This window comes from Musca domestica, unplaced genomic scaffold, assembly GCF_030504385.1.
Source record: "Musca domestica strain aabys unplaced genomic scaffold, Musca_domestica.polishedcontigs.V.1.1 61, whole genome shotgun sequence".
NCBI classification, from domain to species: domain Eukaryota; kingdom Metazoa; phylum Arthropoda; class Insecta; order Diptera; family Muscidae; genus Musca; species Musca domestica.
In genome coordinates, this window is record NW_026712367.1 from 4,086,281 (window position 1) to 4,549,354 (window position 463,074).

Genomic DNA, 463,074 nt, shown 5'->3' on the forward strand with positions numbered 1-463,074 from the left:
CAAACCGGTGGATACCAATGACGGTGATGAGGAGGCAGATGATCAACATGGCGATACCGATGAAGGCCCCACACGCGGCAGACGTATTGTGCGCATGCGTAAGGTCACGAAGAGATTTTTGGAATCTGGTCTATGTGATGGCCGCAAAAAGGATAAGGCGGACGAGAAACGTCCTCGTCTCTCAATGGAAAGAGGCAAGAAATCCACCCCCTCAGCAAGTCCCACTGCCGAGGAGTTTGATAAACGCAAATCCGTGGGAAATATACCAGCAAAACGGGTCGAAGTGAAATTGATTAAAACAAAACTTAATGAATCCACAGCCACGGCACCGACTGCTCCCTCTTCTTCGGCGTCGGAAACCAACAAGAAATTACGAACAGACAACGTAGAAAAGCCGGGCTTAAAAATTGCAATACCAGAAAAAATACGTCCCGTCATAACCCGGCCCGACAAACAGCCGGGTAATTTAATAAAAGTCATCAATGCTCCGGTGACGACCTCCGCCCCAGAAAAACCCCTAACTCTGACACAAGAAGGCGGGACCTATAAGAAATTAGTTAATCGCACCACCCAATGTGACAACGAACATCCCAAGACTTTGGATCAACAATTCCTCGATAGCATTTTGCCACAAATGGAGTACATGAATGGACGTCAGAAATTCAATTTCAAAAAGAAAGTCTTTTCCGCCCTCATGGAGGTATTCGATGATCCCAGTAATTTTCCCAATCGTGAGGATGTGCCCGAACCGCCAGCAGGGGCTGGGGCTTTGCGTTATCAAAACACCACAACCGCGGAGTTGCGTTTGATACGAGAACTGGTTAATTTGATACAGGCCGCAAAAACAACGCCCGAATTAATGGAGGGGGGAAGTAGCGGAAACAATTTGGTCAAAGAAAAATCTCCTGATCTCACAGGAACTTTCGGGGATGAGCAAAAATATGATTCGAATGATCTCAAAATGGGTAAAATGCAAAATTCAAATCGTTCTGAGTCATTGGGTCTGCCGCGGCATATTCTGCAAAAAGTGGTTAAGGTGGCCGGTACTACGGGCGGTACAATACTCAGCCATGAGGGAGATAAGAGGCGAGTCTATCGCATATATCCCAAGGGTATGCTGCCCAACTCTCCGGGAAATAATAGCAGTAATGCTAATGCCGGTACAACCCCCATTGGGACATTTTATGTGACTCCGCCCAAAACTACCACCCCTCAGCAAACAAATACCACCCAAACAAAAGCTGCTGCAGCCCAGAGCATGACCAGCTCAAGCACCAAACCCATTGTGTTTAATGGAAAAATTGTAAATCACATGACCACATCAGCGGCAGCAGCCGCAGGCGGCACCACTTCGACCAGCACACAAGTGGTATCCAACAACACCAAAGGTAGCCAACGGATTGCTCTACGCACCTCCCAGGGTCTGGTCATACAGAAACGTGTTTCTTCGGGCACCACAACAGCGGTACAAAACAAAAACATTACATCCAGCAACAGCAACAAATCGACTCCAACTTCAACGCGTAGCGGTGGTGGCCAAACGGCCGGTCTTTCACAGATACAAATTTCCCAGCCCATAAGTTTAAACGCTGCCGCAAATTCCAACAACAGCAATGTGAAATCTTATTTGGAATCAAGTTCACCGGCTGGGGGAGATGTCAAAAACAAAGTGACCGGAGAATCCTCACCCAACACCATACTACCCGATGGCGGCATGGTCGATGAAGATGATGCCAATGGCCAGACCATAACCGGTGATGGTTTTGATCCGCTGTACATTAAGTCGGTCATTAAAGATGAACCTGCGGAATGAAACCGCCGCCATTTACATTTTTAAGACTTTATTTTATTTCAACGTAAAGCGACATTTTTCTTAATTTTTTTCTAGGCTAAGATCTTTTTAAAAGACCCAAAAGACCTTCGAAGAGGAAGACAAGTTTTTTTTTCTATTTTTAATTTCAATTTACTTTTAATAAAATTTAATCGTTATCACGTACTTTATTGTATATAGTTTTAATAAAACTATAAATCGCTCCAAAAAAAAAAAATAAATGTTTTGGAAATATTTCTCATTTAATCAAAATAAAATAATGAACGCTTTACGCAAAGTTACGTATTAATATTTTCGAGATGTTGTCGTCTTTTATTGAGAGAAAATTCTGTGGGGATTGCTTTCAAAATTGTTGGGTAAGTGGTCGCAATGGATATTCTTTTTTTTTTTTTTTTTTGAGGTCTTTTTTTTAATTCATTTAAAGTAAAAAAAAAAAAATATTAAAAGAGATCATATTTCAATGACAAAGCCAAACTCGAACTCTTGTATAATTTAAAGTATTTCTAGACATTAATATTTTGAATGCATTACTTTACTTTTTTTACCCTTTGTAGCCTATTTGGAATACTTTTTACAAGTTTTTCGCAAAAGCCAGGTTCATTTTTTTCCATTCCTTTTTCAAATTTTCTTTGCAAGATATGGTATGCTGGTCGATTTTTCCATCGAGATAGCTCCATAAATTCTTTATGGGATTTATGTCTTGACTCTGGGCTGGTGTATCCATGACGTGAGGACAATTATATAGCAGCCATGACTGCACTTTATAAGCCAGAGTCTCAGATAATTGTCTTGATAAAAACTACCATTGGAACAAATTTGGCAATTTTCAAAAAAAAAAAATAAAATCCGTTAAAAATGTTGTTAAAATCTAAAAAAAACTCCGAATGTAGCCGTTATATTAGGGTCTATACGACGATGTGGACCTGCATCATCAAAATTATCAAAATACCGAATATAGGGAGGTACCGTAGTTGGGGGCTATACCAAAACGTGGACCTGCACAGACAATTTTCTGTCTAAGGCTGTAGTATTCATTACGAACATCGAATACCAAATTGGAAACAATTCCGGTGAATAATATCGCTAAAATCATCAAAATACCGAATATAGGGAGGTACTATTATATGGGGGCTATACCAAAACTTGGACCTGCACAGACAATTTTCTGCGATAGGCTGTGGTGTCCATTTCGAACTTCAAATACCAAATTTGAAAGAAATCCGATGAATAACATCGCTAAAATCATTAAAATACCGAATATCGGGAGTTACCGTAATATGGGGGCTATACGAAGACGGGGGCTTGCACAGATAATTTTCTGTCATAGGCTGTAGTATTCATTACGAACATCGAATATCAAATTTGAAACAATTCCGGTAAATAATACCGCTAAAATCATCAAAATACCGAATATAGGGAGGTACCGTTATATGGGGGGGCTATACCAAAACGTGGACCTGCACAGACACTTTTCTGTCTAAGGCTAAGGTATCCATTACGAACTTCAAATACTAAATTTGAAACGATTCCAGTGAATAATATCGCTAAAATCATCAAAATGGCAAATATCGGGAGGCACCGTTATATGGGGACTATACCAAAACGTGAACCTACATGGCCCATTTTCAAAAACAAAATTCCTGCAGACATAATACACATTGGAGTCAAATTTTATCAATCTACTTCTTTTCGTTCGGAAGCTAGAGTGATTTCCACAGACGGACGGACATCGCTAAATCGACATAGAATTTTATGCTGATCAACATGATATATACTTTGTGGAGTCTAAAATGTATGTTTCGAGGTGTTACAAACGGAATGACAAACTTAATATACCCTCCATACTATGGTGGAGGGTATAATAACAATCTTCGCTAAGGCCGAGCTTTTCCTTACAGAGTGGTAAACTTTCTGTAAAAATGTTAAGGATCCATAATACCCTCAATAAAATGCAATACAGCAGGTCCAGAGACTGAAAATGTACCCCCCACCATTACTGACCCACCACCGAGCTTCACTGTAGGCTTCATATTTTTGGCAAGGAGCGCTTAATTTGACTTTCTCCATACATAAGGTCTGCCATCTGAACCAAAAAGGTTGAATTTGCTCTCGTCCAGAAACAGCACATTCTTCCAAAATGAAAAATCCTTTGATACGTGCTCCTCGCTAAATGCAATTTTTGCGAGCTTCGGTGCACTCAAGAACATTTTGATCTACCGTAAAATATACTTCTCATAACTTAAGGTAGATATTTTATTATTTGCCGTCTTTTGACTTAGATTGGATGTGTAGAATCATCCAGATAGATCGGCTTCTATTAACAATCTCAGATATCTCACTTAGCGATTTATGGTTTTTATAATGTTTAATTAATAAATTTCTCAATTCAACAGTGGTTTGTCCTCTTTACGTCTGTAAATTACACAACACGTGGAAATTTGTGATAAATTAGCTTTTGGGGACTTCCCCAAATACATTTTCCAACAATCGGGTGAAGTTGGCCGCAGTTCGAAACAGGGTTGCGTATAAATATAAGCTCTACGAGTTTAACTTTTGCATAGCAATTTGGTGAGTTTTAGAATAAATGCCATTACTTTGTTAAATAAATGGGCGGCTTAAGTCATCGGCTGGCTTCCTCGTAGATGTTCAGTCTATAACTTAAGCCAGTCAGATAAGCGCTTTATGTATTTCCAACTTAAACTTTTGTTCTACGGCAAGTTTCTAGGTTTCTTCTGGTAGTAAATTTGATAAAAATCATATCTTGCATGAATGAAAATTGTTTGCTAAGAGTACGTGTATCGCTTGGAGCTACTGTATGATGTTGTTAGCTACAAGCAATAACAGTGTTGTATTTTCACGCCGAAATCATGATTTAAGATTTGGGGTATTTTATATAAATTTTTGACAATATCTAGCAATCCTTTGATTTCGATAAACACATAAAGTTAAGTTAATGTCACCTCAACATATGGCAACTATATTCATATATACATTGTCATTGACAACACTCAACGTTCTGATCTGAGTGTAGATTCTTGTTCTAGAAAAACAAAAATATTTTCTCTAAAACAAAATATTTGACATTTGCTTCCGTTAAAAAAGTTTTCATTCCACATTTTTCATAGAACGATAATTTAGATCGTGTAGTGGGATACCATGGTAGAATCAACGAGGTAAAGTCATGCAATTATATGCTTACAATTTGTTCAAAAATTATTCATTTGACAAACATCTCATTGTCAACATTTGTTTTTATAAATCCATTGTACATAAACAAATCAGACATGGGAAGCTGTTTTTATGTAGTGAAATGTGACTAGGTAAATTACAGAAAATGCAGAGATGGGTATGTTTTTTTGAAATGACTTTACCTTCTTAATTCTACCATGGATATTTAGAAATTATAAGAAAAATAAAAAAAAACTTTTCTTTAGCTGTACGAGTTTCGCTTGAAGCTACTGTATATCCTCTTAAGGGTGTATCTAAGCCATGGCTGCTCAAACCCGTGTGCTAGCACACGCAAAGAGTCCGCAAAAGAGAACACTTGAGAGAAAATTAGTATTAAATTTTGCTTGTATGATGAGCGAGTTCTTATTCTTGTACAGCCCTGATCTAAACACACCATGGTAGAAGAATACAGGTGGATGCATCAACGCTTAGAAACATTGATATGACAAAAAATTGTAAATATCTTTTAAAATATAAGTAGATTTTTATATGTTTTCTTATACGACGTCATTCGGAGGTTATTATAATGCGCGTTTTACAACAATTTTGTCAAATATAAATAATTTTTCATTCAAAATTTTTAATTCCAAAATTGATTTGACAGTTCATTGTACCAGCAGCTGTGTCGATGCGTCTATCTATATTTTTCTACAATGAAACACACGATTAGCCCACTAGGTTTATTAGATCTTCAACAGTACAAATGCTGTGTTTAAACGCGCGAGATTAACCCACTGGGTCTAATAAACCCAACCCACAGGCTTTCTCCTGCAATAGTATAAAAGGGCATTTATATTTTTTAAGTAGTCTGCAATTTTATTTAATAAAATCCTCAAAAAATATGCAAACACACAAATCTTTTAGCGTTGCTCTTTTTATCAGCCGTTTGGTAGTATCATTATTAGTTGTGTTCCAGTACTTTTTTAGTAGTAAAACTAGCAGAAGAGAGAACAGTACAAAATGCCATTCTCATTTAGGTGTGCTCAAAAAATAAGGGAACGGAAAATTAGCAGAAATGCGATAAAATTTCAACATTCATAATTCCAAAAGAAAACAGTCTAAATCGGACTGGTGAACCCTTACTGAAATGGACGCCAAAATTCAAAAAAATGGGTATTGAAAATAAGTTTAAATTAATAATTATTTTTGAATGCTGTTTATTTAGAAAGTTTTGTTTCAGAATGCGTTGAAAAGTATTTAGAGGTGGAGTTTTCTCAAATCCCAACCCCGGAGAAGCTGACATGGTTGGAGCCGCCGGTTTAATTAATGTTAAGTCTGCTAGAAGACTAAATGCCACAAGTTGGGAAGACAGCCGACCTAAAAAATAAAAAGAACATATTCAGTAATAAGCGAACATCATTGATTTTAAGCTTAATTTTTCAATTAACCTTTCATTAATTTTGCACTGTTTTCCAATACGTTTTCTTCGTCTGATTCCTCATTCAGGCAGTCCTCTTCACTCCTGGAATCATCCAAAAGTGAAGACATCAGTTGCTCCATATTTTCTCTTTTTGTTTTTTGCACGACAAATATTAGTTTGTCTTTAGTTTTTAAGTTTATCTTTTTTCTTTACATTTGTTGTGACGCGCGAACATTGAAATGTATCAATACATTTTTCAACCTTGCTAGCCCTACCAATTAAATGTCAAATTTACAACTTGCACATTTCTGCTCGGCCAAAACAAGCAGAAATGTGCACCACTCAGCGCCATTTTCTTCTCGAGGGAGCTGCAAGTTTTGCTAGTTTTTGGAGTACGGGAACGCGTTGTAGCAGAATTAGTACTAATTTGAAGGTTCTGGAACACAACTATTATTGACATGATTGTGATGTTTTTATTCAGTGTTGCTACTTTTCCGTTCTCCTACTTTTTGCACTATTTTTTTCTGTGTGAACATATAATCACAATTTTTGCCAGTTCTCTCAATTACTACTTTTATCTACCAAAAGAAAAACATATCGTATTCAGGTGATTTATCTGGCCTACTTTGTAAATTATTTTACCCGAATTTCCACTATTTTTTTACTTCCAGAATAGATCATTAAAATATATAAATATCCCTATATATTTATATTTCCCCTCACAATATACATAATTCAATTACCTTCATCAGCGCACAAATAATTATCGTCATTATCTAACTAAGAACCCATCATCAAATGATCAGTGAGTGCTTCACTAATCACAACCTCACAAGCTGGCAACACTTCTCAATGTTAACCAACCAACCAAAACACAAACGCATTGACTGGCTGACAATCCGTAATGTCAACTGTGTCATGTTGGTTTTGTTTTCATTTTTCAAATTTCAATCAGTCAGTTGTTCTCTTTGCTCTCTCACGGCCGCGGTAAATAAGGAAAGAGTGTGTGTGACTGGCTGGCTGGCAAATCTAAGATATTTTTATTTGTTTATAAAACAAATGCTGACGGCGTTGTGCTCTATATTAAAGTAATTAACGCGAAATACAACCCGAGCGTAGATGTTTGTGCGTGTGTGTGTGCGACTATCTTAAGAGGATAACTAAAAAGTGCGTGTTTGACTTAGGAGACACAGTTAAAAGAAATCAATTGGCCAGCTTTGCCTGCCTGCCTGCCTATTAGGAATTATGTGTGAGTGTGAAATTTATACAACAAAGTGAAAACATCCAAAAGACAATTGGTAGTACTTTCGTTGTTGTTGTTGCCCAGTCTGTGTGTGTGTTTGGTGTTAAAAATGAAGGATGGTCCCTGTATGAACGATGAACAATTCCAAAGTGGCATCAAACTATGTGAAGCCGTCCGACGGCATCCATGTCTCTACGATCCCCTGTCATCAGGTTATCAAATGAGAAATACGGTGAATGCGGCATGGAAGACCGTGGCCAAAGAATGCTCCGATACTGGTGAGTGAGTCCTAACAACAACAAAAAAATGTGAAAAGAAGAAAGTTGAGCAACAAAAAAATCTCAAAATGTAAACACAAGAATGGCTTAAATCGGAGAATGTCGAATTTTTATTAATAAAAAGTATTAAAGTAGTAGTATATTCCGCATTTGCATGTGTAGTGGTTTCATTCAGTTTTTTTTTTGCCAGATATTGTTGTTGGTGTTGTTGTAGCAATGACTTTTTCTTACAATTTGCTGCCGCCGTTCATCATAATTAGGTTGCTTTGGCATCAGAGCCTTTCAAACTTTGTCGCCATTTTACCCAGAGTTGTATCTGCGAGCAACAGATGTTTCCTTTTCTTGTTCTTCTTCTTTTGTGTAGAGAGTGCGGTTACTTAGTATTTGTGAAGAACTTGAATATTTGGTAATTGCAGCGCACGAATTTAAATGCTAAGTGGTCAGTTGGGAATGGTAACGAAGCCGACTGATATTTTTTTTGGCGACGTCGTTTTTTTTGTTACAAGTCAAGTGAAGGCGTTGCGTTGCTATTTTTGATGACTTTGAAATTTTAGCAAAGTAAGGATTAGTTTACACACTACATTTGGGCCATATGGCACGTTTACATACAAATTCAATCACAGCAACAAATTTGTCTATGAAAAACAAGTTTAGTAAAAAATTGTTCTATTTTTTTTTTAATTTTGGCATAGACTGATATGTATACACCTTGCCCCATTGTTCCGATTCGAGACCCGATTTAGATCTAAACCATATAGGGGCGATTTGGGGGTTATAATAACTAACCAATCCTAGTTTTTGGACACTGAAAACCCATTATGAGTATTCAAAAAAATAAGCTTTCAAAAACGTTTTCTACCCGGAATTTCGAGCCAAATATACGATTACGTAAATGAAATGGAAATATGGCAAAAAATAGAAAATGTGGCAACAATCATCAAAATAAAGAACATCGGGAGGTACCATAATGTGGAAGCTACACAAAAACGTAAGACTATCCATACAACTTTCTGTCACCGGAGCTAGAACCCATTATTACCTACATAAGCCAATTTTTAGAAAAAATCGTTGAAAAATGTGGCAAAATTAGTCAAAATACCAAATATCGGAAGGTACCATAATATGGGGGCTATACCAAAACGTAGACATATACATGAAACGATTCGCCACCGGAGCTAGACTCCATTACATACTACAAATACCAATTTTTTAGACAAATCCTTGGAAAAATGTGGCAAAAATCATCAATATAACGAATATCGGGAGGTACCTTTATATGGGGGCTATACCACAATGTAAGCCTGAACAGACAATTTTCTGTCTTTGGATGCAGTATTCATTACGAACTTCAAATACCAAATTTGAAACAATTCCGATGAATAATGTCGCTAAATTCATCAAAATACCGAATATCAGGAGGTACCGTTATATGGCGGCTACCCCAAAACGTGGACCTATACATACAATGTTTCGCCACCGAAGTTAGAATCCATTATGAACCACAAATACCAATTTTTAGACAAATCTGTGGGCAAATGTGGCAAAATTCATCAAAATAACTTTTATCGAGAGGTACCCTTATATGGCTACTATTTCAAAACGTGGACCGATATATCTTATTTGCAATGACGACCATCGCTGGCACAATACAAATTGTTCTGCCAAATTTTAGAGCTCTACGTCAAGTAATGTTGGCTTAATTATGAATTTTCTAACAGACAGATAGACGACCGATATCGTTAATTCGACTTAGAAGTATGCTTTATGGGGTCTACGACGAATATTTAGGGATGTTACAAACGGAATGACAAAATTAACATACCCTCCTTTTCAATAATTAGTTAGAGCCTAAAAGTATGTTACAAAAATGTCAAATATGAGCGTGAAAAAGCCACCGTGCATGAGGTATAAACTAACCTTTAATAAATATCTTGACAGTTTACCTCTTTCTTAAATATACATCATTTCATTCATATCTAGGAACATGACACTATAATTTTCAAGTAGGCCATAAAGGTGTAAGTACATAAAAAGCTTGAAGTCATGGCATATTTTTTTGGCTCGATAGTTTATTTCTTCGTCAAGAAGTAGTTGGTACCCGATATCCGAAGTATTCATGTACCAGTTGCTAAGGCTAGGCATATTAATGTCAAATAATAACGGAAAACGACGGCCGGGTTTTTGTGCGGCTCTGTAATCCCTTTATAAAATGTCAGAAAATATGCCTAGTCATGACTTCAAGCTTCTGATGTACTTACACCTTAAGAATCATCTGAACACAATTTTTCCACATGGACTTGTAAGTTTATTACTCTGTGCCAGAATCTACTAGTTTTGCAATTTTTTCCAATATCATAAAACGAAAATCACTTATCGTTGTAAAACCTTGTACGTTCTTGTAGTTCTGACACAGTAATTTTTGTATAATGGTGGGAACATGGTTCAACTATTTAAAACAATCTAACCATGGTAGAATAATATAGGTAGACGCGTCGACACAGCTGCTGGGACAATGAACTGTCAAACAAATTTTAGAATTGAAAATGTTAAATGAAAAATTATTTGAATTGCAAAAATTTTTGAAAACGCGAATTATAATATCTTCCTTCTGACGTAGTATAAGAAAACATATAAAAATCTACTTATATTTTAAAAAACGTTTCAATTTTTTGACATATCAATGCTCCCAAGCTTTGATGATCTACCTGTATTCTTCTGTCATGAATCTAACCTAGAATTAAGAAAGAAATAATACATACAAACAAAATCATCTGAATTTGACACCATAAGCTTTTTGTGAAATCCGTTATTTATTTTGCCGTCAAGACGATATTGGTGCAATGAACAAAGCATTTATATACCATTGCTTTGTAGCCGCGTTCGAAAATAAACAGTACACTAACATAGTGTACTGTACCGGTACAGTATCACTAAAAAAATTTTTAGCGGTAGTGTTCCGGTACACTACCACTAAAAAATATTTTAGTGATACTGTACCGGAACACAACGATGATCGTAGTGTACCGCAGTTGGAGCGCTAAAAAATCGTAGTGTACTGCAGTCGGAACACTAAAAAATCGGAACACTACGATTTCGTAGTGCTCCGACTGCGGAACACTACGTTTTTTATTGCTCCGACTGCGGTACAGTACGATTCTTGTTGTGCTCCGGTACAGTATCACTAAAATATTTTTTAATGGTTGTGCTCCGGTACGGTACATTATCTTAGTGTACCACTCCACCTCGGAACGGTACAGAACACTACGGTACAGTACCATACTGTATATTTTCGAACGCTGCTTTGTAGTCGATTAGTGGTTATCGGAGTTATTTTTTTCGTTTCTTTGTTTTTCATTTCTTTTCATTCTTGTGGTGTTGTGATTTGTCGTGTTATTCCACACCAGACATCGAAGTATAATTGAAATTTACGCCGACGCCGACGGCGGTAGCTGTAGCACGGCTTTTCAAATTTGCACATTTGTGACATCAATCACATAGCTTATTTTATAACAAAAATCGGGTAAATTATTTATATATAATGTCTGATCTTTGATGAACATATCCTCTGAAAATATTTACAAACGCTACAAAAATATCGATTTTCTTATTTAAGTATCTAATATATCATTAGCCAAATACACAAAGAGATTGGGAGCAACCATGGGAAAAATACAGGTAGAAATTTGTGAAAATTGTTGAAAATGCAAATCATAACAATCTCCAATTTGCGTCGTATAAGAAAACCTATAAAATCCACTTTTGACAAAACATTTTAAAAATGTTGACATATCAATGTTTCCATGTATTGATTCATCTACCTGCATTCTTATACCATGGGAGCAACTATGATCATCATTTAAATACGAAAATTATCATCGGCGTCATTTTTGCACACTGAAACGGAAGCATAATCCAAATTTACTCTTACTTTGCAAATCCTGATATTTGTGTCAGTTATAGGTCTGGTAAAAAAGTTGATAACATCGGACCACTCCATCAAGTGCCTCTCCCACAAAGGGTCAAAATTTTGAATAATTGTAACTCATATAAAATATGATGTAAGAGTCCGATTGTCTTCAAATTCCACACACCCTAATAATTCCTAAGACGGAATATATCGGTCCACTCCTTCTGGTACCTCCCCTACAAACGGTGAAAGTTTTGAATAACCAAAACGTTTATAAAATCCGAATTAAGCATCAAGTTCTCTTTATATTTCACACATCCAAACATTTTTGCTAACACAAGATCTGATGCGAAGATGGGACATATCGGATACATCTTTCCGATAGATAATAAAGTGATGTTTTTCGTTATTAGCAGTTTCATTTAAGTATGAACTGTCCGATAAGCAAAAGATCAGATCATCTTCTCTTAAGCTTTTAACGTAAAGTTTACTGAATTTATGTTGCCATATTTTATATTGATAATATGGCAATGACAGCAAACTTTAATTAATAAAAAAGGATAACTCAATTCGTTTATTTTATATTGAAGAACTGAATTATAAATTTATTTCACGGAATTAATTACGAATTCGTTTTGTTGATCATTTTTTTAAACTAAAATGAAGATACCATATGAAAATAAGCAAAAAGCTTGCCATATCTCTGTAAAAAAATGCATATATTTTAAAGGAAAGATGTAATAATGAGATCCCGAAAATGTGAACTTTATATTGTAAAGGACTATAAAGGAAAGATTTAAGAACGGGCCATAGACATTCAAACATGATACAAGAATTGGTTTTCTTTACTTTAAAATTTTCTCTTAATTGCTAAATACCTTCTGTAATTGTGCCATGAGTATAGTTTTAATATTTAACGTCAATAACTTAATAAGACCGACGATCAAAATCGTAATTTCTTTCATTTTATTTAAAAAATTCCGTTTTCACAAAAACAAAGTTGCAAAGAACAATAGACGGCGTTCTTTGCATCAAATCCAACGGCGTCATAATAAACGCTCAACACAGGCGATCATGGCCGGCGTCAAGTATGAGACTTTGATTCTTAGGTTTTAAACACAACGTAAACGTAGAGTGGCATTGATGTATTCCAACTCTTACTTTGTTTTGCTGGATTTTACATACATAAAAAATAAATAACAAATTAAGAATTAATGCAATATCATTCTCACGAATTTTTATTCCTTGACGGGACAAATAGTTAATGTTGGTTAACGAAAAATCAAATTACTGCAATTTAAATTTATTTTCACGCACATAAAAATAATTATTTAAGAATTAATGCAATATATTTTCTCAGATCACGAATATTTACTCCTTGACATGTGTACCGCCTGAGAGTTACAATTTTCTAAAAATCTTCATTAAATAACCTTTTTTAAAAATGATGTCGAATTAAATTGTAAGGTTTTCGTGAAAAGATCCTATCGTATATGAATATAAAAACAAAACAACAAATCAAATAGGAGGCAAATCACCCATTCACACTATAGTGTATAGTTTTTATTGGAAAGCCGCTCTGTCGTTCTGTGTGTGTATGACACACACTGTTGTACAGAGAGGGAGAAAGGTAAACAAATGCTTCGCCGTATGTGTTTACTTCAATAGAGTATGAGTAGTTGGTCATTCAAGTAACTGGCCATGGTTGTTACAGCAGCAGTGCTTTTCAAACTTTAAGTTCACATTGTGAGAAAGGTATTCTTTTTTTGGTACTGTGTAATAATCAAATGAATAGTTGGTAGTTAAGGCGGAAAATGGATGGATACAAAACAAATAGAGGTTTAATAGAGGTGTATTTATATGAGGTGTAAGTGTAGATGGGTAAAATATTCTCAAAAAAAATTAAAAAGTATCTGTCGGTTTTGCTGACGGATGTATGCCCTCAGCCAATGCTCAATATTTAATTTTGATTTTTATTATGATAATTCAAATTGTTGACCCTCTATAAAGTATGATATAAATAAATATAAATAAAATAAGTATGATATAAATATTGCGACGTGCCAGGTTTGGACTATATCCACAATTTCCTTTACTTTCTATGAGATACCTGATAATTTTAATATAATAATATTCATCTCAGGCTTCGGATTGAGAGAAATATTTAGATTTAGCAAGTTGTAAAGAATTGCTGTCTTGATTAGCAAGTTATGACAGATAAAAGTATTGAAAATTATGATTCTTTGTGGGTGAGGTACTAGAAGGGGTTCGCAGATATGTATTATCTTCACAACAGATCTTGTGTTAACAAAAATGCTTGTTTGTGTGAAATTTGAAGAGAGTTGGATGTTTATTTCGCTTTCTTTGAGCGTTTTGTTTTTCAAAATCTTGAACATATAGGGTACCAGAAGAGACCATCTTTATATGTGTTGATGGAAATATTGAGATGTACAAAGTCTAAATAAAATCGGATGTTGTAGAAGTTAGTAGAACTAGTGGGATGCGTGAAATAAAAAGAGAATCGGATGCTTATTTCGCATTTTATTATCGTTTTTTAAAATTTAGACCCTTTGTGGGGAAGGTACAAGAAAAAATGTTTCGATCCCTACTATTTTTTATAACAAATCTTGTGTTAATGGAAATGAGAGAACTCAATAAAATAGGATGTTAATTTCGCGTTTTATTATCTTCATGGATATTCAAAATTTCGACCGTTGGTAGGGAAGGTACCAGAAAGAGTAGACCGATGTATTCCATCTTCACATCAGACATTGGGTCAATAAAAATACTGTGATGTGTGTAATTTGAAGACAGTCGGACTCTTACATCACATTTTTGTGGAGGAGGTTCCTGATGAAGTGCGCCGATATTGTCAATTTTTGTACCTAACCTGGCACTGATGCAAATATTACGATGTGCAAAGTTGGAACAAAATCCTTCCTTTCGGTTTCTGTGCAGTATTTTTTTTTTTTAATTTCGACATTTTGTGGGGGAGGTACCTGAAGGAGTGGTCCGATTTTGAACTCGATCTAAGTTTGACAATAATATAACGATGTACCAAGTTTGGACCAAATCGGATAATTCCTTCGAGAGTTATCGTGCGCATCAGCCAGACAGACAGACGGACGGAATTCGCTAGATCGACTTCAAATGTCCTGAAACGGATTTGGTCAAAGCCCGTTATTTCGACGAGACACGTTTTGTCCGTATCAAATGATATATACATCTCTAGCCATATTGCTGAGGGTATAAAAATTATTTACCATCCACTGTGTGCGTTTGAGAGGCATTATTGTACAAAGTGGGAGGAGAGAGAGAGAACCAAATTTTTAGCGGTGTTCAAACCAAAAGAGTACAAGTAATTGATTTGTAAGTAACTGGATATTATTGTTTCCGTTGTTAGACTTCTGTACCACAGCAGTGCTTTTCAAACTTTAGAGACACACTGAAAAACAAAACTATTGGTGTGAGAAAGATAGTTTCTCTATTGCTGTGATAACTATGGTTATCGAATGACTAGATAATGTTGGTTAGAAAATGGATGGCTTCAAAGTACATGTTGAAAAGTTTGTGGCAAAGAGTTCTTTAAAAAAATTATCAATTAATCCGCATTTAATTATATTTCCAGATTTTTTTTTGGGGGTGTACATATTAATTTTTTGGAACTTCGAAGATTTTAACCAAATTTTTGAAATTGTTGTATTTTTTGCTCACCTATGATAGATTCCCTGCCCCGGCAGCTCATCTATGATAGACTCCCTGTCCCGGCAGCTCTTCTATGATAAACTTCCTGCCACGGCAGCTCATCTATGATAGATTCCCTGCCCCGGCAGCTCATATATGATAGATTCCCTGCCCCGGCAGCTCATCTATGATAGATTCCCTGCCCAGGCAGCTCATCTATGATAGATTCTCTGCCCCGGCAGCTCATCTATTATAGATTCCATTGGTCCTCCATCTCACCAAAATTAACTTTAAATGCAAATATATTAAAATTTCTAATTTTTTCTATTTCCGTTCTTTCTAAATTCTCCTGCCATTCTTGTGTTTACACAATTTAATCTCTCGTAGATTAGCACCTCATTTTATAACCATAATTTTCCCTCACTCCCTCCCTCAAAAAACAGCTCCCAACTGCCGTTTTCGATGGAAGACAATTCGCAATTCATTCAAGCGATCGTTTCGCAAATTCGGCACAAGTTCCCAATACTATTTGTATGAATATTTGGACTTTTTGGTTCCCCATATGTCGCTGATGGAAAAGAACGATGAAAGTATTGGCCAAGGTGATGATGTTAATCCCCTGCAGCTGGACAAAGATGATGATATCTCACACCTGGACGATGTCAGTTTTACGAATGATACCGAAACGACCAAAAGTGCCGATGACTTGTTTAAGAATAAGCTAAGGCGCGCTTCTTCGGTAATCGATTTGGCTGCTGACAGTGATGGTGATGGGGATGGGTTGAACAGTACGACAAACCAAGAAGTGGAGCAGAAGGAGAAGGAAAAGGAGGAAAGAAAGTCCAAGAGGAATCGTGAATCGCCGCCTTTGCCAAAATTACAGCCAATTCAACCGGTTCCGAGTCCTACAACTAAATCGGACGATTGTCGTCCCTTGCGTTCACGTAAGCCACCCAAACGTATCTATGAACCGGATCAGGATTCGGAGCAACAAGGCGAGAAAAGGCAACGCCGTATATTGCAGAGGCGCAAGTCTTTGGGTGGCTTGGTCCTAAGGGAATTTATGTTCAAGAATAACATCACGCTGGAAGATCATCAAGCCGAAGAGCAACGCAAAGCGACAATCACCTTCAATGATGAGCCTGAAATTGATCTTCATCACCAGGAATCATCGTTGGATGCTGTGAAAGAAATTGAAAATCTGGAAAATAATTGGAAACCCACAATGGAGGCGGGGGTGTGTGTCAAACCTGAAATGCTGGATGCCTGCACGTGGACCGAAGCCACGGAAATAACAAGTGACAAGGCCATACAGAGCAATGAAACTGCTCGCAGCATGGACGATGAATTCCTGGACTCGCTACGGCCCCAGATACAGACCATGAATTTTCGCCAGAAAATCAATTTCAAGCAACGTGTCTACCTTGCGCTCATGGATGTCTTGGATGATGCAAAGAATTTTCCCAACGACGAGGATGACATTGTGGAGCTACCCCCACCGATGGCCAAACATTTTGAGTCGGCCACAAATGGTGAGTTGCGTTTAATGCGTGAACTTGTCTCCCTGGTCAAGGCAGCCAAGGTGTCACCGGAAATTGTGGAGGCCAATCGCAAGGTGACAATACTCAGAACAGCATCGGAAAATAATCTCTCGCCACCGGCTCGCAATGACGTCATATCTCCCATACCCAATGGCCTGGAAGAGTTACTGGGAGATGCTGAGAGCGATGGAACAACGGCCTCAGATTCCCCGGTGGTTGCCGCCAAGTCACACGATTCCCTAGGGATACCCAGGCATATTTTACACAAGGCCGTTAAGGTGACGGGGCAAAGTGGCGGAACTTTGCTGGCCCAAAATGGTGACAAACGGCGCATTTATAGGATATATCCCAAAAATCAGGCACCAGGTTCTGGCACCAATTCTCCCCAGAGTGGGGGAGACAAAGTGGTGGGTGGCTCTCAGCAAGGCAGCAGCAGTGCTTCGGGAACATTTTTTGTCACACCCTCAAAAGCGCCATTGAATCGCTCTGCCACCTCGAGCTACTTTGGTTCGGTGAAATCAAGCCTTACCCAGCCGATCAATAAACCCCTCAGTAAAGCAATTCTCTCGCAACCTCTCAACAAGCCTAGTCACACACCCATGCGTGGCACGGCAATACAGTATCCCAAAATTATAGCCAAGCCAACGGGAACTAGTCCTTCATCTGGCAACAATGGTAGCGCACCCTCATCATCATCATCATCTTCGTCGTCGTCGACAATGTTACCACCCAGTTCGACCAGATCACCTGCCCTGTCCGGCGCCAATTCCTCGAATTCCACCCCAATGCAGGGTCAAAAAATAAGCATTGCCACCCATGTGCCCAGTGCCAATATCTTTCGTCGGCGCTACTCGATATGTGGTCCAGCTCCCAACTCAAACTCCAGCCCAGCAAATCGCTTGGTAACTGCAAATGGTGGCCCCGGAACTCCACCATCTTCGGCGGGTCAACTATCTAGGCAGACAGTATCACTGCAGCCATTGCAGAATATCCAACAAATGAGGCAGGGATTGCAGCAGCATTTACAGCAAATGCGTCAGGGTTTGCAGCAAACACAACAGCCGTTTAGGTTATCCCAAACACCCATGAGGCTTGCCGGCTCATCTACGTCATCCCCTCAAAGCAGACCACCACCATTGCAGCAAATACGGCCAGTCACCATGGCCAACTATAATTCTGGGGGAAATGGCCGTAGCACAACCTCCAACAACACATCATCAAACACCTCATCCTCCTCCTCGTCTCCATTTCAAATCATAGCACCCCGTAGCCTTAACGCCTCCCACAATGAGTACAACTCTCACAGCAACAGTCCCAAGGGCCATGACTCCAATTCCGCAGATGGTCCCGTGTCGTCCACAAAACACAACAATGTCATCAACGAGGCCCTCAACGATGGTCCCACACCACCCGATTCATGTTCGCAGAACTCCAATGATATACCCAGCCAGGAAACAGCCGGCACCATAGCGGCCGATTCCTTTGAGCCAGAATTTCCCAAGCCTCCCTTTATCAAAGATGAACCTGAAGATTAAAAACAAGAAGTAAAACACTTAGTTTAGTTTTGTAATTATTATTTTTCCACATTTCATTAATTGACTTTTTGGTTTTTGAAAAAACAACAATTGTTTAATAAAAACATTTAAAAAATTAAAAAAAAAAACAAAGAAATTATATATTTTTTTATTTTCCATTTCATGTTAAAAACAAGTTGTATTGAATAAAGTATTTAATTTTTAATAAAGTTTTTGGATTATTTAAAAACAGATTAAGTGATCAGGAGGTAAGTAGAGACATAATACAAGCAGGGGACCAGGGGGTATGTCATAAATAAACTGAAGGGCTGGGGATTTTATCACAAATTAGCTGGGCAGGCTATCGCAAACGAGGTAGAGACAGGGAGTCTATTATAGACGAGCTGGAGGGCCAGAGAGTCTATCATAGACGAGCTGGAGGGCCAGAGAGTCTATCATAGACGAGCTGGAGGGCCAGAGAGTCTATCATAGACGAGCTGGAGGGCCAGAGAGTCTATCATAGACGAGCTGGAGGGCCAGAGAGTCTATCATAGACGAGCTAGAGGGCCAGAGAGTCTATCATAGACGAGCTGGAGGGCCAGAGAGTCTATCATAGACGAGCTGGAGGGCCAGAGAGTCTATCATAGACGAGCTGGAGGGCCAGAGAGTCTATCATAAACGAGCTGGAGGGCCATAGAGCCTACCATAGACGAGCTGGAGCGCCAGAGAGCCTATCATAGACGAGCTGCAGGGGAAGGGAGTCTATCATAGACGAGCTGCAGGGGAAGGGAGTCTATCATAGACGAGCTGCAGGGGAAGGGAGTCTACCATAGACGAGCTGGAGGGCCAGAGAGTCTATCATAGACGAGCTGGAGGGCCAGAGAGTCCATCATAGAAGAGCTGGAGGGCCAGAGAGTCTATCATTGACGAGCTGCAGGGGAAGGGAGTCTATCATAGACGAGCTGGAGGGCCAGAGAGTCCATCATAGAAGAGCTGGAGGGCCAGAGAGTCTATCATTGACGAGCTGCAGGGGAAGGGAGTCTATCATAGACGAGCTGGAGGGCCAGGGAGTCTATCATAGACGAGCTGGAGGGCCAGGGATTCTATCATAGACGAGCTGGAGGGCCAGGGAGTCTATCATAGACGAGCTGGAGGGCCAGGGAGTCTATCATAGACGAGCTGGAGGGCCAGGGAGTCTATTATAGACGAGGTGGAGTGCCAGGGAGTCTATTATAGACGAGCTGGAGGGCCAGAGAGTCTATTATAGACGAGCTGGAGGGCCAGAGAGTCTATCATAAACGAGCTGGAGGGCCAGAGAGTCCATCATAGAAGAGCTGGAGGGCCAGAGAGTCTATCATAGACGAGCTGGAGGGCCAGGGAGTCTATCATAGACGAGCTGCAGTGGCAGGGAGTCTATCATAGACGAGCTGGAGGGCCAGGGAGTCTATCATAGACGAGCTGGAGGGCCAGGGAGTCTATCATAGACGAGCTGGAGGGCCAGGGAGTCTATCATAGACGAGCTGGAGGGCCAGGGAGTCTATCATAGACGAGCTGCAGTGGCAGGGAGTCTATCATAGACGAGCTGGAGGGCCAGGGAGTCTATCATAGACGAGCTGGAGGGCCAGGGAGTCTATCATAGACGAGCTGGAGGGCCAGGGAGTCTATCATAGACGAGCTGGAGGGCCAGGGAGTCTATCATAGACTAGCTGCAGGGGCTGGGAGTCTATCATAGACGAGCTTGAGGGCCAGAGCGTCTATCATTCACCAGCTGGAGGGCCACGGAGTCTATCATAGACGTGCTGGAGGGACAGGAAGTCATCTGGAATTTTGGGGACGCCATAAGTTAACTTTAAATGCAAATATGTTAAAAATCTTCGAATAGGAAGAGTTTTGTAACCTCGAACCGCAGTTTTTTATTAGACTAAGGACGGCAAAGAAGTCAATAGGTCTCGATATGGACAAACATGGATGAAGGTAATGAGAACGTCATACAAAGTGAGAAGCTCCATGTCAGTTATGTAGTTGAGTTGAAGAATCCAAAAAAACGGTAATTTACTGAAGGTAAGTAATACAGAATCGTCTCTATCCTTTGCAGCTACGCGGATTCTATAGGCTATAGAAAAGTAAATTAAATGTATTCTACTACATACTGTGGCGCCCAAATGGGCAATTCACAGCCAGATATTTACTTTAACAACTTTCAGGGAACATTTGCATACTCACACCCCCGCACAGAAAGCCCAACTGGTGTATTTTTTGATACGGCCAAAACCTGTCTCATCGAAATAACGGTTTTAGACCCTAGGTCTCTTTGGACCAAATCCGTTCCAGAACATTTGGAGTCGATCTAGCGATGGTCGTCCGTCTCACTGCCTAGCTGGTGCGCACGATAACTCTCGAATGGAGTATTCGATTTGGTCCAAACTTGGTACATTGTAATATTATTGTCAAATTTAGATCGAGTTCGGAAACGGGCATATGTGCGATCTCATCGCAATTACTCATTATGTGTAGTTTAGTACGTCCCTAATGCAGACACTCAATAATTACAATACTCTCCGAATTCCCCTAGCAGATATATTCTTGTGCCATGGTTGCCTATAGACTTTTCTTTTGTTAACTTAGTTCTGCCCCATTAATAAAAAATCCAAAATTTCTATCGAACTGAAACCTTCAATGGACTTTCTACAACATAAAATCCCTTTCTATATACTCTTTATACCTATTCCAGTCCCCATTTTAATAAAAGAAAATCGATTTATTCACAAAACTTTCCCTTGATCGTTTCTTATCACACAACAACTCCCTGTTAACTCTTTTTTGCAAATTCACACATTCCATCTCTGGGGTGATGTGTCATAGAAAACATAACAGCCTATCAAATTGTCAGAGTAGCAAACAGTAACTGTCCAGTGGTGAAAGAGAGAGAGAGAGAGAGCAAACACATGCGAGAGATTACCCTTCGTTATGCATTTGACGAACGATCATTGTTGTTCACGAAAGACATCCCCCGACTCGCATTGCCAACAGCAAACGATGGAGATGCACACAATTGCCGAATAAAAGGCGGCCAATGTTGTAAAAGAAAACCAAATCTTGTTGTTGCCTTTTATTGATGCCGTTTAACGAATGCTAGCGTACATGTGTGTGTATGTGAATGTGTTTATGTCATAACAACAGCTGCATTGCTTTTGTTTTGTTTTCATTAACTGCTGCTGCTGCTGTTAATGGCGTCGTCGTCGTAGTCGCTGTTGTTATTATGGATTTTCTGAGCAACATAAGTAACAAACACCACCTAATAAAAGATGAGCAGGTAGTTTGGCAGTAGCAACGGAAACAACAACAAAATACCAACCAACAACCACCATCGGGTCCTAATGAAGTTAAAGCTAATAATTCTGTTAAGGCTGCTCATAATCCAGTTGTTGGCAATAATGATGATGATGATGTTGCTGGTGTTTTCTTTTATGATTGGTGGGGAGAGTGGTGGTGGTTTTTTTGGCAATTGCAAAACGAGGCATCCCCTCCTTATTTTTGGGGTTCCATTTTCGTTGTTGTTTGTCCCGAAAAAAGTAAACATTTGTTGTAAAGTTGCCGGCCTTCTTTCATGCATGACAGACGGGTCGCCGAGTGGAGTGCTGCCTGTCTCTCCGTCTTTACCGTTGTTTCTACTACGAGACCGATAATGATGTTCGTTAATGGCGTTGTTCGTCGTTGCTGGGTTGCTGTTGGGGCTTGTTAACGGCATTGTTGGTTGCCTGCATTCGTTTGGTGGTGGCAATGACGATGTCGCCTTACAATGTCTTGCTGTTGTTGTTGTTGTTGTATGTACAATGATGGTGGTGTGGCGCGGGTTGCCTGGCAATGGCGGTGGTGATTTAAATCTTTGCCGTTCTTGTTGTTGTTGTTATTTTTGTTGATGTTGCTTATATTGCCTGGCCTACAATAGCCGTGGTGCAGCTGCTGTCCGTAAATGTGGTTGCTTTGAAATATTATCGTCGTCATTCGTTTGCTGTGCTCGTTGCTTGGATGGTTGGCGGGTTGGTTGGTTGGTTGGCTAGTTTGTTGTTTGGCTGGCCTGGCCTGGCTGCTGGTTCATTGTTGGTGGGTTTTTGATTGCTCATTTGTTTGTTGTTATTGTGGTGCTGCTACTTGCTGTTTATATTGTGTCTGGCTGCCTGATTTTGTTTTTTTCTTGCTTTGCTGTTTTTTTTTTTGATATTGTATGAATGTGTGTGTGCATGTATTTGTAAAACAAATTGTTGGCCGAGTAACGACGACACCGGCAACGAAGATGATAATAATGATTGTGATGCCGTCGTTCGTTATTTTGTTGTTGTAGAAGATGATAATGATATTGGCTGTGTGAGTACATTGGTGTATGTGTGTGTAAGTGTTAGTTTACGTTTATTTTCAGGGGTCCCAAAGACACAGCCACCACCACCAACGTTTTGCTTTTGTTGACAGCGTAATCTTTTGGGTTTTTTTGTTGTTCGTCGGCAGGCAGGCAGGTATGTGTTGCCATCGTCACTAGCCAAAAACAACAATTTGTAATAATAATTGTTACATACAAGAACAACAACAATAACAGCAAAAGCAAAACTACCACCCCATTGTAACAACAACAAAGGCACTGTCAATGCTTGCCGATGATGATGTTGATGACTGTGACTATGACGATGACAACACTGCCACCACCACCACCAACAGCAATGTATGCCAAATCCAGACAACAAAACCCAAAATCAGCAAGCAACCGCGTTTTTTTTACAGCCACCAAAATGAAACCCAGCACACATTTTTAGAGGTGAGTTTTAAAATAAATAAATAAATACTAAAGCAACAACAAATTTTTTTCCAAAACCAAAAATGAAGAACGAAGTAATCCTTGTTTAGTAAAAACTCTTGGGTTTTGGAAAGAGGTAGGTATTTGTGCCCTGATGCAGCGAAAGTATGTTTTTCATGGGAGACGGACCCGGATAACCGGATCAAGACGAATCCGATATGGACGATATGGACAATATAGGTATCATTTGAAAGTTAATGAAAATATCTATTCGACATGTAAGTGATGGGGTTATTTATCAAAACTATTGATTTTTGGACCCAAAAGTTTGAGGGTCCGCAGAGTGTATGCCAAGTTATTGTTGAAAATATAATCTTTCTAAAATGTGTTATTATCATACACATACCCAGAGGAGAAATTCGGGTAGCTGGTTTTAGACAATCCCAAAGGAAAAAATTGAAGGCTGACTTCCTAAAACAGCATCAAATTTAGAAAAAGTTAATTTAGCATAGCCGCTTTTGGGCATACCTAGAATTTGAAGAATTTGCTTAGTTCTACTGAACCGAATCTTTCGTGAACAACAATGATCGTTCGTCAAATGCATACCGAAGGGTAATCTCTCTGTCTCTCTCTTTCACCACTGCACAGTTACTGTATGGGTTGGTTACAATTTGATATGCTGTTATGTTTTCTATGACACATCACCCCAGAGATGGAATGTGTGAATTTGCAAAAAAGAGTTAACAGGGAGTTGTTATGTGATAAGAAACGATCATGGAAATGTTTTGTGAATAAATTGATTTTCTTATTGAAATGGTGTCTAGAATAGCCATAAAGAGTGTATAGTAAAGACTTTTTTGATATAGAAAGTCCACTGAAAATTTTCCTTTGATAAACATTGTGGATTTTTTTTATCGAAGGGAAGAACCAAGTTAACAAAAGAAAAGTAAATTATACATAATGAGTAATTACGATGAGATCCCACACAAAGAATGTGAAATGGGCCAAAATTGTCCATTTCGTGTCGGACCTAAGTAAATATGATATAAATATTGCGAGGGCCCAAGTTTGGGCAGAAATGTTATATGTGTGAAATCTGAAGAGAGTTGTGTGCTTATTTCGCTTTCTTTGAGGGTTTTGTTTTTAAAAATGTTTACCCTTTGTGGGGGAGGTACCAGAAGGAGTTGACCGATATATTCCATCTTCACACCAATCGGGCTCGTATATCACATATTATAAGAATTATAATAATTCAAAATTTTGACCCTTTGTGGGGGAGGTACCAGAAGGAATGGTTCGATCTCTACCATCTTTATGACAGATCTTATGTTAATGGAAATATTGAGATGTACCAAGTTTGAATGGAATCGGATGTTTATTTCGCGTTTTATGAGCTTCGTGGAAGTTCAATATTTTAACCCTTTGTGGGGGAGGTACCAGAAGGAGTGGACCGATATATTCCATTTTCACACCAGATCTTGGGTTAATAAAAATATTGCGATGTGTGTAATTTGAAGGCAATCGGGCTCGTATATCACATTTTATAAGAGTTATAATTTTTCAAAATTTTGACACTTTGTGGGGGAGGTACCAGAAGGAATGGTCCGATCTCCATCATCTTTATAACAGAACTTGTGTTGATGGAAATATTGAGATACACCAAGTCTGAATGGAATCGGATATTAATTTCGCGTTTTATGAGTTTTATGGATATTCAAAATGTTGACCCTTTGTGTGGAGGGTACCAGTAGGAGTGGACTGAAATATTCCATCTTCACACCAAACTTTGACTTAATAAAAATATCGTGATCTGTGTAATTTGAAGACAATCGGACCCTTACATCATAATTTATAAAAGTTATACTTTTTCAAAATTTTGACCCTTTGTGGGGGAGGAACCTGATGGAGTGGGCCGATATTGTCCATTTTCGCACCTGACCTAGCACTGATATTAATATTAGGATTTGCAAAGTTGGAGCAACATCGGATTATCCTTTCGTTTTCTGTGCAGTAAAATATTGTTTGACAATTTCGACCTTCTGTGGGGGAGCTACCAGAAGGGGTGGACCTATATTGTTCATTTCCAAACTCGATCTAAGTTCGATAATAATATTACGATGTACCAAGTTTGGACAAAATCGTATACATCCTTCGAGAGTTATCGCTAGATCGTCTCCAAATGTCCTGAAATGGAATTGGGTCAGACAGACCCAGGGTCTAAAAACGTTATTTCGATGAGGCACATTTTGGCCATATCAAAACACAGCCATATGGCTGAGAGTAAAAAATATCTTAGAAAACATTTACTTTTTTACCTTGCTTCGAAATGTTTGCTGGGTTAGAGCAACACATCAAACCCCCATGCAGGCAACGAACGACGATGAATAACCACATTTTACATGCTCTCACACAACTTGTGTACTGTCCGACCGACCAACCGACCAGCCATCCAAATGTGTGCTGCTGATGTTGTTGTTGGCGACGGCGACGACGACGACAACCAACAACGACATTGTATCGCATTTGCTTGGTTATTGCTGTTGTTTTTGCTCGTTTCGTTTTTTTGTTTTCAATAACCCAGCTGTAGTATTACTTGGCTCTGGCTGTGGTTGGTCTTTGACAACAACAGCCAGCACCATCATCATCATTGTCGTCGTCAGCAGCAGCAGCAATGAAACGAGCGAACGACACACAACAGTTGTTTTACGACAGCCAGCCGCCTGCTTGCCTGCCTGCCTGGTCAGACGAGACCGAACGTAACGTCTGTATGTCTGATTGCCTGCCTACCTACCCGCACCCGCCATCAACATCCACCACCACCACCGCTCGCCAGCTCGCTTCTCTATTATCATCAATCCGACATGCATACACACAGCCATACATACATACACACATGTATTGTGTGTGACGTTGTTGTTTTTTGTACAACTACTGCTGCTGCTCTTATTGTTGTTGTTTTTGTACCCCCACCAACCACAACACAACCGTGGCAGAGTAGGTATTGCTTTGCTTGTTTGCTGCTGCTGTTGCCATCGCTTGCTGCTATTTGCCATCATCAGTTGCCGTCAGTCTGTTGTTTGCGTTCAGCCCGAGTGTTGGCAATCAGTTTTTAGCACGGCTCTTCGGTCTTCTTACTTTGCTTCGCCTTTCTTGCTCTTGTTGTGTGCATAGTATTTGAAAAAAGTGTTCGATAATCGCCATAAAAGAAGAAAGTGAAATACTAAATTGGAAATTAAAAAAAAAATTAACAAAATCAAGTGTCATCACTGAAAAGAAAAACACAAAGGGGTCTTTGGAACAACACAAACCTCCCCCTCCCTGTTTTCCCCACTCACTCTCAGTTCACCACCAAAAAAAACAAAAACCGCAACCATTAAGCCCAACACGAACAAATTAAGGAACAGCAGCAGCACCAGCACCACCATGTTGGAAAATAAACCGGAAAATTATAATGTAAATGCCAAAATTTGTCGCCTGGTGGAGCAATATCCCTGCATGTATGATCGTTCCCATCCCAGCTATTTGAAGAAAGATGTTGTCGATCTGGCATGGATAGCGATTTCAAAAGAAATGAATGATTCAAGTAAGTATACAAGCAACAACAATAACTTAAACAACACCTTGTCCATGTTGTTGCTTTGCCTCAAGAAAAAGACACGTTTTTAGCCAATGTTAAGTAGCCTTTTAACTCTTGGGGATTTCACTTTCCACTCCTCCCTTGGCTTTTCAATAACCCACCAACAACTAACTAGGCATCATCGTGTTTTGTTTTGTCACCAACATCATGTAATATCAAAGAAGAGAAGCAAAAACAACTTTGTCATATTATTCTTAATTATGAACAATTCGTTGTTGTTTTTGTTTTCACCACACAAAAACATTGCTGGCTGCTGGTTATTTCGTTAATATTATTTTTTTACTTTTGTTGTTTTTGCTGCTGCTATTATTGCCTTTTATTTTCTTACAAAGAAAAACAACAGTCGTTTGCCGCCGCCGCCATCGTAGTATTATTTATAGTAGTTGGCTCTCATCTCCTTTCGTTGTGTTTTTTACCCGACAAACAAATAGTTCAGAGTGCGCATTCTCTCTCCTTCCTCTCTGTGCTCTATTCTCACAACTAAAACAGCAGTTATTTTATTTTTCCCTCATATCATGATGCCTCACATTTGGATAAGGGGGCAACATTGCCTTTGTCTAGTTGCGGTGCAAAGAGAGCGGCGCATCATACGTACACAGAGCGGCGGGAGAGCAAGAGTTTGCAAAAACAATTGTCATAATAACAATGACGATGGACGACACTAACAGCAGCAGCAGCAACGAATGCAATACACAACAACAATAATAACTGTGCCGCCGTCGCTGTTTAGCAGCCGAGGCATGGCATATGTTTGCCTTTGCCTACAGTAACAATAACAACACAAATACGTATGAGTGTGTGTGTGTACGTTATATGCAAAAGACAATGGCAATCATAACAATGCACACTACCAACCATCCACCCTTGTATATTAGCAAGCACCCCGAGTAAAAAAGCAAATGTTTGTTTATTCTGTTTTGGACAGTCTGTAATGTCAACTGGGCGTTTTTGCAAAGAAAAAATGTTGGATTATGGAAATAACGGCGTTACCAATCGAAACAAATATTGTTTCTTTTATATACAGAGTAATGTTAATTTGGCGTTTTTTTGTGAGAAAAGATTTGGAATATTTAATTAGACTGCAAGTTAGGACTTTCACAACTGTATATTACCATACCGAATAAAATCAAATGTTTGTTTATTCTGTATTGTCAAATGAAATTATAGGGTTAAGGGAAAAATAGCGTTGCCAATTAACAGAAATGACAATTCTTTAATGCACACAGTAATGCTAATTTGGTGATTTTTGTACAAAAAATGTTATGTTTGGGCAAAAAATGGCGAAGTTGTCTGTTTGATTTCCTCTTCAAAAATTAATAAATTACATAGTCTTTCAACTTATTAGGCAAAGACGGCGAAGTTGTCTGTTTGATTTCCTCTTCAAAAATTAATGATATAGTCTTTCATACAATGGTTTGTATTTCAACTTATTTACAAAAAAAAAATATTTTATCTTCCTCTACTTCTTTACATGCAAGGAGTTTGAAATGTTGCAAATTTAAACTTGGAACGTCTTTGCTGTACGTATAGTTGCAACACGGGAGCCGAATGTAAACATTGCCGTTTTTGCAACTTTTGCAATTTATTGAGTGAAGCTAAGATTGCGTTTTTTTATTCAAAAATTTCCCTAATTTGGTGATTTTTGTACAAAAAATGTTATGTTTGGGCAAAAAATGGCGAAGTTGTCTGTTTGATTTCCTCTTCAAAAATTAATAAATTACATAGTCTTTCAACTTATTAGGCAAAGACGGCGAAGTTGTCTGTTTGATTTCCTCTTCAAAAATTAATGATATAGTCTTTCATACAATGGTTTGTATTTCAACTTATTTACAAAAAAAAAAAAATATTTTATCTTCCTCTACTTCTTTACATGCAAGGAGTTTGAAATGTTGCAAATTTAAACTTGGAACGTCTTTGCTGTACGTATAGTTGCAACACGGGAGCCGAATGCAAACTTTGCCGTGTTTGCAACTTTTGCAATTTATTGAGTGAAGCTAAGATTGCGTTTTTTTATTCAAAAATTTCCCTGAAAGGCAAAGAAAAAGGAGTTAAATACTTAAATTTTCTTGTTCATCGGATGTTAGCAATCAGGCAATAGTTTTTTATTTGGCAAAATTTGTTTCATAAAATATTTGATAAGTAAAACACATTTCCTTATTTCTCTTAAATTTTTTGCCATATTGTTAAATAGAACCTCATTCAATTCTATTAACTTCGTCTACTGGTTTCGGGAATTGGAAAATATTTTCTACTAAAAGATTAGAATTAAAAAAGAAATACAAGCGTTTCTCTGGTTCGGGGACTAAAATGTATATACCTTGAATTAATTGTGCCAGATATATATTTACGACTTATATAACTTAAACATTTTGTCTTTTCCTGCAAAAAAATATCAATCAATAGTTTTCCCCAAAAAATTTTTGTTCTTTAGTGTCAGAATTTTATTGTTTTTCATTAATATCTTAGAAAAACGCTACTTAGCTACATTTTTTAATTCTTTTCAGATCTAAAATTTCATTAAAAACGCTGTGTTAGCATTATTTTTTAGTATCCATCACGAAATGTAATTTTTTCGTTTCTTTCCGCCAATTTGTTATGAAAAACGCTACAATAGCCACATTTTTCAATTTTTTCAAATCTAAATTTTCTTTAAAAACGCTGTGTTAACATCACCGTTTAGTATCCATTATGAAATGTGATTTTTGACGGTATTCTCTCAAAATTTGTTATTTCATATATCTATCATTGCCATCATTGTGCCACAAATACGGCTACCTTTTAACGCTGTCAACATGAAATTACGGTATATTTTTTGATTATTTGTATGTCTATATTAAATCGACACTTTACAAAAGAAACGTTAAGTTAGCCTCATTTGTAATGAAATGTGATGTTTCCATATCTTCGCCCCATTTTTTATACCACATGGCTGATGTTGCCATATTTCTGAGTCAGTTACTTGACGCCGTCAAAATTAAATAACGGTAATTTTCACTAACATCCAGCAGTTTATAATCTAGTCTTCCATGTTAGGTTTTTAAAAAAAAACGCTAAATTAGCTTCATTCTTTTCCATTTTATTATGAAATGTCATGTTGTTATATCTTCCCGCCAATTTGTAATGTCATATGACTAGTGCTGCCATATCTTTATCACAAAGGCGGTTATTTCATATAACTAACGCCGTCAAAAGCAATTAGCGGTAATTGTAGTGTTGATAAGGCGCCGTTTCTTTGTTTTTCCTTTGGAGATGGCCAAAAGAAGAGGGCTTTGAATTTTTAAACTTCTTTCCGTTAATAGCTTATTAATTATTTCTTGTTTTTACAGTTTCCTCGTGCAAAGAACGTTGGCGCAACATACGCACCTCTTACGCCCGCTCCATCAATGTCAATAAAGTACCTGCTAGTGCTAATCGCACTAAACCCTATTATTTGCATGAAGAGTTACAATTTCTATCGCGACACATTACACCGGGTATACCTGTCTCGAGACGTTCCGTATCCAATTCTTATCACACCTCACCGCGCAGTGAAAAAGGTGAACACATAGAAGTGGCATTGGGCGAGGAGTCCATTGATAGTTATGCCGCCGCCATGATGGATTATGAAGATAAATCTCAAGATCGTGAAGAACGTAGCAGTAGTGTTGTTAGTGAGTCAGCATCGAAAAATACCCCAGAAAATGATACAGAACCAGCGGAGGTGTCTGTGACGGAGGCAAACGGAACAACACAACAGCAATTACAATCCTCACAAATTGAGGAGAAAGCCACCTCAACAACAGCCCCAGTCAGTGGCGACGAATTTGTACCACCACCCATGGTACAAATCGAGGAGGATCAGTTGGACATAACACAAGAAGAGCGAAGGGATTCCATTAACTTTGCCTGTGCTCCACCCAAGAAACGTTTGAGAGTTGCAAATAGCGCCTATGGTATTGATAATTACACTTACACAGATGTTAAGGTGAGTTGAAGAATTCGAAATCTTTGTTTGGCAATGAAACTAATTTTGTATTTTCTTCATTAAAGCCCGTTGAAATAGTTCCACCCCATGATTATGATAACATTTTCCTGCAAGGTCTCCTGCCCGAAATGAAAGCCATGGATTTCCGCCAAAAAATCATTTTCAAACGACGCATCTATGAAGTTTTATCAGAGATTTTCGATAACTCCTCAAGTCAAGCGACATCTACGACAACCAATAACTCTTACCACCATGGACAGCATGCTAATCAATCCTCACCCATTGCCATGGTCAATTCCTCAGATCTAAATATGTTGAGACGTTTAAATAATTTACTACAAGATCCCTCATCGGCAAGTACAACACAGACAACCCAGCCGTTAACACCACGTTGTGTAAATATATCCTCAGCCGTTTTGGCCTCTCCCAATACTCCAGCGTCCATATCGGTACCCATTGCTAAAATTGGTGCCACAACTAGATCATCGGCTGCCAGTGTAACTCGTTTACGTATGGTCAATGGAGTGACAGCACAAACGGCTGTCAAAGAGGAGCCGGACACAAATTGAGGTTATCTTTTGGTCCGTAGTGTAGGGAATCGGTATCCATTGTAGCTAGGTAGTTGTAGAAAATTTTAGTATTAGCATATAAAGACGTTTTTATATGTATGTAATTTTGTGTGTTTTTAGTATGAATTTCAATGTAAATATTTGTAAAATTTATTTATTAAGAGAATTATTGAGGTTTTACCGTATATGCCCCCATGTACATTTATTGAGATTACATAGATCTTGAAACTCTATTTGTATCTTAAAATCAAAGTTATAATTAAAAAATTTCGGAAATGTTTTTAAGGAAAATTTTGTATTTATGAAGTGAAAATGGGGCGTTAATTAAATTGTCCAAAATCCTAAAATCAAACATTATTATTAATGTATGTTTTCTATGTAATATTATATATAAAATATCCATATACATCTGCAGTCATTAGTTTTGTAATGATTTTTAAATAAAATTAGAAGGAAATCTGTAATATACAAACTATTAATTTGGTTTTTTTATGCTCCTCTTTTTGAGGTTTATTGTAAATATAGAAGGGATTCTATGGGGTCTGATGGGGTGGGGTTATAAATGGGCAATTATAAATAGATTCTAGTAGTTACGTAAGCGGTAAATTAAAAAAAGAATTACTAGGGCGGATTTAAGGATTTAAGAAAAAAATGTTTTTTTTTTTAAATTGTGGATTTTATAAAAATGTTCTCCTAGTAATGCCGAATTTTTGAAGAAAATTGTAAAATTTGGATTTTCAAAAAAGTTTTAAAAAATCCAAAACTTTTTTTTATAGAAAATTTGAAAAATTCCGAAACGTGAATTTTTTATGAAAATTTGAAAAATTCCAAACGTTAAAGATCGTTTGAAATCAATTTTTAAAAAAATCGAAAGAAATTTTTAAGTTATTTCCAAAACGCGAATTTTAAGAAAATTTGCAAAGTAATTTTCAAAACGTCGATTTTCAAAGAAAATTTAAAAAGAAATTTTCAATACGTGAAAAATTTGACAAAATCGGAAAACATGAATTTTTAAAGAAAATTGAGAAAAATTTCGGAAATTACTTTTTAAAGATAAAACTTTTAGGAGAGTATAAGCCTTTTGTTATAAAAATCTAATGGATTAGACCAGAAATTGTGGATTTTTTTAAATGTTCTCCTTGGAAGGTGCAAAATGCAGATTTTATAAAGAAAGTTTTAAAAAGTTGATTTTTAAAGAAAGGTTAAAATATTTAAAAAAATCGAAAATGTGGATCCTTAAAATCTTTAATGGATTTAAAAAAAATTGAAAGGAATTTTTAAGAAAATTTGGATTATTTGAAAAATATTTGAAAACAAAATTTCAAAACGTAAATTTTTAAAGAAAAATTGAAAAAAATCCGAAAACGGAAAGAAATAAAAGAAAATTTCAAAACTTAGGTTTTCAAAAGTATTTTTAAAGAAAATTTGAAAAATCCAATATGTGGTTTTTTAAAGAAAATTTAAAAGGATTTTTTAAAGAAAATTATTTGAAGTTTATTTTAAAATTTTAAAGAAAATTTAAAAGGATTTTCAAAGAAAATTTGAAAATTATTTCCAAAACGTGTATTTTATAAAAAAAATTTGAAGTTTATTTTAATTTAAAAGGATTTTCCAAAGAAAATTTGAAAGGATTTTTCAAACAAAATTTAAAAATTTATTTTTTGTTTCAAAAATGTGGATTTTTAAAGAAATTTGAAAGGGATTTTTAAAGTAAATTTAAAAATTATTTCCAAAACGTAGATTTTTAAAAAGAAATTTATTTCCAAAACGTGGATTAAGAAAAAAGAATTGAAAATTATTTCCAAAATGTGAATTTTTAGAGAAAATTTGAAAATTATTTCCAAAACGTGAATTTTTAAAGAAAATTTGAAAATGATTTCCAAAACGTGAATTTTTAGAGAAAATTTGAAATTATTTTCAAAATGCGATTTTTTAAGAAAATTTGAAAGGAATTATTAAAGAAAATTTGAAATTTAAAAAAAAATTGAAAATTATTTCCAAAACGTGGATTTTTAAAGAAAATTTCAAAATTATTTCCAAAACGTGGATTTTTAAAGAAAATTACAAAATTATTTCCAAAACGTGGATTTTTAAAGAAAATTTCAAAATTATTTCCAAAACGTGGATTTTTAAAGAAAATTGCAAAATTATTTCCAAAACGTGGATTTTTAAAGAAAATTTCAAAATTATTTCCAAAACGTGAATTTTTAAAGAAAATTTCAAAATTATTTCCAAAACTTGGATTTTTAAAGAAAATTTCAAAATCATTTCCAAAACGTGGATTTTTAAAGAAAATTTCAAAATTATTTCCAAAACGTGGATTTTTAAGAAAATTTCAAAATTATTTCCAAAACGTGGATTTTTAAAGAAAATTACAAAATTATTTCCAAAACGTGGATTTTTAAAGAAAATTTCAAAATTATTTCCAAAACGTGAATTTTTAAAGAAAATTTCAAAATTATTTCCAAAACTTGGATTTTTAAAGAGAATTTTAAAATCATTTCCAAAACGTGGATTTTTAAAGAAAATTTCAAAATTATTTCCAAAACGTGGATTTTTAAAGAAAATTTCAAAATTATTTCCAAAACGTGGATTTTTAAAGAAAAGTTTAAAATTATTTGCAAAACGTGGATTTTTAAAAAGAAATTTATTTCCAAAATGTGGATTTTTAAAGAACATTTTAAAATTATTTCCAAAACGTGGATTTTTTAAAAAAAATAAAAAATTGAAAGTTATTTCCAAAATGTGGATTTTTAAAGAACATTTTAAAATTATTTCCAAAACGTGGATTTTTTTAAAAAAAAAATTGAAAGTTATTTCCAAAACGTGGATTTAAAAAAATAAATAAAAAATTGAAAGTTATTTCCAAAACGTGGCTTTAAAAAAAATAAAACATTGAAAGTTATTTCCAAAACGTGGATTTTTAAAGAAAATTTTAAAATTATTTCCAAAACGTGGATATTTAAAAAAAAATGGAAAATTATTTCCAAAACGTGGATATTTAAAAAAAATGGAAAATTATTTCCAATTTTTAGAGAAAATTTGAAAAATATTATTATATATATTTTAAAGAAAATTTGAAAGGATTTTCCAAAGAAAATTTGAAAATTGTTTGAGGGTAATATCCAATACCTTGATTTTTTAGAAAATTTGAAAGTTTTTTTTCCAAAAATAAGGATTTTTAAAGCTAATTTAAAAGCAATTTTCAAAGAAAATCTGAAGGCAATTTCCAGGATTTTAAAAGAAAATTTGAATTTTTTAAAGAAAGATTGAATAATTCCTAATTTGGATTTTTAAAGAAAGAAATTGTTAGGAAAATTTAAAATTTTCGTTTTTTTACAATTTTCATTTTTTTTAAAATAAAATAAGATTTATGACCGCTAAAACTTAATAATTTTTTTAAATCTTAAATTTTTTTAAAGTATGACAAAAAAAAAACTTTTGACTGGGCTTTAGGCTTTTCAAACAACATAATTTCTGTTGCAAACTATTTTTAAAAAATCATGGAGTTTTTGAGAAATTTGGCGTTTATTTTTTTATTTATTTATTTTTTTTTTTTTTTGGAAAATTGCATTTTCAAAAACATTTTTTATAAATAATAACTCTCTTTTTTAATTTTTTGAAAATTAAAACAATATTAAAATAATATTTGAAAATCGGCAGTATTAAGGAAAATTATAGACTTATTTAAAACAATTTTTGTTATTCTAAACCTTTTCAAAAAATCGCACCTGTTTTTAAACGATTTTTCAAAAAAAATTGTCTAATTAATTGTCTTAAATCGCAGATTTCCTTTTTGTAAAATGTTCTTGACGGGATTTTTCAGCAATTTTTAACAAATCGGGGACAATGTTTAAGGAAAATTTATAAAAATGCTCTTTAAACGTATATTTTTTATGAAGTAAATGTTATCAGACTGGCAACCCTTTTTCCACACACCTGAATGATTATTACATCAATAAAATACAACCCTGTTCTATGCCACGATGACAAGATCAATGTTCAAATATTGAAGAGAAGAAGAAAAAAAAAACAAAGAGAAATGTTGATTTTATGGTAATAGAGAGAGAACGTGAGAGAGAGAGGGAAAGAAGTGTGGCTCCCCTCAAAGAGCAAAGATGTTGGCGAAGAAAACGGTAATGGTAATGTCAAATAAGGAGAGCAAAATAAAAAGGAATGTGAAAAAATTGTACAATGATAATTAACGCAAAATAAATTAACATATCTACAAACAATGAGGTTATGTGTGTAGAAATGTGGATAGATACATACACACACACGGATTCTCGGAAGGCAATCGTATTCCAATCTAATGTCACGAAAATGCTAAAAGTTACATAAACTTTGGGAGGAGAAATAATCTTAAATAGCTTGCGGTGATGATGATCATGGGGAAATATTTTTAAAAATTTGGTTACCAATTTAATATTTTATTAAAAAGATTTAAGTTTTTTAAATATATAAAGGACTTAAAAAATAATTGTAGGTGGAACTCTTTAAGAACTCCAGCTTTGGTATCTTTTCCAATTTGCAATTTCAAAGTTAACATTTTGTGTGGCTTTTTTTTCATCCATTATTTTGTATGTTCATGTAATTACATTGTATCTGTGTGATTACTTGCATGTGTGTATGTATGTATGTCTACGGGTATGTATGTTTATCCGTGTGTAACATCACAAAATTGTGAAACCAAAAAAAAAAGTCAAGAAAACTTGATCATATTGCTGCTTGGCTTTTTTTCTATACTTTACTCAACTCATAAACTTGTGGCTCTCTTCTCTCACATGATTTCAGGTTCTTTTTTCTCTCTCCCTCACAAATTTAAATTTCTCTCATTTACCTAGCAATTCAAATTGTATCAATTGCTGAATGATAATGAGAAGAGAGATGGTGAGCTCTCTCTCTCACACAAAATCTCCGAATTAACAAACTCGTCATCTTGTATTTTTCTATGACGGAATTTCTTTCCAATGCCCGCCTGTGAGACTTGTCATGTGTATGTGTTGGTAGGTTAGTTGATTTCGTTTTTCGTTTCTGCTGCTGCTTCTTAACAAAACACCAACAACATCGTTGATCGTATGATAGATTTTTACATTTCATCAACAGCATTTTGTTTTTGAGAAAACACACCAACAAAAAGCAATAGCCAACCAACAACCAACTTTTGAACTTTTCTAATATCTCAGCCAAACTTAGCCATCGCCATATTTCAGTCACAAAAACAAATGTTGGAGATACCCGTGAACCGACCGTTCGTCGTACTGTGTAGTTGTGTTAGCTGTGGGGGAAAATAACCGTAAGTGTGGTAAAGAGATGCCTACCTTTTATGCTCTCTCTCTCTCGCCTCTCTGGCAATATCTGTGTGTCGGTTTGTTGTGGGGTCTTTGATATGATGTCAGGGATGGGAGATGTGATTTATTTTACATTTTATTGAATAGCGTATTAAATGTTTTTTTATTCAATAAAGGAAAGTTGAATTGAATGCAAAACAATAAATCATTTTTTAGCGTTTGATCTCTTTATTAAAGACATAGGAGATTTTTAATGTGATCTGTTTAGAAAATATCAAACGTAGGTATTAAAACAAATCTTAAAAATCGGGACTCAAAACAGAAACAGAAATAATGGATAAAACTGATAGATAAATAAAAAACATAACATAAAAGCATAAACAAATACATAAATAAAAATAAGAAATAAATAAAATAAAAAATAAATAAAAATAAGAATTAATAATAATAATATAAATAATAATTAAATATTAATAATAATATTATTAATAAAATATATTCAATCATTAAATATTCCGAAATTGCAGTTTTTTATAAAGTGAGAGTACTTTTAAAAGAATAATTTGAAGATTTTAGAATTCTTAAATAAGGAAAAGTTTAAAAAGCCTGTTTATATTACAATAGTCTGAGCGAATTTAGCGGACTGTTATTGCCTTGAAGTTCAGTAAGCACTGTCGAATATCAGCGGAGTATTGGTAGATTTTGGAAGAGTACGACTATTAGAGGAGCGAAGATTTTATTTATAAAGATCGTCAATCGAGAACATTTTAAATAATAATATTAAAAATCGTGAATTTTTTGAATAGAAATATAACAAAAATCTCTACTTGTATTTTTTTTAATGAATTATACCTTCAAATGCCTTCTTTTTGTGAGACGAATATCATGAACTAGCCTTTTTAATAAATTAATAAAAATACCGAATATAAGGAGATACTAATATATGTGGGCTGTACCAGAACGTGGACCTGCACAGATAATTTTTTGTCATAGACTGTAGTATCCATTTCGAACTTCAAATAAAAAATTTGAAACAATTCCGGTGAATAATGTCGCTAAAATCATCAAAATACCGAACATAGGAAAATACCGATATATGGGGGATATACGAAGACCTGGACCTGCGAAGGCTACAGTACCCAGAACGGATTTCACATACCAAATTTGAAACAATTCCCGTGAAAAAAGTCGCTAAAATCAACAAAACACCGAATATCGGGAGGTACCGTTATATGGGGGCAACACGAAGATGTGGATCTGCACAGATAATTTTCTATCATAGACTGTAGTATCCATTACTAACTTCAAATACCAGTCGCTAAAATCATCAAAATACCCAATATCGGGAGGTACCGATATTTAGGGTCTATACGAACAATTGGACCTGCAGAGACAATTTTCTGTCTTAGGCTGTAGTATCCATTACGAAGCGCAAATACGAAATTCCGATAAATAATGTCGCTAAAATCATCAAAATACCGAATATCGGGAGGTACCGATATTTAGGGTCTATACGAACAACTGGGCCTGCAGAGACAATTTTCTGTCTTAGGCTGTAGTATCCATTTCGAATTTCAAATATCAAATTTGAAGAAATTCCAGTGAATAATGTTGCTAAAATCATCAAAATACCGAATATCGGGAGGTACCCTTTTATGTGGGAGCTATACGAAGACGTGAACCTACATGACCCATTTTCAATAGAAAAAGTTCTGCCGACATAATATACACATGAGTAAAATTTTATCAATCTACTTCATTTCGTTCGGAAGCTAGATTGATTTTCACAGATGGACAGACGAACGGACATCGCTTAATCGACATAGAATTTTATGCTGACCAAGAATTTGTGGGGTCTAAAATGTATATTTCCAGGTGTTACAAACGGAATGACAAACTTAATATACCCTCCATACTAGGCTGGATTCGGTCGTAAATTCACTCCATTTGGGCTGATATTAGCCATTTGGTACACAATAAACATTAAATCGGATAAAGATTTATATGGGAGCTATATCAAAATCTGAACCGATCTCGCTAAATTTAGGCAGAAGTATTTCTGAGCTGCATTTGATATATTTCTGCCAATATCGTTGTTAAGAAGTGGAGGAGAAATTTAACAAATCTGATGAAGAATATATTTGGGAGCTATCGCTATATCTGAACCGATTTCGATCAAATTTTACAGACTTCTTTCTAGGCCAAGTTTGGTAGAATGTACCAAATTCCATCCTATTGGGACTAATATTACACATATGGTGCGTCGAGCAAAGATATATATGGGAGCTATATCTAAATTTTGACCGATTATCTCCAATTTCATTTGGGTTTGTCCTTGGATCAAACGAATGCTTTATGCAAAGTTTCATCTTAATTGGGTGATTAATGCGACCTGTACTTTGTTGACAAAAATGCATGGACAGACGGACGGACATGCATAGATCGAATCAGAATGCGATTCTATGCAGATCATCAAAAGGAAATTTTTTTAGACGTAATGGTAGCATGCTACACAGGAACCAATACCCAAGGACCGCTTTCGCATTACTTCGGGGTACAGTTCACTGACTGGTCTATGCCTTCATATTTTATATACTCCCCCATCCACATTTTTCATGCTATGATTAGGGGTTCGCTTGTTGTCTTCACTCGTATAGAGTTTTCTACGTCATTATATCTTGGATATAAATTGCATATTTCATCCATTGTTGTTTTGATTCCAGCATTTCTGTTATTGTTTCAAATTTAGGGGAACACAATTCTATATGGTATTCTCTATTTATACTAATTTTTTTTATTACAAAAATTTCGGCGTTTTAAAAATGATTGTCAGCTTCTTATTGACGGGCTGGCATGTAGTTTATAGCAGCGATGCTCAAGAAAAAATATCTCTTTCCAGTCAAATTTCTCTTTGCTTATTTAAATCAAGAACAAAACAGTGTTAAGTCATTATTCATACAATATTTTTTATCCATTTGCTTTATAAATTATTTTGTCAAACATATACATTTAAAAACAATTAAATGAACTCGTAAAATATAAAGAAATACAGAATTTTAATTTTCTCTTAAATTATCTCTTTTTTCGGCTCATGTTCTAGAACACGGTTTACTTTCCCTGTAAATTTAACATTTCACTAGTTTCGCCATTAAAAATGTAAAAAAAAAACCAAACATTTAACTTTGTTTTAACTCAATAATCTCAAACATCCATCCCTGGATGATAGTAGAGTTTTCATATATGCTGAGAGCATGCCACCAATCCAATTGAGAGCAGAGACGACTTGTTGATGACTATTGTTGTGTTGTGTGTGGGGTTTTTCGATATTCACTGAACAGTGCGAGCGTGCGAGAGTCGTTGACGGCCGTCCAACGGTCTCGGTGTGCTAATAATTGTGCTCTCTGTTGGGGAGAAGTGAATACCACAACTCTCATCGGAGGTGAGCTTACATTTGTTGTTGCTGCTATTGTTAGTTGTGCTTGTGTTTGCATTTGTTGTTGTTGTTGCTGCTGCTCAGTTTGATTTGTGATTTTCACATTTCATTAATGGACGGGGCAACACAAAAACAACTTCGATTTTTAGTTAATTCTTGGCTCTCGCATGGAGTAGAAGTGTTGTGTGGATGGATACTCGTCGTCTCGCGGTCTTCTTTTGGTTTCTGCTTCTGCTTCTTCTTCTTTGTGTTATTGTGTGATTATCGCCGTCGTTGCCGTTTTACAACAAAAAGAAAAAATAGTTTGGTTTGTGTGCTCATTTGTTGTTTGCTCGCTCGTTCGCTCATTGAATATCTTCGGTTGGTGTGTTGGCTGGTACTGGCGGCTAGTTACAGTTTAGCAACGTTATTTGGATGGTGATGATGATGATGAGGTGTTGTTGTTGGTGTTCTTGTTGTGTGGATCACATGAAGTCTGAATAACGTTGTCATCCATCGTCGTCATTTGTCGTTGTTGTTGTTAGTGTGAATATTAGTTGTTGCTTTATTTTGTGTGATTAATTTTTGTTGTTTGTATTTCAAAGCAGACCAAGAAAGAAAAATAAAGAGCAAAAGTAAATTAAACAAAAAAAGACCAAGAAAAATCATGATGATGGTGATCATGATTGGTATGGCCGACCATGCTACTCAGAGTAAATAGAGAAGAGATAGAGAGATAGTGAGAGGGGAAAATTGTAAGTGCCTGAGATTGCTTGCTTATTGTGGTAGTGGAGCTAAGCTCTGCTCTTTTTTTTTGTCAGCCGTTCTCCCCACCAATACTTATCGACAACGGTAACAGCAGCAGCAGCAACAACAACAACAATACTCATTTATCCGTAAATAAAAATAGGAAGAAGAAGACTGCAGTGCAATTGTATCTAACTAAAATTTTAAATAAAACTCAGCAGAGTGGCTGACGAACGGATTCGATTTTTTTTTGTATTGAGAAGTTTAAAAAAATGCCGATACGAAGATGTTGGCAAAACATAAGTGAAATAAAAACAAAAGCATGAGTAATGGAATGTAAATGAATTATGGAATGAGAAATAAAACGTGATTTAATAAAAAATAAAGAAACAAACAAAAACACGTGTGATAAAAGAGCAACAAAAAAAGGAACTGAGAAAAAATATTTGTTTGTGTTTTAGAAAAAGTAGAAGAAAAACAAAGTAAACAAAAAATAAAATAAAAAACAGCAAAGCAAAGCCACTGTGATAACAACAATTTTCGCTGCAAGAAATGCCGCCAAAAAAAGATCCAAACGTCCACAATAACAGCAACAACAACAGCGAAACAGTAACCCAATCAACAGAGACCACCACAACAAGTGGCGCTGCCTCCAATACAACAACAAATAATTCTGCCGTTGCTGCTGCCACCGCCAACTCCCCCAATATGTCGGAAAATACGGCAGCCGAGCAGCGTACCGTTGCCTTCCATGCCAATGCCAAACTATGCCGTTTGGTACGCAAATGTCCCTGGATGTACGATCGCAACCATCAAAATTATGCCAAGAAACATATTTTGGACAAGTCATGGTGTAAAATTGCCCGGGAATGTAATGATTCGGGTAAGTGTTAAATGGAACTTGGGGGGGGGGGGGGGGGGTAGTGAATTTTCCCCAAATTAGATGATATGGTAACTCTGTAATGGTGTTACAGACGGATGGACGGACGAATGAACGACAGTCAGTGTCCATGAAAGAGTAGGGGTGAAGAGAGAAGAGTATTTTTTGTTGCCGCATAAATTTTTAAGAGTAATCTGAGGAGAAAGAAAGAGAGAGATAGAGAGAGACGTTAATGATGTTTATCTGTTGCGGACAGCAGTGTTGCCACAACACATTCAAATACTGAATTTTCATAGATTTATTTGACGTAAAAAGGGGTAAATCGTTGAAAATAATCTCGACTAATCACAAAACTTGACTAAATGTGAATTTTTGCCTAGAGTTTTTTTGAAATAATTTCTCTATATTTTGTTGACTTTCATTTTGGTCACTTTTGTCAATTATTATTTTGGTTTAACCAAAGATTAGTAAAAGCTTACTTTTTTTTGAAATTTTTTTTCAGTGGTAGGTTTTTTTTATCCTGATTCTGGTAAACAATTTTTTTTGGGGGACGGACCCATGACCCCAGATTTTTGAAGGCCCGTGCTAAACCCGGATCCACTTACCCGATATAGACAATATAGGTATCGCTGGAAAGCTTATAAAAATACCTATCCAACATTTTGGTCAGCTATAACTTGGCATCAAATTTGTTGACCCACATAATGGGTCCTTGATCGACTTTTTGGGAGTTTTATAAAAAATCCGGGTGCAAAAAATCGATCATTTGACTATAACATCCTAACCGCTTTAAATAACCCCATCATGTGATCACTTGTTGGTATTTTTTATAGGCTTTCAAACGATATCGGGTAAAAACTCTGGGGTACCGGGTTCGTCCCCCAAGAAAAAAATTGTTTCCCGGAATCAGGTTACAAAATACATACCGTTGGAAAAAAATTTTATTCTGAAGAAATTAATCAAAAATTTGGTCCGTTTAAAGTTAGGTCGTATATTTTTGGACGATTTTAATTGAAATCAAAGATGTCTTTTTATTTATTTTTAATTAAGTAAATAAAAAAATAAAAATATAGATCGATTTTGGTTTTGGTTGAATTTTTTAGATGATTTTTATTTTGGTCGGTTTTTTTTTAAAAAATATTTTTTTAAACAATTTTTTCGGTTGGATCGAGCGAGTAATGTGTTATTAGGTCACCTATGAATGGGCCTTTGTTTTGGAAGGATTTCCCGTTTTTTAGCCCCAAATTTTTTGGTCTGGTCAGTTCTCATTTTGTCACTTGTATATTTTTTTGACGTGCTTTTTCATGTTTTTTTGATTACCAATAGAAACAATTGTTTTTTTTTCTGCGAATAAATCAAAATTTTTGTCCCTCTTAACTTTGGTCGAATATTTTTGGGCGGATTTTATTTTGGTTGAAAATTACTTTTTGAGTACTATTATTTTTTCCAAACAAAAATACAACGAATTTTGATTTTCAATCAATTTTTTAGAAAAGTTTTTCAATTTTTTTGATTTTGGTCGGTTTAAAAAAATAGCTAATTTTTCCTAGTTTTTTTACGGATTAGCAATAATTTCTCTGCCTTACTAGTACTATTACACTTTTTCTAGTACAAATATACAACACATTTTGATTTTAACCGAACATTTGAGGCTGGGTCTTTTATTTTGGTCGGTTTTTATAGAAATATTTTTCAGGTTTTTTTTTCCTTTGTTTTCCACCGATTAACATTAATTCCTCTACTTTTCGGTCAGAAACGCTGGAAATTGACATAAACTTGAAAAATGTTGGAATGTTCGAAATTACTTTTTTTTTGGTCGAGTTTCTTTTGGCTGTATTTATTACTTATATTTTATCTTGTGTTTTTTTTGCACCAATTATTAATGATAGAAACAAAACTTATTGTGCAAAATAAGCAAAATTTTTATGCTTTTTAATTTTGGTCGAATATATTGGAACGATTTTTATTTTGGTCGGATTTTTTTGGATTTTATTTTTTTCCAAACGAAAAATAAACACCAAAGAGTCAATCATTGTGCAAAATAAGCCAATTTTTGTCCACTATAATTTTGGTCGAATTGGGTCGAAACTATTGGGACGATTTTATTTTGGTCGGAAATAATTTTTTTGACATCTTATTTTTTTCAAACAAAACAAAAAAAACACAAAAAGGCCAATTGATCGATTTTGGCTATGGTGGAACAAATTTAAGACGTTATTATTTTGGGCACTTTTTATTTTTATCAATAATTCCTTCATTTTTCGGTTGGAAAGCTGGAAGCTAAATAAGCTAAATTTTTATCCTTTTTAATTTTGGTCGAATATATATGGAGAAGATTTTATTTTGGTCGGAAATTTTTTTTCCCAAACGAAAAATAAACACCAAAGTGTCAATCATTGTGCAAAATAGGCAGAATTTTTGTCTATTATAATTTTGGTCGAATATATTGGAACGATTTTAGTTTGGTCGGAAATTATTTTTTTTTTCGGTATTTTATTTTTTCAAACGATTTTGTCTATGGTCGAATAAATTTAAGACATTATTTTGGTCGGTTTTTATTTTTATCAATAATTCCTTAATTTTTCGATTGGTGACGGTGGAAGCTAAAGCGAACTTTTCGAAGCGTATATCCACAAAAAAGGACAAAATATTCGCATTACATTTTTTGGTCGATTTTCATTTTGGAGGCACCTACATACTATTTTTCTTGCGTTCTTACCCGTGAAAAATTATGTCAGCAATAGAATTATTTTTTATTCTGCAAAACATGAAGTATTTTGTTCATTTTAATTTTGGTCGAATATTTTTGATTGGTTTTATTTTGGTCCGAAATTTTAAAAATTTTGACTTTGGTCGAACATATTCAATTCGTTATTATTTTGGTCATAAATTCTCTCAGTTTTCTTCACTTTACTTGGCGGAAAATATTTTTGGTCGAGTTTGATTTTGGTCGTTTTTATCTTTTTAATGCCTATTAAGTATCAAGCACAACGCTTTTGGTTTTCTCAAAACTTTTGGTCAGTTTTGAATTTGGTCGACATTTTTTGGCCGGATTATTGGTCGGTTTTTATTTAGAACACGCACTAAAGCATAAGTCCAACATTTTCATTTTTATCAAAATTTTTGATACGATTTAGAATTTGGTCGGATTTTTTTTTGGCCGGTATGAAGACGTGCGTCGATTTGAATAAGTCCTACAAAAATAAGGTTACTTCAATCAATCAAAAAAAAACTACATTTTTTTTGAAAATTTGTAAATTTTGTGATTTTTTTTTAATTTTTGGTCGGTTCTGCTGCTGAAACACATTTATAGTGATCGGTATCTTATTTTGGTCGAAAAAAATTATCAGTTTTTTAAACGTTGAGCAAATTAATTTGCAACCTATTTTTCAAATTTCTATGAATAATATCCTACTCGTGAACAAAGTTGGGTCTTTTCCCCATAGTTCTTTAACATTTATTTTGTTACTTTTATCAGCGGTGCTCAAAACCGTGTTCTAGAACATGAAGAGAAAAAAGAGATAATTGAAGAGAAAATTAAAATTCTGTTTTTCTTTATATTTTACGGTTCTATTTAATTGTTTTTAAACACGAATGTTTGCCAAAATAATTTATAAAACAAATGGATAAAAAATATTTGTATAAATAATGATTTAACACTGTTTTGTTCTTGATTTAAATAAGCAAAGAGAAATTTGACTGAAAAGAGATATTTTTTCTTGAGCACCCCTGCTTTTATATTTTGTTTACATTCTCTCTCTCTCTCTCTCTCTCTCTTAGATTTCCAATAAGCATTGTTATTTGAAATGATATTCATTTCTTTCTTTGTGGTCATTCCCCGTTTTCTTGTTTTAATTTCATCAATGTTTCCTTTCTCTCCGCCTCTCTCCATCACTTCATCACACACCAATAGGTTATTTTTTTGTTATTCCTTCATTGCTCCGATTTCTTCATCATCTTTCGTTGTTTCTTTTGTTTCGTTCTTTTGCTTGGTGGTATTATACCAAAGTCTGGTCGCAATGTGATAATGATTCATAGCATTGCGTTGCGTGCCTGTCCCTGTCTGAGAGATATACACAAGAGTGATGATGTGTGTGCGTTTTGTTTTTTTTTTTTGTGGGAGAGAGGAAAAATGTGAGAGTGGGATCGATTGTGAGCAAGGCAACGCAAGAACAGGTTTGATTATTTACATACGATTACCAGTTGATTGTTGTTACATTTGATGACGTATGGATGGCAATTTAGCTGACTGGCGTTATCATAAAAAGAGAGCATCGGGTTTAAAGAGTACTTGTGGGGCGACTTCTATTATTTGGCGAGCATATGCAGATAGTTATGGTGAAATTAGTTAAATGTTACGGTATGATACGCTATGGGACTAGAGACTATATGTAGCAGACTAAAAGACGACTTACGGAGATCTTTTTTGGACCGATCCTGTGTATAGAAAATCTCCAAGGGGTCCAATACATATTTTTTATGTTGGCGACCAAAAAGGTGTCTTCTGTATAAAGAAGATCTCCCAGAGGTCTATGAGGTCTTCTCCGTACAAGAAACCTAGCAGGAGACTTATCTGTATTGAAGACATTCCAGAATTCATCTCTTCACAGAAGATTTTAAAAGACGCCTGCCCTGTATAGATGAGATATCCAAGAGGCCTTCCCTATACAGAAGAATTTCTATCTATTGGAGACCTCACAGAGGACTTCTTTTTATAGAAAACTTCCCAGAGGTTTCCTGTGGGTAAAATATACCCAGAGGCCTTTTGGACAGAGACCACCTTGGGAGATCTTTATGGAAGAGAGCATCCTGAGGCCTTCTTCGTAGAGAAGACTTTATGAGGGTCCAAGAGAAAACTTCCCAGAGGTTTCCCTTGTGTAAAATATACCCAGAGGCCTTTTGGACAGAGACCACCTTGGGGGATCTTTAAGAAAGAGAGCATTCTGAGGCCTTCTTAGTACAGAAGGCTTTATGGGGGTCCAAGAGGATATTTCGAATGATTTTTTTTGCCTTTTTTAAGACCTCCAAGAGTCCTTATAACTATTGAAGGCCTCGACCAAAAACCCCAACAGAGAACATTTCTGCACAGAAGACCTGCCAGAGTTCGTGTCTCCATAGAAGATTTTCCAGACGCCTGTTCTGGATAGAAGAGATCTCCAAGAGGCCTTCTCTGTACAGCAGAGGGTTTCACTCAGTAGGAGACCTCACAGAGGCCTTCTTTTATAGAAAACTTCCCAGAGGTTTCCTCTGTGTAAAACAAACCCCAGAGGTTTTTTCTCTTAGACGACTTTTTGGCAGAGAGTACCTTGGGAGATCTTTTAAGGAAGGGAGCATTCTGAGGCCTTCTTTGTACAGAAGACTTCATGAGGGTCCAAGAGGACCCTTAGAATTGCTTTTTTACCTTTTTAAGACCTCCAAGGGGCTTTCTAGCCATTGAAGACCTCGGATGCTTCTTCCTCACTCTCTCTCTCTCTGTAAGAGACTTCTAAAACTTCTTCTACACAGAGAAGACCTCTTGAAGGTCGTTTCGACAGAGAGCCCCGAGGTCTTCTTAAGAGAACTCACAGAATAGAAGACATTTTGAAGGTCCAAGAGGACCAACAGATTTAAATATTTGTTCCTTCTTGTTATGACCTTTAAGAAGTTTTCCGGTCCCTTTCTTCTCTTTCTGAAAGACCTCCAAGAGTCCTTATATAAAAGGGAGAACTCTTCAAGGTATTTTAGACAGAGGTCTTCTCTACACAGAGAAAACCTCTTGAAGGTCGTTTAGAGTGCCCTGAGTTCTTCCCAAGAGGACTCAAAGAATAGAAGACATTTTGAAGGTCCAAGAGGACCAACAGAATTAAATCTTTTTTGCCTTCTTGTTATGACTTTCAAGAGGTATTCTGGTCCCCTTTCTTCTCTCTCTGAAAGACCTCCAAGAGTTGTTCTATAAAAGGGAGATCTCTTAAAGGTCTTTTAAACAGAGGTCTTCTCGGAAGGACCACTTTCATTTTCCATTTTTAAAAACTTACTAATTTTCTCTCTCTTCTTTCCAGTTGCCTCCTGCAAGGAGCGATGGCGCAACATTCGTGCCGCCTTTGCCCGTTCCATAAATATTTACAAAACTCACAGTGGTCCGAATCGCATCAAACCCTACTATCTACACAAGGAGCTTTCGTTTCTGGTCAAACCAATGATGGAGGGTCGCGACAAGTCGGAAGAGACCCATGACATTTCGGAGAACAGTGTGCAAAAGGAAGAATTCACCGAGGGCGAAGAGGAAGAAGATGATGTCGACTTTGAAGATGATGATCAACAGCCAGATGCGGATTACGACGATGGCCTGCAGGACAATAGCAGCATTGATATAAAATCTGCCTTTGAGGCCCTAAATCCCGACATAACCATACAAACTGAGGGTAAATTGCACAAGACGCTGAAGGACTATCAGAACAGTCAAAAACGTGAAAACCAACACCACCACCTCAATGGCAATGATTATGACAATAATTCGGGAATATATGAAAGTCATGGTGACTTCTCGACCAGTGATGCTGAACATGAGTTCCATGATGGTCGATTTGATGATACAATGTCTCAGACAACTGAAACTGATCGCCGACTGATGTCGAATCATCATGGCAATCCATTGAAACGGCCCATGCATTTGGAAACGGAGACGTATGAAATGAAGAGATTAAAATTCAATTCAATACCCTTGGGGACAAGTGAGGCAGATTTGCGTTTCCTCGAGGCTTTGTTGCCCGACATGGCTTTGATGAACACCCGGCAGAAAATTATATTCAAAAGGAAAATTTATCAAACCCTGGAGGAGGTGTTTGAAAATGTCAATGATTTTCCAAATCTCAACAGTGATATGCAGCAGCATCAGCAGCAGAATGCTAGTGGTATATCCATCGCCAGGCAAGGTGGTGGTGGCATGGGAGGAGGATCACTAACAACGACCATTATGAATAATGGCGGAGGGCACAATTTAAATAATTCCAACTCCAGCACCACCACTACCACCATGCAGGGCGGGTCCCAGGTCAAGCAAACGGTGTTGACAGTCAACTCCTCGACGGCTCGAAATCTGATCAACAACATTGCCAATTTGAATGAGGCCGAGTTGCAAAAGGTCAACGGTTTTCTGCAGTCCTCATTGCGTAGCGTCAACATAAGTGTGAATTCCAATCACAACAACAATGCCAACAACAGCAACAATAACACTCTCAACCACAATACAACAAATATTACCACCACACGTCTGAGTAATGGCACCTCAGCCACCATAATACCGGCCAGTAGTGCAGCCGCCCGTCTCCTGCAGTCCACACCGAAAATCACCATAACTAAGGTGACATGTCCACCACCGGCATCGCTGCGTAACATGACCATGGTGAATAAGGCAACATCACCCAATACCGGTACCGTTTCAACGACCATACATCATAACCCGGCGGCACCCATTATGACATCGAATGTTCACTCAACCACATCTTCCAGTACACCAGCCGGGGGCGCCGCCCAGCTGAATGGCGGCCAACAACAAAATGCATCGACCACAGTCACCAGTATCACTACCACCAACGGCACCACCACACCATCAACCTCCTCGGGATCATGGACTCAAATAATGCCAATTGCCATTAAAGATGAAATCGAAGATGTGGACATCGATTGACCCAAATTGCAGCAGGTCAAGGCAGGGGGGAAGGCCGGCGATATGCCAGAAGATGATGGATTAAGTTTAGAAACGTCACCACCACCACGTATATTTGTAAAAAAGATAGGTTATCTTAAGTGATGTGTTAGGAAAGGGTTTTTCTGTGGATTTTAAATTTTAAAAAATAGTTTTAGTTAAAATTTCCAATTTCCAGAACCATAACCAAGTGACCTTATATTGGAGAGATTTAGTGAGCATAGCTTTTTACGAAAGTCCTTTTAGAGCCTAATATGTATAGCTGTAATATAGAAGCCTTCGAAGGTTTTTTTGGCCAGAAAAATATATAAAGTTCCTCAAAACATGGAGAACCTGATAAAAATCTTCTCTGTGGGTGAAGGTATTTTTTGGATCTAGAAGTCTTCCAGATAGTAGCATTTAGAAGGATTCCTTGTAAAAGGCCATTTTAGAGGTCTTCAGGATACAGGATGTCTTTTTTGAGGTTTTCTATATTCAAGATAATTTCTAGAAATCATGATAAGGCCTCTAAAAATTACGGACTCTTATAAAGATATCCAGCATATAAATAAAGGCTTCCATTACACAGAAAAAACTCATAGGGGCTTCTAAACAAACAATACCGTTCAGAGTTCTCCTAGGCATAAAGTACATCGAAGAGGCTTTCTGGAGATTGAATAACATCCCCAAATATGCTAGATTTAGAAAATGTTCTAGACACCTTCTATATTCTGAAAACTTTCTAAATGCTTTCTTTGACCTTTGCCGATGACCCTCTAGAACATCTAAACGCTTTCCATTCTTAGAATACTTTCCAGATGACTTTTAGTTAAAGAAACCTTTAAGACAAAGAAAGGAATGCTCTCCTCGCATAAACTTTCTATACATGTAGAAGTCTTCTAGATGTACTTGTTAGACATAAAATACCTGGTATATGTTTAGAAGACATTCTATTCCCAGAAGATCTGTGGTGGTCTCCTGTACCCTAAAAACTTTTTAGAGGCATTTTGTTCAGAGGAAGTCCTTTAGAGATCTTCTAGACATTCTGTGCACCGAACATATATTAGAGGAATTCTAGATAAAGAAGACTTTGCAGAAGCTTTCTAAAGGAAGTAGACCATCTACATGTATTGTCGAGTTAGAGGACATTTTAGACATATTTTTCCCAGGAAACCTTTTATGGACCTTCTATGTCTAGAAGACCTTCTTAAGGCCTTCCATGCTAAGAAGACTCTCTAGAATTTCTAAAAGCCTCATATTTCTAAAATAACTTCTCAAGAACTTAGAGTTCCTCTACTCGGGATCTTTTGTACCATGAATAGCCTTGAACCCCAAAATACATAACACATTCTTTCCACACTTCGATAAAGTTGTAGAAGTCTTCCAGAGAAAACCATCTACATGCATTGTAGATTTAGAAAATCTTTTAGACATATTTTTTCCCCAATGAGACTTTCTATGGGCCTTCTATGCCTAGAAGACCTTTTTAAAGCCTTCCATACCAAGAAAACCATCTAGAACTTCTAAAAGCCTTCTATTTCTAGAATAACTTCTCAAGAACTCGAAGAAGCTCTTCTTAGGATCTTTTGGATCATGAATAGCATTGAAATTTAAATACATAACACATTTTTTCCACACTTTGAAGAACTTGTATAAGACACCATCTAAATGCTTTCTCTGTCCAAAATATTCTCCAGAGGCATACTATACACCAAAGAAATTCTACAGACCTTCTCTGTCGAGAAGACCTTCAAGAGGCCTTTTAAATAGAAGAGCTCTTCTGGGCATTTCGACACTTCTGGGAGCATTCAGGACACAGAATTCTCTGCAGAGGCTGACTATTCATAAAATAACTCGAAGAGACTTCTTTATATAGAAAATCTTCTAGATGTAGACCAGGCATGGAAGATCTTTTAACTGTGTGTAGACCAGGCATGGAAGACCTTTTAACTGTGATCTATATTTAGAAGGCCTTTTAAAGGTATTCTTTACACAGAGAACCTTCTAGAGACCTTCTATTCCCAGAAGAGCTTCTAGGGGTCTCCTATACTGTAAATAACTTCTAGAGGTCTTCTATAACAAGAAGACCTTTAAGAGGCCTTTTGGTTAGAGGAGAACTTCTAGAGATCTTTTGGAAAATAAAGAGCTGCTTAGGCATTCTCGACACAGAATAATTTTGCTAGATTACCGTGTTGAATTCTTCTAAATTCCGAAAAACTTCCACAGTTATTCCAGACATAGTAAACCTTTCAGACGCGTCCTGTATTTAGGAAACCGTTTAGAGTTCTTTCTTTATATGAAGAAGACCTTCTGGATGCCTTCTCTGCCAATAATACATTTTAGAAGCCTTTTGAGTGGAGGATATCTTCAAAAATCTGCTTCACAATTAAGACCTTCAAGGGGTTTTCTGGACAGAGAAACTTCTTTTAGAGACTTTCTGTGGAATGGAAGATCTTGCAGAATTCTTCTAAACCTTGAAAATCTTTTAAGGGTTCTCTAGGCATAGAAGGCTTTCAAAGGGTCTTGTCTGACCTTCTAGGGGTTTCCTATATACCAAAAACTTCTAGAGAACTTGTTTGCCGAAAAAAACCTTCCTGAGTCTTGTTAGTCAAGGGAGTTCTTCTTCAGCCATTTTGATCACAGAATATCTCTTGGAGAGTTTCTACAAATTGAAGACCTCTTCTGGGGTTCCTCTAGTTATAGATGCTTTCCAAAGATTTTCTTTGCACAGATGATCTTTTCAAATGATGGAATTCTTTTATATCGTGAGAGGATCTTAGAAAGATCTTCTATGCAATGAAGAATTTCTGTGGAATGGAAGATCTTGTATAATCCTTCTAAACCTTAAAAACCTTCTAGGGGTTCTCTAGCCATAGGAGGCCAGAAAAACTTCTAGAGGAGCTCTGGCCAAAAAAACTTCTAGAGGTTTGAGGTGTTCTTCTACAAATCTGCTGGATTATGAAGACCTTGTAGGGGCATTTTGGGCACAGAATACCTCTTAGAAATTTTCTATTAAAGACCCCTTCTGGGGTCTATAGTTGGCTTTCCAAAGATGTTTCTTTGGTTTTGGCTTTCCAAGGTCACAAGAATAGTTTATTAACATATCCCCTTCTTCAAATTTATATAATTAGTCAGTTCAATAGTTATTTACAAAGAGATATCCCCCTTCTTTCCTTGGGAATTTCCTCAAAGTAAAAATCTCAAAAAAAAAAAGAGGTCTTCGAATATCCATTTTCTCCGGTTAATATTTTTTCAATGGGAAAAATAAACCAATTCCCTAATGCTGACAAAAATACCAGACAGAATGTCATTTAGATGAAAAAAATTCCTTTTTGTAACAACTTGGTCTTAGTTTTGTCTTTCCAAGGTCACAATAATAGTTTATTAACATATCCCCTTCTTCAAATTTATATAATCACTCAATTCAATATTTATTTACAAAGATTTATCACTCTTCTTTCCTTGGGAATTCCCTCAAAGTATAAATCTCAAATGGTGAATATTTCCGGTGAAAATTTTTTCAATGGGAAAAATAAAACAATTCCCCAATGCTGACAATAATACCAGGCAGTCGGAGACATAACACCCTCTAATCATCCCTTCGCCTTTACCTTTAGTTTAAGTCTTTTTTTATTTGGCTTTTAAGTTTTAATTAGGGTTTAAGTTTTAATTTTAACTTAATTTTCATTTTATTTTTCTCTTTTTTTATTAAACTGCATGAAAGGTTTACAGACTTGCAGCAATTTACAAACAACTCCAACAACTTTACAAAAGTACTTGTTACCCCAAATATTTATACGATAACCCATAAAACTCCCTATTATTCTTTGCTTCTAATCTGTAATATCCCCTTTTTCTAAAAAAGGGTTTCATTTCATTTAAAATTAGTTTGCCTTTTTTAATGTAAATCTTTACTTTTATATTCATTGTGTTTTTAAATTTTATATTTATCTCTCTTTTAATTTTAATTTAGTTTTTTTTTTAATTTGTTTATGTTTTATTTAAACGATTTCTTTTTGTAAGATTTAAGTTTTACTATTCTTAGAGTTTACAATATTTAAATTGTAGCTCTAGATCTTTTTGTCCAACCAATCCAAATACAACATTGTTTTGTTAAGTACTTAATTTGTAAGTAAATTTATTATTAATATTAATATTACTAATTTTTTTACTTTTTATAACACACCTTATTTTGGTAATTAAGTATTTGTTGTAATTGTTTTATTAATAATAAAAAATATATAATATATTTAAAGAATTTTGAAAGGACTAAAAATGACATCTCGCATGGGCTCAGTAACTCCACACCATGGCCTTTATTGCGAATAGAGGAAAATCTCTCAAGATTTGGAAAATATTTTTTATAGTATTAAAAAACTTCAAAATGTGTTCTATTCCATGGATCCTCTTGAGACGACCTAGGGGTTCTCTGTCGAAACGACCTTAAATATATCTTCCCTGTATAGAAGAAGTTTTAGAAGTCTCTTACACAGAGAGAGAGAAAAAAAGAAGCTTTCGAAGTCTTCAATAGTTAGAAGGCCTATTGAAGGTCTTAAAAAGGCAAAAAAGCCATTCTAGGTTCCTCTTGGACATTCATAAAGGCTTAAGAAGAAGACCTCATGATGTCCTCTTCTTTAAAAAAGCTTTCGAAGTTGTCAATAGCTAGAAAGCCTCTTGGAGGTCTTAAAAAGGCAAAAAAAATCATTCTAGGGTCCTCTTGGACCTTCATAAAGGCTGAAGAAGAAGACCTCATGATGCCCTCTTCTTTAAAGATATCCCAAGGCGCTCTCTGCCCAAAAGACGTTCAAGAGAAAATACCTCTGGGGTGTTTTTTATGCAGAGAAAATCTCTGTAAAGTTTCCAATGAAGAGAAGAGCTCATTGAGGCCATAGAGAACCTCTATTGTACAGAAAAGGCGTCTTAGAAGTTTCTTCTATGCAGAGCAGACATCTTGGAAACTTTCTATGAAGACATAAACTCTGGAAGGTCTTCTACAGGGTGAGATGAAAAAATTTGCAACCAACTTCAGACTGTAATTTCTAAGCCACTAGTTCGACAGCTGTTAAAATTTTTCCAGTGATAGCTCATTATATTTTTTACAAGCGTACAAAAGCATTTTGGTGAGAATTTTCCGGAAACAAATTGTTACTCGTGATGGAATTCAAGCGTGATGGTGTGATTTCTTTACATTTGGCTGGAAAACCACGAGTGGTCATCGTTAGAGCTCTACAGCATTTAAATGTGAATAAATATTTTTTTGTAATCATAGTAATTTTGTATATAGCGCCTAAAAGTATGCTTCATTCTTATGCACTGTTTCTATTCTTATTTCAACATGGATCATTTTTCACCACATTTTCGTATACATCCAAAAAGTATGGTAAATATTTGACATATTTTATGAACTCATATCAGCATTTTCCAAGGGCAGAGTTGTTAATTTTTGGTCGGACGTTGGAATAAAGGCGATGCTGAAATTGTTAAATTGAACTTAGATCTGGATGTCATATTGAATGAAAAGGCCAGATCGCAAGTAGGTACACTTGCGATATTACATTTGTACTTTTCCTTTTCAGATTCCTCGTCCGGAAATGGTTTCAGTGGATACGCCAGAAAATTTTCTCATTGGGCTTACTATCCAATCTGAGTTAGTCTAAACCGCAAAGCTTCAGATTCATGGGATTGAGATAAAATGCCGTAGCGGATGAAGAGTTCACGACCATCCAGTGCAAGTAGTTGTTGCAGTACCCAGTTATTAATCTACCTATTTATCTTTTGTTTTTCTTTTTTCAGGTACTACCATACTTCATTGTTGCTTGATTTCATTGCTGCCAAACTCTTAGACACGAAACTTTCCTCTTTCGACTCACTAATTTTTGAAAAACAATGTTTCCGGATCTCAGATTAAGAACCTGGATGAATGCCACATATCGAATAAAAGAACCACTAGCGTAGCTATCTCACATATAACCAGTAATCTCAACTGACGCCAATCTCTATTAACAAGTTTTAATAAAAATATTTATTTTTCAGTCACTTTACCTCCTGAGGGATCTTTTAGTTGAGGACTTTACAATTTTGGGACTATTGAAACGCAGTATTCGGGACCTCCAGTATTAATTGAAAAACAAAACCTCACCGAAATGGATTCAGAAACGAAAATTTATTACCTCAAAGCTTTAGAATTCAGTTGTGACTATCGAATTACAGTGACCAGTGCAGCAAGTCCAAAACTATAACTTAACGTTTTCATTTTTGTCTTAAGCAAATACAATTTTAACTGGTCGACGCGGGTCATTTTGCAAGTCCTCCGCAAGTGTATTATCTTCTTTGTATATTTATTTTTTATACCCTCCGCCATACATTGTATGGAGGGTATATTAAGTTCGTAATTTCGTTTGTAACTCATCGAAATAATATTTTTAGGCATAACAAAGTATTGATCCTGATCGCGTAGAATTTTAAGACGATTTAACAGTGATTGTTTAAGTAACAATACTTTCCAAGACTACGCAAGAGGAGGAACAATAAAGGAAACTATAATGGATAATAAACGGGCCATCAGACAATCAGGTCTATTTACACATACACACACGCCACCCAGTGCGAATTGTTATATCTGTCCCCGTTCATTGATTTTTAATGATTCGATGCGGTACATTCCTCATCGGCAACAAACTCCAACTGTAATTATCACAAAGCTTCAAGATTTTAGAATTTAGATCTAATTATCGAATGGCAGTGACCAATGGTAATGACCAGTCCAGAAAATTCACACTCACCAGCCATGTTAAGTAGTTACAGCTTTTTCCCATTATCTATTTTACTATTTATCAACTTTTTATTTTCTTTCTTATTTCAGGTACTCCTCATGGTTATGTTCCAAAATTACAAAGTTACAACACCCGACACTCATAAGCCCATTGAAAGCCTGTTGAACGTACGAGAGAGCTGTCACGGAGATAAGGCTTTTAAGGGCATTTTTCTAATTGGGAGTGAAAGTCCTTGAAGAAAATTTTATGGATGCACAATCTTTGAATATGTTCGGAGTTTTCCGGATAACAAAATATGGAGATGATTATACGAGAGTGCTGTTATGAATAGATCTTGACGATTTTTTTTTTCCGGGAGTCGAGGTTTTTTTCAGAGGTTTTAGTGATTTTCTTTGGAGAAAATGTTATGGGTAGAAAATTTGAGAACGTGTCGGCTTCTGTCTTTGGAAGATCTTAGATCTACATATTGAAGGCCGTTAAGAGATTGTTATCATCAAAATCATTTGAAAATGTAATTTCTTAGCAGAATATTTTTTTAGGAATCTTCAAATTACCATAAAATGTCTTCTTCAAATAATATACTGCTTCCAATAATATAAAGGTACCCGGGGAACTTTAACACATATTTTCCATAGAAAAAAATGCCATGTAAACTTTCAAAACCAAAAACCACTGACCAAGAAACGTCCCTCCCTGGGCTCCCGCGTCCAGTCTCAATAAGAAACCCGCTGAAATTAATTAGTAAAAGAAACGCAATGTATCACAAAGCTCGAAGATACTTGTATTTGGATCTAGATGTTATATCGAATGAGGAGGCCACCAAGCCTCTGGTAAATCTATCGGAAGCTGAGACCTTGTCCAGTATTAAGCTAGACTTCAGCTGCACAAGGTAAGTTCGGGGAGAAAGGAAACCAAAATTTTAATTCAATTTATTAATTGTTTAATATTTTTTACAGAAGACTCCGCACCCAAGGGAGCCCGTTGTGTGGAAATCATCAAAGACAGTCTTCTAGATGTCCCTGCTATACATAACATGACTAGTCTATATTTAGAAGACCTTCTATTTCCAGATGATATGTGGGAGTGGTCCTACAATCTAAAAACTTTTTAAAGGCATTTTCTTCAGAGGAAGTCCTTTTATGAACTTCTAGACATTCTGGGCACCGAACATCTATTAGAGGAATTCTAGCTAAAGAAGACTAAAGAAGAACCTTTCTAAATGTATTGTAGATTTAGAAAACATATCTTTAGACACATCTTTTTCTCCAGGAGACATTCTATGGACATTCTATGCCTACAAGACCTCCTTAAGGCCATCAACTTTAAGAAGATCCTCTAGAATTTCTATAAGCCTTCTGTTTTTAAAATAACTTCTCAAGAATTTAGAGGTCTTCTTTGGATTTCTTGGGCCATCAGTAGACTTGGGGTTTGAAATGTTGTCATTACTTTCAAGAATTTGTAGAAAGAAGTCTTGTAGAGACTTTATAAACATAAAATACCTTATGGAGTTCTTGTACACACAGAATACCATCTAGATGTTTTATATTCCCAAAAGACCTTCCAGAGGTCCATTATAAACCAACCTTCTGGGTCTCCTAGAGGACCTTCTAGAGGCTTTTTGAACAGAGGAACTCAGCTGGGCATTAAGATCATTCTAGAAACATGCTGGCCACAGAATAGTTGGCGAAAAATAATTTATAGAAGTCTTCTAAATTTTGACAATCTTCTGTTGTGGTCTATATTCAGGAGGCATTTTAGAGTTTTTTTTTTTCTTTGAGAGCGCTTCTATTCCCAGAAGAACTTCTAGAGGTCTTCTATAACAAGAAGACGTTCTAGAGGTCTTTTGGTCATAGGAGAACTTCTAGAGATCTTTTTGGGTAATAAAGAGCTGCTTGGAGGCATCGACACAGAATACTATTGTAGAGACTTTCTATGAATATATTACCTTGTATAAGTCTCACAAATTTAGAAAACCTTCTAAAGGCACTCTTGTCATGGTAGACCTTTTAGACATGATTTATATTCAGGAGAAGACTTTGTGGATCCTTCGCTTAGATTTCGAAGAACTTCTGGATACCTTCTCTTTCAAGTATACATTCTAGAGGCCTTTTGGTCTTCAAGAAATTTCCTTCACAATTAATTGAGGTTTTCCGGAGAGAGAATACTTTTTAGGGACTTTCTGTGTAATCCTTATAAAACCTTGAAAATCTTTAGGGGTTCTCTAAATATAGAATGCCTTTGAAAGGTCTTGTTTCACCTTCTAGCGGAGAAACGTCTAAAGGCCTTCTAAAGGCTTGTTAGGCAAAGGAACTGTACTATAGATTAGAGGGAGGGATTGCGAGGGATTTCAATGGCAAGCCCTAGGTCTTTTAGCGTGGATTTTTAGAAAACAATATTTTCAGAGAAAGCCAAGGTTTCCCAATAGGGATTTTTTGTCCAAATGTGGATTTTTGAACGATTTAAGATTTTTTTAATAATTATCTAGAGATAAATAGTTAAAAATAAAAAAAAAACAATTTTTTAATATTTTGCGTATATATATGAATATATATAATAAAGTTTTTATTTATTTCATATGATTATTGTTTTGTTTTTTTTAATTTTTATAATTGATATATAAATATATATGTATAGATAAAAAATGTATGTTCGTTGTTTTTGTGGTCAGGCATACATCATCGATTGTTATAAGTAAATATAAGTAATAATAAGTATTATTATAATAAAATATATATGATAATTGTTTAGAGATGAAATTAAAGTATAAGTAAGTTTATAAGTAGAGTATATATAATAAAAACTGTATAATTACTTTAAATAGTTTACAAGGTTTAAGGTTTGAAAATACGTTTTAAATCGATTAAAATAATATACACATATCCATTGTTTGTTTGTTTTTTTGTTGGTAGTTAAATGCAAAGTTAAAGCACAATTTTAGTTTTTTTTTTGTTTTGGGAAGATAAATTAATTTTTTAAGGCAAACTTTAAAAATGAATTTATTTTTATGGCTTTTTCTTTGTTAAAATAAAATAAAAAAGGTGTTAAAAAAATAAAATATAAATTAGAACAAATTTACAAAATTAAGTACAAATTATTTTGAATCGGTAACAAAATAATACAATTTTGAAAAAAATAAGAAAAAAAATTAAAACAAAATGAAAAAAATAAATAGTAATTTAAAAAATTGAAAAATAATTTAAAAATTACAAATTTTCCAATTAAAAATATTTAAAAATTAGAAAATATTTGTTTTTAATAAAATTTCTCCAACAAATTAATTTATTTATACACAATAATTGCACTTTTTTATTTATTATATATTTTTCTTCATACAATTAAAAACGTTTCTTTCTTTTTTTATATAATTTTAAATGCTTTTAAGTTTTCCCCAAAATATATATTTTTGTTATATATTTTTAAATATATATAAATTATATTTTTAAGCCATTTGTTTTAAGAATTAAGAAAAATAAAACTTGGTTTTATTTCTTATATTTTTGTTTTAAGGTTTAAGCAATGGCAAGAATTATTTTTTTTCAATAATTTTTTAATATTTTAAAAATTAATTTTTAATTGTTTTTACAATGTTTATGAAATTTATATTTTTAAAATTAAAAATAATTGTATATTTTTTGATTTACTTTCTAAGTAAATATTTAATTAAATAATAATAATAAGAAAACAAAAATTTATATTTATTAACATTAAAAACTAAAACTTAACGTTTTCATATTTTTTTTTCTTAAGCAAATACAATTTTAACTGGTCCCAAAGGTAACTGTTTCATGTAATTCCAGGCATCGACACGGGTCATTTTGGCCGTCGAACAGCCATTGATGCTAAGAATCTCATCACCGTTGCGCACTTGATTGGTTTTCTTGGCAGCACCGCCTAAAGGTAGGCAACAAACAAATAAAACTCATTAAAAATTGTCCAAATAATCAATTTTTTGTTGCAGAAAAATAAAAACATACCCATGAACACCTTTTTCACCACCAAAGGTCGGTTACCCAGGGGCGAATCGAAGCCACCCTCAATGGAGAAACCCAAACCACAGCTGTCTTTGATGATTTCCACACAACGGGCACCCTTGGGTGTGGATTCTTCTAAAAAACAGAAAAAATTATTAAATTTTTAAATATTTTTCACCTCCTTCCCCAGCCAACTCACCCTGTGCCCTAATTTCCGCCTGCAAGGCATTGCGTGTCTCCTGGGCCCTCTCCAACAATTCACTGGTGGAAATCTTACTAACATCCGGTCTAGACAGCTGACGTCTAGCTCTAATACTGGCCAAGGTCTCAGCTTCCGATAGACTCACCGGCGGCTGGGGACTGCTGCGACTACTCGAACTTGTGCTGGATGGTGTGTGTCGACTTGTCGGACTTGTGGCCTCCTCATTCGATATAACATCCAGATCCAAATCCAAAGATCTTGAAGCTTTGTGATAGTTGCGTTTCTTTTCGTAATCAATTTCAGTGGGTTTCTCGTTCAGACTGGACAAGGAGCCCAGGGAGGAACGTTTCTTGGTCAGTGGCTTGACAATCACCGATTCGGAACGTGTTACCACCAAGACAACTTCGGGACGAGGAGTCTGAAAATAGAGAAAGGAAGAGAAAATTGGATTAAAATTTGCTTCCAAAGGACTAAAGGGAGGAGAAAACCTCTAAGGGTCCTTCGATAAATGGAAGAGCCTCTAAGCTGTCTTTTATGGAAGATATTGTAGGTCTCCAAAGAATAGAAATCTATATATCCCTTAAATATCAGAAAAATATTAGCATCAATGTTGGTAAAAAAAGCGAAAATATTTCCTAAAAACCAAAAGCACATTTCATGGTTAATGTGAGTTTATGCCAAATTCTCCCATTAAACATTATTTTAGAAGAATGATGTTGAGGACAAAAATATTCTTCATCGAATTTCACTTTAAGTCACTTAAGACATAAAATCTCTATATCCATTATATATCATGAAAATATTTGCACCAAAGTTGCTAAAAAAAAGGGAAAATATTTTCTAAATATTCAGAACTCATTTTATGGTTAATGAAAATGTCTCCCACAAAACATCATTTTAGAAAAACGATACTAAAGACAAAATTATTCCTCATCGAATTTCACTATAAGTCACCAAAGAAGTGAAATCTCTATTTCCATTATATATCATGAAAATAATTGCCACTATGTTGCCAAAAAAATACTCTAAAATATTCCCTAAGTATTAAAAACACATTTTATGGTTAATGTGAGCATATGCGAAATTCTCCCACAAAGCATCATTTTAGAAGGTTAATATTAATGAGAAAAATATTCTTCATAAAATTTTACTATAGGTCTCCAAAGAAAAGAAATATCTATATCTTTTATATATCAAGAAAATTTTTGCATCAATGTTACCAAAAAATATATATATTTTTCTGATAAAAGTTCCCTCTGCCTTTTTTTGAATGGAAGCATGAAAGTAACATGAAATTTAGATTTAGACGGAAAGTGTTAAAAGAACAAATATTCTATACAAAATTTCACTACAAATTCCAGAGTAAACCATATTTCTATATTCAATACTTTTGAAGATATTTACAAGAGAACTTAATAAATTGTAATAAAAAAATTATGTTTTTACTTTTTATGCTGCCAATTTAACACGTTTCCAATTCTAAGTCAAAATCTCCCTCAATACTGCATTTTTTGAAGAAGGTGTCAATAGAGGATATATTCTAGACAAAATTTCAATATTAGTCTCTATAGAAAAGAAATCCAAATGTCCATTATATATGAAGAAAATATTAGCATCGGTGTTGCCAAAAACACATAAGATGTCTATTTTTTTGATAAAATTGTCCTCGATCTTTTTTGGAGTTGAGTCGAGAAAGTAACATAAAATTTCGTTATAGACAAAAGGTACCAAAAGAGGAAATATTCTACACAAAATTCCACTAGAAATCTCAGAGTAGACCATACATCTATGTCCAATAGTTTTGAAGATAATTGCAAAAGAAATGTATACATTTTAAGCGAAATACTATGTGTTAGCGTTTTTTACTGCTAATTGAACATGTTTCCAATTTTAAGTCAAAATCTCCCGATACATTTTATTTTTTGGAGAAAGTGTTAATGGAAGATATATTCTATACAAAATTTCACTATAAGTCTCTAAAGAAAAGAAATCCGTACTTCCATTATATATCAAAAAAAAATTAGCATCAATGTTACAAAAAAAAAGACTACAAAAATATTTTTTGAAAACATTTTCCTCGGTCTTTTCTGATTTGAAACAGTAAAGTAGAATAAAATTTATTTTTAGGCGTAAAGTGTCAGAGGAAGAAATGTTCCATACAAAATTTCACTGTAGATCTCAGAATGAACCATATATCTAGGTTTAATAGTTTTTAAGAAAATTACATTCGAAGTGTATATATATTTCAGGCGAAAAACTATGTGTTTACGTTTTCTACTGCTAATTCAACACGTTTCCCATTCTAAGTGAAAATCTCTCTTAATACTGCATTTTTTGGAGAATGTGTCAATAGAAGAAATGTTCTATACAAAATTTCACTATTAATCTCAGAATAAACTATTTACCTAGGTTCAATAGTTTTTAAGAAAATTACATTCAAAATGTATATATTGTGAGTGGAAATTATGTTTTTTGCTTCTAAATTACCACGTTTCCATTCTGAGTCAAAATCTCCCTTAAAACCCCATTTTTTGGGGAAAGTGCCTGAGAAGGAAATATTCTAGATCAAATTTCATTGGGAGTCTCTAAACAAATTAAATGTGTAAACTTAATATTTTCCAGAAATTTTTAGTAATATTTTACGGCAATTGTCTACAGAGGCTGGTGGCATTTTTTGAAGTATACTTTTAGGCAAATTATTATAAAGGCCTTAAAAACATTTCGAGATAATTTTTTCTTTTTAAGAAAGCCCTTACGATTCCCCAACTTACCTTTAGCACCGTTATAGATTCCCGATGTGTCAAACCGCGCATGCTCATGCCATTGACGGCCAATATGCGATCACCCTTCTTCAAACGACCATCCTTAGCTGCCGGGGTATTGGCCAAAATTTTGTGAATCTGAAAACAAAGATAATTAAAACTCGAAATTGAAAAAACAAAACCCCCCCTTTTCAACTCACCGTTATTTCCTTAGCTTCATAGTCCGAGCCACCGGCCAAGGTAATACCAATACTCGATTCCGGTGTGTCCCTTTGCAAAACGATAATAAAGGCTTCGGGTGTTTTAAGAGGTGGATCGGCTTCTTCGATTATTTGTTGTATATCTTGAGCAGTGATCAGGCTCTGATTGCTGCCAAGCGATGAGAAACTACCAAATTCGTTGGTGTTCTCTTGGGTCGAGGAGACATTTTGGGTGGTGGTGGAACTCACCCCCGACGAGGAGGAGGCTATCGAATCCAACGATGAGAAACGTTCATGATAACTGGTCGTCTGTTTCTGTTGTGACTTGACACTGAGCAGAGTGGTGGGTGTGTTCGTTATGGAGGAGGAGGAGGTGGTGGTGTTGTTGTTGGAGATCAGGGGGGAACTATTGCCATTGGCTGCAGCCGAGCGTTCAAATTTCTCTCTTATTTCGGCGGTGCTGATTTTCGGTGTTGTCTTGCTGGACAGGCTGCTGAATGTGGTTTTCGTATTGGTTTCGAATTTTTCGAAAACCGGTTTCAGGGTCCGCTCCGGAGTTCTGAGGGTCCGTGACTTGGCCACCTCAGTGTGCATCCATTGGCTGAGTTCGCTGCTGCCAGATTCTGGGGATTTTTTGCTCAATGGCGAAGTGGCCTCAACGGCCCTCTGGGGACTCAATGGCTGTACAGGCTGCGAGCTAATGGGAGCCACCACCTTGGCTGGAATGATGTTGCTGCTCTTCACAGGTTTGCTCACCGCTTTCTGGCTGGGATCAGCCTTGAAACTCTGCTTACGCTCCTCATCGATAAACATGGCACTGAGTTTAAGGGGCGAACTACTGTCAGCCGATTTGCGGCTGCTGTCATCCGTATCCGAGGTGATTTCCACATAGGCCGCCACATTGATGACCTTGTCCACCAGATTTTGATCTGTTTTCGTTACCAATTTATAGTTAATGGGGGCAGTGGGTGAGCCCGCCTTGGAGGGTAGGGTAATCAGCGAGGAGCTACTGGAGACCAGAGATCTGGGTTTGGATTTGTGATGCCGCCTTACTTCATCGTCGTCATAGCCATCGGTACTGTCCTCATCGTCATAGGGCCGATTGCGCATCAGGGCCGAGGTATCACCACGGCCATTGCGACACTTGGCCGAGGCCAAAATGTTTTTGCGATTTGTGGCCGATTCATTGGATCCAGATTTTAAAACTCGGCGACTAAGGTCCACGGTAGGGGTGCTGCCCACCGAGGAGCAACTGGCCTGGGAGCCGGAACCCGAGGTTAATGTTGAGGTGGTGGAACTGGCAATGGAGGTGTTCGTCTCCGAGGAAAGGGTACGGGTGAGGGCGAATTTCTCCGGCACCTGGGGCACACAGGGTGACATGGGTGGTGAGGAAATGCGTGAGGAGAACACCGAATCACAGGAATCACTTTCTTCGTGCAACATTTGTCGCGGTGTGGCCACCAGGGAGGTGCGTGGCGGTTTGGCTGGCGGTATGGTGTTGAGGGCCTCCATACGTCGCTGGGCCACCGAGGGTGCCATGTGTCGGGCGCCATTGCTGCTGTTCGTTTGAGACAAATAACTTCGGCTGCTGTTGTTGGCAATGTTGAGGCTGTTGCTGTGCGTGGAGACATTCAGCGGCCTAAGGGGAGAGTTCATCATCGAGGCAGAGGAGGAGTTGATTTCAGATCTTTTGGCTGGCCTAGGTAGGGGGTTTAGAACTCCACCTGCCCCTGATACAGAGCCCACACCACTGTCGGTGGAGTCTGTGGAGGACGTATTGCCCGAGGCCTTCATTTGATCACTGTCTCGACTCTTGATTTCCGGCAAATCCAAAATGGGTTCCAGTGGCACATGGGGCCTATCAGGTATTACCAAACCCCGCAGCTTGGAAAGACTACGTCGACGTTGCTCCAAAATGTTGGTAATGGCTGCCTTGCGTGAGGCCTCATCCGGCACATAGGCTGGCTGGCCGGAAAAGCTAATGCGCCTATCCAAATGCTGGGTGGAGGCATGGCGACGCGGCAGCGAGGCATAACTTTGGGTGTAATCGGAATTTATGGAGTTCAGGGATTGCAATGAGTCCGAGAAATTGCTCTGGGCCGGCAGTGGCTTGCTGAGCTGATAGAGCCGGGCAACATCATTGAGATTTTCCACACTCATGGCACGGGTCTTGTGTAGATTGGCAGAGCCCCTATAGGCGGGGGTGGAGCTATCCAGCAGATTTTCGGTACTCAAGTTGAGGGGCTTTGAAGAGCTGTTTGAGCGTGAAAAACTAATGGGTTTGCTGGTGGGTTCCAGGGGCTGGGCATCATCATTGGAAAACATGGCAATTTTGTCGCGCACACTTTTTTCGGATTTCTCATCTTTGCGCCAGTCGCTGGAGCGTCGGGGCACACTTAAGGAACGTTTGTAGTCTGGGCTGTCGGCCAGGCCAAAGGAGGGCGCCTCCAATTTGTGGGCAGTGGGTGTGGTACTGCCACTGCTGCTGCTGTTGCCACTGGAAAGGTTTTGGGTGGAACGACTGTTGCGGGTGTCGATGATAATTTTGGTGGGAGTCCCTGTGGCCACACTGATGGGATTGGTACGGGCATCCTCCACATTTACCACCAAGTCCTGGCGATATACCTTGCGTGGCACTGTGGGTGGTGGTGTGGACTTGGGTAGAGGTGGTGGCACCGTATCACTTATACCCAGCTCCATGGTCATGGGGGCCGATTTTTGTTTCTCCACCTCCACCACAGTTTGGGTAATGCCATTTGTGGTGGTACTGGTCATGTGGGTTGTCCGGCTGCTGGCCATAACTGTGGGTCCCACCTTGGAGGCAGCATATAGTTTTTCGGTATACACAGTGTTGTTGTTGCCTGGGCCAGCACCTTTTGTTGTTGTTGTTGTCATAACGCTTTGCATGAGGCTGGTGGTTTTAATGCCGCCGCCGAGGGTATTGGGCATGATTAAAGGTTCGGTGAAATTTGGTGGAAATTCATGGCCGTCAGGCGGCAGCCGAGAGTATGTGGGCGGAGATGTCAAGGTTAGGTAGTCACTGAGTGTTGGTGTCTGTGTTGGTGGTGGTGGTGGCATGACATGCAGGCCGTTCTCCATTTTGTTTAAATGTCGTTGTTCAAGATCTGTGTCACACGGCATGAGGTGGGGTGGTGGGCATGGTTGTGAGATTGGGAGAGACAAGAAAAAAGAACACACAAAAAACACAAGGTTAGTTAAAGGGTTAAACACTAAGGGGCGTGGTTTAAAAAAACTACATTTAATCTAAGGTTTTACAAATAATAGGAATTACAAAAATAATCTGAAAAAATAATAAAAAGAGTAAAAGAGAAATAAGAGAGTGAAAAGGAAAGAAAAAAATATAAAAATGAGAAAAAAGAGAGATAATTCTGAAATAGAGCTGATTTGGTTGGTGTCTAGGGAGGCAGAGTTAAGTTGGCTGTGAATCAAATGCGTTATTCAGTTTTTATACAAATTTGAAAAGGGAATTGAAATTTTAAAATAAATACTGAATTTTTTTCGAATTAAAAATCTCAAAAATTAAAATAATATTTTTTTTAGCAAAACTGTAATTTTGTTTCTAAAAGAAGTTCATCGGGTTTGTGTCCAAGGATGTGATGTTAAGTTGGCTGTAAATCAAAAGCCTTATTCATTTTCTATACAAATTTCAAAAGGGAATTGAGATTTTAAAATTAATTCTGAAAAAAAAAAAAATTTCGAAATAAAAATTGAAAAAAATAAAAAAAAAATATTTTAAATATTTTAATTTTTTTTGTAATTTATTTTGTAATTATTATCTACAACAAGTCCTTCGGGTTTGTGGATGTGATGATAAGCTGGCTGTAAATCAAAAGCCTTATTCATTTTTTATACAAATTTCAAAACGGAATTGAGATCATCATTTTTTTCTGAAAAATAAAATTTTTTTCGAAACCAAAATCGGAAAAATTAAAAAAAATATTTTAATTTTTTTTTGTAATTATTATCTACAACAAGTTGCTCGGGTTTGTGTCCAAGGAAGTGTTGTTAAGTTGGCTGTAAATCAAAAACCATATTCAGTTTCCATGTAAATTTTAATCAAAAAAGTGGTCATTCTATCAATGTCGAACTCCTATTTTTTCTCCGAATTTAGAATAGAAAAAAAATATATTTTTTACTCTGAAGAACTGAAATTATTTTTTTAACCCAGGTTATTTGGGTTCCGATAAGACGGCGATGTTAAGTTGGCTGCAAATCAAAAGCCATGGTTTGTGTCTAAGTTAACTGTGTTAAATTGCCTGCCCCTAACTTCAAAGCAATGTTCATTTTGTATTCATAATCGAACTAAAATCGAGGTCATCGAATCTACTTCGAAAATCTTTTTTTCACTAGAAAAAAAATTTAAAAAAATCCAATAAAAAATTATATATTTTGGTTTGCAAAAACGGTAATTATTTTCCATAATTGCCAGTCATTAGAAACCATTTTTGTCATTCATAAATTAAATATTTTTTTTTCGTTTTGGAAATTATCAATGAAACATCAACCAAAGAAGAAGAAGGAGAAAATGTATGTGTGTGTGTGAGTGTTGGTGTGCGGAAAATCCAATATCGAAATGTATGTCATGCCATATGGCAAACAAAAATAAAGATGGCATTAATAAAAACTGTAATATCTATTTAATAATAGGCTAATTAAATGCTTTTTTTATGAACATCTTGAAAAGTGATAGAGAAGAGGAGTGATGGAGGGGCGGTACGAGGGGGAGTGATATTCAATTTTTAAGATTTGCTTGATTACTCGAGAAAATGAATGAATGTAGTGGCACAATTTGCCAAGAGAGTTACAAAAGCTAGGAAATTGGAATGGTTTTGAGGATGATTTTTTGATAAATGACAACTTTATACAGATTTTTGGTATTCAGAAACTTATAGTGGAATTTGATGAGGAATATTTTTTCCATCGACAACAAACTGCTAAATTCAATGGTTAAGCGGCATATTGGCTTCCCTTTGGAATTAACCCCGAAAATGGGCAAGAATTTTTTAACTTAACATCAATTTGATATTGATATTTTCATGATATCTGTTATATGTACCCCAATTTTGATCTGAGGTAACCCATAGTGAATTTTGACGTAGAATATTTTTTTCATTGGCATCAAAGTACTAAATTCAACGGAAAAGCAAGAATTTGACTGTAGATCGAAATTAACTCCAAAATGAGCAAGATTTTTTTTAACGTTATATCAATTTGATATTGATATTTTCATGATATCTATTATATGTATCCCAATTTTGATCTGAGGTGACCCATAGTGAATTTTAATGCAGAATATTTTTTTCATTGACATCAAACTACCAAATTCAACGTTTAAGCGATATATTGGCTCCCCTTCAAAATTAACCCCAAATGGGCAAGAATTTTTTTTAAAGTAACATCAATTTGATATTAATATTTTCATCATATCTATCAAATGTACCCAATTTTGATCTGAGGTGACCTATAGTGAATTTTGATGGAGAATATTTTTTTCATTGACATTAATCTTCTAAATTCAGCAATACATCGAAAATTTTGCTTGTTTTCAAAATTATCACCAAAATAGATAAACAATTTTTTTATATTTCCCATTTAGTTATTGATTTTTACTTGATATATATTATATATACCGATTTGCGATCTGAGGTGACCTATAGTGAAATTTAGCGTAGAATATTTTTTCCATTGACGAAAATTTAATAACTTTGGCGGAAAAGTGAGATTTTGGCTAGATTCATAATTAATCCCCAAATAGGCAACAACATCTTTTTAATATACCCCAATTTGCTACTGCTATTTTTCTGATATATATTATATATAATGATTCGCGATCTGAGGTGACTTATAGTGAAATTTAGTGTAGAACATTTTTTCCATTGATAACACTTTCCTAACTTTGACGGAAAAACGAGATTTTGGCTTGGATTCGTATCCAACCCCTAAATGGGCTATTATTTCGTTTTAATATATCCCAATTTGCTGTTGGATTTTTCTTAATGTATCGCGATCTGAAGTGACTTATAGTGAAACTTAGTGTAGAATATTGTTTCCATTGGGAACAATCTTCTAACTTTGAGGGAAAAGCGATAATTGGGCTTGGATTCGTAATTAACCCCGAAATAGACATAAACTTGTTTATATACTCCAAAATTGTTATTGGCAGATTCTTGATATATATCATATATAGCGATTTGCTATCTAAGGTGACTTATAGTGAAATTTAGTGTAGAACATTTTTTCCATTGATAACACTTTCCTTACTTTGATGGAAAAACGAGAATGTGGCTTGGTTTCGTAATGAACCCCCAAAATAGGCTATAATTTCGTTTTAATATATCCCAATTTGCTGTTGGATTTTTCTTAATATATATCATATATATCGATTTTCGATCTGAGGTGACTTATAGTGAAATTTAGTATAAAATATTTTTTTCTTTGACGAACATATCTCAACTTTGACGGAAAAGCGAGAGTTTGGCTTGGATTCGTAATTAAAACCAAAAAGCAATCTTTCTTATTTATATATCCCAGTTTTTTGTAGGTATTATCTTGATATATATTACGTATTCCGACTTATAATCTAAGATAACTTATATTGAAATTTTATGGAGAATATTTCTTCCATTGACATTATCCAGCTAAACTTAAAATTTCCGGCTCAAATTGGAGTAAAGTTAACAATGACCACAAACAAATTTAATTTTTTATCCCAATTTCATATTGATATTTATACGGAATATATTACATATAAAAATTTCTTCTGTTTGGAGATCCATGGTAAAATTTGATGTCGAAAATTTTTCCCATTGACATTACCTTCTAAAATTGAAGATTTAGTGGCCTAGATTGTAGTTTGTTGAAAAAGGTGCAAAAATATCTTGGCAGAATGCATTTGCTTTGTTATACCAATTTCCCACTCGACTTATCTCGATATATATAATATCTACAGATTTCTTGTGCTCGGGGACTTATAGTAAAATTTGATGTAGAATTTAGTTTTCTTTAACACTTTTACGCTAAGATGTCGTTAAGAGGGTCAAATTGGCATATTTTGTAAGAATGACTAAAAAAATTCCCAAAAAAAGAGTGCGTGGAAAAAAGTTGCTTTATTTTTTGCCAATAATTATTATTTTTTTAAATAATTATGACTAGATGTAAAGTAGAATTTAATGTCAAATAGTAAAATATAATGTAAAATATATTTTTCATTGACACTTTTCCCCTAAGATGAAGTCATATTAGCACCTTTTGTGGGAAAGTCTTAAAATAACACCAAAAAGAGTGTTTGGAAAAATGTTAGCCTAAATTATTTTTAGTAATTATTAATTAATTTTTTTTATTAATTATGCCTAGGTGTCTTAAAAAATGTCATGTCAAATGATTTTCTGATCTTTTGGCCCTTAAAAACTTGTGATTTATTTGTGGTTTAATTATTTTCCACAACTTTAAATGATTCTTCTGTTTAGGACCCAAAAAGACCCCTACAACGAGGTGCTGGAGGATTAACACGTTCCACAAAAGTGTTCCTCATAAAGTTCTGCACAATATTGCCAAAGACACTAAGACGCTAAAATGTAAGGATTGCAAGGAATTTTAGATTTAAGCACCATACCTCATTATGCAGCCAATGAACAAAATCCAAAGCATACTTTCAGGCGTTCAATTATAATTACCCCACTTATTTGATTTTATTGCTTCCAATAACACAAACTAACAATTAAACGCCTTGGCAAATTCCATTAAACCCCCTAACCGCCAAATGTCAACAAATCAATGGCAAAACTAGAAATATTTGACAACTTAAAACCACCACCACCACCGCTGACTGAGTGGCGGCTAGATTTAAATAATTTATTTGACAAATCTAATCCAAAGATAGACTTATCCGCCACCACTACTGTCTGTCTGTCTGCCGGGTTGTCTTTAAATCTAAATCAAGAACAATTGAAATGAATTGAATTTTTGTTAACAATTTAACACAGCCAGCTAGCCCCAACTGTCCGACCCACAGTGTTTTAAATTAACCAAAAAAAAGAACACAGTCTGCATTCTGTCCCGGCAACAAATTGACAGTGATTTTTTTCAAATTTGACAGGTTGTAGATTATGTGCGCAGGCGCGCATAATACCCATGTAAACAAATCACATTTGACAAATGGTAAAACAGAAACAAAATTTGCTGATCGCCGAGAACAAGCCAGGGCAAACATTATTTTTCGGTTACAACTAATCGAAAATAAGAAAAAAACCTAGACAAATGACCAGAACTTAAATTTTTGGCTTCGTGGTATTATTTTACCAGAAAAAAAAACAAAAACACCAGCGTCTCAGAGGAGACAATTGATCACCCTAAGAAAAAAATCTGAAAATGTTCTTATGACACACTCAAATATTCTGAACAAGAATTTGTCTCAAATTTTTCTTTGCCAAAAAAAAAAAATTACAGCAGACCTTTAGATGAAGTCATCTAAGTCGGGTAGCCTTCTCTCTTCCAATTCCCTCCTCTCTCTCTCTCTCACCCAACTGAAAACAAAATACCTTGAGTGGCTTAAGATTGAGAGTATGTCTAATCTTTAAAAGACAAATTTGTTAATGTCAAATCAAGTGACAGTTAAAAATATTTTCTTAAACGAATGCAAAACTTCTATGGCAACAACAACAACAACAACATCAAATACAAAAATAGTAACACCAACAATGGACACGGGCATTAACATTTAAGGTAACTGATTTAGGGTCTTGTTTTTTCGTAGTTGGCGCTGTTGTGAGACGGAAAAACGGAATAAAAAAAGATGCGGATAATGCAAACGCCTTGGAGTGGATAATGTATCTGCAATGTCCATTGGTTATCTGACTTATCCTAACATGATGGATAATGTATCTACGTTATGCCTGTGAAGAGGTTTATGTGTCTATATTATCTAAATGGCACGGATAAAGTATCTACGTTGTTATAATAACGCGGATAATTTATATTCTTTATCAAAGTGAGACGGATAAAGTATCTACGCTATTCAAATGGTGTGGATAATGTATCTACGTTATCCAAATGATGTGGATAATGTATATAGAGCACGGATAATGTATCTACGCTATCCCATTGACATTGACAATGTATCTACGTTATCCAAATGAAGTAGATAATGTATCTAAAGCGTGGATAATGTATCTAGAGTACGGATAATGTATCTACGTTATCCCATTGACATTGATAATGTATATACGTTATCCAAATGATGTGGATAATGTATCTATGTTATCACAATGAAGTAGATAATGTATCTACGTTATCCAAACGAAGCGGCCAATGTATCTAAAGCATGGATAATGTATCTACATTATGAAAATGATGTGGATAAATTATCTACATTATGCTTATTACATGGACAATGTATCTAAGGCGTGGAAAATGTATCTACGTTATCCAAGTGATGTAAATAATGTATCTAGAGCACGGATAATGTATCTACGTTATCCAAACGAAGTGGACAATGTATCTAAAGAATGCATAATGCATCTACATTATGCAAATGACATGGATAATGTATCTAAGGCGTGGATAATGTATCTACGTTATCTAAATGATGTGGATAATGTATCTACGTTATCCAAATGATGTGGATAATGCATATAGAGCACGGATAATGTATCTACGCTATCCCATTGACATTGATAATGTATCTACGTTACCACAATGGAGTAGATAATGTATCTACGTTATCCAAATGAAGCGGATAATGTATCTAAAGCGTGGATAATGTATCTACATTATGAAAATGATGTGGATAAAGTATCTACATCATGCAAGTTACATGGATAATGTATCTAAGGCGTGGATAATGTATCTACGTTATCCAAATGATGTGGATAATGTATCTAGAGCACTGATAATGTATCTACGTTATCCAACGAAGTAGATAATGTATCTACGTTATCCAAACAAAGCGGACAATGTAATGTATCTACATTATGTAGGTTGTGTGGATAATGTATCTACGTTATCCAAATATCGCGGATAACATATCGACTTTATCCAGATGACGTAGATAATGTATCTACATTATTCAAATGACTTGAATAATGTATCTAAAGCGCGGATAATGTATCTATGTTATCCAAATGAGGCGGATAATGTATCTAGAGCTCGGATGATGTATCTGCGTTGTCCAAATGCCATGGATAATGTATCTACATCATTCAAGAGTAGTAGATAATGTATCTACGTTATCCAAATTAAACTAATAATTTATCTAAAGCGTGGATAATGTATCTACGTTGTCCAAATGATATGGATAATGTATCTACGTTATCCAAATGAAGTGGATAATGTATCTACGTTATCCATATAAAGCGGGCAATGTATCTAAAGCGTGAATAATGTATCTACATCATGCCAATGACATAGATAATGTATCTAAGGAATGGATAATGTATCTGCGTTATCCAAATGATGTGGATAATATATCTACGTTATCCAAATGACTTGAATAAGGTATCTAAAGCGCAGATAATGTATCTAAGTTGTCCAAATGACATGGAAAATGTATCTACGTTATCCAAACGATGTGGATAATGTATCTACGTTAACCATATGAAGCGGGCAATGTATCTAAAGCGTGAATAATGTATCTACATCATGCAAATGACATGGATAATGTATCTAAGGCATGGATAATGTATCTGCGTTATCCAAATTATGTGGATAATGTATCTACGTTATCCAAATAACGTGGATAATGTATCTACGTTATCCAAACGACTTGAATAAGGAAGCTAATGCGCGGATAATGTATCTACGTTGTCCAAATGCCATGGATAATGTATCTATATCATTCAAGAGTAGTAGATAATGTATCTACGTTATCTAAATTAAAGTGATAATTTATCTAAAGCGTGGATAATGTATCTACGTTGTCCAAATGATATGGATAATGTATCTTCGTTATCTAAACGATGTGGATAATGTATCTACATTATCCAAATTACATGGATAATGTATCTAAGACATGGATAATGTATCTGCGTTATCCCAATGATGTGGATAATGTATCTACGTTATCCAAATGCCATGGATGGTATATTTACTTTATCCAAATGGCTTGAATAATGTATTTCAAGCGCGGATAATGTATATATGTTATCCAAATGAAACGGATAAAGTATCTACGTTATCCCAATGACATGTATAATGTATCTACGTTATCCAAATGAACCGGAAAATGTATCTACTTTATTGAAATGACGTGGATAATGTATCTAGAGCACGGAAAATGTGTCTGCGCTGTCTAAATGACGTAGAAATTGCATCTACATTATTAAAATGTGTAAAAGAATATATCTACTTTATCCGAAAACCACGGAAAAATTATAATTTTTCTAAAAAAATTAAAACAGTAAGTCATTGTTCACCCAGTAACTACTACAAATTTTGCACCATGTTGCACTCTTCTGTCTCATTCTTCATGATCAGTGTGGGTGCCTCCAAAGAAATAATTTATTAACCCCCATTCTCGAAACAAAACAATATACCTTCAAGTAGTTCTTTGTTTTGTTTGTTTTATACATTTCGATACTTTATTGAATGACTTAGAATTTATTTATTTTGAAGTAGTTTTAACCAAAAACAAAAAAAAAAAAACAAAAACTGAAGTAGTTTCGAATAAGTAGTGGCAGTAGGTGGAGGAGGTACTCTAGAATAAATCTTCATACTTAGAACAATAAAGAATTGAGCAAAATGAGCATGGAATAATTTAAAATGGGTATCTAACAATAACAATAACAAAAACAAAAAAAAAAAAAAAATTAAAAAGGCAACTTGTTGATGACCAACCGCTCTTAATGGGGGTGTCGTGTGTTTGAAATTTATGTTTTTGTTATTTTTTTTGGTTAGCTTTTCTCCCCCTTTTTTTTAGAGAGGAAGATAGAGCCAGAACTTGTTTCCCAAAAGATGGTTAATTTCGAGATAATAAAACGTTTTGGGAAATGTCAATAATTAAGATTTTATTGCCAATTATTCTTGTCATGATTTGTTGAGATATTAGATTTCCTTTTCAACAACACATTTGGGAAACAAGTTTGAGCAAAAAAAAAAAAAAAATAAAATATTTTTTTAAATGCAACTATTTCCTTAATCAGATGTGATGTTTTATTTTTTTGGGGGTTCTCAAGATTTTATACAACAGGTTTTGAATTTTTTTTTTTAACAATAGCAATTAACATTTTGTTGCCAGATTCCAGATTATTTTAAGTGGCTGCGTTTAGAACTTGATTTATTTTGCCACAAATGTCATCGTACCGCAAATGGTCCTTCGAGTTTCGTTTTCATAACTGTCAGAAGTGTCAAAAAAATGAGATAATAAAAATAATAATTTTCACTCTTATTTATGGCACTCACATTTTATGATCTAATAACAATACCCCCCTATCCTCTCCCCTCTCCCAAAATTTCCGATGGGAACCAAATCATGCGAACACAATGAAATCCCGATAATTTTATTTAATAGGATTTGTCTTCAGATTATGTCGAGTTTTATCTTTTGACTGACTGACTGTCTGGTCAATAATAATATTAACAATAATAATGAGATCATCATCATCAGCAGCAAAAGAGAGGTAGCGATAGCCAAAGTGACAGCTCTGTGTGTGTGTTTTTTTGTGTGCGAACGTGTGCATTTGCCAAACTAACGAAATCGCTTATCAAAAACAAGCCATTGTATAACTTGGGTCTGAAGTGTACAAGACAATCTAATCTTTATTGTAGTTCTTTTTTGTTGTTGCTGTTGTTGTTTTCGATAGCCGATATGATCGATAGGAGTATTGACTTTTGTCCCATGCGTCAAAAAATATTGCATTAGTCACCAAGCGATGTAATGGAGCAACAAAGTAGCGGATATTTGAAAAAAAATTGTATCTACATTATCCAAATGACGTAGATAATGTATTTACGTTATCTAAATATCATAGATAATGTATCTACGTTACCCAAATGATGCGGATAATGTATCTACGATATGTTCAATGTATCTACATTACCCAAATGACCTAGATAATGTATCTACATTATCTTAATATCATAGATAATGTATCTACGTTATCTAAATGTCATAGATAATGTATCTACGTTATCCAAATGACGCGGATAATGTATTTACGATATGTATAATGTATCTACGTTATCCAAATATCATAGATAATGTATCTACGTTGTCTAAATGACGTGAATAATGTTTCTACGATATTTATAATGTATCTACAGTATCCAAGTGGCACGGATAGCGTATTTATGTTATCCAAATAGCGCGGATAATGTATCTACGATATGTATAATGTATCTACGTTATCCAAATATCATAGATAATGTATCTACGTTATCCAAATGACACGGATAATGTATCTACGATATCGTAATGACATGGATAATGTATCTATTTTATCCAACTGACGTAGATAATGTATCTATGTCATCAAGTGGCGTGGATAATGTATCTACGCTATCCAAATGAAGTGGATAATGTATCTACGTTATCCAAATGACGTGGATAATGTATCTACGTTATCCAAATAATGTGGATAATGTATCTACGATATGTATAATGTATCTACAGTATCCAAGTGGCACGGATAGCGTATTTATGTTATCCAAATAGCGCGGATAATGTATCTACGCCACCAAGTGGCGTGGATAATGTATCTAGCCTATCCAAAGTACGTGGATAATGTATCTATGTTATCCAAAATGTCATAGCTAATGTATCTACGACGTGGATAACGTGTCTTCGTTGTTAACATGACACGGATAATGTATCTACGATATCCTAATAATACGGATAATGTATCTATTTTATCCAAGTGACGTAGATAATGTATCTACGTCATCAAGTGGTCTGGATAATGTATCTAAGTTATCCAAATGACGTGGATAATGTATCTACGTTATCTAAATATCATAGATAATGTATCTACGTTACCCAAATGATGCGGATAATGTATCTGTGATATGTACAATGTATCAACATTACCTAAATGACCTAGATAATGTATCTACATTATCTTAATATCATAGATAATGTATCTACGTTATCTAAATGTCATAGATAATGTATCTACGTTATCCAAATGACGCGGATAATGTATTTACGATATGTATAATGTATCTACGTTATCCAAATATCATAGATAATGTATCTACGTTGTCCAAATGACGTGAATAGTGTATCTACGATATTTATAATGTATCGACAGTATCCAAGTGGCACGGATAGCGTAACTATGTTATCCAAATAGCGCGGATAATGTATCTACGACATCAAGGGGACGTGGATAATGTATCTACGTTATCCAAATGTCATAGATAATGTATCTACGCTATCCTAATATCATAGATAATGTATCTACGTTGTGGATAACGCATCTACGTTGTTAACATGACACGGATAATGTATCTACGATATCGTTATGATATGGATAATGTATCTATTTTATCCAAATGACGTAGATAATGTATCTACGTCATCAAGTGGTCTGGATAATGTATCTACGTCATCAAGTGGTCTGGATAATGTATCTACGTTATCCAAATGAGGTGGATAATGTATCTACGTTATCCAAATATCAAAGATAATGTATCTACATTATCCAAATGATGTGGATAATGTATCTACGATATGTATAATGTATCTACAGTGTCCAAATGGCACGGATAGCGTATCTATGTTAACTAAATGACGTAGACAATGTATCTGCGCTATCTAAATGACGTGGATAATGTATCTACGATATGTATAATGTATCTACAGTATCCAAATGGCACGGATAGCGTATCTATGTTATCTAAATGACGTGGATAATGTATCTACGTCACCTAATAATATGGATATTGTATCTACGTTATCCAGTGGACGTGAATAATGTATCTACGTTATTCAAATGATGTGAATAATGTATCTACGTTGTTAATATAAATTGGGTAATGTATCTACAGTATTCAAATGGCACGGATAATGTATTTATGTTATCTAAATGACGTAGACAATGTATCTATGTCATCAAGAAGCGTGGATAATGTATCTACGTTATCCAAATGACGTGGATAATATATCTACGTCATCCAAATATCGTAGATAATGTATCTACGTTATCCAAATGACCTGGATAATATATCTTCGTTGTAAATATGACATGGATAATGTATCTTCGACATGCATAACGTATCTGCATTACCCAATTGGCACGGATAACGTATCTATGTTATCTAAATGACGTAGAAAATGTATCTACGTTATCCAAATGACGTAGATAATGTATATACCTAATCCAAATGAAGTAGATAGTGTATCTTTGACACGATAATGTATCTACGATATGTATAATGTATCTACATTAGCGAAAAAGAAAGAAAAATATACGTTTTCAAAAAATAAAAATAAATAAATAAAAAAAATTGGTTGGTCCCCAATTTTTTATGGAAAATTTGTGGGTCGAAATTTTTCCACAAAATCGCATTGTCATACAACCTAGGGGTCTCAAAGTTTTTCTTGGAAGAAAAACTTCTAAGAAGCTACTGCACATTTACTTGTTATTTTCTCTGGACCCTCCCCCCACGACCCATAGGCCTTCCGGGGCCTACACAATTTTAAAGAAAATTGTTTTCGATACAGGCAAAATTTTGCTGAGGCAGGTGGTTGCTTTCCGTATAAAAAATACATACCCTTCTAACTTCTACACACACCTTCCCCCCAGTGTGTGTTACCATTTTACCTCAGTGCAAGTTATTTAGACCATGAACTTGACACTTTATGCTTTCAAAAAGTAACTCACACACGCACACAATAGCAAACGCTGAAGAATTCCGGTAGTAACAAATGACCAAAAAATACCAAGAAAACCAAATACAAACCCCTCATGGTAATTTATGACAACAAGAACAAAAACAACAACAACAGAAATATTTTGAAGATTGTTGCCACTAGTGTTTGGTTTAGGGCAGGCTTTTAGCAGCTGGAAAAAGCCCTCCAAAAGATAAGATGATGAGTTTTATGACTTGTGCTTTTTTCCTCAAAAAAAAAAAAAAAAAAAAAAACTAAAAAAAAAATAACGTCAAAAGGTAAGGTAATAAAACCAACAGCAGCAGCAACAACAACAACAAAATGAGGAAGCTGAAACAAAAACGTCCCAAAGAAGGTCGTTACGAGGCAAGCGAACGTACGAGCGAGCGTGCGTATGCCTTTAATTAATTACAAGCTGTGTCTTTTTATTTCAACGGCTGATATGGAAGTTCATGCTACAGTTATGCACTGACGACACAATTCCCATATGGACCTACATGTGTAAGAAGCCGAAGAAGAAAGAAAAAAAGGAGACGAGCTAGAAGTCACAAAAAAGCGTTAATCTTCCCCCAAAAATCAGACCACATCGTCATCATTTTTAGTTAACGTTTTTTTACGGGGTAATTACCCGGCTGATGATGATCAGTTTTTTTTTTGAGCTACCACAAAGAGTACCCCCCTCTTGCCGGCAACCTCTGTTTAAATTGTATGACAATATGTAAAATTAAGAAGACAAACAAATGAACAACCGAAAAAAAAAAATTAACCCCAAAAAGCCATCAAGTGTGGCAATGAAGCCACATTGCTACATACACACACACACACACACCTACCAGCACACATTCCGCAGGTGCAAAGTTAATTCAAAACTCTAAACCTGAACCAAAAAAAACTCAGCTCAACTGCAACGTCTCTCAACTTTGAAATAATTTCGAAGGCGAAGAACCAAACCAGGGAGGGAGGTATGGAAGGAGGGAGCGCAAAATCAACCAACCGCACCGAAAAGACCATCAGAATTCTCATCAGTTGTTGTTGTTGAGCAATAAAAATAATTTTAATTTTTTTATTTTTTTTTTGTAGGGGTTTTCAAAATTTATTGCCGTTATGCCTTTTTAGGGGGGGTCTGCTTTTTTGAATCTGCCTTTTAAGGAAATGATACAAAACGCAATTAATAAAATTAAATGTCATATTTGAAATGGGATTCTTGGAAAGAGGGTTGGCTGCATGATCATGGCTGGGCTTCCGGCTTCGAAAAAGGCCAAGTTTTATGTTTCTCAAGAACTTAGATTGGATCATAATTTTTTAGAATATTTTATGGGTCCCGAGGGGGGATCATGAAAAATTTATTAGTGACCGGGGGTCTATGGAGTTTTTTTTATACCCGCCACCATACATAGTATGGAGGGTCAAGTTCGACGATGGGCTATATAGGTTCACGATATCGGATATTCCGATCGGATCGGATACCCATATAATGGTAACTCCCGATATTCGGTATTTAAATGATTGTAGCCACATTTTTCAGTGAAACTATCAGAAATTCTACACAAGGAGTTCCTTCTGAGTACTTTATACCCTGGAAAAGAATTGTCTATAGGTCCGCGATATCGTATACCCGCCATATAAGGGTGCCTCAGTTTTTCAGTGAAATTGTGTGAACTTCTACACATGGAGTACCTTCTGAGTTCTTTATCCCCTGGAAGAGAATTGTCTATATAGGTCGACGATATCGTGTATCCCCCATAAAATGGTACCTCCCCATATTCGGAATTTCAATGATTGTAGCCACATTTTTCAATGGAATTGTCTGAGAACATACACCAGAAGTTGCTTCTGAGTACTTCACCCCCTGGAAAAAAATTGTCTATATAGGTCCACGATATTCGGCATTTTGATGATTGTAGCCATATTTTTCAATGGAATTGTCTGAGAACCCACACCAGGAGTTGTGGGTGAGGTACCAGAAGCGGTTTGCAGACAGATATCATCTTCAGAACAGATCTTGGATGCTTATTTCGCTTTCTTTGAGCGTATTGTTTTTCAAAATCTTCAATCCTATGTGTGGGAGGTATCAGAAGAAAAGGTCCGATCTCTACCATCTTTATAACAGATCTTGTGCTGATGGAAATATTGAGATGTGCCAAGTCTGAATGGAATCGTTTGTTAAATTCGCGTTTTATGAGCTTCATGAATATTCCAAATTTTGACCCTTTGTGGGGGAGGTACCAGAAGGAATGGACTGATATATCCCAGCTTCACAGCAGATCTTGTGCTAGTAAAAATAATGGGATATATGTAATATGAAGAGAACCGGTTGCTTATTTCGGATTTTATAATCGTTTTGGTTATTCAAAACATTGACCCTTTGTGGGGGAGGTACTAGAGGGAATGGTCCGATCTCTACCATCTTTATAGCAGATCTCGTGTTAATGGAAATATTGAGATGTGCCAAGTTGGAATGGAATCGGATGTTAAAATCGCCTTTTATAAGCTTCATGGATATTCAAAATTTTGACCCTTTGTGGAGGAGGTACTTGATGGGGTGGACTGATATGGTCTATTTTTTGCTTCTGATCTAGCACTGATGGAAATATTAGGATTTACACAGTTGGAGCAAAATCGGATTATTCTTTCTCTTTCTGTGCAGAAAAAATATATTTTTTTCAAAATTTCGATCTTTTGTGGAAGAGATACCAGAAGGAGCGGACCGATGTTGTCCATTTCCGAAATCGTTTTAAGTTTGATAATAATATTACGATTTACCAAGTTTGGATCAAATCGTATACGCCCTTCGAGAATTATCGTGTGCATCAGTCAGTCAGAGGGACAGAGAGACGAACAGACGGACGGATGGACATCGCTTGAACGACTCCAAATGTCCTGAAACGGATTTCGTCCAAAGAGACTTAGGGTATATAACCGTTATTTTGATGAGGCGCGTTTTGTCTGTATCAATTGAGATATACCCTCTGTCTGGAGGGTATAAAAATATTCCAGAGACCTATAAAATTGTATAGATATTTTCTCTGAGCTCCTGAGATTAATACAATTTAAAAAACAAAGTTCACCGGCCCTTTGGGTTCTATAAAATTTTAATAGCAGCTTTCGTGGGCCCCAGCGGCTTAGAATATGTTGTGGTAAAATTTCAATAGGCTTAGTGACCGGTACAATTCAAAATTTCTCTCCTTCACTACTTTGAAAATAAACCGCAAAGCCTACAATATATCTCCCTCCAGCCATCCTCATCTTCTTTCCTGCCATCCCATGACACATACATGTGAAAATAATAAATTTGCTACTAAATTCTAATCATAGCATCCTTTACACCGTACACCAATCCAACCAGTCCACTTCATGCCATTCATTCGGAAAATCTTTCCCAGATCATCTTGTGGCAACAGATTATGAGTCATATTAACAATTTATCAAAACGTTTAATTTCACTTTACATTATCATGACGGTGTAAACTTGCGCAAAGTTGACCGGTTGACCACCATCGTCAAGAGGTAGGCACTAGCCGCGAGTAGACATTTCTCTGCAACTGATGGCGTGAGATAGTTTCCGACACACACACACGAATTCCAAACACCACACATTTCGCGAGAGAAGAGAGTAACGGGGAATGCCAGAGAAAAAAAATACCACTTTGCAGGGGGTACTACAATGGACTTAACCGGCCAAGTTCACAACCGGGGGGAAAAACTAGTCTTATTAATGTCAGCTCATTTGGAGATGCTTAAAAGCCTGCGTTGTTCTGGTCATCCGTTCGTTCGGGGAGGAATAAAACGTTGCTGTCTCTTTCAAGTAAAAGTGTAAGCATTCATTTTAGAATGGCCATAAAAAATGGTAACACAAAGGCCATGCCATGGTAATAAATGAAGCAGAAAACAGAACTACAACAACAACAACAATTTTTCCCATACAAATTCCTTTGGCTGTGTTTTTTTCTGCTTCTTCTTCTTCTTCTTCTTCTTCTTCTTCTCAAAAAGCAATGTCAACAATTTCCTGTCAGCAATACAAGTTCCCTCCATTCATCCTGTAATCGACCGGTGTGACAATAATTCCCACTGATCGCTTGAGGAGTAGCAGCAGCAGCTTGTAAAAGACTAATGAAAGTGTTGCAACGGAAGTTAAGAATTGTCATATTTTAATTTTCAAAATTTGCCACAAAAAAAAGAACATTCTCACAGAAACCAAGAATTTCCTCTTTGTGTGGGATTTTCCTAAAAGTAGGCAACGGTTTTGTGGATAAATTCTTACAGTGTTTTGGGAACTTCAAACTTTCACAGACAAATTTCGTAAGGTCTCCAAAGAGAAGTAGCAGCTTGTAAGAAAATTATGAAAGTGATGCAACGGAAATTAAGGATTGTAATTTTTTTAATTTCCACAAAATTTGCAAAAAAAAAAAAATCTCACAAAAATTGCGATTTTTTTGCCTTTGGGTGGGGGTTTCCCAAAAGTAGGTAACGGTTTTATTTGACACATGTTCATGGTATTCTGGGGAACTTCAACATTTTAGAGAAAAAATGTCTAAGGCCTCCAGGGCCCATTTAATAGGCCACGGGGCCTACAAAAATGTATAAAAATTCTTCAAAGCCGTTCGGACCCATATTTGCTGTTTTTTTTAGAAAATAATGTCTGGTCCTAAGGGGTTATACATTTTTCATAGAAAAGTATAATATGAAATTTTGTTTTAGGCAGCAGGTATTAAAGGAAGAAATATTCTACACAAAAATTTTCAAGCCTTCTGGTACCTCACACACAAAGGGTTCAAAATTTTGAATAACCAAAAAGCCCCTAAAATGGGAAATCAACATCCGATTATTTTCAAACTCGGCACATCCCAATATTTCTATCATTACAACATAAGGTGAAAATATAGAATATAGAGGCCCGCACCTTCGCCCCGCATCCGAATCTCTTCAAATTTCATAAATCCTCATAAATCTATCAACACAAAATCTGGTGTGAAAATAGAATATATCGGCCCACTCCTTCGGGTACCTCCCCCAAAAAGGAATCAAAATTTGGAATAACCAAAATGCTCATACAACGAAAAATCAGCCTACGATTCTCTTCAAATTTCACACATTCCAATATTTCTACAAAAACAAGATCTGGTGTGAAGATGGAATATATCGGCCCACTCCTTCGGGTACCTCCCCTACAATGGGATCAAAATTTTGAATAACCAAATTACTTCTAAAAATAGGAAATCATCGCCCGATAACCACCAAACTTGGCGGATCTCAATATTTTTGCTTACACAAGACGTGGTGTGAAGATGGGATATATCGACCCACCCCATCTTGTACCTCCCCCACAAAGGGGTCAACATTTTGAATAACCAAAATTTTCGTAAAAAAGAAAAACAGCATACGATTCTCTTCAAATTTCACACATCCCAAAATATTTATTTATACAATATCTGGTGTGAAGATGAAATACATCGGTCCACTTCTTCGGGTACCTCCCCCACAAATAGGTCAAAATTTTGAATAACAAAAATGCTCCTAAAAATGGGAAATAAGATTTCGATTATTATCGAACTCGGTACATCTCAATATCTCTTTCATCACAAAATCTGGTGTGAAGATGGAATCTATCGGCCCACTCCTTCGGGTACCTCCCCCACAAATAGGTCAAAATTTTAAATAGCCAAAATGCTCATAAAAGGCGAAATAAGCATCCTATTATTTTCAAATTCGGTATATCCTAATATTTTTATCAACCCTAAATCAGGTGTGAATATGGAATCTATCGGCCCATTCCTTCAGGTACCTTCCCCACAATTGGATCAAAATTTGAAATAAATAACATGCTCAAAAAATGGGAAATAAGCATCCTATTATTTTCAAATTCGGTGTATCCTAATATTTCTATCAACTCTAAATCAGGTGTGAATATGGAAGATATCAGCCAACACCTTCGGGAACCTCCCACAAAAAGAGATCATCATTTTGAATAATCAAAATGCTCAAAAAATGGAAAATCAGCAGCTGATTCTTTCTAAACCTCACAGATTCCAATATTTCCACTAACTCAAGATGTGATGTGAAAATTATAGATATCGGCTCATCCCTTCTGGTACCTCTCCCACAAAGGGTCACAATTTTCCACTTGCGAAACAAGTCATACTTGGTATAAATTTTTCTGTAAAAATTTCGTCAGACCCCAGACTATGCTCCTCAAATAGATTCTGATTTTGAAAATCGAAAAACCGCAAAGCTTTGGTGTTTCAATGAACAGCTATAACCTTAAAGTTCATAGAGTTCATCTCACCTTCTGCCAGATATACGGGTACGTAACTCTTGTATATTAAGGTACGTACGTGTGTGTGTGCTTTGCAATTAAAAACAGACTCAGGTATTTTATTTATTTTGTTTTTTTCTGTTCCTGTTGCTTGTTGTTGTTGTTGCTGGTGTTGTTGTCTTTTAATTTGGAGTACCACCAGTACTTGTTGTATACTTAAAAATGTCAGTTATTTTTCTTTGTTCTTCCTGCTCGTCGTCGTCATCGCCTTTCTTTCCCCCTCTCATCAGCACCAGGTCTTCAGGTCTTTTGTTTTGAAACTATGTATGTCTCTGTGTGTGTGTGTGAGTGTTTTTTTTTCTCCTCTACCATCATCTGAGTATTCTTTGGCAAAAAATGTTAGCCAACAAACAAAAATAAGTGACTAACTGAAGAACGGTCAGAAGATGTTGTAGAAATATTTTGTATTTTTGCCGGCATATTGGCGGCGGCGGCTTTTGAAGCGTTTGATGTTCTTCAGCAAAAAGAACACAAAATGTGCTGGCTGGTTCTCAGAGTATATACATATGTGTGTGTGTGCGTGTGTGGAAAATTGAGCTCAAAATGTTACGCAGGCTTAGTTTCGCTTTTTGCGTATACTTTGCCCGGCATTAATTGTCAATAGGCATGTGCGAATTGAAGCCTAACTCCCGCCACCGTAGCCAAGTCGATTTTTTTTACCTACCGTAGAGATGGCTGGCTAATTGCTCGAATTACCTCAGCGGGTTTGTTTGCTCTTTTTTTTTCTCCGAGTTTGGAACATTACATCTGAATTTGATCGAATGCCAGCGCATAAGCATTGAATAAGCAAACCCTTTGCCACCTCAGGTGGTAGTGGTGGAGTTTTGTGGTCTGCTTTTAATTTGATCTCAATACGCTCCGTATCGTAAAATACAAAACTTACGCACTTGCCTTAATTATTAAAACATTTTTTTGTGAACATTTAACAAATAAACCCCTCGACTTGATCCCCCCCCCCCACCTCCTTCCGAAATTGTTTTCATTTCAAACAATTCATTTAATGGCCGCTTAAGTTAATTTGTTGCCCTCTTGGAGTTTGTATCTTTAGAATGTAAGCCATAAAAATTATAAGCATTTTAATGCGAATAACAACAATGGCATGAAACACAGCTGAAATTCCCGGAAGAAGGTCGTCTTTGTGAGAGAAAAAAAAACTTTGCAAAGTAAAAGGAAAAATAAAATTATGCCAAAAAAAAAAAGCAATGAGAAAATGTGTTTTTCTCAAAACAAGAAGAAAAATGTTACTGAAAAACAAATGTAAAAAAAGTAAATAAATAAAAAAAAATAAAAATAAATTATTAAATAAAAATTAAAATTAAAAAAAAACATCTCTCGGTCTCGCCAATGTTTAATTATTTAAATATATTTCGACTTCTGTTATGATAACTCAAATTGTTAACCCTCTATGGAGTAGGTTCCGAAGGTAAAGGACAATATTCTTGAACCCTATTTGGGGAAGTACCAGAAGAATTGGTCTGATTTCCACCATCTTTATAGCAGATCTTGTCCAGATATAAATATTGAGATGGGCCAAGTCTGAATGGAATCCGATATTAATTTCGCGTTTTATGAGCTTCAGGGATATTCAAAATTTTGACCCTTTGTGGAGGCGGTACCAGAAGGAGTAGACCGATATATTGCATATTCGCAGCAGATCTTGTGTTTGTAGAAATAATATAATGCGTGAAATATGAAGGGAACAAGATGCATATTTCGGATTTTATAATCGTTTTGGTTATACAAAACTTTGACTCTTTGTGGGGGAGGTACCAGAAGAAATGGTCCGATCTCTACCAACTTTATAACAGGTCTTGTGTTGATGGAAAAATTGAGATGTACCTAGTCTGAATGGAATCGGATGTAAATTCCGCGTTTTATGAGCTTTACGGATATTTAAAATTTTGACCCTTTGTGAGGAAGGTACCAGAAGGTAGATCGATATATCCCATCTTCACAGCAAATCTTGTGTTAGTACAAATAATAGGATGTGTGAAATACGAAGTGAACTGGATACTTCTTTCGCATTTTATGATCGTTTTAAAATGTTGACCCTTTGTGGAGGAGGTACTTGATGGAATTGGCCGATAAAGTCCATTTTCGCACCTGACCTAGCACTGATGCAAATATTATGATTCGCTAGGACGGGGCAAAATCGGATTATCCTTTCTCTTTCAGTGCAGAAAAAATATTTTTTTTTTGAAAATTTTGACCTTTTGTGGGGTAGGTACCAGAAAGAGTAGACCAATATTGACCATTTCCAAACTCGACCTAAGTTTAATAAAAATATTATGATTTGCCAACTTTGGACCAAAGCAGATACTCCCTTCGAGAGTTATCGTACACACCAGCCAGCCAGACAGACGGACATCGCTAGATCGCCTCCAAATGTCCTGAAAAATTTTGTCAAAGGAGACCTAGGGTCCAAAATCGGTATTTCGATGAGACATGTTTTGGTCGTATTAAATTATATATAACCTGTCTAGCCATATGGATGAGGGTATAAAATAGTGGTGGTTTTCTGAGTTCTAATTATTATTTTTTTTCTTAAGCCGGTGGACCCCACGAACCTATAAGATTTTCAAAAATGTCCTTTGAAACCCCAAACATTTTTTTTTTCGTGCGAAAATTTAGAGGGTCCAAGAGATCCTCTGAGATTAGCAAAATGGAAAATTTTTGACGAATCTTAATCGCCTAAGACATTTATGGTTGGTTTTTTTAACCCATCAACCATTGAAAATATTTTAGGGAGCTTCTATGACCCACACATTTTCTTTGTGGGTCGCAGGAGGTTCTCTGAAATTTATAAAATTTTATTGAAAGGCCTTCTAGGCCTAAGAAATTTTATTGATTTTTTTTCGTTGTTCTCCAATGCTTTCAACATTTTCCTGACCCCGTCTGAGACCCACAAAAACTTGGTGGGCTTGATAGGTAAGATATCTTTCCATGATTCTTTTTTTTTCACTCCATTCAATTTTCGATGATTTTGTTTAACACAAGCTTTGCCAATTTTTTTTTGACATTTTTTGTGGGGGCCGAGAGGTTCTCCGAGGTTTACAAAATGCTGAAGAAAATGTGTGACTGGCCCTTTTTGGGCTAAGAAAATTTTTAGATTTTTTTCGTGGCTCTCTAATGCCTTCAAAATTCTCCCGACCTCGTCTGAGGCTCACAATAACATGGTGGGTTTGAGGTTATGTTTTCCAAAGATTTCTTCCCATGATTTTTATTTTTATTCTCTCCAGTCAATTTCCGATGATTTTGTTTAAGCCAAGCCTTGCAAATGTGGAAACATTTTTTGGACATTTTTGCGAGGCCCAGGGGGTCCTCCGACGTTTACACAAATTTATTGAACATTTTTGACGGGCCTTCTATGCCTAATAAATTTTATAGAATTTTTTTCGGTGGTCCCCTAATGCCCTCCAAATTTTCCTGACCTCGTCTGAGACCCACAAAACTTTGTGGGTTTGAGGTTATGTTTTCCAAAGGTTTCTTTCGCATGATTCTTATTTTTTCGATAATTTTGTTTAAGACAAGCTCTGCAAATTCCTGTAGAAATTTTATAGATTTTTTTTTTGGTTTTCTAATGAATTCAAAATTTTCCTGACCTGGTCTGAGGCCCACAAAAACTTTGTGGGTTTGAGGTTAGGATTTCCAAAGATTTCTTCCCATGATTCTTATTTTTATTCTCTCCAGTCAATTTTCGATGATTTTGTTTGAGTCAAGCCTTGCAAATGTGGAAAATTTTTTTGGACATTTTTTGTGAGGCTCAGTTGGTCCTCCAGGTTAACAAAATTTTATTGAAAATTTTTGACGGGCCTTCTACTCCTTAGAAATTTTTTTAGAATTTTTTCGACAGTCCTCTAATGACTTCCAAATTTTCTCGACCTCGTCTAAGGCCCACAAAACTTTGTGGGTTTGAGGTTATGTTTTCCAAAGATTTCTTCCATGATTCTTATTTTTTCGATAATTTCATTTAAGACAAGCTTTGCAAATTCCTATAGAAATTTTATAGATTTTTTTGGTTTTCTAATGCCTTCAAAATTTTCCAGACCTCGCCTGAGGCCCACAAAAACTTTGTGGGTTTGAGGTTAGGATTTCCAAAGATTTCTTCCCATGATTCTTAATTTTTTTCTCTTCAGCCAATTTTCGATGATTTTGTTTAAGCCACGCTTGCCAAATTCCTTTAGTTCCACATTATCAAGTTCAGTCATGTGAACTTTTGCCATTGCCCACCCGCCGTGAGCTTAGCCCATTTTAATGGCTCAGTCGGAGTGTGTGTGTATTTTTTTGGCAAAGGTAAATAAAGTTTTAAAATTAGCAAAAAAAAAATTAAAATAAGTGGGTAATGAAATTAAGAAATGGGTGTAAAGAAAACATGACGATGATGAACTAGACAAATACGAAAAACAACTAAGACTACAACGAATGAAGTACATGAGTCCACCTCCCCCCTGGGGAGGAAGATGTGCAAAAATGTTGTAGTTTTTTTTTGCGAAAATATTTCGATTTTTTTTTTCATTTGAAAAATAATGGAGGGTATTGAAGTCAAGAAGATGGGTATTGAGGTAAGGAGAAAATAATGATGGGACAGGGGTGGAAGGGGGAGAATGTTTGCCAAGTTCATTAACTTTTTTGTGGGGCTCTTGGTTTTGCAAAAAAAAAAAAAATGGGTTAATAAAATTTTGAGGTGGATTAGAGAAATGTTCTCTAGAGGGGAGAGGGAGTTAGAGGGCATAGGTGGGGGGGTTTATTTTTGCACTTGAGCTAAGATTTGCTTAGAAAGAAATACCTACAATTTTGAGCTTGGATTTGCTCAGAAAGAACAATTTTTTTTGTTGGATTAAATGTTCTCAAGAGGGAAGAGGGAGGTGGTTGGGATAGGCATGGGGTTTATATTTGCAGTTGAGCTAAGATTTGCTTAGGGGGAAATATCTTCAAATTTGAGCTCAGTTTTGCTCAGAAAGAAAAAAAAATTGTTGGATTTAAGAAATGTTCTCAAGAGGGGGGGAGGAAGTTGGAGGGCATAGGCAGGGGGTTTATTTTTGCAGTTGAGCTAAGATTTGCTTAGAAAGAAATATTATCAAATTTGAGCTTAGTTTTGCTTAGAAAGAAAATTTTTTTGTTGGATTTAAGAAATTTTCCCTAGAGGGGAGAGGGAGGTGGAGGGTATAGGCAAGGGGGTTTACTTTTGCAGTTGAGCTAAGATTTGCTTAGGTGGAAATATCTTCAAATTTAAGTTTAGATTTGCTCGGAAAGAAAGATTTTTTGTTGGATTGAAGAAATGTTCTCAAGATGGGGTAGGGAGGTGGAGGGCATAGGCAGGGGGGTTATTTTTGCAGTTAAGCTAAGATTTGCTTAGAAAGAAATTATTCGAATTTGAGCTTAGATTTACTCGGAGAGAAAGATTTTTTTTGGATTAAAGAAATGTTCTCAAGAGGGGTGAGGGAGGTGGTTGGGCTAGGCAGGGGGTTTATTTTTGCAGTTGATCTAAGACTTGCTTAGAAAGAAAGATTATTTTTGTTGATGAAACTAAAAACTTCCCATATGCCACTTTCAAACCCGGAAATCCCATTGTTGTTGTGTTTTCTGTTGTTGTTGTCTAATCCACTGCACTGAGCTGGCTGAGGTGTGTCTCCCTGTCTAAAATTATGAATATCCATAACCGCTAATTTTTTTTGTTTGTTTGTCTGATCTGGTGGACTTTTTTTTTTTTTTTAAACAAAGAACTGTCATTCTCAATTGTGAGTCATGAAAGAAACCACACAGTCGGACGCACATAAAAATGACAACAGTCTGGTACTTAAGTCATCTGATAATACACTCAAAGAAATGGGTCATTTGAATTGGGGGAAAATAAATATTATGGGAACCCATCCGCCATTCACCAATTAATAGATAGTTTATTTTATATTAGAAATTTATTAATAATTTTCTATAGAATAAAATTTATTAACAGAGAAAAATTTCCAGGGGAGAGGGGAGAGAGAGAGCGGGCATTTGAATTAAAACTTCCCATGACTTGAGGCCCAACAAAACGTTAGTTTTTTTTTTTTGGAAAATAAAAATAATTCCCATCAAATATTTCGCCCTGCAGAAAAGTAAAAGTTTCTTTGTGGAAAACTACATAATTATCCGTCATTTTATCTTAATAATTTTTTGTTAAAAATATTTAATAAATCTTAATGTAATTTAATAGGCTTTTAAAAAACCATTAACTTTTTTGCCAAAGAAAAAACTGAATCTGAATAAAGATTAAGCAAAGGCAACGGTTAACCAAGTCTGCTAAAATTCCAATCAAGCCAAAAAAATTTTTTTGGCCCATAGCAAATTTGATTGGTTACTGATCGACTGACTTCTGTTATGGCTTAGATTTTTCTTTGTCTTCTGGTATGTTTTGTATTCCTCTCTTTCTTCTTTCGTATGCAAAATCAATAGAAACGATTAAAATCGAGTTGAAAACAATTAATCAAAATAATAAAAGCAAATATCGAAAAAATAAAGGTTCATTTCTCATATCGAGGGGGAAGCAAAAAAACAATAAAACAAATGGTTTTGCTGGTTTTGGATAACACTACAAAAAAATAAGAAATATTTTATTCCACGCAGCGATAAGGTCAAATAATTAATCTTGTATGGCTAAAAAGGTTAAATATGCGATTTTTTTTTTGGGAAACGAAGGTATTTTTGATATTGGTTGATTTCTCCTTTAGAACTAAATTTTTGAAGGATGGTGTCAATGAAAAAAATATTCTTCAGGAAATTTCGCCATAAGTCACGGAATATCAAAAACCCTTGGGAAGGATATATATCCCAGAAATGTGGGTAGCAAATTGGAAATGAAAACGCAATTTCTGAGAAAGAAACAATAATATTTCTTAAAGTTGCTGTTTACAATAAGAGGCTGATTTCTTCTTTAGAAATAAATTTTTGGAGGTTCTTGTCAATGGTGAAAATATTCTTCAGAAAATTCCACCATAAGTCCTAGAATATCAAAAATCCGGGGAAAGGATATATATCCTAGAAATATGCGTAGCATGTTGGGAATGAAAAAGGAATTTCTGGGAAAGAAGCGAAAACATTTCTAAAAATTTGATGTTTGCAATAAGAGACCGTTTTCGCCCTCAAAACTTAATATTTGAAGGTTACTGTTACTGGAAAAAATGATCTAGGGGAAATTTTACTATAGGCCCCAGAACATCGGAAAGCAGGGGGAAGGATATCTATCCTAGTATGCTGGGAAGGATAAAGCAAATTCTGGGAAAGGAGCGATCATATTTCTGAAAATTGCTGTTTGCAATAAGAGGTCGATTTCTCCTTCAAAATCTCATTTTTGATGGTTGGTGTCAATGGGAAAAATGTTCTACAAGAGATTGTACCATAAGTCTCGGAACAAATCAAAACCGTGGGATTGATATATTTCCCAGAAATACGAGTAGTAAGTGGAGAATATAAAAGCAAATATGTTGAGAAACGAAGGTATTTTTTTAAATGACTCTTTTTAACTGAATGCCAATGTCTCCTTCCAAACACAATTTTTAGAGCATATTGTCAAGGAATGAAATATTCCTCAGGAAATTTCACTATAAGTCCAAGAATATCAAAAATCGGTGGAAAGGATATATATTTTAGAAATATGGGCAGCAAGTTGGGAATGAAAAAGTAAAAAAAATACATTTTTAAAAAAGGTTGACAATAGGAGCCCCAATTTCTCCTTCAAAACTTAATTTTTGATGGACGGTGTCAATGGGAAAAATATTCTATAGGAAATTCTACCATAAGTACCGGAAGGCAGCAAAAGGGTGGTAATGATATATTTCCTGGAAATACGAGTAGCAAGTTGAAAATGGAAAAGCAAATATTTTTTAAATGACTATTTTTAACTAAAGGTCAATATCTCCTTCCAAACTAAATTTTTGGGGATTGTTCTCAATGAAAAAAATGTTCTACAGGAAATTTCACTAAGGGTCCCAGAACACCAGAAAACTATGAAAGTGATGTATAGTCTAGAAATGAAGTCAGTAAGTCGAGATTAAAAATAAAATGTTATGAGAAACGAAGGTATTTGTGAACTTGATTTTTTCAACTGGAGGCTAATTTCTACATCTAAACCCGATGTGTAGTGGTTGGTGTCAATGGAAAAAATATTCTTAAGTAAATTTCACTACGAGTTCTGGAACACAAGAAACAAGTGGGAATGATATATAGCCTTGAAATGTGTGCAGCAAATTGGGAAGGAAAAAATTAATTTGTAAACTTTTTAAGAAAATAAGGTATTTTTTGAATATATTCCTTTTGCAATTGGAGGTCGATTTCTTCTTCAAAACGTACTTTTTGGAGGTTGATGCCAATGGAAGAAATATTCTACAGAAAATTTCACTATGAGGCCAGGAAAACCAGAAATCGGTAGGAATGATATATAGCCGAGAAATGTCGATAGAAAATCGAGAAATAAAAAGCATTTTTATTTATTTATTTTTTTTTGAGAAATGAAGAGGAGCCATTTTCTTCTTCAAAATGTAAGGGGTGTCAAAGGAAAAAATATTCCTTATTAAATTTTACTATAGGTCTCCGAAAACGATAATTCATTAAAGAGTATATAAGCCCTTCATATATCAATAACAAAGTAGGTATATCATGAGAAACAACTAGGTTTTTGGAATATGGCAGTCTTTTCTTAAGTGGAGTGTTGGTGGGTTAGGTAATAATTCTAGAGTCATGGTCTTAAAGGAAAAATTATTCCTCACCGATTTTTTTATGGGTCTTAAAAGACAGTGAATCGCTTAACATGCTTTATCTTCTTTAAAATTAATAACAAAGTAGATATTTAACGAAAAGAAAAAAAAAACAGTTTTCTTTGGATTTGGTAGTTATTTTTTGAACTGGGGTAGAGGCGGGGTAAGTTTTCATTTTAGGGGCGGGGTGTCAAAGGAAAAATTAATCCTTATTAAATTTCACTAGGGGTTTCCAAAGACTATAATTTATTAAATAATATATAAGTGCTTCAAATATCAATAACAAAGGACGGGTGACATGAGAAAAAAAAGTTGTTCTTTGAATATGACAGTCTTTTCTAAAGTGGTGTGTTGGAGGGTCAGGTATTAATTCTAGAGCCATGATGGTAAAGGAAAACATGTTCCTCATCGAATTTCATTAGGGGTGTTAAAAGACAATGAATCGCTAAATATGTTTTATCTCTCTTAAAAATTAATAACAAGTAGATATTTAACGAGAAAAAACGTATTTCTTTGGATTTGGTACCGATTTTTTGAAGTAGGGTTGAGGCGGGGTAGGTTTTCATTATAGGGTCGGGGTGTTAAAGGAAAAATTAATCATTGTCAAATTTCACTATGGGTCTCCACCGACAAAAATTTCTTAAATAATATATAAGTCCTTCAAAAAGCAGTAACAAAGTACGGGCTATGTGAGAGAAAAAAAAAAAACATTTTCTCCGAATTTGGCAGTCTTTTCTAAACTGGGGTTGTCGTCGGTTGGGTAATAGTTCTACAGCAATGGTGTTTAAGGAAAAAATGTTCCTTATCGAATTTCATTAGGGGTCTCTGAATCAAAGGAATATATTAATGCATTGCATATACCAAAAAATTTGAGGGCAAATTGAAATTTACTGGCTCATTTCTCTTCCTATTGTATTATTCTTTTTTAATTAATTATTTTTTTTTTGATTCTTTGCTTAAAATTTCCTTATCACAAATTGATATTCTAAAGACGTATGACATTTTCACTTTCTATTTTTTTTTCGTTGTTATTCTTTCTTTACTTTCTTCTTCTTCTTCTACAAATTGTGCGATAAGCAAGCTATTGCAACTTTTACTTTTTATGGCAGATGTGGCCAACGATCAAATAAGAAAAAATGTTTTCAATATTTAAAAAAAAACCACAAGACCCAATGCAAATATCGTTCTTAATCAAATGTGTGTTGCGAAGGTGGGCAGAGGAGGCGGAGGAGAGGGGATGAGGGGTTTTAGTAGCTCATATGACTTTCTTTTGAATTGCCAATGAAAAACAAGACATTTGCATTCCTTTCTCTTTCAAATGTGAATCCACAGCAGCAGCAGAACTTAAGCTATTCAATTCTCAAAGCAAAACAACAAATCAATAAAAACAACAACAAAAAACTAATCCAAAACGATTATCTATGGATGACGACGACTGGTGAGTGAGTGGTCATTGGCGATGATGTTGTGCCGGAATAGCTGGCTGGCTGGCTAATAAAAATATTTGTGCCACTTCGAATGATTCAAAAAATCGGCCATTATCGCTCGCTACAAATGCAGAATTTTTAATTACCCACCAATGTTTTTGCACTCTTTTGCAGAGCAACAACCCAAAAAAAAACTGAAAGGTGTTTTTTTTTCAATGTGGACAAAAAATAACGTTTTTTTTATTGCAAAATAAACGCTTGTTGAAATGCGTTTTATTTTGAAGAATTTATTTTTTTTTGGAATACTTGGAAGTTAATTCAGTTAAGGGGTTTTTGTACCAATTTAAAATGCTATACCAGCAAATATTGATAAATGTGAGAGCGTCGTAGCCAAACAGCCATTCAGCCAACCAGCACCACAAGCCAGAAAATGACAGCCATCATCATCATCAGCAAAATGTCGCAGCTATATGTGACAGGAATTTGCAAATGCCATCAATAATGGAAAAAATTGGGTATTCTCCCCCACCCCTGCCCCCTCAGAGCACCATAAAAGCATAGCAAAAGAAGCAACAGTTGAAGAATAAAAGCTGATCAATAAAAAAAAGGAACGTTGAGTTGAGTTCAGTTCAGTTCGTCTCAAACCAATGGAGAGATATTTTATGAAACGTGCCAAAAAAGGAAATTCCAATGAACGCAAAAAATTTGGATCATACCTAGTTAGGTTTATTTTCGAATATTTTTTTATTTTTGAGGAATATGTGTTGCCCTGCCTGCCCTCTCTCTCTCTTTTGTTCCTGGTCCCAATTGAATGCCACGAATTTCAATTACCTTTAATAAAAGAAAAAAATGGCAAAACAAAAAAAAAAAAAAAATGTTACCACAATTCAAGTCAGGCCATTATTGTTGTACTGGCGTTTTGACACCTCCAACAAAAGCAGGCTATCGCCCAGTTTTGATCTTTAGGTTTTTGTTTTTTTTTTTTGCAATACCTCAAGCCTTTGCTGTACATTGCAGGAAAAAAGTATAAATGCTGTTTCTCTGGGTAAGAGGGGGGGGGGGGGGAAGGGGTAGACACTGCATTTTACTCATCGTGTGTGGTGTTAGCTGGATGGCTGACTGGACTGATTACTCATCTTTGAAGTTTTACTGGCTTCCCAGCAGAGTCTTGACTTATTCACACGTTGAGAAGTCTACCTTCCATAAAATAAAAAAAAAAAATAAAACATTCTCTTGTTATTTTTGCCTTGAGGCAATGAGGAAGAAATAAAAAAGGTCAAATATTTTTATTCAGAATTAAGGGAGACTTCGTAAGAAGTAAAATTTCATTCATATATTATTTTCATTGATATCAGGTCTTCGAAAATTATATGCCCAGAAAAAATCTACCTGAAAGCCAAAAACTCAAGAAAAAACTGAAAAATATTATTTCTTAACAACATATTTAAAGTGTGACCTATATTTGAAGGATATATATTATCCCTATCGAATTTTTGTGGTCAAAGACTTATAGTGAAATTCGATGAGGAATAATTTTTTCATTGACATTGCCTCTCTAAAACTAAGTCCAAAGGGTCTAAACACGTCATCAATAACAATAGGAAAAAATTAAAATTTACGGAAAAAAATATTTTCTTTGCAATGGACCCATATTTTGACCGATATTTGAAGGATACAACTTGTCTCTATTGCTTTCTTGTGGTCAGAGACCCTAGGTACAATTCGTTGAAGAATATTTTCTTCATTGACATTATCTCCCTAAAACAAAGTCCAACGGGTCAAATTACATCATCAAAAAATTAAAAAAAATATATATATACGAAAAAATTTAATTTCTTTGCAATAGACCCAAATTTCGACCCATATTTTAGGGATACCTCTTGCTCTTATTGATTTTTTGTGGTCAGAGACCCCAGATAGAATTTGATGAGGATTATTTTTTCTATTGGTATTATCTCTCTACAACAAAGTCCAACGGGTCAAATTACATCATCAAGCTAATTTAAAAAAAAAAAAAAAACTAAATAAACGAAAAAATTTAATTTCTTTGCAATAGACCCACATTTCGATCCATATTTTAGGGATACCTCTTGCTCTTATCGATTTTTTGTGGTCGAAGACCCATAATAAAATTTGATGTAAAATATTTTTTTCATTGACATTATATCCCTAAAACTAAGTCCAAAGGGTCTAATTACGTCATCAATAAAAATTAAATAAATAAATAAACGACAAAATTTTAATTTCTTTGCAATAGACCCAAATTATGGCCCATATTTGAGGGATATCTGATGCTCTTATTAATTTATTGTGATCGGAGACCCCTAGTAGAATTTGATTTAGAATAATTTTTTCATTTACAGTACATCTCTAAAACCAAGTCCAAAGGGTCTAATTACGTCATCAATAAAAATACATAAATCTAAATAAACGAACAATTTTAATTTCTTTGCAACAGACCCAAATTATGACCCATATTTGATGGATAAAACTTTTTCCTATCTATTTTTTGTGGTCGAAGACCTATAACAAAATTTGATGAAAATTATTTCTTCCATTTATGATACCTCTCTAAAATTATATCCAGTGGGTTTAAATACGTCGTCAATAAAAATGCAATAAATCTAAATAAACGAACAAATTTAATTTCTTTGCAATAGACCCCAATTTGAATCGATATTTTAAGGATAAATTTTGCTCCTATCGATTTTTTGTGGTCAGAGACCCTAGGCAGAATTTGATGAAGATTATTTTTTTCATTGGTATTATAAAGTGAGTCCAATAGGTCTAATTACGTCATCAACAAAAATAAAAAATCTCAATAAACGAAAAATTTTATTTTCCTTGCAATAGGCCCAAATTTTGAATCGATATTTAAAGGATACATCTTTTCCCTATCGACTTATTGTGGTCAGGGACCCATAGTAGAATTTGATTTAGAATATTTTTTCCATTTACAGTACCTCTCTAAAACCAAGTCCAATTGGTCTAAATGCGTCATCAATAAGAATAAAATAAATCTAAATAAACGAACAATTTTATTTTCTTTGTAACAGACCCAAATTACGACCCATATTTGAGGGATACATATTGTTTCAATCGATTTCTTGTGGTCGAAGACCCATAGCAGAATTTGATAAAGATTATTTTTTCCATTGGTATCATGTCTCTAAAAGTGAGTCCAATGGGTCTAAATAAGTCATCAACAAAAATATAATAAATATAAATAAACGAAAAATGTTATTATTTTTTTTTTGCAAATTTGGGTATATTTGAAACGATATTTGAAGGATAAATTTTGTCCCTATCGATTTTTTGTGGTTAGAAACTCATAGTAGAATTTGATGCTGAATATTTTTTTCATTTATAGTACCTCTCTAAAGCTTAGTCCAATGGGTCTAAATAAGTCATCAACAAAAATAGTAAAAATCTAAATAAACGAAAAATTTTAATTTATTTGCAATAGACCCAAATTTTAATCGACATTTGAAGGATACAACTTGTCCGTATCGATTTCTTGTGGTCAGAGACCCTAGGCAGAATTCGATGAAAATTATATTTTCCTTTGGTATTATCTCTCTAAAAGCGTGTCCAAAGGGACAAATTGTGTCATCAATAAAAAATATAAAAAAAAAATCCAAATAAACAAAATTTTCAATTTTTTCACAATATACCCAAAATCTAGCCCATATTTCTGTGAGATATATTGCCCCTATTTTATTTTTGTGGTTAGAGACTCGAATTGGAATTCGATGCAGGATAGTTTTTTCATTGGCACTATTGTCTTAAAACTTAGTCCAAAGGTGCAAATAAGTCAAAATTAAAAAAAAAATTAAATTAACGGAGAAAACTATTATTTCTTAATAATATATCCAAAGTATAACACATATTTGGAGACTTTATATTCTCCCAATAAGTTTCTTGTGGTTGGAGACATAAAGTGGAATTTGATTTAGACTCTTTTTTTCATTGACACCATCTTCCTAAAACCAAGTCTTGTGGTCAAATGAGTAGCGATTTCAAAAGACTGCGAAAGGAACGTAAAAATTAATTTATTTTAAATACGTCCAAAATATTTGCAGTTATTTCTAGGGTTTATAATAACTCTTCTGACTTTTCATGTTCTTAGACCCCTAATGAAATTCGACGTAGAATATTATTTCCATTGACACCACCTATCTAAAATCAAGTCTTAGAGGTCAAACGAGCACCAACTCCAAAAGACTTCAAAAGAAAGCGAAAAAATTTGTAATTTTTAATTTCACATTTTCTTTGACAATTTTTTAGAACTTTAAGTGATTTCTATTAATTTAAAATGTTTGAAGACCCATAGTAAAATTCGATGGAGAACATTTTTTCCTTTGACAATATCTCGCTAAAATGACTGCCTGAGTTCCAAAAGTGGACCAACTCCATAAAAATCTCTAGTCTTAATAAAATAGTCTTTTCTTTTTGGAATCCTTAAGTTTTTACTGATTTTTCATGGCTTTATATTCTATATATCGATTTTATGTGTTTGAGGACTTTTTGTAGAATTTTGTGGAGATTCTTTCTTCCATTGACACCATGGATACCGGATGAAGTTTTCCGCCTCATTTTGCAGGTTATATGAAAGTTACTCAAATTTACCTCAGTTTTTTTGCTCTGTGTTTGTATGTATGTGTACATTGTGAAATAGTGTTGTTATTGCAATTTCCATCATTTTCATTTTTTCCTATCCGCCTCATCACCTCTCTCTTCTAATTCTGTTGAAGTTTTCTAAGGACTTTTTCACAAATGGGAAGCAAATCCAAAAAATTGCCGAATTATTAAAAAATATATTTTATTTTTGAATTTCCAATTTGTTAGCGATTTTTCAGGGCTTTATATTCTATATACTGATTTATGTTGTTAAGGGACCCTTCGTACAATTTTGTGGAGATTTTTTCTTCCATTGACACCATGCTTATCAGATAAAGTTTTCCCCCTCATTTTGCAGGTTATTTGAAAGTTACACAAATTTACCTCTGTTTATTGTTCTGTGTTTGTATGTATGTGTATATTGCGAAATTGTGTTGTTATTGTAATTTCCATAATTTTCAATTTTTCCTACACTCCTCATCACACCTCTCTTTTAATTTTGTTGAAGTTTTCTCAGGATTTTTTCTCAAATGAGAAGCAAATCCAAAAAATCGCCGAATTATTAAAAAAAAAAAATTATTTTCTTAATTCCCAAGTTGTTACCGATTTTTCAAGGCTATATATTCTGTATACCGAGTTATGGTGTTAGGAGGCTCTTAGTAAAATTTTGTGGAGATTCTTTCTTCCATTGACATCATGGGCATTCGATAAGATGTTACCTGCCTTCTGTGCAGTTTTTTGGAAGCTATATGAATTTACTTTAAATTTGTATTCCCTATTTTTGTGCCTATGTATGTGTGTGATTTTGTGTTGTTTTTGCAATTTCCATAATTTTCATTTTTTCTTACCCCCCTCCTCTCTCATTTTTTTCGATTTGTCTGAAATTTCCAATAAAACTTTCCTCACTTTTAATTATGAAATCTTAATTTCCCATTTGCAAAACTGTAAACATTTTCCACGCAACCAGGCTATAAACAAAACAGTTTATCTTTTTCATACACCTCTTTTCCGGCCTCAGACAGACCAGAAGAAGATGTAGAAAAAATCAACCAACAAAAACAAACATTAGGTAATCATTATTATTTCTGGTGATTCCTTTTCCTTAAGTGTTGTGGAGGGGCTGCTTAAAATGTAAATTTTTTGTAATTTTTTTAACAACTTTTTTTTTGGTATTTTAGTTTTTTTTTTTTGGATAGCAGTTATTATGTATTCTTTGCCTTCCAATGTTACGGCTGAGTAACAACAATGTTGCACATACGTGGTTGACCACTTAAAGTTGTACAAATTTTTTTTTGAAAATGATGACGATGATGGGGACGAGACAATGACTGTCGATGTTGATTTTAAATTCAAGACACAGCCATCATCATCATCGCCATCATCCACATCCCCCCAAAATTGAGCAGCAGAACCAGGCCTGATTTGATGGAGTAGCTACCGGTTACAGACGAAATCGAAATAAATATAGACACCAGCTCCGCCACCACAACAATCTCATTTCAGAAAACAAAGCAAAATCCAACAATCACATTCCTGGTGCCTGTAACTTCTGCTGGGTCTTCTCCACATTTAAAAAAAAAAAAAAAAAAAGAAAACAAAAACAAAAAAATTGACCACAAAACGAAAACGTTTGTTCAGAAGTGTTAATAGTGAAAATTTTGTAGATCTGCCTCCTTTGGTTCGACGACTCAGTTCATCATCACCAGGCAGCAAAACAATGCGATTTTTTCAGTTTTGCCATTGCCTCCAACACCACCACCAGCAACTATCTTCTTCTGGGCCGACTGGCTCCTCTGTTTCATTTCGAATTCTTTTTTTTTTTGCTGATTTTTTTTTTGTCTTTCATTGAAATGCATTCTCAGATTGAGTTTCTTGAACAACGAAAAACAAAAAAACAACGAAACTAAACACTTGTATTTCCAATGCTTTATGATGTGTTTTTCGTTTCGCTGGCTGACTGACTGACTGGCTGACTCGTTGGGGCTGTTAGTTTCGTTCTTATATTTTATTTCTTAATTTTTTCTGTTTTATTCGTATTTTGTTTAGTCTGAGAATTTTGAATGAATTTTTTCCAACCTCCATGTATAGAGTGTGGTGGGTTTTGGTTTTCACTTTGCATTGTGAGTTAATAAGTTCTTCACATATGTCTGTCGGTCCCTACGTCCGTCTGTCTGTCTTCACGTGTATAAACAAAACGTTCACATTCCTGAGAATCTGCACAAGCAGCAGCAGCAGCAGTTCCACGAGTTCAGCTTCAGAAATTCATGCGAATGAACTGAACAACATAGACCAGGGACGCCTGCAACCACCCCCTCTACTCCTCACTCTCCACCCCTTCCCCCCTATGGCCGTGCCACAACTCCAACTAAAAATTCTACACCAACTCATTGCCATCTATACCATAGATGACTTGGCGAACGTAATGTTTTACATATGGAGTTTTATGTTTTGCTCTTCTTTTCCGGACAGAGGCCGGAACAAAGAAAAACAATAATGTGATCTTTTGGCTTCTGTCGTGAAACAAAAACAACAGCAAACAACGACAACAACAAGAACAGCAAAATAAAATGGATTGTCTAAAAATTTCCACGAGAAAAATGTAAATTTAGACCTTGTCCATATGGAGTCCTTGAAAATAGTTCACGATCTTGATTAATCATGATATTGAGAATTTTTATTTTTTGAGGAGGAGAGGGTCTACCGGTAAGAAAAGTAGTTTAATATAAAGAAGCACACTAAGTCCTGGATTCGGAACAAAAATTTTGAATTTTTTTCAAAGAACCTAAATTCTACTAATTCAAATAAAAAAATAAATAAATAAAGGGATTTACAAAACAGATAACGATTTTTTCTATTTGAGGACCCCTAGTAGAATTTAGCGGAGAATATTTTTCCTATTGACACTAAACCTCTAATATCATAGCTTAAGCCAATTTCGGACAAATATTGGAATGGAGTACCAAAACTGTATTTTTAAACCTAGTCGCATAGGAGAGCTTAAAATTAGTTTCCCATCTTGATTAATCATGATATTGATAATTTTTATTTTTCGAGGGGGAGAAGGGTTAACAATAAGTTCAATTAATTCAAATAAAAAAACAATAAATAAAAAAAGTAACGGAATTTATAGCAAATATAGCGATATTTTCTATTTGAGGACCCCCGTAAAATTTTGTGGAGAATATTTTTTCCATTGATACCAAACCGCTAAAATCAAGTTTTATGCGAATTTCGGCCTCAAACTGGAATGAGTACAAAAGTTTACAAAAATCGTATTTTTTGACCTTATTCCTTTCTTAGCCCTTGAAAATAGTGCAGATCTTTGTTAATCATGATATTGAGAATTTTTATTTTTCGAGGGCTGAGAGAAGTTCCTATAAATGCAAACAATACTTTAATATAGAGTAGCCCATTAGGTCCCGGATACAGAACAACAACTTTGAAATTTTGTCAAAGGACCTAAATTTTATTTATTTAAATAAAAAACTAAAATAAATAAAAAAAATAATGGGACTTTTATCCCAGATAACGATTTTTTCTATTGCGGGACCCCTGGTAAAATCTAGCGGAGAAAATTTTTTCCATTGACACCAAACCCCTAAAATCAAGGCTTAAGCGAATTTCGGGCTCATAGTGGAATAGGCTATAAAAGTCTACCAAAATCGTATTTTTAGACAGTGTCCCTTTGGAGAGCTTAAAAACAGAGTTCGATCTTGGTTAATCATGATATTAAGAATATTGGTTTTTCGAGGGGGATTCGGGCTTTTAATACGTATAATAGTTAAATATTAAAAATCACAATAGGAACTGAATGTAGATCAAAAATATTTGAAATTATTTTGGGGTCATCTATCTTTTCCTAGGAAATATATTGAAAATAATAAAAATAACGGGAAATAACGGGATATTTATCAACTATAGCAAAAAAGTTTGTTCAGAGACCCCAGGTACAATTTAGCGGAGAACATTTGTTCGATTGATACCAAACCGCTAAAATGAAGTTTTGAGGCAATTTTGGGCTCGTATTGAAATAGGGTACAAATGTCTCCAAAAATCGTATTTTTAGACCTTGCTCCATTGAAGAGCTTGAAAATAGTGCACGATCTTGAATTAACATAACATTAATAATTTTAATTTTTGGAGGAGGATTCGGGCTTTTAATACGTATAGTAGTTTAACATTAAAAACCCCATAAGAAACTGCATGTAGATCGAAGATATTTTAATTTTTTAGGGTCATCTATGTTTTTTCAGTAAACATATAGAAAGGAATAAAAAAGACAGGAGATAACGGGGTATGTATCACCTATGGCAAATATTTTTGTTCAGAGACCCCTAGTAAAATTTAGCGGAGAACATTATTTCCATTGAGGCCAATCTTCTAAAATCAAATTTTGAGGCAATTTTGGGCTCATATTGGAATGAGGTACAAAATTCGACCAAAATCGTTTTTTCATACCTTGTCCATTTGGAGTGCTTGAAAACATATCAGGATTTTGATTTGACATTTTATTAGGAATTTTTATTTTTAAAGGAGGAGAGGGGCCATCAACTGGAACCATATTTCAATAAATTTAAATCGGGATTAAAATTAAAATCTTGAAATTTTTTCAAAGAATCTTTTTTCCATTAAATACTCAAAATACTATTATTAACTTCAAAATGACGGGATATATATCACATATAGCAAAAATTTCTATTCCGGGACACCTAGTAGAATTTAGTGCAGAATATTTTTTCCATTGACACTAACTCTCTAATAGGAAGTTTTAAGGGAATTTTGGACTCAAATTTGAAAAAAATTCTACAAATTCTTTCTTTTTGAGCTTTTTGAGCTTGGCCTTGAAACTAGCTCACAACGCGCTCTATTATGATATTAAGAATTTTTATTTTTTTTATAATTTTTAATATATAATTTTTATCTTTACCAATACGAACCACATTTGAATACAAATAAGTCTCTAGGACCTGAATTAACACCAACAATTTTGAAGTCATCTTAAATAACCCTATGATTTCTTAATTAAAATACAGACAAAAACTTAAATTATTACAAAATAACGGTATATGTAGCACAGATAGCGATATCCTCCGTTTCGGGACCTCCAGTGAAATTTAGTGTAGATTATTTTTTCCATTAATCCCAAACTTCTAAAATGAAGTTTTGAGGGAATTTTGGCCACAGTTTGAAAGAAATTACAAAAATTGATAAAAATCATTTTTAAAAAAATATCTAAATTGCTTTAATTTTTTGTGGGTTATGCATGATAAATACCGATTTCTTTTGCTCCGAGACCCCAACTAGAATTGAATGGAGCTCAATTTTTCCATTTGGAGCAATTCCATAAAATTATGTCTAGTGGGAGTAATCGGCGCCCAATTAAAAAAAAAATTGCAAAACTGGCAAAACCCATTTTTGTCGTTTTATATATACAAATTCTCAGTGCGATTTTCACGTCATATGTCATTTCTATCGGTTTCTGTTGTTCGGGGACCTCTAGTGAAAATTGATGACGACTATTTTTTCCCTTGACATGAACTATCTATAATAAAGCTGTGTGGCACTTTTAAGCAAAGAGACGAGGAAGGTTTAAATTTTGCCAATTTTTTTAAATATCCATTAGTAAATCCGATATTTTCTGTGGATATATCATATATACCGATTTCAAGTTCAATGACCCATAGTGAAATTCGATGATGAATATCGTTTTCATTAGCATCAACAATCTAAAATGAAGTTATAAGGGACTTAAAGGCACAAAATGGGAAAAGGTTAAAATTTTGCCAAATTTTTGAATACCCATCATAAACCTAGAGATTTCTGTTTGTTGGAAACTTTAAGCAAAATTCGATGGAGAATATTTTCCCCTTGACATGAACTCTCTAAATTGAAGCTATAACGTATTTTTGTACGCAAATTGAAGAAAAGCTAAAAATGAGAAAAAATACGCTCCTTTTAAATATGCAATTTAAAAATCGATATTTTCAGTGCAAACTATCGAATATATCGATTTTGTTTCTTCGGAGATCCATTGTTAAATTTGATGAGGAACATCTTTTTCATTGGCCGCAAGACTCTAAAATGAAGTTGTAATGGACTTTAAGGCCCAATTTCGAGGAAGATTCAAAATAAGCCAAAATTTTTATTATCCAATTTCAAAACCAATATTTTTAGTATATATGTAATATGTACCGATTTCTTTTGTTTTGATGCTTATAGTAAAATTTGATAAGGAATATTTTTTCCTTCGATATGAACACTCTAAAATTAAGCTAAAAGGGACTTTTGGGGCACTAGCTGAAGAAAAGCTAAATATTTGCATAAAAACTGCTCTTTTTAGTATGCAATTTCAAAATCGATATTTTCAGTGCTTACTATATATTATATCGATTTCATTTCTTCAGGAACACATAGTTAAATTTCATGGGGAACATCTTTTTCATTGGCACCAAGACTCTAAAATGAAGTTATAAGTGACTTTAAGACGCAAATTCGAGAAAGGTTAAAAATTGATCAATTTTTTTATTATCCAATTTCAAAACCGATATTTTCAGTATATATAATATATATACCGATTTCTTTTGTTTTGAAGCTTATAGCAAAATTTGAGGAAGAATAGTTTTCCCCTTGACATGATCTCTCTAAACTGAAGTTTTAGGGGACTTTTACGGCACATATTGAAGAAAGGCTTATAATGAGGAAAATACGTGCCTTTTCTCAAATCAATTTCAAAACCGATATTTTCACTGCATACTATCGAATATATCGATTTTATTTCTTTTGGCACTCATACTTAAATTTGATGAGGACCATTTGTTTCATTGGCCACAAGACTCTAAAATGAAGTTATAAGGGTCTTTAAGGCCCGATTTCGAGAAAGGTTCAAAATTAGCCAACATTTTCATTATCCAATTTCCAAACCGATATTTTCAGTATATATACTATATATACCGATTTCTTTGGTTTTGAAACTCATAGTAACATTTGAGGAAGAATAGTTTTCCCCTTGACATGATCTCTCTAAACTGAAGTTTTAGGGGACTTTTACGGCACATATTGAAGAAAGGCTTATAATGAGGAAAATACGTGCCTTTTCTCAAATCAATTTCAAAACCGATATTTTCACTGCATACTATCGAATATATCGATTTTATTTCTTTTGGCACTCATACTTAAATTTGATGAGGACCATTTGTTTCATTGGCACCAAGACTCTAAAATGAGGTTGCAATGGACTTTAAGGCCCGATTTCGAGAAAGGTTCAAAATTAGCCAACATTTTCATTATCCAATTTCCAAACCGATATTTTCAGTATATATACTATATATACCGATTTCTTTGGTTTTGAAACTCATAGTAAAATTTGATATAGAAAATTTTTCTCCTTGACACGAATCCTCTAAACTGAAGTTTTGAGGGACTTTTGGGTATAAATTGAAGAAATGCTACAAATTGGCGAAAAGAATTCGTCTTTTCAATATGCAATTTCAAAACCGATATTTTCAGTGCATACTATCGATTATATCGATTTTATTTCTTTAGAGACCCATAGTAAAATTTTCCATAGAATATTTTTTCTTCTGAGACAAACTTTCTAAAATCAAGGGTTCTGCAAGAAATGGCCTGATTTTGAAATATCTTTCCAAAAAAATTGCCTGAAATTTGTAACCATTTTTCTTCATCAATTATGCCTTTGTTAATTTTCAATATTTCTCTAAGATTTCATTTTTCACCTTTTTTGTCAACAGCATTTCAAAAACGCCAACCTTCACAATCTAGACAGCTCATCGTTTGATAGCAGAATTTCTCTTTTCTAATTTTTTTTTCTTCTTAATTTCTAATTGATTTCTTATTGGCTTTCTTTGGCTCGTTAGCCTCGCTTATCTTTTTAATATTTATTAAAAAAAAATAAAATAGCAACAACAACACCCAATCAAAATAACTAAAATTAATTGAATATTTATGACTTTACCTTTTGATTTAAATATTTGCAAAAATTAATCCACATCAAGGTAAGCAGGAGCAGATAGCGCAAAAAAGATCGTTAACACAATTAGCTGGACCGTTGCGGTAAATAAATCAGAAAAAAATTTCACTTTTCTTTTTTTTTTTTTGTTTTTTTCAATTTTGAAAATTAATTTTTATTTTGTTTGCGGTAATTTTGCACAGCGTTGAGAAATTTAAGCCGGCCAACAAAAGAAATTGGTCTTATAAACAATTTATATTTTTGCAAACAATAATTTTGTTAACTGTCACTTTTTGTCCAAGCTGATTAATTTGTGGCTGGTGCTGTGGCTGCGGCTTTGTTTGGGGTGCCGAAGTGAATGTGTCGGTGGGGGTCTGTTGAACTTTGCTTTCGTTGGTTTTGTGCAAAAATTTTATTTTCAAAAACTTTGCATAATTTTTTTTGTTTGTTTTGTTTTATTTAATTTTTGGTATTGTTTAACGAAGACGATGTAACATTTAACTGTATTTATTATTATGTATAACTTTTTTGTTGTTGTTATTTTGCTTTGTGCAATTTTTGGCCAAAATGGTGGTTAAACTGTTTTATGGCTTTAACCACAAAAACATTTGTTTATTTTTTTAAATATAAATTTGGCTTGGCGAATTTTTAAAAAAATTACAAAAATGGTTTAGAGAACTTTTTTAATAAAATTTTATTTTCAAGTCCCCATTTACAAGAAGTTCATTTTTTTCCACTTCTTTTCTTTCGAAATTTCAAAACTTTTTTTCACATCATTCAAAACGCTTTGGCGTTCCCACACAACCTCACAGCGCGATCACTAAACTAAGACTGAATTGTGGTGGATGGATGGAATGGTTGGTTGGTTGGTTTGGTTGGCTGCTCGCATTGATCAATACCAGTCTGTGTCGTGTGCGAATGGTTGACTGCCTGGCTTGGCAGAGTGAGTGACGGACAGACAGCCAGCAGGCATGATGATGTTTGGGTTGTTTGTACGAAATAAGTGCGATTTCGATACAGGTTTTTGTTGTGGTCGTCGATTTGATTGTTTTGCCTTAAACGATATGGAATTGGAGTAATTGGCCAAATGTGGCTCTCACTCTCTCTCCTGCTCTCTTGGCTTGCTAACTCTATTTTGTTATGATTTTCTCACATTTTGTTCAAAGGAGAGCCTGAGAAACAGAAAGAGAGAGAGAGTTTCTCTGAGAGCGGAACACTGTGGCAAATTTGTGAAACATGTCGTGTAATTAAAATGGGAAGTAGTTTCCTTAATGAATAACAAGTAATGAAATTTTTTACACAAATGTGTTTTTATTTCAACTTGGGGATATTTGGATGATATCAGCAACCAGGCATTTGGCAGGGCAACCACAGAAACAGCTGCGTGGTGTGTGAATGCGTGGGGTATCATCGAATGGAGAAAGGTTCAATGTTGGTAAAATTTTTAACTATTCGATTTTAAAACCGAAATTTTAGAGGTATATATCAATTGAAGAGATTTCCTTTGTTTGGGGACCCACAGTGAAATTTAGTGGGGAATATTTTTGCTCTTAACATGAAACCTCTAAAATAGCATTCAATGGGAGTTTTAGGCAAAGAGTGGAGGAAGGCTCAAATTGAGTACATTTTTTACTAACCGGTTTCAAAACCGATATTTTCGTGGTATATATCAAATTTAACGATTTCTTTTGTTTAGGGACCCACAGTGAAATTTAGTGGAGAATATTTTTGCTCTTTACATGAAATCTCTAAAATAGCGTTGAAAGGGACTTTTAGGCAAAGAGTGGAGAAAGGCTCAATTTGAGTAAAATTTTTACTAACCGATTTTATAACCGGTATTTTTGTGGCATACATCAATTATACCGATTTAATTTCTTTGAGAACCCCTAGCAAATTTTGATGGAGAATATTTTTTGTCTTTACAAGAACCCTATAAAATAAAGATTTAATGAACTTTTAGACACGAATTTGAGAAAGGTATAAAACTTAACCATCCGATTTCAAAACCGATTTTTTCGTGGTATATATCAACTATACCGATTTCTCCAGCTTGAAAACCCTAAGCCAAAATCCATGGAGAATATTTTTGCTCTTTACAAGAACCCTAAAAAATAAAGATTTAACGGACTTTTAGACACGAATTTGAGAAAGGTATAATTCTAGACAAATTTTTAACTATTCGATTAAAGAACCTATAATTACGTGGTATATATCAACAATACCGATTTATATTGCTTGGGGACCCCAAACCAAATTCGATTGAGAATATTTTTTCTCTTTACATGAACCATCAAAAATTAAGCCTTAACATACCTCTTGGCACAAGTTAACACACATTGAAGAAAAGCTAAAAATTAGCATAAAACTGTTCTTTTTAATATGCAATTTTCAAATCGATATTTTCAGTGCATACTATCGAATATATCGATTTTATTTTTTCAGGGACCCATAGTCAAATTTCCCATAGAACATGTTTTTCTTTGGCACCAACACCATGAAACCAAGTGTTCTGCAAAAAATAACCACATTATTAAAGGTCTTGGCAAAAAATTGCAATTTCGAGGCAAAATTAGAAATAAGTTTCCGATGCTCTTCAAATTTCAAACGTGACAAAATGATTAATAATACAAGATCTGTTGGGAAGATAGCATATGTAGGTTGACTCTTTCGGGTACCTCCCCCACAAAGAGGTTAAAATTTTAAACAACCAAAACGATATTAAAACCTGAGTTAAGCATCTGATTACTTTCAAACTTGGTACATCCCAATATTTCCACAAACACAAGATCTGTTGTTAAGATGGTAGATATCGACCCACTCATTCGGGTACTTTCCCCACAAAAGGTCACAATTTTCAATATTTGTATCTCTCATAATTTGCAAAACAAGCTAGCGATTCTCTTCGAACTTGGTATATCTAAATATTTCTCATAACCAGAAATATGATCGGAATATGGAACCTTCCCCATAAATCAAAGTAAAATCTTACCATAATTTCAGATTTTAAATAAAAATTACCTGAAACGAAAAAAGAAGGAGACAAGTAATTAATAATGATTCAAAATCGACATTCATATTTTTATGATATACTTATATATATTTAAAAATATTAACAAGTAAAGAAGCAGCTAAGTTCAAACTATTTGGAAGGAACTTAAAAAATCTAAAAAAGTTTGTTGAAATATAAAAATTTAAAAATTCCGAATATCAGCTTTAAAGTTCTTAGAGATATTTTCTCTCTACCAGAACCATTGCAAAACAATGTAATCAGAGAGCAAAAAGAAATCGGAAGAACATAAAAGTGCGGCTTTCTGCCCGGCCATGCCCCAGAGACATCTAATTTAAATAGTAAATCTTTAAATCAGGGCGAGGCAAGAGTAATTTTTTCACTCCATCACTCAATATCATTTATAACTAATGTAATCAGAGAAATGGTCGAGAGAAGGGAAGATGGGGAAGGGGGGGAAATGGGAAGATGAGGGGGGAAGATGGGAAAAGGGAGAAAAGGGGGAAAGAGGGGAAGTGATCGTATACAAAAAAATACGCAAAGAATGGAAATGCAACAGTCGTATGACAAAATCTAAAAGAGTGCTTGGCAAGAGTAGAATCTGCTAGATTTCGAATAAATTTTGTTCCCACTCAAAAAACGAGTAAAAACATGTTCACTCATAGTCGAACGACATTGAGAATTTGAGTTTGCTCAATTTTTTCCACTCCTGCTCGAATTTGAGTGAGTTTCACTCTTTGTTCAAATTCGAGCGGGGGTTTTGGGGTCTGCTTTAAACCATCCCATTGTCCTCAAATCAAAATTATATTTAATAATAAGAATAGTAGGCCTCAAAGGCCTCATAGGATACATTATTTAAAAAATGCCTAATTTTGAAATTGATGACCTCAAAGGGTTCCTTTTGGAAATAGAGGCCTTCTGTCGAAATAAAAGGCTTTCGAGTCCTCCTATTGAAAGAGAAATTAGAAGAACATATTTACTCGTATTCGAGCGACACCGAAATACCATACCCACCACTTTCCTGCTATGAGTCGTTTTTGCCAACTTATTATAACATTTTAGGCCTCATATTGAAATAGGATACCATATTGGAATAAAAGGTGTCCTTTTGAAATGGAAGACCTTAAAGGAATTCCTTTTGGAAACAGATGGCCTTAGAGGACTCCTTTTAAAATGAAAGACTTTCGAGTCCGAGCGATATCGAAAAATTGAGTTTGCTCCATTTTTTGTGCCCTCAGAAGCACTCCCTCTCAAATTCAAGTGAGTTTCACTCTTTATTCAAATTTGAGTGAACTTTTTCGGAGGTCCCCTAAAACCATCCCATTTTTCTCAAATCAAAAGTATTTTTTTTTTTTTGAGTTCCATGGAAAAAAGTGCTATGAACATTTAAAAACCTCCCCATCGAGATAGTAGAAATCGAGGGCTTCAAAATTTTTCTTCAAATCAAAATTGTAATTTTCCTTAATTTCCATTCCCACTTCTTTGTAGTGGAAACATTTTTAGGGCTATCTATGGACATGAAACTCCCTCCCGCCCATGGAGATAGAAGACATTGGGGGAGATAGAGGGCTTTAAAATTGACTTTAAGAAAATTGATATTTCCCTCTATTTCCATTCCCACCTCTTTGCAGTAGAAACATTTTCAGGTCTATCTTTAGACATGAAACTCCCTCCCGCCCATGGAGATAGAAGACATTGGAGGCTTTAAAATTTTTCCTCAAATCAAAATTGCATATTTTCCCAAATGTTCATTCCCACCTAATTGCAGAGGAAATATTTTCAGGTCTCTCTACCACCTCTTTGTATTGAAAACATCTTTGGAACTATTTATAGACAAAAAACTCCTGCTTATGGAGACAGGAGACAACTAAGGCCTTAAAATTGTTCTCCAAATCAAAATTATAAATTTCGCTCTAATTTTCATTCCCAGCTCTTTTAATTGGCTACATTTTCAAGGCTATCTATAGACATAGAACTCCTGCCCATGGAGATAGAAGACATCAATGACTTTAATATATTTCCCCAAATTTCCATACCCACCTCTCCGTATTGGTTTGGGCCAATTGGTTTTAATTCCATAACGTTCCACCCCTCCACTAGTTGTTACAAGAAAATTAAGTAATTATCAGTCAATATTGTGTTGCACGGAAGTCCACACGAACAGTTTATATGGCCATAAGGCGCTGCATGTTCCATTCCACCACGTTCCCATAAACAATAGGTATGTATGCTTGAGCGGCGGCATAATAGGCTTCATAATCAATATGATCTTCATTATGAACGTTTATCGCCAGCGCTGGATAGTTTTTTTTTTGTTCTGGCTGGAAAGACAGACATCTTTCCGAAAGGGTCTCATCGCTTTTGTCATTTTTATTTCAATTTTATCGTCTTGACGATTGTTGTTGTTGTTCGATTTTTTTTTTGTAATTTTTTTTCTTGCTTTGACTTTGAAGTACCTACCACCAATAAACGTTTGTTTACATTCTCTGTTAACCAGATGTAAACACCTATGTGGTGTGTGTTGTTATTGTTGTTGTAGTATCAGCACACCTCAGGTTTCCCCTTTTTGCCGCAAGAGCGAAATGCATTTTTTCTTTTTTTTTTTAGTGAATGACAATAAGAAATTGTTGTCATTGTTGTTTTTGTTGTTGGTGTCATATGTTTACATTTGCTTTTTTTCTTGTAGCTGACAGAAAACCCTAGGCCTCAACTCATACCCATCCGCCAGCCAGTCAGATAGCTGGCCATCTCTTGACGTTGTTGTTGCTGTTGTTCGTGGCTGACTTATTATGCTTCACAAAGCCTAGTGAGGGCCATTAATCTAAAAATATGGCTAAAATATGGGAACTGTTGTGGGAATTTTTCCCTAAAGGTAAGGCAATAACTCGGGCTCACACGTTGGCTGACTGGCTGGTTGGTTGGTGTGACGAAAAAAAAAAACATTCAAACCAGACTGATCGCTCGCTCGCTTCATGTGTGTCGTTGCTGTTGTTGTTGTCTGTCATTGTTGACAATTTTTATCATTTTTATGAGGTGTTTTTTTACGATTATCGTTAGGAAATTATGTTAATTAATATGCATATGCAGTGAATTAAAAAAAAAAAAAAACGGAATATTATACTGAATTGTCACACACACACCCTTCACACGCACATGACGATGATTACACACAATATTTATGTGGAAAAAAAGGTGAAATAAAAATAATTATCATTTGATATTAAAATGATATTTAAGCAGAAATCGTTATGGGCCTCTTAATTAGATGAGCGAGCGAGGGAGCGAGCGGGTGAGAAAAAAGTCGAAAATTAAGTGATATATGCGGCGAACCGTTATAAACGATTAGATTTGATTAATAATTGATTATTTTGATGAATTTCATTGACGTCGTTTCTTTGGCTTTATTAATGAGGTGTTAAATAGTTGGCGAATATTTTTTTTTTGGCTTCTTTGACTTTTGTGGATAACAAAAGGTCATTAGCAAATGAGTGCCAATGAAGAATGCCAAATAAGGTACAATGAACTTTATTAGAAAATCAGAAAAAAATAACAATAATAAATAAATAAAAAATAATATAAAAAATACAAAAAAAAAAACAAATAAAAAAATTGTAAAAGGAAAAAATAAAAAAAATTGAAAAAATAAAAAAATGTTAGAAATTTAGGTACAATAAACTTTATTAGAAAATCAAAAAATAACAACAATAAATAAATAAAAAAAATAATATAAAAAATACAAAAAAAAAATAATATAAAAAAATACAAAAAAAAAAAAAAAAACATAAAAAATTATGAAAGGAAAAAATAAAATAAAAAATTGAAAAAAATAAAAAACACGCTAGAAATTTAGGTACAATGATTTTTTTTAGAAAATCAAAAAAAAAAAAAAAAATAAAATTATATAAAAAAATACAAAAAAAAAAAAAACAAATAAAAAAATTATAAAAGGACAAAATAAAAAAATTGAGAAAAATCTGAAAATATGTAAGAAATTTAGGTATAATGAACTTTATTAGAAAATCAAAAATAAAATTAAATAAGATAAATAATATAAAACAAAAGGTCATTAGCAAACGAGTGCCAATGAAGAATGCCAAATAAGGTACAATGAACTTTATTAGAAAATCAAAAAAAAAAAGAAAATAATAAATAAATAACAATAATATATAAATGCTAAAATAGTAATATAAAAAATACAAAAAAAAAAAAAACAAATAAAAAATGTATAAAAGGAAAAAATGAAAAAATAAAAAAAATAATAGAAATTTAGGAACAATAAACTTTATTATAAAATAAAAAAACAAAAAAAATTGCAATAATAAATAAATAAAAAAATAATATAAAAAATACAAAAAAAAAAATTAAAAAAATACAAAAAAAAAAAAACAAATAAAAAATTATGAAAGGAAAAAATAAAATAAAAAATTGAAAAAAATAAAAAACACGCTAGAAATTTAGGTACAATGATTTTTTTAGAAAATCAAAAAAAAAAAAAAATAAATAAAATTATATAAAAAAATACAAAAAAAAAAAAAAACAAATAAAAAAATTATAAAAGGACAAAATAAAAAAATTGAGAAAAATCTGAAAATATGTAAGAAATTTAGGTATAATGAACTTTATTAGAAAATCAAAAATAAAATTAAATAAGATAAATAATATAAAACAAAAGGTCATTAGCAAACGAGTGCCAATGAAGAATGCCAAATAAGGTACAATGAACTTTATTAGAAAATCAAAAAAAATTAATAAATAACAATAATAAATAAATAAATAAAAAAATAACATAAAAAATACAAAAAAAAAAAAACAAATAAAAAATTTATAAAAGGAAAAAATAAAAAAAAAAAAATTGAAAAAATAAAAAAAAAATGTAAGGAATTTAGATTTTATTGGAAAATTGGAGAAATTCAAAGCAAAAATAGGAGAACCAAAGAGAAAAAAAAAAAAAAATAAAAATTAAAAAATTATATTTTATTGGAAAATTGAGAAATTTCTTCAAATGAGAATTTTACACCTTAAGCGAATGATTTTTTTACAAAATAAAAAGAAAACATCATAAAAACAAAAATAGAAGAACCCAAAAAAAGAAAAAAATAGATTTTACTGGAAAATTTGGGATTTTTTTTTTACATTTTATATAAATGGATGTTATTAGAAAATCAATAAAAAAATAATAAATAAATCAATAATAATAAATTAATAAAAAAAGTCAAAACAAATATATGTAGGCAAAACTATAAATTAATTTAAAAACAAAAAATAATTTAAAAAAAAATAAAATATAATATATAAAAAATATATTTTATTGAAGAAAAAAAATGTTTTTTCCAGTGAAAATATTAAAACTCTAGAATATTTTTATACTTTAAATGGATGAACTTTATTAGAAAAAAATGATAATAATGAAAAATAGTAAAAAAATATATGAAAACAAAATAATAAAAAAAAAGAAAACCAAAAAAAAAAAAAAAAAAAAATTAATCAATAAAATAAAAAAAAAGATAATTAAATACATAAAATAAAATAATAATTTTTTATTGCAAAAAAGTCTTCAGTGAAAATATTAACACTCTAGAATATTTTTAGACATTAAATGGATGAGTTTTATTAAAAAAAAAAATAATAATAAATAGGAAAATATATATAAAATCAAAATAATAAAAAAGGAAAAAAATAAAATAAAAAAAACATAAAACAAGTAAAAAAGCTGTAAGTTCGGTTGGGCCGAACTTTGAATAACCTTCACCATTTGGAACGAATTTGGGAATTTTCGAAAATAAAAAATAAAGAAATAAATAAAAAATCTGGTAAAAATTCTGTTAAAATCTTAAAAATAGCGAATACAGCCGTTATATTGGGGTCTAAACGACGACGTGATCCTGCATAGGAAACTTTGGTCATAATCCATTACAATATTCAAATGCGAAACTTGAAAAAAGAATTGGTGAATAATGTAGCTAAAATCATCAAAATACCGGATATAGGGAGGTACCATTATATGGGGGCCATACCAAAACGTGGACCTGCACAGACAATTTTCTGTCTTAAGCTGCAGTATTCCTTACGAACTTCAAATACCAAATTTGAGACAATTTCGGTGAATAATGTCGCTAAAATCATCAAAATACCGAATATCAGGAGGTACCGTTATATGGGGGCTATACGAAGACCTGGACCTGCATAGACAATTTTTTGTCTTAGACTGTAGTATCCATTACGAACTTCAAATACCAAATTTGAAAAAATTCCGGTGTATAATGTCGCTGAAATTAACAAAGTACCGAAGATCGGGAGGTACCGCTATATAGGGGCTATACGAAGACGTGGACCTGTACAGAAAATTTTCTGTCTTAGGCTGTAGTATCCATTTCGAACTTCAAATACCAAATTTGAAACAATTCCGGCGAATAATGTTGCTAACATCATCAAAATACCGAATATCGGAAGGTACCGTTATATGGGGGCTATACGAAGACGTGGACCTATATGACTCACTTTCTGTCTTAGGATGTAGTATCCATTACGAACTCTAAATACCAAATTTGAGACAATTCCGGTGAATAAAGTCGCTAAAATCATCAGAATACCGAATATTGTTAGGTACCGCTATGTGGGGGCTATACGAAGACATGGACCTACATGGCCCCTTTTCAATACCAAAAGTCCTGCAGACATAATACACATTTGAGTAAAATTTTATCAATCTACTTCATTTCGTTCAGTGATTTCTGCTAGATACTGGTAGCGTAGCCCGACGTCAAGGAAGTGGGCGGAAGAAAACAGCAACATCAGACGAAATGGTTCGAAAAGTAAAAAAAGCGACTTGATCGAAACCCGAGTCGCAGTGGCTCGAAAAATGGTTAGTGAGCTGAACATATGGCAATATTCCATTCGGCAAATATTGAAAAATCAGCTCAGGGTAAAGCCATTGAAATTCCAAAAAGTGCAAGAACTTACACCGCAACTGAAAGAAAATAGACTCAAAAGAGCTAAAAAGTTGCTTCGCTTGGCCGAAAGTGGTGAATTGCCGAATTGGGTTTTATCCGATGAGAAAATGAAAACGAATGTCCAGCGGTTTGTAATGAAAGGAAATGATCGTGTTTACTTGCCAAAGAGGTCAGTTGAAAATGTGAACCTTCGGTTGGCCGGCCACCAGAACTCAAGCGCCGGCTGATGATGGTGTGGGCCACCATAACAGCCGATGGTCGCTCTACGCTCGTATTAATCGCCACGGTCGATTAATATGATTAATCAGTATAAATGCCGAATATTATCGCTTAAATATTCTGGAGGGTGTATTAAAGCCTTGAGCGCGCAAATATTTTGCTCGCAGACCTTGGACATTCCAACAGGACTCGACACCATCGAATTCAGCACGCGCCACCCAATAATGCTTACAAAATGAGGTTCCTCGCTTCATTTCCAGCTCACAATGGCCACCAAAATCTTCGGATACCAATCCGATGGACTAATGTGCCTGGAGTATTTTGGAAAGCATGGTTGGCACTAAAAATAAACCAAAGTGCCGATTACCTCAAGCAAGCGCTTCGCCGGGAATGGGCCAAAATACCGCAGAGCAACATTCGGGCAGCGTCTGACGGTTTCATTGTCCGTTTGAAGGCCATAATTCGTGTCAGAGGTGACCAATTCGAACAAATCTAAACTTATTCTAAAATTTAATGCTATTTCCGACATTTTTTGCTTTCATTCAAAAAATTTTAGATTTTTCAAAAAATTTAAAAAAAAAATGTTTATGGCTTTTGACTTTGTTGCAGTTTTTTTATCTCGCCCTGTAATTATTTTTTTTTACGTTTCACAGTGTAATTTATTCACTTTAAATTTATTCCATCCCTGCCCAACCCACTTCATTTTCCAATCGCCCTTCTGCTTCGTCTTCATTTTTTTAATTGACGGCTTTCTTTATGAAATTGTTTAAATTAATTTCATCACTTGCCTTCAATTGTCACTTCAGTGACTCTGATTTTCATTTGTTTGCTAATGCAGCAGCTGCATGAGCGGTGGGTTGGGGTGCCCCGACTCTTTTAGGGGGCAGAGTGTTCTATGTTGTTTCTTTATTAATTTTTATTAATAGCAATTAAATTGTTTATGCATATCATTTCTTCGCATCTCCAGCGAGAGAGCAGAAGTGTTGATGTTGTTTTTGCCGGCTTGCGTATTTTTTCCACTCAGAACTTTGCCGCCGCCACAGCCACCTATCACAATATTGACGTTCGTTTTCTTGCCTTTGTGGGGTTGGGAAACAGCGGCGATGACGATGATTTAAATGAATGCGTTTTTCATGTACGAGGAAATTGAAATGTGAATAGATACATATTTGTGCAGTAGATTATTGACATTTGCTAAGTGATTTATTGGCGGCGGAGAAAAAAAAAATAAAAAACAAGTAAAAAAGCTGTAAGTTCGGCCGGGCCGAACTTTTAATACCCTCCACCATTTGGTATAAATTTGGCAATTTCCAAAAAAAATAAATAAATAAAATAAAAAAAATCCTTTAAAAATTCTGTTAAAATCTTAAAAATACCGAATGTCTATACGACGACGTATACCTGCATAGGCAACTTTTGTCATAAGTTATTACAACATTTAAATGCGAAACTTGAAGAAAAATTTGTTTATAATGTAGCTAAAATCATCAAAATACCGAATATAGGGGGTACCGTTATATGGGGGCTATACGAAGACGTGGACCTGCACAGACAATTTTCTGGCATGGGCTGAAGTATCCATTACGAACTTCAAATGCGAAATTTAAAACAATCCCGGTAAATAATGTCGCTAAAATCATCAAAATACCGAATATCGGGGGGTACGGTATATGGGGGCTATACGAAGACGTGGACCTACATGGCCCATTTTCTGTTTTCTGCTGCAGTATCTATTACGAACTTCAAATACACAAATTTGGAACGGTTCCGTTAAATAATGTCGCTAAAATCATCAAAATACCGAATATCGGGGGGTACCATTATATGGGGGCTATACGAAGACGTGGACCTGCACAGATAATTTTCTGTCTTAGGCTGTAGTATTCATTACGAACTTCAAATGCCAAATTTAAAACAATCCCGGTGAATAATGTCGCTAAAATCATCAAAATACCGAATATCGAGAGGTACCGTTATATGGGGGCTATATGAAAACTTGGACCTACATGACCCATTTACGAACTTTACCTGCCTACTGGCAAAATATACATGTGTGCAAAATTTTAGCCTTCTATCTCAATTTGTTCGAAAGATAGCGTGATTACAACAGACAGACAGACAGACAGACAGACGGACATGGCTAAATCGTCTTAGAATTTTACGCTGATCAAGAATATATATACTTTGTTGGGTCTGACGTGAGTATTTCGAGGAGTTACAAACGGAATGACAAAATTAATATACCCTCCATAGTATGGTGGAGGGTATAAAAAGAAAATAAATTATTTTTTACAGGCCGCCATGAAGTTCACACCTTGCTGGAAATTATTAAATTCCTATTAACGGATATTTTTATTTTTTTTTGGCGCAAAAAATTATAATCTGCCATTACTGGGCTTGGGGCAGATAAAGGCTTAAACAAACAAAGGTCCATTCAACTCTCATTTGTGTTAAAAAAAAATAATAATTACAACTGAATAAGCGGCTACTTAAAAGCAAATAAAAATCGTATTTAAGGCTATGGACCGATAAGAATATAAAGACACGGCCTAGACTGTTGTTGGCTTAATAAACCCTGCACCATAGTATGGAGGGTATATTCAGTTTGTCATTCCGTTTGTAACACCTCGAAATCTATATTTTATACCCCACAATCAGCATAAAATTCGATGTCGATTTAGCGATATCCGTCCGTCTGTGGAAATCGCTGTAGCTTCCGAACGAAATGAAGTAGGTTAATAAAATTTTACTTAAATGTATATTATGTCTGCAGGACTTGTGGTATTGAAAATGGGTTATGTAGGTCCACGTCTTTGTATAGCCCCCATATAACAGTACCTCCCGATATTCGGTATTTTGGTGATTTAAGCGACATTATTTACCGGAATTGTTTCAAAATTGGTACTTGATGTTCGTAATGGATGCTACATCCTAAGGCAGAAAATGAGCCATGCAGGTCCACGTCTTCGTATAGCCCCCATATAAGGGTACCTCCCCATATTCGGTATTTTGGCGATTTAAGCAACATTATTCACCGGAATTGTTTCAAATTTGGTATTTGAAGTTCGTAATAGATACTTTGGCTTCATACAGAAAATGGGCCATGTAGGTCCACGTCTTCGAATAGACCCCCATATAACTGTACCTCCTGATATTCGGTGTTTTGAAGATTTTAGCGACATTACTCACCGGAATTGTTTTAAATTTTCTGTTTGAATTTCGCAATTGGTACTACATCCTAAGACAGAAAATGAGCTATGTAGGTCCACGTCTTCGTATAGTCTCCATATAACGGTACCTCCTGCTATTCGGTATTTTGATGATTCAAGCGACATTATTCACCGGAATTGCTTCAAATTTGGTATTTGAAGTTCGTAATGGATACTACAGCCTATGACAGAAAATTGTATATGCAGGTCCATGTCTTCGTATGGCCCCCATATAACGGTACCTTCCTTGTTTCGGTATTTTGGTGATTGAAGCGACATTATTTACCGGAATTATTTCAAATTTGGTATTTTAAGTTCGTAATGGATACTAAAGCCTAAGACAGAAAATTGTCTCTGCAGGTCCACAACTTCGTACAGCCCCCATATAACGGTACCTCCTGATATTCGGTATTTTGAAGATTTTAGCGACATTACTCACCGGAATTGTTTTAAATTTTCTGTTTGAAGTTCGCAATTGGTACTACATCCTAAGACAGAAAATGAGTTATGTAGGTCCACGTCTTCGTATAGCCTCCATATAAGGGTACCTCCCGATATTAGGTATTTTGATGATTTTAGCGACACTATTTACCGGAATTGTTTCAAATTTGGTATTTGAAGTTCGTAATGGGTACTACAAACTATGACAGAAATTTGTCCGTGCAGGTCCACGTCTTCGTATAGCTCCCATATAATGGTACCTCCCGATATTCGGCATTTTGTTGATTTAAGCGACATTACTCACCGGAAATGTTTCAAATTTGGTATTTGAAGTTCGTAATGGATACTACATCCTAAGACAGAAAATGAGCCATTTAGATCCACGTCTTCGTATAGCCCCCATATAACCGTACCTCCCTTTTTTCGGTACTTTGATGATTTAAGCGACATTATTCAGCGGAATTGTTTCAAAATTGGTACTTGATGTTCGTAATGGATGCTACATCCTAAGGCAGAAAATGAGCCATGCAGGTCCACGTCTTCGTATAGCCCCCATATAAGGGTACCTCCCTTTTTCGGTATTTTGGTAATTTTATCGACATTATTCACCGGAATAGTTTCAAATTTGGTATTTGAAGTTCGTAATAGGTACTACAGCCTATGACAGAAAATTGTCTGTGCAGCTCCACATCTTCGTACAGCCCCCATATAATGGTACCTCCCGATATTTGGTATTTTGATGATTTTAGCGACATTATTCACCGGAATTGTTTTAAATTTGGTGTTTGAAGTTCGTAATGGGTACTACAGCCTATGACAGAAAATTGTCTGTGCAGGCCCACGTCTTCGTATGGCCCCCATATAACGGTACCTCCCTTGTTTCGGTATTTTGGTGATTGAAGCGACATTATTTACCGGAATTATTTCAAATTTGGTATTTGAAGTTCGTAATAGATACTTTGGCTTCAGACAGAAAATGGGCCATGTAGGTCCACGTCTTCGTATAGCCCCCATATAATGGTACCTCCCGATATTCGGTATTTTAATGATTTTAGCGACATTATTCATCGGAATTGTTTCAAATTTGGTATTTGAAGTTTGTAATGGATACTACAGCCTAAGACAGAAAATTGTCTGTGCAGGTTCTCGTCTTCGTAGAGCCCCCATATAATGGTACCTCCCTTTTTTCGGTATTTTGATGATTTTAGCGACACTATTTACCGGAATTTTTTCAAATTTGGCATTTGAAGTTCGTAATGGGTACTACAGCCTATGACAGAAAATTGTCTGTGCAAGTCCACGTCTTCGTAGAGCCCCCATATAAGGGTACCTCCCGATATTCGGTATTTTGATGATTTTAGCAACATTATTCATCGGAATTGTTTCAAATTTGGTATTTGGAGTTCGTAATGGGTACTACAGCCTATGACAGAAAATTGTCTGAGCAGGTCCACGTCTTCGTATAGCCCCCATATGACGGTACCACCCTATATTCGGTACTTTGATGATTTTAACGAGATTATTTACCGGAATTATTTCAAATTTGGTATTTGAAGTTCGCAATGAATACTACAGCCTAAGACAGCCCCCATATAACGGTACCTCCCCATATTCGGAATTTTGATGATTTTATCGACATTAGTCACCGAATTTTTTTATTCAAGTTTCGCATTTGAATATTGTAATGGCTTATGACAAAAGTTGCCTATACAGGTTCACGTCGTCGTATAGAGCCTAATATTACGGCTACATTCGATATTTTTAAAATTTAAACAGAATTTTTAACGGAATTTATTTTTTTTTTGGAAAATTCCCAAAATCGTTCCAAATGGTGGAGGGTATTTTTTTTACTTGTTTTGTATTAACTTTGCGGGACATGATTCAGATTAAAATACAGGTATTAAAAATAGGATTTTATAAAAAAAAAAGGAATCGGGCACATATTGAGGGGCCCCCGAAGGGTCTCATACCGAACAAGTCCTCATGTGGGCCCCAAAAATATTAAAAAAATATTTAAATTTAAAATAAATCTCCTCTCCTCAAAACAATTACACCCATCCAGCATTACTTACCCCATCCCTGCCCCTGTCATGACCTACATTTCCCCTCCCTACCGAAAAATCACCAACAAAAAAGTGAAAAGGTCACCATAGGTGGTTCCAATAAAATAAGATTTTTTTCTCTCTCTCTCCCTCTCGTTTTCCATGCATCCATATTCCGCTGTTGGCTTATTGTGGGTGACCACAAAATTAATGTATTTCCAACACCAATTTTTTTCTTATTGTTTTTTTTTATAATAATTATTCTTTAGAATTATGTGTGGGTTTTAATGAACAATCCGCAGTTTTGAGTGAAAGTTTACCTTGAAAACAAAATAATTGATTTTTCTTTAATGAAAAAATTATTGAAATTGGAAACCTAGTTTCGGGCATCTCACTGTGAAACAGCAGGTATTCGTCAACCAAATAGGGCGTACTGCTATAATTAAAGATAATTTGTTTTCTAAACAATTAAAGTTAAGCCGGACAGGGCTAGAGAATCATTGAGAATGAGCTTAGGAAAGTATTTTTAGTTCATGAACAATTTTGTTGATACTGGTTTATCAACGGCCATTTTTAATAGTTTTCAATAAAGTTCTAAGTGAAAGTATGTTTGTTTTGAATAGAGGAGCATCTCCAGTTTCAAATTCTGCTTAGTCTAGCAAGATATACCAATTACTCTAGGAGTTATGGCCCCAAAACCGAAGATACTCAAAAACTGCCAAAATTGGGTTAATTTCCGCACATGACGTCATTTGGTGATATCTCCAGAATTTGATGAGTTATGTCCACTAAATTGGCGTCAATTTGAAGAAGAAGAAGCACTCCCCCCCTCATACTTGTTAATTTTTATGCCGATACTCAGAAAAAAAAACTAGAAATAATGGCCCTGTAAATGGAATCATCGCTCTATGTACCAGGTTTAGAAAAATACGATCAATTGTTGCTAATCTTAACTTATTTTTAGGTTTTAAGGGGAAGATCTGAGTAAAAATTTGTACACCCTTAAAAAAAGATTATCTCCGTGTTAAAAATCAATTTACTTCATTAAGATATCCTTATTGCTTTGGGAGTTGTGGTTCTATAATCAGAGTTACTTAAAAGTGGTTAAAATTAGTCATATTTCCTCGCATGTCTTTAGTTGGCCATAATTCTGGAGATTTTGTAGATATCTTATCTTACAATGTAACATTTTGAAGAAGTTAACTTCCTCTTTCAAATCCTACAATTTCATAACTATACCTATTTAGGTGGCAAAAATATGACAGCATTGGTGGGACAACCAAAGAAGACATATGACCTAATGAGGTGTGGTCATTTGTAAGAGAGATTTTAAGGATTTTATCAAAAATTTTATGTGGAACCACTTTATTTTTTTTTTCACAAATAAATTCAGTACCTTCTCTTTCAAAATCCATTTTTTTCATTACGATCCACGTACTATTTCAGAAGTTATGGCTTCCGGAAGTTGGTTACTGAAAAATATTGAAATTGAGGCATATTTGCGCACATGACTTCATTTGGCCAGATCTCTGGTACTTAATGAGCTATATCCAGGCAATATACATTTTATAAAAGAGGAAGCTTTCCGTTTTCAGGGACTGATATTTTATAGTGTTACTTCCACAGGTTCCAAAGATATGACTTTGTATATGAGGCCATAACTTTACGAGATTCAGGAAAATATGATCGCTATATACTTATATGTATCATTGTTGGGAAAGTTTTATATCAAAATGTAGAAATTGTACAGAACTAAAGCGAAGACGAGATGATCTCAGCTTTCAAAATCAATTTGTTTTATTACGATTTATCGATTTCTTTAGGAGTTATGACCTCCAGAAGAGAGCTACTTAAAATGTTCTAAAATAAGGCACATTTTTCCTCAGGTGTTTTTTGGGTCATATCTATCGTATATTAAAGAGCTATTTCGGTAAATGATACATATTTCATAGAGGTCGTTCCATACTTTTAAAATCTTGCTCTTAGATAGCTATACCTGGTATGCATCAGAAAATATGTCACCACAGGTAGGACCATCACATGACACAAATGTGTGTTGTAAAGTGCGATAATTTGATACAAAGTTTTCAAAATTTTTGATAAGGTTATTGCTTGAAATTCTCTCATTGGATTCGAAATTGGAAGGAAAAGGGTCTTAGCTTTCCAAATTAGGTAATTTTATTAAGATCGGAATATTATTCCCGAAGTTATGGCCTCCAAACCGTAGTTACTCAAACTTGGTAAAATTTTGCCTCATTTCCGCATATCTTTACTATAAGCATATCTCCGGTAGTTTAGGAGGTATTTCCACTAACGATGCATTATTTAAGAGAGGATACACTTTGCTTCAAAATTTTGAGCTATATCATAGCCATACCCTCTGAGGGTCACAAAATATAACACCATAAATGTGTCTATCCCAGAGCAGAAATTGCGGTGTAAAATAGGATTATTTGAAACCAATTTTTCGTACATTTTAGTAATCTTTTGCTTTCAAATTCATTTAATTTATGCAGAATTGAATTGAAAAGGTTCCTCACTTTCAAAATCAAGCGATTTGATTAAGATCCACCCACTTTTCCAGAAGTTATAGCCTCTAGAAGGTGGTTACTCAAAAATATGAAAGATTAACACATTTCTGCGCATGTCTTATTTTGACCATATTTCAGGTACTTTGGAGGCTTCATTAGCCCATGATGTAGCGTTGGAAACAGGAAGCTCTCTGCTTTAAATGGTGAGCATATTATAACATTACTCGACCAGGGTCCAAAGATATAAAACAATATTTGGAGACATCTCGTAAGGAACCTGGTCAAGCAACATTTAAACATTTCCAAAGTTTTGAAATCTTGAAAAGGTATTGAGTTGAAATATGAAAGTATTGTACATAATTGAAAAGAGGAAGACCTCTTCTTTCAGAATTATGCAACTTCATCAAGATACGCTGACTATTTCAAATGTTATGGCCTCTAGAATGTGATTACCCAAAAATGTAAAAAAATTGACATATTTTCGCGCCGCCATTCATTTGACCATATCTTTGGTATTTTGTGAGCTATATTAATGTAATTTATAGCGGAGTAAACGTGGGAAAATCCTCTTTGAATATCTCGAAATTTCGTTCCAAAAAACCTACTGGGGACAAAATAGGCCTCTTGGAGTCAAACATTAGCGAAGCCTGGGTAACCTATTCATTTGTTAAATATTGTGGTTTATTATGTCCGGACCTTTGCCAAATATTTTATCTCTCGACCTGGAATGAAGATCCAATCTAAATCAGTTCAAATATTAGGTTATGACTCAATTATTTTAAAACATTTTATGGAAGAGCTTCGTTTGAATTATTCTCCCAATAAATTCATTTTATTTTTCCGAAATAATTGAAAATATCCATAAAACTTAATGGATTGCTAATAAACTAAAAATCTCCCCGTTCCCCACCCAATCGAATTCGAAATAAGCTCAAGAATAACCTTTAACCTTGCAGCTGAGTGGCTGGCATTCATTGTTTTTTGGTGGCTCACAACTTCCCCCCCACAAAACAAAATGTTTAGGCATTAAATTGCTCATCAAGCAACTGCTGTTCGTTGTAAATGTTGGCATTGTTCCGAAGCGTATGCTGGTGCGGCCAGAAGCTGAGAAGGGGGAATTGCATACCACCATATAAAAAATTAGCATAAAAGCCCTATAAATTAAATTTAAAGTCAAGGAAACCCGTTTAAAAGTCAGCCGAAAAAATGCAGTTCAGTTTATGGTAGTAGTGACGTCAATCAAAATTCCCCAAAAAAAAACCAGCAGCGAATTTTTGTGAACTTCACTACTTTTTTTTTGGGGATTTGACCTTTCCATAAAATACCATGGTACTTCTGTAGGGCATTAAAGTGGTAAGAGTGGCATATGGGATGCCTGAAACATCTCTAGGTTCTCTGTGACACATAAACCCAGGCAAAAAAGCCCTCTTCTATGCCTTGCCCTTGTCCCCATGCTGGAGACTTTTCTATGTCAATTTCTACTAACCTTAAATTGGGCTCTTAGAAAAATTCAGCCAATAACGAGATAACCACCAACAACAACGACAAAATAATCTGTGAAGAAATTTTCTCTTTTTTTCCAAATTTCTCTTGTTAGCGTTTTTTGATTTGAAAAATGGTCACGATTTATCATGAATCTGTTTCTGTGGTTATTCTGTCTTCTGTTGGCATTTCATTTGGTCCCATTTGCCAATGATTTCCATAATCAGCACAAGGGGAGAAGATCAGAAGCAGCAGCAGCAGCGGCAGCAGATGGCATAAAAAGGCCAAGTACATATTTTTGCTATTTTTCTAATCAAAAGCCATTTTGCTTTTATTATGCTGTCAATCATGGGAGAGAGAGAGGAAAATATTTAGGAGTCAAGGTAATGATGAACAAAAAAAAAAAAAAAAAATGAAAAGTAAAATTCCGTTGGTAGCAATTTATTTCTTACAAAATAAGCTGGCTTACATTGTTTATATAAAAAATGGGATACCCAAGGGGGGTCAGGGGAGGCCCAGGATTAAGATCCCATATTGGGTAAATCATTCTTCCTTAAGCAAATGGGGGAAAACCCACAACCAAAGTCAATAGATAAGAAATTTGACCAAGAGTAGTTTTTAGGATTATTCTTTTGTAAGATATAACTTTGGTCCGGAAAAAGGATTTTCTGAATAAAAATGTACTTTTTCTTGATAGAAAAATGTCTCACCTTTACAACGATGTAACTTGCGTTAATATAGCTAATGAAATACCGAAGATATGATAGAAAATTGCAAAAATGATCCAAATGTTCGACAATTTTGAGTAACCATATACCATGGTTGATAATTTTCAGAGTAATCGGAATGTTTTATTAAAATAATTTGATTAAGAAAGTGGAAACTCTCCTTGTTTCATGGCTGTACGAAAAGTTAGTATATCTCGTTAAATACCGGGGATATGATCAAATGAAAACAGATTCGGCAATTAGATAGATTTTTCGGAATTTAAAGTAATCATTTTCGAGGGGCCATAACTTCGCAAGTAACCGATATATCGTTGTGAAATAACAAGATCTTGAAAGAAGAGACATTTTCCTTTTCTGTCATCAATTAGGGATTGCTCTAGCTTTTGAATTCCAAGAGTTATGAACCAATTTAATATTGTTAGAAAAGCTTAGAAAAAAAGTTTTTAGGGTGATTATTTTAAGTGATATGACTTTGGTCCGGAAAAAGTATTTTCGGAACAAAAATTCACTTTTTATTAAAAGAAGAATGTCTCACCTTTACAACGATGTAACTTACGTTAGTATAGCTAATTAAATCCCAAAGATATGAGCAAATAAATAAAGTAGCTCAAATGTTTTGTACATTTTTGAGTAACCATATACCATGGTCCATAATTTCCAGAGTAATTGGAGTATTTCATTAAAATAAATTGATTTTGAAAGTGTAAACTCCCCTCTTTTGATGACTATACGGAATGTTACTATATCTCGGTAAATAACGGAGATATGATTAAATTAACGCACATTTATCGATTAGATAAATTTTTCGAAATTCTAAGTAACCATTTTCGAGGAGCCATAACTTCGCAAGTAACCGATGTATCATCATAAAAAAGGATCTTGAAATAAGATATATTTCCCTTTTCATTCACCAACCGTACATTGCTGTAGCTCTTGAAGTCCAAGAGCTATGAACAAATTAAGTATTGTTAGAAAATCGATCTAAATGTTGGCCGTTTTGAGTAATCATATTTTAGAAGACACCATTTATGAAGTAATCGGTATATTTCAATGAAAAAGCTTGAGATTGAAAGTAGAAATATTCTCTTTTCTTTCGTTGGGTAAATAGTTGATAAAGGGGTTCAAAATATCCGAGGTAAAGCCAAATGAAACATGAAGTGGGAATTAATCACATTTCTGAGATTTTTGAGTAACCACTTTCTAGCTTTCATTACTTTTAGAGTACTCGGTATATCTTAACCTAATAACACGATTATCAAAGTAGAGACCCTTATCTTTCCATTGCTGTATCGTTATCGGATATAGCTCACAAAATCCTCGAGTTATGGCCATATAAAGGCTATTACCGAAAAAAGTCATATGTTTGTAAATTTTGAGTAACCACTTTCAAATGCCCATAACTTCTAAAATAGTCGCTATATTTTAATGAAAGAATATAATTTTTAAAGCGGAGATGTTTCTCTTCTCATTTTTACGTAAATAGTTGATATAAATTTTAAAAATACTCATATGAAACAAGAAGAGGGAATGTGTTGCTTTTCAGATATTTTTGGGTAACAATTTTCTGTCTTTCATAACTTCTTAAGTAAGCGGTATGTTTTGCCAAAATAACCAGATTAGTAAAGCGGAGACCTTTATCTTTTCATTTCTGTATCATGATTGGGCGTAGCTTACGAAATCCTAGAGTTATGGCCAAATAAAGACTATTACCGAAATAAGTCATATGTCTGTAAATTTTGAGTAACCACTTTCAAATGCCCATAATTTTTGAAATAGTCCGTATATTTTAACAAGGGATTATTATTTTGACAGCAGAAATCTTTCTTTTCTCAATGCTAAAAAAATAGTTTGTGTAACTTTCAAAATACCCGAGCTATAGCCAAATTAAACAAGAAGTGGGAATGAGTTACATTTCTCAGATTTTGGAGCAACCAACTTCTAGGTACCATTACTTCTTGAGTAGTTGGTATGTTTTGACAAATACCATGATTACTACAGTATCATGTAAAAGGAAGAGCTTCCTCTTTATAAGAGTGTATACATTATGTCCTATAGCTCTGATAACGCCAGAGATATGATCAACTGAAGCTGAGTGCGAAAATTTGCCATTTTTACGGCGATTTTGGGTAACCATCTTCCAATGGCCATAACTTCGGAAATAATTATCGGATTTCTGGTAAATTACATTAATTTGATAGAGGAGAGTATTCTCTATTAGATTTGGGATACAAAATGGGACCTTACTTTTCACGATATTGTCATATTTAACCCATTGATATCTTTAAGAAGGACAATGCATACAATTCTTTTGCTTTCCAAAACATGATGTCTCCACTTTTCTTGCTGTAACGTTTTACCCTGACGAAGTAACTTCATGAAAAGCATAGTGTGTAAAAAGGAAGAGTCCTCTTCATTACAGTGCATGAAGTATGCCCTATAGCTTGGATAACGCCAGAGATATGTCCAACTTAAGCTGAGTGCGCAAATTTGCCATTTTGACGTCCATTTTGGGTAATCATCTTCTAAGGGCCATAACTTCGGAAATATTTATTGGATTTGTGGGAAATTACATGAATTTGATAGAGGAGAGTATTCTCCATTCGATTTTAGGTACAATTGACATCTTTAAGAAGGACAATGCATGCAATTCTTATACTTTCCAAAACATGATGTCTCCCCTTTTCTTGCTGTAACGTTTGACCCTGACTAAGTATCTTCATCAAAAGCCTAGTATATAAAAGGCAAGAGCTTCCTCTTTATTAGAGTGTATGTATTATGTCCTATAGCTCTGATAACGCCAGAGATATGATCAACTGAAGTTGAGGGCGCAAATTTGCCATTTTTATGGTCATTTTGGGTAACCATCTTCTAAGGGCCATAACTTCGAAAATTATTATTGGATTTGTTAGAAATTACATGAATTTGATAGAGGAGAGTATTCTCTATTAGATTCTAGGTACATAATGGGTCCTTATTTTTCACGATATTGCCATATTTCACCTATTAATATCTTTAAGAAGGAAAATGAATGAGATTCTTATAATTTATAAAACATGATGTCTCCACTTTTCTTGCTGTCACGTTTGACCCTGGCTACCTATCTTCATGAAAAACCTAGTTAGTAAAAGGGAAGAGCTTCCTCTTCATTACAGTGGATAAACTTTGTCCTATAGCTTGGATAACGCGAGAGCTATGGCTAACTGAAGCTGAGTGCGCAAATTTGCCATTTTTACGACCATTTTGGGTAACCATTTCTTAAGGGCCATAACTTCGGAAATAATTAAAGGATTTGTTGGAATTTACATAAATGTGATAGAGGAGAGTATTCTCTATTAGATTTTAGGTACAAAATGGGTCCTTATTTTTCACGATATTGCCATATTTTGTCGTGAAGTATCGTAACAATGGAAAATAGTAGAGAACTTATGGTGTTCTGTGAGGTTTCAATTCTCCAAGCTATATTTGCTGAACCGGAATGACTATCTTTATCAAAATTTACGCTTATGGAAGGGGAGAGGATTCTTTTTAAATTTCTCCATAAAGATTTACTGTATCTTAGATAGTACTTGAGATATATCCAACTGAATCTAGGCGCAAAAAATAGGTAATTTTTCGTCCGTTTTGGGTAATCATAGTCAAGAGGCTGTAACTTCTAAAATAATCTCTGGATCTTAGTGAAATACTTTGAAATTGAGAGAAGAGAGTCTGTTCTCTTGAATTTTGGTGAAAATGTTTCCCTATGTTTGCTATCCCACCCGAGGGACCTATCAGACTTGTTATGGAATTTTAAAAATTGGCGATTTTTGGTTTGGTCGATCTTATTAACATTTTTGTTTGTTTTGTTGGTGTTTTTTCTGGATCTCAATAAAATATCTTTAAGAGAAGAGAAGGGTATGTTCTCTTGAGTTTTGGCCAAAATGGCCCTCTTTTTGCTATTCCGCTTGATGGATATAGACGACTTTTTAAGGAGTTTTAAAAATTGGTGATTTTGGTTTGGTCAGTCTTATTAACATTTTTGTTGTTGTTCTTGTTATTTTTTCCTCCTTTCTTTTGTGTTAATAAATCGAAGCGTTTTTTCTTCTACGCTCACCATGGCTTCACTGCTCCAATATGGGAAATTTTGTAACAAAACTTTGCTCTGATTGGAAGCCGTGTTAACAAAAATTGCATAATTACCAAAATACAACCCACAATAAAGGCGAATCAAAAAAGCAGCAGCAGCAAGAAGAAGATACAACAAAAAATTTGAACATTTTTTTTTTGTTTTGGTGGAGAAGATTTTGAGCCAGCTGGCGGTGTGTTGTTGCATTTTTTTTTGCCTTGTAAAGAAAAGTGGCCGCATCAGTTCAATTTGTTTTTCGTTGTCGGTAAACTGCACATTTCAAATGCTGTTAAGACAGTTTCATGGATTTTTTGTGGTGGTGGTGGGGAGGGAGGGAGGGAGGGAGGGAGGGGTGGGTGAGGTAGGGAGTCAGGGAAGTAAGACAGCTCATCCATGGCCCATCATCATGATGATGGCGATGATGTTGAGGAGCTGTGGACAAGGCTGTTCGCTTGTTTGCCGTAGAAGCTACGAATCGTGATAAAGCGATAATTTCTTTTGAAATGCATAATTTCACTTTCATTTACATCAGCTCCTCGCCGGCGACAGCAGCAGCCGCAGCATCATAGCCGCCATCAAGTCAGCAGCAGCAACAAGATGCGAGCGAGCCGAACACACAAAAAAAAGAAACGGAAAATGTATGAAATCACTTCTATAACAGCCAGAGCAGAGTGTGAGCGTTGTTAAACTTATGAAATAACAACAGAAATAAACATTGTTTTGGGAATACAACTCCGTGGCTTAGATCCGTCGTCCAGCCATCTCTAATAACAGCCCACGCAAAACAACAGCAACAACAACAGCATCAGCAACTGATAGCCATTTGGCCAGCTAGGCAAACAAATGGCCAGGCACCATATGGTTTTGGGTGGGAAGAGAGGGAGACAGAAGGGGGGGGGGGAATTTAGGGGGAGCTTGGAATATTTGTAAAGTAGGCAGTCAGCCACTCCATCCGTCTGTCAGTCACTCCGTCGTCGTCACTCATTTGGCTCCTCTCTGGACTTGGAAGTTTTGGTTCATTGTAATATTCGTTGGGGGGATTTATTTACTTTAGTTGTTGGTGTTGTTGTTGTTATTGTTGCCATTGTTGTAATACGCTTCCATATATATTCACTCTATATTTCAATCAATCTTTGTTTTTTTTTTTCGTTGCTATTTTTCCATGAACATTTCTTTGTTTATTTAAATCGTGCAATATTGGGCAGAGAGTGGCGGCAGCGAATGGCTTTGGTCTAGCTGACGGCTTGGAGTGTTGTGTGTGGAAATTATTGCCTTATTTTTTCGCTATTAATGTGATTAATTTTTAATTTGTTACAACAACAAAATTAAGACACACAAAAGGTAAACTGAAAAAAAAATATTCAAAAAATTGACCACTCCATGGGTTCCTTGTTTGATAACAACAAATGGCCAAAATAGGAAGGAGTAGCCCGCAAGAAACAAAAAAATTGTTATAATTTTTGTGCGGAATTCCATGCATTTGATTCCGACAAGAAAAATATTTATTTCCGGAATTCCCCCAAAAACAAAAAACATGGAGAGAAAAATTCCACACAGAGCTGGACAAATAAAGGCCCTGGGGGCGGAGGAGAAAAAAATAGATTTTCCAATATTAATGGATTTTTTTCAAATATTTATTTAAGAAAATAAAAAAAAAAACTAAAAAAAATCTTTATATGACCTGCAACAGTCCCAGAACATTGAGTGTAAAGACAATAACAAAAATTTTGCTTTAAGAACATTTGTTTAAACAAAAACAAAGCAACCCAAATTTGTGGGTTTTAGGGTTAAGGTCGGTTACCAACATAGGGAATTTTTATACGATCATATAAGATAACTATAATATCAAATGTGCTGAATGTCAAGAATAAAATCTGACCTTTTCAATGCCAGTCTTTTCAAAACGCTACTCAGTTGGGGTTCGAAGTTATGGCCTCAGAAGTTAAAACACGAATATACACCAAAGGAATCGTACGGTATTAATGTTTAACCCAATTTTAAAAGTAGTTTTAGTTTCAAAATCTCATAATATTATACATCATTGGAAAGCGGAGCGCTCAGGCTTTTAAAAATAGGTTAATTTATTCAAATACATAAAATATTTCTAAAGATATGGACACTTGAAGAGGTTAACCGAAAAAGACCCAAAATTTGCATGATTTTCATATCTTTACTTTTTGATAGATAGTAATAGAAAGAAATTTTATTTTCAAAATATCATAATATTATTCATTCTTGGGAAGCGGAGCACTTAAGCTTTCCAAATCAATTTAATTTATTAAGATTCATAAATTGCTTCAGAAGTTATGGACATTTGAAGAAGATTACCGAAAAAGACCCAAAACTTGTCAAATTTTCGCATCCTTACTTAACCCAATTTTTGAAGTAGTTTTAGTTTCAAGATGTTACAATATTATACATCAGTGGAAAGCAGAGCACTTAAGCTTTCCAAATCAATTTAATTTATTAAGATACATAAATTATTTCAAAAGTTTTGGGCACTTGGAAAAGATGACCGAAAAATATCCAAAAATTACATCCTTACTCTATTAGACATTTTGCCCAATTTTTAAGATAGTTTTAGTTTCTAAATATCGTAATATTATTCATCATTGGAAAGCAAAGCACTTAAGCTTTCCAAATCAAGTTAATTTATAAAAATACATAAAATATTTCAAAAGTTATGGACACTTGAAGAAGGTAACCGAAACAGACCCAAAACTCGCATCCTTACTTAATCCAATTTTTGAAGTAGTTTTAGTTTCAAGATATTAAAATGTTATACATCATTGGAAAGCGGAGCTCTCAAGCTTTTAAAAATAGGTCCATTTATTAAAATACATCAAATATTTCAAAAGTTATGACCGCTTGAAGATGATTACCGAAAAAGACCCAAAATTTGGCAAATTTTTGCATCCTACCTCTTAGAGTTATTTAACCGAAATTTTTGAAGTAGTTATCAAAATATTATACATCATTGGAAAGCGGAGCACTTAAGCTTTCCAAATCAATTTAATTTATTAAGATACATAAATTATTTCAGAAGTTATTTGTAATGTTCAACTAACTATTGGTTTACCAAATTGCTTGTACAAGGACAGTAGTCCTTGACTATATTCTTGACTTTTAGGATGAACATGAAGGATATACGATGGAACTAGGGTTATATGACATTCGAGAGCAATCAGACGAATGGGAGCCATTGATTTGCTAGCTTTCAGCCGTGTGGGGGGGGTTCGTGTCTGTTATTGCAGTCAAATAAATATCCTACCAACATAAACAAAAAATATTTAGTATTGTAGACTCCCGATAAACAAAGTAATAATGGTGATTAGACTAGTTTCTGGCCAACTATTGTACCCCTGTTGGTCCAGATATTATATAATTGACGTCGGAAAATCAATCCTAGATATTAATATCCAATTCTTTTAGCAAACTCCTGATGTTCGTTGGAGTTTGAGCCTCTAAACCCATTCCCAACCATGGTCTCAAGGCTTAATTTTATTGAGACCCCAAAAGCAAATACGTTTCCTCTCTAAACTACTTCACCACAGTAAGAAATATATATGAATATTTAGAAATTCATCTTATTAATTCAAGATTTATTAAATAAAATTGACATAAGCTCTTATTATATACCAAAAAAAAAAAATTCAGAAAATCAGAAAATTTAAATCTAAGAGTCTAACTGGTTGAGTATTCATTTTTATGGACTATTTCTATGAAAATTTATAATTATAGTTCAATATCTTAATGGCAATAGGAAGCCAATAATTACCAATTAGTTTGCTTAAAAAAATATAAATTTATAAAAAGGAGTTCAGGAAATTATATAATAATAGGTATACATAATCCTATATCGTAATGCAATTAATCAGTATAAAAGAACTGAGAAGACAAAAATACCTAGATCAACGTTACAGATGCGTGATGTAATCAAAAAAAAAAAATGTATCTACATTCCAATGGAATAACAAGTTTAGGCAATAAAGATTTCTGCCATTGGCTCAAGGATAACTTGTTCCAAGGACATTTCTTCTCTAGTAGACGGATCCTTTTGATTACATGACATCCGAATTTTTAAAGCATATGCAAATATTTTAATATGAACTTCAATTTTTTTTTAACACTCACGATTGTTTGTTTTTACTTTCTCCTTTAAGGATTTTTACATACTTGCACGCGTGCGTAGTATCCTTTAATTCCACATATATATGATGATTCGCCGAGGCCTCGATGAACAGGATGTATGTGTGTAGGATTGAGGATATATATTGTTGTAGTGTATGTGTCTCTGTTTAAAAAAGGGGTAATTAATATTAAAATGGTTGCATATGTTAAGGGTGTTGTTCTACATATTTTTGTGATACTTAGGACATTTTAATTGGTTTTGGTTGGTTGTGTACTGATTTGATTATTGATGGATTTTTGCTGGTTTTTGCTTGCTTAAGGTATAGTTTGGTTTTTTGGTATGTTTCATATTTAATCACGCATAATTAATTTTTTTGATGTCGGTGGGATTCGAACCCTCGATGCTGATCATTTTCAGCACTCTGTACATGTTGCGTCGCCCGCTTCCACTCTGGGCTACTAGGCTTGGTTGCAGGCTACTGGCTAATGCTCGCTTTTACTAGGCTAGACAACAACCACTGTGGATTCTAAAATGGCACAGTCCACGAATAAATCTATTTTTAGAATACCAGCTACAACTCTTTCCAATTACTGTCAGGTGGTGGAATCCCTTTTTTGTGCACGTGTTGGCGCACACAGTGGGGTATTTTTTCACTTGTGATTTTTTCTGGTTCGTTATTTTTGGCGGCAAAAGCAAGGTTATGATGTATGTGGTCTTCGGCCGAATATTATTAGCCGAAGTAACAAAAAAAAATGCCAATGCAAATATACGGCCACTAATGCAAATATAAAGAAAAGAAACTATTCTAACACCAATTTTTTTATATTTAATTTCATTGCTGCTTACCTAGTTGTTTTATAATGGATTTTTTTATTCGTGCTTGTGATTTAGCAAGGAGTAAAAAGCTTGACAATCGAATCAAAACTTCCTTAAGGGTAAATTTTTTTTTTGTGTTATAAAAAGATTACTTCAATCTTAAAATTTCATAAAATTCACCTGGTTTGGGGTTATTATAATTTAATCAATTATAAATTTATGTACGTTGAAAACTAGTGATTATTAAATGTTTCACTGGTCGGTTATGCAACGATTGTGCTTTATCAAAGTTTGTTTTTTTTTTCTTATTCACGGTGTTGTCTCTAACAATGTAGGCGAACAAAAGAACGATTTGATTTTGTTGAGAAGCTGTGTGAGTCGTGTTCAGGCGTTTCATTATTTTCCACCACTTATAAAGGTTATTAGTGAGAGCTTAACGAAAAAAAGTAACTGACAAAATAATCGTTTAACCTAACCGTTAATTACCAATACTATGACGGATACGATGTTGACTCCGCCTACTCTCCGAAAAAATAAAAAAAATATGAAAAATAAAAAAAATGAATTGTCCTGGCTGGGAGTCGAACTCCGGACCTTGGGACTTGAAGTCCAGCACGACTCCTCTGAGCTAACCAAAGGCGTGTGGGTGGCTTGGCTAATTGCTTACTTCCGCTTATGCTGTTGTAAAGGTGGAAATATGTAGGCACCCTGTTTTTTACTTTTAGAGGTGAATAAATATAAATAGTGGGAATATGAAAAAAAATTGACGACATCCCAGCAAACATTTTTAACAGTAATGGTAATTAGATTAAGAATGTGAGCAGACCATAATTTCCCACAAAACCGAGTAATATCGATCTTTGAATTACGATATTAATCGGAATTAGATTAAATTATGGTCTTATGTCTTTAGCATGGTAAGTACCGAGAAGCTTACCATCTAAGTCTTCTAATTCGTAATAGACATTACCTACTTTCTTTCGGATTTTTGCTGGTAAAAAAATAGGAGCAAGTTTGGCGTTAAACTTCTTTTCGGCATTGCTTTGTGCAAAATTACGTCGGAAAACAGATTGACCGACAGTATAATTAATTGGTCTCGTCCTTAAATTGTACTGGTCCCGATTGGTTTCTTGCGCTTTTGAAATATTATTTTTGATTTCCTTTCGAATGAGTTGAAGTTGGTCTTCTCTACTGATATAACTGAATGGTTCATCCAGAGCTTTTATATTTTTCAATAGTGCGTACGTCTCACCGTGTGTAATCATATTTAGACCAAATACGGCAAAATATGGTGAGCATTTCGTAGCTTGATGAATAGAATTTCGTAAGGAACAACTTATATAGGAAAGATATTCATCCCATAAACGTTGATCACTTTTAAGGTATGCACGAATACTAGCTATGATAGATCGATTAACGCGTTCAGACGCGTTGGCCTGTGGCGAATAAAGTGCCGTATAAACGTGTTTTACTCCGAACTTCGTTAAAAAGGAGTTAAATTCATTGGATTTGAATTGAGTTCCATTGTCACTGACAATTTCTTCGGGTACACCAAACGCATGAAAAATGTTCTTTAGCAAGAAATCTCGAATGGGTATAGTGGTAAATTTCTTAAGAGGACATAGCCAGTGATATTTTGTTAAATGATCCAGTACAATCAAAACGCCAATGTACCCATTCTTGGAACGTGGATAAGGACCAAGTATATCTATATATAACCTTTGAAAAGGTCTTATTGTTTGGGTTGGCTTTCCCATTTCAGGCTTGAGAATGAAATTGGGATGCTTAGAAGTTTTGCAGGTTTCGCAAGATCGGATATATTCTCGAACATCAGTTACCATACCTGGCCAGTAAAAATTTCGTCGTATCAGGTCCAGTGTTTTTACTATACCACCATGTGAAGCTACAGGACTATTGTGGAACCTAAATATTAATGAATGTCTCATTTTTTCAGGAACCCATAACTTCCAAGCATTACATTCTTGAACGGAATCTCCTGTAAAATGCTCTGTTCTGATATATACAAATTGGTCTATTATTTTGATGTCGGGATATTTGGAGGGGTTATCCTGAATTTTATGTCTTAATGCTATATAGTCAGAGTCTTCAAAACAAGGAGAATTTAACTCGATTTCCGGCTCAACCTGATCGATGGCAGAAATCTCATCAACAGGTATTCTAGACAAGGCATCGGGCACAACATGGTCTCGGCCCTTTCGGTGGCTAATCGTAAAATTATAGAGTTGCAATTTGAAAACCCACCTTGCTAATCTACCCGTCAAGTCCGGTTGTTTCATCAGCCATAGCAGTGACGAATGATCAGTCACGACCTCAAAATCCTGTAATTCTAAATAGCATCTAAATTTCTTTATAGCCTCTATTGCAGCTAGACACTCCCGTTCAGTCACACTGTAATTTCGTTGGGCAGTGTTTAGCTTTTTAGACATGAACGCAATAGGACGTTCATTATTCTCTTCATCTAGCTGTACCAGTACTGCTCCAATGCCATAATCAGAAGCATCACAATGTAAATAAAATTTTTTTGTGAAGTCCGGATTAGACAAAACTGGTGCTGTACTGAGTAATTTTTTTATAGCTTCGAAGGAATCTTGAGCCTCCGGAGTCCATTTAAATTTAGTTTTTGATGAAATGGTTTCAGAGATGGCAAAGGTGATCGAGGAAAAATTCTCAATGAACCTTCTATACCAACTAGCAAGGCCTAAAAATCCCCTAACCTGTCTGACAGTTTTTGGAGTTGGCCAATTGACAATAGAGTCTACCTTTTCGGGGTCCGTGTGAATTCCACCATCACCGATAACATAACCCAAGTATTTTGTCCTAGTGACACAAAATTGCGATTTCTCGATATTTAATGTTAAATTGGCTTTTCGCAGCTCATTTGCTAGACGGGCTAATATTGCTAAGTGACTAGTAAATTCTTCGGAGACAATTACAATATCATCTAGATATCCGAATACACAATACCTAAGGTCCGGTGGAATAATCATGTCAATAAGTCGACACATGGTCTGTGGAGCTGTACAGAGCCCGAAAGGCATCACTACAAATTGGTACAATGGCCTTCCGGGCACTGTAAACGCAGTGAGAGCCTTTGAAGCCTCTGACAGTCCAATTTGCCAGTAAGCATCTTTTAAATCCAGTTTGCTTATAATGTTTGCCTTGGGCAACCTTGCAAAAATACCTTCAATGCTAGGTAAAGGATAGGCATCCTTTTTTGTAACTAAATTTAGTTTCCTCGCATCCAAGCATAGGCGAACTTTATTAGGTTTTACGACCAAACGCATAGGTGACGACCACGCAGAGACGGAAGGCTCTATGACTCCAAGTGACAACATACGATCTATCTCCTTATACATTAAGTGTTCCACTGCAGGAGACACTGGATAAAATCGTTGTTTTACTGGTTTAGAGTCACCTATGTCGATATTATGTTCCAAATATGAAGTTCTACCTAAACCTTGCTTAGCAAAACTTGGAAAAAGATCTATAATGGTTTTAAGCTGAAGCTGTTGGTTGGATGTTAAGGGGTAATTAAAATCAAAAGGTATTTCAGATTTGGAAGGGTTTAGCTGTAAATTCTTATCGGACAACGACTTATTGGATTCTAACATTGACACCTCAAGCTGATAAGAAGGTGGAGAAGTCAGACTGGATGGATCAGTAGTAATAGAGTTATCAAAAATGTTGGGAGCCAATGAAAAAGATTTCCAAAAATCTAAGCCAAGTATGAGGCGTTGTGTTATGGATGGCACAATTAGTAATTTGAGTTTGTTCGTTTCTCCTCGAAAATGCATATCAACAATTAAGTATCCTAATGTTTTTTGTATGGATCCATCGGCAGTTCGAACGCCGGATTTTCCTGGTGTGTATTGTGTAAAATTGGAAAAATTATATGTGGCTAAATCCGATCCTATACAGGACACGTTGGCACCAGTATCTAATAGACCATATTCGGTAAATGTTAAGAATGCTACTTTGGCATAAAATCTTTTATCGGACGGACAATTAACTATAGTAGATATAATATATTTGGATGACTGTTTCCTTCTTTTGAAATATAGTCGAAGTCGGCGGGTAGATCTCTTTGGACCTTTTAAAGTGGTGCCTGAAATTTCAGATACCGAAAATATTTTATTTCTTTTTTCAAAGTATTCTTGATATCTTTCATGATAAGGACGAATCGGGTATAGTAATTTTTGAATTTGTTGGTTGGGTCTTATTTCAGGTTTAAGAATTGTTATGGTATTTGGTAGATTTTCAGAGAGATTCGTTTCGGTTTTAATTTCTAACTTAGAGGGCGATTCGGATTTAGTCGATTGGAGTTTTTTGGCTGAACTGAGATTTTTCGTGTGGCACATTTAACACATTGCGGCTTGTACATATTTTTGGTACCACATCCATAGCAAAATACTTTACGATCTTTGAGACAATCATCCCAGAAATGACCAGTCTCGTCACAGTTCCAACATTTCACAGTGGATGGGTCCTTATTAAGGGCATCTACACAGGCATCGTTACTCAGATCTTCAGATTCAGATTCATTTGAATTCAGTTCGGCAATATTTTTTCGAACATTTGAAATATTGTTGTTAGCAAAGTGAGATTTCTGATTTGAATATTTTCTATATGGTTCTTCATTCAATAAATTTTCTCTCATTTGAACTAGTTTCCTGAGATGAGGAATAGTTAAAATGGGAACATATAGAAGTTCATGCCGAATATCTGGTCTCAGATTCCTCACAAGAATTTCGACTAATTGTTCTTCAGGTATAGAATGTTGAAGTCTATCAGCTATAGAACATATATCATCATAAAACGAATCGAAGGATTCTCCGGGTCTCATCTTTCTACCTCGGATAGCTTCCATGAGGTCAAAATTGGATCTAAGGTCTTTAAATTGACACCGTAAAGCTCCACAAAATTCATTCCATTGAATGGAATCCACACTTTTGTGGTATCTCCAGTACCATTCTTTAGCTTTGCCTGTCAAAATTAATGGCAAATTTTTGCAAATATATGTGAAGTTATCATTTAAGTGTTCTCTGGTTAACGTTTTTATCCGATATAGAAACTCATCAACTGATAGTCCATTGCGGGAGCCATCAAATTGGAGGTTCCAGTTCTGGATAATAAAAGTTACCCTATCTGGACGAAAAATAGGTGTATCAACTTCCACATTGGAACGTTGATTGGAATAAAATCCATTGACACTATTAAAATTCGGTTGTTGATTTAAATTCAGATCAGGGTTATTATTCCTGGAAGACATGGTTATAGGAATATCCGTATTATGGGCTTTAAACTGTGACCCAAGATTAAGATTTTGGAAAATTTTACTAATATTTTTCTCAATCATTTGATTGATTCGAGAATAATCAATTTCATTTGAAGTAGAAGGGATTGCATCTTGAATTCGACCATTTTGGTTGGAGGGATTTTGCACCGTATTCGTAAAATTCATAAGGTTATGGTTGGACATGTGAGCTGAAGAATCTCCTGGAAGCTCGTCTATAGCATTTGTTGGAAATTCAAAATCCTGGCTTACATTCAGGGTTTCAGAATGTAAGGTCCGACTTAAATTTCGAGTGATTGGGCGATTTGCCATGGAACCACGTCCTTTACCACGATAGGCTGGACGCGACTTTTTAATTGTTCCCGTCTGTGTGGAAATTTCATTTGAATCTACACAAAGAATAGGATATTTTTTAAGGTTTGATAATTCAAATGGCTCATTACACAAAGGACATTGTGCCGAGTTCGTTATAGCTTGTTCTATACAGGAACGATGAAAAATATGTTGACAAGTGTCAATGATACAACAGTCTTGTAATTGGGAATTTATCCCATCGTGACAATAAGGACATTTTAATCCTTCTTCCGCTAAATTTCCAGAATCCCTATTAGGGTTTGGCAGAGGGCTTCTTGGTAAAGACATTTTAATAAAAAAATACAAAATCAAGAAGACAAAATGATTATCAACGAGATAACTTGGTATTTATTGCCAGTATCAATATTGGATTTAAGGTAGATATTAGATAGTTAAATAGACTTATTTCTTACATTTGTGGGTGAAGTAATAAGGAAGGAAAACATTTTGGATATATCTAAGGATTGATTAGAAAAAAAAAAGGAAAACAAAACTGGGCTATGGAGTAAATAATTGGATTATAAACTGTTGTAGGCATAACAAACCATCATTCTTGTATAACTTCAACTGATAATTTCGGACTTTGCTTCGCAACGGCAACAACAAAATGTATCCAGAAAATAATCAGGATGACGATAACTAAGTCATTACTAACACAAATTTATAAACCCATTATATACTTTACATATTTTTTAACAAATTACCTTGCCAACATTTGACAGGTATGGAAAATATTGGAGAAAAACTTCTCGGTCAGAATTTTCCGAAACGATCAGAAAACTGAAAATCCTGAGAACTTTCAACAAGTATTCCAAACTCTGGCTAATGAAGACTAAGCAATTTGAAAATAAATATTTTGAAGTAAATGAAATGTAGTACAAAAAAAGGATAAAAGGGGCAATCAATGCCTTACGGATAACCAGCAAATATTTGTAAATTCTAACAGAATTCCTACCTGAAATTCTAAAAGACTTTACAAGTATCTGTAGTATGATTCGAATAAAATTTAATTCTAAGGAAAGAATAAAATTTTATTTGAATGACATCCAAAAAGGATTAGATTCTTTCGCCCCACGTTGGGCGCCATTCTATTTATGTAATGTTCAACTAACTATTGGTTTACCAAATTGCTTGTACAAGGACAGTAGTCCTTGACTATATTCTTGACTTTTAGGATGAACATGAAGGATATACGATGGAACTAGGGTTATATGACATTCGAGAGCAATCAGACGAATGGGAGCCATTGATTTGCTAGCTTTCAGCCGTGTGGGGGGGTTCGTGTCTGTTATTGCAGTCAAATAAATATCCTACCAACATAAACAAAAAATATTTAGTATTGTAGACTCCCGATAAACAAAGTAATAATGGTGATTAGACTAGTTTCTGGCCAACTATTGTACCCCTGTTGGTCCAGATATTATATAATTGACGTCGGAAAATCAATCCTAGATATTAATATCCAATTCTTTTAGCAAACTCCTGATGTTCGTTGGAGTTTGAGCCTCTAAACCCATTCCCAACCATGGTCTCAAGGCTTAATTTTATTGAGACCCCAAAAGCAAATACGTTTCCTCTCTAAACTACTTCACCACAGTAAGAAATATATATGAATATTTAGAAATTCATCTTATTAATTCAAGATTTATTAAATAAAATTGACATAAGCTCTTATTATATACCAAAAAAAAAAAATTCAGAAAATCAGAAAATTTAAATCTAAGAGTCTAACTGGTTGAGTATTCATTTTTATGGACTATTTCTATGAAAATTTATAATTATAGTTCAATATCTTAATGGCAATAGGAAGCCAATAATTACCAATTAGTTTGCTTAAAAAAATATAAATTTATAAAAAGGAGTTCAGGAAATTATATAATAATAGGTATACATAATCCTATATCGTAATGCAATTAATCAGTATAAAAGAACTGAGAAGACAAAAATACCTAGATCAACGTTACAGATGCGTGATGTAATCAAAAAAAAAAAATGTATCTACATTCCAATGGAATAACAAGTTTAGGCAATAAAGATTTCTGCCATTGGCTCAAGGATAACTTGTTCCAAGGACATTTCTTCTCTAGTAGACGGATCCTTTTGATTACATGACATCCGAATTTTTAAAGCATATGCAAATATTTTAATATGAACTTCAATTTTTTTTTAACACTCACGATTGTTTGTTTTTACTTTCTCCTTTAAGGATTTTTACATACTTGCACGCGTGCGTAGTATCCTTTAATTCCACATATATATGATGATTCGCCGAGGCCTCGATGAACAGGATGTATGTGTGTAGGATTGAGGATATATATTGTTGTAGTGTATGTGTCTCTGTTTAAAAAAGGGGTAATTAATATTAAAATGGTTGCATATGTTAAGGGTGTTGTTCTACATATTTTTGTGATACTTAGGACATTTTAATTGGTTTTGGTTGGTTGTGTACTGATTTGATTATTGATGGATTTTTGCTGGTTTTTGCTTGCTTAAGGTATAGTTTGGTTTTTTGGTATGTTTCATATTTAATCACGCATAATTAATTTTTTTGATGTCGGTGGGATTCGAACCCTCGATGCTGATCATTTTCAGCACTCTGTACATGTTGCGTCGCCCGCTTCCACTCTGGGCTACTAGGCTTGGTTGCAGGCTACTGGCTAATGCTCGCTTTTACTAGGCTAGACAACAACCACTGTGGATTCTAAAATGGCACAGTCCACGAATAAATCTATTTTTAGAATACCAGCTACAACTCTTTCCAATTACTGTCAGGTGGTGGAATCCCTTTTTTGTGCACGTGTTGGCGCACACAGTGGGGTATTTTTTCACTTGTGATTTTTTCTGGTTCGTTATTTTTGGCGGCAAAAGCAAGGTTATGATGTATGTGGTCTTCGGCCGAATATTATTAGCCGAAGTAACAAAAAAAAATGCCAATGCAAATATACGGCCACTAATGCAAATATAAAGAAAAGAAACTATTCTAACACCAATTTTTTTATATTTAATTTCATTGCTGCTTACCTAGTTGTTTTATAATGGATTTTTTTATTCGTGCTTGTGATTTAGCAAGGAGTAAAAAGCTTGACAATCGAATCAAAACTTCCTTAAGGGTAAATTTTTTTTTTGTGTTATAAAAAGATTACTTCAATCTTAAAATTTCATAAAATTCACCTGGTTTGGGGTTATTATAATTTAATCAATTATAAATTTATGTACGTTGAAAACTAGTGATTATTAAATGTTTCACTGGTCGGTTATGCAACGATTGTGCTTTATCAAAGTTTGTTTTTTTTTTCTTATTCACGGTGTTGTCTCTAACAATGTAGGCGAACAAAAGAACGATTTGATTTTGTTGAGAAGCTGTGTGAGTCGTGTTCAGGCGTTTCATTATTTTCCACCACTTATAAAGGTTATTAGTGAGAGCTTAACGAAAAAAAGTAACTGACAAAATAATCGTTTAACCTAACCGTTAATTACCAATACTATGACGGATACGATGTTGACTCCGCCTACTCTCCGAAAAAATAAAAAAAATATGAAAAATAAAAAAAATGAATTGTCCTGGCTGGGAGTCGAACTCCGGACCTTGGGACTTGAAGTCCAGCACGACTCCTCTGAGCTAACCAAAGGCGTGTGGGTGGCTTGGCTAATTGCTTACTTCCGCTTATGCTGTTGTAAAGGTGGAAATATGTAGGCACCCTGTTTTTTACTTTTAGAGGTGAATAAATATAAATAGTGGGAATATGAAAAAAAATTGACGACATCCCAGCAAACATTTTTAACAGTAATGGTAATTAGATTAAGAATGTGAGCAGACCATAATTTCCCACATATTTACACTTGGAGAAGATTACCGAAAAATATCCAAAAATTGCATCCTTACTCTAATAGACATTTAACCCAATTTTTGAAGTAGTTTTAGTTTCAAGATATTACAATATAATACATCATTGGAAAGCAGAGCACTTAAGCTTCTAAAATCTATTTGATTTATTAAGATTCATAAATTGTTTCAGAAGTTATTGAACACTTAAAATAGATTACCGAAAAAGACCCAAAATTTGTCAAATTTTCGCATCTTTACTCTAGAGACATTTAACCCAATTTTTGAAGTAGTTTTAACTTCAAAATAATATAGTACAATTGGAAAGCGGAGAACTTAAGCTTTCAAAATCAGCTTATTTTATTTGAAAACATCAAATATTTCAGAAGTTATGGCCGCTTGAATAAGATTACCAAAAAATACACAAAACTTGCCAGATTTTCGCATCATATCTCTTTGAATGATATCTCGGGAATTTTGGGACCCACAACAAACTTATACTAACCCATGAAAAGTGAACCGGTTATATTTTAATAATTTTGTTGCCTATTTAAAATATACCCATTACTTTGTAAGTTATAACGTCTAGAAAATGGTTACAAAGAGTCGCGAAAATTTGACTCACTTTAAAGTATGTCATAAAATTAGTCATATCTCTCGTGTTATAAAAGCTACATAGGCCTACGAGTTGTCACTGTAAAAGAAGCCTCTCAACTTTTAAAAAACTAGCTAATTTATGTAGATGGAACGATTACTTAAGAACTTATGGCTACTTGAAGATAATTACTCAAATGTTCTCAAAATTTGCCAAAATTTCGCATCTTTGCTTTGCGAGTAATATTTCTGGTATTTTTAAAGCTATATTTCATATCAACATACTATTAAAAACTGGAACATCTCTGCTTTTAAAATCAGTTTACTTCATAAGAATCCACCAAGTACTTCAAAAGTTATTATCCCTAGAAAATGGTTACCAAAAATCGAGAAAATTGTACTCACTTTAGAATATGCCTTAATATCAACCATATCTCTCGTGTTATGGTAGTTACATAAACCTAAGAGTTGACAGTGAAAAGGAAGCCTCTCCACTTTTAAACTCAAGCTAATTTATGTGGATATATCGATTATTTAGGAAGTTATGGCTACTTAAAGATGATTACCGAAAAATCCTCTTAATCGGTTACATTTTCGAAACTTTCCTTTTCGAGCGATATCTCTGGCACTTTTGAAGCTATATCTCTCATGGCAATATCAAAATAACCTCAAACGTCTCTGCTTTCAAAATCATGTTCTTTATAATATTACATCGATTACTTTCAAAGAGTTGACCTCTAGAAAATGGTTACCAAATGTATAAAAAACAGGACTTATTTTCAAATATGTATTTGAAACAGCCATATCTCTCGTGTTGTGGGAGTTATGTAAATTAGCTATTGAGCAGTGGAAAAGAGTGTTCTTCATTTCCAAACACAACTTATTTCATAAAGATACATCGAATACCTTAGAAGTTATGGCCACTTGATGATGATTACTCAAAAAGGCTAAAAATTTGCCAAATTTTCGCAACTATCCTTTTCGAGCTATATCTTTGGTATTTTTAAAGCAATATTTCATCTCCTCTTACCACTGGAAACTGATGCGTCTCTGCTTTCAAAATCATGTACTTTCGTAAAAATACACCGAGTACTTCAAAAGTTATGGACTTTATAAAATGGTTACCAAAAGTAGAATAAATGTGACTTATTTTTAAAATTGCTTTCAAATCCGCCATATCTCTACTATTTCGGATGTTATGTTCACAAACAACTGAGTATTGAAAAAACGAGTGTTCTCCACTTTCAAACACAACTTATTTCATAAGGAATACTTCGAATACTTCAGATGTTGTGGCTACTTGAATATGATTACCCAACAATTATTAAAATTTCCCGCATTTTCGCAGCTTTTCATTTTAAGCGATATCTGTGGTATTTTTGGAGCTATATCGCATTTCCATTGAAATATCTCCGGTACTGAAATGTCTCCGCTTTCAAAATCATATAGTTTCATAAAAATACAGCGATTATTTCCAAAGATATGAACTCTAAGAAATGGTTACCAAATTAAAAAAAAAAATAACTCTTAAAAATAAGTAAGTCTTTTAATCTGCCATATCTCTCGTCTTATGAGAGTTATGTCCACTAACAACTGAGCACTGACAAAGAGGCATTTCCGCTTTCAAATTTAATTTACTTCATGAAAATATACCGATTACTTCCGAAGTTATTGCGCTTAGAATATGATTACCCAAAATGAAGGCGCCCAAACATTTTTCAATCTTTAAAAAAATTATATTAAACCTGGAATGCTCATCCTCATGGCGAATACAAGGGCCTAGAATAGTTGAAAAATATGAAGATAATTTGTTTTGTAGAAAGAAATCAGTACCCAGTAAAACTTATTTTTGAAATATTTTTTTTAATTTTCATATTCAAATTTCTCCACCCAGATTTTTTTCGCTTCTTTTTTTGTTCAAAACTATGGCATTTTTGCAACATCATATCAATCATCCAACAATTTCAATCAAATAACAATTTTGAAAGAAAGATGGAGAGAAAAAAAAATCACTTACAAAAATTCCACATTGTGGCAAATTAAAAGACCATTCCAATGCCAAGTTAACAGAGATTTGTGCTGAAACAATTGGGCCCCAGGGGAAGCTTAAGTAAGCCCCAGATATGAAAACAACTGTTATATGAAAGAGAAAAAAAGCGAAATTACTTTAAAGCCGACTTCATCTAGAAAACCCATCAAATGTGAGTGGGGCATGGCTTGGCCGTCATCATGGGGGATGGGGTGATGAAATCTATTCAAAAAAAAAAAAAAAATCAAACAAATAATAATTCAATATTTTCTCTTCCTCTTCTTTTGTTTACGGTTATTTTTTGTAAAAAATTCGCTACTGTACGAAAGCCATTGCTGATTTTAATCCCAATCCCAGGGGGCTTTTTCTGAAACCTACATTTTTTGGCCATAAAAGATCTTATCGGCCAGATGTTTTTAAATTAAATAAATACCAAATTTGTTTTTCAAGCCGCTATCTTTTTTATGAAAACTTATTATTTAATTAAGTATTTAATTTTTTCTCAAAATTGATTTCAATCACTTTGATAGCGAAGTAATAAAACTAATTCTAAACAACCCACAATTGAATTGAAAAAAAAAAATACAAAATAAATACAACAACATTTCATTGTCACCGATTGTGTTTGGAGTTTGACGTTATCACTGGCCTTGAACGACCTTGTCGTGATCGAACGGGTAAATATTTTCCCATTTAACCCTTCGAACGCCCGGCCCCACCATGAACTTTGATTGGAATGTTTCAATGTGTGTGTGTGTGGGGGGGGGGAGGAAAATATTTTTCTGATTGTTTATCTTCTTGTTCGAATCTTTGGGTGTGCGTGTGCTCCGTTCCATCTGCGACTGAGTTAATAACTTTGTTTAAATAATATGACTCACTAGACCAGCAGTCATAACAACAGCCAGCCAGCCAGTCAGCCAACTAAGTGCCAATTGTTGTTACAAAAAGCAAAAAAAAAAAAAAAAAACAACACAACTGGAAAAAAAGAAGTGCAAAAATTCATTAAGGCTAAAATAAACATTGTTAAAAAAATATTAAACAAATAAAGCTGATGACATAAAATGTTATTGGTTTTAATAATAATATCAGCCAACTGGCAATCACGTAGAAAGAAAAGAGAGTTATGACTTCAATAAAAATAAACCATTAATAATATTATACTGGCCAACCAATTTTCTAAGAAAGAAAATGCAATAAAATACCCAAAGGAATAATATTGATTAAAAAATCGTCTATATTTTCTACAGACATATTATTGATATCGCCATAAAATGGCAAAAATTTCGAAAGCGGAGAGCTTAGCCTTTAAGAAGAGCCATCGGGAGTTAATATCGCTCATAAAATAACAGAGATATGGCCAAATGGAGGCCGTTGCAAAAATGCCTGAAATATACGCCATTTTTGGGTAACCATCTTCTGGTGGCCATAACTCCAAAACTAATAGAGGGACCTTATTGAAACAACTTGATTTGGAAAGTGTGTTTGATTCTCTTCTTACTTCCAAAATATATTTCATCCTTATCTTATTTTTTTTTTCAAAAATTGAAAAATATGAACATGAACTTTTATTAAAATGCAAGGAATAAATATTTATGATCTGATTTCGGAGAATATTTCCTCAGATTCCACCAAATAACGCTATATAAATGTCAATATTTTAAAAGGACTGAGCTTCCAGTTTTCAATGACATATTGTGATTCCAAATAGCTTACAAATTTCCGGAGATATGTCCAAATTAGGGTTGTACCGAAAATCGCCCAAATTTTCGCCATTTTTGCGTAAGCAGTTTTTAGAGGCCATAACTCCTAAACTAATTGAGAGATTTTAATAAAATAACTTAATTTTGAAAGCTTACGTGATTCTCTTCTTAACTCTGAAAATTTTTTTCGTTATAATTTGAAAGTTCTTTAAAAAAGTTAGAGATTTGAACATGAAATTATATTACAAAACAATGCGTAAATATTTGAGATCCGAATCCGGGAAGTATCTTGTCGGATTCTTACCAAGTATTCCTAAAAAAGGGACAACACTTAAAAGACTGAAGCTTCTTTTTTAAAACGATGTATAATATGCCGGAATTGCCCATAAAATAACAGAGCTATGACCAAATGGAAGCCGTTGCAAAAATTGCTCAACTTTTCACTTTTTTTTGCGTAACCCTCTTCTGGTGGCCATAACTTCTAAACGAAACAAGGTATCCCAAAGAATTTACTTGATTTTGTAAACAGGTGAGATTCTATTTTCATCTCTAAAAAATATTTTGCCATTTTGTTTCGAAATTATATGTTATTATATCGCATCAAATAACAGAAATATGGCCAAGCGGAGGCCGATGCTCAAATGCACCAAAATTTTGGTATTTTTGTGTAATCACCCTGTGGGACCCATAACTTCTGAAATAAGTGAGAGATTTTTATAAATCGAACTGATTTGGAAATGAGAGAGTCTCTTCTTTCTAATTTTGAATAAAAATTCCCGATTTTAAAGTATAATGTATTTGAAATTGAAAGATTCCCATTACGAAAACTTTGATTTCTTACGAAAATGTTGACACCTTAGCGTAAGCATTTCTTCGGCCATAACTTCTAAACTAAGTGTAGGATTTTATTAAAATTACATGATTCGGAAAGAAGACAGACCCTTCTTTCCAATTTTGAAAAAGATTCCCATTTATAACGTAAAATTTATTCAAAATTAAAAAAAATAATATAACGACCTTTGATTTTTTTTTTTTTTTGAAAATGTCACCACTTTAGCGTAATCATTTATTGGACCATAACTTCTAAACTAGGTGATGGATTTTAATGAAATTACTTGATTTTGAAATATGGCGGACCCTTATTTCCAATTTTGAACACAATTTTCCCATTTTTAATATAAAATTGAAAAATGCCCCCAACGAGATCTTACATTTTTTTTTACCAAATATTTGACAGTTTAGTGTAAGCAGTTTATGGGGCCATAACTTCTAAACTAAGTGATGGATTTTAATGAAATCACTTGTTTCGGAAAGAAGACAAGCCCATCTCGCCAATTTTGTAAAATATTCCCATTTTTAACGTAAAATTTATTCAAAATTAAAAAAAATAATATAATGACCTTTAATTTTTTTTTTTTTTCGAAAATGTCGCCACTTTAGCGTAATCATTTATTGGACCATAACTTCTAAACTAGGTGATGTATTTTAATGAAATGACTTGATTTTGAAAGATGACAGACCCTTCTTTCCAATTTCGAACAAAACTTTCCTATTTTGAGGTAAAATTGAAAAAATGCCCCAAACGATATCTAGCAACTTTTTTTTTTACCAAAAATTTGACAGTTTAGCGTAAGCAGTTTCTGGGGCCATAGCTTCTAAACTAAGTGATGGATTTTAATGAAATCACTTCTTCTGGAAAGGAGACAAGGCCTTCTCTCCAATTTCAAGAAAAGTTTTCCCATTTTGCGAAAAATGTTATTCAAAATTGAAAAATTGATCATTAATGACCTTTGATTTTTACGAAAATGTTGACGCTTTAGTGTAGGTATTTCTTGGGCCATAACTTCTTAACTAATTGATGGATTTAAATGAAAGTACTTTTTTTGAAAAGAAGACGAACCCTTCTTTCTAATTTTGATCAAAATTTTCCAATTTTGAAATAAAATTGATTCAAAATTGCCAAAATGCCCCTTACAAGAAAAATGAAAATTTTTGACACTTTAGCGGAAGCAGTTTACTTGGCCATAACATCTAAACTAAGTGATGGACTTTCGTGAAATGAACTTATTCGGAAAGCAAACAAAGCCTTCTTTTTTATTTTGAACAAAATTTTCCAATTTTGAAATAAAATTTATTCAAAACTGCCAAAATGCCCATAACAAAACCTATTTTTTCCCAAAATTTTGACACTTTAGCGTAAGCAGTTACTGGGGCCATAACTTCGGAACTAAGTGTTGGATTTTAATGAAATTACTTGATTTGGAAAGAAGATAAACCAATTTATCCAATTTTGAAAAAAAATTATCCAATTTTGAAAGTAAAATTGAATCAAAATGGAGAAAATGCCTCTTACAAGAAAAATGAAAATTTTTCACACTTTCGCGTAAGCAGTTTCTGGGGCCATAACTTCTGAACTAAGTGTTGGATTTTAATGAAAGTACTTATTTTGGAAAGAAGACGAGCCTTTCTTTCCAATTTGGAACAAAGATTCCCATTTTTAATGTAAGATTTATTCAAAATTGAAAAATACTCATTTCAAGACCTAAGATGTTTGTCTAAAATTTCTACTCTTTAGCGTAAGCATTTCTTTGGCCAGAACTTCTAAACTAGGTGATGGATTTAAATAAAATTACTTGATTTGGAAAGAAGAGGAGCCTTTCTTTCCAATTCTGATATAGAATTTGTTATTTTTACATAATTTTTTTTTAAATTTATGAAAACATGCCAAATAACAAACCTAAAAATATTTCAAAATGTATTGCACATTTTTCTCAATTTTTGTTTTCGTTTTCTTATTATAATCTCAAATCTTGTTATTTACTCTAGTTTATTTTTATCATACCTAGCCCTGAAGACTTAATTTGCAAAGGTTTTGAAAAAAAAAAAAAAACTGATTCGAAAAACATTATTAAAATATCACTAGCTTGATTGCCACAGATAATGGCATACTTTGTGGCAAAATTTTTGCTCCCTTCAAAGAACTTTTTTCTGGTGGTGTGGCGGCCAGGGGGAACCTCTCCATTGGCAATATTTATAACACAAAATTAGAAAGTCTTTAGACGTTAATACAATAGCAACAAAAATCGTATAGCATTGAAGGTGGCTAGGCTGTATGGCTGACTGCCTGCTTTGGCCTAAGCTGCCTGGTGTTGTGATATGGTTTTGCGATGAATTGTTTGGCTTTAAGGAAGACACACCTTTGGCAGCAGCTCTCATGACGACGATGGTGGTGGCGGCAAATGGCAATTTATTACATCGCGAAATCGCAAAAAGATCTAAAAAACAAAAACAATCTCAAAAATCGAGTTTAGAATATTTAACGAGACTCCCCTTTATTTTCTGAATTCGATTTTTTTTTGTGAAAACATTATTAACAATTGTTAGATTATTTTCAGATTTCTTTCCCTCTTTTTGCTTTGGAAGAAAAAAATCGAAAAAAATCGTTATAATAATTTAAATCAATTGCCAAAGCCTTTGAGCTTTGACGTTATTGTTGTCTACCCTGTTTTTGTTGTCTTATTTTAATGTGGCAAAATATATTCGTTATCGCCGGACTGACTCCAGTCACTGGCATACCGATTGGCTGGCTGGCTGACTGGCTAAGTTCTTTGGAAACCGATAATTAGGGATGGGCTCCAGTGATTTTGTTGTTGTTGTTGTAACACCATCAACAACAAAAATATTTCTGTTTTGTCTTCCCATAAAAAATCAGCAGAGGATTGTCCAAAAAGACTTGGTTTTATTTTTTTCCATTGCTATTGGCACTTTTGCCCTGTCATGACGTTGGCCCAACAAGTGCCGCTAGATTTTTTTCTTTTTTTTTGGTTTAGTATTTGATCTATTTCTGTGGCCCAAGTTAATTATCTGCAAATGTGTTGGAGGTTTCGCAAAAGTTTTACAGTTTTGTTTTCGGTCTTCGGTTTCAAATGTGTGTTCAAAACTTTTGACATTTAACTGCTACTGGACAAAATCTTTAATTGGAAACACAAGTTGCCGAGAATTTGGAAAAATACATTAGCCACAAACAAATACACATTCTAAAAATATACAATTTATTTTTTTTTATTGCCAAGGTAATTTGCTGCAGCATAATTAGCATAGATTCGCATGTGCGAGGGGTGGTTGGGAAAATTTTGGGAAAAATCAAAAATTTTATAAAAAAAAATCTAAAAATAATTCTAGGAAAAAATGAGTCATATCTGGCTCTCCTTCTGCTTGATATCCTTTCGGTTCCAACAACACTAAAAATTTTCAAAATTTCCGATTTTCAGGTGACGACCTCATAGGGAACTTATTTACAAACAACAACCCATGGAATACGAAATTATATCCAAGGCAGCATAACGTGCTATTCTAAAGCTGGAACTTCTAGCGAGAACTAATTTGCGAAGTGTAAAGATATCGGAACGGCTGCAGTTGAAGGAATTCCATCACACTCCGTGCCTTCTAGGAGAGGACCTTCGCGTCTTTTATGAAAAGACTTTTGTTTTCTGGGAAAAGACCTTTGGGTTTTCTGAGAAGAACTTCTTGTTCTTGAGAAGACCCTTGGAACTTCTAGAAGTTTTTGGGGCTTCTAGGAGAAGACCTTTGGCACTTCCAAAGACGACCTTCGGGCCTTCTATAAGAAGACCTTCATGATTTTTATGAGAAGACCATAATGTCTTCTAGGAGAAAACATTCAGGTCTTCTGTAAGAAGACTGGTCGGACCTCTAGGAGAAGAGCTTTAGGCCTACTAAGAGAAGATTTTCGGGCCTTCTTTAAAAAACCTTCGAGCCTTCAGTGGGAAGACCACCTCTGCTCTAGTTTTCTAACAAAGGACCACCTGTAGTCATCGCTCAGAGGACCTCCTCGGATCCGGGTCAGTGGACTACCTTTGCGCTTCAATGAGAAGGGCACCTCTGGTCTTCTATGGGAAGGCCTACTATTGTCTATTTTAAAAATATCAACCCATGTCTTTCATTACTAGGACACCGTCGGTCTTCTATAAAAAGACCAATTTTGTACTTTTGTGATCAAAAACTTACTGATCCTTTGATCAAAGGGTAATGACAGACTCCTAGATAGGTTAATTAACAGGAACAAAGACAAGTGGGCGATACCTTCCAATCTTAAAAATTCCCTGGACCAAATTGTGTTATATCAGCGATGTTGCAGAATTCGCCATCACTTGTATACGATATCCTGGAAACGATATATAAATCCTGTTTGTATCACTCATATAGACCTCGGCTATAGAGGGGATTCAGTGACTTATATACCGAAAGCTGGTAAGTCAAGTAAAACTACGCCGAAATTTGCCTATCATCCTTTCTTTTTTGAAAGACTCTTGAAAGGCCTCTAGACCTGGATAAAAGAACGGAGTAGGACTACTCACTGGTGAGCCACGCTCAGCAGGCCTATAAAAAAGGCAAATCTGTTGAAAAATCACTTCATGGTCAGTTTTATTGAAATAAAAATATGAGAGTAGGATATACTGCACACTATACGACAGGGTCATTCCAGCTTGTTGGACTTTCTAAGAGCAGATTTTAACTTCAGCCCTCATGAACGGAATGGCGATTACATATCTCCAACTATGAGGATTGACAGAATTTAGACACTGATTCAAAACAGGGATGAATGGAACAGAGCCAACCATTACTTCGGTATGCCTATATTCCCCGACGGTTCAAAGATGGAAAAAGGCACGAGAGCCGGAGTCTTCTGAGAGCAACTATGGCCTACCCCTATAAGTTAGATGGCAAGTGCAGTGTTTTTCAAGCAGAGATTTTAGCGATCATGAAAGCGACAGAAGTGATTAAAACTATAGAGAGTGAAATAACCAAACTATTTATTTAGGTAGTCAAGCGGCTCTAACAGCTGTTGAATATTCTAAAATCAATTTCGATTCAGTCTTGAGGAGCCCTTGTTGATTTTTAGGAATATTGTTTTTGGGAGCTTACAAAGACTCCTGGATTTTTAGAATATTTTTAGGGAGTCATCAAAGGCTCGTGGATCTAGGGAGTCTACAGAGGCGAAAGACTTTAAGAAGATTTCCAGAGACTCCTAAATCTTGCAGAATATTTTTGGGAATCCTACCAATGCTCCGGGGTTTTTAAAAATATTTTCGGTGAGACGAAGAAGAAGAAGGTAACTTATTTTTTTCTAAATTATTTTTGGAACGCCTACAGAAGCCCCTTGACTTTCAAGAATATTTTTGGATAGCCTTCAAAGTCCGATCGCTTAAAAAAAATATTTTTATTGAATCTGGATTTAACATTTCTTTCTTTTTTGGGAGACTATTAAGGCTCTTTGATTTTTAAAAATGTTCCAAAATCAAATTCGATTCAGTCCTGATGAATAGAACAGCCCTGGGAGCCCTTGTTGATTTTTAGGAATATTGTTTGGGGAAGCCTACAAAGACTTTTGGGATTTTTAGAATATTTTTAGGGAGTCATGAAAGGCTCGTGAATCTAGGAAAGGCTCGTGAATTTCTAGAGACTCCTAAATTTTGTAGAATATTTTTGGGTATCCTACCAATACTCCGGGGTTTTTTAAAAATATTTTCGTCGAGTCAATAACAGCTGGAAAATTTTTAAAAAAATTTTAGAAAGTCTACAATGGTATCTGGTTTTTTTAAATATTTTTGGGTCGCCTGCAGAAGCCCCTTGATTTTTAAGAATACTTTTGGGTAGCCTTTAAGGGCTGATAGATTTAAAAAATTCGGAGAATAAACAAAGGCTTCTGGATTTAACATTTCCTTTTAGGGGGAATGGTTACTCGAGGCTACTGGATTTTTACAAATGTTTAAAAGTCTCCCGGATTTTTTTATCAATATTTTAATAGACCTTCCATTGGCTCCTCATTTTTAAAGCATATTTTTATGGAAACTACAAAGGGTCCGGAAGTGTAGATTTTTAAGAATAAATTTGGCAAGGCTACAAAAACTTCAGCATTTTTAAGGAACCCATGAAAGCTTCTGTTTTTTAAGAATATTTTTGAAAGACTTCTGAAATTTTCTGAAAATGTTAAGGGAGCCTTCTAAAGCTTGTAGATTATTGACATCATTTTTACCGTAAACTAAAAGCCTCGTAGATTTTTTTTTTAAATATTTTTTATGGGAGTCAACAAAGGCTCCTGGTTACTCGAGGTTATTTTCCAAGAGCCAAGATTTCTATCAAAAAGTTTAGGGAGTCTACAAAAGCTCGGCGATCTTTAGGAATGTTTTTAAGAAGTCTACAAAGTTTCGTAAAATTTTCAAAATATTTTTGGTATGGTTCCTGAATTTTTAAGAATTAATTTTTGGGAAGCCTTGATTTTTATACCCTTAGCTTTATGGCAACATAAGGTATATATCATTTGATAGACCAAAATGTGCCTCATCGAAATAACCGTTTTAGGCTCTAGCTCCATTGGGGCCAAATCCGTTAGGGTATCTGTGTCTGTCTAGCTGGCTGGTGCGCTCCATAACTCTCGAAGAGAATATCCGATTTGGTACATCGTAATGTTATTATCAAACTTCCGGAAAAGGCCAACATTTTCAAAGAATAGTTTTTATGACCCCTATTGAGACCCCAGATATTTAAAAACTATGTTTAAGGAAAAAATATTTTCAGAGGGCCTTCGAAGTTTCGTAAATTTTTAAAAATAATAGATATTTTTAAAAATTTACTTGTAAAAAGTCGGAATACTTTTAGAGATCCTCAAAAAGCCTCTTCAATGTTTAAAGTTTATTTTTAAGAAGCCTACCAAAGCTCTTGGATTTCGAGAATATTTTTAGGATACCCATAAAGGATCCTTAATTTTTAAAGAATATTTTGGAGGTCCTATATAGGTTCATAGAACTTTTGGAGTGTTTTTAAAGAGGTCCATAAAGCATCTCGGCTACTTAAAAATATTTTTGGGAAACCTAAAAAGTCTCCTGGGTTTTTGAGAATATTTTCGGCGACCTTATTAAGACCCCAGGAATTTTTAAGAATATATTTGGTGATTGACAAAGACTCTTGCATTTTTAATAATAGTTTTATGGAGTCTGAAAATGCTGGCAGATTTTTAAGAATGGTTTTTGAGGAGCTTTCAAGGACCTTTTTTAAGGACCCTAAAAGATTCGTAAGTTTTATAGGATATTTTAGAGAACCTAAACCATTTTTAAGGAGTCTGCCATGTCGTGGACTCTATCAAGACCTCAGGAATTTTATAAATTTATTTGTAAAGTGACAAAGGCTCTTGCATTTTTAATAACATGTTTATGCAGTCTAAAATTGCTCGCAGATTTTTAAGAACGTTTTTTTTTTTGGTAGCCTCAAGGACTCCTTGATTTTTAATAATTTTTGGGGACCCTAAATGGCTTCTAAATTTTATAGAATTTTTTAGGGAACCTACAAAGCTCATGAAGATTTCAGAACATTTTTAAGGAGTCTTCCAAGGCATCTGCTGTTTTCAGCAAAATTTTAGGGAACCCACAAATACTCATTGATATTTTGCAATATTGTTAGGGAGCCTACCAGATTCCGAGAATTTTTTTCAGAATATTATAGGTTTTTGGATTTTCAAAAAAATAATAAATAAATAAAAAAAAAAACAATGTAAAACAGCATTGAATTTTCTAATTTTGAATTCCCATCTCTGATTTCAAACCCCTATTAACATAACTATGTTGTCAAACATCATAATGCCATTCCAATGTCCCCGATGACATTGCCACCATCAAGTATCTCAATTATGATTTGAATGAATTTCGTTGCTATTGTCACTATCAGCTGCTGTTGTTGCTTGTGTTCGCCATAAATTTTTAATCAGTTTATTAATATTTGATGTTCAATTTTTTTTAATTTTACAACAGCATTTATTTACCTGGTTTATGGTTATGGCGAATGTTATTATCTCTGTTGTCGTTGTTGTTAACGTGGTGCATGCATTTTTCATAACCAGTATGAAAATGGGAATAATTGAATAGGTCATGAGAAAATTCTTGGGAGAATTTATTGACTTAAATAAATTTATTCAAGAAAATTTGGAAAAGGAAAATTAAAAAAAAAAATATGGAAAAAAAGGTGATCGACAATATCGAGAGACCTCAATATCAAATTTCCGAATTCCAGCCCAATTTTTACACCCAATGCCAAATTAAGTACCACTTAGTACTTTTCGTACAATTATCCCCACCTCCATATCTTAATTCCAGATACAAACAGAGGCCTAAATATCAAATTTAAGGATTCCAGAAGATATGCCTTCAGCCAATACCAAATTTAGTACCATCTAGTACTTTTCGTACAAATAGAGGACGCATTTCAGAAACCATCTCCATATCTCAATTCCAGATACCAACGGAGACGTCAATATCAAATTTGAGCATTTTAGCTGTATTGCTTCATTCAATGCCAAATTTAAAAATATTGACACTTTATGGGAAAGGTACCAGAAGGAGTGGACCGATATATTCCATCTTCACAGCAGATCTTGTGTTAGTTGAAATAATGGGATGTGTGAAATATTGAGAGAACCGGATGCTTTTTTCGGAGTTTATAATCGTTTTGGTTATTCAAAACTTTGACCCTTTGTGAGGGAGCTACCAGAAGAAATGGTCCGATCTCTGCCGTCTTTGTAACAGGTCTTGTGTTAATGAAAATATTGAGATTTACCAAGTTTGAATGGAATCGGATGTTGATTTCGCTCTTTAAGAGTGCTCCCCCTTTGTGGGGAAGGTACTTGATGGAGTTGACCGAAAATGGACCATTTTCGCACCAGACCTAACATTGATGCAAATATTAGGATATGCAAAGTTCGAGTCAAATCGGATAATCCTTTCTCTTTCTGTGCAGAAAAATATTTTTTGAAAATGTCGACCTTTTGTGGGAGCGGTACTAGAAGGAGTGGCCCGATATTGCCAAATTCCGAACTCGATCTAAGTTTGAAAATAATATTATTAATTTTCGAGAGTTATCGTGCGCACCAGCCAGACAGACAGACGGACGGACGGACATCGCTAGATCGACTCCAAATGTCCTGAAACGGATTTGGTCCAAAGAGACCTAGGATCTAAAATCGCTATTTCGATGAGGTAATATTTGGCCGTATCAAGTGATATATACCCTCTCTAGCCATAGGACCGACGGTATAAAAATTGTGCGCTGGGAATGAAGCGAGGAACCTCATTTTCTAACCATTCTTGGGTGGCGCGTGCTGAGTTCGATGGTGCTGAGTCCTGTTGGAATGTCTAAAGTCTGCGGCCAAAATGTTTGCGTGACCAAGGCTTTAATACACCTTCCAAAATATTTTCTAGACAATATTCGGTGGCATCAGAATGCCACGGTCGATTAATACGAGCGGAGAGCGACCATCGGCTATTATGGTGGCTCACACCATCACAATGGCCGGCGCTTGAGTACTGGTGGCCAACCGAAGATGCATATTTTCAGCTGACCTCTTTGGCAAGTAAACACCACCCTACACCACAAGGTGGTCAGGGTATTATGTCTTTGTGCATTTGTTTGTAACAGGCAAAAGGAAACGAGCTGGACCCATAGTTCCTTTTGATGATCTGCATAGAATCACATTCTGAGTCGATTTATGCATGTCCGTCCGTCCGTCCGCCGTCTGTCCATGTATTTTTGTGAACAAAGTACAGTTCGCATTTATTACCCGATCCAGATGAAATTTTGCACAAATCATTTGTTTGGCTCAAGGACGAACCCTATTGAAATTGGAGATAATCGGTCAAAATTTAGATATAGCTCCCATATACATCTTCGTCCGATTTGCCTTATATTGTGCACCAAACGTGTAATATCAGCCCGAATAGTATGAAATTTTGCACATACAACCAAATTAGACTTGAAAATAAATATGCCAAATTTGATCGAAATCGGTTCAGATATAGCTATAGCTCCCATGTATATTTTTCATCCGATTTGTTATTTTAGTCCTCCGCAGCCGTAATATGCACTCTGTAACAACGATATTCAGCGAAATATATAAACGACAGCTAGGAAATATCTTTGTCAAATTTTATCGAGATCGGTTCAGATTTGGATATATCTCCCATATATAACTTCGTCCGATTTACATTTTATTGTGCACCAAACGTCTAATATTTGTCCAAATGGGATGAAATTTGGCACTTACGACCGAATTGGGTCTAGAAGCTAGTATGTCAAATTTGGTGAAGATCGGTTCAGATATAGCTATAGTTCCCATATATATTGTTCGTCCGATTTGTTATATTTGTTACCCTCAGCTGAAATATGCACTCCGTAACAATGATATTCAGGGAAATATATCAAATACAGCTCAGAAATATCTTTGCCAAATTTTATCAAGATCGGTTCAGATTTGGATATATCTCCCATATATAACTTCGTCCGATTTACCTTTTATTGTACACCAAGCGTCTAATATTTGCCCAAATGACATGAAATTTGGCACTTACGACCGAATTGGGTCTAGAAGCTAGTATGTCAAATTTGGTGAAGATCGGTTCAGATATAGCTTTAGCTTCCATATATAACTTCGTCCGATTTACCTTTTTTGGTGCACCAAACGTCTAATATTTACCCAAAACGGATGAAATTTGGCACTTACGACCGAATTGGGTCTAGAAGCTAGTTTGTCAAATTTGGTGAAGATCGGTTTAGATATAGCTATAGCTCCCATATATATCCTTCATCCGATTTGTTATATTTGTTACCAACAGCCGTAATATGCCCTCCGTAATACCGATATTCAGGGAAATATATGAAATACAGCTCAGAAATATCTTTGCAAAATTTTATCAAGATCGGTTTTTTTTTCTCAGAACCACATCTGTTTTGAATTTTGTTTTTTTTTTCTTTCTGTTTTTCAACAATGAAACATGCCGCTGGAATTTGGTATTGACAATTTCTCCGACTCTCTCGAAAGATAATTTATTTAATTTCATTATTTATTGTCGTATTTCGATTATTATCAAAACATTTGCAATTCACACTTGTTCGCAAACGCGGCCACTCCCCCGCCTCCATCTCCAGCTCCACCTCTATCGCCACGTAAAATGGCCATTAATTATTGGCAACACGTAAACTTGCCAACTACGAATATCAACGTAAACACTCGCTGCTATCTTCAACAGTTGGTTTGTAGTTCAAAAGACGACTTCATTTCTATGTTCGGAAATAAATTAAATTGATTTGAAATCAAAATTCTCGGCACTTGTTAACGGAAATTGTATGGAATGGAGTTTCGGTCGCAGCGATACATTTTGATGATACATGTCAATTGTTGTTGTTGCTTTTTTCTTATATTTGCATTGTTTCAGTATATAAATGTATCTATACATGTATATATGTATATACCCCCGATAACATACCAATCTTATGTTTCTTTTTTTTTTTTCGAACAAAATAAATATCGCCAACCATGTCAATATTGACTTACAATTTTGCAAACAATTTTGGAATTTTATCACGAAATGAGGTCATTTTGTGACAACCCCACAACACATTCTATCTGTCCAACAGCAACAACAACAACAATACGGTGTTGTATATGAAGCTGGTGTTATTGTTTTTCTAAAAAATCGTATAGGGAAGAAATGCCGTTAATGATGACGGTAATGAGCTGAGGTGACTAAAAGTCTGTCAAATGCGACACTTAGTCATGTGTTATGAGTTTTGCAAAATATCCACAGAATTTTTTTTTTCTCTAGAAAAGATGGTGGAGAGAACGGGAGAGAGAGAGTGAGTGAGTGACAGAGATGAGTAATTTGGATAACGTTATTTATGGGGAACTTTGATGTCATGCTGTCTGGGTGGTTGTGAATAAAATATCTATTTTATTCAGATGACGTGGATAAATAATAAATGACGCAGATAAATTATCTACGTTATCTAGATAATGTGGATAAAGTATATAAGTTATCTAGATTATTTGGATAATGTAGCCACGTTCTCCAGATGTCGTGGATTAGGTATCTGTGACGAGGATAAAGTATCTATGTTATCTACAGGACGTGGATGAAGTATCAAAGTTATCTACAGGACGTGGATAAATTATCTACGTTATCCAGATAAGGTATCTACATTATCCAGATGTCATGGATAATGTATATATGACGTGGATAACGTATCTACGCTACCTAGAGGGCGTGGTTAAAATATCCACATTATCCAAATAGCGTGGATAAAGTATCTACGTGATCCTAATAACGTGGATAACATATCTACGTTATCTAGATGGCGTGGATAAAGTATCTACGTGATCCTAATAACGTGGATAACATATCTACGTTATCTAGATGGCGTGGATAAAGTATCTATGTTATCTAGAGTACCTAGATGAAGTATCTACGCCATAGATAATGTATCTAAGACGTGGAAAATGTATCTACCTTATCTAGAGTACGTAGATAAAGTATCTATGACGTGAATAATATATCTCCGTAATCTAGAGGATGTGGATAAAATATCTGTGACGTTGATAATGTATCTACGTCATCTAGGTAAAGTATTTATTTCCTGGATAATGTATCTACGTTATCTGAAGGACGCGCATAAAGTATCTATGACGTATATAATGTATCTATGACGTGGATAATGAATCTACGTCATCTAGAGGACACGGATAATGTATCTACGTCATCTAGAGGACACGGATAATGTATCTATGACGAGGATAATGTATCTACGTTATCTAGAGAACGTGGACAAAGTATCTATGACGTGTATAATGTATCTACGTTATCTAGCTGACGTGGATAATGTATCTACGTTATCTAGAGGTAAAGTATCTATGACGTGGATAATATATCTACGTTATCTAGAGTGCGTAGATAAAGTATCTATAACGTGGATAATGTATCTACGCTATCTATAGGGCGTGAATAAAGTATCTATGATGCGGATAATGTATCTAAGTTATATAGGGAACGTGAATTAATTATCTAGTGTGCGGATAAAGTATATACGTTATCTAGAGCGCGTGGATAAATTATCTATGACGTTAATAATGTATCTACGTTATCTAGAGTACGTATATAATGTATCTATGACATGGATAATGTATCTACATCATCTAGAGGACACGGATAATGTATCTATGGCGAGGATAATGTATCTACGTTATCTAGAGAACGTGGACAAAGTATCTATGACGTGTATAATGTATCTACGTTATCTAGCTGACGTGAATAATGTATCTACGTTACCTAGAGAACGTGGATAAAGTATCTATGACGTGGATTATGTATTTACGTTATCTAGACGACGTGGATGATGTATCTACGTTATCTAGACAACGTGGATGATGTATCTACGTTATCTAGACGACGTGGATGATGTATCTACGTTATCTAGACGACGTAGATGATGTATCTACGTTATCTAGAGAACGTGGATAATGTATCTATGACGTGAATAAGGTATCTACGTTATCTAGAGGACGTAGACAAAGTACCAATGACGTGATGAAAGTATCTACGTTGCCTAGAGAACGTGTATTAAGTATCTATGAATTGGGTAATGTATCTACGTTATCTGGAGGACGTGTATAAAGTATCTATGAACTGGGTAATGTATCTATGTTATCTGGAGACAATGATAATGTATCTAAGTTATCTGGAGAACGTGGATAAAGTATCTACGATATCCAGATGATGGGAATAAAGTATCTACGATGTTGATAAAGTATCTACGTCATCAAGATGCCGTGAATAATGTATCTATCACGTGAATTAAGTATCAACGAGTTACAGATGACGTATATAAAGTGTCTACGTCATCAATATGCCGTAGATAAAGTATCTATGATGTGGATAATGTAGTTACGGTATGAATATGACGTGGATAATGTATCTGAGATATCCAGGTGCCGCGGATAATGTATCTATGACTTTTATAATGTATCTGCGTTATCCAGGTGACCTGGATAAAGTATCTACGTTATCTAGATGACGTGGATAAAATATCTACGCTATCTAGTTGTCGCGTATAATGTATCGATGTCGTTTATAAAGTATCTTGCTTATTTAGATGATGTTAAATATATATTTACGTTATACAGATGTCGTGGATAAAGTATCTACGTTATCTATATATATTATCTAAATTCATTTAAATATTTGCTTTTGTGTCATTTTTATTATTTTCAAGCTAAACATAGATAAATGAACAACATTTATTTAAAATTGGTTATACCGCAAAACTGTTGTTGTTGTTGTTGTTTTGTTCTTCACACATTTAGACCTTTACAATCACGTTTTAGCAATTTAAAAATCTAAATACCGCAACTAAATGAGTTGCAATGAAGAAAACCCAAAAAGAAAAACGCCTTTTTTCCAAGCCACCAACTGGCAAAGCGTTAATAATTATAATTTATAGATTCTAGGCAATCGGACGCCAACCACAACAATGGCAACAATGACATTATGATCGTTTAACTAATCGGAAAAATCAAGAGACCAAGAAGCCCCTGTACCCTCAGTACACCCCCCCCCTGTGTGGCCCACCTCTAGAGGTGCTCGGGGGACTTTAATTAACAGAAAGCGTCTTTTGCAAAACGCCACCACACCTTTGTCAAGTGAAGGTGAGTGAGTTGTTAGAGATTTGCCCTGGCGATGGCTGGCTAAACAATCCGCCAACCAACCCTTGTGCAAACATGTGGGCTGATTGCTTGGCTGACTGGCGATGGCCGGCCAAAACGTTTCCTAGTTGTCAAAAGGGAAAATTAGAGTGGAGATCTGGCGAAGAGTTGAAATAGAAATTGCACAAAATTAAGACATTTCACAGGCATGTCATAGAAACGTGCCACATAGCTGGGGATTTGCCCCGACTGTCAGTGGATTTTTTTTGATGATTTGAACAACAGCTTTCAACTCTTGCCATGGCTTGGCTTTAAATGTTTGAAGTTTTTTTGGGGGGTTTTTGAGAAAAACATTTCAATTTTTTTTTTTTTTCATTTAAACATCGTTTTTGTTTTATAATTTCATTTTGTTATGTTTAACAATTCCATTGTGATTGCTGTTGTCGTTGTGGTTTTTTTCCCCGAGATTTGAATAAGTCCATTGATGTTAATTGTTTTGTTTGGGCTTTCGGTTAGAGCACGGCTTGTTAACATCCTACTGAAAATGGCTTAATTAATGCTATAAAATGTAAATAACTAAAAACATAGCTACAACAACAACCACAATACAAACCACAACAACAAAGGCCACCCTCATGGAAACTCTTAACTAAATATACATCAAAATCAAACAAATGTTCACAGAAAACTGAAATTGTCGCCATCGCTCCCCAAAGTCTTCGCCCTCCATGAGGTTACGAACCAGCTGACAGGCCATGTGCCATCTATCTCACGCCTACTCTCAGTTTACTCCAATTTAAAAAAAGGGAGAGGGGGGGGGGACATTTCAAATGTTGTTGTAGGCTTTTGTTTTTTTTGTTTTAATGAAAATTAATTTAATATCTTTAAAAATTATAACTTTATAATGAGTGCCCTTTTATGACCTTTGCTTTTGGTGGTCAAATAATGCGGGGGCATTCTAATTTTTATGACCTTCTTTATGCTTGCCGTTGGAATTTATTTATTTTGATTATTTAACAACATAATTCAAATCATAATTGAATAGTTTGTTTAAAATGACATTTAAATGACCATAAAAATAAATATTAAATTTTTGTTTATGGGAATTTTGACAACATTTTTGTTTTTAATGGGTATAATTTGAAAATTGTTAGAAATGGGCGGAATATGAAATTTTAGGTTAACCAAGTATTATTTTCCAGTTTGTGAGGTTGGTATGGGTATATAGACTGTGGTTTTGGATACATAAGTCATCTGAGTATTTAGATATGTTAGACAAGTCATCTGGAAATTATATACGTAGCCTCTCCACATCATAAAAGAACCGTAGATAATTTATTCGCCTCATATAGATAACGTAGATACTTGAATCATGTTATCTAGATAACTTAGATACATAATCCACATCATAAATACCCTATACGGACCTTTAGATGACGAAACTACATTATTCACTCTATAGATACTTAATCTACGCCGTAGATACATCACCTAGATAACCTAGATACATTACTCACGACAGAGATACTATATCTACATCCTCTAGATAACTTAGATACATTATCCACGTCATAGATATTTCATCTACGTTATAGATACATTTTCTAGATAAGGTAGACACATTATCCACGTCCCTTAGATTACGTAGACACATTATTCATGTCATAGATACTTTTCCCACGTTTTCTAGATAAGGTACGTACGTTATCCACGTCATAAATATCTTATCCATGTCCTTTATAAAACGTAGATAAATTATCCACATAATAGATACCCTATCAATGTCTCCTAGATAATGTAGATACATTATCTACGTCGTAGATACATTACCCACGTTATAAAGATAACGTAGATTCATTATCCATGTCAAAGATACTTTATCCACGTTCCCTAGATAACGTAGATACATTACCCATGTCATAGATACTTTATCCACGTCCTCTAGATAACATAGATACTTTATCCACGTCATAGATACTTTATCCACGTCCTTTAGTTGGAGTAGATACATTATCCATGTCATAGATACTTTATCCACGTTCCGTAGATAACGTAGATACGTCATCCACGTTATATAGATAACGTAGATACATTATCCACGTCATATATACTTTATCCACGTAATATAGATAGCCTAGATATATTATCCACGCCTTAGATACTTTATCCACTTCCTCTAGATAACGTAGATACATTATCCATGTCATAGATACTTTATCCACGCCCTCTAGATGACATAGATACTTTATCCACGTCCTCTAGATAACATAGATACATTATCCATGTCATAGATACTTTATCCACGTCCTCTAGATGACATAGATACATTATCCATGTCATAGATACTTTATCCACGTCCTCTAGATAACGTAGATACGTTATCCACGTTATATAGATAGCCTAGATATATTATCCACGCCTTAGATACTTTATTCACGTCCTCTAAATATCGTATATTCCTTCTCTGCGTCCTCCAGATAACGTAGATACTTTATCCATGCCATAGATACTTTATCCACGTCCTCCAGATAACGTAGATACATTGTCCATGCCTTAGATACATTATCCACGTCATATAAATATCGTAGATACTTTATCTGCGTCCTCTAGATAACGTAGATGCTTTATCCACGTCATAGATACTTTATCCACGTCATAGATACTTTATCCACGTCATAGATACTTTATCCACGTCCTCTAGATAACATAGTTACTTTATCCACGTCCTCTAGATAACATAGTTACTTTATCCACGTCCTCTAGATAACATAGATACTTTATCCACGTCCTCTAGATAAAGTAGATGCATTATCCAAGTCATAGATACTTTATCCAAATACTATAGATAGCCTAGATATATTATCTACGCCTTAGATACTTTATCCACGTCCTCTAAATATCGTAGATACGTTATCCATGTCCTCCAGATAACGTAGATACTTTATCCACGTCATAGATATTTTATCCACTTCATCTAGATAACGTAGATACATTATCCATGTCATAGATACTTATTCCACGTCCTCTAGATAACATAGATATTTTATCCACGTCATAGATACTTTATCCACGTCCTCTAGATAACGTAGATACATTATCCACGTCATAGATACTTTATCCACGCCCTCTAGATAACGTAGATACATTATCCACGTCATAGATACTTTATCCACGTCCTCTAGGTAACATAGATACTTTATCCACGTCATAGATACTTTGTCCACGTCCTTTAGGCCTCTTAGATACATTATCCACGTCATGTGGTTGCCATAGATACATTATCCACGCCTTCTATATAACGTAGATACATTATCTACATCATCGAGGTAAGGTAGATACTTGTGTCTATAAACAAAATAATAAAACTTTCCTCCATCCCCCCCCCCCCTCTCCTCCCTCTTCATCCAACCACCTCTCGCTGTCCACAGCAGTTCTCTGCCAGCACTGCCGCCAAGACGGCGTCTAAAACAACAGCATCCCAAAGATAGTCAAATAGAAATAAGTCAGCTCATTGCTTGTTTTACAAGTCAGCGCAGAGAATGGTCAAAGCTTATCACATTTTTCAGATGCTACCAAAACCTCTCCCATCTACCTCCTCCTTCCTATCAGAATACCACTCTCTTGCTGGGCAGGGGCTGCCACATTTCGAAAGGTTCTGCAAAAAAACAGAAAGAAACCAAGCACAGCTTGATGTTTGTTGCTAAAAATAGCTACTAGAAATTGTTTGTAACCTTGTTGCCTCCTGTTGTTGTTGTTGCTGTTGTTGCTGCTGTTGTCGTGTTTGTTGTTATAGATATTTGTAAGTGTTGCCGTTGTCGTTCTTTGTGCTGCGGCTTGTTATTGCTGTTGTTTTTCACATTGTTATTGTCCGTTCTTTTGACGTTGCTTGGATACGTCTCGGCAAAGGTAATGCAAAAAAAGAATCTGCCTTTGGTTTTCCCCCCTCTCCCCTGGGAATTTGCTTACTTCCCCCCCCCCTCGGGCCTATCTTCTACGAAAACTCTTTAAAATTGGCAGGAAAAACAACATTGTTATGCAGAGCTGGTCGGCTGGCTTGGCATGCCGGGACGAATGCATGCGCGCATGCGCCTATGGAAAAAAAAACTCGCCAGATCTTATTCGTTGTTGTCTTCTTCCGCTGCTGCTGCTGCTGCTCTTGCTGGGATTCTGGACAGATGCTATTAAATTGATAGCACTTTGGCAGCCAAGCTCCACAGCAACAACAACAACAATCATTTTTTACATTGAATTCATTCCAGTCACAAAACAAGCAGCCATGGACGACAACAACAACAACCTCACCAAATATCAAACATCAAGCGTGGTCATTCTGCCTGGCATGTGCCCTTTTTGTTTACAATCCCCAGAAATGTGCAGCAGCAGCCGCAACAACAACTTATTTCTGTTTCTGTTGCTGGCTGCCTAGCATCCCGGCTTCCTGAGCTATTTTTAATGCCATTGCATTGCGGAATGTCCTACAACAACAAAATATATTTTTTTTTCTGGAAAACTGCTTCTGTTGTCACTGGCTGTGCAATGGCCAAAATGACGTTTAAAAGGAAATTAAAGTTAAAAACAGACACAGCAGTCAGCTATGCGAAGAGAGTGAGAGATGACCTCTGATATGACCTCAAGGGGGAGGGGGAGGAAAAGAGAAAAAAAAAGAGAAGGCTTCTGGGAATAAGTATCTATAAAGACAAGTTTGAGGCTTTATACGAATAAGTTTGAGGCTCAAACTCTTCTATAGAGAAGAGTTTGAGGCTCAAACTCTTCTATAGAGACAAGTTTGAGGCTCAAACTCTTTTATAGAGACAGGTTTGAGGCTCAAACTCTTCTATAGAGACAGGTTTGAGGCTCAAATTTTTCTATAGAGATAAGTTTGAGGCTCAAACTTTTCTATAATCATATGTTTGAAGCTCAAAATTTTCTATAGAGACATGTTTGAGGCCCAAACTTTTCTATAGCGACAAGTTTGAGGCTCAAACTTTTCTATAGCGACAAGTTTGAGGCTCAAACTTTTCTATGGAGACAAGTTTGAGGCTCAAACTTTTCTATGGAGACAAGTTTGAGGCTCAAACTTTTCTATACAGATAAGTTTGAGGCTCAAACATTTCCATACCGATAAGTTTGAGGCTCAAACATTTCCATACCGATAAGTTTGAGGCTCAAACTTTTCTATACGGATAAGTTTGAGGCTCAAACTTTTTTATACGGATAAGTTTGAGGCTCAAACTTTTCTATACAGATAAGTTTGAGGCTCAAACTTTTTTATACGGATAAGTTTGAGGCTCAAACTTTTCTATACAGATAAGTTTGAGGCTCAAACTTTTCTATACAGATAAGTTTGAGGCTCAAACTTTTCTATACAGATAAGTTTGAGGCTCAAACTTTTCTATACAGATAAGTTTGAGGCTCAAACTTTTCTATACAGATAAGTTTGAGGCTCAAACTTTTCTATAGAGACAAGTTTGAGGCTCAAACTTTTCTATAGAGACAAGTTTGAGGCTCAAACTTTTCTATAGAGACAAGTTTGAGGCTCAAACTTTTCTACAGAGACAAGTTTGAGGCTCAAACTTTTCTATAGAGACAAGTTTGAGGCTCAAACATTTCTGTACAGATAAGTTTGAGGCTCAAGTTTTCTATAGAGACAAGTTTGAGGGTCAAGCTTTTCTTTACAGATAAGTTTGAGGCTAAAACTTTTCTATAGAGCCAAGTTTGAGTCTCAAAATATTCTCTAAGAAATCAGTGGGCTTCTTTTGCCTAAATTGATCTGTTCTAAGATCTTCCCTTCTCTTTCCTTCTTTTTCCTTCTTCTCTCTTCCTCTCCTTGTTATTTTGTTTTCGCATTGAAGTGCGATAAATGAGTCTTCACAATTTGCCTAAACACACACACACCCCTACCATCCTACCGTATACATCCAATCCTCATTACTTATCAAACAAAAATATAGCTCCTTTTTTGCCACAAATTGTGGCATTTTGTTTTGCTTTTTTTGTTGCTTCCACAAAATGAAAGACAAACAAAGATCAAACAGAAAAAAGGAAGCATTTCATTTCACAAAGGAAAACTACCAAAGAAAAATATTTATTTTTCGGCAGGAAAGGAAGTCGTCTTAAAGTAATGTGTTGCTGTTTTGCTGTGGCATGTTACCAAGCCTGCGGTAGCGCCTCAAAATGCAACAAAAAGGAAATGCCTATTTTGTGATGGTGTGAAAATTACAAAGTAAATATGAGGGAAATGCAACAATTCTCACAGAGTGATGAAAATTTCGAGTTCTCTCTTTTTTCAATTTTTAAAAAAAATATTTATTCTTACCAAAAAGAAAATAACATCATTGAATTCGTTTGGGATTGAGAAAAATCGATTTTTAATTACCTGCAAAAAAAAAAAGGAAAAGAAAATTTAGAAAATTTTAAAATTGCAAAATTAAACAAAATAAAAAAAAAGCTGTAAGTTCGGTTGGGACGAACTTTGAATACCCTGCGCCATTTGGTAGAAATTTAAAATTTTTCAAAAAAAAAAAAAAAAAATAAATAAATAAATAAATAAACAAAAATCTGCTTATAATGTAGCTAAAATCATCAAAATATCAAATAAAGGGAGGTACCATGGGTGTTATAAAACGTGGACCTGCACAGACAATTTTCTATCATAGGCTGTAGTATCCATTACGAACTTCAAATGCGAAATTTGAAGCAATTCCGGTAAATAATGTCGCTAAAATCATCAAAATACTAAAATCATCAAAAATCATAAAATCATCAAAAAATAGGGAGACACCGTTATATGGGGGCTATACCAAGACGTGGACCCACATGGCTCATTTTATGTCAGAGGCTGTAGTATCCATTACGAACTTCAAATGCGAAATTTGAAACAATTCCGCTGAATAATGTCGCTAAAATCATCAAAATACCGAATATCGGGAGGTACCGATATATGGGGGCTATACGAAGAGGTAGACCTATATGGCCCATTTTCTGTTTTATGCTGTAGTATCTATTACGAACTTTAAATATTAATTTTGAAACAATTCCGGTAAATAATGTCGCTAAAATCATCAAAATACCGAATATCGGGGGTACGGTTATATGGGTGCTATATGATAACGTGGACCTACATGGACCATTTACGAACTTAACATGCATGCTGGCAAAATATAAATGTGTGCAAAATTTTAGCCTTCTATCTCAATTCGTACCGGAATTGTTTCAAATTTCGTGATTACAACAGACAGAGAGACGGACGGACAGACAGACACACAGACGGACATGGCTAAATCGTCTTAGAATTTTAAGCTGATCAAGAATATATAAATTTTGTTGGGTCTGACATGAGTATTTTGAGGAGTTATAAACGGAATGACAAAATTAATATACCCTCCATAGTATGGTGGAGGGTATAAAAAAGGGCTCCCACATTTATAAGGTCTGAAGCGGTTGCAAGAAAATTTCAATATTGGTATCAAATAATAACTCCAATGAAATAAAACAAAAACCCCCCACAGGAAGTAAAATTACATGAACTCACACACACATACTGATACACATACACACATTAAGACCTCCATTTATAAATAAATCAGTTCAAAACCCGCAGTTTCGTATTGTTTTATATTTCTTTTGCTCAGCAGGAGTATAATAACCACCAACTAATGATTATAAATAAATAAACAATATTTAAAAAAAGTGGACAACGAAACAAAAACAACAACAACGTTTCGTTAATGAATTATTACAAAAAACACAGCTGAAGACGCTGGAGAGCACAAAAACAATGCCATCACTCACTCATCAATGGCCCTCTGGTCTTGGCAAATTGCAAACACATTTGAAATGCGAAAAGTGAAGATGATTTTTTTTTTTGAATGCGACTCTTTTTTTTTTTCAATATTATGTAATATCCAGACGAAAGAAAAACACAGGGGATTACAGGCAATAAAAGAAACGTGGCGACTCTCATTGCCATAGCCATTGGCTATGAATGTTTTTTTTTTTTTTTTTAATAAAAAAAAATTAAGTTCACTTTTTTTTGCATTGCCAAAAAATTTGTCTTCATTAAAACAATTTATTCGCTTTAATCGATTTTTATGGTCAATAAAAAAAACGAATGAAGCGCCACATGGAGAAGATGACAAACTGTTGATGGGGCGGCAACGTGTTTGGAATTATGACATCATTTGGGGGAAATGTTGGGGAATTTTTTTCTGTGGTTCATTAAACTTTTCTATAAAGGCTCAAACTTTTCTATGCAGATAAGTTTGAGGCTCGAACACCTCTAAATAGACGAGTTTGAGGCTCAAACTACTCTATACATACGAGTTTGAGGCTCAAACTTTTCTATGCAGATAAGTTTGAGGCTCGAACTTTTTTATAGAGACAAGTTTGAGGCTCAAACTCCTCTATACAGACAAGTTTGAGGCTCAAACTCCTCTATACAGACGAGTTTGAGGCTCAAACTCTTCTATACAGACGAGTTTGAGGTTCAAACTCCTCTATACAGGCAGGTTTGAGGCTCAAACTTTGTTATAGAGACAAGTTTGAGGCTCAAACTCTTCTATACAGACGAGTTTGAGGTTCAAACTCCTCTATACAGGCAGGTTTGAGGCTCAAACTTTGTTATAGAGACAAGTTTGAGGCTCATACTTTTCTATAGAGACAAGTTTGAGGTTCAAACTATTCTATAGAGACAAGTTTGAGGTTCAAACTTTTCTATAGAGACAAGTTTTAGGCTCAAACTTTTCTATAGAGACAAGTTTGAGGCTCAAACTTTTCTATACAGACGAGTTTGAGTCTCAAACTTTTATATACCGACAAGTTTGAGGCTCAAACTCTTCAATACAGACGAGTTTGAGGCTCAAACACTTCAATACAGACGAGTTTGAGGCTCAAACACTTCAATACAGACAAGTTTGAGGCTCAAACTCCTCTATACAGACGAGTTTGAGGCTCAGACTTTTCTATACAGACAAGTTTGAGGCTCAAACTTTCCTATAGAGACAAGTTTGAGGCTCAAACTTTCCTATAGAGACAAGTTTGAGGCTCAAACTTTTCTATAGAGACAAGTTTGGGGCTCAAACTTTTCTATAGAGACAAGTTTGGGGCTCAAACTTTTCGATAGAGACAAGTTTGGGGCTCAAACTTTTCGACAGAGACAAGTTTGGGACTCAAACTTTTCTATGGAGACAAGTTTGAGGCTCAAACTTTTCTATAGAGATAAGTTTGAGGCTCAAACTTTTCTACAGACATAAATTGGAGGCTCGAACCTACCATGTACATAAATTTAGGACTCATCCAGTTTGGAACTCAAAGTTTTCTCTGTGGCCATCTTGATTGATCAAACCTTACACATATCAATACGATAGTTTGATATTTTTCTCTACAAAAAACAAAAAAAAAAAAAAAAAAAAAAAAAAAACACTTATATTTCCATCTTTTGTTTGTGAATATTGAAACATCGACCTGCCATCATGTAATACAACTTTATGTTGGCTGAGAGTTTGTCCGGGCTTCCATGGGCTTAAAAAACCTGGAGGTTTTTCTTCTGCTCCATTGCCTAAGGTTTTTTTGTGCTTAATACTCCCGCAATGTTTGTAATTAATTACCAACATTAGCCGTTGTAATGGGGTAGCGAAATATGTTTTGTATGAGATTTTTTTTTTGTTTTCATTTCAGCTCTGCATGGGCTTTGATGGGCTTCTGTTTTTTTATTTTATTCATTTTTTTTGTGTGTGCCTTGGTTAAACTTCATTAGTTTTTGAAATGAAAAAAATCTCCTACTTGTATTAACTGATTGTTGAAGTAAGTTGTGGTTTTTTGTGCTTCATTTTCAAAACGTATTAGTGTCGGACGAAGTTATAATGAAGATGTGCAATGGAACTTTTTAAAAAAGTGATACAAAATATCATAGAATTTATTCAATCATCCATTTGTGATCGCGGAAGGCCTCTTCAAGATTTTTGGAAAGTTCTCCAAGAAATACAAAAACTCTCTCTCCCTGGCAAGAGAAAGAATTACTCACCTGCCAGTATTGCTTGGCCACATATAGGTCTGAAGGAGGTCCAAGAAACATTTGTATTTTTCCTCAACAGACAGATTTCCTATTACGACCAACAAAACTAGCTCCCTTTCCACTTCCAGTATGTTATAGCCCTGTTCCACTGTATTACAACACCAGCAGCAGTAATAAGCATATATTTCTTTTTTCAACATTTTTTTCTCTTCTGACTTCTGATGGCCTGCTGGTATTTGATTTTTTTTATGTTATCTCTTTGGTAGTTTATTTTAAATTTAGCCTCGTTTTTATCCCCCGCAGTTGGTTACAGGCCCATGAGAGATCGTTTGTTAAAACCAGTGGTTGCTTACCGACCATGTAATATGGATTTTAATAACGCAAAATAAACACAAATCAAAGAGGAGATGAGTTGCGCAACTGGAGGTAAAAATTGAAAATCCAAAAAAAAAAAAACAACAACAACTTTTTATTTTAAATATCACAATGCCAGGTCGATGTTAGAGAGCACTTGCTTTGGGAAATATTCTATACAAAAACATCGGAACCTGTTCTAATATACCTTTGTCATATTTCCCTTTCCAAGAAAGTAACTATTTCCGGATTTTAAAAAACCTGAGATGTCACTTCGGAACTTCAAAAAAATATTTTTATTTATCGTTTAGGAGAAAAAAGGGTCATTGCCACATTTCCCATGACCCTTGCCTGATTTTGAGAAAATGAATGTGTCACTGATGATGCAACAAATTTCAGTGTAACAAATTAAAAAAAAACTACAACAACAAACATCAAAATCAATGAATTGAATAATGACATTGCATTTTTTTGGAATAATAGATGCATCCATCATTTTTCTAAAGGCTTAAGATTTAGTTTTTTCAGAGAAAAAAATAGACTTTACCCCCTGTCGTTTATTTCAAGACCTTCATATGACCTTTACATTCAAAACTTCAAAAGTTCTTATAAATATACAGTTTCAGATAACCTTTTTCCATCTTCAAAAGGGCCTCAAACTCTGATATAGAGAAATGCTAATGTCAGACCTCTATGTAGAAAAGTTGGGACAACACTTATTTTTGTAGAAACTTGTCTCTATAGAAAAATTTGAGGCTCAAACTTGCCTCGATGGAAAAGTTTGAGCCTCAAACATGTCTCTTTAATGAAAAGTTTGAATCTAAAAATTGTCTGTATGGAAAAGTTTGACCACCATACTTGTCTGTATAGAAAAGTTTGATCCACAAACTCGTCTCTATAAAAAAGTTTGTGACTTAAACTAGTCTCTATAGAAAAGTTACAGATTCAAATATTCGAATATTTTGAACCTCAAACTTATCTGCATAGATATATAGAAAGGTTGGGACCACACTTAGTTTTAAAGAAACTTGTCTATAGATAAGTTTGATCATGTATAGAAAAGTTTGAGCCTCAAACCTGTCTGTATGGATAAGTTTGACCATTAAACTTGTCAGTATAGAAAAGTTTGAGCCTCAAACATGTCTCTTTAAAAAAAGTTTGAGCCTCAAACCTGTCTATATAGAAAAAATTGGCCATCAAACTTGTCTGTATGGATAAGTTTGACCATCAAACTTGTCTGTATAGAGAAGTTTGACCATCAAACTTGTCTGTATAGATAAGTTTGACCATCAAACTTGTCTGTATAGATAAGTTGGACCATCAAACTTGTCTGTATAGAGAAGTTTGACCACCATACTTGTCTGTATAGAGAAGTTTGATGGAAAAGTTTGACCATTAAACTTGTCCGTATAGAAAAGTTTGACCCTCAAACATGTCTCTTTAAAAAAAAGTTTGAGCCTCAAACCTGTCTATATAGAAAAAATTGACCATCAAACTTGTCTGTATGGATAAGTTTGACCATCAAACTTATCGGTATAGATAAGTTTGACTATCAAACTTGTCGGTATAGAAAAGTTTGGCCATCAAACTTGTCTGTATGGATAAGTTTGACCATCAAACTTGTCTGTATAGATACGTTTGACCATCAAACTTGTCTGTATGGATAAGTTTGACCATCAAACTTGTTTGTATAGATAAGTTTGACCATCAAACTTGTCTGTATAGAAAAGTTTGACGATCAAACTTGTCTGTATGGATAAGTTTGACCATCAAACTTGTCTGTATGGATAAGTTTGACCATCAAACGTATCTGTATAGAAAAGTTTGACCATCAAACTTGTCTGTATAGAAAAGTTTGACCATCAAACTTGTCTGTATAGATAAGTTTGACCATCAAACTTGTCTGTATGGATAAGTTTGACCATCAAACTTGTCTGTATGGATAAGTTTGACCATCAAACTTGTCTGTATGGATATGTTTGACCATCAAACTTGTCCTATTTGTTTATCGTCCATTTGATGGAGTATTCTTTCTATTCGTGTATTCTCCTCGCCACAATGACATGCTATTTCGAGGTGTTGTTGTTGTTATTACTTTTGTTATTCCCAATAAACAGATTAATTTGTTCCATATGTTGTCAATCGATTTTTAACCAATAAATTCGTGTTAATGACCTCTCTAGAACTAAAACGAAATCAAAATAAATGAAAAACGAACACAAATTGTTCAAGTCATCATCATCATCAGCATCGAGAGAATCAGCAGTCTCATCATCATCCTCATCAAAAGCCATATCCACATCATCGCCGTTGTCATCTCTTTCCCATCCAGTTTGTGGTTCGTTGGTTTGTTGTCTCTGATAAAACAAAAAAATCTCCAGGCACTTGTTTTGTATCAAACCTCAAGGAGAACAGACAATTGTTCCGTATGACACTATTCATTGTCATTGGCCATGCCATGCATGTTGGGGTTTTTCGAATCTTCTTTTTTGTGTTGCTGTTGTTATTTTTTGTTCATCAAAACTGCTCTGCCACCACCTCTTCGCCTTTTTGGTATTGGACTATTTATGTTTTTTTGCTGTTAAATAAACATTGAACTACAATAACTGGCGACAAAGTAAAAAGCCACACGAAATCTAAGAGATACATTCCTTCTCCCCCCTACCTCTCCCTTCCGCCTTTGCTCTATCACTGTCTTCTTTGGAGCAAGTCATCTATCCGGCATTTTCCTTACAATGTTGCAGAAAATCTATGATCTTTTTTGGAGTGTAAAGCACAACAAAGATGCCTTACATGCGGAGCCAGCCAGGCAGCTAGGCCACATTTCATTTACAACAACAATTATGAATACAAAACAAGAAGAAGAGGAAGAACAGCAACAACAAATAACGACAACAAGTAGCAGTTATCGGTGCTGGGTGCCTCTAAGTTTGGCGATTTTTTCTCCGCTGAGATTGTTTTGCGCACAACATTAGCTGAAGCTGTCAATATGACATTTGTCTGTTCTGTTATTGCCCATGTTTTTGTTGTTGCAATGACATAACAACAAGAACTACAACTACAATGCCGTGTAGCAGAGCTTGTCGATTGGACTGTGTTGCCATTAACCCCTACTGCAAATCATTGATAGAACTCGGAGGCCTCTGCCTTTCCCAATGGGGATTGCTTTTCGAGAGTTCATAAATTGACTATGGAGAGAGAGAGAGAGGGGAAGGAACAGAGAAAGAGGGGAGGAACCTAAATTGGCAAATATTAAACAAACAAATTCTTTGTTTAACAAAAAGAACACACAACACAAATAGGGAGTGAAGCAAGTGTTCTGATTTTGCTGAGAAGACCACGATTGGAAATCACAGTCCATGGGGAAGAGAGTCTTGCCTGGAAGGCCTTGATGCTGAGATCATTGATGTTTGTCAATATTTATTTAGTTACTGAACTCATTCTATGCCTCATGTAGGGTATTTAATTTTTCTGATCGTATCAAATGCGGTCATCTTCATAAGCGCCTGGATTCTTTTCTATTCAATTTCATGGGAAATGATTTTTCAATTCAGTTCCGAAATTAAATGATCACATTTGAATTTTTTTTTGCAAAAATAAAGCAATTCAAATATTAAATACACACTTAACAATCGGACATACTTTGTTGAAGGCAACATTGTAAGGAATAATATTGTAAAATTCTATTCAGACAAGTTTGAGGCTCAAACTATTCTTCACATATTATTTCGAGGCTCAAACTTTTGCATAGATACCAGATTGAGGCTCAAACATACCTATACAGATAAGTTTGAGGCTCAAACCTACCTATACAGATAAGTTTGAGGCTCAAACCTACCTATACAGATAAGTTTGAGGCTCAAACCTAAATATACAGATAAGTTTCAGGCTCAAACCTACCTATACAGATAAGTTTGAGGCTCAAACCTACCTATACAGATAAGTTTGAGGCTCAAACCTACCTATACAGATAAGTTTGAGGCTCAAAATTTTCTATAAAGACAAGTTTGAGGCTCAAACTTTTCTATACGGACAAGTTTGAGGCTCAAACTTTTCTATGCAGACAAGTTTGAGGCTCAAACTTTTCTATGCAGACAAGTTTGAGGCTCAAACTTTTCTATGCAGACAAGTTTGAGGCTCAAACTTTTCTATGCAGACAAGTTTGAGGCTCAAACTTTTCTATACAGACAAGTTTGAGGCTCAAACTTTTCTATACAGACAAGTTTGAAGCTCAAACTTATCTATACAGACAAGTTTGAAGCTCAAACTTATCTATACAGACAAGTTTTTCTATAGAGAGACAAGTTTGGGACCCAAAATTTTTTATGGAGACAAGTTTGAGGCTCAAACTTTTCCATACAAATAAGTTTGAGGCTCAAACTTTTCCATACAGACAAGTTTGAGGCTCAAACTTTTCCATACAGACAAGTTTGAGGCTCAAACTTTTCCATACAGACAAGTTTGAGGCTCAAACTTATCTATACAGACAAGTTTGAGGCTCAAACTTATCTATACAGACAAGTTTGAGGCTCAAACTTATCTATACAGACAAGTTTGAGGCTCAAACTTATCTATACAGACAAGTTTGAGGCTCAAACTTATCTATACAGACAAGTTTGAGGCTCAAACTTATCTATACAGACAAGTTTGAGGCTCAAACTTATCTATACAGACAAGTTTGAAGCTCAAACTTATCTATACGGACAAGTTTGAAGCTCAAACTTATCTATACAGACAAGTTTGAAGCTCAAACTTATTTATACAGACAAGTTTGAAGCTCAAACTTATCTATATAGACAAGTTTGAAGCTGAAACCTATCTATACCGTCAAGTGTGAGGCTTAAACTTTTCTATACCGTCAAGTTTGAGGCTTAAACTTTTCTATACAGACAAGTTTGAGGCTTAAACTTTTCTATACAGACAAGTTTGAAGCTCAAACTTTTCTATACAGACAAGTTTGAAGCTCAAACTTTTCTATACAGACAAGTTTGAAGCTCAAACCTTCCTTTACAGACAAGTTTGAGGTTCAAACTTACCTAAACAGATAAGTTTGAGGTTCAAACTTACCAAAACAGATAAGTTTGAGGTTCAAGCTTACCTAAACAGATAAGGTTGAGGCTCAAACTTTTCTAAACAGATAAGTTTGAGGCTCAAACATTTCTAGACATATAAGTTTGAGGCTCAAACTTTTCTAAACATATAAGATTGAGGCTCAAACTTATCCATACGGATAAGTTTGAAGTTCAAACTTTTCTATGGAGATGCAAATTTGAGGCTCAAACTTTTCTATGGAGATACAAATTTGAGGCTCAAACTATTCTATGGAGATACATATTTGAGGCTCAAACTTTTCTATGGAGAGACATGTTTGAGGCTCAAACTTTTCTATAGAGAGATAAATTTGAGGCTCAAACAAATTTGTGGTTCAGGCATATCTATACCGACAAGTTTCTTCCGAAAACACACTCCATTGCTCTGACGTAACACCTGTCCTTTGTCACTGTTGCTCGCTTTTGTTTTAAAGACAGGGTTGGTTTTTTACTTGTGACACCTGTCGTCTTTGTTCGTATGTTTGTTTTCCAGATTGTCTTATGACTATTAGGGAACACCGGTTGGTATATGTTTCTGTCCCATTGGGGATCAAACAATGGCAGAGTTGGACAAAAAACGAAACAATTTTTCAAAATCTTTGCAACCCAAAATGCAAATGGTCAATTTTTAATAACTCAATTGACAGTTAACTTGTGGCCCAGTCCAGCTCGATTGCATGCTCTCCTAGTGACATAATAAAGTGTCCAAAAAAGCTCAATTTTAATAAATATTAAGTGCATTAAAAAAAAAAACAATTTCAAAACCCATAACAATAATAATAAAATGTTGATTACACTCAAGGAAAAATGTTGGACAGCTCATAATTAAAATGTGTGTTTTTTTCAAAGCCCTTAAAACTAATTTATTTATTTTAAAAACCATAATTATATCATCAACTTGGCAATTAGGGTGGGAAAAATGACAGGAGGGGGCGTCAGAAAGGCGAAAAAACATTTAAGAAATATTACCAAGGTATTTTCAAAATAATTATACACTTGAAATCAAGGCAGAGAAGAAGAAAAAAAAAATAAAAACAAAACAGAGACATTAACTTCAAACCTGGGCAGATTTAAATGTTTGAATGTGTCCCCAGAGTAGACAAAGTCTTTCGAACACCTTCATCTGCCGCTGTCTTTACTTCACCCAACCGACTGGCTGACTGGCCTGGCCAGGCCGTTTATCGTTTTTGTTCTAACGGTCGTTTGACTTGTCTTTCTTTGGCTGTCAAATTGCATTGCTCGTCGTGGAGTTGGAACGACCAGCAGCAACTCGAGTAAAGTCGAGTTGAGTCAAACTACAGTTATTGTCTAAACATCCCGGCCATGTTGAACATTTACCGAACACCGAACGTGTTGTTGGCTTTGGTGTTCATTTGGTTGTTGTTGTTGTTTTTTTTTTCTTCTCCTTCGTCTTCTTCCTGCAAACCAACATTGATGTTACAATGTTGGCTCCTAGCTCCATGGCAGAATGTTGCATCGGCAAGCATTTGTTACTCTTTTTGCATTGTTAGGGTAATTTAAAGTTTAACATTTTAACTTGTTTTAGCCAAGTTCCAAGACACTCTTCATGGCAAACCTGTCTGTCCCGCTCTGTGGTTGTGTTTTTTTTTTTTCTTTGGTTTTCCACAATTCTTGTTTTTTTTTTTTCGTTTGTTTCCCCAGCTCAACTACTAAACTAATTTAAACTTGTTGTCAGAGATTCGTTTCGTTTTTTTTTTTTGCAGAGTAGGAAAAAAATGAGACATGATTTTCCAATGTATGCTGATCATATGATGCTGTTGTTGTTGTTGTTGCTGCTATTGCTGTTATGGCAACAATGTTTTAAACAAATTGAAATTAGATGGCTAAATGATTGATCGCCAAGATTTAATGAGATTGCGAGGAAAGAAATCTAAATTAGAATTCTTTTTAAAAGTCAATGATTGCAAAATTTCCCAACGTGTCGGAATGTGAAGAATTCAAATTAGATTCAAGCATTTTGAGGTTTGAAATTGTGTTGCAAGTGATTCTAGACCATAAAAAAATGAAACTGGAATACAAAAACGAATCCGACGGGTACAAGAAAATTTGAGACTCCAACTGAACTTATTGGAAGAGTTTGCGCCTCAAACTTGTCTGTATAGGAAAGTTTGAGCTTCAAACTTGTCCGTCTAGGAAAGATTGCGCTTCAAACTTGTCTGTCTAGAAAGTTTGAGGTTCAAACTTGTCTGTCTAGAAAAGTTTGAGCTTCAAACTTGTCTGTCTGAAAAGTTTGAGCTTCAAACATGTCTGTATAGAAATGTTTAAGCGTCAAACTTGTCTGTATAGAAAAGTTTGAGCCTCAAACTTATCTGTATAGAAAAGTTTGAGCCTCAAACTTATCTGTATAGAAAAGTTTGAGCCTCAAACTTGTCGGTATAGAAAAGTTCGAGCCTCAAACTTGTTGGTATAGAAAAGTTTGAGCTTCAAACTTGTCTCTATAGAAAAGTTTGAGCTTCAAACTTGTCTGTACAGATAAGTTTGAGCTTCAAACTTGTCTGTACAGATAAGTTTGAGCTTCAAACTTGTCTCTATAGAAAAGTTTGAGCATCAAACTTGTCTCCATAGAAAAGTTTGAGCATCAAACTTGTCTCCATAGAAAAGTTTGAGCATCAAACTTGTCTCCATAGAAAAGTTTGAGCATCAAACTTGTCTCTATAGAAAAGTTTGAGCATCAAACTTGTCTCTATAGAAAAGTTTGAGCATCAAACTTGTCTCTATAGAAAAGTTTGAGCATCAAACTTGTCTCTATAGAAAAGTTTGAGCTTCAAACTTGTCTCTATAGAAATGTTTGAGCTTCAAACTTGTCTGTATAGAAAAGTTTACGCTTCAAACTTGTTTCTATAGAAAAGTTTGAGCCTCAAGCTTGTCCCTATATTTAGCCTCAAACTTGTCTGTATAGAAAAGTTTGAGCTTCAAACTTATCTGTATAGAAAAGTTTGAGCTTCAAACTTATCTGTATAGAAACGTTTGAGCTTCAAACTTATCTGTGTAGAATAGTTTGAGCCTCAAACTTATCTGTGTAGAAAAGTTTGAGCCTCAAACTTATCTGTGTTGAAAAGTTTGAGCCTCAAACTTATCTGTATAGAAACGTTTGGGGCTCAAACTTGTCTCTATCGAAAAGTTTGGGGCTCAAACTTGTCTCTATCGAAAAGTTTGGAGCTCAAACTTGTCTCTATCGAAAAGTTTGGGGCTCAAACTTGTCTCTATCGAAAAGTTTATGGCTCAAACTTGTCTCTATCGAAAAGTTTGGGGTTCAAACTTGTCTCTATCGAAAAGTTTGAGCCTCAAACTTGTCTCTATCGAAAAGTTTGAGGCTCAAACTTGTCTCTATCGAAAAGTTTGAAGCTCAAACTTGTCTCTATCGAAAAGTTTGGGGCTCAAACTTGTCTCTATCGAAAAGTTTGGGGTTCAAACTTGTCTCTATCGAAAAGTTTGGGGCTCAAACTTGTCTCTATCGAAAAGTTTGAGGCTCAAACTTGTCTCTATCGAAAAGTTTGAGGCTCAAACTTGTCTCTATCGAAAAGTTTGAGGCTCAAACTTGTCTCTATCGAAAAGTTTGAGGCTCAAACTTGTCTCTATAGAAAAGTTTGAGGCTCAAACTTGTCTCTATAGAAAAGTTTGATCATCAAACTTGTCTCTATAGAAAAGTTTGATCATCAAACTTGTCGGTATGGACAAGTTTGATCTTCAAACTGGCCGGTATAGACAAGTTTGATCCTCAAACTGGTCGGTATAGACAAATTTTGATCTTCAAGCTTCTCGGTATAGAAAAGTTTTTTCATCAAACTTGTCGGTATAGACAAGTTTGAGCCTCAAACTTATCTCTTTAGAAAAATTTGAACCCCGATTTTTTGTTAGTTAGGCTATTTTGTATTTCATTGGATATCTTATTTTCCTTGTAATTTTCATGACAAATTCAAAAATATATATATTTGGTTTTGTCATTTCTATGATATTCAAATGCCTTTGTCTGACACACTTTTTTCTTGGTCTTTGTTCCCAGTTCTGTGGCCGTTTAGTGAACTCATTGAGCGATTTTAAATACGTGCTTATTTCAGTTTTATACCCAGTTTCAATTATCTGCTCTCTGCCTAATTGCCGGCCTCCCCAACGAAGTGGTGTTTATTTATATTATTTTCTAATTTTTATTGGCTGTAAAATAAAATGATTGTTAAATAAATATTATTGTTTTAGAACCAGCATACCTCAAACACCCTCTCCCCACCCCCTATCGCTTTTTGTAAATGTGTTTTTGTTACGGTTCTTATTATTATGTGAGGGGCATACATTATCGAGTGTTCTCTCCTCCTCGTTCTTTTTTTATTTTTTGATTTCAAAGAGGTGTCATATTTAATTAAAGTACCTTGTAAATATTTTTGTTTTTTTCTATTTTTTTTTTGAAGTCTTGTTAACCACTCCGTGTAATGAATATGTTTATGTTGGCATGTTCAGGTCCATGTAAAATTGTAATCAATTTTGAGAATTTATGATAATGATGGTGTTGATGACGATGACAATGACGACGACGACACATTTTTATGTTTTTAGGTTAACTTATTTGTTTTATATTAATTTTGAAGTCTTTTTTGGTATTTAATATTCCATTTATGTCAACAAGAATTTTCTGTTCAGTTGAGTTCATTTTTATTTTTTTTTTTGGCTTCATAGAATTTTGTGATAATCTATGCGGGCCGGCATGTGGTCAGATTGTGGAGCACTGATTTCTCTGGAATTCCCACGGTTTCTGAGAATTATGAGTCGATTTTTGGTCTCAGCACGTAATTATTCGAGGTGGAGGCAATGGTTTCGAAAGAGATAATTAAATTTAAATTAGAATATATAGGTTAATTGAAACATTACTTTGTGGAAAAAAATAAATATTTAGGATACTACACTTTTTTCGTAATTTTTACTTAATATTTTTTTCAAGTATCCATCAAACGTGGATTTTTTTAAAAAATATTTTTTCAAGTATCCATAAAACGTGGATTTTTTAAAAAAATATTTTTTTTCAAGTATCCATAAGACGTGGATTTTTTAAAAAATATTTTTTTTTGATGAATCAACAAACGTGGATTTTTTAAAAAAATAGGTTTGAAGTATCCATCAAACGTGGATTTTTAAAAAAAATAGTTTTTGAAGTATCCATCAAACGTGAATTTTTTAAAAAAATACTTTTTCGATGAACTAGTGGATTTTTTAAAAAATATTTTTTCGATAAATCAACCAACATGGATTTTTTAAAAAATATTTTTTCAAGTATCCATAAAACGTGGATTATTTAAAAAAATGTTTTTTCAAGTATACATCGAACCTGGATTTTTTAAAAAATATTTTTTCAAGAATCCTTCATAGGTGGATTTTTTAAAAATTATTTTTTTAAGAATCCTTCAAACGTGGATTTGTTAAAAAATATTTTTTCAAGTATCCATCAAACGTGGATTTTTTAAAAATTATTTTTTCAATAAATCAACCAACGTGGATTTTTTAAAAAATATTTTTTCGATAAATCAACCAACGTGGATTTTTTAAAAAATATTTTTTTGATAAATCAACCAACGTGGATTTTTTAAAAAATATTTTTTCGATAAATCAACCAACGTGGATTTTTTAAAAAATATTTTTTCGATAAATCAACCAACGTGGATTTTTTAAAAATATTTTTTCGATAAATCAACCAACGTGGATTTTTTAAAAAATATTTTTTCGATAAATCAACCAACGTGGATTTTTTAAAAAATATTTTTTCGATAAATCAACCAACGTGGATTTTTTAAAAAATATTTTTTCGATAAATCAACCAACGTGGATTTTTTAAAAAAGATTTTTTTGATAAATCAACCAACGTGGATTTTTTAAAAAATATTTTTTCGATAAATCAACCAACGTGGATTTTTTAAAAAATATTTTTTTGATAAATCAACCAACGTGGATTTTTTAAAAAATATTTTTTCAATAAATCAACCAACGTGGATTTTTTAAAAAATATTTTTTCGTTGAATCAACAAACGTGGATTATTTAAAAAATATTTTTTCAAGTATTCATAGAACGTGGATTTCTTAAAAAATATATTTTCGACAAATCAACAAACGTGGATTTCTTAAAAAATATATTTTCGTTGAATCAACAAACGTGGATTATTTAAAAAATATTTCTTCAAGTATTCATAGAACGTGGATTTCTTAAAAAATATATTTTCGACAAATCAACAAACGTGGATTTCTTAAAAAATATATTTTCGACAAATCAACAAACGTGGATTTGTTAAAAAAATATTTTTTCAAGTATCCATCAAACGTGGATTATTTAAAAAATATTTTTTTCAAGTATCCATAGGACGTGGACTTTTTAAATAATATTTTTTTTCAAGTATCCATAGGACGTGGACTTTTTAAAAAATATTTTTTCAATGAATCAACAAACGTGGATTTTTTTAAAAAATATTTTTCAAGTATTAATAAAACGAGGATTTTAAAAAAAAAATATTTTTTCGACGAAATAACAAACGGGGATATGTTAAAAAATATTTTTTCGACGAAATAAAAAATATTTTTTAAGTATCCATAAAACGTGATTTTTTTAAAAAATATTTTTTTAAGTATCCATAAAACGTGGATTTAAAAAAAAAATAATTTTTCGATGAACCAGTAAACGTGGATTTTTTAAAAAATATTTTTTTGTTGAACCAGTAAACGTGGATTTTTTAAAAAAATATTTTTTTTGAACCAGTAAACGTGGATTTTTTAAAAAATATTTTTATTTTGAACCAGTAAACGTGGATTTTTTAAAAAAATATTTTTTTTGAACCAGTAAACGTGGATTTTTTAAAAAAATATTTTTTTTGAACCAGTAAACGTGGATTTTTTAAAAAAATATTTTTTTGTTGAACCAGTAAACGTGGATTTTTTAAAAAAATATTTTTTTTGAACCAGTAAACGTGGATTTTTTAAAAAATATTTTTATTTTGAACCAGTAAACGTGGATTTTTTAAAAAAATATTTTTTTTGAACCAGTAAACGTGGATTTTTTAAAAAAATATTTTTTTTGAACCAGTAAACGTGGATTTTTTAAAAAAATATTTTTTTGAACCAGTAAACGTGGATTTTTTAAAAAAATATTTTTTTGAACCAGTAAACGTGGATTTTTTAAAAAAATATTTTTTTGAACCAGTAAACGTGGATTTTTTAAAAAAATATTTTTTTTGATGAATTAATAAACGTGTATTTAAAAACCCGTAAAAATTAAAAAATTATATATAGAAAAATAACCAGATTTTTTCGAATATTTTAATTCATAATTTTAAAATTTTGCTTCTCCCATTGGCACCCATTGTCAATCTGCTACTTGCAATTACAGTTATGTTCATATTAGCAACAACAACAAACAAAATGATGTTACACCCTTCTTCCACACAAGTTGTGACAATTTCATTATGTCAGTCACTAAGTCAGCCGCACCATTGTCAACAGTCGAACCCAACGACACAACTTGCATTTGGAGACACATTCATTATTTTTTCACTGCAACTTTTTTTCTTCTTTGATTGCCAGTGGAAACCATGTGAATCCATTGCACCGTTGCAGTTGCCATGGGCCTGACAGACAGTCTGACTGAATGTCTGATGTTTGATAAAAAAACAAACTACAAATAACTAAAGATAATTAAAAATTCTAAACATGAATGATTAAGATTAAATGTAAAGGCAATTTAATAAATCCCCCCAGTTGCTGAGGGCGAAGACACAGAGTAGGGTATGGAGGAGGGGTGAAAGGGGGGAGAGTAGGGGTTTTATATGCAAATTAACCCATGTGACAATGACTTTAATGAGTGTTGGGCTACATAGTAGCAATGTGGCACTGACCGGCCGAATATATAAACAATTGAAATGAAATTGGAAATATGTTTTTTTTAAGAAATAATTTTTCAAGTATTCAAAAAAAGTGGATTTTTTAAGAAAAATTTTTACAAGTATTCAAAAAACTTGGACTTTTTAAAAAAATTTTTCAAGTATCCATCAAACGTGGATTTTTTAAAAAAATATTTTTTCAAGTATCCATCAAATGTGGATTTTTTAAAAAAATATATTTTTTCAAGTATCCATCAAACGTGGATATTTTAAAAAAATATTTTTTTCAAGTATCCATCAAACGTGGATTTTTTAAAAAATATTTTTTCATCTAACCATGAAACGTGTATTTCTTAAAAAATATTTTTTCATAGAACCATGAAACGTGTATATTTTAAAAAATATTTTTTCATAGAACCATGAAACGTGGATTATTTAAAAAATATTTTTTCATCGAACCATGAAACGTGAATTTTTTAAAAAAATATTTTTTCATCGAACCATGAAACGTGGATTTTTTAAAAAAATATTTTTTCACGGACCCTTCAAATAGGGATTTTTAAAAAATATTTTTTCATGGACCCTTCAAACAGGGTTTTTTAAAAAAATATATATTTTTCAAGTATCCATCAAAAGAGGATTTTTAAAAAAAATATTTTTCAAGTATTCATCAAAAGTGGATTTAAAAAAAAATCGATTAATCGGCAAACGTGATTTTTTAAAAAAATATTTTTTTTGATTAATCAACAAACGAGGATGATTAAAAAAAATATTTTTTCGATAAATAAACAAACGTGGATCTTTTAAAAAATATTTTTTCAAATATCCATTAAATGTAGATTTTTATAAAAAATATTTTTTCAAGTATCCATTAAACGTGGATTTTTTTATAAATATTTTTTTGATTAATCAACAAACGAGGATGATTAAAAAAAATATTTTTTCGATAAATAAGCAAACGTGGATCTTTTAAAAAATATTTTTTCAAGTATCCATTAAACGTAGTTTTTTTTAAAAAATATTTTTTCAAGTCGTGGATTTTTTAAAAAATATTTTTTCAAGAATCCATCAAACGTGGATTTTTAAAATTTTTTTTTTAATTATCCATCAAACGTGGATTTTTTAAAAAAATATTTTTTCAAAGTATCTATCAAACGTAGATTTAAAAAAATATTTTTCAAGTATCCATCAAACGTGGAATTTTTAAAAAATATTTTTTCAAGTATCCATCAAACGTGGATTTTTTAAAAAATATTTTTTCAAGTATCCATCAAACGTGGATTTTTTAAAAAATATTTTCTCAAGTATCCATTAAATGTGGATTTTTTAAAAAAATATTTTTTCAAGTATCCATCAAACGTGGATTTAAAAATATATATATTTTTCGAGTATACATCAATCGTGGATTTTTAATATCGACCCACCGAATCTTTCTTATTCGGCTGGTCCGCCTTTGTCACATAAGTACTCTGCACATTGTTTCACCCAATGTAATTTGTTAAAAAGTGCAACAACAACAACAAAAAATTAACGGCAGCAAGGGGTGCATCATTACAGAGTTCCATGACTTAAAAACTAAGCCCAGAGGCCCATTACAAGCAAACATACACACTTATACACACATGCTCGTTTAGACAATTACGCCGGCGCATAGAGCCCAGCCGTATTCTGAAATATTTACAAAGTTAATGACCACTAGTTAGACTTTAAACTGTGATTTTTTTCTGCAATTCTATAGAGGTATTTTGCATTTTTTTCTTTGTTTTTGTTGTAGTTGTTTAGACTCGCTTATGTCTTGTTGTTGTAATTCGACTAAGTAAAGAGTAAAGTTCCTCTTTGTGCCGTGGGGAGGATTATCAACGGTTAAACTGTAATAATAGTAGCACCCAGAGGACGGACGAATGGATGGACGGACAGCTTGTTGGATGGATCGCTAGTCGGTCATTGAATGGCCAAGCCATTTGAGTAAATTGTCCGTGTGTGTACATGTGTGTGTGTGTGTGTGTGTTTTGTAGATTTATGCAAAGAAAGGCGTACATAGTTACCTCCAATACCAGCGAATCTCAATTGGCGATGGTATAGTTAATAATCATAAAAAAACATGCCTGGCTTTGTTATAAATACATAATAATTAAAGGCTTAAAATTATGCATCATCGACAGCAGCAGCAACAAAAACAACAACAAAAGAAGAGCATAAAACAACTAAATGAGCAGTTGGAAATAATAAATATTGGCAATAAAATGATTTCGACGATTAATCCTCCAAAGGTATGGGGTTATGAAAAAACATGAAAATCGACGTTTGATGGATACTTGAAAAAATATTTTTTAAAAATCCACGTTTGATGGATACTTGAAAAAATATTTTTTAATAAATCCACGTTTGATGGATACTTGAAAAAATATTTTTTAAAAAATCCACGTTTCATGGTTCGATGAGAAAATATTTTTTAATAAATCCCCGTTTGATGGTTCGATGAAAAAAATATTTTTTAAAAATCCACATTTGATTGATACTTGAAAAAATATTTTTTAAAAAAATCCACCTTTGATGGATACTTGAAAAAATATTTTTTAAAAAATCCACGTTTGTTTTTTCTTCAAAAAATATTTGTTTAATAAATCCACGTTTGTTGATTGATTGAAAAAAATATTTGTTTAAAAACTCCAAGTTTGTTGTTTCATTGAAAAAATATTTGTTTAAAAAATCCAAGTTTGTTGTTTCATTGAAAAAATATTTGTTTAAAAATCCACTTTTGATGGATATTTGAAAAAATATTTTTTAAAAAATCCACGTTTGATGGATATTTGAAAAAATATTTTTTAAAAAATCCACGTTTGATAGATTCATTGAAAAACATTTTTTAAGAAATCAACGTTTGTTGATTCATTGAAAAACATTTTTTAAGAAATCAACGTTTGTTGATTCATTGAAAAAATATTTTTTAAAAAATCCACATTTGTTGTTTCATTGAAAAAATATTTTTTAAAAAGTCCACGTTTGTTTTTTCTTCAAAAAATATTTGTTTAAAAAATCCAAGTTTGTTGTTTCATTGAAAAAATATTTGTTTAAAAAATCCAAGTTTGTTGTTTCATTAAAAAAATATTTTTTAAAAAATCCACATTTGATGGATACTAGAGAAAATATTTTTTAAAAAATCCACGTTTGTTTTTTCTTCAAAAAATATTTGTTTAAAAAATCCAGGTTTGTTGTTTCATTGAAAAAATATTTGTTTAAAAATCCACTTTTGATGGAAACTTGAAAAAATATTTTATAAAAAAAACAACGTTTGATGGATACTTGAAAAAATATTTTATAAAAAAACAACGTTTGATGGATACTTGAAAAAATATTTTTTAAAAAATCAACGTTTGCAGATTCATCGAAAAATATTTTTTAAAAATCCATGTTTGATGGTTGGATGAAAAAATATTTTTTTAAAAAATTCATGTTTGATGGTTGGATGAAAAAAATATTTTTTAAAAAATCCACGTTTGATGTGTCGATGAAAATATATTTTTTAAAAAATCCATGTTTGATGGTTGGATGAAAAAATATTTTTTTAAAAAATTCATGTTTGATGGTTGGATGAAAAAATATTTTTTCATAAGTCTTTGTTTGATGGATACTTGAAAAAATATTTAAAAAAAAAACATTTTCGTTGATTCATTGAAAAATACTTGAAAAATATTTTTTAAAAAAGTCCGTTCGTTTGATGGATACTTGAAAAAATATTTTTAAAAAAATCCACATTTGATGTATACTTGAAAAACTATGTTTTAAAAGATCCACGTTTGATGGATACTTGAAAAAATATTTTTTAAAAAATCCATGTCTGATGGATACTTGAAAAATATTTTTTAAAATAATCCACACTTCATCCAAAAAATATTATTTTAAAAAATCGGCGTTTGATGGTTTCTAGAAAAATTATTTTTTTTTAAATTCACGTTTAATGGTTTCTAGAAAAAATATTTTTTTTTAAATTCACGTTTAATGGTTTCTAGAAAAAATATTTTTTTTAAATTCACGTTTAATGGTTTCTAGAAAAAATATTTTTTAAAAAATCCACGTTTGATGGATACTTAAAAAAATATTTTTTTTAAAAAATCCAGGTTTGATGGATACATGAAAAACAATTTTTTAAAAAAATCTACGTTTGATGGATACTTGAAAAAATATTTTTTAAAATTTCCCCCTTGAAAAATATATATTTTTTTTTTAAATTTCTAGAAAAAATATATTTTTTTAAATCCACGTTTGAAGGTTTCTAGAAAATTATTTGAAAAAAAAAAAATATTTTTTGAAAAATACATTTTGGAAGGTTCGTGTTTTCCATGGTCTCCTATGGCCCAAGTTTTTGAGTTTTGCCCCCATAAGGTTAATCTCATTTAATCGAAGCTAATCCTGCAGCCATCCACGATCCCAGTTGTGGCCCATGATTAAGCAGCGTTTGAGAGCATTTGGTCCTCTTCTAAGATGCTAAGCGTAACGTATGTGTACTTTTTTATATTACACTTCCTCCTTCCCCCGACTTGCCTCAGCCCTCTGAAAAAGTGCTGCAATATGGCTTGCCGCTGGACCAGAGTCCGGCCATTTCAAATGGCTTTCTTGTTGGTTTTTCTTCATTTTCTTTCCAGCCATAAAACTTGGCTGAAAAAAAAAACGGAGATTCCAGTAGCTACTGAAGCTGTCAGATGATTAATCTTTTTAAATCATACACAGTTTGTTATTTTCTTTTCCTTGGTGTTGTTCGTTCGTTCCCCTTGTTCTTCTTGTTTTTTGTTCCTTGATTTCAGTTTGTGGCCTAGGTAATGTTGTTATGTACAAACATTTCGATCCCTCCCCCTTTCGCGTTTCTTGGGTAATCTGATTATAAGGCACACCAAGGAGAGAGAAAAACAACAATAAACAACGTTATTATATAAGAGCAAAATGATGCTATTGGAAACAGTTAAGAAGCTTGTCTTCTTAGCCAAATGGAGAACGAATTCGAGATTTTAGCAAAATATGAAAAAAAGTTATTGAAAATTCTGCGGAATTCATGACAATTTGGGACATAGTACTTTATTTTTATTGAGAGAGAGAGAGAGAGTGGAAAAGAGAGAGAGACAGAGATGAAGAGAGAGAGAGAGAGAGAGAGAGAGAAAGGCAGAAGGTGTAAGTTCCCAGGCAATCTCTTAATGATCAGAACTTTTTCGTGATTTTCCAAAAAAAAAAAAAAAAAAATCAATAAAAAATCAAAATAAAAAAATGAGAAAGGTGTTCGGTCTGAACTAAATTCATATAAATATATACCCTTTGGCTATTGCGGAAGGTTTCTTTCTTAGAGATCTTTAGAAGCCCTTGTAATACCATGCGGAACTTCAAAACTACTCTCAGAAAATAATTTGCCTTTATCAAGGAAAATCTTCACTTTTTGCTCGTTTCAGATGTTCTGAATAGGTTTATGTTTTAAAAAGAAGATATGGGTACTTAATAGGCAATTTTGCTGAGAGAGAGTGAGAAAGGAATAACTACAATGTTAGCCATATCAACATAATTAATATATCTTATTCAGCCATTGGAGAGCAAAAAAAGTTTTGGGGGAGAGAGGCATAACAAAGTTTAAAGATTTTTCATTTTTTTCACTCTCTCATTTTTTCATTAAAATTGGCATGGTCTATACTTGTCTAAGCACTCTAAAGGTGGCAGGATAAATTATGTAAAATTGCCTCTCCGAGAAAATATGGGAAAACAAAAGACTTAAGACACAAACGTGATACCACTATGCTGGTAAGTGTAAGGTAAGGGTTTCTAATTTAAAATTAATTCAATTGTTTTTTCTTTAAGAAATTGAAAAACGTAATTTTAAAAATGTTTGATTTAATTGAATTTACACATACCAGAAGGAAATTAAGAGAAGTTTTTTCATCTGAATGCCGAATAGATTTATAACTATGTAGAGGTAGCATACACATCCTAGCATGGATACGGTGATAAATTAGCAATATGTGCCTTGAAACCACCGCTGGAGGACATTTTCTAGTCATATTTGTAGTTATTGAAGATTTAAGTTCCCAATATTCTCTTCTGCCTATAGAAATAATTTTTAAAAAAATCCATGTTTGATAGATGCCTTAAGAAATAATTTTTTTAAAAATCCATGTCTGGGCAGTCTTAAGAATTAATTTTTAAAAAATCCATATTTGATGGAGGCCTTAACAAATAATTTTTAAACAATCCATGTCTGATGGCGGGCTTAAGAAATTATTTTTAAAAATCCATGTTTGATGGATGGCTCAAGAATTTTTTTTAAAATGTATGGCTCAAGAAAAAGTGTATAAAAAATAATTGAAGAAATATTTTTTAAAAAATATTATTTGATGGATACTTGAAAAAAATTATTTTTGGAAAATCCACGTTTAATGGTTCGATAAAAAATATTACAAAAAAAAACATGATTGGTGGATCGATGAAAAAATGTCTTTTAAAAAATCCATGTGTGATGGAGCCCTTAAGAAATAATTTTGTAAAAAATACATGTTTGATGCATGACTCAAGAATAAATTTTGTAAAAAATCCACGTTTGATGTATGGCTTAAGAAATATTTTTGAAAAAATCCACCTTTATTGGATTCTTGAAGAAATATTTCTTTAAAAAAATCCACGTTAATTCTTCAATTTTTTTTTAAAGCCACATTTTAAGGATACTTGAAAATATATTTTTTTAAAGCTAAGTTTGTTGATTCATCGAAAAAAATATTTTTATTTAAAAATCCACGTTTGTTGGTTCATCGAAAAAATATTTTTTAAATAACTGCACGTTTGTTGATTCACTGAAAAACATTTTTTAGAAACAAAAAATTTAGATGGGTTGATAAAAATGAAAAAATCCCTATTTCACGATTCGATTAAAATAAAACATTTTCTTAAAAATCGATGAAAAAATATTTTTTTGAAATCCACGCTTAATGGATACTTAAAAAAAATATTTTTTTAAAAATCCACGTTTTATGGATATTGAAAAAATATTTTTTAAAAAATCATTGGATCATTGGACACCTGAGAAAATATTTTTTTTTAAAGCCCACGTTCTATGGATACTTGAAAAAAATATTTCTTTTAAAAATCCACTTTCGTTGGTTTATCAAAAAAATATTTTTTTAAAATCCACGTTCGTTGATTTATCGAAAAAATATTTTTTTAAAAATCCACGTTCGTTGGTTTGATGAAAAAATATTTTTAAAAAAATCCATGTTCGTTGGTTCATCGAAAAAATATTTTTTTTTAAATCCACGTTTGTTGGTTCATCGAAAAAATATTTTTTTAAGAATTCACGTTTGATGGTCCGATGAAAAAATATTTTTTTTTAAAAAAAACCACGTCTGATGGTTTTATGAAAAAATATTTTTTTAAAAAACCACGTCTGATGGTTTTATAAAAAAATATTTTTTTAAAAATCCACGTTCGTTGGTTTATCGAAAAAATATTTGTTTTAAAAAACGACGTTTGATGGTCCGATGAAAAATATATTTTTTTTTTAATCCATGTTTGATAGTTTGATGAAAAGATATTCTTTTAAAAATCCATGTCTGTTGGTTTGATGAAAAAATATTTTTTTAAAAATCCATGTCTAATGGTTTGATGAAAAAATATTTTTTTAAAAATCCATGTCTAATGGTTTGATGAAAAAATATTTTTTTAAAAATCCATGTCTGATGGTTTGATGAAAAAATATTTTTTAAAAATCCATGTCTGATGGTTTGATAAAAAAATATTTTTATAAAAATCCATGTCTGATGGTTTGATAAAAAATATTTTTTTAAAAATCCACGTTTTATGGATACTTGAAAAATATTTTTTTAAAAATCCACGTTTTATGGATACTTGAAAAAATATTTTAAAAAAATCCACGTTTTATGGATACTTGAAAAAATATTTTTTAAAAAATCCACGATTCATAGATACTTGATTTAAAAAAAAAAAATCACTTTTTATGCTTCGATTAAAAAAAAAAAACATTTTTTAACAATCGATGAAAAAATATTTTTTTTATATCCACGTTTCATGGATGATTGAAAAATATTTTTTTATGCTTTTTAGATATAATGAAATAATCTTCTTTATTATGGACTTCAAATAGGAAAGATGAGTAGATCAATAAAAAAATGTTTTTTTTGTTAATAAAATTCCTATTTTTTTCTTGAAATAAATAAATCAAAATCTCGATTCCCAAGTGTCATCGTTTAAACAATTAATAACGGTCGAAATTTTCTTAAATAATTTCAACGCCTTTCAAAAATACGCTGTTTTTTGAAATTTCTTTCAGTTCATTTTCAAATGAAATGCATTTACCGTAAGAAAGAAAAAAATATGATAATAAGAAAAAAATTATGAATATGAAATTGCCCCTGCTGGACATATAACAGAACTGTTGGGGAAAAAACCCCATATATGATTGACAGTTTAACGCTTGGTTAAATTTCCCATTCCATTCTCATCTCATCTTCTTGGCCATTGTGTTGTTGTGTGGATGGCCATCAGAAAAGAAAAATTTAATGCTTCGCAGAGTATTCTGTTTAGCTGGTGATTGAAAATATGTTTTTTTTTTTTCTTCTTTTCTGGGGAGTAGGAATCCACTTCTAGCCACTCATAATTACATATTAAGGCCCAGGTTGCAATAGGTGGCCTGGAAAATGTTGGAACACCAAAAAAAAAACATAAAAAAAAACACGGAAAGACAATGACGCTAAGGTATGTAAACAATGTTTTCGTTGTTTGCCATCTTCCTCTTGGGGCAACGGGAATGGGTAGTTAAAGTTTATGCCATGCTCATTGGTTTCGATCAATGATCAATGTCAATGTTGTGACCTTTACGTTAAATAACATTGCCAGTCAGCCAGCCAGGCAGCGATGAGCTGCATTGCCTGGCTGCATGTCTCAGCCCAGCCAGACCATGATCAAGAAAACCAAGCCACAACCCAGCTCAATTCGTTTGGTTTTGAAAAAAAAATACTTAGATGTTGCCAACGAAAGGCAGACAGACATGCATGCCTAAGCTTGCTCATAGAAAATGTGCCGTGCTTTATAAATAACTAGAAAATGAAGTAGAAGAAGCATTTGATGGGCCATACAAGATGTTCATAAATAGACATCTTCTTTGCTTACAAAGTTTTCCAGAAATACACAGACCAGAGGAGAGGGACGGACATACAGCCAGCCAACAAGAAAAAGATGACTCCAAACATGATTGTATTTAAGAAGAAGAAGAAAAAAAACTTTATACAACTCATTTTTTTCCTGATGGCGATGGAAGCAGAAGACAACATAGAAGACAAAAAAAAAAAAGACTCTAACAATGTTTTCCATAGAAATAACAAAATTCCATAAACATTTTTTTCCAAACCAGCCAACAGACATGCTCTGACAAAACGAATAATGTGTGGAAATTATGCATTGCCTCATACATTGAAAACGGGGAGAAATTTTTTCTAACAAACAAAAAAAAAATCGTTTCTAATATTGCACAATATCTGGTAATGATTCTGTACAATTTCAAAGGCAATTTGGGGATTTCTTAACAACAAAAATCCCCCCCTGCCCTCTCACCTCTTCTTTCCACCAAGAAAAGAAAGCTTAAATGTTATCCAAAAAAAATTGTTTTTTTCAAAAGAAGGAAGATTCATTTTTATCTCATAATAATAACAGCTTTTTCTCGTTGCTGTCCATAATAATCATAATCTTTTCATAAATATTTATTAATGTACAATTTAAGATGATAACAATTGGGAGAAATTATTAAGATTATTATTTTTTTTTTGAACAACACGGAAAAGAATTGCTTTAGAAGTTTAGTTTTCTATGAAAATTACCCGCACATTGTTACCTTGGCTGAATAAAAGACTTGGCAAACGAACCTCAATTAGGCAACATTGTTTGGGGGAGCACAAAAAAGAAACAACAACAAAATTTGGGAAGAGAAAAATGAAAAATATTCTTTGAATTCCAATTTCACCAATTGAAATCCTAAAAAAATAAACAGTGTTAATCAAAAGACTTAAGAAACAAACTTACAATTAGTCAATGTTACTGACATTGAGAGAGGAAGAGAAAGAGGAGAGGTATAGTCAAAGAGAAATAAGGAAAACATCCACACTAAAGTACAAAAGACTTAGGAAACAAACTTCATATCTTAATGTTGGTTGTGAGTAAGAGTGGGGGGTAGAGAGAGAAAGAGGGAGTGAGAGAAGATTTTCAATTGGAGTATTCAAAACCCAATCTATCTCTTGGATTCCTATGAAATGTCTTCTCTCCATAGAATATTATAAATGGTTCCTCTGGACATAGCAAACCTATGGGAGGGAGGCTTCGCATAGAAGATCTGGGGACGTTATACTATCCAAAAATATATATGGAAAGCTCTTAACCATAGAAGATATAGAAAAGGTTTTTAAGCTATAGAACATGTGGAGGAGGTTATTTGCCACTGGAAAAGATACGAACTTTTCATGGACCAGTGGAAGATCATTTTCGCCAGAGAAGTCCTTTGGCAGGGTTTTTTCATAAAGAAAGGTGATTGTAAAAGACACTTAAAGCAAACTTTCCACCATAGAGAGAGAGAGGTATTGATTAAAAAAAGGAGAATTTCACCTAAATGTGAAATAGACTTAGAACACAAACTTCATCAGTAGATACTGAGTGAGAGAAAATTTGGACGAGAGAGAAAGAGAGTGTGAAAGAAGAGCATAGATGGGCAAAAGAATGAAAGAGAAATTCCTTAGAGAATTTTAGTATTACTGTTCTGCATTGAATTTTAACTTTTTAATAATTTTTAAACAAAATTATAATCAAATTTTGTTCAAAAACTATTTTTTACAAACAATGATTGAAAATTATTCGTATTTGTTTGTTTATTGTTGTTCCAATCATGACAGAGGAAAAGAGAAACTTGCCCATCTTTGGAGAGGAGCTATGCCGAAGTCAAAAACTCAAAAGGCCTGTTCAAAGGTCTTTTATTCAGAGAATAACTATGGAAGGTCCCCTTTTCAGAGAAGTATTTTGGAAAGTTTCCTTTTTCTGTGAATGGTTTTCCTTTCATATACGACCAGATCTTCCCTTCATAAAAAATCGGGGAAAGATATGAAATAGATTTAGAACACAAACTTCATCTGTTGATATTGATTGAGAGAGAATTTTTTGGCGTACTCCCTCGATAGAGGATACGTAAAAGGTATTCGTTTCTTAGAAAAACTCTGCAGAGTTGTCACCTTCAACAGGCGTGTTTAAAGGTCTTTTCATAGAAGACCTACATAGGTTCTTAGAGAGAAGCATTTTTGAACATGGCCTTTTCCTGTGGATGGGTTTTCTTTAATATATGACCTGTGTAATTTCTTCTCTTCATTGGCAGAAGATCTGCCATCCAAGAGGGACATATGAATGGTTTCAATTCCAGAGAAGACCTTTAGATAGTCGTCTAATTATGGAATATCTGTGCAAGCTGTTTTTAGGATAGAAGACTCAAACAGGTGTTCTATAGAAAATGGACTTCTATAAGAAAGTTCTTCAGTCATTTGGACCCTTGAGAACAGAAAAAATCAAAAAGATGACTTTTAAAGAAAACATCCTGAGTCAAGGACCTTCAAGGCTCCAAATATGGATTTTTCAAAAAAATGTATGGACTTTCATGGTTTTAAATGTGGTTTTTTAAAAAATATTTTGCTTAAAGATTTTCGGCGTCCGAAAGTGGGTTCTTAAAAGTATTCATTCAAGGACAATGTTATTAAATGTGATTTAAAGAAATATTTTCAAGGCACCTGAATTTTTAAGAAATCTTTTCGTGAACTTTAAGGAATATAGGTCTTGTATATAAATTGGTAGATATAGTAAAGATAGCCATGAAATTATTTATTTTTTATGTTTTGATTTTCGCGGTTTGCTATCTTCGTAAAATTTCACTACATGTCTCTGATGCAAATAAATCAGTACAGTCAGTACATATCCATGAAATGCCGGTTGCATTTTTGTGTATTAATAAAAATTCTAATTTTGATGTTAGGTTGTCTTGTCATATCAATATGGGACCAGTTTCGGCTCTAAGTTTTGATTTGATACCTTTGATGTTAAAGAAAAAATTAATCTGAATCAAATTTGACTAAGAGTTTCTGAAAAAATGAAATTCTTAAATACAATGTATGACCATGAAATCGGTGGTGCAAAGTTGGGAATTAAATATGAAATACGCATGGGGTTTTTAAGGTATATTTCCTATGATTTCCATATGGAGTCTGTTTCTCCTCTTATTTTCGATTTTAGGGCTTCGGTGTAAATGGAAAAAATAATCTGCATCAAATTTCACTGTAAGTCTCTGAACAACTGAAATCGGTCTATATAATATATATCCATGAAATCCCGAGTGTAAATGTTGGATATTTCAAAGAAATTATTTATAGAATTTTTAGGATTACTTTTTTGGTATTTCATCGAGGTGCCAGATTCTTCCATAAATTTTGATTTGAGTATCAAAAGAAAAATTAATCTGAATCAAATTTCAGTGTATGTTTCTGAATAAAGTTAATCTTTAAATATAACCTATTAGCATGAAATCGGGGTTAAAATCGGTTAAAAATTTCGCATGGGATTTTTTAGTCACATTTCCTATGATTTTCACATGGAGCCTGTTTCTCCTCTTATTTTTGATTTTAAGGCTTCGGTGTAAATGGAAAAAATAATCTGCATCAAATTTCACTATGAGTCTATGAACAACTGAAATCGGTATGTATTATATATAGCCATGAAATCCCATGAGCAATTTTGGGTATTTCAAAGAAATTTTTAAATGGATTTTTAGGATTATTTTTTTTTTGGCTTTTCGTTGAGGGTCCAGATTCTCCCATATATTTTGATTTGACGCCTTTGGTATTAAGAGGAAAATTAATCTAAATCAAATTTCACTATAAGTCTCTAAATAGAGTAAATCCATAAATATAATGTATGGCCATGAACTCGGGGTGGGAAGTAGGGAATTGAAGATTCTTCCATATTTCCTTTTTTTTTTTTGCATATGCAGCCTGTTTCTCCCCTAAATTCTTATTTAAAGGCTTTGATGTAAATGGGAAAAAGAATCTACATCGAATTTCATTGTGAGTCTCTGAACAACAGAAATCGGTATATATAATATATCTCTAAAATCGCGGGTAGCAAACTTGGCAGTTAAAGAGAAATTACGCATGGGATTTTTTTTAGATACATTTCCTATGATTTTCACATGGAGACTTTTTCTCCTCTTATTTTTGATTTTAGGGCTTCATTGTAAATGGGAAAAATAATCTGCATCAAATTTCACTGTGAGTCTCTGAACAATAGAAATCGGTATATATAATATATAACAATGAAATCCCGTGGGTTATTTTGGCTATTTCAAAGGAAATATTTATTGAATTTTTAGGATTACTTTTTTGGTATTTCATTGAGGTGCCAGATTCGTCCATAAATTTTGATTTGAGACATTTGGTGTCAATGGAAAGAATAATCTACATGAAATTTTACCATAAGTCTCGGAATAAAGTAAATCCATAATTATAATGTATGGCCATGAAATCGGGTTTGGAATGTTGGGAATTGAAGACTCTCCCATAAAGATATATTTCGTATTTATATATTTCCTATGATTTTCACATGGAGCCTGTTTCTCCTCTTATTTTTGATTTTAGGGCTTCGGTGTAAATTGGGAAAAATAATCTGCATCAAATTTCACTGTAAGTCTCTGAACAACTGAAATCGGTATATATTATATATAGCCATGAAATCCCGTGAGCAATTTTGCGTATTTCAAAGGAATTATTTATTGAATTTTTAATTTTATTTTTTTTTTTTGCATTTCATTGAGGTACCAGATTCTTCCATAAATCTTGATTTGAGACCTTTGGTGTCAATAGAAAGAATAATCTACATCAAATTTGACTATAAGTTTCTCAATAAAGTAAATCCATAATTATAATGTATAGCCATAAAATCGGGGTTGTAAAGTTGAATATTTAAGTGAACTTATTAATGAGATTGTTAATCATAATTTTTGAGCGATTTTCATAACGGCCTTGTTTTTTCCCTAAGTTTTGATTTTAGGGATTCACTTGCAAAGGAGAACGTAATCTACATTCAATTTCATCTTAAGTCTCTGAACAAATGATAGCTGCAAATACAATGTAAAGTCATGAAACGCTGCTGGCAAAATCGAGTATTAAAAAATTATTAATTGTTGCTTTTCTGGTTAATTTGTAAGTATTTTCGAAAAGTGCCGGATTTTTCCAGTAATACTTTATTTTAGAGTTTTGGTGTAAAGAAAGAAAATATTCTCCATCGAATTTCATTATGAGTTCTCTAACAAATGAATTCTCTAAATTCAATACTTATCCTTGGAACATGGTTCGGAATATTGACAAATTCACTTTTTTAGATGATTTTTTTTTCATGGTCGTAACATTTTTTTAGTTTTCATTTTCTTTGAATTTGAAACTGAAATTTCTTGTCTAACAATAATTAAGCCATTATTAATAATGAAAATTGTAATTAAAAATTTTCCACCTCAAATTATGGTTTGGTTTATGAGTCTTGGAAAAAAAATGCCTAAATTGTTAAGTGCTTCCTATTTTGTCCGTTGTGTTATTCTTCATGCTGAGAGGAAACAAAAGATTTTTTTTTCGACCACAAGATAACCCCTTGTTGTCTTCCCTCCAAAAAAAAAAAGATAGGCCTACAAATTATTGAAACAAAAAACCAACTACAATAAAAGAAGGCCATGGTCACGCGCCACAAAACAATAAAAGAATGAAACAATCCACTTTTCGGCCAAAATACAAAAAATTACAATTAAAATAAATTACAAAACAAAATGGACAAACGAATCGGAAAAAAAGATGATAATAAAAAAATATCTCTTCTTGTAAACAAAAAGAATACTTGAAAAGCTCGTTAAAAAATACCTTTAATCAAAAGAAGAAAAAGATAATCAACACGGCCAAAACAAAATTGAGACAAAAAGGGAAGATAAAAAAAGTCATAAAAATCTGGAGGGGGAAGAGTTACAATTCCTCGAAGACAAAGACAATTGGCAGAGGCCCGGTAATAAAGCAATTAAAATGTCATTGAGTGTTTTTTTTTTTGGCGGATATGCGCAATGCAACGCAATCCACCTGGAGTGGGATTAGCCTGCGCGCATGCGCATCAAGTTATTACATGGAAGGCATTAAAATGTGCCAGCAATTCGTGTGAGGAAATCAAAGGAGAGAAAAAAAGAAAATAGCTCTCTCTCTCTCTCTCTCTCTCTCTCTCTCTCTCTTGATATAAATTGTAGCACATGTTGAACACGCACCGTTATTGCCACACTATTTGTGTGACAATCAACCGTTTGTTTACCAGTCCGTCTGTCTGTCTTTCGGTCCAGCCACCTTTCCATCGGTTCATTTAAAGTAGCAGCCTAGAACTACCTGTTGCAGGCTGGCTGGCTGGCTATCTCTGATATCTCTTGTGGCTCAATGTCCATCATTGATCAAACAATGTCCAGGCTCAATGATCTAAAGATGCACACACGCACACCAAGAAAAAAGTGTTACAACAAATATAAACACAAGCGGTTATTTCAAATGTCATTTAGGTTGCACAGTGGGCCGAAACTCTAAAATTTTTTAAAGAATGGAGATATTTTCATATTTTTTTCAGCTTCAATTTTATAATCTCAGCCATATGGCTAGAGAGGGTATATATCACTTGATATGGCAAAAAAATGCCTCATCGAAATAACGGTTTTAGACCCTAGGTCTCTTTGGACCAAATCCGTTTCAGGACATTTGGAGTCGATCTAGCGATGTTCGCCTGTCCATCCATCTGCCTGGCTGGCTGGTGCGCACGATAACTCTCGAAGGGAGTATCCGATTTGGCCCAAACTTAGTATATCGTAATATTATTATCAAACATAGATTGAGTTCGGAAATGGACAATATTGGTCCACTCTTTCTGGTACCTCCCCCCCCCCCCCCCCCCAAAATGTCGAAATTTTCGAAAAAAATATATTTTACTGCACAGAACGAGAAAGGATAATCCAATTTTGCTCTAACTTTGCAAATCTTAGTTTTTGCATCAGTGCTAGGTTAGGTGTGAAAATGGACAATATCGGTCTACTCCATCAAGTACCTCTCCCACAAAGGGTCAAAATTTAGAATAATTACAACTTATAAAATGTGATGTATGTGTCCGATTACCTTCAAATTACGCACAGCAGAATAAATTTTGAATATCCATGAAGCTCAAAATAACGAGAAATTAACATCCGATTCCATTCAGACTTGGTGCATCTCAATATTTCCATCAACGCAAGATCTGTTATAAAGATGATAGAGATCGGTCCATTTTTTCTGGTACCTTCCCCACAAAGGGTCAAAATTTTGAATAACCAAAAGGATTATAAAATCCGAAATAAGCATCTGGTTCTCTTCATAATTCATACATCCCATTATTTCTACTTACACAACATCTGCTGCGATGATGGGATATATCGGTCCACTTCTTCCAGTATCTCCCCCACAAAGGATAAAAATTTCGAAAATCCTTGAAGCTCATAAAAAGCGAAATTAACATCCAATTCCATTCAGACTTGGTACATCTCAATATTTCCATCAACGCAAGATCTGTTAGAAAGATGGTAGAGATCGGACCATTCCTTCTGGTACCTCCCCCACAAAGGCTAAAAGTTTTGAATAACCCAAACGATTATAAAATCTGAAATAAGCAACCGATTCCCTTCAAATTTCACACATCCCATTATTTCTACTAACACAAGATCTGCTGTGAAGATGGAATGTATCGGCCCACTCCTTCTGGTACCTCCCCCACAAAGGGTCAAAATTTTGAATATCTACGAGGCTCATAAAACGCGAAATTTACATTCGATTCCATTCAGACTTGACACATCTTAATATTTCTATCAGGACAAGAGCTGCTATAAAGATGGTAGAGATCCGACCATTCCTTCTGGTACCTTCCCCACAAAGGGTCAAAATTGTGAATAACCAAACGGTTATAAAATCCGAAATAAGCATCGGGGTTTCTTTATGTTTCACACATCCCATAATTTCTACTAAGACAAGATCTGCTGTTAAGATGGAATATATCGGTGTACTCCTTCTGGTATCTCCCCCACACAGGCTCAAAATTTTGAATACCCTTGAAGCTCATGAAACGTGAAATTATCATTCGATTCCATTCAGACTTGGGACATCTCAATATTTCTATCAACCCAAGATCTTTTATAAAGATGGTAGAGATCGGACCATTCCTTCTGGTACCTCCCCCACAAAGGGTCAAATTTTCGAATATCCTTGAAGCTCATAAAACCCGAAATTGCCATCCCATTTCATTCAGACTTGGCAAATCTCAGTATTTCTATTGACACAAGATCTGTTATAAAGATGATAGAGATCGGCTCATTTCTTCAGGTACCTCCCACACAGAGGGTCAAAGTTTGGAATACCAAAACTATTATAAAATTCGAAATATATATCGGGTTCTCTTCATATTTCACACATCACATTATTTCTACTAACAAAAGATCTGCTGTTAAGATGGAATATATCGGTGTACTCCTTCTGGTACCTCCCCCACAAACGGTCAAAATTTTTAATATCCATGAGGTTCATAAAACCCGAAATTACCATCCGATTCCATTCAGACTTGGCACATATTAATATTTCTACCAGGACAAGAGCTGTTATAAAGATGATAGAGATCGGCCCATTCCTTCTGGTACCTCCCCCACAAAGCGTCAACATTTTGAATAACCAAAAGGATTATAAAATCCGAAGTAAATATAGGGTTTTTCACACATCCCATTATTTCTACTAACCCAAGATATGCTGTGAAGAGGGGATATATCGGTCCACACCTTCTGATACCTCTCCCACAAATTGTCAAAATTTTGAATATCCATGAAGCTCAAAAAACGTGAAATTAACATCCGATTCCATTCGGACTTCATACATCTCAATATTTCCATCGAACCAAGATCTATTATAAAGATCTAGAGATCGGACCATTTGTTCTGAAATTCTACAACTTTTGAAGGGAGAAAATAATTTCATAATTTTTGGTTCTTTTTTAGAAATTCGTATTAAAAAATACTAAAATTTTTGGTCTGGTCTGAAATTTGTAAACAGTACTAATATTTTGTACGGTCCGATCTTCAATTGTGAAATTCGAAATTAAGATTTTTCTGGCGAAGCAAACAATTCCAGACCACTGTGTGCCGGTTGTTTATTATCGCCTCTTGCCGAATACAAAAGGTGTTGATCACCATCCTCATCATTCGACAAATGAGATGGTGGTGGGGGGATGGTTTTGTCACCCTCAAATAATCAATTCGAACAAAAGGTGATATCAATTTTTATCTCATTCTCATTGTCATCACCATCATCAATAAGAAGACAATATTTTATCTTTACAAAAAAAAAAAAAAAAAAAAAAAAAAAAAAATACACCAACAACAACAAAAGGAATCTGTAACAAATTTGTAAATAAAAAAAAAATTCTTTTTCAATTCGATAAAAAAAAAACAAAAAAATTAGATAGCATGACAAGTGATTGTCTCTCTTTTTCTCTACCACGACGATGTTGTTTTAGGTTGACACATGGAATGATTTGTTTTAGTCCATCAAATTATTTGTCAACTCAGATAACAACAACAAAAATCCACAAATTACGATCCAAAAAAAAAAAAAAATCCCGCCATGAAAATTTGTTTGGTGTCAAGTAATTTTTCTTTTGTCATTGTGAAAAACAAAAACAAAAGTTCATCAGCCTTTTCTCTATTATTTTGAAATAATATCGATTTTGGTTTTTCAAATGTTTTATCTTTTCATTCTACTTCTACTGTCGTTGTTGTTGTTGCTGCCGCTGTAACTTGTCCAAATAATTGTGTTCAAATATTTGTCTCAATTTTATGTTTGAGTGTTCAGGGTCTCCCCAACCAAACATTGATAACAGCCATACGAACTTTTTAAGGTTCCAATGAACTTTTTTCTTTAAGTAAACATCAAACATATTTTTTTTTTTTTGGTAATGGGAAATTCTGACAAAGTTTCCTTAAGTGGTTTTGCTAATAGATTTTTGGGAATATTGGCGGTGAGATAAAAAGTGGCTAGGGAAAAAGGCAAATTTATGATGGAGAGACATGGGGAAGAAAATGGAAAACCCAATTTGAAATAAGTGTCTAAAGACAACTGAGATTTCTATAGAAAAACTCTGAAAACTGAGGATTTTTTTTCTATAAAAAAAACTATCCTCAGAGGACCTGAGGATTTTTTTTTGTTTGTAGAAAAAAGTCACTACAGGGAACTGAGAATTTTTTTCTATAGGAAAAACTATCCTCAGAGACCTTAGGAATTTTTTTTCTACAGGAAAAACTATCCTCAGGTCACTGAGGAGAAAAAAGTTCCTCAGGTCAATGAGGAGACTTTTTAATAGAAAAAAATTCCTCAGGTCACTGGGGAGACTTTTTCTATAGAAAAAACTGTTCTCAGTGACCTGAGAAAATTTTTTCTATAGAAAAAACTGTTCTCATTGACCTGAGAAAATATTTCTATAGAAAAAACTGTTCTCAGTGACCTGAAAAATTTTTTCTATAAAAAAAACTGTTCTCAGTGACCTGAGAAAATGTTTTCTATAGTAAAAACTGTTCTTAGTGACCTGAGAAATTTTTTGTACAGAAAATACTGTTCTCAGGGACCTGAGAAAATTTTTTCTATAGAAAAAACTGTTCTCAGGGACCTGATAATTTTTTTTAGGGAAAAAACTATCCTCAAAAAAAAAAAAATTTTTCAGAAAAAAATTCCTCAGGTCACTGGGGTGACTTTTTTCTATAGAAAAAAATTCCTCAGGTCACTGGGGTCACTTTTTTCTATAGAAAAAAATTCCTCAGGTCACTGAGGTGACTTTTTTCTATAGAAAAAAATTCCTCAGGTCCTTGAGGTGACTTTTTTCTATAGAAAAAAATCCTCAGGTCCTTGAGGTGACTTTTTTCAATAGAAAAAAATCCTCTGTTTCCTGGGAGAAACGTATTGTATCTTTTATTTTAGAAAATATTGTATCTCACGAAATACTTGCTATCTAACTTCAACTTGTTTACATTTCTTCCGACAAAAGTTGGTCAAATCTCTTTCCCAGTCACAGTGATCACATTACACATGGCATTGCAAAAATTTTCAGAACAAGAACAACAACAACGCAAAACCCATTCTAATCATTTAAAAAAATTCTTCTTCATTCTTTCTCCCGATTCTCTGAAGTAATTCTGCCGGTATTTGTTTTACCCAGATATCAGTTTTGGTTTTCTTTGCCATGCAGAGATCAGATGTTGCCAATCGGAGAGAATGGCAAAGAAATGGCTGCAGCGACAATGACATGACGACATGGCGTTCGAAAACGCAACAAGACGTGCCATATTCTGGATTTGTCTTTCGTCTTTGTTTTGAATTCGGTTCTTTGGAAAAATATTTGCACCACAGAGATTCTGAAAAAATGCAATGAGTGTCAGTGTGTGCTGCAACGGTAAAGCGATACAGAGTTACTCGAAAAGAGTATCTGATGGCATTTAATTGTTTAGAATTTTGATTATGTAATCATTGCCGAGTTGAATTACGTTTTTCAAGTTGAATGAATGCAGAGAGACAGAAAGAGATGATGAAAGAAGCAAAAAAAAAAAATAGAAAAGAAAAAGTATGGCATTGCATCATCAAAGTAATCGCGTTGATGGCAAATGAAGATCATGACGATGATGATGATGATGATGATCGGCATAATCATCATCGCCATCACCTGGTATGCAATTTGTAAGAATAATTTATGATTTCTGATAAATCGCATAATTACGCATGCAACCAACAACAACAACAATGAAGTACAGATAAGAGCTGATCACGAAACCAGTAACAACAACAGCAAGACAAAATGTGGGCATAGCTATCTCATTACAAATCTTTGGTGAATTCAGTTACATTCCCCCCTCCTCTCCCATTCCATTCCCAAATGTTGCTGATGATGATGGCGACGATGATGAAACCAATAAAGATATGAAAAGATTTGAGGAAATTTTATAAATTGAAATTTTCGTATATCTCAATCTGGGAATCGGAGAATTTATTGCGGGTAATTTACACAAACACACACCTTAAGAATGAGGAAACGAGATTTAATGGAAATAAATTGGATTGGCTGTGTTTGTGTTAAAACATAGAAAGGGGGAGAATTTCTTCTGCTAATAGAATAACCTGTGGAGGTCTCCATCCAGGAAATGCCAGCACAAACTTTCCTACAGCAAAAAGTTCCTTAGTGGTCTGAGAAGACTTTTTTCTATAGAAAAAATTCTTCAATGGTCTGCGGAGACTTTTTCTATACGAAAAATCTCAAGTGGTCTGAAGAGACATTTTTCTATAGAAAAAAAACCTCAATTTTTTGAGGAGACTATTTTCTATAGAAAATATCTCCAGTGGTCTGACAAAACTTTCTTTTTTTTCTTTCTTTATTAAAACTCCTCATTGAGCTGAGGAATATTTTTCTTTAAAAGAAACTATTCTCATGGAGCTGAGGAATATTTTCCTTTTCTTTTTCTACTGAAAAAACTCACCTACGATTTTTTCTCATCTCAGAGGCCATAGGAATTTTTTTTCTGTAAAACAAAGTCACCTTAGGGATATAAGGAAATTTATTCTATAGAAAGTGTCCTCAGGCATCTGAGGAATTTTTTTTTATTGAAAAAAGTGTCTTCAGGAAACTGAGGATTTTTTTTCTATTGAAAAGAGTGTCCTCATGAACCTGAGGAATTTTTCTATAAAAAATGTGTCCTCATGAACCTGAAGAATTTCTTTCTATGAAAAAGTATCCTTTGGAACCTGAGAATGTTTTTCTATAGAAAAAAGATATCTCAGGAACCTGAGAAATTTTTTCTATAGAAAAAAGTGCTCTTAGAGACCTCAGAAATGTTTTTCAGGGACCTGAGGAATTTTTTTCAATAGAAAAAAGTGTCCTCAGGGACCTGAGGAATTTTTTTCTATAGAAAAAAGTTGCCTCAGGGACCTGAGGAATTTTTTTCTATAGAAAAAAGTTGCCTCAGGGACCTGAGGAATTTTTTTCTATAGAAAAAAGTTGCCTCAGGGACCTGAGGAATTTTTTTCTATAGAAAAAAGTTGCCTCAGGGACCTGAGGAATTTTTTTCTATAGAAAAAAGTTGCCTCAGGGACCTGAGGAATTTTTTTCTATAGAAAAAAGTTGCCTCAGGGACCAGAGGAATTTTTTTCTATAGAAAAAAGTTGCCTCAGGGACCTGAGGAATTTTTTTCTATAGAAAAAAGTTGCCTCAGGGACCTGAGGAATTTTTTTCTATAGAAAAAAGTTGCCTCAGGGACCTGAGGAATTTTTTTCTATAGAAAAAAGTTGCCTCAGGGACCTGAGGAATTTTTTTCTATAGAAAAAAGTCACCTCAGGGACCTGAGGAATTTTTTTCTATAGAAAAAAGTCACCTCAGTGACCTGAGGAAATTTTTTTCTATAGAAAAAAGTCACCTCAGGGACCTGAGGAAATTTTTTCTATAGAAAAAAGTCACCTCAGGGACCTGAGGAAATTTTTTTCTATAGAAAAAAGTCACCTCAGGGACCTGAGGAAATTTTTTTCTATAGTAAAAAGTCACCTCAGGGACCTGAGGAAATTTTTTTCTATAGAAAAAAGTCACCTCAGGGACCTGAGGAAATTTTTTTCTATAGAAAAAAGTCACCTCAGGGACCTGAGGAAATTTTTTTCTATAGAAAAAAGTCGCCTCAGGGAACTGAGGAAATTTTTTTCTATAGAAAAAAGTGTCCTCAGGGACCTGAGGAATTTTTTTCTATAGAAAAAAGTCACCTCAGGGACCTGAGGAATTTTTTCTATAGAAAAAAGTCACCTCAGGTCCCTGAGGATAGTTTATTCTATAGAAAAAATTCCTCAGGTCCCTGAGGATAGTTTTTTCCATAGAAAAAAATTCCTCATGTCCGTGAGGAAAGCTTTTTCTATAGAAAAAAATTCCTCAGGTCCTTGAGGAGAGTTTTTTATAGAAAAAAAAATCCTCAGGTCTCTGAGGACAGTTTTTTTTATAGAAAAATAATTCCTCAGGTCCCTGAGGATAGTTTCTTGTAAAGAAAAAAATCTTCAGGTCCCTAAGGGCAGTTTTTTATAGAAAAAAATTCCGCGGGTCCTCGAGGACAGTTTTTTTATCCCTAAATACAGTTTTTTCTTTAGAAAAAAAATTCTATAGAATAAAATTCCTTAGTTCCCTGAGGAAATTGTTTTGTGAGGAAAACAATTCCGCAGTTCACTGAGGGTAGGGTTTTCTATAGAAAAAAAAAAACGAAAAAAAAAAAAAAAAAGTCACCTGAGGGACCTGAGGATTATTTTCAGCTGGGATCTGAGAATTTTTTTCTACGAGAAAAAGGCAACTCAGTTACAATCGCTGTAGATATTTTTCAAGACATTTTTTAAGAAGCCGAAAAAAATTGAGGATTTTTTTACAGGCTTACCGTTTTAGATTTTCAATTTTTGTTTATAGTTCTCCAATAATTACCTGGAATAAGAAGAAAAAAATTGAAAATTAATATTTAAAAATTAATAACAATAAAAAGGAAGGAATGTACTAGGTAAAAATTTATTTGAAAAAATTTCTCCTCAGACAAATTTCATTTGACCCCATGACCTATTAACAGAATTTTCAAAGCCAATAATTTCTTTTTTTGGTTTTTCTAAGACATTAATGCCTAAAAGCATTTTGAAAACAGCACCCATTTGCACCTTTTCAACGCCTTAACTTAAACCTCCCACTCACTCAAAGCCGATTTTTCTTTTCACAACAAAAAAGACGAGAAAAGCAGCAAAACTTGAGATTGGATCGGGCCGAAAGATCAATTGAAAGCCTCCACAATTGAGGTGTTAACAGCATTACAGTATTACCGTTAATTACCACGACCAGGCGGTGAGCATGCGCAGTGCTGCACAGAGCATATCAAGTTTATCAAATGGTAATTGAAGCAATCTCCTCTATGTTTCGAAGGCCTCTTCGATGAGCCAGGCAGGCCATTAGCAAGCTTTTGATAGAAAATAAAAAAAAATTCGACCAAAAAAGAAACAGAAACAAAGAATATTCTCACCCATTAATCAGCTGTAAAAAAAATAAAACAACAAAGCCGGAAAATTAAGGCATTTTCCTAGTGCAGCTGGGCCAGTCTGCCAGCCGGCAAATGTAAAGTGGAATAGAATCGTAGAAAGTCTGGCTCTAATGCAGATTAACACCCATGCCATTAGCGAGCTGAGGAGGAACATGAAACAAAAACAAAAAAAATCTCAACTTCAATGGAAGCGGAGAAGAAAGTTGCTTTTGATTTGCAGGGTGAGGGGAGAGGGTAGGGAAGGAGACTTCGATTTTTGAGGCATGCTTTAAAACAATTAATAACCCCCCTCTCTCCTACTCTATCAAAGAACAGAGGAAAATACGCTTAATGAAATCAACACAAATGTTTAGAGCATAACAACAACATGAACACCGACAACAACAAAAACGACAACAACAACAACAACTGAAATGTACAATAAATGCAACATGCCGCGACAACTGACAATAAATTCGCCAAAACAAATCGCATTCGGCAATATAACAACCAATAAGCATGAAACGATCGATGAGCGGACAGACAGACAGCCGAGAGCCCGACAACCACCAAACACGCCAGAGATGAAAAACGTTGGAGGCCCCCCCCAAACAATAAAAAAAGGAAGACATAACGAAACAAGCCAAAGGAATTATGCTCCAAAAATATGTGTAAAAACCTCCAAACCCCTTCCCGCCCCCTCTCACCAATCCTCCGCTACAGCATGCAACTGGTAATGCTTGTTGTTGTTTCTTTTTACTTTTACAACAACACAGCTATTTTACATGGAGTACCACAACCAAAAGTATGAAATGTTTGTTTGCTTTGCCATCAAATATGGGTCACAACACGCCGGGGTGTCTGCCAATGGAAATGAAATGCAGGCAAAGAAATGGAAATGGTGGAAGGGAAGGGGGGAGGGATAGAGAAGAAAACAATTGCAGCATCATCAGAGATACATTAAATGGGAAGCTGTTTTCTACAGGAAAAATGCCTCAGGCACCTGAGAACACTTTTTTCTATAGAAAAAATTCCTCAGGTCCCTGGTGACAGTTTTTTCTGTAGAAAAAAAATCCTCAGGTCACTGAGAACAGTTTTTTCTTTTGAAAATTTTTTTTAGGCCACAGAGAACAGTTTTTTCTATAGAAAAAAAGTTCTCAGGTCACTGAGAACAATTTCTTCTATAGAAAAAAATTTCTCAGCTAACTGAGAACAGTTTTTTCTATAGAAAAAAATTTCTCAGGTCACTGAGAAGAGTTTTTTCTATAGAAAAAAATTTCTCAGGTCACTGAGAAGAGCTTTTTCTATAGAAAAAAATTTCTCAGGTCACTGAGAAGAGTTTTTTCTATAGAAAAAAATTTCTCAGGTCACTGAGAAGAGTTTTTTCTATAGAAAAAAATTTCTCAGGTCACTGAGAAGAGTTTTTTCTATAGAAAAAATTTCTCAGGTAACTGAGTAAAGTTTTTTCTATAGAAAAAAATTTGTCAGGTCACTGAGTAAAGTTTTTTCTATAGAAAAAAAAATAGAAAAAAATTTCTCAGGCCACTGAGAAAAGTTTTTTCTATAGAAAAAAATTTCTCAGGTCACTGAGTAAAGTTTTTTCTATAGAAAAAAATTTCTCAGGTCACTGAGAAAAGTTTTTTCTATAGAAAAAAATTTCTCAGGTCACTGAGTAAAGTTTTTTCTATAGAAAAAAAATAGAAAAAAAATGCTCAGGCCACTGAGAACAGTTTTTTCTATAGAAAAAAAATTCTCAGGCCACTGAGAACAGTTTTTTCTATAGAAAAAAAATTCTCAGGCCACTGAGAACAGTTTTTTCTATAGAAAAAAAAATTCTCAGGCCACTGAGAAGAGTTTTTTTCTATAGAAAAAAATTTCTCAGGCCACTGAGAAGAGTTTTTTTTCTATAGAAAAAAATTTCTCAGGCCACTGAGAAGAGTTTTTTTTCTATAGAAAAAAATTTCTCAGGCCACTGAGAAGAGTTTTTTTTCTATAGAAAAAAATTTCTCAGGCCACTGAGAAGAGTTTTTTTCTATAGAAAAAAATTTCTCAGGCCACTGAGAAGAGTTTTTTTCTATAGAAAAAAATTTCTCAGGCCACTGAGAAGAGTTTTTTTCTATAGAAAAAAATTTCTCAGGCCACTGAGAAGAGTTTTTTTTCTATAGAAAAAAATTTCTCAGGCCACTGAGAAGAGTTTTTTTTCTATAGAAAAAAATTTCTCAGGCCACTGAGAAGAGTTTTTTTTCTATAGAAAAAAATTTCTCAGGCCACTGAGAAGAGTTTTTTCTATAGAAAAAAATTTCTCAGGCCACTAAGAAGAGTTTTTTCTATAGAAAAAAATTTCTCAGACCACTGAGAAGAGGTTTTTCTATAGAAAAAAATTTCTCAGACCACTGAGAAGAGGTTTTTCTATAGAAAAAAATTTCTCAGACCACTGAGAAGAGGTTTTTCTATAGAAAAAAATTCTCAGGCCACTGAGAAGAGTTTTTTCTATAGAAAAAAATTTCTCAGGCCACTGAGAAGAGTTTTTTCTATAGAAAAACATTTCTCAGGCCACTGAGAAGAGTTTTTTCTATAGAAAAACATTTCTCAGGCCACTGAGAAGATTTTTTTCTATAGAAAAACATTTCTCAGGCCACTGAGAAGATTTTTTTCTATAGAAAAACATTTCTCAGGCCACTGAGAAGAGTTTTTTCTATAGAAAAAAATTTCTCAGGCCACTGAGAAGAGTTTTTTCTATAGAAAAAATTTCTCAGGCAACTGAGAAGAGTTTTTTCTATAGAAAAACATTTCTCAGGCCACTGAGAAGAGTTTTTTCTATAGAAAAACATTTCTCAGGCCACTGAGAAGAGTTTTTTCTATAGAAAAAAATTTCCTCAGTTGTCTGAGGACAGTTTTTTCTATAGAAAAAATTTCCTCAGTTGCCTGAGGACAGTTTTTTCTATAGAAAAAATTTCCTCAGTTGCCTGAGGACAGTTTTTTCTATAGAAAAAATTTCCTCAGTTGTCTGAGGACAGTTTTTTCTATAGAAAAAATTTCCTCAGTTGTCTGAGGACAGTTTTTTCTATAGAAAAAAATTCCTCAGTTGTCTGAGGACAGTTTTTTCTATAGAAGAAATTTCCTCAGTTGTCTGAGGACAGTTTTTTCTATAGAAAAAATTTCCTCAGTTGTCTGAGGTCAGTTTTTTCTATAGAAAAAATTTCCTCAGTTGTCTGAGGTCAGTTTTTTCTATAGAAAAAATTTCCTCAGTTGCTTGAGGTCAGTTTTTTCTATAGAAAAAATTTCCTCAGTTGTCTGAGGACAGTTTTTTCTATAGAAAAAATTCCTCAGTAGTCTGAGGACACTTTTTTCAATAGAAAAAATTCCTCAGTAGTCTGAGGACACTTTTTTCAGTAGAAAAAATTTCCTTAGTCGTCTAAGGACACTTTTTTCAATAGAAAAAAATTCCTCAGTTTTCTGAGGACACTTTTTTCTATAGAAAAAAATTCCTCAGTTGTCTGAGGTCAGTTTTTTCTGTAGAAAAAAATTCCTCAGTTGTCTGAGGTCAGTTTTTTCTGTAGAAAAGAATTTTCTCAGGTCCCTGAGAGCAATTTTTTCTATAGAAAAAAATTTCAGTTGCCAGGGGATAGTTTTTCTATAGGAAAAAAATTCCTCAGTTGTCTGTGGACACTTTTTTCCATCTTCCAAATTTTATCTGTTTACAATCTGCCCTTATTTGCTAATGGATTATCTTCACCCTTTTATCAGCATGGCACGATTTAAACCATTCTTAAGTCCTATAGCAATAAAATATTCCCGAATTCATTGCTCTTGAAAGAAACACATTAGCATCCTTCTGATTCATTCACCCAATGAAGTTTTCTCAATGTTTGATATGCAAATTTCCCACAATCCAGGAACACAGGAAACAACAGCCAAAATATTCCCACACTCAGGCACGGCCACAGCAGCCATTTAGGCCAGGTAAACAGCATCACAGGAGATGGATGCGGGGATATCCCTAAAATAACACAACGTATGAATTTAAATCTGTATGTATGTATATGTGTGAGTGTGTGGGTGATTGTTACAAATATTGGAAAATTTGTGCATTTTGAAAAATCGAAAATCCGAAGACAATGGCAAAGACATGCAAAGAAAAAAAAAACATCATCACGTGTTGTGCCACACATTTATTAGGTCATGTTTGGCAATTCATGAGCCAGAAAAAAAATTGTACAAAAATATTGAAATACAAGGATTTGTTACCCCTTCGTCCCCTTCCCCTTGAGAGACATAAATATTTTATATGCAAAATACAACAACAATAAAATATGAAAAACATGCATAATTTCATGTTGGCCATGTTGTTGGCCATCGTGGATGCTGCTGGCATGACAGGGAATCTTTTGATGTCGTCGAAATCTTTTCCCCTCAAACCCCTCCCCCCCCCCTATACTGTAGTTACTAAGAGAATGCAGGCCTGCCTGAACTTGGTCATTGGCAAAATTTCAAATGCCGTAACTGTGCTGCTCCCTGGGAGCCAGGGATCCCATAAAAAACTGTTAACGGTAAAAAAATGTTGTGTTATTATTTCAATACCCTTCGAAGTAGACGATGTCATCTTTTTTTGAATCCAATGCAAAAGAAAAAAAAATTGAAAATAATGTTTTGCATTATATTTTTATTGTTCATATGGAATGATTTCATTTCACAATGAAAGGAAGAAATTCACTACCTCCCTCCCCCTCTCTCCGAAAAACAACATGATTCCATGTCACATGATTTGCATTTCCACGGCAAAGTCACGTACATTGCCAAGCAGACCATTAACCAGAGATATCAATTTCCTTTTGTTAGCCGAATTCGGCTCACAGAGCCTTGTCGGGATGGCGATGTCAAAGGTCAAAACATTTTTATTATGTTTTTGTCATTGCGGCTGTTGTTGACTTTTTTTCTGTCTCCCGCAAGATAGATGGTGTTGAGATTTGGATTGTTTTGAAAAACTAACCTCCTTCATCAATTTCCGGACTTCCGGTATTTTTCTCTATTTTTTGGAAAATTGTCATTAATTTTCAATTCCAGAAAAATGATTTACATGAGAAATCATTAAAATAAAATAAATCAGTATATTAATCTTCGAATTTGCAGAGAAACTAAGCACTGAAAAATTAGTTTCTTCTATAGAAAAACCGGTCGTCAGACAACTGAGGAATGATTTTCTAATTTCTGAAGAAATTTTTTTCTATAGAAAAAAGGAGTATTCTGTGAAAGTGTTCTCAGACAACTGAGGAATTTTTCTTTATAGAAAACACTATCCTCAGACACCTGAGGAATTTTTTTCTACAAAAAACATTATCCTCGGACAACTGAGGAATTTTTTTCTACAAAAAACATTATCCTCAGAAAACTGAGGGTTTTTTTCTGTAGAAAAAAGTGTCCTCAGACAACTGAGGAATTTTTTTTCTGTAGAAAAAAGTGTCCTCAGACAACTGAGGAATTTTTTTTCTATAGAAAAAAGTGTCCTCAGGGACCTGAGGAATTTTTTTCTATAGAAAAAAGTGTCCTCAGGGACCTGAGGAATTTTTTTCTATAGAAAAAAGTGTCCTCAGGGACCTGAGGAATTTTTTTCTATAGAAAAAAGTGTCCTCAGGGACCTGAGGAATTTTTTTCTATAGAAAAAAGTGTCCTCAGGGACCTGAGGAATTTTTTTCTATAGAAAAAAGTGTCCTCAGGGACCTGAGGAATTTTTTTCTATAGAAAAAAGTGTCCTCAGGGACCTGAGGAATTTTTTTCTATAGAAAAAAGTGTCCTCAGGGACCTGAGGAATTTTTTTCTATAGAAAAAAGTGTCCTCAGGGACCTGAGGAATTTTTTTCTATAGAAAAAAGTGTCCTCAGGGACCTGAGGAATTTTTTTCTATAGAAAAAAGTGTCCTCAGGGACCTGAGGAATTTTTTTCTATAGAAAAAAGTGTCCTCAGGGACCTGAGGAATTTTTTTCTATAGAAAAAAGTGTCCTCAGGGACCTGAGGAATTTTTTCTATAGAAAAAAGTGTCCTCAGGGACCTGAGGAATTTTTTTCTATAGAAAAAAGTGTCCTCAGGGACCTGAGGAATTTTTTTCTATAGAAAAAAGTGTCCTCAGGGACCTGAGGAATTTTTTTCTATAGAAAAAAGTGTCCTCAGGGACCTGAGGAATTTTTTCTATAGAAAAAAGTGTCCTCAGGGACCTGAGGTATTTTTTCTATAGAAAAAAGTGTCCTCAGGGACCTGAGGAATTTTTTTCTATAGAAAAAAGTGTCCTCAGGGACCTGAGGAATTTTTTTCTATAGAAAAAAGTGTCCTCAGGGACCTGAGGAATTTTTTTCTATAGAAAAAAGTATCCTCAGACAACTGAGTAATTTTTTTCTATAGAAAAAAGTATCCTCAGACAACTGAGTAATTTTTTTCTATAGAAAAAAGAGTCCTCAGACAACTGAGGAATTTTTTCTATAGAAAAAAGAGTCCTCAGACAACTGAGGAATTTTTTTCTATAGAAAAAAGAGTCCTCAGACAACTGAGGAATTTTTTTCTATAGAAAAAAGAGTCCTCAGACAACTGAGGAATTTTTTTCTATAGAAAAAAGAGTCCTCAGACAACTGAGGAATTTTTTTCTATAGAAAAAGAGTCCTCAGACAACTGAGGAATTTTTTTCTATAGAAAAAAGAGTCCTCAGACAACTGAGGAATTTTTTTCTATAGAAAAAAGGGTCCTCAGACAACTGAGGAATTTTTTTCTATAGAAAAAAGGGTTCTCAGACAACTGACGAATTTTTTTCTATAGAAAAATGAGTCCTAAGACAACTGAGGAATTTTTTCTATAGAAAAAAGTGTCCTCAGACAACTGAGGAATTTTTTCTATAGAAAAAAGTGTCCTCAGACAACTGAGGAATTTTTTCTATAGAAAAAAGTGTCCTCAGACAACTGAGGAATTTTTTCTATAGAAAAAAGTGTCCTCAGACAACTGAAGAATTTTTTCGATAGAAAAAAATGTCCTCAGACAACTGAGGATTTTTTTCTATAGAAAAAAGCGTCCTCAGAAAACTGAGGAATTTTTTTTCTATAGAAAAAAGTGTCCTCAGAAAACTGAGGAATTTTTTTCTATAGAAAAAAGTGTCCTCAGAAAACTGAGGAATTTTTTTCTATAGAAAAAAGTGTCCTCAGAAAACTGAGGAATTTTTTTCTATAGAAAAAAGTGTCCTCAGATAACTGAGGAATTTTTTTTATAGAAAAGTCTCCTCAGACAACTAAGGAATTTTTTTCTATAGAAAAAAATGTCCTCAGGCTACTGAGGATTTTTTTTATAGAAAGACTACTGAGGAATTTTTTTCTATAGAAAAAACTACCCTCAGACAACTGAGGAATTTTTTTCCTATAGAAAAAACTACCCTCAGACAAATGAGGAATTTTTTTCTCTAGAAAAAACTACCCTCAGACAACTGAGGAATTTTTTTTCTATAGAAAAAACTACCCTCAGACAACTGAGGAATTTTTTTCTGATAGAAAAAACTATCCTCAGAAAACTGAGGAATTTTTTTTCTATAGAAAAAAGTGTCCTCAGGAACCTGAGGAAATTTCTTAATCGAAAAAACTATCCTCAGGAACCTGAGAAAATTTTTTCCATCGAAAAAACTATCCTCAGGAACCTGAGGAAATTTTTTTCTATAGAAAAAAGTGTCCTCAGACAAATGAGGAATTTTTTTCTATAGAAAAAACTATGCTCAGACAGCTGAGGATTTTTTTTTTTCAATTGATTTCTATCTCTGCTCTACAATTTTTTATTTGTCTGGAGTATTTTCTTTTAAGTTATTGTTGTTGTTGTCACAAAGTTTTTTTTCTAGTTTTTTTTGCTTTTCCTTATCTTTTCCAAAAAGAAAAAAATTCATTTTTTTCTGGGTGAACTTGCCATAGCAACGTCCGACACTGTTAGTCCCCACATGGCCGTGATATCAGGATTTGGAAAATGAATGATCACATGCAGATTTTCTTTTGCCAGCCAAAGAATTCTCAAAAGCGTGGGTGGTATTTCGATGTTGAATTTTGCCGGTTGGAGTTTTTGCTGCTTCCTGCCAAACTGACTACAGGAGAAAAAAACAACAACCTTGTTGTTGTTGCTGCTGGTAATTTCTTAATCTCTCAATTTCCAGTTGCCTGGCCATGGTATCAAATTACTTGAAGAAGAAACCCAGAAATACTGCAACCACCACCAGCACCACCGGAGAGATATGTTTACCTGTTGTGGAGGACTTTAAGAAGACAAAAAAAAAATTGGCAAAAATTCACTGTTTGTTTTAGCCTGCTTGTTTTTGTTGTTGTTTTTTTTTTCTTTTTGGCCAAAAAGAAGGTTAACAAGATTTATGGATTTTTAAATTGAAAGTCGACGATAAGCCCAACAATGCCCAGAGGTGAGGTGAGGGCATTAAGAAAGAAATATTGATTTTATTTTTGGTTTGGATTAATAAATTCTTGAGAGAGGGACATAAAGAGAGCGAATCAGAAAGAGAAAGCGGAGAGAGCCTTCTTAAGTCCTGTTTTTCCCTTAGGACACTTTTTTCTATATAAAAAAATTCCTCAGTTGTCTGAGGACACTTTTTTCTATAGAAAAAAATTCCTCAGGTCCCTGAGGACACTTTTTTCTATAGAAAAAAATTCCTCAGGTCCCTGAGGACACTTTTTTCTATAGAAAAAAATTCCTCAGGTCCCTGAGGACACTTTTTTCTATAGAAAAAATTCCTCAGGTCCCTGAGGACACTTTTTTCTATAGAAAAAAATTCCTCAGGTCCCTGAGGACACTTTTTTCTATAGAAAAAAATTCCTCAGGTCCCTGAGGACACTTTTTTCTATAGAAAAAAATTCCTCAGGTCCCTGAGGACACTTTTTTCTATAGAAAAAAATTCCTCAGGTCCCTGAGGACACTTTTTTCTATAGAAAAAAATTCCTCAGGTCCCTGAGGACACTTTTTTCTATAGAAAAAAATTCCTCAGGTCCCTGAGGACACTTTTTTCTATAGAAAAAAATTCCTCAGGTCCCTGAGGACACTTTTTTCTATAGAAAAAAATTCCTCAGGTCCCTGAGGACACTTTTTTCTATAGAAAAAAATTCCTCAGGTCCCTGAGGACACTTTTTTCTATAGAAAAAATTCCTCAGGTCCCTGAGGACACTTTTTTCTATAGAAAAAATTCCTCAGGTCCCTGAGGACACTTTTTTCTATAGAAAAAAATTCCTCAGGTCCCTGAGGACACTTTTTTCTATAGAAAAAATTCCTCAGGTCCCTGAGGACACTTTTTTCTATAGAAAAAAATTCCTCAGGTCCCTGAGGACACTATTTTCTATAGAAAAAAATTCCTCAGGTCCCTGAGGACACTTTTTTCTATAGAAAAAAATTCCTCAGGTCCCTGAGGACACTATTTTCTATAGAAAAAATTCCTCAGGTCCCTGAGGACACTTTTTTCTATAGAAAAAAATTCCTCAGGTCCCTGAGGACACTTTTTTCTATAGAAAAAAATTCTTCAGTTGTCTGAGGACAGTTTTTTCTATAGAAAAAAATTCTTCAGTTGTCTGAGGACAGTTTTTACTATAGAAAAAAATTCCTCAGTTTTGTGAGGAGAGTTTTTTCTATAGAAAAAAATTCCTCAGTTGTCTGAGGAGATTTTTTTTCTATAGAAAATAATTCCTCAGTTGTCTGAGGACACTTTTTTCTATAGAAAAAAGTTCCTCAGTTGTCTGAGGACATTTTTTCTATGGGAAAAAAATTCCTCAGTTGTCTGAGGACATTTTTTCTATAGGAAAAAAATTCCTCAGCTGTCTGAGGACATTTTTTTCTATAGGAAAAAAATTCCTCAGGAAACTGAGGACAGTTTTTTCTATAGAAAAAATTCCTCAGTTGTCTGAGGACACTTTTTTCTATAGAAAAATATTCGTCAGTTGTCGGAGGACACTTTTTTCTATAGAAAAAAATTCCTCAGTTGTCGGAGGACACTTTTTTCTATAGAAAAAAATTCCTCAGTTGTCTGAGGACTCTTTTTTCTATAGAAAAAAAATCCTCAGTTGTCTGGGAATAGTTTTTTCTATAGAGAAAAATTCCTTAAGCACCTGAGGACACTTTTTCAAAACAAAACAAAAAAAAAATCAGAAGGTTCCCAAGCACAATTTTTTGATTTTGATTTTTATTTTAATTTTTTAATTTGCTTGTGTTATTTTTTTTAACCCACTGTACTTAGAGTTTCTTCTTGCAGCATGATCTTGTTTGACCAAAAGTCTCCTATTGTTGTGACATTAAGTGAAAGCAGGTTAAATGCAAATGTTGTGTTGTTGAGATTTGACAAACTTGGTATCTCACCCCCCTCCCTCCCTCCTTCTTCTTCAAAACATTTCAAATGACCACCAAATCTGTAACAAAAAATAGTTCCCTCTCCTTCTTGGGGGGTAAAAGTGTGAAAAATCAGCCATCATTTTCCCTTTAAGGTAATCCGCAAGTGCCAACACTTTTTCGTCTCCATATTGGGTGCGAATGAAGTGAAACTGTTTCCTCCAAGTGGAGCAAGTCTTTTTTCCTTCCATCTGATGTTGAGACTGGTCTCTGTGGTCCCAATTTTCCCTTATGTGGGTCATTTTTTATTTTCAAAATGTAATCATCATTTTTATGACACTTGGATGTGTCAAAATATTTAATCATAATTTTTATTTCCATTTTTTGTTACTTTTGGTTGGTGGCCTCCATTCCACCACCCTGGCTGGGCCAGAATTTCAAAGGAACCTGAGAAGAGAAATGAAATGTCATTTATCTTAATTTTTAACAAATAATTTTTTACAACAGCGCCGGCATCCAGTTTGTGGCCCATAAACAGGCTGTTAAGAGGTTGCTAACAACGGCAAATTATTTTCGAGTTAGTCTCCAGCCCAAAAGAATGATGATGACGATGAGGAGGATGATGATGAGAATGCCGAAAATTATGACGAAGTAGGCCTGTAATTTGTGAGGAAAATTATGACAGAATTTGGTCATTCTTTATTTTAATGAAGGCCATAAGCACTCAAACTTCTGGCAATATTGAGTTAAAGACTTGGTACTCCAGCGTCATCATCAGCAACATCATCACACCATGGCCAGAGCACCAGCTAAGGCATATTCTGGCTGTGAGTAATTTTAAGAAATGTATTTTTTTATTTTTTTTTTTTCGTGGTAATGGCGGGAATATTTTGTCCTGCACGTCAACAAAGCCCACCAAAGCCTCTGACATGTGGAAAAAATAACACACACTCACTCACACATTTGGACACACACAAATGGTGCGAAAAGGAGGTCAGTCAGTTGTTTGGCCAAAACGCTCATACCATTGTGTGTTTGAGCCATGCTCTGGAGGACGAAACAGAAAAATGATAAAAAAAAAAAAATCGCCAAAGAAAGCAAACTTTTTTTCTCTGCTTTTTTTTAAAGGGGGACGACAGTAAACTTAAAAAATTGAATTTTTTTATTGCCAACTCGAACGACCTTAACGGTAAATTTGAAAAAAAAATACGTCTGAAAAAAAACACTGCCACCAAGTTGCAGACATGTGAATTGTAATTTGATCGGCTTATTATGAATTGCAACCTGGGGGTCTCTCCTGTGGTACTAAATGTTTTTTTTTATTATTTACTGGGCACAGGGTGGTCCTACGAAGTATTGGAGGACAAAAATGTAATGAACATAAAGGCGGAATAAAAAAAGTAATAATAAACAAAACATCTCAGAAAGGAGAGCTGTAGAGTTTGATATTGAAAATGTTAATGTTCTTTATTAAACAGAAATCCTTCTGTGTGGAAAAAGAACTGTCAGATTCATTCTAACCATATCCTAAATATTTCTATTTAAACACTTTAAAAAAGCAGTAACTTAGGCCAGACCGAATTTTGAATACCCTCCACCATTTGGAATAAATTTGGAAATTAAAAAAAATAATAAAAAATAAAAAAATTGAATCCGTTAAAAATTCCGTTGAAATCTTACAAATACCGAATATGGCGAGTTGAAGGCAATTTTCAGTCACAGGCTGTAGTATTTATTACGAAGTGCAAATACGAAATTTGAAACAATTCCGGTGAAAAACGTCGCTAAAATCATCAAAACACCGAATATCGGAAGGTACCGTTATATGGGGGCTATACGAAGACGTGGACCTGCACAGACAAATTTCTGCCTTAGGCTGTAGTATCTATTTCGAACTTCAATTACCAGATTTGAAACAGATCCGGTGAATAATGTCGCTAAAATCGTAAAAACACCGAATATAGGGAGGTACAGTTATATGGAGGTTATATGAAGACCTGGACCTGCATAGACAATTTCCTGTCACAAGCTGTAGTATTCATTACAAACTTCAAATACCAAATTTAAAACAGATCCGGTGAGAAATGTCGCTAAAATCGTAAAAACACCGAATATATGGAGGTACAGTTATAGGAGGCTATACCCAAAGGTGGACATGCACAGACAATTTTCTGTCATAGTCTGAAGTTTCCATTAGGAACTTCAAATACGAAATTTGAAACGATTCCGGTAGATAATGTCGCTAACATTATAAAAAAAACAGAATATTGGGAGATACAGTTATATGGAGGCTATATGAAGACGTGGACATGCACAGACAATCCCCTGCCATAGGCTGCAGCATCCATTACGAACTTCAAATACCCAATTTGAAACGATTCCGGTGAATAATGCCGCTAAAATCATCAAAATACCGAATATCGGGAGGCACCGTTATATGGGGGCTATACGAAGACGTGGACCTGCAAAGACAATTTTCTGTCACAGGCAGTAGTACCTATTACGAAGTGCAAATAAGAAATTTGAAACAGATCCGGTGAGTAATGTCGATAAAATCATCAAAATACCGAATATCGGAAGGTACCGTTATATGGGGGCTATACGAAGACATGGACCTGCACAGATAAATTTCTGTCTTAGGCTGTATTATCAATTTCGAACTTTAAATACCAAATTTGAAACATTTCCGGTGAATAATGTCGCTTAAATCACTAAAATACAGTAAATGGGGAGGTATCATTATATGAGGGCTATACTAAATCGTATATGCTCCAAAAGTCCTGCCGACATACAGGGTGAGATAAAACAAACATAATTTTTTTTTTTTTAAATTTATTGAATGAAAGCAAAAAATGTCGGATATAGCATCAAATTATAGAATAAGTTTAGATTTGTTCGAATTGGTCACCTTTGGCACTAATTATGGCCTTCAAACGGCCAATGAAACCGTCACACGCTGCCCGAATGTTGCTCTGCGGTATTTTGTTGCCACATTACCTGCAAAGCGCTTGCTTGGTATTTTTTAGTGCTAACCTTGCTTTCCAAAATAGTCCAGACACAATGGTCCAACGGATTGGTATCCGGAGATTTTGGTTGCCATTGTGCGCTGGAAATGAATCGAGGAACCTCATTTTGTAATCATTCTTGGGTGGCTGAGTTCTGTCGGAATGTCCAAGGTCTTCGGCCAAAATGTTTGCATGCTCAAGGCTTTAATACACCCTCCAGAATATTTTCGCGATAATATTCGGCATTTATTCTGATGCCATGGTCGATTAATATGAGCGGAGAGCGACCATCAGATGTTATGGCGGTCCGCATCATCACCATGGCCAGCGCTTGAGTTCTGGTGGCCATCCGAAGTTCTGGTGCACATTTTCAGCTGACCTCTTTGGCAAGTAAACATGATCATTTTTTTTGTTTACAAACTGCTGGACAACGAATGTTTTCTCATCGGAGAGAACCAAATTCGGACGTGCACCACTTTCGGTGGTGACCAAGCGAAGCAACTGAAATGAAATTTGACACAAATTATTTGTTTGGCCCAAGGACGAACCATATTGAAATTGGAGATAATCGGTTAAGATTTAGATAAAGCTCCGATATATATCTTCGTCCGATTTACCTTTTATTGTGCACCAAACGTGTAATATCAGCCCGAATAGTATGGAATTTTGCACATACAACCAAATTAGGCCTGAAAATAAGTATGCAAAATTTTATCGAAATCGGTTCAGATATAGCTATAGCTCCCACATATATATTGTTCATCCGATTTGTTATTTTAGTCCTCCGCAGCCGTAATATGCACTCTGTAACAACAATATTTGGGAAAATATATCAAATACAGCTCAGAAATACATGTGTTAAATTTTATCGAGATCGGTTCAGATTTGGATATAGCTCCCTTATATAACTTCGTCCGATTTACCTTGGATTGTGCACCAAACGTCTAATATTTGCCCAAATTGGATGAAATTTGGCACTTACGACCGAATTGAGTCTAGAAGCTAGTATGTCAAATTTGGTGACGATCGGTCTACATATAGCTATAGCTCCCATATATATTGTTCATCTGATTTTTTATTTTAGTCCTCCGCAGCCGTAATATGCATTCCGTAACAACGATATTTAGGGAAATATATGAAATACAGCTCTGAAATATCTTTGCCAAATTTTATCGAGATCGGTTCAGATTTGGATATAGCTCCCATATATATCTTTATCCGATTTCAAATTAAATGTGTGCCAAATGGGTAATACAAGTCCGAATCTAAAAGATACAAATCCTTTGCATTCTCCCATAAAAACTTTAAATGGTTAAATTAGCAAAGTCGGCCCCGCCCGACTTTAGGACTTTCTTTACTGTTTTTTTTTCTATTTATTTGAATTTTCGAATATATTCTGAATATGAAAGTTTTCGTTTCGATATTTGGTGACACATACAAAAAAAAAAAACAGTTATCTATTTATTTGAATTTTATTTATTTGAATTTTCGAATATATCCTAAGTATTTATTTATTTATTGGAATTTATTTGAATTTTCGAATATATCCTGAATATGAAAGTTTTCGTTTTGATATTTGGTGACACAAACAAAAAAAAAAAAAAAAAAAAAAAAAACAGTTATCACCCAGAAAGCACCCCATTCTAGGTCAGTAAGACATTGATGTCTTGAGTGGAATGGAAGAAAAAACCAACGTTAACCAATATTCCTTTTACTGATCACCAATCAATGAAATTGGATAAGGTGAATGTTATGAAGGATGGGGAGACCGACAGAAAAAAAAAAAAAAAAAAAAAAAAAAAAACGTTTTTTTATTCGTTCTCCAATCATTTGAGGGGAAATGCAAAAAAAGAAACATCTTTGAAATGGAGATAAATCTACACACATTCCGTTTTGTCAATGGTAAATGACAATTGGAATACGAGAGCAGGGAGAGGGGAGTTGGAGGGGAGAGAGAGTTTTATGGGGGGTTTTATTAAACCTTTAAATGCTCATATTAAGCGAGAGAGAAAAAAAGCCTTACAAAAGAAAATAAATTGACAATTCAAAATGTCTGTTTAAAAAGGCATAAACGTAAATAAAAGCCACCATGGACCACAGTGAAGAGCCAGAGATACAAGGCAAAGAAAAGAAAAAGAGGACAAAAAATTGTCATTTTGTTAACCGACAAAAGGATCACGAAAAGGAAAATTGCCAAGATAAGCACTAAGCCTGTCAAAATTTAAAGATGACATTGTTTTTTTTTTTTTTTTTTTTATGGTATTTTTGGTTTTTGTTGGGGGGAGAAAGGGTCCATGCAAGCTTATGTTTTATGTGAGCATGCGCATAAAACTCTCACCAATTTTTATGACACCAAAACAAAAAAAAAAAAAAAAAAAACATTTCCCTTCAAATTGCCACAATGGCCATAAGTCATCATAAACCACTGGGTTGCCTTTATGCAAGGCAGTAATGGAATGGGCAATGGAAAACGAAGGTGGGTTGGCTATTAAAGGGGGGGGGGGGTCCACTTTTAATTATCCATGGTAGAAGAAAAAGGCTTCTAGAGGTTCCAGTTGGCAATAAATTAGGCAAAATTAAAAGAACAAAAAAAATGTATCAAAAAACAAGTAAAAAAGCTGTAAGTTCGGCTAGAGCGAACTTTTAATACCCTCCACCATTTGGAACGAATTTGGCAACTTTAAAAAAAATAAAATTCGTTAAAAATTCAATACAATTCCGGTGAAAAATGTCGCTAAAATCATCAAAATACCGAAAATCGGGCGGTACCATTATGTGGGGGCTATAAGAAGACATGGGCCTGCACTGACAATCTCCTGTCATATGCTGTAGTATTCATTACAAACTTTAAATACCAAATTTGAAACAAATCCGGAGAAAACTTTCGCTAAAATCATCAAAATGCCTAATATCGGGAGGTTCCGTTATATGAGGGCTATACGAAGACGTGGACTTGCACAGACAATTTTCTGTCATAGGCTGTAGTATTCATTACGAACTTCAAATACTAAATTTGAAACAATTCCGATAAATAAATTCGCTAAAATCCTCAAAACACCGAATATCGGGAGGTACTGTCATATGGGGCTATACGAAGACGTAGACCTGCACAGACAATTTTCTGTCTTAGGCTGCAGTATCCGCTACGAACTTCAAATATCAAATTTGAAAAAAATCCAAAGAAAAATGTCTCTAAAATTATCAAAATGCCGAATATCGGGAGGTACCGTTATATGGGGGCTATACGAAGACATAGGCCTGCACTGACAATCTCCTGTCATAGGCTGTAGTTCCCATTTCGAACTTCAAATACCAAATTTGAAACAAATCCGGAGAAAACTGTCGCTAAAATTATCAAAATACCGACTATCGGGAGGTACTGATATAAGGGGCGTATACGAAGACGTGGACCTGTATTAGCAATTTTCTGTCACACACTGTAGTTCCCATTTCGAACTTCAAATACCAAATTTGAAACAAATCCGGAGAAAACTGTCGCTAAAATCATCAAGATACCGAATATCGGGAGGTGCCGTTAAATGGGGGCTATACGAAGACGTAGACCTACACAGAGAATTTTCTGACATAGGCTGTAGTATCCAATATGAACTTCAAATACCAAATTTGAAAAAATTCCGGTGAATAAATTCGCTAAAATCATCAAAATTCCGAATATAGGGAGGTACCGTTATATGGGGGCTATACGAAGACGTGGGCCTGCACGGACAATTTTCTGTCTTAGGCTGCAGTATCCGTTACGAACTTCAAAACCCAAATTTGAAACAATTCCGGAGAATAATGGCGCTAAAATCATCAAAATATCGAAAATCGGGAGGTGCCGTTAATGGGGGCTATACGAAGACGTGAACCTGCACAGACAATTTTCTGTCATAGGCTGTAGTATCCATTGCAGACTTCAAATCCCAAATTTGAAACAAATCCGGAGAAAAATGTCGCTAAAATCATCAAAATACCGAATATCGGGAGGTAACCTTATATGGGGGCTATACGAAGACATGGACCTGCATTGGAAATTTTCTGTCTTAGGCTGTAGTATCCATTACGAACTTCAAATACCAAATTTGAAACAAATCCGGAGAAAAATGTCGCTAAAATCATCAAAATACCGACTATAGGGAGGTGCCGTTATATAGGGGCTACACGAAGACGTAGGCCTGCACGGACAATTTTCAGTCATAGGCTAAAGTATCCATTACGAAGTTCAAATACCAAATTTGAAACAATTCCGGTGAATAATGTCGCTAAAATCATCAAAATAACGAATATCGGGAGGTTCCGTTATATGAGGGCTATTCGAAGGCGTGGACATGCATAGACAATTTTCTGTCACACCATGCAGAATCCATTACGAACTTCAAATACCAAATTTGAAACAATTCCGGTGAATAATGCCGCTAAAATCATCAAAATACCGAATATCGGGAGGTACCGTTATATGGGCGCTATACAAAAAACGTGCCCACAGACGGGCAGACGGACGGACGGACGTCACTAAATCGACATAGAATTTTATGCTGGTCAAGAATATATATATAAACCTTGTGGTCTCTAAAATGTATATTTCGAGGTGCTACAAACGGAATGACACACTTGATATATCCTCCGTGCTATGGTGGAGGGTATAAAAAATAAAATAAAAAAAATGAAAAAAAATATTAAAATATTCGCTGAACATGTATGAGCGTGTAATGAATATTTTAATATTTTTTCCGATTTTTTTTCCAATTTTTTTTTTTTTTTTGGTTTCTCCTTTTTCCATCGTGACCTAATTTTGATTTGGTTTACAAGCACAGTATTGCTTAACTTCGAATCCGTGTTCAAAAGGAAATTTCAATTTTCTTTTGTGGGGACGACAAATTTATGCCGCAGAAATGCGTAAAGAAAAGGTGGAGAATGAAAGGGGGAAGAATACGTTTAATAAAGTATGGTTAATAGAGAGGGTGAATTATTCGAGGAGGGGGGGAGGACGGTCCCAATGAAAGTAGCCCCAACGTCAACAGTTAATGTGTCGATTATGATCGCATTATAATGAGCGTGAACACGCAGCAAAAGTGTTCGACATGAGCAGCAACAACATGATCATCAGCATGTCGAGGATGATGGGGCGATTCTTGGCATTAAAAAGCTTTTGTCGTGGTAGAGGTGGTGGTGCTGGTATTGGTCACCTCGCATAACCATCTCAGAATAATTAAATGAAAACAAATGTGAACCAGGCAGCCAGTCAGCCTACCCGCAATTGAGTCAACCACAAACCAACAAAATCAGGTCAATCAGTGCCAAGGTAGTAACACCAGCATCCCAACATTAACACCGGCCACAACAACGGACTGACTGACTGACAGACAAACTGAGTGAGTGCAACCAGCAGCAAACACCAACATCATTATTCAGGCTTTTTGGCTTGACCACAACAACAACAGCAACACCACCAAGTGTTGTCTCAAAGAAGTGCTGGAGAAGTGGAGAGAGGTTGGGGGGATGTCCATTCTTCTCATCAGCCACCATCTGCATTAAGTGCGGAAAACGGCACAGCAGGAAGACAACATCAGATCATCATTTCGAACAATAAATATTATAAATAATGATGATCATGATTTGCTTTGCTTCACTTCGGTATGGTTTGGATTTCATGGCAAATGAAGAATGAGTTTTGAAAAATAAAAAACACTTTTCAATGCAGCCACAGCTGCCGCTTGTCATGGCATGGCATTGGCAAAGAAAGTTTTATTTCTATTATTTCAAAATGCAAGTCAAGCAGATGGTGGAGGGTTGAGATACGCAAAGAAAACGAAGGATTATACAAAATGAAACATATAAAAAAATTATAAAATTAAATAATAATAATAAAAAACAACAAAAAAATTAAATTAATAAAAAACACAACAAAATATAGAAATAATTTAAAAATAATAAAATGTTCAGCAAAAAATTGATATTAAAAAAATACAAAAAATATAAAAATTAAAAAAATATTTAAATTAAAAAAATAATAAAAAACAAAAAATAAACTAAAATTAAACTAATTAAAAAAATAATTTTAAAATTAAATAAAAAATTTCAATTTATAAAAGTTAAACAAATTTAAATTATAAAAAATAATTTAAGATTAAAACAATAATAAAAAAACATCCAAAAAAAATTAAATTAATAAAACAAATCATGAAGAAAAAAATTAAATTAACAAAAAGTTATAGAAATAATTTAAAAATCATAAAAATTCACAAACAAATTGATATTAAAAAATACAAAAAAAAACAACAATTATTTAAATTAATTAATTTAAAAAAATATTAAAAAAAAATATAAAAAAATTAAATAAATTAAATTAAATAAATTAAATTAAATAAAATTAAATTAAAAAATAATAAAAAAAACATCCAAAAAAATTAAATCAATAAAACAAATCATAAAAAAAAAATTTAAATTAACAAAAAACACAAAAAAATACAGAAATAATTTAAAAATCATGAATATTCACCAAAAAATTGATATAAAAAATACAACAAATATAAAAATTAAAAAAAATTATTTAAATTAAAATAAATAATAAAAAAATAACAAGAAATAAATTAAATTTAAACTAATTAAAAATTGTAATTTAAAAAAAGTTAAAAAAATTAAATTATAAGAAATAATTTAAGATTAAAAAAGTAATAAAAAAACTTCTAAAAAAATTAAATCAATGAAACAAACCATCAAAAAAAAATTAAATTAATAAGAAGTTATAGAAATAATTTAAACATCATAAAAATTCACCAAAAAAATTGATATAAAATATACAAAAAAATATAAAAAATTAAAAAAAAAATTATTTAAATTAAAATAATTAATAAAAAATAACAAAAAATAAATTACAACTAAACTAATTAAAAAAATAAATTTAATTTTAAATTAAAAATTTCAATTTAAAAAAAGTTAAACAAATTTAAATTATAAAAAATAATTTAAGATTAAAAAATAATAAAAAAACATCCAAAAAAATTTAAATTAACAAAAAACACAAAAATATAAATATAATAATTTAAAAATCATAAAAATTCGCCAAAAAATTGATATAAAAAATACAAAAAATATAAAAATTAAAAAAAATATTTAAATTAAAAAAATAATAAAAAATAACAAAAAATAAATTAAAATTAAACTAATTAATAAAATAAAACAGCTAAACAACTTTAAATTATAAAAAATAATTACGATTAAAAAAAAATAAAAAACATCCAAAAAAATTTGAATTAATAAAAAAATCATAATAATAATTTTAATTTAAAAATATAATAAAAAAAATAAAAATTATAAAATTAATTAAAAAAATTATTTTAAAATTAAATTTATTAACTTTAAACAAAAAAAAAATATATATATTATAAAAATAATTTAAATTTAAAGAAAAATAATATAAAAATATCATCGAAATAAATTTAAATTAAACAAAATAATGAAAAATTAAAATTAAATTAAAATTTAATTAAAGAAATTGCAAAAAAAAAATTAAATTAATTAACAAAAAAAATAATTTCAAACAATTAATTTATTTAAATTTAAATAAAAAATAAATTATAAAAACAATTTAAATTTAAAGAAAAATAATATAAAAAAATCATCGAAATAAATTTAAAATAAACATATTATAAAAATTATTTTAATTTAAAGCAAGTGAGGAAAAATCAAATAAATAATAAAAATAATATTAAATAATAATAAAAAATAATAATAAAAATTACAATAATAATTTTAATTTCAAAACTATATAAAAAATCATCAAAATTTTTAAATTAAAAAAAACTAGAAAAGTCCTCAATTTCATGTAGAAAAAGAAAAGAAAATACAAATAACGAATAAGTTTATATTTCAAAACAAAAAAAAAATGAAAATTTTGACATAAATAGGTCAAAAATTATTAAATATTTTTTCCATATAAATATTTTTTTTTGTTTCAAAAAGAAATTACAAAAATATTAAAAAATTGTAAATAGACTTTTCTCACCGCAAGAAATCCGATATAGAAACGGCTTTATGCTTAAGACTATGTTCTTTTTCGTTTAATTCGAAAAGTTGTAACTTTGGAATATCATATATCCTGATATTCAAATGTTGATATATATTTTTTTTGTACAAAGTTTGAAAAGAATCGGATGATCATTTCACATTTTGCTAAGGTTATGTGTATTAAAAATGTAGACCCTTTGTGGGCCTAGAAGAAGTGGGCCGATATTGCTCATTTTCCCACCTGACCTAGCACTGATAAAAATGTTAGGATTTGCAAAGTTTGCACAAAACTAATTAAAGTAAAATTATTTCCTGTGAAAATGATGACGTTTTGTGGGGGAGGTAGCAGAAGGACTGATATTACCCATTTATGAACTCCATCTAAGTTTGACAATAATATAATAATATTTGGGTCAAATCAGATACTCTCTTTCAGAGTAATCGTGCGCAGCGGCCAGGCAGAAAGATAAATGGACGGACAGACCTTGATTTTCTCCAAATGTCCAGAAATGGATTTTGTCCAAAGAGACCTAGGGTGCAGGACCGTTTTTTTCGATGAGGCACATTTTGGCCGTATCAAGTTGTATGTACCTTGTATATGCTGAGGCTATAAATATTAAACTCTCCTAAAGAGAACTTGGATTTTTTCATAAAAATTAAAAAGCTCTCTCCCAGAGAGGGAATAATTTGTGGAAAATTCAATAGATGCAACTTTTAGTTCTGTGAAAAAATCTCAGAAATAGTTATGTGTGGAGAAATTTAATTTTGAAACAAAAGACTTAAGCGACGAACTTTTATTTCATGAAAATGCTTTTTTTCATAATTTTTTTATATCTTTTTTTTAATAAATTCTATTGAAAATATATTTTTTAAAATCTACTAATATGTAATGCAGAGAAAATGTTTATCAAATGTTTTAATTTTTAAATATAAAATTCCCAATAAAAAACAAAAGACTTAAGACACCACACCACGGATTTAACCCAAAGACACATAGGGTCGAGATGAGGCACATTTTGGCCGTACTCAATGATATATACCCTCCCTCTCTAGCCATATGACTGAGGGTATAAAAACTATTAAGTCTCCCAGCAGAATATTAAATTCTCCTAGAGAGAACTTGGAATTTTCCATAACAATTAAAAAGCTCTCTCCCAGAGAGAAAACAATTTTTGGAAAATTCAATAGATGAAATTTCTAGTTCTGTGAAAAAAAATCTCAGAAATTGTTTTGTGTGGAGAAATTTTATTTTGAAACAAAAGATTTAAGCAACGAACTTTTATTTCATGAAAATGTTTTTTTTTCATTAAATATTTTTTATAAATTCTAATGAATTTATTTTCAAAATCTGCTAATTTCCAACGCAGAAAACAATTTTATCAAATATTTTAATTTGTAAATAAAATTTTCTCAATAAAATAACAAAAGATCTAAGACACAAACCATTTTGGGGAGACCACCACCACGAATTTAACCCAAAGACACCTAGGGTCGAGAACCGAATAATATTTTCAAATTTGTGAAAAAATCCCAGAAATTGTTTTGAGTGGAGAAATTTTATTTTGAAACAAAAGACTTACGAGACGAACTTTTATTTCAAGAAAAAAAAATTTTTATTAATTTTTTATAAATTCTAATGAAAAAATACTTTTCAAAATCTGCTAATTTCAAAGGCAGAAAAAATGTTTATAAAATATTTTAATTTTTAAATAAAAGGTTCTCAATAATAAAACAAAAGACTTAAGACACAAACCTTTTTTGGGGGAAATATTTTTTTTTACTTTTGCTATTTAAAAATAAAATAAATTTTGAATTTCTCAAAATCATAAATTTTGTGGGAATTTTTCCCAACGAACTTTTATTTCTAAAAAAATTTTTTTTTCATGAAAATATTTTTTTTTTATAAATTCCAATGAAGAAATACTTTTCAAAATCTGCTAATTTCTAAGGCAGAAAAAATGTTTATCAAATATTTTAATTTTTAAATAGAAAATTCTCAATAATAAAACAAAAGACTTAAGACATAAACTTTTTTGGGAAATATATTTTTTTTACTTTTGTTACTTAAAAATAAAAAAAAATTTAAATTTCTCAAAATCGAAAAAAAATTGTGGGAATTCTTGCCCTAAAACATTCACATATGTAAGCCACACACGCACGCATCCCAAATTGAATATCTTCAAGTCATCTCCAAGACCACCACAACAACGACGTGGCTTAATGACTTTCTAATTAGAACGTTTTCAAATCATTTATCTCAATGTGCCAAATCAAATCGAAGCAATGAAGAAAAAAAAAACTACGAAAATTAAACAAACAACAACTGGAACTGGAACGAATTTGGATTCCCCCCTGCTCTCCCTGCCCCCTCCTTTGAAGAAAAACGTAACTTCAATTAAACGATTTGACCAATTTTCAAATGCTTCGAAGAAACCCTGCAGGGCATTTGGCCAGCAATGATAACTACACAACGTGAATTTCGTTTCAGAACTGAAAATGATACTTGAACCATGAATTACGAATGTTGTCTATCACCCAGTCACAAATCAAATTCATAATTGATGGTCTGCTAAATGCCGAGATTTCAATGGCAATAAAAAATGCTGATGGCCAAAGGAGATTTGAGAATGACTAGAAAAGGTTTCTATTCTAACAAGACAATATTGTTGAAGTCTTGTTTTTTGAGCGGAAGGAGTCAAGGGGGGAGGTGGAGGAAAGAGGGAAGAGAGAGGGTCAAATGTATGGGTCATATGGGCTGCTGGCAGCTGTAAAGCTAAACTGTGAATTTTGCCCAGCCATTAAGAGAGAACCAATGGTAGCCCTGGTCTAGCCTTGCGTGATCGATTTCATGCCTAAACATCATTATCAGCAGGAGGAGGAGTAGGAGGAAAAAAATAAAAACTGTGAAAAAAATAAAAAATTATGGATGGATGGGGTCCGAAACCCCCCTCTCCTCCTCATTACCCCTCATTCAAGAGTTGTAGAAAAAAATGCAACAAAACCATTGTGGCCCACTGAGGCCTTTAAGCTCTCTTGGATCTGGCCAGTGAATGTTCTGCCCCATTCCTGGCTCTTTCCTTGGCTTGTTTTTTCCTTAGCTGGGCTCCAGCCAAAGTCAGGCCAAGTCAATGATAAGAATCTGCTCTAAATTCTTGTAATGGAGAAAAAAAAAGTGGTATTTTTTGGCCAAGAAATTGTTATGGGGCCATTTGTGTTTTTGCTACGTTTCTTTTTGGTGGCGAGACATTGTTAACATTCTCAAAAACGACACTGTTGACAGGCGATTACAATGTCGCTTGTTTGGTAGCCGGTAAATGCCGGTGTTGGCCTTCAAGGCATAACTCATGACCATGCTCTGACAAAAAAAAAGGCCTCAATGAAAATGAAATGAAAGTAGTTAATGTTTAATCATCAGCAATTCTTAACAGGAACACAAAACAGCACACACACACACACTCATACACTTTGGCAATAAAGGAAATAAAAGCGGTCGTTCGTTCAGACGTTTGGGACAACAAGAAGCTTAGCCGAAAAGGAAAAAACGTAAACCCCAACAGCCACAAAATTAAGATAGATGGCCGTTTGCACAAAAATCCGCTGGACAGACAAACAGCTGGTCGTATCAAAAGAATGTCTGGCCATAAGAAACCATAAAATGGTTCAAAAAAAAAAAAAAAAAACAACAACAACAAAAACCCCCAAAGAAAGAAGAAAAGAAGTCTTCGATCGTGGCAGTAGAAGAAGAAAAAAAAACTGTTGACAATCCATAAACAACTTTCACATACAATTACTTATCGAATATTTTCGATTGCAAAGTTGTTGCAAATGTTTTACTTTTACTCTTTGCCTAGCCAGACTGGCTGGATGTCTCTAGCATGGTGTTTTTTATTTCGTATCGTTTTTTTTTTTTTTTTTTTTTTTGAAAAGAATGTCTTGATAGCTGCACATAAAACGAAATTAGAGCAATTTCAATACGAAAAGGCCAAAGAAATCGCAAAGAAAAAAAAATTGGCAATTCATTTAGGTGTTAGCTCGATAATTTGCCCGAGGGGACACTTGAAAGGTCACACTAAATAGTCCATGGCATTCTAAGGAGGTTAAAAAGCAAAAAAAAAAATCAAAAAAAAATAATTCTTTCGAGTTTGTGTCTTAAGTCTTTTGTTTGAGGGGCTAAGAAATTTAATGATTTTATTTGGAAAAGTTTTTTTCTATTTTTTTTTTTTTTGTAAAGTTTATATTTTTGGGAAACTATATATAACACATTTTTAATTATTTGAAAATTGTTAGAAAATTTAATTTTAATTTATATTTTTCTGAAAAACAATTTTTTAAAGATTTTTAATCTCCACACATGTGAAGTTTGTCTCTTAAGTCTTTCATTTGGAAATCAAACTATTTTGCTGACTGATGGGCTGAAAAGCAGCGCTCTGACGAGACGGCTAGCCTCAGCCGTTTCCTTGGTGCGCAGGCATGTGATATGGCTTGGTTTTTATACCCTCCACCTTGGAAAGGAGGGTATATTAACTTTGTCATTCCGTTTGTAACATTCTTAAATATTCGTCGTAGACCCCATAAAGTACATATATTCATAATCAGCATAAAATTCTAAGTCGATTTAACGATGTCCGTCCGTCTGTCCATCTGTCTGTCTGTCTGTCTGTTGAAATCACGATACAGCCCACATTATTTGACGTAAAGCGCCAAAATTTAGCAGAGCTATTTGCATTGTGTCTAGGATGGTTGGTATTGAAAATGAGAAATATCGGTCCACGTTCTGGTATAGTCCCCATATAACGGTACCTCCCGATATTCGGTATTTTGATGATTTATGCCAAATTTTTTCACGGATTTGTCTGGAAATTGGTATTTGTAGGTCATAACGGGTCCCTGAGCGTGTGGCAAAACATTGTATGAATAGGTCCACGTTGTTGTATAGCCCCCATATAAAGGTACCTCCCGATATTCGGTATTTTAGTTTTTTTGCCACATTTTTTCACGGATTTGTCTAAAAATTGGTATTTGTGGGTCATAATGGGTTCCAGCTCCGGTGGCGAAACATTGCATGTATGGGTCCATGATTTGGTATAGCCCCCATATAACAGTACCTCCCGATATTCGGTATTTTTCTGGTTTTTGCCACATCTTTTCACTGATTTGTCTAAAAATTGGTATTTGTGGGTCAACATGGGTCCTAGTTTGTGTAGCGAAACATTGTAATTATAGGTCCACGTTTTGGTGTAGCCCCCATATAACGGTACCTCCCGATATACGGCATTTAAATGGTTTTTGCCACATCTCTTCTAATGTTTCTTTTACCCTAAGGTGGAGGGTATTAAAAGTTTGGCCCGGCCGAACTTAATGTTTTTTTACTTGTTTTTTTTTTTGAGAATTTAATTTCAGTTTTCGAATTTTTTTGAAAAAAAAAATTAATTTTTTATACCGAATTATGGCCTTCAAACGGCCAATGAAACCGTCACACGCAGCTCCAATGTTGCTCTGTGGTATTTTGGCCCGTTCCCGGTGAAGCGCTTACTTGAGCTGATCGACACTTTGGTATTTTTTAGTGCCAACCTTGCTTTCCAAAATACTCCAGACACAATAGTCCAACGGATTGGTATTCGGAGATTTTGGTGGCCATTGTGCGCTGAAAATGAAAATGAAGCGTGGTACTGAGTTCTGTTGGAATGTTCAAGGTCTGCGGCCAAAATTTTCGCATGCTCAAGGCTTTAATACACCCTCCAGAATATTTTTCGCAATAATATTCGCCATTCATTCTGATGCCACGGTCGATTAATACGAGCGGAGAGCGACCATTGGCTGTTATGGCGGTCCACACCATCACCATGACCGGCGCTTGAGTTCTGGTGGCCAACCGAAGGTGCACATTTTCATTTGATCTCTTTGGCAAGTAAACACGATAATTTTCTTTTTTTTGCGAACTGCTGGACAACGAATATTTTCTCATCGGAGACCACCAAACCAAATTCGGCAGTTCACCACTTTCGGCCAAGCGAAGCAACTCTTTAGTTCTTTTGAGTCTATTTTCTTTCTGTTGCGGTGTAAGTTCCTGCACTGTTGCAATGGCTGTACCCCGAGCTCATTTTTCAAAATTTTCCGAATGGAATATTGCGATATCTTTAGGTCACGAGGCATTTTCCGCCCATTGAATTCATCACGAATAACGTTTTTTCTGGAAAATTCTCACCAAAATGCTTTTGTACGCTTGTAAACAATATCACGAGCTGTCACTGTAATAATTTCAACAGCTGTCGGACGGGTGGCTTAGAAGTGACAAAAGTCTGAAGTTGGTTGCAGTTTTTTCATCTCACAATGTAGATGCCACTGTTGGTGTCTCTGTTTGATTTTTGTCGCTGGTTTGGAAAATGGTCTTATAGTTATACAAAAAGTACTAATTTGTACTAATTTTGGTATTGGGTGAAAGAATGGAGGATTGTACGAAAAGTACTAAATTTGGTATAAAGTGAGGAAATAGAGTTGAAATTCCGGAATTCGATATGGATGCCACTGTTGGTATCTGAAATTGAGATTTGATGGTGGTTTGGAAATGCGTCCTATATGAATACAAAAAGTACTAAATGGTACTAAATTGGGTATAGGAATATAGCAGAAATCGTGAAATTTGACATTGAGATCACTGTTGGTATCTGGAATTGAGATATGGAGTGGTTTTTGGATATGTGTACAATTATTGTGCGAAAAGTACTAAAATATATTAAATTTGGTATTAGGCGAAGGAATGGAGCTGAAATTGTGAAATTTGATATTGAGGTCCCTGTTGATAACTGGAATTGAGATATGGAGGTTACTTTTGGAAATGTGTACTGTAGTTGTACGAAACGTACTTAAATTGGTATTGGGTGAAGGGAGAGAGCTGAAATCCTGAAATATAATATAGATGTCACTGTTGGTGTCTATGTTGAAGATACAGAGGTGGTTTTGGACATTTCTACTATAATTGTACGAAAAGTACTGAATGGCACTATATTTGGTATTGGGGTAAAGGGATAGAACTGGGAATTTTAAATTTATTCAGGTAGCCCCGAATAAAATCTATTTTTTTAAGTAGCAGTGTTTTAAGTGTGTGGGTTTATTTTCCACAAAACCTATCCCTATTATACCCTCCACCATAGTATGGAGGGTATATTAAGTTTGTCATTCCGTTTGTAGCACCTCGAAATATACATTTTAGACCCCACAAAGTATATATCAGCCTAAAATTCTATGTCGATTTAGCGATGCCCGTCCGTCTGTCCGTCTGTGGAAATCACTCTAGCTTCCGAACGAAATGAAGTAGGTTGACCATTTTTTGGTGATTTAAGCAACATTATTCACTGGAATTTGGTATTTGAAGTTCGTAATGTATATTACAGCCTACGGCAGAAAATTGTCTATGCAGGTCCACGTTTTCGTATAGCCCCCATATAACGGAACCTCTCGTTATTCGGTATTTTGACGATTTTAGCCACATTATTCACCGGAATTGTCTCAAATTTCGCATTTGAAGTTCGTAAGGGGTACAGCCTACTACAGAAAATTGATTGTGCAGGTCCAAGTGTTCGTATAGCTCTCATATAACGGTACCTCCCGATATTCGGTATTTTGATGATTTTAGCCACATTATTCGCCGGAATTGTTTCAAATTTAATATTTGAAGTTCGTAGTGAATACTACAGCCTATAACGGAATATTTCCTGTGCAGGTCGACGTCTTCGTCTTCCCTATTTTCGGTATTTTGACGATTTTAGCGACATAATTCACCGGAATTGTTTCAAATTTCGTATTTAAAATTCGTAATGGATACTACAGCCTAAGACAGAAAATTGTCTGTGCAAGTCCACGTCTTGGTATAGCCCTCATATTACGGTACCTCCCGATATTCGGTATTTTGATGATTTTAGCGACATTATTCAACGGAATTGTTTCAAATTTGATATTTAAAGTTCGTAATGGATAATACAGCAGAAGACGGAAAATTTTCTGTGCAGGTCGACGTCTTCGTATAGCTTCATATAGAGAGCTTTACATTTGAGCAGTATTTTTCGGTGTTATTTTTTATTTCTTTTATTTTTTGAAAATATTCAAGTTCCTTCCAAATGGCGAAGGGTATAAAAAGCTCATGCTGTCCAAAATTAGCTGCTTTTTTATTTGTTTTTAAAAATTAATATTACCCCTCTCTATTTTGCTCCCTAATATTTGCAATTAATTTAAATAGCTAATCGTATTATATGCCTGGGAATTGTCGTTCTCCTGTCACAATACAACCTGCTGTAATTTGTTTTAAATATTAGCAGCTATTTTTTTTAAAGAAATATCCGTTTCAACGTTGGCCATACCCCGTGACAACTTATTCACAGGCAACGTCACAGCGCCACACCTCCATCATAAAAACAGAATTGAAATGAAAACGCCACTAAATTTGAGCGCTGAGCTTCTTGAAGCAAGATTTGAAGCAGAAACTAAGCTGGGCAACAAACAAATAAACGTTTAAAATAAATTTGCGAAAAACATGCACACACATGCTTTGAGAGATATCGGAGAGGCTTGTGTTTAAATTTTTTCAAATTGGCTTGGTGGGAATTTTTTTTTTCGGAAAAACTCTTCCGAAATTGAAAATGAGTTGAGTTTTTGTTTGGATCAGCAATTAAATGAGCTGCCACACGGAGACTGGCTCAAGATATCCAACACCTTAAGAAAATGTAATTTTTTTTGTTTTGAAAATCCAACCACACATAAATGCGTTGCATACCACTCCCCATCACCCTGTCCCCTCCTCGCTTCACCCCTTTTGGACAACTTCTGAAACCGAACATTGAATTTAATATGTAATGACAGCGGGAGCTAAATGTCATTTGCATGTAAAACAATAACAACAACGGCGGCAAAACTAAGCTTTAGCTTCCATTGCTACCGCCAACAGTGCCGAACGCATGGCCCATAAGTTGTGATTTTCATTTTCTATGGTTTTTGGCCTTCTTTTCCATTTTTTTGTCTTCGCCGACCACAACGGCGGCCACAAAAGGTGACACACAGTCAAAATGGCCATAAATGTTATGGTTAAAAGACATTTCAATGGTTGTTGTTGTTGTGGCTGTTATTGTTGTTGTTGTTGTCATTGTGTGAGAGAAGACAAAACACACAATTTGGCGTTTCACTGAATATTTGTCGAATACTGTCTCGATGGCAAAATGTCCTAACCCAAAATGACACATGAACGGATTGGAAAATTACAAGTTGTCAAATTTGGATTTGAAAACCAAAAAAATACAAAAAATACCAGAAAAAAAAATTCAAAAAAAAAAAAAAAATACAAAAAAAAAATAAAAAAAAATTAAAAAAAAGAAAAATAAAAAAATCAAAAAAAATTTAAAAAAAATACAAAAAAAAAAAATACTGAAACCAAACAAAATTCAAAACTCAATAGAAAAACACTCCCCAAAAATATGTCAATCAAAATTATGGCAAATTTCAATACAAGTCTTAGTCTTAGTCTCAGTCTATGTTTTTTTTTTTTTTTTTTTTTTTTTTTTTTTTTTTTTTTGGAAGGCTTGCCGGCAAACATCTGACAAAATTTTAATCTTTGATCTCACATAACAATGAGAGATTGAATATTTTAATCAGCAAATTTTCAATTTTCAATTCAATTGAATCCAGGTAATCAAATGTCTCGATGTATGTGTGTTTGAGTCAAGTCGACAAATATTGTCACAAATTTGTTGAAATTTGCCAAAAAAAAAAAAAAATTAAAACAAAAGACTTAAGACACGAACTTCTTTTGAGAAACTCCTTTAGAAGCATTCTCGTGGGAAAATGTTATTGGGAAAACCAGTAGAGCTATTAAGGTCAATTTTGTTAAAAGGGGCCGCAATCAGGGAACTTGAAGGTCATTGGAGGGAGGAGGAAGAATCTGGAAGTTTATGGGGAAATTAAAAGGACTCATTACTTTCAGATCTAGAATTCATCAAAGGACCCCCAAACGTGGATTATCAGAGATCATCGAAAGGATCCCAAATATAGCATTCTTAGAGCTATGAGAAGGACCTCCTAACATGAGATTCTAAAAGTCATCAGAAAGACCCGAACCCTAACATTGTGTTACAAAGGTCATTTGAAGGACCAAAAACCGAGGAAGAAGAGTCGAATTTGAAATTTTAGAAGAAGAATCTGAAATTTTATGGGAAAATTGAAAGGGCTCATTACTTTCAGATTTAAAATTCATCAAAGGATCTCCAAACATGGATTATCGTAGGTCATTGAAAAGATACCAAAAATAGCATTCTTAGAGCTATGGGAAGGACCATCCAACGTGAGATTCTTAAAGTCATCGGAAAGACCCTAACCTAACATTGTGTTACAAAGGTTACTTGAAGGATCAAAAACCAAGGATTTAAAAAGGATGTTGCAAGGGCACCAAAACTAAAGTTTTTGGCAGTTTTGGATTGATCCCTAATTTCGGGGTTTTAAAAGCCAATGAAACGTGTGTTTTAAAGGATCTCCAACGTGGAGTTTTGGATCTCCGGAAGGACGATAAAATATATTTAAAACAAGTAAAAAAGCTGTAAGTTCGATCTTTGAATAACCTCCACCATTTGGAAGGATTTTGACAACTTTCAAAAAAAAAAAAAAAAAAAAAAAATCTGTTAAAATCTTAAAAATACCGAATGTAGCCGTTATATTAGGGTCTATACGACGACGAGGACCTGCATAGGCAACTATTACCGTAAGCCATTACAATACTCAAATTCGAAACGTAAATTAAAAATTCATCAAAATACCGCATATCGGGAGGTAACGTTATATGGGGGCTATACCAAGACGTGGACCTGCACAGACAATTTTCTGTCTTAGGCTGTAGTATCCATTACGAACTTCAAATACCAAATTTGAAACAATTCCGGGAGGTACCGTTATATGGGGGCTATACGAAGACCTGGACCTGTTCAGACAATTTTCTGTATTAGGCTGTAGTATCTATTACGAACTTCAAATACCAAGTCTGAAACAATTCCCGTAAATAAATTCGCCAAAATCATCAAAATACCGAATATCGGGGGGTACCGTTATAGGGGGGGCTATACGAAGACGTGAACCTGTTCAGACAATTTTCTGTCTTAGGCTGTAGTATCCATTACGAACTTCAAATACCAAGTTTGAGACAATTCCGGTAAATAATGTCCCTAAAATCATCAAAATACCGAATATTGGGAGGTACCGTTATATGGGGGCTATACGAAGACGTAGATCTGTACAGACAATTTTCTGTCTTAGGATGTAGTATCCATTACGAACTTCAAATAACAAATTTGAAACAATTCCGCTAAATAATGTCGCTAAAATCATCAAAATACCGAATATCGGGAGGTACCGTTATATGGGGGCTATACGAAAACGTGGACCTGCACTGGCAATTTTCTGTCTAAGGCTGTAGTATCTATTACGAATTTCAAATACCAAATTTGAAACAATTCCGGTAAATAATGTCGCTAAAATCATCAAAATACCGAATATCGGGAGGTACCGTTGTGTGGAGGCTATACCAAAACGTGAACTTACATGCCCCATTTTCAATACCAAAAGTTCTGCAGACATAACATACATTTGCGTAAAATGTTATCAACCTACTTCATTTCGTTCGGAAGCTAGAGTGATTTCCACAGACGGATAGACGGACGGACATCTCTAAATCGACGTAGAATTTTATGCTGATCAAGAATATATATACTTTGTGGGGTCTAAAATTTGTATTTTGAGGTGTTACAAACGGAATGATAAACTTAATATACCCTCCAATCCAATTTTTTTACATGATGAAGATCGGTGCAATTTTTTTCGATCGGAAAAATAGTTCAAATTTTTGAAAATAGAAAGTAGGATTTTTTTTTTGCATTGAAAAAGATTCGGAGTAATTTTTGTTAGCATAAAAAAATATTCGGAGTAATTTTTGTTGGTATGAAAAAAATTCGGAGTAAATTTTTTTCGTAGAGAAAAAAAATCGGAGTAATTTTTTGTCGTAGAAAAAAAAAATTCGGAGTTGTGTTTTTCGTAGAGAAAGAAAAATCGGAGTAAATTTTTTTCGTAGAGAAAAAAAAATCGGAGTAGTGTTTTTCGTAGAGAAAAAAATCGGAATGATTTTTTTTTTGCCTAGAAAAAAAATCGGAATGATTTTTTTTGCCTAGAAAAAAAATTTGGAGTAATTGTTTTTGTATAGAAAACAATTCGGAGTAATTGTTTTTGTATAGAAAAGAATTCGGAGTAGTTTATGTTTTATATAGAAAAAAAATTCGGAGTAATTTTCTTTGCATAGAAAAAAATTTGGCTAATTTTTTTGGCAAAAAAAAAAAAAATATTCGGAGAAATTTTACAAGGAAAAAAGTAGATTTTTTTCTTTGGCAATTTTTTTTTTTAAATTTTAATGCCAAAACAACTTTTGCGAATATTTTTCTATTTTATTTATTCTGAATCCTTGACAAGAACTAGCGGGAAAAATTTGAATCTCATCATCATTGAACCCAAAAAAATTAAAACAATATTTTTTTCTAACTGATCATGTCAAGATTGCAATCAATCAAAATTTGTGTTTGTTCATCATCGACAGGCATAAAAACAAAGAAGTTCGGATATTCACAAAAATACAAAAACAAAAAAAAAAAAAAAAAAAAAAAATTAAAAAAAAATATCGAACTCAGTTATTACTCAATTATAAATTATGATTTCATTTTGGCAAACAAGACGAAATTTGTATCATGGGCAACGGCAGCAGAATCAGAAGCAGCAGCAGAAACCCTATTATTCCTTGTCAAATCTTTCAGAATCCGCAAACACGTCTAAGCAGATTTCATAATTCAAAACATTTAAAGAAGTTATTAAAACGAGACGAAAAACAACAGCATTAACGCCTTCCATCACAAAACGTTCTGCTGGCTTATCTGCTGCCCAAAAAAAAAAAAAAAAAAAAATCAGACAAATCATTGATCATAAATTTAAATATAAATCAAAAAAAAAAAAAATCCAAAGACAATATGAAAATTGGCAATCTCGATTGTGGTTAATTCTCAACCTAAGAATCCATTCTTTAGACATCAACATTAAAACAATAACAAAACAATCAAAAAAAAAAAAAAAAAAAATGATATTAACAAATTATAAATAGTAGGCAAATTTTGAAAAGTCGTGAGCATTCAAAATTTTGTTGTGGCGTGAAATTAATGTTCTCCGATGAGTTTGTGAAAATAAAAGCACCAATTTCAAATGAGATTTTAGATGGTTTTTATGGGAGGGCAATAAACTTTGCAGTTTTTTGTATTTATACGGAATCAATATTGAAGAAGTTGTAAGAGGTCTTACCTTTGGGGTTTGGAAAGTAACTAGACAAGATTCATACATAAAACTTGACCGAAATTTGATATCAGACACATACCTGAAAAAAAGAAGAAAAATATTGATTAGAATTATTTTGAATTTTTTATTATTTTATTTCTATTTATTTTGTTCGAAAAAAAATCTTCTTTTTATGGGAAAAAATACTTCAACTTTTTTTTACGTCCGAAAAAAATTACTTCAAATTTTTTTCTCTATGCGAAAAAATTACTCCAATTTTTTTTCTTTCTATGCGAAAAAAATTACTCCGAATAGTTTTTTTTGCGGAAAAATGTCTCCGAATTTTATTCTAAATTGCTCCAAATTTGTTTATGCGAAAAAAATCATTCCGATTTTTTCCTATTTCAAAAAATATTCCGAATTTTTTTCTAGGAGAAAAAAATTATTCCGATTTTTTTTCTAGGAGAAAAAAACTATTCCGATTTTTTTTCTAGGCAAAAAAAAAAATCCGAATTGTTTTTCTATGCGAAAAAAATTACACCGATTTTTTTTCAAGGCGAAAAAAAAAATTCGGAGTAATTCAATGCGAACAAAATCATTCCGAATAGTTTTTTATGCGAAAAAAAATAGTTCCGATTTTTTTCTATGCGAAAAAAATTACTCCGAATTGTTTTCTCTGCGAAAAAATTTCTCCGAAAAGCTTTTCAATGCTAAAAAATATTTCCAATTTTTCCAGAGCGAAAAAAATCACTCCGAATAGTTTTCTATACAAAAACAACTACTCCGAATTTTTTTCTAGGCGAAAAAAACTACTCCGAATTTTTTCTAGGCAAAAAAAAACTACTCCGAATTTTTTTCTAGGCGAAAAAAGTACTCCGAATTTTTTTCTATGCGAAAAAAATACTCCGAATGTGTTTCTATGCTAAAAAAAATACACCGAATTTTTTAGGCGAAAAAAATTACTCCGAATGTGCTATGCTAAAAAAAATTACTCCGAATTTTTTTCTATGCTTAAAAAATTGCTCCGAACTTTTTTTCTATGCGAGAATTACTCCGAATTTTTTTCTATGCGAAAAAAATTACTCCGAATTTTTTTCTATGCGAAAAAAATTACTCCGAATTTTTTTCTATGCGAAAAAAATTACTCCGAATTTTTTTCTATGCGAAAAAAATTACTCCGAATTTTTTTCTATGCGAAAAAAATTACTCCGAATTTTTTTCTATGCGAAAAAAATTACTCCGAATTTTTTTCTATGCGAAAAAAATTACTCCGAATTTTTTTCTATGCGAAAAAAATTATTACTCCGAATTTTTTTCTAGGCGAAAAAAAAATACACCGAATTTTTTAGGCGAAAAAAATTACTCCGAATGTGTTTCTATGCTAAAAAAAATTACTCCGAATTTTTTTCTATGCTTAAAAAATTGCTCTGAACTTTTTTTCTATGCGAGAATTACTCCGAATTTTTTTCTAGGCAAAAAAAAATACTCCGAATTGTTTCTATATGAAAAAACATACTCCGAATTTTTTCCTATGCTACAAAAAAATAATCCGATTTTTTCTCTATACGAAAAAAATTACTCCGAAATTTTTTCTATGCGAAAAAAACCTACTCTGAATTTTTTTCGATGCAAAAAATCACTCCGAATTTTTTCTATGCCCAAAAAATTTACTCCGAATTTTTTTATATGCGAAAAAAAATTACCCCGAATTTTTTTAAATGCGAAAAACCTCTTACTGTCTATACCTTCCACCATAGTATGGTAATTAAGTTTGTCATTCCGTATGTACCACCTCGAAATATACATGTTAGACCTCACAAAGTATACGTATCCTTGATCCGCATAAAATTCTATGTCGATTTAGCGATGTCCGTCCTTTTGTCCGTCTAAGGAAATCACTCTAGCTTCGGAACGAAATGAAGTAGGTTGATAAAATTTTACTCAAATGTATATTATGTCTGCAGGACTTTTGGTATTGAAAATGGGCCATGTAGGTTCACGTTTTGGTTTAGCCACCACATAACGGTACCTCCAAATATTCGGTATTTTAATGATTTTAGCTACATAATTCACCGGAATTGTTTCAAATTTCGTATTTGTACTTCTTAATGGATATTACAGCCTAAGACAGAAAATTTTCTGTGCAGGTCAACGTTTTGTTATAGCACCCATATAATGATACTTCCTTATATTCGGTATTTTGATGGCGTTAGCTACATTATTAACCGGAAATGTTTCAAATTTGGTGATTTGAAGTTCGTAATGGCTACTTTAGCCTATGCCAGAAAATTGTCTGAGCAGGTCCACATCTTCGTTTAGCCCCCATATATCGTTACCTCCCGATATTCGGTATTTTGATGATTTTAGCGAATTTATTCACCGGAATTCTTTCAAATTTGGTGATTTGAAGTTCGTAATGGATACTTTAGCCTATGACAGAAAATTGTCTGAGCAGGTCCACATCTTCGTTTAGCCCCCATATATCGTTACCTCCCGATATTCGGTATTTTGATGATATTAGCTACATTATTCACCGGAATTCTTTCAAATTTGGTATTTGAAGTTCCTAATAGATACTACAGCCTATGACAGAAAATTGTGTGCGGAGGTCTATGTCTTCGTATAGCCCCCATATAATTGTACCTCCTGATATTTGATATTTTGATGATTTTAGCGACATTATTCACCGGAATTGTTTGAAATTTAGTATTTGAAGTTCGCAGTGGATACTTTAGCCTATGGCAGAAAATTGTTTGTGCAGGTCAATGTCTTTGTATAGCCCCCATATAATGATACCTCCTGATATTGGGTATTTTAATGATTTTTGCTACATTATTCACTGGAATTGTTTCAAATTTCGTATTTGAAGTTCGTCATGGATACTACAGGCTATGACCGATTTTTTACGATTTTTTTCATATTTTTTCTAAAAAAAATATATATATATATTTCCAATTTTTTTTTCTTTAAAATGTATTATTGATGGCCAAGTTCGTGTCTTAAGTCTTTTGTTTTTTGAATTTCATTCAAATTAGTTTTTTCATTCAAATATTTGCAACTTTGTTGCATTTAATCCATTAGATGATGATTTGCAATTATGATTTCAAACCGCAGTAGTCCAAAACTCGTTATTGTTTATTGACATTACCTTCAAAATATTTATTGTGGCGCCTCATGACTGGCAGAATACTAATCTCTTTTCTTCCATCGTTTAATTATTCAATGCACAATCGTTTAGCTGGATTAGTATCTCAATACCAGCTATGAGGGGTTTTTTTCGAACTATAAATAAATCTCAATTACTAAATAAATTCCTTGAGATAACAACTTAATAAAGGCTGTCGTTTGGCTTGGGCTGGCTTTAAGGCTTAGCCATGGCCCAGAGGGACCATTTAAAGCTTAAATGGTTATTTAAAGTCTCATCAATTTCAAATTCTTGCAAGGGTATTAATACCTATCCTTATGCCAGATTTTTTTGCAGGATATCTCTGGGTGCTGAAATTGATGTTTTTAATAATAGATATTAAAAATACATATTTTTTCCAATTTTTGTTAGGAAAATTAAATCACAGCCTTAGCTTGCACACGAAAGTCTTTCAAAATAGAAAAAAATCCTCAATAACCAATATGTAACAGCCATGTGAAATTATGGCAACAACCTTGAACTACTAGGGCCAGCTATCTAGCTGGCTGTCTAACTTGGCCTGGTATGTGCGGTAAGTGCGTTTGGTTTCTTAATTTACACTTCATGCAATTGCCGCCCTGCTAAAGCAGATAGAGAAAAGAAGAAAAAACAACTCGCAAAAAACCCCGACATTTGCCAATACCGGGCGGCAGCAGTTGAAATATAATAATAATAAGTTCGATGTGTGGTGAGGCAAAAAAAATCCGCAAAAAAAAACGCTTAACGAAACTCCACTAAATGTAGCAATGTGTACACACAACCATTAATCTTGGCACCAGCCAAACAGCCCACACCCTTTAAGCCAAGGTAATGACGCCATCCACAAAACAATAATTTTTTTACAAACAACAGCAATAACATCAACAACAACAACGGCAGCGGTAACAGCTTCAACAGAATTACTGGCCACCACCATATCATACCGTGCCATACCATACCTCCATACCTAAACGGAACGACCAAACCCAACTTGAGAGCCATGACAAAAACAAAAGAAACGAAACTACAATTCAGCTGCATTGAAATGGACGAGTCTAGCAAATATTCTGATAGCAAAGTTGTTCTTATCTAAATAAGTACATTCAGGCGGACACATCGAACACAATGAAATTATGGGGGATTGGAGTTGGGAAAATGGGGAAGGAAAATGATTTCAATTTTTTTTTTTCAAAACAGGAATAACATTTTTCGAATTTTTATGCAAAAAATAATTAAATAAAAAGATTTCGATTATGCTGTTTTTTGAATAATTTCAAATTAGTTTCTAAGGGGAAAAAAATTTGGAATTTTTTTACAAAAAAAAAAAGATTGAAATTTTTCCCAAAAAAATAATTATTTAATTTTTTTTCTGCAAGAATTATGGGAAATAATTTTTGGAATTTTTTACGAAAAAATAGAGGGAAATTTTTCCAAAAAAAAATATTTATATTTTCTGCAAGAATTCAACCTTTTCTGAGAAAAATGTTTTTTTAATAGTACCCACTAGCTACTATAAATGCATTATCCACATCGTCTAGATAACGTAGATACTTTATAAACGTCATCTATATAATAAACATACATTATCCATGTCATTTGGATGACGTAGTTACATTATATATGCCATCTGGACAACGTAGATACTTTATCCGCATCGTCTGGGTAAAGAAATTACTGTATCCAAGTCATTCGGATAACGTAGATAAATTACCCACACTGTTAGGATAACGTAAATACATTATCCACGTCATTTGGATAACGTAGATACATTATCCACATCATCTGAATAAAGTAGATAGATCATTCACGTCATTCGGATAACGTAGATATGTTATCCACATCATCTGGATAAAGTAGATTCCTAATCCATGTCATTTGGATAACGTATATACCTTATCCACGTCATCTGGAATAATATAGGTAATTTATTCATAGCATTTGGATAACGTAGATACAATATGCTCATCAATTTTATAATGTATATCTATTTTTCGTGCCATTCTAAAATCGTAGATACGTTACCCGTGCTATCAATGTAACGAAGATACATTATCCACACCATTGGCATACCTTAGATACATTATCCGTCTCACTTGGATAAAGAAGATACATTATCCTCGTCATTATAAATACGTAGATACGTTATCCGTGCCAAATAGATAATGTAGATACATTATCCACATCATATGGATAACGTAGATACATTATCCATGTCATCAGGATAACGTAGATACGTTATCCACGTCACCTAGATAACGTAGATAATTTATTAACGTCACCTGGATAAATTAGATACAATATCCACGTCATATATATTTTATCCACGTTATGTAGATAACGTAGATACATTACCCACATCATAGATACTTTATCCACGTTATGTAGATAACGTAGATACATTATCCGCGCCATAGATACTTTATCCACGTTATGTAGATACATTATCCACGTCATAGATACTTTATCCACGTTATGTAGATAACGTAGATACATTATCCACGTTATGTAGATAACGTAGATACACTATACACGTCATAGATACTTTATCCACGTTATGTAGATAACGTAGATACATTATCCATGTCCTTAACATAACGTAGATACATTATCCACGTCCTTTACATAACGTAGATAGATACTTTATCCACGTCATAGACACGTAGATACATTATCCACCTCCTTAACATAACGTAGATACATTATCCACGTCATAGATACTTTATCCACGTCCTTAACATAGCGTAGATACATTATCCATGTCCTTAACACAACGTAGATACATTATCCACGTCATAGATACTTTATCCACGTCCTTAAAATAATGTAGATACATTATCCATGTCCTTAACATAACGTAGATACATTATCCGTGTCCTTAACATAACGTAGATACATTATCCACGTCTTAGATACTTTATCCACGTCCTTAACATAACGTAGATACATTATCCATGTCCTTAACATAACGTAGATACATTATCCACTTCATAGATACTTTATCCACGTCTTTAACATAACGTAGATACATTATCCATGTCCTTAATATAACGTAGATACATTATCCATGTCCTTAACATAACGTAGATACATTATCCACTTCATAGATACTTTATCCACGTCCTTTACATAACGTAGATACATTATCCATGTCCTTAACATAACGTAGATACATTATCCACGTCATAGATACTTTATACACGTCCTTAACATAACGTAGATACATTATCCACGTCATAGATACTTTATCCACGTCCTTAACATAACACAGATACATTATCCATGTCATTAACATAACGTAGATACATTATCCACATCATAGATACATTATCCACGTCCTATATATAGCGTAGATACATTATCCGTTCCATGTATAAAACCTGGTTACATTACTTACTTCATCCGGATAACGACGAAAAAATTATCTCAAATTGTCAGTTCCCACATTGATCATACCTCCCCCGCTTTTCTTTCACATCATCCTAGCTAACCTCCCTATATGGTCAAACATAATAGCCCATTGCTCATGCCCTTCCCACTTTTGCTATTGGTTTTCTTCTCATCTTCACTATGGCGATTGTTGTTTTTTCCATGGCTTCCTCAGCCAAGCCTCTGCAATATTAATGGCTAAAATTCCTAAGATAACTAGGGCCAAAATCAAGAAAAACAGGCCAACAATACAACACACAAGACCAAGAAGGAAGCAAGACCTTTACCATTTTCCTAGCTTCGAAAACAGGAATAGAGATTTGAAGAAAATCAACGCTCGAAAGATGGAAAGAAGTTTGAAAATAATTGGAATTTGCCTTTATTAGTTGGAATATCAAGGACGGACTGGCCAATCTTCTAAATGGCCTTCTCTAGCATCATAGAGAAGCTGGGAGCCATCAAATGCAGAGGAGGTTGTTAGCCGGCCAACAGCATTCCAATAGCCCCCGATCTGTGATGGCTGGCAAAATAAGCGGGCATAGAACATTGATTTTTATTGCTGTTATTGTTGCGCCTCGCTGCTGCTGACCAGATTGGTACGTCAAAATCTCAAGGTCGTTTCACTTGGCGTGTAAGTGTATCACACACATGTGTGTGTGTGTGTGCGTGTGTGATCCAACAAGCCAACATGATGACCATAAACGAACAAAAATCTTGGCACTTAGCCGAGTCAAGGTTCTCTAGCTGCAGCCCAGTGCAAAATAAAAAACAGAGCAGTAAAATTACCCAAAGACAGTTCTACACAAAAGGGAGGAGAACTTACAAGCTGTAATAAAAAAAAAAACAACATCGAAAGCAAAAAAGGGGAGGAGGGAGGAGGGAAGCTGTAAGAAAATCTGTTTATAAAACGGGCATGGAGCAATGAAACGGCCAATGCTCCAAAAGCTTGATTTGACTTTTATGGCTTAGAATTCTGGTGTGACGACATGGGAAGACAAAAAGACAGACAGACGGACGGACGGAGAGCAAATGAAAGACAAGCGTCCTTGGATAATTATAGTTGTTGTTTGGCAAAGAAACAAAAAACAACATAACAACAAACACACACACGCACATGCCTATAGACATGTACGGCAGAGATGATTGTGGCATGATTTGGATCTATGTTGTTTACGTCCACGCAAAAATTCTTGGGATCAGAAAATAGGCAAAGGGGTGGTAGAGGGGAAAGGGGGGAGCGAACAAGATTTTGATTGGAAAAGTGGGGATTGGAAATTTTCCACAAAGGTCACAGAGAAAAAGTGATTTCGAAATGATGAAACAGTTATCTACGACATGCAGATAACGTAGATAAAGTATCTATGTCATCCAGTTAATCCAGATAATGTATCTACATGATGCGAATAATATTTCCACGTTTTTAAGATGACGAGGATAAAGTATTTACGCTCTCAAGATTAAGTGGATAAGGTGTCTACGTTATCCAGATGATGTGGATAATGTATCTACGTTATCCAGATGACGTGGATAAAGTATCTACATTATCAAGAAGACGTCGATAATGTATCTACGTTATCCAGATGACGTGGATAAAGTATCTACGTTATCCAGATGACGTGGATAATGTATCTACGTTATCCAGATGACGTGGATAATGTATCTACGTTATCCAGATGACGTGGATAATGTATCTACGTTATCCAGATGACGTGGATAAAGTATCTACATTATCGAGAAGACGTGAATAGTGCATCTACGTTATCCAGATGACGTGGATAAAGTATCTACGTTATCTAAATGACGTGGATAATGTATCTACGTTATCCAGATGACGTGGATAAAGTATCTACGTTATTCAGATGACGTGGATAATGTATCTACGTTATCCAGATGACGGGGATGATGTATCTACGCATTCAGATGACGTGGATAAAGTATCTACGTTATCTAAATGACGTGGATAATGTATCTACGTTATCCAGATGACGTGGATAAAGTATCTACGTTATCTAAATGACGTGGATAATGTATCTACGTTATCCAGATGACGTGGATAAAGTATCTACGTTATCTAAATGACGTGGATAATGTATCTACGTTATCCAGATGACGTGGATAAAGTATCTACGTTATCCAGATGACGTGGATAATGTATCTATGTTATCCAGATGACGTGGATAATGTATCTACGTTATCCAGATGACGTGGATAATGTATCTATGTTATCCAGATGACGTGGATTATGTATCTACGTTATCCAGATGACGTGGATAATGTATCTATGTTATCCAGATGACGTGGATTATGTATCTACGTTATCCAGATGACGTGGATAATGTATCTACGTTATCCAGATGACGGGGATGATGTATCTACGCATTTAGATGACGTGGATAAAGTATCTACATTATCGAGAAGACGTGAATAATGCATCTACGTTATCCAGATGACGTGGATAAAGTATCTACGTTATCCAGATGACGTGGATAATGTATCTACGTTATCCAGATGACGTGGATAATGTATCTACGTTATCCAGATGACGTGGATAATGTATCTACGTTATCCAGATGACGTAGACATTATCCAGATGACGTGGATAATGTATCTAGTTATCCAGATGACATGGATAATGTATCTACGTTATCCAGATGACGTGGATAATGTATCTACGTTATCCAGATGACGTAGACATTATCCAGATGACGTGGATAATGTATGTAGTTATCCAGATGACATGGATAATGTATCTACGTTATCCAGATGACGTGGATAATGTATCTACGTTATCCAGATGACGTGGATAATGTATCTACGTTATCCAGATGACGTGGATAAAGTATCTACGTTATCCAGATGACGTAGACATTATCCAGATGGCGTGGATAATGTATCTAGTTATCCAAATGACATGGATAATGTATCTACGTTATCCAGATGACGTGGATAAAGTATCTATGTTATTTAGATGACGTAGACATTATCCAGATGACGTGGATAATGTATCTAGTTATCCAAATGACATGGATAATGTATCTACATTATCCAGATGACGTGGATAAAGTATCTACGTTATCCAGATGACGTTGATAATGTATCTACATAAACCATATGACGTGGATAATGTATCTACGTTATCCACATGATGTGGATAATTTATCTACATTAAACAGACGACTTGGATAATGTATCTACGTTATCAGGATAACGTGGATAATGTATCTACGTTCTCTGGATAACGTGGATAGTGTATCTGCGTTATCCGACGATGTGCATAAAGTATCTACGTTATCTAAATGAAGTGGATAATGTATCTACGTTATCCATATGCCTATCTACGTTATCCAAAGAATGAAAATAATGTTTCTACATTTTGTAAATTATTTAGATAATGTATCTACGTTATCTAAATTACACGGGAAATTTATCTACCTTATCCGAATGACGTGGATAAAGCATTTACGTTATCTTGATTCTAAAGAGAGTTTATCTGAAGGCAGTGGATAAAATTAGCCAACTTCCTGTCATCCAAATGAAATCAAAATAATGCTCCATCCATCCTTTTCATCTATTTTCTGCCTCTTCATTTGCCATTTTTATCTAACTTCTTAAAAAGGTTCATTAAACTCTGGCAATGTTCTAAAGCTTGTTTTCAAATCCATACATCCATCCATCCGTCGAAGTATTAACCTTGTCCAGATGACCGGCGAACGGGTGTCCACAAACCAGAAGATATTACTACCGTGGACAAAGTGAATGGTACATTCTCCTCGGGAGCTGCAGCATCAGTATCAGCTGCCGGTGTATTTATGCAATTTTTCAAATAAAAAAGCAAGAACAATACAACAACTACAACTGTTGAAAAAAATGAAAGCATTAAAGCTTAGCGAAAATAAGATCTTTATTTATATCTATTTTTATGGCGGCAGCACCAAGAGCGGGTGGTTGAGTGAAGGTTATCTAGCTATGGAACGAGCAGGGGAGGATCTTTGGGATTATGATGACCATTTCATTGTTTTTTTTTTTTTTTAAGTGGTAACTTCCTTTTCTTTTTGGTTGGCGCTTGGCCCATTGCCATGGGATTGTGACGGTGGTGGTGGTCAAGCCCACAAAAATATGAAAGACCATACCCAGAAAAATCAAGAACATTACTTGGGAGAGATAAAATATCTTGAAATCGAGAAAGGCGAAAAAATCTAAACAATAACAGAAAGTTCGCATGAAGTACTCTTTCTGTTTTGCCAACTCCCTGATGAAAACACACACACGCACACGGGACTATGACTTAGAAAAGAATATCGAGAAAGGGTAGCACCCAGAAATTTGCATTCTCCAGCCATGAAGCGAAAATAAAATGCCATGAAATAATGGCAAAATTTGAAACCCAGCCATTTGATGTCTTCAGCAGCAACAGCTGCTGCAGATCTTTTCTTTTTATGGCATGGCATGCTGGTTGGAATGGTGTTCGGTTTGTTTGTTTTCAGTCTGCAGCTTTTGTCTTTTGCTTTTCTTTTGATTTGTTTTTTGTTGTTTATATATATCACCAGCAGTACCCACTGAGTTGTGAACAGCAACATCAAAAAAAAAAGTGGGAGTTTACCTTCAAAACTACCTTTTCCTTTTGTCCACTTGGCATTCTATGACTGCAGCATGGAATAAAAGAATTCAGAACAATGCCATAATTGTTCATTATTATGGCATACTCCTACTACAGAGAGGAGGGAGGGAGAGAGAGAGAGAGTGGGGGATTCTCATTGCCTTCTGATCCTCCTCCGCCTTCTACTTTTTCTTGAGATTTATAACAAAAAATAAAAAACAAACAATTGTTGTGGCTTTTGATATGGTCAAGCCTATTGCGTCGATATGCCAAGCCCTGCCGAGCAAGTTGAATGGCCTTGAAATTTTTTCACTCCAGCCGGATTCAAGAAAGAATTTTTAGAAAATGGATTTTTTTCAAATATTCACCATTTGTTGGTACGTACGTAGATTAAGGCAGTAAGGAAAGGTTGGTGTTTACTTGCCAAAAGAGGTCAGCTGAGGTCGGTTGGCCACCAGAACTCAAGCACCGGCCATGGTGATGGTGTGGGCCGTCATAACAGCCGATGGTCGCTCTCCGCTCGTATTAATCGACTGTGACATCAGAATAAATGCCGAATATTATCGTGAAAATATTCGGAGGGTGTATTAAAGCCTTGGACACGCAAACATTTTGGCCCTAGACCTTGGGCATTCCAACAGGACTCAACACTATCGCAGAGCACTCAGCATGCGCCACTCAAGAATGTGGTTACAAAATGAGGTTCCTCGCTTCATTTCCGGCGCACAATGGCCACAAAAATCTCCGGATACCAATCCGTTGGACTATTGTGTCTGGAGTATTTTTGGAAAGCAAGGTTGGCACTAAAAAATACCAAAGTGTCGATCACCTCAAGCAAGCGCTTCGCCGGGAATGGGCCAAAATACGACAGACCAACATTCGGGTAGCGTGTAACGGTTTCATTAGCGTTTGAAGGTCATAATTCGTACCAAAGGTGACCAATTCGAAGAAATCTAAAGTTATTCTAAAATTTGATGCTATTTCCGACATTTTTTTGCTTTCATTCAATAAAATTTAAAAATGAGATCTAAATATTATGGCCTTTGACTTTGTTGCAGTTTTTTTTTTTGTATCTCACCCTATATTTTTGTCTTTAACGTCATCCTTCTAATTTTTATCTGCAATATTGCCGAAGACACTATATATCTGCAATATACGGATTCCGAATTTTCTAAGTCCGAAAATATCCAAAAGTGTGGAAGAGGGAGGAACATGACCCCTCTATTTTCAAAGCTTTCAAAACGCCGATACACGTGTCTTTTTTTAGCTCTCATTTCATAATCTGCTGGATTTTCCTCGTAATTATTTTTTGTGTTGCACAGTGTAAATTAAGTGACAGCATTTTTATTTATTTTCAAGATTCTGATAAGACTGTTTTTTTTTTTTTAAATTATAATTTTTCTAAGATCTGAAAGCCACAAATTGTTAACTAATTAAATGCGACATCTTATTAAATAATTCCTGCGAATTAAATGCCATTAATTGCTGATATTTTTTTCTTGGAAAATTTATGGCCCATTTTATTCTTATTATTATTCCTTATATTGATTGCTATTGATTTTCCCACTCCTGAAGTAGCTATAGCTTAAGATTTTATTCCCAATAATTCGATAATTTTCTCTTTTTTTTCCATAAATTTTATAACTATTAAATATCGCCTTGCGATCTATTGAAGTATCCAGAAAATTGCCCATAAACTGATAGAAAAATAATTTCTAATAACTTCAGGTTTATAGGAAAATAACCTTGTAATAACCACAATATTAGTGGCCATATCAATAAAATTCTTAGATTCGCTTTTCTTAAGCGGCGGAGAAAAAGCAAGTATTGCCTCACCACTCCCCACCGACTTCCACCCCTTTGCAAAGATCTCTAGAAATGTCCATTGTCGCGGATTGTCGATGATGACGATGATGTGGAACGACTTGTGGTAGGTTCTTAAAGCATTTGCAATAGCAACAACAACTGCAACAAACATCAATACAAAAATGGAAAAATTGGAATGGAGATGCAGAGGCGATTATACTTTTATTTTTAATGATATGCTTGTCATAAATAACCGCATTTAAACCACAACAACGGCAGCAATTGCAGCAACAAAGCGCAGCAGCAACCACATGCAGCCAGAATGCGCGTAAGCAGTAAGTGAGACTTATTGGCTGGCTGTCGGTCGGTTTGTCTGTCGTTCGTTCGGTCGTTCATTTGGTTTTGTATGTACCCATTGATTTCCATAGCCTACGGTGAGTAATAGTGAATGTTTACTTTATAGATAGATATGGCAGCAAAAAAATGTAACGCAAAGTTATGCCAGAGCTGGGCAACATTGAAAATAAAAAATTGGAAAAATTGGAAATATATAAAAACTATGGAAACATAAATTAGGGCAAGCGGAGGGCAAATATTTAATAGTTTTTCTTAAGTTATTTAAAAGGATTTTTTGGATTTGTTAAATATTTTAACAGTCCTTTGTAATTTTCTATTTTTGCTATATGTCTCAAGATTTGAAAACCTTTTAAATTATAATTCTATGGCCATAGATGCAGGAGTTATGGCTAAATGCTTAGAAATTATTAATATTTTTTATTAGTCATACGCCCCATGGGTCTCTTAAGAAGGAATTCGTTTTAAAAGGTTTTTGCCAATAAAAATATGGATTTTTTTGTTGAAATCCTGAGAATGAAGGCTCGTTATTCTATTCTTAATCGAATCAGTGATTTTGAGACTTCAGATGAGGCCATCAAGATATTTGAGAATTAGAATTAAACAGAATTTTTTTTCAATTTTTTTTCTTTTTGGTTTTTACCATTTTTACCACATTTTTAACAATAACATAATAATTTTCTATTTTTACTACATGTCTAAAGATTCGAAAACCGTTTGAATTATGATCCTGTGACCATAAATTCGGAAGTTATGGCTAGATCTTTACAAATTGTCAATAATTTTTATTAGTCATACGCCCCAAGGGTCTCTAAAGAAGTTACTGATTTTAAAAGGCTCATGACAATAAAAATTAGGATTTCTTTGCTGATCTTCTAAGAATGAAGGCCCGTTATTCTTGTCTTTATCAAATCAGTGATATTTAGACTTAAGTTGAGGACATCTGAATACTTAAGAATTAGAATTAAAAAATATATATTATTTTTTCAATTTTTGTTTCTTAATTTTTTTTTTTAAAGGATTATTTTGATTTCTTCAATTTCAGTCTTTTTAAAAGAATTTATTGGATTTGTACTATTTTTACTATATTTTTTTACAACAAGGTCACAGTAATAATTTTATATTTTTGCTGAATGTCTAAAGATTCGAAAACCGTTTGAATTATGATTCTGTGACCATAAATCCGGAAGTTATGGCTAGATCTTTAAAAATTGTCAATAATTTTTATTAGTCATACGCCCCAAGGGTCTCTAAAGAACTTACTGATTTTAAAAGGCTCATGACAATAAAAATTCGTATTTCTTTGTTGAACTCCTGAGAATGAAGGCCCGTTATTCTTGTCTTTATCAAATCAGTGATATTTAGACTTAAGTTGAGGACATCTGAATACTTAAGAATTAGAATTAAAAAATATATATTATTTTTTCAATTTTTGTTTCTTAATTTTTTTTTTAAAGGATTATTTTGATTTCTTCAATTTCAGTCTTTTTAAAAGAATTTATTGGATTTGTACTATTTTTACTATATTTTTTTACAACAAGGTCACAGTAATAATTTTATATTTTTGCTGAATGTCTAAAGATTCGAAAACCGTTTGAATTATGATTCTGTGACCATAAATCCGGAAGTTATGGCTAGATCTTTACAAATTGTCAATAATTTTTATTAGTCATACGCCCCAAGGGTCTCTAAAGAACTTATTGATTTTAAAAGGCTTGTGACAATAAAAATTCGGATTTTTTTGTTGAAATCCTGACAATGGCGACTCTTTATTTTAGTCTATATCAAATCAGTGGTGTTGAGACTTCACATGGATCACGTTAATATGGCGAGGCCGGAATATACTATGCCATTGAAGCAATGTTTTGCAGAATTCTCAAATGGGAGACTTAAGAATTAAAAAAAAAAAAAAAAAAAAACAAAAAAGATTTTCCCCCAACTCCCCTAGAAGGAGCTTGAAGAAGATACCAAGACCTTCGACTAATATTTTGGAAAAAAAAAAACATATTTTTCTGACATTAACTTTTGCCATTGCCAAATTTGAAGCAATGTTTTCCAAAATACGCAAATAGAAGATATAAGGATTTAAGTTATTTCAACACTTTAAATACTTGGATTTTCCCCAGAGTCCCCTAAAAGTTTATTGAATAAGATATACCATTCCTTCGAATACATTTTTAAAAATGATTTTTCGGGCATCAAAAGTTCCATGGATATTTGAGAATTAGATTTTTTTTTAACGATTTCTTTGCACCATTTTTATTACATTTTCAGATATGGCAGTCGGAATTTATTTTCATTTTTTGCTACGTATCTTAAGGATCGATAACAGTTTAAATTATAATTCTAAGTCAATGGGTGCTAGAGTTATAAGGAATTTTTTAAAAAGTCTCAATAATTTTTATTAGTCATACGCCATATGGGCCAATAAAAAATAAATTCATTTAAATGCATAATGCTTATAAAATATTCTTTTTTTTTTCTTAAATGGGAATCGAGACTGATAATTGCCAAGAGGTTTGTGAGGAGGTCGGAGAGATTTGATTAGAAAGGAAATCTTTGCGATTTTAATTTTTTAAAAAAGATTTTTTCTAGAACGTGCTCCATTTTTATTATAGTTTCCGATCCGTATGGCATTCGTAAATAACTTTCATTTTTCGCTACATATCTGAAGACTCGAAAACAGTTTAAATTATAATTCTATGCCAATGAGTACTAGATTTACAAGGCCATCTTTAAAAAAATTACAATAATTTTATTAGTCATACGCTATATGGGTCAATAAAGAATAAATTCGTTTTAAACGCATAAAGCTCATTAAATTTTCCACTTTTTTATCATGCATGAGAAGGAATTGAGAATTGTTGGGGTCGGGAATTTAAAAAAAAAAAAAAAAAATATTTGCCAGTATTCCCAAAGAGTAAATTTTTGAATGGATATTTTTCTAAGAACTTCCAGAGATTAGACTTTAAAAAAAATAAATTTTCTTTGATTTTCATGGCATCATTTATCCATAGCTACCTCCTAAAGGCTAGAAATTTTAATAAGCTTTCTATAAAAACTTCCGATATTAACTCTTAAATGGTTTTGAAAAAAAAAAATCATTAATTTTTCCCACCTCGGAAAATTAAGCAAGCCATGTGTCATTGATGGCAAAAATAACCGCTATAACAACTTGTTGAACAACAAATAAGTAAAAAAACTGAAGAAGCATCTAAAGAAGTGGAAAAACAAACCAAGAATATTATTTGCCATTTTCAAGCGCGAACAACAAACACAACACCATTATAAATATTCTGGTTTGAAGGCAAGGAATCTTCGGCTATCTTTCCTGCTAAACAAACAAACAGACAAGTCTTTTCTCGACACTTTCAAACAGAAGTGGCAACAAGTTTCGTCTAATGTTTTTTTAGCCGGGTAGTAACAATTCATAAATTGTCCAACAAGACATTAGAATGTGAATTGGGAGGGGAAGCGGATTGACGCATTTTCCAATGACTACTCAAGCCTAGAACAAATATTCTTGAATATCAACACCCACGATATCTAAAAATTGTTTTTATAATATCAACAACAACAACAATGTTGTAGATTGATTTTAAACTAAAAGGAGAACAAAGAGCGTCCTATAACCAAAGACAATACCATGTTCCTGGAACTATTTGAATTATTTTTAGGTCGAAAAATATAATAATTTGGATGCCAGAAAAATATATTTTTATAAAAACAGATAACCTTTTGTAATTCCATAAAAATTCAGTCATTAAAAATGAAAAATGCAATCTTTGAAAATGCTGGAAAATGTATTTTTTTTTTTTTTTAAATAACATACAGATTTTTTCTAACTCAAAGATTTCCTTCCTAATTACACCCTCTTAGCCTTCACATAAACCACATGATAAAGGCTTACGTTATCACTGCCAATTCTGTGCCATTCAAAATAAAAAGTTTCTATTTTAATAAGCTTTAGGCGTTTAAATCGAATTATTGCTTCAGAGACCCATGTGGCGTATGAATAATAATAATTGTTGGACATTTTTAAAGATAAAGTCATATCTTCGACATTCCTACACTTTGCATTATAATTTCAACTGTTTCCGTTTCTTAAGATACATACCAAAAAATGAAAATTAATTAGGATTGCCGTATTGGTGTGAAACAGTAAAAAATGGGTCAAAATCAGAAAAAATATATATGTTTTTTTTTTTTAGCTTAAAGATTTCCTTCTCAGTTACACCTTCTCAGCTAATAATATAACTTGATTTACCATCGACCATTCACTAAGATTTGACATTAAAAAGTTAACTTTTTTAACTAAAGCCATTCAAGACGAATTATTTCTTTTCCGGCCCATATGGCGTATGACTAATAAAAATTATTGTGAATTTTTAAAGATAGAGCCATAACTTTGGTATTTATAGTCCTAGAATTATAAATCAAATTGTTATCATATCTTGGGATATGTAGCAAAAATTAGAAATTAATGTGGTTTGGTCTAATGGTCCAAAAACTTATTAAAAATGAGACAAATCTGATTTTAATGCCAAGTTTTCCAAGCATAATTCAACAAAAACTACAATTTAAACAGAAATCTCTCACATTCGGATCTTCTATATGACCCACATTATGAACCCCATGATTGTGGAAACGCCATTCTTTCGGATTTCACGTAAAAAGCTCAAACTTTTATAACATGAAGACAAAAAATAAGGGTTATTTGTAAAGCGACCCATATGGCGTATGATGAATAGCAATTATTGACTCCTCTTGAAACTAAGGCCATAACTCTGGCATTTATTGGTATATATTTATTATTTAAACCAATTTCGAATCTGCAGACATATAGCGAAAATTGAAAATTAACCAAATTAAACTTACTTTTAAAAAACTTCAAAGAAAATGCCTTGAGTTTCCAAAATTAGTGATAAAATTAAACATGTAAAAACATCTTTCTGGACTTCACCCAATATATTGCGAATTCAAATGGTATCATTCTAAGCTTAACTACAGGATGCCTCCCTTCCACATAAAAACTTGAATTTGAGTACCTTTCCTTGATATAAAGATATTTTTTATTTATGGCCCATATGGCGTATGACTAATAAAAATTATTGGATTTTTTGAATATTTAGCCATAACACTGGTATTTTTTTAACATATAAATGTAATTAAAACAGCAATGGAATCTGGAGACATGTAGGAAAAAATGAAAATTAGTTCATTTTCAATTACTACTCGAAAACGTAAAGAATAGTTCCTTGAATTTCTCAATCTTGTGAGTAAATGAAAATTAAAATTGGAAAATTATCTTCACCGAATCTATTAATTTTTTGTTTGATTAAAAATGTTAATACTATCTAGGATTTTGGATATCGGGGTATTTATTCTCCTTCCATTTAGATTAATTGGTAAAATATTTAAAAGAAAGATTTTATCTTTTAATTTTCTATAAAAAACAAACTTATATTTATATTCAGTCTGATCTGATCAGTTCTAGTCCCAAAGGATATATATATTTTGTTTTTGGCCCATATGATAAGTTTTGGCAATAATCAAATGCAACATCAAGGTTGCTTAAATTTTAAGAAAGTGGAATCTTGTTGGAAATATATAAAATTAATTTTTGAAAAAAAATCATTGTTGCGGAATTTAATAAAAATGATTTTATTTTCTCAAAATTGTACTTAACAAACAACTTCTAGCTCTGTGGATCTACAGTCTAAATTTTTGGGATAAAGTGATTTCCAAATTATAAAAGTGAACAATCTTCTTCGATCCTATGCATTTTTGAAGAAATTATTGCCCTTTTTGGTCATTTAAATTAATATTTCATATTTGGACAATAGAGCGTATGACTAATAATAATTATTGACTATATTGAATGATTTGCTCATAACTCTGAAAATAATAAAGGCAAGTTAATAAAATAAATTGAATTTATTAATTCAGACATGGGAAATTAAGAATACAACGTTTTCAAAAATTCCCTGGATCGAATACCTTTAAAAATTAACCCGACATTTGTTACTTTCTGAAATATTTTTTTTTTCAAATTTCTAATTTTCCAATTATCATATTACATGTGTATTGGAGGATCCAATGTCCATCAAATTTGATAACAACCCCCCACTCTGAGGTAAATAACTCTTCCAGAGAAATAACCAAACGAAAACCTGTTGTTAGATGCCATCACTTCCTACTCCTTTCATCATGCCATTCCGTTGATGACATTTTCCCATGATTTTAATTTTTTTTTGCAATTATTCCTAAGGCACCCTCGGCTCTCAGCAGTGCGTAATTAATGTGTGTTGCTCTGCCAATGTTATGTCTGACCACTACTAATTTATGGCCATTTTCATTTAAAGTTTATTACCCAACTTTAAGATTGATTCTTCGGACAGAAGATTACCGGCCGTGTGTGGATGGATGTTTGCTGCATTGGTAGCTTGTAGACCTTTCCAAAAAGTGCCTGAGACCTTTCATTTCAATTAAAATTTCTTTTCATCATCATCAGCACATCACCACATCAAAAGAGACTTCTTCTTTTCTTCCTGCAGCAGTCAGTCAGGTAGGTAGTCGATCAGTCACTGAGCCACTCAGCCACTTACTCCGTCGTTTCCTTCGTTGGGTTATGGTAGAAACATTTAATTGGTCTTAAGAAGGCCTGGGATAGCAATGGTAGGACCTCCTCCAGCCAACATGTGTTCATGCGGTTAATTCTTATTTTCATCTTGTTAGCCGGACATTTGGCATTTGCAAGCTCTTTTGACAGTTGACATATTTATGTTTTGTTGTTGTTGTTAATGTTTGATGTCAGTTAGCCGGGGGAAGTCTTGGAGCCATCAATGTCCTCATCACCATCATCGTCGTATAAGCACTGGCTGGTCCCGGTCACTATTTATGTTAACTTATGGCTGGCTACAACTTCTTCCTCGAAAGAAGAAACAAAAAAACCCCAGAAGAAACCTTTGTTGTTGTTGCGATTTTCTTCTTCCTTTCGGTGGGAAACTGTCAATTTACTTTAAAGTCAATATAAAACATCAACAGCTTGAATAAAGAAATAAAATAAAATTCAGCAATCAAGCGAGCCCCCCTACAGGTCTTGGGCTTTTTTCAGAAGAGTGATGATATTGTCTGCGACTGGCAGTGGTGATTGTGGTGGCGCTGTTATGGTTCCCAAACTGATGATGTTGGCGGTTGGTGGTGTTGGCGTTTGGCAAAAGAGTTATTAGATGGCTTAAAGGAGTCTGTGGTTTTGGCTGAAAACGAACCAAAAATACAAAAAAAAAAAAAAATCCAACAACGACCAATTGATTGATTGATCGATTGCCAGTGTTTGACTGAATTTATTGCCAGTTTTATTTATTTTTATTGCTATTATTTTTTCTTCTCCCTCTCTCTCTCTCTCTGTGGAGTTTAGGTTCTTCAGGGATAAATAAGATAGCAGACAGCTTTTTGTGAATAACTGTGAAATTCTGATGAATTGCCGCATCCTAAGGTTAGATATTGTTAGTTTGCATAAAATTGCAATTGTAGGTCAAATGTTGTTTTCTTAGCATAAATGAAAGGCATAAATTTGAATTTAATATGAGGCATAGAAAGTTTTGGGACCTGCAGAAATTATTGCGGGGAAATCGTCAAATAATTTATTAAATTTACCAACAAAAATGTGAGATAAGTTTCCCAAAAGTCCATATAAAATGGAATTCTGAAATAATAAATATGGGGAAATTTTATTTTATAAACAAAAGTCATGCATTCGCCTCCAATTTCCTAGGAGATTATATTCCGTAAAAGATTTTTAGCATTTCCTATTGAATTCCACATATCTTACGAAGCCTTTAAAATTAATTTCAATGCTCTGGGGCATTTTTTTTACAGAGTTATGGGCACATCTTTAAAAATAGTCAATAATTATTGTTAGTCATACGCTCTATGGGCCAAATATAAAATATTCATTTATGTGGTTAAAAATGTGCCAAAAAGCTCAAAAAATTAATGAACTGAAGAGGATTATGTCAGTTGGCAAATATGAGGTTGCTTTTTGTCGAAAAACATCGATTTACATTTTAAAAATATTAACTATTTTTTAACGGGAAATTTAGGGTGAATTTGGTAATTGTTATTAAATTTCTCGCTCAATAAGGTTATAAAAATTAATTTTTATTTTTTATAACATTTCTCCAGGCCCTTTTCGTGTTTGAGTTTTAAAGTTGTACTGATTTCTACCAGAATTATTACAATATTTTTACAAATTACCAGCAATTGTTATAAGTCATACACCATATGGGTCTTAAATGAAACATGTCTTTCGGCAAATCTTTTGCAGCGCATAAATTCGAGTTTATGTGCAGGAATTTGTAGAACATAAAACATTTAATATTAAATTTATTGATAATACCCAGAAAGGAGGTAAAAACATACGAACATCACAACTCATCAATTGATTGAAGTATAGGCTCTTTTTTGAATCCCGACATTTAAAAACTTTAGTTATTTTTAGTAAAGTCTTCGTAAAGTAAATTATTCTTCGGTAATTTTCAATTTTTGCTCCATGTCTCCAGATTCGATAACAGTTCAAATTATACACATATACCAAAAAACATCGGAGTTATGACTTAATCTTTAAAAAATTGCAATAATTTTTATTAGTCATACGCCACATGGTCCTAAAAGGGAAAATGTCTGCAAAACGGGTAAGATGTTTGAAAATGTGAATTTTTATTTGGAAATCGGAATTATGGGGACCATCTTTTTAAAGTATATTTAGCATTCAACAAGAAATATTACCGATAATAGCCTACGAAATTTAATGTCAGCCGAAATATTTTTTAAACACAAAATTTAGAAATTCAAAACATTTTCCATATAGTTTTTGTAAGGTAAATTATTTTTCGGTAATTTTTAATTTTTGCTACATGGTCCCAGTTTCAGTAATAGTTTGAATTATAAATGTATGTGAAAAAATACCGGAGTTATGGCTTAATGTTTAACAATATACAATAATTTTTATTAGTCATACGCCACATGGGTCTTAAAGAAAAATGTCTTTATAACAGGCAAGGTACATATAAATGTGGATTTATATGATAAAGTCTGAAAGACAAAGAGCATCTTTTCAAGGTTTCAAGATTTTTTTTAGCATACAAGAAATATAACCTATCCTATCCTAGAAAATTTAAAGTAAGGCAAAATTTAATTTATAGAAGCTCAAATATGTTTTAGCCTCAAAATTTAGAAACTCATAACATTTTTATAAAGTTTTCGTAAGTTGACTTATTTTTCGGTAATTTTCAATTTTTGCTACATGCCTCCAGATTCTAAAACAGTTCGAATTATAAACATATGTCAAAAAATACCAGAGTTATGGCATGATCTTTAAAAATGTACAATAATTTTTATTAGTCATACACCACATGAGTCTTGAAGAAAATTGTCTTTATAGCAGGCAAGGTACATATAAATATGGATTTATATGATAAAGTCTGAAAGACAAGGAGCATCTTTTCAAGGTTTCAAGGCTTTTTTAGCATACAAGAAATATAGGCGATCTTATTCTAGAAAACTTAAGTAAGGCAAATTTTAATTTATGGAAGCAAAAATATTTTTCGACCACAAAATGTAGAAACTCAATACATTTTCGTAAAGTTTTCGTAATGTAAATTATTTTTCGATAATTTTTAATTTTTGCTACATGTCTCCTGATTTAATAATATTTTGAATTAGAAACATATGTGAAAAAAATCTCGAACTTATGACTTAATCTTTAAAAATATACAATAATTTTTATTAGTCATACGCCACATGGGTTTTTGGAGAAAAATGACTTTATAACAGGCAAGGTACATATAAATGTGGATTTATATGATAAAATCTGGAAGATAAAGAGCATATTTTCAAGGTTTCAAGATTTTTTTAGCATACAAGAAATATAACCGATCCTATCCTAGAAAACTTAAAGTAAGGAAAAATTTAATTTATAGAAGCACAAATATTATTCGACCACAAAATTTAGAAATTCAAAACATTTTTCATAAAGTTTTCGTAAGGTAAATTATTTTTCGATAATTTTTAATTTTTGATACATGTCTCCAGATTTCATAATAGTTTGAAATTTAAATATATGTCAAAAAATACCAGAGTTATGGCATAATCTTTAAAAATGTACAATAATTTTTATTAGTCATACGCCACATGGGTCTTGGAGAAAAATGTCTTTATAACAGGCAAGGAACATAAAAAAGGGGATTTATATAATAAAGTCTGAAAGATAAAGAGCATCTTTTCAAGGTTTCAAGATTTTTTAGCATACGACCGATCCTTTCCTAGAAAACTTAAAGTAAGGCAACATTTAATTTATAGAAGCCCAAATATTTTTTAACCTCAAAATTTAGAATCTCAATTCATTTTCATATAGTTTTCGTAAGGTGACTTATTTTTCGGTAATTTTCAATTTTTGCTACATGCCTCCAGATTCTAAAACAGTTCAAATTATAAACATATGTCAAAAAATACCAGAGTTATGGCATGATCTTTAAAAATGTACAATAATTTTTATTAGTCATACGCCACATGAGACTTGAAGAAAATTGTCTTTATAGCAGGCAAGGTACATATAAATATGGATTTATATGATAAAGTCTGAAAGACAAGGAGCATCTTTTCAAGGTTTCAAGACTTTTTTAGCATACAAGAAATATAACCGATCCTATCCTAGAAAACTTAAAGTAAGGCAAATTTTAATTTATGGAAGCAAAAATATTTTTCGACCACAAAATGTAGAAACTCAATACATTTTCGTAAAGTTTTCGTAATGTACATTATTTTTCGATAATTTTTAATTTTTGCTACATGTCTCCTGATTTAATAATATTTTGAATTAGAAACATATGTGAAAAAAATCTCGAACTTATGACTTAATCTTTAAAAATATACAATAATTTTTATTAGTCATACGCCACATGGGTTTTTGGAGAAAAATGACTTTATAACAGGCAAGGTACATATAAATGTGGATTTATATGATAAAATCTGGAAGATAAAGAGCATATTTTCAAGGTTTCAAGATTTTTTTAGCATACAAGAAATATAACCGATCCTATCCTAGAAAACTTAAAGTAAGGCAAAATTTAATTTATAGAAGCACAAATATTTTTCGACCACAAAATATTGAAACTCAATACATGTTCGTATAGTTTTCGAAAAGCAAATTGGTCTACATCAATTTTCAATTTTTACTACATGTCTTAAGATCCGATTATATTCATATGCCAATAAATACCAGAGTTATGGGTTTATCTATTCAAATGTTCAAGAATTATTATTAGTCATACGCCATATGGGCCTTAAATAAAAATATATTTGAAACATGCAAGGTACGCAAAAATATAAGTATTTTATGCTAAATTCGGAAAGATGAAATCCACATTTTTTAGGGTTTTATCACTTTTTTGCATTCCAGAAGAAATTTCACCTCTCAAAGAACAGATAGATATGCCGGTTTATATTTCAACATGAAATTATGAAACTCCTGGTGTTTTTCGGCAATTTAGCTATACATGAGACAATAAAAATTAATTTTCAATTTTTGCTACATGTCTCCAGAGATTAAAATGGGTTGAATTACAATTCTATGTCCAAATTCACCAGAGTTATGGCAACATTTTTTGAAATTGTCAATAATTTTTAATAATCATACGCCACATGGGTCTAAAATGAAAAATATTTTTAAACACACACAAGGTAAGAAGAAAGCGAGGATTTTCAAAAAAAAAAAATTCTGCCAAAGTACGTATGCGTATTTTCATTACCAATACACCACCTTGAAGCTTAAAATATTTCCATGTCCTCCTTACTTTGGCACCTGACATATATATTTTTCGAATAATTTTCGGTCACCTTTCTTGGATTATTTTCCACCATGGATTTTCAAGAAAATACTTTCTCAAAGATTTCCAGGACATACAGCTTAAAAGCGGGCCTCTGAAGGAAATATCCACCACAGTGCGTATACGTATTGTCACAACTCATACGCCACCATGTAACTTCAAACTATTTCCCTTTCCCCCCCTAACTTTCCTACCTGAAATATATGTGTTCTCAATAATTTTCTGCGACTTTTCTTTAATTTTTTTCTCGCCATGCAAATATTTTTCCATAACCATAAGTTACTTAAGTTTATGGTCTTCACTGTCCATACCCCTTGACTGGGAAACCAGTCAAGTGGTAGTTCTTGCAAATAACCATGAAATGACATAATTCAGCATCCGCAGCAGCAACAGCATCCTCTGCTGCTGATTTTGCGGTTTTCAATATTTTGTCGTAGGCCAACTGGCAATTATATGCAACAATTGTGAGTGGCACTTTGCAAGTGCGAGTTGTGTCCGGTATTCATTTCGTTTCTGTGGCGGCACAACTGTTGGCGGGACTGCACCTACAACAACATGTCATAAAGACAAACAATTGTGACGGCAGAACGAGCAGAAGGTGCAGTGCGATGGCCAATTGGCAATCGTAAATCATGAGAAAATGCGTGGTGTTGGGTGGATTTGAAAATCGGTTGAGGAAATGTTCGAAAAAAAATGGTTGTGAAGGGAAAATACAATTTTTTCTTTGAATTGGAAAAAAAATTGAAAAATTGGCTAAGGATTGGAGATCCTTAAACTTTTTTTGTAAAATAAATAAATTAAAAATTCCAGATTTTTAGAGGAAAAATCGTGGATAATTTAGTTGTGAATTTTTAATTTTAAAAATTAAATCTAAAAATATTTGGCCATTTTTTTTAATGGTCTCTCTCTCTATTCCCCGCACATTCCATTTGGACATGTTCCAATTTTTTTGTGGCTCTTTTTTCCCAACATTGGTCATGTTTTACAATCTACATTTGGACCATAAATCTTTGCATTTGTTCAGTAACATTTGGAATGCTGGCCAGATCACCGCAATACGTCCATGACCTTCTTTTTGTTTCGATTTTTTTCTATTTTTTTATTTTTTTGCCAATCTTCTAAAATAGACTTATGAGAGTTTTTTTGGGAGTTGCTAAGCCAAAACTGTGGCTTTGAATTTCCCTCAGTTCTGTTTTTTTTTTTTTTTCATCTGCATGGAACTAATATTTACAGTTCCTTGGCATGCCATCTCTCCGCCACATCATGGCAGTTAATGAAAATCCCAGAAATCTCATTGGCACGACTTTGAACTTCTTTTGGGTGAAGACAAAAACATTTGGCTGGTATTTTTTTCCAAAACATTTTTCCTTGGATTTTCCTTAACCTCCAAACAACATCATCTTCCCAAACGATTAAAGCCAAAACGAAAAAAAATGGCCAAGAAATGGAAAACAAAGAACATGGCTTTTAATTTGAAAAAAAAAAGCCACAACAACTACTCTCCCTGTTATGGCCTTTCCCATCAGCCATCTAAAGCTCCAGAGACTCATTAAACATTTTTCACATCTAAATTAAAATAGAAAACAATGAAAAAAAGGAAAATCAAGAGAAGAGGAGAGAGGGAGAAAAAATGAAAATATTTCTGGAAATTATAGGTTTCCACAACAAGGCTGACTGGTTTCATTTCCTTTTCAATTTCAGATAAACAGCAGAAAAAAATGAAAGAAGAAGCGGATAGACACATCTGGCCACTGGGAAAAAAGGGAGGAGAAAAAATTGGTGTGGGATATTTTCAAATATTTCATATTCTATCAAGTTCCTATTAATTTTTTTAATTTTTTTGAAGAATCAAGGACTTTAAGGGCATACTTCCCAAGAACTATCACACAACAACGAATTTTTCCCAGCGACCCAGTAGACAGCTGTTTTCAAAGACAAAGACATTTAAGACAAGAGAACGCCGATTAATTTTTATAAGAATTTTCGGTGCATAAAAGTTGGGCTTTTTGAGGTTTTCCAAGGATTTTCGGATCAAAAAATCATTATTTTCCTACCCTCCACCATAGTAGCATGGGGGTATATTAAATTTGTCATTCCATTTGTAATACCTCGAAATATACATTTTAGACACTACAAAGTATATTCAGGGTGAGATGGAAAAAACTGCAACCAATTTGAGACTGCTGTCACTTCTAAGCCGCTTGTCCGACAGCTGTTAAAATTATTCCAGTGACAGCTCATCATAATGTTTACAAGAGTACAAAATCATTTTGGTGAGAATTTTCCAGAAAAAAAGTTATTCGTGTTCGGAATTCAAGCGTGAAAGTGAGATTTCTTTATATCTGGCTGGAGAACCACAGGTGGCTATCGTTAGAGCACTCCAGCATTTAAATGGGAATACATCTTTTGTGTCTCCTGCCATCGCTCGTTAACGTGATACTGGTAGCGTAGCCCCCCGACGTCAATGAAGTAGACGGAAGAAAACAGCTACATCAGCAGAAATGGTTCGAAAAGTAAAAAAGCGACTTAATTGAAACCGGCGTCAGAGCTAAGCAACTCTTTAGCTCTTTTGAGTCTATTTTCATTCTGTTGCGGTGTAAGTTCTTGCACTTTTTGGAATTTCAATGGCTTTACCCCGAGGTAATTTTTCAATGTTTGTCGAATTGAAAAATTACCTCGGGGTGGTTAACAGCCGAATTTAGTTTTCTCCGATGGGAAAACATTCGTTGTCCAGCCGAGCAATGTAAACAAACAAAATGATCGTGCTTACCTGCCAAAGAGGTCAGCTGAAAATGTGCACCTTCGGTTGGCCTGCCACCAGAACTCAAGCGCCGGCCACGGTGATGATGTGGGCCGCCATAACAGACGATGGTCGCTCTCCGCTCGTTTTTATCGACCGTGGCATCAGAACAAATTCCGAATATTATTGCGAAAATATTCACCGCTCGTATTAATCGACCGTGGCATCAGGATAAATGCCAAATATTATCTCGAAAATATTCTGGAGGGTGTATAAAAGTCTTGGGCACGCAAATATTTTGTCCGCAGACCTTGGTCATTCCAACAGAACTCAGCATCAGCGCACTCAGCACGCTCCACCCAAGAATATGGTAACAAAATGAGGTTCCTCGCTTCATTTCCAGCGCACAATGTCTACCGAAATCTCCGGATACCAAACCGTTGGACTATTGTGTCTGGAGCATTTCGGAAAGCAAGGTTGGCACTAAAAAATACCAAAGTGTCGATCACCTCAAGCAAGCGCTTCGCCGGGAATGGGCCAAAATACCGCATAGCAACATTCGGGCAGCATGTGACGGTTTCATTGGCCGTTTGAAGGCCATAATTCGTGCCAAAGGTGACCAATTCGAACAAATCTAGAATTATTCTAAAATTTGATGCTGTTTCCGGCATTTTTCAATAAAATTAAAAAAAAAATTAAAAATCATGGCGTTTGACTTTGTTGCAGACTTTTTTATCTCACCCTGTATATATTCTTGAGTAGCATAAAATTCTATGTCGATTTAAGGATGTTCGTCCGTCTGTGGAAATCACTCAAGCTTTCGAACAAAATGAAGTAGGTTGATAAAATTTTACTCAAGTGAATATTATGTCCGCAGGACTTTTGGTATTGAAAATGGGCCAAGTACATCCTCGGTTTGGTATAGCCCCCATATAATGTTACCTCCATATTTTCGGTATTTTGATGATATTAGCTACATTTTTCGCCGGAATTGTTTCAAATTTGGTATTTGAAATTCGTAATGGATACTACGGAAGACAGAAAATTGTCTGTGCAGGTTTACGCCTTCGTATAGCGCCCATATAATGGTACCTCCCTATTTTCGGTATTTTGGTGATTTAAGATATATTAATCACCGGAATTATTTCTAATTTGGTATTTGAAGTTCGTAATGGATACTACAACCTTAGCCAAAGAATTGTCTGTGCAGGTCCACGTCTTCATATGGCCCCCATATAAGGGTACCTCCCGATATTCGGTATTTTGATGATTTAAGCGACATTATTCACCGGATATGTTTCAAATTTGTTATTTAAAGTTCGTAATGGATACTACAGCCTTATCCAAAAAATTGTCTGTGCAGGTCCACGCCTTCGTATAGCCCCCATATAAAGGCACCTCTCGATATTCGGCATTTTGTTGATTTAAGCGACATTTTTCCGCGGAATGGTTTCAAATTTGGTATTTGAAATTCGTAATGGATACTACAGCCTTAGCCAAAAAATTGTCTGTGCAGGTCCACGCCTTCGTATAGCCCCCATATAAAGGCACCTCTCGATATTCGGCATTTTGTTGATTTAAGCGACATTTTTCCGCGGAATGGTTTCAAATTTGGTATTTGAAATTCGTAATGGATACTACAGCCTAAGACAGAAAATTGTCTGTGCAGGTCCACGCCTTCGTATAGGCCCCAACAAACGGTACCTCCCGATATTCGGTATTTTGATGATTTTAGTGACATCATTCACCGGAATTGTTTCAAATTTTGTATTTGAAGTTCGTAATGGATACTACAGCCTATGACAGAAAATTGCCTGTGCAGGTCCACGTTTTGGTATAGCCCCCATATAACGATACCTCCCAATATTTGGTATTTTGATGATTTTAGCCACATTATTCACCGGAATTGTTTCAAATTTAATATTTGAAGTTCGTAAAGGATATTACAGCCTATGACAGAAAATTGCCTGTGCAGATCCACGTCTTCGTATAGCCAACATATAACGGCGCCTCCCAATATTGGATATTTATTATAATATTTTTTTCAAGTGTCGTATTTGAATATTGTAATGGTGTCTAAGCGGATCCACGTCGTCGTATAGAGATCCTAATATAATGGCTACTTTCGGTAGTTTTAAGATTTAGACAAAATTTTTAACGATTTTTTTTATTTTGAAAATTGTCAAATTCATTCCAAGTGGTGGAGGGTATCCAAATTTCGGCTCGGCCGAACTTACAGTTTTTTTGGGGGCTATCGAGTCACAAAGGTTTCGTGTTTCATATTCTTTCAATTATTTTTTTTAAGGATTTTAAAAAGATCGAGGATCTCCATCTTTTCCTTAAGTTTGTTTAAGTATTTCTCAGACATTTTCGAAAAATTGCCTTGTTTTCCTTGCTGAACTCAAACATAAAATCTGCCACAATTTCCTTTCCAGAATTTCTCCACTGCTTTTTATGTCTGGGAAAATTCTTTGGTAATTGTTATGGAAGCCATGTGTCCCTTATGGCCAAATAAATCCAGCCTCGAAATGGAAAACTAATTCCACAACTCCATATCAACCCAAGAAGACTTTTAGGCAAAAACCATGATTCTCAATGTCTTTGCTGAACATGTGAACCGTTGAAGCTCAAAAAAAGAAACAACTCCTCCCTCAAGACCACCTTTTCCATTTTTCACTTTGGAGAGGTTGCAGCAACAACAGGTCTAAGTAGGTCATTTTTAGTTTTATGGTTTTATTTTATTTCGTGGCTGTTGTTGTTTTTGTTTCTATAGCCAATGCAATGGGTTAATTTAATTTCATCTTCTTCGTTTGGTTTTTTTTCTATCTTTGCGGTTGGTTTTTTGTTATTTTTGTCTGGCTCTTCAATGGCATTTCATTTTTTTTGGCAAAAAAAGTCTTCAACGAAAGACAATCAAAAGTATGGATGGATGGAAAAAAAAGAAGTACAAATAAATTGTAGGAGAAACCAAACACCCAATGGACCCAATGCTGCCTTGACTGGCTGACTGACTGACTGCAAGGCAGTTAGAATTGCCAGACATCATCATGAATTTGATTTCCATATGATGAGAAATTCTTCGTTGTCTTCTCCCCGGGTAGATTTTCTTTTTTTTTTTTTTTTTGGGTTGAGGGAATTTATGAAGATGACCCAAATTTTCAATGGCAAAAAGAAAAACAGAAACAAAAAAATCTTCCACTGGAGAAGAAAAAAAAACATAGAAAGCCAATGAAGGTCACCCACAACTCCAGCCGATGCCATAAAATATAGGTTTTCCATAAAAAATTGAAGAAGTAAATGAAATATAAAAAAAAATTATGGCAAATATTCATTTTTGAAGATTAATGGCTGCAGATCATCGAATATCGTATGTTGTTTTGCGGTAAATTGAGATGAAGGTCATTGGTTTTGATATAAGGTATGGATGGGATTTTTTGGGTAATTTTAGAAGTAAAGGTATACTAGCAAGTACCCGCCACTGTGTCAGCGAAAAGTCCACCTAAAAAATTTAGAAATTTTGTGTTGGGCCTTTTTGGTACCCAAAATGCCCAATTTCTTCAGTTTGAGAACATTTTTTAATCAAAACTTCATACGTCGCACTAAATTTTCAAATTTTCAAGGTTTTAGAAATTATTACAGATTTTGCCTCATTCGGAAACAGTTATGGGGAAATATTTAGAAATTTTGTGTTGGGCCTTTTTAGTACCCAAAATGCCCAATTTGTTCAGTTTGACAAAATTTTTTAATCAACACTTTATACGTCGCACTAAATTTTCAGATTTTCAAGGTTTTAGAAATTATTAAAGATTTTGCCTCATTCGGAAACAATTATGGGAAATATTTACCTTTAACACAAAGAAGTCTTCGAAATTTTATATTTTGAAGATTACCGAGGAGGACATTAGTAAAATCACTGCAAAATGGACCCACATGCAATTTTTCTATCCAAAACTATTTCAACGTCTCCATATCTAAGCCCTAGAAAGCAAAAGTGGCCACAACATTAAATTTCACACCACTTCACAGACCACATCCATATCTTTATTCCAGTTAACAAGAGAAATCTTAAAATCAAATTTCGGAATTCTTGATCTATCCCTTCGTCTAATACCAAATTTAGTGGCATTTACTACTATTCGTGCATTTTCAAAACCACCTCCATACCTCAATTCCAGATACCAAAAGTGCCTCTAATATCAAATTTCGGGTTGCCAGCTCTATAACTTCAGCCAATACCAAATTTAGTACCATATAGTACATTTCGTACAATTATCGAACACATTTCGAAACCCACATTTATGCCTCGATTCAAGTGACCTCAATATAAAAATTTGAGGATTTCAGCTCGATCCCTTCACTTAACACCAAATTTAGTACTATTTGGTACTTTTCGTATAAATATAGTACCAAAATATCAAATTTCAGAATTTTAACTCTATCTCTTCACCCAGTACCAAATATAGTACCATTTAGTACTTTTCATACAATTATAGTACATATTTACGAAACCACCTCCATATGCCCAGGCAACACATGAGGAGCGACTACTTTTCATGAGCTGGTAGCACATATTTCAGAAACCACCACCATATCTCAATTCCAGATACCAACAGAGATCTGAATATCAAATTTCGGCATTCCAACTCTATTCCTTCACCCTATACCCAATTTAGTACTATTTAGTACTTTTCGTACAATTATTAAACACATTTCCAGAACAAAACCAAATCTCAAACACAGTTACTGAGATCAATCTAAATATCAAATTTCAAAATTTTGTTTCCATCCCTTCATCCAATACAAAATATAGGACCCTTCAGTACTTTTTATACAATTACAGTACACACTTCCGAAATCACCTCCATATGTCCAGGTTACACATGTCCAGGTTACCCTTGTACCAAATTTCAGTTTCCAGCTCTATTTGTTCATCCAATATCTAATTGTTCCAAACATAGTACTATTTAGTACTTTTCGTGCAATCGTAGTACAGATTTCCAAAACCACATCTTCATCACAGACCTACCACCAACAGGGACCCCAATACAAAATTTCACAATTCCAGCTACACCCATTCACCCTAAACCAGACTGTTCGAAATTTCGTACCATTTAGTACAGTTCGCATAATTGGTACACATTTTAAAAACCAGCTCCATATCTTAACCACAGACACTATCAGCGACATCCATATCAAATTTCGGAATTCCAGCTCTATCCCTTCACCCAATACTAAATTTAGTACCATTTAGTACTTTTCGTACAATTATCGAACACATTTCCAAAACATCACCAAATCTCAAGCACAAAGGCCAACAGTAATCTAAATATCAAATTTCACAGTTTTATTGTTATGCCTTCAACAAATACAAAATATAGTACCATTTAGTACTTTTTGTACAATTACGGTACACATTTCCGAAAGTAACTCCATATGTCCAGGCTACATGGCCAGCTACTCTAATGCACAATTTCACATTTCAAGCACTATCTGTTCACCGCATACCAAATTACACCAAAAATAGAACGATTTAGTACTTTTCGTGCACTTGTGGTACAGATTTCCAAAAACACCTCTTTATCAAAAAACCACCTCTATATCACAAAGCAGCCACCAACCAAGGGACCCCACAACAAAATTTCAAAATTCCAGCTTCATCCGTTCACCCTTAACTAAAATATTCCAAATTTAGTACCATTTAGTACAGTTCGCACACTTCGTACACATTTCCAAAATCATCTCCATATCTTAACCACAGACACCATCAGCGACATCCATATGAAATTTTGGGGATTCCAGCTCTATCCCTTCACCCAATACCAAATTTAGTACCATTTAGTACTTTTCGTACAATTATCGAACACAATTCCAAAACATCGCCAAATCTCAAGCATAAATGCCAACAGTAATCTAAATATCAAATTTCAGAGTTTTATTTTTATTCCTTCAACAAATACCAACAAATAGTACAATTTAGTACTTTTTGTACAATTACGGTACACATTTCCGAAAGTAACTCCACATGTCCAGGCTACATGACCAGCTATTCTAATGCATAATTTCACATTTCAAGCACTATTTGTTCACCGCATAGCAAATTGTACCAAAAAATAGTACTATTTAGTACTTTTTGTGAACTTGTGGTACGGATTTCCAAAAAAAAAAAAAAAAATTATCAAAAAACCACCTCTATATCACAAACCACAGCCACCAACCAAGGGACCCGAAAACAAAATTTCAAAATTCCAACTTCATCCGTTCACCTTTAACTAAACTTTTTCCAAACTTAGTACCATTTAGTGCAGTTCGCACAATTGGTACACATTTCCAAAACCAGCTCCATATCTTAATTACAGACATCACCAGCGACATCCATATCAAATTTCAGAATTTCCCAATACCAAAACTTCGAAATTCCAACTTCATTCATTCGTTTACCCCAAAAGGGAATTGTACAAAATTTAGTACCATTTAGTACAGTTTTGCACACTTAGTTCACATTTCCGAAACCACGTGACATTAATCAAACTTGCTTTCCCACCTTGAGTCCTTATACAAAATTTTAAGTTTTTAGCTTTATCTGTATACCAAATGGTACGATTCTAGAAGTTTTGTACCATTCTAGAACTTTTCGTAACCTTATAGTTCGAATTTCCCTTTGTAACAACTCTCCTGAACCTCATGAGTGATTCTTATTTCAAATTTCTGGAATTCTAGCTCATGCTCTTTGTCCAATAGAAATTATGCAATTTTTAGTACCACTTTTGTACTTTTCGTACCTTTTTGATACGAATTTCTAAAAGTACCCAGCCTTGTCACACTTCTACTGACCTTTGTGCAAAATTTCAAGATTCTAGCTTCAGTCGCTTCGGCTGGCCGTTGATTCTCAGTCAGCCAGTCAGTTTAATAGTTTGAATTCTAAACGAAAGACTTAAGACACAAACTTCATATGTCCAAGTCTCACCCTGGAGCAAAATTCTATCTCCAGCCCTTTCGTCCAAATTTCAGAATTCTACCTCATTCCGTTTGTCAGATACAAAATATTAAGTTTTTAGTACAATTTAGTACTTTTCGTACCCTCCAAGTTACGAATTTCAAAATAAGTAAACTAATGACACTTCTACTCACACAAATGAATAAATTTTTAGTACCACTTTTGTACTTTTCGTACTTTCTTGATACGAATTTCTAAAAGTACCCAGCCTTGTCAGACTCCTTCTGACCTTCTTGCAAAATTTGAAGATTCTAGCTTCAGTCGCTTCGGCTGGGCGTTGATTCTCAGTCAGTCAGCCCGACACAAACTTCATATTTTTTCAGGGCTCACCCTTAGAGCAAAATTCTATCTTCAGCCGTCTCTTCGAAATTTCAGAATTCTACCTCATTCCGTTGGTCCAATACTAAATATTAAATTTTTCGTACAATTCAGTAGTTTTCGTAACACTCTAAGTTCGAATTTCAAAAGTAAGGAACCTAATGACACTTCTGCTCACCAAGACTGGCCCAGATGTATTTTCTACCACCTCCCCCTCAGTAGATCTAAATTTACTTTTAATCGACCGGATTAATTATTATTATTTCCCTCTGCGGGGTAATACCGGACAAATCGTCCGTTAATTTATTAGCCAACATTTTATCGGTTCGCCTGATATTATTCCAATCGAAGCGGCTGCAGATAAAAAGAGAAGCACGCAAAGCAGATGAGTCAACTATTCGTCCCCTTGCTGAGGAATCTGCAAAAGTGATGAACACCAACTGAGGTGGAAAAATGCCAACAAAACTCCCAAGAAGCGGAGGAAGCAAGAAGCGGATAACAACGACAAAGAAGTCAGTGACTGACAAGCAAGTGGCAGGGCTACTGCCAATGCTGCCACTAAAGAACGACAACAAATCTCTTCCTAACAAAGCAGATCGGAGAGAAAGACATGCCATGGAAGAAGAACGCATAATCAAAATGAAAAAAAAAAAAAAATAACGCAACATGTTTACGCTTGCCGATCAACTGTAAAACCAGCAACACAAGTTCGGAAAAGACCATGGGACACAATTGCGGTGTGAAAAAACAACTGTTCTTTGCTGGCTGTTATGGCAAATCATTCCGAAAATAAACGACGACTGCGACGACCAACAAAAATTTCAATCTAGATCAGGAAGGAAATCAAGAGTCGTTATAATTGATTAACTGCTTTGGCAGCAGAAAAATAAAAACGTCAATGAGGCAGAAGCGGATCGAGAACCAAAAAAAAAAGAAGTGGGAAGAGCTCTGGCAAGTACCCGGATGGCAATGCGTAGCTTTGTGGAAGAAAAGGTGCTTGTCCAGAAGAACGCAAGGCCTAAAGGCCTAACAAGCTAAGCAACGAAATTTTTCCTACCAAAAATCCATTGGCGGTGGTGGCATGCAACTTGGCTGCCTGCCTGACTGCCTGCCGGTTGCACAACAAGGAAGACACAACCGAAGCGAAAATGATCAGCATACAGGCCAATAGAATGGCTAAAGAATATGGGGCTCCTAACAGTCACGCGTCGTAAAATATAATCGTCAGCTTTGGGTTCAATACACACGGAAAGAAAGGAAGAGAGTGAGACAAGGGGAGAGCGGGAGAGAGAGGAAGAGAGAAACGCAACTCAACATACACTGGATCCAGGAAAGAGTTTTATTTTCATTTTTTTTCTTCTTTAGGCCTAGGGAACAAATGCATCAACTGACAATATCAGCAGTGGCAGAGGCACCAGAATCGGCAGCCAGTTAACCGGCAGGCAGGCATTCAGCCAGCCTGCCTGCCACTTGAACAAAAAGAAGTCTTTAGAATGCACGACAAACGGCAAACAGCTTGCTTAACATACTGGTTAGAGAGAGCCAAGTCAAGTCCATCACTTTGCCACCAGAATCACAGTTTGGAGAATAGAATTTATAATCACTGGCATGGGACAGTGGGGCAAAATAATAAATAAATAAAAAAATAAATAAATAAATAAAAATTAAATACTGCAAAGTACGCAAATTTTGAAAGAAGACATACAAAGGGGGCGTATAAATAGCGACAACACTCATACGCCATCATTGGGAAGGTTTTACGTTTTTTTTAATTTTTTTTTGGAATATTTTTTCTTGAAGAGATTTAGGATAATTTCGAAAAAAAAAAATAAAAAAATATATATTTTTATACCCGCCACCATAGTATGGAGAGTATATTAAGTTTGTCATCCAATTTGTAACACCTCGAAATCTACATTTTTGGCCCCACAAAGTCCATATATTCTTGATCGGCATAAAATTCTATGTCGATTTAGCCATGTCCGTCCGTCTGTGGAAATCACTCTAGATTCCGAACGAAATGAAGTAGGTGGATAAAATTTTACTCAAACGTATATTATGTCTACAGGACTTTTGGTATTGAAAATGGGCCATGTAGGTCCACGCCTTCGTATAGCCCCAATATAAGGGAACCTCCCTATGTTCGGGTTTTTGACGATTTTAGCGACATTATTTACCGAAATTGTGTCAAATTTGGTATTTAAAGTTCATAATGGATACTACAGCCTAAGACGGAAAATTGTCTGTGCAGGTCCACGTCTTCGTATAGCCTCCATATAACGGTACCTCTCCATATTCGGTATTTTAATGATTTTATGGACACTTTCTACCGTAATCGTTTCAAATTTCGCATTTGAAGTTCATAATGGATACAACAGCCTAAGACAGAAAATTGCCGGTGCAGGTCTACGCATTCCTATAGCCCCCATATAACGGTACCTCCCGATATTCGATATTTTGATAATTTTAGCGACATTATTCACCGGAAATGTTTCAAATTTCGTATTTGAAGCTCGTAATGAATACTACAACCTATGACAGAAAATTGTCCGTGCAGATACACGTCTTCGTATAGCCCCCATATAATGGTACCTCCCTATTATCGGTATTTTAATAATTTTAGCGAAATTATTAACCGGAAATGTTTCAAATTTGGTATTTGAAGTTCGTAATGGATACTTCAGCCTATGACAGAAAATTGCCTGTGCAGGTCTACGCCTTCGTATAGCCCCCATATAACCGTACCTCCCGATATTCGGTATTTTGTTGATTAGGCGACATTATTTACCGAAATTGTTCAAAATTTCGCATTTGAAGTTCGTAATGGATACTACAGCCTATGACAGAAAATTGTCGGTGCACGTTCACATTTCGGTATAGCCCCCAAATAACGGAACCTGCCTATTTTCGGGTTTTTGGTGATTCAAGCGACATTATACACCCGAATGGTGTCAAATTTGGTATTTGAAGCTCGTAATGGATACTACAGTCTGTGACGGAAAATTGTCGATGCAGGTCTACGCCTTCGTATAGCCCCCATATAATGGTATCTCCCTATTATCGGTATTTTGATGGTTTTAGCTACATTATTCACCGATTTTTTTTTTCAAGTTTCGCATTTGAATATTGTAATGGCTTATGACAAAAATTTACCTATGCAGGACCACGTCGTCGTATAGACCCTAATATAACGGCTACATTCGATATTTTTAAGATTTTAATAGAATTTTTAATGGATTTTATTTTTTTATTTATTTTATTTATTTATATATTTATTTATTTATTGAAAAAAAAAATTATTGATGGAACATGAACGCCGGGAAATAGGAATTTATCAATATTTTAATGAAAATCTTCCGCTTTACAAGGCAAAAACCGCCAGAATAAGTTCTCCAATGCTTTTGAAATGGTTTAAAGAGTTCTTAACTATTGTCTTGGCTACAATTTTTGTTTTTATATTGAATCGAAAATATCAAGGGTTTAGCTGTTATAGGCCAAAATATCAAAGAAAACGATGAAAAAATTGCCGAATTTTCTACATTTTCGACTAAGCTGAAAATGGGAAATTTATCAATGAAAATCCACCCCTTTCACAAGGCCATTACTGCCAAAATTAGCATTTCAGTGCTCATCCACTATTTTAGAGAGCCCTTAACTATTGCCTTGGCTACAATTCTTATCTTAATATTGGATCGAAAATATCAAGGGTTTAGCTGTTATAGGCCAAAATATCTAAAAAATTCCAAATTTTGTACTATATTTGGTATTGGGTGAAGGGATAGTGAAAAAAATTCTGAAATTCTATATTAAGGTCTCTTTTTGGTATCAGAAATTGAGATTTTTAGGTAGATTTGGAAATGTGCACTATAATTGTACGAAAACTATAAAATGGTACGAATTTTGGATCACAATTGAAATTTGATATTGGGGTCACTGTTGGTTTACAGGAAATTATTATGGAAGCTATATAAAAATCTGATCCGATATCGATAAAATTTGGCAGAGGTATTTCTAATCTGCATTTGATATCTGGTACAAAATATCATTGTGGTGGAGTGTATTTTATGGGTGAGTGAAACTTATATACCAAATCGGATAAAACATAGATATATATGGAACCATAAGCTATAGTTTTATCTGGACCGATTTTTACCAAACTTGAGGTACTTTTTTCTGGGACCTATATCTGCATATGGCACAATTCTCACTAATTTTAATAGGCTTTATCCTTGGGCCAAACAAACGATGTTTCGACAATGACATAATACCCTGTAACACAGAGTGGCGTAAAATATAAAAACGGTATGAAAGATTTAGGATGATATTTCTGACAAGATCTCAAGTCTCCTAATGAGTTACTCACCACAAGAGGTAACTTAAATACCAGAAATCGTATTTATTGAAAACATACCTGAAAAGAAAGAAGAAAAAAAATATTATTAAGCAAGTAAAAAGCTGCTAAATTCGGCCAGGCCAAACTTTTAATACCCTCCACCATTTGGAATAAATTTGAAATTAAAAAAAAAAACAATCGAAAACTACCACTTAATTGAAAACCGTTATATGGGGACTATACGAAGACTTAAACCTCCATACGAAATTTTTTGTCATATGCTGTAGTTCCCATTACGAACTTCAAATACGAAATTTGGAATAATTCCAGCCAATAATAAAATATCGAATAATGGGAGGTTCCGTTATATGGGGGCTATACGAAAACGTGGTCCGACCCTTTTCCATATAGCGTAGGAGGGTTTAAATCAATAATATCTTAAACGACATTTAACGAAACTTTTGGAAATTTTCAATAGTTTAGGTCACTACTCGTCAGTTATATTACAGTAATGGACACTAGTGGCCCGTTACTTCCAATATTGAGCCTCTGCCATCAGCTTTTCTACAGCCAGCAAGGTCCATTATTGTAGTGGTGTTTGAGGTCAACTTCTCTCAAGCTGGTGTCTGTGGAAGACCAGCTACTTTATAAAGGTAGCCTTCGAGACCACATTGTCTTCAATAGAGGTCTCTGTCGAAAAGCTTTTATTAGTGACCCTCTGGTGGTCAATAAAGGCTTCAGAGGTCAGCTACTCTACAGTAGAGGCCTCTGAAGCAAGCTACTCTACTGTAGACTCCTCTGAGGACAGCTACACTACAGTATATGCATCTGGAGACAGCTATTCCACGGTAAAGGCCTCTAAGGTCAGCTAGTCTACAGTAGAAGCTTCTGAAGTCAGCTACTCTACAGTAGACGCCGCTGGAGGCCAGTTACTCATCAGTAAAAACATCTGAGACCAGCTACTCTACTATAACGGCATCTGAGGCCAGCTAATCTACAGTAGAGGCCTCTAAGCCCAGCTAATGTACAGTAGAGGCCTCTGAGGCCAGTTACTCTACAGTGGAGGCCTCTGTGGCCATCTACTCTACAGTAGAGGCCTCTAAGGCAAGCTAATCTACAGTAGATGCTTCTGAAGTCAGTCACTCTACAGTTGAAGCCGCTGGAGGCCTCTGACACCAGTTACTCTTCAGTAAAGGCATCTGAAATCAGCTACTCTACAGTAGAGGCCTCTGAGGCCAGCTACTCCACAGTAGAGACCTCTGAGGCCAGCTACTCTACAGTAGCGGCCACTGAGGCCAGCTACTCAACGCTAACGGACTCTGGTGGCCAACTGCTCAAGAGAAGAGGCCTCTGAATTTAGCTACTCCACAGTAGGGGCCTCAGAGGCCAGCTTCTCTACAGTAAATGCCTCTGAAGCCAGCTAGTCTTAAGTAGAAGCTTCTGAAGTCAGCTACTCTACAGTAGATGCCGCTGGAGGCTTCTGAGACCAGTTATTCTTCAGTAAAAGGGATCTGAGACCAGCTACGCTACAGTAGAGGCCTCTGAGACCAGCTGCTTTACAGTAGATGACTCTGATGCCAGCTACTCTTCAGTAGAGGCCTCTGACGCCAGCTATTCTACAATAGAGGCCCCTAGTGGCCAGCTACTCTACAGAAGAGGCCTCAGGTGGTCAGATGCTCTACAGGAGAGGCCTCTGGTGGTCGTCTACTCTACACTAGATGCTTCTGAGGCCACCTTCTCTCTGAGACCAGCTACTCTACAGTAGAGGCCTCTGAGGCCAGCTCCTCTACAATAGAGGCCTCTGGTAGTCAGCTACTCCACAGTAGAAGCCTCTGAGGCGTATTACTCTCCAGTAAAAACATCTGTGACCAGCTACTCTACAGTAAAGGCATCTGAATCTACCTATTCTACACTAAAGGCCTCCGGGGCCAGCTACTCTACAGTGGAAGCCTCTAGTGGTCGTCTACTCTACACTATATGCCTCTGAGGCCACCTTCTTTACAGTAGAAGTCTCTGAGACCAGCTACTCTACAATAGAGGCCTCTAGTGGTCAGCTACTTCACAGAAGAGGCAATTTTCTTTGCAATAGTGACCTCTGGAGGCCAGTTGTCCGCTAGATGTCGCTCTTTAGTTGTACAGCATTTCACCCACTGTCTTCTGATTTGTCTACAGCTCTAAATCACTGTAACTCTGAGAACTGTTTTCCATTCCATCATTTTCTTGTTGTTGTTGTTCGTCAGTTCATGCCAAGCTAAGCAAATCAGTTATTCAAACATATACGCAATACTTGTTTTCTCAAAACTTCAAGTAACATCATCTGCGGATGATGCCGATGATGAGGCAGGCAGCCGGTTGGGATCTTTCCACAAGACGCAACGTGCCAGAAAGACGAGAGGCGGAGAGGGAAAATAAAAATAAAAACAAAAATCCTGACACAGCTTTAAAGAGCGACCAGAAAGGGAAAATCACCGTTGGCATATTGCGGTACATTTGATTATGCTTCGCTTTTTGTTGTTGCTGTTGTGTTTTTGGAATTGGACAACAGCACCAAAACTAAAGAGAATCTGGTAATGGCAACACCAATAACAAGCATAAGGCATATGGTAATGACAAGAGGAAGAAGAAACAACAACCGGCTGGGGAGTTTAAAAAAACACAACGGACCCACAGACAGACGTACGGATAGATAGTCAGACAGACAGAAGTTTAGGCCCAAAGTCTGTCTGTTGGTTAGACATAAAGACATACATTGATTCGTGGAACTAGAATTGTACGTTTGGTGGGGCTTTTTTTGTTTTCCAGCTGGGAAAAGCTGAAATTACACATGTCCAAAAGAGCAGCAGCAACAACAACAACGGCGAGGGAAAAGATTAGAATTTTGTCGACAACAACAACAACAAAATCTGAAAGGAAAGCAAACAGAATATCTAACAGGAATAACAACACCATCACCGGCCGATGGTTGGTTTGTGACAAACCAAACTTGGCCTAGGACTTGATTTAAGTGCAGCGAAGAAGAGGCCACAACTAATGCTGGGCTGCACCAGCATCGCCATCATCTTCCATGTATGCATGCCGGCTCTGCCATGATGTCATGTTGTGCCATTTGTAACATCTTTGGCAATCTCCCTCTACCAAACGAGCAATCGACCGGCTGGGCTAGGCCTGGCCAGATTTAAGCCTGATTTCAAAGATGCTTGGCTTGCAGTTGCATCATAAGTTCGAATTACGGTATTTCTGGATTTTTTTTTTCGCTTCTTTTTTTTTTGTAAATTTTCCTTATGGCCAGCAGAACAACAGAGCAAACATATTGGCTGATTGGCTTTCCGGAGAAGAGAAACAATTATACATTTGTTTTTCTTTTTTCGGTTCTACATGACGATGTCTATGGTCTTTCCAAGCATAGAAATTGATTTTCTGGTAAATATTAACCCACTCCAACCCTCACACGACATATCGCATTGCTTCAGCAGCATGAAAGAAGTGAAAGACTACATCATATTAAGGAAGTTGGGCCATGTTCTAACTGTCCGCCAGTGCCCAGAGGGGACCTTTGTAAGATTAAATGTTATATTTATTTTGTGAAAGTATTCACAAGAAGAAAACACGGAAAGAGAATGGAAAGGAAGTTCGAGAAGTTGAAGGGTGAATTATGAAATTTTTTCAAATTACAGGTTTGAATGACAGAAAGAGAATGGAAAGTTCGGTAGGATTTCATAATTCATCATGTGTTACAAAATTATGCCTATTTTGAGTAACTTTCAGATTTTTTATAGGTTGCGTATGAGTGGTGACATTAGTCATACGCCAGCCAGTACCAATTGCACTAAAATTACTAATACGCAACGTAGGTCGCATGCCTGTATGGGTTCTACATTTTCTTCAACATAATGCAAAATATTTTCGAATATCTTGAAAATCTATTAAAAACCCAGAATATACAGGGTGAGATAAAAAACTGCAACAAAGTCAAAAGCCAAAATTTTTACATTTTTTTAAAATTTTATTGAATGAAAGCAAAAAATGTCGGAAATAGCATGCAATTTTAGAATAAGTTTAGATTTATTCGAATTGGTCGCCCATGACATGAATTTTGGCCTTCAAACGGCCAATGAAAACGTTACACGCTGCCCGAATATTGCTCGGCGGTATTTTGGTCATTCCCGATATTTTTTAGTGCCAACCTTGCTTTCCAAAATACTTCAGACACAATAGTCCAACGGATTGGTATCCGGAGATTTTGGTGGACATTGTGCACTGGAAATGAAGCGAAGGACCTCATTTTGTAACCATTCTTGGGTGGCTGAGTGCTGAGTGCGATTGTGCTGAGTCCTGTTGCAATGTCCAAGGTCTGCGGCCAAAATGTTTGCGTGCCCAAGGCTTCAATACACCCACCAGAATATTTTCGCGATAGTATCCGGCATTTATTCTGATACCACGGTCGATTACTACGAGCGGGAGAGCGACCATCGGCTGTTATGGCGGCCCACACCATCACCATGGCCGGCGCTTGAGTTCTAGTGGCCGGTCAACCGAAGGTGAACATTTCCAGCTGACCTCTTCGGCAAGTAAACACGTTGTTTGTTTACATTGTTCGGCTGTTTGTTTACATTGTTCGGCTGGACAACGAATGTTTTCTCATCGGAGACCAAACAAACCAAATTCGGCAGTACATTACTTTTGGCCAAGCGAAGCAACTTTTCAGCTTTTTTGAGCCTCTTTTCTTTCTGTTGAGGTGTAAGTTCTTGCACTTTTTGGAATTTCAATGGCTTTACCCCTAGCTCATTTTTCAATATTTGCCGAATGGAATATTGCGATATGTTCAGCTCACGAGTCATTTTTCGGCCACTGCGACGGGGGTTTCGATTAAGTCGCTTCTTTACTTTTCGAACCATTTCTGCTGATATTGCTGTTTTCTTCCGTCCACTTTCTTCACGTCGGGCTACGCTAGCAGTCTCACGTTAACAAGCGATAGTACGAGTCACGATAGCGTTTGAGTTTTTCATCTCACCCTGTATGTATTAAAATTACAAATACTAGAGAGGGTATATATCATTTGATACGGCCAAAACGTGCCTCATCGAAGTAACGATTTTAGACCCTAGGTCTCTTTGTACCAAATCCATTTCAGGACTTTGGAGTCGATCTAGCGATGTCCGTCCATCCGTCTGGCTTGCTGCTTGGTAATCAAAATAACTTTCGAAAGGAGTATCCGATTTGGTCTAAACTTGGTACATCGTAATATTTTTATAAAACTTAAATTGAGTTCGGAGATGGGCAAAATCGACCCACTCCTTCTGGTACATTCCCCCACCAAAAAGCCAACTTTTTAAAACAATATTTTACTGCACAGAAAGAGAAAGGATGATCCGATTTTGTTCCAACTTTGGAAATCCTAATATTTTCATCACTCAGGTGAGAAAATGGGCAATATCGGTCTACTCCACCAAGTATCTCCCCCAAACGAAGGGGTAAAATGTTGAACAATTATAACTCCTATAAAATGTGAAGTAAGAGTCCGATTGTCTTTAAAAATTTCACACATCACTATATTTTTATTAACCCAAGGTCAGGTGTGAAGATGAAATATATTGGTCCACTCCTTCTGGTACCTCCCCCACAAAAAGGGTCAGAATTTTGAATAACGAAAACTATCATAAAATCCGAAATAAGTCCCATTATTTCTAATAACACAAGATCCGCTGTGAAGATGGAATATATCGGTTAACTTCTTCTGGTATCTCCCCCACAAAGGGTCCAAATTTTGAATATCCACGGAGCTCATAAAACACGAAATTAACATCCGATTCCATTTAGACATGGCACATCTGAATATTTTTATTAACACAGGATATGTTATATATACGGTAAAGATTTGACCATTTTTTCTGGTACCTTCCCCACAAAGGCTGAAAATTTTAAATATCCACGAAGCTCATAAAAAGCGAAATTAACATCCGATTCCATTCAAGACTTTGTATATCTCAATATTTCCATCAACACAAGATCTGTTATAAAGATGGTAGAGATCGGACCATTTCTTCTGACAACTCCCCCACAAGGGGTTCAAAAATTTAAAAAAAAAAACTTTCAACGAAAACGAAATAAGCATCCAACTCCTTCAAATTTCACACATCCCAACATTTTTCCTAAAGCAAAATCTGTTGTGAAGATGACAGATATTTGCCAATCCCTACTGGCACCTCACCCACAGAGGATCACAATTTTCAATACTTTGACCTGTCATAACATGCAATACAAGTCAGCGATTCTTTACAACTTCCATATCTCAACCAGAAATCAGATATGAATATGGAATTTATGATTTCGCTTGGGATTTGGGATATAAATGATCGATTTTCTTGTAATTTTGCCCATACCCGTGTACCTCCCGCATATTTTAACATTTTCCTGAAAGTATCACATATCTCACATAAAGTAAAGAAAGTAACCAATATAATCCAAGCCTGGCACATCGCAATATCTATATCATATTTATTTAGATCCGATATGAAGCGGATTACATGACTAAAAACTGTTAATAAAAAAAGGTTTGAAAATTTCCAAAAAATTGTTAGATTTTTTAGGGAATATTTTCATATATTTTTATACCCTCCACCACAGTATGGAGGGTCATTCCGTTTGTAACACCTCGAAATATACATTTTAGACCCCATAAAGTATATATATTCTTGATCAGCATAACATTCTACGTCGATTTAGAGATGTCCGTCCGTCTATCCGTCTGTGGAAATCACTCTAGCTTCCGAACGAAATGAAGTAGGTTGATAAAATTTTACTCAAATGTGTATTATGTCTGCAGGACTTTTGATATTGAAAATGGGCCATGTAGGTCCTCGTCTTCGTATAGCCCCCATATAACTGTACCTCCCGATATTCGGTATTTTGATAATTTTAGCGACATTATTTACCGGAAATATTTCAAATGTGGTATTTAAAGTTCGTAATAGATACTACAGCATAAAACAGAAAATGGGCCGTGTAGGTCCACGCCTTCGTATAGCCTCCCTATTAACGGTACCCACCGATATTCGGTATTTTGATGATTTTAGCGACATTATTTAGCGGAATTGTTTCAAATTTCGCATTTGAAGTTCGTAATGGATACTACAGCCTATGACAGAAAATTGTCCTGGCAGGTCCATTTTTAACTCCCATGGTACATCCCTATATTCGGTATTTTAATGATTTTAGCTACATTATAAACAGTTTTTTTTCAATTTCCACATTTGAATATTTTAATGGCTTATAACAAAAATTGCCTATGCAGGTCCAAGTCGTCGTACAGACCCTAATATACGGCTTCATTCGGTATTTTTAAGATTTTAACAGAATTTTTAACGGATTTTATTTTTTTTGAAAATTGTTAAATTTGTACCAAATGGTTGAGGGCCGGCCGAACTTACAGCTTTTTTACTTGTTGTTTCAAAGATGAATAATTAGAACGTTGATTTTTTTCCATCCCAAAAGTTGGAGAATTGGAATGTATAAGGATATAGGATGGGATCCACTTCCAAAAACAAAAAAAAAAAAAAAAAGCTGCATTGCTAACCATCAGTTTTTTGTTAAAATCCCTTGACTTTTTTCTTTAGATAAAAAAAAATTGTGAAGCACGTTTTCTATTTTCACGTTTTCATTGTGAATTTTAAACAGTGTCAGGAGAGTTCAACTAAAAATATTAATGAATGGATTTGTAACAGAAGTAAATATATGTATGTGGCACACTTAAGAAAAAAATACTTCAAATCAATTGTTAATCAATACAAAAGATAGAAATCTATACCCTCATATTTTTTTTTTCTTGGAGTGGAGAGAAAAAATTACAGAACAGCTATTAATTAGCTTTAGTAAAATGTATTTCAATTTTTTTTTTTTTCGTTCGGAACACACATCCATTTTGAAAGTCTCTAAATCAGAGGCTAAGGCTATGCTGGCCACAACATAACCCCCAAAGGTTTTCGTTTTTTTTGGGTTGCTTGAGCCACAAAAAACCGCAAAACCAAAAGAGTAACAGAAAAAAGAAGCAAAAAAAAAAAACCTCTGTTGCTTTACAAGGACATGAAATATGTTTTTCTAATCAGCAACAAGAGCACGACAACAAATGCTAAGCACCAAATTTGGCAACCGCCGGAGCAGCAGCAGCAACAGCAGCCGAGGCAGCAAATGGCCCAACACACTTGACCATTTCTTGAGATCTAACGCCCAAACCAGAGATAAGCAAAACACACAGAGGCCTTGGCGTGTGGACCCCATAAAGGGGAGATCGATACTCCAAAAAAAAAAAATAAATAAATAAATAAAATAAAAAAAAATAATAATAAAAATACATACAGGGTGAAATTAAAAAACTGCAACCAATTTCAGATTGCCGTTATTTCTAAGCCACTCGTCCGACAGCTGTTAAAATTATTCCACTGGCAGGTCATTATATTGTTGACAAGAGTACAAAAGCATTTTCGTGAGAATTTCCCAGAAAAAAAGTTATTTGTGTTCGGAATTCAAGCCTGATGGTGTGATTTCTTTATATTTGAATGGAGAACCACAAGTGGCTATCGTTAGAGCACTCCAGCATTTAATTGTGAATAAATCTTTTGTGTCTCGTACCATCATCGCCCGTTACCGTGTGATACTGGTGGCGTAACCCCCCGACCTCAAAGAAGTTTACGGCAGAAAACCGCAACATCAGCAGAAATGGTTTGAAAAGTAAAGAAGCGACTTGCTCGAAACCCGCATCGCCGAAAAATGGCTCGTGAGCTGAACATGTCGCAATATTCCATTCGGCAAATATTGAAAAAAGAGCTCGGGGTAAAGCCATTGAAATTTCAAAAAGTGCAAGAACTTATACCGCAGCGGGAAGAAATAAAGGCTCAAAAGAGCTAAAGAGTTGCTTCGCTTGGCCGAAAGTGGTGAATTGCCGAATTACAACGCAGCAGAAAGAAGAAAGACTCAAAAGAGCTAAAGAGTTGCTTCGCTTGGCCGAAAGTGGTAAACTGCCGAATTTGGTTTGTTTGGTCTCCGATGAGAAAACATTCGTTGTCCAGCCGAACAGTGTAAACAAACAAATAGATCGTGTTTACTTGCCAAAGAGGTCAGCTGAAGATGTGCTCCTTCGGTTGGCCACTAGAACTCAAGCGCTGACCGGCCATGGTGATGATGTGGGGCGCCATAATAGCCGATGGTCGCTCTCCGCTCGTCTTAATCGAACGTGGCATCAGAATAAATGCCGAATATTATTCTGAGGGGTGTATTAAAGCCTTGGGCAAGCAAATATTTTGCCCGCAGCAGACCTTGGACATTCCTACAGGACTCAGCACTCAGCCACCCAAGAATGGTTACAAAATGAGGTTTCTCGCTTTATGTCCAGCACACAATGGTCACCAGAACTCAAGCGCTGACCATGGTAATGGTGTGGGGCCACCATAACAGCCGATGGTCGCTCTCCACTCGTATTAATCGACCGTGGCATCAGAATAAATGCCGAATATTATCTCCAAAAAATATTCTGAAGGGTGTATTAAAGCCTTGGGCAAGCAAATATTTTGCCCCCAGCAGACCTTGGACATTTCAACAGGACTCAGCACTCAGCCACCCAAGAATGGTTACAAAATGAGGTTTCTCGCTTCATTTCGAGCGCACAATGACCAGTAGAACTCAAGCGCCGGCCATGGTGATGATGTGGGCCGCCATAACAGCCGATTGTTGCTCTCCGCTCGTATTAATCGACCGTGGCATCGGAATAAATGCTGAATATTATCGCGAAAATATTCTGGAGGGTGTATTAAAGCCTTGAGCAGGCAAATATTTTGCCCGCAGACCTTGGACAGGACTCAGGACCATCGCCCTCTGCACGCGCTACGTGCAGAATGGTTACAAAATGAGGTTCCTCGCTTCATTTTCAGCGCACAATGACCACAACAATCTCCGGATACCAATCCGTTGGACTATTTTGTCTGGAGTATTTTGCAAGGAAAGCAAGATTGGCACTAAAAAATACCAAAGTGTCGATCACCTCAAGAAAGCGCTTCGCCGGGAATGTGCCAACAAAATACCGCAGGGCAACATTCGGGTAGCGTGTGACTGTTTCATTGGCCGTTTGAAGGACATAATTCGTGCCAAAGGTGACTAATTCGAACAAATCTAAAATTATTCTAAAACTTGATGCTATTTTCGACATTTTTATACCCTCAACCTTGGAAAGGAGGGTATATTAACTTTGTCATTCCGTTTGTAACATCCTTAAATATTCGTCGTAGACCCATAAAGTATATATATATTCATAATCAGCATAAAAGTCGATTAAACGATGTCCGTCTGTCTGTTGAAATCACGATACAGCCCACATTATTTGACGTAGAGCGCCAAAATTTGGCAGAGAAATTTATATTGTGTCTAGGATGGTTGGTATTGAAAATGAGACATATCGGTTTACGTTCTGGTATAGTCCGCATATAACGGTACCTCCCGATATTCGGTATTTTGATAATTTATGCCACATTTTTTCACGTATTTGTCTGAAAATTGGTATTTGTAGGTCATAACGGGTACCTGTACGTGTGGCAAAACATTGCATGTATAGGTCCATGTTTTGGTATAGTCCCCATATAACGGTATCTGCCAATATTCGGTATTTTGATGATTTTTGACACATTTTTTTCACGAATTTCTCTGAAAATTAGTAGTTGTAGATCATAATGGGTCCCAGTTAATGTGGCGAATCATTGTAATTATCGGTCCACGTTTTGGTATAGCCCCCATATAACGGTACCTCCCGATATTCGGTTATTTGATGATTTTCACCACATTTTTCACGTATTTGTCTGAAAATTGATATTTGTAGGTCATAATGGGTTCTAGCTCCGGTGGCGAAACATTGCATGTGTAGGTCCACGATTTGGTATAGCCCCCATATAGGGGTAACTCCCGATATTCGACATTTTAATGGTTTTTGCCACATTTCTTCTAATGTTTCCTTGACCCTAAGGTGGAGGGTATTAAAAGTTTCGGCCGGCCGAACTTAATGTTTTTTTTACTTGTTTGCTTTCATTCAATACAATTTGATTCAATAAAAAATGTTAAAATTATGGCAGAGTTTTTATCTCACCCTGTACAGGGCCAGGAATCAATGACTAAGATATACCACGGCACAAGTCACAAATAGTGTAACCACAAAACAAACAAAAAAACACGCTCACACATAGAGACCCTCATATTCTTGACAAAAAAAAATGGCCAACAATTTTGAAAAAAAAAAAAAAATACTCTACTATGCTATGACGAATATTTTTTTTCTCTTTACAAAAAAAAAACAAAAAATGACTAATGAATATTTTTTTATTTTTTTTTTTTTATTTTTTTTTTTTTGCAAAAATTTCCTTTATAAATATTGTATTCCGTTTAATATTCAAATTCGATTTTTTGTTATTTCATTTAAATGGGTGGTCAATATGTTGCCATTTTATACCTGATATTTTAATAGAAGACAACAAAACCAAAAAAAAAAAAAAAAATTGAATAACTGACGTTTAACATAAACGAAATTTGTCGTTGGTCAAGAATTTAACCAACAAGGCTATGAGTAATTTGAGATGACAATGGCAGCAACAACAACAATAAAAGCAACAACAAACTCATAACAAGCAATTGCTTGTTGTTTTAAATCATTGAACACACATTGGTTTATTGAACATTCTGTATTTAACAAGAAGTTGTTATTTTGCAATTAAAAAAGGGGTTTAAAGGCCACCAACCAAATGTTAAATTGCAAAATGCAGTTAGAATTGAAAATGCTTGATGGATGGTGGGATGGCAAAGTTCAATATTTGAAAAATTAATAAAAAAAAAAATAATAAATCCTTTAATTATTTTAGAAAAAAAAAAAAATAATTCTGAAAAAGTTCTGAAAAATGTTAAAATTTCTCTAATCGCTCAAAGTCCTTCTCAGAAAAATTTTCCCGAAGTCTTTGGGGTGTCCTAAACAAATTGCTACCTTGTTGTCCTAAAATCTGAAAAAACAATCTTAAATTCTTAAGAAAATTTCAAAAAAAAAAATCCAATTTCATTTTTGCCCAAAAAAAAAACAATTAAAAAAGGCGGAAAGTTCGGCCGGGTCGAACTTTGAATACCCTCCTATATCACTATTAAAAAAAATATTAATTAAATTATTTTAGAAAAAATAATTCTGAAAAAGTTCTGAAAAATGTTAAAATTTGTCTAATCACTTAAAGTTCTTCTCAAAAAAATTTTCCCGAAGGCGTTGGGGTGTCCTAAACAAATTGCTACCTTGTTGTCCTAAAATCTGAAAAAACAATCTTAAATTCTTAAGAAAATTTCAAAAAAAAAAATCCAATTTCATTTTTTGCCCAAAAAAAAAAAACAATTAAAAAAGGCGGTAAGTTCGGCCGGGTCGAATTTTGAATACCCTCCTATATCACTATTTCGAAAAAATTTGCCAAATTTCTACAAAAATAAAATCCGTTAAAAATGCTGTTAAAATCTTAAAAATACCGAATAAAGCCGTTATATTAGGGTCTATACGACGACGTGGACCTGCATAGGCCTTTGTCATGAGCCATTACAATATGCAAATGCGAAACTTGACAAAAAAAAATCGGTGAGTAATGTCACTAAAATCATCAAAATTACCGAATATCGGGAGGTACCGTTATAAGGAGGCTATACGAAGGCGTGGACCTACATACGAAATTTTTAGGCATAGGTTGTTGTACCTATTATGATCTTCAAATACCAATTTTGAAATAATTTCGGTGAATAATGTAGCTAAAATACCGAATATCGGGATGTACCATAATATGGGGGCTATACCAAAACGTGGACCGGCACAGACAATTTTATGTCATGGGCTGTAGTACCGATTACGAACTTCATATACTAAATTTGAAACAATTCCGGTAAATAATGTCGCTAAAATCATCAAAATACCGAATATCGGGAGGTACCATAATAATATGGGGGCTATAGCAAAACGTGGACCGGCACAGACAATTTTCTGTCACAGGCTGCAGTATCTCTTACGAACTTCAAATACCAAATTTGAAACAATTTCGTTGTAAAATGTCACTAAAATCTTTAAAATTACCGAAAATCGGGAGGTGCCGTTATATGGGGGGCTAAACGAAGACGTGGGCCTGTATACGAAATTTTTTGCCATATGTTGTAGTATCCCTTACAAACTTCAAATACCTAATTTGAAACAATTCCGGTGAATAATGTCGCTAAAATCATCAAAATACCAAATATCGGGAGGTGCCGTTATATGGGGCCTATACCAAAACATGGACCTACGTGACCCATTTTACCAATACCAAAAGTCCTGTAGACATAATATACATTTGAGTAAAATTTTATCAATCTACTTCATTTCGTTCGGAAGCTAGACGGATTTCAACAGACGGACGGACGGTCGGACATCTTTAAATCGAATTTGAATGTTTGATGCTGATCAGGAATATACTTTGTGGGGTCTAAAATGTATAGGCCGAAAAATCTGAACCGATCTTGAAAAATTTGGCGGAGGTATTTCTGAGCAGTATCTGATGCCCGGTATCAAATATCATAGTTGTGGAGTGCATATTACGCATGTAAAGGACCTTAAAACCCCAAATCGGATGAAACTTAATGAGAGCTATAGATATCTCTAAGCACTTCTTTCTAGAATGAATTCACTCAGAATTGCCAAAATTCAGTTCATTTGGCCTGATATAAGCCATTTGGTGTACAAAAAACTGAAATAAAGATTTATATATGTGAGCTATATCTTAATCTGATCCGATCGTGACAAAATTTTAAACACTTATTTCGGAGTTGTATCTGATATCTGGTACCAAAGATTATAATTGTGGAGTGTATATTACGCATGTGAGGGGCTTAAAAGCCCAAATCGGATGAAACATATATATGGGAGCTATAGCTATATCTAAACCGATTTTCTCCAAATTTGATTTACTTGCTTCTAGACTAAATTCGGTGGGATGTAGCAAAATACAGGTCATTTGGACTTATATTCACCCGAAATCTATTGAAGATATGTATGGGAACTTTATCTAAATTTGAACCGATTATCACAAAATTTCAATAGGCTTCGTCCTTGGGCCAATTAATAATTGTTTGGAAAATTTCATCTCAATCGGATAAAAATGCGACTTGCATTTTGTTCGTAAAAATACATGGACAGACAAACGGATATGCATAAATCGACTCAGAATGTGATTCTATGAGGATCCTCATGGTCAATCTTAAAATTTTCAAAAATTTACGCCTGGATCCTTACTAAATACATTTAAGAATCCTTATTAAATACATTTGAATTTGAATCATTCAATAATTAATTAAAAATCCAAAAATTCGAGTTTTCATAAAAAAATCGTGGAAATATCAATGCCTGGATTCAATTAAAAATCATTCTTTCAAAAACTGAAACTCAAGACTAAAGTGTAAGTCAAAATTCTCCCGAAATTTAAATAGAAAATCAATGATTGATTTTATAAAAACTCCAAACTTAGAGTCGATTCAAAACCTTTGATAAGTTCATTTTTAATTTAAGTCAGAATGTCATTAAAAATTTCAAATTTTGATTTTTCAAAGTTTTAATGAGAAATCCAAGCCGGGATCTTTAAAATATCTCTGACTCAATTCTAATAAAAAATACTTTCAGAAATTAGTTAAAAGTTCAAAACTGGATGGTTCAAAATTTCATCAAATACGGATAGTCGGAACTCTTAGAAAAAGTCGATTCATAACTTTTCATAGGTTTATTTAAATTCAAAAATTCAATATTGAAAATTCCAGCCTGGGTTTGAAAAAAAAAATCAGTAAAAATATTACGATTTTTATTAATTCAAAAAGTGATTGAAATATAAGGACAAAATGCTTTAAAAATTATTAAAACATTTTTAAAGAATACTTTAAATGTTCAAGACTGAATATTGAAACAATCAATCAATTCATGGTCCTTATAAAGTTAATACACAAATTCAGTACTGAAGTCGAATCAAACTCTCTCAAAAAAAATTAAATTAAATCCAAACATACATCCAAAAAAAATTTTTAAATCCTGTTCTCTTCAAAAATTCAAGCCCGGAGCCAATTCTAGTTTTTTTTAAGTCATAAAAATTCTTGGGAGGAATTCAAATTATTCTAAATTTTTATATTCTATTTCAAAAAAATATGAAAATTTCCAACTTGGAACCTTAAAATTGGAAATTTATCGAAAATTTCGTTAAAAAAAAAATCAGGGTTCTAATCTTCTGAATCTGAATTCTTCTAAATCTCTTAAACTTAAATTCTTGTCATGAATCCAAAAAAAAAAAAAAAAAAAAAAAAAAAAAAAAATCCACGACTGGATTTTTAGAAAATGCAAACCTGGTGTAATCAGAAAAATGGCTAAAAAATATTTATTTTTTTTAATTAAATGTTGATATTTATTAAATCCAACATCTGCAATAAAGTCTCTAAAACCCTTCAAAAATACATTAAAAAATCCGTGCCTGGATTCGTCTTAGAAGTCGTAAGGAGACAGGCCTGGATCTTCATAAAATTTGGAATACACCCTCTAAAACCTTTCAAAAATAAATTTAAAAATCCGTGCCTGGATTCGTCTTAGAAGTCGTAAGGACAAAGGCCTGGATCTACGTAAATTTTGTTAAAAAATCATAAATAGCTCCAAACTAAAGTACTTCAAAATCCTCCATTAAAATTCTATTAATGGAGTCCTTCTGAAAATTTTCAAAATCTAATTTCAATTTTATGCCTTTAATAAAAGATTTAAATTTTTTTTAATAGATGTAAAACATTACCTACATTTAAAAAAAAAAAAATATTTATTACTACATTTTTTTTTTTTTTTTTTTTTTTTTGAAATGATTAAAATTCAAAAATTCCCCTCTAAATGGCCTCAAAAATAATCCTTACCTTTTTTCAGGCTCAAAGCCGCCAAACGTTGACGCAGCATTTGTTCTTGCTCCTTTCTCGTGTTGAATAATGGTATTAATTGGCAATACAAAAAACAGTTTGGGAAACACTGACTATACAATTTGCCTTAGTTAGAAACACACGGAACTCTTTGCAAACTCCCCAAGAAAATCAAAATTCGTACGTTTTTGTTTTCTCACAATTCTTAAAAAATATTTTCCACCAACACTTGCCGATTTTTTGAAAAAAAAAAATCTCAATATTTTATTTTCTTCCTCTTCTCACCCCTGAAAACGTTTAGGAGTTTTTTTTTTCTTTCTTTTTTGCTTTCCAATTTCCTTGTTTCGAACTTTTCTGGCCTTGTGCCTTGTGCCACACACGTCTATTTTAAAAGATGTTTAGATCTAAACTGGATGGCTGGTGGAGGAAAAACTTCCTGCCACACGGCCAAAACAGAATAAATGGCGAAAATGTTGTAATGCTGAGTGGAGATCTTTGGGTCTTGCCTTTGCTGTTCTAAGCCGAGATGCTGAGAGAGAACGGCTAGTTTGCCTCTCAGATCTCAGAAAAATCGCAAACAACTCTTATTAAAGTTGTTCCAACTCGACTAGGAAAAAAATATGGCTTGGAATAGTAAACGAATTGTTGCTGGTGTTGTTGTTGTTGTTTTTGTTGTTGTTCTTGTTGCAAAAAAAAAACTTTAGAACTTGTTTCCTTTTTGAACGAAGAAACCTAGGCACCAGTTCTGCTAGTCACTGCCACACAATCCTCATCATACCTTGTATAGCGAGTGACTGGAGCCAGGCCGAACAACCAACCTGGCTGGCCACCATACCACGATGTGGTGAAGGTGGTGGTGTTCGCTGGCGATTGCAACAGAGAATGAAGGAAATAAATAAATAAATGTGATCATGAACTTTAACAAACAAGAGAAACGGCAAACAGGAACCAACAACAACCACCACATGGACAAATGCCAAAGTAACCACAAAATGTATGGCATGGTTGCTCACGCTGCAACACACCTTTCAAACCAGACGACCGGCAACAAGTTTTTGTGGATTTGTTTGAAGGCTGTTGCAACATGGCTAAGAGGAGTTTGACTACGGGACAGAGACTTCGTGGGGAATGAAATGGAATTGAAACGAATGGGAATTTTGAAAATGGGAGAGGAACACAAAGAGAGAACGGAGAGGTAGGAAACAAGGTATTCCATGGAAGATTTCCAGAATATCTTCTAAGACCAGATTATCTTTAGAAGACCATAAAATATCTGAAGAAGGTCTTCTAGGCTCAGAAATTACACAGGAGGTCTTATGGGCTTAGAAGACCTATATAAGATCTTCAAAGCTCAAAAGACCAAGAGAAGGAATTTTGCGAGAAGGGGAGGGAGAAAAGAAGGTATTCCATGGAAGATTTCCAAAATATCTCTTAAAACCGGATTATCTACAGAAGATCATTAAATTTCTATAGAAGGCTCAGAATAGGTTTGGAAGTCCTACAGAAGCACTTATGGGCTTAGAAGACCCTTTTAAGATATTCTAAGCTTAGAAGACCAATAGAAGGATTTCTAGGCTCAGAAGATCGATAGAAGATCCTTTGAGTTCAAATGATCTCTACAATATCTCTTGTACTCAGAAGACATATATAAGGAGTTCTGGACTGAGAAGACCCATAGGAGGTCTTCTATTCTCAGAAGAGTTATAGAAAGTCTCCTAGGCTCAAATTTTACATATATGGTCTTCTAGGCTTAGCAGACCCATAGAAGGTTTCCAAGGCTTGAAAGAGATAACGAAGGTCTTCCAGGTTCAGAAGATCTTTGGAAATTGCTGTAGGCTTAAAAGACCTAAAAAGGAGTTTCAAGGATCAAAAGACCTATAGAAAGTATTTTTGACTCAGAAGAAGAACTTCTAAGCTCAGAAGGTCAATAGAAATTTTTCTGGACTCAAAAGGCCTATGGAAGTTCATGTAGGTTCAGAGGAAATATAAAAAGTATTTTTGGGCTCAAAAGACCTATGGAAGGTCTTCTAGACTTAGAAGACCTATAGAAGGTCTTCAAGGCTAACAAGCCGTCTTATAGGCTAACAAGACCTATAGAAGGTCTTCTTGGCTCAAAAGACCTGTAGATGGTCTTCTGGGCTGAGAGTACCAATATTAAGTCTTTAAGGCTATCAGGACGTCTTCAGAAAACCTGTAGATGGTCTTCTAGACTCAAAAGGCCTTCTAGGCTTAGAAGACTTATGGAGGACCTACCGATGTTTTATTAAGGGTCTATGCTTAGAACACATTCTGAGGGTCTTCTATCACTAGAAGATTTCTACAATCCCTTGTCAGGATCTTCTACGTATGGAAGATCTACCTCTAGAAGACCTTTTAATAGTTCCCAAGGTTTAGAAGACGTTCTGAAAATCTTTTCTGAGGGTCTTCTATGTTTAGAAAATCTTCAGGGGGTCTTCTACGTCTAGAAGACCTTCTGAGGGTTATTTATGTCTGGAAGACCTTCTGAGAGACCTCAACGAATAGAAGACCTTCTGCGGATCTTCTATGTCTGGAAGACTTTTTGGGGATCTTCTATGTCTGGAGGACCTTCTGAGGGTATTCTATGTCTTCTGGGGATCTTCTACCTCTAGAAAATCTTCTGAGGGTCCTCTATGTCTAAAAGACATTCTGATCGTCTTTTACCTCTAGAAGACTCCGTAGGGTCTTTTAATTCTAGAAAACCAATTGAATGTCTTTTACTTCTAGAAGACCTTCCGAGGATCCTCAACTTTTAGAAGACGTTCCGAGGGTCTTCTACCTCTAGAAGACTCTTGAGGGTCTTTTAATTCTAGAAGACCTATTGAAAGTCTTTTACTTCTAGAAAGCCTTCCGAGGTTCCTCAACTTTTAGAAGACGTTCTGAGCGTCTTCTATGTCTGGAAACCCTTCTTTTATGTCTGGAAACACTTTTGAGGGTCTTTTAGGTCATCTGATAGTCTTTCATATCTAGAAGACCTTCTGAGGGTCTTCTATGTCTGGAAAACCTCCTGAGGATGTTCTGACTTTTGAATACCATCTCAGAGTCTTGTACGTATATCTAGATCTTTAGAGGATCTTGTATATATAGTAGACTATCTGTTCTTCTATGTCTAGAAGGTCTCCAGTGGGTGTTCTTTTTATAGAAGCCCTCCTGATTATCTTTTACCTCTATAAGACCTTCTGAGGGTCTTTGTAATCTAGAAGACCTTCTGTGGGTCTTCTACGAATAGAAGATAACCAGAGGGTCATTTATATCTAAAATATCTCCTGAGGGTCTTCTACTTCTAGAAGACCTTCTGGGGGTCTTTTAGGTCTAGAAGACCTTCCGAAGGTCTTCTACATCTGAATGAACTTCTGAGGGTCTTCTATGTCTAAAAGACCTTCTGAGGGTTCTCTACATCTAGAAGACTTTCTAAGGGTCTAAAAGTTCTTCTAAGAGTCTTTTATATCTAAACAACCTTCTGAGGGTCCTCTATGTCGAAAAGACCTTCTGAGAGTCCTCTGCGTCTGTAAGAACTCCTAGGATCCCTCCAAGTCAAAAAGACGTCCTAAGGGTCTTCCACATCTAGAAGTCCCTTTTCAGGGTAGTTTACTTTTAGAAGACCTCGTGAGAAACTTCTATGTCTAGATGTTCTTCTAACGGTATCCTATGTTTGAAAGACCTCCTGAGAATCCTTATGTGTGGATGACCTTCTGAGGATCTTTTCCGACTAGAAATCTTGTCAGCTGATTTTCTAAGAATCCTGGTTCCGATGGTGCAGATCTTCTGACGTTCTTCTACATACAAAAGACCTCTCAAGGGAATTCGACGCCTGTAAGACCTTCCGAGGGTTCTTTAAGTCTACAACTCCTTCTGAAGATCTTTTTAGCATGATTTTTTTCTCTCTAAGACCTTCGAACCACCTTGCGCTATTTATGTATGTATTTTTTATTTTCATTTTTTTTATCTATTTTTTATGTTTTTATGTTGACTTCATCACCATTGAATGTATTTTTGCGGAATTGGAAGAAGTTAATGAATAGTTTACTCCCGTTGTTGTGGCCAAATTCCATTGTGATAAGATCAGACATGAGCATAAATTAAATTCAGTAAACAATTCCATTTTTTTGGTTTTTTTTCTTAACAATTCAATATCGAATTTCATGCAAAAAAACACCCGAAATCAATTGTTCAAAACAACGAAATGATACAAGATCTCAAAACGTCTTAACTATTTCATAGAAAATAATGAAAAATAACAACAAAAATGATAATAAATTAAAACGAACAACAAAAAAAATTTATTTAGTTAACATTTCGATCTACAAACAAGCAAATAAAGGTATTTATTGAAAACATTGTACCCCCCACTCCAATACTACCCTTCCCCTCTTCTTTTTGCATTCAATCATCTTTTTTGATATTATTTAATTGAAATGATATAAACTATTTTTTATTGGGGCCACAAAACATTGTCAGTGGGAAGGGCGCCCCAACCCCTCCTTCCCTTTTTGCCAAAAAAAAAATTAAGAAGCACAACAAAGTGTTTAACTATTTTTCGGGGAGTTTTGGTTTTTTGGTTAACGCAATTGATTTTAATCGAAATCGAAGGTCAAAGCAATTGAAAACAATTAATTTGTTGTGTTTTCTATTCAACTTGTCGGCCAACCGGGGGGATGGAGAAAGACCTCCAAGCCAGGGAATTGAGTTCATGTCCGGCATTTAATCATTTTGGCAGTGAGATATGGATCTGGGTGGTGGGGAATTGTCTTCAAAAAAAAAAAAAAATAAGTAAATAAAAATATTTTTTGACACTTTAAATAAATGGGTTACGGTCCAAGCCAAAATTGGTTTAACATTAACAAAGGGTGAGGAGAAATTGGGGAAGGGGTGGATATAATTTTTAATACAGCAAGGGAATGAAGATAAATTTATGGCTAAAATTATTTTGAAAATTATAAACAATTATTTCAAATAACTAACTTCAAATACTTTTTAAACAAAAAATATTCACTGGCCTCTAAAATCTTTAAACATTTTTTCTAAAGGGTCTAGGGGTGCTATGGTGACCCTATAATAATTTTTAAAAATATCCACCGACCTCTAAATTTCCTAAAATAATTTTTACAAATTTTTTCACAAGTCCTAATAGCCTAAAATAACTTTTAAAAATATATTTATAAAAATATATATTTTTTTAAATATGAACGGCTCCAAAAAAAAAAAAAAAAAAAAAAGTAGAGTATCCACGGACTTGTATCCATGGAATTCCTAAATTAATTTTTTACAAAAATTTCCACAATTCCAAAATGCATAAAATAATTTTTAAAAATATCTGCAGGTGGTCAAAAATTGTTAAAATATTTTTTTTACAATTTTTACGGCTCCAAAAATAACTAAACTAATTTTTAAGAGTATCTATGGCCATGTAAAAATTTAGAAGCGACTAAAATAATTATTTTATTTTAGTGACTGAGAATCAACGCCCAAACGAAACGGCTGAAGCTAGAATCTTGAAATTTTGCACCAGGGTCAGTCTTTGTGCGTAGACATGTGATAAGGCTGGGTTTTTGGGAAGTCCTACCAAAAAGAGTACAAAAAGTACTAAAATGTATTTTGTATAAAATTTATTTTTTACAAATATCCCCCGACCTCTAAATTTCCTAAAATAATTTTTACAAATTTTTTCACAAGACCCAAATGCCTTAAATAATTTTTAAAAATATATTTAAAATTGTTAAAATATATATATATATATATATTTTTTAAATATGAACGGCTCCAAAAAAGAAAAATAGAGTATACACGGACTTGCATCCATGGAATTCCCAAATTATTTATTTACAAAAATTTCCACAAGTCCAAAATACTTAAAATAATTTTTAAAAATATCTGCAGGTATTCAAAATTGTTAAAATATTTTTTTAAAAATTTTTACTGCTCCAAAAAGAAATAAACTAAAATTATTATTTAAAAATTGAAAAATTTATGTTTTGATTAAAAAAAAAATTAAAAATATTCCGATGTGACTGAAAATCAACGCCCAAACGAAACGGCTGAAGCTAGAATCTTGAAATTTTGCACCAGGGTCAGTCTTGGTGCGTAGACATGTGATAAGGCTGGGTTTTTGGGTAGTCCTACCAAAAAGGGTACAGAAAGTACTAAAATGTGCCAAAAAAAATTAAGAAATTTTGGAATGAGAGTCACTCTTCGAGTGCAGGATAGATATAGAAAAGGGGTTTATGGAAATTCGTACTAAAAGGGTACGAAAAGTTCTGAAATGGTACAAAATCTCAAAAATAGTACCATTTGGTATTATCTGAAATGGATAGGCCTAAAAACTTAAAAGTTTGGTATGAGCATCAAGGTTGGAAAGTAAGTTTGATATACAGGGTGAGATGACTGAAAACTGCAACCATCTTCAGACTGTTGTCATTTCTAAGCCACTCGTCCGACAGCTGTTAAAATTATTCCAGTGACAGCTGATTATATTGTTTACAAGCGTACAAAAGCATTTTGGTGAGAATTTTCCAGAAAAAAAGTTATTCGCCGAACAATGTAAACAAACAAAATGATTCAAAGAGGTCAGCTGAAAATGAGCACCTTCGGTTGGCCATCAAAACTCAAGCGCCGGCCATGGTGATGTTGTGGCCCGCCATAACAGCCGATAGTCTCTCTCCGCTCGAATTAATCGACCGTGGCATCAGAATAAATGCCGAATATTATCGCGAAAATATTCTGGAGGATGTATTAAAGCCTTGGGCACGCAAACATTTTTACCACAGGCCTTGGACATTCCCACAGGACTAAGCACCGCGCCACCCAAGAATGGTTACAATATGATATTCCTCGCTTCATTTCCAGCGCATAATGGCCACTAAAATCTCCGAATACCAATCAGTTGAACTATTGTGTCTGAAGTATTTTGGAAAGCAAGGTTGGCAATAAAAGCGCTTCGCCGGGAATGGGCCAGAATACCGCAGAGCAACATTCGGGCAGCATGTGACGGTTTCATTGGCCGTTTGAATAATTCATGGATCTTTTAGGTCTTCTGATAGTCTTTTATATCTAGAAGACCTTCTGAGGATCTTGTGTGTCTAGAAAACCACTTGAGAATGTTCTACCTTTAGAATCCCTTCGGAGAGTCTTGTACGTATAGAAGATCTTACGAGGATCTTCTACATCTAGAAGACCTTCTGAGGTTCTTTTATGTCTCGAAGATCTCCACAATGTCTGCTATTTATAGAAGCCCTCGTGATAGTAATTCCGTAATTCGTTGGTCTTTTAGGTCTTCTGATAGTCTTTTATATCGAGAAGACCTTCTGAGGGTCTTCTGTGTCTAGAAAACTACCTGAAAATATTGCACCTTTAGAATCCCTTCTGAGAGTCTTGTACGTATAGAAGATCTTTCGAGGGTCTTCTACGTCTAGAAGACTTTCGCAGAGTCTTCTATGTATAGAAGATCCCCAGAGTTTCTTTTAAGTCTAGAAGATATCCTGAGGATCTTTTTAATCTAGAATATCGTCTGCGGGTCTTGTAAATCTAGAAGACCTTCTGTGGGTGTTCTACGTATAGAAGATCCCAAGAGGATCTTTTAAGTCTATAAGATCTTTCGTGGGTCTTTTATCTCTAGAAGATCTCTTGAGGGAATTCTACTTCTAGAAGACTTTCTGAGGATCTTCTGTGTCTAGAAAGCCACCTGAGAATGTTCTACCTTTAAAATCCCTGAATCTGAGAGTCTTGTACGTATAGAAGATCTTTCGAGGGTCTTTTACGTCTAGAAGACTTGCGCAGAGTCTTCTATGTATAGAAGATCCCCAGAGTTACTTTTAAGTCTAGAAGATCTCCTGAGGGTCTTCTTACTCTAGAAGATCTTCCGCGGGTCTTGTAAATCTAGAAGACCTTCTGTGGTTGTTCTACGTATAGAAGATCCCAAGGGGGTCTTTTAAGTCTATAAGATCTTTCGTGGGTCTTTTATCTCTAAAAGATCTCTTGAGGGAATTCTACATCTAGAAGACCTTCTGAGGGTCTTCTGTGTCTAGAAAACCACCTAAGAATGTTCTACCTTTAGAATCCCTTCTGAGAGTCTTGTACGTATAGAAGAGGTCTTTCGGGGGTCTTCTACATCTAGAAGACCTTCTGAGGTTCTTTTATGTCTCGAAGATCTCCAGAGGGTCTTCTACTTATAGAAGGCCTCCTGAGGGTCTTCTATCTCTAGAAGGCCTCCTGAGGATCTTCTATCTCTAGAAGACCTTCTAAGGGTCTTCTACGAATAGAAGATCCCCAGAGGGTCGTTTAAGTCTATAAGATCTTTCGAGGGTCTTCTATCTCTAAAAGATCTCTCTGAGGGTGTTTTAAGTCTAGAAGACCTTCTGAATGTCTCCTACATCTGGATGAACTTCTGAGGGTCTTTTATGTCTAAGAGACCTTCTGAGGGCTCTCTACATCTAGAAAACTTTCTGAGGGTCTTCTATGTCTAAAAGACCGTTTGAAGGTCATAATTCGTGCCAAAGGTGACCAATTCGAACTAATCTAAACTTATTCTAAAATTTGAAGCTATTTCCGAAATTTTTTGCTTTCATTTAATAAAATTAAAAAAAATATATAAAAATTATGTCGTTTGACTTTCTTGCAGATTTTTTTTCTCAGCCTGTATTACCCTAGTTTTGCCCACCACTGTAAGCCTTGCGTGACAATGTTAATTTAACAAATTTGCGATCTTTTTTTTTTTCTGAATTGTGTTTCTCGGTTCAATGATCTCTCTTTTGTACAGAGGCTAGTTAAAATTATTTTGTTTGCAAAAATAGAGCATCAAATGACACTAATCCGAATACCAATAATAAACAACATTTTATTGTTAATAGACACACTTAGCTCGGATGGCGCCCAATTAGTGGGGGAAAACATAAAAATTAAAAAATTGCCACAATAACAACAATAAAATGGTAAGCATGGCAAAAATTATTTCAAAACATTGCAAAAAAAAAAAAAAAAAAACAAAAATCATTATTTCAATACTCTACCACTGACCCCCACAACAGGGGGTCGGTCATTCATTCAAACTGTTTGCTTGCCATCCAAAATGAGTTTTCAAACAAAAATTCGAAGACCATTTGCATTTTTAATTACACTCGTTTTGGACCATTGATCGTTTATCTTTGCGATGGATAAATGATAGGGAGGGAGGTTTCAAGCCGCCAGTAAGCTGGCCGGCCAAACGGCAAAATGCTGGTCATCTTACACCACCATAAAACACCCGTCTTTATCAGACTGTCAATATTGTTTTTTTATTTTTTTTTTTTATTTATTTATTTATTTATTTATTTTTTTTTTTTTTTTGTAAATTGCTGTTTGACCACCAAGACACCCGCCTGCCTCCCAACATTTATACGACCGTGGGAATTGTGTTAATATTCAGAAAAAATGTTAATTCAATTTTGTATTTTATTGTTAACTTTAACACTTTGCTCTGACCACATAAATCGCAAAAGGGAAGCTAATGTTTTAGGCTTTAAATCATTCGGTTTTAAATAATTTTGTTGCTGTCCGGCTAGTGTATGCTAATAGGATTCGGTCTGCTTACAAATTGGATAAAATTTTTCCAATTAGAACTTAAAATATGAATGAGTTAAGTAATCTGTTTGCCAAGATCAGTAGATTAAGGTGTGAAGGCTATGGGAACTTTGACAGGTCTATTAAAGACCCAAATGTATGAAACCAAGAAAAAATTACATAGGTCTTCAACATGGTCCCTGGGACAATCTAGAGATCCTCCAGACACATAGACCTCTAGGAGGTACTCTATCCAAAAAAATTCCAAAGAGGTCTGTTCTGGTGGTCTTCTAACCAAAAAATAAATAAAAACACTCAAGAGCCCTTCCATAGATACTCGACCTTCGGGAGATCCTTAAGTGGTTTTTTTCTACACAAAAGACCCTCAGAAGGTTTTCTATACATAAGGGAATCTATGGCTTTTCTAAGCATAAAAATTACCTGGATGTCTTCTAAGCATAGACGATCTACTGGTCTGGTCGTCTTCTACACAAAAAAATAATACTCAGAAGGTCTTCCATAGATACTCGACCTTCGGGACCCTCAGAAGGTTTTCTATACATAAGGAAATCTATGGCTTTTCTGAGCATTAAAATCACATATAGGTCTAGTAACCATAGACGACCTTTTGGTATGGTCTTGTGGTCTTCTACCCAAAAAAAAAAATACTCAAAAGGTGTTCTATAGATACTAGACCTTGGAGAGGTGCTTAAGGGATTCTTTTGTATACAAAAGACCCTCAGAAGGTTTTCTATATACAGCAGAGGTTTCGAATTGGGTTTCTATATACAAGGGGTAATCTATGACTCTTCTGAGCATAAAATATCATGTTGAGATCTTCTAATTATAGAAGACTTTCTGGTCTGGACTGATGGGCTTTTACTCAAGAAAAAAATACTCAAGAGGTCTTCTATAGATACTTGATCTTGGGGAGGTTTTAAAAACCCTCAGAAGGGTTTCTATATACAGCGGAGGTTTCGAGTCGATTTTCTATACATAAGGGAATCTATGGCTCTTGGGAGCATTAAGCACCATATTTAAGTCTCCGAAGCATAGACAGGAGTTCGGTCTAGAACGGTGGTCTTCTACCACCAAAAAAATCCTCAAGAGGTCTTCTATAGATACTCGACCTTTGAGATGTTCTTAAAGGGTTTCACTTGTACACAGAATGTGTATGTTCTCAGAAGGGCCTACCTTTGCTGGAGATTTTCTATCCAGGCAACACCTACCAAAGGTTTCTCATCTCAAAGAGGACTTTCTGGAGGTTCTTAAAGGTTCTTTCAAGAATTTATGTTCTTAGGAGACCCTAGAAGAACGCTTTCAAAGGATCTTACGAGGACTGAATGTTTTTAGAGGATCTTCTGAGAATGAAGATGACCTTCAAGGAATCTTAGAAGAGCAAAGAACATTAATGGGTATTCCATAAGGCGTTTTCTGATGCAAGACATTTAATACGTAGTTTGTACATACAAGACCTCCAGCAGGGGATGAATGTCCTAAATATCTCAAGAAGTTCTAGACATCTTTTTTGCCTTCAGAATACATTTCGAAACCCCGTCGATGGTCTTCTGAGACGACATTATTATTATTTTTTTTTTTTTTTTTTGGAATCAGAAGACCCTTGGATTATCTTGAGAAGACCTTCTTGAGGCCACTTTGGTTATTGGAAGGCCTTGTGAATGTCTTCAAAACACAATTGGAATGCATTTTTTCTCCACAGTTTTTTTAGAGATCTTTTTTAGTCCGATTTAGTCTTTATAATAGCTTTTCAGGGTAATTTTTAACGTTATCTAGCCTCAGGAGACCTTTTCTCCGAAGAGCGCTTTAGAAGACCACTTGAAGGCAGATAACCTATAAACTACGTTTTTATGAATCTTATTTACTCAGAAGACCCTTTTGTAATTCTCTGCCTTTAAAAGACTTTCTACGACCTTCAGAAGAACTCCTATGAACGTTTTCTGCCTTTCGAACTTATATTGAGAGTCTTCAGTCAGATTGGAATTTGAAAGTATTTAGCCCTCAAAGTATTGAAAGAAGTCATTTTGAGTGTCTTCTACAAATGGAGGCTATTCTGGACGTCATTCATACAGAGGAGATCTATTGTATGTCCGTGAATTGCGGAAGGCAATCTGGAGATCCTCCAATTGAAGGTTTGTTATCCTCAGAAGAACATCTGAACGTGTTTTATCCCCAAAAGATTTTTAGGTCCATAGAAGTCTTTAGCGTTTAGTAGAAATTTTAGAGAGTTCATCCAACCAGAGATGACCTTCTGGAGGTCTCTCAACAAGAGAAGATTAACTAAAGAGGTTCTACAAAAAAGTCTCTCCATTGGTCTCCCTTTATTTTTAGGATACATTTTTGAAGATTATCAAGCCTTGGAAAACCTTTTAAAAGACTTCTTGCCTCAAAGACCTTTGAATGGCTTCAGCCTACCAAAAGTCCTTTTTAGAGTCTTATCTACTCTTTTGGAATTCTCTGTGTTTGTAAGAATTTTTAAAGGTCTTCTGTCCTTAGAAAACCCTACGAAGACACTTTGAGTGTATTCAGCCCTCAATTGAAAAAATTAAAGATATTTAGTCCTCAAAGGATCGAAAGAAGTCATTTTGAGTGTCTTCTGCAAATTAAACGCATCCTGTAGGTTTTTCATACTGGGGAAACATATTGTAAGTCCTTGATCCGCAGAAGACCTTCTGGAGATTTTCCTTACCCTAAACGCCAATGGAAGATGTTTTGGCCTCAGAAGACATTTTGGTGATTATCTACTCCTAAAAGACCTCCTGAATCGTCCTGATCCTCATATGTATCCTTTTCCTTCAACTAGTCCGCTCTCCCTCTCTCTCTCTATCTTTCTGTTCCTTCCTATACCTCTCTCCATCCTTCTCTTTCTATCTCTCTCTTTCCTCACATATTTTTCCTTTCCCTTCAGGTAGTCTACTCCCCCTATCTCTCTCTTTAATTCTCCCCCTCACTCTCCCTCCTTCCCTATCTCCCTCTTTCATTGGGCCTTCATAACTCTTCTCAGCTTTTCTACACAACCTATCCTTTACATCCCCTAAGAAGAACGCCTAACACCCACCCCCAATGTATTTTGTTCACAACCCAAAAAATATGATTCAATATTTCACCTATCCGAATTTTTTCACATATCACTCAAAAATCACTGCTATCTCTGGATTCCGGTAAATTTTGTTCCACTTATCTAATCCACAAAAAACAACATAACAAAAAACGGATGTTATAATTCATTAAAACAATGAAAAAGGCAGCAATAGTAACAACAACAAGTGCCGCTGATCACATATCAGCGACAAAAATGAAACATTATTTCAATTTGAAATGATTAGGTTTCGAATTATGGCGGCTTGGCGGTCGCAACAAAACATGACAGCAAATGACCCAATGGTCCGACTGGTCGGCAAACAATAAACATGGTTAAACATTTGCAATAATTTCGATTTCGATTTCAATTCATTCAAAATCAACTCAAAAATGAGCACCCGACAAATATTGTCAAAAAGCCAAAAAAAAAAAAAAAAAAAAAATAAATAAAAAAAAATTACAAACGAAAGTTGTTTCTAAGCTTTTGTTTTAAGGAAATGGCCAGCGAGCCAGACAATTGGAATGAATTTTGTTTTCATTCATTTTCGAAAGGAATTAATCATCTATTCGAAATCGTCGCTATTGTCCAGCAACAGCCCCCGCCTTGTCTCCACAGCTTTTGGGGGGTTTCTTTCTTTTCAATTTCTCATCAACAAAAAAAAATTTCAATTCAATTTAAAACTTACATAATTTTGGACATAATCGTTTGTCATATATGTCTCTCAGTGTGTGTTCGAAATCTCCTACATATGTCATTTTTTTCCTCAAACAATAACTCACCTGTAATGGCAAAGAAAAAGAGAAAAGAAAAACAAAACAAAGCATTAGTAGTTGAAAAAAGCCAAAAAAGAAAGACAACAACTTTTTGCATTGTTAGCGACAAAATTGTAATGAATTAATTAAAAACTGATATATCAATGTTCGAACATAACAATTGGTCAATTGTTGTTGTTGTTCACATAAAAAATAATAAATAACAAAAAAAAAAAAACAAACAAACAAAAATAATAATCCAAAGGAAATGGTCATGTCACCGCAAAAATCAACAAAAAATCGATGAATATGTGCTTTTGGAACCGACTACCCATTGAAATATGGGTAACAGACAAGAAAAAGCTAAAAAATTTAACAAAAAAAGGAAATAAATTTTAACGGCTCATAAAAAAACCGAGGAACCGGTTTTGGTAAACCGGGTAACCGGTTCAAAAAACCACAAGAAATGAATAATATGTTATAGGAATCCAAATAAAACGAGAAACAAGATCATATACAACGTAAAACTGCAAGTAATCGGTTCAAAAAACCGATTACTCGTACAAAAACAATCGAATCATTGGTTAAAATAGATGTTAATCAGGCACTTCATTATCATGAAGTTTTTTTTTTTTTTTTTTTTTTTGTAATGCAAATTAAGTTTTTCCTGGGGGAAAATGGCCATCTTGCCGCAAAAATCAACAAAATTCGATGAATATGTGCTTATGGAACCGACTACCTATTGAAATATGGGTAACAGACAACAAAAAAATAAAAATTTTAGCAAACCAAAACGTACAAAATTTTCTAGGTTCATAAAAAACCGAGTAACCGGTTTTGGTGAACCGAGTAACCGGTTCAAAAAACCACTAGAAATGAAGAATATGCTATAGGAATCCAATTAAAATGAGAAACAAGATCATATACAACGAAAAACTGCAGGTAATCGGTGCAAAAAACCGAGTACTCGTCCAAAAACAAACGAATAATTGGATAAAATATATATTAATCAAGCCAATCATTTTCTCGTTAGAACGATTTAATAAAATCCATAAAAAAAAATACATGATATACGATGTGAACGTCAAGTAATCACTTATGGATAATTGAGTAACCGGTTAAAAATCAAGAAATTTTGTTAAATATTTGATTTATGCACCTACAACGAACGATAAGAAACCAAAATGTTATCCAAACAAAGCGAAATATATTATTGGGGTTATTAAAAACGAGTAACCGGTTTTATAAAACCGAATAACCGATTAAAACATGGCGCTCTGAGTACAAATATGCCATCAAATCCAAATATAATGACAACCAATGTCATAAGCAACAAAAACATGCAAGTATTTGGTTTTGAAAAATGAATTAATCGGTTTTTTTGAAAAACGAGTAACCGATTATTTGGATTCTTTTAAACAAATAGTTGATTTTTTCAATACAAATGTGGGTCTGAATTCAAATTTAAAATTTACAAACGAATATTCGGTTTCGATTAATCGATTAATCGGTTTTTTGAAAAAATGAGTAACCGATTTTTAGGATTCTTTTAAACATAAACATAGTTTTTCAATACAAATGTGGGTTTTAATGCAAATTTGAAATTTACCAACGAATATTCGGTTTTATAAACCCGATTATTCGGGTTTTCAAAAATCGAGGAACCTTTTTTTGGCTTTTTTTCAAATTCGTTTTAGGCTATAAATGCGGATTATAATGCGAATTAAATTCTTTCATGCTAGTATTCGATTTTTTAAACTCGAATATTTTTCTCAAATATTTCTTACAATTTTTTCACGCTAGTATCCAATTGTTCAACCCGATTAATCGGTTTTTTTTAACAAATATTCCGTTGTTAAGTACAAATATGTGTTCTAAAGCTAATTAAATGTTTTCAAGTGAGTTTTCATTTTTTATAAGTCCAATTAATGGGTTTTTTGAAAAACGAGTAACCGATTATGGCGATATTTTCAAACGTAAATTCCACTTTTATAGTACAAATGTGGGTTATAATGCAAACCGATTATTCGGATATTTTCAAAAGAATTTTTCGTTTTGGGAGTAAAATGTGGTTTCCAATGCAAAATTTAAATCTTTCAACAGAGTATTCGATTTTTTAACACGAGTAACCGATTAATATGTTTTTTAACGAATATTTCGTTTTCTGAATTCAAATTTGTTTTTTAAGCGAATATACGTTATTATAATCCCGATTACTTGGGTTTTCGTTCGGTTTTTGAAAACCCAAGTAATTGTTTTTTTTTTGCATTTTTTTCAAATTAATATTTAATTTGGTACCGAGTATTAGCATTTTTCAAATGAATTTTTTGTTTTTAGGCTACAAATGGGATTTCTAATGCAAATTAGCTATTTCCAAGTGAGTATACGGTTTTATAAACCCTATTATTCGGGTTTCCAAAAACAGCGTAACCGATAATACGGAAATTTTCAAAAGAATAATTAGTTTTGGTAGTACTAATGTGGGTTCCAATGCAAATTTGAACTATTCAAGTGAATATATGATTTTAATAAACCGATTGTTCGAGTTTTTTGAAAAGCAAATAACCGATTGGGATTTTTTCAAACGAAAATCTCTTTTTTTTCAATGCAAATTATATTCGTTGAGGTCCGAATTCGATTTTTTAACCCGATTAATAGGCTTTCTAAAAAAAGGAATAACCGATCATTAGGATTTTTTTTTCAGACGCATTTTTTATTTTTGGTGTACAAATGTGGTTTCTAATGAATAGTTTAAGCGAATTTTCAAATTTAATAACCCGATTATTCGGGTTTCCAAAGACTAAGTAACCGAGTTTTATTTATTTATTTTTTTTAAATGAATATTTTGTTTTTAGGCTATAAATGTGGTTTCCAATGCAAGTAAGCTTTTTAAGCAAGTATTCGGTTTTATAAAACCGATTAATCGGTTTTCTGAAAACCGAACAACCCATTCTGGGGTTTTTAACAAATATTTTATTTTTTAATACAAATGTAGGTTCTAATGCAAATAACTTATTTTCGAGCGATTATTCGAATTTATAAACTCGATTAATCGGTTATTCGAATTTATAAACTCGATTAATCGGTTTTCTGAAAACCGAACAACCGATTACTGAGATTTTTTCCAAGCGGAAATTTCGGGTTGGGAGTACAAATGCGGTTTCCAATGCAAATTAGAATTACATTAGAATTGTTGAACGAATTTTCGGTTTTATGAACCCGATTATTAGAGTTTCCAAATCCAAGTAACCGATTATTGGGATTTTTTTTCAAAAGAATATTTGGTTTTGGGTATAAAAATATGAATTTTAGAAGCAAATATTCGAATTTATCAAATAAATATTTCGTTTTTACACTACAAATGTGGTAATTAATGGAAATTAGCTTTTCTCAAGCGAGTATTCGGTTTTATGAACACGATTAATCGGTTTTCTGAAACTTGAACAACCGATTATTATTTTTTAACAAATATTTTTTGTTATACAAATGTGGGTTCTAATGCAAATTAGAAAATGTGTTCACATTTTTTCAGCCCTTATATTCGGTTTTCTCAAAAAGGAGTAACCGCTTCTTAGGATTTTTTCTAACGCACATTCCATTTTGGGAGTATAAATGCGGATTTTAATTCAAATTTGAATTTTTTAAGCGAATATACGTTTTTATAACCCCGAATATTCTGGTTGTCAAAAAACGAAAAACCGGTTTTATGCGTTTTTCAAATGTAAATGTTCGTTTTTAGGTTACAAATAGGGTTTCTTATGCAAATTAGGGATTTCCAAAAGGATTACTCGCTTATATATAAGCCCGAGTATTCGGGTTTCCAAAAACCGATTAACCTGTTTTTGGAACGAATATTTCTTTTCTTAGTACAAATCTGGGTTCCAATGCAAATTTAATTTTTTAATCGAATATTCGGTTTTAAAATTCCGATTTTTTCGGGTTTTCTTAACCCAAATAACCGGTTTATTTAGGATTTTCATATGTATATTTCGTTTTTAGGCTACAAATGGGGTTTCATATGCAAATTAGAGTTTTTCAAACGATTACTCGGTTATATAAACCCGATTATTCGGGTTTTCAAAAACCGAGTAACCGCTTTTTTTCAGGTTTTTTCAAATGAATATTTCTTTTTTAGGTTACAAATGTGGTTTCTACTGCAAATAAGGTTTATAAGCTTTTAAAACCGATTAATCGGTTTTCCAAAAATGAGTAACTAATTATTAGGATTTTTTTCAAACGCATATTTCATTATGGGAGTACAATTGTGGTTTCTAAAACAAATTATAATTTTACAATGGAATATTCGGTTTTATAAACTGAGTTATTCGGGTTTTCAAAAACCGATTAACCGTTTTTAGGGTTTTCAAATGAATATTTTGTTTATAGGCTACAGAGGTGGATTTTAATGATAACTAAATTCTTTTAAGTATTCGATGTTTCAAGACCAAAAATTCGAGTTACCAAAAACCGAATAACCGGGTTTTCAGTTTTTTTTAATTAGTATTTCATTTTTAGGCTACAAACGTGGTTTCTAATACAAATTAGCTATTTCCAAGCGAGTATTCGGTTTTATGAACCCGATCGATCGGTTTTCTGAAAACCGAGCCACCGATTATTTGTTTTTTTTTAAACCCATATTTCATTTTTGGAGTAAAAATGCGGTTTTCAATTTAAATTTCTTTTTTAAGCGAATATACGTAATTATAATGCCGATCATTCGGGTTTTCAAAAATCGAGTAACCGGTTTTTCTAGGATTTTTCAAATAAAATTTTCGTTTTTTGGTTACAAATAGGGTTTCTTATGCAAATTAGAGTTTTTCAAATGATTACCCAGTTATATAAACATAATTATTCGGTTTTCAAAAACCGAATAACCGTTTTTTCTAGGATTTTTCAAATTAATATTTCGTTTTTGGTCCACAAATGTGGTTTGTAGTGCAAATAAGCTATTTTTAAGCGAGTATTTGGTTTTATAATCCCGATCATTCGGGTTTCCAAAACCCGGGTAACCGATTTTTTGGAACGAATATTTCTTTTATTGGTACAAATTTGGGTTTTAATGCAAATTTCATTTTTTAATCGAATGTTCGGTTTTATCAACCCGATTATTCGGTTTTTTAAAAACCGAGTAACCGGTTTTTTAGGATTTTTTATATGAATATTTCGTTTTTAGGCTACAAATGTGATTTCTAATGCAAATTAAGTATTTCCAAGCAAGTATTCGGTTTTGTGAACCCGGTTATTCGGGTTTTGAAAAACCGTGTAATCGAGTTTTGAGATTTTTTAATAACGAATTTTTCGGTTTGGGCTACAAATGGGATTTCTATTGAAAATTAGATATTTCCAAGCGAGTATTCGGTTTTATGAACCCGGTTATTCGGGTTTCAAAAACCGGGTATCCGATTTTTGGGATTTTTATAAATGAACATTTTATTTTTAGGCTACAAGAGTGATTTCTAATGGAAATTCCCGTTTTCAAAACGATTACTCGGTTTTATAAACCCGATTATTCGGTTGTTCGAAAACCGAGTAACCGGTTTTTTGGAAAATTGTTTGTTTTTTATTGTTTTATTTCTTGGTTAATTACTTAATATCGAAAATATTTGGTTTTTGCTACATTTAATGGATTCCTTACAAATCCTCTCCTTTCTCTCATTTCTTGTTCTTGGCACATCTTTGAAATTCCTAACTAATTTATCTCAAAACCACTACATTATCTTATTAAAATTCCTGAAGACGAACAGTAATTTTTTTTTTTTTTTTTTTTTTTTTTTTTTTTTTTTTTTTGTTCTAACAAGAATTCAGCGCAATTTGTTTGAAGTTGGTCAATTTCTGGTCGGTTATCTCCCGTTCATGCCGTTTAGCCGATGATAAAGTGTTATTAATAAATTTCTCCCCAAAATCATTTTCATTTATTATGTCAAGAGCTCCATGGCAAAAGAGCAGCTTGGGAGTTGCAGAAAAAAAAATAAAATATATTTTTTCTTATTTCTTATCAAATTAACAGTGGAAATCACAACATGAAAGTAAACACTTCCGTCTTTAAAGTCACATTAATAAAAGTCAAGAGGAAAGAAAAAGATTTTTTTCTCTTCTTTTTTTTTTTGTGGAGAGGAAAAGAGAAGGGGGAGAGCAAGACCCACTCCTGGCAACAACTCATCAGATGTAATGTTGTTCTTTTTTTGTTTGTTTGCCTGCCTGCACTTTGCCTTTGAATAAAACGAAAGACTTAGACAACAAACTTCAAACGAAAGACTTAAGAACCAAACTTCCAATGAAAGCTAATAATGGCCAATATGGAGTTTTGATACAAATCCAATAGCTTTGTATTGTTTGTTGCTGTTGTTGTTGTTGTTGTATTGACGTTTCGTTTTCTAAACTAACTGATATCGTCTAATAAATTTTGCTTAACAATGTCTAATGTTCTTATAAAAGAAAAATTCGCTTTCCTTCCTGCTTCATTGGTTTTTTTCCTGCTGCTGCTTCTTCTTCAAACGATTGCGTTAAGATACCAGCCATGCACCTTGGGCCCAGAGGAAACCTGTAATGCCCCAGAGCTAGGCCAGGTAAGCGGCTGTGTGTGTGCGTGTTGCAGCAGAACCGAAAAACAAATGGCAAATCTATGTAATTACAAATAATAATTCTAAAAGCATTTATCTTTCCATTGCAGCTTCTTGGTCTTCCGCCATGGCATCTTCTAGTTTTCCGGGACGTCGGCTGGCACTATTGCTGCTCTGTGGTGGCTTATTTATGAAAACGACAACAAATCGACAAAATGCAATTTATGCGTTTTTTGTTCTTCGCATCTGCGGCATTCATTCATGGGTAATGGGCCATTGGCTTGGCTTCCTCATCCCAGCCAGCCATCCAACCAGTCAGCCAGCTCTCGTGTTGCTTTCCAGATGATGACGATCTAAGCCACAAGATATATTGTATATTTATATATAAATATAGAGACACAAGAGACACAGGGCAAGAATTTCATTCGACATTTAGTTATGTAATACCCTCAATGAGGCTTGCCACTACTTGGAAGCCATTTCGTACCCTTCCATCCTCAATTGATGAGATTAGTGTGTTGAAAATACATAAACCAAACCAAAAAACCTCCAGAGAGTTTTCACCAAACTGATTTCATTTTCGTGGGCTTTTCAGGGTCCTTTCCTCCAAAACAGAAAAAAAAAAAAATAAAAAATAAAAACAATACGAAAAACCCATTGCCATGGCCATTGAGATCAAATCACAGAAGCAGCTGCATAAATGTTTCATGGTAAAGATGAGACTTCTTCTTCTTCGTCTGCTGCAATTCCATTTCTAACTCTTCTCTTCATTTAATTTCATTCTTTTGTTTGGCAAGGAAATAGAAAAAAAGAAATGTGTGATTTGTTGGCAAAGCAAAGGCAACATTTAAGTGAGGCAAAGAAAAAAAAAAGAAAAACGAAAACCCCAGAACGAAAGGTGCAAAATTAGAAGCAGAAGCCATAGATGGAGGAACAGTGGGAGTATTAGTAAAATATTATAAAAAAATGAGGGACAAATTGCACAATAGATTAATTTTTTTTATAAAAAAAACTACTAAAAATTTTAAATTTGGTTACTCGGTTTTTTACGAACCGGTTATTCGGTTTTTGTCGAACCGGTTTTTGAGTTTTTTGAAACCGGTTATTCGGTTTTAAAATAGTTATTCCGTTTTTCCATCGTTTTTACTCTATTTTATTTGATTATTTATCAAAAACAAAAAACAATGAAAAAAACCCAAATAAACGATAACAAAAACCGAATAATCGGTTCCATAGTACACAATTACCGAATAAAAATCATATATTTATAAAAAATTATATATAAAAAAATATTCTTTACTACAAATACTAAACTTTTTAGGTTAGGCGGGTTTTTGAAACCGGTTATTCGGTTTTTATCGAACCAGTTATTTGGATTTTCCGTAGTTTCTATTCTATATTATTCATTATCTATCAAAAAAAAAAACGAAAAAGATTAAAGAAAAGGCGAAATAATCGGTACCAGAAACCGAATAATCGGTTCCATAATTCACAATCATATATCATATATTTACAAAAATATTATATATTAAAAAATATTTTACATATATAAATTTTTTTACGGTTACTCTGGTTTTTTTAAAACCGGTTACTCTGGTTTTTTAAAACCGGTTATTCGGTTTTTTGAAACCGGTTATTTGGGTTTTCCGGCTTTTTTATTTCAGTTTATTTGGTTCTTATCAAAAAGACCGAAAAATATTACCCAAAGCCCAAAAAAACGGTACCAAAAACCGAATATTCGGTTCCATAACTCACAATCAACGAATGAAAATTATATATTTCTAAAAAAAAATTAATTAAAAACTATTTTTTTTTACAAATGTTACATTTTTTGCGATTACCCGTTTTTTGCGAACCGGTTATTGGGATTTTTCTTTGTTTTTATTCTTGTTTTGTTTGATTATTTATCAAAAAGACCGAAAAAAATGAAAGAAAGCCCAAAAAATCGTTACCAAAAACCGAATATTCGGTTCCATAATTCATTGGAACCGATTATTCGATTCTTAATTCGATTTTACTGTTTTGTTTTATTATTTATCGAAACAAATGGGAAACACGAAGAAAAAAAAACTGAATATCCGGTTCCAAAAATCGAATAATCGGTTTCGAACCGAATAAAAATTCCATATTTCTCGTAAAAAATCGAAACCGAATACTGGAAAGTTGTTTCTTAAAAAAACAGACTTTGATTTAAAATAACGAGAATAAGCAAATTTCGAATTTGTATCCGGTTACTGGATTTTTTCAACCGATTACCAATTTATTAAAACAAACCAAAGAAAAAAACCTAATAACCGGTTCCAAGTATCGGAAAAATAATATTTTTGAATACAATTTTAAGTTTTATCTGGTTACTGGAATTTTTCAGTCAATTACCCGTTTTTTTTTTTGAACCGGTTGTTCGGTTCTTCAGTAGTTGTGATTGCTTTGTTTTATTATTCACTAAAACAAACGACAGCAAAATACGTGGAATGGGAAAAACAAAAAAAAATATACGAAAACCCGGTTCCAAAAACCGAATAATTTATATCAAATAACGTAATAACCGAATAAAAATATTATATTTGTATTTAAAATTTTAATGAGAATACAACAAAGTGCTATTGTGTTCATAAAAAAATAACTTTTTGATTTACAAAAACATCGAGTAACCGGTTTTGAAAAACCGGATAGTAAAATAAATTTAATATTTCTATCTGTTTTTCGGTTTCATATTTCTATGGACTAAACCAAAAGGAAAAACTAAAAAAAACTGGAACCCGGTACCAATCACCAAATGTGTGGGGTTTTTAAAACCCGAATATCCGGTTTCATCAGAATCACCGAATAAAATCACTTTAGTTGTAGTAAAAAGTCTCATTATAAAACAACAAAGCACTTTTTCATTTACAACAAATCAAAATTCCGTTTGAAAAAACCGAGTAACCGGTTTCATAAGAACTGAATAACCGAATACGATTCTTATATTTCTATTTAACAAGCTAATGAGATGACAACACAGTGCAATTTATAAAAACTATAGTTAAATATTGTTGAAAAACAACGAGTAATCGGTTCCACATAACCGAATAACCGGATCAAAATTGCATATTTTCATTCATTCATTATTGATAATGCAACAAAATAATTTTCCTTAAAGATTGTAATAAAATTCGTTGCAAGAAACCGAGTAACCGGTTTTAAAACTTATGTAACCGGTTATAAAACAGCTTACATTGGGAAAAAATTACCCTTTTAAACAAAAAATCCGCTGAGAATCAATGAAAAAATATTCAAATAATCCGTGTTTCAACAAAGAACGTTGAGGAATTTTTTCTTGCTTTGGGCCACTGTAACCACCAAGTTAAACATCTCTTAGAAAAAACATCTTTTCACGACACCCAACTCTCCTCCCAGTCATTTTTCTTCCACATCCTTCAACTTGCTTGGTTCTGACAACAAAGATCTCACACATTCCCTTTTATTTTTCTATGGGCAATTGGCAAATAAATACAGCTGCCAATTTTGTCAATAGCTTTGCCCCATTGCTTGGACCGATAAGTTAAAGAGCTTGGAGCATGGCAAAGCAGATAAAAGGGAATTGAAAATGAAAACGCACATGCATGTGGCAGCACACAGGTACTCGACGTGAGTTGAGGTAAACGGGCCCCAATTGGGGTAGGGAATTTTGAATTGTTTCCCTAATGAGTTATGAGAGGCCCTACTGGTCTCAGGCCCCTTCAAGAGGGGCATATGTCCTATGACAATAACATTTTTCCAAGTTTTTCCTTTTCTTTGTCTCAAAAAAAAAAAAAACAACAACAAATGTTCGTTCTCCAGAGAGTGTCAAATGTTTCGAGCAATTGTTAACATGCTCGTAGGCCTGCTGTTCTATTCCTTGGCATTGTTTGCTTTCCCATAAATAGCCCTGACATGCTAATGTTAAATACGCTTACAAACTTGTAAAACAAACATTACAAGCAAATAAAACAAAACGAATTTGACAGAGTTTCAAGTGGAAGATACATTGTCTTTGGTAAACGTTATTAAGAATGCACATTGCAATAATGATATGATAGAAGTAAGTGAAAAAAAACCGGATAACCGGTTACAAAAACTTAGAAACCGGTTACAAAAACCGGGTCACCGCTTATAAAATCTTGGAAACCGGTTATAAAACTTGCGTAAGAGATTTAAAATTTCATTCTACTGAAAATATGATCGGAAATAAACTAAATAAAGTTATTGAGGTGCATTTAAACAAATTGATACCGAGTAACCGGTTACCAAACCCGAGTAATCAATCTATAATTTCACTTGGAGTTTTGTTTTATTGCAAAAATTGTAAAAGATATACTTTGCAATGATGACAAAGGAAAAAAAGCCTGTAGTAATACCGAGTAACCGGTTACAAAATGTAAGTAATGTAAGTAAACCGGGTAACCGGTTATAAAAACCGTTTAACAGATTGAAAATTTAATTCTATTGAAAAAATGATCGGAAATAAACTGTATAAAGTTATTGAGGAGCTTTCTAACAAATTGATAGCGAGTAACCGGTTACCAAGCCCGATTAATCGATCTATAATACCACTTGTAATTTAATTTTATTGTACAAATTGTAAAAAATATACATTGCAATGATGTCGATGTAAAAAAAGGCCTGTAGTAATACCGAGTAACCGGTTACAAAATGTAAGTAATCGATTATAATGAAATATTTTTGATTTTACTCTTTTGCTTTTATTAGAAAAATTGAATAATCCATGAAAAATATGGAGAAAAATAAAATATACCGGTTACAAAAACTGGGAAACCGGTTACGAAAAACGGGTAAACGGTTACAAAAACTTGGAAACCGGGTAACACATTGAAAATTTTATTCTATTGAAAATATGATTGAAAATAAACGGTATAAAATTATTGAGGTGGTTTTCAACATATTGATAACGAGTAACCGGTTACCAAACCCGAGAAATCGATCTATTATTTCACTTGGAATTTAGTTTTCTTGCACAAATTGTAAAGAATATACTTTGCAATGATGACAAAGGGAAAAAAAACCTGTGAATACCGAGTAACCGGTTATAAAATGTAAGTAATCGATTAAAATTAATTATTTTTGATTTTACTCTATTCCATTTATTAGGAAAATAGAATATTCAATGACTATGTTAGAGAAAACAACCAAAATATACCGAGTAACCGTTTCCCAAAACCGGATAACCGGTTACAGAAACATAGTAACCTATAAAAAATATCAATTCTAACTTTATTCCACTGTAGATGTTATGATAAATTGACAATTTTATAATGAACACCGAAAAACCCGGATGAAATATACCGAGTAACCGGTTCCAGAAATCAAGTAATCAATCGAAAAATATCATTTATGATATCTATGTATTGTAATTTTTTCGAAAACAGACTATGCAATTATTATAATGCAGAAAACGTCTAAAATATACCGAGTAACCGGTTACAAAAGCCGACTAATTTATTAAGAAACATCAAACCATCTTCTTACGTACTGCAGATATTACGAGGAATGGATTATAAAATAATGAGATCACCGGAAACAGCGAAAAATGTCGAGTAACCGGTTTCAAGTTCCGAGTAACCTATTGGAAATATCAACTCTAAATTCGTACATTATGCAGGTATTATGAAGAATTGATTATATAACATTGAGGTCAGAGGAGACCGCTAAAAATATCGAGTAACCGATTACAAAAATCGAGTAACCTATTGGAAATAACTATTCCAATAGGTTAAAAATGTCGAGTAACCGGCTAAAAAAGACCGAGTAACCTATAGCAAATATTAATTTTAAATTCGTACGTACTACAGGTATTATGAAGAATAGATTGTATAACAATGAGATCAGATGAAACCGCTAAAAATGTCGAGTAACCGGTTACAAAATCAAAAACCTATTAGAAAGAACAATTTCAAATTCGTTTTATTATAGCTATTGCAAAGAATAAACAATATAATGAATATATCTAAAAAAGGGGCTAAAATATACCGGGTAACCGGTTACAAAAATCAATTAATCAATCAAAAAATATCATTTATGATAACAATCTGTTGTATATATTTTGAAAACAGACTAGTCAATGATGATTACTGAGAAAATGTACTGAGTAACCGGTTACAAATGCCGAGTAACCTATTGAAAATATCCATTCAAACTTCATTGTTCTAAGATTATCATGAAGAATAGGTTATATAATAATGAGATAAGTGAGTACAGCTAAAAAAATGGAGTAACCGGTTACAAAAACCGAGCAACCGATTGAAAATATAAAATTCAACTTCGTTCTATAGTAGCTATTACAAAGAATATATTCTACAATGAAGATAACCGATAAAAGTGAAAAAATATACCGAGTATCCGGTTCGCAAAAACCGAATAATTGATTGCAAAATGTCATTTCTGATTTCTATCTATTATATATAATGAAATAAAGTCTTCTTAATAATAACAATGGAGTAACTGTAATAAATTCACCAAGTAACCGGTTACAAAAACCGAGTAACCTGTTAGAAATATCAATTCTAAATTCCTGATACTAAATATATTATGAAGAACAAATAAAATATATAAATTTATAGTAAATTATAATACAATGAGATCATAAAAAAGAGCTAAAAATATCGAGTAACCGGTTGCAAAAATTCGAATAATCACCTGAAAATATTATTTTTTTCCGTTGCTTTGCTTTGTATAGAAAAAATTGACTATATACTGACTACAAAGTTGTACGAGGCTATAAATAACCAATTAACCCCTAAAAATAAGCGAGTAACCGGTTCAAAACCTGAGTAACCTATTACAAATATCGATATTTTTCCGGTGTTCCTCAGTAATTTTCAATAACACACTATTTAATGAATATCCTAAGAAAAATGGATAAAAAAATATCGAGTAACCGATTAATAGAACCGGGTAGTCGATTTGAAATATTGCAAAAAACTAAGTTCTATTATAGAAAATTTATAATGCTGATAAATGTGAAAATTGATTAAAATGAATAAAGTAACCGGTTCAAAAACTGAGTAACCGTTAACCAAAACCCAAATAAATGATTCAACATACAAGGGTTTTATCTCCTTTTTGTAAAGAAATTATTTACAACGCACTACACAATGAAAATAACTATGGAAACTGCCAAAAACGACGAGTAACCGATTAAAACAATTGAGTAACCGATCACAAATATTGTTTATAACTAAGTTAAGTTGCATAAAGTGTACATACTACACAATATAATGGCGATAATTGTGAAAATTTTTAAAGAATACTAGGTAACCGATTAAAACGAACGAGTAACCGGTAGCAAATAACCAAGTAATTGTTTAAAAAAAATAATTTTAGTATAGTTCTTCAATAGAATTTATTAACAATGCATTACATTATAAAGATAAAAGGGAAAACTGCTAAAAAATATCGAGTAACTGATTGAAATAACCGAATAACCGATTAAAAAAATTTAACCAAAAAAATCTGTTATTTTTGTCATTTTTATTAACAATGCATTACATTATAAAGTTATGAGGGAAAACTGTTGAGAATATCGTGTGGTTGATTAAAATAACCGAATAACCGATTAAAAATATCACCAATAAATCAGTTATTTTTGGTCCACTCTATTTTAGATACTACGTAAATCGTAAGTTAAACACTAAAAATATATGGAACAGTTTAACTTGCCCAAGAAGTGATAGGTGCAGCAATTGTCTCATGGGTAACCGGTTACCAAATTAAAAAAAAAATACATTTTTGGGATTAAATCCAATCCATCAATAGTGTTTCATGTAAAAATTTATTTAATACATTATTTCAGGTTCGTTCAAGTGCCCAATAGGCAACAGGTCACATTAGTAACCGGTTACCAAATTCAGGCAAATATATGTTTTAGGGATTACAATCGGAGGCATTAAAATTACTTATCATAAAACTCATTTAAAACATCTCAAGTTCATTAGAGTGCCGAATAGGCCACGGGTGACATGAGTAACCGGTTACCAAAATTGAAATATATTACCAATTATAGTCTATAATCATCCTCTCTTAAAATGTGTTTTGATATTTTGGGTATTTGAGATTTCATTAAATCAACTGCCAAATCAGAACGAAAAATTGGGTTACACGAGTAACCGGTTACCAAATTTAAATATATCCACCAGTTATAGCCTATAATCGCCCTCAGGTAAAATGTGTTTTTGATGTTTGTTCATTACAGACTTCATCAAATAAACTTTTGGATCAAAACGAAAAATTGGTAACCGGTTACCAAATTCAAAAATTGGCCTGAAGAAAGCGATTTTAATTTTTTTAGATATTTTTATATATTTTAAAAACTTTTAGAATACTTAGCCTAGGTCACCTAGTGAAAGGTGCACTATTGGTCACATGGTGGGTAACCGGTTACCAAATGTTAAAAAAATTATTTGAGGACATAGAATTGATTCTAAATAAAGTTAATACTGCCGAAAAATTGGGTCACATGAGTAAATACTTTTTAAGTCCTTTGAAAAGGAAAATATGTCAAGGGCCACATGGGTAACCGGTTACCAAACTGTAAAATATTTCGATTTTTTAGCCTTAATTTGATACCCGTAAAAATAGACATTAAAATTTTGTTGTTTAAAAATTTTAGAATAAATTCTCAAATATCAAAAATTCTCAAATAATACAGTAAATTGGTAACCGGTTACCAAATGCACGAAAATTAGTCATAGAACTTAAAATCGGTTTTAATTTTAATTTTTTCTCTTCATTTTAAACCCTAAAATTTACAAACATCGTTGAATAATTGAAATCAAGAACCCGCCGAATTCAGATCGCAAAATAAATACTCAAATAATACAATAAAAAAAATTGGTAACCGGTTACCAAATTAAAAAAAAAATAAGTCCAAATTCTTAAAATCGATTTTAATTATTTTCTTTGCATTTTAAAACCGTAAAATTTATAAAAATCGTTAAAAATTTTAAATCAAGAATTCGAACTCAAGCCCCCCTCCGGAAACCCTCTCCTAAATTGTGGTAAATAAATATATTTGTCCCCCTGACCTCCAGCTCATTTTCAGTTTCATTTCAATTTGAATTTATTTCACTTATCTTTGAGAAAATATTTAAGCCACCAGCGAACGCTCCACGTTTCGTTTTCATGCGGATTATGTGATTGTTGTTCTTTCGTTGTTGTTGTTGTTAAATACTTTGTCATTTGTAGAACGCCTCCTGTCAACACCTTATGAAAATACGTATTATTTAACGTCACTTAATACACCTCCGCCTGGGGTGATTTTCTTATGATTTTTGCCGTTGTTGTTATTGTTGTGGTGGAACCTCCACCACACATCAACGACTCCAATGGTGGAGGTAAGCCAGCGATCAGACAGACCAATATGCCAACACCACACAACCCGAAAAAATCAACAACAACGACAACAAAACAAAGCTGTTTGGTGGAGGTTTACATATTGTGCCCTCCTTGCCTCCCTCCCTCCCTCCCTCGCTCTCTCACACAAGGCTCCCTAGCACTTTGGCCCCTTTGTGTAATGCCAATAAACGGGGTTCTGTTTACCAAATGCGTGCCCTGTCGTTTCTTTGAATTGTTGTTGGGGTTGCTGTTGTTGGCGGGCGCTGAACAATGACAGCTGCGTATATGACTGTCAACACATGACATTCCGATATTTACTTTTATTCTCAACTGATAATGAAAATTGAAATCTGAAAAGCTTACTGTGGCTTTAAGTACAAACAAACGCACGCACACACACACACGCAGTCTTGGTGTTGCTGTGCGGAGATCTCCCTAGCAAATGAATTTCCAATGAGATAGGGGTTCAAAGTTTTCTTTCGTGGGGGAGCACAATGGGATAAAAAGCTAGACACTCTAAGGTAGCGGCCTCTGTAGGACATTAGCAGATTTGGAGACAGTTGGGAATTCTGAGACGAACTACTCCGCAGTAGTGGCCTCTGGAAGTCGACGTCGTCGTCGAAGTCAGCTACTCTGTCTATGAGACCAGCTACTTTATAGTAGAGGTCTCCGAGTACAGCAAGTCCACAGCGGGAATCTCTGATGCGAGAGGGTTCTGAGGATATATACTCTACATTAGAGCCTCTGAAGCGGCCTCTGATTCCAGCTACTCTACAGTAGAGGCCTCTAGAAATCTGCTACTCTGCAGTGTAGAGGCCAGCTACTTTACAGTAGAGGCCAGCTAGAAGTCTGCTACTCTGTAGTAATTGCCTCCGAAGTCAGCCACTATACAATAAAGACCTCTGAGGCTAGTTACTCTCCGATAGAGGCCTCTGAGGACAGCTACTTCTCCCTAGAGGCCTCTAAGTCCAGCTACTCTACGGTAGATTCATTCTGGACCAGCCACTCAACAGTAGCGGCATCTGAGGCCAGCTACTCTACAGCAGAGACCTCTGAGGCCAGCGACTCTACAGTAGAGACCTCTGAGGCCAGCGACTCCACAGTAGAGGCCTCTGAGGCCAGCTACTCTACACTAGAGGCCTCTGAGGCAAGCTACTCTACAGTAGAGGCCTCTGAGGCCAGCTACTCTACAGTAGAGGCCTCTGAGGCCAGCTACTCTACACTAGAGGCCTCTAGGGCCAGCTACTCTACAGTAGAGGCCTCTGAGGCCAGCTACTCTACACTAGAGGCCTCTGAGGCCAGCTACTCTACACTAGAGGCCTCTGAGGCCAGCTACTCTACACTAGAGGCCTCTAGGGCCAGCTACTCTACAGTAGAGGCCTCTGAGGCCAGCTACTCTACACTAGAGGCCTCTGAGGCCAGCTACTCTACACTAGAGGCCTCTGACAGATCAGCTACGTGGCAGTAGAGGTCTCTGAGGTCAGCTACAATACAGTAGAGCTTTCTGAGACCAACTACTTGACAGTGGAGGCCTCTGAGATCAGAAACTTGGCCTCTGAGGCCAGCTACTCTACAACTACTTGACAGTAGAGGCTTCTGAGGCTAGGACTTGATATTAGAGACCTCTGAGGCCAGTTACTCAACAGTAAATGACTCTGAGATCACCTATACAAAAGTAGGGGCCCCTGAAGCCAACTACTACCTCAACTTTGAGGCCAGCTACTTCACACTAAAGGCATTTGGAGACTATCTACTGAGGTCAGTTACTCAAAAGTAAATGACTCTGAGATCAGCTATTCAAAAGTAGGGGCCCCTGAGTCCAGCTACTCAACAGTACATAACTCTGAGTTCGGCTATTACAAAATAGAGGGCTCTGAGGCCATTTACTTTACAAAAGTCGATAAGACCATAAAAGCCTAAAGGTCGATAAAAAAGTGTGGGACGTCACTAAGACATATTGAAGGTCGACAAGACAGTAAAGTATCCATAAAACATCTAAGTAGGGTTTTGTACAGATCCGGTGAGACCTGAGGGCACATTTGAGTTCGGTACGTTCGCTTGGAGCTTAAATGAAAACTAAGATCATTCAGAAAGGAAATCCGAAAGGCTGACAAGCCATCTTAGACGTGGATAAAGAGGCGATAAAGACCCTAAAGGTCGGTAGCACAGCTAGGTGACCGATCAAATCTTTGGTGGTAGGTAAAATTCCGATAAGCACTTCTTGAGGATTACATCCCATTGTGCAGCCATTACATCGATGCATTGGCTGCAATGCGTCTTGGCGATTTTTTTTTTTTTTTTATTTTTCTTTTCACAGTTGACAGTTCTGGGTTTTAATGCCACCAAGATTTTCTTTTGTCTTATTCCCGGATTCGTTCGGTTTTATGATCAGATCATGTGTTTGCATTTGGTTTACAACAAAGAAGGAGGCAGCCAACCAGTCAGCCCGTCAGTCATTCATTAAAAAATAATAAAAATAAGTACTTATTTGTTTGCGAAGTGTTTACAGAGCTCAGAGGAGGGCATTACAATACTTGATGGCAGATTTTTTTTTTTTTTTTTTTTTTTGAAAAAGTGCGCAGGCGTTCATTGTTTATTTTGTAGGGTTATTTTCTGTTTGATTTGCTACTTTGGCTGGGGATTAATGGTTTATGTAAACCATGTTAACAGAATGGTGGCCCAAGAATGAAAACAAAAGTTTTTTTTTTTTGTGGAAGGAAGGAGAGAAGAAGGGATAAAAAGGGCAGAGAAGAAGGCCATGGAGAAAAAAGGCCATGAAATTTAAAGTTGAATTCTCAGATCTCTTAAATAAATGAGATGTTCTTAATTAAGCCATTAATTTTGAAATTTTTTTTTTTTTAATTGTTATTTTCAATTTTTGGTAACCTGAGCCTTGCCAAAAAAAGGCAAGGCCACAAAATGCCAAATTTTGTAAGGCCATATGTTGCAAGAAGCTGATATTCATTCACAAAAAAAGGTCAGGACAAAAGCACAAGGCTTATTAGCATTCAAGAGCCTTAAAAGTGGATTCTCTCCAAGCCTACCCCAGAAAAAATTCCTTCCACTTGGGTGGCCTTTTATTGATTGAGTTTTGAATTTCATCAGCAGCAGCAAAAAAAATTCTCAAAGGACCAAATAAATCACCCAGTCTCTAAATTATGTTCCATATGGGAGTTGCCCTGCCAAAACCAAAAAAAACCTTAGAACAAAGAACCATTCTAGAAAAGTTTTGCAAAACAATTTTTTTATGGCTCCTGCGGGTGTCCATAAAGGGTTTGGTTGGTAGCTGACCTAATTGATTGGTTCATATGCGCGGACCACCAAGATTGTTGCAAAATCTTTATTCTTTTCGGCGTCACACATTCATCGAACTGAATGTGTGCATGCCGAAAATTATAGGTTCTTGGAATTAGGAAACATGAGAAGGTCACATAGCCATTAAGCCACCAGCCAGGCCATGGTGGTCGGCAGTACCACCACCACCATTCACTTGGTTGATTAAATTTGTGGCCACAATTTCAATTTGCAAATATCTTTTGGCAGCCTATTTATTTTAATTATAGGAAGGGGGCTATTGTTGAGTGTTTCAAATCCTACACCCAGGGAAAAATCACAGTTGAAAGGAAAGAAGAAAAAATTCGAAATTTTTAAATAATAAAAATTTTTTAAATAATTTTTTAGGTCCATATCCAGAGCCTTAAACGTAGATCTTTTAAAGAAATTTTCAGGACCATCAGCAGAGCCTAAAACGTGGATTTTTTAAAGAAATTTTTACCAGAGCCTTAAACGTGGATTTTTTAAAGAAATTTTCACCAGAGCCTTAAACTTGGATTTTTTAAAGAAATTTTCGGGATCATCACCAGAGCCTTAAACTTGGATTTTTTAAAGAAATTTTCGGGATCATCAACAGAGCCTTAAAGATTTCTTATTTTTTTAAAAAATTTTTTAAAGAATTTTTCAGACCCATATCCAGAGCCTTGAACGGGGATTTTTTAAAAGAATATTTCAGGCCCATATCCAGAGCCTTAAACGTAAATTTTTTAAAGAAACTTTCAGGACCATCTTCAGAGCCTTAAACGTGGATTTTTTAAAGAAATTTTCAGGAACATCACCAGAGCCTTAAACGTGGATTTTTAAAAGAAATTTTCAGACCCATATCCAGAGCCTGAAACGTGGATTTTTAAAAGAAATTTTCAGCCCCATATCCAAAACCTTAAACCTAGATATTTTAAAGAAATTTTCAGGCTCTTATCCAGAGCCTTAAACGTGGAATTTTTAAAGAGATTTTCAGGCCCATATCTAGAGCCATAAACGTGGATTTTTTAAAGAAAATTTCAGGACAATCACCACAGCCTTAAACCTGGATTTTTTAAAGAATATTTCAGGCCCATATCCAGAGCCTTAAACGTAAATTTTTTAAAGAAACTTTCAGGACCATCTTCAGAGCCTTAAACGTGGATTTTTTAAAGAAATTTTCAGGAACATCACCAGAGCCTTAAACGTGGATTTTTAAAAGAAATTTTCAGCCCCATATCCAGAGCCTGAAACGTGGATTTTTAAAAGAAATTTTCAGCCCCATATCCAAAACCTTAAACCTAGATATTTTAAAGAAATTTTCAGGCTCTTATCCAGAGCCTTAAACGTGGAATTTTTAAAGAGATTTTCAGGCCCATATCTAGAGCCATAAACGTGGATTTTTTAAAGAAAATTTCAGGACAATCACCACAGCCTTAAACCTGGATTTTTTAAAGAAAATTTCAGGACAATCACCACAGCCTTAAACCTGGATTTTTTAAAGAATATTTCAGGCCCATATCCAGAGCCTTAAACGTGGATTTTTTAAAGAATTTTCCATGACCATCTTCAGAGCTCTAAACGTAGATTTCTTAAAGAATTTTTTAGGACTATCTTCAGAGCTCTAAACGTAGATTTCTTAAAGAATTTTTTAGGACTATCTTCAGAGCCTTAAATGTGGATTTTTTAAAGAATATTTCAGGTCCATATCCAGAGCCTTAAACGTGGATTTTTTAAAGAAATTTTCAGAGCCCTAAACGTGGATTTTTTAAAGAAATTGTCAGAGCCCTAAACGTGGATTTTTTAAAGAAATTGTCAGAGCCCCAAACGTGGATTTTTTAAAGAAATTTTCAGAGCCCTAAACGTGGATTTTTTAAAGAAATTGTCAGAGCCCCAAACGTGGATTTTTTAAAGAAATTTTCAGAGCCCTAAACGTGGATTTTTTAAAGAAATTGTCAGAGCCCCAAACGTGGATTTTTTAAAGAAATTGTCAGAGCCCCAAACGTGGATTTTTTAAAGAAATTGTCAGAGCCCTAAACGTGGATTTTTTAAAGAAATTGTCAGAGCCCCAAACGTGGATTTTTTAAAGAAATTGTCAGAGCCCCAAACGTGGATTTTTTAAAGAAATTTTCAGGTCCATCTGCCCACCCCTGAATGTGGATTTTTTTAAGAATTGTTTCAGGCCCATCTGCCGACCCCTGAATAAGGATTTTTTTAAAGTATTTTTCAGGCCCATCTGCCGACCCCTGAATAAGGATTTTTTTAAAGTATTTTTCAGGCCCATCTGCCGACCCCTGAATAAGGATTTTTTTAAAGTATTTTTCAGGTCCATCTGCCGACCCCTGAATGTGGATTTTTTACCGAAATGTTTAAGCCTATCCCCAGAGTCTAAAAATTGGATTTTTAAAGATTTTTTCAAGCCTATCTTCAGAGACTTAAAGTTTAATTTTTAAAGCCATTTTTAAGCCCATCTCCAGAGCCTTAAAATTAGATGTTTTAAGGAATTTTTAAATCCTATCTCCAAAGCCCTAAACTTGGATTTTTTAAAGATTTTTTTTTCAAGCCAGTCTTCGCAGCCCAAAACCCGGCTTCTTAAATTGTGTTTACAGAAACTTTCAAGCCCTTCCCCAGAGAGTATTTTTTAACGATTTTTTAAAGCCTTAAGCCTGGATTTTTGAAATATTTTTTTGAAATAATTGTTAAGCCTACCACGAAGCCTCAAGCTTTGATTTTTTTAAAGATTTTTTTCTAGTCTATCTTCTGAGCCTTAATCCTGGATTTTCTAAAGATTTTTTACAAATTTTTTTCAAGCCTGTCTCGAGGGTCTAAAAGATGGATTTTTTGAAGAATATTTTATGCCACACTCTCAAGTCATAAATCTGGAGTACGAAATATGGATTTTAAGAGCATTTAAAGCCTCTTGCAGGAGTTTTGAAAAATTGTTTTTAAAGAGCTTTAAGGCTCGTTTAAGAGATTCTGTAAAGAAATTTCCTCCCTCGAGTTTTGAGCGCGGATTTTTATCGAATTTTTCAAGCCACCTTCAGGGGTCTTTAACGACAAATTTTTAGAGTCATATTCAAGGGTCTTGAAAACTGTTTTTTTTTTTTTTTTTTTTGGAATTTGAAGCTCCTCTCAGATTTTTAACATATTTTTTTACATTCACATTTCCTATTTTTATAGATTTTAATTTCATGCCAAATTCTTAAAACTCTTTTCAATATTTTTTTTTTATGTCCCCATATCGGGAAGAAATCACTCTACCATTTAATTACTTAATTTTTAAAACCCAAACGTCATTTGAGCCTTCCAATCGCATATGGAAAGTGTAAGTGTGTGTGTGTGTGAGGGCATAATTTTAACAGTCAATTAAAATTTAAATATTTTTTGTCGCTCCATCCCAACCATCCAGCTAGCCCGCCAGCCATCCCACACCATTTGCTAAATATTGTTCTGCCACACATTTGTACAACCAATTAACCATGTCAGTCGCCAAGGCAAGTCTCCAGACGTAGGCCAGCATTAAATGTTGCCACTTCGATGTCCAACTGTGCGTTCGGACGATATACATCTTTTCAACAAGTTTTCCAGTGAAATTTGATGCGTGCAAATTTAAATTAAAGTGACATTTTCAGTTTTTAATAGAGAGAAGGACACTTTCAAGAGCTAAATTTGTCAATTCAAGCAGAATGATTAGTCTTTCACAAAACCAAAACTGTCAATTGGCATTAGATATCAAAATTGGGTATGGTGGTGGAGTGATATAGGATCTGATGGAGGGGCGTAGGCGAAATGAAAAGTTTTAAAGCGAAAGTAAATGAGATGGTAGATGGCAGGCATATCAATATCAATAAATTTCTGGGAAAAAAGGTAGGCTTACCACCAAAGGAAATTTTTAAATTACCTGCAAAGAAAAAGAAAAGAATACATTAGAAGGAAATTGAAAAAAAAAAACGTTTAGAATTAAAAATAAGAAGAGAAAGGGTGAAAAGGTTCGAATTTAAAAAAATAAAGATTTTTAATATTTCCAACGTATTTTTAAAAGTTTTTCTGAAAAAAGTCTTGAAATTTCATGGAAAAAATCTTTAAAAATAGGTGTTTGGATGTCCTGATGTATTTCTTGAAAAATCCTAAAAAAATCCACGTTTAGAGGACTTGAAGTTTCCAGGAAAAATTCTTTAACAAATCCCAGTTAAAAAGTATCCGAGCTTTAAGATCTTGCAGGTTCTTGGACAAATTCTTTAAAAAATCCACGTATAGAAGCCCCCTTAGATCCTTTGAAATATTCGTAAAATTCCACATTTAAAATCCATTTAGGCCCTTGGAAAAAAATCTTATAAAATCCAGGTTTGGAGGACCTTTAGGTTCTTGGTATAATTCCTTAAACAAAATTCATGTTAGGTGGTCTCTACAAAAATTTCTAAAACAATTCACGATCATAGGCTAATTGAATCCTTGAATACATTTTCTAAAAATTAATTTTTAGAGGTCATGAAGGATTTTGGAAAAAATCTGAAAACATCTAGGTATAGTTAGGTTAGATCTTCAAGAAAAAAAAACAAAAATCCAAAAAATAAGCCCAGGAAAAAGCCATTTAAGTCCTTGAAAAAATCGTTAAAAATCGACGATTAGAGGACAAAAAAAAAAACCAAAAACTCAATTGAATGGAAACCATTCAGGTCGGTGAAAAATTTCTTTGAAAGCCCCACGTTTAGAGACGCAATAGATCGTTGGATAAAGTATATAGAAATCGAATATTTGAGGTTCTCTATGCCCTGGAAACTCTATGGGTTCTTGAAAAAGTCTTAGACAATCCAATATATCCTTGGAAAAATTCCTAAGCAATTAAAAAAAAAAAAATACATTTAAAATCCACATTCCGTTGCCTAGAATATTTTTGGAAATCAATTTTAAAAATTGACGCTTAAAGCCTCGGCGTTTACAGTCAAAATATGTCTCATAAAAACAAAAAACTTTTTTTGAAGCCCCTTTAGGTCCTTAGGAAAATTTCTTGAAAAACCCCAACTTAAGAGGTCAATCGGGTTCTTGGAAAAAAATATTTAAAACTCTAAGTTAAAGGGTCAAAAAATCTTTAAAATATTTATTTTAAAGCCCAATAGGTCCTTGGATTTTTTTTTTTCGAAAAATCCACGTCTGAGAGCCCAATAGGTCCTTAGAAAAAATTTATACAAATTCAGATTTTTAGGTCTGTGAAAAAAATCTTCAATAAATCTTAAAAAATCCAGATGCCATTTAGGTCCTTGAAAAAATTTAAAATTCACATTTGGATGTCCTTGGAAAAATCTTAATTTTTAGAAAATTCCTTTAAAATGATCCATGTTATTTTTAAAATTCCGCGATCAAAGGCCCAATAGGTGCTTAGAATTTAAGAAAGATTTTGTCGGAAAGATTTCTCCAAGGCCATAGAGGTCCTTGAAATATTATTTAAGAAAAAATCCCTTTAATGGCTCCTTAGTTCCTTGGAAAATTCTTTACAAAAACGTTTGAAGGATCTATGTTTAGAGGTTAATATGTATGTCCTTGGAAAAAACTTTAGAAAAATGTATGGATAAAAAAAATCAAATCAGACCCTTCAAAAAATTTTAAAAATTTAAGTTTCAGAAGCATTTTAGGTCCTTGAAAAAATTCTCTTTAGTGGGCTCTTTAGGTCATTGGAAAATTCCTCATAAAAATCCACGTTTGAAGATCCAATGGGTCCTTAGAAAAAGTCTTTACAGAAATCTATGTTTAGAGGTTAATATGTATGTCCTTGGGAAAAACTTTAGAAAAATGTATGGATAAAAAAAATAAAATCAGACCCTTGAAAAATTTTAAAAATTTTAATTTTCAGAAGCATTTTAGGTCCTTGAAAAAATTCTCTTTAATGGGCTCTTTAGGCCATTGGAAAATTCCTCATAAAAATCCATGTTTGAAGATCCAATGGGTCTTTAGAAAAAGTCTTAAAGGAATCCATGTTTAATGGCCAATATGTCCTTGGAAAAATCCTAAGAAAAATGTATGGTTAGAAAAATAAATCAGATCCTTCGAAAAAATCTTTTAAAAATAATTTTCCAAAGCCTTTTAGGTTCTTGAAAAAATTCCCTTTAATGGATTTTTAGGACCTTGACAATTTTCTATAAAAACCAACGATGTATTTAAAAAAAGTCTTCAAGAAATTCATGTTAAGTAGCCATTATTTCCTTGGAAACCCCCGCAGAAAAATGTATAAAAAATCAAAGCAGATCCTTCGAAAAAAATCTGAAATAAATAATTTTAGGAAGCCTGTTAGATCCTTGAAAAAAATCTCTTTAAGGGGCTCATTAGGTCAATGGAAAAAATCTCATAAGAATCCACGTTTAAAGATCCAATGGGTCCCTAGAAAAAGGAAGGAATCCATGTTCTTGAAAAATCTTTAGTAAAAAGTATGGATGTAAAAAATAGATCCTTTAAAAAATAAAAAAAAAATTCATTTTTCAAAAGCGTTTGAGATCCTTGAAAAAAAAAAATCTCTTAGGAGGATCTTTAGGTCAATGGAAAATTCCTCATAAACATCACATTTGAAGGTCCAATGGGTCCTCAGAAAAAGTTTTAAAGGAATCCATGTTCATGGACCCATCAAATCAGATCCTTCGAAAAAAAATCTTAAAAAAAATAATTTTCAGAAGCCTTTTAGGTTTTTGAAAAAAATTCTCTTTAAGGGGCTCTGTAGGTCAATGGAAAATTCCTCATAAAAATCCGCGTTTAAGGGCCTAAGAAATAGTCTTAAAGGAATCTACGCCAATTTGTCCTTAGGAAAAACTGTAGAAAAATGTATAGGTCTCTAATTTTTTATTTGTAGTTCTTAATGGGTTCTAGCTAGGGCGAAAAAACCATAAAAAGGTACCTCCTGATATTCAATATTTTTATCATATTAGCCAGATTTTTTCACGTTTGTTTTTTTATAGCGAATGCTGAAGGGTATTGAAAGTTCGTTCCGAATGAACTTAATGTTTTTTATTTGTTCATAATAATTTTGGTAATTAAAGTTCTCAGTAAGAAGAAGAAACCACCCTTGCCAAAAAAGATCACCATAGGTACACGTTGTAATTGGCATCTTGATTACTGACGAGGGTAGAAAACCTCTACACGACAAAATTTTCAATGTAGGTCAATATTTCGGAGTAGCACCCATAGCGCCAGGTACCTCCTGCTTTTACCTATTTCGAGGGTCTCGACTAAATTGTTTCCAATCGATTGAGCTAAAAAAAATTGTATTTAGGCTACTTCTGGAGTAGAAAATCATTTCAGAATTTCAAATTGACATATATATTTTGGTATAGTGCCCATATAACGACGATACCTCCCTGGCCCACCTTCATAACCAATATACTCTGGGGAAGGTGGAAAATTCAAAATGCAGGTGATGGCATTAGATGAGAATATAAAACCAACAATTGGGTTTTCAATTCGTAGGCTAAATGTTTTGTGTGATTATATGATATTGGTGCCACATAGCCGTACCTCTCAGGTCGGTCCACGTTCCCCAAATAATATTGTCGAGGGATTGAGAAATTCCATATGGTGTTAATTATATGGGGTAAAAATAAGGGATTTTGAGGTCTCCGGCCAATATGGGAGCTGAGAAGTTCTAAGTGGGGCCAATCGTATTGGTCAAATCCCTTACAAGGTTTTGAGTTCTCCGAACAATTTTTAATTTTATGTGGATTTTTGACTTCTTTAAATCTAAATCCAGGAGGGTCAAACAAATTTTTTTTTATTATTTTTTATTTATTTATTTTTTTATTTTTTATTTATTTATTTATTTATTTTTATTTATTTATTTATTTTTTTTTTTTTTTTTGAAAAATTCACGATTTTTACTTTGAGTTCATAATTTTCTTGGCAATAGATGTCACTGCCTTTAAAATGTTAGAAAAATATTTTTTTGACTTTAATTGTTGTTGGGATTATTTTTTATTATTTTTTATTATATTTTATTTTATATATTTTTATTATTTATTTATTTTTTATTTTATTTATTTATTTATTTTATTTTTTTTTATTTTATTTTTTTTTTATTTTTTTTTTTTTTTTTTGTAAAAAACGTTTCTATGATTTTTATCAATTAGTTAATTAACACAAACTCCCCAGATACACGGCAATGGGGATGTTGCCGATGATGAGTTTTCTGCCTTATTTTGTATTCCTCTCAAACTGCGACAGGGCACCAGAGTATTTATGGATGTCTGTGCCATCTCTGCGCTGGCAGTCCTTGTTGACATGTTTCTAATGCCATGGTGATGATGTTCATTAAAATTCTCCTATGTTTTCTAAAGAGAGACAGGAACAAACGGCAGACAGACAAACGGATAGAGGAGACCCAATCGCAGCCATGTCTCTGGATAATAAAATAATGACGCCATATTGTCACATTTAAACAATTTAACGTCATTTTAAGGCCAACGACAAACATTAACTTGTAAACTTGGCCAAGACAAGGTGCGTGTGTTTAGTTTGATTTGATGGTTAGAGAATCTGTTAATGGCCCCCCACCACTCCATGGATGTTTAGATGGATGGCTGGCTGGATGGTTGGCTGGCTGGTGTTGGTGGACAAACATTGGCAATAAGTTTCCTTTTTTTCCACTTTTTTTTTTTTTTTTTTTTTTGAAGTACTGCATTTGGCCATGGCTTGTTTTTTTCTCCTCTTCTAATGGCCACAAACGTCATTGGCGGCAAACAGCAGTACATCATTGCCAACAACCTGAGCAGAAACATCGAGTTTGGGAAATAAAAAACACAACTCAAATCCAAAACGCAAACGTAACGACGTAATGGAATTTGTAACGTGGCGGTATTTGTGTAATTACTGGCGCCATGATGTGTGTCGTTATGACACCAAAACTAAATGTCCAGCACGAACATGGGCATTCATCTTTGGATTCTTCGACGCGGTTCGATGTTCGACAGGCCGGCATGGCTGGCAGTCTGACTGAATGTTAAGGCCATAAATGAATAGAACTCAACATGGCTAGTTGTTGTTTTTATTGTTTCTTAACTGTTTCTCCAATAGGCCAGAAGCCATGTTGTACCTCTGGCCAGCCGAAAAAAAAAACTGCACAAGAAGGAGCAGCGGAGTTCTGTCTTCTGTTCTGTGCAGATTTCTTGTCTCATTTAAAATTTCTAAAACGTCTGCAATGTAGGAGACGTTCGGCTTGTTTTGTTTCGTTTTTTTTTTATTCTTCTACCGCCGCTTCAATTCACCGTAACATACTTTCAACAGAATTCAGCCGTTTAAACAATCCATCCATCCATTCATCTAACGCTGACTAATGCCACCATAACTAAGTGTTAATTATTCAAAGAATTCCTAAATGGAGATTTATGGCCAAAGCTGGGGAATTTGTTATGCCGTTGTCTTATTCTCTGAGAAAATGGGGACGTAAAAGGGAGAGCGAGAAGGAGGCAGGGGGGTGGTAAACTGCAGTGGAAGTCTTGAAAAATTGCAACTACAAAGCCCATAAAACTTCTCTAGAGATCCACCAGAGGTCTTTGAGGGTCATCTGGGAATCCGAAACAACATAACCACTGATTGATTCTTAATTTTTTTTAAAGAATAAGAGGTCACTAAACGGCGACTTTTATGAAGATTTTTTTCTCGGGACCCAATGACTTTTGATTTTTTTTTTTTGTAAGGGCTCTAGTGCCTTTTCCAAAGACTGTAAGTTTTTTGTAAGGGCCCAAAGACTACTAATTTTTTTTAAACTATTTTTTCAAGGAATTTTTCAAAGGACGATATTTTAAACCTACGAAGCCTGACCATAATGGCCACTTAACGTTGATTTTCAAAAATGTTTTTCCTAGGACCAAGAGCCCACTAAACGACAATTTTTTGCAGATTTGTTCCCTGGATCCAGAGGCCTCCGTATGTGCTCCTTCCAAGGACTTAAATGTCACTTAATTTGTACTTTTCCAAATACTCAACAGCCTCTAAATGTACGAGCTCAGAGGCCACTAAATTTTTCCATATTTTTGTTTTCGAAATTTTATGCCTGGGAAGCCTGACCATACCACTACCAAGAAACAACTGAAGGTATTTTTTTTTTTTTTTTTTTTTGAAAAAAATTTTTCTGGCACCCAGGTACCTCAAAATATTTTTTTAAGGACTCCAAGGGATCAACTTTAACCTTTAAATGTAAGGGTCCCGAGTCTATTAATTTTTTACATTTTTTTCCAAGGACAAATGGCCACTAAATGTTGATTTTAAATTCTTTTCCAAGGATGACGATGGCTAAAGAAAGATATTTTAAAGGACACAGAACCCACTGAATTTCCATTTTTTGTCCAGGATTTTTTTCAAAGACCCAGAGGCTATTTATTTTCATTTTTGCATGGAGCCAAAGGCCTGGAACGCATATGGATATACCCAGGACCCAGAAGCGACTGAATTTTGATTTTTTTTTTCCGAGAGACCATTTAAAAGATTGTTTCCATGGAAGCAGAGACCAGACATATAGATGGATATACTGATATTCTATGAATTTTTTGAAGGACCATGACATTACTAATTTTTGACTTTTTCGAGGATTAGAGGACTCTGAACGGGGTTTTCCAATTCATAGGACTACAATAAACGTAATTTTTTAAAGAATGAATCTGGTGCCTCTAATATTGTTTTTAAAATTGTTTTCCAAGGACTCTAAACCCACAAAACGTGATTTTTTCCGAGAACCAATGGCTAAACTTGGATATTTTAAAGAACAAAAGGCGACTGAATGTCGATTTTCCCAAGAATTTGTTTCCAAAGATCTAGAGTCCATTTAATGTGATTTTTACAGAGAGCCAAAGGCCAGTAACGTATGTGTATATACCCAGGACTCAGAGGCAACTGAATGTCGATTTTCCCATAGGAATATTTTTCAAAGACCCAGAGACAACGACGAGATTTTTCGCAGGTATCCAGCGGCCAACGGACATGTGCGTTTATGGATACACTTATTTTTAATGAATCTGTTTCCGAGGACTTAATGTGTTTGGGATTTTTTTTTTCAAGAACCCAACAGTAAATTTTTAAAGAATAATTTCAAGGATACAGAGGCTACTAAACGCGAGTTCATTTTCATTGGTCAAAAAAGTCATTAAGTAAGCTTTTTTATTTTTTTTTTTGAGGATTCTCTCAAGGATACTTAACGTGGATATTTTTAAGGATTAAAAGGCCACATAACAGTAAAGTTTTATACTGTTTTAAGGATTCAAACTCGGTTTTTTTGGTCCTGGAAAAAAATTAATTTACATGATGGTCCTAGGAATATGCTTTGGTTCATTTGCAAAAATTTCTTAAAAATTCTACATTTATGTCTTTGAACAATTCTTAAAAATTTCACATTTGGATCCTTTGAAAATTCATTTTTGATTCCTTAAAAAACCGGATATGGGTTCAAAGAAAATTGTTAAAAAAATTCAGACTCGGATTCGTAAGAATTTTTTTTGAAAAATCCCCATTTACTGGCCCAGGAGAGCTGGAATTTTCTATTTTGAAAAAATTCATGTTTGGAAAAAATCCAGGCTTAGTGGTCTCGCAATCGTTAGAAATTTTTTTTCGAAAAATCCCCGCCTGGTGGCCTCGAATAGCTTGGATTTTTTTCCAGAAATCAATGTTTAGTAACATTCCTTTGTATCTTCGAGAAAGTGGTCCCTCTTCCCTGCTATGGTTAAGTTCTTGATTTTGGATTCGTTTAGTAATTTTGGATTCGTTAGTAATTATTTTCGAAAAGTCCCCGTTTAGTGGCCCCAGAGTGCTTGGATTTTCAAAGAATCCATGTTTGGGAAATATCTTTGAAAAAGTCATCTCCCAAAAATTTCTTAAAAAAAAAACCAGGTTTAGTGGTTTCGGATTCGTTGGAAAAAATTCTTAAAAAAATACCCGTTTAGTGGCTTCGAATAACTTGGACCTTTTTTTCAACGAATCCATGTTTGTATACTTGAATAGATGTCCCTCTGTGTTGCTATAGGTGGGTTCTTGAGCAATTTCTTTGAAAAATCCAGGTTTTGAAGTTTCGAATTCGTTAGAAAAATTCTTCATAGGTCTCGTAGAACTTGAATTTGTTTTTAAAGAATCCATGTTAGGGTTCCTCTGTCCTCCTATGGGTGGATTCTTTACAAATTTCTTAAAAAAAATCCAGATTTAGTGGTCTCGGAATCGTTGGAAATTTTTTTGGAAAAATCCCCGTTTAGTGCCCTTGAAGATCTTGGATTTTTTCTGTAAGAACCCAAGTTTGGATAACATTTCTTGCATCATTGAAAGAGTGATTCCTCTGTCCTGCTATGGGCTCTTGACAAATTTCTTTGAAAAATCCAGGTTTAGTGGCCTTGGAGTGCTTGGAAAATTTCTTTAAAGAATCCACATTTGGTAGCCTCGGAGAGATTGGATTTTTTTTCAAAGAATCCAGGTTTGGGAACATTTATTTGAGTCCTTAAAGAAGTGATCCCTCTGTCCTGCTATGGGTCCCTGACAAATTTCTTAGAAAAAATCCAGGTTTAGTGGTCTCGGAGTCATTAGAAAAATTCTTCGAAAAATCCACGTCTTGCATTTTTTCAATGAATCCCTGTTTGGGATCCTTGAAAAAGTGATCCCTCTATTCTGCTATGGTTTCTTGACAAATTTCTTAAAAAAGACCCCAATTTTAGTGGTCTCGTAGTTTTTGTGAGAAATTCTTCAAAAAATCACCGTTTTGTGGCATTGGAGTGCTTCGAAAACTTCTTTACCGAATCCACGTTTGGAGAACATTGCCTTGTATTTTTGGAAATGTGAATCCTTTGTCCTTGGAAAAAATTCTTCCAGTTAATCTAGGGTAAGTGACTTCTAGGTCCTTGGAAAAAAAATCTTCCAGGTAATCCAGGGTAAGTGACTTTTAGGTCCTAGGAAAAAGTCTATAAAAATCCCATTTAAGTGACTTTTAAGTCCTTGCAAAATTAAAAAAAAAATGCTTTCCTCTTTGGCCTCCCCTTGCTAGAACCTCCACCGGACAAACTTCCAAGAAGAACTTGAACTTTAGGGCCATTTCGAGAAATAAAAACTTCTATTTCTTTTGTCCCAATGTTGTTGTTGTTGCTATTGTTGCTCTCTTACTACCTTTGCCGTTTGTTATCGATCTTTAAACAATCAGTTTCATGACAAACCCATAAAAATAGACTCTAAATATGTTTCGTTTGAAACCCCCAAACAGCAGCAACAATAACAAGGTTTCTAACCTCTATACATGAATAATAACAACAACAACAACGGCAACAACAACAATAAGACGAGAAAAAACCTAAAGAAACCCAACAGCGGAAATATCGCTACCAGAAACAGAAAGAAGCGCATTCATTATGGCCAAAACTAAAACCCCTTGGTGGCAGTAGGCAGAGAATATGAGAGAGAGGTGGAGAGGGAGAGAGAGAGAGGCGAGAAGGGGTTCTATGCCGGCGACAGGAACAATAGCTACAACGAAACTTGGAGAAAAATGATGACAATGACGCTTTGCTGCTGACAATAACAACAGAAGTTGTTGTATCTGATGTTGTTGTTGTTGTTGCTGTGGACACCAATGGCAATAGAAGAAGAGGAAGAAGAAGCAGAAGCAAGGAATCTAAACCCTCAGCTCAGCTTATAAACAAGTCACAATGTCAATGGCTTTAAAGCTCATAAAAATGGTAATGGACACATTTAATGGCATCACGACAATGACATAACTACAACAACAATGAGAAGTGGAAGAAAAATGGTTTGTTGTTGTTGTTGCTGTTATGGCAATACATTGAACTGCTACGATTTTTTTTTTTGGTTTTGTATGATTTTTAAGGTTATGTTGGAATATTTTTTTTTTCGCTTGACTCCGGCCATGATTAACATCAGACAACTTGGATGGGCAGATATGGCAAAGCCACAAGAGACTTCTGGGCATAGATTTCAAAAAACAGAAGCTTCAAATTTTTTTTGGAATGCAACGAGGATAATCAGGGAGATCAAGGATAACAGAAAGGGAGTCGAGAAATAGAAAAATAGGAAAAAAAATGTTTGGAATATCTGCAAATGACCTCAATTTCTCAAGAAAAAACAGACCCCCTCCCAAGTAATTCTTTTCTCCATTGGCCAGTTAAACCCAGGTACCCTAACCTCTACACAACGACTTTGTCATTAAAAAATGTTGCCTTGCTTTTTATTAACATTTCCAAAGAAATTTAGCCAAAAGTTGGTAAAATGCAAAACAAACAGCCTGGCCAACATAACCCTCAACGGCCCTCGCCTAAGCCACCATGTTGTTGTTCACCTCAACTTCGGCGAAAAAAACAACAAATAAATTCTTTAGAGACAATAGTCAATTTTATGATGAAAAATCATAAAATGAGAATTCCAGCCGAGTCCTAGAATTGAATGGAATTGTGCGCAGCGCAATGACACAAAAGGCACCACCACAACAGCCACCACCTCCGCCGCTACTATGGCCAGATAGTAGTGATGCTACTACTCTCTCTTGGCCATGTTATTGTTGTGACATTGGCAATAAAATAGCAATAGTTGCATGTAAACGCAAACTATTTACAACATTGGTAAAATGACTACTGTACTACAACCTGATGGAGCTCTGGGCTGCACAATGGGATGGCGGGGCGAGATATATTATTCACGTCATCTGGATAAGGTATCCACGCCGTCTGAATAACGCAGATACATTATCCACGTCATTTGGATAACGTAGATACATTTTTCATGCCATCAGGATAACGTAGATACATTATCCACGTCATCGGGATAACGTAGATACATTGTCCACACAGTCTGGATAACGTAGATACATTGTCCATGTCATCTGGATAACGTAGATACATTATCCACGTCATCTGGATAAGGTAGATAAATTATCCACGTCATCTGGATAAGGTAGATACATTATCCACGTCATCTGGATAAGGTAGATAAATTATCCACGTCATCTGGATAAGGTAGATACATTATCCACGTCATCTGGATAAGGTAGATACATTATCCACATCCTCTGGATAACGTAAATGCATTATCCACGTCATCTGGATAATGTAGATACATTATCCACATCATCTGGATAACGTAGATACATTATCCACATCATCTGGATAACGTAGATACATTATCCACGTCATCTGGATAAGGTAGATACATTATCCACGTCATCTAGATAAGGTAGATACATTATCCACGCCATCTGGATAACGTAGATAAATTATCCATGTCATCTGGATAAGGTAGATACATTATCCACGTCATCTGGATAAGGTAGATAAATTATCGAAGTCATCTGGCTAAGGTAGATACATTATCCACGCCATCTGGATAAGGTAGATAAATTATCCACGTCATCTGGATAAGGTAGATACATTATCCACGTCATCTGGATAAGGTAGATAAATTATCCACGTCATCTGGATAAGGTAGATACATTATCCACGTCATCTAGATAAGGTAGATACATTATCCACGCCATCTGGATAACGTAGATACATTATCCACGTCATCTGGATAAGGTAGATAAATTATCGAAGTCATCTGGCTAAGGTAGATACATTATCCACGCCATCTGGATAAGGTAGATAAATTATCCACGTCATCTGGATAAGGTAGATACATTATCCACGTCATCTGGATAAGGTAGATACATTATCCACATCCTCTGGATAACGTAAATACATTATCCACATCATCTGGATAACGTAGATACATTATCCATGTCGTCTGGATAACGTAGATACATTATCCACGCCATCTGGACAACGTAGATACATTATCCACGTCATCTGGATAACGTAGATACATTATCCACGTCATCTGGATAACGTAGATACATTATCCACGTCATCTGGATAAGGTAGATAAATTATCGAAGTCATCTGGCTAAGGTAGATACATTATCCACGTTATCTGGACAACGTAGATACATTGTCTACGTCATCTGGATGAGGTAGATATATTATCCACGTCATCTGGATAATGTAGATACATTATCTACGTCATCTGGATAAGGTAGATACGTTATCCACGTCATCTGGATAATGTAGATACATTATTCACGTCATCTGGATAACGTAGATACATTATCTGCATAAGGTAGATACGTTATCCACGTCATCTGGATAAGGTAGATACATTATTCACGTCATCTGGATAACGTAGATACATTATCTGCATAAGGTAGATACATTATCCACGTCATTTGGATAACGTAGATACATTATCCAAGTCATTTGGATAACGTAGATACATTATCCATGTCATCGGATAACGTAGATACATTATCCACATCATCTTAATACTGTAGATACATTATCCGTGCCATCTGGATAATGTAGATACATTTTCAACTTTATCTTGAAGAAGCGGATAATTCAAAATCCCTGCCCATTGTGCAGCTCCAGCCACCAGCATCCTTTCCAGCCACCGACTCACCATTGTCATCATTATCTAGCGAACCGCCACATGAGATTTCAAAGTTCCAGAGGCCCGCTTGCTGTTCTTTTCTACTTCTTCGTTTTCTTTGGCATTAGGAAAAAGAATTGTTTTCTAGCCTGGGCAGCAACAACAACAACAAAGGGGGCAACAACATCACTACCAGCAGCAGCAGCGGCAATAACAACAATGAGGACAACATCAAACAAAGAATTAAAAAGGCTACTGGGGGCTAACACAGCAGCCTTGGTTGGCTGGATGGCAGTTGTTTCTATGGGCCCCCATAGAAGTTTTGGTAGCATTTTACCAAATGTTGTTGTTGTTGTTGTCTCGAGAATTGGCTTTGGGGACTCGGCATGTCGGTGTGTATATGTCTATGTCTCTGTGTGTGTGTGGAGATGCTTTCGTTTGATATTGATGACATCGCTACGGTGGAAGACATTTAACAAGCGATCAACGTGAATGGCGACATGTTTTTCGTTCGTTTCAACGATCCATCGATCGTTGGCTGGAGTTATGTTTGTTTTTTTTTTGTCCCTCACTCGTTGTTGTTGCTGCTGTTGCGTTCCTGCACTTTTCAGGATTTTTCTACGATTTTGGCTATTGCTTCTACTGATGCTGGTGGTGATGGTGCTGCCGATGCTGCTGCTGTTTCATTTGGTGAATGTTGCATGTTTGTTTGTTACTTGTCTAAGAGTACCCCACCACAGCACCAGCCCCCCACCAGCATCGACCTAAGTTAGACCAGCAGCTCACAATTATAACTTTGACATTGTTTTTGGCCAGCTATTGGCTGGCCATAAGCTACTGCTCCTGCTGTTTTTGGCAGCCTTGCTACCGCCATTCATTCTTCGTTGTGTCGCTTTTTTGTTTTTTTCTCTTTTGTTGCAAAAATGTTGCTGCTCCTGCTGCTGATGATGCTGATCAGTGAACGAGGACAACAACTTAGAATGTTGCCTGCTGTTGTTGTCCGGGCTGTGAATTACATTGCATCCCCGACAATTGACGATGGCGGTGGATGGTGGCATCTGCAATGTTGTCAATCGATTGTTATTTATTTTGTTGGCTTCCTAGGAAAAAATATTTATTTATTTCCAAAGGCAGGAGATAATCTGGGGAGGAGGGAGGGGGGAAGAAGAAGAGAGGGAGCTTGTAAGGAAACTGCAAGAAAAATAGAAAACAAGTCCAATAGCAGAATGGTGACAATTGCCCCGATATTGCGTTTGGCCATGGAAAGGAGTCTAGGAAGTGGTTCTAAGAGAGCTTCTCTTTGTTTTAAAGAGAAGAAGAGAGTGACTAGATTTCTGAAGAACAATATTTCATGATGACATAGATATTGTATCTATAGTCTTAAGATGACGAGGACAATATAGGCATCATGTCGGTAATATATCTACGGCATGGATAATGTATCTATATTATCCAGATGACTCGGAAAATGTATCTACAGTATCTGGAAGACTTGGATAATGTATCTACAACAATTAGGTGGCCCGGATAATGTATCTACGGCATGCATAAAGTATCTATAACATTCAGAAGATGCGGATAATGTATCTACAGTATCTAGATGGCATGGATAAAGTATCTATGACATGAATAATGTATCTACAGTATTTAGATGAAGTGGTTAATGTATCTACAACATCTAGATGACGTGGATAATGTATCTACGGCATGCACAAAGTATCTACAACATCCAGAAGATGCGGATAATGTATCTACAGTATCTAGAAGACATGGATAAAGTATCTATGACATGAACAATGTATCTACAGTATTTAGATGAAGTGTATAATGTATCTACAGCATTTAGATGACACGGATAATGTATCTACAACATTCCGAAGATGTGGATAATTTATTTACAGTATCTAGAAGACGTGGATAATTTATCTACAGTATCTAGATGGCGTGGATAAAGTATCTATAACATGATTTAGATATCTACAGTATCCAGATGAAGTGGATAATGTATCTACAACATCTAGATGGCGCGGATAATGTATCTACGGCATGCATAAAGTATCTTCAGCATCCAAAAGATCCCGATAATGTATCTACAGGATCTAGAAGACGCGGATAAAGTATCTATGACATGGATAAGGTATCTACAGTATCCAGATGCAGTGGATAATGTATCTACAACATCTAGATGGCGCGGATAATGTATCTACGGCATGCATAAAGTATCTACAATATCCAGACTATGCGGATAATGTATCTACAGTATTTAGATGGCGTGGATAAAGTATCTATGACATGACTAATGTATCTACAACATTCAGAAGATGTGGATAATTTATCTACAGTATCTAGAAGACGTGGATAATGTATCTACAGCATCTAGATGGCGTGGATAAAGTATCTATGACATGATTAAGGTATCTACAGTATCCAGATGAAGTGGATAATGTATCTACAACATCTAGATGGCGCGGATAATGTATCTACGGCATGCATAAAGTATCTTCAGCATCCAGAAGATCCCGATAATGTATCTACAGGATCTAGAAGACGCGGATAATGTATCTACAGTATCTAGATGGCGTGGATAAAGTATCTATGACATGGATAAGGTATCTACAGTATACAGATGCAGTGGATAATGTATCTACAAAATTTAGGTAACTCGGATAATGTATCTACGGCATGCATAAAGTATCTTTATCATCCACAAGATGCGGATAATGTATCTACAGTATCTAGAAGACATGGATAAGGTATCTACAGTATCTAGATGATGTGGATAAAGTATCTATGACATGAATAATGTATCTACAGTATCCAGATGAAGTGAAAAATGTATCTACAACACCTAGATGATGCGGATAATGTATCTACAGTATCTAGACGATGTGGATAAAGTATCTATGACATGAATAATGTATCTACAGTATCCAGATAAATTGGATAATGTATCTATAGTATCTAGATGGCGTGGATAAAGTATCTATGACATTAACAATGTATCTACAGTGTCCAGATGAAGTGGACGATGTAGCTACAACACATAGATAATGCGGATAATTCATCTAAAGTATCTAGAGGACGTGGATAATGTATCTACAGTATTTAGATGGCGTGAACAAAGTATCTATGCCATGATTAAGGTATCTACAGTATCTAGATGAAGTGGATAATGTATCTACAACATTTGTATGACGCGGATAATTTATCTACGGCCTAAATAAAGTATCTACAACATCCAAATAATGCGGATAATGTATCTACAGTGTCTAGATGATGTGGATAATGTATATATAGTATGTATTATGTATCTACAACATCCAGATTATGCGGATAATGTATCTACAGTATCTAGATGATGTGGATAATGTATCTATAGTATGTATCATATATCTACACCATCCAGATAATGCGGATAATGTATCTACAGTATCTAGATGATGTGGATAATGTATCTATAGTATGTATTATGTATCTACAACAGTCATATGATGCAGATAGTGTATCTACAGCATTTATACGTCGCGAACAAAGTATCTACGACATGGAGAATGTATCTGCAACATCCAAGTCACTCACACATTTGTATCTACAGTATTACAAAGACTTGAATAATGTATCTACCGTATCCAGATGATGTGTATAATGTATCTGTGGCATGAATAGTGTATATGCAGTGTCTGAATGACCCAGATAATGTATCTTTAGGATCTGGGAGACGTAGATAACGTATCTAATGCGTCTAAATTGTATGGATAATATATCTACAGTATTTTAACGACGTAGATAATATATCTACGGTATGTAGATAACATCTATAATGTATCTATGGCATGAATAATATATCTATAGCATATAGATGATGTGGAAAATGCATCTACAGTATCTAGATGAAGTGAATAAAGTATCTACGGCATAGATAATGTATCTACAGCATTTATATGTCGCGGATAAAGTATCTACAGCATCTAGATGATGTAGATAATGTATCTATGTCACGAATAATATATTGACAGTCTCTAAATAAAGCTAATATTGTATCTACAGAATCTAGATGCAGTCGCTAACGGAACTATGCCAGGAATAATGTATCCAGATGAAATGTGGAATATATATTAAGAATCTAAGTGATCTTTACTTCATATGTTAATTTTCAAGTTTCGATTTTTTTAAATCCTACTTGCCTCCCGAATTCTTTTCGTATTTCCAATAAAAAATAAAACTCTCAAATGGTCTGCTTTCCTTACACTTTTCATAGGAATTCGACAATTTTCTTGCATTGCCACTTTGCGTGTGCCATAACTATTTGCTGGCGACACCATTAAATGGCATCGTTTTTTCTAGGAAACTAAAACAGGAGTTGCCAAAGACAACGCGAGGAACATTTCTGCTCTCCACGACACACAGAAGCCAATGGAAATGGAAAAAGAATTCAGAAGGAGGAGGAGAACGAGAACAGTAGGCAAACATCAAATAATCAGCAATTGTCACAGCTACTTCTACAACTTTTTGGATGAGTGGTGGTGCTGCTGCTGGTAAATGGCTGACTGCTGTGCTAGGCATCTAACATTGACATCTTTTCTAACAATCTGCGTTTCGAGACTTCATTTATATTTTTTTTTCTGTGCAGGAGAAAACCCTGATTGTTGGAAAAGTTGCTCAAAGAAGCTGAAATGAAATGGGTTGGAGATCGGAGCAAAAAATCAATTGAAAATAGTTGGAAACATGCAATCGCAGGAAAGCTAAAGCAGAATTCTTTCCTATAAGTTTAGGCAGAACCATAACTGCGGGCGTCCCAAATCTGATGTCTGGACCTCAGAGCTGCGGAATTATTAGCATCCACATGACATACAGCATCCAGATGACACGGATAATGTATCTGTGCTATCCTAAGTCCCTCCATTTCCCATTGCGATGATCCTAATTGTTGCAGACATTGTTGTTGGCTACCACCTTTTATCCTTTATCTTGCCTTATCTTCCCCCTGTCGCTCTTAAAAGCTTATCAGATTCCCGCCGATGCCTTGCAGATATTTTAATGAACTATTTGTCGTTATTTATGTGAAATCTTATCTCTCCCCACTCCATCCCACAGCCTGGAATGGCTGTCAATGTTTTGGACATTTTGACTAATTAAACTGTTATAAATCTTTCAAAGGAGATTTTTGTTTCATGTTTTTTGTTTTTGCCAAGCCATCATCAGCAGCATCACTTTTCGAATTGGGCAGGGTACCGGCATGGAGCACAAATAGATGGCAGCCTCCAAGTACAGCTTGTGGTGGGCAGTGTGAGCCTAGCCTAAGCTGGCATATGTTAATGGTATTTATGTCTATTTTAACTTTGGGCCTGCTCCAGTAAACAGTGATCCCACAAAAAGACTTAAAGGCTAAGGCATTCCTGCATGCCGGCGAGCGAGCGAGCGATGATGATGTGGTGGTGGTGGTGGTTGGTTATTTTGTTGTAACAACAAAAACATCTCTATTCCCCTGAGTTGGCCAAGGAAAATGGCCAGGGTTTTGGGATCTAGGATATTTTCGTTTTTGTACTTCATTTTAGCCAATATAACAACACATGCCAATTTATGTGGCTAAAGGCCTAGACGTGCTGTACATAAGACAGTCAGACGGACAGACATGGTACTGAGATTGACAAAAACCAATTAACTTTTAACTTTTTGCATTTATTTATCGCCACGCGAGTGTCTTGCCAAAGTCAGCCAAGAAACAAAAAAAAAAAAAAGAGAAACACAAAAAAATCAAACTGAAATGAAAATGAAAACTATGTGAGCTTGTCTAGCTGGGCTAAAAGCCAAATTCTTGGCCACTCAGAACCTTGGCATGGCTTGGCCAATGTAGGGATTTTTCCTTTTTTTCCATTTTGCTTGGCTGTTTAGCTTGTGCAAACCAAAATAGATAAAGAAATGTAGAATTTTAGTTACTTCAGGCCAGCTTTGGCCAAAAAGATAACATTGTAATCTCTCGTCTCTCGTTTTTGTCCAAAGTAACTGTCAAATTGTTAACATCTCTTTGGGGGCTCCAAAGAAAGCCAGCCGGGCCTTAAGAGCTAGAACAAGCAGGCTAGATGCGTTAATCTAGTTGTCTATGGCCATAACTCTTGAGCAACAACGAAACAGCCTTGGCGGCTGTCACACATTCTCTCACTCACTCTCAGCCAGCCAGCCAGTCACGACAGCCGTACATTACATTATCATGTAAGTGGAGATTTAATACTTTTAACAAATAAAGCTTATGACCGCATTACTTTTAAAGGATTTCCATTATTCTTAAGCTAGAGGGAGAGCCCTGCTTCCCAAGCAAAACAAAAAAGCGTACCAGACACTAATTAAACTTTAGTCACAGAGCCTTGAACAAACCAAAAAAAATCTGACAGATAGCTTGACTTGGTCTGTTGTCATTGTTGGTCACACTGACATATGTCCTCGCCAAGGTGATAATATTAAATGACAAAAATGTTAAGCAATAAAATGCTTAAAGCTTTTAATTAACTTGGTACGAGGGAGGCCTTCATGGTGAGATTGTCAGGGGGAAAGGAGAAGGAAATTAGGGTGAAGGCATGGTTGTGATGACATAGAAGAGAGAAACGGGATTTAGTGACCGAATCATAGGTTGTGGATAACATCGATACACTACCCAAATCATCTGAATACTACAGATACATTATCTGTGTCATTCAGATACTGAAAATACATTATCCACATCATTTAAATACTGTAGATACATTACCCACAGTATCTACATACTGTAGATACATAATCAATGGCATCTAGATACATTATCAACGTCATCTGCATACCGTAGATACATTATATATGACAAAGATGCATTATCCACATCATGTAGTTACTGTAAATACGTTATCCGTGTCATCTGGGTACTTTAGATAAATTATATATGCCAAAGATACATTATCCACGGTATTTACATACTGTAGATACATTGTCAACGACGTCTGGATATCGTAGATACATTATCCGCATCATCTAGATACTGCAGATACATTATCCACGTAATCTGGATAACGTAGATAAATTATATATGACAAAGATACATTATCCACATCATCTAGATACTGTAGATGCATTATCCAAGGCACCTACATACTGTAGATACATTATCTACGTCATCTGGATATCAAGGATACATTATCCACATCATCTAAATGCTGTAGATACATTATCCACGTCATCTGGGTAATGTAGATACATTATATATGACAAGGATACATTATTCACATCATCTAGATACTGTAGATACACTATCCAAGGCTCCTACATATTGTAGATACACGTAGATACAACGTAGATACATTATCCACGTCACCGGGATATCGTAGATACATTCTATATGTTATCTGGATAACGTAGATACATTATCCACGTCATCTGGATAACGTAGATACATTATCCACGTCATCTGGATAACGTAGATACATTATCCACGTCATCTGGATATCGTGGATGCATTATCCACATCATCTAGATACTGTAGATACATTATCCAAGTCATCTGTGTAACGTAGATACATTATATATGCTAAGATACATTATCCACGTCATCTGGATAACGTAGATACATTATATATGACAGAGATACATTATCCACATCATCTAGATACTTTAGATACATTATCCACGCAATCTGGATAACGTAGATACATTAAATATGACAAAGATACATTATCCACATCACCTAGATACTGTAGATACACTATCCAAGGCTCCTACATATTGTAGATACATTATCCACGTCATCTGGATATCGTAGATACAATATCTACATCATCTAGATACTGTAGATACATTATCCACGTCATCTGGGTAACGTAGATAAATTAAACAAGTTAACTGGATAACGTAGATACATTATCCACGTCATCTGGATAACGTAGATACATTATCCACGTTATCTGGATAACGTAGATAAATTAAACAAGTTAACTGGATAACGTAGATACATTATCCACGTCATCTGGATAACGTAGATACATTATCCACGTCATCTGGATAACGTAGATACATTATCCACGTTATCTGGATAACGTAGATAAATTAAACAAGTTAACTGGATAACGTAGATACATTTTCAATGTCATCAGGATAACGTAGATACATTATCCATGTCATCAGGATAACGTAGAGACATTATCCACGCCATCTGGATAACGCAGGTACATTATCCACGTCATCTGGATGCCATAGATACATTATTTATACCAAATATACATTATCTTCCTAATCTGGATAGTTTAGATATATTATCCACATCATCTAGATACTGTAGATACATTATCCACGTCATCTGGACACCATAGATACATGATATATGCCAAAGATACATTATCCAAATCATCTAGATACTGTTGATACATTATCCACGGCATCCGTAAACAACTTATCCTCGACGCCTCATTGACATTCGGAAACCGCTCCTGGGTTCTTCTATATCTTCACTAAGTCAGAAACGTCCTCTTATTAGATCTTCCGATATACCCCTCTCCCCACCACTCTCCCATTGAAATAATGACTACGTCACGTCCCTCAAAAACCAAAAACAAACTTTTCAATTCTCATCTCATTTTTCCGCACACGAATCAAAACGCCGCGAACGTTCCTCACCCGAAACACCTTTACCTCTCCTTCTTTTTGTTGATTGAAATTTAAGTAGCATCTTTTGTGGCATCTTTGAAGAGCACCAGCAGCTGGCCGAAACGAACCAACCTTGTCTTAACCATTGACCCATAAATTATGGTTAAAGCCATTAAAACAAATCTTGACATCAAAAATGGCAAGAACAACAACAACCACAGCGACGCCATCAAACATCCGACACGTAATGTTGCAACAAAGTTGTAACAGAACTTAAACGTTCCAATAGGAGAAGCCTCTTGGCTTCGTGTTCAGGTTGGGGTGGGGGTGGGGGATTTGGAAAACCAAAACGAAATGAATGAAACCTTTGACAGTAATGATATGCAGCCAGGCAGTTGGGCAGCCTACACCACCACAATCACCAGGTTCGAAGACATGCAAGCCAACGTTTATCGCCTTAAATGAACGCATGCGGTTGCAGTTTTTTTTTGGTAAATTAAGACCAGTTGCGGGTAATTAGCTTCCAGTATTTTCAACAGCCACCAGCATACCCCACCCTCCACCATTCTCCAGTCAACAATGTATTCTAACATGGATTTTCCTAAAAAATGATAATTGCAAGGAAATTAAATTCCCTTTATCAAAGAGGTTGTGGGAAGGGGTGAGGGGAGGTAAGTGCGTTGTGTGTCCACACGCAGGTGTTGAAAATTAAATGGTTTCTTTTCGATACACGTTTAAACCATTAGCCTGTCTGACTCCAAATCACCGCCTTTGGCAACAAATTGACACTTTAAGGCGATTTGATATGAAGTGTTCGGTGCGTTGAGCGATTTATGGTCGAACTTCGAAGAACAATGACAATTTTGCAATTGAAAGGCGAATAGGAAATTTTCGGATTTTTTTTTTTTTTTTTTTTTTTTTTTGAAAATTTCAAAAACACTTTTTTATTTTTTTTTTTTTTTTTTTTGTTTTTTTGTTAAATATCAAGATTTATGGGTGAAGGATCTTTAAAAAAATATTAATTTGTTTTATTAATTTTTCATGAAAAATATAAATATATGTGTAGTAGGTCAACTAAAAATATAAAAAAAAATTAAAAGAAAAATCGAAAAATTCCACGTCTCGTGACTCAAAGGCCCTTTAAAAGCATATGGTCACAGGGTCCTTAAAAAACATAAAAAAATAATAATAAAGAGTCGTGAAAAAATGCAGAAAAGAACAGATTCGACTTGAGATCAAGAAGTTCTTGAAAAATATGGTTCAAGAAATCTTGAAAAAATTGTCTTTCGAAGGAATGGGCCAATATTGTCCATTTAGTATCGGACCATTTGTTGGGAAGGTACCAGAGTTCTAAAAACATAATCTTTAAAAATCCACATTTTGTGTGTAAGGATCTTGAAGAAAATCTTCTTAAAAAAATTCACATTTTATGTTGCAGAGGTTCTGAAAATTATTTATATTTTCACATCCTCAATTTCATGTTGAAGGGTCCTTGGCAAATCTATTCATACAAAAATCCAAATTTTGGGGTTCAAGGATCCTCAAAAAAATAAATTTGTAAACTTCGCGTTTTGTGGTCGCGGCAATGGTTTTTTTTTTCTTAAAAAAATTGTTCTACAAATGTCCTTGAAAAAATCTTTATTTAAAATAGTTCAAAAGTCCTTAAAAATAATTAAAAATTGCACAACTTTATGGTTCAGAAGACCTTCTAAATTTTTAAAACACAATTAATCTTTTTATAATGCAAGGATCTTAATGTAAAGGTCCTTAATGAATAATGAAAAAACTTCAAAAATCCACACTTTGTGGTCTAAATATCCTCAAAGACCGAAAAGTAAAAAAAAAACGTAAAAGGTCCTTGAAAAAAATCCTCGTTTAAAACAGTCCAAAATTCCTTAAAGAATAATTTTAAATTTCCGAGCCTTGTGGTTCAGAAGCCCCTTTAATTTTTTTAACAAAAATATTTTTTTTTTTTTTTTTTTGTTCAAAGGTCTTTGAGGAAAATATACAAAAAAAATCCACTGTTGTGGTGCCGGCATCTTAGAGTAAAGGTGCTTGAAGAATAACGTTGGGACTCGAAAAATCCACACTTTGTGGTCTAAAGATCCTCAAAAGGTTATTCTTTAAAAGTCCGCTAAGGGTCCCCTTACTTTTAAAAAATTCTCGTTTTAAACAGTCCAAAAATCCTTAAAAATAATTAAAAATCTCCTAGCCTTGTGGTTCAGAAGCCCTTCAAAATAGTTTTTACTTAAATTTTTTTGTTCAACGGTCCTTGAAAGAAATTCTGAAAAAAGAACTTCACTACTTGTGGTGTCCGCGTACTGTTATCTAAGGGTGCCGTAAATGTTTTTGTCTCAAAAAAATAAATAAAAAAATAAAATAAAAAATAAAATAAACAGCATTTTACCTTGAAAAAAAAAATTCAAAGGCCCTTGAAAAACTAATTTAAAATTCCCGTGCCTTTTGGTTCAGAAGCCCTGCTAATTTTTTTATTCCAATTTGCAATTTTTTTAATTTCATAGATCCTTGAAAGGAATTTTGAAATAAAAATCCGACAGCTTGTGGTTCAGGGATCTTAATGTGAAGATCCTTGAAGAATAAAGATAGAACTCCAAAACTCCACATTTTGCGGCCTAAATATCCTTAAAAAAACGTATTCTTTGGAACTCAGCGTGTTGTGCAAAATTTTGTTTTATTTAAATCAGCCCAAAGGTCCTTGAAAAACAAATGTAAAATTTCCCTGCCTTGCAGTTCAGAAGCACTTTTATTTTTTTTAACACAAATTGCAATTTCCAAAAAAATCCACGGCTTGTGGTTCAGGGATCTTAGGTCCTTGAAGGATAACGATATAACTCCAAAAATCCACACTTTGTGGTCTAAAGACCCTCAAAAAGTTATTCTCTAAAACTCCGTGTTCTGTGCTGTAAGACACCGACAATTTTTTTTCTTTACAAAATCAGTATTTTTTTACGAAGGTCCTTAGAAAAAATTCTCGTTTAAAATAGTCCTGGAAAAATAATTTAAAATTTCCAAGCTTTGTGGATCAGAAGCTCTTCTACATTTTTTAATTCAAAGGTCCTTGAAAGTTATTTAAAAAAAAAAATCCATGTATTGTGGTGCAGGTTCAGAGTAAAAAGGTCCTTAAAGAATAACGAAAAAAAATCATAAAATCCACACTTTGTGGTCCAAGGGTCCTCAAAAATATATTCTTTAGAATTTCGCGTTCTGTGGTCTAAGGGTCCGGGATTTTTATTTTATTTAATTTTTTTTTTTGTCTCAAAAAACAGAATTTTGCCCTACAAAGAAGGTCCTTGAAAAAAATACTCCTTTGAAACAGTTCAAAACTCCTTGAAAAAAAAAATTAAAAAATTCCTTGGTTTGTGGGGTCCTTGAAAGAAATGTACAAAAAAAATTCCACGGCTTGTGGTTCTTAGTTTAATGGATCTTCGTTTGAAGAATATCGATAGAACTCCAAAAATCCACACTTGTGGTCTAAAGATCCTGAAAAAGTTATTCTTTAAAACTCCGCGTTCGGTGGTGCAACGTTCCGACATTTTTTTTCTCAACAAAAAAAACATTATATTTCTGTGCGAAGGTCCTTGAAAAAAATCTTCGTAGAACAGTCAAAAAGCGTTGAAAAAATAATTTAAAATTTACTTGCTTTTTGGTTAAGAAGCCCTTCTAATTTTTTTTATCCCAATTTGCAATTTTTTTAGTTCAAAGATCCATGAAAGGAATTTTGAAATTTGCCGGGATCTTAGTGTAGAGGTCCTTGAGCAATATCGATATAATTCCAAAAATCCACACTTTGTGGTCTAAGGATCCTTAAAAAGTTATTCCTTAAAACTCTGCGTTCTGTGCTCTAAGGGTACCGACCATTTTTTTTCTTTAAAAAATCAGAATTTTGCCTTACAAAGGTCCTTGACAAAATACTCGTATAAAACAGTCCAAAAGATTTTTTCTAAGGATCAAATCAAGGACCTGAATTTTATACATTTTTTTCAAATAGAGAAATTTAAAATAAAAATAATATCCATGAACTAAATTCTGATTTTTTTTTTTTTTTTCTAAGGCCCAAATCCAGGATTCGCGAAGAATATTTTCCAAAGACCAAACTAGATAATTTCCAAGGAGAAAATGCAGGATTCGTGAAGAATTTTTTTCAAAGACAAAACCAGATTAGTTTTAGGGATCAAATCGAGGACCTAAATTTTATACATTTTTTTCAATGGACCAAAAATAGAAAATTTAAAATAAGTTCTGAATTTTTCCAAGGACCAAATTCAGGATTCGCCAAGATCTTTTTTCAAAGAGCAACCAGATTTTTTCTAACGGCCAAATACGGGATTCGCGAAGAATTTTTTTCAAAGACCAAACCAGATTTTTTCTAAAGATCAAATCGAGGACTTGAATTTTATACATTTTTTCTATGGACCAAATAGAGAAATTTTAAAATGAAAATCATTTCCAGACACTAGATTCTGACATTTTTCTAAGGCCCAAATTCAGAATTCACAAAGAATATTTTCCAAAGACCAAACCAAATTTGTTTTAAGGACCAAAACCAGGATTCGCGAAGAATACTTTCCAAAGACCAAACTAGATATGTTGTGGTGCTGAGATCTTCTCCTGGACTCCTGGTGAATTTTTGAGATTTAGTTTTGCGATTTTTCAAAATAACAAATTCTAAGGAACAAATCAATTCTATGGACAAAATTAAGGATTTTAAGATTTTTTTTCTCAAAGACAAAACTCTAAATTTTTAAGTATTTGTTCTAAAGGGAAAATGGAAGATTCTGTAAAAATATTTTCCAAGGACCTGAATTTTGTACATTTTTTCTATGGACCAATGTAAAATAATAATAATTTCCAAGGATTAAATTATGAATTTTTCTAAGAACCTAATCCACGATTCGCGAATAATACCTGCCCAACTAAATATATTCTAAGGTCCAAATCCAGGATTCGCGAAGAATATTTTCCAAAGACCAAAGCAGATTTGTTCCAAGGATCAAATTCGGGATTCTTGAAGAATATTTTCCAAAGACCAAAGCAGATTTGTTCCAAGGATCTAATCGAGGATTTTTTTAAACGTCTTAGGGACGTCAAGTCATGAATTTTGAACAATTTTCCATTTACCAAATCTTTAATTTTTAAAATAATAACGAACAAATCGGCGATTTTTCTAAAGAACAAATCATCAATTTTTTCTACGACAAAATATAAATTTTTAAAAAATTGTTTTCAAACATCAAATAATTTTCAATTTTTTTTCTAAGGATCAACATTTTTAATTTTTTTTTTTTTAATTTTTTTATTTTCAATTTTTTTCTAAGGATCAAAACCGATTAAATGGTGAATTAAAAAAATTGTTTTCAAACATCAAATAATTTTATTTTTTTTTCTAAGGGTCAAAACGGTCTGAATGGTAAACTTAGAAAAAAATGGGATCAGACATCAAAAAATTTCCATTTTTTCTAAGGATCAATGTCAAAATATTGCGGTATTCCAGGAGTAAGGCCAAGGATTTGCAGACCAAAGAATATATATCCTTTAAGATATTTTCAATTTTTTCTGGTCACACAACCTATCAAAAAGTCCTTAGAAATTTCCTTCTTCGAAGCTCTTTTAGCCTCCTTATGCCTCCTTATGTGATTATCACTTCCGCTGCCGAATTAATGATGACATTAAACCCCCAAAGAGGTAGAATGAAAGAAAAAAAACAAAGATTACAAATTCTCGCGAAATGATTAAAGGCGATTATATGCAAATATTGATTCGTGGTGGGACTGTGGGGAGACGAGAAAAAGAGCGAAAGAAAACACAGAAACATATCCCGACAACCAGCCAAAGGCTTATCCCCCCAAAGCTATAACGTAATATTGCCAAAAACAGAATTTGTTTTTTTTTTTTTTTTTTGGTTTTTTTGGGACCCCTGCCCAAAAATGGCAAACAAGGAACAAACATTGGTTTGGCCGATGATTCCTTTTTGGCGGCTTAAAAAGCTTTGATATTTTTCGTTCATTCGTTCGCAGGCCCTTTACGGCCAGCAACACACAACGCGAAACGCTAACAAAAAAAAAGAAACAAAAAAAAATGATCAAAAAACTTTAAAGCCGACATCTACTTAGGAGCAGCGGCAGCATCAAGGCTGCTGAATCGCAACACCAAAAAGGGACCAGGCCATAAGCCACAGCTGAAATAAAAAGGGAGATGATGATGATGATGATGTACAATATGTTTTACAACTACTGAACCATAAAAAGTCATACAAAGCTCTTCTTTTTTTTTGAGCCCAAGGAGGGGGAAAGAAGCCAGAGAGGAAGTGGAGGGGGGTTTGGCTAAAACAAAGCCCAACCGCCACAAAGATGATAAGAACAAGAAATACACTGCGCATCCTTTTAATGTTCAAACGAAAAAATACCATTTTTGTAAGCTGCTGGGCCTTCTCCTTCGCTCCACCTCTTTCTCTCTCTCTCCCTGTCCTTAGCATCTTCTCAACTTTGTTTTTTTTTTCTTCGTTTTTTTTTTTTTTGGTTGATGGTCCTCAAGATGTTTGTCTTTAAGTGTCAGACTATCTGTCCGTGTGTCCACCTGTCTTAAGTATTAAATGATAACCTACGGCCGGCAAAAGAAAGGAAGGAAGAGAAGGGGAGGAGGGAGGGAGGCAGAGAAGAATGAAATACAAATAATAAAACCTCTGCCTCGGCGTACAACCTTTTTAAGTTAAGAATTAAATGCTGATATCAAGTGGCTCTGATAACATTCATGGAGCAGCAAAGCCAAGTGCTTTATGCCAGAACTCAAGGAAAGCAAAAGTTAGTATGATGAATAATAAAAAGAAGAAGAATTTCAAGCACAAGCATGTGAGGGAAGATAACATTTTTCAATTGCTTTTAGAAAAATATTTAAGAAATTTTCAACAAAGTGCCTGGGGCATAACTTTGGGGAGAATGGGGACCAGAGTCGTGGGAACATTTTCTGAGAATAGAAAAATTGATGGTAAAAAATTAATTCAACATATTTTTTTAATTCTCAAAATAAAACTCGAAAAAAAAAATCAAAACCCAGTCCTTAAAAAAATCTAGAAAAATATTTAAAAAAAATCATGATTTGGTCCTTGAAAATATCACAACAAATTCATAAGTTTGTCCTCTGAAAAGAAATCTTAAAATAAAAATAAAAAACGGATTGCTTCTTTTGCAAAGATTTCAGAAAATATGCCCTTGAAAAAATCTGTGACAAGTTCCTTTAAAATATCAAGAGTTTAAAATCTTTTTATGTCCTTGGAAAAAATCTCGAAAAAATCCAAAATTTGTCCTAAAAAATAAAAAATCATACGAAAAATCCGAAAAAATCGTGTTTTTTTTATTTTGTAAAATATTTTAACATCTAAGTAATCTTCACTTTGGACTTAAAAAAAAAAATATAAAAAATTCAAGATTTCAATAAAATATTGAAAATTATATGTTTTTCGATTGATAAGGGCATTGGGCGAAACCATTAAAAAATCATTGATTTTTACTCTAAAAGTCACTATAAAATAACCAGATATAGTCCTTCGAATAGATCTTTGAAAATAATCTCATCTAGAAATCGAAAGAAATTAATTTTTTTCCAGGATTTTTTATTTTTATTAATTTTTTTCTCCCAGATATCCATACCACCAGGGATCGTTGATTTTTTCCACCCAGGAATCTGATTTGATTTTTTTTATTATATTTTTATTATTTATTTATTTATATATTTTTTTTTTTGAGGACTTTCTACCCAACTATTGTGGATTTTTTAAAAATATTTTCAAGGACTTCCTACCCAGAAATCGTAAAATATTCAAAATTATTTGTAGGGACATCTAGAACCAAGAATCGTGGATTTTTTAAAAATCCAAGGACTTTCAGCCCCACAATCGTGGATTTTTCCAAGAATCGTGCAATTTTTAAAAAATGTTCTTCAAGGACTTGCTGCCCCACAATCGTGGATTTTTTCAAAAAATGTGGATTTTTTAAAAATATTTTCAAGGACTTCCTACCCAGAAATCGTAAAATATTCAAAATTATTTGTAAGGACCTCTATCCAAGAATCGTGGATTTTTTAAAAATATTTTCAAGTACTTCCAACCCAATTTTTAAGGAACTCTATCCAAGAATCGTGGATTTTTTTAAAATCCAAAGACTTTCTGTCCAGCAATCATGGATTTTTCAAAAAATCGTGGATTTTTTAAAAATATTTTTAAGTACTTCCAACCTAATTTGTAAGGACCTCTATCCAAGAATCGTGTTTTTTTTTTTTTTTTAAATCCAAAGATTTAAAATCGTAGATTTTTTAAAAATTATTTCAAGGACTTCCCACCCAGAAATCGTAAAATATTCAAAATTATTTGTAAGGACCTCTTTCCAAGAATCGTGGATTTTTTAAAAATATTTTTAAGGACTTCCTACCTAGAAATCGTAAAATATTCAAAATTATTTGTAAGGACCTCTATCCAAGAATAGTGGGTTTTTTAAAAATATTTTCAAGGACTTCCTACCCAGAAATAGTAAAATAATCAAAATTATTTGTAAGTACCTCATCCAAGACTATCCAAGGACTTTCTGTCCAACAATCGGGGATTTTTCCAAGAATCGTGCAATTTTTAAAAAATATTTTTCAAGGATTTTCAGCCCTACAATCGTGGATTTTTTAAAAATATTTTCCAAGAACTTTCTCTCTAGGAATCGTGGATTTTTAAAAATAATTTTCAAGGACTTCCTACCCAGTAATCGTTAAATATTTAATATTATTAGTCAGAACCACTATCCAAGAATCCTGGATTTTTAAAAATAATGTCCAAGGACTTCTGTCCATGAAATGTGGATTTATTAAAAATAAATTTCACGGACTTTCTACCCAACAATCGTGGATTTTTAAGGACTTTCTGTCCAGCAATTGTCAAATTTTAAAAATTATTTTCAAGGACTTTCTACTTTAGAATCGTGTAATATTCCCAAAAAGTACTTCAAGGACTTTCTACGATTCAACGATCCTGGTTGATATTTTTATTTATTTTTTTTTTTTTTTGAAGACTTTCACCCAGAATCCGAGAAATATTCAAAATAATTTTCCAGGACATTTAACTCAATAATCGTGGATTTTTTAAAAATGTTTTTCAATGACTTCTATCCAAGAATCGTTGATTTTTAAAAATGTTTTTCAAGGACTTCTATCCAAGAATCTTGGATTTTATAAAAATAATTTTCAAGGACTTTTTACCAAAGAATCTTGGATTTTTCTAAAAATAATTTTTAAGGACTTTCTACCCAGGAATCTTGGATTTTCTAAAAGTAATTTTCCAGGACTTCTATCTAAGAATCGTGGATTTTTTAAAAATATTTTCCAAGGACTTCTTACCCAGGAATAAATTTTAAGAACTTTCTACCTGGTTGATATTTTTTTTTTCTTTAGCGAGGACTTTCTACCCAGAATCCGTGGAATATTCAAAATAATTTTCCAGGACATGTATCTCAATAATCGTGGATTTTTTAAAAATGTTTTTCAAGAACTTCTATCCAAGAATCGTGGATTTTAAAAAATAATTTTCACCGACTTTCTACCCAAGAATCTTGAATTCTATAAAAATAAGTTTCAAGGACTTTTTACCCAAGAATCTTGGATTTTCTAAAATTGTCAAGGACTTTTTACCCAGGAATCCTGGATTGTTTTACAAATAATTCTCAAGGACTTTCTACCCAGGAATAAATTTAAAGAACTTTCTACCTGGTTGTTTTTTTTTATATTTTCCTTTGGGAGGACTTTCTACCCAGAATCCATGGAATATTCAAAATAATTTTCCAGGACATTTATCTGAATAATCGTGGATTTTTTAAAAATGTTTTTCAAGGACTTCTATCCAAGAATCGTGGATTTTTTAAAAATATGTCTGAAGGACTTCTATCCAAGATTTTTAAAAATAATTTTCTATGACTTTCTACCCAAGAATCTTGGATTTTATAAAAATAAGTTTCAAGGACTTTTTACCCAAGAATTTTGGATTTTCTAAAAATAATTTTCAAGGACTTTCTACCCAAGAATAAATTTCAAGAACTTTCTACCTGGTTGTCTTTTTATTTTTTCTTTTGCGAGGACTTTCTACCCAGAATCCGTAGAATATTCAAAATAATTTTCCAAGACATTTAACTCAATAATCGTGGATTTTTTAAAAATGTTTTTCAAGGACTTCTATCCAAGAATCGTGGATTTTTAAAAATAATTTTCACCGACTTCCTACCCCAGAGTCTTGGATTTTATAAAAAAAAGTTTCAAGGAATTTCTAACCAACAATCGTGAAATATTCAAAAATAAATTTCAAGGACTTTCCGGCCAGAAATCATAGAATATTCAAAATTATTTATAAGGACCTCTACCCAGGAATCGTGGATTTTTTTTTAAATAAATTTCAAGGCTTTCCAGCCAGAAATCGTGGAAAATACACAACTATTTTCAAGAAATTTTCACCCAAGAATCGTGGATTTTTAAAAATTAATTTTCAAGGACAAAATATTTTTGAGATCAGTAGAGCTTGGGTCGTCGTTTTTTAAAAATATTTTCAAAAATTTTCAGGCCGTGGATAAATAAATATAAGTTGTTAAATTTTTTAAAAACATTTTCAATTGTCGACAGCAGAATGGATTTTTAAATATTTTTCAAAGACTTTCGGGCTCATAAATCGCAGAGTTTTTCCAAAAAAAAATCCACGACTTTTGATCTGTAAAATCGTGGATATTTTTGGGAGTTTCCGGAGGATATTTAGACCAAAAAATCTTGTAGTTTTTTTTAATATTTGAAATCATTAGAATATAAACAAGAATTGGCCCTTAAACATACATCCCCTAAAAATCAATAATTTGGTCCCCTAAAAAAAATTTTATTATAAAACTACAATATTAGTATAAAAATTACAAATATTATCATAAAAATTACAAAACTCGAAACCGCTTAATAAAGCTTCGATTTGGTCCTTGAGAAAAAAAATCTGAAAAAAATCAATTTTTTTTTTCTCTGCAAATCCTTAAAAAAATTAAAAAAAAGCTTCTTGGAGTCATTATATCATTAAAAAAATTAAAAAATGTTTGTTAAAAATCGAAGATTAGAGACCTTGATTAAAATTTTGTTCTTGAAAAAAAAATGCAAAAAAAATGGGAACAGTATATTCTTGAAAAATTTCTAAAGAACCAGATATTTGCTTCTGGGACATTTTTTTAAAGCCCTCTATTTTCTTTTTTTCAATTCTTTCGAAAAAATTGTCCTAGTTCTTCGAAAAAAATCATAAAAGAACAAAACCTTTGTCTTGGAAATTTTAAATATTTTAAATTTAATTTTTTAAGCATGCTCAGGCCACAAAATGTATATTTTTTCGAAACACCAAAAAATCAAAATTTGTCTTGGAAATTTGGGAATTATAAAATTTATTTAATGGCAAATTTATTTTATTTTATTTTAATTTATTATTATTATTTTATTTATTAAAAATTTATTTTTTTAAAGATGCTTAGGACACAAAATGTATATTTTTTCGAAAGAGCAAAATTTGGAATTTTAACCAACAATTTTTTTGGGGACCCTTGGCCAAAGGTCATGATATTTTTCCAAGGAGCTTCAAAACTTTGACTTTTAATTTTTTTTCGATATTCATTCACTTTTTTTAAATAACTTATTTTAAGAATCAGCAGCAAAATGACTCCTCACAAAATAATCCCTTAATACCATGGACTATGGTATAGCCCTGCCAAGTTTTTTTTCTTACCTTCACTTTTGTTCTTAACTTGAAACTAAAGCTCTAAAGCGATGATTAATCAAATGTCATAAATCATTTGGAGAACAATAAATTAATGGGCTATGGGATTTGTTTTTTGTTGTTGCCATAGGTATAGGATATCTATGCCGACGAAGTAACCAGCCAGTCAGCCAGCCAGCCGACAATCATTGGATGATACCGATTACAAACTTTTAGCACCTTATGATGGATGACTGCATCCAAAGTTGGCAGAGTGTCTCAAGTGTCGATTGCATTTGTAAAGCGTTTTACGTCTATGAATCATTAACAAAACAAAACATGCTATGTCCGCACACACAACCCATGTAGCGACTGCTTCTGACCTCACCTCCCAATACTCCACCTTGTGCTCCGGCCATAAAACATTTCAGTTAAGCAGTCATCCATAAAATTAGGAGTAAAATAAAACGTCGCCGAGGAAGAAGACATAACACACCAGACAATCAAACAGAAATTCAATCTTTGCTTCTTTAACCGGCCAATGGCCAAACAAAACGAAGTTTAGTCTGGGGAGAGGGAAAATGACCAGACCACACATTGGAGGCCATAAAATGCTGGACTCATGGCATTCAAAAGGAGAGTGCATCTGTGTGTGTGCGTAAGGTATCAACAACGAGACATGAGACAAGTCACAACATTATAGGTGCTCATTGGAATAATACAACAACAACAATGCTAGAACAACATCCAAACAACAGCAACAACATCCATTGACGACCCATCATCATTGAATCTGGAATCAATGGCCAGCAACACTTCAAACCAATAGCCATTGGCGTGAGCATGGATTTTTAAAAAATATTTTTTGCATTTGTAAAAAGAACGTGGATTCTTAAAAAAATATATTTTTTGCATTTATAAAAAGAACGTGGATTTTTTAAAAAAATATTTTTTGCATTTTTAAAAAGAACGCGGATTTTTAAAAAAATATATTTTTTCATATTTCAAAAGTCGTGGATTTTTAAAAATTATTTTTTCATATTTTCAACAAAGGATTTTTAAAAAAATATTTTTTCATCATTAGATGCAACGTGGATTCTTTAAAAATATTTTTTCATTATTAGATCCAGCGTGGATTTGTTAAAAAATATTTTTTTATCAGTAGATCCAACGTGGATTTTTTAAAAAAATATTTTTTTTATATTTCCAACAAACGTGGCTTTTTTAAAAAAATATTTTTTTTATCAGTAGATCCAACGTCGATTTTTAAAAAATATGTTTTTTTTTTATCTGTAGATCCAACGTTGATTTAAAAAAAAAAATATTTTTTTTATATTTCCAACAAACGTGGTTTTTTTAAAAAATATTTTTTATCAGTAGATCCAACGTGGATTTTTTTAAAAAATATTTTTTATCAGTAGATCCAACGTGGATTTTTTTAAAAAAATATTTTTTATCAGTAGATCCAACGTGGATTTTTTTAAAAAATATTTTTTATCAGTAGATCCAACGTGGATTTTTTAAAAAATATTTTTTATCAGTAGATCCAACGTGGATTTTTTTAAAAAATATTTTTTATCAGTAGATCCAACGTGGATTTTTTTAAACAATATTTTTTCATTAATACAACAAACGTGGATTTTATAAATACGAACGTGGGTTTTTTAAAAAATATTTTTCCATTAATAAAACAAACGTGGATTTTTTAAAAAATATTTTTTTATATTTCCAACAAACGTGGATTTTTCAAAAAAATATTTGTTTATATTTCCAACAAACGTGGATTTTTTAAAAAAAATATTTTTTTTATTTCCAACAGACGTGGATTTTTTTAAAAAAATATTTTTTTATTTCCAACAGACGTGGATTTAAAAAAAAAAATATTTTTTTATCAGTAGATCCAACGTGGATTTTTTTAAAAAAAATATTTTTTTATCAGTAGATCCAACGTGGATTTTTTTAAAAAATATTTTTTATTTCCAACAGACGTAGATTTTTTTAAAAAAAATATTTTTTTATCAGTAGATCCAACATGGATTTTTTTAAAAAATATATTTTTTATTTCCAACAGACGTTGATTTTTTTAAAAAAAAAATATTTTTTTATCAGTAGATCCAACGTGGATTTTTTTAAAAAATATTTTTTTTTTATCTGTAGATCCAATGTGGATTTTTTTATAAAAATATTTTCCATTAATAAAACGAACTTGGTCCTAGGGAGACATTACAATAAAAAAAAAATTCATAGCCACCTCTAAGCCCTTTGGGGGGAATGCTATTTGGCATACATTTCGTGGAGGCATTGGCGGAACTTGCACAAATTTACAGAATATTTATACCCTCAGCCATATGGCTGGCTGATATATATAATTTCATAAGGCCAAAACGTAACTCATCGAAATAATGGTTTAAGATCCTAGGTCCCTTTGGACCAGATCCATTTCAGGAGTCGATCTAGGGGTGTATGTCCGTCCATCAGTCTGTCTGAAAGGCACTGGCACAATAACTCTCCAAGGGAGTATCCAATTTGATCCAAACTTGTTATATCGTAATATTATTATCAAACCTAGATCGAGTTCGGAGATGGGCAATATCGGCCCACACCTTCAGGTACCTCACCCACATAAGGTCGAAATTTTCGAAAAAAAAAAATATTTCACTGCACAGAGAACGTAAGTATAATCCGATTTTGCTCCAACTTTGCAAATCCTAATATTTCCATAAGTGCTAGGTCAGGTGCGAAAATGGGCAATATCAGTTCACTCTATCGAGTACCTCCCCCACAAAGGGTCAAAATTTGGAATATCTATGAAGCTCATAAAACGCGAAATTAACATCCGATTCCATTCAGACATCTTGGCACATCTCAATATTTCTATTAACACAAGCTCCGTTATAAAGATGGTAGAGATCGGACCACTCCTTCTGGTACCTCCCACACAAAGGGTCAAAATTTGGAATAAATATGAAGCTCATAAAAAGCGAAATTAACATCCGATACCATTCAGACCAGGCACATCTCAATATTTCCATCAACACAAGCTCTGTTATAAAGATGGTAGAGATCGGACCATTCCTTCTGGTACCTCCCCCACAAAGGGTCAAAATTTTGAATAACCAAAATGATCATATAATCCGAAATAAGCATCTGGTTCTCTTCATATTTCACACATCCTATTATTTCTACTAACAAAAGACCTGCTGTGAAAATGGGATGCATCGGTCCACTCCTTCTGGTACCTCCCCCACAAAGGGTCAAAATTTTGAATATCCATGAAGTACATAAAACGCGAAATTAGCATCGGGTTCCCTTTATATTTCGCACATCCCATTATTTGTACTAACGCAAGATCTGCTGTGAAGATGGGATGTATCGATCCGCTCCTTCTGGTACCTCCCCCACAAAGGGTCAAAATTTTGAATATCCTTGAAGCTCATAAAACATGAAATTAACATCCGATTCCATCAGACTTGGCACATCTCAATATTCAACACAGGATCTGTTATAAATATGATAGCGGTCGGACCATTCCTCCAAGTGCCTAAAACCCTTGGCCTATATATCATCGTTCTCCAGGATTGAATTCATGTAGAACATCTTTTTCATTCCTTTTTATCCACCTCCAAAGCTTCAACTTCCTTCTCAGCTGTGCCTTTTCTCTCCCATTCCTCCTGTCCACCTTTCAAGGCAATAAAGTAATTTCATTCATTTCAACCTCCCAACAACAACAATAACATTTTGTTACACTTTTACGGCATTTCAAAAGAAACATAAAAATGTGCAGAACAGAGTCGTAAAAAAAAGAAACGAAAGCAAAGAACGAGTGGAGCTTCAATTATTGCTACACCTCTGAGGGCATTCTGGGATTCTGTTGTGATTTCTACCGATTGCTCAAATCATTCAAGTGATATGCAGCAACTGGGTTGTGCCGCATGTATTTACCTCTCCCACCACCCGCCCTCCACCTTGGCTGCCTACCAAACTCGTGTGGTTTCATTTCTTTCTTTCATTGCAATTGTTGTCGGGATGTGATTTGTGAATGATGCATTGCTTTACGGCCAACAACAACAACAGCAAGAAGTTTATCGTTCTGCCTGAAAAGAGCCTCGAAAAATGGCCCCAACAAAACGCCCAAAGTGTTAAGAACTTTGATGTGATTATTAGTCGGCAGACGCACACTCCTGACAATCTCTACTCCCCCCCCCCCCCTCTTCGTAAAAAACTTCACTGATCTTCATTCCAACTGCTGCCATGCATAATTATGCGTAGTTACGCCCTCTGTCAGCAAGTTGTTGCCATTCAAGCAGTCAGCCTCTTCTGGCAGGCATCCTTCTGCCTTCCTTTCCGACTTTTTTGTTTTTTTGCAAAAAATTTCTTTAGATTTGAAATGTCAGTTGGTTTTCAACTTCGGACATATGTGAATGCAACTCATACTTGTGTGTGTGTGTGCGTAAGGGTGTGCGTGTTGCTTTCTGTTTGATGTTCGAAATTAGTTCTGGTTGTTATGATTTTTGCTATGTTTGAAGCCATGAAATATTGCTTCGTCTCAACCGCTGCATGTTCCACTGTTGAGGTGTTAATTTGATTTCAAGCGAGAGTATGGGAAAAAGTTTCGAAAAAGAGGACAGAAACACAACAAAGTTGTAACTGGATTGGAAGAGAGCATAAGGAGGAATGGGAGCATGGAATAATAAAATATCAGTTGACTAAAATAAGGTAAGATAAGGAGGGCAGATAATAATTTTCTTTCATTTTGAGAAAAAATAAGTTTAAAAAAAATTTAAAAAAAAATATTAAAATTATCAAAAAAAAACCTTTTTAGAAAAGCTTAGGTCAATGGGAAAAATATTTTTACAATTTTTTTTGGGATTAAAGTGCATGGACCGGTGGGGGCCTAAATAAAAAAAATATATAAGTTTTAGGGAATAAGAAAAATATTCTATAATTTTTTCTAAGAACCTAGAGGCTTATGACAAAATTTTGCAAACATGTTGTAGGCCAAAGGCTGAGGAAACTTATTTTTAATTAGTGGACCCGGGGCCTGTGAAATTTCCTACGAAATAGGAAATTTTCGACCCGTAAAATTTTCCTACAAAATTTAATAAAACGTAAAAAAATGCTATAAAACTGTTAGAGCCGAATTAGCATATAGAGACACTTTTTTACAAAATTGTAATCACCCAGGAGGCCTATGAAAATTATCTACTAGCCCAAGTGGTCCATTTTTTTTTTTTCTTATAAAATTTCATAGGCTACGGTTCCTTTGGGAAAATTTTCAAAAAATTATCATGCAATGAAAATTATCTTAATAAGCCCCAGGGGAGCCAATAAATAAAAATTGTTCAGAAATGTTTTGTAGAACCAGAGAGTCTATAACAATTTTTATGGGTTTCCGGAGTACATATATTTTTTTTAATAGACCACAGTTCCGGAAAAAAAATAATAAAATTTATAGACTTCTGAAAGCAACATAAAGTGTAATATGCAGGTATCGAACAAAGTTTTTGCAAAGTTGAGTAGGTCCTAAATCCGAAAAAAATTTCCAGCAAAATTCTTGAGCCTTAAAGAGTAATTATTTTTATATCCTCCACCTTGGGAAGGAGGGTATATTAACTTTGTCATCCTTAAATATTCGTCGTAGACCCCATAAAGTACATATATTCATAATCAGCATAAAATTCTAAGTCGATTTAACGATGTCCGTCTGTTTGTCCGTCTGTCTGTTGAAATGACGATACAGACCACATTATTTAACGTAGAGCGCCAAAATTTAACAAAGCATTTTGTAGTGTGTCTAGGATGGTTGGTATTGAAAATGAGATATATCGGTCCACGTTTTGGTATAGTCCCCACATAACGGTACCTGGTACCTCCTGATATTCGGTATTTTGATGATTTATGCCACATTTTTTCACGAATTTGTCAGAAAATTGGTATTTGTAGGTCATAATGGGTCCAAATTCGTGTGTCGAAATATTGCATGTCCACGATTTGGTATAGTCCCCATATAACGGTACCTCCCGATATTCGGTATTTTGATTATTTTTGCCACATTTTTTTACGGATTAGTCTAAAAATTGGTATTTGTTAGTCATTATGGATTCCAGTTCCGGTAGCGAAACATTGCATGTATGGGTCCACGATTTGGTATAGCCCCCATATAACGGTACCTCCAAATATTCGGCATTTTAATGGTTTTTGCCACATTTTTCAATGATTTATGTAAAAATTGGTATTTGTAGGTCATAATGGGCTCTAATGTTTCCTTTAGCCTTAGGTGGAGGGTATTAAAAGTTTGGCAAGGCCGATAAATTTTTGGTATTTAAATAAAAATATTTTAAAAATTGTCTAGGGCCTGAGAGCCCTTAAATGTTTTCTACAACCCAGGGGCTTATGATCCCATTGGCCTATAAAGTTTTAATGGCCCTTACTGGCCTCTAGAAACATTTTTATAAAATTCAATTAGTCCAGGGGGGGGAGCCAATATAAATTTTTTTTTATAAAATGTCTAGGCCATTGGGGTCTATGGAAATTTTTCTATATAAGTTTGTTGAATGAAATTTTGCAGACCACATTTTTTCTCAAAAAAAAAAAAAAAAAAAAATTATAAAATGTATGGAATTCTGGGAGCCACTGAAAATTAGGTAAATAGGCCTCAGGGGCCGAACCAAATTTCTACAAAGTTGGATGGATCCCGAGAGCCTTTGAAAATGCTTTTGAGAAAATCCTGAAGCCTCAAAATAATATTAATTTTATTTAATTAAGTTTTATATTTGAAATATACAAAATTATTCAATAATGTTTCTAAAATCGGTCCCTCTAACTTACTTGGGACAATTTTTTTTTTAAGGAAAAAAAATGGGTCTACAGAATTTTTAAAAGTATTTTTATTATGCCCATGGGTTCGTGAAAAAATAAATAAAAAAATTGGAAAATTCATGTTAAAAGAAGAGAAATGTATAGGCTCCTGGGAGCCAATGAAAATCAGTTTAATAGACCTCAGGGGGCGAACAAAATGTCTTCAAAGTTATATGGAGAGGCAATGACAATTTTTCTTAGAAAGACCTGGAGCATCAAAATATATTTAATTTTAATTTTTTATATTGAAAATATACAAAATTATTCAAAAATGTTTCTAAAGTCGGTCCCTCTGGCTTAGTTGCGCCTAAAATTTTTTAAAAGAAAAAAATGGATCTACAGATGTTTTAAAAATATTTTTATTATCCCCATGGGTGCGTAAAAAATAACTAAAAAATTGGAAAAATCATGTTAAAAGAAGAGAAATGTATAGGCTCCTGGGAGCCAATGAAAATCAGTTTAATAGATCTCAGGGGGCGAACAAAATTTCTTCAATGTTTGATGGATCCCGAGAGGCAATAATAATTTTTCTTAGAAAGACCTGGAGCATCAAAATATATTTAATTTTAATTTTTTAAATTTTTATATTGAAAATATACAAAATTATTCAAAAATGTTTCTAGAGTCGGTCCCTCTGGCTTACTTGAGCCTAAAATTTTTTAAAAGAAAAAAATGTATCTACATAAGTTTTAAAAATATTTTTAATATGCCCATGGGTGCGTGAAAAAAAAAAAATAAATAAAAAAATTGGAAAAATCATGTTAAAAGAAGAGAAATGTATAGGCTCCTGGGAGCCAATGAAAATCACCTCAGGGGGCGAAGAAAATTTCTTCAAAATTAGATGGATCCCGAGAGGCAATAACAATTTTTCTTAGAAAGTCCTAGAGCATCAAAATGTATTTAATTTTAATTTTTTAAATTTTTATATTGAAAATGTACAAAATTATTCAAAAATGTTTCTAAAGTCGGTCCCTCTGGCTTAATGGGGCCTAAAAAATTAAAAAAAAAAAAAACAGTATGTGTCTACAGAAATTTTTAAATTATTTTTATTTATGCCATGGGCATGGGTTCGTAAAAATTAAAATAAGTAAAAAACCGCAAAGTTCGGCCTGTTCGACTTCAAAAAATTTCAAAAAAAATCTGCAATCTACCACTTAAATGAAAACCGTTATATAGGGGCTATACGAAGGCGTGGACCTGCTTTCGAAATTTTTTGTCATAGGCTGTGGTTCCTGTGAATAATATCGCAAAAATCATGAAAATACCGAATATCGGGAGGTACCGTTATATGGGGGCTATACGAAGACGTGGACCTGCACAGACAATTTTCTGTCATAGGCTGTAGTACCCATTACGAACTTCAAATACGAAATTTGAGAGCGGTCTAAAATGTATATTTCGAGGTTTTACAAACGGAATGACAAATTTAATATACACGGAGGATATGGTGGAGGGTATAAAAATAAGGTTTGTCTACAGAAATTTTAAAAATATTTTTAATTTTGCCCATATTTTCTTGAAAATTAAAAAAATGGGAAAATTTAAAAAAAAATAAAAAAAATTTTAATTTTTAAATTTTCAAGGAAAATTATTTTTTTTTTTTTTTTGAAAAATTTTTGGTTCCATTTTTTTAAGTTTTTGAGGACTGGGGCCTTTTACAGATCTCTATAAAATTTTAAAATTTTTTTCATCCTTACAAAATAGCCAGGCCATTCCCTGTTTGCTCCTATTTGTTGTTTTCCATGTCCAGATATGGCGTGACCTGTCAAAGGCATTTTGCCAAATGATTGATTGTCCGACTCGATGGTTAAGTGTTCGACTGGTGGTGATTGGTGGACAGTGATTAATGGAGGTACAAAATTAATATTGGTTAGCAGGACGACGATCAAACCCTGAGACAATGATAACAAGGTGCAAGAAGAAGATGAAAAAGAAAAATAAAAAGGAGAACAAAAAAAAATAGAAATGCCACAAAACACGAAACGTGACATTTTGGCCAAAGAGAAAATTCCCATGGCTGATCCGAAATATTCACAATTCAGAACAACAATAACAAAGAAAAAGAAAAACGAAAATAATTACCAAAAAAAAAAACGCAGTATTCAGATTTTCAATATTCTTTTGGCGGATTTTTATGTAAACTCAACACGTTTCTGCCCGAAACGGCGAGGAGAGCTGGGCATGGGTACTAAACAAATTTATGGGGCACATTTGCCGTTTTGAATGCCGATTTTTTATTGTCCATCATTTATTTGAGTTATCCTTTAAATATTGAAAATTGGGCCATGATGGTTGTAATTTTCGATGCGCAGGGTCATACCAAATGTCAAAATACCGTAAATTGCAGCATTGCCTCTCCTCCATCCCCCCTCCCAGCGAATGACAATTTACGGCCATCAATGTCGCAGCGATATTCATTCATTCACTCAAAAACTTCAGCGGCAGCCATTGTTCTTTTGAGACGCTCTTCGTTGCGAAACTTAATTTGCATGCCAAGCTGATGGCAGACGATGGGCATGAAGAAATGCCGTCGCCGCCGCCGCCAAGCTGAGAATTGCCAAAATAACAGCGAGAAAAAAACAATCGAAGCCGCAACGAAATATTGAAAATAAAAAAACCCCAGCAAAATCTTGATATAATTTTCGCACGCAATGCCATATTTTAAAGAAGTCATCCTGCCGGTGGCTTTACAAAGAATTCCAAGTGGTCTCCGCAAGACTGACTTCTTTCGGTCATTCATTCCGTCGTTTAGCAGTCTCTGTATGGCGGTGTATTGGCGAATGCGTGTAATTTCATTTCTTGGCCGATTCCTTAACAATGTGTTATGATTGTGGTCGCGGTTTATGGCCATCATCGTCCGATTCTGATTCGGTTTCTTAACAATTTTTGTGGAGACTTACTGTTGTTGTTGTTATTTTTGTTGTTTTGCCATTAAATCAAGATGATCTCAGTTTGATTTCAGGGCCTTAAGAATTTGATTGAAAAATGTGTGAATAGAATATTGAACTTCATTTTTTGTGTGGTTTTTGAAATCGCAAAATAGGGCTGTGGTTTTCGGATCGGGCATTGGATGCCATCATGGGTCAATAAACAAATAATTAAATTTTATGGAATCTTATTTTTTTTTTTTTTTTTTTTGTAAAATTGGAAAAAATCTGCCTTTCAAATGTTGCAAAAAATCGGAGAACTACGGGACCTGAACCCCATTAAATTGCAACAAAAAATAAATAATTATGGGAAAAATCCAGCAAATCATAAAAGTAGAGCTAAAAAAGGAGACAGTTGTATCGGCGTTTTTAAAATTTACATCGCAAAGTAACCTTAATAGAGGGGGGCAAGTTCCCCTTCTTCCACACTTTTGGAAATCTTCGGATTAAGATTCCTTGGAATCCGGACATTTTTGGTATATACTTTCTTCGACAATATTGTAGATAAAAATACGAGGAATATATTTCTTAAACACTTTAACCCACAAGCGACACAACGAAGGGGTCTTTTTGGTCCTTTTTTGCAAAAATGGTTAAAAACTCCACTTAAACGGGATCGCAGCAATTCAAAATATTCTACAAAATTATTTGTCATAAAATTCTACTATAGGTCCTAGAAGACATCAAAAGTCAACAACTTACCTAAATGACAGGAATTCATAAAATAATAAAAACACATTTTAGGGTTAAAATAGTACTTTGTGTGATTTCATGCAAAAATCTCCCACAGAACATAATTTTTAAAGAATGACGTCAAAGGCAAAAATATTCCTGACTAAATTTCAGTATAAGTCGGCAAATAAAATAAATGTCTACATTCATTATATATCTGAAAAATATTTGCGTCAATGTTGCAAACAAAATACGCGAAAATATTTTCTAAATATTAAAAACACATTTTATAGTTAATCTGAGTTTATGCAATATTCTCCTTTAAAGCATCATTTTAGAAGGACGTCGTAAAGGACAAAAATATTCTTTATCGAACTTCACTATAAGTTACTGAAGAAAAGAAATTTCTTAATCCATTATATGTCTTGAAAAAATCTGCCGTAATGTTGTCAAAAAAAGACACGAAAATATTTCCTAAATATTAAAAACACATTTTATGCTTAATGTGAGTTTATGCAAAATTCTGCTACAAAGAAGCATTTTAGAAGGATGATATACAGGACAAAAATATTCTTCATCAAATTTCACTACAAGTCACTGAAGAGAATACATTTCTATATCCATCATATATCAAAAAATATTTGCCTCAATGTTGCCAAAAAATACACGAAAATATTTCCTAAATATTAAAAACCTATTTTAAGCATAATGTGAGTTTATGCAAAATTCTCCAACTAAATATCATTTTAGAAGGATGACTTCAAGGACAAAAATATTTTTCATCACATTTCACTATAAGCCACCATGGAAAAGAAATCTCTACATTCATTGTTTATCAGGAAAATATTTGCCTCAATGTTGCAAACAAAATACACGAAAATTTTTCCTAAATATTAAAAACACATTTTATGCTTAGTGTGAGTTTATGCAAAAATTTCCCCCAAAATGTAATTTTGGAAGGATGACTTCAAGGACAACAATATTTTTCATGAAATTTCACTATAAGTCCCCATGGAAAAGAAATCTCTACATTCATTATATATCCGGAAAATATTTCGCTCAATGTTGCCAAAAAATACGCGAAAATTTTTCCTAAATATTAAAAACACATTTTATGCTTAATGCGACTTTATGCAAAATTCTCCACCTAAATATCATTTTAGAAGGATGACTTCAAGGACAAAAATATTCTTCATCAAATTTCACTATAAGTCATCAAAGAAACGAAATCTCTATTTCCATTATATATCAAAAAAATATTTGCCTCAATGTTGCCAAAAAAAGCGAAGATAATTCCTAATCTTATAAAAAACACATTTTATGCTTAATGTGAGTTTAAGCAAAATTCTCCTGCAATGAAACATTTTAGAGGGATGATATAAAGGACAAAAATATTCTTCATCAGATTTTACTATAAGTCACCAAGGAAAAGAAATCCCTATTTCCACTGTATATCAAAAAATATATGCCTCAATGCTGCCAAAAAAAAGAATCGAAAATATATCCTAAATATTAAAAACACATTTTATGCTTAGTGTGAGTTTATGCAAAATTCTCCAACTAAATATCATTTTAGAAGGATGACTTCAAGGACAAAAATATTCTTCATCAAATTCTACTATAAGCCATCAAAGAAACGAAATCTCTATTTCCATTATATATCAAAAAAATATTTGCCTCAATGTTGCCAAAAAAAAGCGAAAATAATTCCTAATCTTATAAAAAACACATTTTATGCTTAATGTGAGTTTAAGCAAAATTCTCCTGCAATTAAACATTTTAGAGGGATGATATAAAGGACAAAAATATTCTTCATCAGATTTTACTATAAGTCACCAAGGAAAAGAAATCCCTATTTCCACTGTATATCAAAAAATATATGCCTCAATGCTGCCAAAAAAAGAATCGAAAATATATCCTAAATATTAAAAACACATTTTACGATTAGTGTGAGTTTATGCAAAAATTTCCCCCAAAATGTAATTTTGGAAGGATGACTTCAAGGACAACAATATTTTTCATGAAATTTCACTATAAGTCCCCAGGGAAAAGAAATCTCTACATTCATTATATATCCGGAAAATATTTCGCTCAATGTTGCCAAAAAATACGCGAAAATTTTTCCTAAATATTAAAAATACATTTTATGCTTAATGCGACTTTATGCAAAATTCTCCTGCAATGAAACATTTTATGGAGATGATATCAAAGACAAAAATATACTTCATCAAATTTCACTATAAGTCACCAAGGAAAAGAAATCCCTATTTCCACTGTATATCAAAAAAATATTTGCCTCAATGCTGCCAAAAAAAAGTGAAAATATTTCCTAATCTTATAAAAACACATTTAAAGCTTAATGCGACTTTACGCAAAATTCTCTTGCAATGAAACATTTTAGAGGGATGATATAAAGGACAAAAATATTCTTCATCAAATTTTACTATAAGTCACCAAGTAAAAAAAAATCCTATTTCCACTGTATATCAAAAAAATATTTGCCTCAAAGCTGCCAAAGAAAGACTCGAACATATTTCCTAAATATTAAAAACACATTTTTTGATTAATGTGAGTTTATGCAAAAATCTCCTGCAATGAAACATTTTAGAAGCATGATATAAAGGACAAAAATATTCTTCATCAAATTTCACTATAAGTCTCGAAGGAAAATATATCCCTATTTCCACTGCATATCAAAAAAATATTTGCATCAATGTTCAAAAAAAAAAAAAAAACGCGAAAATATTTGCTAACTTTTTCGCTCAATTTTTCCTCGGACTTTTTTCGAGTTAACGCCTGAAAGTAACATAAAATTTCGTTTTAGGCCGAAGAGATCAAAAGAAGAAATATTCTATACAAAATTTCAATATAAATCTCAGAACAAACCGTATATCTAGGTATAATAGTTTCTTATGAAAATTACATTCAAAACTTATGTACCAAAAGTGCAAATTATGTCTTTGATTTTATGTGATGTTAATTTAACACGTATCCAATCCGAGTCAAAATCTTCTTTTATATCTCAGTTTTTGGAGAAAGGGAAGGATGGAAGAACACTCCTACATCGGCTCCAAAATGTCCTGAAACGTATTTGGTCCAAAGAAATCTAGGGTCTAAAACCGATATTTCCATGAGGCACATTTTGGCCCTATCAAATGTAGTCATATTGCTGAAAGTATTAAAATTCACTGAACCTTTGAGGCTCACAAAATTTTCTAGATTTTATTTAGGTACTTTATCTAGGTATAATATAATTTTAGAAATTTTTTCGTAAGTTCCAAAGGCCTACAATATTTTCTAGAAATTTATTAAGCTTCTGAGGCCGACAAAATTCAAACAAAATTGTTCTTTGGTCTACAAAAACTTAAAAAAATGTTTTCAAAACCAGCACATTTTACTGGAAATATATCATGAGCTTCTACAGTGCGTAAAATTGTAAGGAAATTTTTTTCATTATTATTATTATTTTTTTTAATATTTCTTATATTGGCATTTTTTCATAGATCCTTTCTTAAAAAAAATTATGGGATCTTTGCAATTTTTTTACCCCGAATTTTTTCGTATTCGAATACAACACATTTTCATTCGTAGTATCAAACAAGTGATGATGACACAAGTGTTTCAGGCTTTTGATATGGTTTACTATCAAGATGTACATGTATGATGTAAATATGTATGTTATGTATGTACCGTATGTTAACATCCTATGCCACATATCATTATATTGGCTTAGTGGCTAAACATCAGCTACTGTATGTAGACAAAAAGTGTGGGAGCAGCCATGCAGGCTATCTTCAAGAAAACATCTGTTAAGGTTCAGCTTTCATGATATTCCAACCTCTCAGGCATCGGGCGTATTTTTGCCATCATCATTATTATGGCAAAAGGGTTGCCATTTCAAAAAAATGTGGTTACATAAAATTAAATTTTTGTATCAAAATTGTTTGCAGAAAAGTTCAAATGACTAAGACGTCCACAACAATGTAAAGAAATATTTTCCTTGACCTGCGGAGATTTTTATTTTATTTATTTTTTTTTTTTATGAAGTTCACTTAGGTTTACCGAATTTTCAAAAAAAAAATGTATATGTCTCCGCAGCAACATTTTCATTTATTTTAAATGTTATTAGCCCAATAAAATGATTTGAAAATATTTCATTGGTCTCCGTGACCTATAAAATTCGTTTAGTATTAAAGTTGTTCCCAGAGTCCTATTTTTTAAATTAATTATAGATTTTCTAATACACATATAGCTTCTTATTGTTGAAGACGTAACTTCCTTCATCAAATTTGGATATTTAAGGCCAAAAAAATCCGACCAATTTTAAAAATTTCAGATCAATTTTATATATTTCGGCAAACAAATAATTTCTTTAAAAAAAATGTCCCCCAAAATATAAACTAATACAATTTTAGTTCTCCATTGCGCTTCGTGGCGCAAACAATTCCTCTGGAAGTAAATTTGCGGCAGCCCTAATTTTTTTAGGACCAATTTTTCAAATATAGAATTTCTCAATTACCTATATTTAATTTTTTTTGTTGTTGAAAAAAAAATTGTAATATCACAGCCAAAAAAAAATCCGACCAGTTTAACAAATTCCTATCAATTTTAAATTTTTCGGCAAAAAATAATTGTTTTCCACAAAACCAAAAACCACCAAATTATGAACTTATATTAGATAAGTTTAGTTTTCCACTGCCCTTCGTGGCGCATACAAGTAAATTTGCGGCAACCCTAATTTTTGTAGGTCTAATTAATCAAATGTAGGTTTTCTCAATTACATTTATTCTATCTTTTATTATTGAAAGCGTAATTTTTTTTTAATAAAACTTTGATATTTGGAACAAAAAAAAAAAAACCGACCAATTTTCGACAAAAAAAAATTTTTTTTTTAACCAAAAAAAACCTTCAGCAAAATATGCCCCCCTGATATAATTTTACTTATCCATTGCTCTTTTTGGCCCATACAATTACTTTGAAATTAAAATTCCGGCAACCCTAATTTTTTGAGGATCAATTATTCAAATATAGAATTTCTCAATTGCATATATTTTATTTTTTATTATTGCAAACTTATATTCTTCACCAAAAATTTTAATATTTTAGCCAACAAAAAAAAAAAAATTGGCCAGTTTAAAAATTTCCGACAAATTTTAAATTTTGGGTATCACTTTCAACCAAAAAAGAGAAAATATTTCCACCAAAATATTAACACTGATATAATTTTAGTTCTCCATTGTGTTTGCTTATTTATTGTTGAAAACTTATAATTTTCCCCAACTTTTTTATATTTTGGCCAAAAAAAAAACCGACTAATTTAAAAAAATTGCCGACCAATTTTTAATATTTCGGTAAAAAAAAAAAATTCCTTCCAAAAAAAATATATATGTCCACCAAAATATGAACCCTGATATAATTTTAGTTCTCCATTGCTCTTCGTGGTCCATACAATCCCTCTGAAATGAAATTTGCGGCAACCCTAATTTTTGGGAACCAATTATTCAAATATGGAATTTCTCAATTGTATTCTTTATTATTGAAAACTTATAATTTTTATTGATGAAACTTTTAGTTTTCACCAAATTTTTTAAATTTTAGGAAAAAAATCGACCAATTTAAAAAATTTCCGACCAATTTTTAATATTTCGGCAAAAAAAATCTTTAAAAAAAATATGTACACCAAAATATGAACCCTGATATAATTTTAGTTCTCCATTGCTCTTCGTGGCCCATACAATTCTTTTGGAATTAAATTTCCAGCAACCCTAATTTTTTTGGAGACCAATTATTCAAATATGGAATTTCTCAATTGCATATATTTTATTTTTTATTGTTGAAAGCGTATTTTTAAGGAAATTTTAATATTTCGGAACAACACAAATCCGACCAATTTAAAAATGTCCAACAAATTTTAAATATAATATAATGTATAGTTTTTCTCAACCAAAAAAAAAAATATATGTCCACCAAAATATGAACTCTTACATAATTTCAGTTCTCCATTACGCTTCGTGGCCCATACAATTCCTCTGGAAGTGAATTTGGGGCAACCCTAGTTTTCTTAGGTCTTATTATTCAAATGAAGACTTTCTAAATTGCATATATTTTATCTTTTATTGTTGAAAACGTAATTTCTTAGAGATATTTTGAAATTTAGAACATGAAAAAAAACCGACCAATTTCAAATATTTCAACCAAAACTCGTTTTTTTTTTTTGACCCAATATGTCCTTTTTACATTTTGTTTGTTTCTCTTATATTTTTTCTCATATTTGAAACAAAATAAACAATTCCGATCAATTTGAAAAAATTCGACCAATTTTTAATTTTTCGTCCAGAAATTCTATTTTTCCCAATTATGAATTTTTTAATTTTCTGTTTGTCTCTCTCATCAAATTTACATATTTGACCATTTTTACATTTTGTTTGCTTATCTTCCAAATTTTTCATATTTGAAACAAAATAAACAATTCCGATCAATTTGAAAAAAATTCGACCAATTTTTAAATTTTTGACAAAAAAAAATCCTTTTTTTCCTAATTATGATTTTTTTATGTTTTGTTTATATCTCTCAACAAATTTACATATTTGAAATAAATTAAAAAATTTCCGACCAATTTGAAATTTTCCGACCAAAAAAAAATGTTTGAACAAATTATGAACCCTAATATGATTCTATGTCTTCCTAGGAAAGTATTTGGTGAGCTAATAGTTATGGCCACAACAACATATGGCTCATTGCCATCAAGTTCCTTTTTCCTAGAATTCATGGAGAATTAAAAGAAAAATTTGACACTTTGTCAGCAGAGAGAACAATAAAAAAAACTGAGAGATATCAGATGTGAAAATCTGTGTGGTGAGGCTTCAACAGAAATCTATGGCACGCTGGAAAACAAAACAAAAAAAAAATATCAAAATAAACTAGGAACGTCTTTTGAACATTTTGCAGATCAGGTGACAAAAGTTCAACAGAAAATGCAATGTCCTCTCTGGTTTTTTGAAAGTAATGAACATCTGATGTTCTTTGGTTTTTTTTTTTTTTTTTTTTTGAAATTAAACTCTAATTTTCTTTAGGATTTGCCCAGTTAATTGTGGCTAAGTTTAGCTTTCTATTTACAAAAATAAAAAAAAAACAAAAACCCAAAACATGACACCTTTCACTGTCATCATGGCCAAGAACCGCCAAACAACGAAGACAACCATCACCGGGCCATATTTCTGCTCTTTCTCCACTTCAAGATGACACAGAATTAAGGTCAACGATGTTAGATTTCAAAATTTATCTCCTTAATTCTAATGACAAGACAGATAATGGCAGCAGTGACAACAACAACAACAAACCTAGCCTTTTTCTTTTCCCAAAAAATTTTCCTCATTAGCTGTGAATGTTTTTTTTTTTTTCTTTGCCCCCTTTCACAGCTACCATAAGATTTTGGTGGCCCGTAATGACAATTTTCTTCCGCCAAACCACCCACCTCCACAGACACCAACCAATTTTGGTTCGTAATTAAACTTTAGTTAAATGTTATCTAAACGGTAGTCATTTCCAAAACTCAAATAAACCAACCCTTTATGTCAATTTGATTTTTTTATAGGAGGTGGAGGGGGGGATGGGGTATTTGAAAACTCTATTCGTTTTTTGGGTAATTGCCTACCGAAAACTGTAATTAGTGGGGTTTTTGGTTATCTAGTTTTTGTCACAAATTGTTTATCTTTACGGTCACAACAAAAACGTCGACGACAACCACAACAACAATGGCAATTGTCAATTTCAATAAAACTTCATGGTAATGAAAATAGTTCGATTTTATGACAGACCAAAAAAAAAAATTAATGGAAAACGAAAAGATTAATTTTTCCAAGGCACGATGGAGGAACACGAAATTTCAAATTTGATTAAAATTTTGTGGGCCTCAAAAAAAATAATTTCTTTCAATCACAAAAAAAAAAAAAAAAAAAAAAAAAAAAAAAAAAAAAAAAAAAAAAAGCTGTAAGTTCGACCGGGCCGATCTTTGAATACCCTCCACCATTTGAAACGAATTTGACAATTTTCAAATAAATAAAATCCGTTAACAATTCTATTGAAATCTTAAAAATACCGAATGTAGCCGTTTTGTTAGGGTCTTTTAGACGACGTGGGCCTGCATGGGCAACTTTTGTCATAAGCCATTACAATATTCAAAAGCGAAACTTAAAAAAAAATTCGGCGGATAATGTCTCTAAAATCATCAAAATTTCGAATATCGGGGGTACCGTTATATGGGGCCTATACGAAGACAAGGACCTGCATACGAAATTTTTTGCCATACCTTGTAGTACCCATTAAGATCATCCAATACGAAATTTGAAACGATTCCGGTTAATAATGGTGCTGAAATCATCAAAATACCGAATATAGGGAGCTTCCGTTATATGGGGACTATACGAAGACGTGGACCTGCACACAAGCATTTTTCTCATAGACTGTCATTACGAACTTTAAATATAAAATTTGAAATAATTCCGGTAAATAATCTCGCTAAAATCATGAAAATATCGAATATTGGGAGGTACCATTACATGGGGGTTTTACGAAAACGTGGGCCGACATGGCCCATTTACGAACTTAACCTGCCTACTGGTAAACTATGCATGTATGTGAAATTGTAGTCTTCTATCTCAATTTGTTCGAAAGGTTGCGTGATTACAACAGACAGACGGACAGGCAGACAGTAGGACAGACAGCCAGATCGTCTTAGAATTTTACGCTTATCCAGAATATATATACTTTGTAGGGTCTATTATGAATATTTCGAGGAGTTACAAACGGAATGACCTCCATACCCTCCATAGAATGGTGGAGGGTATACAAAAATTTTCATAATATATTTTTAAAAAAATCCGGACTCCCCTAAGCCCTCCAAAATCGTATTTTTGTTTTTTTTTTTGTATTAAATATTCTTATTTTTTTATTAAAATTTTGATATTTGAACCAAACAAAAAAGTCTGACCGATTTCAAAAAAAAACCGACCAAATTCAAAAAATTCCGACCAAATTTAAAAATTGCCGACCAAATTTTTTTTTTTTTTTTTTTTTTGCCAATCTATAAACCCTTTGTTGTTTCTTTGTGTTCCCAATCAAAATTTTCAATTTAAAACGAGAAAAAATTTTTCCGACCAATTTTAAAATTTCCGACCAAAAATAAATTTCGAAGAAAATATAAACCTAGATATGATTTTGTTTTTGGTTTGGTGAGATAATAGTACTGTCATAAACTACACATGGCATAGATTAGATTTTTTGGGCCAAGCAGGTCCATTAATATTTTAGAATTGTTTTACGGCTTCCGAGGTCTACAAATTTTATTCAATTTTTTTTTCATGGACTTAAAAAAATATCAAATAATTTTTTTCGTCGGAACATCGAAGCCTATCGAAGTCCAAAACTATTTAAAAAAATAATTGTGGGTCTCGGAAGCCCACAAGATTTTATTTTTCGTTACCTTACCGCCCAGTTTTGTTAACTCATTTGTTTATGGCTTAGAGGCTCTTTGGCCATTTCAGGCTTCTGGGCTTAGTTAAACAAAGGGCCAATTATGTAAACCTTGTCATGAGTGGACATGAAAATCATAATCAAAAAAAAAATAGACAACAGCATAAGGGTAACTTTTTTGGCATGATATATATTTTGTAAATAAAGGTTAAAAACTTTGAGGAAGCTTTCTTTCCCCCTCGCACCCTTTGGCCAACATTTTAGCCAATAGAAGATTTATAGCCAGGTGTGAATATAATTTTCTGTTACCAGCTCAATTTTCCATAGAACTGCCAATTCCAACCTCCCTCCACTTATCCATGTTCTGTCTGACCCATTGTTGTAAGATAGCCAACATCGTTGGTTCTTTTCGCACAACTTCTGTTATCCTGCCTCCCAAAAAAAAAATCTGGGCGTTTATTTGTTAACAGTTCGCCTGGTGTTAGGGCTTAACAGCCGGACAGCCAAACTTACTCCCAGGAAAAAAACCCAAAAGAAAAAAAACGAACTGCTGTTCAAACAATGTTTCAATTTGTTTGTTTACACCTATTGTCTATGGCTGCTGGTTTGGTCCAGGCCGAACAACGCCCATTGCCAAAAGTCGACAATGGAGGCATGAAATCCCTTTTCAAGTCATGCCAACAATTTGAAATGGGCTGCTGCTGCCGTATTGGTTTTTTTTTTTTGGCCCAAAAGCCAAATGTGTGTTATTTGGTCAAAGTGTGTGGCGACTGTGGATATGACCAGCCATTATTTCCATTTCGATTTTCCGATTTAATTAGAAATTCAAATATTCCATGGAAATCAATTAAATGTTAGAGGCATTAAAGTGCCATTTCTGCGTGGCAATAACAAACAATTGCAATAAATTTTCAATTTTTTGACTATGTTCTCAAAAGGTTATTCGGAATGAGAAAAAGGTTTGGGATAGTAATAACATTTTATGGACATAAACAAATTTTGTATTTTTTTAATGGGCCCTATAGCCCATAAAAAAATTCTTACCACATTTTTTGTAGCCTATTTATAAATATAAAATATATTTTTATAAATATATTTTTTTCTAAAAAAAATAGAATCCCCCGGTGCGGTAAAAATGATTCTATATGAAGCTATAGGTTACGGTAGGTCATGAAAAAAATTTTGACCCTGGAGGCTCATAAAAAATAATATGAAAAATTTAAAACAATAAAATAAAATATTTTCAGGTGCCGTGGCTCACGAATATTTTTTAAAATTATATCGGACACGATACCCAAGATTTTTTTTTTATAAAATCTTATGGGCGATTAGGGGCCTATGAAAAAATTCCTATAAAATTGACTTTGTCTCGGTGCTAAAACTCCATAAGTTCGAGAGCCTGCTTCTCTGGGGCCAATAGACTTTTGAAAACAAAAAATGTAGGCATCCTACCCTTTTTTAAAAAATATATCTGCAACGCCATCTTTATGTAAAATATGACATTATTTCGTTGCAATGGAAACAAAATCAACATAAAAAACGCCACCTATATGTCAACAGAATAGTTTGCTTATCTCTGAGGCCAGTAGACATTTTTCTATATTTTTTGATTGGGTTTAACAGGTCAACCATAAATATTCTAGAACGTTTTGTAGACCTCGGAGGCCAAAAGAATATTTTCGTTCAAATTTTGATGGACGGATTATGGATTACCACATTTGCCATCATATGTTCTATACCACCATTATGTCATTTTGTATTCCTTGGCCACCAATATTTCAAAAAGTGCATTATTTACATTTTGTAAGAAATTCTCTATGAAACACCACCTATATGCCAAAAACTTAATGATATGCCTGCCTTGAACTATTTTTTAAAAGAATTGTTAGGACTAACAAGCCTAAAAAAATTAAAAATTTCCTTTAACATTTTAAAAGCCTTAAATGACACGACGAAACACCAGGGTTTGAAACGCCACCTATATTTCAAAAACCGATTTTTTTAGTTTCCTTGGTATGTCAAAGACTTCATTTCATTTTTGCCTGCCTTAGAGGCCATTGACCATTTTTTTAATAAAATTTGTTAGGCCTCCAACCAATATTCTATAAGATTTTTGTAAGCCTCGGAGGACAACGAAAAATTAGTTAAGGCCTTGAATGGCACAAAGCACCACCATGGCATGGAACGCCACCTATATTTCAAAAAGCAAATGCTTTTCTTACCTGGGAGGCCAGTAAAGAGTTATCTATGAAACGCCACCTTTATATCCAAAACTTCATTATTTGGTTGCCCAAGAGGCCATTGAACCATTGTATGGAACGCCACCTATATTTCAAAAAGGGCATTGGAATGCCAATAAGACATTTTCTATGAAACGACACCTATATGTCAAAAACATTATTATTTGCGCGCTTTGGAGGCCATTAAACACTTTTCTATATAATTGGGTAGGACTAACAGGCACACCCTTAATTTCCTATAAAATTTTTTAGGCCTCAGAGGGCAACAAAAAATGTCGATAACATTTTTAAGGCCTCAAATGACACAATGAACCACAGTGGTATGGAACGCCGCCTATATTTCAAAAAGCAAATTGTTTGCTTAAGTGGAATGCCAGCAAGAAAATTTCTATGAAACGCCGCCTATATGTCAAAAATTTCATTATTTGGTTGTCTTTAAGGCCATTGAATAATTTGTAAAAAAAATTAATACGCCTAACAGACCCAACATAATTATTCTATAAAATTTTGTACACCTTAGGGGGCAACGAAAAATTTTCGATACAATTTTCAGGTCTCGAATGATTTCAAAAAGCGAATTGTTTGCCAGATGCCTTCGAGGCCATTAAACAATTCATAAAAAAATTGTTAGGCCTAACAGGCCCACCTTAATTTTTCTATAATATTGTGTAGGCCTCGTAGTTCAACGTAGAATTTTCTATAAAATTTTAAGGCCTTGAATGACACAATACACAACCGTTGTATGAAACGCCACCTACATTTTAAAAACTCCTTTATTTGCTTATCTCAGAAGCCACTAAGAAATCTATAAAATTATGTAGGTCTTAACGACTAATCAAAATTTATTTATAACATTGAAACCGCGGAGCCTATGAAAAATATTATATAAAATTTCCACACACTACAAGAAACGCTACCTATATCTCAAAAACTGCATTGTTTTCTTGCGTCGGAGGCCAGGGAAAACTTTTACAAACTTTTTTAGACCTAACAGGTCAACAATAATTTTTTGTAAAATATTTGAAGCCTAGCATACCAACGAAAAAATTTCTATAAAATGTTGAAGGCCTCCAATGTCGTCATCCACCGACATGATACGCCACATATATGTCAAAACTGAATTTTCTTGTCTTAAGAATTTTTTTTTTACATATTTTGAGGAAAATATTTCTATGTATAGTTTACAGGCCTCGGAGACCTATTTTGATTTTATAGACAAAATTTTTATGGGGCACGGAGACCTGAAATAAACTTAAGCGCCACCATTATACGAAACCCCATCTGTATGTCAAAAACTACATTGTTTTCTTGTCTCGGAGGCTAGGGAAAACTTTTCAAAAATTTTTAGACCCAATAGGTCAACAATACTTTTTTGTAAAATGTTTTAAGCCTAGCAGGCCGACGAAAAAATTCTATAAAATTTTGCAGGCCTCCAACTTCGTCATCCACCGACATGATACGCCACCTATATGTCAAAACTGAATATTTTCCTTCACTCAATCAAATTTTAGCTCTCAGAGGCCAAAAATCTTTTTTTACAGAATTTTATATATTTCACAGCGGAGGAAAAGAATTTCTATATAATTTTACAGGCCTCGGAGACCCATTTTAATTTTTTAGACAATTTTTATAGGGCACGGAGACCTGAAATAAATGTCACCATTTTATGAAATGCCATCTGTATGTCAAAAACTGGTTTGTTTGTTCGCCTCGGAAGGCAATACAATATTTTCGGTAGATTTTCTTGATCTTGGTTGTGTGAAGAAAATATTTTCTATAACATTTGTGAGCCACTGAAAAAATATCTATCAAACCGTAAGGCATTGGGGCCTCGAAGAAAAAATTCTATAAATCAGTGGGTCATAAAATATTTTTCTAAAATTTTGTAGAACTCAGAGACCAACGAAAAATATTTCTTAAAATTTTTGTGGGCCTCAGAGGCTCGAAAATATTTCTATATAATTTTCTAGACCTCAGAGGCCAATGAAAAATATTTCTTAAAATTTTTGTGAGTCTCTGAAGTCTTAAAAATATATTTTTTAAATGTTTTAGACCCCAGAAACCCTCAAAAATTATCTATAACATTTTATAGGTCATAGAGGTCTACGAAACAATATATATAATATTTTATAGACTTCAGAGAGCCACGAAAAATGCAATTTTTCGGAGGTCTACTAAAAAATTTCTGTAAAATGCTCTAAGCTTCAGGAGTCCATTGAATTTTTTCTATAACATTTTGTTGGTCTCAGAAGCCAAAAAATATTTTTTATAAAATTTTATATGCCTCGGAAGACAATTAATGTGGTCTTGAAATTTTTCTATAGGCCTCATAGGCTTACGAAAAAGAATTGTATAACTTTTTGTGGTCCTCAGAAACTAACGAGTAATTTTCCATAACATTTTGAAGACCCAGTAAAAATTTTCTCTCAAATTTAGCCAACTTCAGGAGCCCACAAATTTTTCTATAAAATATTTAAAGTTAATAGTTTTAAAGGTTCAGAGACCCACAAAAAAATTTAAAGGCCACCTATACATCAAATTTGGATTGCTATTTTAGCAAGGACATTTACCATGGGAGCAGTGCAGAGTATTGTCGCCTAGATGGCAGCATATACGTACTTCTGAAAATCCTTTTTTTGTAATACGAATAATTTTTTTTTCATCTACACCTAATTGTCAAGAGTTGCCTTGTTTATTAAGTCAGGTCATTAACCAAGTTTGAATCACTGCCATCTATATATAATATTGCGATTTTGTATTTTTTAAAGTACTTATTTCTCTTAATTTATATTCTGGCAAGGAATATTCTGAGGATAAGATTGCTAGATTTCAGATGTCGAAAAAAAAACAATTTTCCAAAAGGGCCACCTGTATGCCAAAAGTTGACCAGGATATTCACCCAATGTCCAGCGCTACCATCTAAATTTTTTTTTAATTCCGAACATAGATGGCAGCACCTTCGCATTACTGGAAATAATTATTTTTCTAATTTGTTTTCTGGAATGATTTTTTTATGTTCGGGGATATTCGAGGTTTATCTCCATAAGTACATTTACAGGACAGGTTACCTAGAATTCACATCTTGGAAAATTGTCTTAAAATGTGGGTTTTTTCATAATTCACAGGCCTTAGAAAATATTATAAATAACCCACTACCTAAATAGTATCGCCATTTCCATATATAGATGGCAGCACCTCAATTTCTCTGGAAATTCCTAATTTTCGTATTTTTCATATTTCATCGGAAAATTTTGACCCCATATCCAAGTAATTTATTTTCACGCATAGAAAAAAAAATTTAAAAAAAAATATTCCACTTACCTTCAATTTTCTTCTCCTGCTCTAGATGGGCTAACATATCCTGGTCCTCTTCCTCCATTTTCAAAGACTCCTCCTCCTCCTCCTCCTCCTGCTCCTCATCAGTTTGCACCGTGACCGCAGAGCTCGGCAATTTCTCCCCAACACTTTGCATCGAATCCAACGAAGATGAGACCAAAATTTCTCTGGAATCTCTTTCGGATATATCCGAAGATGAGCGATTGGCATTTGGCAAATTTATGGTCTCCAATAAATCACCCGAGGCAGTTTGACTGAGTAACGGAACTTTTGATTCAAAAGAAAATTGTTTCTCCACCACAGAAGGTAGCTTATCACTGGCTAAGGTAATGATGGGCCGCTGTGGTGCGGAATCTTTCTTTAAATCAGCCGAAGGTATAATAATATGATGTTCCACACCCACAATAATACGTTCCATGGGTTTGGGTATTTCAATTATCGGAGTGGTTGGACTGACATCTTTGGGTGGTAAAACTATGGAGGCTGTGGTCTCCAGGGAACCTCTACGCTTGGGTATGGGTTTGGCGCCCGAATCGGCACTGTTTCGGCGTTGAGGTACAGGTGGCTTGGGTTTGGGAGTGGGTTTAGGTTTCATTTTCGGAGAGGTGGGAGTTGATTCCTCTCCATTTTCCGCCTTGGTTTTGCTTTTTTCGCTGCGCTTGAGTTTAGGTGAGGCTTTGGGCGAAGACTTGGGAGATATTTTAATGGTCTTGGTGCTGGTTTCTTTGTGCGCCAGTTTTTCTCTGACAATGGGAGATTTCGAGCTTGACTTCTCAGAGAGTTTCCTGGTTGTCTCTTCTATGGTGGTGATTATTTCCGTTATCGCAGATTCTTTCTTTTCTTTTCCGATAATTTTTTTGTGCAAAACATATTCAGGTTCTTCCTTGAGTATATCATCCGAAGAACTGGGTGAAATGACAATGGGAGACCTTAATATCTCACTGGCAGATCTTGAGGGACTTGGGAGTTCATTTTCCAAGTGGTGAGCTGCCAAGCTCTCTGGCTTCTCAGTTTTATCAGACATTTTTTGAGAGCCATTTTCTTCCTTGGCAGAAGAAACATTCTCTTCTTCATTTACTCTCTTCTTGAGAGAAATTTGATCCTTTATTTCAAACTTTGTTGTCTTGCTCTCTCCGGTTATCTCAGCTCTCTCCTTAGCACTTTCTCTCTTCAGAGAATGGCTTTCATCGTTCTCCAATGGTTTCTCTTCGATACTCTTTTGAACTTCTTTGTCAGACTTGTTCACATCCAGTGTGCTTACTAAAGTGCTTACCAGTGGTTCCGGTTTCATCGATTCTTTTGTAGGTGTCATCACCTCGAAGTTCATAACCTCGGGTAAGGATGTTTTCACTTCTGTTGTGATTTTCGTAATTTCTGGTTTGACTTTCTTTAGTTCCGAGTTTTTCTCTTTTGATTCAGAAGTGCTTACTTCTGATGCAGATTTCATCACTTCTGGTGTGGATTTCGGTTTTTCGGGCTCAGATTTCTTCAGTTCAGGTTCAGAGTTTTGTATTTGTGGTTCAGATTTCTTTACTTCCTTCTCCGATTTCTTCAGTTCTGGTTCGGATTTTTTCGTGTCTTGCTTCGATTTATTCACTTCTGAAGTGCTTACTTCTGGCTGAGATTTCATCAATTCCACTTCTGATTTCATCACTTCCGATGCAGATTTCTGCTTCTCTGGCTCAGATTGCTTCGCCATTTCTTCAGATTTGCTAACTTGTCCCTCAGATTTCTTCTCCTCCTGCTCAGATTGCTTTGCGACTTGCGCAGATTTCTTTGCTTCGGAAGTGCTTACTTGTGGCTCGAATTTCAGCACTTCTGGTTCAGATTTCATCACTTCTGGTACTGATTTCATCGCTTCTGGTTCAGATTTCATCACTTCTGTTTCGGATTTCTTTTCTCCTTCCCCAGATGGCTTCTTGCCCTGCGTAGATTTCCTCACATCCGAAGTGCTTATTTGTGGCTCAGATTTCATCACTTCTGGTGCCGACTTCATCGCTTCCAGTTCCTTCATTTCAGGTTTAGATTTTACTTTTGGCTCGGATTTCTTCTCTTCCGCCTTCGATTTCGTCTTTTCTAGCTCAGATTTCATTTCTGACTTGAGTTTCTTCTCCTCAGATTCGGATTTCTTCTTCTCTAGCTCAGATTTAATTTCTAACACAGATTTCTTCTCTACCGCCTCCGATTTCTTCTTCTCTAGCTGAGATTTCATTTCCGACTTAATATTCTTCTCCTCAGGTTCCGATTTCTTTCGCTGAGCTTCAGATATTTTCTCTCCTGGCTCAGATCTCATTCCTGACTTAGTTTTCCTCTCTTTCGGCTCTGGTGTCTTTCCCTCTGTTTCAGATTTCTTTTCTCCCAGTTCTAATGCTTCGATTTCTGGAGACTTTTTCTCTTGCATTGTTTCCTTCACCTTCTCCAAAACTCCTTGCAACGTTTCCTCCAATTTCACCGGAGTTTCTGACATTTTTTCCTTCCCCTTTTCCAGAACTCCTTGCGTTGCCTTCTCCAACTTCTCCGAAACTACTTCCATCGTTTCCTTAGTCTTCTCCGGAGTTTCTTGCTCCGTTTCCTTTTCCTGCTCTTGCTCCTCCTCCACTTCCAAGCCACTCAAATCGAAACCCTGCTGATCATCATCATGGCGGAAATTATCGAATTGAAACAGTTTCTCTGCCTCCTTGCGTACCTTTTGGTAACTTTCGATCAGCTTTTGGGCCTCCATTTCCAGGCGTTTTTCCTCCTCGGTTTTCTTGACAAGTTTCACCACCTTTTTGGTGGCGGCGGCTGGTGTTTCGCTACGTTTCAGAGCCTGCTTTTCGGCATCCTTGAACAGTTGATCCACCAGAAGTTCCGATTCATTTTCGAGTATTTTTTTCGTTTCCCCACTTTGAGGACTTGGCATCTCCCTGGAGCTGGCAAAGATCTCGGGCTTGGCCTCCTCCCGGGTCGTTTCGCTGCGTTTCGTGACCTGGGTATCACCATCTTTGGTCACCGTTAGGGTCTCACTTAACTCCCTGAGTAGCGAGGGTTTCTCTTGACTTACGCTAGGATTTTCGGAGTTTTCCGGCTTCAGTATCTGTTCGGAATCTTCGAAGGTCTCCATTACCTGATGCTCACACTCCACGAGATCCACACCACCCATGTCATTCGTTTGTATTTGTTTACCACACTCCGATAATTTCAAAATACCTCGAGCAATACTTTGATTATCCTGTGGATTGTGGGCCTCCTCCGCTAATCGTGTTTCCGCTTTGGCGGTAACAGTTAGTGGTTGTTGTTGTTCCGAGGCCCCAAAGTTGTCATCCAGACTATCTTGACTTTGTACCTTCTTCAGCTTGGCCCGCTCCTTGTGGCTTTCACTGGACTTCTGGACCTTCTCCTCCCCGGTCTGGGCATCCTTGGTGCGTATCTCCGAATAGGCCTTTTGATCGGACTCAAATTGCCGCTCCTCGAGCACGGTTATTTTGGTATTACTTTTCCTCTCATTATAGGGTTGTAGGGTAAATACCGGTTTCTTGCTGGCATCCTGCGGAGATTTGGGTGAGTCGAGCAATTTCTTGAACTCCTCGGGCAAGTTTTGGCTGGCAACAATTTTCTTAAATTCCTCCGGCAGGTCATCAAGCTGGCTGGTCTCCAGCACCTGGGAGGAGCTGGTGGTGGTCGTTGAGGATTTTATGACCTTCTTTGTGGTTGTTGTGGTCCGGGTCTCTGTTTTGGTGGTGGTCTGTTCTGTCTTTACCTCTTGAGATGTTTCCGAGGTTTGGCTATTATCCTCCGAAACTTCCTTGGAAGAACTTTTGCTCACCTCCACAAAGTTTTGTTCTTGATTTTCGGTTTTCTGTGAAATATCCAATTTTTCGGCAATATCTTCAATAACCTTGTTCGCTTCCTGTTCGCTTTGCATATCGCCAATCGGTGCTATCTTATCTTCTTCGACATTTGGCAATTTTTTGCATTTCTCTTTTGTCTCTTCACTCATTTTGTCTGCGGCCTTTGATGGGCTCACCTCTTTGAGAGTTTTCTTTAGATTTTTGAGGTCCTCAAAACCTGGTACCGTAGGTGGCAGTACAGGCACTCCAATAAATGGCGGCTTCTTGAGATTTCCCTTTAAAACTTGACTACTGCTGGCTTGGGGTTTTTGTTCGGCTTCCAGTTTTTCCGAAATTTCTGGCTTTGAAGCTCCAGCCGTTTTCTGCTGGCTCAAATCATCAACTATGACAATGGGCCTGGAAGGGAAACAAAAAAACATTTATTAACTCCCATTTCCAATCTCTGTAAAAATTATCTTTGAACACCTCTGGTCTCAAATCAGAACTCTTTTAAAAATTATCTTCAAATATCGCTTCTCAACGGAAATTAGCTTGTAATGGTCGTGTCGCTTTTGGTTTACACCACTTTTACTTTTGTTTTCGTCTAACTTGTCGTTTCGTTTTTTTCTTCTCTATTTTTTTTCGTAACGTAACCTTAACCTTTTCGATCGGAACTCTATACTAAAATTCCAATTTTCTTTTACCCAACATAAGCGTAACGTAGTTTTGCTGATAAGCTCGGCAAGCAAGCACCTGTAAATGAAACCGCTGCACTCACAACCAGCCTGCCTGCCTGCCTTATCATCGGCAAGTTGACGATGATTTCTCATTATTATTATTTTGTACGTTAGTCTGTTTACTTTCCGGCCAGTTTCACAACAAACAAATCAGGTGCACAAAATAGGGGCTACGGCAGAGAAGACTGCCATGGGTACCCTATGCTACCGACATGCTTTTAGAATTTTTCTCTCTTATCTATTCTCTCAATATTTATGAAAAATATTCTTAACATTTACGAACTATTTTCCTACAAATTTTCTTCAATAATCCATGGCAATTTTTCCGGCAAATATTCCCCAAAACGTCCATAAAATTGAAATTTTCCAAAAATATTTATGAATATTTTTCTTAAAATTCAAAAACTTTTTCCTAAAAATGTGCACAAAATTCCTAAATTTTAGTAATAATTTTTCTCGGAGCCAGACCCAAAGATTATTCTGAAATAGGTTTCCAAACCTCTTCCCAAAGTCAAGCTTAAATCGACCTCAAATCCAACTACATTCCATTCTCTCAATATTTAAGAACATTTTTCATAAAAATATTCTTAAAATTTACGAAAAGTTTCCCTAAAAATATTTTTCTATTTGTTCCGCAAAATATTCTTTACAACATCCTTCAACATTTATCTTAGAAATTATCCATAAAAAAGTATGAATATTTTTCTTAAAATTCAAAAACTTTTTCTTAAAAATATGCTCAAAATTCCTAGATTTTAGGAATAATTCTTATGGAAGCAAGGCCCAAAGATTATATTAAAATAGGTTTCCAAACCTTAACCCAAAATCTAGCTTAAATCGACCTCAAATCCACCTACATTCTATTCTCTCAATATTTATGAACATTTTTCATAAAAAAATTCTTAAAATTTACGAAATGTTTTCCTACAAATGCTCTTCAACAATCCATGGCTATTTTCTTCTGCAAAATATTCTTCAAAACATCCTTGAACTTTTTTCTCAGAAATTATCCTTAAAAATTCAAAAAAATAAATAAAAATATGCTCAAAATTCCTAAATTTTAGTAAAATTTTTCTGGGAGCCAGACCCAAATATTGTTTTGAAATGGGTTTCCAAACCTCTTGCCAAAATCGTCATTAAATCGACCTACATTCCATTCTCTCAATATTTATGAACATTTTTCCTAAAAATATTCTTAAAATTTACGAAATGTTCTCCTAAAAATATTCTTCAACAATCCATGGCTATTTTTCTGCAAAATAATTCTTGAAAATATCCATGAAATTGGTTCCAGAAATGTTGTTAAATATATTTATGAATTTTTTTCTTATAATTCAAAAACTTTTTCCTAAAAATATCAGATGGAGAAAAAAATTAATGGGACTAAGGCAGAAAAGCCTGCCTTGAATACCCTATAGTACCGATGCTCTTTAAAAAATGTATCTCTCATTCATTCTCTCAATATTTATGAACATTTTTCATAAAAATATTCTTAAAATTTACGGAATGATTTCCTACAAATATTCTTCAAAAATCTATGGCTTTTTTCCAGAAAAAAATATTCTTCAAAATATCCATAAACTAAAAATGTTCTAAAAATATTTACGAATATTTTTCCTAAAATTCAAAAACATTTTTCTAAAAATGTGCTCAAAATTCCTGGATTTTAGGAATAATCTTTTTGGGAGCCAGGCCCGAAGAAATTATCCTTACTATGAATATTTTTCTTAAAATTCAAAAACTTTTTCCTAAAAATATCAGATGGAGAAAAAAATTAATGGGACTACGGCAGAAAAGCCTGCCTTGAATAAGGCTGCTTTGAATATCGTATGAAACCGGTGCTCTCTTTGAATTGTTCTCTCTTATCCATTCTCTAAATATTTTTGTTTTTCATAAAAATATTCTTAAAATTTAAGAATTTTTTCCTATTTTTCCACAAATATTTATAAATATTTTTCTTAAAATTCAAAAACTTTTTCCTAAAAATATGTTCAAAATTCCTATATTTTAGGAATATTTTTTTCCGAAACAATGCTGGGAGATTCTTTTTGAAATCCAAACAACTCATAACAATTCTATCTTACCCCAAATCGAACTACATTCCATTCCCTAGATATTTATGAACATTTTTCATAAAAATATTCTTAAAATCCACGAAATATTTTTCTACAAGCATTCTTCAGCAATGCATGGCTATTGTTCCGCAAAAAGTTTTCTTCAACAATTTATGAATATTTTTCTTAAAATTCAAAAATGTTTTCCTAAAAACATTTTTAAAATTCCGGGATTTTAAGAATATTTTTTTAGAAGCAATGCCCAAAGGTTCTGTTAAAGAAGGTTTTCAAACTACCCATAACTCCTTACTCCAAATCTTTCTACAAAAAACTTTTTCTTCAAATATTTTTCGACAATTTTTCCCGCAAAATATTCTTCAAAATATGCATGAGCTTCTATCCCATTTTTTTTTTTTAAATATTTATGAATATTTTTCTTAAAATTAAAAAACTTTTTCCTAAAAATACGTTTAAAATTGCTGGATTTTAGGAACTATTTTCTTTTCGTGCAAGGTTCGAAGATTTTTTTCCTCCTCTTCTCAAAGTCTACCTTATCCCACACTACCCTACTTTTCCCTCAACCCATTCCGACTATTCATCAAAACATTCATTAATGCTTTACCTTAACTAATTTGCTCTCTTTTTCCCACTCCAACTCTCGCTCGTTCGCTCTCTCTTCCCATTGCCGTTAGATGCGGTGCTTTATCAATGCCGGTGTCATATGTTTAGCTTGGCTGACTGTTATCACCTCCCAGATATGGGGGAATTTTCTTATCACAACGATTGCATGGGACAAATTGTGGTGGCGGTAACAATGCCATCAAATTGTTATTGTTTTTGTCTTAACTCTTTGATTTGTTACCCAAAAAATGAATGCGAGCCCCAGAACTCTTTGCCTCCGCCCCAAGTTCAATAATAATTACTCATAATGTTTTGTGGGTAAAATTATTCCTACTAAAACCAAAAATAGGTCGTCCTCCCCGCCAACAGAGATAAAGATCGCAATTTTCAAAAAATTGCAATTTGCTTCACACGAAGGTGTGAAGTGGCTGATAAGTATGGAAATTAGAGGCCATAAATTAATTCTGAAGTGTGGGAGAATCTGGGAGGGAATTGGTATCGCAGGGGTGTGAAGAGGGGGAAAGAGGCGATATGAGAAAGGAAGATTCATACAGTTTCAAAGAAGATTGTTGAATCTTAAAATACTATCTCTGGTGTTCCCGGCAAGGATGGTGATTTCCTATAAATAGCTTTTAGGAACATTGTTCATGGATTCTATGAACAATGTTAGGAACAGGGTTCGTAATCTTTCGAAAATAGTTCCTAAAATGGGTTTTAATAACAATTTGGTGAGAGGAGTTCTTCAAGTTTTAAAAAATAATTTTATTGAACAAATTTCATCGATTTTTGAGAATACTTTCAAGAACAATAGTTCAGAATATTTTTAGAGGAAGTACGATTTAGGAACAAAGTTCATGAATTTAAAAAAAAAAACTACTTGAAAGAAACAAAGTTCCAAGATTTTTGAGAATAATTTTGGGGATTCAGTTAATGGGTCCTAACAAAATTAATAACAAAATTAAGAACAAAATTCATCGTTTTTAAAAATAAGATTAAGGAACAAAGTTCTTGGACTTTTAGGAACACTTTCAAGAACAAAGTTCGTAAATTTTTAAGAACATTTTAAAAAATAAAATTCGTGCAAATTTGATAAGAAAGATCGTGGATTTAAAAAAATGGTCGTAGATTTTTCAGAGCACCATTAGGGGATATTTATTTATATTTTATTTTTAAAGAACCAAGTTTGTAGATTTTTTAAGAACAAAGTTCATATATTTTATAAGAACAGTTTTAAAGAACAAAGTTCAAGGATCCTAAGGAACAAAGTTCGTGGATTTTTAAGAACCTAGTTTATGTGATATTAAAAATAGATTTAAAAAATAAAGTTCGTGGATTTTTAAGAACAAAGTTCATGGACTTTTATGAACAAAATTCGTGGATTTTTCAGGAACAAGGTCCGTGGCTTTTTAAGAACAAAGTTCATTGACTTTTGTGAACAAAATTCCTGGATTTTTCAGGAACAAGGTTCGTGGCTTTTTAAGAACAAAGTTCGCAGATTTTTAAAAATAGATTTAAAGGACAAAGTTCATGGACTTTTAAGAACAAAGTTCATTGACTTTTATGAACAAAATTCGTGGATTTTTCAGGAACAAAGTTCGTAGATTTTTAAGAATAGATTTAAAGAATAAAGTTCGTGGACTTTTAGGAACAAAGTTCATTGACTTTTATGAACAAAATTCTTGGGTTTTTCAGGAAAAAAGTTCATTGACTTTTATGAACAAAATTCGTGGATTTTTCAGGAACAAAGTTCGTGGCTTTTTAAGAACAATGTTCGTGGATTTTTAAAAACAAAGTTCGTGGATTTTTAAAAACAAAGTTCGTGGATTTTTAAAAACAAAGTTCGTGGATTTTTTAGGAACAAAGTTTGTGGATTTTTTAGGAACAAAGTTCTTGTATTTTTGAGAACAAAGTTCTTGTATTTTTGAGAACAAAGTTCGTAGATTTTTGAGAATAGTTTTAAGGAACAAAGTTCGTGGATTTTTAGGAACAAATTTTATAGATTTTTAAGAAGAGTTTTAAAAGAACAAAGTTCGTGGATTTTTAGGAACAAAGTTCGTGGATTTTTCAGGAACAAAGTTTGTGGATTTTTTAGGAACAAAGTTCATAGATTTTTAAGAAGAGTTTTAAAAGAACAAAGTTCGTGGATTTTTAGGAACAAATTTTATAGATTTTTAAGAACAAAGTTCGTTGCGTTTTTGGAAAAAATGTCCTTGATTTTTTAAGAAAAGAGTAGGTGGATTTTGAAGAAAAAAAATTCATAAAATTTTAAAGAAAAAATAAGTGGATTTTTTAAGAACGAAGTTCATAAACTTTTACGATCAAAGTTCATAGATTTTTATAGATATAAGACCGTGGAATTTTATACCCTCAGTCATATGGCTAAAGAGGGTATATATCATTTCATACAGCCAAGACATGCCTCATCGAAATAACGGTTTTAAACCCTAGATCTCTTTGGACCAAATCCGTTTCAGGACATTTGGAGTCGATCTAGCGATGTCCCTCCTTCCGTCCATTCCGTGAGTCTGGCTGGTGTGCTGGATAACTCTCGAAGAGAGTATCCGATTTGATCCAAACTTAGTACATTGTAATATTATTGTCAAACTTAGATTGAGTTCGAAGATGAGCAATATCGGCCCCTCTTTCTGGTACTTCCCCCACAAAAAATCGACATTTTTTAAGAAAATATTTAAACGGCACGGGCAGAGAAAGGATCATCCGATTTTGCTCCAACTTTGCAAATCCTAATATTTGCATCAGTTCTAGATTAGGTGCAAAAATGGATAATATCGCTCCACTCCATCAAGTACCTCCCCCACAAAGGGTCAAAATTTTGAATAATTATAACTCTTATAAAATGTGATGTAAGAGTCCGCTTGTCTTCATATTACACATATCACAATATTTTTATTAGCTCAAGGTCTGCTGTGAAGATGGAATGTGTCGGTCAACTCCTTCTGGTATCTCCCTCACAAAGGGTCGAAATTTTGAATATAAATGAAGCTCATAAAACGCGAAATTAACATCCGATACCATTCAGACTTGGCACATCTCAATATTTCCATCAACACAAGATATGTTATAAAGATGGTAGAGGTCGGGCCATTTATTCTAGTTTATTTTTATTTAACTTCTGTTATAAAAATGGTGGAGATCGAGCTTTTTCTTCTGGTACATCCCCCACAAAGGGTCAAAATTTTGAATTACCGAAACGATCATAAAAACCTAAATAAGCATCCATTCTCTCTTCAAATTTCATACATCCCAATATATCTACCAACACAAAATCTGCTGTGAAGATGGAATGTATTGGTCCACTCCTTCTTGTACCTCCCCCACAAAGAGTACAAATTTTGAATATTAATGAAGCCCATAAAACGCGTAATTAACATCCGATTCCATTCTGACTGGGTACATCTCAATATTAACATCAACACAATATCTGTTATAAAAATGGTGGATATCGGACAATTTCTTCTAGTACCTCCCCCACAAAGAGACAAAATTTTAAAAAATCGAAAAAAATTTCACTGGATTTTAGAAATATTTTTAGGAATAAAATTCCTAAATTCCTAGGAATGTTGCTCCTCATTTACAGCTAACTTCCGTTGAAAATATAGAAATTCCGAATACAATTTTTAAATTTCCTCTACTCACCCATTTGTGTTCAGCGACTGCAGTTCCAGCGACGAGCATTCCTCCTCCACCTCCCCGATGGTGGGCAGCATATTTGAGTGCCAATAGAGATTGAAATAGGCCTCGGAGGGTCCAGGACCATTGATTAACTCCGGCGGTCCCAATTTCTCGCCATCCTCACAAATGTAATCCTTGTCATCGTCATAGGCTCCACTCATATCGGTTTCATTCTCCTCGTCACTGCTCGAACTCGAGTAGTACATGGGAGCGGTGGCATCATTGACTTTGACACATTTACCCACCACCACCAGGGGAGGGGGTGTAATGCGATCCAACTCATCTTCTGGCTCTTGTTTAAGTTCTTTTTGCTCCTGACTGGTGCTGCTGTTACTCGGTGGAGTTGTGGCCTTAAAGGTTGAGAATTCCTCATTTTTCCTGGCCGTATCGGGACTGTTGCGCCGCTGCAGCTCAAAGAGACTGGGCAGCTCTTCGGGTTCCTGGAAGGCATTGTGGTTGTTGCTGTTCGCATTGTAGGTTTGTATTTTAAAACGTATCTCCCGATTTGGGGAGGGTGGTGTTAGGGGTTTCTCCGTTTGCTTGGGCGGTGAGGGTTGCTTAAATGTCTGCATGGCTGGCAGGGGAGAGCTGTGAGGAGAGTTGAGCGAGTTTGTACTGGAACGATCCACAACCGTGACGGTGGTCACATTTGCCTTGGGTATTTGTGTTTTGTTCAAGGACTGCACTCGCTCCGGGGGCTTGGGTTTGGGTCCTCGGCCGGATTTCCCGCCTAAGGTGGAGTTACTTCCTGTGGAATTGGAATTCAAGCTTTCCGTGGAAGAGGTACCACCATTAGGGCTATTGTTGACATGCAGCACCGGTATAAGGGTCCTTTCGGGCATTTTTATTTTCGAATCGGCCGAAATGGTCCTTTGCAGGGGTATCTTACTGGACATTGTGGGACTGTTTTCCTTGGAGCGACAGTAGTTAAGTTTCAGATCAGTTTCGGATTTCTGCTTGGTTAGCAGCCGTGGTATATTTGTGGGAGATTTCTGAGAGGCCTTCTTTTCCAGCGAGGATTCCAGATCCAAGGATCTTTTGGGGCTCAGGACAATGGGGATACGAGATTTGACAGGAGAGGCTGGCTTTTGGAGTTTGGTTTCCATTTTCTGGCCATTTGTTGATTCGTGGACCAAAAATTCCGAGGTTTGTAACTTCAGTTTGTCCTGTTTTGTGATTTCCTGTTTCAGTTTGATTTCACTTTCGGTCTTGGCCCTCTCCAGGGAGCGATATTGGCTGCTGGGCGAATGGATGGCCTTGGGTATTTTTGTGGTAAATTCTTTGGTGGCTGGTGGCTCTTGGAAGGACTTGCCAGTGACTGGGGAGGTGGTGGGAGATTTCGTATTCTGGGTCTCTGTACTGGACTTTATCATGGCCCCCTCAGGAATTTTGGGTGGCGGCACCTCAATGGCTTGTTTGCCATTTATGCTCAGCTTCCGGGGCATGGGTATAATGGAACGTTTCTTGGGTTCCACGGGCGATGTGGGCACCTGTTGTCTAGGTTTGGGTGTGGGAGTGGGGGACTGCTTGCTCTCTGCGGTCACAATTTCTTGTTTCGCCTCCCTGCTTTTGTCCACCTCATCCTTGGCCACAGGATCCTCCTCTTTCCTCTTCAGTTCCACATTTTCATAATTGTTGATTTTCTCGGTTTTAAATTCCACATTTTCATAATTATTTCCCGGCTTAAAGCTCACCTCCATTACCTCGGTAATGAGAGAGCTATCCAAACCTCCCTCCACCTTGAATTCCTGTTCCAACAGGGCAAATGGTTTCAAAACCTTGGCCAGTTCTGATTTCACGCCATTATTCTGGCCATTATTCAAGGATGTAAAACCCGAAAGATCTGATTCCGAGGAATAAGTCGAGGTCATGGAGTAACGATCTATTACCGTGGATATGGTGCTGGCCGTATCATCCGACTCGGACTCACCATTGCGTGAGGGATTCCTTAGCAGGGAACCATTCGAGCCATTGTTTTCGGCAAATAAATTGATATAATACTCCGCATCGGGTGGCGGGGTAAAGGAACGTTCCGCAGACATTTCCACAATTTCCATTGTTCTGTTGGGCGCCATTTCAGGCCGGTCGCTGTCCTTGAAAGATCTTTGTTTTTTGATCAATTTCCTGGGCGGCACTGGTGGCGGTGGAGGCGGGGCTGCCTTCATGTGACCATTGCCTGCATTGGGCAACAAATTGTGTTGCTGCTCCCCAGACCCCTCCTCCTCAAAATCCATGGGCTTCAAACCCCTACCATTTCGTACCACCAGCTTTATGGCCACATTATCCTTTAAACATTTCACACATTCTATCCGTGTCATATCCCGAACATAATGTTCATCGATTTTGACAATTTCATCTCCCTCCTTGAGTTGACCCCATGAGGTGACCACCTTGGAGGCGGGACTATCCTTGGCACATGATTGTATGAATAATTTTTGTACTTTCTCAGCACTGCGAGTGCCACCTTGAAACTTCAAGCCAAAGCCCAAGCGTTCACCAACCAAACGATAGACCACCACCTCTTCGGTGTCATCATCGGCCAGGTTTGTGGCTTTGCTATGGCCCTCCACCTCAACTGTGGTGGGTTGCGGCTGTTGTTGGTGGTGATTTGTGTTATTATTGTTGTTGATCGATAACACCGTTATAAATGAGGGATCATCAGCCGATAGTGCCGTTCCATTCGTTGAGTTTTGTTGTGGTGAATTGGCCAGCAATGGGTTTGTGTCTTTGGATGACTGAGGATCATCCACCTCTACCACAGTAACATAATCAGCCATGGTGGTTTTCTACGGCTAACAATTGAGGCATAGGGTGTAAAACTAGGGAAATTACAGCTTAATTGCAACTCCACTTCGCTAGGTGGCGTTGGCTGGAAAGAGAAGACAAATTTTAAAAAATTATTTCGGGTCACAAAAATTTAGGAATATTTTTAAGATTTTAACGATTTTTTTTAATATTTTTAATTTTGTTGTTACGGAGGCCCCTAAGCCTCAACAGGTATGAATATAGACCGATATGACCCATTTTCTGTACCAAAAAAAATAATTTGCAGCAAATTGGGAAAAAGTGAGAAATTTTTTCAAAAATAAACAAGGTTTTTTAATTAACAAAAATTGATGATATTTTTTCATGGTAAATATTGAATATACAAATTTCTTGTGTTCTGAGACTCACAATGAAATTCGATCTAGATTAATTTTTCCTTTGACACTTTTCCAAAAATACGAAGTTTTCAGGGAGATTTTGACTTCGATTGGAAACCTATTAAATTTAAAGTTAAAAAACGCAAACACATATTTTTCATTTGCAGTACTCACATTTCGAGTTTAATTTTCTTAAAAACTGTAGAACCTAGACATATAGTTTATTCTGAGATTTGTAGTGAAATTTAGTGTAGAATATTTCTTCTTTTAGCACCTTCCGTCTAAAACGAAATTTTATGTTACCTTCAGGCGTCAACTTGAAAAAAGCCCAAAGCAAAATGTATCAAAAAAATTTACGTGTTTTGTGTTTCTTTGGCAAAATTGATGCGAATATTTTCTGGATGTATAATGGAAATATAGATTTCTTTTCTTTAGAGACTTATAGTGAAATTTGATCTAGAATAATTCTCCCTTTGACACTTTGCCCAAAAAGTGGAAAATTATAGGAGATTCCGACTTAGAATGGAAAATTGTTAAATTAGCAATAAAAAATCGTTAACACATATTTCGCTTGTAGTGCCCGAAATTCGAATGTAATTTTCTTAAAAACTGCTAGGCCTAGACATATAGTTTATTCTGAGATTTATAATGAAATTTTGTGTAGAATATTTCCTCTTTTGACAATTTTTGCCTTAAACGAAATTTTTATGCAAATTTTAAGAAAAATGTATCCAAAAAATAGACGTCGTTTGTGTTTCCTTGGCAACATTGCTGCTAATATTTTCTGGATGTATAATGGAAATATGGATTTTTTTTCTTTAGAGACTTATAGTGAAATTTGATTAAGAATAGTTCTACCTTTGACATTTACCCCAAAAAATGTAAAATTATAGGAGATTTTGACTTAGAATGGAAAATTGTTAAACTAGTAATAAAAAATCGTTAACATACAATTTTCGCTCGTAGTACCCGAAATTCGAATGTAATTTTCTTAAAAACTGCTAGGCCTAGACATATAGTTTATTCTGAGATTTATAATGAAATTTTGTGTAGAATATTTCCTCTTTTGACAATTTTTGCCTTAAACGAAATTTTTATGCAACTTTCAGGCGTAAATTCGAAAAAAAACACGAAGAAAAATGTATCCAAAAAATAGACATGTTTTGTGTTTCTTTGGCAACTTATATTTTCTGGATGTATAATGGAAATATGGATTTCTTTTCTTTACAGACTTACAGTGAAATTTTGTATAGAATACTTCTTCCTTTGACATTTAACCCAAAAAATGTAAAATTATAGGAGTTTTTGACTTAGAATGAAAAAGTGTTAAATTAGCAATAAAAAAACATTAACACATATTTCGCTTGTAGTAACAGAAATTCGAATGTAATTTTTTTAAAAACTGCTAGGTCTAGACATATAGTTTATTTTGAGATTTATAGTGAAATTTAGTGCAGAATATTTCTTCCATTGACAATTTTTGCCTTAAACGAAATTTTTATGCAAATTTTAAGAAAAATGTATCCAAAAAATAGACGTCGTTTGTGTTTCCTTGGCAACATTGCTGCTAATATTTTCTGGATGTATAATGGAAATATGGATTTTTTTTCTTTAGAGACTTATAGTGGAATTTGGTCTAGAATAGTTCTTCCTTTGACACTTTGCCCAAAAAGTGGAAAATTATAAAAGATTTTGACTTAGAATGGAAAGGTGTTAAATTAAAAGCAAAAAGAGGCAAATACAAAATTTTCCTTTGTAGTACTCACATTTCGAATTTAATTTTCTTAAAAACTATTAAACATAGAAATATGGTATATTACAGGCTTTTTAGAAAAATTTTGAGTAGAATATTTCTTCTTTTAGCACCTTCCGTCTAAAACGAAATTTTATGTTACTTTCAGGCGTCAACTCAAAAAAAATTCAAAGAAAAATGTATCCAAAAAATAGACGTCTTTTGTGTTTTTTGGCAACATTACTCCTAATATTTTTTGGATATATAATAGAAATATGGATTCCTTTTCTTCAGAGACTTATAGTGAAATTTGATCTAGAATAATTCTTCCTTTGACACTTGTCCCAAAAAGTAGAAAAATTATAGGAGATTTTGACTTAGAATGGAATGTTGTTATTTTGGCAGTAAAAAACGTAAAGCACGTTCCACTTGCAATAATATACATTTCGAATGTAATTTTCTTTAAACATATCAAACCTAGGTAAATGGTTTATTCTGAGATTTGTAGTGAAATTTTGTGTAGAATATTTCTTCTTTTGACACTTTCTGCCTAAAACTGTATGATTCTTTCGGGCTTGAACTCAAGAAAAGTCAGAGAAAAAATTGATCAATGAAATTAGGTAATATTTTCAGGTTTTATGAGGAACATTGAGGCAAGTATTCTTTTGATTTACAATGAAAAAAGAGTTTTATTTTCTTAAGTGACTTATAGTGAAATTTAATGAATAACATTTTTGTCTTTAATAATATCCTTCTAAAACGATGTTTTGTAGTAGAATTTCGCAAAAACTCAGAATATAGCTTTAACCATAAAATGTGTTTTTAATATTTATGAAATATTTTCGCGTTTTTTTGGGCAACATTGAGGCAGATATTTTCCTGATATATAATTGATATAGAGATTTCTTTTCTTTGGCGACTTATAGTGAAATTCGATGAGGATTATTTTTGTCCTTGACAGCATCATTCTAAAATGATGCTTTGTGGGAGAATTTTGCCTAAACTTAAATTAAGCATAAAATGTGATTTTAATATTTAAAGAGATATTTTCGCGTTTTTGGGCAACATTTAGGCTAATATTTTTTTTTGATATACAGTCGAAATACAGACTCCATTTCCTTAGTGACTTATAGTGAAATTTGATGAGGATTATTTTTGTCCTTGACATCATCCTTCTAAAATGATGCTTTGTGGGAGAATTTTGCATAAACTGACATTAAGCTTAAAAAGTGTTTTTAATATTTAGGACATATTTTCGATTTTTTTGGCAACATTGAGACAGATATATTCCTGTTATATAATTGATACAGATATTTCTTTTCTTTAGCGACTTATAGTGAAATTTGATGAGGATTATATTTGTCCTTTGCGCCATCCTTCTAAAATGATACCTTGTAAGAGAATTTCACCTAAACTCAAATTAAGCATAAAAAGTGTATTTTAATATTAAGAAAATATTTTCACGTATTTGGACAACATTTAGGCTAATATTTTTTTGATATACAGTCAAAATACAGATTCCTTTTCCTTAGTGACTTATAGTGAAATTTGATGAGGATTATATTTGTCCTTTACGCCATCCTTCTAAAATGATACCTTGTAAGAGAATTTCACCTAAACTCAAATTAAGCACAAAATGTGATTTTAATATTTAAAGAGATATTTTCGCGTTTTTGGGCAACATTTAGGCTAATATTTTTTGATATACCGTCGGAACACAAACTGCTTTTCCTTAGTGACTTATAGTGCAACTTGATGAGGATTATTTTTGTCCTTGACGTCATCCTTCTAAAATGCTTCTTGGTAGGAGAATTTTGCATAAACTCACATTAGGCATACAATGTGTTTTAAATATTTAGGAAATCTTTTCGCGTTTTTTGGGCAACATTGAGGTAAATATTTTCCGGATATATGATGGATGTACACATTTATTTTCTTTGGCGACCTATAGTGAAATTTGGTGAGGAATATTTGTGTCCTTTACGCCATTCTTCTAAAATGTTCCTTGGTAGGAGAATTTTGCGAAGACTCACATTTAGCGAAAATTTTGTTTTTTAATATTTAGGAAATCTTTTCACGATTTTTTTACGATATTAAGTCAAATATTTTCCTGATATATAATAGACGTACACATTTCTTTTCCTTGGCGACCTATAGTGAAATTTGATGAAGATTATTTTTGTTCTTGACGTCATCCTTCTAAAATGATACCTTATGAGAGAATTTTGCCTAAACTCAAATTAAGCATAAAATGTAATTTTAATATTTGAGGGATATTTTCGCGTTTTTGGCAACATTTAGGCTAATATTTTTTGATATACAGTCGAAATACAGAATTGTTTTCCCTAGTGACTTATAGTGAAATTTGATGGAGATTATTTTTGTTCTTGACAGCATCATTCTAAAATTATACCTTGTAAGAGAATTTTGCCTAAACTCAAATTTAGCACAAAATGTGCTTTAAATATTTAGGAAATCTTTTCGTGTTTTTTGGGCAACATTGAGGCAAATATTTTCCGGATACATAATGGATGTAGAGGTTCCTTTTCTTTGGCGACTTATAGTGAAATTTGATGCAGAATATTTTTGACAGCATCATTCTAAAATGATGCTTTGTTTGAGAATTTCGTCTAAACTCAAAATAAGCACAAAATGTGATTTTAATATTTAAGAGATATTTTCGCGTTTTTGGGCAACATTTAGGCTAATATTTTTTGGATATACAGTCAAAATACAGATTCCTTTTCCTTAGTGACTTATAGTAAAATTTGATGAGGATTATTTTTGTCCTTGACGTCATCCTTCTAAAATGTTTCTTTGTAAGAGAATTTCGCCTAAACTCAAACTAAGCATAAAATGCGTTTTTAATATTTAGGAAATCTTTTCGCGTTTTTTTGGCAACATTGAGGCAACTATTTTCCGGATATATAATAAATGAAGAGATTTATTTTCTTTGGTGACCTATAGTGAAATTTGGTGAGGAATATTTGTGTCCTTTACGCCGTCTTTCTAAAATGAGGCTTTGTGGGAGAATTTTGAATAAACTCACATTAGGCATAAAATGTGTTTTTAATATTTAGGAAATATTTTCGATTTTTTTTGGCAACATTGATGTACATATTTTTGGGATATACAATGAAATTAGAGATTTTTATTCTGTAGCGACTAATAGTGAAATTTAATGAAAAATGTTCTTGTCTTTGACATCATTCTTCTAAAACGATGTTTTAAACGAGAATTTTGCCTAAACTCACATAAACTACGGTTTTAACCCTAAAATGTATTTTTAATATTTATGAATTCTTGGCGTTTGGGTGAGATTTAGACTTTTGGTGTCTTCTAGGACCCATAGTAGAATTTTATGACAAATAATTTTGTAGAATGTTTTGCCTTACCAGGATCCCATTTTAAGGGAGTTTTTAGCCATATTTTCGAAAAGGGACCAAAAAGACCCCTTTGGTGACTGGCATGAGGGTTAAAAATGTCCACCAAAATAATCCTCGTATACTTATCTACAATATTGCCAAAGACAATATATACCTAAAATGTAAAGATTCCAAGGAATCTTAATCGGAAAAAGAATTTGTATGTCTCTTAATTTAAGGACTCAACCTTTCATATGACCAGGGTTGGAAATTTTTCAAATCAATCTCTGTTACCCATTACCACCACCTTTTATTTCCAACATTTCTTCGAAAAGAAAAATTCCATCCACCCAACCTGTCTTGCAAAGAAAATGTTTGGGATTTTTCCCGATTTTCCTTTTTTTTTTTGTCTTTTACTCAACACTACATCAAAGCTAATCATTTGGCCAATAAATTTAAATTAACAGCAGGTTTCCCTCTCCTAACTAAGCAACAATTAAAGAGTTTTTGTATTTGAAGACAAGAAACCAGCTTCACCACCTACTACTCACTTGGGTCCTAAGACCAGCATGGCCTGACTGTCTGTCTGTCCATCATTCGTATGGCCAAGTTGAAAAAAAGTAGAGATTTTCCGTGATTTTTTCCGTCTTGCGACCAAAAAAAAAAGTTTATAAAAGTTGTTTTTAACGTAAATCGATCCGCAGAGGGTATGTTGTTGTTGGTGGTTTTTGAAACCGGTACCAAAAACAACCAAATATTTTTGTGGTAAAAATTAACTGTTTTTTTTTGCGCGCAATGGAATGCTGCCAAACTCACTGCACAAGGTAGCCTTCAAAAAATCGACAACTAGTTGTTGTCTTGACAAGAGAAAGAGGACAAACAAAAAGCAGCAACAACAATAACAACATCGGCAGCAGAAAACCTGCATCCCAGGCACTTGTTGCAAGAAAGTTGCAACATGACAAGGCATCTTTTTTATTTTGGACACTTGAATGTGGAATTTCGCGGTGTAGAAGATATTGATTTCTTAGCTGCCGCAAGGTATTTGATTTTTTAAACTTTGGAGGAAGAATTCGAAAAAATGGGAAAATAAAAGGAAATTGGAAGGCTTATAAAACTCAAGAAGAAATAATTAAAAAAGAATATTTTTGTTTTTAGAAAAACTTAGAAAATGTCCATATTTTTCCTACTGACCTTCTTCATATCTCACACAGCTAAATTACTTTCAGTAATTCCCATAGAGAAGCCTCCCATCCTCACCATAAACATTTCCCTCAATGCCAGGAAATCTACCATTTAATTCAACATTTATTTAAATTAAATGCAGTTTCTTTAAGATGTAACCCCCTCTCCCACCTCCCCAGCTTTCCGAGCTAAATAGCAACATAAACACAATTATAGAGAACCAGAAACCTCAGCAACTTTTTCTTTAACCACAATTGTGGCGGCGAGAGAAAATCAACTAACAAAGAGGAAATGTGATAATGAAATAAGTGAGAAATTAACATAATTTCCAATCACCTATCATTATATCAATACACAACGCATATCAATGTCACAATAAAAGATTGGATTTCCCCTATACACAGCTCTGAAACACATTTCTTGATGAAAATTACAAGTTTTTATGAGAAAATGCTAATATCGTAAATTTAGAAATTGTCAAAATTTTAGCCTCAAAATGTATTATTCACACTCTATTAGGAATATAAATTGATTTTTGGTGATTTGACATCATTTTTCGACAATATCGTAAATTTACGATATTAGAATTTGTCATGTTTTAAGCCTCAAAATGTATTATTAAGACATTATTAAGCATACAACACCTCTGAAACACATATCTTGATGAAAATTACAAGTTTTTATGATAAAATGCTAATATCGTAAATTTACGATATAAGAAATTGCCAAAATTTAAGCCTAAAAATCTATTATTTAGGCTTTATTAAGCATACAAATTGATTTTTGGTAAATTTTTGTCATATTGGGGCAATATCGTAAATTTACGATATTAGAAATTGTCATGTTTTATTCCTCAAATATTATTTTTAAGGCTTATTTAACCATAAAATTTAATGTTTGGTGAATTCTTTCATTTTGTCATTTTGAGGCGATATCGTAGCATACAAGTTTATTTTTGGTGATTTTGCATCATTTCGGGGCAATTTCGTAAATTTACGATATCAGAAATTGTCATGTTTTAAGCCTCAAAATATATTATTAAGACTTTATTAAGCATGCAAATTGATGTTTGGTATATTTTTGTCATATTGGGGCAATATCGTAAATTTAAGATAATAGAAATTGTCATGTTTTATTCCTCAAATATTATTTTTTCGGCTTATTTAAACATAAATTTTGATTTTTTGATGAATTTTTATCATTTTGAGGCCATATAGTAGCACACAAATTGATTTTTAGTGTTTTGGCATCATTTTTGAGCAATATCGTAAATTTACGACATTAGAAATTGTCATGTTTTAAGGTTCAAAATTTACTATTAAGACTTAATTGAGCATACAAATTGATTTTTGGTGAATTTTTGTCATATTGGGGCCATATCGTAAATTTACGATATTTGAAATTGTCATATTTTAAGCCTCAAGTATTATTTTCAGGCTTATTTAAACATAAATTTAGAATTTTAGTGAATTTTTGTCATTTTGAGGCAATATCGTAAATCTACGATATTAGAAATTGTCATTTTCTGGGCTTCAAAATGCATTGTTTTGGCTTAATAAGGCATTAAATTTGATTTTTACAAGTTATAATTATTTTTGGAACATATCGTAAATTTACGATATTAGAAAAAAATCATATTTTTAGCTTCTAAAGTCATTTTTATGTCTATTTAATCATAATTTTACATTTTTTTTTTAATATTTTTAATACTTTTTAGGTAATATTGTAAATTTACGATACTATAAAAAATTACTATCAATTAGTCCTAATATCGTAAATTTACAATTTTGGAAAAACTCAAATTTTAATTACACTTTAGGCTTTAGGAGGTATTTTAAACTCTAATTAAAGCATAAAATGTGATACTTGGCGATTTTTTATTTTATTTTTTATCATTTTAATGGCAATATCGCACATTTACGATATTAGACATTTTTGTATTTTTGGTTTCGAAACTTAATATTTTGCTTATTTAAAAACACATTTCTATTTGTATAACATTTTTGGATAATTATATAGTGGAATTTATAATTTTCTATCATAAAAATCCTAATATCGTAAATTTAAAGTGTTTGAAAAATTCAAATATTATTGTATTTTAAGCTTCAGGAGACATCTTTAACTCTCATAGAAGCACAAAAATAGATTTTTTGTGAGTTATTACCATTTTGGTCCATATCGTAAATTTACGATATTTGAAAAATACATATTTCTGTCCCAAAAAATTATTTTTATTTTCAATTTGAGAATAATTTTAATATTTCTAATACATTTTCGCCATTTTTAAGTTATATCGTAAATTGACGATATTTGAAAAATTTGTATTTTTGGTTTGGAAACATAATTTTTTGCTAATTTAACAACAAATTTCAATTTGTATAATATTTTTGGTTAAATATGATTATAATTTCCAATCAAAAAATCTAATATCGTAAATTTACAATGTTGAAAAAATTCGAATTTTAATTGTATTTTAGACATCAGAAGACATTTTTAACTTTCAATTAAGCATAAAAAAAAGATTTTTGGTGAAATTTTACCATTTTGGGTCGTATCGTAGTTTTACGATATTCGAAAAATTTATATTTTTGGCCCAAAAAACTTATTTTTAAGCTTATTTGGACATAATTCTATTATTTGTAAGAAATGTATTACACTTTTAAGTTAAATCGTACATTTACGATATTAAAAAATTTTGTATTTTTGGTTTCGAAACTTAATTTTTTGCTATACATTTTTGGCTTTAGGAGAAATATTTAACTCTCATTAAAGCATAAAAATTTATATTTGGTGAATTTTGATAAATTTAAGGGCAATATCGTAAATTTACGATATCAAATTTCTATTTATTTTTAGCCCCAAACGCATTCTTATGCTTAATTAACCACGACTTGCTGTTTCTTAAATATTTGTAGCGCTTTTAGGTAATTTCGTAAATTTACGATATAAGGAAAATGCATAAACTTGGTTATTTTTTATATTTATATATTTTGAGAATTTTTCGGCTAAATATGTAATGGAAATTATATTTTTTATAAAAAAAAATCTAATATCGTAAATTTACGATTTTGAAAAAATATAATTTTATGTATAAAATTTATATTTTATGCCTTAATACAGCCAAAATTTGATTTCAGAGACATTTTGTCACTTCTGGCTATATCGTAAATTTACGATATTAGAATTTTATATGAATTAAGCCTAAAATGCTAGTGTTTAAGTTTGTTTGTACATAAACTTTGATTTTTAGTGAAGTTTTATCATTTTGGAGCAATATCGTAAATTTACGATATTGGAAAATTTCCTCGATTTACCTCAAAAATAGTTTTTTCTGAATAGTAATGAGCTCCAGACAAAGTTAAGGTTTGCCTTAATATCCCCAACCCCCTCTATAGTAATCATGGGAATATTCCGCCCTCCAAATGAAAAAAGGAACTCGAAAAATTCCCTCCTTTTTTTTCTTTCTTTTTGTCCTCATTAAAGGAATTTTTCTGACAACCCTTGAGCGAAAACAAACAAACCAAATAACTTGAGCCGCAACATGCAACCAGCAACAACCACATTCATGGCATTCATGTGACTGGTCATGTCGGATCCCCAGGGTAATTTAATCCATGCCACGACAAAAAAAAAAAAAAAACAAATATAAAAAGGCATGCAAGGAAATCTCTTTGCCTTTGGGCAACAATTGAAACATTCTCTTGATGACCACAATGTGTGTAAAAAATGTCCCCAAGGTCTGTTGGTGAGCGAGCAGGGATATTCAGAAATTGCATTTGTTTCGTTTTTGTTGTTTTTTCTAGCAAAGGAATTTTGCCAGAGTTCTTGCCATTCTTATCACTTGTTGTCGGCAACAAATGGAGTTGTTGTTTTTTCTTTTTGCAATGGGCATGAGAACGCGTAAAGGAAATGTGAAAAACAAAACAGATAATTACCATACCCGGTAAGGTTCTTTTTATCGAGGCAATTCAAAGGAGTAGAGTCAAGAGGGGAGGTTCAATGGAACAGTTACAAAAAGAATAAGAAGGGGAAAATCCTGAAACATTTCAGATTTTTTTTTAATAAAAGTATACAATTTTTAAGTTTTTATCTTCATTGAACATATTAGAAGCCAATAATGCGTAACTTAAGTGAATATAACGAATGTGAGGAGGTTTTAAGATTGTTTTTTCAATTAGAACTAATATCGTAAATTTACGATAAGGAAAAAAATGTATGCAAATGCTATAAGAATGTTTTATTTTGCCTTCAATACGCATCGGAAGAGTTTTAACATCAATTTCTGCTCTTAAAAATAATATCGTAAATTTACGATATTAGAAAAACACAATTTTAACAATTTATAAGAAGTCAATGCAGCGAAGCTTAAGTAGATGACAAATTCGATAGATTTTAAAGGTTTTTCATCGATTAAAACTAATATCGTAAATTTACGATATTGGAAAAATGTATGCAAATGCTATAAAAATGTTTAATTATGACTTAAATACACATTTAAAGAGTTTTAAAATCTATTTCTATGCAAAAATATAATATCGTAAATTTACGATATCAGAAACACATTTTGAACGATTTATATGAAGTCAAGCTGTATTGACTACGTAAATATAACCATTTTGAGAAGTTTTTAAAGTTCTTTCTCCAGTTATAGCTAATATCGTAAATTTACGATATGAAAAAAATGTGTGCAAATGCTTTATTTTGGCATAAATACGCATCTGAAGAGTTTTAATATGAATTTCAAAGCTTAAAAGTAAAAACACAAGTCAATTCCGCTAAGTCTCAACAAAATAACAAATTCGAGAAGCTTTTGAGGCATTTTTACATTTAAAACTAATATCGTAAATTTACGAAATTGAAAAAAAAAAAGTATTCAAATGCTACAAAAATATTTTATTATATACATCTGTAGAGTTTAAATACGCATCGGAAGAGTTTTAACATAAATTTCTGCACTTAAATGGTGTATCGTAAATTTACGATATTAAAAATACTGTCTAAAATGACTAGAAACTGATTTATTATCTTTCATACAGACATTTTATCAGTTTTCGGTATATTTCTAACACTAGAATCTAATATCGTAAATTTACGATATTAAAAAAAACTGTTTGAAATTGTTAAATATAATATAATCAATTAAAATAAAAATTTTAGCCGCTTTCATATGATTTTCAAACAAATATTTTAACAGTTTTCGATTTATTTTATCACTAGAAACAAATATAATAAATTTAGAAACTAATATCGTAAATTTACGATATTAGAAAAAAATGTCTGCAATGGTAAGAAATTATATATAACCACATTTTAGCCGCTTTCATATTATTTTCAAACTTACATTTTAACAGTTTTCGAGATATTTTAACACTAGAGATAAATATCGTAAATTTACGATAGTAGAAAAAAATGTGTAAAACGGTTAAAAACTTGTTTATTTTTATTTAAATATCTAAATGTATATTTATACTTATACGTTTCGCGGAATTTTTAACGCTAAAAATGAATATCATAAATTTACGATATTAGAAAAGAAATGTAGTAAATGGTTAAAAATTACATATAATCAATTAAAAATACATTTCAGCTGCTTTCATATTATTTTCAAACTTATATTTTAACAATTTTCGAGATATTTTAACACTAGAAACAAATATATTAAATTTACGATATTAGAAAAAAATCTAAAATAGGTAAAAACTGGATTATTTTCTTTCGAGTATACATTTAAACACTTTTCGCGATATTTTTAACACTAGAAATTAATATCGTAAATTTACGATATTAGAAAAAAAAATGTCTGAAATAGTTAAAAATAACATATAATCAATTAAAAATACATTTTAGCCGCTTTTATATTTTCAAACATATATTTTAACAGTTTTCGAGATATTTTAACACTAGAAACAAATATCGTAAATGTACGATATTAGATATAAATTGCTAAAATAGTTAAAAACTGGTTTATTTTCTTTCAAATGTACAGTTAAACACTTTCGGGATATTTTTAACACTACAAACAAATATCGTAAATTTACGATATTAGAAAAAAAATGTCTGAAATGGTTAAAAATGACATATAATCAATTAAAAATACATTTCAACTGCTTTCATATTATTTTCAACCTTACATTCTAACAGTTTTCGCGATATTTTTAACACTAGAAACAAATATCGTAAATTTACAATATTAGAAAAAATGTCTAAAATGGTTAACGCCCGGTTTATTTCCCTTCAAATATAATTTAAATACTTTTTGCGACATTTTTAACACTAGAAACTAATACCGTAAATTTACGTTATTAGAAAAAAATTATGAATTTTTAGAAATGATATATAATTCACTTAAGACGCTTTCATATTATTTTCAAGAATGTATTATAACAGTGTTCGAGATATTTTAACACTACAAACGAATATCGTAAATTTACTATGTAAGAAAAAAGGTTTAAAATTGTTAAAAACTGGTTTATTTTATTTCAAATATACATTTAAACCCTTTTCGCGATATTTTTAACACTAGAAACTAATATCGTAAATTTACGATATTAAAAAAATGTCGTAGATGCTTAAAAATTTGTTTATTTTCATTCAAATATCTAAATGTATATTTATACTTATGCTTTTCGCACTTAAAATGAATATCGTAAATTTACGATATTAGAAAAAAAATGAATGGTTAAAAATGACATATTATCAAATAAATATACATTTCATATCATTTTCAAACATATTTTTAACAGTTTTCGAGATATTTTAACACTAGAAACAAATATCGTAAATTTACGATATTAGAAAAAATGTCTAAAATTGTTACAAACTTGTTTATTTTGTACATTTAAACACTTTTCTTGATATTTTTAACACTAAAATCTATTATCGTAAATTTACGATATTAGAAAAAAAATGTCGGAAATGGTTAGAAATGATATTTAATCGTTAAAATATACATTTCAAAAGTTTTTGCATTATTTTCTACACCAAAAACTAATATCGTAAATTTACGATATTGGGATTTATTGGGGAAAAGTTACATTTTATGTCTAAAAATGAATATTTTAATCGAAAAGAGGAAAAAAAGGGAAAGAAAAACTGAAATTTATTTACGATATTACAAAAATTATATATAAATTAATTTTTTATAATCTCTGTTTATTTTTTATTTTCTTCCCTAACTTTAAACTGGTAGCTGTTCTCTCATTAGTCCCACTGACACGACTTTCTATCTCGACCACATTTAGATGAGGAAGTGATCATAAATCCAATTCCAATAATTATTTTGAATTGAAACTCCATGCATCTAATTAGCCATTTAGTAATCAATTCCAGCACTTAATGGTGCTTGTAATTGCAGCTACAAGAATGTGAATTCAAATCAGCAAAAAAAAAATATCGCACATTTGCAACAGTAAACCGCCTCCCTTCTCCTCCTTCCCCCTCCGGCATAAATATTCATAGATTAAACAAATACAACATGTTCGTATAGTTATGATTAACATAATACAATAATAATATATTTCTATGCACACGGCAACATAAGTACAGCTACCTTGCCATGCCATGTAATTAGACAATCAGCAAAGCACTTTTAAAATTCATAAAGAAAACCTAGTTCACATTTATTTTCTTTATTTCATATGGACATAACTTTAGAGAGACAAACACACACTCATATGGAACTCCGTGCCTCACATGGAACTCCATTCATATGCCCCTTTCAAAACTATCTCCCTAATCCTCATAAGAAAAACATAAAACTTCCCACACTGGGTATAACACGATAGCCGACCAGACAGACTTTGCCACTTAACTTTAACCAAGACAGAGAGTGTCTTTTTGCACACAAATTTTCCCCACAATTTACTTCGACAACAACAACAACACCACAATAACAAAAATGTGGTGGCTGAATAAGGCGGAGATAATAATTGCAGTGGGTAATTACATTTAAACCCCGCCAAGACTTGGAAAGTCTAACAAAGAAATTATGAAAAAATGCAAAACACTATTTTGAGCAAAGGGAACATGCATGTATATTATTTTTACCATGAAAAATGGAATATCGTAAATTTACGATATTAAAAATATTTATGAAAAATTGTAATTTAATGGTTAATTTTCAGAGATTTATACTCCTTTGTATAATTTTAGTAAAAAGCAAACTTTTTGTGGGGTTCTACCCATAATTAAAATTTACGATATTAGCTATTGGCTCATAAATGTCAAGTAGAATCGGAATTTTACCATTTTTTTGCTAAATAATGAAACCCGATAATTTTCACACATTTTAACGAAGAAATAGACAATATCGTAAATTTACGATATTCCAAAAAATGCTGCAAATTGGAAATATATGCTGAAATTCCATTACTTTATACGTTTCTATATAAATTTGGTTAAAATCATGTATTTTGGGAGATTTTTTACATGAACAAAATTTACGATATTAGAAAAAAATTCCAAAATAAGATGTAAAACCGTAATTTGATGTAAATGTTTACTTAACTATAGATCTCCATTATTTTCACACATTTTAGCAAAGAAATGGGTAATATCGTAAATTTACGATATTACAAAAAGTCATAAAATATTGCAATTTAATGTTGAGAATCCATTTTTTACTTTTTACTAGAAAAAATTTGCAAACTCCTAGTTTTTTTTTCGGATTTTTTACATGACCAAAATCTACGATATTGTGAATAAGTTTCAAAATATGATTTAGAGTTGTAATTTTATTTAAATATCTGCTAAAAAGTATCTCCATCATTTTTTTACGCCTTATCCAAGAAATGAGTAGTATCGTAAATTTACGATATTTCGAAATGTCAAAAAATATTGCAGTATAATGTTGAAACTCCATTTATTCAATTTTTATTAGATAAGTTTAGTCAAAATCAAGGTTTTTACGGGATTTTTCACATGCCGAAAATTTACGATATTGAGATATGAGATATGAGATGAGATTGTTACATAAAAACGAAATTTTATTTTCAATTTTTCTTAACTATAGATATTCATCATTTTTATACACTTTAGCAAAGAAATAGATAATATCGTAAATTTATGATATTCCAAAAAATTGCATGAAAATTGCATTTTAATGATGAAACTCTTTATTAGAAAAACTTAGTCAAGTCTTTTATGGGTTTTGTCCATGATAAAAAATTACGATATTAGGAATAGATTCCGAAATGTGATGTCGAATCCAAACAATAATAAAAATTTTTTGTTAAATTAAGAATCCCGTTAATTTGTACCCACTTTTTCACAACATTGGCTAATATCGTAAATTTACAATAAATGTTTAAATGTTTACTTAATTATAAATGTTTACAAATACTTTTGCAAAAAGTCATAAAATATTGCAAAATTATATTAAAAATCTATTTATTTACCTTTATATCTTTATTTATTAAAGAAATAAATAATATCGTAAATTTACGATAACGCGTTTTATGTCCATGAAAATATTTTTTTTTTTTGAAGGAATCTCTTGGAAATCATTTGTAATCGAATTATCATGTGTATTTTTCAAATACAAAGTCAATATTTTTGATTTTTTTCAATATCGTAAATTTACGATACATGAATATTTTACATTTGAATGAATTTCTTGTTAAAATTTCAAAGGGCTAATGTAAAATACCTTTTGTAATTAAGATTTTGATCACTTTTCCAATATCGTATATTTACGATATTGCGTTTTTATCCATGAAATTACTTTTTCCGAAGTCATATCATCCAAAAACCCTCTTTAATTGAGTTAGTTGGCCATCTTCTTAATAACAGCTATTCATTTATTCAGCATTCTCAATATCGTAAATTTACGATATATGGATTTTTTCACATTAAATTAAATTTGTCATTAGAATTTCGTACGAATTTTGATACATTTTCTTTGTAACTGAGTTTTGTGGTATTTTTTTTTTTTTTTAATATCGTAAATTTACGATATTGTATTTCTCCAGTTTTAGTAAACAATTGTTGAATTTTTTCAAAGAAATGTGTAAGGTAGTCATTTAATGAGGTGATTTGGACTTCTTTTGAATATCGTAATTTTACGATATTGCATTTTTTCAGATCTAGCAACACTCCTTTATAAATTTTCGAAGAAGTTTAAAAAATAAAGAGATGTAATTAGATGTTTTGGTAGTTCTTAAAATATCGTAAATTTACGATATTGTATTTTTTAATGTTTTAGATTTTTTTTGCTAACTTTCGAAGAGGTTTGAAAAGGAAATCCATTTAAATATATGTTTTGTCCATTTTTGCCATATCGTAAATTTACGATATTACACATTTTTCACATTTACAACTTTTTTCGAAGGATTTTTCTTAAGAAATCGAGTTTTCCAGTAACTTTTTTTAATATCGTAAATTTACGATATTATTTATTTCCATGAAAAATTCATTCTTTTTTATTTAATTTTTTTGTTTGATTTTTATTGAATAAATTAGAATATTTAAATATTTTTTTTATTATTTTGAATTAAGCCTCCTGCTCTCCTGGAGTTTCTATTTAACACAATAGCAGGCATCCCTGGTGTTGGCGGCAATCCAATCCAAATATTTACTAACTCTGGTATATACCCCAGGAGCATCGGGACTGGCACAGCCATAGCCAAAGGAGACAACACCGGCCAAACGGAAAATACCCTCACGGACTATCAAGGGACCGCCACTGTCACCCTGAATGGAAGAATAGAAAATGGGACTTTAAGAGAATTTCCGGGAAATTTCCTGAAAATTTACCTGGCAAGCATCTTTACCCCCCTCCAAGTAGCCGGCACACAACATGGTATCCACAATCATGGAGGAGTAGGATGTGGCCCTGCACTGGGCATTGGTGATAACGGGCACCGTGACCTCACGCAAAAAATTCGACGAGGACCCACCATCCGATGTCAAACCCCATCCAGCCACAATGGCAGGTTTAAAGTCGAAATTGTGATTACTGGTAATGGGTAGGCAAATGGGCCGAATGGGATCCTTGAGGGGAACGGGTTGATCCAGCTTTAGCAGGGCAATATCATGTTGCAAAGTGGCCGGACTGTATTGACGATGCATGTTGACGGCAGAGACCTTACGTAGAATACCCTCGGAGGCGGCATTTTTATCTAGCTGCAGCAGACGTACGGTCAAACCTTTAGTGTCCATGCCATGGACACAATGGGCTGCCGTCAGGGCATAACGGTCATTGATAAGAGTGGCTCCACAAAATTGAAATGAGCCCCTCAGCACCTGGGCAATCCAGGGATATTTGTTGGTTTTCACTTTGGAGCCGCCCACAATTCGATTGATGTTGGGCACACCACAGGCTGGGGCGATTGAATGGGGGGGAATGGATTCATTTAATTTCTGTATCTGGAGTTGCTCCTGGTCCATACTTACTACAACTGGCACACTTGTTGCCCTGGAAAGCTTTACCCTCACTGCTGGGCACAAACTGGGCGGCTGGGGCCTTGGATCCTCCCAAAATGGAGAGTAAAATTTGCTGTTTATGCTCGGTAATGAGGTCATCAATGAAATCGCCTTGCACTCCCGGAGGTGGCCCGGATTCGGTCATATTTTCCGCCACATCTCGTGTGGGTTTTTGATAGACCAATTCCTGAGAATGATTGGGCTTGGGATAATCATAACCCTGATGGAGAGAGGTGTAATTTTTACAATATTTTCAAAATTGTTTTTTTTTTTTTTTTTTTTTTTTTTTTTTTGAATTTCACAAATATTACCCCGGCCTGGGAATAGCCACACAATTGCCACAATATCAAAATCCCAAAAATCAATTTCATTTTTGAATAAATTTGAATTTGGGTTAAATTATTGAGATTTTTCTTTCAGCCACTTGTTTTTTCTCTTTTGTTATGATTATTTCTTCTTTGTTTCACTTCTTATTCACCAAGTCACCGATCCAAAACGATAAAGATGTTAAGCGTTTAATCTCGCTCCCGATACTGCGAAAGAAAGTTTGATTGTAACGGTTCTTATATCACCTCGCTGCCAGGGCAACAAAAAGAACAAAATCCACCCAAAAACAAAAAAAAAAGAAACAGATCAAAGCTCCAATAAAAAATGCCAGGCATCTCCTTCAAAATCAATTAATGCGAGCACAAAAATATCTTTGGTGGTCCCTTAAGAATACCAGCTCCACAACAAAAAAAATCCCAAATTGCTGCCGGCAATTAAATCGCACATTTTATGTTTTGTCAGGGCAAACATGAAACCATGTCATTTTTGGGGAATTGTTTAAAGTGGATCGGTTTTGGTTTTTTATTGTAATCCCCCCTCCCTCCCACCAAAAAAATGTTTCTTTTTTATTTTGCATAATAGCCATAGACATGTTTTATTAATTATTAAACAAAAGACATAAAAAAATGCGTGATAACAGAACCTTTCATTTTTTAATGGTAGTGACCTAAATTTTTGAAAAAAATGGAGCCAGACACACAACACCAACAAATGGTGACAAATTGATTTATATTTTTCAAGTGTGGTGAATTTTAGTTTTTTTCGGAGAAAAAAAAAAAAACATTCAAAACGAAAGACTTAGGAAACAAACTTGAAATTGCAATCATTTAAACAAAAGACTTAAGACACAAACCCTCACGGTATTAATGTGGGCAAATCAAAAGACTTAAGGAACAAACATGAAGACTAGAAATATTGAAATAAAAGACAAAAATACATTTTTTAATATTTTATTTTGAAAAATATTTTTTAAAATATTAAAAAAAAAATAAATATCCAACATTTTTCAAAAAAAAAAAGAAAAAAATTTTAAATTTGCAATCAAATAATTAAACCAAGTAAAGAAAGGCCAAAGTTTGGATGGGCCAACAATAAAATATGGAAATGGGGTGAAGATATACAGGGTGAGATAAAACAAGTAAGCAAGCAGTAATTTCGGCCGGGTCGAACTTTGAATACCCTCCACCATTTGGTACAAATTTGGCATTTTTCAAAAAATTAAAATCCATTAAAAATTCTGTTAAAATCATAAAAATACCGAATATAGCTGTGATATTTGGGGTCTATACGACGGCATGGACCTGCATAGGTAACTTTTGTCATAAGCCTTTACAATATTCAAATGCGAAACCTAAAAAAAATGGTGAATAATGTAGCTAAATTATCAAAATACCGAATATAGGGAGGTACTGATATATGGGGGTTATACGAAGACGTAGACCTGCACAGACAATTTTCTGTCACAGGCTGTAGTATCCGTTATGAATTTCAAATACGACATCTCAAACAATTTCGGTGGGTATTGTACCTAAAATCGTCAAAATACCGAATATCGGGAATTACCGATATATGAGGGCTCTACGGAGACGTGGACCTACACAGACAATTTTCTGCCCTAGGCTGTACTATCCATTACGAACTTCAAATACCAAATTTGAAACAATTCCGGTGAATAATGACGCTAAAATCATCAAAATACCGAATATCGGAAGGTACCGTTATATGGCGGCTATACGAAGACGTGGGCCTACACAGACAATTTTCTGCCCTAGGCTGTGCTATCCATTACGAACTTCAAATACCAAATTTGAAATAATTTCGATGAATATTGTCGCTAAAATCGTCAAAATATCGAATATCGGGAGGTACCGCTATATGGGGGCTATACGAAGACGTGGACCTACACAGACAATCTTCTGTTTTGGGCTGTACTATTCATTACGAACTTCAAATACCAAATTTGAAACAATTCCGGTTAATAATGTCGCTAAAATCGTCAAAATACCGAATATCGGGAGGGACCGTTATATGGGGGCTTTACAAAGAGGTCGACCTGCACAGACAATTTTCTGTCATAGGCTGTAGTATACATTTCGAACTTCAAATACCAAAATTGAAACAACTCCAGTGAATAATATCGCTAAAATCATCAAAATACCGAATATCGGGAGGTACCGTTATATGGGGGCTATACGAAGACGTGGACCTACACAGACAATTTTCTGTTTTAGGCTGTAGTATCTATTTCGAACTTCAAATGCCAAATTTGAAATAATTCCGATGAATATTGTCGCTAAAATCATCAAAATAGCGAATATCGGGAGCTACCGTTATATGGGGGCTATACGAAAACGTGGACCTGCAAAAACAATTTTCTGTCCTAAGCTGTAGTATCCATTACGAACTTCAAGTACCAAATTTGAAACAATTCCGGTTAATAATGTCGCTAAAATCATCAAAATACCGAATATCGGGAGGTACCTTTATATGGGGGCTATACGAAGACGTGAAGCTACACAGACAATATCCTGTAATATGCTGTAGTATCTATTGCGAACTTCAAGTACCAAATTTGAAACATTTCCGGTTAATAATGTAGCTAAAATCATCAAAATACCGAGTATCGGGAGGTACCGTTATATGGGGGCTATACGAAGACGTGGACCTACACAGACAATTTTCTGTCTTAGGCTGTAGTATCCATTACGAACTTTAAACACCAAATTTAAAACAATTCCGGTAAATAAAGTCTCTAAAATCATCAAAATACCGAATATCGGGAGGTACCGTTATATGGGGGCTATACCAAAACGTGTACCTACATGGACCATTTTCAATACCAAAAGTCCTGCAGACATAACATACATTTGAGTAAAATTTTATCAATCCACTTCAATTCGTTCGGAAGCTAGAGCGATTTTCACAGACGGACAGACCGATACACGGACAGACATCGCTAAGTCGACATAGAATTTAATGCTGATCTAGAATATACTTTGAGGGGTCTAAAAAACTGCAACAAAGTCAAACGGCTTAATTTTTACATTTTTAAATTTTATTGAATGAAAGCAAAAATGTCGGAAATAGCATCAAATTTTGGAATAATTTTAGATCGAAGTTCGAATTGGTCATATTTGGCACGAATTATGGCCTTCGAACGGCCAATGAAGCCGTCACATACGCTGCCCGAATGTTGCTATGCTCTGTATTTTGGCCCATTCCCGGCGAGGCGCTTGCTTGCGGTGATCGACATTTTGGTATTTTTTTAGTGCCAACCTTGCTTTCCAAAATACTTCAGACACAATAGTCCAACGGATTGGTATCCGGAGATTTTGGTGGAAATGAAGTGAGGAACCTCATTTTGTAACCACTCTTGGGTGGCGCGTGCGCTGAGTGCTTTCGGAATGTCCAAGGTCTGCGGCCAAAATGTTTGCGTGCCCAAGGCATTAATACACCCCCCCCCCCCCCCCCCCCCCTCAGAATATTTTCGCGATAATATTCGGCATTTATTCTGATGTTCGATTTATACGAGCGGAGAGGCGCCAGCGGCTGTTATGGCGGCCCACACCATCACCATGGCCGGTGGGCGCTTGAGTTCTGGTGGCCAGCTAACCGAAGGAGTACATTTTCAGACCTGACCTCTTTGGCAAATAAACACGATAATTTTGTTTGCTTACATTGTTCGGCTGGACAATGAATGTTTTCTCATCGGAGATCGGAGAAAACCAAATTCGGCAGTTAACCACTTTCGGCCAAGCGAAGCAACTCATTAGGTCTTTTGAGTCTATTTTCTTTCTGTTGCGGAGTAAGTTCCTGCAGTTTTTGCAATTTCGATGGCTTTACCCCGAGCTCATTTTTCAATATATGCCGAATGGAATATTGCGATATGTTCGGATCACGAGCCATTTTTCGGCCACTGCGGCTCGGCAGGTTTCGATCAAGTCACTACTTTACTTTTCGAACCATTTCCGCTGATGTTGCTGACGTTTCTTCTGTCCACTTCCTTGACATCGGGGGCTATGCTATCATGGTATCACGGTAACGAGCGATGATGGTACGAGACACAAAAGATTTATTCACATTTAAATGCTGTAGAGCTCTAAGCCACTTGTGGTACGAAGTTACGAAATACAAAAGATTTATTCACATTTAAATGCTAAAAAGCTCTAAGCCACTTGTGATTTTCCAGCAAAATAAAAAGAAAACACACTATCACGCTTGAATTCCGAACCCGAATAACTTTTTTTCTGGAAAATTCTCACCAAAATGCTTTGGTAGGCATGTAAAAAATGTAATGAGCTGTCACTGGAATAATTTTAAGAGCTGTCGGACGAGTGGCATCGAAATGACAGCAGTCTGAATTTGTTTGCAGTTTTCTCATCTCAGTCCTATATCAAAAGACTTAAGCCACAAACTTGATATAAAATCAAGATTCTCTCTCTCCCCCCCCCCCCCCTCCACTGCCATGAAAACAATGCCGTTGACACTTGTCCCTCGCCATGGGCTTCTGTGATCGAGTTTTCGTCTCTGATAATTGATATTCGATTCATCCATTGATAACATCGAAAACGATTATGAAATTTCATATTTAAACTGGCTGGCCAGCATGCCTAGCATTGGCTACGGTCTGGCTCAGTTAACACTTACTCATGTTACAGTTATTATTAACTAATAAGCCGATATTACAGAAAAAAAAAACTCACATTTATGGGCTTTGATGTTGTTTTAGGAAATTCGAAAAAAAAAACGAAAAGAAAACCTCCGAACAACAAAAATATTATTTAATACCTGAAGGTATTTTTTTTTTTTCTTCCTCTATGATACCATAAAAACCCCATATAACTGACACCATCACCAACAGCAGTAGCGACAACGCCAGTGAAGGCAGTCATGATGGCATGGAAGTGCCTGGTTTGTTTCGATGGTCAGTTTTGTGGCAACTTGTTGGTCCATTTATGGTATCTGCAGTGCAAAACATAAAAAACAAACTCTAAAATAAACAACTCAAATTACTTTAAATAGACGGAACGTGTTGTGCAAAAATCTCCAAGTTTGCCATCACATGTGTGGGGAGGACAAGGGGGGGGGGGGTGGAGTGCGGCTGGAGCTTTTTGTCGGCCTGGTATTATATTACGCTTCAATGGACAGTCGTCAGCCAGCGAGTGTGCGTGATGCATACCTAAACAGATCTACATTTGGTAATTAATGGTTTTTTTTTTCATTATTTTGTTGTTGTAGCTGGTTGTTGTTGTACGACAACCATAACCACAAAACAGTGACAGTAGTCGTGCCTTAAATCCAAAAAAAAAAAACAAAACCTGACCACGGTTAAGGGGAATATTTTTAAGAAAATGCTACAGAAAAAAAATTCTCACGCATGGTAGGTAAGCGAAAACTAAAAAAAACAACAACAACAAGAACACATGTCAAAAAATCTCAAGAATTTTTTTTTTTTTTTAATTTAAAATAAAAAAAATATTTTTAAAATAAAATTTCGAAATCCGAACAAACCTTGGATTTTTTAAAATAAAAAGTTTTTGATAATTCTAACAAAATGCGGAATTTTTATACTCCATACAGAGGGTATATATCATCTTATAAAGCCAAAAACTTACCACACCTAAATAACGGTTTTAGACCCTAGGTCTATTCTGGACTAAATTCCTTTCAGGACATTTAGAGTTCATCTAAAGATGTCCGTTCGTCCCTTTGGCTGGCTGATAACTCTCAAAGAGAGAATCCGATTTCGCTCAAACTTGGCAGATCGTGATATTACAATCAAACTTAGATCCAGTTCGGAAATGGACAATATCGGTCTACTACTACTACTAGTACCTCACCCACAAAGGTCAAAATTTTCACAGACCGTAATTTACCTGCTAAAACGAGAAAGGTTCATCCAATTTTCCTCAAACCTTGCAAATCCGAATATTTTTATGAGTGCTAGCTCAGGTGTGAAAATGGACAATATCGGTCCACTCTCCATCAAGTACCTTCCCCCACAATGGGTTAAAATTTTGAATATTTTATAATTCATATAAAACGTGAAATAAGAGCCCGATTGTCTTAACATTTCGAACACACTAAAACTTCTATGAGCACACGAGATCTGCTGTGAAAATAGAATATATCGGCCATGTCCTTCTGCTACCTCCCCCACAAAGGAGTCAAAATTTTGAATATTCAGAACGCTCATAAAATGCGTAATGAACATCCGACCCTCTTCAAATTCCACACATCTAGATATTTTCACTAACATAAGATCTGGTATGAAAAAGAAATATATCAGCCCTCTTCTTCCGGTACCTCCCATAAAGGGGTCAAAATTTCGAATAATTAAATCTCTCACAAAATTCGAAGCAAACATCCGACTGTCTTCAATTCCATTGTCTTCAATTCCATTGTCTCAAACATTCCAATATTTTTACTAACAAAAGATTTTTTGGGAAGATGGGATATATTGGTCCACTTCTTCTGGTACCTCTCCCACAAAGGAGTAAGAATTTTGAATGACCATGAAGCTCAAAAACATGAAATGAGCATCCGATTCGTTTCAAACTCGAGATCTTCTCCATTTCCTAATCTCCTAATAGAAGGCCAGAAGGCCTCCTCAGAAGACCTTCTCCAAAGAAGACCAGAAGTCTTCTCATAGAAGACCAGAAGGTCTTCTCCAAAGAAGATCAGAAGGTCTTCTTCAAAGAAGATCAGAAGGTCTTCTCCAAAGAAGATCAGAAGGTCTTCTTCACATAGAAGATCAGAAGGTGTTCTTCCCATAGAAGACCAGAAGGTCTTCTTATAAAAGACCACAAGGTTTTCCCATAGAAAACCAGAGGGTCTACATGTAAAAGACCAAAAAGCCTACCTGTAGAAGATCAGAGGGTTTACTGATAGAAGATGGAAAGGTCTTCTCAGAGAAAATGTGAAGCTATTTTCATAGAAGTCTTTTCAGAGAAGGCCAGAAAGTTTCCTTACAGAAGACCAGAAAATTTTCTTCTCATAGAAGACCAGAAGGTGTTCCTCATAGAAGGCCAGAAGGTCTTCCCATAGAAGACCAAAAGGTCTTCTCCATAGAAGGCCAGAAGGATATCTCCATTGAAGGCCAGAAGGTCTTTTCCATAGAAGACCAGAAGGTCTTCTTCTCATAGAAGACCAGAAGGTCTTCTTCTCATAGGAGACCAGAAGACCTTCTCCATAGAAGGCCTGAAGGTCTTCTTCACAGAAGACTAGAAGGTCTTCTCATAGAAGACCAGAAGAAGGTCTTCTCATAGAAGATCAGAAGAAGGTCTTCTCATAGAAGACCAGAAGAAGGTCTTCTCATAGAAGACCAGAAGAAGGTCTTCTCATGGAAGACCAGAAGGTGTTCCTCATAGAAGACCAAAAGGTCTTCTCCATAGAGGACCAGAAGGTCTTTTCACAAAAGGCCAGAAAGTCTTCTTACAGAAGACTAGACAATCTTCTCATAGAAGACCAGAAGGTCTTCTCATGGAAGGCCAGAAGTTCTTCTCATAGAAGACCAGAAGGTCTTCTCGTAGAAGATCAGAATGTCTTCTACTCATGGAAGACCAGGAGGTCTTCTCTTCAGAAGACCAGAATATCTTCTCATAGAAAAAAAAGAAGGTCTTCTCATAGAACACCAGGAGGTCTTCTGACGATAATGTCTTCTCCAGGCCAGAAATTCTTCTCCATGGAAGGTCACAAGATCTTCTCATAGAAGACCAGAATGTCTTCTCATAAAAGGGAAGGTCTTCTTCTCATAGAAGACGAGAAGAAGATTTTTCCCATAGAAGACCAGAAGAAGGTCTTCTCTATATAAGACCAGAAGATCGTAATCTGCATTTAATATTTGAATTGAAAGAAAGTGGTTTTCCCCAATCATAATGATTTATGCCCATGGCCTTTGACTTATTCTGCACTATACCTTTTTTTGGCAAATTCCCACGCACACAGATTTATGTCAAAACAAAGAATGATTGCCATTTTTCTAAAAGCATGAATGAAGCGTAAACTTTCATCGAAAATCGATTGGAGCCATTAACTGCTTCTTTATTCTTACTTCACTCACAAAATATAATAAATGATGTGTTTTAAGCAGATTTGGCTACGGACATTTTATAAGACTCCATAAGTCAAAAAAGTCAAAGATCTATAAATTTGATGCTTGTTCCGTAAGTCTATTGTTTCTAAGAAAATGGTTGAAGCGATGGGAGAGAAAAAAAAACAAATAAAAGAAAGTTCTACAATAGATAGAAGAGATCAATTTTGTAAAAATGAAGGAAAAAAAATATAAAAAAAACCGTTCGTTTCCTAAGTCTTCTGTTTTAAAGGGGTGGTTCTAAAGGCCGTTGTACCAGAAAAATTCATTGAGAAATCGGTACAAAGTTATAAATTATGATGTTTCATGGAAAGAAAAAACTGGTACACATTTTTTTTGGAAAAATATCCTATAAATATTATCCTATAAATAAAAAATTGGGAAGTGTTGATAGAGTACCGTATCTTTTGGAAGTGTACTAAAAGCCTTCTATTTTCTGAGAAAAGAATACTAAGAAGTGCACTTTCTTTGGTCTGAGTACTAAAAATCCCCTTTTTTCGAGCAAAGAGTACTAGGAATCCCTTCCATTGACAAGGGACAATTTAATCCCACATTTTCCTTAAGGCAAGAGTTTTATATGTCTTCCTTTTGGCAAGGATACTAAGAAAAATCCTTTATCGAGAAAGGATACTAAAAACACTCATTCTTAGAAAGAGGGTACTAACCATCGCCCTTTTGTTGCGAAGAAAAAATCAATGTTTCTCGGAGAAGGAATACCAAAAATTAACTTTCTTTGAGAAGAGTGGACCGATATTATTCATTTCCGCACCTGGTTTAAATATAAGAAAATGCAAGGTGGGAGAAAAATCGGATTATTCTTTCTGTGCAGTAAAACATTTTTTTTTTTAATTTCGACCTTTTGTGGGAAAAGTACCACAACGAATGAACCGACATCGTCCATCTCTGAACTCGATCTAAGTTCGACAATAATATTACGATGTACCAACCAAATATCCATAAATTATGACCCAGAAGATTTGTTGTTCAGGTCTTTTGTTTCCAGTTTTTTTATACCCTCCACCATGGTATGAAGGGTATATTAAATTTGTCATTCCTCGAAATATACATTTTAGACCCCACAAAATAAATATATTTTTGATCAGGATAATATTCTATGTCGGTTTAGCAATGTCCGTCCGTTTGTGGAAATCACTCTAGCTTCCGAGCGAGATGATGTAGGTTGATAAAATTTTACTCAAATGTATATTATGTCTGCAGGACTTTTGGTTTTGAAAATAGGCCATATGGGTCCACGTTTTGGTATGGCCCCCACATAACGGCACCTCTCGATATTCGGTATTTTGTTGATTTTAACGACATTATTCACCGTAATTGTTTCAAAATTTGGTATTTGAAGTTCGTAATGGATACTACAGCCTAAGACAGAAAAGTGTCTGTGCAGGTCCACACTTTGGTATAGCCTCCATATAAACGGCACCTACCGATATTCGGTATTTTGATGATTTTAGCGACATTATTCACCGGCATTGTTTCAAATTTGGTATTTGAAGTTCGTAATGGATACTACAGCCTATGGCAGAAAATTGAAAGAAAAATATAAAGGCACCTCCTGATATTCGGTATTTTGATTATTTTAGACATTATTTCAGACATTATTCACAGGAATAATTTCAAATTTGGTATTTGAAGTTCGTAATGGATACTACAACCTAAGACAGAAAATTTTCTGTGCAGGTCCACACCTTCGTATAACCCCCATATAACAGCACCTCCCGATATTCGGCATTTTGCTGATTTTAGCAACATTATTCACTGGAAATGCTTCAAATTTGGTATTTGAAGTTTGTAATGGATACTACAACCTTAGACAGAAAATTATCTGTGCTGGTCCACGTTTTGGTATACCCCCATATAAGGGTACCTCCCGATATTCGGTATTTCGATGATTTAAGCGACATTATTCACCTGAAATGTTTCAAATTTGGTATTTGAAGTTCGTAATGGATACTAGAGTCTATGATAGAAAATTGTCTGTGTAGGTCCACGTCTTCGTATAGCCCCCATATAACAGTACCTCCCGATATTCGGTATTTTGATGATTTCAGCGACATTATTTACCGGAATTGTTTCATATTTGGTATTTGGAGTTCGTAATATATACTACAGCGTAAGACAGAAAAATGTCTGTGCAGGTCCACGCCTTCGCATAACCCCCATATAAACGGCACCTCCCGATATTCGGTATTTTGATGATTTTAGCGACATTATTCACCGGAATTCTTTTAATTTTGGTATTTGAAGTTCGTAATGAATACTAGAGTCTATGACAGAAATCTGTTTGTGCAGGTCCACGCCTTCGTATAGCCCCCCTATGAGCGGCACCTCCCGATATTCGGTATTTTGATGATTTTTGCGATATTATTCACCGGAATTGTTTCAAATTTGGCATTTGAAGTTCGTAATGGATACTACAGCCTAAGGCAAAAATTTGTGCAGGTCCACGTCTTCGTATAGCCCCCATATAACAGTACCTCCCAATATTCGGTATTTTGCTGATTTTAGCAACATCATTCAGCGGAATTGTTTCAAATTTGGTATTTGAAGTTCATAATGGATACTACAGCCTAAGGCAGAAAATTGTCTGTGTAGGTCCAAGTTTTCGTATAGCCCCCCTATAAGCGGCACCTCCCGATATTCGGTATTTTAATGATTTTTGCGACATTATTCACAGGAATTGTTTCAAATTTGGTATTTGAAGTTCGTAATGGATGCTACAGCCTATGACAGAAAATTGTGCGTGCATGTCCACGTCTTCATATAGCCCCTACGTAACAGATTTCCTTTGAGTAGTATTTTTCCACAGAACTTTTTGGACATTTTTCAAATTGTTTCAAAATTATTCGCCCGGGCCGATTTAGCTGTTTTTTCATGTTTTTATTGGGTTTTAGTTCCCTAATGGTATTTTATAGCACCTCAAGAGAATTTTGTGGCAAATTTTCTTAACTTTCCTTCAAAAAATTTAAGATTTTTCCAATAAAAATATGTCCAAGAAATAAGGCTCTGTTTTCTCTTTTTCTAAAAAGTGTTCAGTTTTATTAACACTTCCAAAAAAAAAAACAGGAATTTATCATTCTCCATCATTTGGTGGCTCGTAGCGATCTTTCTCAAAAATGTGGTACCCATTTCATTCCCTTCCTCCAGAATGAAGGTTTTTTTCAATGCATTTGGAACCTTGTTAGTGCCCTTTATCTAAGAAAATTCAGAAAAATGCATTTTTTATGTCCCTTCTCCAAGAACGTGCCATTTTTAGCACCCCATCTCCAAGAATGGATGGTTTTTATACCCTCTCTTTAATATTCTTTTTCTTATTTGTAATCTTTCTTAAGGAGGGGTTCCTTTAGAAGAAATGTGAAATTTGAAGAGAGACGGATATATATTTGGCATTTTATGAGAGATATAATTATTCAAAATGATGAAACTTTGTAAGGGAGGTACCAGAGGGAGAGGTTCTATATCTTCTAACTTTACACCAGATTTTGTTTTAGTAGAAATATTGGGTTGTCTGAAAGTTTAAGGAAATTGGATGATCTTTTCGCGTTTTACGAGCTCCGTGGTCATTCAAAATTTTGACCCCTTTTGTGGGGGAGGTACCAGCAGGAACGGTCTCATTATATTCCATATGAATATATAATCTCTTCATACCTAAGCTATTTACTACCTTTTGTCGAAAAGGGATCATTTTAAGTACCTCTACTACTTTTTGGTACCCTTTGTCGTACAATGGTTAATTTTAGTACTCCTAGTTAAACAAGGGGCATTTTTGGCGCTGCTTGCTTAAAAAAGTCATATTTCTAAGTACCTTTGGTGAAAAGGCAAAATTGTTTAGTAAATCTAGTAAATTGTTGTTACTTTCTCCAATACAACCCATTCATTAAATGCCTTGAAAGGTGAAAGACTTCGTTTCTATGTTTACCACCTTTTTTTCTAATTTTTTTAAAATTTGTGTTTGTTTAGCTAATAATCTCCAGCGTTTAACAAGCAAATTAATTGTAGGTGATTTGTGTGTTTGTTTTTTTGTCTCAGCTAAAAATACAAAATTATAAAAATTGCCAAAAAAAAAAAAAAAACAAACAGTAAAGAAAGTCTTAAAATCGGTCGGGACCGACTTTATCATACCCTACAACACTTTGCCAATTTATTAGAGCTCCACATAACAATTAAAAGTTTTTATGGGAGAATTCAATCATGCACGCCATGATTATAATTATAATTTACAGTTCAAAAGACTAAATATGCCGAAGCATTTGTATCTTTTTCTTATATTGCCCATTTGATATATATATGGGAACTATAACCAAATCTGAACCGATGTTGATAAAATTTGGCAAAGATATTTCTGAGCTGAATTGCATAAATTTCCCTGAATATCTTTTTTATGAAGTGCATATTACGGCTGCGAAGGACTAAAATAACAAATCGGATGTACAATATATATGGGAGCTATAGCTATATCTGAACCGATCTTCACCAAATTTGACATAATAGCTTCTAGGTTCAATTCGGTCATAAGTGCCAAATTCCATGCCATTTGGTCAAAAATTAGACGTTTGGTGCACAATAAAAGGTAAATCGGACGAAGTTATATGTGGGAGGATACATCCAAATCTGAACCGATCTTGATAACATTTGGCAAGGATATTTCTTAGCTGTATTTGATATATTTCCCCAAATATTGTTGTAACAGAGTGCATATTTTCGGCTGTGGAGAACAAATATAAGAAATCGGATGAACAATATATATGGGAGCTATAGCTATATCTGAACCGAACTTCACCAAATTTGACATACCAGCTTCTAGACTCAATTCGATCGTAAGTGCCAAATTTCATCCCATTTGGGCAAATATTAGATGTTTGGTGCACCAAAAAAGGTAAATCGGACGAAGTTATATATGGGAGGATATATCCAAATCTGAACCAATCTCGATAAAATTTGGCAAAGATATTTCTGAGCTGCATTTCATATATTTCCCTGAATATCATTGTTACAGAGTGCATATTAAGGCTGCTGAGGACAAAAATAACAAATCGGATGAACAATATATATGTGGGAGCTATAGCTATATCTGAACCAATTTCGATCAAATTTGACATACTAGCTTCTAGACTCAATTCGGTCGTAAGTACCAAATTTCATCCCATTTGGTCAAATATTAGACGTTTGGTGCACCAAAAAAGGTAAATCGGACGAAGTTATATATGGGAGGATATATCCAAATCTGAACCGATCTCGATAAAATTTGGCAAAGATAGTTCTTAGCTGTATTTGATATATTTCCCCAAATATAGTTGTTACAGAGTGCATATTACGGCTGCGAAGGACAAAAATAACAAATCGGATGAACAATATATATGTGGGAGCTATAGCTATATCTGAACCGATCTTCACCAAATTTGACATACTAGCTTCTAGACTCAATTAGGTCGCATGTGCCGAATTCCATCCCATTTGGGCAAATATTAGATGTTTGGTGCACAATAAAAGGTAAATCGGACGAAGTTATATATGGGAGGATATATCCAAATCTGAACCGATCTTAATAAAATTTGGCAAATATATTTCTGAGCTGTATTTGATATATTTCCCTGAATATCGTTATTACGGAATGCATATTACGGCTGTGGAGAACAAATATAAGAAATCGGATGAACAATATATATGTGGGAGCTATAGCTATATCTGAACCGATCTTCACCAAATTTGATATACTAGCTTCTAGACTCAATTCGTTCGTAAGTGCCAAATTTCATCTCGTTTGGACAAATATTAGACGTTTGGTGCACAATAAAAGGTAAATCGGACGAAGTTATATATGGGAGGATATATCCAAATCTGAACCGAACTTGATAAAATTTGGTAAATATATTTCTGAGCTGTATTTTATATATTTCTCTGAATATCGTTGTTACAGCGTGCATATTACGGCTGTGGAGAACAAATATAACAAATCGGATGAACAATATATATGTGGGAGCTATAGCTATATCTGAACCGATTTCGATCAAATTTGCCACACTTATTTTCAGGCCTAATTTGGTTGTATGTGCAAAATTCCATACAATTCGGGCTAATATTACACGTTTGGTGCACAATAAAAGGTAAATCGGACGAAGTTATACATGGGAGCTATATCTAAATTTTTACTGATTATCTCCAATTTCCGTAGGGTTCGTCCTTGGGCCAAACAAATGATTTGTGCAAAATTTTATCTGGATCGGGTAATAAATGCGAATTGTACTTTGTTCACAAGAATACATGGACAGACGGATGGAAGGACAGATGGACGGACATGCATAAATCGACTCAGAATGTGATTCTATGCAGATCATCAAAAGGACCTATGGGTCTATCTCGTTTCCTTTTGCCTGTTACAAACAAATGTCCAAAGACATAATACCCTGACCACCTTGTGGTGTAGGGTATAAAAATACCAAACACCAAACCAAAATTTCCGTACATTATGGCCCAGCAGGTTTGTTGTCTAAGTCTTTTGTTTCCTGCTTTAGAAATCATATTCGAAATGACTCGTTTTTTGGCCAAATAAAACTGAACTTGTTTTTTGCTGCTGTTGTTGTTGTTGTTTCACAATGAACTGCATTCTCTTGCGTGTCTGTCTCTGTGGGTCTGTGTGTGCGTCTGTCTTTTAACAACCCTGAGTTGAATGTCTGTCGTTTTGTCGTCAGTAACGGCAAAAACAAGGGAGTCAAACAACTAAAGTGTCAAGTCAAAGCCATTAAAAAATTGCTGTGCGATTTTTTTTTATTATTTAGAGCTGAACTGAACTGTTCCAGTTGGTGATGGAAGTGGTGGAGGTGCTGCTGCTGCTTGGTCTGTGGCTTTTGCTGCTGTTGGGTGATTGTAAGAAAGCCAGTTTACACTGGCAATGACTTGCGAGCAGTACCCGGTTTTTTTGTGGCTCTTTTAAATGTCAATTGAAACATGAATCGCCCGTTTTATGGGGCATTATTTTTGTCTTTGGCAAGAAAAATGTTGTTGTTGCTATACAAAGTGCAAAATTCTGTGTGTTTCGCAAAAAGGTAGCTGGTGAGTCGGAGTAAATGAAACTGCATTTCTAAAATCATGGTTGGCAATGGCGTAATTTCTTAGGAATGCCATGATGTCAAGGAATTAACTTTAGAATGGATGAATTTGACAGGCCAAGATAGGGTTAAAAAATTCGAAATTAAAAATCAGATTTGATCAATTACATGGCTCTCAGCTAAGCTTGTTGCCATTTCCTTCACCTCCTCTGATGCTGCTGCTGAGAGATAATCACCTCCCAACAGAAGTCAATCATCTGCTACATCATTAAATCCATTGTGAGAATGTGTGTGTGTGTGTCTGTCTCCTCAACGTATTTGGGTCATTAGAACATCAGAACTCTACCTTAGAGCCTCAAATCAATGTCAGATGCTGTTAAGAAAAGAATTTCTTCTTAGAAAAAAAAAAACAACAACAACATAACTTCAGCATCAATGGCAAGCTTCATCATCAACTTGAAGACATCATGTCCAACGAACGAAAGTAAAGAAGACAAGAAAAATAGAAGAAAAAGAAAAAATAGAAAAAAAAAAATCAATAGAACAAACTTGTTTTTTTTTCTCCAACTCCCCTTCCCTTCTCTCCCCCTCTCCGCTTAAGCCAACAGCTCTCGTCAGAGATTTCAAGTGGTATTGTCATAAATCTCAAGAATCTTTAGCTGGCCAGCCAAGAGACGGTCAAGTAGATTTCAAGAGACCGGCAGACAAACAAACAATCCAAACAGATTAAGGTTAATACAAATGTTAAGGCCAAAGAAAACCATAAAAGCACGGGAGGTGGAAGCGGGGCATCAATGTTTTATGCAGTAGCCTTTGCTTGAGGGGGGGGGGATAATGGCCGCCAGAGGTAATATGTGGTTTGAGGTTTTACTTGGCTCAAAGTGAAGTAGAAAAATAAACAAAAATTACAAAAACAACAACAACAAAAATCGCCGAAGAAAACAATAAGCAATTGATGGCTTGGAAAAATATCAGAAGATGTATTGAATAGGGATATTGGACTTTTTCTAATTTTTAGAAATATTCCAAAAAAAGTCGAAAATAAATTGTAAAATTCAGAGAGAATTTTGGTGAGAAAAATTAAAAAAAAGAAATCAACAGATCTTGTGAGGTTTCAGAAAAACAAGTAAAGAAAACATTAAGTTCGGCCGGGTCAAACTTTTAATACCCTCCACCTTAGGGTAAAGGAAACACTAGAAGAAATATGGCAAAAACCATTAAAATGCCGAATATCGGGAGGTACCGTTATATGGGGGCTATACCAAAACGTGGACCTATACATGCAATGTTTTGCCACACGCACAGGGATCCGTTATGACCTACAAATATCAATTTTTAGACAAATCCGTGAAAAAATATGGCAAAAACCATCGAAATACCGAATATCGGGAGGTACCGTTATATGGGGGCTATACCAAATCATGGACCCATACATGCAATGTTTCGCCACCGGAGCTGGAACCCATTATGACCAACAAATACCAATTTTTAGACAAATCCGTAAAAAATGTGGCATAAATCATCAAAATACCGAATATAGGGAGGTACCGTTATATGGGAACTATACCAGAACGTTGACCGATGTATCTCATTTTCAATACCAATCGTCCTAGACACAATACAAATTGCTCTGCTAAATTTTGGCGCTCTACGTCATATAATGTGGGCTGTATCGTGATTTCAACAGACAGACGGACAGCCAGACGGACATCGTTAAATCGACATAGAATTTTATGCTAATTATGAATATATATACTTTATGGGGTCTACGACGAATATTTAAGGATGTTACAAACGGATGTCAAAGTTAATATACCCTCCTATCCAAGGTGGAGGGTATAAAAATTAAAGCAACAAAAATAAATATTTTTTAAAAGCCTTTGTAGGAGTTCTGATATAAGTAATTAAAAAAAATACACGAGTCCTTCTAGGAGTCCTGATAAAAAACATATTCCTAGGAGTCTTTGTAGGAATCCTGGTATTTCAAAAAGTCCACACAGTCACTTGTAGTAGTCCGGCTAAAAATATTCTCGAAAATTCTCTAAATTTCTTAGAAGTCCTGGATAAAAAGTAGTTATAAATCTACAAATCTTTGGTAGAAATATTCTTCTAAAAGTTCTCCAGCTTTTATAAGGGAGCTAGTAAAACAATTTTAAATTTGTTCAACCTTTTTACAATTCTCGGTAAAAATATATCATAAATAATTATCAGGCTTCGGCAGGAATCCTATTAAAAATACTGAAATTAATAGAAGTTCTATAGATTTTGTAAAAGATCCTGATCGAAGTAATTCTAGAAATACACAAGTCCTTGTTAAGGGTTCTGGAAGAAATATTCTCAGGAGCTTTACAAAAGTCCTGGATTTCTTGAAGGTCCAAGAGAGTTTGTTGGAGTTTTGCTGAAACTCTTCTCCATCATCCTCAAACCTTTTCAGAAATCCTGGTAAAAAAAGTTGGCACATATCTACGAATCTTTGATAGAAATATTTAAAAAACTCTAATAAAACATAAATCTAAAATTCTTCGAGCCTTCTGAGAATTCCTAGGAAAAATATTCGAAAATGTTCACAGATCTCTAGAGGTATTAAAAAAATATCAAAAAAATCCACTGTCCTCTGCGGGAGACCTGGTAAAATTAGGCCATTGGGAAGAGCTGGTAAAAACAATCTTAAAAACCCAATAATTTTTGCAAAAGTCCTGGAGGAGCTATCCGATCCAAAAAAAATAGAAGTCAAAAAAATCCACTATCCTCTGCGGGATACTTTATAAAATTAGGCCTTTAGGAAGAGCCGGTTTAAAACAATCTTAAAAATCCAATAATTTTTGCAAAACTCCTGGAGAAGCTATCCGATACAAAAAAAAAATAGAAGTCTTTGTAGCTGTCCTTTTAAAAGTATTATATAAGATCTTTGGATCCTGTTCCCTTTCCCAAAAAATTTAGAACGCCACGAAATAATATTCTAAAAATAAACGAGTCTTGGAATGATTCCTGGTAGGAGAATTCAAAGAACAGGCTATTTTGAAGGGTAACGTAAAAACCCTCCTAAAAAGGAATACGAGCCTTCGCGGTATACTTTTAAAAATATTAAAAAAAAAATACAGGAACCTTTTGTGAAATCCTTGATTGATTTTAGCGGCATTATTCATCGGAATCATTTCAAATTTTGTATTTGAAGTCCCTTATGGGTATTACAGTCGATGACGGAAAATTGTCAATACAGGTTCAGGTCTTCATATAGCCCCGATATAGCCATACCTCCCGATATTCGGTATTTTGTTGAATTTGGCGGCATTATTCACCGGAATTGTTTCAAATTTCACATTTGAAGATGTGTGCGGTTTTTGGAAATTTCTTCAGATTTTTAAAAACCTTTAAAGGCCTTCCACCAAAAAAATAGCTGAGCATGTTTATAATTTACCATTAAATAATTTCGTTTTTTTTTTGTTGTTGTTGGTGTAAAACAATTTCTTGTATTTTTTATCCTCAGTTGTTGTTGTTATTACTCAAATTATCAGCATGACTTCCTACTAAACCCTGGTGGTTAGCTGCAATAAAGTTGGTCCAACACAAAGCAATTACCACCAAGTGAAATGAAAAAAGAAGAAAAAAATAAAAAAAAAAAAAAAACTGAGCAAAAACGGCTAAAACAAGCTTGCCTGCTCTGTTAGCCAGCCATGCCGGCCAAATAAAGATGCTTATCATTTGTTAAGTTTGCAAAAAATAAAACTACAACTTTTCGCACATTTTGGCTTTTCACAAAAATGTTGTGTACAAGGAGAAGAGCAGCGATGGAGATACAGTGAGAGGAGTAGAGAGAGAGCAGGAGAGAGAGAGGAACTGGCTATGAATTGCATTTTTGTGATATGAAAATATTATTTTTGTTTTTTTGGCTGTAGCTTCTTGATGCTTGAGGCTGGTAGTTTGTGTTTTGCTGAATGACTGACTGACTGGCAGAGTGACTGCCAGGTAGTCAGCCTGGCTGACAAGACTGACCCAGTTTAAGGCAAGTGTAACGAATTGGCCAACACCAACGGGTATGAAATTGTTTCATTTTTGTTGTTGTTTTGCTTTGTTGTTTTTGTTATTGTTGTTGCTCATCATTATCATTGAAGTGTTTTTCCTGCTGTGTTTTGCCACCGGATTGGGTTGGGTCTTTTTTTAAGTTGGGAATCATTTTTTTCCGCCTGCCTTAATTTTTCGGAAAGGTTATTTTCGTTGGGTTTTGAATTATACCCCAGGGGCGCTTAGTTTTGGTTATGAATATTTATAGATATTATTTTCCGCGAGTTGCTTTGTAATTTATGCACATAAAAATTTAATAATTTTTTCTTTTTTTTTGGTTAAAACAGTGACAGGTGAAATGGCTTTTCCTTATGGGAGGGGAAAAAAGAAGAGGGAGAGAAATAAATTCATCTTTCTCTCTCTCTCTCTCTTGGGGTTGACTGCAAAAGGTTTGTGTCTTAAGTCTTTTGTTTGTGGTTGAGGGGGTTTTGTTTGGGAAAGGATATTTTCTTAAATAAAGGCTACTTTTTGATATCCATTCTATATGGAGAACAGAGCAAACTGTTACTTTTTGATAACCAAAGGTACCTGTGGGAGTTTTATTACATTTTCTAAAAAAAGTAGACATACTGTGTACATTTTACTGTATAAATGGTACTTTTTCGTAATCCTCTCCAAATAAAGGGTAGCTTTTGGTAAGTTTTTCCTAAGGTACGATCTGTTTTCCGGGATAACTCTTGAAAAAGTCACTTTTTGGTACCCAGTCGGCGGGAGAGGAAATTAAAGAAAATAACTAAAAATTTACTTATCTTTCTCTCTCTCTCTCTCTTGGGGTTGACTGCAAAAAGTTTGTGTCTTAAGTCTTTTGTTTGTGGTTGGGGGGATTTCTTCAAAAAAAAAAGATTGAAACATTGATATGGGCAAAAGTACATGAAAATCGAACGTTCACATCCATTTTTATGCGAAATTATAAAATCCATATTTATCCCAGGTTTCTGGTTGAGAGAAAAATTCAGATATAGCAAGTTGTAAAGAAACGCTGACTTGTTTCGCAAGTAATGAGCGATAAAAGTAATGAAAATTGTGACCCTTTGTGGGTGAGGTGACGGAAGGGGTTCACAGCTATATATCATCTTCACAACATGTCTTGTGTTAGCAAATATGTTTGTGTGTGTGTGTCAAATTTGAAGAGATTTGGATGCTTATTTTGCTTTTTCAGGGCTTTATCTTTCAAAATCTTGAACCCTATGTGGGGGAGGTACCAGCAGGAATGGTCCGATCTCTACCATCATTATAACAGATCTTGTGTTGATGGAAAATTTGAGATGTGCCAAGTCCGAATGAAATCGGATGTTAATTGCGCATTTTATGAGCTTCATGGATATTCAAATATTTCGACCCTTTATGGGAGAGGTACCAGAAGGAGTGGACCGATATATTCCATATTCACAGCAGATCTTGTGTTAGTTGAAATAATGGGACGTGTGAAAAATGAAGAAAATCAGATGCTTATTTCGGATTTTATAATCGTTTTGGTTATTCAAAAATTTAACCCTTTGTGGGGGAGGTACCAGAAGGAATGGTCCGATCTCTACCATCGTGATAACAGATCTTGAGTTGATAAAAATATTGAGATGTGCCAAGTCTGAATGGAATCGGATGTTAATTTCGCGTTTTATGAGCTTCAAGGATATTCAAAATTTTGACCCTTTATGGGGGAGGTACCAGAAGGAGTGAACCGATGTATCCCATATTCACAGCAGATCTTGTGTTAGTTGAAAAAATGGGATTTGTGAAATATGAAGAAAACCAGATGCTTATTTCGGATTTTATAATCGTTTTGGTTATTCAAAATTTTGACCCTTTGTGGGGGAGGTACCAGAAGGAATGATCCGATCTCTACCATCTTTATAACAGAATTTGTATTGATAAAAATATTGAGATGTGCCAAGTCCGAATGGAATCGGATGTTAATTTCGCGTTTTATGAGATTCATGGATATTCAAAATTTTAACCCTTTGTGGGGGAGGTACCAGAAGGAGTGGACCAGTATATTCCATCTTCATTACAGATCTTGTGCTAGATGAAAAAATGGGATGTGTGAAATATGAAGAGAACCGAATTCTTATTTCGGATTTTATGACCGTTTTGGTTATTCAAAATTGTAACCCTTTGTGGGGGAGGTACCAGAAGGAATTGTCCGATCCCTACCATCTTTATAACAGATCTTGTGTTGATGGAAATATTGAGATGTGCCAAGTCTGAATGGAATCGGATGTTAATTTCGCGTTTTATGAGCTTCATGGATATTCACAATTTTGACCCTTTGTGGGGGTGGCACCAGAAGAAGTGGACCGATATATTCCATCTTCATACCAGACCTCGGGTTAATAAAAATATTGCGATATGTGTAATTTGAAGACAATCGGACTCGTATATCTCATTTTATATAAGTTCTAATTATTTAAAATTTTGATCCTTTGTGGGGGAGGTACTTGATGGAGTGGACCAATATTGTCGGACGGACATACATCGCTCCAGATGTCCTGAAACGGATTTGGTCCATAGAGACCTAGAGCTCTAAAACCATTATCTTGATGAGGCACGTTTTGGCCGTATCACATGATATATACCCTCTCTACCCATATGTCTGAGCATATAAAAAGTGTATTTTAGTACTCACTCTCTGAGTAGGGACAATTTTTAGTACCTCTCTTTAAGAAATTGTACTTTTTTTAACTTTCCCATAGAAAACTTTATTTTTACGGTTTTCTTAAGACCTTCTGACAACTTCAATTTTGTCCAATTCAGAATTCCCATTTCCCTGCACACCCTTCCCCCATCTCCCTGCCCATTTTTGCAATAATATTTTCTCGATGTTGTCTGCCATCGTGCACCACTTCTAACGCCGTTATGAGGCAATGGTGGCGTTTTGAAAACACACAAAAACTGTAAACGAACGTCGTGCAGCAGCACCACCAGCCACCGACCGACCAACCAACCAACCTGATTTGGTAACACATTTTTGCTGTTGTTATTATTGTTGTTCTTCTGGGTTTCTCGTTTTCATGACTTGTTTTCTAGCTTTGCATTGCCACGGCTGATTGGTGGCATTTTTTCTATTCTGTTTTTGTTTTTGATTTGTTTGCAACAAACCCCAGTCGGGTGTTAGAGCGGCACGTATTTCGATGCCAACAAGTTGCCACAGCAACTGGCCGGCCATATTCAAATTTCATGCCGCTTAGAATGCGAACATGATGCCGGAGAAAAAATAAAACAAAAAAACATATTCGATTGCAAACATTTTGGAATTTCGCAAAATCTATGAATTCAGGTCTATGTGTTGTTTGAAATCTCGCATAAAATGACATCGATGATTTTCAGGTTTGAGAGACAGAAAATTCAAGCGGAATGTGGCGATGAATTGAAGTTTGAAAATCAATTTTTTGTGGCAAGTTCATATTGGCGTTCTAAGACACTTTGCATAGGGGAATGTGGAAAAAGTGCTGGAGACGATAGAAAAATGGGGAAATGGATTTATTTTCTGGAAGATAAAGTGTCCTATATTTGATTAGGGTTGATAAACAAGAGTCCTTCTTTGGAAAATCATACATCCGAATTGGAGCTAAGAATAAAAAAATAATAATAAAAAATTGAAAATATTTGTACAAGTTTTTCTTTTTTGGAAAGAAATTTTCTGTAGCTTTTCTTTGAGAAGGGGTACTACAAATGTCCTTCCTCTGAGAATAGGGTACCAAACAAATACCTTTCTTTTATGAAGGCTAGTAAAATACCATTTTTTTTAGGAATAATTCTTAATTTGACACTTTCCCCCCAAAAAAAAACATGAAGAATAAAGGGAGATTTAGAGATTTGGCCACGAGTTAAATTAACAGTAAAAAAAGAAGAGACATACTTTTTCACTTTTAGTACATAAATTATGAATGCAATTTTCATAAAAACTATTATACCTAGATATATAGTTTATTCTGAGATTTATAGTGAAATTTTGTGTAGAATATTTCTTCTGTTGAAACCATTCGCCTGCAACGAAATCTTATGTTACTTTCAGGCACCAACTCAGAAAAAGTCCAAGGAAAAATTGACCAAAGACGTAGGAAATATTTTCGCGTTTTTTTTTTTTTGGCAATATTGAGGCACATATTTTCCAGATTTATAATGGATGTAGAGCTTTCTTTTCTTGGGTGACTTAGAGTGAAATTCGATGAGGAATATTTTTCTCCTTGACGTCATCCTTCTAAAATGATGATTTGTAAGAATTTTTTATAAAAAATCTAAACACGGTTTTTTAATATTTAGGATTTATTTTCGTTTTTTTTTTTTTTTTTTTTTGGAAGCGAGGCAAGAATTTTTTTTTTTTTTTGATATGCAATGCAATTAGAGATTTCTTCTCCATGGTGACTTGTAGTAAAATTTGATGAACAATATTTTTTCTTTTAACATGATCCTTCTAAAAAGATCTTTTGAGGGAGATTTTTACATAAACTCACCTTATGATTACACGGTGTTTTTATTACATAGGCAATATTTTCGCGCTTTTTTTGGCCAACATTGAGTCAAATATTTTTTTGAATATATAATTGAAATAGAGATTTCTTTTCCTTGGTGACTTATAGTGAAATTTCGTAAGGAACATTTTTTATCTCGATAACATTATTCTAAAATGAGGTTTTGTGGGAGATTTTTGCATAAACTCACATTGAGCATAAAATGTGTTTTTAATATTTAAGAAATATTTTCGCTTTTTGCCAACATTTTTTATATATTTTCTTGATATATAATGTAAGTAGAGATTTCATTTCTTTGGTGACTTATAGTGAAATTCAATGGAGAATATTTTTGTCTTTGACAGCATTATTCTAAAATGTTTTTTAATATCCAGCAATTATTTATTTATTTATTTATTTTTTTTTTTTTTTTTTTGACAATAGTGAGGTGTTACATAACTTTTGGTCCAATCAAACTTATACTACCCCCAACATATAGTGTTGTAGGGTATAAAAACACTTCAAGGGATACCGTTGAAACCCCTTTTAAAAAATCTTTTTCTGCTTTCTTTGAAAAAAAAAACAAACAATATTAAAAAAAAACATTATATTGGGACATAAAAAATTCCCAAAAAAGTTTTTTTGGTGCCTTCTGTAAAACACCACTTGAACGTATTTCTTATTTTTATTAATTACTTTATTCTTCTTATTTCCCATTATCCACCATAAACAAGCCATTAAAGCTCATTAGCCTGTAGAATAACTTTATGAACGAAAATTTCCTCAAGAAGTTGCACGAAGAAAAACAACAGCCAAATAGAATTTAAATTAGACCAACTGCTGCGGTAAAGATTACAATCTAATCTCTTCTGGGCTGTGGCTTTACGATTTATGCGAGAAAAGTTGGAGACTAACAAAAAAACAGGCTGGGAAAGAGGCAAACAATTCACAAGCTTTGCTTTGAAATTAAAACATATTTTTTTTTTTGAGGAATGTTACGCTGCCCTTCCCTTCCACCCCTCCTCGTTCCACTTTGGAATGCTTTGAAGTCGTTTTTCTTTATTAAATAATAATATGGTGTTAGTTTCCTTTATGCTTAGCTGACTCCTCTTCACTTAGGGGCTCTTAATTTTTATGAGCCAACAAAAAAATAAGGCAGAAAAAACAGCGATGAGCACTTCATGCTTGGCTGAGTTCCTAGTACAACCAACACCACCACCACCACCGCCATCGTCATCATCTTCAAAGTCAGTAGCGTTTGGTGTTCATTCACTTTTTTCCAACTCTCCAGTTGGAAATTGAAATACGAAAAAATTTAAATTTTTTAGTAAACACCAATGTCAAGGTTGTTCACAGCCAACCAAAAAAAAAAGAGAGCAACAACAACAACAAATACCAGAACATGGATGAATGAACCGCATAGACCGGCAAATGGAGGAGGAGGAGGGCATTTTGGGAGTACTCCCAAAATTAGTTGCTCGTGTGAGCGATTTATTAAAAGGGAGGTAATAAATTAGCTGGATGAGATTTTTGACCCCCCTTTTTTCCTGTGAAGAGACAGGTGGAGTACCAAAAGTCATGCCAAAAAATTGCAAAAATTATGAAAATTTGATTTGAGAGGGGGAAGGGGGGTTGGAGTTATTTGCAGCCATTGTGAGATCATTTTCATGATGCCATGTTGGGAAAATCGCGATATTCAAATTAATAACAATTTTGCATTAGTTTATTTTATGGCGAATTTGCATCATCGCCAGGGGCGTAGCTCATCACTTTATTTTTAAAAAAAAATGGATTGGGGAAGAAAAATCCCCTCAAAAAATTTTAAAAATTTGCAAAAATTCTCTTGGTGTAAAAAAATTGCACCCAGGGGTTTGAAGGCTGCTTTAGCTCCCACTTTCTATTTTTTTAGGTTGGATCTACACCCCTGCCAAAATAAAAAAAAAGTAATAAAAATATTCTCTAAGACAAATCAAATATTTCATGTATTTCGAAATATGCCAACAAAACTATGACTCATAAAAATACAACAACAACAACAAAAAACAACAATAACTACAACGAAACAGGTTTTCGATTAAAATAGTGACACAAGCACGAATGATATGATGGAGAATAATGTTAAAAAAATCAAAGCTCAAAAATCATGCGACCCCGACTTTTTGATATCCTAAACCACAATGCATACAGGGTGAGATGAAAAAAATCTGCAACAGAGTCACGCGCCATAATTTTTAGACTTTTTTTAAATTTTATTGATTGAAAGCAAAAAATGTCGGAAATAGCATCAAATTTTAGAATAAGTTAAGATTTGTTCGAATTGGTCATCTTTGGCACGAATTATGGCCTTCAAAAGGCCAATGAAACCGTCACACGCTGCCACCAAATGTTGCTCTGCGGTATTTTGACCCATTCCCGGCGAAGCGCTTGTCTGAGGTATTTTTTAGTGCCAACCTTGCTTTCCAAAATACTCCAGACAAAATAGTCCAACGGATTGGTATCCGGAGATTTTTTGGGGGCCATGGCGTGCGCTGGAAATGAAGCGAGTAACCTCATGTTGTAACCATTCTTGGGTGGTGCGTGCTGAGTGCGATGGTGCTGAGTCCTGTTGGAATGTCCAGGGTCTGCAGCCAAAATGTTTTGCGTGTCCAAGGCTTTAATACACCCTCCAGAATATTTTTTGCGATAATATTCGGCATTGATTCTGATCGATTAATATGAGCGGAGAGCGACCATCGCCTGTTATGGCGGTTCACACCACCACCATGGCCGGCCGGCGCTTGAGTTCTGGTGACCAACCGAATCGAAGGTGTACATTTTCAGCTGACCTCTTTGGCAAGTAGACACGATCATTTTGTTTATTTACATTGTTCGGCAGGACAACGAATGTTTTCTCATCGGAGGCCACCAAACCATTTTCTCGCCACTTTCGGCCAAGCGAAAAAACTCTTTAGCTCTTTTGCGTCTATTTTATTTCTGTTGCGGTTCTTGAACTCTGGAATATCAATGGCTCATTTTTCAATACTTGCCGAATGGAATGTTTCGATATGTTCTGTTCAGCTCACTAGCCATTTTTTGGCCACTGCGACGCGGCGGGTTTCGATCTTTACTTTTCGAACCATTTCTGCTGATGTTGCTGTTTTCTTCCGTCCACTTCCTTGACGTCGGGCTACGCTACCACGAGCGATACGGTAATGAGCAATGGAACGAGACACAAAAGATGTATTCACATTTAAATGCTGGAGTGCTTCGATAGCTCCGAGAGCCACTTCTGGTTTTCCAGCCAAATATAAAGAAATCCCACTATCACGCTTGAATTCCGAACACGAATAACTTTTTTTTTCTGGAATATTCTCACCAAAATGCTTTTGGTTAGTTTGGTTGCTTTTTGAGCTATCACTGGAAAAATTTCAACAGCTGTCGGACAAGTGCCTTAGAAACAACCAACAGTGAAGTTGGTTGCAGTTTTTTCATCTCACTCTGTATATATTCTTGATCAGCATAAAATTCTATGTCGATTTAGCGATGTCCGTCCGTCTGGGGAAATCACTCTAGCTTCCGAACGAAATGAAGTAGGTTGATAAAATTTTACTGAAATGTATATTATGTCTGCAGGACTTTTGGTATTGAAAATGGGCCATGGTGGTCCTCGTTTTGGTATATCACCCATGTAAAGGCACCTTCCGATATTCGGTATTTTGATGATTTTAGAGACTTTATTTACCGGAATTTGTTCAAATTTCGTATTTGAAGTTCGTAATGGATACTACAGCTTATGACAGAAAATTGTCTGTACAGGTCCACGTCTTCGTATAGCCCTCATATAACGGTACCTCCCGATATTCGGTATTTAGATGATTTTAGCGACATTATTTACCGGAATTGTTTCAAATTTGGTATTTGAAGTTCTCAATGTATACTACAGCCTAAGACAGAAAATTGTCTGTGCAGGCCCACGTCTTCGTATAGCCCCCATATAACGGTACCTCCCGATATTCGGTATTTTGATGATTTTAGCGACAATATTCACCGGAATTGTTTCAAATTTGGTATTTGAAGTTTGTAATGGGTACTACAGCCTATGCCTAAAAACTGTCTGTATAAGTCCACGTCTTCGTATAGCCCCTACCACCAGATATTTGGTATTTTGATGATTTTAGCGACATTATTCATCGGAATTGTTTCAAATTTGGTATTTGAAGTTCTCAATGGATACTACAGCCTAAGACAGAAAACTGTCTGTGCAGGCCCACGTCTTCGTATAGACCCCATATAACTGTACCTCCCAATATTCGGTATTTTGATGATTGTAGCGACGTTATTCAGCGGATTTGTTTGAAATTTGGTATTTGTATTTCGTAACGGATACTACAGCCTATGCCTAAAAACTGTCTGTATAAGCCTACGTCTTCGTATAGTCCCTACCACCAGATATTCGGTATTTTGATGATTTTAGCGACATTATTCATCGGAATTGTTTCAAATTTGGTATTTGAAGTTCTCAATGGATACCACAGCCTAAGACAGAAAATTGTCTGTGCAGGTCCACGACTTCGTATACCCCCCATATAACGGTACCTCCTAATATTTGGTATTTTGATGATTTTAGCGTCATTATTCACCGGAAAAAAAATCAAGTTTTGATGGAGACTTCAAAAAATATTACCGAAAATTACCGCGTTCTTGTGGATGCTTTAAAAAATATTTAAATTAAAAAAACAACAAAATAAAACGTTAAGAGTTTGAAAAAAATTTTTTAAAAATCAATTTTATTCGGAGACTCAAAAAAAAATAGTTTCCAAAAAACCCACGATTTGTGGTTCGTCTGAAGCAGTATTTCAAAAAAATTAAGATTTTAAAATCCAAGATTTGTAAAGGGCTTGAAAAAGTTTTTTGAAAAAAAAAAATCAAGTTTTGACGGAGACTTCAAAAAATATTTTTCAAAAATTACCCACGTTTCGTGAAAGACTTCAAATAATTTTTTTTATAAATCCGCGTACTTGTTGAAGCTTCATAAAATATTTAACACATTTTTTGGATGTTTTAAAAAATATTTAAATTAAAAAAGTTACGTTTTGTTAGGAGTTTGAAAAATTATTTTAAAAATCAATTTTTTTTCGGAGACTCAAAAAAATATTTTCCAAAAAACCACGATTTGTGGTTCGTCTGAAGCTCTCTTTTTTTTTTTTTTGAAAACTGCGAAATTCGTTCCAAATGGTGGAGGGTATTCAAAGTTCGGGCTGGCCGAACTTATAGCTTTTTTACTTGTCTTTTTTTATACTTTTCCAAAACTTCCCAAAATTAACAAATCAAAAAAAAAAAAAAATAAAATAAACTCACCCTTTCTCCTCTGTGCTGAAGTTGCGAAAAGAAAAATTGCCCGGAAAATTATGATTTTAAATCCAGCTGAGATTTTCCAATTGAAATCAATGTTGGCTGTTGATTTTTTTATGATGTGTTTGGTAATGCTGGCTGCTGGTAAATTCCCCAACAATCAGCCAGCCATTCGTTAAGGCTTTTATGCAGACAACAGCCTGATATCTGGTGAATTCAATTATTTGGGCGAAGGGGGGGACGGACTACGATGAGAGAGTGGGCAGGCTGCTGGCAAGGTAGGCTTAGGCTTTTCAAGCTTTTTGCCTTAAAAATACTTCCTTGTCGAGGGGTGAATAGGCTTTTTTACAGTTTTGTTGTCGGTTTTTTGTTGATTGTGTTTTTTTCCGACTGGCAGGCTGTCTGGCTGGCTAGCGGGATATCGCTGATCTTTGTTGACGTTTTAGGTTGATATTTATTTTTTCGATTTTTTTTATTTCTTTTGCTTTTCTGAGAGTCTGAGACCCGTTTTTTATGTTATTATTATTTTTGTGGTTATAGGCCTCTTTTTGGATTCATTCAAAAAAACACACAAAATCTGCAAAAAAAATGTCACCAAGAAAAAAATATGAAAACACCAAAAATTCAAAAAAACTTGTTTCACTTCACTTGGAATTCCAGCAGCTAGCGGGTCATAACGGCAGCGCTATGCGTTATGCCAGATTAAAAAAAAAGAAAAAACAACAGATTTTCAAAAAAAAAATATTTTTGAATTTTTTTTCAAATATTTTTGTTTGAATTTTTTTTTTGTAGTTTGTCTAGGAATTTGATTGGATTGCTTCGATTGGTTTTTATTTTATTTTATTTTTTTTTTTTTTTTGGTTGCTTAGTTTGGTTTTGACTTGACTTGGCCTCTTAAGGTTTCTTGAAAAACTTGTTAGTATCTTTACTCAATTTTTATTTATTGTTATTATTGTTGTTGTTGTTGTTGTTGTATTTGTTATTTCTGAGCTGTTAGATTGTAAATTTTTGTCGCTGTGAATATGAATTTTTTCTTTGTAAAATTAATTTTTTTATTTTGCAAAAGGTTAGAGACCGCACGTTTTTCTTGTTGTTTCATTTAAAGCGAAATTGATTTTTTTTAATAAATTATTTTTAATATATTCACTGTAAATTGATTTTTTATTAATTTATTTAAAAAAAAAATATTATAAGAATACACGCACTTTTTTTGAAACAAATGGTCCATGTGGAAATATTTATAGAACTCATAACTTGATTTAAAGAAGTATTGGGTTTTTAGGGAAATCAGATTTTCAAAATTTTAAGAAAGTTTCCTAAAAATAAGGACTAAAATAAGGATATGCCGGTCCGATCAACTTATAAAAAATTGAAGTCATTAGGAGAATTTTTTTATTTAAAAATAAAAAAATTTTTCAGAGACAAAAAACCTGGGTATTTTATTTTTTTATTTTTTAGAAGAAGTAAGGGCTTTTTAGGGCAGCCAGATTTCTAAATTTTAAGAATGTTTTCTTAAAAAAACAGAACTAAAATAAGGATATGAAAGTAAAAAGCTCTTCAATTCGATCAACTTGTAAAAGAATTGAAGTCATTAGGAGAATTTTTTGAATATTTTTGAAAAAGAAAAACATTTTTTTCAAAGACAAAAAACCTGAGTATTTTAAATTTTGTTTAAAATTTTAAGGACTCAGAGGACATAGATTTTATGGACGTTTTTTTAAAGGACCAAAGTGTTTTTTTAGAAGAAGTAAGGGCTTTTCAGGGCAGCCAGAATAAGGATATACCTCTAAAAATCTTTCCAATTCGATCAACTTATAAAAAAAATTGAAGTCATTTCGAGAATTTCTTGACTTTTTGAAAAAGAAAAAAATATTTTTTCAAAGACAAAAAACCTGAGTATTTTAAATTTTGTTTTAAATTTTGTTTTAAATTTAAAGGACTCAGAGGACATAGATTTTAAGGACGTTTTTTTAAAGGACCAAAGTGATATTTTTAG

At 34.1% G+C, this 463,074-nt stretch overlaps 5 protein-coding genes across 14 annotated transcripts in view; 3 read left to right on the forward strand and 2 right to left on the reverse strand.

Annotated features, from left to right (window-relative positions):
* Positions 1 to 18,773, forward strand: part of LOC101892535 (uncharacterized) — a 21,009-nt gene extending 2,236 nt beyond the window's left edge. Inside the window, exons 2-4 of the mRNA XM_059129452.1 lie at positions 1 to 1,810; positions 7,679 to 7,940; positions 15,975 to 18,773. The exon at positions 1 to 1,810 is cut by the window's left edge and continues 511 nt beyond it. Coding sequence (XP_058985435.1) covers positions 1 to 1,810; positions 7,679 to 7,940; positions 15,975 to 18,607 — 4,705 coding nt within the window. The 3' untranslated portion in view covers positions 18,608 to 18,773. The remainder of the gene's footprint in view (positions 1,811 to 7,678; positions 7,941 to 15,974) is intronic.
* A 7,384-nt stretch (positions 18,774 to 26,157) lies between these two features.
* LOC101897887 (uncharacterized) lies at positions 26,158 to 32,014 on the forward strand. Its single transcript, XM_059129469.1, has 3 exons — positions 26,158 to 26,955; positions 30,336 to 30,973; positions 31,039 to 32,014. Exons 1-3 carry the CDS (start codon positions 26,796 to 26,798, stop codon positions 31,540 to 31,542), a joined length of 1,302 nt encoding a protein of 433 aa, XP_058985452.1. The 5' UTR covers positions 26,158 to 26,795; the 3' UTR covers positions 31,543 to 32,014.
* An 8,174-nt stretch (positions 32,015 to 40,188) lies between these two features.
* On the forward strand, positions 40,189 to 53,677 carry LOC105262276 (probable serine/threonine-protein kinase ndrD). 7 transcript variants are annotated; one of them, XR_009343833.1, is made up of 4 exons: positions 40,289 to 40,642; positions 40,851 to 41,875; positions 47,911 to 49,917; positions 49,978 to 53,677. XR_009343833.1 is itself a non-coding variant. In XM_059129458.1 (4 exons), exons 3-4 carry the CDS (start codon positions 41,545 to 41,547, stop codon positions 49,536 to 49,538), a joined length of 1,959 nt encoding a protein of 652 aa, XP_058985441.1. In that variant the 5' UTR covers positions 40,289 to 40,642; positions 40,851 to 41,000; positions 41,156 to 41,544; the 3' UTR covers positions 49,539 to 53,677. The 7 variants fall into 7 exon arrangements, 6 of the variants coding, with proteins under 6 accessions (XP_058985442.1, XP_058985441.1, XP_058985439.1 ...); XM_059129458.1 differs by having other exon boundaries at positions 40,851 to 41,000; positions 41,156 to 41,875; positions 47,911 to 53,677; XM_059129459.1 differs by lacking the exon at positions 40,289 to 40,642 and adding an exon at positions 40,189 to 40,272 and having other exon boundaries at positions 41,156 to 41,875; positions 47,911 to 53,677.
* Positions 53,678 to 59,693: 6,016 nt separating this feature from the next.
* LOC101890223 (pro-interleukin-16) lies at positions 59,694 to 413,756 on the reverse strand. Of its 4 annotated transcripts, none has more exons than XM_059129496.1 (7): positions 410,876 to 413,756; positions 399,983 to 404,223; positions 63,444 to 66,568; positions 63,253 to 63,381; positions 60,479 to 60,899; positions 60,283 to 60,411; positions 59,694 to 60,199 (listed from the first exon to the last, which is right to left on the reverse strand). In XM_059129496.1, exons 1-7 carry the CDS (start codon positions 413,686 to 413,688, stop codon positions 60,051 to 60,053), a joined length of 11,007 nt encoding a protein of 3,668 aa, XP_058985479.1. In that variant the 5' UTR covers positions 413,689 to 413,756; the 3' UTR covers positions 59,694 to 60,050. The 4 variants fall into 4 exon arrangements, with proteins under 4 accessions (XP_058985479.1, XP_058985478.1, XP_058985480.1 ...); XM_059129495.1 differs by having other exon boundaries at positions 59,698 to 60,199; positions 60,283 to 60,414; positions 410,876 to 413,755; XM_059129497.1 differs by lacking the exon at positions 410,876 to 413,756 and adding an exon at positions 404,293 to 404,480 and having other exon boundaries at positions 59,720 to 60,199; positions 60,283 to 60,414.
* Positions 413,757 to 430,843: 17,087 nt separating this feature from the next.
* On the reverse strand, positions 430,844 to 432,149 carry LOC101893277 (trypsin-1). The gene is made up of 4 exons (XM_059129468.1): positions 432,069 to 432,149; positions 431,728 to 431,977; positions 431,089 to 431,654; positions 430,844 to 431,025 (listed from the first exon to the last, which is right to left on the reverse strand). The coding sequence occupies exons 1-4, from the start codon at positions 432,126 to 432,128 to the stop codon at positions 430,852 to 430,854; spliced, it is 1,050 nt and encodes a 349-aa protein (XP_058985451.1). The 5' UTR covers positions 432,129 to 432,149; the 3' UTR covers positions 430,844 to 430,851.
* Between the last annotated feature and the right edge of the window lie 30,925 nt (positions 432,150 to 463,074).

Bases quoted from the DNA above. Each gene is read 5' to 3' on its own strand.
- LOC101897887 (XM_059129469.1), top strand. From the start codon at position 26,796: ATGTTGGAAAATAAACCGGAAAATTATAATGTAAATGCCAAAATTTGT. The intron at 26,956-30,335 runs GTAAGTATACAA...TTGTTTTTACAG, and splicing joins AAAAGAAATGAATGATTCAA to TTTCCTCGTGCAAAGAACGT. The intron at 30,974-31,038 runs GTGAGTTGAAGA...TCTTCATTAAAG, and splicing joins ACACTTACACAGATGTTAAG to CCCGTTGAAATAGTTCCACC.
- LOC105262276 (XM_059129459.1), top strand. From the start codon at position 41,545: ATGCCGCCAAAAAAAGATCCAAACGTCCACAATAACAGCAACAACAAC. The intron at 41,876-47,910 runs GTAAGTGTTAAA...TCTTCTTTCCAG, and splicing joins CCGGGAATGTAATGATTCGG to TTGCCTCCTGCAAGGAGCGA.
- LOC101890223 (XM_059129495.1), bottom strand. From the start codon at position 413,688: ATGGCTGATTATGTTACTGTGGTAGAGGTGGATGATCCTCAGTCATCC. The intron at 404,224-410,875 runs GTGAGTAGAGGA...TTTCCCTTCCAG, and splicing joins CAGTCGCTGAACACAAATGG to GCCCATTGTCATAGTTGATG. The intron at 60,900-63,252 runs GTAAGTTGGGGA...CTCTATTTTCAG, and splicing joins AATCTATAACGGTGCTAAAG to ACTCCTCGTCCCGAAGTTGT.
- LOC101893277 (XM_059129468.1), bottom strand. From the start codon at position 432,128: ATGAAATTGATTTTTGGGATTTTGATATTGTGGCAATTGTGTGGCTAT. The intron at 431,978-432,068 runs GTAATATTTGTG...TCTCTCCATCAG, and splicing joins GTGGCTATTCCCAGGCCGGG to GGTTATGATTATCCCAAGCC. The intron at 431,655-431,727 runs GTAAGTATGGAC...CAATCGCCCCAG, and splicing joins CAACAAGTGTGCCAGTTGTA to CCTGTGGTGTGCCCAACATC.